The 461308-nt window shown below is 43.3% G+C and overlaps 29 protein-coding genes and 2 long non-coding RNA genes across 69 annotated transcripts; 17 read left to right on the forward strand and 14 right to left on the reverse strand.

Moving 5' to 3' along the window:
• The first annotated feature begins 4710 nt into the window (after positions 1–4710).
• On the forward strand, positions 4711–17586 carry LOC125980444 (serine/threonine-protein phosphatase 2A 56 kDa regulatory subunit gamma isoform). 2 transcript variants are annotated; one of them, XM_049739527.2, is made up of 17 exons: positions 4711–4799; positions 4884–4948; positions 5030–5092; positions 5982–6132; positions 11056–11255; positions 12372–12482; positions 12616–12708; positions 12844–12974; positions 13058–13117; positions 13207–13315; positions 13460–13513; positions 13589–13759; positions 13835–13962; positions 14180–14281; positions 14361–14433; positions 14938–15054; positions 15602–17586. In XM_049739527.2, the coding sequence occupies exons 2-17, from the start codon at positions 4922–4924 to the stop codon at positions 15734–15736; spliced, it is 1725 nt and encodes a 574-aa protein (XP_049595484.1). In that variant the 5' UTR covers positions 4711–4799; positions 4884–4921; the 3' UTR covers positions 15737–17586. The 2 variants fall into 2 exon arrangements, with proteins under 2 accessions (XP_049595484.1, XP_049595483.1); XM_049739526.2 differs by lacking the exons at positions 4711–4799; positions 4884–4948; positions 5030–5092; positions 5982–6132 and adding an exon at positions 8037–8221.
• Positions 17587–19335: 1749 nt separating this feature from the next.
• On the forward strand, positions 19336–38945 carry dio3a (iodothyronine deiodinase 3a). 5 transcript variants are annotated; one of them, XR_007485654.1, is made up of 5 exons: positions 19336–19454; positions 21120–21195; positions 37095–37226; positions 38328–38432; positions 38553–38945. XR_007485654.1 is itself a non-coding variant. In XM_049739533.1 (4 exons), the coding sequence occupies exon 4, from the start codon at positions 34825–34827 to the stop codon at positions 35611–35613; it is 789 nt and encodes a 262-aa protein (XP_049595490.1). In that variant the 5' UTR covers positions 19336–19454; positions 21120–21195; positions 30871–30924; positions 31475–34824; the 3' UTR covers positions 35614–35991. The 5 variants fall into 5 exon arrangements, 3 of the variants coding, with proteins under 3 accessions (XP_049595490.1, XP_049595488.1, XP_049595489.1); XR_007485655.1 differs by lacking the exon at positions 19336–19454 and adding an exon at positions 19465–19656; XM_049739533.1 differs by lacking the exons at positions 37095–37226; positions 38328–38432; positions 38553–38945 and adding exons at positions 30871–30924; positions 31475–35991.
• Positions 38946–43592: 4647 nt separating this feature from the next.
• Positions 43593–91615, reverse strand: LOC125980460 (WD repeat-containing protein 25). Of its 10 annotated transcripts, XR_011088085.1 has the most exons (16): positions 91152–91615; positions 90453–91073; positions 87988–88135; positions 85009–85139; positions 84669–84839; positions 84449–84589; positions 83641–83894; positions 77504–77718; positions 77263–77401; positions 70414–70503; positions 55257–55375; positions 51799–51978; positions 51239–51357; positions 48007–48131; positions 47769–47883; positions 47471–47511 (listed from the first exon to the last, which is right to left on the reverse strand). XR_011088085.1 is itself a non-coding variant. In XM_049739566.1 (12 exons), the coding sequence occupies exons 8-12, from the start codon at positions 47483–47485 to the stop codon at positions 44680–44682; spliced, it is 1176 nt and encodes a 391-aa protein (XP_049595523.1). In that variant the 5' UTR covers positions 47486–47511; positions 47769–48131; positions 51239–51357; positions 51799–51978; positions 55257–55375; positions 70414–70503; positions 77263–77401; positions 77504–77714; the 3' UTR covers positions 43593–44679. The 10 variants fall into 10 exon arrangements, 2 of the variants coding, with proteins under 2 accessions (XP_049595523.1, XP_049595520.1); XR_011088087.1 differs by having other exon boundaries at positions 77504–77714; positions 90453–91615; XR_011088088.1 differs by having other exon boundaries at positions 51239–51316; positions 90453–91615.
• On the forward strand, positions 59260–83239 carry LOC125980452 (brain-enriched guanylate kinase-associated protein). Of its 3 annotated transcripts, none has more exons than XM_049739547.2 (7): positions 59260–60897; positions 62413–62444; positions 69562–69723; positions 71202–71268; positions 76881–76988; positions 78924–79007; positions 80042–83239. In XM_049739547.2, exons 1-7 carry the CDS (start codon positions 59341–59343, stop codon positions 81554–81556), a joined length of 3525 nt encoding a protein of 1174 aa, XP_049595504.2. In that variant the 5' UTR covers positions 59260–59340; the 3' UTR covers positions 81557–83239. The 3 variants fall into 3 exon arrangements, with proteins under 3 accessions (XP_049595504.2, XP_049595505.1, XP_049595507.1); XM_049739548.2 differs by lacking the exons at positions 59260–60897; positions 62413–62444 and adding exons at positions 62460–62710; positions 68694–68923; XM_049739550.2 differs by lacking the exons at positions 59260–60897; positions 62413–62444 and adding an exon at positions 62460–62710.
• Positions 91616–91653: 38 nt separating the features above from the next.
• wars1 (tryptophanyl-tRNA synthetase 1) lies at positions 91654–94842 on the forward strand. Its single transcript, XM_049739562.1, has 11 exons — positions 91654–91777; positions 92046–92153; positions 92241–92460; positions 92606–92714; positions 92801–92920; positions 92983–93165; positions 93247–93347; positions 93470–93582; positions 93680–93853; positions 93963–94103; positions 94186–94842. The coding sequence occupies exons 2-11, from the start codon at positions 92046–92048 to the stop codon at positions 94342–94344; spliced, it is 1428 nt and encodes a 475-aa protein (XP_049595519.1). The 5' UTR covers positions 91654–91777; the 3' UTR covers positions 94345–94842.
• A 985-nt stretch (positions 94843–95827) lies between these two features.
• Positions 95828–100556, forward strand: slc25a29 (solute carrier family 25 member 29). Its single transcript, XM_049739568.2, has 4 exons — positions 95828–95976; positions 97163–97206; positions 98867–98950; positions 99391–100556. Exons 1-4 carry the CDS (start codon positions 95943–95945, stop codon positions 100159–100161), a joined length of 933 nt encoding a protein of 310 aa, XP_049595525.1. The 5' UTR covers positions 95828–95942; the 3' UTR covers positions 100162–100556.
• A 625-nt stretch (positions 100557–101181) lies between these two features.
• On the reverse strand, positions 101182–121779 carry fancm (FA complementation group M). Its single transcript, XM_049739578.2, has 24 exons — positions 121121–121779; positions 120653–120825; positions 120414–120491; positions 120183–120341; positions 110761–110892; positions 110475–110607; positions 110301–110390; positions 110103–110207; positions 109842–110023; positions 109517–109723; positions 109188–109428; positions 108952–109103; positions 108627–108788; positions 104283–105639; positions 104037–104128; positions 103765–103830; positions 103601–103684; positions 103322–103487; positions 103140–103246; positions 102671–103074; positions 102494–102584; positions 102073–102397; positions 101708–101996; positions 101182–101646 (listed from the first exon to the last, which is right to left on the reverse strand). Exons 1-24 carry the CDS (start codon positions 121773–121775, stop codon positions 101499–101501), a joined length of 5598 nt encoding a protein of 1865 aa, XP_049595535.1. The 5' UTR covers positions 121776–121779; the 3' UTR covers positions 101182–101498.
• LOC125980470 (uncharacterized) lies at positions 104913–108950 on the forward strand. The gene is made up of 4 exons (XR_007485661.2): positions 104913–105050; positions 105121–105371; positions 105821–105985; positions 107254–108950. It is a non-coding gene; the product is annotated as an uncharacterized lncRNA (long non-coding RNA).
• soul3 (heme-binding protein soul3) lies at positions 113590–119456 on the forward strand. The gene is made up of 5 exons (XM_049739570.2): positions 113590–114131; positions 116823–116917; positions 117515–117656; positions 117726–117909; positions 117983–119456. The coding sequence occupies exons 1-5, from the start codon at positions 113903–113905 to the stop codon at positions 118152–118154; spliced, it is 822 nt and encodes a 273-aa protein (XP_049595527.1). The 5' UTR covers positions 113590–113902; the 3' UTR covers positions 118155–119456.
• Positions 121780–122096: 317 nt separating the features above from the next.
• On the forward strand, positions 122097–123893 carry iqcc (IQ motif containing C). Its single transcript, XM_049739575.1, has 5 exons — positions 122097–122193; positions 122671–122814; positions 122886–123165; positions 123285–123406; positions 123743–123893. Exons 1-5 carry the CDS (start codon positions 122152–122154, stop codon positions 123776–123778), a joined length of 624 nt encoding a protein of 207 aa, XP_049595532.1. The 5' UTR covers positions 122097–122151; the 3' UTR covers positions 123779–123893.
• Positions 123894–124475: 582 nt separating this feature from the next.
• dcdc2b (doublecortin domain containing 2B) lies at positions 124476–128196 on the forward strand. 2 transcript variants are annotated; one of them, XM_049739564.1, is made up of 14 exons: positions 124476–124635; positions 125105–125405; positions 125501–125552; positions 125897–125967; positions 126030–126161; positions 126232–126366; positions 126503–126542; positions 126719–126784; positions 126850–126991; positions 127063–127175; positions 127261–127329; positions 127390–127470; positions 127550–127636; positions 127962–128196. In XM_049739564.1, exons 2-14 carry the CDS (start codon positions 125134–125136, stop codon positions 128022–128024), a joined length of 1323 nt encoding a protein of 440 aa, XP_049595521.1. In that variant the 5' UTR covers positions 124476–124635; positions 125105–125133; the 3' UTR covers positions 128025–128196. The 2 variants fall into 2 exon arrangements, with proteins under 2 accessions (XP_049595521.1, XP_049595522.1); XM_049739565.1 differs by having other exon boundaries at positions 124483–124635; positions 125108–125405.
• A 5-nt stretch (positions 128197–128201) lies between these two features.
• Positions 128202–130232, reverse strand: tmem234 (transmembrane protein 234). Its single transcript, XM_049739576.2, has 5 exons — positions 130070–130232; positions 129639–129790; positions 129492–129558; positions 129193–129285; positions 128202–129096 (listed from the first exon to the last, which is right to left on the reverse strand). Exons 1-5 carry the CDS (start codon positions 130083–130085, stop codon positions 129005–129007), a joined length of 420 nt encoding a protein of 139 aa, XP_049595533.1. The 5' UTR covers positions 130086–130232; the 3' UTR covers positions 128202–129004.
• Positions 130233–135178: 4946 nt separating this feature from the next.
• On the reverse strand, positions 135179–151497 carry rcan3 (regulator of calcineurin 3). Of its 2 annotated transcripts, XM_049739572.1 has the most exons (5): positions 151072–151497; positions 150203–150465; positions 136988–137161; positions 136553–136724; positions 135179–135898 (listed from the first exon to the last, which is right to left on the reverse strand). In XM_049739572.1, exons 2-5 carry the CDS (start codon positions 150407–150409, stop codon positions 135744–135746), a joined length of 708 nt encoding a protein of 235 aa, XP_049595529.1. In that variant the 5' UTR covers positions 150410–150465; positions 151072–151497; the 3' UTR covers positions 135179–135743. The 2 variants fall into 2 exon arrangements, with proteins under 2 accessions (XP_049595529.1, XP_049595530.1); XM_049739573.1 differs by lacking the exons at positions 150203–150465; positions 151072–151497 and adding an exon at positions 145486–145732.
• A 147-nt stretch (positions 151498–151644) lies between these two features.
• On the reverse strand, positions 151645–186213 carry nipal3 (NIPA like domain containing 3). 3 transcript variants are annotated; one of them, XM_049739537.2, is made up of 30 exons: positions 185945–186213; positions 185156–185313; positions 184221–184423; positions 184058–184142; positions 181447–181491; positions 181245–181364; positions 180564–180623; positions 180371–180436; positions 180165–180293; positions 179938–180050; positions 179093–179217; positions 178829–178992; positions 178695–178728; positions 178458–178633; positions 178298–178371; positions 178149–178220; positions 177853–177923; positions 177676–177737; positions 177516–177603; positions 177261–177442; positions 154515–154583; positions 154079–154250; positions 153886–153945; positions 153627–153772; positions 153445–153541; positions 153227–153362; positions 153059–153147; positions 152796–152859; positions 152593–152687; positions 151645–152509 (listed from the first exon to the last, which is right to left on the reverse strand). In XM_049739537.2, the coding sequence occupies exons 1-30, from the start codon at positions 185994–185996 to the stop codon at positions 152325–152327; spliced, it is 3192 nt and encodes a 1063-aa protein (XP_049595494.1). In that variant the 5' UTR covers positions 185997–186213; the 3' UTR covers positions 151645–152324. The 3 variants fall into 3 exon arrangements, with proteins under 3 accessions (XP_049595494.1, XP_049595493.1, XP_049595495.1); XM_049739536.2 differs by having other exon boundaries at positions 178817–178992; XM_049739538.2 differs by lacking the exons at positions 177261–177442; positions 177516–177603; positions 177676–177737; ... (15 more) ...; positions 185156–185313; positions 185945–186213 and adding an exon at positions 154754–154987.
• On the forward strand, positions 163767–170387 carry grhl3 (grainyhead-like transcription factor 3). Its single transcript, XM_049739557.1, has 15 exons — positions 163767–163926; positions 164795–164972; positions 165040–165098; positions 165419–165674; positions 165742–165969; positions 166351–166462; positions 166536–166630; positions 167121–167279; positions 167396–167471; positions 167577–167698; positions 168252–168277; positions 168482–168567; positions 168635–168720; positions 168802–168866; positions 169541–170387. The coding sequence occupies exons 1-15, from the start codon at positions 163910–163912 to the stop codon at positions 169656–169658; spliced, it is 1683 nt and encodes a 560-aa protein (XP_049595514.1). The 5' UTR covers positions 163767–163909; the 3' UTR covers positions 169659–170387.
• On the forward strand, positions 170485–174784 carry cldn23l (claudin 23-like). Its single transcript, XM_049739571.2, has 3 exons — positions 170485–170719; positions 172560–172609; positions 173039–174784. The coding sequence occupies exon 3, from the start codon at positions 173108–173110 to the stop codon at positions 173861–173863; it is 756 nt and encodes a 251-aa protein (XP_049595528.1). The 5' UTR covers positions 170485–170719; positions 172560–172609; positions 173039–173107; the 3' UTR covers positions 173864–174784.
• Positions 186214–186523: 310 nt separating the features above from the next.
• Positions 186524–190385, reverse strand: pole2 (polymerase (DNA directed), epsilon 2). The gene is made up of 19 exons (XM_049739558.2): positions 190217–190385; positions 189789–189889; positions 189653–189728; positions 189495–189572; positions 189322–189415; positions 189163–189237; positions 188881–188964; positions 188746–188802; positions 188621–188669; positions 188405–188477; positions 188114–188286; positions 187953–188042; positions 187824–187878; positions 187683–187742; positions 187459–187536; positions 187285–187393; positions 187044–187220; positions 186850–186917; positions 186524–186777 (listed from the first exon to the last, which is right to left on the reverse strand). Exons 1-19 carry the CDS (start codon positions 190288–190290, stop codon positions 186759–186761), a joined length of 1590 nt encoding a protein of 529 aa, XP_049595515.1. The 5' UTR covers positions 190291–190385; the 3' UTR covers positions 186524–186758.
• A 336-nt stretch (positions 190386–190721) lies between these two features.
• rps6ka1 (ribosomal protein S6 kinase a, polypeptide 1) lies at positions 190722–209102 on the reverse strand. Of its 5 annotated transcripts, XM_049739540.2 has the most exons (23): positions 208637–209102; positions 204647–204691; positions 197286–197339; positions 196340–196456; positions 196172–196253; positions 195968–196048; positions 195807–195886; positions 195627–195733; positions 195515–195552; positions 195302–195444; positions 195169–195239; positions 195016–195104; positions 194755–194819; positions 194307–194409; positions 194104–194234; positions 193848–193973; positions 193686–193775; positions 193451–193609; positions 193187–193348; positions 192846–192922; positions 192645–192762; positions 192439–192576; positions 190722–192296 (listed from the first exon to the last, which is right to left on the reverse strand). In XM_049739540.2, exons 1-23 carry the CDS (start codon positions 208697–208699, stop codon positions 192174–192176), a joined length of 2262 nt encoding a protein of 753 aa, XP_049595497.1. In that variant the 5' UTR covers positions 208700–209102; the 3' UTR covers positions 190722–192173. The 5 variants fall into 5 exon arrangements, with proteins under 5 accessions (XP_049595497.1, XP_049595500.1, XP_049595501.1 ...); XM_049739543.2 differs by lacking the exon at positions 197286–197339 and having other exon boundaries at positions 208637–209100; XM_049739544.2 differs by lacking the exons at positions 204647–204691; positions 208637–209102 and adding an exon at positions 198153–198320.
• A 1031-nt stretch (positions 209103–210133) lies between these two features.
• On the reverse strand, positions 210134–216821 carry LOC125980450 (ribosome quality control complex subunit NEMF). The gene is made up of 32 exons (XM_049739539.1): positions 216650–216821; positions 216466–216534; positions 216049–216151; positions 215806–215931; positions 215582–215730; positions 215430–215497; positions 215271–215360; positions 215130–215203; positions 214993–215063; positions 214844–214919; positions 214647–214787; positions 214376–214584; positions 214135–214314; positions 214009–214072; positions 213857–213945; positions 213674–213777; positions 213525–213587; positions 213351–213463; positions 213196–213253; positions 213075–213133; positions 212893–213013; positions 212634–212832; positions 212521–212563; positions 212405–212454; positions 212080–212218; positions 211906–211983; positions 211641–211829; positions 211452–211487; positions 211149–211255; positions 211034–211077; positions 210897–210976; positions 210134–210830 (listed from the first exon to the last, which is right to left on the reverse strand). Exons 1-32 carry the CDS (start codon positions 216706–216708, stop codon positions 210753–210755), a joined length of 3129 nt encoding a protein of 1042 aa, XP_049595496.1. The 5' UTR covers positions 216709–216821; the 3' UTR covers positions 210134–210752.
• A 211-nt stretch (positions 216822–217032) lies between these two features.
• Positions 217033–226821, reverse strand: wdr20a (WD repeat domain 20a). Of its 5 annotated transcripts, XR_007485658.2 has the most exons (4): positions 226532–226818; positions 225401–225583; positions 221871–221958; positions 220413–220555 (listed from the first exon to the last, which is right to left on the reverse strand). XR_007485658.2 is itself a non-coding variant. In XM_049739555.2 (3 exons), the coding sequence occupies exons 1-3, from the start codon at positions 226793–226795 to the stop codon at positions 217272–217274; spliced, it is 465 nt and encodes a 154-aa protein (XP_049595512.1). In that variant the 5' UTR covers positions 226796–226817; the 3' UTR covers positions 217033–217271. The 5 variants fall into 5 exon arrangements, 4 of the variants coding, with proteins under 4 accessions (XP_049595512.1, XP_049595511.1, XP_049595508.1 ...); XM_049739555.2 differs by lacking the exons at positions 220413–220555; positions 221871–221958 and adding an exon at positions 217033–217289 and having other exon boundaries at positions 226532–226817; XM_049739554.2 differs by lacking the exon at positions 221871–221958 and having other exon boundaries at positions 220070–220555.
• On the forward strand, positions 217146–221883 carry LOC125980456 (MAPK/MAK/MRK overlapping kinase). Of its 2 annotated transcripts, none has more exons than XM_049739560.2 (12): positions 217146–217302; positions 218043–218157; positions 218225–218314; positions 218390–218460; positions 218533–218611; positions 218698–218746; positions 218871–219049; positions 219234–219335; positions 219412–219600; positions 219657–219807; positions 219884–220075; positions 220505–221883. In XM_049739560.2, exons 1-12 carry the CDS (start codon positions 217146–217148, stop codon positions 220583–220585), a joined length of 1455 nt encoding a protein of 484 aa, XP_049595517.1. In that variant the 3' UTR covers positions 220586–221883. The 2 variants fall into 2 exon arrangements, with proteins under 2 accessions (XP_049595517.1, XP_049595516.1); XM_049739559.2 differs by lacking the exon at positions 217146–217302 and adding an exon at positions 217379–217621 and having other exon boundaries at positions 220505–221406.
• Positions 226822–227159: 338 nt separating the features above from the next.
• LOC125980466 (uncharacterized) lies at positions 227160–228660 on the forward strand. Its single transcript, XM_049739574.2, has 5 exons — positions 227160–227282; positions 227390–227445; positions 227532–227603; positions 227932–228024; positions 228092–228660. The coding sequence occupies exons 1-5, from the start codon at positions 227246–227248 to the stop codon at positions 228536–228538; spliced, it is 705 nt and encodes a 234-aa protein (XP_049595531.1). The 5' UTR covers positions 227160–227245; the 3' UTR covers positions 228539–228660.
• Positions 228661–228720: 60 nt separating this feature from the next.
• Positions 228721–251794, reverse strand: dync1h1 (dynein, cytoplasmic 1, heavy chain 1). Its single transcript, XM_049739535.2, has 77 exons — positions 251420–251794; positions 250695–250782; positions 250370–250543; positions 250044–250299; positions 249790–249976; positions 249428–249699; positions 249113–249340; positions 248388–249041; positions 247860–248282; positions 247612–247791; positions 247401–247550; positions 247174–247320; positions 246970–247110; positions 246713–246889; positions 246515–246625; positions 246322–246441; positions 245998–246237; positions 245771–245926; positions 245578–245691; positions 245377–245487; positions 245081–245290; positions 244866–245012; positions 244634–244800; positions 244387–244560; positions 243630–243984; positions 243358–243552; positions 242990–243272; positions 242807–242907; positions 242563–242722; positions 242246–242486; positions 241996–242179; positions 241703–241915; positions 241377–241615; positions 241098–241254; positions 240805–241029; positions 240514–240744; positions 240295–240435; positions 239992–240225; positions 239714–239920; positions 239517–239638; positions 239140–239305; positions 238894–239057; positions 238667–238796; positions 238473–238606; positions 238284–238398; positions 238045–238206; positions 237733–237947; positions 237464–237668; positions 237214–237387; positions 237016–237135; positions 236811–236931; positions 236486–236681; positions 235719–235836; positions 235439–235654; positions 235143–235355; positions 234938–235065; positions 234693–234846; positions 234447–234593; positions 234228–234378; positions 233897–234150; positions 233688–233822; positions 233529–233623; positions 233291–233465; positions 233140–233215; positions 232891–233051; positions 232705–232816; positions 232438–232622; positions 232230–232343; positions 231987–232157; positions 231681–231898; positions 231481–231584; positions 230204–230412; positions 229932–230085; positions 229720–229862; positions 229471–229639; positions 229211–229335; positions 228721–229125 (listed from the first exon to the last, which is right to left on the reverse strand). The coding sequence occupies exons 1-77, from the start codon at positions 251667–251669 to the stop codon at positions 228997–228999; spliced, it is 13923 nt and encodes a 4640-aa protein (XP_049595492.1). The 5' UTR covers positions 251670–251794; the 3' UTR covers positions 228721–228996.
• Positions 251795–252053: 259 nt separating this feature from the next.
• Positions 252054–254799, reverse strand: tmem30b (transmembrane protein 30B). The gene is made up of 8 exons (XM_049739567.2): positions 254671–254799; positions 254221–254419; positions 254020–254127; positions 253744–253851; positions 253514–253607; positions 253309–253446; positions 253044–253250; positions 252054–252798 (listed from the first exon to the last, which is right to left on the reverse strand). Exons 2-8 carry the CDS (start codon positions 254407–254409, stop codon positions 252620–252622), a joined length of 1023 nt encoding a protein of 340 aa, XP_049595524.2. The 5' UTR covers positions 254410–254419; positions 254671–254799; the 3' UTR covers positions 252054–252619.
• A 364-nt stretch (positions 254800–255163) lies between these two features.
• Positions 255164–261785, forward strand: kdm1a (lysine (K)-specific demethylase 1a). Of its 2 annotated transcripts, none has more exons than XM_049739580.2 (22): positions 255164–255245; positions 255810–255846; positions 256344–256643; positions 256758–256923; positions 257009–257142; positions 257236–257314; positions 257382–257474; positions 257561–257667; positions 257739–257820; positions 257916–258010; positions 258149–258166; positions 258439–258581; positions 258651–258741; positions 258815–258949; positions 259452–259525; positions 259607–259718; positions 259791–259923; positions 259994–260181; positions 260558–260672; positions 260801–260928; positions 261000–261146; positions 261232–261785. In XM_049739580.2, the coding sequence occupies exons 2-22, from the start codon at positions 255817–255819 to the stop codon at positions 261433–261435; spliced, it is 2574 nt and encodes an 857-aa protein (XP_049595537.1). In that variant the 5' UTR covers positions 255164–255245; positions 255810–255816; the 3' UTR covers positions 261436–261785. The 2 variants fall into 2 exon arrangements, with proteins under 2 accessions (XP_049595537.1, XP_049595536.1); XM_049739579.2 differs by having other exon boundaries at positions 256344–256642; positions 256754–256923.
• Positions 256043–258920, reverse strand: LOC137840915 (uncharacterized). The gene is made up of 2 exons (XR_011088090.1): positions 258795–258920; positions 256043–258256 (listed from the first exon to the last, which is right to left on the reverse strand). It is a non-coding gene; the product is annotated as an uncharacterized lncRNA (long non-coding RNA).
• Positions 261786–262213: 428 nt separating the features above from the next.
• On the reverse strand, positions 262214–287855 carry luzp1 (leucine zipper protein 1). The gene is made up of 8 exons (XM_049739581.1): positions 287706–287855; positions 276029–276086; positions 271029–271349; positions 268770–270963; positions 268039–268595; positions 267813–267974; positions 264579–264782; positions 262214–264492 (listed from the first exon to the last, which is right to left on the reverse strand). The coding sequence occupies exons 3-7, from the start codon at positions 271149–271151 to the stop codon at positions 264582–264584; spliced, it is 3237 nt and encodes a 1078-aa protein (XP_049595538.1). The 5' UTR covers positions 271152–271349; positions 276029–276086; positions 287706–287855; the 3' UTR covers positions 262214–264492; positions 264579–264581.
• pacrg (PARK2 co-regulated) lies at positions 287258–396831 on the forward strand. Of its 3 annotated transcripts, none has more exons than XM_068652995.1 (6): positions 287258–287454; positions 288648–288745; positions 337356–337490; positions 364723–364894; positions 368775–368924; positions 396182–396831. In XM_068652995.1, the coding sequence occupies exons 3-6, from the start codon at positions 337410–337412 to the stop codon at positions 396340–396342; spliced, it is 564 nt and encodes a 187-aa protein (XP_068509096.1). In that variant the 5' UTR covers positions 287258–287454; positions 288648–288745; positions 337356–337409; the 3' UTR covers positions 396343–396831. The 3 variants fall into 3 exon arrangements, with proteins under 3 accessions (XP_068509096.1, XP_068509095.1, XP_049595543.1); XM_068652994.1 differs by lacking the exon at positions 287258–287454 and adding an exon at positions 288022–288150; XM_049739586.2 differs by lacking the exons at positions 287258–287454; positions 288648–288745 and adding an exon at positions 327905–328105.
• Positions 291633–295042, forward strand: ptafr (platelet-activating factor receptor). Of its 2 annotated transcripts, none has more exons than XM_049739582.1 (3): positions 291633–291967; positions 292328–292373; positions 292645–295042. In XM_049739582.1, exons 2-3 carry the CDS (start codon positions 292359–292361, stop codon positions 293815–293817), a joined length of 1188 nt encoding a protein of 395 aa, XP_049595539.1. In that variant the 5' UTR covers positions 291633–291967; positions 292328–292358; the 3' UTR covers positions 293818–295042. The 2 variants fall into 2 exon arrangements, with proteins under 2 accessions (XP_049595539.1, XP_049595540.1); XM_049739583.2 differs by having other exon boundaries at positions 292649–295042.
• Positions 294415–296857, reverse strand: LOC125980475 (uncharacterized). Its single transcript, XM_049739589.2, has 6 exons — positions 296263–296857; positions 296142–296195; positions 295755–296033; positions 295354–295479; positions 295232–295259; positions 294415–294936 (listed from the first exon to the last, which is right to left on the reverse strand). The coding sequence occupies exons 1-6, from the start codon at positions 296306–296308 to the stop codon at positions 294810–294812; spliced, it is 660 nt and encodes a 219-aa protein (XP_049595546.1). The 5' UTR covers positions 296309–296857; the 3' UTR covers positions 294415–294809.
• A 5701-nt stretch (positions 396832–402532) lies between the features above and the next one.
• Positions 402533–449921, forward strand: qkia (QKI, KH domain containing, RNA binding a). Of its 6 annotated transcripts, none has more exons than XM_049741359.1 (8): positions 402534–403010; positions 418450–418592; positions 424306–424422; positions 428067–428210; positions 439050–439137; positions 440197–440637; positions 442283–442357; positions 444113–449921. In XM_049741359.1, the coding sequence occupies exons 1-8, from the start codon at positions 402866–402868 to the stop codon at positions 444127–444129; spliced, it is 1170 nt and encodes a 389-aa protein (XP_049597316.1). In that variant the 5' UTR covers positions 402534–402865; the 3' UTR covers positions 444130–449921. The 6 variants fall into 6 exon arrangements, with proteins under 6 accessions (XP_049597315.1, XP_049597316.1, XP_049597314.1 ...); XM_049741362.1 differs by having other exon boundaries at positions 402535–403010; positions 440197–440496; XM_049741358.1 differs by lacking the exon at positions 444113–449921 and having other exon boundaries at positions 402533–403010; positions 440221–440637; positions 442283–443423.
• The last annotated feature ends 11387 nt before the right edge of the window (positions 449922–461308 follow it).

A 461308-nucleotide genomic window follows, 5' to 3' on the forward strand; every position in this document is an offset into this window, starting at 1 on the left:
GAATCGCTGGGACCCAAGAAGCTCGATATCGTTTAAAAAATACATGGATGAATATTTTTCTATGATTCATATTTTGATGCTTTCATCACCAAGACAGGAAATCTTCCCGTGGAGGAGGAAGCATTTTATTCAACATGCATTATTCAACAATCATAAATTACTATACACAGATTCTTTACACTACACCCAAAAATATTTTATGTATGCATATAGATGGTCACATATGAGACAATTCATCGATTATCAAAAATTCTTGATTAATTTGATGATCGATTAGTTATTGATTAAGCTATTAAATATTAATATAATTTCCTCTTTTTACATATTCAATGGGACAGAGGCCGGTGTTAAAACATGCTGTATGTACAGGACATTTTTCCATCTGCCCTTTTTATGAAATATTCAGAGTAATACTTGTGTTATAATTAAAATTCAGTCACAACATGTCTTGGGTCATTAGTGTTGCGAGGCGAGCTGGCTGCTTCTGAATGCATGACTTGGGAGAACATCTTCCGTCATAAATACTGCATCGGTGTCTTCCACGGAGAGTTTCTACATGGCTCAAAATGTCTTTTTTTTTTTTTTTTTTACCTACTGTGCAGCAGTTTGAGGAAAGATTTTTGCTCGCCGGCCCCCTGAGGCTGACTTAACAATGTAACCCAAGTTACCTTGCCAGTCATCACTGTGGACACTTGCTGTAAAAGTATTATACAACCTTTTGGGGTGTATACAATTCATTCCAGGGCTGAGGTTTATTTATTTTTTTTTTTATTTTTTTTTCCAATTTGGACAAATGGAAAAAAAAAAAGTATTGCTCTTTAGAGTTAAACTCCTCGGAAAAACTTTATTAACCGCTAAGGCACTTTTCAAGTCACATTTCAGTTTCAACTATCACATTTAATCATTCTTAATATTAAATAGATGTTGGAATGTAAAATATTTATAGGAGTTGTTTCAAATGATTCAGTTGAACTCAAAATGGCTATATAACACCGAATTAATTTATTTGAACGGCCAGAAGCTAAGATTTTCCAATTTATTTTTATTCTCTTTGCAACCCTTTTTGAGGCTGCTGGAAAACTTATTGGCAAGTGTGACACCTCATGTCGTCATCTTTTCGTTGTCCCTGTTTCACAATGAAGTTGCCTTTCTATCTTAGCGGCCACACATTTATAGGTCAAGTTGGATGCTATCGGATAGGAGACGCTAACGTAGCCTTTTATCAATACAAAAAAAAGGCGGGCCTTTCTGTCTCCGTTGGCCTGGAGTGCCTGCCGTGATTATCCCAGGCACTTGGTTCCTTTTATGACTTGAGTAACTCACCGGTTGAAAGGGACTCAGCTGAAACGCAAGGGAAGAACAAGAAAGGGGGGAGAAAAAAAACAGATGATGAAAAGAGAGGATTAAACGAGGATGATGGAACGTGATTAAAATGGAGGAAGGACATTTGGAGATAAAAGAAGTTGGGAGACTGACAGCAACTTTCATCTGAAACTTTTCACTAAGTTTCAGTAAATTAATTAGAAGAACATAATACTCTTTTAATACTATTAATTTAATTTTTAATATTACTAAATATATTACAAAATTACATATTATTTTATTGACCAATTTGATGGGCTACTTTCACTTCAGTGTAAGAAACAAGATGATTTAAATTAACATTCTGTTTCTGATGTTTCTGAGCATAACATTTAGTTTTGGGTCTTGGAAAAAGTCCAAATGTTTACTTTGGAATTTAGTAATTAACTGTTATCCTTTCTGATGCCTGAAGGCAATTTAAAAATCAGCCAGAAGAGATTTTGTTGAAATGTCTTATGAATAAAAGCCCATTATCTTGTCAGAAGTCATTATGTTTGTTTCCTTACTGATTATTTCTGTAATATTGCAATGCAACGCAGATTTACAGATGTTATTTTCTCTGCTTTAGTTTTTGGGAAGAAAAATGGGTTGTTTACTATTTGGCAGCAGCACAGGGAGTGGGTAGAGAGCTCTCCTGGGGGAGGCAAAAGAAGATCACAACGTCTCTTGGCTGCTGAGCAGGTGAGCTTCAGTGGAAGTGGCATGGAATGCTAAGGTCATCGTACAGAGAGGCTGCTGGGAAGGTTAAAGAAAGTGGAAAGTTGAGTCCCACGGGGATGAAAGGCTTTCCGAAGCGGCTGGTATATAATGTTCTTTCATGTCCGTCAAACAAGTCATCGGCTGGGGCACAGCCGAGACATTCCATGCTATTCTTCATTCACACTTCTTCTACAGTCTGTGTTGCTCCAGCATGCTGGATATAAAATTAAAGCCAGAGTAAACCTTTTTTTTTTCTTTTTTTTTTAAACAGCCCTTCAGATCAGGGAGAAAAGTTTGTGATCATCTGATGTAATCATTTGAAAGTCCTGGTGAAGTCGATTTGTTCAGCTCTTGAGTTTTGGGGCTACTTTTGTGGCATATCATATAATTGTATTATATTATATATTTTATTTTCATCTTATTTATTTATTTAAGTGTTTGTCCTCAGGGGTCGCAGGTTAGTTGAAGCATGGTTGGACAAGCCCAAAATCTAATAATAACAATAATAATAAATATTATTATTATTAAATCTAACCATGCTACCCTCTTATTTTATAAAGATTACATTTCAAAGATTGCCATCAAGAAGCTGTTTACCAAGCAATTACTGGACTGTTGTCAATTCTGTTTTTTTTCATTGGCATTCCTGCACTCTAATCACAGCAAAAGCAATTTATTTGCGCTTTGTGATGGCGCCGATGCTCCGATTTCTATGCACTTGCACATGAATTAGTCATCACGTGTTAAAGATAGTCCCTCACGCAAGGCGAGATGAGTTTCGACTTGTTTGTGGGATGAAGCGTTTGTCAAAGATCATTGCATTCATTCAAATGCACTCTCATGGAGGGAAACATGAATTAAACATGAAACGATTTTTAACGTGCTAAGGGAGTTTGAGATTGTCTCACGAATGCTGTATAGCAATTGTACGAGCTGTCAAAGACATAAATCTGGTTGACCTCGCTCACAAATTCAATTCATACAGTACACAATATTGAAATACTCTCCTTGATAACATTCAATGGTATAATACATTTTTCGTAGTAAAGGTGTTTCACAAATGAATGCTAGAGACATCCAGGAGTTTGTTTGCGGACTGTGAATAAGATAGTTTCAATTATGTGTGAAGGTTGTGCATCTATGTCAAAGCTTGCACTTCCCCTTTTGTTCCAGGCAGCACTTTTCTTTCATCTGCCTTAACAAGCTGACCATTTATCACCTCTCGCTTTTCTTAGCCCCTTTTTTCACAATCCTGGAAAGAAAATAAGACCTTTTAATGCTGGTCTAGTCGTTAGCTTCATTGGCTGAGCTGTTTAGTCTTAAAAATAAATAAATAAAGGATTGTTTTGGTAACCCATACGCTACCGACTGTGCAAGAAATGAAAGCAGCACTCTGTGATATCAAAAGTTGGACTGCTGCAGTGGAGGGAGAATTCACCTGTGGTGCTGGAGGGGAAAAAAAGAACTTCAATATGTGCTTGCAAAATGTTGTTTAGCATAAATAAGCGCAGCTGACGTGAAGTAATATCGGCCTCGTTTATTGGAGGTGAGCAAATCTGACTTTGCATCACTGATACGCGCCATTACAACAACTGTATGCAACTCTACTTCATTGAATGTTCTTTTATTGGAAGACAGCACATACTGTTGCTCCACGCCCAGGCCTTCCTCCCTCCAGCCAGCCATGTTCATACGCTATGCACACATGCACAAACAACACACACACACATGCAGTTGCTGCTTCCACTGATGTTGGTGGGCCAGGAAATGAAAGGCAGCCTATCGCCGAGTAATAACGTTGCGGTGATGATGAACTGGTGGTGAAGCAAGATAAAGATGGATTCCCGAGAACAGCACAACACACATAAAAGAGAACTGTTGCGCTCTCTATAATATCCACATGGGTGTTATTGCACAAATTAATATGTAAAGTCCAAACAGACATCCCTTTTGGTTGCATTTATTTATTCATTCATTTATTAATTTATTCATTCATTAATCCATCCATTTATTTACTTATTTATTTACTGGAGGGAGACCGATTATGGTTTTTAAAACGTATTTGTTTTCTCTGTTACTCTGAAAATTAATCCATTTGCCTGAGAAAGGGAATAGCAGAAAGTCAGTTTTCTCATTTGTCAAGTGAGAAACATTACAACACTGCCCTCCTGTGGATGTGCACGTATAATGCATGTGCATATAAAGGGCCAAAACTGCCAAATTAAACAAATGAAAATAAAAACAATTGTGAAAAATATAATATAAAATTAAATTAAAATACATCTAGAAAGTGAAAATAAAAACAAACGTGAAAAATAAATTAAAATACATCTAAATTGATATTTAATTGTACACGTACATTTAGTTTATTTTCTATTTTTGTATTTATTCTTGCTCTAATTATACCTGTATATTTTTGTTATTTTTAGTCACATATATGCTTTTAAGTTTAATTGTTCGCCAATGCTGTTCTGTCGCTTTGCATATCGTTCAATTAATCCTGATTCAATACCGCCCTCTTGTGGCACTTAATAGATAAAGCAACCGGCCCCGAAAGTGTGTCAAGTCACCTCCAACGTGCACGATCAGCTGCTTAGCCCACTTCCGCATATTTGTTTTGGCTATTTTTTATTCTGCTATTTTTTCCAGCATGAAATGACTTTTTCTTCACTTCAACTGCTGTTCGTTGCCACTTTTGTCTGCAAGCAGCCTTCAGCCAGCTCGGGATCAGTCACATGGTGTGTGGATATTCTCGGGTCTCCGTCACACAGACACACACAGACGCCGATGCGTGCTGCTTTCTCAAGTGTTTGTGTCCATAGGAAGATTGCGTCCTGCTGACACTCCACAAGCCTCCATCATGCCTCAGAAGAGCAAAAAAGACAAGGTAAGGTATATTTTTTCTTATTATATATTTTTTTTTAGTTGTCAGCTTACTTGAGTCGGATTGCTTTTGTGTTTAAATTAGGACTCCACAAAGTCTGGAAAGGGAAAAAAATCTGCAAGTGAAAATGGGCCTGCAAGTGATGATGTAAGTGTGTTGTTTTTTCTTAGAATTAACATTAAAAACATTTAGCAATAAATTATCAAAAAAGCACATGATACAAAATAGCACCGCTGCAGTTATGACGGGTCAACAACAGTGTACAGTTTTTGCCAACAGTTATTTTTCAGGTTGTCTTAAATTTGATACAAGTTTTTTTTCCTGTAATCGTGGAAAAACATCCCACAGATTTATACGGCTTGTTTAAATGATCATTTTTGAACAATTGTTTTCATGGCACATTTCACAGCTATCTGTGTTCAGTGATATTTTGTTCTTGAGAAAGTTTCTCATGTGACATCTCAACATGGTCCTATGACTTTATACTTCCAGCAGGCAGAGTCGCAGCATAATTTCCAATTACAGTATGTCATATTTAAAAAAAAAAGATCATATCTTTATACATATATATAAATGTAAAATATATGTGTGCCAATATGACACATCTCATAAACTTCTTTGGTAGGGATAAAAAATAATGTAAATAAAATCATAAAGTAGATAAAAATTAATATAAATCAAATAATAAATCAAATAAAAAATTAAATAAATTAAATAAAAGCTCTTGTATGATAGAAAAAAATCATCTTAAGATCATCTTAAGATCTGATTGATCAAGCAAGTGTTTGACACGTGTGATATCTCTGTCAGCTCCTTGATTAGCCTGCCCCGCTCGAGGTCATTTTAAACTGCGTCCAGAGATGCAATACTGTACAGTACACCGCAACCGGCGATCCGATTGCCCCCCGTCAAGAACCACCCGATCTGACTGCAAGCGGAACTTGACCCTTAAGCACATCACCTCGCCTCCTCCCCGTCCTTCCTCTCAACATTGAATTACCTCGTGCCCTTTCTCCCTGATTGCTTGTTTCCGCAGGCTTCCAATAAAAAAGTGCCTCCCACCACTCAGCTGATGAGGATAAAGCAGCCGGGGTCACACACGGCTGTGAGGAGGGAGAAGAGGTTCAGCTCTTCGTGCTTCGCCCTCAGCACCAACAGAGAGCTGCACAAACTGGATGCACTCGCAGGTATGCCAGTCACTTTATTAGGGACACTTGTGCAATCTCATAAAATCCAATACAAGGTTTTCCTCAGGTCCTCAAGCATGCATGGGTTTTCTCCACATGGTACTTGATTCTCATTAGATATGCACTCTCTCCTTATCTCACGTTTCACATCATCCTCCTCCTCTGAGGGCTTTTATTGACCTCTTTTTTGAGGGATGGCATGTTTGGCTTACATCAACAAAGGCAATCATATTAACAATTTATAGCACAGGTAGATCCTCATAACCACCTTTTTTTAACCTTGAGGTCGCACTACATAATTGATAGGCTGCTACCCACTGGCTTTATTTGTGATGCAAATGATGTTAGCTGCATCTCATCTCCAGACTTAGCCGGAGAACAGAACGGATATTTCCATCACAATAGAATGCGAAGTGTGGCAGTTTGTCTGAGCTAAAAAGGGCTTCCACGTTTATGCAGAAGCACTTTGTGATCTAAATAATGATACTAGTCAGCAAGCACGCCAGTGTATTAATTCACGGTATCGATTACCTCCACTTGTGCTTATTGTTTTGGTACCAATCGGGAAAGACAATCGGGTTGAGGTTTGACGATTGACATCTATTTTTCATGGCTTCTTTGTTTACACAAGGCATTACACGTAGGATGTGGTCTAAGTGGTTTCCTGGAAACATTTGCTCTTCCTTTTTTTGTTTTTTTTTGTGTATATAGTCCAAAATAGAAGTCACTTGGCAAATAACGTTTAGTCCTAAAAGCACTTTGTGAAAAGGAGGCACACAAGCAACAATCTGACCTGTAAATCCTCCCTATGGAAAAAAATAACAACAACACATTCATAAGGAGGAAAAGCCTTGAATGTGGTCACAAATAACACTCGTGACCACACAAAGAGCCGCTTGGGCTCGGCAGTAAAGTCATGATAAAATCCTATTTACAATGTTGCAACTAATATCTTGTCTCTGAGATATTTTTAATGTCTGAATGGACAACATGTCAACAATTTTGCTTAATTTCACACTTGATTGATGGGTGGGCAAACCATTTTAAGCCCCCCCACGAGCCATACAAGTGCAATGATATTTTCTTTTTTTCCAAGGTTATCACGCAACATTCTAATGTATTGAATGGTTTCATGTAGCATTCTGTCATGGCCAAACAAGTCAGTAGGTTAACACTGCATGTTTCATGAGCATGAGTGACTCATGGCTCAGCTGCAGCTACTGTAGACTGCCACACTCAGTTTAAAGGCAGAAGTGCAATACCCCCCCCCCCCCCCCCCCCCGTCCATTGGCACGAACCGAAGGTGTTATAAAATGATATTGATATTGACGTGCAGTTACAGTTCAGTTGTATTTAACTTTTTAGTGCAATACATTTGCATTTAATGTTAAAGTGCTATTTATTTCTGCACATTTTTTAATGCAATTTTTAATGTATGTGCCATACAAGTGAAGTTTTTCTTAATTTCATATTTTCAAGTGCAGTTGCGTTCAAACGGAGCAGAAATGATAGAAGCAGATGTGACACAGGGAAAAAGATTGTGTATTTGCTTCTTTAAAATTCGCTTTGACTATTCAATCATTTGTAGCTCCAAAATTTCCAACCAGATGATATAGACGTCCATCCAATTGGGACAAAGTGTGGAATATACACAAATCGATTCTGCTCTCTGATGTGTGCAAGGGCCTGGCTGCCTGGCAGGCAGCGTCACCAGAGACAAGCAACTAAGAGGCGGAGCCAGGGCAAATAAAAAAAGAAAAAATCATCACATATCCCGCCCCTTTATTCTTTCTCAGCCAATCGTCTTCGCCCCTTACGGAAGCCCCCTTCGCTATTGCGCCGGAATCAACCAATGGGCGTCTTCCCTGTTTATGTGACGTCACAAAGTAGCCAGTTCCCTCCAGCGGCAGAGAGCTTCATTTTCTGATCTGCTTTGTGCTAAAATGGAGGCTGGCCTCTCGCCCTGAGTGGATCGCCTTCCTGGTTGAGGTTTACATGTTGACATGCAATAAATCTGCTGACAGAATGGTCGTGGATGCGCCTAATTCCAACGGGCCTTTTCAGCCGGTGGCCCTAATGCACTTCAGAGGTATGTACGGATAAATTATTCTTCCTGTATTGTCGCGGGGAATTAAGGGGGGGAAGGTGTGTATGTATGTATGTGTGTGCGCGTTCGTTGCTGTGCTCCGGTTTTCCTTCACCGCTTATACAGTTTAGCCCTACCGCGTAAAATAAGACCACATATCAGCTCCGGTATAATAATCGGTACTGCAGGCCCCTTAACCTTCTACCGTTTGCGATTTGTAGGCGACGCGGCAACGATAAACGCTTTTTTTTTTTTTTTTTTCTACACGCTAGCTAGCTAACTAGCTAGCTCCACTGTCTTTGCCCATCCCCCAGCAGCGACTAGTGACGCTAACGGAAGTGATGTTAGAAAACTAAGAAGGTCTCCACTTTAATCTTTGGTGTTTTGACAGAATTTCTACAATTTATAGTTTAGGAATTGTCAAGAGTAGTGAAGCGTCGTGTGTGTGTGATTTTATTTTTCCCTTCAGACGGATTTCAAGGACACTCGACTTTCTCACTCCCACGAAAGTGTCAAGGAAACAAGTGTGCAACACATTTGCAATGAATTTGCTGGGCAGAAGAAATAGATGTTAGAAAATCTGGGTTATTTTTATATTGAGGAAAGAGTTTTATGAATTCCACGCACTTATTCTAAGATGTAAAGCAGGGTGGATCACTGATTTGATTTGATTTGATTAATTGGAGGCTCAAGGACTTATGTTTGCATCATGTGTAGTTTAACGCATATCATTGCTGCATGCAGTTTATAATTCAGTCCTTTAAGGATGTTGCTTGCGTTTTTTGTGATTATTATTGTGCCCAAAAAAGCCTGATATCCCAGCAGCTTTTAGCTAAATATTAAATATACAGGCTAATCTCGAGTTATGAATGCACAAAACCTTTGGAGAAAAGCAGTGTCTAGTTATATTATGTTATGTGAATTGTCAGATGAGTGGATAAATCTTTTTGTGCTTCTTTCATGATGTAAGATCATTAGCTCTCTGCATTACTCTTTATGACAGATTTTTTTTTTTTAATGTTTTTAACTCTTGATTAGACCCCACAATGACTTAACATTGAAGTTGCACATACCTGCCTGCGTCATACCAAAAACAAGGAAGTGAATTTGGCAACATAGTGTTTTGTTTGCACTGAGGACAGCTCCAATGATTGGTGCAAGTTGGCAAAACATTGCTGTCGTGGAATAAAATTGCAAGTTTGTACTTTAATTTACAGGGATAGCCTGAATTTATGTGAATGGTCGCGAGAAACAGATTTAGCTCGTAGGGTAAAAACTTATATAATATATATTTCTATGATTTATGCTTGAGAAAAAATATTATTTTAAAAATAGTTTCTTTTTCAATCCTTACCTAACTCCCTGAAACTCTTCTGGCAATCCCGCTTTCATATGTGAACATCTCGTTCTTTGGGCGCAGCAACACCAGACTTGCCCTCTCACACTTTGTACAAAGGACTCGCTCGACTTTGAAAGGCCCCACTGTACTCTGCGACGAAGCGGCCTTAGCTGCAACTCAGGGCAATTATTGATTTATTGAGCTGCACAAGCCTCTGTCTCTATTGTTACGACCCTTGCACACAAGCAATGTTTTGCACAGGTTCTTTTCAAATTTGTATTGTAAAAAAAAGTAAGCTTGTTTTGTTGAAAGCAGCTCTCTTTTTGCCGTGTTCTGAATGTCTGCCTTTTGTTTCCATTCACACCCCCTCAGCCACTTGGCCATAAAAAGCTTAACCACCTGTGAATTTAAGAACCAACATGTCCTCAGATTTTTCTCTTTACTCCGATTCAAATTGTTTTGAATCAGGCTTCGCATTGCTCAACCGGCTAAAGGGGAAAAATAAGACCATAAGATAGCAAAGAAAAAAAAAACAAGTGTGAATAGTTTGCAGAGTTTCTTTGAAAATGGGCTCAAAAGTTCACAGCGCCTTCCAAGAAAAACGGCATCAGCAGTCCTGTTTAAGGTTAAGCGCAACCCGCTCTGGGTAATGCGTTGCGACAGGCTCGTAAATGACTTGATGAAGCCATCAAATTTACTCGGGCACATACATCCGGCATTTGAAAGACAAGCATTTAAAGCGTTATGCTGCTCTGTTCGACGCGGTAAAATATTGTGTTCTCACGGCCCTCTGCGGGCTACATTCAAAAGTCACATTGTGCTTCCTGTCAGTTTTGCCATCACAATGCAGAGTCTCCTGTTACATAACAAGCCGATAAGTATTTTTAAGGACAGCGCCGAAAGTTTATTACTCAGTCGGATACGACTTATGTAACAGGAGCAATGCGGAACGGAATCAGACTCGAGTGCCTGACTTGGCCTTTCAACGTCAACTTTTGACTTACAGTGGTTCCTTAAAAATCAAGATCAATACTGTGCCCGGCATTTGTGGACTTGCTTGTTTGTTTACACATGGAAATGAAGTGAAACAGGAAGTGCTCTAATAACCACGTACCAATAATAGTGACCGCTATTTATTATTCTTTTTTCCTTCTCTCGTGTAACTGTGCCGTGACCGTTCACCCACTTCCCAAATCTCTCGCCTTCACATCTTTCCACTTGATGTCTACCCGCCTTTGCTGTCGTTATCCGCCGACCCCCCCCTGGGTTTCAAATAGTGCCAACACTTGAATCTTGATGACTCATTCGCCGGTTTCCATCTCGCTCAGTATTCAGTCTTGAGAGTCGCGCCTACCTCGAGCTCGCCCTCTCGCTCGTTAAGGAACGACTTCCCTTTGTTGCGTAATCCCCAACCGCTTCATTTATCAGGTGTATGTCGAGATGCCCTGTCAGTCGGCCATGTTTGACCCCGTTCTCCCGCCCCGGACTCTTCCCGCAGATGTGGCCCCAGCCGAGCAGGAGAAGCTCTTCATCCAAAAGCTGCGGCAGTGCTGCGTCCTCTTCGACTTCCTGTCGGACCCGCTGAGTGACCTGAAATGGAAGGAGGTGAAGCGGGCGGCGCTCAGCGAGATGGTGGAGTACATCACCCACAATAGGAATGTCATCACGGAGCCCATCTACCCGGAGGTGGTTCACATGGTCAGTAGAGCTGATTCTGCAAGTGTCTGTTTGTGTCCAAAGATGACGATGTGGGTGAAACTGGCTGGCTCGGTTTTTCCTTTGAGTGACATTAGTGTAACTGAGGCAGTGTCCACAAGAGATGCTAAATGAGCCGTTGCGACCGTGAAAAAGGCACAGTCGCATGTCTGTTGCTCGTGGTCATTATTTCAGCTTTTCCATAGATAGTCTTCAGAAATGTCTTGACACAGAAACTGCCATTAACACGAGATGCTCCGCTGCTGAAGTCTGGGCCAGTCACGTGGATGACCTTTTCTTTCTTGTTTCTATTTTAACTCGGCGCGTCTTTGACGTGGAGCGCGGTGCGGCGCTGGCACAACAAGCTTTACTCTTACCTTGCAGCCCCCCGCCAAACAAGGCTCTCAGTGTCTTAATGGGCCACCTGCACTGTCCCATGATCGCCCCAGTCGGGTACAGCGGCCCACGGGGGAGTCAGTTGACACTGCGAAAGGCACACATGCATTATTGTCAGGCAAACCCTTGCAGCCCATAGTTACAGGAGCCTAAAAATAAAAATTGACTTTGGACTGATAGATAAGATATAGGTTGGGTACATTGGTACTTTCAACGGGCTAATTGTATCCTGTCTGCGCATCCGCCTGGCCTGATGTTGTTTAATGATATCTAATAGTCGCTGCTTTTTCTGCGGTTCCTCTTATAGAAGATGTTTGTGTCGGGTGGGCGTCTATACGTCACCAATCGGCGCGTTTTGGTGATTTTCAAGGTTGCATTTGTGCCGCCCTCGTATTAGCACAAATCCGACGAGTCGAATTTTTAATCCAGACACGGAAGAAGCTTGATCCCATTCACAAAACGTCTGAGTCATGAATTTTTTTGTGTCTTTTTAAGATGTTGTGATCCAGATCCCAAATGTGGCATGCTGTATAACAAATCAAAAACAGTTACTCTTGAATGTAATCTCATTACGCGGCCGCTTTTTGTGTGTCGACGTCTGGTTTTTCTGTTCAAGCCGCAGCCTGATTTATAACATTCCAGTCCAGGAATTGTTTCGTAACAGCTTGCTTGCTCGTCTAATCCCAAATGTGTACGCTCTCTTCCATTTCTGTCTGCCTCTAGTTTGCTGTGAACATGTTTCGAACACTGCCTCCTTCGTCCAATCCGACGGGAGCCGAATTTGATCCCGAGGAGGACGAGCCGACACTCGAGGCGGCGTGGCCACACCTCCAGGTTGTTATTCGTTTCATTGAGTCAACTCGAGTAACTTTGAATTTAAATTAGTTATAGAAGTGGTTAATGAGCAGCACGGGGCGTCATGAATTCATTTGTTCTTAATTCTGCTTTTTCTCTGCTTCCCTTGCAGCTGGTCTATGAATTTTTCCTTAGGTTTTTAGAATCGCCCGACTTTCAGCCCAACATAGCAAAGAAATACATTGACCAGAAATTTGTTATGCAGGTAAGAAAAGGAGAATCCGCTCCTCGCACGCACTTGTCAATGCAGACAAACAACTTGGCACCACGATGGGAAAATCAGTTTGAAGAAAAAAAAATGTATTGTGTAATGTCTGCCTTGTCTCTTTTCCAATTGAAGCTTCTAGAACTATTTGACAGCGAAGATCCCAGAGAGCGAGACTTCCTCAAAACGACTCTTCACAGGATCTACGGGAAGTTCCTCGGGCTGAGAGCTTACATCAGAAAGCAGATCAACAACATTTTCTATAGGTTGGTGCAGTTTGTTTTGTCATTCTCGTATGATGAGCTAAGCGGTCTTGCAATCGCTGAAAAATATTCCCTCGCTCTTTTAGGTTTATCTATGAGACGGAGCATCACAATGGTATTGCTGAACTACTGGAAATACTTGGAAGGTTTGCGTCATTGATTTCGCAATATTTCGAAATGCGACGGCTGTCGTCGAGATGTGCTCAGCAGATGTTCATGTTTGTTTGTTTGGCAGCATTATCAACGGATTTGCCTTACCTCTAAAAGAAGAGCACAAGATTTTCCTGTTGAAGGTTTTGTTACCTCTACACAAAGTGAAGTCACTCAGTGTCTACCATCCGCAGGTACAGTGTGTGTGTGTGTGTGTGTGTGTGTCTCTCTGCTGTCTGTTACGTAACAGTTGAATGCTGTGCTGGAAAAAAAAAAGAAAAGAAAATGAGAGCAAATGCACTACAGGTGTTAAAATATTTATCTCTTCTCTTTTGCAGTTGGCTTACTGTGTGGTGCAGTTTTTGGAAAAGGACAGCACTCTAACTGAGCCGGTATGTCTATATGAGTGTCTTGTGGTCGATTTTTAAAACCGCTGATTCGTAACTTCATTCTCCGACCCCTGATAGGTGGTCATGGCGCTCCTCAAGTATTGGCCAAAGACTCACAGTCCCAAGGAAGTGATGTTCCTCAACGAACTCGAGGAGATCCTGGACGTCATCGAGCCGTCTGAGTTCGTGAAAGTGCAGGAGCCTCTCTTCCGCCAGCTGGCCAAATGCGTGTCCAGTCCGCATTTCCAGGTATCGCCGCGCTCCTCCCGGGAAGTCCCTTTATTACTTGGGGCGCCCCGCTGAGATCCCGCGTACACTCTCTAGGTGGCCGAGCGAGCGCTGTACTACTGGAATAACGAGTACATCATGAGTCTGATCAGCGACAATGCGGCCAAGATTCTCCCGATCATGTTCCCCGCTTTGTACCGCAACTCCAAGACCCACTGGAACAAGTGAGAGGCTTTTTTTTCTTTTCGCTTTTGACACCCGAGTGATGCATTTGCGCTCGGACTGTGTTCCCCGCATAACACCCGTGTGAAACAATGCCCGGGCAAATGTCACATGGTGAACGCGAGTGTGACAAATTGACAATACTATAGTATTCGGAACTGAGCCTTGCTAGGAATAGCTGCCATTTTATGAAGTCAACCTGTGTGTGTGTGACCGCAGGACCATCCACGGCCTCATCTACAACGCTCTGAAGCTTTTCATGGAGATGAATCAGAAGCTCTTTGACGACTGCACACAGCAATTCCGAGCCGAGAAAAACAAGTAGGCGTCGCAGACTGGCGTCTTTGGCTTTTTCAACCTTAGAAAGCGATGAGATAATAAGAAGTGTTTGACCCGATAGAGAGAAGGCCAAGTCGAAGGAGCGCGAAGAAGCTTGGATCAAGATCGAGAACCTCGCCAAGTCCAATCCGCAGGTAAGATGCAAAAACGTGACTTGCTGCACATGGCCAAAATGTCCTTTTGGGTTCATTTCCTTTTAAAGGCCTTTTTGTACTGCACTTGGTCTTCAAAGTACGTTTTGTTACTTTTCATAATAAGTCTGAGTGACGATAAAGGGATGAGCACCTTTTTTGGCTATGATTATTGAAAGGTAAATGACGCCCAAAATTGACACTAAGCATTGTTGAGGTTTTTAAAAATCCCTCCTATGTCATGTTTTGAGAGTTTGTGATGTGCAAAGCGCTTTTAGAGCTTTCTTTTCCGTTTGAGGTAAGTCCGTGGTTGGTATGTTGTGCTTGTTTCCAAAACGAATACAACTCCAAATAAGGATCTTGTGGTTAAATCTCAAAATGAAGCTTGTCATTTGTGTAGAACCTCTTGATCCGTTCTTCTCTGCATGCCATTCAACATCTTTTTTTCCCACCCCCCCTCCCCCCTTTTGTTTTTTCCCCCCCCACCCTTTTTCTTTTTGGACTCAGTTCTCTGTGCTTGTTGATCCCTCTGACTTCAATAGTCCAGTAGCAATGGAGACGGATGTTCCTTTGATAGAAGATGTTCAGAGGTTAAAAAAGACAGTTGAAGAAGGCGCAACTCAGGTAAACCTGGCTTCTCTCTGTCTCGATTCCTTTCTTGACATTCATTTTTTGATACCACATTTGCTCTATTCAAAATATTTTCTTAACAGAGGGCAAACGTTTCATATGCAAAATTGCATCCAATCTGGCTATGTGCTAAAGTTCCCCATTGACAGCGCAGGGTGTTGAATATCTATTCAAGTCTTTTGCGGTATCATTTTTTACAATCTGTCTTATGCACCCCCTATCTTAAACACAGCATTTTGAGTAATATTGCCTTAGTATAATTTAAAAATAATAATTTTTATCTCAGGGGCAGCTGACAAATCAGGCGGATATTCCTGCATAATTCATATTACACAGACATATTACTCAATACTGTGTTTGGACTTGTGGCTCAGCATAAAACATTATTGCTTCATGCTCAGAGGCTAGCTAGTCCATCTTGAAATGAGCTTCATTTTGAATTCAATCGGTGCTGCAGTTTTCCAACTTTGAGTTAGTTCAGCATGAGGAAAAGAAGACTGACTCTTCTTTCTTTTTTTTTTTTTTCTTCTCTGTGCGGCAGCCACTGCACGGCCAGTGGAAGGAACGGCCCATGGTGCGGCGCAAATCTGAGTTGCCTCAGGACATCTACACCACAAAAGCCTTGGAGACCCACCGCAGAGCTGAAGATATGTTGACCGCCCGCGACGGACTCTAGATCCAACTGCCCCTCCACGGCCATGGACACCCTGTCACCCATCCATTGTTTGTTGTTGTCACTGTGTGTTTTTTTTGTTTGTTTTGTTTTTAAACCCATGTCCTTAGTTCTCTTTCATTCCGGCAGCCCCATTGGGTGCAGCACACTAGACCTGTGACCATTACAGAAGCTCCGTATTCAGATTTCTGCTTTCTCAGGTTCTTTTTTTTTTTTTTTTTTTTTTTTTTTTTTTGGAGAAGGACGTCCATTTGTGTCCATGTGTCTTTTAGCCCACGGAGTTGCTTCCGTGTCGTTCCCTCCCGCCACCTCCGTTGCCCCTCTCACGCTTAACTGTGGAACCTAGGGGGGAAAAAAAAAAAAAAGCAATGATGATACGGCGACAGGTTCCCATATATACTTTGTCGGGATGTGGAGCTGCAGGAAGAGTTGAATGGATTTTTATTCTCCAACGCACGGAAGGCAAGAAAGGTCAAAGGAAAGATGACGCTTTCCTGTTGTCAGTTTTTCTTTAGTCTTTTAATGGACAGCTTGTCAGTGCCAAGACTGTTGTGTGTTTTTCTTATTAATCTCCGATTCAAACTGGGGCACTTGCCTTTGGTTTTGGTCATTAGTGGGTTTTATTTTTGTTTCTTTCTTTTTAGTGTAGCACACTTAACGACCAAACTCAGGCCTGTCAGTCGCCTTGCAATGTCCAGGTAGGCAGCGAGGAAAGATGATGGTGTCCTGTGGACATCCGTCACTTTCCGTTGTTTTTTTTTTGTTTGTTTCTCTTTCTTTTCCATGTGCCATTTTGCCGCTGTTTATGTACGCTTGATTCGTTGTGTTCATAGGCAAAGTTTGAAAACCGGTCGACCGTCTTGCCCACTCAGTTCAAACAATGGTACTGCTGAATGTGACTTCAGATAGATCCCGATACGTTTGGACAAACAAGTCAAATATCTCCACAATTGAGTGATAAAAGCTTCTAATTTATTAAAATCAAGTTCTAATATAGATGCACTTAATACTAAAATCGAAATACCAAAAATCCCTCTCGTCAAGCTCTGTTTGCTTTACCACCGTTTGTCCATTAGAGAATCAGTACTGTTGTTTCAACTAACGCGTCAGGCGTGTTCTGATTTCGTCATATTTGATGTGCTAGTTGTCTCGTCCCTGGAGGTGAAATAGTTGGGCTGTCCCAGCCCAAAAAAGGGGGCCATGCTGAACAGTGAACTGACATTGTGACTTGGCTCGTTTAACTGTATTTAATACTGTATTTGCTTGAATGCAAAAAGTTGTAAATTCAAAAGTACCATGTTAAACATGTACCTTTTACTCCGGAGGAATGCCATTCAACCAAACTTGATTTTTTTTTTGTTTCTAAAAAAAAAATAACCCATGCTTGCTGGGAAAGATGATCTTTTATGGGTTTTATGAGTTACTTTTAGTGCATACAGAAGGTCCTTTGGACAAAGAGAGGTGAATAAAAATCTATTTGTTGGCTTGTCTTTTTGCAGATCTTTTCATTTTAACATTTTATTTCTAAAACATAACTTAAGTGTCCTTTTGTATGTGACTTGTACCATATGGATTCATTTAATATTGTATATATGATTTACCTTGTTTCATGTAGTGTGATATATCTAGATAAATTTTGTACAAATTGTCCTTCTGTACAGAATAAAACCTCCATAGCAAGTGAAAACGTCAATCTGGCACATATTTTATCCCGCCCTTGCTTCTCTATTGCCCCAGCAAGTCGATGGTTTTGAAAAGTACGCATATTTTTACCAAATCCATGTTCATGTGTTCCAATCACTGTCTAGTGGTGTACTACGACATAGAATGAATAAAGATTTTATTTGAATATATATATTTTCAACCATGCACCAATGTTGGCTTTACTTGACTGAAACATAAATATGACGTGATATTCTGTAATACCGAATAAATCGAACGGCAACAGTTCTCGTTGTAATGACGAGTTCCAAACACAAGAGGGAGCCACAGGTTATGGATTGAGCAAAAGTGTCAATTTGGTGGCATAACCTTTATTAATCGTAACTGTTTTCCTGACTGGTATCTATCTTGTTGCATGATAAAGGGATAATGATAAAATTATATATGTATTTATAGTTTTTTTTTCCATCTTTGATTGACAAACATCTTTTTGTGGGTTTCAGAATTCATTCATTCATGAGTCTTCTCAACACGGTAATCTAATTGATATTTGGTTGGTGAAAATAGATGAGTAATACACCTCTTTTTAGCCTTCCGAAGAGGCTGACACTTTATGCAGCACCTCCCCTGCAGTGGATTGAAATTGACGTCAAAGAACATAAGGACATCACGACTCACCTATTTACTGTCTTTGGTCACGTGACATTCCCACTGTGACTCTAATGACTGAGGATTGGCCTTTTAGAAAATAGATGACTGCACCGCTTGTATATTCAGCCATGCAATCTTTCACAATTGTGCAATTTTGAGGCCTTCAAAATGTCCAATTACAACAATTGAAGCCTTCAAATTTTAAGTCACGACTGTGAATACTGTGCTGTTGCCTGCTGAGATATTTAGAAAAGTTGGTTTTGCTAGAAATTCTAATCTTGAATATTTGCATGCTAATGTAAATAGACTCCATTTCATTCAAATTTTTTTTACTTTAGTGTTTTGGAAGCACTTGTGTAACAGTTGGCTGCACTAGCTTATCTCCCACTGCTGTGACAGTATTAAAATCTTCACAGGGGAACATCACAGCCGATTGCGGCTCGGATGACGTGGGCGTGATTTAAGAGAAAACAGACATTTGGTGTTTCCCAAAAGAAGTTTTTGTCCTGAGCTGACACGGATGTGACAGACGGAATTGACATGTTTTAGTCGTTTCACCTCAAAAAACTCGGCTTTGTCGGAGGGAACATATCCTCAGATCACCTTTAGTGATTTAAGTGATGGACACCTGTCATCAATGATAACATGAAGTTTTATACAGTGCTCGTATAATAAATTAATCGCAGTAAACGGTTCAGTTAACTCTGATTTATTTGATTGAGGTGTATGCAAATTCTGGCCTGGGGGCCACAAATGGGCTCATTGCTTGTTTATTAAGACTCACGGCATATTCTAAACAAAAACTTTAGGAAAGAGGAGTATGGTCACACTAAAATACCTTGTGACTATTTTCCTTTAAATGCAGTCCTTGGCAAAAACCCAAGGGCGACAGTCTGCCTGTCAGTGCCTCCTTTGGTAATGTTCTTGGCTTGAAACCAAAATGTAATGTCATGTAAATGTATTCCGACTCCCACCATTGTGGATTTATGCCCTTCTGGGGATGGAGGACAAAATAGGCCTTTGTGGCTTGACGTATTTAAGAACACCATCCAACTATGGTGTATTTCCTGGACTGGCCACATGCTTGTGTTTGTAATGTGGACACCCTGAGAAGAAAAAAAAAAGGCTACAGCTGATGTTCAAAACCAAAACCTTTTTAAAGGAATCGTCCTCTATCAATATATATGAATATATTAAATAACTGTCCTATATTTGTTTCTTTTCAATTATTCCCAGAGCTGTATTTGTACCATGCACTGGTGGCGTGTCTCTCACCTCAAATGCCCTCAGTCGAGGCAGACGGTTAATGCAGTCCCGCCGCCACTCGACAGGGGGTAGTGTCGCTCCGCATGGAACGGTGCAGAGGGCAACTGAGGTGAGGACGAAAGGAGCAGCCTTGGTAGCAATGGTAAGTATAATATCTTCCTGCAGCCGCAGCAGGATAATCTAATCAGCACTTTTCACGAGCTCTCGCCTCTTTTTGTACTATCCATATTTCAGCCAGCTAGCTCGCTAGATAGCTATTTCATGGCTAACTAGCTAGCTAGATGGCTAATTAGCTATCCACCTGTCATAGTTGTTTGCACGTTTCTGCACAATCTATCGTCGAGGTAAATAGTTAATATCTTTCTCTCAAAAATGTCTGACTCAATTAGCTTGTTACTTCATTAAACCTTGAGGCAGATTTGCTTCTGCTCTCAAGAGTTGTAAGGAGGAATCATTTTTCTATATATTTTTAAATATGTAGTAATCAATGCTGTCTGCATTCCACTGCAAACTTTTCATTTTTAAATAACATTCCTTGAAAGATTATTTTTTTAAACTTCTTCTATTGAGGTAGCTACAAAATATTACGTCCTGTATTTATACTATCACTGAAAAAAGCGTGAAATTGTTTTTACGCTGAATGACACTTAACAAATGTATCTAAATATTTACAGTTAATTGAGCTTTTATGCTGTTACAGTAAGCACGAATGGTACGGTGATTGCACCTTTGTCGACTTACAGATCTCGACATTCATTACAGATTTGCATTTAATACCTCCGCCTTGCATGTTACTCAAGAATTGAGTCTGTATTGTACAAAATGTCCTGCATGCTGCACTAATGACTATACGGCATGCTCACCTCCCACACGCAAGCTGTTTTTCTGACTGGTCCTGTTGGGTTTGTGTCCTTGGCTTGCCCTGCCATGGCTCCTATATGCTACTGCATATGTTCTATACTATGACATCACATCACTAACAGACGAGAGAGCAACGCGTTGTGCAATGGGGGCGCTTTTGCTAAAGGTTTGTCTTTTTGTCTTCAATCTTGAGCTAGAGCGGGTTAAGAACTTGCACTTTTTAATGTGATCTAATTTAATAACGGAGATCGTCCCTCAAAGATAGCAATGTTTATTTTTTAAGATAACACTCTCAGAGAGCCCGATTAAGGTGAACAATTTGGTTGTGATTGATCCTAGCTCCGATTTGGCAAATGTTGCAGAACTGTCATTTGGAAAGCTTCTGGAATGAGTTTGCACGGTAACACCGCTCTTCTTGTGAGTCAGGAATTCCCAAAGGTCATTTGAAATATTCTTCTGAAGTCTCCTAATTGTGAACGTTGTTTGCCCATATATTTGAATGGCGACCAGATCTCTCACTCAAACTCAGATGGGTTGGTATTCATTGTACATGTTTACTGCCTTGAACGATATTTATCCAAATTAATGAGAAGGAAAGATGCCCAGACTGACACTATCAAATATTAGGTGTGTTAAATTTAATGATACAAGGCAATAGCTCACATAAAAACAAATTAACATTGGCATTGCTCATCCATAAGCTTCACTCCCTCGTGAGTCATGGACTTTGATGATTTCGTCCTTACGTGCTAAGCGATGCCATTTTCTTGTGAGTGGAATGGCGGAGCGTGCTTTTTGTAGTATCGTGCATTGTCTTTCAAAAGCATTCGTATTTTTCACATAACCACATTCTTGACAATAATTGCTGGAGTACTGGCAACAGAACAGAGATGTTAAGAGATTTTCAAAGACGCTGATGACTGAAACGTGACTTTTTTTTTTTCAGCGTTCGGGACCACATGTGAAAGGCAAACTGGCCTCTTGGGTGGTGTTGCGGTTGGCTGGATTCATAAATGCATCCGGTGAGTGTGAAATAGTTGCCGTACCATCAATCACTGCCGGTTTGTATGTTGAAGTGGATGCCTCGTTGTTATTATGCTTGCTTAAGATTCCGCTTAACTTTTGGCGAGAACTATCTCTGTCCATCTTTAAATCTCAAACGCATTTTGTTGTATGTATTTTGTTTCTCACGGGGTGAACACCGGCTGAATGACAATGATGAAGCGGAATCCTTTTAAAACTTTCAAAAGAATACTTTTTGCTTGCTTCCCTCTTAACATTCTTATTTTTCTAAATTAGTGCTTATCAGAATAGACACATTCTCCTTTCTGGCTAGTTTTGTAATAAATTTCCAACTAGTGTTTTTAAAAAAAAAAATACATCATAAATTAATCTGTTAAAGCTCATTTTATACTTTACTTGCTCAATATGCTCTCATCCAAAACTGTCTTCGTTCTCCATTGCCTGCAAACACTACTTTGCATATTTCCATTACATCTAAATTTGATATTCAATTGAATTCAGGGTACGGAATAGGACATCCAAAATTTAAAGAATGGTGCTCAAAAGTCTTCATTATGTGCCACATCCAAGGCCATGTGTACACTCTGAAAGAAAGATGTGTTGTCGAGCTGCAGAATTCAAATTAAGATCACAGCAGAAAAGCTACGTCTCAGTGCAATGGAGCCATCAGCAGAACAGCGGGGGTATTGGACCGACATTCACTCTAATTATAAATCAGCATCTTGCTGCTCGGCCCGCTTTAGAGTGTGCTCTCTCCCCCTCTCCCTCTCTCTGTCTCTCGCCCACATCTACCCACAGCCAAATACTTCGGTTCATCCAAGGTAATTCTGCGCCGGGCATATAATCACCACCATGGGAGATCCAAGATTTGGAAAAGTTATCCAACAAAAGACACAATAGCTACCTTTTTAATTACAACCTTTAGAAAGCTCCGATTGCAATTTAATAGTCACATTTGAACCATTATAACTTTAATGCTAAAGATTAGAAGCTTGTATTTATTTAGAGAGCGTTAAAAAATAATGTGCAGCCATTGTTCTGATTGGTTAAAAAAAATATTCTTGTACAGACAGGACAGGAACGATCTAAAAACCCGTGTGTAACTTGCCAAGGAATTAAAGATAAATGTGAGTGTGAATGCTAGTTTGTCTATATCTGGCCTGTCATTGGCAGGCAGTTCAGCTACTGCCCGCAGACTCCTGGGATAGGCTCCAGCACACCCGCGACCCTCGTGAGGATAAAGCGATTCAGAGAAAATGGATCGATGTACTCTGCCAACTATACGTTCAGGATGTGTTCAAAGCCGCTTCTGTTACGATCCAATTCATTCCAGGGAGACGGACCACACGGCGAGTGCTTAAGTAGCTGCTTGTGCTCGCTGCCGGTGTACTTTCCACACATAGTCTTGTCAACATTGGCTTTCTTGATAAATCCAAAATGGCTTTGAGGTGGGGAGAACCACATCAAAAATAGTGAGTGATTTGGCCGAGATTTGCAATTTGACGAGTCAGCAGAATATAAAACAATAGCAAAAAAAAAAACGTTTGGTGGTCTCGTACCATTACAAAATGTGACCTACATGCTCAAGAAAATCGTACTTTTCTTCTTATATTACACAACTTGATAATCTGGAAGGGTTCAGAGCCTTACACAAGTCAGTTTGTAGACCCTGGGACCTCCGACCTGCTATTCTTCTACCGCCTGTCTGTCTATAGATCTAATCAGGGGTGCCTATATGTATTTACATATAGAGCTTTACCATTGATTAATTTTCTTGTCTGATCTCGCGCAATCGTGGTGGTATTAACGGGGCCCCTACGTCATGTTCTTAACTGATCCACCAGGATGCATTGACCTTTGAGGGTACTGAAAGCAGGTCATAATACCTCAGCAATGTCATGATGGAGACCAATTGTCTGATGAAATCTGACTTAGAAGTTTGTGGATTAATCGGCAACTCATTGACTCTCAAATGAATCGACTATTTAAAAAATGTTGGTAAGAATATCAAAACATGCCTAAATTGATTTTTAGTTGTCACACTAATCGGTAGACAGTACTGAGGGATTGTAATACACTTTATTACACAATAGAATTGGTTCTGATTATTTGATTAATCGATAGAACCCAAAGAGACGATCTTTTTAAATGATTCATCCGTTTTTCCCAGTCGGCGTTATTTTACCTTTGCTCATCAACTGAACCTGTCTAAGGTATAATTTAACATAACAAAAAAATTAGTTTGCGTCAAATCCTCCTGTCGGGTTATCCACGCCACACCCTGAGGTGAAATGAGTCCAGAGGAGTGTGGGGGCCCGCCATTGTGGTGGTTAGGCTTAGGAAGGATTTAAACACTACTACTTAACTGCTCTTAACCCCAATGACCCCCTCTGGAACTAACACAAATCCTGTTGGGCTAGAGAATTACATTAAGCTCTTGATTTGAAACCCAGTCTCACATGGACTGAAGTGGTTTTGATGATTTTTATTCATTTTTTTTTATTCTTACCAAATATTTTAACACCATTCTTAGAATACGACAGGGACAAACGAATATTTGACGAACTTCCGAGAGTGACAATGTTAATTTCGAAGCGAGGAACAAATAAAATGTATCTAATCACCTTGTGAAAATCCTCCATGAATGTCTTGTTGATTTTGTTTGGTCTGGAGAAGAAGAAGGCCATCATTCTTAATGCCAATCAGATTTCAAGTGTGTACGCTAAATCAGCTCCCATTTGTTGGCACAGCAGGAGACGACAGGAGAAGGCATGTAATTGCGAGAGAAAATAAATAGATAACCCGGAGCACACTGAACAAATCAGCCAGTGAGCAGCCTCGTGCATACAAAAGAAAAAAAAAACAAATCACAGCCACTTCAACCCAACTGAGTCATCATGCTGTCTAGCGTTCTTCCAGTAAAAGTTCCAAGTTTCTAGGGAATTCTTCCTTTCATATAGTTGACAGCTGCCGCAAATCACAAAAACGTGCCCCCCTATCCCTTTTGTTCCAGCAAAACCACTCTGTTGCCGGGCAGTTTTCACCTCACAGTCAAAGTGTTGAGTCATCAATTATTCTTTCCGCTTTAATTCATTGTGAGCCATTGAGGAGCACAGCAATAAAGGATGTGCACAAAAAAAAGCAAATGACAACAAATGCCTCCTTAAACTCTCCTATCAAGTAGGTCAGCTGTTGCAAATGAATTAGCTTACTTCTTTATTTGGTCTTCCTCTCATTTGATGTTTCATTTTGTGTGAGAGGCTACCGTGGTTTCTCGCTCACAAAACAACCCTTCAACTGATTATACCAAGGGCAAGCATTCGGGCTGATATTCAAACGAAAGAGCCGGGAGAAAGCTGGTTTAAGTTAACCCCCCCCCCCCAAACACACACACACAATTTCCGCAAGGGAGTTGATACAGTAGGTTATAGAAAGTTTAAGAAAACCCGAGGGAATAGTTAATGCAGTACAGATGGGTGGGTGGTGGGCGGGGACTCCAGGATGCCATTTTCTCAAATTGCATTAAATGTCAATAAAACTGACATTTATATATTTTTAACATGATTGGGGTAAATAAATGTTTCCAAATAGTAATACACACTGAGAAAGCAAGGATGCCTGCTCCTATGCATACGTCCCGCTTCTCTTTACATGCCTCCCATTATATTTGGGGCCACCTCTCCCCCTGGCACGTAGCCTTTCCGCTATTTAAGTGTCAAGGCAATTACCATGGAGGAACTGCCCTGTCTCTGATGAACTCTTTGTCTTAGCGATTTTCCTCGCCTCTGATGTGTTACTCCATATGGGAGCTCGGAAATCTTTCCCTCATGGTTCCTACATGACCATGGCGAACTGTGAGAACATCCCAACCGCGATGTGGCATTCAAGATTTCCTCCTTGTCTCTATCAGTCTCGGACCACTTTTGGCCCGGGGTCTAAATGTTGGAATAGTTTGCATTTTAATTAAAATATAATAGGACTTTAATTAATTAAATAAAGAAAAACATAGCTATGACCATCACAAAATCGTTTTGTCTGAGATTTCGATCCCAAAACGATAAATCGTTCAGCCTCATGTCCGGACCCAGAGTACGCCTCGGAATCTGGACGAATTGGTGGCTGGGGGGGAAGAGAAGTCTAGGGTTTCTTCTATAAGCTGCTGTTCCCATCGCTTAACGAAAGTATGTCCTGATCCAACCCCATTGTGATTGTCTAGGTCAACAAGTGCTGCAGTCTTGTGAATTGCTCCCAGTCGTAAATACTCCACACTGGATAATTCCAATGCAGTTCAGCACGAACACTGCCTGGATCAAATTAGTGAAAATAAAAAGCATTTCAAAATAAGAAACAATCCAAAGCATGTAAGCAATGTCATCATCAGGTCATGACTTCAGTCATTTTGCTGCAATTGCGGTGAGATCTCCCTCCACATAGACGAAAGATTCTGACTACAGGTAGGGAGTGTCAGGAAATCCATTGTCGATAAATGAGTCAAGTCAGCTCGTGACTAAATTCACACTTGTCAAGTTTGCTTAAAACCAACTTTGGTGTGATTGCTCTTTTAAGGATTGTTCATTTGGTCAAGCGAGTGCACCATACAAACAGAGCGAGACGGTTGGATGAGATGCTCCCAGTGAACTCTGGTGCAGTGCGGTTCGTCTCGCTTAAATGGACAGAACCAACTTATGTAGTGAACCCAATTCATGCATATGCGTAAATGGACTGTACTTATTGCTTCTTAACTACTGCAGCTCGGCTTGATGGTTTAGCCTCACTGAGAACTTCTTTCTGATGTCGTTGCGTTTTTTTTTTTTATGACTGAAATGCACCCTTCTTTTTTTCCTGTCTGCTGCCTTCCAAAATAAGTGTGGCTCATCCCGAGGCAGTGAGTGTGAGCGCGTGTCCTCATCTGAACTTCGGCTTGAGATGAAACGGCGAATACGCAGCTGCCTCCCCTCTGTATCGTTCTGCTCAGCATTAGACCCCCCCCCGCCCCTCCCTCCGTCCTCTCCCCTTGCTTGCTCACAGAATGTCAACAAGTTAGGACTGGTGACATCGATAAGTTGGACTCAAAATGTGTGAGCGGAATTCCATTTGGAATCCACAGCAGAGACACACAAATATACCAATTCAGATTTGCGCACCCACAAAAAAAAAGTCATTTACTCGCTAATGAAAGCCACCCTGATGCAATGTTTAAAAAAAAAAAAAAAAAAAGCAGGCTTTAGCTCGGAGAGCATAAGGAGCAAGGAACCCAAAATACTGCATTGCGTCACAGCGATAAATCCCAACGATGCTGCAACGACGTGGCTACATCACATCTTAACGCTACTGAATTCAATCCAAAACAAGGGTGCAGGTGATAATCGGTTACTTTAAGCCACGAGCAAATTCAAAAGAATCGCTTTATCGCACCATGTTGACACAGTACCGTCATTTGCTTATTATGGTCTCATATTCTCCCAAAAAAAAAAATGGACTCTGTAGCCAATTTTTCAGGAAGCAGCTCAAACATATATCCTTATCCATATATCCTAAGACAGCTGGAACAGTTTATTCTCAAAGAATGAGCCAAAATATATTTGCACTGGTGCGCTTTCATTGAGGGTTACAAAAATCATTTGTAGTGTTTGCCTCGCAAAAATTCACTTTCAACCACAAAAATAAACCGCAGCTTGATTTTCATTGGTGAATTTGCAATGTTTCCATCACTTTTTTTTTATGACTCTTGCCAACATTTGTACGTACGATTGCCGTGCAAGGTTACAATGTTCCGTCAGTACTGAGAAAAGTATGACTGAAAACCAAAGTTAGCACTTCCTGTATAATTTCATTTTCATTTTAGGCATAGGCCAGATTGACTTACAGCTCCTCGTTCACCCTCAACACACAAAAACCTAAAATGTTTGATAGTTTGCCATTTAGAACTTGTACTCCTCATGGTTCCTTGGAGCTAGTTTTTCCTCACTCTATCTTTTATGCAAAACCACACACGAGACAGTTTGCCCATTTTATAATAATAAAATCAAAATAAGTTGTCATCCCGAACACTCTCCCTTTAAATTTTCCTCGCTGCCAGCTCCAACACATGGTGCTGCTATGTAGGTAGGCGTTAACTCCATTAAAAAAAAAAAACTCTCACCTCCTCCACAATCACGGAAATAAAGACAAGCAAATTGAAAGTAGACTTGTGTGCCCTCGTTATGTAACCAGACCATCAGGATGATGTGAAAGTTTCTGGGTGCTGTGTAGGAGGCTGAGGAGGTCGACGCCACCTTTTAGCAGATTGAAATTCAAACTTGGAAGCATTATCTTAAAATTATTTGTCCATAGGTCATTGTTGGGCTCTTTGCTTCTTCTGCCAAGGGAGTTCACTATGGTTGATTTCCGAAATTTTTCATCTTGGGTTTTTTTTTTCCCCATCCACGCTAGGGATTAATTCTTTTTTTTTTTCCCTAGGATTGCTATACATTATCTGGTGTTTGTGGAAATTTCTATCCTAAAATATTTTTCTTCAAAACACCTGGCTGCAAAGACACAATGGTTGTTTTTGTATTATATTAACTTTGAAGGAAACAGTAAATCACTGTGTCGTATATGTTGATATAATATGCTGGGTTTTTTTTGGCTTTTAAAGGCCTGGATATAAACCATATCATGTCCGATGATTGATGCCGCCCAGTAGACGCAGCATGTAAGGAATTTATCATGTGCATAATTAACCAGGTCAGAAAGAGTCAGGAATGCAGCAGATGAACTTCACCAGCTGCCAAAACTATTCCCATGCTAACACAGAACAATGCTGTCCCAAAATCTGCAAAACATCAAGCCTAGCAGAGTGATGAAAAGATGTGTTGACATGGAATGTACCCTTCCTTCTGACATCAAATACTGTACTTTGTTTTAGGGCCAAATAATATTTAAAAACTAAAAAAAAATAGTAGTAGTGTATGGCGGTTCAACTATCAACCAAGATAGCATTTAGCAGCTAGCATAACACGGTTGTGTTGTTAGCTTCCCGCTAACAAAGCGCAAGAAGCACTCAATTTGCATCTAGTTTTAGCGCGGCACTATTTTGCCTTTCACACTCGCTACTAAACTAATTTTAAATCACTTTGCTCAGATTTGCTAAATAACATTGCACGTGCTGGAAAAAAAATTGTTGAATTGTTTCTAAGAACAAGATCCCATTGATAAAATAACCGCATGTTTTCAGCAGCATCTGCACCAACTTTCTCGGCCTTTCTCTTTGCTTGACTGAGTCAGACGTTTTAGGTCTGGCCTCACCCTCCCGTCCCGTCTCGCTTCCCAAACGCTGCCAGTTGACGTTCGGAGCGGTACTTCAGCAAATACGCCACAGAGACAACTCAAGGCAGTAAAACACATCCTATTAAACACCGTTGAGTGCACAATGACCTCATGAGGACAGCGGAGATTTTGATTCCCTCTCTTGGAGATTCAGGTTTTGATAAACAAGTAAACCTCGCATTGATTAACCTTTTACGTTTTTAGAGAGACAACACTTCCCAACAATGCTCACATTGATTCTTTACCTGAAGAAGTAAATTACTATCGTGTTTTGGAAATAAAAAGTATTATTTGAACAAAATAACAAGAAAACATGGCTATCGTTAAAAAGTTCATGCTAAACAAAACAAAGTTTTGAATTTTTGTCAGCAAGCAAAATTAAAAAGCAGTTTAAAGTCATGCTAGAAAGACTATGAAAAAAAAAAAACTATAGCATCACTCGATAGATCAATGACAAACCGTTTTTTTGGCAGAAGTACAACAGAGTGTGTGCATGTGTGTGTGCACTCGCGCTCACTCACCCTATCTTGCCACCATCTGTCCCGAGGACTGGCATCAATGAGCGTCCAGACGGGCACACACTAATAAGCTCAAACAGACCTCAGTGGGAGAAGCCACATGAGGACAGCCTCCGACAGGCGCACCATCGCCACCACTTGAGGAGTTCAAATAAGGCCAAAGACTTTTTCTGTAGCACTCGCCATTAACCCTTAGAGACCAGACAAAAGAAAAATTAGCCAAAGTTGAGGTGTTACGGCAATACGACAAAATTATCACGCTACTGCTGTATCGTAATACGAATGATATCGTTGGCAAAATGGTGGGATGGAATGTTAAATACTCTTACGCACTTATTACTGTCAAAGGAATGAATGCATTTTAATGGCGACACAAATTGTTGGCATTCTCTCAGGGTGCATGTAGGGTGGCGCCGTTGTGGGTGTGAACACAGCTGAGTTATTTTCATTGCTACTCCATATGATAATTTTGTTTGTTCATATTAATATGCAGTTCTCTGGCAAATGTTTGGACAACATTGCTGTACTCCAATCAGATATTTAGTATTTTAGAGGAACACTATTGCTAGTGCAACTATCAGTGTTTGTTTTTACATTAGCGAAAGAAACTCTAGTTTGAGCGTGGCGTGACTAGCAAGATGAAACAGATTATTATAACGTGCTAGTCCAGCCCTCGTTGGCAGACGAGTTGCGGCGATACAAACAACCCGCAGGCAAATAAGTAAGCAGTTCATTCAAGTTGAGCATAAACCTCGAGCGCTCTTTGATTAAGACAAGGTCGTGGAAGGTGAACTCCAAGATTCTTATTTGCTATTCTTTTTTGTTCAAGGTGTGAAACTTGAAAGGGATGGGGTGGCAGAATTGAAGCTAGTTAAAAATCTGTTTTGCTGGCTAGTCGTTAAGATATTTCATCAGTTGTGGTTTCTGGAACCCTGCCACGTCAATAAGTAAGCAGCCAGGGAGGAAAAAAAAAAAAAAAAAGAAGCTCTTTTCCCAGATCTGCATTGTCCTCACATGAACCCACAAGCCGCTGCTGCCAAGAACTCCAGCAAGGTTTACAGGAGGCAAAAGTAAGAAGGTTAGAGAATACGCCTCTCGGGGTTCACAGCCGCGACAACAAAAGAGTAATTCTTCAAAGCAAATTTGGTCACAGCATGTGGGAAACCTTTTTTCTGCTATTTTTTTCCGAAAGGGCAAAAAACGGTATAGATGATACAGAAAGGAGATGTTGAAGAGGAAGTAAAAGCAGACTCAAAGGGATAAAATAAATACAGTATTTTGAAATGTGCATCAAAAAAAACAAAAGTCTGAAGTGTTCCGGTCAGCTGCTGGAGTCATTACAGTTGTCTTTCCCAGTCTCAAGGACCTTTCTTCCTTCTGCCATCTTTTCCTTCTTCGTCTTTTTTTTTTTTTTACATGAACAGATTAATATTCCTTTTAGGAGTGTTGTGTCCAACCTAAGAGAAGTAACAAAGCATTCTATTTATTTATCCCAGTTCGGCACCTTCAAGGTTGTGGAGCAATTAGACGATTCATGAGCCGGACCTATTTTTAACAAACGAATCTTAATCAGCTACTAAATGAGAGGAAATGCTGCAACAGCGATACTCACCCCCCCCCCCCCCCTCCCTCCTTGGATTCCCGCCGTCCACTGTCTGAGTCACGGCGTGGACAATTCACATCTTTCCCGCATGTCCGCTTTCCAACCAGCAGTCAGATATGACATACATTTACCGTAACTAAAGATTAGCCAATCTACCATGTGCTGGCTCGACCCGGAATGCTTTTTTTTTTGTTAAATAAGCAGCGATTGGCCTTGAGCCAGTAATGACTAATGTGTGTGTCCAGATGTGAAGACGCAGACGCTGAACAGACGTTTCCTGCGTGACCCGAACGCATGGGGTCAGTGTACAGTATGTTCCCAGCTTGTTTTTTTGTTTGTTTTTTATTCAGGAACCCAGACATCTTAGACATGGCTAAATTAAATACGACATTAGCTTCAGGCAGAAAAAAACAAAGACTGGGTTGCATTTTAGGTTGGAGGAGAAAGTCAGGTGGCATGGTTAAGGATTTGTTCTACATTGTTTAATTGGTTTTAGTCCAAATAGTTAAAGCTCATGATCACTGGCGCGTCCAGTTATATCTTTAAATTGCACAATTTTTCCTGGAAAAAAAAATTCCCAAGACCTTTTGGCTCCGGAATTATCATTCTGCATGATGTCATCACATCACCTCATTTCAGCCAGAATTTAAAGATTAATTCTGCATGTGTGCTTTAGGGAGATTTTTTTTTTTTTGTTTCCACACTTTCTGTAAGGTCAAAGATGTTAAGAGGACTGCTTCTTGTTTTATTTTTTTACTCTTCAACCTGCCTTGATGGTTCAAACCTGTAGCTGCAAATTCTAGCGCGCAAAATCGTTATCGAGTGTTTGTAGGAATATTTGCCTGGCAGGATGATATCAGCTCACCTCAACTACCAAAAGTCGTTGGAGTCCCGAGGGCTCGGATGGCAGATTGCAGCCAATCACTGCTGCTTGTCTTTGGCAACGAGCACCCCGTACCAGATGGTGAGAGGTGACGATGGACTCATGTACCCTCATTGTTACAGGATGACGCCCCAGGATGCATGTTGTGACTGGAACATGTCCATGATCCAAATTGTAGGCATTATAGATAAAAAAAAAAAAAAAAAAAACAGACGAGATGACAGATAAGGATTTTCATTCATTCACCATCATGAATCAGACTTTGACAGCGCAACCCTTAATCTTCTATCTCGACAATCTTATTTGTGTTTAGTGAATCATCAGACAATTCTTCGTATTGTAAAAGTCAATTGCATGCTACTGTCATCATTTGTTGACACTTCCCCGAGGCATAGCCAGCGTCAACCTCTGCCGTGTGTGTAAGTGGGTGTGTGTGGGTGTGTGCAAAAACACTCTGGAGCTGCATTTGTTGACCTAGGAAAAGCAAACAAACATGAGTAATGGAACATTCATTTTCTTGTAGCGCGTCTGATCTTTTTCCATGTAGTCGTTATTTGTTAATGACATACAGTATTACCCATCTGGATGTGATGAGCGTTCAGTCACCCGTTGTTAAAATTCAAGTACGCTCTCCTCACTGGGATACTCCCCTCTGTTTTGCACGTCAAGATGGTTTTATAATCATGTATCCTCGCTTTGTTCCACCGCAACGGTGTTAAAACTTTGCCAAACAAATCTTGCGAGTGAGATTCATTACAGTGTTAACTCCAAGGTTGAACAAATCCAATTTTCCTTATAACGGTAATATACTAAGTGATCCGTTCCAGGATCTAACTTCTCATTTTAGAATTTTATTACCGAAGAGGCATTTTTTTTATGTCAACATTTTAGAAAAACATGCAAGTATTAAAACATATGTTCGTGTTTCTAGTCCTTTACATGTTCTAGCCAGCGCAGCTTGAAAAGGAGAGCACATCTTGCATGTGATTGGAAGGATCTGTCTTAAGCCCACTATGGTTTTATGGTTTTATATACTATATGTGGAGCCTATAAAGCTGATATGGGGTCATAGTTTTCACAGCATGTTGCTCGCTCGCTCAATGTGTGGGTTTGACTCGCTGACTGTCATCTTTTATTATTGTTTTTTTTTCCCAATTTCAGGCGGGTGGGCCTTGGACAGAGCAGATGGAAGATGTTGGCTAGCTAGGACTAAAGTTCACATAGCAAAGTATTTAAAGAATGGGTTGCTAATTGTACGTTAGCGAAAATACGTCATCCTGCAATTAAAAAAAACAAATCCAATTTGATGATAATGGTAAGCGTATAACACGTTATAATTTTGAAAGCGGCACAAACGGCCCTTGATCGGCGTTTTTGCGTGTGCAAGAGAGTTCAAATTTTATTTCAGTTGTAAAGTTTTATAGAATTTGTGAATTATTTTGATGATTCAATTGGTTTACGACAAGTCCTTTTGTGTTTAGGTCTAATTATTAGTTTCATCTGGCCTCTTATACCACACCAGCCAATCAGTGTCTCCTCCAGATGATTAATTCAGTTTATTAAATTCTCCACAGCGTAATTGAATTTAAAAAAAAATAATGATTTAAAAGAAGTGTGTTCCGTTTTTGTGCCTTTATGTGGCACCAAAAATATTTATAATAAGCACAGTTGTTTACTATGACATGTTTTCTTTTTTACTGTTTCTTTTGGTCATAGAAATATAAAATAACTTCTGATGCTGGCTTTAAGCTCTTAAAACATGCATAACACCATCAGACTTTTTGGGAGGAAATGTTTGTGCCTTTCGTGTGTGTGTGTGTGTGTGTGTGTGTCTGTGTGTGTCTGTGTCTGTGTGTCTCTGTACTATCGCTTTGAAATGCTAATGTTCCTTTAGTTGACATTCACAAGAAACACACACGCTGAGGATATGAAAGAAGTCAGAGTCCAAAATCGTGGGGTAGATGTGACGGGGGTAAGCCCAAAAAAAAAAAAAGATTATCAATAATCAATTGACAGGAGACCTGAGCAGCGGAAAGTTGAACTCTTCTGAAGTTGCACGATCCATAAACTAGTTGAAAGTTTTGCGCGTGACGTTACAGAGGAGCAACTTGTGAGTTTTGATTTTTCTTTGGGTTTTTTTGCGACACATATTTAAAAACAAAAAAAAAGCAAGTGCGACCTCAATAAGGACTGTTAAGAGAAGTCGGACGTGAGATGAATATAAACAGGAGGTTATGTGAAGTCAGAAGACATTCAAAGAAACAAAACTCAAGCGTCTCCAAAGTTCTGTCGACTGCTTTTATTGCTTTTGTGGCTTGCAGTGATTCCTCGATCTGGGACTGTCCTGACCTATCAGGTTTTTGAGGTCACAGATGTGACCCAACTTGTCATCACACTTTTCTATACGTGAAAACTCTAAAACACTGCTGTAGTTGAGGTTTTTCATTTGACGCTTGTATATTTTTGGCTTGGAAGTGTTTTTAAAATTTTTTTTTTATAGTATATATATATAGTAAATATTTACTATTTTTATCATCAAATGTAAATGTCAAATAGTGATAGTTACACTTTGGCATGTTTCATACTTCAACTAAAGAGCCCTTAAAGCATTCACAGTTGTTAATTTATTTTGACATTTTTATGACAATTGGGATTTATAAACTTGAATGTGAAGCGTGTTTGACATTTCACATTCCCTATTCCCTAAGTCAAGACCAATTATATATCAAGAGTACTTTACTTATTCTTACACTTATGTGATCATCCAGCAAATAATTTTTGCAATACATTATTCTGTCCACTGAATTGCCCCCCCCCCCCCCCCTCCCTCTATGATTTAAGTTGCTGCGTTTGTTCAATTGTCCTTTGATAAAGAGCCAAAAGCAGACTCACTTTTCTCTAAACGAGGCAAATGATAGTTTGTTTCATTGCACGTAGTATGGTTGCAACAGACTTGATCCAACTTCAGCCATCGCGTTGATTGCTGCACTCTGCAAGTAACGCGCCGTCGCAACAGATGAAATGTGGCCTTTGAGGTTGATGTCACACATGATGCATTTCATCCACTTTCACTTTGATGGCTTCTCATCATTTGCCTGTTGTCTGGCAGCAGCTCAAAGCAGCGGAGTTGACAGAAGGTAATCCCCGCCATGTGAGGCCTCGGCCCCGCTGTGCATGCAGGAGGCGGGGTGTGCGTCATTGAGACCTGTGGCTGCTATAAAAAGAGGGGAAGTTGCAAGTCACCCAACTTGAAGCAGCGCACAATTTTAGGGGGGTTGGTGGGAGGGGGGTGGGCGCACGCACGCACGCACGCACGATGAACACCATGAAGGCCATCAAGAACGTGCTGGTGTGCCTGGTGCTTCTGCCTCGCTTCTTGATGGCCGCGCTCATGTTCTGGCTCCTCGACTTTCTTTGCATCCGGAGGAGGTTTTTCCTCCGGATGAAGGAGCGGGAGGAGAGCGACGCGATGGACCCTCCTCTGTGCATCGCTGACTCCAACCGCTTCTTCACGCTGGACTCCCTCAAGGCGGTGTGGCACGGACACAAACTGGACCTCCTCAAGGCGGCGCACCTCGGGCGCGGCGCGCCCAACACGGAGGTGGTGCGGCTGGAGGACGAGCAGTGCGGGCGCATCCTGGACTTCGCCCGCGAAAGGAGACCGCTTATCCTCAACTTCGGGAGCTGCACTTGACCCCCCTTCATGGCGCGTCTCAAGGCGTTCCAAGGACTGGTGCTGGACCACGCCGACATCGCTGACTCGGTGCTGGTGTACATTGAGGAGGCGCACCCCTCGGACGGCTGGGTGAGCACCGACGCGCCCTATCAGATCCCCAAGCACCGCTGCCTGGAGGACCGGCTTCGCGCAGCGCAGCTCATGCGCTCCGAGGCGCCCGGCTGTCCGGTGGTGGTCGACGGCATGGAGAACCCCTGCAACACTGCCTACGGCGCCTACTTCGATAGACTTTACATCCTGCAGGAGGGCAAGATCGTTTACCAGGGGGGCAGGGGACCCGAGGGCTACCGGATCTCGGAGCTCAGAGACTGGCTGCAGCGGTACCGGGAGAGGTTGGTGCGCGGCAGTAGTCTGGTCATTCATGTGTAGGCGCATGTCGAGCTGCTAGAAAACGCTGCACATTTTGGGTAATACAACTCCTCTTCAATCCTACTATAGTATTTTGTTTGTGTATGGTAAGGTTGGTCTGCGTTCAAGTTGCGACATGGACAAGTGCGCGTCGCTGCATGCGCTCCTCAGTATTTTTTGTGAAGTTCGGTTCTGAAACGGCGTCCGTCCGAAGAACCGGTACTGATGTATGAGATCCCGAGGGGCTTCGGTTGCTGCACTCTTGTCCATATCGCTTTTTTTATTATTATTTTTTTCCCGTACATAAAGACTGTATGTTAGTGTGTACGTGCGTGTGTGTACGTGCTTTTATGCGTATACTTTTTCATACAATAAAATGTCTTCATCTACCTCCACAAACTGTTGCTCATTCTTTCTTGTAATAATTGTCTTCCTTTTCTTGCTGACAAGTTGTTCGTTCGAATCGTTATCTTGCCACTTTCCACTTATGAATGAATGTTTTCGATTTTCATGGGTAGTTTCGTACCAGAAAACCATAGGACGAATCCGTGCATGCATTCCTGTGGAAATGTTCTTTGTGTGGTTCACTTATTGAAGTTGTTTGTTGGGGTACAGACAATGTGGAAGAGTTCTTCTCCATAAGAAGTGTCGTGGTTGAGGGTATTGAAGCAGGCTTGTGTGTTTTTCAATGAGTTCTTTGGCAAATATGTCAGCAATCTGTGACAGAAGGATCAAAATAGTACTAAAATGTTTAGACAAATGCACATTTATGAATCAAAGTATTATTTTAATTATTATTTTTCATCATTATTATTTTAATTATAAATAAATAACCAAAGTATTCCAAGATAAATATTTGTATTTTCATTAAAGATGTGTTTTAAGGTACAAATACATGAAGATATATTTTTTCAAATAATCACATTCAAAATAAAATGTTTTTTAAATAAAGACAAAGTGACTGCTGTAACTGTTGCTGTTATCATCAATACATATTGTATTTTACATAAGTCTTCTGAAATAAATACTTGTATTTTCAAAATAAAGACTTGTTTTGAAAGAAATTGTTTGAAATAAACATTTTGACAAATACATATTTTTAACAAATTTTCTGAAATGCTTTTAAAGAAATATATTGCTTTTTAAAGTGAATATTTTTAAAATAAATTCATGAAAATAAATCAATATTTTGAAATATAAAATGTATTCATAATTTTAATAAATATTTCTATTTTGATTAGATTGTTTCTAAACAATACTTTACTTTCCACTTATGAAAATCAATACATTTTCAGAGGGAGGCTTTTTCACGCGAGCTCTGTTCCTTATGTTTTGACCCTCCCTAAATAAGTTAAATATGCAGCCCAGCATACCAGAAACAGCATGAGGCAGTGGAGTTCTGCTCCACTGCAAACCACAATTAGGAACACATGCACGACTATACCTCAAAAGTGAGCATTATTTTCTATATAAAGGCTTCACCTCTGTTTTGTACTGTGCAGGAGTACCTCATGAAGATTTTCCCGCCAGTTGGATATCTGCAGCGAGCAAGCCGCACTCTCCACCGCCACCTCCTCCTAAGCTGTTGTACCACTTACAACTGAATCAGGATAATCACACATGATCCTATTACTGTGAGTGATATACATAGGCACAAATGTTTTGGGGGCTTTGTGCTCTGACACACACACACACACACACACACAGCCCACCCCACCACTTCCACCACCTCCTTTGATGACCATCAAGTATGTAGATGAAATGTTAATTAGCCACCCCGCTGCACAACACAGCCTTGAGTCGGTTGAGGTTTGACATGTATGAGGCCCCTGAGGTTTATAAACATCTGCTTTGGCGTTGTAACCGCTTTCACATAAATGTTAGAGGAGGTTTCATGTGGACCACAGGTGTCAAACTCAAGGCCCAGGGGCCAGATACGGCCCGCCACATCATTTTATGTGGCCCGCGAAGACAAGTTGTGCATCAAATGTGTGTCATTACTAGAATTGCAAATTGTCTTCACTTTTAATATCTTTTTTTTTTTTTTGAATACTTGACCAGTTTATTTGTCAGTTTGTTTTGTAGCTTTTACTGTATATAATATGAGGTGCTCATACATTTATTTGGGTTGACAGATACAGACAGACAGACAGATAGACAGACAGATATTAATACATACATACATTCATTAATACATACATACATACATACATACATACATACATACATACATTTATACAGACAGACAGACAGACAGAAATAAATACATTCATTAATACATACATTCATTCATTAATACATTCATTAATACATTCATTAATACGTACATACGTACGTACGTACATACATACATACATACATTCATTAATACATTCATTAATACATACGTACATACATACATACATACATTCATTAATACATTCATTAATACATACGTACATACATACATACATACATACATACATACATACATACATACATACATACATACATTCATTAATACATACGTACATACATACATACATACATACATACATACATACATACATACATACATACATACATACATACATACATATATACATTCATTAATACATACGTACATACATTCATTCATTAATACATACGTACATACATACATACATACATACATACATACATACATACATACATACATACAAATATGCATCATTGTGTTGCTGACGGATTCTTGATGTTTTGCATTTTGTTCTCAGAGAGACGCTTTGGATCAGCCGGACCAGGTGGTCCAAAACATGCCTGAGATGGCCAACCTTGTGTACAATATGTACATGCACATGATGCAGACCAAGTACTGACAGGTAACATTCACTGCTTATTTTGAAGTGTCCCATTTTATTTTAGTTTTTGGAATGTGTTAGTGCAGCAATAAATAGCCACCTTCCGCCATCCAACAACTTTTTTTTCTTCCTTTTCAACAGCAGCAGCAACTCGCCAAGCCTCCGTCGCAAGCCGAGTCAGCAGAGAGCTCGCCTCCCGGCACCAAGGAGGAGCAAGAGATGGTGGCTGTGATCCGGGAGCAGAGCGCCATGGAGACTGAGAGCCAAGACGGAAGCGAGAAGGTGGTGAAGTCTAAGGGAGAAGCCAGCGAGCGGGAAGCAAAGCAGGAAGCAGCAGAGATGCCCGAGCATCTCGGACAGGACAGCGACAGCGATGAAGAGAATGAGGAGCACCTAAAGAGCAAAAACAGAACACTTAGTTGGGACTAATTGAGAGGACCGAGTGTATGGCTATTTACTACCTTGATTAAACATCATGTCATGCTTGTTATTGATTTTTTTGTTGTCATTTTTCAATAAAAATAAATACAAAAAGTTTTTCATTTTTTGATGGAGAAAGAGAGCGATAGAGATAGATAAATAAAAAAGACATATCATGAAAAGGGAAAAACCAATTCAATTGTTTTTATTATAAAGTCATTTTCCTTTTATTTCAATAATTTTGTATCATCATTATACCGATTGTGTTTGAATAAATGGTAAAAAAAAAACATTATGCCGACATTTGTTATTGCACATTCGGTATAATACCATCAACACAATACCCTCGTTAAGCGCACCTGCGTGAAAAGTTTTAGCCTCTTTCACGTTCAAAAGAAGCTAAAAGTTTTCACGCACCTGCAGTTAACGAGGGAATCACACGGACACTCCATTAGGTACACCGCCATTTTCAAGTGTACCTAATAACAGGCCACTTTATTAGGGAAATATCATAGTCAAAGGTCCCAAGTGTCAAGCTCTAGTCCTCGGGCCGCGTTCCAATATGTTTTCCAAGTTACCCTCGTTAAGTGCAGGTGCGTGAAAACTTTTAGCTTCTTTCACGTTCAAAAGGAGCTAAAAGTTTTCACGCACCTGCACTTAACGAGGGAATCACACGGTCACAACATTAGGTACACCGCCATTTTCAAGTGTACCTAATAACAGGCCACTTTATTAGGGACATATCATAGTCAAAGGTCCCAGGTGTCAAGCTCTAGTCCTCGGGGCCGCGTTCCAACATGTTTTCCAAGTTACCCTCGTTAAGCGCAGGTGCGTGAAAAGTTTTAGCTTCTTTCACCTTCAAAATGAGCTAAAAGTTTTCACGCACCTGCACTTAACGAGGGAATCACACGGACACTCCATTAGGTACACCGCCATTTTCAAGTGTACCTAATAACAGGCCACTTTATTAGGGAAATATCATGGTCAAAGGTCCCAGGTGTCAAGCTCTAGTCCTCGGGGCCGCGTTCCAACATGTTTTCCAAGTGACCCTCGTTAAGCGCAGGTGCGTGAAAACTTTTAGCTTCTTTCACGGTCAAAATGAGCTAAAAGTTTTCACGCACCTGCACTTAACGAGGGAATCACACGGACACTCCATTAGGTACACCGCCATTTTCAAGTGTACCTAATAACAGGCCACTTTATTAGGGAAATATCATAGTCAAAGGTCCCAAGTGTCAAGCTCTAGTCCTCGGGCCGCGTTCCAATATGTTTTCCAAGTTACCCTCGTTAAGCGCAGGTGCGTGAAAAGTTTTAGCTTCTTTCACGTTCAAAAGGAGCTAAAAGTTTTCACGCACCTGCACTTAACGAGGGAATCACACGGACACTCCATTAGGTACACCGCCATTTTCAGGTGTACCTACGTCACTTGTACACTAGATGGTGCCACACCCGCCCTCACCCCCATTTTATGATTGACTGTTGTATCTGTGACATTACTTGGACACTCCATTAGGTACACCGCTATTTTCAAGTGTACCTAATAACAGGCCACTTTATTAGGGAAATATCATGGTCAAAGGTCACAGGTGTCAAGCTCTAGTCCTCGGAGCCGCGTTCCAACATGTTTTCCAAGTGACCCTCGTTAAGCGCAGGTGCGTGAAAACTTTTAGCTTCTTTCACGGGCAAAAGAAGCTAAAAGTTTTCACGCACCTGCACTTAACGAGGGAATCACACGGACACTCCATTAGGTACACCGCCATTTTCAAGTGTACCTAATAACAGGCCACTTTATTAAGGAAATATCATAGTCAAAGGTCCCAGGTGTCAAGCTCTAGTCCTCGGGCCGCGTTCCAATATGTTTTTCAAGTCACCCTCGTTAAGCGCAGGTGCGTGAAAAGTTTTAGCTTCTTTCACGTTCAAAAGGAGCTAAAAGTTTTCACGCACCTGCACTTAACGAGGGAATCACACAGACACTCCATTAGGTACACCGCCATTTTCAGGTGTACCTACGTCACTTGTACACTAGATGGTGCCACACCCGCCCTCACCCCCATTTTATGATTGGCTGTTGTATCTGTGACATTACTTGGACACTCCATTAGGTACACCGCTATTTTCAAGTGTACCTAATAACAGGCCACTTTATTAGGGAAATATCATGGTCAAAGGTCACAGGTGTCAAGCTCTAGTCCTCGGAGCCGCGTTCCAACATGTTTTCCAAGTGACCCTCGTTAAGCGCAGGTGCGTGAAAAGTTTTAGCTTCTTTCACAGGCAAAAGAAGCTAAAAGTTTTCACGCACCTGCACTTAACGAGGGAATCACACGGACACTCCATTAGGTACACCGCCATTTTCAAGTGTACCTAATAACAGGCCACTTTATTAAGGAAATATCATAGTCAAAGGTCCCAGGTGTCAAGCTCTAGTCCTCGGGCCGCGTTCCAATATGTTTTTCAAGTCACCCTCGTTAAGCGCAGGTGCGTGAAAAGTTTTAGCTTCTTTCACGTTCAAAAGGAGCTAAAAGTTTTCACGCACCTGCACTTAACGAGGGAATCACACAGACACTCCATTAGGTACACCGCCATTTTCAGGTGTACCTACGTCACTTGTACACTAGATGGTGCCACACCCGCCCTCACCCCCATTTTATGATTGGCTGTTGTATCTGTGACATTACTTGGACACTCCATTAGGTACACCGCTATTTTCAAGTGTACCTAATAACAGGCCACTTTATTAGGGAAATATCATGGTCAAAGGTCACAGGTGTCAAGCTCTAGTCCTCGGAGCCGCGTTCCAACATGTTTTCCAAGTGACCCTCGTTAAGCGCAGGTGCGTGAAAAGTTTTAGCTTCTTTCACAGGCAAAAGAAGCTAAAAGTTTTCACGCACCTGCACTTAACGAGGGAATCACACGGACACTCCATTAGGTACACCGCCATTTTCAAGTGTACCTAATAACAGGCCACTTTATTAGGGAAATATCATGGTCAAAGGTCCCAGGTGTCAAGCTCTAGTCCTCGGGGCCGCGTTCCAACATGTTTTCCAAGTGACCCTCGTTAAGCGCAGGTGCGTGAAAAGTTTTAGCTTCTTTCACGTTCAAAAGGAGCTAAAAGTTTTCACGCACCTGCAGTTAACGAGGGAATCACACGGACACTCCATTAGGTACACCGCCATTTTCAAGTGTACCTAATAACAGGCCACTTTATTAGGGAAATATCATGGTCAAAGGTCAAACCTTTCCACCAAATGTTTTAAGTATTATTATTATATATATTATTAGATAGCTCACTCATACTAAAACATGGATGAAAACATTACGGCTTATGTTTGGGTGCTTACTACTTGCTTGTGTTTCATTCTGGTGTCGATGCTGTATGAGTGTGAGCTAAGTGTCCTGGCTTCACTACTCATCTGGAAATCATTTGAGGTGAGTGTGGGGTGCCAACCTAAAACAAAGAATACCGTAACTGGATATAATGTGCTCACCCCTCAAAGGAAAGCACTCTGGATTCTTTCCATGTGCACGTTGGGCCCACGCATGTGGCGCCTCATCCATCACGGCAAAGGATCAAGGGTTAACGTGTGCTGCTCTGCTTTTCTTTCATAACTTGGCAAGGAGCCATTTGAAGGAGAAGGGCCCCCTCTCCGGAGGTCATAAGAAGCCACATAAACATGTGTGGTGAGGGCCCCAGCACACAAAAAGCTCTCTGTCTACATGTTAAAGTTATGTTTGGGGCTCTGTATCAAGCGTTCATGAATGGCTGACCATCGTCAACAACTAGTTTAGCTTTCTCCTTGAACAATTCTGCCATGTTGTTTCCTGTGGTCGCTCTATAAATTTCCCACAGGTGATACTGTATGTATGGGCCCCTTTGCAATTCACCTGGGCGAGGATGAAGTGCTTTTACATGCGCTGCCCCTCTTTTAAACTTCTTGTTTTTTAAATTTTTCTTTCCAAACACTATTTATAATCATAGTTTTAATCTGTAAAAAAAAATAAACAAGCCATTAATTGGTTGTCTTTTTCAATACTACTGTTACTCTGTAAAAATAGTACCAACAACACTAGCATTGAGCACTGCTATGACTAAGAGCGACGCCTTGTGGCTGTAGTGCAGATTACACCATGACGTTTTTGACCTTCACTCACTGAAAGTTCAACGTAACATGCTCAGTTAAGTCCACAGTATCTTTAACGTGCCTTTCTCTCAATATACTCAACCTTGTCTTTATATGCATATAAAGTTTCCATGTTTTTTCTCAACCAATAAAGCAACATTTTAAGAGGCTTTAAGAATACTTTGAACAAAATTATTTCATTTTTTCCCCTCAGGGTGACTTGTAAAGGTTTTCCTAGTTTGTCCACTAGAGGGAGACAAAGACTAGAACTTGACTTTACTACGACGTGTAGAGGGGAGCGTATACTTATTCAATAACATGTCACCTGTCTTGTATTTGCTTTGACATCTTATCTCATTGCTGAATGTGATTCGTCAGTATAATCTTGTTTGAGACAAGCTTGAAAAGCTGATTGACAAAGTAACAAGGTAAGGCACCAAAGTGATAAGTGGAGTAAAAGCCTATAAGCCTGCGGTCAAGATTTGAATCGCCTTACTATACATGGTCATTCATTCAAAAACTTACTACACATACATGGTTATATTTGTTGTTCCAATTGAATCTGTTACATTTTTGCCAATTTTTTTTCCTGGCATGTCACCCCAGTTTCTTTTGATTTATTCTTATATGTTGATTATTGAAGCACTTTATATTGTACTTTATTTGATGCAGCTGAATTCAGTGTGACTTCAGCAAATAATGAGGGGAACGGTTCTGAAAAACAGGAAAACATATAAGTATGTCATTGTATACAACCGTGATGTCACCAGCTAATAAATCAGAATATTTTTCCATACTGCTTCTATGCTGCACAAGTGTGACTTTCACAAAATGACACACAGCATCAGCACATTTACAAGTCATAGATACAGTTACATATATGATTTTTGAAAGGTGGCAGCCTGGAGGACATTTTGCAGATTGAGCCAACCTTCATTCATAAGTAAAATTGCACAGAAACTTCAAATGCGGCCCAAAACAATCAATAACAATCAATAATACTAATAATGAACAAGGTTATAAAATGATAATTATACAATATGCACTTCATCTTTAAAAATCTCTTCAAGTGTTTACATTTTTATATGAGCACTTCAACAACATTCTCAGGAAATCACAATGTTCCATCATAAGTTTGCTATATTTAAACCAGGATGTTGGGCTTTTGGTCACCATTAAACATGGAGCGTTGACTGCACAAGTGGAACATTATTATTATCTTTTGGCAACAAGTTTTTGCATTCATCAACATGGACAATGCACACTGGTCCATATGGTATGGAAACATTTGCATATACTGAACTAATATCATAGTGAAATGGCACAGAACACGTTGCTATTTGGTATAATACATTTTTCATAATGTCACACGTCAGTGGTTCTCAAACTGGGGTCCTCAGATCACTAGGGCTCCATGAATTGTAACTTGGGGGTCCACAAAAATAATGTCAGCTGATGATGGATAAATATTATAATTAATTCAATTGAAGTTACTTCCTTTCATTTCTGTCCAGTAGACTGAAACATTCAAAATCTGAACGATTCCTGAGGCATACTGCGGTTATATTTATTGACGTTTTTGAGGGAGGTCCTTGGAAAAATGTCTCCCCTGTAAAGGGTCCCTGGACCCAAACAGTTTGAGAACCCCCGCAATCCAGTGTCATGTTTGTGCTCGACTGTACATTCAAAGTCCGCTTCTGCTTGACATTCACTGCAACACTTTTCTAAGGTCAGATGGAGGTATAGTTTCTCCCGAAGCTGTTCAGTCTGATCTTCTCCGGGAGGATGATGTTCACCGAGTGTTCCGTCTCCTCGTGGCTCGCTCCGGTCGCCTCCTTCAGCAGGTGCTCCCTCTGCTGCCTCACGAGCTTGCTGTACTTGGCGTTGGCCAGCCACGCCTCGCAGCGGCCGAACAGGACGATGGCCGAGGTGGCCAGGATGACCAGGCAGGTGAGCAGGGCCAGCATGCCGAAACAAACAAGCTGACCGTGGCTGGACAGCATGCCGGGGGAGTGGTGCACCGTCTCTTTAAGCGTGATCTTGAGAAGATCCCTTTCTGGGGGTTGGAGGAGCTTGTGGAAGGCGTGGGCGGGGAGCGAGTAGTGCTGCGGAGTCAGCGAAAACACCCTGTGGTCCATGGGCTTGGCGGCGGGCTGTTTGGGTTTGGCTTTCGGCCGGTGCTGTGTGGAACACAGCGGGCCTGAAAACCATTTGGGGCAAAGGCAGCGGAAGTTTCCGTCAGGTTGGCTAACGCACGTGGCTCCGCTGGCGCAGGGCGCTGTGGCGCATGGAGAGAAGCTGGTGTCGTTGCAAGTCAACCCCACGAAGCCTGGTGGGCAGGAGCACGTGAAGGTCGCCTCGTGGTTGGTGCAGTTGCCGCCGTTTAGACACGGGTTAGAGCGACAGACGTCAGGAGTGATCTCACAGAAGTTTCCGGAAAATCCAGGGGGGCACAAACAGGAGGAGTGGGCTTCCAAGGCGTCACCTGTTTCGGTACAAGTACCCCCATTCTGGCAAGGAGAGCTGAAAGATAGAACAGAGGAGATGATGCTCACAGGGTCATGAAGGTCATCACTGACAGTGGATTGGGTCACTCATTGGAAGGATGGATGGTACGAATCTATTGATTGATTGAGTCCAGCTAAAAATAACCCCAAGGGTGCAGAGGCCAGAGGTCCATGTCACCACTCTACCTGTGTCATTTGTCATCCCATCGTCTTCGCACTTGCTTGTGTCAAGACGAGAGACTGTTCATTTTGTCACATCTGTCGGCTCACTTGATGTGCCTTGACTTGTCGACAACACTGAACTTCGATTGGGGAAAAAAGAAGTCATTTCACATCTAGTCTTGTTTTTGTTGAAATGTTGACAGGAATGAATACCTTGCATCTTTTTGTCATTTCATATCGACTGATGAACCTCCCTGAATACAAAAAAAATGGCTCTTTTACGACTTTAAAATATTGAAGGATACGTGATATGCCATTGTAACACCATTTTTTTTTTTTTACCCTAACCCTTTCCTGAAAATATCCCAAGGATCACTAATTATATCGCTTCAAACTGAAACATTGATTTTTCTAAACTGTCAAAGCAGCTAGGGGGCGGGGGGGTTGCTCATTGTCATGCACGACTGCTCCCCCCTCTTAACAGTGTGGCGTCACCAAAACAATTTTCTGACGTGAGCCGCTCACAAAAATTAATTGGTTGTGTAATTTCACACTCGATGGGCACGCCGGGCCTGAAGAGACGCAGCAATTTGTAAACAAGCAATGAAAAAGTCAGCTTCCCATTATATGTCCTCTTTAAAGCGCCGCTTTTATGATGCTTAGTCGCTGAGGTCATTTTGTGTGTCTTTATCATGCTTTCAAGGGACAATAGCTTCAAATTTCGATTTTAAAAAAGTGAAATCGATTGTCCTACCCATCACTGTGACAGATATTCCTCCTCAGCTGACAGGTTGGTCCGGTGAAACCTTGAGGACAGACGCACAAGTATCCCCCCTCTCCGGTCTCGATGCAGGTGGCATTCCCAGAGCAAGGCCGTGACGAGCACAGGCGAGTATCTGCGGTGACACACACAAAAATCTCTTTTTAGCCGTGACAACTCTTTCTCTTCCCCCCTCTCTCTTCTATTCCTTCCCTCTCGCTTTCTTCCCACGTGCTTGGCAACGTTTCTCCCCGTGTCCTTTATTTCCACTCTGCCACTGCAGCATTCGTGGTTCTAACGCCTAAATTATACACTGTATAATGGGAAACGTGCTCGAGTACCTTGTTTAACAAGTGAAGAGGGTCACCTTTAGCAACCTTCTTTAGGCAACCTCCCCCCCCCCCCTCCATCTAAAAATACATGACACTATATTTCACGTCCGTCCCCCGGGGCTGAGTGTGACTCACCCGAAGCTGTGGGCATGTCTGCTGCTGTGTGTGTGTGTGTGTTACTTAATGGGGGGGGGGGCTCACCTTGGTCACATAAGCTGCCCACCCAGCCCTGTTGACACACACACTGCCACGCTTTCTCGCAAGAGCCGTGCAGGCAGCCCGGAAAACGGATGCAGCGCTCGCAGTGGTCTCCCTGCCAGCCTGGTTTGCACCTGTGAAAAAGAAAAAAAAAAAAGGAACAATCCTGAACTATTAATATACCGACCACTCTTGTCCTCATAATGTCAGCGTGCTGAGATGAGGCTTTGATGACGGCCAGAAAATCCATTATGTGGATAAACAAAAGGCAGTTGATGGATTATAAACAATACCCGAGCGCTCTAGTGATGTATTGAAAACACAGGATATGAGTTTTTCTTATCACAAGCATCAGTACCTGCACTTTCCAGTTTTCTCACAAAATCCATTCTCGGCGTTGCAGCTGCATCCCCAAGCTCAGGAGAGGGAAAAAGAGAGGTATTGTTTTATTCATGTTGTTGTTGAATTAAAAAAAAAAAAAAAGCTGCCAGAGTTGACAACGTGATGCATGTCTCACGGCATTACCTCCAGCGACGCCCGTCACGGCTACAAACAAGAGCACGGCCGTGAGATGCATTGTGATTGTCTTGCTGGAGTAAATTCCTGCAAACAAGCGCAAATTGCAAAACGCAAGCACTCTTGTTAAAAGTTGACAAATGATGACAGCCTACAAGTTGAAGACACGCTTTTTTTTTTTTTTTGCCCAGCATTTTTGGATCGGAGCGGCGCACCCGAATGCGTCTGCATGCACAAAGCACATGCGTGCGTTTTAGACAAAGGGAGAAGAAGGCACTTCTTTCTTAAAGCTTCATTTCAACCCAAAAAAAGCTTTCGGATGGTTAATACACAAATCATCTTACCTTATGTAGCAGCGGAATGCAGTCCTCGGATGATGCAACTCATATTTATCAGAGGCGTCGGGGCTGGGAGAGCCAAGAGCCAGGGCGCGCAGATGGAAGTGATAAGAGGGCTGCTCTAGATGGAGAGGTAGGGTGGGGGAGGAAGAGGTGGGGGCAGGAGATGGGGGGGGGTGGGACCCGGAGGTTTTGACGGGACTGCTGCATCGAGCAGCATCCCCGTGCCACAAGCTCCTCCTACCTCATAAAAGGGAGAATGTGCGTAAAGGCAGCATGATTACGACCACCTCTTCCTAATGGCAGAAGAACTCATGCAATCAAGGGCCACCACTGTGATGCCTCTGACCTCCAAGGTAGTGGTTTGAGCTGAAAATAAATAAAAACAGAATCAGGAAAAGTACACGACTTCAATACAAATTTATAAATGACGCCAACAAGGAAACATAATTTCAAATGTATGTCTAACCTCAATTCTGGCAGCCTAGCTGAACATTAAAATATATTCCATTTGATGGTCACTTGTTGCTAGGCAGACTTCATAGGGCACAGTTATATCTGCCCCATATGCCAATAAAATAAGATGAAGCAAGCACACGAGGATTTAATTCGAATAGATAGTTTGGGATTGAGAATAGTTATTTTTCATATCGATAGAAAGATACAAAACAAATCCGTCACCAAAAAGCAACAAGCTATCACTCGTTCCTCATTGTATCGTGAAACAAAATAGCTTGCGCACATAGCGCCCATCTGCTATCCATAATAATGTCCGTCTATTTTTAGTCTGCTCATTGCTGTCCACTGTCTCACCCTTAAGGCTGCCAAGGACGGCGCTATTTTCCTTTGAGAAAATAATGTTAATTATGATGACGAAGCTCATTCAGTCATGCTCGCCTGTTGGATTAAGACTCAACCCGAATTTTCTTTTCTGGAGTGAATCATGCGGCACTGAGCTTCCACCAGGTATGTGTGCCTCATTGTCTAGACTGAGACAGTGAAAGCAAGGGACTCTCATATGAATGCAAATAACACCAAATCAATATTTTCTTTTATCCCTATCAAATTGCTTGTGAAGGGAAAAAGAGGAAAATCCCCGGGCTCAATGTGTTTTTGCCCTTCTCCAGTCCGCAAAGGCTACCAGCAGCAGAAGAGATGGATAACCTGAGATTTGATGTGTTCTCTCAGTTCAATTTGTTTTGTGCGCTTATTGTCCATCCTCCTGGGACGGTGGGCCTGAGCATTACATTACAATCTTGTTGCCCACAGGGGGTGCCTGGCAGATTACAGGCTCCCTTTTCTCAGGCTCCTATATGCGCTTTATTAGCGTGAAGGAGAGTCGTCCTTCGATTTTTTTTTTTTTTTTTTTTACCAGCCGGCTCTAATCTGGCGTTCATCTCATTTAATCTATCAATTTTATGTTCGGGTCGTGTAAGTCAGGATGAGCAGATGGTCTGGTTGGAACAAAAGTTTAAGACTAAAACATTCAGGATGTTGCTTAGTCAGATGTAAATAAAAAAAATAAAATAAAAAATGAACAGGGAATAACATTTCAAAGAATGACAAAATCAGATTTAAATATAGAGGTCAAATATTGAATATTGGTGAATATTAAATGCATTAAAAAAAAAAAAAAAACAAGGACCCTAGAACTATACCCAGAGGAACACCGCACATACTGTTCTTATTTAGTTAGAGCCTGCTCCCATTTCGTTCTCAAGAAGCTAGACGTACGCCTCTGCTATCTAGGCTCTCGCATCTTTTTAAATCAAAAGAGTGCTTAGTGCGCTCGAGAACATTCTCGTCTAAAAGCCATCGAAAATCAAATCACCTCTGTTATCTAGCTACTATTTGTCAAATATTCCAAAAGTAATCGTGTTCCCAGTGTAGAAACAATATCTATTTGTTAAATCTCCCAGTCGCTGGAAAGTGCATGAGCTGGGGAGTAGATATTTCTACTTTTGACAGGTTGAAACAATTCTCACTTCCCAACATTCCTAAAGATTAGATGTGCACAGAGAAGATATCAAATAAATCAAATTACAAGCGGTTATTTCAAAACTGCACAGTAAAAACTGGGAGTGAGTCAGACTCACAGAATTCATTGAAATTCTCAGCACGGGGGCAGGAAAAGGGAGAAGCTCTATCAGCATGCAGAGATATGATTAAACAAATCCCAAGCCTGTCAACAAATACAGCCAGGCCAGCCACATTTCAGTCCAACGTGCTAAATAAACAGGATACACCATCTTGCACAAAAACAGCAGGGAATTGGGCCAATGATGAACATGTCGATCGCAATCATCATTTTTAAATTGCAAAGCAATTAGCATGCTAATAACTCTCGATTACCGCACTTAATTCTCAATGTCAGAGAGGTGTTCTTTCTAACATTGAGCATTAATTAAAGTTTGGAAGTCTTGAATCCAGTCTCATTAGATTGGTGTCTCTACTGAAGCGGTCGTCCGTGAGTGTAAATACATAAATTTGGTGGCGGGCTGCCTCTGGTGGGATTAGGTGGCTCGTTTAATTGCTAGCTAGGTGAAAAGGTGAGCGATAAAAGTGCGCCGTCATTTGCAGCGCGAGTCCCATTAGGACACTTGAGCAGCTGAAAACGAGGCCCGATACCATCGGTCGGCGCTGAGGCCACATGGCCGCCTGACAAACTGCTCCATCATTCATGAGCGTGCAGAACGGTGTCACTTTTGTTATTGGCAGTATTTGGAGCATCAGGGAAAAAAAAAATTGGCTGTCAGAGATGACAACAAATTGCGTACTCAGCAATCAAAGTTACACTGTAAAAACAAATTTTAAAATTCAGTTGGGTAGTAGTTCGAGTGAATTATCTGAACCAGCCAGTCAGTGGTCCACTTCAGCGCAATTTTCAATCACTTTTTCTCGAGGCCATTCCTTGGTAGCTTTGCCGCGACAGCACAATGTCCCACAATTTCTTTTGCCCTTGCTTTCAAGTCAGCTGTGCTATGGCAAGTTTGCAACCATCAAAAACCTTGTGTGAGTTGCTACACATGACAAAAAAAGAGAATTATTTAAGAAAAAAAGAACAAAAAAAGGCTTTTTTTTGTCCTGCAGCATTTTGTGAACGTGTCTTGCACTGCTCTTACATCATCGGTGAAGCAGAGAAATGTTGCAATTCATCAAAAAGACTTTTCTTCCATCCTTTGAAATGCCAAAGACAATTTTTTTTTTTTTTTTTTACAACAATGCATCACTGTGCTTTATAATTTCCAATTTTGAGTCCAAGATGGATGTTTCCAGCAGAACCAATTAAGCCTTTTTGCAAAGAACTGCCAAAAATCATCAGTACACATCACAACATTGATGGTCACATTAAATCCACAGGGCCAGATGTTACGAGGTCCAAAGTACCCAACAGGCTTCCCACAGAGGAACCCGAATGACTCCGAACGCCATTTGCCATCTGCGCTGATGCGAGCCGCTGCGTTGTGAAATGTTACCTAAATTTAATTAGCCGAGGTCGTGCTGTCCGTCCTCTCCATGGCAACGACGGCTTTGTGCTCGTCAGGATGAAGATGCTGGAAGCAGATGGATGAGACTGATGGGCACGCGGGGAACACTGTGATAGAAAAAAAAAGGGGAAATTGAGAGGAAACAGTCAAAGTAAAAAAATGATTCCAGTCCATGCAACATTCACTTTAGTGTTACCAAGGGAACACAGAGAAAATATAGCAGAGTCAGTATAGGCGGTATAAAATGTGACTTTTACGGTATCCAGCAGTGAGAATAACGCGCTCATAAAAGTATAAAGTCACCACATGATTGTTAGTTAAGGGCTGGTTGTCATTTTATGGCTCGCTGGGTTCAAGTTAAACTCTAACTATGTTGCCAGGTTTAAAAGTAATGACATGATTGATGAGATTCCCCAAGGTAGTGTTCCGGGGCCCGTTTTCTTTCTATAGTTTTGTGCTTATATGGCACAAAAAAAGATTTTTTTGTATACTCAAATGTTAGATTTCTTTTTCGTTTTGCGCTGCTGAAGTTCATTTTTGTAACTTACACCTGAAAAGCTTTTTGTGATGACACGGTTAGGGGGAATAAAGCGAGCGGAGTGTAGAATGTATCTGACATCTTTTGGAATTCACATTTCACTTGGTTGTATGAGCGTGTGGTTGGCATGGCAACATCGCCCAAAGGAAACAGCCTCCGGTAAAGCTTTGTTGCAGACACACCGAAGAACCTGAAACAGATTGCTGGTGAGCGGCTTGTGTGGTTGAAGTCACTGCCAAGGCAGTGGCGTAAACAATTGTTAACACTGCAAAATAAAGTTTGCATTATGTCAACATTCCCCCCCCCCCCGTACGTTGCCAGCAGATTTATTTGAGTTCCTTTCTTGCTTATCTGCAGTACGTGACACCTCGGGAGTGGAATTGTATTTTATCTTTGCAAAGCATCATCTCTTGAGTTGAACATAAATGAGCCTACAGGGACAACATGCCAATATCAGCAAGACAATAGAAACGCTGCACGATTAATGTCCACGTGTGCCCTAAATAAATAAATTTATGTATATATATATATATAGATAGATAGAGAGAGAGAGAGATAGAGAGATAGAGAGAGAGAGAGAGAGAGAGAGAGAGAGAGAGAGAGAGAGAGAGAGAGAGAGAGAGAGAGAGAGAGAGAGAGGCTACACGAGGGAAAAGCAGCAAATTTGCACTTTTCTTTGGTTTGGTGAATTTGCAAAGGGGCATTTTAATGTCGCACCTCAGCAGACAATCGGCATTGCTGAGGTGATTACCAAGCGCTTTTAACAGCTTTCCTGCGAGCTTTAAGTCTCAGCACGATTATGGTTTTTGTTTTTAGCCCTGACTTGAAGCAAATCAATAAGTAAATAGAGGGAGTGAGGAAAATGTGTGTAATATTGGCCGCAATTGTGTGGGAAGATGCTTGCAATCAGTCTTGTGCTGCCTCCTCACACAAATTGGCCGTAATTTGTCAACTAAAATGGCGCTCATCAATGCGGCTGGAGCCTTTTACTGCCTAAATGAGACGGCTTTTAACAAGGCTGAGCGTCCATTAATAAGACATTTTGTTGTTTTGTTTCCATGTCTGCAAATGACTATGAAAACTTCAATTAAAAAAAAGCGGCGAGAAGCGAGACCCCTGAATTTCTCCAGAGTGGGATTATCATCATCATACACGAGATGTTTGGTCAAGCTGTGACCTTGGGGAGCGTAATTATTGGAATTTCGTGTTTTATGGCGAGCGGTAAAAATTCGCCCATTAGTGGGAAAATCTCCAAGTCGTCAAAGGACCTCTGGAAAAGGACAAAACGTCAACAGTTTCTTTTGAGTGCATTCGATTGTCATCCATAATTGAGCGGCCACCTTTCATTATTGATTATCTGACATGATCAGCGACGGAGGAGTGAAATCTCCCTTTGCACGTATAATTGAATTGCATCCCGAGCCCGTGCCGAGGCGACGCCATCCGTCTGTGGACAGATACGCGCTGAAAGGGTTGCTTATGAATTATTCATGTCACATGTGCCCCAAAAAAAAGGAGAACCTCTCATGTCTGGCAGCTATGGATAAAAGAGTCCTTTGGAAAGATACTGGTTCTTATTTTTCTTGCAGTGAGTCTCTCTTTTCAGGGTTTGTCTTTTAGATGTGCTTTTTTTTTTTTTGTTTCTATAAAATGTGAAATTTTGGCAGTCTACAGTGGAAAGACTGACAATTTAATTGGATCAAATAAAAATAACATCGAGCAAATGTATCCGTTTCAACAGTCCAATTTAAATGATTTACACAACATTGACCAGCGTCAAGGTCACCACCGTGACCTCTGCAACAATTTTCATCCCTTTCTCTCCTGACACGCTGGCAGCAGATAATGAAAGTGTCGGTGCTCCCTCGACTGTAACCAACTTGATGAGCCCATTTTCCCGCCGTCGGATCCCATTTCCCATGATGCAACGGTGTGAACCGCACAAAAGGGGATGGAAGAATTGAGAATGAAGCTTTGGGCTTCATGTTGAGGAAATGTCACTATGGGCAACCAGGCACTCGTATGAAATGAATAAAACAGAAACCTGAACAATCAGGTTCTGCTTTCTGCTTTGCGAGCAGATTTTATTCGGGCTGTGATCAATGCGTAATTTGCCGAAAACAGAGAGCAAAGCGGAGGAAACAGGTTCCGTAATATAATATTCACGGTCTGACCTTGCTGCTCCCCGTCTGCTTTTGTCTGTCGCCCTCTCCGTTGATTGCTCATTTAATTTGACTGAAAAATGTGTTTTAAGCGCACACAGGGGCTGTCACGGGGCGGAAAAAAATGGACTTAATGAATTGGGCGAGGATGAAAAGGGATGCAAAGTGGCGCGAGAGGAAGGAGGGGGAGCGACCAAAGGACGAGGAAGAGGATGCAAAGTGGTTGTTGTGAATAAAGAAAAACATCTGCCGAATATGATGAAAGCCAAAACATGAGGGAGCAGTTGAATGCAGAATTTTTCCTCATTTATTTTCCTGTACATTTAATATTTTATTTATATTTATTTTTATATATTTTTTCCTCTTTTTTTTAAAATGACTGAAATGTTTGTTTATAGGTGTCGCCATTCTTCATCACAAATATTCTCGTCACACCTCTCGCTCAGTATGACGCCAAGTCACTCGCTTTTAAGCTCCATATTTCCCTTCCCGAATCTCTCTCAATTGAGTTAGCGTGCTATCGCCGCTCGGGTTATTATAGATAGTTCACCTCTGTGTCGCTGTCAGCAAGGAGCTGATATAGTGGAAATACATAATAGGACCGACCGCACAGGCGGAAAGCGCACGGAGGCTTTTTGTAAGCGAACAGCGCAAAGGTTAATAAAGACATCCATTCATTAAGGGCTGACTTGACATGAGAGGCAAACAACCGCAGCGTGCGAGTGGCGAGGATCTCCCCTGGCTTCTAATGAGATCGTCCGTCTCATAATTCCACATGACAGAACTGTCAGACAACTCCGGAGAGAGACGGAGTGAGACGCCAGTGAAAGATCAAGATCTTTCCTCTCATATTCTCTCGCCGGGCGGCAAGTAATGATAATTGCAAAGCTATGTGATTATCTAAATATAAGTTCCGCATTGTGATTTAAAAATAAATGAATGGATGGACCGACTTAAATTTGCCTTTAAATGTTTTTTTGTAATAATATGAAGCACATCGTGTGTATGAAACACGCTATTAAAAAATAACTCCCTTGCTTATAATGTTGGCATTTATCAGGAGCTAATGCTTTTAGCTAATGGCAAGGGGTCGTTACAGTGAAGCAAAATCCGTTGGAGCTTTGTTTTTTTTAATCCATGGAGCAGCGTCAATAAAATTGTTGCGGCAAGGTGATCTGTTTTCTTCTGGTGAGTGGCTTTTGGCTAGAGCAAAACAACACTCCGACTCCCTGGTGATTCACACGCATTGAAGATAAAGTGCAGTAGACTCACTTTAGATTGTTTGTCCAGACCTCCACCCACCTACCTCACCATGACTTTCACACTTAGTGTCTTGGAGTGACGCCATGTTCTTCCTTTTTGGCTAAGTGACAGCAGAAGACTTGATTGATCTGTCATCAAGGACGGAAACGACAAAGGACTCATCTGAAAACAAGAAGGAAAACAAAAAGGATTTTATTACTCATCTTTGATCTTATTTTAAATTTCTCATCAGGAATTATTCTCTTTTTTGTTGTCCGTCATGAAAGGAGATTGATTGTCATTTGGGTCTATTTAATTTTTTTTACTGTCATCAGTAAATTTTAAGTTACTGGTGGTGTGTAGCGCCGATGCTATTCAATCATCCATCATTTACGGAAGCACCTACAAGGAAATGTTAAATTAGGCTGATGTTTCTTCCCGTCTAGCTGTCAAAATGTGACATATTATTTTCATAAAAGCAAATTACACAAGCCTTTCCTTCTCTCTCCGCCTTGCACTTGTTTACCAGCAGCAGATTATAGGTTCACTTCATAGGATATCATTTGTTGTGGGTGAATAAAAACGATACGAGTGGTGTAAATAAAAATGCCTTTCAATGAACCGCGCAGATCATTTGAGTTAATTAAACACCCGTGAAATTTCTTGCCGCGAGCCGGGATATCCTTTTTGTTTTCTTTCTTTGAGTGGTGGCGATTGATTCTCGCGATTCTTTACGTCAAATTTTCATAATTACCGATTGATGTTTTAAAGAGCTGTCATTGCGTGTATTTTTTATTATTTTATAAAAAAGATGAGGAAAATTATTAATGAAATCGTAAGAATTACAAAACAGTAAAAAGAACTTGGTAATATGGCAATCATTTATTTTTGATTGACTTTTTTCTTATCATGTCTAAATATGTTTTAAACTACTCCTGAACTGCATATGATCACATGAGCAAGAATATATTTGAAAATCTCTCGTCATCTGCTGCTTAAGCAAAAAGATTATCTGCTGCATTTGACTATCTTCATTCCATAGATGTCTTCATAATCGCCGCAATTACACAATGTGAATTTCCCTTCAAATAAATTGGCTATTTCTCCATGGCCTGTAAATATAATTGGTCCCTCTGTGCTCACCCTTCAATATGCTGTCGCTATAGCAACAGAGGCCCGAACCTCCAATTTGACTTGAGCAAACACGCATCAATAAAACGAGAACCTACTGTCCACCCTCTTCGTCAAACTGCTGAGAACAAAACATCAATGCCTTCCGGCCGCTTTCTTTTATCATCCACAAAAACAAGGATGTGTTACATGTTGATGTAAGGAAAAAAAAAAAAAAAAAAAAAAAAGCTTGCTACAGCTCAGTTGATTTTACAAAGGAAAAATAACAATTTTGTGTTCCTGCCAGAACTTGGATGCAAGTGATAATAAGAAGGCTGATTTTTTTTTTTTACTGGGCAAATGAAATCCTTGTATTTTTGAAACTTGCCGGGCGGACGCAATTTGTGAGGACTATGAAAACATCCTTAATCTCGGAACTCCCATGAGCATTAAAGCCCGAACACGGCGGCGGTGCGGAAAGAAACAATCTGTCTGCTTTTGACTCTGCTGGCAGCGTCGTCTTCATTGCCATCGCTACTGACACTCTTCCTTCTCTCTTGTGTGATCTCCTAATTGATATTCATGAATCCTGCTCAGACTTCTAACTCAAGCATCGCCAGAAATGCAAAACAAAGGCGACTGACTTTTTTTTTTTGGGCTTGCTTCATTGTCCTCTGTTTGTATATTAGCATCACAACGCATCCTCATCAATATTCTTTAATCATTATCGGACTCTAAGCAATTAAGTGTCCTCTTTCTTCTTCTTTGTATTTTCCTGCAATCTTGTGGCAGCAGGCTACCTCTCAGAGGTCAACCTTGGTACTACAACAGATGTGGCTAAGGACACTTTTTTTTCCCCTAGTGGTGTCTCTAACCATTAAAAAAAATTAGATGTTAAAAATCATAATATGTAAACCTCTGACAGCGCAGACCTCAATGGAAGCTAATTAATATGAGAAACGAGGAGTCTCTTTTGAAGCAGCTTCTTTTTTTTTTAATTAACACTTGTGTGCAAGTGTGGAAATTATGCATATTTTTACCCTCGGCTGTGACATTTACACACACACATGCACACACACGCACGAATGTGCACTAGTATGTATGTAAATGAGGCAAACTGTGAGACAAAGAATATCGGGCTATTGTTATTGTCTTCCTTCAGGATCAAATGTGATTAATGGCATGAATCATTAGCGAGAAGTGTCCCTCTCGGAAATCCCTCAAGTCAAGCATGATGGTCGCCGGGTAATTACAAGGGGTGGTCTTTAGAGAGGCCCGCGTGTGACTTTGATTAACGTGAAGATGCACCTCCACGTAGCTGCAATCTTAGCAACCCTCCAATCAGATTCAAGGGCTAGACAAGTCGGAGGATTGAGATTGAAGGTCATTTCGTGACTGTGGTGCAACCTCGTTTGCCTGATCCACTGTTTAGATCTTGGATGGGAGAGGGCCCTCATTTGACAGATTTTATTTTTAGTTCTGCAGGGTAACCCTTCACCCTCCCGAAGAGACCAACCTCATTGACAGAGAGCAGCTTCAGTCGAGATGACCATGACCGGGAATGTCATGGGAGTCTAGGAGTTACCCAATCCGACTCACATTGGTCAGGTTGGCCCGGACTGCACTGGATTTGCTTTTTGTCTAGCACAAAACGACCACTGGGTGGCGCTGTTGCACATGCAAACAATGAAGACGAGTACGTCGTTGCTTTCATGACTTAGTGTGAATGTGGGACGCGCATGTATAATATTATGTTTCATGTTTTTTTTCTCTCTGTGATGAAAAAGCTGCTTCAAATTTGATGTTGAAAATTATTTTTATTATCCATCTATTTTTTGTACCGCTTTGCCCCCACGGGGGTATTATTATAATTATTAAAATAAAAAAATAAAATAATAATGCTTTGGGCTTGGGAAGAGACACAATAAGCTTGCGTACTATCTCTAACAGAAGTCAACAGATGGATCCGACTTACAGTCATTGTTTCTATGACAACATTCAACGTTGACATCATGGAGAGGGGAGCAGTGGGGAGTCATAAGCGAAGAAGATATGCAAGCGTTAATGTATGTAAATTGAATTGTCTTTCCCTTGGCAGTAAACGAGGGAAAGATACATTATAAAGTAGTTCTAGTGTCACAGAGTGACACTAGACTCGTGTCACGTGATGGATTGATTTGATTTTCCTGCTGCGGTTTGTATTTTAACGCTACTGCTACACACGACAAGTAATCAATAATGTCATATTGTGCTTGCTGCGTTTGCCCACAAAAAGCTTTGAAATGTACAGCAAACATAACAAGCCGTGTTCTGTGCATGGGAGATGCCAAAGTAGATTTCTCTGAAGAGTTTATCAGTGCTGCTGGCGGGGATGAAATGAAGCATCTGATCTTTCCGTTGCGTCTGCATCGGCTTTGGGGAATCGGAACGTGCTCGCAGGATGCGATGAGTCGGCAGAGATCTTATTAGCGAAATCGGTGTTATCCCAAAAGCTGGAGGATGCTTGTGTTTCAGCATCTGATTAAACTATTATTATATCTATTTCACACAGCTTTAAATGTTTTGACAAGTGGCGTGTGGAAGCAGGAACAAAACGTGGAGACGAACAGACGGCGCTAAAGATTTTTTTTTTTCAAAACTGTGATAACCGCTACCAAACTGCGCTTCAGCCATCGATTGATAAGCTTGGCCTGCTGCTCCCAAACCCAAAAGTCACATGGTAGCGCCGCTCAATATCACTGACCTGAATTTCCAGTGCCAGCCATATCGATACACATTTCGTATTGGATAACGCCCGCGGCGGTAGCCCGTGGGATGCTAGCCGTTGATCGTAAAGGAGAAAAACGATTGACAGCAAATGAAAGTAGGTTTGTGGACGTGAAATTACCAATCAGACTCAAACCGCTTTGTGTTCTCATTGGGTAATCCGCAGAACAAGTGAAAGTGTGTCACGCTGCAAGAGCCTGGCATTGGACAATTGGGACAGGCAGTTGAGAGAGAACCAAAAGCTGCCGGAACGCTGCGCGACCGAGCCTGACATGGTTCACTTGTGCGTGTCCATATCAGACGATGGTGTCAGACTTGAGTCGATAAAAAAATTGTCACCCAAGCCGGCAAGAAGAAGGGCAAAGAAGAAAAACATGGCTACTTTGGAAAGACGACCGAGATCCAGAATGGTGTCGAGTCGACAGGATCGTGGCTCTTGTTCTTCCACCGCGTCTTGCCCAGTTTTTTCGGGCCCGTACAGCGACCACGAAGAGGACCCTCCGCTGCGTCGTCAGTCATCTCCGCTAATTAGAGCTTCTTTCTCAAGTCTCCACAATGCTACCAAACCAAAAAACCACAAAAGACACATGTATGATTCTGTCACCTCCTTGCAAGGATCACTACCAAGCCTCCAAGGATCCCTTCCAAACTTCTCCGTATCAAGACTGAAGGGATCTCTGAGGAGGCGATCTCTCAGCAGCCTAGACAATTCCAGTCCGGGCCCAAGTGAGCGGAGTACCAGCCCGAGTCTACAAAGCGGTATCGGGAGCTCCAGTGACGATGATGGAAGTTGGGACACCAACAGTTGGAGCTCAGGAGCTACCTGCCTGCTTCGGTCATCTTCGAAGCATGGTAGCACAGAGCAATCGGATGGCAACACAGAGCAGGTGTCCACTAGTGCCATGGTGGAGCCTGAAATCATTTACCAAAATCTAATCTTTACACGTCCCGTTCCGAAAATGGAAGTTAATGTTGATTTGGAGAAGACCAACACAGTGCAGATGATAGACGCAGGGGCCCAAGGCGCCAACTCTGCTTCTCCAAACAAGGAGGCCTTGGCAGTCTCAACACCTCAAGAAGAAAAGAAGAAAGAGGACAGGCTCAAGTTCTCGCAGTTCCTCAACGAGGTGACAGGCAGGGTGGTGAAATCCAACAGCAGCTCTTCCAAACAATCCACCTTGCGACACCGCTACCCATCGCCTCCGACGGCACCGTCATCTCAAACCCCGGCGGTCTCATTTCATTCGCCTCCAACGAACCCGAGCGCGCCTACGAGCTCGTGGTTCAGCCCAACCAGCTCCAACCTCCAGACCATTAACGAAAACGACTCAAAGGACATCGCAAGCTCCATTCACCAGTGGAGCAAGACATTACCCAGCTGCAAGGTCTTAGAACCGGCGGACGTGTTGCGGAAAATAAAAACGGAAAATCCCTCGTACCGAGAGCCCAGCATAGAGCTTTGTACCAAGTTACAGTCGCAGGCCTCCACCGGGAGGCTTTATCTGGAGACGGACATTGACAGAGTGAGGCAACTTGATGAACTCATGGCTAATGGTCCCCTGATCAAAGAGAGAAATGAGACGCACCTGAAAAAGGCGCCGGAGAGAGGCAGCGAGAGAGACGACAGAAGTCTTTGGGAGAGAAATGGAGCCTTGGTAGATGAGAAAATAAAAGAAACGGAAGGGAAGGAAAAGGATAAGAAAGTCAGTTACGAGCCAAGGTGGTCCTCGGGTGGAAGGAGTAACCCGTGTCCCATCTTCAAGTGGCCGGAGGGTTTTCCCCGAATGTCCTACAGGTCAATTTCGCTGCCCAGAGCAGTTAACATCACGGTGAGTAACCTTTGTCCGGTTTGGGTATTGTCACAATCATAAAGAATAGCTACGCAAAAGAAACTTGCAATCTTAGCGGAGTGGTCAAATATTGCTTCAGGTCAAACCATTTTTTGGTTTGGACTGAATCTCCAGCCCGATCGATTGACATTCACATGGCGGGTTGTTTGTGAAAGGGGCCACGGTAAAGGTCTCATTTTAATTCCCATTTAAATGCATTAACATTTTTTCTTTTGCTAGCCTCAGAGCTTTTCCACCAACGCAGAGATGAACACAAGGACAAGTGGCATGCAGTATTGAAAATATTTTCAACCTTTCGCTGCAAATTCACCTCAGGCGTGTTGTATTCAGCGGCGAAGAAATAAGATTGATTTCACAGAAATGTCATGATTGTGTCACGGCTGCCATCTTGCCCTCTTTTTTTTGCAACATTGAATGGGTTTTGTATTTTACAAAGTGACCCAAGGCACAAGCAAATAAAAGCATTTGGAATATTTTTGCAAAAATTAATTATGCGTTCCCTTCATACTGATGGTCTCTCTCCATCCACCCGACACACACACAGACACACACACTGTGACGGAAAGAACGGATTAGCGAGCGTCGCCTCATTCAGGAGCTGTATGACTCATCCGGTTTTGTTTGTGACGTCCGTACGATACCTTGTGGCACCTCACTCGCGCTCGCCACCCCACCCAATATTGTCGACTCTAAATTTAAATACCGACGATAAGTATGAGATATGACGCACATAAAAATAAAGAGATCCTCCTGGCCTTCTTATGATGATGATCGTAAACGCTGAGAAGGTTTGATGGCGGATGCGCTAGTGCATTTATTTTGGAGCCTGGCAGCATGTGTCGGCTTTGACACATTGATGAGATACGGTTCTGCGCTAAAAGCTAAACAAACTATGCTATAAAGTTCAGTGGGTTCACATCCATTCATGCAAAAGCAAAGAACGTCGTGGAGTACATAAGAACTTCAAAATATCTCCCAATATTTAATAAAACCAAAAGTTGGGTCTGTCTATTTTTGACCCAATTTTGGTTATTTTTGACTTCAGAGATTTTTTTTAATTGTCTTGTCTTTGAGTCAACTGCTTTTCGAGTATGTCTTCACCATGAAGTAAATGAAGTATAAATATTTAGAAAATTCCAGGTGGGTCGGGAACCTATCCCCATGATGAACGGGGGTTTACCGCATTTCCACTATGTATTATTAAAAGCCGTTTGATGCGAGTCGTCCTCCCACCCTCGGTTTCTTCTCCCATTCTGCAGCGTGCAGCATTTTTTTTCCTTCCCTATGCTGCTCATCTGTCATTTAGCGTGCCGCCGCCGTCGTCGTCTTCACCGGTGACACTGTAAGGTACGGGATAACGGATGTGTTTGTTTGACGGGACATGAGAGCTCGTTAAACGCCACGCAAGAGGAACTCCCGCACATAAATCTGCCTGAAAAATAAATGCAATCACCCGCCCCTGCCCCTTCCCTCTTTTTCTTCTCTTCCCGCCAGGATTGTGATGGAGAGACACAACGTGACACGAGGTTAGACACTTTCACTCCGCCTCTCCTCCTGGTCGTGTCACCGAGCACCTCTAGCGCCTCTTCTTCTTCTCCTCGCCCCCACTTCTTCTACTCTCCATCATCAGCCCTCCCCTTCTTGACGTATACCTCCTCCCTCCACTTCCCATTCAGTCCTCACTTTCACTCCGTGTGCATGTCCAGTGAAGATTCAGTCACAATGAGAGGAAATGCATGCGATTCTGGAGGGATCCACAAGCGGCCAAAATGAGGCGGAAGGCGTTTAGACGGTAAGACGGGAGACGGCTAATATTTATTTTTTTCCTCACTGGTGCGTGCAATGGTTGTTACCATGTGTTGCTTGGCTGTCTATTCACTTGTATTGGTGACCGATTGAATTTTTTTCACGGGGGTGATCATTAAGTATTCCTCAGCGCGCTGCCTGCAAGTGTGTGTGATAGCATCATCATGACATGTTCAAGTTAATTGCTTTAACCTCCAGCTGTTGAGAGAGAAAGATCCGTTGTGGAGATGTGAGGGTTCGACAAAAGCAAGCAAACTTTAGAGTTGCATAATGTGCAGAAAACTTGTATTGCATATTAACTACAACAGAGGTCAACAATCATTACGTGACACGATACGATCAATGTTCTTAAAAAAAAAAATAAAAAAAATCAGCTGACTGGCCCCATCATCTTGTGCCTCTAATGTGATGGACCAGAAACCACCACGTCAGAGGAAAAACAACCAAAGGAATTTATTTCTTTGGCACGATCGACTGGCCCTCATTTACTAACGTGCAGATGCTGTTCAGATTCCGCAAAAAAATTCAGACCAAGTCTACGCCTAAATAATGAATCTTCCGAAAAAAATTATGACTACTAAAAATAATTTTAAAAATGATAACTTAATTTGAGAATTTGCTAATGACTTGACTCATGTGATGACTTAATTTTGGACGTTCCACTGTTCATGTCTTTTCAACAAGGTGTATGAACTGAACATAATATCACCGCATGGAGGCTCATTAACCGCAATGAGCCGTTCTGTTTTTTGGATGTAAGACCTTTGAGGAGATGCTGGACTAATCTGTTGGCTGAACACTCGATTGTATTGAAGGCTGGCCAAGCAAACGTCTGGCAGCATCGGCGGCAACAACAACAACAACACGCTGCGAGGCTCTCCTCCCTCCCCGCTTGCCTCAAATGATTCTTGTCATGGATAATAAAGCAAAGCTTATCACCGCCGCTCGTTTTGTGGCTCCCTTGTAGGCCCAAACTGGATCGATGCCAAATATATTGAGATCATCTCGTGTTGACAGAACACGCCAAAGTCCAGGTTGGGTTGTGCAGTAAAAGTGACACAAACCGCACGGGAGAAAAGTTAGGTTATGAAGTTTTCCAAGAGTTTTGACGACGTCCTCTGTACCGCAGAGATTTTGTAAAATTGGAAGCTCGGGGGGGGGGAGAGAGAAGGGCTTGTGCCTTTCACGCAGAACCCAGCCAAGTGAGACATCGCCATCTGTGTTCATATTCACACAGTAACGAGGCGTCCCGCCAAACACATAATGCGCCACAACATGTGGGGTGACTTCTAAATTGCTTTTTAACAAACCAGCGTGGAAAAAGTGAGTCACCCTACGGAACGAAGGACCTGCGGCATATAGCGGACTTTTTTTGCGGTTTGTTTACAATTGGCAGGTTGGGTTCCGCGCGGGAGCTCTGAGTTTGTTAGATCGAGTGTAAACATAATCATCTGCTCTCGAGTTAAAAAAAAAAAAAAAACAGTGTCAAGCAGGTCGCAAATGGACGCCGTTGGTGTTTGGAACATTTTGTACATGTTGCTGAAATTGCTGTCTGCGGTGTTTTTGCCCCTCTAAGAAGTTTTCAAAGACATGACCAGAATTTTGCACAGCTTGCTCTAACTGAAATGCGTTCCAAAAACAGCTAATGACTCACTAGTTGAATTTTATATCTGTTCACATCTAACCAAGGGATCGCTAACCATATTCCAGATCAAATGACCAGAAACCGTAGATAACGAAAAAAAGCCCGTGGCGCCGAGTATCTGTAAAGTTCCGTACTCGATGTGTTTCCACCCGTTTCACGGAGTTACCAAGCAACTAAACAAAGGGTCAGAAAAGCCGATTCAATTAAAATGGCGCCATCAAGAGACATCGCAGCGCAGTTGGCTCATCTGTCGCCTTGCTCTACGAGCAGATGCTGTGCGAGCCCGCGGCCGTTTACCTCCACTGTCCAATTACGTCCGAGACACGCTGAAGATTAGAAAAGGTTCACAGCGAAACCATTCGATTGTAGCGTAGTCAAAACGCCGCCTTTGCATTCTCATCTTCTGAAAGTGCTCCTTGTGGCGCCGCACCCTAATTTTACCCTTGGGGGGGCAACAACGATACGCCTGTCTGCCGAAACCCGCTCAAACGTGTCCGTCAAGACCCAGCGGGACGCACGCGGTTCACAATGGCGGATAGTCTGCCGCAGCCCGGAGGGCCATTGCGTTGTGTTCCAAACCGTCATGGACACAATTTGCCACCATTCCCCCTCGCGGCGGCGTCCTATGCTGTGACACACGGCCGACTTCCAGATTGTCAGTATGTGGTGTGATGATAACAAAGAAAGGAAGAAAGACACAGACGGCCTGAAGGAGAACACAGCGGGATGGCCGTCGTAACGACTGTAACACTTTCGATTGGACGGACTCGATAGAACAACATAAGTTGTGACTGTCGCTTCGACTCGGCGAACAAAAATCAATCGGCTAGCGGAACAACACGATTTTTATGTTTGGGTAAAAAGTTACAGATAGCCACTAAAAATTAGCATTATTTTTTGTTGTTGCGTAATTTGTTTGACGAACAAACTCAATGAAATCTTTATCGGTGAACCCTAAATGATTAAAAAAGAAAACGAACGTGAACGGGAGGTTTCCCCCACAGCGCCTCCCGATATGCTCGTATCAAATACTCCAAATTGAGCGAGCGTTCGCCGCCTTCCTCCTAAGCTCATTACGCGCCCTCTCGTTTTCCCATCCGCGCAAATCAAGAGTACGCCGCTCTTTTCCGACGTGCTGTTTAAGGGCTAGAGGATATATGCAGGAGTGGGGAGGGGGGGGGGGGGAGTTTTATGAGTCAGCAGGGGAGGCTCTTCATTATCGGTTAATTTAATCCCACGAGCTTCTTTTGTCGGTAAACTGCAGAGCGGTGACGCGGCCTAAAGTGAATTCAAAACATATTAGCTGCCGGGGCCCCGCTAAACACGGACGCAACTTCTAAGTTAAATCAAGTATAGCGTGTCGGGCGTCCCGAAGAGATTCTTTGATAATGAGCATCATGCATGTTTCAAAAGTAGCCTGTTGAAGGTTACGCTTCGTTTGACATGCAGATTGAAATGAAAGCCGTCGGCTTTGGGCTGTGAATTATATCCATCGTTTCTCAAGCGGCTAAATCTTGCGAGCCGAGCCTTATTGTGGCCGCGATTATTGCGGTGAAGTCAGCGGGGACTTTTGTGTTGCTGCAGTGTTGCATCAGAGCAAATATACAAGTTTGGACGGGGAAGGAGAGAAGGCAAAGGTCCATTTTGGTGTACAAACAACTCGTTTGCAAGATGACGGGGTGTTTGGGGATTGCAAAAGTAATCTCTTGAAATTGCAAGATCCAAATTAACGCAATTTAGCTTTGCTTATAGAAATTCGCTAAATCTCCTGGACTTTTAAAGGACCTCTGGAAAATTGCTGTAATGAACCAAAATGGCTGACTTCCTGAGACTTTTCAAGCAAGCCTTTTTGAGACTTTTTTTGTGGGTCCGCTCTTGATTATCGTGCCCACAAAAAAAAATGGCTGCTAAATCAAACTGGCGTCAGAGTCTGAATTTCCAAAGTTGATTTATTAGAGTTTTTTTGATATGCTGAGTCAAAAATTGTTTTGTGCCACAGTCAATGCAGTTCGAATTTGGTAGTAATCACACAAAATCTCTTGGACAGGTTTGCGTTTACTACTTTTTATAACTTTGGTTTTTCAATATTATTTTTATTCATTTTGAAGACTATTTAAGAAACCAGTCACTTGTAAGCACAAACTCGCATCTTAAAGCACCTCATGATACTTTTCCTACATTTTGTGCCGTTATATTTTTCGACTAAAATAAAGGCGCGAAAACATTTTGGGTTGCGGGAAGCGCCGAATGCTACAATTTCAAGATCTACGGCTCGCAGTGGACACGGCACCGCTGGCCCCGCGATCTATTGACATAATGGCCGATTTTGGACTTGGCAGCCCCATTAATGTTTAAATGGTTATTTGGTCACGGCAGAGGAGAGCATCTTGCACTTCTCCCACGGCTCATTAGAAGTAAATCAACCTGCGGCCGGTGCAAAGGCTCAGCGTTGTACATCAACGATAGAAGCCGGTGGCCTTTATTGGCTTCAAAATTGCATTCTGCTTTATTCTTTTTCAGTTAGTCCGCAGGCAGGCGATGATGGGAAGTAACTAAAGTAAAAACAAAAATCTCTCAAACACACGTGGGAAAATGTGTTATGGGCTAAGAACTTTTTGGGTCGTCAATTCAAAAAGTACGTTTGCCGCCAACACAACACAGTTTAATCGGAGACGTCATCATTAGCTAATTTACTCAACGCTCATTTGCATATAATTCACAGGAAATACATTTTTTCTTTACTCTTGAGTAGAGTCGTGTGTTTTCTTGCCACCTCTAGTGGCAGGTTCTCAATTACTGTTTACTCGGCGCGGAAGTTACGACAAGCTCAGAAGCAGATTACACAAGTACGGGGCACGGGAAAAACAAGCAGTGCCGATCGTCTCGCTTGGAAGTGTTTGCACGCATACTTGTCGTCTTAATGCGCTCAATAATTGAGGACAGAAGCACGAGACTGATTTACATACTGCGCCGAAGCATCCTATCAGGACTTTGGAGAGGATTTAAGACTTGTTTCTCGGCGTGTTTACCTCGCCGAACTGCACCTGAGGTAGCAAGCTGTCGTTTATCCCCCTGGGAGATGATACGCAACCGCAGGGAGTTGTGTGTGCGCGTGTGTTTAGTGTGCACGAGCGTGCCTCTTGTGCAATTCAGCAACTATTTGTGCCGTGGTGCCGCCGCTGCCTCGAAGATAAGAAAAACCATATAGCGAGCGCGCTAGCAGCGCTTCCAGAAACCGTCATTGTTTCCCCCCAGCCGGTGTCGGAGGAAGATTAAAAGTAATAATTCGCCGAGCCATTAAGGGAAAGCGACAGGCCGGAAAAATGTGCAACTTTGGTTTGGCGTCGAAGCGCAACGCTGACACTCTGCGGGAGGAGATAAAAGTAGTGCTGCAGGCTGACGCCGGTTTGCATTTATGCTTTTATGCTTACTTTGCGGCTCAAGAGACGATGTTGGAGACTTGCTGAGATGTCTAGCGGACCGTTTTTATTGGGAAGTTTTGGGAAAGCAGATAATTTTACACCGCATATAATTTGGGATTACCACACCTACGATTATTTAAAAAATTGCATCAAATGAATGAACCTGACTTTATCGAGTCCTTCCGCCATGTTAAAAGGGAATAACTGGATGGCAAAAAGGGGGCTGTGGTCTCTCCCACAACGGCGCCAACGCCCCTTTCTACCTGTGCCCTTCTAAAAATATTTTTGGGATAAAAAAAAAAAAAAATCTAAAAATAGGGCTGACTATCTTTACTTTAGTCACTTGAGTCCCTTGGCCAACAATATTTCCCAGTGACATTTTAGCTGAGGTATTTGGAACTGATTTCTCAGCTATGATCTATACGTCACACTCGGAACAGAAAGGACCATATCCAATCACATAGTTCATAATTCGCAGCGGTGTAGAGCGACACGTACAATGGCAAAGGTTTACCTGAAGGCCATTTCCTTTTTTTTTTTTTTTTTTAGATTGGGTGATCGAGCTTGCACAAGGCAGGATAACAAATGCACGCGCACGCATTCATCATCGCACTGATGTATTGAGGAATGACCTCTGCGCTCAGCCAGTCGATAGCTCAATATGTCTGCAGGCTGCGTGCCTCTTTACATGAAACTGTGCCTTGAAGAAAAGGAAAATAAATGTCTTTTCTCTCTTGTAATTCATTTGCGGGGTTTAGCTTAGGTCAGCTTCTGTTCAACATCTTGTCAACAAGTTTTGACATATAATGGAATATGAGTTAAGCATCAACTGAAAACTATTTGGAGCGTTGCTTCAAAAGCTGTTTTTGTTTGTCCCCCCCCCCCCTCTGCTCTCTCGCCAGGGTCTACCGCAGATAGCCAACTCCAGTCTGCCTCCCCGGGCAAAACTTAAAGAGATTTGCTTTATGGTTAGAGTTCAATCTCGGCGGCAGCATCAGCAACAACAGCGGCGGCGGCGGCAACTTATGTCACGCACGTGAGCCGAGGCAGTCGCAAAAGCTATGAAAAAGATATACATTGGCAAAACAGCCCTCAAAAGCCAGAGAAATGGTTGCAAACATCAAAAGAGAAGGTAAGGCGAGTCAAGCATGTTCCTCATTAAAGCGAAGGAGCATCCATTTCATTCACTGGGACTGATGGGAATGAATTCCTCATGATGGGGGGGGGGTCGGCGCCATTAAAAAGCCATTTAAAGCTAATGTGGCATCTTTTCATAGCCGTTTGTCAGCCTCGCCTCCCGTCGTGGATCAGCCGCCAAAGCGCGGAAACGTCAACCGCCGCTCCTGCTGACTTAATTAAAGCAAATTAAACACTCGCAGATGGTGGAGTGCGGTACTGCACTCGTGTCACGACCCGTGTGGTAGGTTGAAAATCGGAATTTTGGGGCAAATATTTTGTCACCCATTAATTCGGAGTGTGCATAAAGACGAGAAAGTCGGATTCCAGAAGAAATTCAACAGGAGAGTTGTTGCGCAGGAAATCGGCATTGCACCTCTGGGAGCTTGTTTCTCAGCACTGCTCGCTTCCTGTGAATGCCTCCCGATTAGTATTCCTCATCCATCCATCTCCTGCATGCTACCTCTCTCGCTGCTCTCGCCTCCAGACTGAATTACAGTGCATCCACAAGCAAACACACATGCTGACTCCACCTCCTCTTCTCAATGAACAACTACCTGACTTCTCCCCAGCTAACGCTTTGCCCCCCCTCAGCTCTTTCCACGACCACAAAGAGGACCTCCGAAAGCGCCTGTCATACACCACGCACAAGCTAGAGATGGTGGAAAGCGAGTTCGACTCCACCCGTCAGTACCTGGAGACGGAACTGCGGCGGGCCCAGGAGGAGCTGGAGAAGTTTACAGAGAAGCTACGCAGGTACGTGCAAGGATTGAAGGCCTACTGTAGTTTGCGGTTTTTCAAGAAGGCTTAGATCTTGGCTTTAGTTTTTTTGGCTAAACTAACCTTGATTTAATAATCGACACAAATAAAGAACGATGGAAAGTATTGGAGAAAAGAGTCCAAAGCAAATATAAAATCAATAAAATAATTAATGTTGGTATTTAAAATGACGGCGCCTTAAGAACAGGCGACTAACTTAATGCTAATGGGAAAATGTCATTGACATGCTAACAATTTTTTGCTACATTTCCCTATAAAGAACATTTAATGGATGTTTATCAGCATTATTTCAAGTTTTTTTTTTTTTTGCAGAAGATATTCTTGTGCATTAAGGTGCTTCATTTAAGAGGACTTGGTACATTTCATTTAATTGAAGTCTTAAGTAGAGGAAGTCATGATAAGAGCTCCCCCCCCGGCTGTATGTTAAATTTAGCTACACGATGGTATCGTCGGGGGAGTTGGAAATAATATTATACGATTTAATCTTCCGGCAACAAGGAGCACTAAGAGCCTAACAGTCGCAAGCCTCTTAATACTCGCCGCAAATGAGAACACAGTGTGGTAATGGCCACTCTCGCCGCACTTGTTTGATCTCCATCAATTCAACCATGACACCTCGTTCCCGCCTGCTCGCCCACCGCCGCTACTTTGTGTTCATTTACTCACCTCTTTCACTCTCTCAAAGCTCTCTCTGGTCGTTATTCCATCATCTTTGTCTACGGCTGATTCATGGATTCATAAACAACATCATGCTACCTAAAGAGAGAAAAAAAAAAAGATAAGGTCAAGACCACAAGGACAAAGTGGGGCCTTCTTCTTCTATTAAGACTGTGGATTACTAGAGATTAAGCATCGAGTAAATAATCGGCACATAATACTAATTGGCTGATTTCTGCCCTTGTTTCACATATTAAAACATAAAAAAGATAATGACATTCAAATATTCGCTTCCCCCCTAAAAAATGAGCAAAAAAATGGGCTGTTTCAGCCTCTGTGGTAAAATTAAATGTGACAGCAAACCAGAAGTTATTTCAGTCATTACAGATTTTAATTAATATCAGAATCGGCACGAGCCCCAGAAAAATCCGTAGCGGCCGTGCAATGGAGCAGTGACATAAAAAGAGTAAAACATAGGCCTATTTTTTTTTAGGAGAATAATAAAAGAAAACAGAGCTCTGCACAATCTTACTGATGTGTGATCATTAAATATTTACACATATTCCTCCTCGGTTCGTATTCGAGCAAACCATCAATTCACTTTTTCCATCTCAAATATGAGTCAATAATGCAACATATGCCACAAATCTCATCCATTCATGTGCCGCAATTGAAGTTCTGCCTTTGTAAAATCAAACGTAGGTGCAGATGGTTGAGTCGTGTACAGCAACTGTTAGCATCGCGTCATATGTTGTGCTTTGCATTCATAGACGGTGCAATTGTTTTGTTTGTTTTAGAATCCAGAGCAGCTATGCGGCTCTGCAGAGGATCAATCAGGATTTGGAGGACAAGATGCACAGGACGGTAAGACACTGAAGTTGTTTTCTCATACATACATATCACGTCTCATAAATCTGTGTGAAAACTATTACGGCTAACTGTTGCTACGCTCAGTCAGCCAATCACATTAGGAGTTTGAAGAAGCTTAAGGAGCTATCTGAAAATAATGAGACAGGGCCTCGACAAGCTAGGTTCGTCCGTCGAGTATCTCGATTCAAGTGGATCGGAATCTCATCATGAGTTTGATCCATGAGGGTCTCGCCACACAGCGTAATGGAAAAAGTGACTGTGGGAAATGATTAGCCGGTCGCAGGTACTATATTGACCCCTGACAAGCTAAGCGGGCAAACGGGGGTCATTGGATTTGTCCTCACTTTCATGTCTGAATTCGATAAAGTCCATCGTGTTAAGGGCTCGTTTGTTCAAAGAAGCAGCATGGATCAATTGGATTTTCCAGGTTGTCAGAGCAACACATCTTTGAAGAGTACTTCATTTGAGTCCGAAAAATGTGTTGGAGGGCCAAAAAATGAAATTACGTATTTCTGCCAATCTGAAAAATGTAATCGATAATGCACGTTGGTTTTTTTTTTCCTTTTTTTTTCAGCCTGGGTTATTACTGGAAGTTAGGAGAGTTCCACAGCTTTGGCGCCATCTTGTGGCATCTTACAGCAAAAACATGACTAGTGAATTTGTGAATGAATAAAACCACGAATGCGTGGGCGATTTCTTTACGACCGAGGCAGCAATATTAATTCTAAAATCAGAAGAGCATTGCAAATAGAACGTGTGCAGACTCCACGGCGGCATGAGCTATTCTCGAGCAATCCTTCTTGTCGAGGCAAGAATAATAACCTGCTCCCATCAGGGCCTATTCATCTACTCCGTTGCACACACACACGATCACATTCCAGTCAGGTGAATACTGTCATCTTTTCACAGCACCTGTCTGAAACAGCATTAATTTTTTCACCCCCCCCTTGGATGCGGGCTTTGCGGCATCACCATTTGGTTTGATGTCACGCCACGCAAAAGCATCACGAGAGGCTGGGAGTGTTTCTTTGCAAAAGATGTCCTCCACAAAAGGCAAGATGAAATCAGAGGTACAATTAAGAGAGGAGCGAGAGAGCGGACAAGGTCGACCGAGAAGTCCTCACGGCGCTTGAGATAACACTGCAATGATTCAGATTGAGATGAAGATGAATTATGAGAGTAAATTACCCGGAAAATGTTTGCTCGGCTGAAATATAATATAAACAATGCGGAGCCCGGACTTCCAGCTCAATATGTACATTAAGAGACTATGACTCGATGAATGCGCCAGCGACTGACATTTTAGGTGTTGAAAATATACATAAAATATATAAAATATGTGAGTGACTGGGTGTGAGCTGTGGCCAACAGTAGTTCCTATGAGAGAGTTTTCATTGTGTTTGTATCGAAAGTTGAGTGTGATGAGAAATGATCACGCCTAAATTAAACACCGCCAACGTTATGGCTGAGAAGTAACCATTGCATTATTTAAAAGCCTTTCTTCAAACACAAGAATGTGAATTATGTATATAATGCAATTATAAAACTGGCCCGACAATTTAGGCCACCCCCCCCTCTCCTCAAAAAAGCCCAGCACCACATGGGTTGTGAAAAGGAGCTGTCCATGGTGCTGCAAATAATTGTTTTCTCCCTGTAATCCTCCTAAGAGTCTTTGGCAGGGTCGTCTAACTAACAGGCGCTCACTCGGCCACTGGCAGGAAATCAAAGTCTCACTCTTCCTAATAAGATTATTGTTCACCTCATTGGGGAGTCGCCCAACATTGTCCCGCAATGGAGCGTATTTAAATAACGCTGCAAAACACAACACACAATCTGGCATGGAGATGCCAAAAAAACAAAATGGAGGGAGGGTTTGATTTGTTGCGCACGTTCCGTGCTGAAGACAAATGGAAACCTTTAGCTGTTGCCATGCACTTTATCATTGCGGAGTAGTGAAAGACTATTTTTAACCGAGTGAAAGCGAGCCGACGTTAATATTCGATGGATATTTTGGCGGCTGGCTGTGCAATTGGTTCAGTGGGGAGTTTTAATCCGAATGTTTTTAGAAAGTATTTGAATTCATTTGAATAGCATTTAGAGGGTACACACAGTTCAGGTAACTTTGGGATTTAAGGTATTATAAACTGCCAAAATGAGAAGAACTGGGTGATTCTTTTTGGTTTTTAATTTTTGAATGATAGTCAAGTTTCCTCGTAGGAAATAATGGAAATTGTTCTTGCATCAGCACTCCCCCACAATAAAATCTTTATTCACTGCTGAAGCCAATTTTCTTTTTCAACTAACTTTTTAATTGCCGAACAGGTGGCTAAAGCACTGTACATATTTTTTTTTATTAAAAAAGGAGACGAGTGGGTGGAGAGCTTGTTTGTTACTTTTCTCATTTTATAATTTGAGGCCAAAGGAAGTGGCTGAAGTAAATTGCTTGTGCCTGGCTGAGAGGTAGATTTTTTTTTGGGGAACACAATGACCCACGAGGAAGGCTTGGGGCTTAAAAGTGAGAGACCTTGGCAGGAGCTGACATCGGCATTTTATTTTTTTCTCAAGATCTTCATCAGCTTTATGGACAGCTGCTTGGCACACTTGCTTGATGCAGTTAATCCATCACGTCTTTCTCAAAACTGTGTCGCGCGCTGCACTTTCTCGGGCAATCGCATCACCCTGTAAAGCGCGGAGACACATTTCGTAATCAACGACATCAAAGCTTCCAAAGCGGAACGCTCGGAAATCGACAAACACAGTTCACAGCGGGGTTGGTTTAAATGAAGCTTCCATCTGCATTTATATTATCAAGAATCCTGGAAGCCATGAATGCTAAAAACACAAACAGTGAGAATCAGAAGTAAATAAAAAAATCGTTTCATAAATCACAGCAGTGTGATGCCGCCGCTTTCCCTGCGTAATTAGGAGTCGGAAAAAATGCCCACTGTTTGATGGCAATGACGGCAGATGTACAGACAACAGGCCTCGACAACTGTTGCGCAACACAAGAAACACGATGTCAATACCACTTTAAGAGAATTACATGTGTATTGACATAGCGTTGTCTTGGTTAGCTTAATGCTAACACAAGATGCGAATCTCTCACTACTCAAATTAAGTTCTTGTTCTCATTCCCAATTAGTGGTTCTCAAACATTAATTTCAAAGTACCCAAAAAAAAAAAATTCCACCCAAAGAAATATAGTAAATCATAATTTTTAGACCACTTAAAAAAAAAAACCCACAGCATAGTGGTTGAGAATCTCCGAATTCTAAAGACGGCAATACAAAAGTAAACTTTTTGTTTTTGTTTCCCAAGCTCACAATATGCACAGAGAGGTGGTATTTGATCTGAAAATCCTTTTTAATGAGGAAAAGAACATCACAGCGTTTTTTTCTTTTTTTGTGTGTGTATTTTGCACTCCTCCGTGAAGTCTCCGACAATTGCATCTCAAGAGATTTGGACTTCATTTGTGGTCCGGTGAAAAGCCGGAATGTAAGGTGGAAGAAGTGAAAGCACTGGAGGTGACAGACTTTTTAAATCCACTTCACTTTTTAACACTTCTTCCACGAGGCCAAAACAAGCTGCGTGTTGTGTTGTTTGTGTGTACGTGTGTGTGTGTGTGTGTGTGTGTGTGTGTGTGCAAGAGGCTTGTGGGGATGTGCGCTGGCAGGTTGGGTAGTTATCTTTGTGCCGAGAGGACATTTGCATATTTGGGCTGTCAGCAGTGAGTCTCTGAAGCCCCCGTGTGTTTGGGAAACAAAGCACCCCCCAGGCCAATCTCCCTCAAATATGAATAAAGTATTTGCATATCAAGTTTTTATTTTTTTGGGGGGGGGGGGATTTAGCTCCCGAATGATTGGTGACAATGTGATGCTGTGACAGGAGGCAAGCAGCTGTGACTCTTTTGCGGGCTTTGTGACAACTAATTAATACAAATACACATCTTTTCGACAAAGTGCAACAGGGGATGGTTTTGATTATTATTATTATTATTTTTTTTTTAAGTATGTTGCTCTTGTAGAGTGTATGCAGTATCTTTGAATGAATTACTGCGACAAGGCTAGGCAGTATTCATTACTGTATTATATTGTAAAAATAAAATATTCATTATAAAAAACACATTTTGCCACCATCTTGTGGCATCTAAAGGCAATTAACATTTTTTAGTAGGCATCACTTTTGCTATTTTCTGCTGAAAATGCCCCAATCTCACTTAATGGGTGAGAAAGTTATTAATTATTGACTACTTCATTGATCTATGATTTGTGAGCAAATTGAGAAGAGAACATTATATTAGGAAATTTACTTTGTGCGACATTTTCTGAGATTTCTCGAGGGTAAACTATCTCAACTAAGAGGGACGCTATATATGAAATATTATAACAGCAAATGAGAAATACTGATTAGTGATTTGTATCGTATAATTGCAAATTCAAAGTTATTGCTAAACTACAACGCATTATTACACAGCAGCCATTATGCCATCATCACACTGTTGTACATAATGAGCTAAGGCGTCTCCATTCGGGAGGACACACGACGACTGCAATAATACTCCATCAAATGAGAAGGCGGCACAACAACACATTTGAGCTGAAACATGGTCAACCAACACAAGTGAATTCTCCCGTAATGAGCTCGGGAGAGTGTCTGCTTGTTTGGAGCTGATGAACGACGCGGTGACGGGATTGCTTTTGAATATCAATGGCGCTCTCTTGCTTCAACTGACATTAATTGCCACGAATTAGATTGACTGTGCAGTCCTGTACTTGTGAGAGAGGGACGAGTAGTTGCGGGTAATCTCACTTGTTAATATTTCATTCAGTGGTTGCCGGTTTGCATCCTTTCAAATTTTTTTGTCTTTTCATTTCAAATACGTATTTATTTTTTCTATCAACATGATTGTTTAAAAATTATTTATAATGATTAATTTATGTGAACCAAAGATTTTATGACTTTTTTTTAACAACTTTTAACAACTTCAAGTCTTTAGCAGTGAAGGGGTTATCAATTATAATATAGATAATAATTCTAACGCATTGATTATTATATCGCAGGTTTTTAATTTTCATTTAAATGTTCTCTATTTGTTATGCTTATTGGGCGAAAGAACCTGTCTTATTTAAAAAAAAAAAAATCTATTGGGATTCCAAACCAAGGCTTTCCTAAACAAAAGTTGGAAAATAAATCGATAGAAAACTTTGGAGTCTACGAGGATCATGTGGTGAATATGAATAAGCGCCGCAACAAAAAAAAAAACGCTCGGCTACTCGGAACAAGCAAATAGCATCGTTAGGCTCCTCTGTCTTCATTCCATCAGGACAAAAATGGAAGCGTCTCATTTGTATCCTTTTCCGTCCTCTTTCTGCATCAGTGTAATAGATACATGAGTGTAATCTTCTTTTAATTAAGACCTGCTGCTGGCAGATGCTTCACATAGCACGCTCATAGGATGTCCTCATTTCTCTTCTGGGCCTTCTCTCATCTTGCATCTTCAATGCAAAGACATCCCGATTTGTCTTAATCATAATACTCCTTTTTAACACGTTATCTATTTATTTATAAAATATTTTCCCTAACACGGTGACATTTTCTTTCTTCAGTCTCAGCACCACGAAGAGGAGAAGAGAGCCCTCAGCCGTGAGATTATCGTCCTCAACAACCATCTCATGGAGGCCAAACTCACCATCAGTAAACTCAAGGAGGACAATGTGAGTCTCCTCGCCTGCCATTAATGTAACAATAAGTGCCTTTACTTTAAAACTGGCTTGAAAAGTAGAAGACAATAAACGCACATTTCTGGACTAGCTGACTCAGGTAAAGTTTAGATAATGGATATTGGAGAAAACTTGGCCAAAAAATAATAATAAAGGATACACTGAATATGTAAAAATCTGTCATTTTTGCAAACCAAGCTTTTAATCTAGCTTGAAGTTTATATTTGACTTAAGACACATAAATGAAACAGTAACTTGAGATACTCACACAAGTGCTTTAACTTCCATTCCTGGTCCACAATCCAGCTTTGTTAGCGCCAACATGGACGTTAGCTCGAAGCGGCGTCTCATCATAAAAGTCAAGTCTCATATTTCCAAAAGATCTTGGATATTTCTGTTCTAAGAAGCTAGAACAGATGGAGTAATTGTTTTAGGGGGAATATTCTCTTAGCAATGGGCATCCTGGAGATAAGCTCCAGGGGACACACGTGGCAATGTGTCTGACTTACTTTTGAAATGAAGATCTCAGCGAGGACTGGAGGCCAGGTTAGATATTCTCTTTTTGCTCTCTGGCAGTCGTGAGGCCTTTTGAGTGGCAGAAGAGGATTTGGACAATCCTTCTCCATTTCCTGCAGGGCTGATTGGAGTCAAGGTTCATTTTTTTGAACCCTCGGCGTTTGGTGCGAGACAGCCGTCGCTGCTAATGAGCTAGTCTTGCCGCTATCTGTCACACACCCAAAGGGGGGAAAACAGGATAGTACAATCAATCATCTTATCATTTTTTTTAAGGCCAGCTTTAATAATATAACATGGAATGGTGTGTTTTTTTCCCTTGATAATAAAAGATCAAATGTAATCATGTGATTGTCAAACGTATTGTACTGAGCAGCTACGAAAAGTCTGGCATCCCGAATTTGTCGCTACGCAACGGCAATGTTGCATTTCCATCGCATCCATTTGTGTTTTTTCTGGCCGTCAGTACATTACTGCTGGCAAAAAGCACAACAACAAATCTATGCTTACTTGTCTCATGAGATATTCCAAAGGCTTGTGGTGCCATTATGGATAACGGTGGCTCAAGATGGATTTTTTTTTTTTTTTCCCTTTCGAGAAAATTGTACAGCCTCGGGGATATTCAATAGTGTTAGCTAACTACGAAGCGACTGAAACTAAGTCACCGCCAACAAACTATTTGAAACGTCTCCACAATCCACAGGGGCGCCTTAACGTTCCCCCGGCGATAGGAAAAGATGGAATACTAAAATGATTGGAAAGAAAGTCGCAGCAAACTAGCGGGGGAGTCAAAAGCTGTCAAAGCGAACGCTTTGATCCCCTCGGCAAAATAAATAAATAAAAAATCTCAGCGCTGCGGCACGCTTGAGATACAGTATGGAGCGGCAAGAGCGTGACCTTTGCTAAGTGAATTGATTTTATAGTTTTTACAGAACATACTAACCACCCACACAAACAGAACGCGACCGCTACATGGTGTACCGAACTTCAGTCAGCGGGGACCAGCTCACCCTCGTAAAGCCGAACGAAGACGGATGGTCGGCCATTCCATTCGGTTATATTATATACTAAACAACGACAGCTGTCCAATTTATAGCCGGGGAACAGAAAATATGATTAAGATGCTCTCCAGTCAGTTCCAATGTTCTGCCATCAAATATGTATGTACAAATTATATTACATAGCCCAGGAAGCCTTTTATGAGGTCTACTACTTACTATCACATCGCATCACCGCACCTATAATTAGCCCTTCTTCCCACCCAGGTCTCCCCCTAATTAGAAAATAATTAAATGGCGATTAGAAAGCGGTAATTTAAAGTGTTGGAGGTTTGCCCCTGTGGCAATATGAACTCCAAATCCCTTCTCGTTGTGTCTGGTAGCGCATGAATGATGGAGCTTTGTGTCTGATTTTCAGGACCTGTACAGGAAAGACTGCAACCTGGCGGCCCAGCTGCTGCAGTGCTCGAAATCTCATTACAGAGCTCACAAGATGTCTGAGGTGAGCTCTTCGACTCCATTTAATCGTTGTGTTGGAACCGCCAAACGTCGCAATGAACATCATTTTAATGACAATCGTTATAAAGGTGTTTGTGAGCTATTATCTATCCATCTATTTTCAGATGAATAAAATATGTAAATGATTTCACAACACCATCAAAGGTGGAGTTACGGCTATGAAATCCAAACAGAGTGGCTTAATTAAGATTTGCCTCAGATAACAACTAACGCTGAGCTAGCGCTCTCCAAGTGTCCTCACCTACTTTTCATCTGTATTCCTCCTGGAAACTGGCAGTAGCTAAAAATAGGCCACACTCATAAGATGCAGGTTATTTTATGCCGAGGCGAGCTTCTATTTCCAAACAAAGAATCTATCTTTTTCTCTCTCTCTCTCTCTCTCTCTCTCTCTCTCTCTCTCTCTCTCTGTCTCTCTCTCTGTCTATTTCCATCTAAAGGCCCGGAGCGCTGGTTTAATCTGAATCTAAGATGTTCCCTGTGGAACTGATATGTGTTTGATGGTAGAGTGAGGAAAAAGGGACACTGAGTAAAAGTAGAAAAGACGGCTTTTTTTTTTTTCTTGAGAAGCTGCTAGAAGATGAAAGAATAAGAAGATGAGCTGGTATGACTGGAACATCTAAATTTAATAGCCACACAGGTAATTGACAGTGAGACATGGCAAAAAAATATCTGCAATTATTAATGGGAATCTGGAGCCTTGTTTGGAAGAAGGAGGTAGAATTGTGTTGGGAAACAGTGGAACAAATAAATAAATGGATGTTGTGTTCAGCAGTTTCCTGACAAGTTCATTTTGGAGAGGGCAAAATAGCGCGAGTCCCCCGAGAAGGCCTGGACTGTGTGAGAATGAATTAGTTTCTAAAACAGAACAAGAAAATGGAACTCCTAAAGGGTGACGCAATAGACAGAACCATTTGCGCTCACCTCTACAAATAATGACAAAATATTTCACTTTGTATTCTCCAAAGAGTCTTAGAATCATCTGCTTTAATCTCGTTTTTTTGTCTCTCCGTGTTTCAGCTGCCAGTGGACTTCCAGGAACGCGTTAGTTCTCACATAAAGAAACATAATCAGGGTAGCGAAGCCACCATGACAATGTGCCACTCCAACTACTCTGACGCTGTGCCCACGACCATCATAGCCAAGTTACTGGAAAAACCAGAACCAGGAAACAGTTGCCCTGTTACTCGCTCCCCGAGTCCACACCCGCAGGATGGAGACTCCCTGGCGGAACCGGGGAGTAACGATCACTTCAACCGCCGAGTTGCGTACAAGTCCTCCGACTTGTACTGCAGCGATACGGCCCTGTATTGCCCCGAACGTTGGCAGGAAACGGACCGCCGGCAGAGCATCGACCTCCACGGGACCACTATGCTCCAGCTCCATGCCCAAAACTCCACAGACAGCAACCCCGATGAGGAAGCCTACCACTCCGGTAGCTTCGCCCATCATGAGCCGCCGTCGTCCTTTCACCGCCATGAGGATTTCAGCGCCGGAAGCCTCCCTGCCTCCAGTTCCTACTCGAGTTTCAGTCTCGCTTCAGATGACAAAGGTGGCTTAGCGGGTGGGGGTGTACGCACTGGTAGTAGCACTTTATCCACTTCCCACCAAGGTCTGTACATGGACTGGCGGGATGGTGGTAGCGGGGAGTACGAACGCAAAGGCATGTCTTCCTACGATAAAGACGGCTCAGATTTCCCTAAGTCCAACAGTATCCAGCACATTGCGACTTCGAGGAGTCCGCAGAAGGGCACCTCGCCGGCATACACGAGGACCGGCTCTTGCTTCAGTGAACCGTACCATTCCAGCACCCCTCGCCTGGCCTCGTCTCACAGTATGGGTTCTACAACCGGGTTGGGTCAGGTACAAGGTACCACCCTGGAAAGCAAGGCCGATATCCACGTCCAAGAAGACGAGCTAAGCGGCCGCTGGAAGCAGTTGAGTGTGGAAGATATCAACACGTTTTCGTCTTCCTATCGGAACGTCACAGGACGAAGCTCGCCGTATAGTTTCTCAGAGTGCCACTACGCCATGGGCCCGTCGAGCAAGGCCAAGGGATCTCACTACAGCAGCTTCCAAGAGGGAGATGACGTCTTCCACAGCCACATGCTGGATCAGTGTTTCGCCTTGGGTTCCCCTTCCCCCAGTCGCAGCCCCAAACATCCACCGGCGGAGCTTCGTAAACAGAAAAAGAACTCCACCACGTATCGGGCCAAGGACGGCAATCCGGAAAGTTCGTTGCTCTCAGGAAGTTCAAAGGAGAAGGAGCGTGTCAAGAAGGACTTTATCAATCTGAGTGCGGCAAGCTCGGCCGAGTCCTTACACCAAAGTCCCTTGGAAGCCTCAAGTCTTCAGCATTACCCGAGCCCTAGGCCGAGTATTCGGCAACGCCCGAGCTCCAGTTCCGCACTGAGCGCTGTCGGCCCGGCGCTCCCTAAGAAAACCTCTTCGAGATACCAAAAATTTGGCAGCACTGGGCTGACGAGGAAGGACAGTCTGACCAAGGCTCAGCTCTACGGCACGCTGCTCAACTGAAGCACCGAGGAAGGAGCTTGTTTTATGCATGACGATGATGATTACTAGCCTTCTGTACTGTACTGTCTTCAAACGTTCTCCGCAGCATACTTGGTGTGACGAGGGTGTTCAGTGTTTCATGTATCCTAGCCAAGGCATGTTTCATTGAGTCTGCGACACCTTTTCTATCGTACGTCATAATTAAAGTGTAGCTTTTAGCTAGCGACAAATTGTGTAGCAATTCAGTGACGATTCATTTTGTTGATCTTTGGAGTCACTGGAATGGAACCACTTTCAGCAAGACAGACCATGGACGTACTGTGCTTTGTGCTAAAACTTTGATACTGAATACTGTTAGGAAAACCAGCAAGAAACTTAACTCTTCTTCGAAAAAAAGTATAAATAGTAAGTAAATGTAAAGCATGTGTAATGGGATACTATTATTCATAACCATTTTCCAATTTTATTGTATCAGTGAGCTTGTATAGCAAACCACAAAAAGTTAAGTCAGATGAATTAGAAGTGACTGGACTTAAATCAAAACAATGCAATGGTTCCGATGCAAGCTGCAAGAGTTTGAACAAAACTCAGCTGGATTTTGTACTATTATTTTTTTTAATTATAAAAGTGGATCCATAAATGTGATGTTGTATTGCACAATCATTATCCACGTAGCAGGACACTGGCTAAGTTGCCTTAATTCCGTTTAGTGGGGCACAACTTTGCAGAATCTAACGTGTATATACTGATAAATAAAGGAATGTCTTATCTTGTAACTAAGGCGGTGTCTTGGGAAAGGGAGTGAGCCTCTTGTATGAATAAGAACACGATTGGAATATATTCCACATCACTTTTGGTTTGTTTTATATCATTTGGGAGTTTTTGGGGGAGAATTCAATGGATTCATATTCAAGTGGATTTAATGATGAGATGTGAAACAAGTAAATTGTATAAAATGGGAAAAATAGGACTCAAGAATTGATGTGACCGAGTGTGCCAATCAAGACTGTCCAATTAAGGATGATACGTTTTGGCGTTGGCTTAATAATGAGATGACAAGATATTATTTTAATACGGTTTCTTTTTATGTTGAGTTTGGAAGTCGTTATTTTCATTTGAGTGAATTCCATTAAAATGACATACAGGATCATCACAGACACGGAAATGGGCTGCCACTATTTTGACAGCCCTTCATGTTCTTTTTTTTCCCCTTTTGCAAGCTACTAAAGCAAAATTGGAGAAGGAATGATTTGAGTGAAATCGAGGAGATGATCAATTTTGAATATTATGTTTCTACCTCTTATTTTTTTGCAAACATTGGCTTCAACTGTTGTCAACACAAATGGCACTTATTCACTATATTTTTTCAACATTCTTGCCAAATTTCCAATCTTATGTTTATTTGGTGTCTATTGAAAGTGAATTTTGGAAAATGAATATAACCACTGTACAAATTAAATTATTTTTGTTGAGGTGATGTACAGAAAGAGACTGATGGAAAATGCATCTTTACACAACAATATTTTCTATTCAGTGGTTATGATATTTATGGAATGTGTTGATCGGCCCAAGCAAGAAATTCAAGTGGGTCTGTGCAGTCCTACCTCCTTAATGGTCCCGCTAAAAACAGAATGTGAACATGTCTGTCTGATGCATGATTATCTATTTTTGCTGTATTTATTTAATAAAGATGAGTGTTGGGAATCCAGCTGCTTTATTCATTTTATATTAACAAATCATGGATATGCAGTGGAAAGAAAAGTCAAATAGCTAATTACCAACAATGTCGATTGATAATCCGATTCCATAATGTCAATTGTGTATTTTAAGGATGCTTCAATTCAAAAATAAGGATCACAAGCTTTTGCACGTCATTGATCTTTTGTTGACGGGTGAGATTTTCGGACAAAGCGCTGACAGATGTGAGCGATTCATTTTACTTTGGTCTCGCTCCGCTTGAGACGTTAAGGGAAATGTCACATCAGAGTTGCCGAGAACAAAGACGCATCAAGAGACCAAGAGAATTTTGCTTTTCAAGATAATGACTTGCCCATGTCGTGTGTGTGTGCCCCAGAAATCCAGTTTGGCTTATTGTCTTCACCTACCTAACATTAAAGTTCCATTTTTGACTTCATCCTCAGTGCCAGACCTTGATCTCGCCGGCCCAGTCGCAAGTGGCGGCGGTGGCTGGCAAGACGGGATGTTGGCACACGCACAAGCACGGCTGGCTGTGCGCTCGCAGGGAGCGAAGCGGCCGAGCGTTGTGAAAGTCGTAGAAGTGGGCTGAGCCGGTGGAGCTGCCGGACGCTAGAATTGTTCCGTCCTGAGAAAATTCACACTGCACCGCATATCCCTCGACCTAAGAGAGGCAAGACATACGTTATATTTTTCTTCCGTGTTGCGATGCATTTTATAATAGACATTGAACACGATTGTCTAGTGAGATTACATTGGAATTTAAATGCCGTGACATGCGAGTCCAACAAGCATCCTCCACTTACCGTAAAAGTATAATCATGTTGCAATAATAACTTTAGCTTAATTGCAACAGTCTCTTGAATGATAAACTACGGGGGGGAAAAAAAACAATGCAAATTAAAAGACACCATTATCATGCTGAGATCTCATCATCTTATCTAATGTATCCCCTGGTGCGATACAATTAAAATGTGTAATGTAAAAGAGGAATGTAATGCATTGCTTTTGCATGAGAGCTCATCCATCATCCCCGACGAATACACATGTAGAAATATCAAATAGCACTTATTGTGCTTGTGTTGGAAAGCAAAGCACTATAGGCCGATTTTATTTTAATTGCACGTCTGCACATCTAACAACATGACTTTTTTTTCACTATTGATCTGAGCGAACGCTCCTGCGAACCCTTCCCTGAGGGCCAGTGTCATTCCTGACCTTGTGTCCTTCGTAACGACGCCTCTTGTTCATCCTATAGGGCCGCTGGGAGGAGAACAAAGCCACGTAGTCGCCGTTAGTCTGGGCTACAAAGGAATCCTCCTGTGGATGGAGAGCCAGGCTGGGACACGTGTAGCGCTCCTAGACACCAGTAGGAAATCTAATTAATCCAGCGGAACCCCTAATTTTACGCAGCGGGCGAGGTGTTTTCTGCACTTACATGATAGATCTGGTTGGAGATCTTAGCGGTCGTGTGGAAGTCCCAAGCGATCAAGGTGCGGTCTGCGGAGTCTCTGCTGACGCAATCGGAGCTTGTGATGACATCCTGGCCGCCTCTCAGGAAGAGAATGGCCAAGGTCTGTTGGATTGCTGCTTTGTATACTTTAACCACCTGGAGGGGAATAAAAAAACGATGGTTTGCGATGTTTCATTTGACACACTTCCTACAGAACGTGTTCAGAGCCTCACACTGGCTTTGATTTGAGAAAGTCAAAGCACAGCAGGTGAAGCGGTGTCAGTAAAGATGATGGATGTGCAGAAAGGAGGTTAATATGTTTGACCTTGCAGCAGCGAGCGTCCCAGGCGTTGACCGTTGAACTGTAACCTCCGCACAGGAATACCTCGGAGTTGGCGGGATGCGAAACCACACACATCACCTTGAACTGGTTATCCGCTTTGATGATACGCTGGCCTGCTCACAAAAGAAACGGAAGCGGGGGAGAAGACAGAACAAGATCAATGCGGTTTGACTTTAATAATACATCTTTGCGTCTCTGATCAGCAGGGGGTTGTCTTGAATTATGCAGGACGTAGTCAAACTCCATGATTATTAGTATGTCAGATGGAAACTAAATCGGCTTCAAAAGCACTTTCAAGCCATTCAGAAGTCACAAAATTTGAGGAACCAAAAAAAAAAATATTCACCCAATATTTCTCTTAAACGACATGACTTCAAAAGCATTCAAAATGACAAAAATGTCAAATGTGTTCAAAGGGGAAGTCAAGTCAAATTCTAACTATAATATCTAAATGAATAGATCAAATGGCATGCCCAAAAACAGAACCAATCCAGCAGAGGGACTTAGACATAATTAGAGAGTGGGCGCGATTAATATTTTGGGCTCGCCCAAGTCCAAATTATGTCCACGTCAGGCCTCAACAGCGCCTCATTAAATTCAAACAAGACGGAAGCACACAGCCTCCGACGGTGAGCCTCTTACAAAGCAAAACTCAAGTCATTACACGCGTATTCTGGAATATTCCTATCAAGCCTTCACAGAAGCGTGACGCAGTTAATAAACTAACAGCGAGGACGGTCGGTCCATTCTTAATGGTGGACTGACGCTGCCAAATTCGATTGCGTCCATCCAGTTTTTTTCACAGGCGAATTTGACTCGCTCCCATCTTAATTGGTTTGGCCGCGGATGGAGATTTAAAAACCCGTATTTTGCTCATCAACAGCCTGGTCATACTGAAGAGTGAGATGTCATGTCATATTTTAATTACGAAAAGATCAATTATCTCAAAAGAGAGCACAGGGGACGACATACTGGGAGGGATGGGAAGGCTATTGGGCTTCATTAATCAAACGCGGGGCTGGTTTGACACATTACTGGGTTTTAACGAGGCAACAAACACGACAACCGTGGTGTCATTACATTTTAAAAGGACAAATACATTTGTATCCTTTCCCATTTTCAGTCTTTCCACCTGCAAATATCACCGTTGGGTGCTTTTGACCTCAATCAAAAAAGCGTATTTCTCGGTCTTGGCGAAAGCAGCTGGATATTGCCGAGCGCGGCGGGATGCAACAGCTTATTCATTTCTTCACATTGTATCTTTAAAGCAGGTAGCTATTGTAAAAAAACAAAAAACAAAATGATGCATGCAAAGTAGGTCAACATTCACAGATGCTTTGCTGGTGGCATTTGGAGTAAATCCATCGCCATGTGCTGCTGCTCAATGGATTGTCCCTCGTTATGTAGCACTCGAGGCTATGCTCATCCAGCCAGCGCAAATGTTGGCAGATGAGAAATAAATCACCTGCTACGAATGAGCGCAAGTGGATGATATTTGGAGACTTGGAAGTCGTGACGCTACCTTGATAACTTAGCAACCGATAAATTGAAAAAATGGAAAAAAAATCAACCTGCATGCAATTGAATTATGCTTTACTGATTAACATTTTTTGACGTTGGTACAGATTTGTTTATTGCTGAATTATTCCAACGAATTAGCGCTTTCAAACGCCTTTAGGTAGAGAAGGAGAAAATGAATCATGGAGTTCAAAATGGCCTCATTTCTTAGACTCTTTCTCCATCAAGGCGTCTTCCCATTTCTTTTTCTTGTGAGCATTAGGGCTCCTAAGCGGTCTTCCCTCCCTGCATTTCCTGTCAAGTGCTTCTGTGAAAGCCTGCCTACTCCCGACGGAGAGGGTTGGAAATTCTGCAAATGAAATTGGACATAGGATGGTTGAGGAAAATGTGCTTCTTCAAAAACTGCATTCACAAGGGGGTGGGGGGGTTCACACATCATGGGGTTGGGGGTAATGACTGAAATCTCACCAGTTACTAAAAAACAAGCACAGACTTCACCGAAAGTCGGATTGAACAGAGACCCTCGTCATTAAATGTAGAAAATTCACCTCTTGTATGGTGCATACGTGGTAGGAGATGTATTATTTTTAATTATGCTAACTAAATAGAAAAGCCGTATATTGTGTAGCATAAATGTGGGTATTTTATTTTTTTATGAATAGCGGGCCAATTACGTGTGCGGCTTGGGCCGCTGCGGCAGTCGGATTAGCGATAGCGTTAGAAAGACTCGAAGCCTGGGTTTTAGCCACATCCAATTACACCGCAATTGTGCAGAAACAGGACTGGAATCCCCAAGTCCCTTACTGATATGCGGCGAAATTGAATTGGCTTCATTTAGCGCGAGCGGCCACCGTTTCAAATAAATATAAACCCTCGGCTGCCGTAAAAGTGTTTTAATTTTTAAAGTGTGTGAAAATGAACAGAATATCAAATGAAATGATTACTCGGTGCACGGACGGGATGGACGAAAACCGAGAGGAGTCGCTCGCTCCGAATGAACATTTGTTTGTTTACGGCTGTGGCCCGCGAGGCACGGTAAGGTCATGGCGGTTACTCCAGCCGTGATGTATCAATTATTGATTCCTTTCCTGGAGCTGCCTGTGTGCTTAATGTGCAGGCCAAGCTATTATCCTACGGCCTTATTGGCGGTATTGACAGACACACTGAGAGGGGAAGGACAAACGGAAGCGCGTCATCGTAGCAAAGTGTTGATGCCGGCGAGGCAAACAACGAGGGGTGACGTCTGGACTCTTACTTACAGTAGAGCCTCCATAATGTGTTAGAAGAGGCAGACGTCCAATGGTGTTTTCAGGCGCTTTCAAAGCAAACCAAAATATTGATCTCTCGTAAATGTCACCTTGAAAATGCATTTGTACAATCACACACGACGACAACACATTTTTGACAGGGGTTAACCAAGTGTCAAGTTTGCGTACTGCTCACCCGTCTCCACGTCGGTAACCGCAGCGGAGTTGTCAAAGGAGCCGGTGAGGAGCTGGCGGCCGCAGGGACTCCAGTGTGCATCTCGCACGGCTCCTGAGTGGCAGGTGTAAACCTTCAGGCATCGTCCGCTATCGACCCCGTCCCACACCTGAAAGGCATCATAAATCCATAAAACGTGGGCTACATATCAGGAAAAAGGATGGATGCACTAAAGCGGTGGTTCTCAAACTTAGTAGAGAATATTAAAAAAATATTCAAAGTCAACCTTCTTATGGGTTGACAAAAATGGACACAGTTTTATCCCAGATTTTTATTTTTTTCTGCTTCCTAACTGGCATAAAATGTGAAAGCAGGCTGCAGATAAAGTAAGGAGGGCAACAAAAAAAATAAAGGTCCCAAAAGGAGACAGTGATGTATGACACAAGTGCTGATCTCTTGTGTTTCTTAATTGCGGCGGCGTGCTCGCGCTGAGGTTCTAACTCTTTGGCAAAAGGAGCCGCGTCGATAGTGTGCCAAGCGTGTCATCAGCTGCTTATTGGAGCTGATTTTCAGTCTGGCGGGCCACAGCTCAGCCTGACATCAAAAGTGGGTGGTCTTGTCAGGTGCCCGCTCAGATGAGGTAAGACTGGGAGAATTATTTTTTTTTTCCGGCTTTGGGAGTCACTTGAGGCATGTCTCTGTGTTTCATTATTAAACGTGCTCTTCAGACGGCATTAGAAAGACGGCCGACTGTAGCGCTGTGGGAGACTGAAGGGAAAGGGATGCAGGCACTCAGTGGAGCTTACCAGGGATGGCTTAGAAAGATAAGTTACACTATGCAACTGTTAGAAATATCAAGAAATTGGCCCGTGCACAATCCACAAGCTTTGATCGTGTTATCTTTGGATTTCATCGGGGACTCCACCACAGAAGTATAACCTTGACGTCAAAAAAGAAATACAACTGGAACAGTTGTACTACAAATTTGATGACATTAAAATGTTATTCCAAACGTTTTTTTTTTTTTTTTTTTACAACAACCTATTGTTTATGGAAGAAGGACTTATGTTCCAACTCAAAAGTTCAACTGCACCGTATGATGTTGGGCCTTGAGGGAACACTGCCATCTCAAGGCTGCTGTATCAACTCAACACAGCACCAGAAAGCATAAAATTACAATATTAAGAAAAGACCATGTTCTACAACCGTTACCCAGCATGAATAAAACACAAAATAATGAACCAATTAAAGCCCAACAATAATCGCACAAAATGTGAGACCTGAAAATTGGTCATTTGCTTTTTCTACATCCTCTTCATTTTCCAGACTCGTACAGCGAATACTTCAGGATGACATATTGGCTAATCTGCTTTCTAAATGGCTCGGGGTAATTAAAAAAAAATGAATTAGCATTCCTATTAGTTACATAAAACTTCTTGCCTTACATCTGTCGTAGCCATGGCGACCGTGACTAATTGCATATGGTCTGGGCAGTACTGTTAAAGAAAGTCAAGCTGCTGAGGACTTCACAGACTTGGAATAGAGAAGAACAAATGGATTCCCTCATTAACGCCAGACTTATAATTATGACAATAGCTCCTGGTCTTTATGTCACAGCAAATGAGGAAATGTAATTGCTAATTCCTACCTGCCACTACAAGGCTTAATTGGCCTCACTGTCAGTTGATTGTAGTTTTTATTGCTGAAAGTTAACTGCACTTGCTAAATGCACATCCAGATGCTCTAAATAACACATTATAAATAACCACATTGATTCTACGACACCAGGGCAATTGGATCAGTCGCAGATGGACATTGCCCCCTGGTGGCTGGGTGGAGTAAAGATTGCCTTCACATTTACAACCCTACCTTTAAATTAATTTATTTAATAAAATGGGATGAACGTGAGAAGGGAAATCATTCTATTGGCATCCATGAGATGCCTGGTTAAGTACCCTTAGCCTGAGATGCAATCTGACCTGCATACAAAACAGAAAGTCATCCAAGATTAGCGATGGGGAAGATGCTTCCATGCTACCGCTGGACTCATTTTAATATGCAAAAGGTCTGCTGCATATTTTAGCCAAAGAGCCATTGTTAAGCTCTCTTGAGAATTGACGATGGGGGTGCAAATGCAATGGTTTCGGACTTGACCTTTCCAGCTCCTTTTTCCGGAAAGGAAAAGAGAGAAGTGGAATGTGAGGTTGGAATTGGAAATATAGGAAGTCCCGTGGGTGTTGACATACATTGGGCTGACAGTGACCGATGTAATTCTACAGAAAGTGGTGTGTGCTGTGTTTCTATATCAAGAGGGCAATTGTGATTTTTCCCCCACTTTAATTTTTACTTGCTCTAACTCAAGTAATTAATTGAAGGACTAGTTTTCGTTCACTAGAGTCATATTATTCAGAAATAAAAGTACTTGAGTACATTACTTTCAACTCTATTATTGCCGGTATACACCTAAATTTATTGTCTTACTGTACCTTAAAGGTCTTGTCCATGGAGGCTGACAGCAGTAGATGACTTCTCTGAGGAACTGGACACCATTGCACCGTGTTGACCACACCCTGGTGGGCTTGAAGGCTTAGCAGAAGCTTCTTGGGTATCCCAGCAGCAGGAGCAGGAGCAGGTGTGTGAGCAAGATGCAGCATCACTTTCTGAGACACCGCTGAGAGAATTTGGACATCTTTGCTGTGAACTCCCCCTTTTTGGTTTTCCTCTTCGTTTGTGGAAGATGGGACAAGTCTTTGCCTCTTGGAAATATAGGGTCGGACACCAGGCGGGACAGCACATGGTCTTTTGGTTTTATCAGGAACACTTGGTGGGATGTATGGAAGTAGAGTGGTGTTGTTCTGAAGAGCAACAGGTGAACTAAAAGAACAGCTCTGCTTTTGTGAAGAATGGTCATTCTGGTGGCATTCCAACCGTGTGCTGTCAGAGTTCAACTTCAACGCCGATGAATGACAGTCTTTCACTTCTTGTGTTAGTCTAACTTCTTCTTTCTGGTCGAGAACTTCATCCTCAGACTCAGAATCCTCATATGCCACTAATGTGGTCATCTTAACACTACTGTCGGTTCAACAACGTTCCAAGAGCGACATCTCCTGGATGACAACAAACACAAGATGAATTATGAATAATAATACAGTTCCCCAAAATATATTAGGAAAGGGGTGTCTTACCTTTGTAATGAAAAAAAAATACATAAAAATAAATAAGGCTCACCATGTCCTAATATCCAGAAACTTCGAGAAACGTATTAGGACAAACTAGACGGCTAGCTAGCCAAAGCTAAGTACTGTAGTAACGTCGACGTCGCAAATTCGTTTGCTGTCATGCCGCGGTGCAGTTATTTACGCAATAGAATGAAACACTAAATGATTTAAATGTGTTCTAACCTCCTCCAAACATTAACACATACGTGTAGTGTTTAAAATCGCCGTTTTCAATACAATTTTTGAAAGTATCATTTGACTGTTTCCGCCGACAACTATGTACTTTTATTTTCTTGAAAGACCAATTTCCGGTGAAGGGGTCCTACAGTCTAAACATGTCCCCGTTATTACCACAACCACAATAAATGTTAGGTTTATGCTGGACATAAAATCAGATCTAAAACACTGTCCATGTTTTGTTATTAATGGTAAAAAAATATGTCTTCCAAAAAAACAATAAGCTCGTGAATTTACTAACGGAACTATTATTCGATTATATATTTCTCGGGAAGAATTTCATCCGAACATCAAGTTGCTCTTACGCTGATGCAAGTTGAATGAGTGAGCTACCAGCTGTGTAACGCAATTACACGGTATGTGCACGAATAAATTAACATAATTTCTTTAAAACGCTGAAATATGAACTATACGTGTATTTATGGACACGTTAATTATATTTATTACGCGCTATATGATGATATTGACCTTTATCAACATAGTGAGCCAAATTCAAGGCTGATAACTTGGGAGTTTCCCTTTTGCCGGTGCGACAGTAATGCTACCACATTAAAGAGTCATTGTTTATTTTCAACGCATTGTAACCTGCTCTTGAATTTATTTAACGCTCCGCATTTTGTGAAGATGACAGACTGTCAAGGAGATGCGGCCAGGAGTCCAATGGATCTCTATGACCAACTGACAGCACAGGGTGAAAAAGTCAGGAGCTTAAAATCGGCTAAAGCTGAGAAGGTGGGTGCCAATAAACCCAAATATAACAAAGATTTAAATAATGAGTATATATAGCTTTGGCATTTTAATCTTCAATGTTCTTTCCAGGCTGAAATTGATGCAGCGGTCCAGTTCCTACTCAAATTGAAAGTGGACTACAAACAGGTGACGGGTCAGGACTACAAAGCGGGATGTCCGCCATCGGAAAGTTCACTTAGCTCAGAAAATGGCCTGACGGCAGATGGCAATGCTGATGGTGATGATGAAGTTAACCCTTGGAGCGTCTCCACGAACAATGCGAAAGGCGTTGATTATGACAAACTCATTGGTGAGATCAAATTAGTGTCTTCTGTTGAAAGAAAAAATTATTAGATTGTACAAAAGGGCCACACTGAAAAGAAGCTAACGTCTAATAATACGGCTATGAAATATACGTTGAAAAAAGTATGATAATGTTGTCTTCTTTCTTTTAGTGCGCTTTGGTAGTAGTAAAATCGACCAAGAGCTGGTGGACAGAATAGAGAAAGTGACCGGACAGAAACCTCACCGCTTTCTTCGTCGAGGAATCTTCTTTTCACACAGGTCAGTCAGTTTTAAACACTTCAATTAATCCCTTGAGGCAAAGTTGGAGAATCTTTTGTGATTCCTTCGCTGTGTTGTACTTACAGAGACATGCATCAAGTTCTGGACACGTATGAGAAGCACAAGTCGTTTTTCCTGTACACCGGCAGAGGGCCTTCATCTCAGGCTATGCATGTTGGCCACCTCATCCCTTTTATCTTCACCAAGTGAGTTGAGCAGCATTTGAGTTGCACTTGGAAGATGAAATGAACACTGACTCTTGCTGCAGATGGCTGCAGGATGTGTTCAACATCCCTCTAGTGGTCCAAATGACGGACGATGAGAAGTACCTGTGGAAGGACCTGACGCTGGAGCAGTGCCACCAGTACGCCATGGAGAACGCCAAGGACATCATTGCGTGCGGTTTCGACGTCAACAAGACGTTCATCTTCTCCGACCTTGACTACATGGGGTTGGTAGAGAATGACAGACGGCCATCTTGTCCCGACGTGGCATGCGTTTCTTCACTGCTGTTTTTCTTCTTGTACCACAGCGCGTCACCGCAGTTCTACAGGAATGTGGTGAAGATCCAAAAACATGTGACGTTCAACCAAGTCAAAGGCATCTTTGGCTTTACAGACAGCGATTGCATCGGTAAGGCAGCCGGAACAAAGAAAGCTGTTAGTGAAGATAAATGTTATTGACCTGCCTCAGACAGATTACGTAATGACTTTCCCCAATCCATCATCATTTGTGTCTGTGTCTTCTCTCTCCAGGAAAAATCAGTTTCCCAGCCATCCAGGCGGCCCCTTCTTTCAGTAACTCTTTCCCACACATCTTCGGGGACAAAAAGGACATCCAGTGTCTCATCCCTTGCGCCATAGACCAGGTCAGCATTTACAGCAACACATTAGAATTATTCTCAAGGCACTACTGTACTTATTTGACAAAGACATTTTGTTAAGCAATGCCCCTCACCTTCACAGGATCCCTACTTCCGAATGACCCGCGACGTGGCACCGAGGATCGGCTACCCCAAGCCAGCCCTCTTGCACTCCACTTTCTTCCCTGCCCTGCAGGGGGCGCAGACCAAGATGAGCGCCAGCGATGCCAATTCGTCCATCTTTCTCACCGACACTGCCAAACAAATCAAGAACAAGGTACGAGTGAGCTCAGTGAGCGTCTAAAGATGAATTCTGAGTGTGCATTTTACTCAAAATAAATACGCTTGATTGCAGTTAAATAACTATTGATTGTGATTGCCAACAGATCAACAAGTATGCATTTTCGGGGGGGAAAGACACGATAGAGGAGCACCGAAAGTACGGCGGCAATGTCGACGTGGATGTCTCCTTCATGTACTTGACTTTCTTTTTGGAAGATGATGAAAAGCTGGAAAAGATCCGACAGGTGAGCGATAACACGACATGGATGGATGACCAGAACTTTTATACTTCATTTTCTCTGGATTTACCACGTATGTTGTGTTTAGGATTACACGAGCGGCGCTCTCTTAACCGGAGAACTGAAGAAGATTTTGATCGAAACCCTGCAGCCAATCATCGTCGAGCATCAGGAGCGACGCAAGCAAATCACGGACGAGACAGTCATGCGGTTCATGACACCCCGGCCTTTAAATTTTAACATCTAGCTCGCTTGATCGAAGAATAAAAAAAATGTATCTTGATGAAAACTCATGTCATTAAATAGGGGAAGGGAAACCAGTGGGTTTTTTTGGGGGGGGGGGGGCTGGAGAAGCCTGCACTGCATCTCTTTAATTTGAATCTGAAAAAAGTTCATAAAAAATATAATACACTATTCACATATTGCTAAGGATTTTGTGCTTTGAGGTTCACCCAAAACTAGGGGAATCTATAAGATATAGAAAGGTCAACGTCTTTTTTTCTGGGTCACGTAATCGCCTACGTAATAGGATTCAATTCTACAGTGTGTGTATGCCGAAGTTTGGTTTACTTTTATGGTTGCATAATGGCAAAGTGAAAAAAAAAAAAAACTGCCACATCTACAAGTGGCTGATGTGAAGCAACATAATTGTGGTGATAGAAATATTTATTAATATCCTACCACTGCAAAGAAGCTGTAAATTATTATAATAAAGATGGCAGAAACTTGGCAAGTTCTTATTTTACACAGTTGTGGTATTTTCAGAAATTAATCTGTTTTTTTAGTTTTACTCCCGACATGCCTCACTTGCTTTTTTTAAAAAAATTCTGACTTTGTTACAAGTTAAATTTTTACTGCTACATTTGTTTTTACTCATTTTCTCTTAAAATTCACTTTACTCTTGTAATCTTATTTACTTTAATAAATTAAATAGATGACTTAATTGTGATATAATTGCAAGTTTTCTTGTAATACTCCAACTACTCAGTTGACTGTTTCATACATGACACTTAAAAATTCCTGTCTTTATACTTTTAAATTTCTCTGCTTTGGCATAACAGACTGAGCGACTTGACTCAAAGTTCAAGCCAGGAAAGTTAGAGATCTATGCCAAAAACCTGATGACCTTTAAATATTTAGTCTAACGCCATCCCAGTAAACTATTTCCACATGAAAATACAAAGACTGAACCAGAGTAGTACACTAATTATACAGGTTGCATTACATATGTATTTATAAACATATATATTACAATGCACTGCATTATGGGCACACTTTAGCAATAAGTGTGTGTCCGTGTGTGTGCAGAAGGTGCTTGTGTTGCGTACCTATATCTGAACCCGTGCCTAATATTTCACCACGTACAGTGTTCTGATGACGTCCGCCGTGATAACGTTGTTGATTCTAGGCCGACGCCTGTGATTCGAAGCCGGGCAGCAGCCAATGCAAGCGAGGGGCGGCGGATGCGGGCCAGGGGAGTTGTCTTGCTCTCAGACCTACGATTGGGCCATCTTAAAAAGGGCAAACACGCGTCCGCGTTCCCAGTACCGGTGTCCGCCTTCCCCTCCCCTTGAGATACAGAAATAGAAAAGGTTTAGTCGGCAGCAAAATAAAACATTTCTTCCACGTTATTATCCCCGTAAGACTTTTTTTTTTCTAGCGTGGCTCCGGCATCATCACGACGCCGACGGGGACAGAGCTAGCTTAGCCGGAGGAGGGTGGGCTACTCGTCTGTCAATTGCTCGCGTTCACCCGGAAACGCGTTTCGTGGCGAAAGTAAAATCCGTGCATTAGATTTAACGTCGATTTTGCGTGACAAATCGAACAAGTTGGACATTCGAGGGAATGGCACTTGACTTCGCCGCGGGCTGCGTGGGAGGTAAGAAAGAAAGCGGTGCCGCTGTGCAGGCGGACGGTCGGCTAGCCAAAGCGTGGCTCTGCCGCTAGCCTGCCACGCGAGGCAGGTCAACAAGTTTATGCTAACCGTGCTACCTTTGTTTACTCCTATAATCAGAAACGTTCTCTTAATCGTAGATATAATATTAAACAATGATAAAAATATTAGATTGATTGTGTAGTAATTCCAATAACGTTACTTGGGTCAGTGACTCATCGGATTACATTCCAAGACTGTCACTCAACGGGAGCGGCTCCTCCGATTTATTACGCCTTTATTTTGGTGTATCATATTATTATTATTATTGAGTGAGTGAGCGAATACAGTACGGCCACTCTGACTGTAGTTAAGTAAAGAACAGACATCGGGGGGAAAACTACGAGTATTTTTCTAACGATCTTACTTTTGCTTTAAAATTTGAATGCCGATGAAATAAATCACTGCAAGTCGCTCTTTGGCAATCTCAGAATTGGGAGATTAAAACAAACACGCGCAAATTAGCAGTTTTTGCGCTCTGACCAAATCAATCATCTGTTAGCAATTTTGCAAACACAAAAAAAAAAAGTTGGAATGCCCTAAGGCAGGGGTGTAAAACTCATTTTTGTCACGGGCCGCGTCGTTGTCATAAGGTTTCCCTCAGGGGGCCATTATGATTGTCAACGTCTTCTATAAAACAAAGTGATGAATAACTAGTTTTAAAAGCAGAGACTAGTAAAAACTGTTCAAATATTTAAAAAGACGAATGGCAATAAAAATTGCAATAGCTTTTTTTTTATGTTAACACAATTTGTAATTTTAGTAACGACACAAAGTTGATGCAAAATTTGTGTTTGTGGGCCACATAAAATAATATGGCGGGCCATATCTGGACCCCGGGCCTTGAGTTTGGCACCTATGTCCTAAGGCGTTTCATTTAGTCAAAAGTAGTCCTTTGCTGCTATTTTCTGGAATCAAAAGTCAATTACAGGACAGCATATTTTTAGGGGGCATCAGTTAGTTACATTTAAGATATTTTCTCCACATCCTACTTAAATAATGATCAAGAAAAGTCAGATGAGGTGGCTCGGGCATTAGATCAGGATATATCCCGAGGGAATTGCTGTGTGATAAACACGGATAGATAAACCAAATGAACGATATTAAATAATTTTTTAAATAATGTTTCCAGGCGCTGCTGGTGTTTTGGTTGGACATCCGTTCGACACAGTGAAGGTGGGTGTGTCATCTGTAGCTTAAAGCCATGTTGTCCTTTAAGGCTGGTTTGTCATGTGTACAGTGTACACAGTCATGTGGATGTACTGTAGAGTAAACACCCAAAAGTATGTGAGCATGTACTGACAGCTTCAATGTTTAAAATAATTTCCAAAGCATACAGATCGTCTTGAGTAAATAGTTAAGATACACTTCTAGTCCTTGTGTATTTACTGCCACTGTGCTCATAGCAAGAAAGAAGCCAAAAGAGGGCTGGGGTGATTAATCCATTTGATAAGTTTATTACGATTAATTTGTCGGGACGATTTAGTGGTTGTTTGAAGCGAATCTCCGCTGTGCATTGCTCTGACTAAAGCCTTTTTTCTATTCTAGCAGTTTCCGCCTCTGTGTGGTTGTTTTGTTTTCTCTGTAGGTTATAAGATTTAAATATTTGTCAGTCTCTGTTAAGAGATTGAAGAAACTTGGTGAAATCAGGGCTTTTTTTTTTTTCTCCCCGACTTTGTAACTTGGACCTCCCTGTTTGTTTCATTCCAGTGAATTTTTTTTTCCTGATCAGAGTTCTGAGAACTCAAACTTTCTGCTTTTCTGGAATGTCTTGACAGACCCAAATTGCCAAACGACGGTGCCAAAGCAGTATTTTGTAGCCATGGCTTTGACTTAAGTACAAACATCTGAAACAAAGTTTAGCCTGCATATTTTACAGTTGTGTTTTTGTGACTCTACTTTGAGTGCAATGAGGAAACGAAAGTCAAGCCAGCGCAAGGGTCACATTGGGACAGAAACAAAGTTGCATTTATGTTTAATGTGACTAGATGACATGGCAGCATCTGCGTGCCTGGTGTTTGGCGCTCTTGTGTACTTTTGCTGTCAATATGTGTGCTTGGCGGAGTGCTGCTGGAGGGCAGGGGCTGTCTTTAACAGCAACAGTGTCACTGTGTTGTAGATGAGAGAGAGAAATAAACAACCTTTCGACGGAATTGGGACCTAGTAAGTAAAGTCCGGGTCTTTCTTTCTCTCCCTCTATGTCAGGGGTGTCCAAACTTTTTCCTTCGAGGGTCGCGCACTGAAAAAAAAAGAATGCCACGTTGGCTTTGGATTAAACTATTTTTTTTGCTTCTGAAACGGAATTATTTTTATTTGTGTTATTTAAATAAATGTTATTACTGTTTGGTTGTAAAAAAAAAATTGTCTTGCAGCATTGCACACATTAAGAAAATTCTAACTTCTGTTTCAACACAAACTGGTCAACAGTTGACAAAAACAAAACCTGCATCTTACGTTCACATTTCCGTGTTGCATGTAAAATCATTTAGTCGACGATTTACCGATCGGATAATTAAAAAAATATATATTTGATCGCTTGCAACCCAAATCATGCTATTTTTAGTATTTGCGAGGGCCACTAATACCTCCCGGGCCGTAGTTTGGACACTCCTGCTCTTTGTCCTGTCTTAAGCTGTACACAACTTCTTAAAATAAAAATAAAAACACACACACCCACACACACACTTACACGCGCGCACACACAAATCCTCATTTTGCACGTATGCATAACTATATTTAGTATTTTTTTTGCCTGCTTGTTTTCCCTTTAGAACGTTTACATTGTGGTGTTAGGACATCACGATTGTGACGCTAACACAAGTCTGTTGGTTCTCAGGTGCGGCTTCAGGTTCAAAATGCAGACAAGCCTCTCTACCGCGGCACATATCACTGCTTCCAGTCCATCGTGCGCCAGGAGTCGGTAAGCTTGACTCAAAAGAATGTCGCCGCAGCTTTTGACTCTGCCTCCTAGTCCACCCTCGCTGATAATTAAAGAGTCCGGTTACACTGGGACGAGCCACGTCAGCGAGCACGCTGGAGACATTCAGTGTGAAAGTGTGTTGAGATTCTTCCTATACCACTGGAACCTCATTTCTCAGAAGTCTAAATTAAGTCTTGCAAGTCACGCTAGGTTCAAAGCGCCACGTGGAGTCAGCTGAACTCGTATACATTTGACAACGTTAAGCCCTCAGAGGTGGTTTTTATACTCTGTGTTCTGCTTTTAAAAAATTGAAGTGGGACTAGATGTATTAAAAAGTTATTATTTTTGGGAGTTTTGGTTGCAATCAATGTTGGGTAGTTCAGATGTTCTTACCAGGTTTAGACGACCTTGAATGTCAACCGGCTGCCATTGTTCCGCAGACGTTGGGTCTGTACAAAGGCCTGGGCTCTCCCATGATGGGCCTGACCTTCATCAACGCCATCGTGTTCGGCGTGCAGGGCAACGCCATGCGCAAGTTGGGCCACGACACGCCGCTCAACCAGTTCCTGGCGGGCGCCTCGGCGGGCGCCATCCAATGCGTCATCTGCTGCCCCATGGAGCTGGCCAAAACTCGCATGCAGATGCAAGGCACTGGGGAGAAGAAATCCAAAAGGAAGGTGTACAAGAACTCTCTGGACTGCCTGCTGAGGATCTACAACAAGGAAGGCATTCGGGGCATCAACCGCGGTATGGTGACCACGCTCATCCGCGAGACCCCCGGCTTCGGCGTCTACTTCCTGGCGTACGACGTGCTGACACGCCGCCTGAGCTGCGAGCCGGAGGACCCCTACCTGATCCCCAAGCTGCTGTTCGCCGGCGGCATGTCCGGCATCGCCTCCTGGATCTCCACCTACCCCGTGGACGTCATCAAATCCCGACTGCAAGCGGACGGCGTGGGCGGCGTGCACCGCTACGACGGCATCATCGACTGCGTTCGGCAGAGCGTTCGCAAGGAAGGCTGGAGGGTGTTCACACGCGGTCTCACCTCCACGCTGCTCCGGGCCTTCCCGGTCAACGCCACCACCTTTGCCACCGTGACTCTCTTCCTGCTTTACATGCGGAAGGACGACGAGTGCGTCCTGACGGGCCCCGAGCCGCACGCGGCGCCCATGCCGCCGTTGCAGCCGCAGACCCAGGCTAGCAGCATCTGAGCTCAGCCGCGCTAAGCAGAAAAGTGATTGTAGCTGCATATCAGACAGGCATTATATTTAAGAATGATCCGTTAGTCAGATAAAACTGCACTTGTACATATATATACAATAGGCTGTTTTTGTATACTTCATTTTCTATGGTCATTAAAGGAGATCTAATACGGTTACAAAAGTTACAGCAGTAAACCGTAAATAGGTTGAAATGCTGCTTTGTCCGACCTTTGCTGGTAAATCTTCAACTAGCTGTCTACACTACACTTTGGTTCATTTTTCTTAATGGTTACCAGAGGTGGATCACTCAAGGTCGAGACTCCCACCTCCGACTTTCAATTATGGAAATCTGTCACACTTGCTGTACATACATGTAAATATTACATTTGTCTCTTGAGCTCTCAGCCGTGTCATTTTCGGTGTCTTTTTCGTTTTACTCCATTCCTCAACTTGAACCTCCCAAGACAACACAATCTACTCAGTTAAATTTTCAGAAATAAGTGACTCAGGTTCAGACTGAAACAGAAAACAGGAAGATGTTAGTAATGCAGTCGCATAAAAAAAAAAAAAAAGCTGACCGTCCGATAACAGTAAAGTCCATTTTCTGTTACCATTTTTTTTTCCGTGTACCAGATTATCACCGTCCCACCACAGTGAATTAGAAACCAAATGGCTGATTCAGAGAATGTGTATGTAATGCTGGTTTTGAATGTCTCCAAAAAAAAATACAAATCTGCTTGGACCCAAAACGATTACAAAACATTTATCAAAGCAGTGTGATGAATGTGTTAAATTAAGCACATATCTGTGAAAGTATTTTTGTACTCTTCTCTCACTAGATTATTTATGCCCGTTTTGAATCCAAATTCTGTTACAATGTCGTTTGTGCTGAAATGCTGTCATCTGTTTGATTATCAATAAAAGCCACATGGCCTTATTGAATGTTTTTTTTTTTGTTAGTTCATGATACACCCTCAAAGAAAACCAAAACGTTCACACAAAAAAATAAAAACACATTACATACGTATATATGGTACACTAGTTTTTATAAAACATATTTTTTTGAAATTCATGTACTGAAATTTACATTCGGATAGCTGTAAACATAATCATCCATATTTTTGTCCAGACAAAATATTCTTGTGTTAAATGTTGAGTTCCTTTCAGCGCAAGCAGCTCCCAACATTTTAAAAATAACTCGGTAAAATAAATAGAACGGCTGTTACTCTACATGGGTGGGTTGTGCAAACGTTTTGAGCTTTATCCGGTTGTCGCTCGAGGTGCAAAAACTTGATCGGTTTTAGATCAAAAAGCAGCAGCTGTAACGATATGACGCCTTTCGGCAATCAGATCCTGATGGTGTGCGTTACCGTCTCCCGGGACTTTCCCGCTTGGTCCACGAGGAAGGAGTCGCAGCTGTAGTGCAGGAAGCGATAGATCTCCTCGGCCCTCGCTCTACTCATGCCGCCTTCGTGCTCCAGGCTTTCCACTGAGCTGCACAACCAAACAGGAAAGTTGAGACACTAATTTGCTACCGGGCAGCTAATCAGTTTACCTATTGACGAGCTGGGCCACGGATCCGAAGCGGCGGCTCATGTTGAGAGCGTGGACATAATTGACGGAGGGCAGGCTTAAGTAGAAGTGGAGGTCCTGCCGCCCGCTCAGCTCCGAGGAGGGCAGAGCGACGGCATGCCCCTTGCGTTGTTCCAGTCGCGCCAGCTCGACCAGCAAGGCGGCGCTCTGTTGGGGGCCGTCGCTCCACAGCAACCGCACGCCGGTCCGTACCAAGGCCGACAGGGTACTGTCGAAGCAGCGCGTGCGCTGGAAGGAACGGGTCGTCTCACCTGGAACACAAACATTGTCGTAAGTTTTACCAAAAAATAAGTGGTGTGAAACCTAAACTACACTCATGAGGCTGACCTGGCTTGATTCGGTCCTTCTCCACAATCAAACAAATGCGCTCAAAGTGCTCCTGCACGCTACTCAATCTTTCGGCCAGTCGCTTGCGGTTTTGGAGGGACGCCAGATCCGATTGGGCGTGCCTCTCCACGGCCATGCGGGCGCTGACGACAAAGTAGTTCCCGTCCAGAGAGCACACGTGGACGGTGGCGCTGTGATGCTGCCGTAAGCTGGTCACGAGTTCCACACTGCCGCTGAGGCAGCGACTGTCCACCAGGATGCAGATCGAAGTCTCTGTGATGGACGGACCGGCCCTGACAGGATCTGGGGTGGCGGACGGAGGCTCCTGGATACGTATAGTGTAGTTTACGTTAATGTAGTTGCCTATTGATGCCACATGATGGCAGCAAAGGACCACTTTTTTTTTTTTTTTTTTTTTTACCTGAGGCTGTTTGGATACATCAAGTGACTTTGACGTTTCAAAGTCCAGCTGGTCCGAAAGGGCATGTTGGTTTTCTATCCTCTGGCGACCCCTGCAGGAGGAACCAAGCATTACGTGATTTGCTAATGTAGTGTTTTGTTGCCTCTGGTGATTTAACCACTGTTCTCCAGAAGTTACCTCTCTCGTTGCTGTTCTTCCCTCTGTCCCCCGCTGACCTTGGATATGGTTAAGGAAGTCAAAGAGGAGGACTTCTGTTGTGGCAAATGTTTGATAGGCTTGGGTGGTTCCGAACCATCTACCCCTTCCTCCTCCTCGCTTGAATCTACCAAGCGCAGAACACGGCCACGCTTGCTCCTCGGCTGCGCCCGACATCCGGCCACGCTCGTCGAAGCGCCGGTTTTGGCTCTGGCTTTCTGCAAGAAGACACGGCGCCGCGTGGCGTATTGCCTCCTCCCGTCCACGTACGAGTCCTCCGGCATCAGTTCCACGGCTTCCTCAGAGCTCTCCACTTCCTCCTCCACTTCCTCTTGGCTTCCCACCACAAAACTATCTTCTTTGTAGGTTTCGTCCTGCTCGGGCACCTGCAAACGAAATCCTATAGTCACTCGGATGTCATTATAATACACACTCGAGTATGCCGTAGTACCTGGGAGAAGATGTCTTGGTTATGAAGGTTTTTGTAGGACATTTTATACCTTCCACCGACGATTGGGCTTTGCACAGACTTCAAGTATATCCCGCGCATTTCAGAGTCTAATGGAAAAGAGACGAGTGTCAGAAGGGATGCAAAAGTATTAAGACAAGGCAAAGTATTTTGTCAGTAAATACCATTTAGTCCCTGAGACAAGTGCGTATTGTCAACCACAAAGCCATCGAGAGAGCGGTTCTGCTCTTTTCCGTCATCCTCGTCGGACGAAACCCCTGCGCCCTCCTCGTCCTCCGACAGCACTGCTTCTTCATCCAGGAACTCACGGCCCTTTTGACATTTGTTGCGCTTTGAGAGAAACACAAACAATTAATTATTAGCTATTAATTATAAAGATGGCATTTAAGAAGCACAAGGTGACATTTGAAGGTTGTTTCTTATTACACAAAAGTGAGTAAAACCTTGGTGTTGATTTGCTGGATTGGCCGTATCGCTTTTTTGCATGCGGGCACACGCTCGCTCTGGAAATCGTCGTCGTCTTCAGACTGGAGAGACGGGTGACAAAAAGGGTTCAGAAGGTTTGAATGAATTGACATGGTGCCGTGACTAACAAAGACTATCTCACTATGTTTAATGCCGTCACACGTTTCTTCCTCACAAGTGGCGAGTCGGCATCAGAGACGATGATGGACTAGAAGACAAAAAAAAAAATACACATTGAAGACACGTAAATTAAAAGCCCATCAATAGTACCTGCTCTGCCATAACATTCTAACCACGGAGTTATCCAATACACCGGTTGCCATGACAACTGGATGTTTCTGACTTCTGCTTCTTTGCACCTATTTCGAACAACATTTACTGATTGAATGAAGTTGTGTGCGGGGGTTTTCTCACCGCTGCCTCTGGCGACGACAAAGGCTTGACCTTGTTGCCATGTCTTCTCTTGTGGACAACAACGTCATCATCGCTGTCTAAAATGCACTCCGCTAAAAGAAAAAAAAACATTTGTACGTCGACAAAATAAAAGCTTTCAACCGCAACATCATGTAATAGGGACCATATACAGGGAATATAAAAAGTCTACACATCCCTGGCAATTATATCTGGAAGCTTCCAAGCCTTTAGGATAAATAAACAAACCTCGATGGGCGTCAGAATCGTCCTTTGGTTCGACTGCTGAAGTTGGGCCATCTTCTGGTCGTTTTCGTTTCAGAGTATTGCGAAAGAGGCGAACGGCGCGAGGCCCTGTAGAACCCGATGATACCGGGCCTTTGGACGTCAACGGCGACATGAGATGAGTGGTCTTCCTCTCTGAGATCATCTGAGGTGTGGAGAACTTGGTGCTGGATGAAGGTGCAGCAGGCCTGTGAAAGCTGTAAGGTGTTGACGAATGGATGTTTACACATGGCGAAGCCTCCTGCAAGGAAGCTGGAGGTCGTGGAAAGCTGGTGTTCAATGGCATGGCGTCTTCTTCCTCCTCTGAGTCCTCCAGGGAATAGCCAAGGTCAAAATTGACAGGAAAGTCCAAGCTGTCAGACAACTCCACACTTTTTGACACCACTGTATGTTTAATTCCTGTGTCACATGTCTCCAAGGGAGCCACTGAGCTGGTAACGATGTCCTCCACACTAGGCGAGGTCCGAGATGTGTCATGATTTTTGGAGGTGTGGATGTCTGGGATAGTCATCTGCAGGAAGGCTTCATCGTCACCAAACAGGTCCATGCTGTCATCTAGGTCTTCTTCCCACGCAGCCTGTTCATTTGTTTTTGAGTCCGCATTTGTTTCCTCCCCTGCACTCTGCTCGTGTGTTTTATCTTCATTTGCGCCACCATCCTCAAAGACCTCATCCCAGGTTGGACTACTGACAGACATCAGTTGCTTACGGAATTCCTCCTCATCTCCCGGAGGCACGTTTAGATCTGACCCAGCGTTATCAGAATGACTCGCCATGACTTCATCATCTTCATCGACATCCAGGGTAAAGCTGACGTGGAACGGCTGAGGAGGATCGGGATGAGGAGGGTGGATCGAGTCCACCGTGAGCGTGTCTAAATCCGCGGAAGGCGGCGGGGATCGGGACAGGAGCTCGGCAACGTTGTCCCGGATGGCGTTTAGGTTCTGGTCTCTCCCCGGGATGACAGAAGCGGAAGGCCAGGAATCCCATTTGGGGAGATAGAACATAGCCTGAAGTTCAGCATCTTCACCGTCCCGCACCTCCTCAGCCTTAGGTGAATCATTTTTCTTGTCATCTTCAACAATGAGGACCGGCTCCTCGTTGATTAATTGAGGTGCAAAGAACAGATCAATACGAGGCGTCCGTTTCTCGACTAACGTTTGAGCATTCTTCTCTTCTTTGTTCCTTTCTTGGCGTTCCAAAGCAGCCACTGATTTCTTCTTAGTTTTTGAGCAGATGTTTTTCTGAATCTTTTTCTGACGGCCGTCTGTGTCAGCTTTATTGCGATAAGATAATAACTCCTTCTCGTAAGCGCAGTCGCCCTGCGGAGAAGCAAACGTGAATACGATCAACCTCTGGACTTCTTGGCCACGCTGACGGTTCATCTACTTTATTAGTACATGCGCTATCTCCATAACGATCAAACTAGGAAGCAGATGAAGCTGCAAACAAGATGGGACTGAAATGACTTTTACATAAGGCCGCCGTTTCCGTGTTGTTTAGATTTCATAAGCCTGACGGGGTTATTGCCAAAAATCTGTCAGTCAAAGTCCTCCACCTGGAAGCAATCTGTTGGAAGTGGCACCCTCCCCAGAGGCGGCAGGGTGCCGATCAACTGACAAACAGCAGGAGGAAGCTGCCCGTCGTGAGGACAGAGCAAAATCAAAGGTGCCCTTGGAAATGCGGGGTTGCGACGGTCGAAAAGTTGATGTTATCAATTCGAAAACCAGTGAACGTCAACTGTGGCTTACTTCCTGTTTGGATTGATGTCCTCAATGAATTATAGCTAGGGGTTTCCCTAATTGAGATAGCAAAAGGGCGTAATTGTACAGAGGTATTTTTTACTTTTGTAATGCCCATCCTCTGGAACGTTGTACATGCCGAAACTAATAATACAAGATTAAATCCCCGCCCACTGAAACAGTTTGACAACTCTAAATTAGTGATGCTTGTGTAACGCTGTAACTACACAAACAGCACAACATGCCACATTGGATTTACCACACCTTTACCTCGATTGCATCGTTTTGATGAATTTCTACCACTTGCAGTCTAAATTAATAAATTTTTCAGTGCTGGTATGTTGTAAAATGGAGTGGCCGATCTATGAATATAAATAACAATTATCACGAACACAATGACCTAAATAAATTGATGGTCAGAATACTTTCTTTTTTTGCAAATATGTTTAACGAGAACGTAAACCGGCATCTTTTAATGGTAACACACTGTAAAATTGTTGGAAAGTTGCTAGAAATGGTAATAATGAGAGTAAATTCAAATTGGATGAAAATTCAATTCAAATGATTGAAAAATCGAACTTTTGTGGTTCAGGAGGAACAAAAACAAACGAAAAATGAAACAGGTCCTGAGGGGAAACCCGTCGAGGAAAGACTAAAAATATATCTTACGATAAAGACGTGTTTAAGCAAGGTGTGTCTTCTGATGATTGTCGTCAAACTTGTAAGCAGTCGGTCATAAAGTAGTCACTGTGCTGTTGGAAACACAGTAGTAAGAAAAACCGGAGGACGTGGAGACGACTTGTTAGACATGAGCATGTAGAAGGTGAAGGCACCAGGAGCATCTCCAAGAAGTTTGATGCTCCCATGACTACAATCACACGTTCCGAAATTTGCACAATTCATAAGCACTATCTGATTTCCAATGGCTAATTTCTAAGAGTTGTATACAATTTAAAATTATCATTAATTATTGTTGTTATCTGAACGTCACAAGAGTATCAATTGTGTGACTGTGCTAAAAGTAGTCACTTAATTGACTCAATTCATGTCAACAACAAAATAACTTTATAATGATCTTATCACAATACAATTAAGTACTAATTTTAAAATGTCATCCTTTCAAATTGCTAATTATAAAATCTCAATTCTCTCAAATTCCTGAGCTCTTTCCATCTCCTTCTCCTCCCTATCTAGGTCACCAAAGCCTGACCCAGATCCAGCTTCCTGGATTTATGTAACGCTTCGGAGGATTGCATAACCACAAGCGAGGAGGCCCGTCTGTCTGAACGACCTGCGTCTCCTCGTCACAAAGAAGAGCGTGACAGCGGGTTGAGGAAAACAGCGTGCGCTATTTGCTTCTTGGCCCGGGCCAGACAGAAAATGACTGGAAAAACAACTTCTGGAAGCTTTCAAAGAGCGAAGCAGCAAAGTGTGTCAGCGGGATTTAAAGCGGGGAAATCAGAAAAGTTGGAACATTTTGGACACGCAATAGTGTTTCTGGAGCAAAAGGTCAGAAGGCCTTGCAAACTCCAGCTGTGGAAGTAAGCCATGGCTAACGTTAATTTTTTTTTTTATTAATCACAGTTAAACACAAAGCAAAATAGAATAAATAATCAGGAAATGATCATTTCCTTTAAATGAAAACGACCTGCTTATTTTGATTCTACTCCCCAAATTCCACAAACTAAATTCACAACTATGTGCCTTTATAGTTTTGCTAATAAAATGCTGGCCTAAATTAAAGTGTGCCACTTTCCCAGACACTGCTAACCGTTTTGTTTGGACAGGTGGGCTACCTTGCTTCAATCCCTTGTTTAGACAAGACTCGCTATGGGAACAAAAAAAAGTGGGCTTTATCATAATCCCTGACCCAATTTCTGGAATTCGGACCGATCCGGCCGACTTATCGATGGCCCGATCTTCTGGACTGTTATGTTACTGCAATTGGAGATACTCGAGGTACTTAAACAAACATCGGGTGGCGAGTAACAAAGCAGCCGTGTGATTAAATCCGATGTGGAATTTCAGGACCGAGCTATTATCAAGGATTTAAGTATGCTGCGAGTGTCATGTAAGACGATAACAACCGATCTGATGACAAGTTTTTAGCGGTACCTCTGATGACCCAACATGCCTTTTAGCATACGAGTAAAAACCCTGCAACTAATTGTCCAAACAACATAAGTTTGTTTACTTGAATGAGGGGGGGAAAAAAATACAAATGACTCATTATTACCATTTGAATCAAGATGTGGAAAAACCACAGAACCCGTTTGTCAGGCCAAGAATTTGCCTTCCAGATCAGAAGAATGACTGGTTACTTAACCCAAATTAAACCCGTACGCTCTGATGGAACTCAGCTGATGCCTTTCAAAAAAGTTAGTGTTTATGAAAAAGAAAAAAAAATACTATCGCAACTCTGCTCTATTCCCAGCTTACTTACACAAGTTGATTTTGTGAGACAAATATCTGGTTCTCCATGCCTCAATGTCACATGATCGATTTATAAAACAGTCACGAGATCGAATGTGTTATTGTTTGAAGGACTATTTCACACAACAACCCACCTCGTTTTCTTCCCGCATGCTGTCGACGAGCTGCATCACGTTTGTGAAATGCTGGCAGCGCAGGGAGTGATCGACCACATGGGTTGGAAATGCTCGATGTTGCCAGTGCCTCCATTCCGAAAGGGAAAGCTCTCTCACAGTTGCGTCTCTGGCTGCGTCCTCCTTTGAAATATAAAATCGGTATTATTGTATGTCTACATGTGTTGCTCCACAGTTTGTGTTCAAATGCTTGTTTTTTTTTAAATATTTTTGCATCCAGATAAAAACATGTCAAGTTGGGTTACTCACAAGTAGAGTTTAAAAAAATAAATGAAAAGAAAAATACCGGAGGTGGTCCATAATTTGGTAGAGACATGAAGTTTGATGATTGCCTCAAGGTTGGTTGAGGTTCATTTTCAGCCAGCTTCATGGTAGACACCCACAGAGAATATTCTGTGTTGCTCAAGAAAGCTCCGGAAGCAGCTCCCTCCTGACAAACTGCCACAAGAAAAAAAAAAAAACACACTCAATTCGAAACTGCAAACTTTTCAGCAGAAGCTCAAATCACCAAAAATCACTCACGGAGGTTTTGTGGGTGGATGAGTGAGGCCCGATCTTGGGCGAAGGAACGGCGGACCGTTGTAGACCTCTTGTTGCTGTCCCGGTGGTCAAACTGGCCGGAGGTGATGTGCATCTTATGCAAAGCGGGGGTGATGCAGTCGGGCAGCATGCGGGGACTGTTGGGGTACATGTGGAAGGCACTTTTGTTGCCTACGATGGACTTCAACAGACTGCGTTTGTTGCTCTGGCTCTGGTTGTACGTCTTTGAGGAAGAGCAAATTTAAGGTCAGGTTAATGCGTTATGGAAAAATAACACAACACATTTTGACGTTCAGGACTAAAATACAAACCCTTTCTTCGCGTCCCTCTGCCAGGATAACCACAATGCGTCCTTGCCTCTTCCGTCCAGTGCGGCCCATGCGCTGCACGAGGCGGATGGGATTCTTTTGCGCGTCGAAGCACACGATGAGGTCAACCTCACCGATGTCCAGCCCTTCCTCCCCTACGCAGGTGGACACCAGCGTGTTGAAGCCTCCCTGACGGAACCTGTTCACTACCTATTCATACGAAACCCAAAAAATATATATTTTTATATTTTCATCTTGATGATGATGCCTTAAAACATCATGGTTTTTATTGGATGTGATTAGATGTGACGCCAATAAAGGTCTCCACCTCCAGCTGCTGCTCCTTCTGAGTAAAACCTTTGACTCCTTTCCCTGCCGACGCTTGCCCCATGAATGTCATGACTCTGATCAGCGGGCTGTGGCGGTTCAACATGGAAGCGATCTCCTGCACGCTATCACGGAACGACGAAAAAATCATCACCCGCGTGCTCACTTCCTGCGCACCCGAACCTGGGAGATAATTTCACGGCATTAAACAGCTGAAATAAATTTCCCACATGGGTGAACTGATATGCCACGAGCAAATTACCATTATTGTCGGACGCGTTTTGGACCAACAAGCGGAAGTGTTGCAGCACCACGTCCTCTAGTTTCTGCAGCTTGGGGTGACCGTAAATGAAAGGTTCATCGGAGCCTACGGGTGTGAAATATTAGAAGATGTAATTATTCAAATAAAAAGCCATGTGTTAAATCTGATATGTTTCAAAAAGAAAAGCCTATTATATACCAGGTGGCTTCCCAAACTTTGCTTCCATCTCGTGATAAAGGTCCATGAAAACGGGAGTCCTCTGCAGCTCGTTCCTGACTCGGGACAATTCTAAAACAGAGGAAAGAGATTTAAAACAATAAACGTCAATGTAACGATAACGCTTCTGGCAGAAGGATGGAGGTGGGGGGGTACCTCTGGACCCATCCATGATGCCCTGGACGTAAAAGAAGAGTGACCTGAGTCCCATCTGCATGAGTAGCTCATAGCCATGATACAAGCTAATGCAAAGGGCAAAGTCGCCCTCCAGCATTCCCTGCTGTGCTCTCTGCGGGCATAACATGTGGGTACATAAGACGACTGTGGCGGAAAAACAAACTGGCAGGACTTCAGTGAAAATTAATCATTGAAAATAAATTGAAGAAAAAAAAGAAAAAGTTTCATGATGATGCCGATGTCTCTTACTGATTGCTTCATTTACCTTGATATGAGTTGGGGGATTTTTTCGGAACTGGTCCCTGGCAAGGATGAGCTGGTACTTGCAGAGACTCTGAAGATCCTTGTGGGCCATCACTCGATTCAGGACCAGACGAGACATGAACTTCTCCAGCACCTGGTGGAGACACACACACAGAAAAGCAGCATGTAGGTCAGCATAATTGGCCATTTCCTGCCAGTGCTTCTTCACTGACAAGAAGAGACAAAGCAGGGAAGTGATTTCACACATGCTTGATCATACACACACACATGTGCTTCTGTTATTTACGAACGCAATCTTACACTGTCCAATTTTATTCCGTTTCCAACAATAGACAACTAATAGCATTTGGGCGACAGGAGATTTTTTTTCACTGCCCTCATTTTGGAATAAAATCAAGCGGATAATGAGCAATGTGTCACACGGAAAACTATCTATTCACAGCAATAGGACAGTCGTTAGAATTTCAATTTGGCTAATGGTGAGATGTTGCCCTAGAAACCAAGTAACTCAACACATACTGGGTAACACACTAAAATGGAGTGCAGCAGCTACAAGTGATGAGGAAATGAATTGTCTCATATGTTATACACACTTTAATCACAGTGCATGATAATGAATGAATAAATACTGCATGTCAAATTGACGCCGAGAAAATATACAATTTGTTTTTCACATTGAATGTGCTCCAGGGCGAATTATGTAAAAAAAAAAATATTTTTTCAAAATAAAATGTCCAACTGTAAAATCATTTTTGTCTTAGAAAATAAGTTGCTATTCCTCTAGGTTAAAGGTCATATAAATGGTGATTTAATGATTTCAATGATTTAAATCAGCTATTTGACCAGGGGTGTGTAGACTTTCTAGATGGTGAAAACTACCAGCTGTGCATTTCCCAGAAATGGCAGGATAGTGATCATGTTTTGATTTGGATGAGAAAACTGAGCCACTTGGCAAATCTCAGCATGCTTGTCAGAGGGCTCAATCAAGATGCTAGCTTTACACGACAAAGGCAAAAGGTTGAATTACAACCATTAATTTCCGTTGACCTTTCACGAAAACCAGCAGCGAATATATCGCATATCATCTAATCTGCTCGTACACACTAGGAGTAAAACATCTTACTGGGATTGAGCCTTGTTTACTGTGTGCTGGCATAATATCCATCCATCCATCCATTTTCTGAACCGCTTAGTCCCCACGGGGGTCGCGGGCGTGCTGGAGCCTATCCCAGCCGTCATCGGACAGTAGGCGGGGGACACCCTGAACCGGTTGCCAGCCAATCGCAGGGCACACAGAGACAAACAACCATTCGCACTCGCACTCACACCTAGGGACAATTTGGAGTGATCAATCGGCCTACCAAGCATGTTTTTGGGATGTGGGAGGAAACCGGAGTGCCCGGAGAAAACCCACGCGGGCTCGGGGAGAACATGCAAACTCCGCACAGGGAGGGCCGGAGGTGCTGGCATAATATTTCTTTACAAATGATTTTCAATATCCAATTTGACGCCTGGGGAAAAAATTTGAACTGTCGAAATGATTTATTAAGATTTACATTATTAATTTTCTTCCAACGTGATTTATTTATGGACTATATAAAACATAGGATAAAAGTCGATATGAGGTAAAAATATAGGAGGACTGGCGATGGGGGCAGTGAACAGGAAAGCATTGTAGTGTGTGTGTGTGTGTGTGTGTGTGTCTGTGTGTAGGAGCTGCAGCTGATTGGTTGAGGGGCATGGAGTTAAGTGACGTGAAGAATGTGCGAAAAAAGCTTCTCCGTGGGCTGCTATTAATAACAGAACCTGCTCATGGCTGAACTCCGCATGTCAACAATGAAGCGCGTGTGTGTGTGTGTGTGTGTGTGTGCGTGTGCGAGTTCCTAAGGTCAACTAAAAAGATAAATAAACTCTCCATCCCCACTCGTACAATGAAGCCCGTCACATTGATGACGTTCATCTTGGCACACCAATGATTATCTTGCCGCAGTTATCAATTTACATAGTTATTGTCAGGCTTCGTGTGTCAACAAACTCAGCAACAAAGATTATTACAGTAAATGCGCGCCCACGCATTTTTACTGTACATGGAAACTCCCCCGCAGACTGTAGAGGATTATATAATGTCCCCCACTACGTGCCTGTGGAAGTGTGCAACATGGTGGCTGGTTGTCGCAGCGCCGCAAATCAGACTGATCAAAATCCTGCCGAGTGCCTGCTCAAGTTCAACTTTGTTTATTATGCTCAAACAAAGACCTCGATTGTCCGCTCTCAGACACTACAAAATATTACAATTTGGCAGAACCTCTTAAGTACAATACGGCCATTTTGTGACACCAGCTGACTAAATTGTTTTAATTTCCAAATAAATTCCCCAAAAAAAGCCTCTATTAATTATACTGGAAATATTTCAGATAACATTCATTAGCTGTGAGCCAAGTGTACATGAAATTTTGACTACAAAACAAACGGTACCTTTAATTTTAATGTACACGCACTACTATTGGGACTCAAGATTGGTACTTCTTGATACCACGATCTTGAACACAACACACGCACACTTACATATTTGTTAATATACAGGTTAATAATAACAATAACAATAATAATGCATACTATGACTGGTTATTCTCACTTTAATGTCATTTCGTGGCTCTGTGACAATTAGCCTCTGGTCAATGTTTTTTTTTTTTTTACACTTAGTTCAATAAAATGACAGACGCGACGTTCAAATGGCCCGTGTTGTTCGGTACGCACTATTTATCGTCTCGGCAGAAGCGCGTAGATGAGGGCGTGGTAAGGCTAGGAGTCACGTGGTGTGCCTCGTCTCCTATAAACATCGCATTCACCGATTCTCCCCTGTAGAAGCAAAACAGAAGAGTGCGGTCACTATTTTAAGGAACATATATTATAAGTTAACGACGTATACAACGTAGTGACGACCTGATTATTTTTGTAATGACTAAATGTGCCCATGAACAGTTGCGTAGATTCCAACTGGTTGACGCACAAGCGGCCGTGATCCTAAACAGGACACGCGCTGCACAAAAGGGAGAAAAAAAATCGTCCGATTTTACATTTTAGCGCAACGTTATCCGACAACTCTTGAGATTTTTTTTTTTTTTGTCATCGCTACGAAAAAAATGGACCGAGGTGGCTGTCAAATGAATGGCGGTGGAGGTGGTGGCAACGGCCCGAGCGACGGCGGTGGTGGCGGCGGCATGATCACGCTGGAGGACCTGGAGTCTTTCTCCGAGGACCAGATGTCCGACTCCGGCAACGGAAGCCTGGAGGACGAGGACGACGACCCCGACCGACTGCTGCACTACTGGCAGGACGTAGCCAGGGGACACCAAGTGGAAGTTGCAAAGGGTAAAAATAAATAAAACAAACCTTAACTTACTTTATAGAGGCAATAAAGGAACGTTGTGACACGATCAGCTTAGCTATGGCTTCATGCCTTGCAGCCAGGTGAAAACAACAAGTGAAGTGACGCCCTGTAAAGTTCAATTACTTTGACTCAACTTCACACCAACCAATATGTTCCGACAGGACCGGAATGCATTGTGAATTGTGTTAAAATGCGACTTTTTGCACTTGAACGCATATTAACGTGTTATTACGGAGTGTAAGAAGCGGCTAACTAATAGTTTGCGATCATAAGACTCTAAAGTAGCCTGGAGTCATACTTGAAAGCAATACTTTGTTGTTTAACTTTTAAAACGAGTCTATAAACCTCTTGTAGTGTTAAAACATCATAGTAAAGTTTTTGGGGTCGTTTTATTCATTTTACTGTCCCATGAAATCTTTGCAGTAACCTTTTTATATGAAAGCAACTTGAGTCGTCTTGTTCAAAACAACAAAACACTCACATTTGATATTTTACTTTTGAGCTTCACAATATCCTCCTGGTTATTAATATTAATTAATGAATTAAGTAATATGAATTAATGTTAATTTAATAATAATAATGTCATTACTTAATATTAATTTTATAGTATTAATTTTGTTTTGAGTGACAGTGTCTGGCACTTTTATGTATTAACATAATTATATTAGTGCTTATAAAAAGTGCACAGCATCGTGCACTGTTACAGCCTAAGAATGTTTACACACAAACCAACAATCTAGCATTTGCAATTCAGCAAAGGTCTGACCTCTCAGATGTCTCAAAGCTTAACCTGATTATCCTGTGGTTAGGGCCATGTTTGACGTCAACCTGTTCATTGATTACAATCACGAATTCTTGTGCGTGTAATCGGCAAAGCTGAACTAGATTTGGATTTTCAGGTAAAACTGATCAACATGTCCTTAGTGCGCGTAATCAGCAAAGCTGAACTAGATTCGGATTTTCAGGTAAAACTGATGAACATGTCCTCTAAGCAGATATGACAAATTCCAAAACAAAGTCTGAAAAGTATCATCTGAATCTTAAATATTGTTACCACAAAAAAAAAAAGAAATTGTCAGACAGTCCTTGGCTGTTGATCAGTGAGAAACTCAACAACACACCAGTGCACATCCGCTGCCCTCCGAGCACAGCACTAATTGCGGATTTAGCACAAAATGGCTTGCTGGAGCTTTCTGCTTCAGGGAGAGCTTATCTACCTCGGGCGCATACTGGTCAGTACGTGGCTGCCCGCTAAGTCTTGCATGTAAATACAGCACAGAGGACAGGCAAAACGTTCTGCGCTTTGTCATGATCTCCCGCAAACATGCATGGGATATTTCAAATGCAAATCAGCAGGAACGTATCGAAACTCGGTGTGGTGAACCAGTAGACAACCATCTAAAGTTATCACTTGGTTTATTAAAACAAAGTGATGCAGGTTCATTTTTTACGACTGCGGAGGTGTGGTTGAAAGCAGAAGTACTTGTTTTGAAGGCAGCAAAATGAGATGTTTCTCCCTAAGCTAAAAACCTGATTAGCCACTTGTTGACATAACACTTGGATATCATTGAGAACTTAAGTGGACCAATCTGTCCCTAATAGTTACACTAAATTAATCTGCCAAAAAGGAAGTCGCAACTAAGACAGCCACTTGGATGCCCTTCGATCAAGTTTAGTCTGCCGTTGAAGTGAAAAAGTGTCGATTCAATTCTTCCCGTTTGATTCCGAGTCGAGTTGAGCACCCGCTTAGCTTTAAATTGGATGTGACGTGAGCGTCGCTTTAAGCCGAAGAAGCAAAGCATGTGTCGTGACCGTTGACTGTATCTCAAGTGTGTTGCTGCCATAGCAACAGATGATATGCCTTTGAGAATGCATGACTGAGTCAAACACACGTCGATTTCTTCCGAAAAACACGTTGCTATTGTCACTTCGATAGATTTGGTGGCGCTAATGCAGCAGATCCATGTGACCTAGTTATCCTCTCCACATATTGATTTGATTGAATTGGTCCTTGCTTTTTTTTGGTACGTCGTTTTTTTTTAATTTCAGGCAATGGAGTTCTATTCTCATCGTTAAATTCTTACAGGTCAGTCGGTAAACCGGACTAGTTTTTTTTAATCGTTGCTACGGCGTTTCATATGTGGCCACGGCATGGACCTGTGCGTCAATTCTGGTCCATAGCTGGCAATGGGCAGCTTTAATCAGTGCCTTTGCGTCACCTCTAATAAACATCACTCCACGTGATGCCTTGGCACACTACTCTGCCCATCTGGCAGCCTTCTCAGACCAGCCACAACACACACACAAACCATGTGAACTCCGCGTGTTTTTCTCATTTAAGCCTGGAGAAGTTGATGGGTCAAACCACTGTTGAAATAAAGGAATAAGAACAGCAGCCCCGAGCTCAGAAAAGGTTTCAACTTTCACCCACTACCAGTATCAGAAACTATATTTAAAAAAAAAAAAAAGATTTATTTTTAAAGATATTCAACACACACACAGCATCAATGCAAAGTGAATTGCAACTAGCGCTGTTGAAACATCCAGACGACAAGTCACAATTGTACTAAACAAATCCTAAAAGGCCGTGAGCTTAATTTATTTGCTCATGAATATGGAACAATTTGGAATTTTCTTTGTTGGCTGACTAATGTGTTGTTTTTCTATTGCAGAAATGGCCGAACCCATTCAACAGCTAACCACCAATAATAATGGGCGCAGTAACAGAGAACACATCCCTTTCACTCTCCTGTCACGGAAAGAGAAGGTATGCACCCGACTGGTTTCACCAACTTAACTAATACTTAACAAGCCTTGTAAGGTACTGAAGACAATATCTTTTGAACACATTCTTTTTTGCTATTATAATAATTGCTATTATCATAATTATAATAGTGTTATTACATTCATTTAGTGGAATGCATTCCTTCCGACTTTTATCTTCTTAAGAGGTCGTGTTCCCAGTGCAGTAAGCCACTTAAAGCCCCTCGGGGACCATATAAATAAAGTTGGCTAATTGGTTTAACTTGAGTTAATTTAGGACATAGAAACATGGCAGGAGAATTGCGTTTAAACAAAGGACAGTTACGGAGCTCTAGCCCAAGAGGGTGAATTAAAAATCAGACACGGTTGCTGTGCAAAGACAATCTCAAATCTACCTGTGCCAAATCTCACCTTTTGTCTTAATGAGTCGTTTTCAACAAGTATTGCCCGCTTCAGACAACACCGGACTTGGGCAAAGAAAATTAGGTCATTGTGATTGGCTTTCCTACACAGTGTCGTCAGCAGTTAGGAAAGCTGCAACGAATGAAAAAAAATCTCAAATTATTACCGAACGGACGTGATAATAGCTTTTCTGTTGTAGTGCGGGGAGCTGCTATATGAGAAGCGCCATTATGAAAAGGGCCACTGGGCCTGCATAACAATGAGCGAGGAGACGTACGAACAGAGCATCTGCTACGGCTTCATGAGGATAATGAGATACATCTGCCAGCAGAACTCCTCGGGTGAGTTTCAACACAACTTGATCCAAAAGCTATATGTCGCTGGCTGACGAGATTGTATTTTCCGTGTAGGCGACTACCTGGGTATGTCGCTGCCCATCGTGACCGTGGTGCGCACCGACCAGAACCAATCGGCCATCGCCCAGGGAGTGACCGTAGCATACTACCTGCCCACCCACCACCAGGCGCAGCCGCCTCAACCTCACGACAGCGACATCGTTATCGAGATCTGGCCCGCGGCTATTGTGTACACAAGGTGGGCCTCGGCAATCTGACTGTAGGAAACGATCGACATTTGCGTCAATGTTCTGTCACGTTACCTACCGCAGGCCCTTCTCCGGCCCCACAAACGAGTTAACCATCGTGGATCAGATCAACAGCATGGCCGAGATTCTCGAGTCGCCCAGCGTGTGCGTGAACGACTCCTTCATTGTGGCTGGCTACACTAACCCGGCGCACAGCCAGCGCCAGAACGAGATCTGGTTCCTGGAACGCCCTTGACGGGGGCAAGGCGGAACGAGGTTCCCGGCAGCATTCCACCCCAAACCGTTTTGAGCCTCGCAAGACTCCTCACAGCTCTCAGGTGCAACATCGTCCATTCTTAATCGCCGCCCCATCGGGCCGGTGCACTTCACATTCACTCATGCTATAGTCAAACCCTTGGAGGTGCTGTATCCAAGCCGCTAAATTATCCTCAGTCGTGGACGTATCGCCTAATCGTGCTCCGTTTTTGTCCGTAGCACTGCTTCTTTGTCGCATTTTAGCTCGCTGACTTGTGATGTCAAGTGTGTAAAGTGTTGACGCACTTGTTTCATTGTGCAAATCTCGGGACTACTGCAGGTTAAACGGTTTTACGAGATGATTGGATTCATTAACAGAGTACCTCACAACCAATCAGTGAACCGTTTCTGTTCCATTAAACTCGATAGTGCTTGCGTGGGGGAAGCAGCATACAGCTTGCCCGTAATGCCAATAATAAACTACCTGAATGAAAGTGAGAATGAAAGATATTGTCTGCGTGTGTACAAACCAAACTCTACTGCTCAACGACAATCAGAAGCACTTAAACACATCGCATTCCTCGTGTTTTCGCCACCCGGGAATCTTTTTTTTTTGCCCGCAAACATGCTACTTTGTGTTAGTGTGTACATCTCACTACTGTACCGCAACAACCACCACCGCTGCCGATGAGTAGAAAGGTTGCAACCAGATGTGGCGCTGACGTCTTAGACCACAAGGAAAGCAAAATGTTGTTTGTAATGTTCTATGAAAAACTATAAATAAATATCGCTACCACTTAAAAACAAGGGTAACCATGGGGAGAAGGGTTGCTTATGTTTTCCCTTGCAAATTGGTGCTGAAATATCTGCAAAGAGTATGTGTATATTTTCAATATATTTTCAGATTAAACTAACCAATCCACCAGCTGTGCTTAAAAGATTTTATGTTGAAGAGATTCTATGAAATAGAATAAAGAAACATTCATTTCCTCAAAAATTATTATTATTATTAACAAACATGTTTGCCCAAGTGTCTATTAACAAAAATCCAAAGATGTTCTTTTTCACATCGTGACTGTGAGTGGAGGTGATTCAAAGTCAGGATACACAATGCGAGTGTTACTCCCCCTTTGTGATCCTGGTCGTGTGTGTGTGAACATCCAACCTCCATGTTTGCTTATTTTAGTCAAAAGGCTAATTGTGTGCTGTACTGTGAACATAAAAGTGCAACAGCAGAGTGCTACTGTGGTTTTATTTTCATCAATAAACATGGGCTTGTCTCTTGTCTTTGAAAAATCAAAAACAGGTCTGGTTTTTATTATGCCGTATTATGTAATTTGTTTATGTAACATTTTTTTCCGACAGCACAGTACCAAGCGAGTTGACTCAATGTGGCTTTAACTTGATATTGGTGATTTAACTTTTTTGCAAAACAAGCTCCCATTCACCACATTGTACAATAGCAATGGCGGACAAAAGTAAATAAACACTTCCCATAATCATCGTCACAATACCCTTTACACAACTGCAACACAATCGTAAATGCACACCTCTGACAGTCTCAATCGCATTTTGCTCAAGCGGAATTTTTGTTCAAGTGAAATGTGCAGTCCAAGTCCTGTCCCTCAAGAAAAATCTCTCCCTTTCTTTTAGATCAAATGTTGCCAACAAAAGGTGGACACACCCCACTCAACCATAAAGCACACAACGGCTTCAGTCAAGGTGAACTCGAAACCGATACTTACTGATAATTGACTACAAGATTACTGGTAAACCTGATGACTAAAAGAGGCTATATGCTCCCATGACGTCACATCTAAGCTCTGCCTTTCATTTCAATACAATACATAGCATGTAAATCACACACAAACACTAAATGACATGTAAAAAAGGCCACTGGAAAGTCAATTACTGACCATACAGAAAGTGACCACTAGAGGGCAGCAAAACACCAAAATAGAAGTACTGTACACCGAATGACACTTTTGTCATCACACACACAAATATGACATGTGGCATGGAGCCCTACCTGCAAGTAGCGAGCCTGCTGAGCAGCCAGAACCTCCCCAAGCGGCACCACCATTTTTTCCACGCTACGCTGGTGCGAATGAGCCATGATGTCAGGGCTTTCTTCCAAGCGCAGCTCGATATGGGAGATGAGCAGATTGGAGATCACAGACTGCACCGACTGCAAGGAGAGAACACTTGGTTATTATGGGTGTCACAATTGGTTGTGAAAAGACAAGGATTGAAACCTTACCTCTTTGTTCCCCCCTGGAGTGGCGCTAAGTGCTAAGACGCGGAACTGCAGAGTTTGACCGCTGAGCTGTCTGATTACCTGAATGAACAAGAACATGGTGCCTGCTACAGTGAAACAGCATCCAAACATTCTCTTCATGTGCCCAGCAATTGTCTAGCAACCAATGAAAGTTCTATAAAAATGGCAGGAAGGTTGAACTATAACTGGCCCACAATTTGTGACGTCCAATGTCTGTGTACCTGACAGTAGGCATGGTTTCCCTGTGCCTTGTGGGCCTCGTCGATCACCACACACTTGACTTGCCGGGCCGGGCATGTGTCTCTGGACAGGTCATTCATCATCACTTGAGGCGTGAGGAAGAAGACACGCTTGGAGCGCCACATTTCCTGCCTCTGCTGGGCCGCTGTGGTGCCTGCGGAAACACAAGACGATAGTTATTACTTTGATTTTTTTTGTAACTTCCTGGGATGACCTGGGCTAAACTCAATAAGGGCTTATTTCCCCGTTGTGATGAAGTGTTTAATCATACTTCCTTGACACCAATTCCCATTTTGGGCTTTGGCATTTTGTGGCATCTCAGGGGGTGTCCCAGAAATAACCCAAAATGTGGATAGGTGTTTTTTTTTTTTACCAAAATGCTTGGAATATTCTACACATGAAAACAACTTTATCAACTGAAGCACAAATATGGCAGGTGAGTGCTGTACCAGTCAGCTCAGCCATGTGACCCTGAGGGATGCCCATCACTTTGTAGCAAGCCTCAATCTGCTGCGCCACCAGTGGCTTGGTGGGGGCCATGAAGATGATCTTCCCAGCTGGATACCAACGATAAAAGTTGTACATCACAACCGCCGCGATGAATGTCTTCCCCAAACCTGTGGGGAGGCATACTAATGTGTTTTGGAACAATGCGGCCTTTGATATGTTGAGTTGGTAATCCCTAATCGGGAAGTTAGTAGGATAAATCCAAACTGTTGCAGAGGAGCTGTCAAAACCAGGGAAGTCTGGATAAGTGACGTTCCCAAATAATGGAGTGGAAGGCAGGTGCATCTGATCTTGGAGTGAGCTGACATTATTTTTTTGTAGGTTGTCTTCGGCTTCAGTGACTGCAATAATCATGAGATCGTCGTCGTCTTCATCATCAAGAGAAGCTTTGGGAATTTCTGCTGTTTGACTTCTCTCTTTTTGAGCGTCTCTTGGTCCAAGCTCAGCCCAGAGTGGGTTTGGGGCAAGATTTCTTTGGCTCGCTTTGCGCGAACCAGCGACTTTCTTTTTTTCATTTGCAGGCCGAACGAGGTTAGTTGGAGTTACAGACGCACCCCACGTCTGAAATAAAGTCCTCTGGTTAGAAGAAGAGCTCATTTCCTCGAGTTATGTCCTAAATAAAACTTTTAGGAGGTTGGCGAGTGAGACAGCCATTGCTATCAGAAGATGCAAACAATTGGCTAGTTCCGGTTCACGTTTTCCAGAATATAAAGGTTGATACTCTCGAGCACATCCGGTTATATGTTTTATCAATTATTTTGGTTCATAAGGTTTATAATTACTATATGAAACAATAAATAAAACAATCATAAGGTTTATAATTACTATATGAAACAAACAATAAAACAATCCTAACACCGATTAGTCGTCAGCGAAATGTTACAATTTTAACATAACCTTTATTCTTTTAACATGACACCGGAAGTAAATTCAAAGCTCCCGCTTCCCACTGTCAGGTCATGTTACCATAGTGATGCACGGGCTTGACTGGGAGCGTACACTCGTTCGTTTGCAGGTAATAAATAACCTTGTTGCTAATTTCTCTGCTCGCGTACGATAAAGCAGCAAAGTTTTTTTTTAACACGGCGGCGATCATGGCACTACCTTTCCGTTACGTTTGGCAATCCCGCTGTGGCAAACCAAAATCGATGCTAGCTGTTGTTAGCATCGCCCTCGTGTGTAGTGCGAGTTGATTTGTTGGCTAGATGTACTAATTAATGCATATGTATGTGATAATTATTTAATTTGATGGGGCTATTAATAGGCAAGCACCTCGACCGTAATCAGCTCAGCTTCCGGCTACATGACGTGACGCCATTAATAGCCTGTGAGGAGGTCAAAAATCATTGGCCTTGACCTTTAACCTCCTTGCAGCTCCTCCTTACTGTTTAATGCTATTCCAAGTTAAAGTTTACTGTCATACTAAATATAAATCTAGGAGAATTACACCTTGTATTCAAAACTTGATCAGCTGTTCTATGTGTTCACGCAGGCTCGCGCACGCGGACATTTGGTGAGAGCTGAGCTGCGTCATGCACGGGTGGACTTTGAGGAGGTCGTGAAAGAGATAGATGGCACTTTAGCCCACTTAGGGTGGAGGGACGCCATCATCCCCACCCCCTACTTCACAGACACGGCAAGTCTACCTGTAATAAATTCTGATTTATCCACTGTCTTGCACCTTTCTCATGCCTCCTTTTTTTCCAGGATGACCCCCGACCCAGGAAAGTTCCAGAATCAGCTGTTGGAGCCTGCTCGCAGAATCCAGGAGCGGGAGACGTAGTACCGTTGTCTGAAGCTAGTAGTCATCGTCTGCAGACAACGGAAGTGCAGAAATACGACTCAGGGGTTAAACAACAAACTGAGGGGTGTTTACAAAGCAGCCATGTTCTTGAGGCAGGTCCGTACATGAACTCTGAAGAGGTCCTGGAGAGCACATTGGACTCCACCTCCATCTGGAGTAGCATGGACAGTCTTCCTCTTAAAGGTAACCCTGTGTCATTTGCAGAGATGGTTAAAGTATTCACACTTGAATAAATTGAGGGGGGGAATGAATAAACTGTAAAATATCTCCATATAATAGCATAAATAATTTGTCACCTCAAGGTTCGCCACGGGACCGCTTGGCCCAGGTGGTGCCTGCTACTCCGGAGACCCTGCGTTGCCATAGAGACGCCCTGACCATGGAGCTGCTGTGGCTGCAGCAGGCCATTGACAGCAGGAAAAAGGTGAGCCGCTGATGTAGTATTTCCCTTCATTTAATCAACGTTGGCCTTCCACCACGAGGCCGGCGCTGGAGATTTACTACGGTGACATTTATGGTGCCTCAGTAAGTCAGTTGCGTTATTTATTTAATGACCACCAGCGGCCTTTTTTTCACACCAAGGTCGGTTTGACCTCGCTGTTGTACAGTGGACAATCTTTTGCGGGGAAGACAGTAAATATTTATTCATTTCAAAATGAATTTTCCCACTAACATAAGTCATTAGTTTTTTGTTTGTAGAAAGATTTGAGAATCACTTTACATGCTGAATTATTTTTCTGTCTTTTGATCTCCCCTGCAGTACTTGACTCTGAAGGACAAACTGAGCATGCACTGAAGTGGACCTGCATATTAATACGCCGTCAATGAATTGCCTACGCAAATCTTAAACTGAAAGGCAAATTGTATATTTTGCATTGTTTTGTAAAGAGTGAATAAACATATTTTCTTACCATGGTGCTTCTTTTTATCTGTTGCTGTTGTCACATACTCCTGTTTGATTGTGATGTAACACAATCAGTGGAGGAAAATGGCTCACTTGTGGATCAATAACATGATCCAATTTCCTGTTGGGTGAACAGTGATTGAATTGCACAGTTAACAATTCAATCAAAATATAATATTTAAAAATTGACCATTGCTGTGCACATTTTTAATATATTCATATTATAGTTTAATGAAATCCAAATCTAAAAAAATAAACATGGGAAATTTGATCATAAATAAAGTATATTTAATGAGGCATTTTAGAATTTGCATAATTGTTTTCTTTTTCATAATTAACATCTATCAACATCTTTCTGATCCAATTAAATCAATAGTCCATCCATTTTACATTTTTTTTATTGTAATTGTTAATTTTCCTTTCTTTTACATTATTTTTCTATCTGAAATTAGTTGTGTATTTATTTTTAAGTAATCAATACAAACAATCATCATAATGGATCAGCCTCCCACATGCGGCAGGACCATCCCATTTACTCTGAACCCTTTTGTTGTGGTTGCTGCCAGTGGTTTGGCCCACGAAGCCACTCACTGCTGGCCGCGCTGTCATGGCAACCAGGAAATACACAAGGTTGTCGGCTGTTATGTGTGTGTGTGTACGTGCGCGTTAGTAGGAATAGAAGAACGTGGTAGATGTGCCACTACCACCAGAACCGTACAGAGGGGATTTATCTCTATCTTCAATTTGTGGTGTGTATCTATGTATGAATGTATAGATTTAATGTCATTTTTGTAGCCAATGTGTTCTGAATAGCTGACGCTAAACGGTAAGGCTTCGGAAATATGGGAAGGTGAGGAATAGTCTGGATATGGCCTGAAAGAGCTCTTGGACTGACTTGAATGGGTTCAGAAATGTCAAAGGTCGTTGTAAAATCTCTTAAATTCTGGAATTTCCTAGTAAAGACGTGGAATTTGAGGAATGTGGAACGTCGTGCTTGCTGAATACTTTGGAATGGAGGAATTTTTGGGGGGAGAAATGTGAACTGGTGAAAAATTGGTAGATTAATTTTTGGAATGTGAGACATTCTTATTTTGGGGAATTTATTTTCTAATTTGGGGGATTTGGGGAATACTTTCTAAGATGTGCTGGATGAGTTGGATATTTTAAGCACGTTTGAATGTTCTTCAGGATTTACATTAAGTGTTTGTGTGTGTGTAGCAGCATTGTAGTATTAAAAGGGCGCCAAGATGGCGGCCACGACGGCGCTACCCCCGGTGAAGAGCGTGGTGGTGTACAGGAACGGTGACCCCTTTTTTAGCGGCCGCCGCTTCGTGATCAACCAACGCCAGGTGTCCAACATGGAGGCTTTCCTCAATGAGGTGACCCATAATATCGGAGCCCCGTTGGCCGTCAGGACCCTGTACACTCCCAGGCAAGGTCACAAGGTCGCCGACCTCCAGGACCTACAGACGGGGGCCCAGTATGTTGCTGCTGGTTTTGAGAAGTTCAAAAAACTGGAGTAAGTAGCACCAGTTTGGGGGTGGAAGTAAAATTACATTACTATAGAGACACAATAACTATTCTATGTGCTTTTGTGTGTTTCTCATGATGCAGCTACGCACACACAGGTGTGAAAAAGCAGCCGGCGACACGTGAAGACACACAGGTAGGCCGGCTCATCTTTCTTATTAAAACGTGTTCCCTGCTCAGTCCATTACTTATTGATCCAAGTGAGTCCAACTACAGGAATGCACCAGTGGACCTCCTACCGAGTCATGATAAAAATAGATCCAATGTTTCATGGATGCTAATTCTGATTGTTGATTAATCCCACTTTGAAGAATTTGAAGTGCTGCTAATTTTTCTTCTTCTACAGCCTTAGTTCATTAGTTATTACGGATGACTGAAGGCAAAATAGAGAAAAAAGAAACACTTTGCAGCTCCACCACCAGGGGGCAGTCTAAGGGTGAACAGTGGAAACACGACTTATTAGCGAAATGTCTCCTGCAGGCAAAAATAATCCCGAGGCCTAATGTGTCAGCCAAATGGAGGAAGTTCATTCCAGTGCCCTGCATTATACAGTAAGTACGAAAACACGCATTTATTCAACGTATTTGCGTGACGCCTGTTTGTAATATTTCAGCGTTTTACGCAACGGGGACCTCCTATGTCCACCCTTCCGATTCATCATTCCTCGCAGCATGCAACAAGACCTGGAGCAAATTCTCAGCATGGTCACAGAGAAGGTCAGCTTACGGACAGGCGCTGTGCGAAGGTAAGGTAAAAATACAAAAATAAAAAACGCCGTGGGCAGAATAGCATTGTGACCGCGATGCGACTGTCAGGTTGTGTTCAGTCGAAGGGGTCACGATGACCTCGCCGGGGCAGCTGGAAACCGGACGCTGCTACGTTGCCGTGGGAACCGAGAAGTTCAAAAAGCTTCCATACATGGAGATGTTGGTCTCAAAAGCCACAGAGAGGTACTGTAATCTAATGTCGAAAGTTTATCAGTGGCTGAAATTTAATTGCCTATTAGGATTTACGAACGCAGGACATTTGATTAATTAAATTTGAGATATTATTCTTTACTTGATATTGCGTTGCCTCTATTTTTAGGTATTACCCAGGAAGGAGACGGACACTGAGGAGAAATGTGGTGAATATCAATTTTTTGTTTTCTCCGAAATATTGAGACAAAAGCGTCATGGCCGTGGCAGTTCACTTATTTTGAAATCTAACGCTTCCATTTTTGTCATTATGTTTCTTCACTGAAGTAGCTCTCCAGAAATTTAATGTCAATCCATCAGTCCATTTTGATTTGATTTTTTGTAGAACAGGAAAGAAGGAAGCGGTCCAGAAGACCAATATAGCGATTCCGCTCTTCTCAATTCTCCAGAGGTAAAACAATTTACCGTATTTCAATATAATCAATGCCGAATCGATTGTTGTCCTGTTCCTATCAGTCAGACGAGCGGAGGGTGAAGTCGACGAGTTATGAAGCTGCCCCCCCGCCGCAGGAGCAGCACCTGACGGACCTGAGAGCTGGCGACACCAGGATTCAAAAAGCCAGAGGAACTCCGAGACCTCCCCACAGTAACGGACCCGGTCTGGACCCACCATCAAACATCCTCGCGGTCTTTACTCAGCTGAATCTAACGCTCTGCGTTTTGTTTAAGTCTTTCGCGGCGTCTTTAAGCCGGGAGCACGGCGGAGGCGGCGGGAGGAGGTGAGAGGAGCAGAGGAGGTGCCGGAGGACGAGAATACAGCTACAGAAATTCCTGTTGATCAGGTTTGCTATATATGATTTGGTCACATTATATTAAATTGCAAGGTGATTTTTTTTTTTTACCGTAATTTTGTCTTTTGTCCTAAAGAGAGCGGCAGAAATCGTGGAGGATGAAGAGCTGAACATCACATATGACACTCTGAATGGCACAATGAAGGTACAAGGCATTATAAAAACACCCATTCTATTATTAAGTTCTGGTTTTGCTATTTGATAGTTACTGCCGTCAGAGCAAGATGAAGCGGAAACGACGGCGATAATACAAAGCACAGAAACGGAGTTTAACATTGAAAATCTGGTACACACACGTTATACTTTTTTTTTGGAGGGGCAAATTTCTTGTACGATGGGTTTAATGTGAGCGTCTCTATTTAAAGGAGCCTGAGCTCAACAAGATGACTTTGAACACTCCCAATTCTTATCGAGAAATTCAGGGAAATACTTTGGACCATCAGGAGGAAAAGGTGAGTTTAACATGTACAACTCGGCTCCCTCTAGTGGTGCCTGAAAGAATCACTGCTTGATTTCAGTTGTATTTAACTTAACTTTAATACATTTTCAAGGACGGTTTGTTTAAAACGTTTTTTTAATCAAGGTCCAATTGCTATTAAACGAGATAAATCTGAACTGAATCATTAGTTATACATTTTGGTTTTCATATATTTATATTTTGTAAGACTAAAACCATTGCCTCGTTTTTGATGAATGGTATTAATAATTTACTAATTTACTAATTTATTTGAATGTTTTAATGTCATGATGGTGGTACAAATCTACTTTTTTTAACAGGAGGGTCCAAAAAGAGCACAGAACTACCACCAGGGAGAAGGTCTAACTGAAGAACTATTATAAAGAATTGCTTTTTTTTTTTTTTTTTTGCTTTCATCAAACTGTATTAAAAAAAAAAAGAATAAAGTAATTAATTATTGTTTTCAGAAAGAAAAAAGTAGAACAAATGCTTCGGGAAGTGTTTGTTTTAGTTCATGCAATAAAATCATTTACAAAAGAATTAAAAGGTATTCAATTAAGTGTTTTTTGTGAGATTTATTTGGATGCAGCTACACTATATCATACACAGCAATACACACTTATTTTTAACCCCCCTTCAGAAAATAATTAACATTTTTCAGATCTCTTTTGTACGCTAAAGGTCAGATTAATCAATTAATTACTTTTCTATCACCAAAACCTGGCATATGAACAACAGAGAGCAAGTCCTTTTTTTTTTAATTAGGTTATCAAGTACGTGATTCGTGCTTTTTAATTATTTTCTTATTTTAATGCAAATGTCAAGCATCAGTAAATAACAAAATTACTCCCACACTCTCATTTGGACACGTCTTCTGCAGTCCTTTAAGCAGACGGCTTTCACATTGGCTTTTAAGAACGCCAAAGTGAACGTTTCTATAGGAGCGCCATAAATCTGGTCAAGTTGTGGGAATGAACCCTGCGTGAACCCAGCCGCACTGTCACACACTCAACGGAACACGTCTTCGCTTGTTTGCTTGGGCTTAGAAGTATGGTTCTGGTTGGGCACGCTGCTCGAATGCAAACTACCTTGATGAACGGACGGTCCGACAGTGACCTCATTTTGACCGACATCAACTAAGTCAAGAAAGGGCAGTTGCACTTTTTTTCTCAACATTAAGTAAATACCTTTCATGTCATCTCTCTGGAATTTCATCATGTGGACAAATAAAGGAATATCTTATTTTAACGTACCACAGATAAATTGAGGCGATGATCTTAGGATAGGCACAGATTCCGTTTTGATTTGCATTTCACTAGAAAGCAGTCGTCCCATCCCAGCTTTTATACATTCTGGAAGGTCATCAGGACTGAGCCTGTGTGCCGACATCATCCATGGAACCTATGATACACAAAGTGACCCCAACCATCGTGAGGAACATTCCGGCAACAGCCTCTGAAAAGACACAAATAGATAAAGATAAAGAAGTTTGAACAAGGCTGATGAAGTTTGGAAAAGCAAACCAATGCATCACGATTGGACTGTACTCACGTTTGCCTCCAAAATTTTCACCCAGCAACTTGCCGGTGAGCAGAGTCCACAGAAATGTGAGCGAGTTGGACACGGGGACAGCCAATGACAAATCTGAATAGCAAAAATGAAAATTAATATTAATTATAATAGCTAAAATATCCCCCAAAAAGATGAAGCTAAATAACAGCTAAATATGATTGAATGAATTAATTAAAACAAGTGAATTATATCAATTATTCCAACAAAATTATGACTTTAACCTAAAATTAAATACACTACTTTATATCAACAACAAAATAAACAGTATAATGTCTCACCTGCTGTAGAAAGGGTATAATAGTAAACCAAAGAACCACTCTGGTTTAGGACAAAAGGGATGAGATACTGAGAATGAGAAAAGATAGAGGGACATTTATGTTATTATAAAATTGAGAAAGAAAGAGAGAGAAATGGAAGTGTGTTACCTTGACATTAAGGAAGAGAAATTTGAGCTCAGCAAGAAACTGAGCAACTTTGCCGGATTTGGAAACATGTTCGATACCTTCAGTGCCTTTCTTCAGAAAAGGGTTGGTGCAGCCCCATAGCACGGAAACCAAAAGGAGGCTCAGCACTTCCACTAAAATACGAAATAATTTACTATATCATCCTTTATTCCTGTTACATTTTGTTACTAGACATTAATTGACGAGTTCCGGTGGAGGATGCTAACTTCCTTAGCATGAAGGCTAAGACGCTAGCTGCTAGATAATTAGCCTGTAATTAATTTAACAACGTTAAACAGAATATTATTGATTTAATTATCTCATAAACATTATAGTTGAAATAATACCTACGTATAACTCGGGTTATATTCGCGCGGAGACATTTCGAAAAGTTAAATGAGTTAGCCGCTTACCTACAGTCACCATCATGAACCTGACGTACCGATGGCGAGTTGCGTTCAAGACCCCTACCGTAAAGTTCGTTAAATTTAGTCACACTCGTACAAGTGTTGAAAGTTTATTAAAATTCAATTCAGTGCTATTATTTGTTTCAAAACAACTTATTATACTAAACAGGAGCAGATTTAAGTATTCTATTTCTCAATTTATTCGGTATGTTCAGATCCCAGATATTACGCTTCTTGAACGCTCCCCTGTCATTGTGCCTTTCAACATTAGGGGGCGTCATAACACAGATTTCTCTACCATCAATCATTTTTTTTTAAATTTTAGAGAAATATTTAGCTATACATATATCATGACTACTTCGAACAACACTGCACTTACAGAAAAGTAACACAAGGAGTAAATAATGATTTAAAAATATACTGTGCAAAAATATATCTAAAATATACTTTTGAATATTGTTTGAAAATCAGTATGAAGTATCAAATTTGTTCAAATTAACTTTAAAAAAATTTATGACAAAAAGATCACGAAAATTATATAAATTCAATTAATAATAACCTCAATTTACTCACATATTCACAACCCACGTAGCCAGTAGACTCTTTCCATCATCAGCTCAAACAGCAAGCTATATGCCAGAACATCCAGTTTCAATTTTATTCATTTCCAATATCATCTAAAGACAACAAACACTACAATTATGGAGAATAATGAAATGTTAAGTGCAAAATTGGTTGACATCAGTATGTTTTACAAAATAAAAAAATGCAGGCAAACAGATACAGGTGAGAAATAAAATGTGGAATGGTAGTGCAAACACAAACACTGACTACTTTAACAAAAATCCGCCTCACTTCACATCCTCTTGTAGTGTCTTTTGTTCACATTTAGTCTCAGATTAACCATAAAAAAAGGTCATGTTTCCACCGGATTCCATCTATAGAGGCAGGTGTGTCAGTCAATATTTTTAGTTGATGTTACGTATTCCCTGAAGTATCATGGATGCTAACCGCTGTAGCTGTGCTCATTTCTTCTACGCGGTCTGCAGAGTTCACTTCCGTTCTGGGCCACGATGATGAGCCAGAGTTCGAATAGGGGGTGTTGCCCGACACTTGGTCCATGGGAATGATTGGAACTGTAGGTTGAGATGTCTTCTTTGGAGGTTTGGAGCCCCCGTTGGACCCCAGGAGTCGGGATGGGTGAGTCCGCCTGATTTCACAATAAATAAAAAATAAGGATGACATGAAGACAAAACATACTGTATGTTTTCAATAAACAGTGGTGCCTCAATTTATGAGTGTCCAGTAGGGTTATTTGAAATAATAACCAAAATTTAAAAACCTTAAAACCTGAAACAAGCTAATAAAATTAGTTCGTTATTTTCTGGGGCCTCATAGGAAGCTAAAAGAGACAACAAAGTGTCTCCGTCTGTCTGTCTTCTCAAACCTATCATTAATCTGTGTTTGTAATAATTTCCGATAGCTGCTTTGCAACATTTCAAAGGAATGCAGCCTTACTTGTTGTACGTCTTCAAGATGAAGAGAAGAATGGTGAGTATGACAATAATACCGATGACAATGACAGCGACCATAGCACCAGAGCCTGAGAAGAAAAAAAAAAAAGTGATTTTAGCGGCACGACATGGATACGTTGAAATGCATCGTGGGAAAACTCTCACTTTGGATGAGGATTTGCTCTTTGGATTTGGTAATGATGGAAGGTGACGTGGTGTTGCTTTCAGGTGAGGCGGTTGAATTTTGCATTTTCAGCATGAACCTGCAGAGGCAAGAAAAAAAATCCCTTTAAAGCACAATTAGCAAATATGACATACTACCAATTATGCATCATTACACAATTAGTCATTCGCATGGAGGTGACACGTTTTATTTTTAGACACTTGCGAAAGACAAGAAACACTTTTTGATGAGTCACATTTTTTCCATGTTGTCGTACTCATAGCATGGCACGTACTGATAAAGTAAGCGATTCTAACAGTGGTGAATGATAAAACGAGAGTATAATGGTGGGAATATAAAACCTATATAAATCCTAATAATATAATAATATAAAATCCTTTTAAAGCAGCACATCCCAAACGTTACATTCCGGGGACTGCATACAGAAATTTCTATTTAATGTATAAAACAAATAAAAATATTTAAAGACAAATAGACTGTAAATGTATGTCTGTACAGTATAGATGGTTTAGCTCCTCGCAGAGGATAAATAATATATGACCAATCAGTATATGGAACTTACCACCGACGCTCCGCTGTGATATCAGCCCGAGGTTTCTCCAGGTGGAAGGATGAGGACCGCACGTCTCGCCACCTCACCCTCCCCTTCTCAAAATCGCTGGACACAGGAGAGCATAGTCCACTATAAAGGAGTGAAGTCCTATCCCAAGTCAGAGACTGCCCATCATCACCTCCTCAGTCTCCTGTCTCACGAAAGACAGCGGTGGGATAAAAGAGTTTGAAAACAAGCGGGATGCCGTTCTCACTCTGTGTTGGAGTGAGTGAGGAAGAGGAGGTTTCTTACTTACAGTCGTAATCTGAGGGAGGCACCTGGTTTTTCAGGTCCTCCTGCTCAACCTTAAGGCGTGCCTGCTGTAGTGCCTGATAAAAAAAAAAAACAATAGGAGCCACGCTTGTGGTGGAATCAGCGGTAAGTCTCACGCCTGGGTGTGCCTGATTGAAACATTAAACTCCATTATTTCCCATTCATGATACCTCAACCAAGGATGCACAAAAGACCGCTAGGTGTAGATACAGATTACTGTTACTTGATAATGCAATTGCAATTTTGATGAGAAATTAGGGACCAACCAATTTGGAATTATTTGAGGCAGATGTCAATTCCTATATTTTTGCTAACCGATTAATCGGTCAATAATTTTAAAAACGATATAATGAAGAAAATAACTTTAACAAAAATAAAGATATGAATTCAAGAAGAACATATGACTGTTTTAGAATATTTTGTCCCTTGTTCTATTGCGTGGTGTTAATTTGGATTTAAAACAACCATCATCGATTTTTGGCAGGTATTAAAGGTCAATACCATTGAGTGCCATTCAGGTTGACCTTAAGCCTTATCACAAATCCGGCTGTCCTTACACGAGTGGTTAAAAATTAACTACGATAAAGTGTAGTATGAAATAAAAGGTGTGTTGGACTTGTCTTAAGTCTTAAAATTTTATCTCTGGTAACCCCCCCCCCCCCCCTCCAACAAATCACTGGGCTCTCCAGTTACCATCCGGGGGTCTCTTAAGGCAGCTTTTTTTTTTTTCTGAGCAAGTTTGAAGTGAACACATTGTTCAACATTCCCAGGTGTTCCCATGTCACCGTGGCAGTCTTACATAAGAAGAGCATAGATTAAAAACCTGCATGGAGCTCAACTTTCACTCCACAAAAGAAGTGATTGTAGCACATCTTGATAAACACGGGAGCAGTTTTCCTTTGCAGTCGTAAACTAAATGCCACGAAGACAATCACATGATACTTCTTAAAAGATTGTGGTAGTCAACCTTTACACCTTTAGACAAACATCCGGGTCGATTTAGAGTCATAAAGCAGGTTAAACATACATCGGGGGTAATTATAAACGACACGAGACGTGGCTTTTAAGAAGAAGTATTTATGTATGTTCTCTAAGTGAAACAATACTACACAAATAGAAGCAGAAAGAACATGAAAACACACATACCGGTATTATAACAACTGTAAATTATTGCTCATTTTTGCTACTTTGTTCTCTGGATATTCCAACAAGACATATTAGTCACATCAGCCAAAATATTCAACCCCAAAAAAAATAAAATAAACAAACGTAGTGAGAAATTATTGTGTCTCTGAAATGATCATTGCACTTCTTCATTGTCAACATCGTCCGAGAGAAGCCGTGACAAAGCGCGAGCGTGCGCAAAGTGCCGGGACTGCGCCTCAGCAACATAAAAATTTGGCATATGTACAAAAATATACACGTACACACACATCTGTGAGCACAAAGAGTACAAAAAAGTCATCACGTCGCTGGCCCTTTGAGCTGCTTTCTGTTTTGCTGTCACACATCTTGACTAAGAATGCTTTTAGAGGATGAATGGAAAATAAGCCATGATGTTGTGACACAAGGAGATGGAAAAAAAAATGGTGCCACAAGGCCAGTTAAGGTGTCAGATGAACAAAAGCTCCTAACTGGTGCAAAGGAGACGCTCACAAAAATAGAGTTAAAGTGCTGTCATGCATCTTTTCGTTCACTAAAAAGCTCAATCTGACCATCTAAAATGTGATGATAGGGTGGGCAACCTACGGATTGCGGGCCCAAGGAGAGTATGAATATTGGCAAACGTGCAAACATTAGATGGTTAGCTTGTACGCTCACACTGATGCTGCTGTTAACATTTGAATCAGGGTACGAGCATGCCGAATTTGGGGAGGGGGGGGGGGGTATGTGTATGATTACTGCTCCTACAGTGCTGAGTGGAATTAATACAAATGGCAACCATGAGTCACACGCCACATTAGCCACAGTTCAGTTGCTAACCACATGGTTAGCAGTGCCATTTGTTCTTTCTACTGCTCCTCCAAAAATACAGTTAGCGGTAATATTATACAGTTCACTGATCTTTTTTATGCCTTATTAGCATTAGCCAACAAAAATAGCAAACACGGAGAAGACGTGATTCCGTGAAAGAAAACAATACAAGGCTAAGATGGATGCTAAAGCTAATGCTTAAGTTGTATGGGCAAATATGCATTCAGTGACAGTACGCATTTACTGTCTTTTGTTGAAGGAAATACGTGAGAATGCTTTGGTTGACATCTCATCAGGCAGCTTTCCCTCTTGGACTAGAAAAAACGTCTACAACCACCAAGCGCTATGTACAAGCCGGAAAAAAAAGCGGGAGGACGCATTTCTCCTTGCAAAAAGGACTCACGGCCTGAATGAACGTTAGAAAAGGGTGAAAAAGTCAAATGAAGGAGAAGAAAATGACGCCATTTTGAGTTGTGCATGCAAACACAAAGCGAAACGTCTGCGTCTTAAGCATGCAAAAAGTGCACAATAAAAACACACATCTATTAGTTAAATTAAACTAAAAAAACCGGGAGATATTCAGCCACCATAACTTTTTTTTGTTAGTCACATATGGCGCTCCGTGCAATGTGTGTGACATTAAATATTCACTTTATTAGTATTGTTTCACGCCGTAGAGTATATACATGCATCCTGATGCGAGTTGATATGAGTGGAAAAAAGGAGCAAAAAAAAAAAGTGCAAATAACCCCAAAACACACGTCATTGCTAAATGAAGTATGTGAGCGGGGGGGCTAACACGCTAACTGGACTAGCGATGCGCGTGACGAGCGTGTGTGTGTGTCTGTGTGTGTGTGTCCATGGCGGAATCAAAGGTGCGCTACCACAAGAATGTGGTGAGCATGTGTATGTGTGTGTTTGTCCTCTTGCAGTCCCTCTGAGCCGCCTCATCCGCTAGCCCGCAAAAACTGGAGCAATGTTTGTCTGTTTTTGAGCTGGAATGATGGCGGCAGCGCTCTCTGTGAGTGCAAAGATGAGGGCGAGCGAGAGAGAGAGAGAGTGAGAGACTGACAGAGAGAGAGTAAGAGAGAGGGCGTGTTGTGTTGCAGGTCAACAACGGCCTGTAGGAGCAGGTGGCGGGATCTAGTTGAAGACCTTCGGTGGGCCGTCGGGACGTCTGGTCTGCACAATTTCCTGCTTGGGCCTCACCGCTTCGTCATCTTCTGTCTCGCTCTCGCACACGTGCACCACCACGCTTGGGGTTGACTCCGTGCCGGCGTGCAGCTCATACTTCTCACCTGTTACAGAGAATTATTTATTTTATTTCATTTGATCATTTTATGAGAAGGCTGCAATAGCATGTCGCTAAAAATGCGACTAAAATAACATAGCTTTGCATTATAGTATGAACTCAGCACAGTCTACGAATAATAATGTTCAATATCATCACTTTGGACAATATGAAATAATATGAAAGTGTGTTTTCAATCTGATGTGACAAGCGCAGGTGACTCGGGATGAACGAAAACACTCTCCAGATTGCATCGCAGTTACCACGGCGATAAGATGAGACAGAGGAAATTGGCCCTGAGGAACAACAATGTGTCGTTTCCACACTGAGCCGACAGAGGGCGTCAATGCGCCGTGGGCTCAAACCTGACACCTGACTGGACTGTGAAGGGGAAGCCACTTCCTGACTTCCTGTGTTGCCATGGTAACAGAGTAACGCCATTGTCCAAAAAGTGTCTTTGGAGGGACCGTCTATGCGATGACATTTTAAAAAAATGTTTAGCTGATAAAGGAAATGAAAGAGTAATAACAGATAAGCACAAACTGGCATTTTCTCGTAAAGGTTGTTCTCCGAAATGTGACTCATGTCTCATATCGTGCTGACATTCGAAACGAGAAATGATTTCACGCTGAAAACGTCCGCCGCCTTAACGACTCCTCACCGGGTCCCAGCTTGGCGACTGCGCAGAGCAGGTCGTAGTTGATGACCGGCGTGGCGTCCTCGCTCTGACTCCAGCCCACGGGCGGCGAGGCGGGCGGCGAGATCAGGAACTGTTTGACGGGCTGCGGGGGCGCCAGGTAGGATTTGTCGATGTCCTCGTCGCCATTTTGGACCTGGCAATGATGACAACCGAGTGATGCCACTTTGGATTTCAGTCTTATGACAATTTTTATCCCACGGCTGCCATTTTATTAGCTATAACAACAAAACCTACATGAGGTAATTGTCTCTGCTCCAAAACGCTTAATCCTCTTATAATTACACGCCGAGCGGCGGCCATAACAACTCGTTTGATGACAGACGACGTGGCGCAGCTTGTTACCCCCCCCCCCCCTACAACGTTTTTCCCGAGCGACGTGTCTCAGCTGGAGCTCACCTGGGCAAAGTAGAGTTTGAGTTTGCGGCCGTTGAACTCGGATTCGTGCAGCTCGATGCGAGCCCGGGCTGCCGCTTCAGGGGTGCTGAAGTTGATTCGGACTCTCCGGAAACTTTTGAACAACTGGAAGGTGGCCTGCTCGTCGTAGATCCGAAACGCTGCCTCAAATCTCTCCTGCAAAAATAAAAAATGATTTAAGTATGGATTTTTCCACCACGTGTGTTGCGCTATTTACATAAGTTGTTTTTGCCGTGTGACCTGTATCGTCTTTCCGTGAGACTGAGCTAATATTGTTCAGTGATTCATCAGCGCCGCTGTCTGAGACTCAGCCGTGACTTTTGCCGCCTTGCCTTCATTTTCTTTCCTGCTAATCCATTTATGTGATTTCCAGTTTCCTGTCACTTTTGCAATCCCAATTCCGTTTCCTGATGTATTCTATGTATGTGTTCTTTTCAGCAGACACCCGCTTGGGCTGAGAACTCAATCAGGAAGCTCAGCGGGAGGGCGACAGAGAAGTCACCGCTGGGAGGCCGAATCGCCTGCAACGAATCAGCGACGTTTCTCTTGTTCTCCCAACCAACCTTTTCCCATCACAGCCACCCAAAAAAAATAAAATTATAAAGTGAAATTTGCCGCCGGTGGTTTGGTTCCCTGTAGAGAGGTCTCACAAAATGAGATAATTTGGTCTGCCTTTTAAGGCACATTCAGTTAACTGGCTTTCATTTCCTGTTTAAATGCACTCAGGTGGATGGAGATGACCCCGGAGGTCGTCTGTGTCGCTCCCGTTTGCTTTCTCCTCCAGCTGCTGTGTGGAATCTTGACTTTAATCTTAATTAAATGTGGGGAGTCAGTCAGTCCCTTCAGTGTCCATACAAACTGAAAATAGTTCTCCAGGAATTCATCACGACCCGACGAAACTCACAATGTCCGCCGGCGGATATCAAGATTTTTTTTTCAGATACAAGACATTCGGTAAGGGTTATAAAACACCAACTCATAATTGAATTAAATTGATATTACAGATTGATGGTCATATTGATTAATAAATCACGATCCACACGTTTTAAAATACAGATTTAAACTGAATAACCACTAAGAGACAGTTCATAATCACCATTCTAACACAAACACATTGAGAAGATAACACACGAAGGCAGCAGTGAAACGTCAGCGTATCAGTTGGCCACTTTGAAAAACAGCTCTGAGACGGCTCCGAAATGTCGCCTGCCGAAAGAAAAAAAATAAATAATCACACCACTATGTCTGACACCCGCAGTGCGTGTAATGATTCAGCAAGCTGTGAATAGCAAGCACATGGTCGTGAAAAAACATTGCTTGCTTTTCTCAAAAACAGAAAACTGGTGAGCTGTGATTGGTTGGCTACTGTGATGTCATTTTCAGTTGACAGCCAGTCGCAAAATAGACGAATACAAACTAGTGGATTTTAATTTAATTTAATTCATAGTCCACGAATAAAACATTCATCTGCGTTTGGACTATTTGGACTGCTCGGAACATATTACGAAAAAAATCAGGAGGTTGACTTCCTCTTTAAGAAATGCTGCTATGATATCTGACAATTGTTTCTTAGCACGATTTCGATACAAAATATTTACATCGCCACTTATAATTAGCTCAACAAAGGTGTGCCGGCTCAGCCCAAAGCCCACTTAAGCTCTTATCCGCGATGTTACATGAGTACCAGCCAGCTCGTATGACTCAAGTCATGTGATGCCACATGTGATTAGTAATAAACGATGCACCCTGTCAAGCTAAATGGATGTTTTGGCACGAAGGGTGAGGTGGGCGAAGCTCGACAATCATGACCCATCATAAAACGGGTCTTATTAACTCTGAGAAACACAAGCGGCTCGCAACAAGTGAGCGTGCCGATCACTAATTCATGTGATCACAATGCGCGAGGCATCCCGAGGGACGGCGGTGATGAAAAGGAGAGACGGGGGCGTCGTGTTGCATACTCTCCTGGCTTGATGTTACTGAAATCCAACCGTTTACTGCCACTGTGTATTGATCAAGTACTTTTTCAATAGTTGGACGAAAAAGAGGTTCGGTAAGATTCCGGTAAAGTTTGTTTTCTCTGCTTTTAGTTGAGAAACCAGTGTTTTTGGTGAACCCAACAAATATTGTTCATTTGTTATATTTTTACTTTCTTTGGGTGCCTGGGGTCTAGAAAAAATAAATTGCTCCACTAATGACATCATTAATTAGCAAAAATTTCTCTTCAAAGGAAAAAAAAAGGTATTTTGAGCCTTGTATTTGTACGCAAGTAAAACTCGACAGCTGAACAACATGATGTGGCACCTGCTGCTCTTAGCGGCGGGACATTTGGTGAATCTGCTGAGAACAGCATGTCCTACTTTTCACAAGTATCCCAACTGCCTGGCAAATATGATTCATAATAAAATAAATAAGGGCACTCTTTTAGAGGGGAAGTCAAAATAATCAACTGAGATAAAGTGATTGCGCTCGGGATTCAGAAATAATAAAATCACATTTAAACTAGCACACATTTTAATGTGCTTCAAATCAACACCAAATCAATTTCAGATCTTCTTGTAGGCTTTTCCTGATTTTTTTTCTGTCTTGTAGAAACCAGGATTTGGAACTTTTCACATTTCCTTCCACCTTGACAGGGTGTGAGGACAAGATGTCAAACAAACAAAGTGGCGAGATGGAAGCTGCCAGGATTGTCAATAGCGCTGAGCGCATGCCTTTCTGAGTCACCTTTACGTAACCAGCAAGGCTTTTACGGACGGGATGAATTCCCAAAGACCAACGTGACGACCGCTATGGGACGGCGAGAGACACCCGCTGTTGCAACTTGTCCAGGCAGCAATGTGTCACCTCAAATGGCATCAGTTTGGAACCATGATGGCATTTCAAAGTTTTCCCAGAGATTAGTCATTAATTCCCCAGCTCATGTCACTCAATCTAACTCAACCATGCCGCTGCAAAAACTAGCTTGAATGTGTAAAACTGCACTGAGTCTCGATTTGTTTCGATTAAGCTTGACGGTTCTCTACTTTCATTTTTCTTGCTAAAGGCATTCGTTTGTTTCGTTTTGGCAGAACAATTTATTCCGCAATTGATTTTTTTTTTTCTTTTTAACCGTGTATTCTTTGATGAAATACGTTATTACATGCACTGCACGTAATTTCATTTTACGCACAGCGGGATTAATGGCTAACCAGGCTGCCTCAAAGGCAGAAAACACAGGTTCAAATTTGGGACTATTAAAAATAAAAATAAAAATAAAATGAATAAATTTGAAAAAATAATAAAAATAAAAAAAATAAAAAAAAAATAAAAATAAATCAAAACAGCAGCACGTTGCCTCTGTGAATGCAGCTCATAAAAAGTCAAATGAGGTCACTAAAACATGACCCCGACGAGCCATCCGTCAACAGATCGGCCCCTCCGGGTAACGAGCCAGTTATGTCGCTGGCAGTAATGGAAAGGTTTTCATCACGCATGACTCACAACGTTGGCGCGCTTCTGACACTCAATCAACTGAGGGGTCCAAACAGGTTTATTGGGGCGCGGCGACAAGGTTTCATATCTGACGACATCATAATAAAACGTGAAAGCGGGATTAAGGCGAGGGTGAGACACGGTACATTTAATCTAGTAGCTGTCAACATGGGGGAATCTCATTTTGTTGCAGACAGTGACCTCACAGCCTGCAAGCTAATGGATCAATCAAGTGGTTAAAATAAGTGTAAGGTAAGATCACGCTTTGCGAGCGTTCTTATGTAAAACCGGCGTCCGGTTTCCAACGTGTGTCGGGTTCACTGACAAATATCGGTGTTCATCCTGTTGCGTCAACACAAACACGTTTCCGGAAACACAAACCACAGAGAAGATAGAATGTCCTCCATTACAAAATCTCCATATTGTGATTTAATATCCGATTTTTTTTAAGGTCCTGTCTTTATTACAATAAACAAATGCCAAAATGAGTGACAAACTATAAAGCAGCACTATGCTGAATATTCGACATTCTTCACCACGTAAACTCGCTTAAATCCTCGACTGTAATCCACATTTCCGTTGGAATTGCACCATTTGGTACGACGAGATTAACAAAGCCTAATTGGGACATATAGAGGATTTATCCATGTTCCCCCCCCCCCATGCTTTGGCAAATCAGTCATCTGCGACACGTGCGTGGATTTAGCGCCATCTAATCCAGAGCTTCAATGAGATCTGGGTGAAAACCAACAATGTAGGTCACAGACCCTCAGGGTGAGTCAAGAAAGGGTACTCCAAAAAAACATGGCAGTAAAATAATTACGAAAACGAATTTTTCGTATTTTTTTAATTACCTTTAAGAAGCAAATGGAAAGTGAGGTAATTTTGCCTCATTGCATTCCTTTTCGAATCAGTGTCGTTAGCCTCCATGCAACTACGAGCGTTAAAATGTTTTGTGCGCATTGTGATAGCTTCAAACGCACCAGCGGGGCCGATAAATGGCCCGAGTGTTTTATTGCGGCGAGGTCGATACCCCGAATGGCGAGCCGTATCGACGCTGATGCTCTCATAGGGACGGTCTGTCCAAGATGGGAAGAATGAAATCAGATTACAGCTGCACTAGGGGGACATTAATCGTATTACTGACAATCTGGTCGTTATGTTGTTATTTTTTTTTCTTTTTTGTGTTTTCCTGGTCAATGCCACTTATAGGCCGGAGAGCCTCACATTTATTTTTTTGACATCACTTAACACGCAAGGGTTGTACGGACTTCGGTTGCAGCGTGAAAGGAATTACTGGAAGCCCGGTTATCATATTAGAGTAATTACAAAAGAATTCGAAATAATTTTGTCACACTTGACAGAAAAACGACGACGGCAGTGGAACCTGACCTTTGTCTCGTCCTTTGTCTTACATCACGCTAACGGGCGCAAGCGCTAACCTTCCGCCGTCACCCGAGCCGCGACACGTCTCTAAAGTTTCAAGCCAACGTGAGCCGCTCGGCTCAACCCGCCCGGCCGCCGAGACCGCGGGCGCACCTGAGCCCCCCCCACACAGTTCTCCAGGCCTTGAATTGTTCAAGCCTACCAAAACGGGCTCTGGTTTCCGAAAAGCGCGGAACCCGATCCGGGCCGCTGTCTCCTCCATGCGACTGCGGTCACCTGCTGCTCCTGCATCATATTAACATTGTGACCTAATTCACGTTTTAATCAGTGACGACCGAGCGACCTGTCCTTTCACTCGATGATATCAAAGGATGGCGGCTATTTGCGAGCAGCATCGATACCTTCTGACATTGATGTTGACTTTGGATTAATATAGTCACCTTCCTGCTCGGGATTAAATACCCTTGATGGCTGAAAAACAAAATGTCTGCCGTTGACTGCTAACACATATTGTATATAATTGTCGTATCGCGAGAAATGTTAGCAGAAAATGAGTACGCATTTTGCTGTTTGTCAAAAAAACATATCTGTAATTGGCTTCCGTTCTTTCCTGTGGTTTTTATCGTCTTATGTTATCTTAATGCCTGCTTTTGTTGTTTTCGCAGTTTAATCAGTTGCAGCTCCTCGAATTTTATGGTGCGCTTACATGACGACGATAAAGGCTTTTCATTCACGCAAACAAGTCGACTGTTTAAGAACGGGAACATTTGCCGAATGGTCGCAACGAAATGATGCAGAGCTTGATGTTTTGTTTTTTTGACGTAGTCACAAATGAAAGGGCTGATGACAAAAGGTGGCCAGACAACAAAAGCCAGAACATGTCAGACATCCCGTCGAAGCATAAATAGCACGTTAGTCATCAAATTGTTCCTTGCTATGACAAAAACCGCGACGTATTTTTACGCGCCTACGTACAAAGACAGCTTAGTGGAAAGTGACGCAGAACGTTGGAAAGTTCTTCGAACAGTATATAAGCATGTACACGTTTGTACTTTTTCGGTGTAACCGCTCGCAACAGTAATTATTTTGATTTAAACGACTCAGCTGTTTGCCAACAGGTCATAAAATCGTCAACCTTGTTGCGTCGGATCTTGTTTAATGGAAAGGAACACATTTCAGTGACAGGGCGGCAGCAAGAAAGCACTTAACGAGAGAAACAACCATTTGGTGTGTGATTTAATGACTCAAACAAACAGGAAAGGAAGAATAATAGGGCAGGCAGTCCAATAAAGCTGAAGTGGGGAAACTTTTTTCTATCTATTTTACAAATTTAGACTCTACTGACCAAACATGATAATTTTTCTAGATTATGCCAAAAATGCCTTAATATCAAAATACCAAAGAGTTGGAAAAGCTTGTCCACATCAAGTCAGCCTAGCCTAGCATGCTACTTGGCTACTAATTGAGACTGCTCTGCGCTATGCTAGCTCGCACCACTACTAGCTTCAGTTCGCTAACTAGCACGGCTAAAGACGATGCAGAGCCGTTACTCAGCGAATAAATACTGCTTTGACAAATTGTTATTCCCTAATTGGAACGAGGCGTAATTAACAGGAGAGAACAGAATCGAGAATTAAGCTCTAATATGCGTGAACGTATATTCGCTTCATGCTGTGACCTTTCCTTTGTGTCCTGCTGCATTGTGCTGATGCCAGTAAGACTTTCCAGGTAATGACGGCTTGGACACAAACAAACGTAACAAAGTCCGCCGCAAAAAAACGAGCTCATTGACCCTCACGGTAATGATGCGGCCTTTGTTTTTGCTCAGCGTGGACTCAAAGCCTCCCAGCAGAATTGTACGTCCATTCTTCTATGATTGGGCCGACCTACTGGCATCTCCGTTGGGCTCATTATTCATGTAACCAGCTGAGGACCTAGCCAAGAGCTTGATGCTTTTCCTCCAACAAAGGGTACATTCACACAAGCGCACTTTTGTCCGTTGTGATTAAACTTGCGTTTGTTTGCCCTTCATTTGGTCAGGGTTGCAATTAAATTCGGAGTATGGTTCCAAATGAAATATGGCGCGGGGGAAAAAGCCACGATTCAACTGTTGTTGGAATCTAAAAGGCGTAAAGATAAATACTTTAAGAAAAAAAATTCCAAAGCTTGAATCCTTACACCAAGTCTTCATCTTGTTCCCATTTTTGTGACCAATGAGAAAAGACAATACGGTTAAGCTCACAAATTTAATTGGACCAGAAAATCTAAATTATACATTTAAATCTTCTAAGAATTTTTTTTTTCAAGGAGACTGCCACTGTTCAATCTTTGCCTAAAGCGTGTATAAATAACCCAGCATCAGACAAGCAATCGTTACTTCCTGTCTGGCTATTTCGTATCTTTTGAGATCAGGGACATCAGATAAGCGTACATCTTGTTAAGTGATAATATAAGGAAAAAAAAACCAAGATTACACCAACTGAATTTAATCTACCCTTACACTCTATCCTTCTCCCTGCAGCGGAAAAACAGGATTGACCGTGTTCTTTGTGGCGTTTTCGAAAGTCAGCGCTTCTCCATCTGCTCTTTTAATTGTGTGCGCATATTTCTTTTTTTTTTTCAGGGTCACAATGGGCAGAGGTCGAGCGATAAGAGTTCCCCGACAGGAAGCTTTAGAAGAGAACGACACTTCAGCTCCAGCCTGTCTGGAGAAGATCGACAAGCACCGGCCATTGAAAACACTTAAGTGATTCGACTCTGATAATGGGAGAATTTTCCACACAAAAAAACAGACGACGGAGTCCACAAAAACAAACTCAGCAAACAGGCACTGTTGTACTGCTCCGTGAGCTGCAAAAAAACATTTAAATAGCCAACTTGAGCAGTAACACAAAAAATAAAAAGGGTAAACACAACTCAACAAAGTTGCAGCACTTTCACAAAGCAACACAGCATCAGCATTCACAACCGTATTCGTACTTCTTCGGTGAACGTGACATGCATGTGTTGGGGGAAGTGTGCACAAGGAGCCGAGATTCGAACCCAGAACCTCAGAGATGCGAGGCGAACCCGCCACTGCTACCCATTCCGATTGTCTTTCGTGTCAAAATGCGAGTCATTTAAAATTGTTGATTTTTCCGCTTATACTCTGGACCGCACTGCATCACACCTAAAATGTTGCTTACCTTTCCACAAAAATTTAGAAACATCTCTCAACACAATGCTGTGAAAGAAATACCTCAAAATGATCCTTATTTGTTTTACATCTAGATTGCAGGTGTACCTAATATTGTGGCCGATGACTGTATTTTAAAGAAGTGCACCTGCAATGCTGATAGGTTTAAAGGAGGGGGGGGGGGGGGACAATGCGCCTTCATCTGCTCCATCACCTCATGCATGTGTCCCCAGCCTGGACTCAAGTCACCCTACAGCCAAGCTTCCAAGAGCGCGCAGGTTGCGCATTCTCTCGACTGGCGCATCATTAATCAGCGCCTCATTACCGCATTAAAAGACACTAAGTCCTCCAACGTGCGCGCCGCGCGTAACCCGCTTGCACCCATTGATAAAAAAAAAAAAAATTACATCACAACGTCCGCATTCTACGCGCAAAAAAAGCCTACCTGCATTTTCTGTGACGTAAACACCTCGACGTCTACCTCGCAGGCGATGATGGTGACCATCTCCAGTTCCATATTTATCGATGGCATTTCCCCTCGCGTGTGTGGGATTTGCGTGAGAAAAAGAAAAAAAGAAGTGTGCGCTCCGCGCGAGCTTGCAGTCAGTCAACTTTAAAGTCCACGAGGCTGACTGAGAGAGCGCGTGAACGTGGACTGGACGAGAGCTGCTGAGTGATGCTGCAGCACAGCCCCCCCCCCCACCCCCCTCTCCCTTCAGTACCACATTGACGTCATCAGCCTGCTCACGTTTACGCCACTAGTGAAGCGAACCGCGCAGAGGGACACTGCAGAAAGAAAAGTCCGGTTTATTCCGCTTTTTTTTCCACCTCTTTAATGGAAGTCGGGTCAGAAAGCTACTTGGGGCAAAAAAAGGACAGTTTCTACATGTGCGTCAATGTTAACCCTTGCATTCCAACACACCAAAAAGAACCAGAAGACACCACAAGATGAATGCCAGAATATAGAAATAAATTTAAAAAGCCATATACTTGATATAGTTTTATATTATGTCGTATTTATGCAAATTTTCTTTCCTTTAATCAACCAATCAGCTCTCTCCTTGCCTTGTTCAGGTGTACCTCCTTGTCTTGCTTGTATTAATACTGCATTGCAGGAAAGTGAGAAGTTTTACAAATGCCACTCAAGATGGGAGGTCAACCATAACCCGCAGGTCGAGGATGGACTAAATGTGGGTGGAGCTAAATTTTCAGTTCTATTCTAGGTGTCTAGGTCATTAGGTTCCTGGAATGTTTCATAAGTTCCCTCTTTTCATTCTTATTTTTTGCTGTATTGTAAGTGCCTTGGATTATAAACAGATATTAAGTACAGAAATGTAATAGTAAAGCAAAATTACATAAGTGTCAGCTGCTTGCTCGCACGGGCATGTTACGGCCGTGCAGGTGCTAAGCACGGTAAACAACATGAAATTAAAAAACTTGACGAGCAGCGATGTTAACTGGGGAATTATGCGACCCACGGCGCTGTCATTCACAAAGCAACCGGCGAGGCGCTTCTTTCCTAAATCACAAGCGAGACACTTTCCACCGCAGCTCAGCACGGGTCATTCCAAAAAATCCCACAGCCGCTCGGTTGCATAATATCTCGGTTCCGTCACTCTCATCATCCCTATCGCTTGTTTCGTAATAATTGCTGCGTCGAGTGAGGCAGCTAATTCCCCAATAAGCCATTAATTTAAAAGCTGCAGGTGCTGAGGCTATTTATGTCCATGCGGGGCACACTGTGGGAGGACGAATGTGACACCCAAATAAAAAAAACACTAATCCATACTATTTTAAACTTCACTCATTAAGGAACTCATTAAAAATAAACCCCCATCTATCCATTTTCAATAACGCCTGTCCTCATTAGAGTTGCACTTGTATCCCGAGTGATACTTGTGAACATAATGAGTGAAGTTGTTTTTCACTTTTAGTGGCTTCACTGCATTTTTTTTTTTTCTGTGCAAGTTGAATTAGTTCCCGGACCCCCCTCATAACAAAATGCAATTAATAGTTGAAGCCTCCCCTTCAACCGCTTATTTCTGTCCCTCGAGGCTTACTCTTCACTAATGTGAGAAAATGATTACAGTCCAAGGCAACAGTTTGTACCTTTCCCAAGGCCATAAAGGTACAGCGATGTTCCCAAGCCGAAATAGTCAAGAGCCAAAGGGTACGAGGCAGTTTGAGTCGTATTCCGCACATGAGGGCACACTGAGTTCAAATTTGTACAAGAGTTAGCCACCTAGCATGTAAAATAAGTGCATCGCTCGCTGATGGATTCCGGACACACTCGAGCTCATCCCCGAAATAGATGGCTGACATTGCAAATACAGTGGAGAATCACGCCGCATTAGCGCAGCGCAGGCGTCAATGTCATGTCATTCACAAGCCAGCCTTGCATGTACACACATGTACGTCAACACGGTTATGCCAAGCGGGGTGCCAAACCGGCTCCTGCGTGGTGCCAGCGCCGATGCGGCTGCTCTAATCTAGGCCAAGCTATTTATAAAGCAAGCAGTGCACGTTCAAGGCAGCTGCAGGGATGAAGGGGGGGGGGGGGGGTGATAACGGGCCAGAATGAAACACCCGCATGGGTGAGAAAGACAGAAGAGGTATATGAAAGGTGTGAGGGTGGAAAATAATACAGGTAGAGGTCCTGGAAGGTGCAAGAAAAAATAACACAACAAATATCCGAGTGTCATATGACATTTGAAAGCCTTTAGGGGGTAAAAAAAAAAAATGTAATTAATATTCTAAACGTTATTGTTTTCACATCGGGTGAGATGTGGCAATATCCACAGCAGCAACAGCAGCTGGTTTAACCCAGCACAACAGCTTAGGGGCAGTGAGGATGAGCCGACCATTGTGTGAATTGGACAGACAGAAGATAAGGAGGGGCTGTCTCGTCCACTGATTCCTTAAAAATAAAAAAAAAATTGGGTCAAATCTCCAAACAGGTCAGGCTAAGAAAGCCAGACATAATAACAAGAAAGCAGGAGGGGGAAAAAATGAGGTTAGAAATAGACCCGAGGCTGTCTGAGATGCTTCGGCGTCCACTTTTCTGAGAGATGGATGTCATTTTGGGAAAGGGAGGCAAACAAAGATGCAAGATTCGGAATGTACGCTCAAGTTTTCCAAACATACCCACTTGAGCCGCGGTTGAGCATGAATAAGCGCCGTTAAGTCATTCGACACAAACTGATCAACTTCACGGATCCTCTCGCGTACAAATAGTCCGGATGCCTTATGCAACTCCCAAGTTGTTTTATTCCAATGTTCTATTCTTGAACACGCCCACGGAGCGCATCTTTTTTTAGAGCCGATTGAGCGGCGGCGGCGGAACAATCCTGATTTAAATAGAACTGCGCACAGAGGCTTACGTGACATTTTTGAATAGTACGATTTCATAATCACCCGCTGTGTCGCCGGCGAGATGCCGGGTGGGTGGAGAGGTGAGCTGTCTCTTTTTCTGGAGGCGACCGTGCACAAGACGGATTATAATCGCTCCGGGAGAGCAGACATCATTTCCTTGGCACTCTTAAGCTTGGACGCAAGAGCGTTATGATATTTGCGGTGTAATATTGAGGCTACAACGGGAGCAAGGGCCAGCGGCGTTCACTCATGTCTGACCTTCAGTTGTAGAGCACCACGCTCCCTCATGTACATTCCAAACCATCAACACCTTCTATCCCCAAGGCCAGCAGTCTGACAGATGCAAACATGCCATATAAAAGAGCCTCTCAAAAGTGGAAATGTAAAATGACATAGGGGGGAAAAATTTTGCCAATATGGACGCTTTAAGTAATTGTGCTTGATTGCACCGGCGCAGACTGAAGAGCTCTCCAAGGAGCTCCAGCATTTCCCTGCAGTGATTGACCCTCATGTCCACTGAGCGACCAGTGCCAGGGACAAAGTGACAGTGTAATGGCCAAGCTGACCTTTCCCTCTACAGACTCTAATTTGTCCACCTCAAACACACATCCATCATACAATGGTGGAAAAGATCTCAGTTCAAACGAGCCTCTCCGTCTTTCATGCAGTTAGGTGAACAAAAAAAAAAATCCTCTTTTAGTTTACTCTGAAGAAAGCCAGCCAAGAGCATCTTATCTTATCTTATGGCTGCCTGCCATTCCTCTTTTGTAAGGAAGCACACAGTGTGTGATCACAAAAGCAGCCTGTCCTCCGGCAAAAGCACATGAGAAGAAAAAAAATGTAGGCACTCAAAGACAAACAAAAAATATAGATTGTTTTGGTGCTTGATGTCAGTCAGACGCACCTTTCTTATTTTAGTGATCACAGTGCAAAATGGATGGAAAAAAAAATACAAACTGACATTAATGGAAAAAGTTGCATTAAGTGGATTTAGTGTAAAAAAAAAAAAGTTTAATTCTTCATAACATGCACACACGTGGGAGGAAGCAATTAAAAAGTGAATTTTGCATAATGTCCCCTTTAAATGGTTTGTTTTGGAAAATTTCATGGCGCCTGGCATCAAATGCTCTCGAGGGGCCGTATGTGGGTTCCCCACTCTGGCTGTAAAACGACCACATGCTGTCTGTCCTTGTGTGTTTATGTGCTCGCAGAATCAATTGGCACACACACAACAACAACAACAACAACAAAACCAGCCTAATAAGAATAACCAGTTGGTGCTGTGATTTCTATTCCCTATCCAAATCCTCCCGTCCTCATTTTGAAAAGTTGAAACAAATGTCAAAATGTCTATTTATAGCGCGCCTCGCTTAATTGAACCGCACGGAGGAGAGAAATCTATTGACACGTTCCGACTGAAGGGTGCGAGGGTGGCATTTCCACTTAAAAAGAGGCGGTTGGAATCGTAATGAGGCAGAGGAAAGGGGAGGCAGAACAGCAGACTCGCAAAATGAGTGATTGGTTTAAAGGGATTTTTTTTTTTTTTTTTTTTGCCCATAAATATGTAAAGATGGGATCAAAGAAAGCATGCAGAGGAGAGTTGCTAAAGTGCAATCAGAGAGGACTTGTGCTGGACTGAGTAGTTACTTAAGTTGAGAGATGAGAAGCATGCCAATTGGGAGGACTTGACAACAGCATAATTGGTAAAAGGGTAGAATTTTTTTTTTTTAATTCAACATAAAGTGCGTGCAATGATCCAAATTTAGTAAGGGAGATAGCAAGTGACTCACCCTGTCCACGTCATCTTCGAACACCGTCTCGTGGACGCCACACGCAAACAGCGCAGTGGGCAGGTCGCTCAGGTCCATCATCTCCTCGCCGACAACGTCCTGGTCGTTCTCCCCAAAAACCATGTCCTCTTCTTCTTCCTCCTCATCCGGGTCGCTGCTGTAGGCCTCAGAGCCGTTGCTCCACGCCTTGGAGCTCTCTCGCAGCATGATGAGCCTTGTTGGTGGGTGGGCCACACAAGCGGGAAGGATTTCAAATAATTATCCTTTAATGAAGAAGAAGAGGACATTTTATTTCAGCTAGTAAAGCCATCCCACAATACCATTGTAGAATGAACAATTGTATTGATTCAGAACTAAACAAAAACAAAACACTTGATATTTCGATAACCATTTTCTTCTGGATCTTTATTGGATCATCGTTCATTTAAAATAAAATCTAAGATCCAAATCCAATCAGTGTCTTTTAAATCGACTTGGACCGCCACTGATTGGACTAAAATAAGCCATGTCTGCGCCAACAGCGACATCTAGTGGCATAATTGTGAAACAAATAACATCATCCACTTGTGAGGCATAACAAGCCTCAAACATATGGTTGAAATACGACTAGGAAGATAATATTTATTCAAATATTTTACCATGTAAATATGCATTTTACGTAGGAAGCAAGAGGCGTAGAGGTTATTTGCATCCAAGGACACCCAAGGACACAGAAAAGACACAATATTACGTAAAGACGTCATTCAAACGCCGACAAATGTTAATGTCAACTCGATTCACGACAGCTCTATTCACACAAACATGAAAATAATACAATATTATACTGCTTTGTGATTATATCTAGAAATGCCGGTTGATACACGACTCACCCGACTACCGTTTGTGAAGATAAATCATGTCAGGAGGACCCTAACGCAGGATTTGAGGGGACACACCCAAAGTGATGCTGCTTGTCTTCCTCCAAAAATATTTAATTTGCTGTCAAATGCGATGTTTGTTATGATGGGGATTAGTGCGGCGCAACCTAACATCATTAACGAGCGCTCAGCCATTGAAATGGCTGCGGAGATTGAAGGTAGCCAATCAAAGAGCAGACCTGGAAATAATGCCCCGCCCCTAAGAAGTTAACGAGCAGCAACCGGTGTCTGTTTTGGCTGGTGTGTAGTTTAAATACTTGGAAAGAAACACACAAATATAGTGCCAAATGTAAAAAAATGAGCATATTCAATTTATTATTATTATTATTATTATATTTTAACTTCACCTGTTGTGAAATGCGCTTTATACATTAAGTTTTTTTGAGTTATGTAGAAACTTAAGAATTAGGCCAATTAAATAATAAGCATAAATAATTTTTTTAAGGAAAAGGATAAATTTGCTTTCATTTTTTTTGTCATATAGAAAAAAAAAATCCCAAATTATCGTCATCAAGCAGACTTGGATGTGATTGTATTTGTTTTTATTCAGTGTAGAGCTACTCCCTTTTAAGGCACAATAAATACAATAAATTAAAACATTTGCATTGGACCCATTTACACAAAAAAAAAAAAAAGGTATTAATACAACCCCCAAAACAGGAGGTAAAACTGGAGTGAAGCCTGCGCTGGCGGAGACATCTCAAAAGGCAGATTATTTACAGTAAATCGTCAATTTAAAGCAATCGTTGGCTTTAAGGCTTTAGTAGTCTGCATTTCGACGTCTGCTCTAATATTGCCAACGCTACAGGTAGTAAGTTTCAAGCCATATGTCACATTTCTCATTTATAAATCCTGAGCCTTAAAAGTTGTTTTGCTGATCCTGAGCTTGTTTTTTTTCCTTTGTCAAGCTTCCTTGCAGTTAAATAGGCAGGCACAAATACAGTGAAAGCTCCGAAGTCAAGCCCCTCCCACCCCTTTTTTTGTTAATTGGCTAATAGTCCCAACTGTTTTTTTTGTTTTTAATTACAAAAAAGAATAATCAAAATCAATTTACATATTTTAACTTTTTTGTTGCATTTTTTTAACCTTATGGATCTGTGTTGGTCAATTAATTCAAAACACCCAAATAGGAAATTTTCTTCACTTCCAACGGAATGAGTTTGACTTTGGAGGTTTCACCAACCTAAAGATGTAAAAGCTTGTTGCTAATCTTGCTTCCTGGCAGGAGGTCCATTAGATGCCCGCATGGGTCTGAAGCTGGTGGTGGGTTGTTCCGTGTTGACGGGCTGATTAGGAGTCATTCCGTCACTGTTAACCAGAGCGCCGTAAGAGAAACTACCGGTGAAACCAGCCGGGACGTCTGGACCCGTGTTGTGGATGGTCGGTACCCCTGATTGTGGACAACACACCCGATTCAGAATCAGTCACAGCATCGTGTTTGGTTAACATTCCGTCCATGCAATTTTTACACACCGTTACTCATATTCATGGTGACGTAAGGCTCAAAGGTGTTATTCTTCTTCTTGGTTTTGGTGATGAGGAAGACACCCAGGAAGCATGCCGCAATTCTGTATAAGACACAAAGTCTTGAAATTACAAAGGTAGTAAAATATTGTACGTTAAAAATATTTAATGGAACACTGGTATATTCCTGCTGGGTTGTTTTCCAGACTCACCCCAATAAGAACATGCTGATGTGAAGAATGTCTTCATGATTAAATTCCAAGTAAAACACAGCACCTGAAAATAAAAAAATTGATTCAGCGTTTGACAATTCTGTTCTGAAAGCATTTCCAAGCAATTTGACTCAAGGGTGAGAACAAATTTGGCCTGGGGCTTAACAAACATGGTGCTTTCGCCAAACCTGCTTCTTTATCACGTCACCGCCGGCGATGAGTCAACAAAAATATTCACGCAAAACAAACATCACGTGAGTCACCTGCCAAGACGGCTAAGGCGGTGGACAGGATGTAGTTAACACTGGCGATTTGGGATGAGTCGTACAACTTGGAAGCGTCGGAAAGAAAACTGCAAAAAAAAAAAAATAGGGGAAAACATTTGCAATTATTCAGTCCTGATTAATTTCCACTAACTAGTTGCCTCTCACCTGGCTTGAAAGATAATTGTTGACACCATGCACACAAACATCACGGTGAAGATGGGATAGTCAAGCTGCATGGAGCCCTCGAGGGTCAATATCAACATGTGGGACACGGCCTTCACCGAGATGACCGTAATTGAACCTACGCACCACACACACAAACGGATTAAAATGAGGAACTATGCTGTTAAATGATAAGAACTGAACTTTTTTTTTTTTTTTACCTAGCAAAGCAACCAGCAGCAGGATGATAACCAGGGCATTTGCATTTTTCTGTTTATAGAAATATAACAGCAGGCAGAATGTGATGATCTGCAGGACCTGCCCAGAAATAAAAAATAAGACACGATAAATTTGATTTCTATTGTTGGAGAAGAACTCTCATGTAAAGCTATTATGAACTTACCAGATATAAGAGAACAGGCCACCCGACCAGGTGATGCACTACGACTTCGGCTGTCAGTTTTTCATGTGAGTTTGGTCCAAAAGCCACAAAGAGGTACGCCCCTCCAACAGATAAGATGGCGCCGAGAAAGGCCAGCCCGTAGCTCTCTGGAAACATGTCACATTGCATTATCTTGGGAAAATGAACGCAAAGTGCATTGCTGACATTCTTGACAGATAAATTGCAAATTGAAAACACAAACTTCCAATTTTCCACTTACTTGCAAAGTCCTTCGGCTTTGATTTTACGTGCATGAAAATAAAGCCCAAAATGAAGCTTGCTGAAACACAAAAAGCAATGGGCAACATATTATCATCTTTTTCATGCACCATGCAATTCTAAAAAAATAATTATGATATATAAAGAGATTCCATAATATTGTACTTTTAATCCTGTAGTTTTTTTTCACTCACTCAGAAAGGAGACAGCATTGAGGGGTGCTACGAGGCTGAGGGGCCCATAAGCGTATGACACGAAGTTGGCTGCCTCGCCTAAAATACCGAGAAAAAAGCCAAACCACCAAGTTTTGGTGTGGTAGAAAAACTGTGGGTCCTTGGCTCCTATGATGGTCACATGGCCATATTTCTGTCAGCAAAAACAACAAAAACAATTGATCGGCTGTGGTGCACTGAACAGTGCAATGCACATTTGGTAAAATATAGTGCTGATCATGCTGTAATATTTAGTTCCAGACAAAAGTTTGGAAACATCTCCAAATTCCAATGATCTCAATTAAAAGGTCAAGACATTCAAGTAATTATTCATTCCTGATGACGTCAGTCCAGGCCATCAAAATATTAAGATATACAAAATATTAGATATTTAATGTAGCAAAAAGACTCACTGTACCTGAATATTTAAGGAGATGCTGACAAGCACGTTTCCAAATATAGCAAGTAAAGTCCCAATGAGGTTATTCTGCAAAGACAAATGTGTAAATAATAATAGTTTCAGGATTTATAATAGTCCTTACATCGTTAAAAAAAATCACACAGAAAATGTTTACACTGCCAGTAGTATAAAAAATATATTTATTTAATATACATACACATAGTATATATATAGTAATGAAGAAAATAGAACAATACCATGTACGAGTCTTCGTCTGCTCTGCTAACATCCATCCTTTCAGCCTTCGTTGGCGATTCAGCATTTACGAATAAACACTCACACTTACGGTACAAAATTTCATGCTGTTGCTTGTTTCCTCTTTTAAAAACTACAATTTGTTACCGAACGTAGTTGTTATTTTATGCCGAATCGAAGGTGACTTCCGGATTTCAATGACCAGTTTGACAACCATTTCAGGGTGCGTCATATGACGCGAGGTCACGTGACCAAAGTTTATGGTAGTATTGCTTAAAGCCGGTAGATGACGCCATTGTGCTAAAAATGACAGAAACGATCACGGTTCGCAGCAATCTGAACGGCCCCGACATACGACGTTTCGAGAATACGAACAGCGTTTTATACTCACTAATGGATCGTTTTTCTCTCGATGTTTTTTAGTAATGATATGTTTGTGATTACATTAATCAACATTTGATGATTTAAAATTTCTTTTTTCTCATATTTAATCTAAATTGATTATCAAATGATGGTGATGGTGCTCAAGAGCTATTTTGCATAATACATAAGAGCTATTTTGCATCCGAATCACTTTTTTTTTTCTCTTAGGACAATTAAAATTTAAATAATAAAGGCTACTTTTTTTTTTTGCAAGGATTGTTTTTTGGGGGGTGGGCTGGAATGACTATTTTAATATATTTTCCGTAATGACTTTAACCATTAACATAAAAGTGCAGATGTACCTTAAAAATAACCTCAATGTAGTGTCCCACTTATCCGTCCAAAATTCAAATTGATTAATTTAGCATTTACGCAAACGTGAGTCTAACAATAGGTGGCAGGGTGTAAACTCCCTTTTGAATGGAACCTCTGTCCATGAAAGAAGATACTAATCACAATGAGTCATCAAATCCATTTGCCAAGAAATATGGCAAAGGACAGTCGAGTTTCCTTTGGAAAAATAGAAATTCATAGTCTATTTATAAAAGCTGTATTGCCATCGCATTCACAATGCAATTTATTTTATTTCCTCATTCAACTTAGCATAAAACTTACTTTTACAAACCAATGGGACGGGGTTAAACAATTATACTGAACTTATATTAGCACTAAAAATATCTCATTTGAAAATTATGCAATGATGCAGCTAAAAACTTTCAAACAGTTGTGTTTGCATCATGAAGGAATCCTAATTAGTTTTCTTTTGTCTTACTAATAACGCAAAGCATGCTGCAGCTGCAGTAAATGTCCGTGCCCTTTAAATGTTCCTTCGATGCGGCATCGTACCAGAAATTAAACATCAACCGCTTTTTCAGAGTGACAAAGGTGTGTTCCTCGTGTCCTTACCGCATTAGGTCATCTCTGCTTTTAGTGGATGGACCTGTTCCACACACGAGTTGTGGAGGATTTTTCCATTTCGGTTTTTGCACAGTCCACAGAGTGCCACACATGAATCATTTTATGAAAAAAAATGATGCAATTGTGTGATAAAATCAAATATGAGCAATTGTGAGTTTATTTTTTGCTTTGTTATTATTCTGATGCAATTTTCTTATTTATTTTTTTTATTTGCAGCACTACCACAAACCAAAATATAAATGTTTTTCTATTGACCTATACTCAGGCTTTTCCTGACATATTTCTTTTTGGCAGAAAATGTATCTATTTTTTTGTATTATTTTTTTCTTCCTGTCTGCTTTGCCGGAGGCCCTATATTATTTAAATATTTGGGCCCTCTAATCTAAGTAACAATGTGCATTTTTAGCCACGGCATCCTCTAATTTACATTTTTCACCATTAGCGTCTTTTTTTTCCCACCCAAAATGGTGCTATGCACGCTAAAAGTCAAGTGACCCCGGGGGTCAGAAGACCCTATTTCTTGGTGGCGTGTTCCACATCATGCGTGGGCCGCCATCCGCCATCTCCCGAGGAATGCGTGAACGTTAGTGGCAAGCGTGGCAGCCCTACTTAATAACCGCCGGGCCTGTTCTACAAAGCATCTATTTGTAATGACTGAAGAATGTGCATACGTTAGTTCGAGACACGGATTGAAGGGGATCAGTCGTACATGTGGGTGTGCGTGGTGTCGTGCAAAAAGGAAGTCCGGAAGCCCGGCCAAGTTGTTATAAAGTGGCAGTGGAAAAGCAGGATTTTCCGTAACGTGTGCAGACTCGTCAGGAGGACTTTTAACAATGGCTGCACATGTTAATGACAAGGTGCCATAAAATATGACGGATTGCATGGTTGAAAAAGATTCATCAACTCGTTCCATATGATAGTTCTTTTTTCAACTTTACACAAGTCAGTAAAAAACTGTTTGCATCTAATTCCACCTTTTGGTCCACTGGCTGATTGAATCCAATTAAAACTCATTTTTAAAGTCCTTCTTACTTACTGATTTATATAATTAAGCTAAAATGGTCATTATTTCAGATTCAGCAACTCCAAGTAGATACAATTTTCTACGCAACAAAAATAAGTTGATTAAAAACTTGAATAATTACATTAAATATGAATTCAGTTTCATATTGCATCATATTTTGAATCACATGACCATGGGAAAAGAAATACATTTTATGAAGTCTATTTTTAGCAATTTGAAAAAAGCATTTCATGTCTTGATCCAAATTAGAATTGTTCTGCCCTGAGGGAGTTATTTATTTTATCAATGTGTCAATCAGCCAATGAAAGGACGATGACTTGTCAGTGAACCGCATTCAACTTTTGGGAAAGTACACAAGCATTTCTGAGCAAAGCACCGAAACATCTGACGATAATCACTTGGCAACAAACGCGTGTTAATCGTACCTCCCATGGGCCCGCATTGCCGTCAATGTTGTGTGTGTGCTCTCATTTAGGGATTTTTATTGTATTTTTTTTGCTTCAGGGATTTTGACAAGAAGCACTTGCAAGTGACATTTGTGAATAACTCAAATACATTTCACATTGCGTGTAGTCTTTACGAGCGTTATACAACCAGGAAACATAATATGTACAACATACTAATCTGGTTGACGTTATGCATAGTTCGAACGTTAGCACTGTTGTTGAATGTGTGTGTTGGGGATTCAAAATTAAACACAACTATGCGGTACTTAAAAAGTAACAATTGTATTGTACTTAAGAGAATTGCAAACAAGCTTCATGCATCGTTCTGAATATATTTGATTGTAGTTTGTGTTTTAAATGTTTGTTTTGAATCTGATGAGCTAGCATACTTGTATACTTGGAGAATCAAGTCCAAACATTCATTAAATCTTTTAAAAGGTCATGAAAGATGATGAATAATATTAATAATATTCAAATTAATAATATTAACCCCAATTATTACAGCCAAGACACAAATAAGGCATGACTGATGGCAAATGATGCTATGTTAGCGGGGCTAGCCTTTCAATATGTCCGCCAGCTTTGCATTGTGGGAAATGTAGAAAGTCTATACTTTTTGGCAATATAGGAATATAATTTTATGGAGCAAATTTTAGTTGTAATTATAAGTCATTGCCTGACTTCTGTGTTTTTTTTGTGTGTGTCTCGGGTTCGTATTTTGATCCATTTATCTGTTCGTTTTTGTGCGAGACAAAATAGCAACACCAAGTGCTGAAATCTGAGCAAGAGAGTTTAGGAGAAGCGAGTGGAACAAAAGACTGTTTAATTTTCTCTCCCCCCCCTTCATATTTTCAGCACCCTGCAATCAGCGCATCTTGTTAGCTTTGGATTCAGGTTAGACTTGTTGCAGGAGACAACTCCCTCCTCTCCTCCACCTCTTCCTCCTCCCTCCTGATCTGCTCCTTCTCACATCACCTCCACTCATGCGTTCGCACTTCTGGCACCATTTGCATTTCTCTAAACGGGTGACACGCAGCATTTGTCTTCAAGGCGTGCGTGATGAGCCTTCGTCTCCCCCCCTTCCTCCTCCCTCCCTCCTTCCCTCCCTCCCTTCTACTGATGTGTGCATTCTCTTTCAAGACAATTGCAGGTGCACAGGTGCCGTCAGGGCTCAACATTTTTTTCTTTGAGTAGCAACTGTCTAATTTTGAAGAGCCATTTTTTTTTAAAAGGTTGACCTGAAGCGACAATAAAATTACGACAATATAACGTAGGAGTCAACTGAATAGGTTGCAGCTGCAGAATATTTTTGGATCTTACTGAAATTAAGTATCCCGATGAAGTCTATTTTTGGCAATTGTGAATACAAAAAAGGAAAGAAAAATGAACGACCAAATTTTTAATACAATGACCCAATTTTACATTGAGCATTGTAGCAAACTGTATTCTATTATTTTTTTTACAGAATTTTCAGAGGCAATGTCAAAAATAATTTCACATTTTTCATCCCAAAAATCTCTGCTCACCCTCAATGACGCACTCATTCAATCTAGCAGAATCACATAATAAAATAAAATAAAATTAAATAAAATAAAATAAAATAAAAAGCTCTCAGCTCTTCAATTCAAACATGCCCTGCTGCAACCCTTGAGCAGGGCACGCCACGATTCTTCAGCAGGATTATGGAGAAAAGGAGTGTGCGGTTCTTCTAATTCCCTGGCGAGTTGGGACTTGTAGACTGAAACTGGGCACGAGTCAGAGAAAGCAAAAGGGAGGGAGTGGAAGGCTCTTCTAGGTTATGCGCAAGTATCACACGTGGATGTTTCAAGTTTTTTTTTCCCTTTCTTCCACTGTGAGAATCATTTAAAATTGTTCAGAGAATAGAATTGTTCTGTTTGACCCTAAGAGACACTTAGATTTAAAAAAAAAATATTATTCTATAATTTTATTATATATATATATATATATATATATATATATATATATATATATATATATATATATATATATATATATATATATATATATATATATATATGTTTCAAAGTGGGAAAAAAGAAAGAACATCATGCGGTGAGACAAAATAAAATTGCCAGCGTGCACATGATGGGCACGCCTGCAAAAGTGTCGAGACATTGTGGTGGTCTGAACACGTTCCAGGATTTCTATTTGACGTGATGAAGCAACAATCCTGGAAAGCTCGCCTCCTCCACTATCCCACGGGAACATCCGCGGAGGAGCACGGATGGAGAGAGGATGGTGGATGAGGAAAAGGAGGAGGGAAGTGAAGGGGGGGGGGGTGCAATTGGAGAGGTGATTGAGGTTGAAGAAGAAAAAAGATGTTTATCGTGGAGATTCACTGCCTGCCTCATTGACGTGCGATAAATGTTTTCCCAGAAAGATATCCTTGAAGCTACCCTCATCATCCTTGGATCACACTTAAGTCTGACTTAAAATCACTCGCTTGATTAACAAGTACATTAAGGACCTCAAACGTGTCCAGAGTGACCTTTTGACCCTTGACAATCACCGTATTTTGCTTTTCCGAGTCTTTAAGCCCCAAATGAAATTGAAATAGCGACTTCCGGCGTGTCCCACTGTGTTGCCATAGCGCCTTGAGGAGAATATGAGCTGCAATGTATCCGCCGAAGACCCACACGGCCCGCATGCGGTTTTACTGCCCGGAAGAAATTGTATCCAAAACATTATCCTCGTTTTTTTTCTGCAGGTCACAGAGGACTCGAGGAAACGAGCACTTACTGTAGCATGTCAGGTTGCATGATAGCTACTATATTATATTTACATATATATGATACAATAACGGGCGGCTCGGTGGCGCACTGGGTAGCACGTCCGCCTCACAGTTAGGAGGGTGCGGGTTCGATTCCACCTCCGGCCCTCCCTGTGCGGAGTTTGCATGTTCTCCCCGAGCCCGCGTGGGTTTTCTCCGGGCACTCCGGTTTCCTCCCACATCCCAAAAACATGCTTGGTAGGCCGATTGATCACTCCAAAATTGTCCCTAGGTGTGAGTGCGAGTGCGAATGGTTGTTTGTCTCTGTGTGCCCTGCAATTGGCTGGCAACTGGTTCAGGGTGTCCCCCGCCTACTGCCCGATGACAGCTGGGATAGGCTCCAGCACGCCCGCGACCCCCGTGGGGACTAAGCGGTTCAGAAAATGGATGGATGGATGGATGATACAATAACATGTTTTTTTTTAAATGCTGTTTTAAATCACTGCTGTTTTAAGACTAAGAAAACACTGTCTTGGTATGAGCGTTTGTGTGCTTAGTGTGTTATTGTTTGTTTTTCCAAAATGAAGTCACAGTGCATAACTTTTGTATGAAATCATTCAGAATTGATATTTATTTATTTTTGTGTTTCAGCTGTTGCGTCATTATTAACTTGAATTGAAACCCCGCTGTGCAGAATTGTTTGTTAGCATTAAGCTAGCAGATTTTCTGAATGCAAAGTTATACGGTTTGATTCAATGCAAAGCCCAAAATTGAGTTTGTTTTATGTTTAGTTTTCCAAGAATCTTCAAGTACGAGTAGCAATAAATAACTTATTTTTGAAGAAGCGACATGATTAAAGTAATTATGCATTATATTTCCGAAAGCTCATTAGCTTTAGCAGCTAAGCGTTTCGTTTAACCACGCTAGTGGCCTGCAGGGCTAAGTGGAATGAAACCAGATTTGCAAATGAGCTCAACCACTGCTATCTCTCTGTTTGGGTGGAACAACAGTCAGCTTCCCTGACAAAGAGAAATGCGTCGGTATATTTACGACTTGGTCTCACAAACCGCACACATGCCTGCGTTTTACCGTTTGGCACGAGTGTCTTTTGCGCTAACAAAAGAAACTCTTTTTTTTTCCGCCTTGTGAATGGATAAATAGTATATCAGTGACGACATCACTGACTATGTTTGGCTGATGAAACAAAGATGTGAACAAAGAACTACATTATCGCTTGTTTTTATCGCTTTGTGTGTGTCCGCTGCACATATTGTTTTTGGTGTGACTGATGACCTCTGTGTTAGTGCGTGTTATTTATCACGCAATGTGATCCGAGCGGCGCTTTTTGATCCACTTATGATAGAGTTATAAAAAAAGTGCACTATTGAAATGAAAAATTTCAGGAAGGAAAGTTTTAAACCTGTACACTGTTTCCTTGTAGATGATTCAAAAGTGTTTCCTTAAATAATAATTAATGGATTGAGCTAAATTTAAATTATTGATGTGAAAATATAATTGGTGATTTTACTTTTCACTTGATTTAGATTTTTATGGATTTAGTTTCATACAACTTTGCATTCTAATTATTTTTTTATCATGCATACCCAATTTGCATATTGATGTTGCAAAGATTTGGGGTAATTTCTTCCCGGACATCGCACGCATATGCTTTGTCAACGGCTGCCCTCAGGCACAGCTCAGAGAAGCGTGTTAAGCAACGTTAGCATCATTTTCTCTGACGCAGCTTTCCCCTGCCTGGGGCGAGCCGTGACCTGAGCTGCGGTCGACGCCAATAAAGAATTCGGGCACTTAAACTTTGAAGTGGTCCTATATAGACCAAACAATGTCTTGGTTGGGAAACCCGTTTTTTATTTGTTTATTTAAAACCTTTGAGGACCATCCTAAATTTATATTTGGATATTTGGAGAAATCTCACTTGTCTATTTTGAGCAGACCCACAAAAAACTTACTTAAAACAAACAAACATTTTGGCTTGATCTAGCTATAATAGGTTCAAGTAGGTTAAGCGGCTCTGAAACAAGTGTCACATTGCAAAATAAAATTTGGCAGGCTTTTTTTTCCATGAGTAAACCCACAAAAAAAAAATAAGAGAAAATCTGTTTTGCTTTAAAATGGGGCCTTCCTCTATCTATAATGATCTGTCACTTTGGGGCAATGTAGAGTTTCTGGGAGTGGTTCCTGGTGCCGAGGGGTAGGGACATTGAGGGTTAGGGTAGAGGTGGCTGGGGGGTGATGGTGGTGGTGGGGGGGGGTGCCTTGGAGACTCACTGCTGTCTGACCAAACATGACTTTTTTTTTTTTTTTTTTTATGGACGGGAATATGTAAAAGAAAGTTTTACTTTCCTACCATGTGGTGCACCATTGCACAAGCAGCCTCTTTTAAGAAGCGAAAGGAAGAGTAGGAAAGGGGGGGGGTCAAGGAGAGGTGTTGAGAGAAGCCCTTCTCTGTGGCGATGGCGCGTAAGCACCATCATGACAACGTCTGTTTGTGTGCCGCCATGCTCGGCTGAATGCACACCCACACCCATGCGCACACACACAAACACACACACATATGCATACAGGATATATACTGAACCGATGCATGGCCGTGATTTCTCACTGCAGATGCGAGTTTCAACGAAAAATAAAACTCGTATCTACTCGTCCATCTTTAACAACTTTCACACACTCGGAAATGAAAGCAAAACAGATTATGAAACACTACATAGGTATTTGACCTTGAATTACTAAATGTGTATGATTTCCTATTGGAGAAAAATATTGACAGATAAAGAATTTGTAAAATATTAAAAAAAAAAAAGTCACATTTGTTGTATCCCACAAATATAGTTTTTCCAGACACCCTAAATTTAGAAGACTTAATTTTAAGTCTCCATTACAAAAGTGTCATGGAGAAAATGACAGGGAGGAACTTTTAAGTGTTAAACCGAATAAAGGGAAAGTCGTTGACGCCTTTTGCTGCTCGAACTTCACAATACATCGCTCATGCATCAGAAAGGATTTTAATCAAGTTGCTTTCAATAATTAGCATGAAAGAATGAAGGTGTGCCGGGCAGGGATAAGGAGGAGGCTTCCTTCTATTACAATTTGATTTTGAGCCAATGCCAGTGTGAGTGTCTAAAAAAAAATAGTGAGAAATCCTTTGCTCCAACAAAAACATTTTTTTGCATGCTTTAAAACATTTTGGAAAAATTTAAAATTGCCCTTAAAGCATCGATGACAGCCAACCAATAAAACGTCAGTATGAAACTGCAAAGGTGATTAACATTTGAAAGGCGCTTCCCAATCTCGCCCCGTTGCTGACATTCAGAGCACCTCAGATTGTCTTGCAAAGTGCTGCACATGCAAAGGCAGTTTCTCTATCTTTGGTCTGGAGGGGGTTAATAATCTTACACCTGTCCTATCCGACACCTGTTTCAAGAATTTCGACCAATGGGAGGAGAGCAGAGGAAGGCTGCCGCTGGTATAAATGAAATGTGGGCTGCGTCAGGAGGCAATCAAAACATTCAAGTCACTCGAGGCTCTTGTCATCCCAAAAAGTCAATCACAACGAACTTAAAGGAATCTATTCCAGCTCACCTGGACTGGAGACATGACCAAAGAGACTGAGTAAGTCCTGTTTCGATATTTTAAAATGATATGTTTTGGATCCCATGCTGCCACCCCTCCCCTATCTGCAACGAGACCCCCATGTGAAAGACGCTTGACTTAAAAGAGGGGTGTTGGTTTTTTTTTTAGCTGGGAAAACTGATATGGATATTATGGGATGGTTGGGTCTGCGCTTTTCGTACTAACCTAGAGGCCACGGTGCACAAAAGAAGAGCGGGAAATAGGAATCTCCTCTGAAGGTGTTGGATGGAGACACTGGGCAATGACTGCATGTTGAATTACATAAAGGGGAAACCCAAGAAGCCCCCCTCCCACTCTTTAGTGTCCGTGGAGGTTTTTGCAGTGGTTAAATGGTGGTTTGCAAGTCGGGAACAGGTGCAATTGAGATGCATGGAGATGCAGAACCTTCAAAGCTTCGCTCTTTAGCTGCCGTCAACACGCTTGATGAAGTGTTTATCCAAGGTAAACCTTCATTTGATTAGCGAACGGCAGGATATTTATCCGACGTCGCGCTCGGTCTCTCCAAACAAATCCAATCCTCTAAATCCTGAGTTTGGATTGCAGGTGAAAACCGCAAGCATCTCTTTTAAGAGTTCGACAAATAAAGAATGTTTGTGTAGGATTGAAGAATGCGCTTTGGTCTGCTTTCACTGGAAACCGCAAAGTACAACATGCGGGGATGTTTTGTCAATGAGGTGGAGAGGGAGGTGTCGGTGGGTGGTCTTGCGGCTTTTCAGACACTTGTCGGATGTTACTCAGCTCTGCGGTTTTGCAATCGAAACCTTACGCAGCTCAGGGGCGAGACTGTGCGTTGCCCCCGGGGGCTCAGCTACCGTGTGTCATTAAAAATATGGCTTCTTCCTCGCAGAACTCTGGGAGTGGTCTTTCAGAGCGAGAACTTCAACTATAACCGCTACAACACAAACTACACCATGGAGTCCTGGCCCTATATGGATAGTCCCATGCCCGAGGAGAACCTGGCCAAACCCAGACTCCACCCAGGAGACGACCTGGCGGCTATAACTATGCTTTACGAACAGTGCAAGGTAAAACACACAAAAAATTCATTCCAGAATCTTCATCTTCAACATTTTTGTCATTTTAACCCTCCAGAAGGACCAGAAAGTTCCTGCCTGCAGTCGAAACAGTAGCATCTTCAAACCGACAGAAAGGTAAAAAAAAAGAGGGTGAGAGGTAATCCTCAAGTCAAACACGGTCCGAACTCAAATCCATCATCAGCTTTGCCTTGCTTAAAGAGTTACGCAACACTTGAGTAGACAATGGCGCTCCCCTCCTTGTGTCCCCACTGAGCCCCTTACCCTCCAGTGTTCCCCTTCAACATGTTAAACACCCCACGGAGAAACTCAAACAAGAACTGGATTAAGATACAAATAGTACCCACCCCTGACTCACAACTCTTTGCAGAAACCGATGAAGTGCTACTAAGCTAACAGCTAGCATCTTGAACCAACTGCTGTCTCTCCCCTTGCAGGACTCCAAGCAATGATCTCATCTCACTGGAAACATCCGGCAACGTCATGAAGATCCTTTCAGAGAACGTCCCCACCAGCTACTCCCTTGAGGTCTTAGGATCCAAGCAGAACGCCTCGCTGCCCCCCAACGCCGACACCTACGCCACCCTGACCAGCGTGGCGGCCGACACCGACAAACAGGAGCTCAATATCATCTTCGACTCTTTGCTGCAGAAGTGGCCCGAGAGTAGCGCGTTCCCCGACCCCAACGCGGAGGTAGACCTCACGACCCCCTAAAGATTTCCTTTGCAGTCTCTAACATGATTTTATATCTCGTTCTTAGACTCTTACATACAACGACCCCTACTCCAGTCCCGTCTACTCGGGTTCCTACTCCGGCTCTCCACCTGAGACCTACAGAAGCGAGTTCCAATTTTCCCTGGGTGCCCCCGCGGCCTCCTCTTTCAAATCCAGCGAGTTACCCATGGTCTACCTGAATAAGGGGCAGTTCTACCCCATCACTCTTCAGGGAGTGGACAACAACACCTGCGTAACTACAACCAAAGTCAAGGTAAAAGGACAAATTGTTCCCAAATAAGTGTCCCTCCCAAGGAACCGGCTCTTGGGTGACTAATTACCGACTCACACTAGGCCAAGACAACTCGTGACATTTATGCCGCTACATTTACGTGAGGTAACGTGTGTGCAAAAATAACACTAACAAAGCTTAGGAGAAAAGGAAGGTGTGGTATTTTTTTTGGTTGTAAAACATACGGTGACAATCTTTTCTTTGTCAAGCACGTACGTGGAGATGAATATACAGAATCTCGCGGCGAGTCAAAGTAAATAAACCGTGACAAAGGCGTTGGGGTGACGAATGATTTCGCCATCCAGCAGACATTAGATTCTCCGCTCACGTGTTTTTCTTTCCTATTGTTTGCTCCTACGCTAGACGGTGGTGATGGCCGTGTTTGAGAATGACAAAACGGCAGAAATGCAGCTTCGCTTTTGGAACCACTGGCATGCGCGTCAGCCGACAGTCAAACAACGGGTCATTGACATTGGTAGGTTGACTACCAAAACAAATAAACAAATACTCATTAAGCCTCACCTCACTTTTTTCATATTGTTTTATAGCGGACTACAAAGAGGTGTTCACTGGCATTAGCAACATTGAGGAGGTTGCCTTCAACGCCCTCTCCTTCGTTTGGAATCCCCATGAAGAAGCCAAGGTAAAAAAACAAAAATAAAAAAAAAACACAAAGTGCGGAAAGGTGAAAGATTTAGAAGTGGGGGGGGGGGAAAGAAAGACAGGAGGAGTGGCTGAGGAGGGAGGGTAAGAATCCAAGAAATGCGTTTTGGCCCCGAGGCACTGTCATGGCCGCAAAGGGCCAATCCTCATTTCCCTGTGGCCCAAAGGTGCTCAAGGTGCGGCTGCGGGTGAAAAACCTGCTGCGTGTCGAGCGAATCAGGAAGACAAGACGATATTCCCGAGTTATACAAGCAAAAAAAAAAAAGAAAATGTGTGAGTAACTCTGATTGACTCCTACCCTGGGAGATAAAATAAAATAAAATAAAATAAAATAAAATAAAATAAACACGTGGATCAGATGACCAATCAAAATAATCCAGAGGCCTCAAACCTGCCATCAACCCCCCCCCCCAGCAAGATACAATGAAGCCAAAAATTAAAGCTAACGCAAAAATGTTTTTTCCCTGCAGGTGTTTATCGGCATTAACTCGCTAAGCACCGACTTTTCATCGCAAAAAGGCGTGAAGGGCCTCCCTCTCAACCTGCAGATCGACACGTACGACTTCAGCTCCGGGAACAATCAGCTCATACACAGAGCCGCCTGCCAAGTCAAGATTTTCTGCGATAAGGTATCTTGTCACATTCAAGATAAAGTGTATAGCTTCACTTCCGACTGCCCCAATTTATGAAATTGTAAAAATTTGCACCTTTAAGATCATTTTTCTGTTCTTTGTCGTATCTTCAGGGAGCTGAGAGGAAGATGCGTGATGAGGAGAGGAAGAGGACCAAGAGGAGGGGCAAAACGAGCAATGATGCCAATGGTGAGTGTTGCTAATCGTTAGCCTCCAGCTAACCCTATTAAGGACAAGCATGATAAAAACCTAGCCTCACAAATCAAATTGTGATTTTTTTTTTTTTTCTTTCAGCCAAGTCTTTAGTGAGCAGCTCAATGGGCTCCGACTGCACTTTCTTCCAAACTGTGGATGACCGCATCACCCAGCCGGTCCTCTTCATCCCAGAAGCACATCTGTCCAGTTTACAGCGCATGGTAGGCTTCCCGACTGGATTTCTTGAATGAATCAAAGTTACCTCCCCTTTGGAGTGAGTCATCTTCCCGACTCAGGCACGAGAGGGAAAAAAGTGTGGGAAAGTATGCGGTGGGAAAAGTCGGTGTGGGAAAAGGGAGGGGATAGTGAAAGTGAGGTGAGCTAATTGTAGTCGAAACCAGGCGCAAGTCGCTGCAGAGCCGATGTGGGCCTTCACACCTGGCACATCAGCACCTCGCAAGACCCGTGCACCACCCTCATCTTATTTCTCACACACGACGGCGCTGTTCGGACAAGTCGGCGTTCCCACACTGACTCGTTTGTTTATGCATTATCGTGACTTCTAAAACCTCGGAGGCATTAATAGCAGCATCTTCAGACAAATCAGCGAGCAGCGTCTGGTCTTTGTTTTCTCGTTGAGCGTGGAGGTTATGGGAAACGAAGTCTTGCGGTGATAACATTCCTTTGGGTGCGCATTACAAAAGAGGGGAGGGAGGATATGAAGCAATGTTTTTATCAGACGTCTAATCAGATCTTTGTGTCCTATTTTTGCAGGCCACGCCTATGGATGAGAGCGAAAGGTGAGCGTGGAAAAAAGTTACTATCTTTCAGATGCCCCCTCAAAACACAAATAAAAATATCTTGTCACTGCCAGCTCAGTTCAATTAGATATTTGACGTCAACGGTAGTGAAGGAGATAATCATATTTATTTTTCCTGATTTCAAGTAACTTGTTGCACCCCGATATGCGAATCCCTTGAGTAACATATTTTGTTTTTCTTCAGAACTTCTATGAAGAGGTTGTACTCGGACAGAGAGCAGAGCAGTTCTCCGCCTAGCAAGCAAGTCCGCAGAGATGAATCCCAAAGAGGTAAGCAAACTAAATTTGACGGTTATCAAGCCAACAAGTCTTTACGTTTGAATTTCTTTCCCAAAAGTTCTGCTGTACGTGAGGAGAGCCACCGAAGAGGTTTTCGACGCCCTCATGCTAAGCACGCCAACGGTGTCGGGCCTACGAGAAGCTGTGAGTACATTTGGATTATCGTGAATTTACCGAATGTCGTATTGGCTTTCGGAAGACACTGAACTCTTCTTCCGTCGTCAGATTTCAGAAAAGTACGGCATGCAAGAAGACACCATTGGGAAAATCTACAAGAAATGCAAACGAGGGTGAGCAGCCTTTTGTGTTTTTTTTTTTTTGCTCGACTCCACGATGAGTTCCTTTACGGAATCTCAAGCCGGCAGACCGGCTCGGTCGGTTGTTCGGTTTGGCCCGGCCTCAAGGAATGTGTTAATTGCGACTCCCCCCCCTTAAGGAAAAAACTATGACTATGGAAGGATATAAATATTACAAAAGTCCTGCAGATGAGTCACGCCGATTGTTATCTTTTCCATTATCCCGCGAATCGGGCCGTTTTTTCCACTGTTGTAATACGATTTAACAAACGCAACCGTCCCAACTAAAAAAAGAACTCGTTAAAGAATAAATAATTGCGTACGGTTTGAGAAAAGACAGACGGCCTCCCTTCTTGTTTTCCCTGCCACTTGTCACCGCGGGGCCCAGAAGCCAAGCTAACAGGTTAAGTTACATTCTCCAACAATTCCCCTCCCTCTTCGTCTCTAGCCTACAGGCGAAGCGCATGAGCACACCGCTAATTCTCTCATTATAGTCTTTAAAGGGGTTGCAGGTGAAGGTTGAGTCAGGGAAGGACCGACGATTTCCGAGACGAGGCTAAAGGGACAGTACGCGATTGCGTGTTATCGACGTGGGCCGATTGCGCGACCTACTTTCATAATGTGCAAACAAATGTTTGATTTGTGCAACAATTATTGTTTCCGTGCAGAATTTACGTCAATATGGACGACGTCATCATCGAACACTACACCAATCAGTCCGCTTTCCTCATCGAGATATCCGAAGTGGTCAGCGGTCGATTCCAGGTGACTCTCATCGAAGTATGATGACGCCATTGTGGCTACGTTCTTAAAGCACTACGCCATCAGAACAAAACAAAGCCAGCCGGCCATGGACTGACCGTAACAATTTCAGACGTAAATATCTCCATTTTGTAAATAATGCTACCCCCCCCCCTCCCCCCCAAAAGCAATTATGATGTCATACTTGTACATATGAGTTTGTAATGTAAATAAGTTTTATTATGTTTTATGAACTACAATTTTTTTTTTTTACAATTCAATGTATTTCAGATGAACTTAATTTGCAGGGCGCTCCGACAAATAGCATTAGCAGGATGCTAGCGGCGTTCCTTTTAAATATACCTGTCGCCAAGGCTTTGTAATTCTTTTTTATTTTAATCAGGTAAAAAACAAAAAGCCTGCTGATTATGTTTCCTAACTGCCGCCACCTCGTAGGTTTCCTGTTAGTTTCACCACAAATTAATTCAGAAACAAACGTCACACATTTCCCTCCGTCAAACCATACGCAGAGTTAGTATTGCTCATCGATTAGCCCCGAAACTGTGGACATTTCCCGTTTGTTTGATGGAGACACTACAAGTCATAGTATGAATGTAATGTGAATGTTTGTGTGTGAGTTTTTTTTTTTTTTGTGCTTCCTTGTAAGTTACGCATCATTTCAAAGCGAACATAATATTTCATCGTATAAGCAAAATTGTTGCATTGGTCATATCTTGCCAATTATTTTGTAAGAAAATAAACAACTGTATGAGATGTTTTGTTTGGCCTGTTTTCCTGCCGCCTCACCTTCCCCCCGACTCACTAATGGGGAGAGAGAGAGAAGACGGCTCTCTCGTCTCCCCCCCCCCCCCTATTTGGTTACACTGGCAGCGGCAGGCAGACTGCTCGATACGACACAGACACTGAGCAGAAGGTGAGATAGAGAAGCAGACGGGAGGGAGGCTAGCGGAAAAAAAGGAAGGACGCAAACACAAGCTCGGAGACAGGAAGGGGAGGCAGACGAATAAAGACGAGATGCTTCAACCATCTGCGCCGTGTTTGCTCGTCTGAGAGAAGCAAGTGATCTTCAGGCAGGATGCTGAATGGCAAGTGCTTCTCGTGTGTGTGTGTGGTCATATTCCCTGCACATGTGTAAGAAAGTGCGCATGTGTTTGGGTTGGCAACAGTGTGTTTATTTCCATTCATCACAAGGGTTTTTGGTTTTGCATTGTCCTGTAGACACCTCCATTTTTTTTTTCTTGAACAAGATGTGTTTGGTTTATTCTCGCCTGGTGCAGATGTTGTTTGTGAAGCCGTCTTTACATAGCTGTTGTCTGTCAATTGTACTTGTTTTACAGAATTTACATTGTGTTTTATTAGGTTACTTTTCATTTAATTTTAATTTGATTTGTGTATTTTTTTTTTATAGATTTTTGTCTTTTTATTATAATTACTATATTTATATTTACATGTATTTTTTATTAGTATTGCCCATTTGTTTATATTTTATTCTTAAATATTTGCTTTTTTTTTACATTCTATATTTTTGTCACACAGTATTTTTAAGATTCATCTTACTTATTTAAAAAAAAAAAAGATTTTCATTTTTTTTATATAACAATACATGTATTATATTTAATTAATTAATTAATTAATTAATGTATTTATTTAATACTCATTTTCATGTATCATTATATATTTAATTGTTTCAATGCATTATTACATGACCATTGTCATTTTGGTATATATTTAGTAATATTTAACTTAAATATTTAATTTTTATCATATTTCCTTCTTTTTCTATCTTTTTTTATCAACTTTCAGCGACTGACAAAAGCGTTGTCACACGCATGCAGGCGCCTGCCTGTCAAAACAACGACACATTCATTGATGCCGGGGGAAGTTGACACTTTAGTGCATACGTGTCGGTGACATTTAATTTCCTGCTGCCAACTTCCCGTCGTGTCATCGCGCAAACGAACGTTTGTAATTACTTACGCACATACACAAACAAACACGCAGTACATTTCACACTTGTCTCACCACACAGGCATGTGTTGATTGAAATCTTCCACTCTCGGGAATATTACACTCTTCCCTTCTAGTGTTTTATTTAATTACCAAATTTAGGAATAATAATATAAAGCATTTTACCCCTAGAATATCATCTGATTCAAGATTTTCTTTTATTCTGCGGATTTAATCTGACCTCATCGGAAGTCAATTACATTCCATCGAGTAAATCTAGCGTCAGTCTGGCGATGCTGTAATTAATCTTTCCAATAAATGTTTGTTGTATCATTAACTCTTTAATGTTTCTCGTAAAAATAGTTTCATTATCACCCGCCCAATTCTTCAGCATTCTTATCGTCTTCGTCCTGCCAGTAAAAGGCATCAATAAAAACCCAGCCGCCGCTCCGTGTACATTTTGTTGCTACTTCAATTGTGAAAAATGCAAAATATAAAAAAAACGAGTCCCATTTCTGTCCCTCTGTTTTTTTTTTCCGTTCTGCTCTCCACGTAGGCGGCACTGGCTTGACATTATTAATACTCAAGTGGACGAGAGCATCATCAAGGTTATATTACAGAGCATCAATTGTCGGGGAAAAAGACGTTACACTAATGAGTTCCTAACCCGTTCAATAAAAGATAGACATTATGGGGACCCCAAATCAAGTAAGGTCTCTAAAATGTCAAAGACACACGAACATAATATAACCCTGACTTGGCATTGATTGCGTAACCTGAAATACATCGAAAGCACTAAAACACGTAAACATCACGGACATATAATCAGGGAGTGCATAGAAAGAAGCTTAATAAGCTTTAGTGATTAGAAAAGGCTGCATGTTCGTTACGAGACGTTTCCTAGCAACAAGAACAGGCAGTGGGAAAACCTGCACCTGAGTCAGTCTCAATTTTTCATTCTACTCTCTCCTTTCTTAGAGTGCTATGACAAGTCGGCAGCCTGACAAGACGAGCGACATCGTCCAGAGGTAAGGAATTGATCTGTTGGTCTAGACCAAGTCCGGTCCTAGGAAGTCGCTGCCCTGACTGTTTTCCAGGTCTTCCTGCTGCAGCAGACCTGATTCAAATAATCAGCAAGCTTGATAACAAATCTGATCATTTCAATCAGGTGTGTGAAGAAGGAAAATTTCTAAAACAAGTAGGACAGCGGCTTTCTAGGACCGGACTTACCACTGACCACCAGTAAGGTTATGTAATCATTAAGAGTGGAGTACCCCAAGGCTCATGTGTAGGGCCTCTCCTTTTTCCCCATTTTTATTTGCCTAAAATCTCTTCTGTCACTCTATTAATGGTTCCTATAATAGTTTTTCTTATGACACATTGAAAGATGTATATAGGAAGTATCCTAGTACTAATTAAAGGTCCACTGATAAAACCTGGTTTCCTTTCCGGAGCAGATGGTTCTTTGGCATTCCGCCACTACGTCTCTCCCGATAAACGTCTGAATCTGCACCGTTCAAGGAATCATGGTGATGCAGACTCCGGCATCCATGGTGATGGGGATCGTCTTTGCCCCCTTGGGTCTAGTCCTCCTCTTCACTGCTGCTATCACACCTCAGTGGAGAGAGGGCCACACACGTCTGGACTTGGCCAGGCCTGGTTTTGTTTTTCTTAGGACAGTGGTGAAAAGCCACAGTCCTGGGGTCAGGCCGGGAATGATGGACAGTCTCCTGCTGATCCGCTCAGATGGGCTATGGGAGAGTTGTCTGCAGCTGGAGCACTCAGAGCTGAAGCAGTGCTGGCCGGTGGCGGGTTCTTACGAGCGAGACCGTCGGGTTCGCTTGGCGCAGGGCTTGGTCCTGACCTCCTTGTTCCTGTGCGGCACCGGTATCCTGCTGGCCTGCATCGGGGTGCGCTGTTGGACAGATCTCCCGCTACGAGGCGTGGCCGCCACAGGTGGGGTCCTAGTGGTGGTGGCCGGGTTGCTCAGTATCACCGCCCTGGTGGTCTACACCCACAACTTACGCAGGCTGGGGATGGAGGACACCAAGCAAGACCTGAACAACACTAGATTGCCTCAGCTCAGCTTACGTCCGGCCGGCTCGCTCTATTTTGGGTGGTTGGGTTCGTGCTTGCAGATATTGGGAGGGGGTGCCTTGGCGCTGAGCTTCAAGAGACCGAGATGCAGAACCTGCCCAGAGTTTGCAGCCTGCCCCGCTTGTCAACCATGCTCAGAGATTCGCAGCAAGCCAGAATCTGACATGTATGAAGTCAGCTGTTAGAATGGGACTGTGACTTTCAAAGTCATGTAATCCACTACAGGGGTTCTCAAACATTTTGGGTCCAGGTACCAGAATTTTTTCCAAGGAACACCCTCATTAGGGAAAAGGTCAAAGTCCACAAAGGTTTCTATTTGCTTATAGGTGCCTCACAATGAAGCACTTTTTTTTTTTTACTTTAGACATAGGCCCGGCCTGACTAAATGAAGCTCCTCCCCTCAGTTTGACATACGGGTTGGACCACCAGATGGCGCCAAAGCTACAGCATTAAGTGAGACATGGCTTTGGCCTGAGCACAAAAACAGCATATTAGCAAGATGTTTCACCCTAAAAAGCAAAAATTTAACTATGCCAAACTAAAAACACCTTTTCTTCGAAAAAGATTAATTTATTCATCCTGTGATGCCATATTACCTATGTGCCAATCATGAGATTTAATTGGCCCAAAGCTAAGATAAGAAGTAATTGGCTCATGAACTTTTTTCCCAAACTAAAACAGCTACATCTCGCCAGTAGGTCCTCGTCTCCAGTTTAAAAACTTCTGAAACAATGCGTCATACAAAGACACGTCTCAATCGCCTCGCTTAACTGTTGTACAAGTGTGACAATGATGCCATTCTTCAGATGCTCGCTGCAGATATGACTGCTGTATGACGATGTTCTTGTGCCGCCTTTGACAGCCTCGCTTTGTACTGTTAGAAGAAAAAAAAAATTCACGCTGCATCTGATCATAACAGGGTGTCTCGTGTGTGACGAAGTTCCGCCCTCTAAATTGCTCAACCGGAATGTGCAGTGAAGTGTTTTTGTTGTCGATCACTACGCTACACTAACACAGTGTTGAAGTCATCATGGTGAATATTGTTATGAAAAAAAGTTCTAGGTCATGAACATAAAAATAAATAAATAAAAACTGTACAACAATAACGGCGCGTGCCTTCTTGTTTTTGTGACCACATATTCACCGTCAACAAATCCGAGTACCGTAACGGACGCCCGCCTACAATGTGGCACCAAAGCACTATTTTTATATTCAATAGGGCTTTAAAAAAACTGCATATTTTTGAGCAAATAACTGCATATTTTTACTTTTGAAAGCCATAAAATACATCTGAATATGCATAACCACCTATAATATATTTAAAAAAAAAAAATTCTAGAAAAGTTGATAAAAAAGAAAGGAGAATGCAAATCTTCAAACATTCAGAATAAGTCAAGTTGACAAACGTGGGTGATCATGACACTCATTTTTTATTATTATGATGACTCAGTGAAAATGAGCCAGTCAGAGCTTTTTAACACGTCACTACTTCACAAGCAATAATGGGACAGAAACAAAAGTTCAGCTCGGTATAAACTCGTCACAATAAATTTGAATATTGTAGAAAATTTCATTTATTTCAATAAAGTAGTTCAATTCAAAAATTGTATAGCACAAGAGAGATTTGTTAAACATAGAGGGAAATACTTTCCACAAGGCCAATTAATAATTACTGTAATAAAAAATATTTTGACAACTTCCTATGCAATATTGTAATAAGTGTTTCACTCTGTTTAATGATTGTATAGTTTCACTTCTTAAAAATTATTTACACATCACATTTTTTTAAAAGGCATCTCCTATGGTACATATTTACCTAAAAAAATTAAATATATTTTTTTATACTAATTGGCAACTTGTTCAATATGTAAACTTGTACTATGGCAAGTCAAGGTCTAAAATTTAACCCAAAAAATAAGATAAAAATTCACAGGCACATGTACGTAAGTAGAGCCTGTAAAATTTGCAAAGATACAGGAATATTTTCTTGGAAATCCCCAAGAGTTATTCTTGCAGGAATAACAAGAACAAATGGAGACGGAGTGAAGTTTCCAGGCTCTTCCAATTTAGAAACATCAAGTTGTCTCATAATCACACCCCAAAAATGTAGAGTGGCGCCTTGTTTAAGTTTAATTTGTTACACGACAACGCTTGACAACAGTTGTATCTCAAATCATCTTCCCCCATTGAAATGAATGGAAATACCATTAATCGGTTGCAGAAGTCACACTTCATAAAAGCCTAAAAGTATGAACAACAATAAAGCAGAATATAAGGAACTCCCTACATTCGAAAACAGCTCTGCACTTCCAAGTCCTCACTTTGTGAAAATCATCTTATTATTTTCAAACTGACACCTGCGGGTTGACTTTGTCACCACCATTTTGTGTTATTTATACTGTGACACATTTGCATGTCGGCATTTCCAGGCAGCATAAACAGATCTCAAAGTCAATCTTTCTGGTCCAGTATTGAAGCTAACAAAGGTTTTCATGTGCATTGGCACACACAGAAGATGTGTTCAAATGAAGAAATAAGTGTCGGGCGCCTCTCCGCTCTCCCTCATCTCACTCAGCTGCTTGTTGATGGACTCCTGCAGAGAGCCTAGTGAGAGTTCCAACCCGGGACTGCTGCTCTCTTCCACCGGAGAGCCCAGAGGGAGCTCCAGGAGAACATCAGAAGCCTCGGCGTCCACCAGCTGCTCTCCGTCGCTGAGGTTCAGTCTGTATGCGCCTTTTGTCTCTGCAGTGCTTGTTTCCGTGGCAACCGTTGCCGAGGCAACCTCATCGGCAGGCGAGACTCGCGCCGCAACGTCGCCAGTGGCGGCGGCGTCCGCATTCCCGGTTTTGGAGGTCCTGAGAGAGGCCAGTCTCTCAATTTCATGAATGAGTTCTTCGTTCTGTTCCTTCCACTGGCGATATTTTGAGGCCGTCACGGCGGAACCGTCCAGAATTTTGTTGATCTGCTGTAATTCAGCTTCCTTGGCCTACCGAACGACAAAGGGATTTACATCCACAGAATTTACGACCTATCAGTCTTTCTGTCGATGAGAAGGGACAAGCGATCCAAAGCGTACCCCATCGTGTCAAATAAGGACAGTTCCAACTGGGTGGGCATGGAAGAATTGTTTTTTTTTTATAAGATTAGGGGGCCAATGTCGACATGACACGTCCATTAGGAAGGAGAAAAATGTTGGAAGTTGGACAATTTTAGACACCCGATATTTTCGAAGCGAGATTTATTTTGTATGATGTAGACAGAGTGTCACAATAAAGCGTGTGTTGTGATGGTGACAAAAATTGGCAAAAGTCATGTACTTTTTTTGTATACTATCTGTAAATATAAACTTTATAATATATAAATATATTAATAAACCATAAAAAATGCCCTTTTTCCAGTCTTGTTGTTGTTTTGCAGTTTGCAATGTCGTAAAAAAAATATTAGTTAAAGTCAATGTTATGCTTGGCATGTTGCTTCTTATAAAAGTTTTTTTTTTTTTTAAATGTGGTCATGTTTTGCACGCCATTGAGCTTCTATAATTTCCCAAACGCCATCAACGAAAACTTACTGTAGCAGACTCACCTTCAAGGTGCTCTGCAGCGCCCGAAGCGTGTGCGCTTTCTCGTTGATGACGGGGTTCTTATTGCGCCGGATGAACGACCTCCTGAAGTGGTCATGAGTGAGCGGCTGCTCTTGGCCCATGAGGGACACGCCTCCTTCCTTGATGTTGTTCAACATCTTGCCCATCTCATCTTCTGGGGCGGCTGCAAAACGACCATATGTGAAGTTTAGTTAACATTTAGTCAGGAGCTGGAGTGAATGCGTGGATGTTTGTACCTTTGCTGCCCCCTGTTGATTGACTTGGCAATGGCACCTTAATGTTGGTTTTGCGTTTGGGGCGCGGCAGGGTGCTGGCTTGTACTTTCTGCCGCACATCATCAACATCTCTTAGGATTAATTACTCATTAAGAAGTTTTTCTTTTGCAAGTGCTCTGACCTTATGTCTCCTGCGAGGTGAAGGGGATCCCTCGTTTTCGGATTCTGTCTCACTGTAGCACTCTGGTGAATATACATACACAGTCAGGTTTTTTTTTTTTTTTTACTAGAATTAAATAACATTGTTATTTTTCCATTACTGCATTAAAAATGTAAATGCTATTAAGTTGGTCCGTACCTTCTTCACTGTCTGGGCCCGGGCTGAGCTTCTTATGCTTTTGAATTGCTACGATGAGACAGTTTATCCACCTATAGGTGATTTAAAAATAATAAATATTTGATAAAACACATTTTAAATGTGTATAAAATTCCGACTGAAGCTGTCATGCTTTAAAAATCTATATTAAAAAAGTCGGAAATGTGCTAATGGTGGGTGTTATGTGTGATATGACCTGCAGGGGGCAGTGTGTACTCACGGAAAGACTTTTTGTAGTTTTTCTAATAATTGCCACATTAATTTCGGCCCCAACTTACTTGCTCATTTCGCTGACATTGTCGGCGGCGAAAAAGATGTTGTGAAATCGCTGGTGTCGCATTTTGAACACACTTGGGGGGGAAAAAAATGATTGAATTAATCACAATGTATATGAATCCTAAAACTAAAGTATCATATTTGTCCTTACTATTTCCGCTTATGCTCGCCAGCGCTCTCTATGGTGTAACTGGAGATGTTGACTAAGCCCTCTGCCTTCTCATCCTGATAAAAAAAAAAAAAAAAAGGAAAGCCATCATCCATTTTGTACACCAGCGCCTCCATCCTCGTTTCCCTGGATTGACACTCACCTGTTGGCTGGTGTACCAGTAGAGGGACGCCCCCTTGAGGACGCACCAGAAACGTTGCCACTTCTGGGCAATAAAGACACTGCTTTCCTTTCTCTTCTTCCAGAGCCAGCCGTCGCAGTCGGGCAAGACTATTTCTCGGCAGGACACGCGGCGTCGACTGAGGGCCGTCGTCATTCCTGAAACAAAATGATCAGTTAAGTAATACGAGATGATAGAAAATGGCTTCTCACGTTGTACCTTTGAGAGAAGTCTTTTTTGTCTCTTGGTGTCCCTGAGAACAGAGCAGAAATGTATTAATTAATTATTTTTTTTCTCAGAATTGGTTAGTCCCAACGTCTGGTGTGATGTCATTTCCTTACGGTGTGGCCCACCATTTCAGGACAAGAACTGACGCTGGCTCTCTCCTGATTGAGCGCCTGCAGTGATGAACTTCGATGGATTTCGAATGGGGAAACGCTTCGCGGTGACGGCGAGCGTTCTCTTATCCGGGTCCTGCCCGGGGAAAGTCTCGAACCGGCCAGACTTTCAAACTCTCCTGTGAAAGAAACACGTAGCGACATTACCTCAGGACCTTTTCGTGACCTACTTGGAGAACATCAGGAAGGATAATCGTTGGTAGGTTCTTAATGTTCTACCTGAGACCGAGAGAGCCCCTTGCGGGGTGAGCCTGCCTTCGAACTGGTTGGCGGCAGACAGTTCTGACTCTTCTTGCCCCATAGGCTGCTCCCCCGCCGTCACTTCAGGCCCTTGAATGGCTCTCCTGCAGGACCAAACACACACCAACTGACATCAAAAGACATCAATGGTACCGTAGAGCTAAACGTTTAAAATGGATGGATGACGTTATAGGTCAAGGATGGTTTATTTATCAGGGAGTCTGTTCTCCATCACGTCTCACCCTCGCTCCATTACTCTCTTTCCTCCTTTTCGGCCCCAATTTATTTTCCCAGGAACGCATGGCTAACTCCCTCAGCTATTTATCTTCCTGTGTGTGTGTGTGTGCAGGGTGGAGTTTATGGCATTTGCACTCTTCTTTCACCTACGGTGTCCAGGCTGCTGCTTGTCCTGGCAGATTAATGAGAATAAAACGCTGCTAGGAGAGTTGTCTTCGAATGAGGAAAGCGCAAGTCGGTACTGTCTGGAATGAAACTTGGCTTTGAACGTCATGTGGGTAACGCCTAGAAGCTAGATAGCTCGAATAGTTACAAGATTTGTAATCATTTTGTTAGCCTGCTAATTATTTGACTGAACAAATAGCTAAACAATTTTGGGAGGAGCTTCATTTAGTCAAGCCATAGCCTTGTTTAATAAAAAAAAAGTGTTTTGACGCCAACTTGTGGCCTTTATAGGTAATTACAAGCTTTTTTTTTTTTTTTTTAGTGGGCCTCAATGACTTGGAAAAAATGTGATGTTAGCTACAAAAAATACATATTGGATTGTAGTTCTATGACAATATAAAAAATATTAAAAAGTCTGTTACCTGAAAGACAGGGACCGGACCGATGCTGCTACCCTCTCAAAAATGGAGTGCCTCAGATTATCCTCTTCAAGCTCTTCGTCTGAACTCTCCCCTTTGTAGAAGTCGTCCTCCTCCTTTAGACAAGGAAATCATCACAAACATAAAATTGTAAGCTGTGTTTTCACGTTTGATATTTTTGCAGGGTCTCAGTCCCAAATTATTGTTGTGTGAAGGAGTCCTTGAATAACCTGCGCAGACAAAGAGCACTGGACCGGACCTCTGCGACAAAGTGAACCAGAAGTCCTTTTTATGACCAGATTGACGCCGCTGGGATTCTCCTCTAACTTCTTTACAAGGTTAGCCCTGCTCCAGCCCACCTAACGCAATAAAACATATAAGTGGTTCGGAGGATAAATGAAGGAAGGTTTTTCCAATGGGGGAAAAAAAAACTCACCACTATCTGGTTGTTGACTTTGATGACTTCATCTCCAGCTAAGATGTTTGTAACAGCACTTGAAGGCTAAAGAACGATACGTACATTTTTCCACCATTTTTTTCCAAGTATGTAGATCATTAGAAAAAAATTGTTTTGGCGATTTTGCTGTTTTGCTGATTGTTGTGATTTAAGTTGCAGTCATAGTTCTAACCTCTGCTGCAGTTCCGGTCACATAGTGGTTATTGGAGCCAATGGATGTTATCTCGATGCCCTGAGACGAACAAAGACAATTAGGGAGGAGATAAAAACACACACACATACACACAGGAGCATTTTTCTGTCATCGCTGCGTGAAATATCGACGTCTGTCTCCAGATTTATCGACGGCTCGCTGTGTAATTAGCCACGAGCTAGCTCTGGTTCATTATATTCAGCTATAGGAGCGAACTAATCTCACCCTGGAGACGCGATCAATAATACGGTTCACAGAGAAGATATACACTAACTGACAAAACTGTTTTTTTTTTTCATGAAAAGAGAGATCTTTATCACGGAAAAGCAAAGAATAAAAGAAATATAATTGACAACATGGCGATAATGTAAAATAATACAATACAGATTTTCTGCAATTTTTTTTACGGCTGCTTCTGAAAAGTGTGTGGTACAGATTGAAATGTTCCTTTGAATAATAAAAGCACGTGGGAGGAAATTGCTAAAAGGCAAAGAAGTAAAAAGGAGGTAAAATTGTTGCGTTGAGTTCATCATAAGGCACAAACAACCTTGGATAGAAAAGAAGAGCTTAAATTAAGATTCAAGACTGAGGAGAAAGTTTGGAGTGTCGATGGGATGTGAAAATTCAAATGGGCTGAAATTAAAATGATGAGAACATTACCAGCTGGTCTCCCGGTGATACGGGCACGAGGTCGACGCTCTCAAGCTGCGTGGTGTTGCTAAGCAAAGCCTCCGGACTGCTGCTCAGGATCTCGTCGCACACCAACACTAATTGACGGCACTTAAGTCACAAGAAATGGGAGCGTTAAAAAAAAATTAATAATAATAGTGGGAACAAGTAGGAGGAAATGAAAGTGACCTACCACGGAGATGATGTCCTTCTCTTTCTCGTAGACACTTGTACGTTTCTATGGGATGGATAAAATGTCACATGGTCAATATGTATGTCGTCTAATATTGACTGCTAGCGGAAATGGGACAAGCTCACCCCCCCCCAAAAAAAAAAAAAAAATCAGGCCATTTCCTGTTCACATCATCAATCCAGTAAAATGAAATTTAAAATAAAATAACACAGAGACAACTTTGACATTCGTTGCACTCAAACATAAGCGATAAAATAAAATATTTGCCTTTTCATATTCATACTCCTCACTCATAAAAAAAAGTTTTGCATTTATTTTCTTCATCAAGGTCTCCTCTGATGATATGGATAAAAAGAGACGGTATTGTGCTGTGTTGGCTTGTGTGTCTTAGTGTGTGTGTGTGTGTCTTTGTCCCAAAGCTGATCTCTCCGTGGTTGTCAAGGAAACAAAGACAAGCTATTATGTAGGAGTATGGAGGAAAATAAGGCAAAGCATTGGCACAAGATTAATTCACAGTCGAAAAATGCAAAACACTTGACGACGTACGTTGTTTTTTTTCCTTTTCGTGCAAACAGTGTCGAAAGCCTCCTGGGTTCAAGTTTACATTCACCAAATATTTTTTTATTTGCCAGCAGGTCAACTATAAAAAGACTGCTGCATCAAGCGGCTTCTCCTTTTTCCTAACCTCAGTAAAGGTTACACGATTCCAATTTTAAATCTTGAATTATTTTTATAAGTAGCTCGAGTATCTGGCAAAAAAACCCACACCATCAGATTTACCTACCTCAAACGTAAAGCCTCCAGTTCAAAGTTCACACAGCCCTTCACCCTTTTTTGTGCTTTTCCCTCCTGGCTGACTCAAGGCTGGCTGAGCGCAGCAACGACGTGCAACAAAACCAAAACCAGCTGACTTCCTATCGTGGTGGCCCTCGGGCTTGACCAAACAGGAAATAAAAGTCCTTTCTTTGGCGTCAACCGTGAGAAGCGACTTGTGAGAGCCATGACTGATATAATACTTTGCTACTGACGCGACCTGTTTGTAACGCTTATAGGATGCTGTCATGTGACACACACACACACACGTGTGTGTGTATGTAGAGGAACTCCATCAGCATCACTTTGCAATAGTAAAAAAAATATATCAAACTTGTCTCGCGGTTTCTCCTTTCTAAAAGCGTCTTTCTCCATGAAAATGAATGGAAATGCCATTAATTTGTTCCAGTCCCACAAACAAGAAGAGTTTTACAAATAAGTGGTTTAGTAGGAGACAGTAATATTGGTTGTTTTTTTAACAGCACACAAAAAAAATACACCTGTGGCTATTTTTTGTGTATTTTTTCTTCATGTGTTGTGCTGCTTGTGTTCATACATCCAGTGTACTCAAGTTAAGAAAACGACATGCTAATCGCATCCGCAAAAACCACCGGGTCGACAAACCTAAATCCGAAGCTCAAGAAACGAGAAGCACGTGACGTAATTACCTAAACAACATAACATACGAGAATCCAAAACAGGAAGTGAGCGAACAATAGGGCGCCATTATCAAGTTGACTGTTATCATCAAGTTGTGATCTCGCTGATCAATCACTTCCAACATGTGAGTGGAAAACATCCTCTGAGTCAGCTTTATTTTTCTCCTCCACATTACCAGACACTCATGTTCCTATTTTTGACATCATTTTTTCCAAATACTTCACCTCCCTATCAGCTGCATCATCATTTTCAAATGAATCAGTCACATGCTTAGTCGATAACAACATCCAGGTTTTGTAAACTGAGCCGAAGTAGACTATGATCTATTTCGAGAGGTATAGCGACAGATTAAGAGAGCTCGTAACATTACCTGCTGTGCCGGGTTGAAATCCAAAACAGGTCCTAAATTTAAACTCCTTTAAAATCACATCCTGGTTTTCCTTTTTTTGTTCGATCCCCAATGCCTTTCCGGCTTAAATGTCCGACACGTCTCTTCTTCTTGCTGCTGTGAAAACCTCCTCAGGGAGTCAAAAGTTAGTCAGGAGTCACTGTGTAATCTCCTCCTCCTCCTTTGACGACAGTATCAGTCAATAAGTCAGCCATCCAAGCTCATCCCGTCTACTTAGCGTTTGACATTCAGCCTTTAAAGACCTCGCTGGCGAATTTCTCCCCCCACACCTTGAAAAGAAAACCCCTGTGGTAGTCACATGTCCACTGTCTGGCCCTCCTCCTTCTTTCGTCTTGAAGGTACAAGCGGCTTCAAATATGCCAGGAATGTGGAGATAACGCAGGTTGCCAAAAAAGGGAGCTTGTGCTCCTGTTTGGGTTCAGCAAGTTGTAGTTCCTCTATATGGAGATGTTGAGGGAAAAAAAAGTCTTCCTCTTTAAAAGTCTAAAAAAAAAATCACGTTTTTCTATTGTGCATACAAGAGAAGCGGAAAGTAATTAAAAAAAAAAAAAAGTGGATCGTAATTTCCACTAACAACCCAGATTAAACCAAGCTCCTCCTCTACAAAGCTTGTCTCTTCGTCGAGATGCATCACTTTGACATATTTCCTCGAATCCAGACGAGAGCTTTGAAGCAACTTCCGGCACATCATTAAGAAATTAGATGGATGGGGAAAAAAAAAATACCAACCTTTTGCACGATCGCCCCGAGTTCTTTGCAATGGCTCACGATTTTTTTGCCCATCTTGCGTCCGCTCAGATGCGAGAGCTTATACCTGACCAAACACAATCAAGTTGCACGCCATCAAAATTTTTAAAACGTAAAGCACAACACGTTGAAACTCCTTACTGACCTATTGAGTAAGCAGAAAAGTCCTTTAGCCGAGGGGATGAGCTCCACCACCGCGTGCAATACACTGGTGGACAGCTTGGTGGCGCTCTGCCCGTCGTAGCTGTTGTGGCGCCAACGCCCCTGGATGCCCATCTGCAAGTTGTTGGCCAACATTCGCAGCTTCTCCGCCAGGCCGTGCAGGGTTTCCCCACCGTCGCCGTATGACTGACAGGGACGATTCGCATAAAAATCGTCAATATTCAAAGTTTGAGCGCCATTGATTAAATTCAAAAGAGCAGGTTGCATTCAGGCCGCTCTCGCCAGGGGTCAAGAGGTTCGTTCTACTCGGGCTTTGTGGTTACATATCAACCAGTGGCACTAATCCGGACTCCCAGAAGTGGCCATGAATTTTTCATGGTCTTATCCACGCCGCAATGACGTAACGGCGCTCTTGAACGCGTTCAACCTTCTCCATGTGACGCTAGCTTTTGTGTATGAGCGCCGGTCACAAGGCAAACAGGCGGGCGAATCGTCCTCTGTCATGGAAATGCAAACTGCGTAAACTGTGCAAGTGGCTCTTCTGAAGATTTACGTAAGCCTTCTCATTCATTGAAGGAGAATCCTGTCTGTGATTTGGCAACAGGTTTAAGCAGCTTGAGCCTGCTCAGTTAGCCTACAAACACACTATGACTGATTTAGTGTTATAAATAAACCTCCTTCACAAGTGCATGACTATTTCTTCTAGGAATGAAACAACACGAGATGAAACTGAAGTGCTTCTCGAAGGAGAACACGACGTTCTGTGAGTTCAGCATTAGACTGCAAACGATTGTTTCGCCGCTCCGGTACGAACATAAGTCATCGTCAATGCCCTCGAGACAAACATCCCTCGCCTCTCCGTCACCATGGTAACGTGTTGTACACAAAATACACGTGATTGTGTTTTTCCCGCCTCACCAAAGAGCACAGCTTCTCCACGGCCTCGAGGATCAACTCCTGGTGGCCGATCTTGGATACTCCGAGCCTCTCCAGGTCCACTGAGGTCAATTGGAGCAGATCCAGGCCAGATAGGTGCCACTCTGACAAGGCGTAGCGATGCAAGGGTGCGTCCAGACCTGGCAGTTGGAAGTAGGAGATGGGAAGAGTCAGGCTTTTCAAACTGAAAGCCCATATTAGCAGGAGAAAAAAAAAAAAAAAAAAAAAAAAAAACAAGCCGAGACATGCAGCTGGAGCATTGACGCGGATTTGTACTGGCAAACCACAACATAACTTTTGTGAAAAGTTATTACATAACTGTTTATTTGACTAGAAAATAATAAATATGCATGTAAGTACAAAGTCCATAAGTATTGGGACAGATGAAAACCGAAACAAGCTGTCATTAAGCCACTTTTACGTCATTTCAACAGCTAATAGTGTCGTTACCAAAACGGGTATTGTATATATAATAGTAAAAGGAATTTTTTAAACACAAGTATGTGTAGCTGTAGTTGTACTAATCTTTCTAAACTTTAAAGAAAAGTCTGATTTGGGGGGAAAAAGCATGTCACAACACTGTTGACATGACTGTTATGGCTCCTCCGGGCCACTTCCTCATTCCACCTCCACCTTTCATTTCCCAAAGGATTCGCGTGTGTGTTTGCAATCGCCTCGCGTCGATTTGTGACTCCAAAGTAGCTCAGAAGCGAATACAGGAACGAAAAAAAAAATCAGGTGGAAGTAGGTAGTGGTGAGAATCGGGCTCACCTTGGAGCCATTGGCACACAGTCTCCTCGCTCCAGGCCGTGATCGGCTCCATGCTCCGCGCGCTGCTCCACTCGCTCCCCGCCGCCTTGGTTGACGTTTACCTGGCCGTGGTTGTTGTTTGAAAGAAGACGGGAAAATGGCTCTCGAGTCAGACGACGACGACGTGTAGTACCCCTTTGTTCAGGTACAGGTGGGTGGGAGTAAGTGGCAAAGCCCCTGAGCTCCCTCTCGTTGCCAACCAATGGTGGTATGACCCTCCTCCCCCCCCGTACTCCCTCCTTCGTTCACCTGTGGGAAGTCTTGAATAAAGTTGCAATTAAGCAACACTTGAGTCATGCGTCTTTAATTTCTATTTTATTATATCTATTTCGTTTATATTTTTAAATTGTTGAAATATGATTAAAAAAATCGTTTCGCTTTTGAGAATCTCCCCATGTTACTCAATGACTGACTTAATTTAGTAATTAAAATAACTACAAAGGAAATAATTATTTCTAAATTAATAACTTAACTATTCTTCGCACAACGCAGTTTTACTTTTCAGTAATTATTAGATTTTATTTTCATAACTTCACCTCATTATCTTTGTTACATTGCAATTTTATTCACAAAGTGAAAGTCAAGTTAAACATTTTGTCCTCAATATGTTCTACACAGCACTAGTCCAAACACAATATTCTGATTAATATTGTGTTTGTGGAATATAATAAAATTAAGCATCAAAATCCACGACGACTACAAATAAAATGACAGTTTCTCACACACACAAATATTCAATAAAACTTTATGTACAGACTAAAAAATATCTCTCTGGTTATAGTCCTTGAAGTTTGCTGTGGAGACATAAAATAACAGTCATGTTATTCACCTAATTCATTTAAATAAATGTACAAAACAGTCCTTACCTGTCCTCAATGGTTTTGTTGGCTGGATAGTAAACTTTAAATGTAAAACCACTTCTTAGGAAAGAGCCCTGGTGAAGTGATGAATACAGTTTTTATTAATAACGACTCACAATTTCTTTTTATTTCAATTAGTAGCGCCAAAGCTTCAACCAATAGGAAATTAGTAATTGGGGTCAAGGAAGTATGTTACATACCGGATTGACGCAAAGGCAGTCGGAGTGTGTGACGTTGAAGGGGTCGTACTTGTCGGCAAAGACCACCATGTCGGGAACGGGGTACACGCGCAGGGCGTAGTCGTAGGCCCAAAACACGGGAGTGACGTAAAGAGGCAATGGCGCCAGGTGAGCCTGCGACAGAATGCTCCGGACAAACTGACAACAACAACAGTGTCAACAGTGGGACAACTTTTTTTTTTTCTTTTTGAAAGACACTCACATGATTAGGAATATCCAGGTTGCTGTTGGGCAAGCCCACACAATTCCTGCACATTTTGTTGACCAAGTCCTCACGGATGACAATGATCTCCTGACTGCAGTACTGGATCCTGAAAGAGAGCATGAATAATATTTAACCAAGCAAAACCACATAATTTGCCAGAGCTTGACTTACCTGCACGGGTTGGTGGTGAACGCGCAAAAAGGAACCCTTTGTCTGAACTCCTCAGTGATGTGATTCGCCAGCGGAGGTCTGAGGGAAGACATGAATCAGTTTTTGTCAACGTTTTGTTGTTTTTCAGATAAAAATTTTTTTTGATGACGTTCCATTCCTACTATGTAAAAATAACTTTGTATGTAAAAATGTGTAGCCTATTTATTCTTCAGTATAAATATTACCGTGGTAGGATGGTGCCCGGGCCTGGATCTTCAGGGCCAGGAACAAACACAAAACGACTACTGCAGGTTCAAGAAGATGGCAGTGAGGCACTATATAAATTTGTTATTGTAAACGACAATAACAAAAAAAAAAACTCTTACTTGTTGAGTATGTTAGGATGCGCACATATGCTGTCAGCTAACACCTTCAGCGACTCTAAAAAGAGAATAATAATAGCAATGTGAGATGTTGTCATTTCTCATTTGATTGTTAAGAGTTGGAGAGTTTACCCTTGAGTGATTTGACGTGACCTTTTCCATACGGAACAGAAGAGAAGTTTCCACAAAAGATGAAACACGTGGGAGGCATTGCCGCGTAACCTGGTGGAACAAATTGTCCACACGGTTCGAGTCAGTCGTTAATTGGAGTGGATCTGCGAGTAGACACGTACCTGAGAACATGAGGTTGAGCTTCTCCATCACTTCCGCGTTGTCCAGCCACACGTCGGAAACCAGGACAAACATGGCGTCGTCGTTTTCCTCCTCCAGTTGCTTGAGCTTGACCGACGCTTTCACCGACGTAGTGGACGGACCGCCGAAAAAGTTGATGTTGCCAAAGTACGCCCTGGTGGCAGAAGTTAGGATATGAACAATGCCTGGTAACTGACATCAATTAAAATGCATGGAAAAAAAACCAACATAGGGAATAGAAAATAGATTTTAAAAAATTGAATTCATTATACCGTGTGGCTGATGAAGGTTCTATGGGCGGAGTGCCAAAACCATTGACGTGGAAAACCGAGTCCTCGTACCAGCCTGAAAGACAAGGTCAAAAAAGTCCATTATCATCGACAAGCCTTCAGACCATCATTTGCTTAAAATTTTACTTTGGATTCCACCTTCACTGAATTAGGACCACTCAGCAAAAGCTTTTCAGTACAGCGTGTCACTCGACTTACCCTCAGCCAATACGAAACTGTATTCAGTGTAAAGGCCATTATGAAACTGGTGCAAGATGAATTAAGGCAAAACTCAATAGAAGTTTTTGTTCAATTGAAACACAAAAAAATAAAGGAAAGGATATTGCCTTGGACATATTGAGCTCTACAGTCCCAGTTGGATCCTCCAGGTAGAATTTCCCCTTTTAAAAGAGAATGTAAAAGAATAATGTAGACACAGAAATCCAAAAGATGAACGTATACATGGCCTGCCGCCTCACCTCTCTTAGTTGTGTGATCATTCCGAGAACGATCACGCCCCCCAGTGTGGCCGTGCTGCCGAGCAAAGCTTCAATGGTCTTCAGCTGGATTTAAAAAAAATAAAAAATAAAAAAATAATTAAAAAAAACATCTTGAGGATATAGGAGACCCACACTATGTTTTCAAAAGTTGAGCTGGATTAATAATTTAGAATTAATAACACATGGAAACTATTTGTGAAGAAAAAACTGAACTAAAATTGGACACATGAGGTTTTAGCTGGACAGCGACGACGAGGTTACCTGAAATTTATTTTGATTGTGCACTACAGCAGCTCCTATGACAGGCGGGGTGAACAGCTCGTGTCGACGTGTGCGCTGGAAACCAAATTCAAATATGAGCACCTCATCAGGACACTTCTCAAAACAGCGACAGTAGTAAAAAAAAAAAAAAAATCAGACCTGCAGTAAGATTGTGTAGCGCTCCCGAAAAAGTTCCGCCTTATCTCTGGCGATGCCGCACAGGCCCGGAGTTGGATGGTTGGTCATACTTAGGCTGCCAATGGAATCAGAGGTACAAGGAGTATATTAAAAAAATATTTACATACAAAGTATAAATACAGTACTTTACTTACGGAACAAACTTCTTCCGCTCCGGGTTGTAAATGTATCTGGGCACGTCAAAGGCGCCGATGATGTTGAAAACGTTACTCCTGGAAAAGAGTCAAAGTCACTTTCCAACTTAAAAAAAAAAAAAAAAAAAAGCATTCTAGAGGTTTTTTGAGCTTCTTACATGGTTTCATCGCAGGATTGAAAGCAATCCTGCACGGCATTTTCCACCACCGATAGCTCGATCATGCTTGAAGTTACTGTTGGATAAAACACAGATAGAGACAAACAATATACACGAAAAGGCCGCACAAACTCACATGGTTGCTTCTCCACAGCATCCAGCACTCTTTCGATGATGTCATCCAGCTCAGTGGGACTGACAGACAACAGGGACTCTACCAGGCACTTGGTGGCCTCACTTTGACAACAACAAAATTTTGTGTATATTAATATGTTTGCGCAATAAAAAGCAAGAAAAGGCAAAACTGCCAATGAACAACCAGTACAGTTCTTAAATAGTAAATAGTGTCAATTTGAGTGAGCATTATTCCTGTTTTGAAGTCAACTAGGTAATAAAGTAACAATAGAATGTAATTTTGAACAATTTATTGATATTTGGGTGTGGAAAAATACCAAATTCATAAAAATAACTCAATGAAGTTTGACAGCTAAACAAACGTCACGACACAACTACAAAAAAATCGACTTCATGGAATCAAAATAGAAATGACTTAGTTATACATACGGTCGGAGAATAAATCCCCGCATTTTGAAGTCAGCACAAACTCTGGATTTTATTCTCCGGGTGGCATCCATCATTGTTTACTTCGCTGGTCCGGGTCTGTCCACTCGTGCTTTGGCGCCAAATATTTTACTTCCTTATTCGTGTCGTCACTTCCGCGAAAGGCGCTTTAACAATAAAACAGAATGAGAATTAATTTTTCACAAATATACAAAACTAAAAATTAAAAACAACAAATAAAAGAAATTTCAAGCAAATATTGGAGTGAAATGTAAAATTTAATGATAAAGTATTTATTTTCAAAAAGGCTCGAGTTTTTACTCTTTTTTTAAAAAAGAAATTGTTACCCCCAATTGATTATGGGCAACTTCCAGTCATAAATTTCATTAATTTAAAAATAAAGGCCCTTGCCACCTCATCCTGAGGATCAGCAGCTCAACAATGTCATGTAAAGTAAGAAAATAATATGACCAGTACAAGCACAACTACACATTATTCCATGAGACAGTTTACTGTAGCAACAGAATCTTTAATATTTTGTAAGATATAAAAATCTTCATCTTTATCATATAATAAGACACACCACGTTTAGTCAAAGGAACAATGTTTTTTTCCCCTCAATCACAAAAAAGAAAAGAATGATAGAACTTGATGATCCCTTTCGAGGTAAGACAGCTGGTTGGACAATTTCACAGCCTCGCAGCTCTTCCCTTCTTTTATGCAAGACATTTCGACACCTTCCTCATCAAGTAGGCCTTTAGGCACCAAGCTGAAAGCAGGACCTACCCTGGGAAGCGAACACTTGGACGTCATTTGGAAATCATAAGTGGAAAAGTGTATGCGATCTCACAGGCAGTAACTTGACACATAATTGAATCCCCCCAAAAGTTAGTGATGGTCAGCTTTCAGGTGAAACGTGTCGATCAATTCATGTTAAATTTCCTATAACCCATTTTCAGGTTCATCCAGAAAATTTCACCTGAAAGTCAAACACCCCTAATTTTTTATGACCCCGTGTAAAATAAAACTGGCTTGATTGAACGGAGAGAACAGTCTGCCCGGCCTCCTTGTCAATACATTACGAGACCTTTTATTTATTTTTATTTTTTTAAACACGTACGTAAGCAATGTGCTCAAGTTTGCCTTGCACTATTTTCCTCGGACAAAAATTAACACCAAAAGCAGCCAAGCACAGGAAGCAGCATTGAAAATGTAATGGAGGGGGAAGGGGGGGGGGTGTACAAAAAGCCAATGTAAATGTTCGAACATGCCGAGTCTCTTTCACAGAAAGCCACCAGAAGATGTGTTGTCAAATAAAACATATAAAGAAACATCACACACTGCACGTCATGCAACTGACACTGTAAAAGAAACAAGATTGACGTGAACCAAAAAAAAAATTCCCAACAATCCCCATTTTTCTGGCTGAGCCAAAAGAGGCATTTAATGGCAGAAATATATATTTTCATATATTTTGTTTCTTTTTATTCACATTACTAACCCTCCCCAACGTTGACAAAAACAGCATTTTTGGACACTACTGCGGCCGCCGTGCTGCCGGCACAAACGGATTTAGCGGCTTTGCGCCGCTAATGTAAAGCTTATCTTTACGCACGCGCACACACATGCATACACACACAGACAGACAAAAACTGGCGGACAAATAAACGTGCAGCAAACTGACGACGTCCAGTGATGGCTGAGCGGACTTTGTGTGGCATGGTGGTCGTGCAGGAACACAAATGCGCGCACACGTAGATTACAAACAATCCCCCCCCCCTCCTCCTCCTCTCCTCGAACATCTTTGGCTGGCCCCACTACAAAAGTGAACACAACAAGATGGGTTCTTTCAGAAGGGGGGGGGTTCAGGGTCACAGTCAGGGTTCCTTGGCTGGTAACGCCCTCCCGAGCGAGCTGGTTGGTTGGGTGGCTTTTTTTTTTTTCTCTCAAGACAATGTGTCTACAGGGAGGTGGACGGAAGCTTCTTGACGCGCCGCTGGGCCAAGAAGGAGCTCTCGATGGGTTTGAGCTCGGGGGTGGGCTGCGAGTTCTTCAGGGCCGAGTACGTGGCCGCCATGGCGCCCTAGGACGAAAAGAACAGTGCTGGATTTAGCGAGAACCCTATTAGGGTTTGACATCCTACCTTCTAATTTTTAGATTTAAATAAATAAATAAATAGTCAATTCAAAACTGATTTGGATCAATTTTTCATGCGAGAATGATACCTTGACCAGTTTCGGGTCCTGGAGTGGGAGCTGGCTGTTGGGGAGTTTTTCTCTCTGGATGATCCAAGGGTGCCTGAGGACCTGCTTGGCGATCAGTCGCTGATGTGGGTCCACGTGGAGCATCTTGGACACCAGGTCCTACAGCAAGGAACACACTTTAAAGTCAGAGTTAAGCCCTCTGGAGCAAATCATGTTACACAAGTCACCTTAGCGGCGTCTGACACAGTGTCCCAGTTGCCTCCAGACAAACTAAAGTGACCGTTGCCTATCCTGTTCAGGATCTCGTTGGGAGTGTCCTCAGGTCCGTTAGCGAATGGAGTAAAACTAAAGAAAGGAATCAATAAAACAGGACGGCGTGAGGATGGAAACGGATTATACAACGTAATTTTAAGAGTGTAATTATTTACCCGGCTAGCATGGTGTACAGCAGTACTCCCAAACTCCAAATATCACAGCCCTCATCATACCCTTGACGCTTCAACACCTAGCGACGAGAAATTATTTCAGCAGAAGAAAATGGCATCAATATTGTTCTCCAATACAATAATCACAAAAATAAATTTGATAAACTCCCACACAAAAGCCCGCTTGCCTAATACAAACCGCTGTCGACATGCTAACGGTTAGCATTAATGGTTACGCTTTTCCAAGAAATAGCAATACTAACAGGCATATATTCTTTATCCTCTCCAAAAAACGACAAACATTTCCACCATTTTAAATATGACATTAGATGCGCCGGGCTCACCTCAGGAGCCACAAAGTTGGCGGTGTAGCACGGGGTCATGAGTAGCCCGTTGTTGGCGCGCAGTTGCTTGGCGAAGCCAAAGTCGCAGATCCGAATGGACTCCGGGTTCCCCGACTCGTCCACGTAGAGGATGTTGCTGGGCTTCAGGTCTCTGTGCACCACCTAAGACACCATCAGGAAATGTGTAATGAAAGATAGGTAATCATTAGATTTAAAAAAAAAAACAAAGATGGCCGCTGCTAACTAAATATGCTGCACCCTCACCCCCTGCGAGTGCAGGTACTCCACAGTCTTGGTGATGGTGTGCAGCACGGCGCTGGCCTCCCTCTCCGAGAAGGACTTTTGCTTGAGGATCCGATCGAGCAGTTCTCCTCCGCGCATCAGCTCCGTCACCAAGAACACCTGCTTGCCGGTATCGTAAACCTGGAACCGACACAAGGGAAGTCCTCCGGTATCAACTCAGGAGGTTTGACTTGATTATTTAAATTGTTTTCCTCACATCCTTCAGCGTTATGATATTGGGGTGCTGTCCGTATCGAAGCAGGATCTCGATCTCCTCGGAAGGGTCTGCGCTGGTCTTGTCAATCATCTGTCAATCACAAAAAACAAGATTCTAGACCTTGTCTGAGGTCATCCAGGTGTTTCGGCGACCTGCTTGTACCTTGACGGCGTATTCCGTGTTGGTGGCCTTGTGGATGCATCGCTTACACACGGAGAAGGAGCCCATGCCGATGTCCTCTTTCAAGACGTAGCCGTCGCTGAACAATAAGTTCTTCCCATGTAGCTGCTGCAAGTGGACAGGAAATACTTTTCGATACAGATACAAAATAAATTGTCATTTGAATAAAATGTCATTTTAACGATTAATCGACTAACCAACCGATTATTTTGATCCATGAATGTTACCTACTGCTTACCTGGACCACCGGGTGCGGCGGGGGCTTCACGGGTTCCATTGAACCTTCTTCTTCCAGCAGACTTGACGCGATGAAGCTGAAGCCTCGAAACAGCTGGTGAGCTCCGGCACTTGGCGGCACGCCGGGAGAGTCTGAGGATGAAAAGTTGAATGGTGTATTTATTTATGTGTTTACACTTCCAAGGTGTTCTTGACTTTTATTACCTTTTGGGGTGCGGGAAGTGAATTCGGAATCAAAGTAGAACGTGTCGTCGGGACGCGCCACCGCTGGTTTGAAAGGGGGTTTTTCCTCTCTGCGGAACAGTTTCTGGCACAGATGAAAACAGTTTGGGATGAAAAAAAAAAATACTAGCAATATTCCAATTCATTGGTAAAAATTTTTTTTTTAAAAAAATCGACCATAAAACAATAAATTAATAGTAATTAAATTATTTTTGGGATGACTCCCCCAAATAAATAAATAGATATAGATAGATAGATAGATAGATAGATAGATAGATAGATAGATAGATAGATAGATAGATAGATAGATAGATAGATAGATAGATAGATAGATAGATAGATAGATAGATAGATAGATAGATAGATAGATAGATAGATAGATAGATAGATAGATAGATAGATAGATAGATAGATAAAAAATAACACTCACATTCCAGTCAATGTTGGAAAACCATCCGTGACGTTTGAGCTCCTCTGCTCCATCTGGACCTGATCCTATGGTGAACCCATGGAAACAATTTCAATTTAATTACATCCTTTTTTTTTTTTTTTTACATGTTCAAATTTGGCAGGGTTATTAACATTCTTCTGTGTGGTAAGTTTGGGAGGCACTTTAATTTTTTAAAGCCTATAAAATGTGTTGACAGCCAACTGTGTTGCTCAACTGGGTGCAGTGAAGGAGATAACCGACCCAATCTGTTGCTGGGGTTCCTCTTGAACAGAGCTCTAAGCAGAGACTGGGCCTCTGCGCTGAGGAACTGAGGCATTCCCAAACGTGCCCTGCAAGAAATAATTCATCATCATCAGTGATCCGACCAAAGTAGAAGTAAACATCTGCACCTACTTGAGGATCATGTTCATTGTTTCTTTGCGGTCTTTCCCATGAAATGGCAGCGACCCGGTCAACATTTCAAACTAGAAGAGAGAACAACTTTTACATAATTACCTAAAAATATTTTTAAAAGTTCTTTCCTTACCATCAGTACTCCAAACGACCACCAGTCGGCGCTGTGGGTGTGTCCTACCCTGTTGACCACCTCGGGTGCCATGTACTCCACGGTGCCACAGAACGAGTAAGCCTTCTCATGCTGCTCAATGCCTTCTTTGCACAGACCAAAATCTACGAGACGGCAAAGGAGACTTTTGATGAAGCATTTCAGGAATTATTTATCTCCTTGCTATTTTCTCACCTGTGAGTTTGATGTGACCTTCTTCATCCAAGAGAATGCTAGACGACAAACGTAGGATAATATTATCATACTTGCATAATTAAATGTCCAATTTGAGAACTACTTCTTTTACTTTTCAGGCTTCAGGTCTCTGTACATGATGCCCAAGCTGTGGAGATGGTCCAGGCCCAGCGCCAACTCTGCGAGATAAAACTTGACGTCCTCCTCGGTGAACATCACCTGTGAGATGGAAATTCGGTTATGATGCATGAGAAGGCAACGTGTAGCATGAACATTCTGAGGGAATTCTCACCTCTTTAGACAGTCGGGTGAAGAGATCACCTCCTCGGAGGAAGTCCAAGATCAAGTAGAGTTTCCCTTCAGTCTGGAAAGCTGTGAAGAGAATATACCAATGTGTTTTTTTTTTTTTTGTTGTTGTTTTTTTTTGAAGGAGGTGCAATTAAGCCGACTAACCGTAGTGCAGCTTGACAATAAATGGGTGGTTGACATCAGCTAGGATGTTCCTCTCCATCTTGGTCCTCACACGATCTCTCACTGGTGGAGAGAAAAGAAAAAAAAATCCTTTTATGGTATGGCGGTCGTTTTTTTCGCCGGAGGACATTGTTTACACGGTTCTGACTTTGATTACATCGTTCAATCACAAGCTCACTCTCTTACCTTTGAGTGTGGCCTTCTTGAGGACCTTCATTGCATAGAGCTGGTTGTCATCAGGAGGGGTCACCTTGCGCACCAGGAACACCTCAAGTATGTGAAACATGAGCAATGTCAGAAGAAAGACTGCAGAGGATGAAAAGATACACGCGGCTTCCAACTTGCACGCTTTACCTTCCCGAAGGAACCCTGGCCCAACACTTTGAGTAATTCAAAGTGAGACGCGTCTGCTTTTTCCGAACCTTCTTTGACCACATGGGTGATGTTGATTTCCTTGATTTCGCCATCGTCCTATCCACAAAGAGAAAGAAACAAGGATTTGGCAAATGTCCAAAATGCTCCTGGTGACCTGTTAATTCTCAAAGTGAGGTACAGATTGACTTGTGGGTGAAAACAGACTCCCTCTAGTGGTGCGAAAATTAATTAGTTGTTTTTAAAGGTCTTTTTTTTATGTTTGATACCTTTTTTTTTTCCAGACATTACCATAAATATACCTAAATAATAATGTGTTAATAATTTCACGTACAAGTCGCTCCTGATTATAAGTCGCATCGCAAAAAACTGTCTTATAGTCTGGAAAATACGGTAGTTTAGTTTAACCTATTAAAAAAACAAATTAAAGCTCAAATTGAAAAAAAATATACCCATACATGATAAAACGCCATTTATATTACAAAATATAGACACGTCGCTAACAAACAAGCACTACCACAAAAACAACACATCGAACTGAACTTTAAATGACATGTCGTCACGGTTACCAGTGTCCAGCGTTTCAAAGCAGGCAAAGTATCTGCAGCCGCCGCCAAGCCTTTGGGTTTTTTGGACAGGTAGAACGGGAGAAAGCAACCGAGTTTAAATCTCGCTCCGGGTCCCATGTCCCAAGAGGTGCCACTCTAAGGGTCTTGCTGACTCTTTTGTTGTGCTCCTCTGACTGACTGAGTGAGTTCGAACATGAAACTTGCAACCAGGAAGGAAGTGGGTGCTTTCATTCTCACACTCTTGCACCCAAAACGGCACAACCAACCAAAACTCATGCGACTATATGTCATTTTAATTCAGGCCAGATGTAATTCATACAAATGTCTTATTTAGGGAGGAGTAGCAGGGAGTGACTTACCTGGCCACTCATTTGGGCAAAGTCCTTCTCTATCCACGTGATATGAGACTCGTTCTAAGTGGTGTTGGAATGGAAAGTTGACATGATTATTTTTATTTGGCTTAGTCACTATGCAAGCACACACACGTGGAGACAGACGGAGATTTCAGGGGTAACAGGACCAGTCTGGACAAGTCAGGACAGGACAGGACAGGAAGTGGCTTTCTTTGCCCTCTCTCTTTCTCTATCTCATTTCCTCTCTCTCTCTCTCTCTCTTCTTGACCTGACTTCACTTCCTTCCGGCTACAAAAGCCCAACCTGTACGCAGAAGCCGCTATTCAAAGAGCGGCCTTTCAAAGTCAAAGACACAATGGTGACCACGCCCTGCGGCTTATGACTGGACTCCGATGAAATATTTGATAGGCAATAATAAATCTCTGATATCTGAAGCTCTCCGTGAAAGCAAACTATATTTCATATTTGTGCAATTTCTGCAGGGTCAATTTTGAAAAAATCTCATTTTTTTGCTGAATTTTAGTGACACTTTTTCCCTGTTTGCCTCACTGGCTTAAAAAAGGAACATTCCACCCCAAAATCAAAAATGGATGCAACCACAATAAGTCCTTACATCATCCTCTATGAATCAGGAAGTCGAGAAATGGACATACGAGTTAACAACAATAAATCAATTTATTTGTTTATTGTGTTCATTTTTATCCTTGCCTGTCTGCTAAGCTATTTGACATGTTAAAGTTAATTAGCTAAAAAAAAAAAGGCTTTGAAATTAAATTGTATGTTAGAATGGCCACACAAGAAGACATACAAACATACAACAGATTCATTTGACACGCTCAACATGCTAAAAATCAACAAAAACCTGCCACTTGCCTCTCTCGTGCGTGTTTTGGTGCGGAATAATAACCTCCACATGTCCGAATATTTCCATGTCACTTGGAGCCAGCACGCACCGGCTTACGGCCGCACAAGATTTACTTTGAGTTAGCCAACATGTTCGATGTGTGTTACTCACTGGCTTTGCATGCACACACACACACACACTCACACAGCAAAATGGGAAGTGAGGTTTTTAACCACCAAAGTCGAGAACTGGTCACAAAGGGGAAGGTTACGCTGTAAAAGCGGTAAATTTGAATTTTTGTGTTGATCTTTCTTTGGAAAGCAGAGTCACATGCAAAATATTTAAAAAAAATAATAAAGTGAAATAGAAAAAAAGGGGGGCGGTGTGTTTCCATCTTTAGCTAGCCAAACTATAGGACACAAGAAGAGACCTGCTAACTTGTGAAAAAAAAAAGAAAGATAAAAAACACACAAGGGGCCAGACACTTAAGAGGAGCCGTCATGCAGAGCCAAGGTTGGCCAAGTAAGGGCATGTTCACTATATACAACTCGCCGTCTGTGTAGATGCTAATTCATCCCGGCAGAGAAAAAAAATTGTCACCTCGCAGCATAATCGTCCAATGAATAACATACAATTACAACATTTATCCACGGCTGTCTTGACACGGCTTCCTCTTTTCCTGCATGTTTTCATCTGGTGACAGTTGGAACAAAGAGCAGCCAAGAGGCCGTTAAAAGTACAGGATCCTTTTTTTTTTTTTTTTTTGTGTCTCATTCCACCATTTCTGATCCGGTCCAGATTCAGACCACATTGTACCAAATTCAAACCCGCAATGGGTGGAGTTGTTCAAGCGGTAAATCTATGACTTTGACCTAGTATTGTCGAGTTCTGAGAAAGATAATCTGCTGGATGTGTCTTGAGTCCAGACACTTACGCAGGCTGGCACCAGAACATATCAGGTGAGAGATTCTAACGTCTGTAATGCTGCTGGATTGTTTTCCTTTTTTTTGTGGAGAGGCGGGGCAGACGGTACAAGTGCACCAAATGCAATCCTCCAACCATTAAATCAAGGCGCTTTAATAAAAGCGTCGCCTGGAGCGGTTGAGAAGAAGCTTAAACTGCAAGGAGAAGTCAAGGATCCAAATAACACAGCTGCTTGCACTGCATTAAGAAATAAAACCTCTCGCTACTTCATCTAAGTCTCGTTTGCAGTTTCTTTGGGGAGTCTTCATAAAAAAAAAAAAAAAAAATGCAATGCTTTTTTTTAATCTACCGCTGACAAAGCAGAGAAGCTTCTTGGTCACATGATTCCTTAATCTCCAGGCTTGGTTGGATATTTCATACAGGAACACGAGGTCACCTTTTCACTCCTTTTGGTGTTGTTTACAACACGGGGTTCAAAGATTGAACAGGATGTTCCGTCTGCTCGCTTTGAGTGACAGCTGCAAACGGACGTATAGGCTAATAGATTTCAATGGAAAATGCACAGGAAATGTGCGCGGGATTAGCACGGATGCTACAGGAAATCCTGCGTGGTCAATCTGGAATATTAATAGCACAACAAGGATTGCGGTAAGATGAGAGGCACGTCAGACGGTTGACATGAGCTTGAGCAGAATGGAAGGATGATGATGGTGATGATGGTATTAGAATTTAAATTAAGCTAGCAGGTACGTTAATTATTTCGTTATTGATCCATGAATCGAATTTTAAAAAACTCTTACTTTCTATGCCGTTATGTAAAAAATTTCATTATTACATGACAAAATAGATTCATTATGATTCCGTTACAACAATGGTAACCGTTGTTGCCACGGTAACCGTGTCAACCGTTATTTTCCTCCTGGGTCCGACAATGGTGAAAAGTAATAGAAACAAGTAGCGGCGGAGAAAATTCATTGACTGGAATGGAAATGGACTAAAATATATTTGGAGGTGGTTTTGGCGGGGAAATCAGCTTTAGTAACCGTAAAAGACAAGAGCAACCGGTTGCCACGTTCTCCTCAGTCGACCCTGAAAGGGAGAAGTGTGAAACTATGGCAACTGTGTTCCTCATCTTTGTGAGAAGTGGTTGCGAGGACGGCGTCTTTACGCAGGAAACGGCCGTGGCAGCAAGCTTTCATGCCAATCGTTGATGGACGAGTGCTCTTACTGCCCGAGTGGACCCTTTAATAGCCTCGATCAAATACAACCGTGGCCTTTAAAGGTTTTGGGGGGGGGGGTTGAGAATAATCACCGGACCAAATCTGAAAAATGTGATGAAACAAAAACAAAAAGAGTTATGAATGAAACTCTGAATGGGCAAAAAGGTTTATGGCTACTCCGTGTGTGTAAAAAAAAAAACAAAAAACATTTTCTACTATTGCAGGGCTTGGCGACGCTGAAGACACGGTAACCATGACGACGCCGGCTCGCGGCAACCAAGGATGGATGGAGGAGGGGCTACTGAAGGCAACGGAAATATGCTTTGAATTATTTGAAAGGATGCCGAGGAAAAACATCTTTAATTGTTGACGTGCTGACAGACGACGACTCGCGTCCATGTTATGCTGCATTCGGGTGAATTTTATGGTTTGAAATAATTAAAAACATAACTATTTAATACTTTAAAAAATATTTTTTCATATTTTTGTTGAAAATTTCTGTGGAAAATGCTTATTGGGGGGTTTATGTGAACACAAACGGTGGAGTAACACATGTAAACAGACAATATAACAATCATGACAGAATAAAATAAAAAAAATACCAGTATTACTAATCATTTTTTTTTATTGTGAGTCTATTTTTGCATTACACTGCCCAAACTTGTCCCACAATACTTTCTACTCGTCCTACTGCAACATACTAGCAATGCTTTTGATTCCCTCCACCCGCCCCAAACAAAACCAGAATTTAGAGTCACCCGCAAGCTCGAGGGGGGGGGGGGGGGATGCTGGGTAATTAGGTTATAAACCATCGCCCCGCCTCTGCGTGTGTGCGTGTTTGGCCAGTAGCTCTGCAGAGCCACCTTCTACCACTAACAGCAGATTCTGTTGATGATAAGCGAACACAAGAGAGCGTCCGCTTCAGTCTAGAGCACACACAGACGCACACGAGAGTTATGCCCTTCAAACCAAACACACAGTACAATTGTGTAAACAAGTCCGAGATTGTGTAGAGGTCGGCTATACGTTTTCCATAGGCTTTGCTTCAATGCAACACAAACGGTGCAGCAACACATCTAGACTGACACCATAATATTTATAAATCGCCTACGCAAAGATCGACCGATATTGCTGACGCACTGAGAAGTTGTGGTTGTACCCAGATGCTGTTTTCCGGCAACGATTTTTATCACGCGTAAAAAAATAAAAAGCAGTTATCGGCGGCGGTCTGTTCGGGTGCTTATCGTTGTGCTGGTGACGACATTCGGCGAGAGAAGGGGAGAGAAAAAAAAAAAGGCTTTGGAAGACATTGCAACACAAAAGTGATGCTATAAGTCAGTGACTACCCCTGCTCCCCCCTCCCCTGACCTTCCCGTGGAATGCGGCGTGTTTGGTTCTGCAGGGTTGTTCGAACATGCCTCCCTCCCTGCAAGCCGAGTGCAACACGCACATGCGATCATCTCGCCGCAGGTTTGTTTGACAGCGAGCCCGGCGGGAAAAGGCCAAGCTGGACGTCGGCAACCCAAGCTGGCCGCCATCTGCGCTTTCCAGGAAGTGCTGTGGAATTTATGTAACCTCGACAAGACCCGCGGAGAATTCCTGGATTCAGTCAGAAACCACAGAGATGTGGTTCACGAGAAAAAAGTCAAATACGCCTACCAGCCAAAACATTATGCCCACCAGCAAAATTTAAAGCATGCTTGAAATAACAACTGCTAGAGGGGCTTCAATGCAAATCCTCCCTCTTAGGCAATAGAGAGGTCAGATTTGTTGAAGGGCCGTTTCCATGACGACCACATGCGTGAGCATACGCTTAGCGCTCTCATAGCTAGGTGGGGAAATTCGTAACCTTGCCGTTTCCTGGTTCGCCGGGCTCCGTGCCCGCCCTAGGCTCCGTCCGCTTGTCAAGTGCGGCGCCTACGCACTCGCTCGCTCCTCTGGTAAATATTTAATCGGGTCGAGGAACACTCGACACCGTGGCTGCTATGAGCTCGACATGGCCACGCGGGGGGAATGCGTTGGATTGAACAGGGGTCACCAACATGGTGCCTGCGGGTAATATTTAACGACCACATTAGCAGTCTGTAGGCTTGTTCTAAAAATAGCCCACCATACATTGTGATTTTCTAGGAATTTTTATTATTTATATTATTTATATATAATTATTATTATCATTATTTTACGTAGCTGTGCATAATCTCATAAAACGTTACGCAGATTTATTTATATTATTTCTTTTTTTTAATCTGGGTCAGCCGTGTTAAAACTGCATAAAATCCCTGTCTCAATTTTTTTATTAACAATCGGCCCCATCTTTTCGTTTGGTAACATGATTGTCCTCGGTCTCAATTGATGCTTTCCGAGCCGCTTGTTCCCATCTTCTAATTTGTTTCCGTAATTTGACTTTGATACGGTGGACGTGACGGTCAAAAGCACACAGCACACTTTTCCGTCTGATTCTGTCTATAATTTGGATAATTTAATAATAAAAGGTGGATAAACGGCGTATCTTTTATCACTGCTCTCATTACGGCAATTTTGCAGGGTCTCCGTGTGAAAGAGGCTCACATTTCTTTTCCCTTCCATTCCTCCCACACGGGCCGAAAAGGTGCCTAGCGTTTCCTCTCCCTTACCTTTTCCAATCCCTCATCATCTCCGTCCGCCGAACCATACCTTCCTTTTAATCGTGCCGTTCAGTTGCTTCTATTCTACCAGCGCCTAACTGCGTTGGAAAAATAAAAAGTCATTAGCCACGATCTCTGGTGCATTACCTCGTTCTAATTTCTGCCCTCTGGCTCGTAAAGTAGGAGCTCATGCCGCAGTGGGGTGAGAATTACGTAACGACAGGCCTGCGTTCGACATAAAATTAAGTTCGACCAAATTGCTCTTGTCGTTTATCGCTCGCATCCGTCACCGTCGAAGGCAGAGGCGGAAAAACTTCAAGTTAATTTAACAAGAGCGCCACAAGAGTTTAAACATTCATCACTCGAAAAAACATCAATGAGTAAACTTTGACTGAGGTTGAGACATTTTGTTCACTTGAAGGAGAAAACTGGGTAATAATAACTCCTCCCCTGGCACCACGGATGAGATAATTCCCTCCATCGATACGCCTTCTCGTTGACGCTGAATCTATACGAGCTGAGAAAGCCCATTAGACGCACTTGATCCGGAAAAAAAAGTCGGCAGTTGTCATTAGAGTGCTTCTAATTCCTGTTTTTAATAACTGCAACGGTAAAACTGCATACTCACGAACCCTTCGGAGAGCCATCATCTAATTGGTTACAATTTTACTGCCTTGATTTCATTTTATGCCCGCTTGCAGTGCTGCGATGTTTGAAGAGAGAAAAAAACAAAAACAAATCAAGAGCGAAAAGACAGTCAGCAATAAGCTGGCGAGTGGCAGCACCTCGCTCGAAATGAAATATCGCCTCAGTGGTTGCAGGAAACGCATCGAGGAAGATGAGTCGTGCTAACAAACAACAAGCGAAACAATTACGGGTGCAGTTCCGATAAAAACGCCGCGATGAATTCAATGTCCTTCCAGGAAAACAATCCCGTTACATTGGCGAAAGTCAATTTCCTCCTCGTCGTATCGAATGCGGGATTCTAATAAAGTAAAGCGGAATAAATAGTGTTGTCCAATCAATTAGCGCGTGAAAAGCACCATTCCGGTTGTAATTGAATCTTATTGATGGCGTACTGCAATGCAAGAGAGGTATCAGAAACTGTGATTTGGATTAGCGCAATTCCCCGTGTGGTGACCCCAATCATCGCACGTCATTATAACGTGAAAGGATGCTCGACGGGCTTCACCCCGCCTCCATTCAATTCACAAGGACTGAACACAAAAGAATAACACAAGAGGAAACGGGATCGTGTTCCAAAGGGCCAGATAATAATGGAGGCTGGGGAGAAGTTTAAAAAAAAAAAAAAAAAAAAAAGAGGGCTGACTCAGCCATTCTTTACGAGCAAGCTTGTGCACGTTTGTGATGTGATCGTACGGGACAACTGGGGACACACAGCCGAAGCTACGGTTGTTTGAAATATAACACGTAATAGAGAGTAATAAAATACATCTCATTACAACCTAATTACACCCAAATAAGTGGAAAAAAAATCTGGTCTTAAAATATGAGATACCTATTGTAGTACCATTAGTGACCTGTGAGAGGCAGCATTGTGCAACAGGGTAGACTGCTGGAAGATACGAAGAAGAAGATGCTAGGCTAATTTAGCTTGTCTAAATTATTGTTGGGGGGGAAACAAGTACTAACTGGCCATGTAAACACGGCAGTCCAAATGTCCCCAGTCGAATTAGTTCTGTTTAATTAATTGAGTGTGTGTGTGTGTGTGTGGGTGTGTGTGTGTGTTCCGACCTTGACAGCAGGTGTGACTCCATCTTCCGCAGTACTCTGGCCATTCTGTCAAAAAGAGAGTTTAGAAAATTATCAGTGTTGCAGAAGTAGATTTTTAATGCAAAAAATAAATAAAAAAATACAAAGGGCAAACGCCAAAGACGTGTTGTCCGGTCACATTTAGAATAAGCTGAAGTGATGTCGTGGCTATCCCGAGAGAGAGAGAGAGACATAACGGTACGTCACAGATTGCTGACTCGTGACGTTTTAGCGGCGACTTTGCCGCTTTACTGCCTCTTCACATTTGGGACGACGGGGCGCTTGTTTATTCTTTGTGGGGTTCATCTTGAGAGGGTGACTCATGCCCAACAGGAAATATGATGACTCAGCATTGCTCCAATTGTTAAGTCTCATTTGTAGGACAAATATTAATCTAATGAACCATTCGTGACATTGTATGTCTTTGAATCAAGTCAACTTATGAGGTGGGACATAGGTCATGACCCCTTGGATCCCGCAACGCTTTTACGGTTTTATGGGTAGGTGATGAAATGTGAAAACATGTCCAACTGCTTCCGCATATAAGAAGAAAAAAAGAAGAGCATATTTCGGAATTCTCCTCCCAAGAGTACTCCCCCCCTCCCCTCGATGAATGCCACAAATTCCACTTTTACTGGCAGCTTTCTGTAGAAGAGAAACAGAAGTCACTTCAACCCTGAGATTGAATTCAAGCCACTATGACTGTACAAGGGACGTCACTTAAGCCATTTCCTCCAGGCACAAACTACTTGAGATCATTTCCAGTCGAGCCTTGTGGTGTTTTAATAACATTCGACGTTGTAACACCAAACTTGTTTATTGGACTTTGAACAAGAAGAGTCATATCAACTCCGAGAGCCATAAAGTCAAAATGAGTAATCGGAGGTCGCCATGGGAACACCAAAGACCACGTTTCTTAATACAAACCGGTGTACACATCAACAGGCCTATTATGGATACATTTTTTTTTCAACATGCCAAGTCTGGTCATTTTTATTGAAACCTTGATGCCGAGCGCTCCGCTCATGCATGTCCAGTACACGCTCCCGATACCGTTCCTCCGACACTTTCAATCTCATTAGCCACGCTTGGCCGATCCAAGTGGCCCAGTTAATGGCGCCGGCGCTCCCCTGAGCTTCCTCAACGAGAGCGCAGGCACACGCACACCTAAGCGCACAAACAAGGCTCGACACGTTAATAAGCGAGGAGGCCTCGCGATTAAACCGCGTGGGAATCGTATTGAGCAAACGTTAGTCCAATAGGCGGCAAAGCGGAACTTTTCATTCCTGTCTGGTCATAAAAAGTCAACAAGCTCAGGGCTGCTCCGCTGTTTGAGTTGGTGAGATAAATCTGTTTTACTAACAACACTGTATCCTAGCAACAAGAAATACAAGGAGCATCTTTTTAGACGGTCTTTGTAATCCTAGCCGGCTAAATTTCTCGGTATCTCGGTGAGTATTGATTGACAACCACTTTGCTAAATCCACCAAATGGACATTATCTATATTTATTTACCACTTTTGGGCTTTTAGGGTTCTGACTCCCAGCAATAATCAGGAAAACTAGACCTCAAAACATTTAGCATTAGCATTTAGCAAAACAAAATATGACAATTTCTGCTGAGGATTTCCCGCCAGATTTATTTTAACGTCTGTCCCGGAAGTCGTAGATGTTATCGAACGTTCTCCTTCACCGCCACAGTCTTGCTCAGGTGTTCCGCAGGTCACGCCCAAATTAGCAGCACTTAATCCCGCGCGGGAGATAAAAGCCATGAAACGCTCGAGTGCTCGGCCTCGATAGCAAACACACACTTGACGAGAATCGAAATATTGCATAAGAACCCAAAATAGCATCAGTCACTTCTCTAGTCTGCTACACTTTTTAGAGCGGGTGTAACTAATAATGAAACTTTTAGCGTACAAGTGAAAGTTTCCGTATTTGGATGGTGGAGATCTGGTGTGGATGGATCAGCAGGATCATGACAAATGCCAGAAGCCATTGCAGGTGGCACTGAGTCATAATGGCGGCACAGCGGTAGGGATGATTGCTCCCTCTTTATCAGCGCTGATTCACTTCAGATCAGACGTCATGTCCCCACAGGAATAAAAATCTGATTCAGGTACCATAAGAAATTCCACTTTGATCCTTAACTGGGGAAAAACTACACAAATGGGAACTTCCAGATCCACAAATGGACCTGGACCAGACCTTAAAGTATCAAGTGGTGTCATCATAGCGAAGCAGGTCAACCTGCCCCATCTGTCTCCTGGTCCAACATGCTCAATTGGGATCGTTCTGCCGGTGCTAGCAAAGTGTGCAGCGGCCCGATATGGAGTTCACAATGATTAGCGGCGACTGGTGTGATTGAATTTATCACAGCTTGGGTGATAATGAATGCAAAGTGGACAGGTGTTGTGCAGTCCGATGATGCGGGGGGGAAAAAAACATTTATTTTACCCATTTGAAATAAAAGTGCACATTTTCCCTCTGTCAATCATGCAATAAAAAGGCAGGCAATTACGCTCGACACTCTTTGCAGGGTCAGCACTAGCATCTGTTCCGAGGTGTTGCTGACAAGTAGATCGAAAAAAAAAAAAAAACGATAACGACACATTATGGGATGGTGACTCATTACGCTGACTGCGCCAATGTATAATATGGACAGATTCATCAAATCTCAGTTATTAATTCACCCCCCGTTGTTGATATTTTTAGATACTTGGGATATTAATTCATAAATTCTTCCTTCTTTCATCTATTTTTCTTGCGCGCTAAGTTTCGGAAAAAACCCCGCGGTGGTCTATTTTAGTTTTTGATTCATACTCTAGTAAATGGATGTTCTCTGTGCTGAGTTTTATGGTAATACAAGTTAATGATTAACTGCTTTAGCAAGTTTGGATTCTGTAGAGGTGTCAAGATGTATTTTTTTTTGGCCTGGATAAAAAAAAAAATGGGGGCAAACAGTTTAAATGAGTCAGCATGAGAAGTTAAAAAGATGATGGAGATCAACTTGAGAGAGCAGGATGTTCTTCTCCTATCAGAGAGGGTAAATGATAAGGTATCAACTTCCGGACCAGATTGCCCCCCCACAAAAAGGCTTTCAATCGGCGAATCAATTTTCACGGTAAAGAAGATCGAGGACATTGTGTAATAGCGTGCACAAAAGAGAGGAGATCAGAGACAGACGGCATGAATATTACATGTCATCTGGCCCAGCGCACATTTCGGCAGATTCCTGCAGCTGTTCAATTGGATGGTGTCAATGACATTCTACAGGTTGCCAGAGAATCTGAATCACTTTGAAATCGGGAGGAAACAAAACAACAACCAGGTGCTTTTCCCCTGCAAAATGCAGTATGATTTCTAAGAATAATCTTTCGGAAGAATCTGACAATATCCGCAAATCTAATATCCATCAGATGTGCTTGGATAAATTCATTTCGAGAAGCTGCTGCAGAGTGGAGAAGTGTAAAAAGCACTTATTTGGATTTGGAAATCCTCTTGAGTTGAAGTGACAATGAATATTTCCAAATAAAGCTACATAACTGAGGTGAAGTGATGAATCACCTCTTTCGGAGTAAATCTGAGGCTTTAAAAAGAAATTATACTCGAGTATTCATTAAGAGGTGAAGCGCTGATTCGCAATTTAGAGGTGTAGAGTTCGATTCCGGAATCACCTTCCTGTATGGAGTTTGCTTGTTCTCCCCGTGGCAGCCAGAAGCTACGTACAATTAACCAGTGTCAAAGGATGGATGGACGGACGCATCATATAGTAAAAATAATATTTCACATTAAAGATGGTAATTTAAAACAACAGGAGTGAAAAGACTCAAACATGCATGTAGACATTTATGAACAAATCCCTCCCATCCGAATATGATAAGATAACCGGTTGCGAAATAGTTACGAGTCCTTCCAAGGAACTTATCCAAATGTAAAATTCCACAGTAACTTGACTAAAATTCCGTTTACCTCAGTCTCCAGCTGGACAAGTTCCATGGTGGGCCATGGCTCGGCAATCTGTGCGAGCGGCATGCTTGCAGATTTGCCCCCGTCAAGATGCACAACTTCTCAGAACGGCTTCGGGCTCGGTTCGGTGACTTGGTGCTGTCCACAGTCCTCGTGCACCACTCGGGGTGGCGGGGTTCGACAAACAGGTGCAATCGTTCTGATTTAATTCGGATTGCTCCAAAGTGGTAATCCAGTTGAGAGTAGAATAAATCCAGGTACTACTCAGAGGTGGAAAAACCTAGGTAGAAAAATAAAATTAATAAAAAACAAAAACAAAAAACAATCCTGGAGGAATGACACCAAGTCCGGATTGGTTTGACAATCGAAGCCTTGGGTCCTCCACACCGGGCTTCCTCTTCTCGCTCTTGTCTTGGTAGTAAATAGCTCAGCGCAGCCTCCGAGCCCAGATTGTCATTGGCACACTCCCAAAGACGAGATTCATCCTGCCCCCCTTCTTTTCTTTCTTTTTTTTTTTAAATCCTAGCTACTCTACCACCCACGTCCGATGTCGCCATCATCTGGCAGAAAAGTGAACTGCATCTACGTCATTGCGCTCAAGGCTAGCTATATGCAACTAAAATAAAATAATTCACAGGTAATATGCTGAGATCTTTTTTGTTTGATTAACTTATGATAAGGATCTACCCAAGATTAGAATAGGTTGTTAATAAATAAGAATTAAAAAAAAATGCTAGGCAAAACTTGTTGCCATGCAGAATATAAAATATTCATCATACTCGTTATTGTGCAGGTCTATAACGTTTTTGAAGGTGTATTTAATTTCTCTGCATAAAAGCATATATAGACAAAACATTTTTATTTAATTTTATCCGTGATTAGGCATGCAGTGTGTTATTTGAGTGTGTTTAGGCTTAATCTCTTTTCATTGACAACAGCTCTCGTCGTGAGGGCCCTCTATGATATAACACACCCCTTCTGCTCTCCACACTTCCTCGCTCCATTCAACAGCAGAGTGTTTGGCTCGCGCCAGGCTCCGGTTACTATTGGCAACTGGAGAGCATCAAACTGTGGATGAATCTGACTTTTTTTTTTTTTTTGGGAGGGGGGGGAGGTGGTTAAATTAGAATGAATGCGAGGCAAACAAAGAGAAATGTGCTCCATGTACCTCGACTGTAAAAGAGGCTAGGTTAGGTTCATCATGTTCCTTCAAAGTCCACCAAGGTATCGATTAATCTCCATGATTGATAAGCCTGTTGTTTAGTGCCGCATTGATTCTTCTCTCCTTGTATACCAGTAGTGAAGGATCTAACAAAAAGTGGCTCAAAAATGAAACATGGAAACCTCCATGATTCTCAAATGACATCAGAGGTAACAGTGATGACTCAGAGGGAAACCCCAGGCCTGACACCCCCCCCTACTTTAACATCATCTTGAATCCTGAGAGATGTGACTCATCCTTCCATTGCTGCTTAGCTCCATAAATCACAGACGTCAGTATGAAATTCACAGCATCAAATTTACTTCACAAAAAGCACTTCCAAGCTTTATGATGATGTACAGACGAAATTAATTAGCCACTCCAAAGTTGAGCGGGATGTAATTAGCCAATCTCTGCTGACTGGGGAGAAGCCACTATGATGATTAAAAGTCACGGCGGGAGCGCGGCGAGTTATTGTGGTGTAATAGTTTGTCAAGGGGATGGCTGCAGGAGAGTGATGTTCTGAGATTTTCCAGTAATAGAGAATCTGTTGAGTGCAGTAATGGGTGTGTTGTGCAACACGTTGGGACCTGAATTTGTATCGTACATATTTCAAGCTGAACATGTTCAGGTTGTACCTACCGATTGAAACGCAGTCTCATTTGTGTTTCGTAATAAAACCTTTATTAGCTGTACAATAATACCTCTCGGCAGTGTCGATCAAAACTGAGCTTTATTCTTTTTTTTTTTTATGGTTCTATTATGCTATACTGAGTGTTGGGGCCAAAATAAACCCTTTTGTTTTATATTCAAGTGTTTTTTTTTTCTTCATCCAGATCAAAGTATGATTTTGGTCATTAGATAAAGTCCATCTTGTAAAATGAAATTGCATTTTTTTTTATTGTGAAACGCTTCGTCTTACTTCCTCTTGGCAGCCAGCAGGTTCGGAGCAGACACTTTGACTTTGCCGGGCATGTTTCTAGACAGGTCGGCGTCCTGTAGACACGAAAATTAGTTCTGGCAATAAAACAGCATTTATGTTGGGGAAGTTGGAATTGGTACCTTGACGCTGCGTAGCAAGTCCTTTTCTCTCACAGAAGTCTCCTTTGCTTTCATGAAGCTCAAAAGGGCGGTGCGGGCGGCTGAAAGGAACAATCATGTACTCACACAATCTTATCTGTGCTCCATAAAATAGTTACCTTTGCCTTTCTTTTGAGCGCCTGGTGTCAGCTTAACTTTGTGCCTGTAAAAACAAACAAAACATTATCCTTCCTTTACTTATTAATGAGTCAACTGGAGGACGGCAGTACGTACTTGCAGTTGGTGAGTGCGCTGTAGGGGGCGCACACGGGCACCGCAAACATCAGCACATCCTCAGGGTGAGGTTGTCCTGTCAGGGAGGTGAGAAGGTTCTCTGCTTCCTGGAACACAAACATTGCCATAACAGCTAATGTACTGTAAAGTGGGGGTGCGCCCTCTTGTGGTGGTTAAGGGTTGTTGCAATGAAAATGTAAAATGGTCACGTCTCAAAACGTTTAGTTGTATTTCACTTTTGTTGGTACTTGGTGGGTGTGTGTGTGGGGGGGTGGTGGGGGGGGAGTTGAGTTTTGCAGTCACCTCAGCTCCAGGGTTGTCTGCATCAATGTCGTCCTCCTGAAAAAAAATAACAACGCAGTGTGTAAAACAGAAACAACAGTTTTTTTTGTGAATAATGGAGGATAGGTTCCAGAAAAAAAAGTGCAAATTTTCCAATGGGGCGTTGACCATATTGGGAAAAAAAAACTTGCAGGTTAGAGAGGCCGGTACCTTGTCATCTTGCTCCGCAGAAGCCGCCTCCTCGCCCTCAGCGGCCATCTGCTCTGGTTTCTTAGTGGAAGCCTGATGAGGTCTGGGAGGGGGCTTCTGAGGAGGGGGCTTCTTAGGGGGCTCCTCCTTGCCCTTCCCCTTCTTTCCTTTCTTTCCCTTGTCTTTCTCCTCCTTGCTCGCACCAGCTGACTGTGAAGCACAGGACAGCTGAGAAGACTCTTATGTTGTGGTGTGTTGAAGTGCACACGTGAGTGCGTGCGTGTACCCCAAGCAGCTGCATCATGAGCTCACGGTCCTCTTCATCCTGGTCCTTGTATTTCTCCTTGATCTTCTTCAGCTTGTTCTGTTATTTTAAATTAAACAAGGCATCTAATTTAATTTTCTGTCAGGCATTGTATTGGACAGCTAAACCTTCATCTTGTTCTGACCAAAATCTCACCTTCTGGCCTCTCTTTGGTGGCGGCTGGGCTGGTACGCTGCCACTTTTGGATCCCCGGTCCACATCCTGTTTGACGGGCGTGGCCTCAGTGTTCTTTTCCTCTTCGCACACTTCCGGTTTCTGCTTCTTCTTCTCATCTCTAGCAAGGCAACAGAAGTCTTTTACAGAAAGCCATAACATCAAGGATATTTAGTGACGATGTCCCCATCAAGTCATTTTGAGTTATTGAAGAATATCGAGTCCGATCCAAAACCTGAATAGTGGCCACACATAGTTAGAGCAAAAAATATTCTGGGGGAACACGACAGGCGTTCCTTTGCCTTACCGTCTCTGCTTAGCCGTCATGTGTTTCCTCCCTTGTGCGTCGACCTCGGCCTGGATGGATAAATAAATGTTAAATGCGAGATGTGAATCTGGAAGAAGATGTCCAAAGATGTCAACCTGTGAGATTTCTTCTTTCTTGAAGGTGATGTTCTGGGAACTCCTGGAGGGCGGATAAAAGACGACTTACTTCGATGCTCCTGAAAGCTAAGGGGACTTTTCAGTCGTGGTACCTGACGGGCTGCAGGTGAGTGAGGACGATGGTGGTGTCAGGGTAGCTCACTTCCTCGTTGTCTTCCTCATCGCTCTCCGAGTCGCTCGGCTCGGACGGCTTTGAGTCCTCCATGACCTCCGCAGCTTTTCCATGGGCATCCTCCACCTCGGGCTCCTCTTTCTTCTCCTCTGCTCCATCTTCGGCGCCGCTATCATCACCTACAGAGGCGCCCATCGTCAGGTTGTGATTGTCAGCGGTAGGGAAGATTCAGCGCTTACCCACGAGCTCCTCCCCTTCCTCCAACATCTCGGCTGTTCTGGAGGCCATTTCCGCCACGTCCTCTTCCAGCGTCTTCACCTTACGCTCGCCTTTGTGACGGAACACGCTTTGCTCGTCGACCTGAGAAGCAGATGTTGGCTTGCGGTCAGAATCAATTTTGTCCTCTCGGCAGAAGCTTTACCTTAAAGAGGAAGCCGAAGCCCATAATCAAGTAGGAAGGCGGCAGATAGTTTTTCTTTCCTGAGGAGAAGAAAATGTCAAAGAAGCATCTTTGATGAGCAAAACGAGCGTTCTGAAAGTACCCCTGATCATGAAGCTGCCGGTGGTCAGGTACTCTCCAGTAGGTGCAGTTTTGGAGACCTAAACATCAACAACGATTAAGTTTATTGTGTCAAGAGGACATTTGGAGATTTTCTACTGAAGCCATTTTATTTTTTAGCCCAGGATACAGACTCACCTGATGATGGTGGACCCACCAAGCGCTGGTGACTATCTTGGCGTCCCAGGCGGCACTGTAGCACACCGACATGGTGCCCGCCTCGGTCAGTGTGCGAGGGGGGATGGGACTACCTGAAAGGGGAAAAAGGAAGTTGCAGTCAATCATAAATGAGATAAATGTCGGTGGACTGACCTGAGGGGTTTTTGATGACACAACTGGTAGCGCCATGGAGGTCAGCGTGGACGTAGATGTCACCTGGCAACAAGCAACAGTCAACCCTCGCTTATCAGTTGCTTTAATTTAAAATTTTTCAGAACCCATTTTCTCGTTTTCGACTTTACCGGCTCGCAGGTAGCGCTTGACGATCATCTCGTTCTGCTGCTGGTCTCGCCCAGCGATGACGAGGTAGTTCTCTGACGTGATGAACCACAGGAACTTCTCAAACCTGTCAAATAAAAAGGCGACACGCCAATGAGAGGACGCTAAAGACTCGCCAAACAAGTGGCGTGAAGCGGCGGCCTCACCAGTAGATCTTCCGAGCCTTCTGAATGGTGGTCACCGTCTGGACTTCCTTCAAGGTTTTCTGGGTTTTTTTCTCAGCTGATTTCATGGCCTTCAATGACAAAAGATTTTCAATGGCGTCATCAAACAAAGCCGGTTAGAAACCTGCTCTTACCTTATCCGCTGCTTGAATGGTCTTCTGCTCCTTCTTTTCAGCATTTCGCTTGCAGTCATAGTACCTGAAAGGAGAAATGTGGGCTTCACCGACTGAGGTTAAGAGCTTAGAAATGTGGCTTCTTACTTTTTAGCGTTGGCGTAGGCCGACAGGCTGAGGTCCACGTCCACCAACATGGGCTTGTTCTTCTGCAGCTTCTTGTTCTGGCCTTTGTCTTTATTTTTGTTTTTCTTGCCCTTCTCCTGGACAGCCTCCTTTAATACTTCCTCCTCCTCCTCCAGTTCATCTTCTGTGATGTAAGGATTCCTAAAAGAAGGAAAAAGGATTTAGCAAGGAGCTAAGTTAAGCGTGGACGTATTGGTCTCACTTCAAAAGCATGGTGATGTGGTTGGTCTGCAGCTTGAGGTCCTTGATGGCGCACGCCACGGGGTCGCCGGCCGCCTGCGCCTCCTTGACCAGCATGCCGATCTCGGTCCAGTCAACCTGATTGGCCAGCGCGCTGCGGATCACCTGCAGCGCCCTCTCCACCACGGCTAGGTTCATCTCCACCAGCTCTCCTTTGACTCGGTCCACTTCCTGTCACATGACCCACAAAGGCTGACTACTCCCTTGACTACTCACTTGAACTGTTTCCTCACCTGAACTTGATGCAAGGCCTCCAGCCTCTGCTCGTGGTCCTTCTTGACGTTCTCCAGCTTCTTCAGGGCCTGCTTCTCCTGCTGCAGAGCTTTCATGTCGATCTTCTGGCTCTCCATTTTGGAGAAGAACTCATCCACCGCCTGACAAGGCAACATGGTGAGGAGACCAAGTCGAAACCAACAGAAGAGATCTTTACCTTGTTGAAGGACTCAAATTCCAAATAGGGGCTTTTTAAATGCTGGGCAAAAAGGAACGGGTGGAATTCATCATACCTATCAGTACAAACAATTTCATATTAATAATTCATGCCTGTATAGTAATGATGACATTTTCTGTCACCCTTACGTGAGAAGTTCTTCGCTGGCTTTCGCCGAAGTTAAACTTGCTTTCTTTTCGCTCTTTTGAATGATGAAGCCCTTTAAAAAACAAAAAAACATCAAACCTCATACCTCAAAATATCAAATCAAGTAAACTTGTCATACTTTGCCGCTAAAGTTCTCCGTTTTCTCCATGTACATCTCAGCCAGTTGAAGGGCTTCCAGAATTTTCGGTGCAGCTGAAACCAAAACACAAAATCACGATAAATCCTCTCACTGGAAACAAATATAAGTTTGCGACCATACCTTGAGAAGCATCGACCTGACTGTCGATTTTCACTGAGCCCGACATTCCGGCTTCTATGAAACAGTGTTCTAAGAGAGTGGCTCCATAGGCTGCGTAAGTTTAGAAACAAAACTTTAGCAATAAGCAAAAGTTAATTTGTTACATCCTTCATTACTTACTAAGATGAGGATTCAGCACTCTTTTCACTTGATCGCCATTTTGTGCTTTGCTGATGATTTCTGTAAGTCTACATTGAAGAATTTTTTTTTACAGTGATGGGAAGTTAGATTAATAAATAGGACTCAGTGATCTACGGGGGTGGATGAGTTACTTTTGTAACGTGATGAGGGGTTCCGGGGATCTGGCGTTCTCCACGGGGTAGCGTTCCCTCACGGCGATCTTGACGTCTTCGGCCTCGGCGTTACGAAAGCGCAGCAGGTTGAGGATGGTGTACTCGTGGTCTGCGAGGATGATGTTACCCTGTGGATTAGATGGAAACATTTCGATGGCTGTGAATCTCATTATGGTGATATTCACTCAGTAGTGTGTTCTCACCCGGTCGTAGAGTTCTATAATGAGGTGGTACGCGGCCTCATCGGAGCCAAACTGGAGGTCAACGATTCTGTCGATGCCAAGCTGCTTCACGTGCGCCAGACGCCGCGTCTTCAGGTGCTTGCGACACTGCAAATATGTGATTTTTGTATTTCTTTGATTTTTTTCATTGCATATGAATCTAATAGAATCATCAACAACAACAAAAATGCAATTTAAATAACATTGACTTAAAGAGGGGCTTACTTTCATGGCAAAGCCTGAAGGCATCATATTTTTGGGCCATTCGAAGTCTGTGGAGTGAATCCGAATGCCGGATTCAAGCAGCAGAATGGCTTTGCTGTCAGGCCTTTTAAAGACAACAAAGTGACATTTCATCAAAAGAGTAAAGAAGCTTGTCAACAAGCACAAAATTGAACAAGTGTCAGCCATGAATTACTCTGGTTACTTTATTTTAGGTGTACAGTAGAACCTTGTCAAGCTCATAACTCAAATGACTCAAGTCATATCAATTAGTGAAGAAATAAATGACATTGGTCATCATTGACATCATTGCTTTTCATTCTTTGATGACGTCACTTAATTCTAGAGAGGCAAAGTACAGTAGAAAACTTTCTAACAACACGACTCGAGTGATGAGTGCATTTAGAAGGCGCTGCTTACTTTTGTAGCCGAATGAGGTACGTCTTGTTGTCTATGTCGTAAACGTTGTTCACTCTCATGCCCGTGTAGCTGTCAATTAGGAAAAAAGGTATCAAAAGTGAACTGGACAGTGCGTAAGCGAATGTAAACAAATTAGCATTTTGGCTAGCAGAGCCCAGATAAGGCTTTAGTGAGCGCCACTTACTTGGCATTTATCTCGGCGATTGCAGCCCTGATGTCTGCCGTGGTGAACCTTGTTTTCATGTTGATTTAAAAAGTCATAGAAAAAAAATAACTGCGTAAATGTTAAGTCTGACTTGTGCCGCACTGTCGTAGCATGCCGTGGTAGGTGCGCATGCGCACGATTTGCCACGCTCCTCGAGCACAAACGCATGCGCAGATCAGGCCACTTTCAAAACACATGGATGGACATAAGTAATTAAAAAAAATTCATCCTTCCTTTCCTTATTTACATTGCTGCATTAGGTAGTAGTGAGTGAGTGAAATAGCGAACAACTTTAGTGAACCTGCGCAAATTAGCTTAAACGCAGAAATCAGTTATCTACGGAAGCCGACGTGGAGCAAAAATTGCTTTACTGTACATGAATGAGTGTGACGGCGATGACATGAGTTTGGCTCATTTGTTGACATTCTCAAATTATTAAGCTCATGCTAGGCCTCGCAGAAGTCCGTGTGCACTCATGATGCACTACTCCAACTGGCTCATTGGCGTTAAAAACAGGGCAAACCTTCGGAATGCGTCCAAAACGGCGGCGAACAGCGACTGGAGCAACCGGGGCAAGGAGTCCGGCGACAAGGCAGGAGAGCTAGCGGTCACCGCTCATCTTTGGAAAAGGGGTGAGAAATAACCATTTGCAGTCAAATGAATATAAGAGGCTTTTAATTGTAATATTTGAAAGCATCACACCTAAAAACCGTCGCGCTTCCTCAAGAATCTCCAGCCAGATGCCGGCTGGGTCAAGAGGGGAGGGCGAAGGCGTGCTCCGTTGCCAAGGCGACGGGTCAAAGCTTAGTCCGGGCAAGTGCGGCGAGGCTAACATTAACCGAAAACGCCTTTTTTTTTTTTTTTATGCAATCACGGTAAAGACTATATTTGTCACGCGTTACAGCCATTTTAATACCCTTTCCAAATATGAACGAGACAAAGAAATGCACCGTAAGTCGAATTTTTGGCTACGACTTATATTAGTCGAATCCTCTTGCTTCAATTCAAGTTTGCTATTGCTTCGAACAAATATGCTAATCAACCCGACAAATATATCTTGTTATTATTGCAATTTTTTTTAATTAATAATTTGCATGTTAAAAATATCCATTTGTTTACTATTGTATTATTATTGCATTATTTGATTATTGCATTCTGTAGTTCAAGTGGATAAATAGCTGGAAATGTAGCTAACCAGAACAAAGGAATGCGTTTTCCATCCCTGCCCCCAAATCCCAATTCCCGAATTCACTGTGCCTAATTGTCCATGAGGAGTTTATTGCCGTACTGTAGTCACTGTCTAATGAGCAGCCTTTCTCAGGCAGAGGAATCTTCCCTGCACAAACAATAAAACACTTGTATTTTGTTCCAGGCTACAAAATAATCAAGAAGATTGGCGAAGGTTCATTCTCTGTGGTGGTTAAAACTCAGAGTCTGAAGGATGGCAAAATGTACGCATGTAAGACGATGAAGCAAGCTATTAACAGGTGAGACATCAAATAAAAGTTAATTATGATCAATTTATGAATAAATCTTGTGTTCCGCTTTGCGTAGTGTGGAACAGGCCAACAACCTGCGAGAGGTTCAAGCGATGAGGAGGCTCAGCCCGCATCCAAATATTATCCATCTGCATGAACTTATTTTGTGAGTCCTTTTATATTATCACGTGTGATGTCGCCAAATCTTGTGAGACTTTATTTTCCTCTTTCACCATTTCAGCGACAAGGAAATCGGCACCGTGTCTTTAATCTGCGAGCTGATGGAGATGAACATATACGAGTTCATTAAAGGTGTGTGTTTGACTCAACCAAGGAAATAAAATTAGATTTTGTCCGAATTATGTTTTTTTTTTTTTCCTGCAGCAAGACAGATGCCGCCGTCTGAACACACGGTCAAACATTACATGTACCAACTGTGCAAGGCACTCGACCACATGCACAGGTAAAAACAAAATGGCCGGCAACAGTTTGTCAGTATCGACTCACTGTTCGATTCATTGAAACTGTGTTCGACTCTTTTCATCACAGCTGCGGGATCTTCCACAGAGACGTGAAGCCAGAAAATATTCTTATCAAAGTGAGAATATTTTGAAAAAAATTCAGAGAATTCGTCGCTAAAAAAAAAACATTCGCAGTTGCAATAGATACAATTAAAAATGAACATGATTATTATAATTTTACACACTATTTATATTTCTTAGCAAAACGTTCTAAAGCTGGGCGACTTCGGCTCGTGCAGGAGCATACACTCCAAACCGCCGCACACGGAATACATCTCCACGCGTTGGTACCGGGCTCCCGAGTGCCTCCTGACCGACGGCTACTACAGCCTGAAGATGGACATCTGGAGTGCTGGATGTGTCTTCTATGAGATCATGAGGTAACAGACTCCAGCTCCAACTTTAATTTCTACTAGATGTGGCCACTGGGGGCAGTATAAGAGTAATTTTGCAGAGAGGATAAAGAATATATGCCTGAGTATCGTTATATTGTCGGTCGTCATGTGTTGCTGCACTATGTTTCTAAAATCTGTCAGTGCTAATCGTTAGCTATTTGTGCTTTAGCTTGAATCCACTCTTCCCCGGCGCTAACGAGCTAGATCAGATCGCCAAGATCCACGACGTGCTAGGCACCCCCGAGCAATGCGTCCTGCGCAAATTCAAACAGTAGGTTGTCACACGTGTTGGTGCAAAACCGAAAAACAAATTGCTCTTGGTCACACTGTCGGTTTTGTGGCACCAGTCACACTGCATCCAGATCTCGAGCCATGAACTTCAACTTCCCCACTAAGAAGGGCAGCGGGCTCTCCCGTTTGCTTCCCGGTTGCGCCGCCCCTGCTGTGTCTCTGCTCTACCACATGTTGGCTTACGACGCCGACGAACGCATCACGGCCGCCATGGTCTTGAGGCATACCTACTTTCGGGAACTCCGGTAAGCATGCCAGTCACTACAAAATATTTTCCTTATATGACCCGACTTTTTTTCAGGTTGGCGGAGAAAAAATGCGAGCGTATTCCTGAAGTAAGTGGGCTACTTGAAGGCATGGGGAAAAAAGTCACCTCCGACCTCCTGTGGCGACCTTCTCGACTTTGCAAACAAATGAAGGGAAGACACGCCAGACCCACCTCCTTAATTACTGTGAGTACACATCGAGATGTTTTTTTTTTTTTTTTTGTGACGATTTAATGAGCTTTTACATCTAACCCTCTCCCAGCACAACACAAAGTACGTCGCTGAGCCCCTCAGCCGACGCAATGGCACCCATTACGAACTGCCTGAACTCAAGATGGCCACCGCGGGGCCACTGCGCTCCTTCCCGGGCTCTACGCTGCCCGCCGTTGTACACACGCACCGAGGCACCCTGCCCGCCATCGCCACGAAGAAGTGCCAGTCACGATTGGCTAAGGTAGTCATGACCTTTTTCCAGTGCTTAAAAGTCAAATCAAGAGGGAAATTGTACTTTTACTAGATTTATAGGATTTGTAATTTACAGTAAGTATAAAGCCCCACTATTAAAAGATATAAATTTTTAGCTAAGATCCGTCAATCATGGTTGCCAGGGAAGAACAAGATTCACTTTTAGGGGAGTTGGTTATAGAAACCACTAGATGGCGACAAAGCTCATTGTTTTAGGCTGTGGCTTGACAGTACTAAAAATACATTTATTTTTTTTCATTTCAGACTACTTTTTTGCTCTCAGTACTTAGATTTTTTTTAAAAAAAATGCATATTACAACTCAGGATGAGTACTTTTCCCACAATAACCTTTGACTGCATGACCTGAATGTCCTAATATGGTTTCAATGAGACAGATTATTTTTTTTGGTCCGTACAGGCCAACCACGAGCCCCAGCTAGCGGCGCTGAAGACAGGCTTCATACCGCCCCTGGAGAGGAAATTCGGAGGAGATTACTGACCCACACACCAACAGCAATTTTGTTTGCACACAGAATAATGAACATATGATTGTGATTTATTAATCCCTGCTTTACTCCCACACACATGCAGTTACCAATCTGTCTGGAAAGTAGCTTGCCAGCCTCTCAATAGGCTCATTAATTTGCACTTTACTGTTGTAAACGTGAGACCCAATTTAAAAAAAAATATATATTGTTCTTAAGTGTACTTTAAGACATGAGAGCTTGTGTGAATTAAATTGCATGTGTATTTATACAGAATGTTTTTTTTAATTAAAAGCTAAATGTTAATATAATGAAAACATTTTGAAAAAAATATATTAAATTCAAGAAAAAACATGACTATTGCAATCATGATACAAATAAATATGAAATAAAAGTTTGAAATAAGACTAAATCAGTGTTAAGCAGTTTACGGCGTACAGTCATACCTACCAAAAATTTGGAATATAATAAAAACTTTTGATTATGACTACATGTTAATCAGAAGGACAACAAGGAAATCAGAAAACAGTGTATTCAAGATTATTTTTAATATTATTATGTATACTTTAGGCTTTAGAAATATAACTATCCATGACAAAACTTCCCACGGGGGAAATGGTAAGTTTGGCCTCCCCAACCCTCCGTCAGCAAATTAATTACAATATACACAGTTATAATACAGAGCACATTTCAATCTGAACACAATATTAAAATAAATGTTCAATAGATACTTTTAATATTCTTTTCTCTACTGTATTAGCCATCTGTGAGCACAACACAAAAACTTGTAAAGCCATTTTGTCCCATCTAATAAACTTCTTTAAGTGCAAACTTTTCTCTCTTTAAAAAGACTAGAATTGCAGCATCCAGTTTTTAGCCTTGTTTGTGGGAGGAGTTGGGGTGAGGACGTTAAAACGGTCCCTTTCCCTCTTTTTTTTGTTCTAATATAGTACTAAAAAAAAAAAATCAGTGCAAGTCATTGGGTTGGACATTGGGGGAGACAGACGTAAGTGATGCAAGATTCCCAGTGTTAAAAAAAAAGGAAAAAAAGACAGCTCCACTCAATGCTAATAACCCTGAGCAGTCTAAGCTACACTTCTAGTTTTAAATTAAAAAAATAAAATAAAAAATTACAAAAGCATTCACTCTGGATGAACTTTGAGATGAATGTAAAATAAAAAGTATTATGGTAAGTTGAGCAACCTTTTTCCCCTTGATGCAGTCTTCCTCTTTAAGGCAGGGATGGACAACCTTTTTCCTTTGTTATTTAAAAAAAAAAAAAAGGAAAATATAACTAACCTGTCTGATTTTTCAGGCGAGTCATGCAAGCATCTTGGATTGTCACCTCAGCTCAAAAGCAGTGATTCCCAACCATTCTCCAATTGCACTAATAGGACCAAAAATAATTTGCACAATAATTCAAATGACATTTGCATGAGTAGTGTTTGCAATAATCTGAAATATTTACCTTTTTTAAAAATTCAGTATCCATACAATTTATGAATGGTGATTTTTTTAATCAAGAAAAAAATATATTCAAAGCTATCTGGCTCTTTCTTAAATAAGAAAGTAACTGTGGCTTGCTCATTTTTGCTGACCACACCCAAAACTAGTTACATCCCAACGTGTTCAGTCAAGAAATAATAATTGACACCTACCAGTCTGAAACGGGTTACACAAAGACTATCTTAAAGCTTTAGAACTCCAATAAACAGCCACAAATGGAGAAACCGTGGAACAGTAGTGAACCTTCCCACAAGTAGCCGGCCTACATAAATGACCCCCAAGAGCACAACAACGATTCTTCCAGGAGGTCCTAAAGGATCCCAGAATAATATCTCAAGAACCGCAGGCCAGAAAAAACAGGGCAAATACTTTTTCAATAAAAAAACAAACAAAATAAAATAAAAAAAATGAGGGAAAATTTGTATTACTCGCTGAGGAAATGAAGAGCAGCATGAGACAGTGTCTTGCGTGGGGTTTTGTGTTTAGCAGCAGATTTATTGTGTTGGGAGCTGTACTACTGGTCCCACTGGGAGAGCTGGATTGGGTTTGGGAGGACGATAAATCCTGGAGATTTCCATTTGGGAAAAGAGAAAAAAAAGATTTTACAAACTGCAGCAAAAAGGGGGAAAAAATATGCTCATTTAGGTATTGACATTAAAAGCAGCCGTTTAATGCCATCTTTAGAACAGTGAAAACTCCAAATAGAGTGAGCCCCTATATATTCACAGTTCTGCATTTCAACATTTGCTGATTGAAAGCTTTTCTAGAATTTATACTTTGTTGTTCAGAAAATAAAAAAACATGGGGGACCTATTGAGAGATTTTCCCAACCCTTACGTGTGCGCTCAACACCAAATTGGGCCAAGCCACGATGGACACAGTGATCAACTTTCGCCATTGAAATGAGGATTTCAGCAAGTACACATATACATTTTTTTTTTTCAAATCAAGGCCTCATAACACTTTTTGGGACCTCCTTGCCATGCTTGAATCATAACAGAAACAAATGACAATGGCATTCCACCATTTTGCACACTTTTAGATATAATGGTATTCCAGACAGTGTCAATGGTTTCATTTGGATAATTACGGCATTTAGCATATACTAAAAATATAACCGACATTTTTTTTAATATATATTTATCTTTCGACTCTTATGTCAAATATTTTTCCTTCGATTTGTGCATTGAAAATTTGGGAGTGACATTTAGTGAAAAATGAATCCCTCGCCCCTGCCCGAGGTTTGATGGAAGTACTTTTTTCTTTTTTTTTTTTTTTTAAAGGCGCCTTCTGCACTGAAACACGACTTAAGCTGTCAGCACACGTGGAAGTCCATACGAGATTGTTCGGAGCAAAGTAGCTGAGCGGTGATTCCCAACCACTAAGGTGCGGAAAATCACCCAACATCCCGGTGAAGACACACAATAATTATATCCTCCTCCACTAGATGGCGATAGTGTACAATCAAACTTGGTGTAAATTAAACTTAATGGACTTTTGGTGACATTTTAGCTTGGTGGTGTGCCTTGAGATTTTCCTGCCTTGCCTCAAAGGTTGGGAAACACCGCACGATAGGATGCGCTAACGCAAAAGGATCGTCTTTCTAGCGATTTGGCATAGGAGCAGCTGGGGGAAGGGATTTGGGGAGGGGGCGAAAAAGGCCATGTGATATGCGACTCATATCTTGGAATTGCTACGAGCTCGTCAGTTGCAGAGAAACGCACGCGTGGGTCGGCCCTGCGTTAAAAAGAACTCACCACTTTGCCCGGCCTGGCCCACGTGCAAATAAATCCTTCCTGACAAGCAGTCACTAAGCAGTCCTCTAAAAAAATAAGCACAGTCAGCCTCTCGTGCGCTATCTTTTTACAGATGAGCGGCTCGAGCAGCGGCACGTCCTCCATGCGCGGGCAGAGCGGCGTGCCCAGCGTCTTGGCGGCGTCCGTCTTGCTCTTGGTCAGTACGTTGAGCTTGTCGCTGCTCTTGCTGCTGATGTGGCCCATGCTGTGGTTGCGCTTGTGGTCCTTGTCGTGGTGGCGCTCTTTGCGCTCGTGCAGCGACAGCGTGGCGAACTTGCTGACGCCCGTGGCGATGGCGCCGTCCATCAGGCCGCCCGGCTTGTTCGCGTTATTGGACACGCCGGTTGCGGTGGTGCCGGCGCCGGAAGAGGTGGAATGGGGCAGGCTGTTGGAACGCGGGAGCGCGCTAGAGACGGAGTTCACAGCGGGAGTGACGGCTCCGCTGGTGCTTCCGTTAGTGGCGTTTGTACCGGAAGGGAGTATGGTGGAGCCGGGCGGCGAGATGGTGGCGTTCATCACGTTGGTGTGCGTCCGTGTCCGCGAAAGAGGCAAGTGCGGGAACAGGATGTCCTCAGTGAGGTCCCATAGGCACAGCTGAGTGTCCTGACCCACCGAGCCGAAGCGGTACGTAACGCTGACGGGTCGGCTCTCGGTGGAGTTACGCTTGGAGAGGCGCGACTGCGTGCTGTTGGCGCGGTCCCGCCCCGAGTTGGCCAAGTGCTCCTGGAAGTCCTCGTCGCTGCCGCTGAACTCCAGCGGGTCGCTCTCCTCCACGCTGGTGGTGTAGTGGTCGAAGGCCACCACGCTCACCCACGACTTGTGGCCGTGGCCGCGGGCGATCACCCGGCAGTCCAGGAAGGACCAGACGGTGACCAGGTCGTCCTCGCCGCCCGCCACGATGTACTTGCCGTCGGGGCTCCAGCATACGCACAGCAGGCCGCCGAAGTAGCTCTTCATGGTGCCGTGTAGCTCCACCGCGTCAAAGTTAAAGACGCGTAGGAAGCCGTCCTGACTCACGCACGCCAGGAACTTGCCGTCCGGGGAGAAGGCGAACTCATTGAGGGCGCCCTCGCCTACCGTCCATTTGAGCAGCGGGTTCCGCGTGGATTTGCTCTTGCAGGTGTGCACCGAGTAGCTGTCACCTTGCTTGAGGAGCTGGTAGTGCGGCGCCGTTGTGCCGCACGTGTGCTCCACGTTGTACAGGTACATGTTGCCGCTGGCGTGCGACACCAGGAAGAGGCTCTCGGAGCCCGGGACCCACTTCACGCAGGTCACCCTGGACTTGTCTATTAGTCTCTGATGGGAGGAGGAGCCATAAGGACAGGACAAGAACATCACAAATCGGTTTGTCTCGGTTTAATCGGCTGTAGCTGGTCGTAGTGGTCCCAAAATACGAGTAAATGGATACAGACACCGATACAATCCACATTTGTCGATTGCAGGCACACAATACCCCCATCGTATAATGCCGGCAATGTTTCTTGGACAAGAGAAATAAAAAGCACGACAAGCTCGAGGCCTCCTTACCTCCTCGTTGAAGAGCTTGCTCGTTTCCTTCTTGATGGGGTCGATGAGCTGCACTTGCCCGGCAGAGAAGCCCACCAGCAGCGACACGCTCTCGGCCGTGGCGGTGAGGTGGTTGAAGTCGTGACAAGTGGGCTGTGTTCCCTTGTAGATACGCTTGTCGATGGGCTTGCTCAGGTCGGCAGCCTGAGAAGAAACGTAAGCTCTGAACGGCAGCAACTATGTCTTCTAATCTTAGGAAACTCTACTATAGAAAATGGATGACTGAGTCAGCGCTGTTCTTTATCGAATGTCTTTCCTTGACATCCAGACCGCTCCATTGGCTTTAAACTCCGGCATGCGTGACAGCGTTTGATTGGAGGATGATGACACGCATGCCCCAAGGTTGCAATTTAGCCGTCAGCTGACATTCGGTTCACATTCGTCAACCTCCACCATCTAATATGCACTATTGAGAAGTTTAATGTTGTACTAACGCTGGAAAGTGACCAAATTCTGAACATTTTTTTTCAGATGCTTGCTGATGCATCCTTGTTTTTGCCACCCTTCCTTCCAATCATGACTTGGACTCTTACTGTCTCAAAATTGACCCTTGACCTTACATCGACCTGTTTCTGAGGGAACACAAACAGTTCTCGTGAGGGTTTTTTGGAGTCATCAAATTTAAGGGTGGCATTTAGATCATTTGGAATGTCAAAACTGATCCTATGTGTGTGCTAAGTGACACATTTTGACTCACGAAAGCAGCAAAGCTACAAGCTAAGCGGCTAACTCCGTTCACTCCAATGATAGCAACGTTAAGTGGACACCTGTCAGATTATCATGGGGCGTCGACAGGTGGTACAGAACCGTCCCCGGCAACCACAAACTATTCCCCGCGACTTTTAAAACTCACAAGGAGCTCCACTAAAACACGTCTAATACTACCAGAGGGAATTTCACAGATATGGCCTCGAAGTACCTTGTGAAGTCAGACGCACTGCTAACTAGTTAGCTCAAAGCTAACTAGCCAGCTGGCTTCATTTGAAAGTCACAGACTCGTCAAAGTTGAACTAAAAGGCCGGGCGGAAAGCGACAGCTTCGGGGAACACGATTGTAGCACGAACGGGGAGTGTGCGTGTCATGGCACGGTACCTTTCGGACGCCTTTGTAGATGTAGAAGTAAAGCTCACGGCCCACATTAAAACAGATCCTGTCGCCGTTGCCCGACTGGTCGTTGACGTTAACGAAGGAGACCTTGACCGGGTTGGAGCCTTGCGAGTTAAAAGGCACTCTATTGGGACGGCTGTATTCGGAGTGTGTGAGGAGTTTGTAGACGCCTTCCCGGGTGGTGAACTGAGTTTTGATTTCGTTCATCTCCTTCCCTCCTCCCTCCGTCGCCATCTTTGAAATTAACATTCATCCCTTTCCCCCAAGCCGGATCTTACGCAATGGCGAGGGTGGGAGAGGCAAGGCATGGAAATTGAATTGTCCGATATTTGTGTTATGTTTTTTGTCAACTAATAAAATATCATAATTAAATGATAAATAAATAAAGTGCTATGGGAATAATAGAGTAGTTATTTATTCGTGAATTTTGACAGTACTTTTACTTTTACCGGAAATCAAACCACTCAATCACTGTGAGCCTTATCTGATCATATTCATTATTAATTCTGTAACTTTTATTTCGAAGAAGTGGCAAGATAAAAACTAAACCTGCTTGAAGTGAAGAAAGAACAAACTCACCTGCCGCAAAACACAAAAGTTTCAGTGACGTCACTTTTTGCGACACCTTCAAAAAGTACGGCAATAATGACGTCATGATTTAAATGACACCCGCGCGCTCCTACCTAACTCAGCATCAGCATGGCTTACAGGCGAAGACGACCTCATTTAATTTCAGGTAATGACACTCTGAATATGGACCGGTTTTCAATTTAAAACCTCAACACAGGTAGTTTTATGTCACTTCAGCACCTTCAAAGTGTGAATTCCCTTCCCTTCATTTAGACTTCAGTGACAGAGGCCAAACAAACAACATGGAGCAGCTCGCTTTCAAATACAAGGTCAAGTCACTTATCCCTGATAAGCATTTTAATTTCTTTAAAATCACGTGTTGACTTGTTAACCTATTGAAATTGTGTGTTTTTAGGAGATGTGTAAAGTGGAATCCAGCACTGATTCTGACTCTGAAATTAGTCCGAAATCAGACACCAGCACTATGGTACCATTAGCAACAACAAAGACATATGAGAAAATGTGTGATTTAGAAGTTCAATAAGCATCGTGTTGCTTTTACTCGTCTTGTCCACAAGAGGGCAGTATAATGCAATTTCAGTTTCTCTTTTAATTTCAAAGTTAAACAAGTGGCAATAAATAGCTTGAAGAGAACTCTTTTTGGAAGAATTGTTCACAAATTGCTTAACTGTTGCTTGTTGTGAAGTGCCACCATTTGTAAAATTTGTTAAGGCCAAAAAATAGCAGTGCCATCTTAAAAAAAATAAAATAAAATCAATATACCACTGTAAAATTCCATAATGAATGTGTGACAGGAATGTGTGAGCAGCGCGGCAGAGAGTGGCATCACAAGACGGCCACTGCCTCGAGTACACGAGTCTGTGGGGCGCCAGGGATGTTACTCTTTGGTAAGATGACCCCAAACCACCAAAGCAGAAACTATCTGACCCTAACAACATATATTGCTGATTATAGTTTTTGGACCCGTATGACGGAAGCTCAGAGGATTCTGACGGGGTCAACATGGAACCCAGGCGAACCAAGCTGCAAGGAAAAGGAGGACGAGGTCGCTTCTCATGTCGGAGCAGGCATTTTCTTCTTCACCCTCCGTCTACAGGTTTTAGACAACCAGTAAAACCTGCAACAGAAACACCAAGCGAGTGTCATCTTCTGGACATGCACATGAAGTGTTTGGACAACTCCGATGTTTGGCTGTGTGAGATGACCGGCAGCCAAGCGGTAGAAACGGGCATGGACGTGCGCTACCATGACGCCCCGATGCCCGAGAGCTCCTTGGAGAGCACGGCTGACTCGTGTAATCTCCAAGTGATGGTCAAGAGGAAGCTGGATGTGCCTGAAGTTGACGAGCTGGAGCTGAGAAAGAGGCAGTGCATTGTCAAGATGGAGGAGGAAGAAGATTGAGGGGAATCTGCATCAGAAGAATGTCGCCAAGTGATTTTGCAATGCACTTTGTTTACTGCACTCTTGACTTGATGCACTTTTTTTGTTACTACTTTCTCAAAAATAAATTTTATTTTGTTGGATTTCGATGTGTAATGTCACAGTGCAATGTCGCACTGTGTAGCGGACATAACACAAATTGGTACTTTTAGTTCAGCAAGCTTTATTCAATGTAAAATACAACAACATACCTGTTCTTTCATATAAAACACCTTCTTTCTGCCAATGTCCTCTTTCCAAACATGAAATACCAACTTACCACTTCCTCAAAACCTTCCAATACACTTGCACAAAAAAGTATATATATATTTTCTAATACTACTACTGGTCCACAAATGTTCACGAATGAACTTGTGCAAACTAAATGTGTGGTTAAGGGCGCATACGAAGGATTATATGGGTCGGATTTTTGACTACGACTACTCTGTGCACAGAACTGCCACACCGCGTTCGTAGAAGCTATGCGGATCTTCCTTGGTGGCGATGTCAAAGTCGACCGTGAAGATGAGGTCCGACCTGGTGAAGTTGAGGTACACGGGGAGTGTGACCTAAGAAAAAGAACATGATGGTGAGCGTGTGGATTGGAAGGTGGAGTGACAACAACCTGTACCTGTAGATGGCGCTCTTCCTTACCGTGTGTCTCTTTTCACCATCACCTTGTTTGATCCAGCGGAGCTGAGTGAGAGGCAGCTCGGTGGAGATGGACGTGGACAAGGACAGCTTGTTGTTGCCGCACGTCGCCCCCTGCAGTTTGAGTCCTGAAGTGCACAATTGTGTGTCAGAACATTCAGATTTTTTTTCTTCCCTAAAATTCCAAACTAAATATTTAAAACAAACACGAACAAAATAAACCCCACAATAAACTTGTGTTTGTCAAAAGAGGCCTGTCAGACCTTTGATGCCGAAGCTGCACGCATCCAGAGTGGCACCCTGGGCGTTGGTGACGTTAACCTCCAGACAAAGCTCCTCCAGAGACCAGCTGTTGGCTTGGGCCACGTACTGGCGGGTGGCGGTGATGTACGCCTCGGGTACAAACAGGCTCCCCAGGCACACGTGGATATTCTGGGAAAGGAGGAGGAAATACATTTAGATGGGCAGTGATTCCTTCTTCTTCACACATTCCAAACACAATCATGTTTCACCTTCAGTTCCTTTGCTCCCCCGCTACCAGCGGCCTGTGAGATCTGCTGCAGCTGCTTGATGCGCTCGCTGAAGTCGGCCACCCACTGGATGACGGTCATGGAGATGGGCACGGTGTAGCGACACCAGCTGCGAGGGAGGATGCCTGAAAGGTGGAGAAGAATGAGCATCAAGAAGACCAGCTTTTTTTTTCTTTTTTAAATGTTCCTTATACCTTTCACGAGGTCGCTAATCAGAGTGCGCAGGTCGTTGGTCTGCTTCTTCTTGCCCTGGCACACTTGGACCACGTCCGACAGATCCTGACGGACCTCCTGTAGCATCTTGCCGCCCATCTTTACCTCGCGTTCAAAGAAGCGGAACAGCGGGTCCTAGTGGAATTTAAAAAAAGACAAGTTATAGAAAGAGTTTTACGTCCAGTTCGTTCCATAGTTTTACCTTTGTCGCTTCACGAGTGACAAACACCGAAATGAAGAGCAGACTCGTTACCTTGATGTTCTCCACCGTGCGTTTGAGGGGATTGACGGTTTGAGGCATGAGCTGCAGCCAGTTGCCGGCGGTGGTGTGCAACGTCCTCATCCAAGCCGGCTGGGCGTCGGCGGTGGACGCCGTGCGCTCCTTCTTCTCGGTCTCATAGGCGAGGTCATCCTCATCCTCCAACATCTGCATTTTCAGCATCTTACCCATCATGTCAGTGCCTGAGCAGCCCGGTGAGGAAAGAGCAAGGGGGGAGGGGGGGTATAGTGAGCGAGGAAGGTAGGGAGACAAAGTTGTGGTGGGAGGAGAAATTAATAAGTGCAACACAAAAGCTCATCTCCATAACGGCTTCGGAGTTAATCACAAAAAAAGGATAACATGACAAGGCTTCAGGCAATACATCATTCACATGTAACATTGAAATATCTATGATTTATGAAAATATGCTCAAATTGAGGCCATCTTAAATGTGCCTTGTGCCAATTGTTATGTCAAGATGACATAAATATTGGAATAATAAATTAAAAATATTACAGAATGGAAAGAAAAATGTTTTTTTTCCCCTTTCATGTCATTTGGATACATATAAAAAAAAAACATGCAGTTTTTCTGATTCATATAAAAAATTCAAAAAAAAAATTGGTATCTCGAAGAGACACCTGCAACATAAGATGCTTCGGGCATTATCAAACAACAGAAAAAGCGGTGATTGAGAAATGGCCGCACGCCTTATTAGTGAGGGTAGGGGAGTATTGATTGGCATATACAATCAACTCGCCTTATTATTAGGTACACCAACTCATGAATTTGCTTATTAACATAGCATGTCTTATTCAACAGCACTTAAGAGGTGTACCCAATAAAGTGGCGAGTTTATAACGAAGGTAGGTGAGGATGCCTGAGGTGGGGGTAGTCGGGGTAGGGGGGTTGACTCAGCAAAGCGACATGTTGGCTGTGAAATAACAGCTGCTGGAGGGTGAGGATACGCACTCCTTTTACCTTGTAAATGTGATTAGAAGGGGGGGGAGGGGGGGACACAAACTGCACAACAATAATATATAAGAGATGACTGATAAAATGATGACCGATGGAAGACGAGGAGAGAAATGGGCTAAGTGTAACATCTCTCCTGCTTGGAGCGATAAAATGCTGTCAGTGAACATTACAGCGCTGGAATAGAAAAAAAAAAAGTTAATAAACTTGTTGTGTTAAGAATGAGAGGTGAGTTGTGAGTTTTCCGGTTCAATTTGTAACTAATAAAGGATTAATGAGGACTGCTGGCGGCATACCCTGAGTGGTGAGCAAGACTTTTTCTGCATTGCTAGGCAACCCCAGCCAAGATGGCGTCTGCGTGTCGGGAAGCATCTCAACCCAGTGCATGAACTCTTCGCGCCTGGAGGAAAATAAATAAATCAATCGATCGATCGATCATACGAGGGCTGACATTAACCTCTTGAGTCAGTTCAGAAATGCGGGCACAGCGACTGACCGAATGCCGTCGGGCATCTTGATGTCTTTGTTGCCGTCCACTTTGAGCGCCAGCTTGAATTCGCTGTCGAAGCTTCTCTTGGTGAAAATGCGATCCAGGAAGGTGTTGAGCAGGCGCTGATCAAACTCGTTGTCGATACGACCGCCGTAGATGGACTGAGCCATGAGGGTCTTTAGGGCGGCCCAGGGGATCTTGTCTGGGGCGATGTTCTGACGACCCTGCAGTTGTTGCAATGTCATTTTAGAGCAGGGGTGGCAAACAAAATGGCGTCCGACCTCTTTTGAACGTATAAGCATTAGCACAAACCTTAGCGGTGTCGTCGAGCCAGGTGTCCACGGTATCGCAGGCCGAGCGCAGGTCGGACTCTCCAAATTCGTACTTCTTGGACCAGCCCAGCGGGGCGTAGCGGAGACGCTCTTGGATGACGGCGTGGAACCAAGCCAGCAGGAAGTAGAGACGGGCACGCTCGTTGGGAGCCTGTACAAACGCAGAGGAGACATTTTTATTAAACTAAATCAAGCAGGAAATGGGGAGTTGTGCGCTTGTTACCTTGCACATGCGAGCAACGGGGATGCTGCTGAAGGTACGCAACATGTTGGCCTTCACACCAGGAGGTGGCTCGAACACGAAGATGCGACCAGCACGAAGCAGATTGACCGGGACCTGAGGGGGGAAAAGATAACGACTTAGAAAAAGCCAAAACATTTAAAAAAAAAAAAAATCTGATGTTGTCTAATGGTATGAGGGAGAGTGATACCTTGGGATTGATCTCCATGGTCAAGAAGAGCCTGAAGCTGGCGTGAGGCTGCATGTTGTGGAGCTTCTTCTCCAGCTGCATCAGCCAACCAGGAGCCAGGTGGACATTCTCCAACATCACCCACCTGCCCGACTTGACGGCGGTGTTGATGTCTCTGTCGGCCTTGTTGAAGCCCTCGGCCGACCCTGTGGATGATCGAAGATATTAATCAGCAACAAGGAAATGGCCTGTCGGGATTTTTGTTTCAGAAAAGTGTGTTCTTCTCACCGATGGAGATGGAAGTGATCTGCTTGTTCTGCTCGGCAGCCAAATCTCGGACCAGACCGCTGGCGTCATAACCCGGGACAGAACACATGAGCACTGGTGTGCTGGGCTTCACCTGCACGCACGAGGAGATAAAAAAGTCAACCCCACTGACAAGAAGCGATTATTCTTCTTAGAAAACATCCATACCTCACTATCCACGATGTTAGCCAGATCGATGGGCTGCTCGATGATGCTCATGAAAGCCTCTCCCAGGACCTTTGCCACAAAGATGTGCGACATGGCCAGCAGACGGTCCGGACGGAAGGCCTGGATCAACAGCAGCTGGTGAACTGCTTGGCCGATGGTAGCTGAGGAGAAGAAGCAGAGGAGTGTGTTCAGAGCAGCTCATGAGGTATGATGGCTTAAGGGGGGGGGGGGGGGGGGGGGATTATTTACTTGACTGCTTCTCCTCAAACCACAAGTAAGGAACAGCAAGGTCCGGAGTGTTACTCTCCAGCCACATGAAGATTTGCTGAGGTGACAAAACACAAAAGTCACTTAAATACCTGAAGAGTAGCTTAAAAAAAAAACATTTTAGACTGCTCACCTCATCCGACTGAATTTTAGTCACCAAGTCCTTAAACGCAGGCAGGCGACTGAGGCGGATCATTGCCTCACACTGCTCCGTGGTCAGACCTTTGACCTTGGGCAGGGTAGTGCCAGTAAGCACGATCTCCTTACCACGGAGGAAGTGCTGGAACTCTGCGTCGTATGAGGGCTCGCTAGAAAAAAAATAAAAGGCTCAGTTAGGGGGTACCCCCTCTCTCGTGGAGCAAAATTTTTACCTGGTCATTCCCTTAAGGCTGATCTTAGCCAGCAGCATGGCAAACGTGATGTGGTCTTGGTGCAGCATTCCTCTGGCAACCCTGTTGAATGCCACCTAAAAAGAAACAGTCCATGTGATTTTTTTTTTTTTCCTTCTTGTCAATTTCTCCACGTCATACCTGGAAGAGGTCCTTGGTGATGACAGCGAGTCTTTGCGAGTGGTCACTGATATTCTTGAGGTTGCTGTTCTCATACAGTACAGTATGGTAGGTGTCCAGGAAAAAGTGAAGAGAATACTGGTACAGGAAGTGGATCTGGAGAAGACATTTAAAAAAAAAAAAAATGTAAGTGATTGATGCCTTCAACGGCTCGGAGTCTACGTTCAGACCTGGTTGAGTGACTCCATGGTGAAGTAAATGCTGCTGCAAGCAGATGACAGCGACAGGTACTGCTGCGACACGGCCTCCACCTCGGCCATGATAATATCCGTCTCCTCCACCTTCCTGGTCACCTCGGCGGCCTCCTTCTTCAGGTTCTCCAGCGTGGTGATGATGGTGTCGTCGTCAAGGATTCGCCCCTTTACTTCATTGAGGGCCTGGAGGAGGGATTTCTCCAGCTGTCTCAAACGCAGCTGGAATTCACCTGAGTTGTCGAGAGAGATTGGGATTAGCCTCCAAGCTGGTTTCAAAATGTCATGATGTCATGGTTGTGCCAGGCACCCTGCAGTTTGAGGAGGTCTGAGCGTTTCTCGTCCACGTCGGGCCTCTCTGCTTTCAGCACCTCGTTGAGACACTGGCTCTGAAGGCTGCTGCGAGTCACCGTGAAGTTGACGAATGTCACGCGGGAGCACAAGTCTGGCGGGAACTCCACCTGCGTTCAGATGAGAGAGTTAGAGAATGTGTGAGAGCTAAGTGATATGTTTAGCTTTGCCTCCTTACCGTCGGGTCTCGCGTGGAGAGGAAGATGACAAAGGAAGGTGACAGATCGATATCTTGGTCGCCCAAAGTGATGAGCACACGGCCTCCGGTTCGACGGACCTCTCTGTTCAGCACTGGGTTCAGGATAGGGTCGTAACTCTCCACGTCCTTGAAGAAAAAAAAAAATAGTATAAATACAATCCTACCAGTGACTACAGTTGTCTTCAATACGATGAAGTTGCTCAATAAAACATTCAAGTTCTCTACCTGAACCAGTAGAGGGTTTCCGAAACGGAGGGCGCTCTCCAGGTTCTTCCTGAAGGCGTCATCCAAGAAGCTGGTGCGGGTGATCTTGCGATCTTTGTACTCGTTCATAATGAACTCGGTGGCTTGGCCAGACGGGTCGATGATCAGCGGGTACCTTGAGGAAGCCATGATGAGTTTAGAACCTTTGTTTGTTATAAAGTAGCGGTGGGCAAATGTTTCAGAAGAAAAAAAAAAACGATACCAACCTGTTGAACCTCTTGAGCATGATGGCATTTTCGGTACAGAGATCGTCCGCCGGAAGAGAGTTGGCCTGCCAGCGGAGCCTCTCGTCTGCGTTGGAGAGATACTCCGTTCTGGCAATGTCGGTACGGAACTGAGACAGAAATCGAGATGATTCATCATCAAGCGACAACGTACACCAGGATCCATATTTGGGGATTTTCCTCATACCTGTATATTGGCTTGCTGCAGGTGATGAGACCAAGTTGTGAAGAGATTCTGTCTCATCTGTTGCTCAAAGTAGCCGGCGTACGTGATGAAGGCGGCGGAGAGCAAGCAATCTCCGGCGATGGTAGACATCTGGTTCTTGAAGGTCTCACTGGTCTTCTCCCAGCGCTCCCTCTCTGCCGACAGACTCTTCAGGAGGGCTGTGCTGCGGTTCACCTGTCGGGATTAAAAAAATTAATTAATCACGAAACCAATCAGACAGACAAGGAAGGGGGGGGGGGGTTTAGAAGAGTGGCAACCTTGGCCTCGACCGCCGCCAGGTCAGCCTTGATGGCCTGAGCTTCCGAGATGAGAACGGCGTACTCCTCCTTGTAGCGAGCGATGCTAGACTCCAAGTCCCTGATCATCTGCTCCACCTCTTCCGCCTTGGTCTTGTTGTCCGTGGCGTCGTCCTCCAGCTTCTGGAGCTCATTACGGAGAGGCTCCACACGCTTCAGCATGTCGGCGTAGTTGAGCTAAAGAAAAGACAGCATTTATCAGTAAAGTGTTTTTAATTTTAATTTTTTTATTTTTAGTTACCTGAGCAATTGCCCATTTCACCATCGGCCCACAAGCCAGCGAGGCCCTGTTGACTTGGTCGTAATTGTAGCTCGGGTTGGACATGTAGTTCTTCTTCATCTTTTCACGAATGGAATCACTAGATGAAAAGCGGTTGGTTTTAGATTCGAGTGCTCCAAAATGGAAGCCAGTGAAAGAAGTAAACCAACTTTCCTAGTAATTGAAATTTGGAGGTGTTGCAATCATGAATCACAGGGAAATTTTAACATGAATTAATGGAATATTTTTAAGGAGAGGAGGAGTGGGAGCACGGCAAGCATCAGCAAAATATTAAATTAATTAATTTCAATTTTCAAGCCATTGTAGAATGCCTTTTCTTTTTTTTTTTTTTTCTTTTTTTACAAAATGGTGTCACTTCATTGGTGTGCTGATTCACTGATTTGCTCATCCATCAGATAGCAAGCGAGCAGAGGCGGGGGACACCGGTCGGTACCTCATTTCCTCAGAGGAAAAGTTGACTATGCTGCTGATGAAATTGTCCCTGATAATAATTTGTCTGATTTTTTTCCAGTCACTGGTCTCCTCGCCAAGCAAAAGGCAGATAGACTCCAGGGTCAGTTTGACTGCCGCCGGGGGATTGGTCATAGCCCTCACTTCGACTAGATGTTGCCGTTTAATTGAGCTCACCGCTAGTTCGATGCAAAAGCACCATTGGGGAGGGGGGGTCAAGAAAAATAGAGAAAACAAAAAACACTCTTTAGTAAACAATTTCACAAAACAGCCGTCACCTGATCTCATCGGCAGAGAAGTTAACAATAGTGGGGATGAAGTTCTCCTTCATGATGATGGAGCGGATCTGCTTCCAGTCGGTGGTGCTCTCGCCCAGGAGCAAGCAGATGGACTCCAGTGCTAGCTTGACTGCCGCGGGCGGGTTAGCCATGGAACGCACCTCCACCAGGTGCTGCTTCTTAATGGACTTAACGGCTAGCAACATCACATGAACATGTTTTTTTATCACTAGTCTATGGATAGTGCTTGTGGATGTTACGGCAGTGAATTTTTTAAATTCAAGAAACTCCAAATTCAACCAATTCCAAAGTACACTGCACATACCATTCTGAGCTTCAATGACAGCTGGCTCCACCTGGTCCAAGTCTTGCTTGACACTAAGTTGCTTGTCCTTGATCACCTCCTGCTGCTTGTACACGGCTTCCTGGATCTCCTGGCTCATCACCTAGTATCAGAGCAGACGCAGGGGGTTTCAATACCAAGATTAAAATTGATATCATGAAGAAGAAGAAGAAAAGTTTAATCTTACCTTTTTCTTTTCGGCCTCCTGTTGGTCTTTAATCATTTTCTTCAGCTTATCATTAGCAGCGTCATTCTTTGCCTCCAGCTCCTGGCTCTTGATTCGAAGGTCACGACGAAGCTCCTCCACCTTCAAATGAGTAGATGGGATGTCAATCGTTTACAAGGGAAAGCTAGTACTAAAGGTCAAAGGTGACGGACTTCGTACCTGATCGACCGTTTCCTTGATTTTGCGGAGCCCGACGTTGAGGTGCATCTGCTGCTCCTCCAGCTCGCTGCGCTTCTCGTTGAACAAGTTGGCGTACTGGTTGATGAAGTCCAAGTAGTGGCGAGGAGTGATAGCCATGGTGTGACCACCTCGCTTCGCCAAACGGTTGTTAGCCTGTGACAAGTGTTGACTTCAATTATATACTGTAAAACTGAAGATATGGGAATTCCTAAATTCATAACACGTTTACCTGATGAAGCGTTTGGTGTACGAACACGCAGCCATTGACGATAGCCTCCCTGTGAGACGGCGGCTGGGGCAGTTTGTCGTAGACAATGGGCATGTAGTCTGGCACCTTGTAGTTGGGCTTCTCCAGGTCCATTTTGCTGGTGAACTCCTTGCCCACTTGGTAAAGAGCCTCAGTGGACCAGTCTCCGAACCAATTCAGCACACACCTTGAAGAAATTGTCGTTTACCAAAAAAGTCAGTCCCAAGTGTCCTTCATCATTTTCCACTCACCTGTTGAAGAGGGCTGGAGATGTGGCAGCTCTGTCCTTCAGGCCCTCCGATGAGGGGTTCATGGTGAAAACAACATGGAGGTTTCTGATAACCTGGCTGGTAAACCACTTGTACAGCTCTTCGTGGGTGTCCAGCATCAGGCCCTCCTTCTGAGCGCCTTCCTTACACTGCGTCATCAGGGTGGCGTACTCATCTCCCTCGAACAAGCCAGGAACCTGTGGATTTCATCACATTGGGGATTTTTAAAGGCAACTCTTGGCAAAAAAAAAAATAAAAAAAATGTCAGTGGTGTGAATTGATTAGCAAAATCACCTCTCCGTTGGCCAGCAGGGTGTTCATTCTCTCAAGGAAGCCCGAATCCAGCACGTTGGACTCATCCATGATAAAAGCGATCTTTTCATTCTTGCAACCGGAACGACGGAGCACAGTTCGGAGATCCTCGTCAAAGTCCTCGCCGGTATATTTCCTGTGTACCTGAAGACGCACAAAAATAGTTTCTATGAACACAATTACGCAAATATGGGAAAACTTGAAAATTGTCTAACGCAAACCTTGATTTGGTAAACGCTAAGTCCGTTCATCCAGGCGACAAAGCGAGACAGAGTGGTTTTCCCTGCTCCGCTCACACCAATCAACAGGAGATGTCCCTGTGGCTGGCGGAAGATTCTAGAAGAGGACATTTACATTTGAGATTTAACCTACGAAAAATAAATTGTGATTAATAGGAAGTGTTTGCTCACCGATCAATTCTCAGAACATGGTCCAACACCTCGTTGAACAGCACAAGCGGGACGTCCAGCTCCTCCTCGTAAAAGACCTTCAGACGGGCTTTCACGTAGTCCCTCAGCTCCTCTTGCTCCACTGGGATGTAGTCCTACATTTAAACAAAAGACAGAATTATATTTCGATATTTTATTCTTGTTTAAGTGTTTACCTTTGAGAGCCAGTTGCTGTAGAGGATGGGTCTGTTGAGCGCCTTCTCCTTGTCGATGTTGGGGAAGTGTTTGAGCGCAACCGTGTCGATATTTTCATCGGTCCACCTTCTCTCTTCATCGCCGACCAGCCTGGAAAGAAATGAGTCGAACAACAACCACGATTATAACATGAGAAAAGTCAGATGAGGAAATATGATTGATACATTTTCAGATAACATCAACTAACCTATCCTGGAAGAGGCGGAGAGCCTCATGAGCCCATATGCGGATAAGCCCCTCCACTGGGAGGGTCTCGAGTGGTCGCAGGGCCTCAAAGATACCCCTCACCCAGCGAGTCATCTCTCTGGGTGAGTAGATATAGTGAGGTTGTGTGTCCTGGGTGAAACGCTCCTGAAAGCAGACAAATTAGCCAAAGTGAATATTTACAGTAGCTTTGATTTAATCCAAAGTGTCCATTATTTTCAAAGCTTACCTGAGACATGATGTAGAACTCAACCATGGCGGCAGTAAGAGGTTCGGCGTAAGTACGTAGAGAGGGGATGAGGCGTAGCATGGCGCGGTTGAAAGTGCCGTAAATTTGAGTGAGAGAAGCTGGGCCAGGGTAATCGACGTACACCACAGGAACGTGACGGAGGAACCTGGAAATATGCCACGCGTGAAAAATAGTTACCGGCAAATTCAAGTGGCCCGCTGTTGTAAAGTTAAACAATTATATATTAAAAAATATTAATTAAAAAAATAATTTTAGAAAAATTAAATTAATAAAAAATAATTAAAAATTAAATTTAAAAAAGCACAAAATATTTAAAAAGAATCAAATATTGCTCAGGCTAGAATTAGAATTCCTACCTATGTGTGAGGGGTTTTCTGCCTGGATCAGTGGGAGGATTACAAGCACCCACAAACTGAATGCGCTCCAGTTTGACCCAAGTCTGGTCCGAGGTTCGGTAGAACCCTCCATGTTCCACCATCTGCACAAGAAAACATCACCAGGGCCGTTAACATGGTGCTGCTGTTTGTTAAAAAAAATAAAAGATAAATTGTACCTGTCGGAGGAAGGAGATGACTCTCTGCGTGCCGTACTTGTCCATGTCGGGAAGATTGATCTCATCACAGAACAACACCAACCACTTGCCGAGTTGGATGGGCGCAAGGACCACACCGTTGGGAGTACGACGGTACTCACAATAGTGGTCAAAGGTCTTGAGCAGTAGTTCTGGGGTGGTGGCACTGGAGAAGTTCAGACCGACAACCTGGCAAAATGAATAAAAGAAAGTTCCTTACTGTTCATTTTTTGTCTGACACACATTTCAATTCATCTCACCTCCATATCGGGCAAGGCCCTGAGGGCACTGAACAGAGTCATGGTTTTTCCAGAGCCAGGAGGTCCACACAGCACGAGTGGTTTGTGCTCAGCTAGCCAAGTGTACAGCAAAGCCTCATGGCGAACGGTGTCCAAGGTGGGAACCACCACATCTGGCGAGGCCACCTTGTGGGTTTCGACTTCAATCTGGGGCACCTTGCCTTGCCAAGACTGCCACTCGCCTGTGATAGAAACCTGAGCAGAAACGGAATATTCAGATTAAAAACTGGGCTGTGATTTAGACACCATTTTTGGAGTCTTTACCTCGTAGTCAATGATGGGAATGTTGGGAGCGGTGGGGAGGGGCACAGTGGTAATGCGCCGGATATATTCCCCAAGCTCAGCTCTCATCTTGAGGCGTCCATCGCCGGAGAACGACCACAGAATGGCGTAGATCAGATACCTCTGTGAATAAACAAGAAGGTTGTAAAAAATGTATTTAAATTGCTAAAACTTTCACGAATGTTCAAATTGATGGCTGACCTGCATGTATCTCTCAAGCTGATCGATGGGCATTGGAAAGTCGGGGTGGTTGTTGTTGTAGAGCGCCACGTTGCGGCACGCCTGGTGGAGCATGGAACATAGAGAACCCAAGCAACGCAAGCGGGTGAAGTCCATGATGTGCTCCATCTTTGAGGCGTGCTCCAAAGCCTTGATGACCAGGCCGGTGGAGGTGAAGTATGGCTGAAGGATTGTTGCGGCATCACGTTGGATCTGGAGATAAAGGAGGTGTCAGTGAAGAGGTCATCACATGGCGGGCGAGTCTCATTTTACCTGTAGCATGGGCGAAGCGGTCTCCTCTTCGTCCTCGGTGCCCTTCCTATTTCTCTGGGCCTCATCTTCTCCCTCGTCCAGAGGGATGCTGCGGAAGCGCGCCAGGAAGTTGTTGAAGATCATGTCCGTGCTGAGCACATCCTCGCTGAACCACACCATACCACAGCGCGACACTGTGGCCAGGGTGGCGTACTTCAAGTCCTGGACTTCAAACATAACGCGCACCTGGAGAGAACCGGAGACAGGTTAACACCAGATTTGACATGCATGAGAAGAAGAATAGCTGCTGTTACATTTGGCGGCAAGCTGAGACGTTCTCCGTTGGGCAGCGTGAGCAGCTTGTTGTCATCCAAGACGGAGTTGAGATTCTCAACCCACTCGGGGTCGACGTCTCCGTCAAAGATGATCCATTGGCGCTTCTGCAGTTCCCCTCTCACGTTGTCAATGATCCTGGATTAAAAAAAAAATACTCAGGCCTTTTCATCATGACATCACATGCACTTCAGGGAGGTCAAAGTTCAAATGACATTGTTTTGCCTATTTGCTACCTAACCAAATATTTCATAACTCACTTCCTGAGGATGTGCGTGAACAAGCCGTCAGTCCATTCGCGAGTGTTGGGGTCCAGGGTTCCATACAGGTGGTCCTTGCTGATGGCTTTGGGGTCGATGATGTGAGCCACTCCCTCGACACCCTCCAGCCTCTCCAGGGCTTTGAGGAGCACCCTCCACGCCATGGTCTTTCCACTCCCCGAAGGTCCCACCATCATGAGACCGTGGTTGATCTGTGTGATCTGGTACAGCTGCAGCACCTACGTACAGAAATATTTGAAGGACACATTGTCAGAAGACCACACAGGAACTTCTAAGAACACCAGATGGACGTTCTTTTCGCTTACCTTCTCCACCCACATGCTGCCCACGTCGTCACCGTCGCCGTAGGTGAGGTACATCTCCTTGCAGACCTTCTTCAGCTCCTCCCTCAGCGCAGTCATCTCACCACGCATGTACTGGACGCCAGGGAAGACGTCGGACAGCAGGCTGAACAGAAGAGGGATGTCCTCAGCCACCAGTTTGGGAACCATGGTCTCGCACACGCTCTGAATTAGAATCTACAGCAAGGAGAGCAGAATGACATCAGTGGGCAACAAAAATGATGATGAAATTTTTTATCTGGAAAAATGAATATTACCTCTTGTTCCGGAAGGTTCTCAGCAATGTCGTTCTCATCGACGACCTCCCCGCGTTCAAGCTTCTCTCTTTTGATCCTCTGGATACGTTCGCGCTTCACGTTGCCAGCGCTTATCAGCACGCTCTTGAGCGCTCGGAGTCCGAAATCGTAGTGGCTCTGGGATGACAGCTGCTCGTCACACAGCCTGAAATCAAAGAGGAGATCAGCAACCAAGTTCTCGGGAATTCAATTCGAAAAGATCTGGTCTTACTTGAAGAACGGGACGATCTTCTTGGCGAGGATCTCGGCTGTGCGGAAGCCTTGGGAGTAGAGCATGACCTGGGCGATGAGCTGGCGATCCGGCTTGGTCATGGCCAAGCTGCGGAAGAGCTTCTTCAAGTTGTCGGGCAGGTTGGATCGGCCTGCGTAGCCGGGATTCATGGTGATGAAGATGGCCATGTCCGGGCTCACCTTCACCTGCTTGTTCAGGAGCTCAGTGGTGACAGGCACACCTGAAGGGATAAGAAGAGAGACGCTTTATGGAGGTCCGCTTTCAAGCTGCCCCGTGTCACTAATATGTTGACATACTTCTGTCCCTGTTGGGGTTGCTGTGTTCCCTCAAGGCCACTTGGATGTACTGGACTTGCTGGGAGACGGCAGACAGCATTCTCTCCTCCAGACGATTGAACTCGTCAAAGCAGCCCCAAGCGCCGACCTGACACAGTCCTACGAAGATACGACCCATGGCCTAAGGAAGAGGACAGAAAAAAAAGGTATAGATACTTTGGATAACATCAGCATGACTAAAAATATATTTTTTAAAATGGCCGACCTGGAAGTCAAAAGTCTCATCGCAGTTGAAGACCAAGACAAAGCGACCAAGCTGGTGACCCAAAGCTTTCACAGACTCCGTCTTTCCTGTGCCAGCGGGACCTAGCAGAACATGGATTTATTAATTTAGATCATCTGAATCAGAATTTTAAATAAATACTTAAGCAGCAAAAAGCAAACATACCAAACGGTGAGCCCCCGAGGCGAGCCTCCAGAGCTTGAGTCATGGTCAGGTAGCAGCGGTCAGTCAGCGGTGTCTGGACGAGCTTATCCTGGACGCCCAAGTATTCGAAGCCGTAGTTGAACTTAGCGTTGGCCATCTGGATGGAGAGCTGCTGCAGCACGTCCGTCTGCTTGGGGTCGAAGTAGAAGCGCATTTGACTGAGCCACTCGAAGGACTTGGGGTTGTCGATCTTGTTCTTGATCAGAGTCCTGGTCACGTCACGTTGGTGGACCAGCTCGGTGATCTGATTGAGATGGACACAAAAAAAAATGTCAGACAAAAACTCCAAACCGTTACCTAGACTTATGAGATTTTTTTTTTCGCCTAACCAAGTGCTCCAGTTTCCTCCTACGAAGTGGAGGTTGCTCCATCAGCACAGTGTCAGCGAGCACGTTGAGTGTGGCCTCCACGTTTGACAGCACCCCTTGCATGGGGCTCATGTCCCCACCACCAGAGACCGTAGTCAAGGCAGACTCGATATTCTCCGACCAGGCGATTTGGGTGGACAGCACCACCAGCTGGGCCTGTGGAAAGCGAAAATAAAAAAAGTTAGATTCGAAATTGACGCAAATTAGTCTTCAAAAACGGCCCGATATTGAACCTGATAACGATCGATCCAGGTGATGTACTGGCTCAGGTCGACGGCGCTGCCCTTGTTGAAGCCCGTGACTTCCGTGACGGACTCCGCCAACAGCTTGGCCAGCGTCACCCTCATCTCCTTCTCCACTAAAGTGAGCCACTCGTTTATCTTGGGGTGCTCCGTGATGGAGACGGGCGTCTTGTAAACGATTTCCTCGCCCTCTCGGGATGATATCCCCAGCACCTCGGTGTTGTCTTCGTTGAGCAAGATGCTGGAGACGCCGGCGAACATCTTTTTGAAGTGCTTCTGCAGTTTGGCCACGTTCTTGCTGTTGCCGATGATCTCCAGGAGGTCCTCGTCTCCCACGAAATAGAATCTGGAATGAGCGATTCAGAGGAGACGTTAGGTGTTATGCTCGATTAACTCCTAGCAGCAACTGACTGAAAAGGGGAAACGAAAATACGTGCAGACAAGGAGCTCGTACTGTTGAGTGAGGTTTTCCAATTTATGATCCGTTTTCTTGTCACTGTGCCAATTTGAAGCCACCAAACAACGGGCAGAACTCATTTTTCAAACGTAGTTGTGTGTCTGCATGTGTCAGCGTCAAATTGTGTTGTTTTTAGCATGAGCATTTTGACTGCTTCTTCTTGAACGTTTGTACAAGTGACAAGAGTTTAGAAGTGTGCTTATGACACCTGCAGGATCTAAGTGGAACTGCAACAAAAAGCATTCAGTCTTTTAAAAAAAAAAAAAGAGGTCTCACAACTACTGAGTTTACCTTGGGAATGAAGATCTTTCCCTCTCCAAGTATTCTCCCAGGGCCTTCTGGATTTTACCAAGAAGGTCAGCCAGTCTTTCCAGGGACCTCTGCACCCCTTGTATGTTCAGCACGTCCATCACCAGAGGAGACTTGGTCACTTTCTTCATCAGGGCTAAGAACTCAGTGCTGATACTATAAAAAAATAATTTGGAGTCAGGTTTTATTGCAGTTGTTGGCAGCTAGAAGATGGTGGTTCTTTGTTAACCTCTGGAATCTTTGAGTTTCTACAGGCAGCAAGTGTTTGATGTCGGCACTGCCCGTGAAGATGCCCTCCAGGTAAACCCATCGACGCTGGACATCGATCCAGACGTCAAACAGAGCCATAATGCGATTTAGTTTGTCTTCCCAACTCAGAGCATCTTCTTCAAACACCTAAAAAAGAAAAGAACATTGTTATGAGTACAGTTTTGCAGGCAATGAATACTTCCAACATTTACCTTGTAGTACGGCGACAACTTCATGGCAGACACGCTGTTGATGTGTTCTTTGACTTTGTTGAAGAGGTCATCCCATCCTCTGATCAGTCGACACTTATTCTGGTAATTCACCAAGTCCAGCTCGTAGGAGTTCCACACCTCGCGGATCTGCAAAAAAACTTATCAGCAAGCCAAATACTCCAAAAGTAATCAACCACTGCCTGATGCGAGCTAACCTGTTTGAGGAACTCCTCCAGAGCCATCTCTCCTTGGGCCACCAGGAGCACGTCTTTCACGACCATCTCGTTCTTCTGGAGATCCACGTCCCAAATCTGACCCAGGGTCAGTTCTGACAGCACCCAGTTGACGTGCAGACGCTTCATCAGCTGCTTCCAGTGGCGGTCCTTCAGAGCCTCAGACTTCAACTCGATCACCAGCATGTTTATCTGTTCAAAGCAACATAACGAAGGTTACAATTTAATCAATCCAGTGTCCTATTCGTGTTTATTGATCATTTCAGAGTCGCCTTGACCTTCATATATCCCTTAAGCAGCCTCTGGACATACTCGTAGGAAGCGTACTGTCTTAGTCTTGCTTGGAAGTTCTTCAGTTGGTTCAGAAGAGCATCTAGATTTTGACGAAGCTATAAACACACAAAAAAAGGAGATGTAAATATAAAAAATATTTGAATATGTACTATAACAAGGATTTCTACTTCAGCGTTATTTGTTACCTTGCGAGGTTGGACAGACACCCAAGGCTGCTCTTTCATCTGGTCTATCTGCTCCCACACCTTGGAAAGCTCGGACCAGACCTCCTTCAGGTCATGCAACTCCTCCAGTGCTACCTACAAATTGGAAAGAATAATGTAGCTGGTTGCGGCTAACAAATTAAACGATGCTTACTGGTGGTTATTCGAGTCTTACCTGAACCCTCTCCTCACTGCCGCTGAGCAGGCCGGTGTCAGTGAGCTCCAGAGCTTCTTTGGCACGGGCGCACTTCTCTCTTTCCACCTTCAGACGGCCGAAGTTGCCTTCATAGATGGTGAGAGACTGAAGAGCCTCCTCGGGTCGCAAGTTCCCCTGATGGAGAATATTATTGAAGGTGTGCGGCTGAATCACAGCCGGCTGTAAACTATCAAATTTCATCTTACAGCGACTGGTTTAGTCTTCTCCCAGTCGTTGAGCAGATCGGTGGTGCGGTTTTCCACAGCCTTGTCCTCCTGGACGATCTTCAGCTGCAGGTTGGCCACCTGCTGCTGGATGGCCGTGTCCTTGCGCTTCATGATGTCGCTGAAGGCGCCCCATTCACCCTCGATGTTATCAATGTAGAGCCACGATGGAGGGAACTGGAATCGCTGCTTCTCCAGCAAGCGCTGCCCGTTACGGAACAACTGCGAAAGAGCATTTGAATTCAAACCGGGGTGACCTCATCATGCTGTTTGGATAAAAAAAAAAAAAATTAAATATCTACTCACGTCCACATTTTTCTCAAACTGCTTGATTTTACGCTTCAGAGTCTGGACGTATGTGATGAAGTTGACAGCGTCTGATGTGCTCGCCGTGTCCACGGAATGCTGCTCCAGGTCTTGACGGGACTAAAATGACAATGTCATTTTTGTCACATCTTGGTGATGCAAAAAAAGAAAAAAAGATCTCGTCATAGCTTACCTTGGAGATTTGGGCATGGAAGTCCTGCATGTTCTGACCAAGCATCTGGCCAAACTTGCTGAGGACTTCTTTATGCCATGAGTCATATTTCAAATTCACCTTCGACTGGACCTGTCAATCATTTAAAAAAAAACATTCAAGCACATCTTAGCAAGAAGACGTACCGGCTACATACTACATATTCAATGTCGTCCTTACTTTTCCATAGTCAATGACGGCCGGTCCAAACTCTTTTCGTGTCTCTGCGTTATCAAAAGTTCCTCGTGCTTTGCGGATCTGGACGAGAAGCGCCTGCCACTTGGTGAGGTCTTCACCCAGACGGTTGTAGATGTTCTCAGCTTGCATGTCCCACAAGCACTGGTACTGTAGCCACACCTGGAAGGAACCGAGCACATATACCAACGTGAATAAAAATTGTTGGACATCACACGTCAAGCAGGTTGAGTAATTCTTACCTTGACGTACTGCTCCACCTCACCGACTATGTCTTCCACTGCATTGTAGGCTTCCTCCAAGGCAACAGGCCCATCTGGCATCCTGGTCAGAGCATTGCGGTAGAATTTCTCTTCCTCTGATAACTCGTAGTGGACTCCAACCTGATGAAGAATTATTCAATTAATCTGGAATCTTGTCATAAACGGACTTTTAATGTTCCCTACCTGGTATCTTTGGCTCTGGATTCTGGGAAGTGAAAGGATGACCATCTTCCATGAGAACATCTCTTGGTAGAGCTTGTAGCGGCAGTCCTCAATGGGCGGATTCAAGTAGATGACCTGGTTGGTGATCCTCAGCTCATGGACCACATTCTAGAAAAAAAAAAAAAATCTTGAATCACGATGATGTTCACAGCAATTGTAGAATCCAGTTGATGATCTATGATGCTGACCTTGATCTTGGGCTCACCCCCTGGTTTATGGCTCACTTGAGGAGCCTCTGTGTCCATGTCTACGTCGGCTTTATCCTCCACTTGGCCGCGAAGCACCTGAGTCCAAGCCTTGAGTCCGGCCTGTAGACGTACTCCCAGGATGCGCTCAATCTAAACAAATAAATGAGTGTGAATGCGGTTGACTGGCGACTAGTCGAAAAGTGTGACCTACCTCGATGTCGAGCTTGTTGACCCAGATGGGTAAATTGGAGTAGGAGTGCAAGTTGAGGTCATCCACAGCTTTTTGAACCCGATTGAGAATCTCTGAGAAGGTTTTGTGGTCAAACATGCAAGTGTCCAAAGAGCGGACCTCCAGATCTATTTTCTCCTCAATCAGCAGAAGGTCATCCACCTGGAAACACCATAAAAAAATCTCAGCACCCAGTCAGGATTTTCAGAAATCTTTTTTTTCCCACTGACCTTCTCTTGAAAGTTGAAGACGGTCTCAGCCAACCTTTGAACATACGGATCCAGCTTGTAGGACTCCCACACCAGAGTGATGCCCTCTGTAATGAGCACCTGGACTTCTTTCTTCAGGCCGGCCACCAGAAGAGAGATGGAGGAGCGCTCTTCAACCTTCTCACAAGTGCGCTCGTAAGTGCGCACGCTTTCGATCAGAGAGATGGCGAACGGGTAGAGCTGGTTGGCTTGGTGGGCCTTGTTGACGATGGCCAGCGGCACACGGAAGCTCAGCCACTTGAGGTTGCGCACTTCTTTGGACAGGGTGATGATCTCAGGGAGGAAGTTGACTTTAAGTTTCAGCATGTTTCCGGTGCGACCTCGGGCGCGGGTGCTCTCAATGGTGAAGATGCGGCCAGATACTCCAAGATTACGTTGCTGCACCTGGGATGGGAAAAAAAAATATTTGGACGTGTAGAAGCTTCAAGACCACATCTTATGAACCTCAATTATATTTTTTTTGCACAGATTAAATAGCAACCTGTGTACCTTGCGTGCCCAGTCGTCGAAAATCTCCTGAGTGTTGAGCTTGGCCCTGAAGCTATCTCCATCCTGCTTCAGCTTGAGCCCCTCCACGTGATTTTCCCAGCCCTTACCGAGAACATCCTCCACTCTCTTCATGTACGCCGTCAGCTGCCGGTCGATCTGCTTGGCCCAGATGATGGATCCCGACACGGGAGGAAGGTCTCGCACGTGGCTCATCTTGCACGCCTGGCTCTGCGGGTACTGCACCTTGAACTTATCATGCAGCGACTCGATGTCGTCCTTCACGCGCTGAATGAGCTGCGTTTGGTACTCGCGGATGGCGCCGCGGATGTGCGGGCGCACAAAGAGAGCGTTAAAGCGGGAGAAGATGCGGAACATCTCGTTGGCGTTCTTGGCCGTGCCCAGCTGGTCGCGCAGGCGGGCTGTGATGCGGGTCTCCACACGGTCGATACGCTCGTCGTATCGCTTCATGGCCGCTTCCCAGGCTTCCATGCCCTCCTTGGACACATCCAAGCCGTCCACCTCTTTGACATTCTCGTAGGCTAGGTTGACCTCCTCGATGGCGTTGGCGTCGGCCGCGTCAAAGAGGACTCCGGCTACTTTCATGTCCTGAGGCTCCACTGGCTCTCCAGGGGCGTGCTGTGGCACGGCGGAGACCTGGAGATACACAGAAAGGCGATTCGAATGATTAATTGGAGAAGATAACAAGATGATGACAGTATGCATACCTGAGGCCTTAGCACACGAACAATGACAGCCCTAAGCTGCTCGTGCTGCCTTCTGAAGCGTCTCATGTGATCCAAGCGGGACTGGAGCTTCCTGTGGGCGGGGCTGAGGCGCCATACCATCTTCAGGTTCTCCTCTCGCTTCCTCTTCACAATGTCCCTCAGGAGCACCTGGAGTTTCTCATACTCATCCTCCCAGGTCTGGAAGACCTCAAAGCAGGCCACCATCACCTGTAGAAGAAAAATATACAGTGAAGCTTTTGTGATTTGTGGCAGTATGAATTCTTGAGGTGACCACTTCAAAAGCACGACACATACCTTTTCAAATTCCTCATAGGCGACGTGCATGAGCTTCCTGGTGCCCAACACTTTCAAAAGCTGCGAGCTCAAATCCCTGGAGATGGCCTCCACCAGACGCAGGGCTCTCTGAATGGGGTACTTGGTGTTCCTGATCTTCTTCAGATGGGTGAAGATGGCCATCAGAGCCTGGCGGATCTTGTCCAGCTCAGAAGCGGAGAGCAGGTCATTAAGGGGGAAGTCTTTCATCAGAGGGTTGTAGTCATTGACAGTTTCAACCGCCTGTTTCAGACCTGGGAAGAAATAAATTTGTCATAAATCAAAAATGATTTGTTTCTTGGGTACAAAAGTGCCAAAAAAGTTCAACCATGCTATCAACTCACCAGTGTCCGTATCAAAACTGACAGTAGCGTGGAAACGTTTCCCATGCTTGAGGATGTCCAGCGTGAGCAGAACCTCCGGGCTCTCTCTCTTCTCCTGGATCCTGTTTAGGGCCCGCTCCAGATTGAGCCAGAAACTGATCTCCTGGAGGGCCGTGCCTGATGCCGGGTCACGGTCCAGCTTGGTCACCTGGAAGCAGAGGAATTAGAATGAGAGTTCATCTTAGCATGTGTGTGAAGAAAAGGTTCTGTCTTACCTTCTGAATTTCCCTGATCCAACGGTTGACTCCAGACTGCAGCTGGTTCAAGAAAGTGGGATCCTCCACTTTATCTCCAAAGTCGGTGACTTTTGGTTTCTCGCCGCGCTCGTAGCACTGCTTGGCGATGTTTGTGATGATAGGATGGATGAGCAGACTGATCTCAGGGATCTCGATGTTCTGCTGCAAGTGCAGGAGGCCCATCTCCAACTCGGCGATCTTTTTCTCCACGGATGGTGCCATTTTGTCTCCATCCCTACGCAGAAATGAATTCATGAGTACATTCAAGGGAGCATCATCCAATGGAATTAGGTGGGATTATTTACCTGTCCGCCTTTCCGGACTCACGGATGTATGATTTGAAGAAGGGAGCGACGGCGTTACTGATGAAGGAGTGGAGAGTCTCATAGGGCGAATCCTCGCTCAGCGTCAAGACGCGGACTTGGGTCGATATGGGTTTGTCTGCATCGATGACGCCCGTCCTCTTGATAAGAGCCAAGCTGGAGGACAGAGGTATATTAAATCGGGCTGGAAAATTCCAGAAATTTTCAAAGTTGGAAAGTTTCCATGGGAAAACACTTTCACTCCTATTTAAAACAAATTTAATAAAAGACAAAATGAACAGAACTGACTTTTGAAATGTGGGTTTACCTGTTGGACTTCAGCCCATAGTGTATGTCAATGCTGATGTTATAAGTGATGCCCTCCTTCTCTTCCTCTCCTTCATCGCCGACATCCTCTGGACAAATATTATATTTTTAATGAGTTAGATCATTTGTAATAAGATACTATCAATAGCCTTTTTTTCTGAGGCACAGGACCAACTAGTCAGAAGGAAACGGAATATAATGTCTTCATTGATACATGCTGACTCACATGATAAAAAAAAAAAGGCAGCATGACTCGCAAAAGTGATTCTAATCTTCCCGTTTATATTTTGAACAAGTGTTTATGTTTTATAGTTACATTTGAAGAGATAATTTGCAGATAACTTTATGGTTGCAGATTTACGGCACTTAAAGTGGTGCAGTGTTGGTTTCCATTCAAAATCAATGTCTTTTTTTAAACCCGAGTGCTGCATTTGTTTCCATTTATAATGAGCGCGCTGGATTTAGATAGATATAAAAGTATATCTGCGCTATTAGAATTTAATACACAGATTTTTTTTTAACCCTCACATTAATAGATTCAGTGTCAAACATTTAACATGTTTAATTCAAATTTTAACTCTAATGGGGGGGAAATAGCTCGGATTTCGCGTGATCTGTGACTTTTAGAGAACAACAGAGCTGTGCCAGTTCATGTCAGCAAAATTGCCCACTGGCTGTAGCCGGGCGAGTTAGCTTAGCCGCCCAATAATGACGAAGAGATTTTACCCTTAAGCGCGCTTCTCTCCACCAAGATAGTATGGACCTGAGGGTCGCTCAGAAATTTCCTCATCTGCTCCACGGTGCTTTTCTCCTCCAGGGAGGTTTCCAAGGAGGCTGGGGCCTCGCCGCCATCTTCCAGGAGCAGCGGGACAAGCTTGCGAATGTGTTTCTGGAGCACCGAGGCGTCCGCAACCGTCTGAACAGCCGACACTTCCATGGAGCCGCTGTTGTCTTCGCCACCGCCTCCGTCTGACATCCTGCGAAGCGGTCCGGGACCACCGGTAACACCGAATAACGAACAAAAGAAACTCGACTGACTGCAGCGGATTCGTCTAGTCACAAACTGGGTGTTGGGTACCGCTGTCAAATCGCACCACCTCGGACGTCAGATTTATTCGAGCGATGGATTGTGGTACTTGTTGTTCACAAGGGGAGCTTCACATGCAACTTCGCCATTTAAAACTACATTACCCAGAGTTCCGTAGACGCTGATTATTTTCGTTGACGCGTATGACCGCTAGAGGGCAGAAGGGAGATGTCTCTTTTTTTAGCGTTAATATAATTTTTATCATTTTTTATACCTTAAACTCAAGTTTAGATCCACTTTTGATGGATTAAACACATATTTCGAGCATTAGACTGCTTTTGTATTGTTTTATTGCATAAATAATAACACAAAGCAAAACACAAAAGGAAAATCTGTTAAAAGCTGTACAGAACACCAATGAATAAAATTAAATTTCCTGAATTTACAATATCAGTGTCCTCTGTTGTATTCCATGTTTATGTGCTATTGTAATTGGGTGAATATGTGTGTATGGTGGTTAATTTCAAATAAGGACTCCTAGGGTGTAAAACGGAAGAACTAAAATACATTACAGGAAAAACACAAAACAAAAGAAACCTGAGACAAAAACTCTGTTGAATACAGAATTTACAAAACGTCAATGCACTGCATTAAAATGCAATTTCTCGCTATGTGCAAATCTGCTTTAATCACTTGCAGTAAATTCATGAGAGTAAATATGTAACCAGATGTATGTTGCTATGATTTTGGCTTTCATTAATGACCTTTCAGATTTGTAACATTTTTGTTTTGCTGTTAATAAAAACCTTTAACATAACTGTGTAGTATTTTCTAAACTTTTCCTCCTGCAGACCCCAAACTTGTCAATTATTTTTAAAATGGCTCACAGCAAGCTTTCCTCACTCCTCCTCGGGGAACTTAAATTTAGCATAAACAATGAGCATGACCACTGACATGACGATGCACAGCGTGCCGATGACCAGGTAGGCGATACCCAGGAACTCATTCTTGCCCCCCATCCATGACACGTTGCTGAAGACCACCCTCTTTCTGCCGCTGAAGCTCATCACAGGATAGTCTGGGAGGGGGAGGAAGGTTAAGGAGATACAACAGTGGGATACAAATTAAAAATAGAGCCTTGCCCAACCAGTCAAGCAGGTTGGGCTGACCCGCTTGATACTATGTCACATGACACTTTCAAGAGCACACTGTTTAGTTTGTTCTCTTCAACGTACAAAGACCTCATCACTCATGTTTTGTTTTTAGTATCAAACACATAATCCTTGAACAACAATTCCTTTTTTTCTGCACGGACAAGGATACTGTAAGAGATGTCGAGAGAATAGTTTCCTGCTGGCAGGCCGTTGGCGTAGTCGCCCTCGGTGATCCGCCGATACAGTTTGCGGAAATCCGGCAGTGCGGCCGTTCGCATCCACACCAGGAAATCTTGATTAATGAAGCCGTTATTGGCAGGATCCGAGGTGTCCAGCTCATAAGCCGGTCTGGGCCAAAACGGCGGCTTCACGGTGCCTGTAAAAAATACAATTCATGATGATCTGAAGACACAGCGGGGGACCACGGAACGAACCATTAAATGCGTCCCTCAGGGGTGTGACAGTGGGGTTTCTGAACTTGATATTGTAATCAGTCCACCAAGCGATCCCTTTGCCATCCAAGGGCACCTCCCGCCGCTGGCCGTTTATGTTCTGAAAGAGTCTGAATGTGTCTACAAGGAACCAAAGAAAAATGTGAATGAATAAGAAATCTTTGTACGCGGGATAAAACGCACGTACCGTTAAACATGCTGTTTGCTATCGAGCCACAAGGCACGATCGGTTGGTTGTTGCCGCCGCCAAATCGGTAGGGCTCGCATTGATCATAGGGTTCCTTCAGAAAAGAAGAAAAAAAAAAAAAAAAGACCCAAATGCTTACCAGAAAACATCATGTAATAAACTAAAGTTAAAAATATATTTTAGCTATGTTACGAATATCGTTGACCTATCTGTTATGGGTTTTAGCTAACCTTGAAATAGGACAAGTCTCCATAAAGTTGGCCATCATCTCTGGAGACGCCGTACCTTCTGTAGTTCTGGAAATAGTTGGACAAGCCATAATAAAAGAACACCGGCCCCTGTCAGAGACAACATAAAAAAATGAATAATAATTAAACGCATTTAAAGTACGAGCACTGTTCAATAGCATTTGGACAGTTTATATGCTAACATAAAATGATTTCACATAACTTTGAACAGTGGGTGTGTAGACTTTTTTATATCTACTGTATATTAGTCCACGGCACCTCAATCAAGCGGTCGTTGGAAAACTGCAGCGTGCAAGTACAGTTCCTCACGGCAGGGTCCGAACACCTAAAGCATGGAGAGTCCTGGTCCTCGCCCGTGTAGTCGAGCTGCAGGAAAAAGAGAAAACTATTATTTTCTAAACTCGTGATGCTTAAAAAAAAAAACACCTGGAGAGTCATTTCTTGCAAAAAGTCTCTTACCTCGAGGACTTGGATGCTTCGCGAGGTGATCAAGAGGGCAACACCGATGCCGATGAAGGCCAGACCGATGAGGACAAACCCGGGGATGATGATTCCGGCGGAGAGCATGGGCTGCCAGGCTGGGAGCCTCTGCTGCGTGAAGGCAGTGTTGTCAGGCCGGTTGACCAACTCATTTTCTTCCTTTACCATTCTTTCACCTCTGTGGAGCAAAGTGTTGATCAGATTCCTATCGATATCTTACACCAGGTGTGTTCAGATGTTGTCTCTATGTCTTGTTTCATTGACTTTTACATTGTTTTTGCTAACTGAGGAACTGCAACACAACGACTTCTACTTCCTGTAACACGAGGGGACTACAATTAAATCCCAGAGACAAGAATAATTTTAGGAGGAATAGACCATGCATAAATAACTATGAGCAATCTAATAGAAATTTCAGCGTTTACTTACACAATTAACGACTCAAACCACGACTTGTTTGGAAGGCCTGCGACGCACAGCGAGCGGCTCACCTTTACCTGTCTTCTTCCTGCTTTTTTTTTAGACCCGCCTGTTGTTTTTACCGTTATGACGTCAGACATAGAGGCGTCAACATTTACAGACCTGAGATCAGTCGGATATATGTAAAATAAAAAAATAGGCGAACTGTATTCTTTTTGTTTTTCAGGAAGAAAATAATCTGTATTTATTTTGAATATCTACAGCTATTAATTTTAAAGCTAGTAAAACGTGATTGATTTTAAAATTAATTTTTACTCCGTCCACCAGGAAGTTTTGTTTTTTGTTTTAATGACTGTTTTGTTTATGTTTCATGTTAATTGTATGTAAAACAGAATTAATAAGAATGTTTTTTTCAGCTTCCACGCATAGTAGCATTTCCGGTTTTGGTTTTGACTGATAGATATTTTAGCCAATCAGATGGATGCAAATGCTCTCGCAAACCGTTGGACAGGCCACTCACCATCGAGTTTTTTTTATAGCATCTCCGTGCGGTCTTTGTGTTGACATCTGCTGAGGATTGTGAGGTAATATTCATATTTATGAAAATTAACTCGTGCATTTTTTTCTCAATTAATGCTTATTTGTCACTGGTAGTGTTCCTTAAAATTTAACATCATATTATTTGCACAGAGTCTTTCTCTCCCTGCAAATCGCACCTGCCGTTACGTGAATGCTAGCTGGGGCTCATTGTTAGCAGCTAATGTAGCGTGCTAATCATTTGAAGAAAAAAAAAAAACGTTAAGGATTTTCTTTTATAATCTTTGAGTAACAAAGTGAACGTTTGAAATCCACTTGGTTTTACTAAAACATGATTTGGTCGTGGATGATTTATTAATATGCTATTGAAGATCAGTGTGACAAAAAAAATGTCCCTTTTGTAGCCCACGAACGTAGAGAACGCAGTGTTCGCTAGCAAGCCTAAGTGTTCACAATGGAGTGTTCCAATCGTTTGGCTTGAAAAAAATATGTCTGTAAACTTTACAGTAACATCTAATTCCTCTGATTCTGCAACTAAACCAAGTTATTGTTTTGTGAAAAGCCACCTTTATTCGTAACACAATTATTCTGGTTCTTTCTCATCTCTTTAGTGTTTGAATGGATATAACCAGGTGCACGGAGAAATGGGTAAACAAGAATATTATTGTACCATAGAGCATCCTTTTTTTCCTCATAAAAACCATAACATCCACGCACGATTAACGCCACTTAATTCATCCAGCCTTTTTTTGACGTGGGGGCACAGTTTGCTGGTTATTACCATGTTGTAAGACTTAACAGGATCTGAAGAGTATTTATAAGCATCCATTCATGATCCGGAATATACCGCGAGCACTGGTGTGTTTATTTATTTTTTTCCAGCTGATCACAGAGTGCCAAGTTGTCATCTTCATTTTTGTTTTACGGTACAGTGAACCCTCACCAAGGCGAGTAGTAAAAAAATTAGTAGTAGATGACCCAACCTAGGACTCTTAGTTTACTACTAAATATAGAACAGTGATTCTGTCAAGAAATAGTGTTAGGGTCAATAAAAAATCACAAATGGCCGAGGGTTCAGTGTACAACCACTATTATGCATTTTAACATTACAAATTGAACCTTTAATTTAGTTTGTCTTTCCCCAGGAGAGGCCTCCAACGTCCTCCATCATGTTGACAAGTAAGAAATCAGACGCCGGGTCGTCGTCGTCCTCCTCTTCATCTTCGGCGGGTGCCGCGGGAGGCGACAGGGCCCAAGGCTCTGATGCCCAATCGGCAGCTTCGATCTCAGCTGCGGGTCCTACAGACGTAAAGAAGAAGGAGAGATCGTCCCCGAGTAGTGAGTCTGGAGGAGCCCCTTTGCCTCAACAGGGGGCGGGAGGCCCCGGCGCGCTGGACCCGGACTCGGCTGAAGTCCGCCGGACGAGTCGACGCAAGCGACAAAAGGTAAACATTTTAGAATTTTAGCGGAGAGCGCTGTCGGCGGCAAGATCAAAATGGCCGTTGGGTGTTGTAGAAATGGGGGTTTTAATGATGCTTTTATTGTGCCTACCGTTGCAGGTGGAGTACCGCGAGATGGACGAGAGCCTGGCCAATCTGTCTGAGGACGAATATTACTCCGAGGAGGAGAGGAACGCCAAGGCGGAGAAAGAACGTAAACAGGTCATCCCGCCGCCGGCCCCTCCGCCAGAAGAGGAGAATGACAGTGAACCTGAGGAACCATCTGGTGAGCCTCTACTCCACCCAAGTTTTGCTGTCGTTATTTTTTTTTTTGAAAACGATAAGCATTAACGGACTATGTCCATAATCAGGTGTGGAAGGCGCTGCTTTTCAGAGTCGCCTACCCCATGACCGCATGACATCCCAGGAGGCCGCGTGCTTCCCTGACATCATCAGCGGGCCCCAGCAGACTCAGAAGGTCTTCCTCTACATCCGGAACCGAACAGTAAGTACACCCACACACCCACCTGAGTGACCTCATCTTCCAAATCCTCTACATCACTCCTTCGTTGATTGAACCCGCCCACCCCCCTGCTAGCTTCAATTGTGGCTGGACAACCCAAAGATCCAGCTGACTTTTGAGACCACCGTACAGCAGCTTGAAGCTCCCTACAACAGTAAGACACTTTGAATAATAGTCAGCAACATTTCCGTTGTGATTTAATCTTCTTGGTTGGCTCTCAGGTGACAACGTGCTGGTCCACAGGATACACAGCTACCTCGAAAGACACGGTCTCATCAACTTTGGCATTTATAAGAGGGTCAAGGCTTTACCCAGTGAGTTGACTTGTGGCGTCAAGAAAACAAGTCTTCTGCTATGTTGGAGATGTTAAAAAAAAAATGTATGACGTGCTTTGTTATAGCCAAGAAGACCGGAAAGGTGATTGTGATCGGTGGCGGCGTGTCCGGCCTGGCCGCAGCCCGCCAACTGCAGAGCTTTGGGATGGATGTCACTGTATTAGAATCCAGGGTATGCACGCTACACGATTATCAAGTCCGATTATTGCAATGTTTTGATTTTCTTTTGACTCTTCTTCGTAGGACCGTGTTGGAGGCAGGGTGGCAACATTTAGGAAGGGCAACTATGTGGCAGATCTAGGTGCCATGGTGGTGACAGGCCTTGGTATGTGCAGTATGACTCAACCATTTTTTCCTTATTTTTATCAACCTGCAGGGGGAGCTGTTGTCTATAAATATTTGGTCTGTGCACTTGTTCAGGAGGGAATCCCATGGCCGTGGTCAGCAAGCAGGTTAACATGGAGCTGGCTAAAATCAAACAGAAGTGTCCGCTGTATGAAGCTAATGGACAGGCTGTGAGTACGACCAGCGTGAGGAACAGCTTGAAACAAAGATCTAGATTTTGAAGTAGTAGTATTATTTTGTTGACTGAATATGTTCTCTCTCCTCCCCCCCTCCCCTCTCTTGTTTCGCCAACCGCTGAACAACTAAAGGGGGAACGGTGCACGAGTGTATGTATTGGTTTACTTACATCATCGTGTTCCTTCTTTCATGTAATGACTGCCATTGTGGAAGCGACTTCTCACTTTGCCAGGCTTCTCCTGTTAAGAACGGGATAAGCCTTTTATTAGCCCCCCACAGTTGGGGGAATTCCAGTTTGGCAGCGGATGAGTGCACACGAGAATAATATCCAAGATTTCCCCCCCAAAAATATATATAGGAGCTACGAAACTCCCTCCTGCTTATATGTAAATATTTTAAAGAGCATTTTTTTCTTTTTCAGGTGCCCAAAGAAAAAGACGAGATGGTGGAGCAAGAGTTCAACAGACTGTTGGAGGCCACCTCCTTCCTCAGCCACCAGCTGGACTTTAACTTTCTCAACAACAAGCCCGTCTCGCTGGGACAAGCCTTGGAGGTGGTTATACAGTAAGTACAGCGCAAATATTTCATATTGCAAAGTCCACGCCGCATATAATTGGAGTTTGCCTTGTGTAGGTTGCAGGAGAAGCACGTAAAAGATGAGCAGATAGAACACTGGAATAAGATTGTAAAGACACAAGAAGAGCTCAGAGATCTGCTCAATAAGGTGAACTTGAATTTTTTTTTTTTTTTAATTGGGAATTAAATTGCGACGCTTACCCTGGTTCTTCCTGGTCCAGATGGTGTCCACCAAGGAGCGAGTGAAGGAGCTCCATCAGCAGTTCAAAGAGGCCAGCGACGTCAAACCGCCCCGGGACATCACCGCTGAGTTCCTGGTGAAGAGCAAGCACAGAGACTTGACGTCACTCTGCAAAGTAAGTATAAAAAACCCTCCCGAGTCGTGAGCCCGTGGGAATTTGGATTCCGAAGCGACATTTGAACTTAGGACGTCTGGAGCGAGGCTTCAATTACAATGTTCCGGTCAAAGAAGGAGCACCCGCGTTAAAGAATAAGACTCTTTCCAAAGCGGGCGCTGCGGCTTTACGTTACATACCGTCTACCGCTACTTTGAGGCGTAATTAGATTTCCTAAAGATTATAATTGGGAGCAAGGGATAGTTTACCCATGGCCTGGCCCGGAATCTTTTAATATAGCATTATCTAGCTAAACCAGACAGGCTATGTTTAAGTGGTTTAATGCCTCGCCGAGATGTATTATTAACACGGGCGTTTGGATTTTCTTTTTTTGGGAGGGGGGGGGGGGGGGCAGATAAATCACCTTGATTTAGAAAGAAGTCTTTTATTTTAGTGTGTTCAGTAAGACGTGCGTAATATGCACCAACGTGCTAAAGAGGAACAAACTTTGCGACTTGTGCAGGAGTACGACGAGTTGCAGGAGATGCAGGGGAAGCTGGAGGAGAAGCTCCAAGAACTTGAGGCCAACCCACCCAGGTATCTTAAAGCCGTATTAGCGCAGTACTGACGAGCTGAGAGGAGTTGCAACATCTCATTTTTTGTCTTTCGTGTCCGCAGTGACGTCTACCTGTCCTCCAGAGACCGCCAAATACTAGACTGGCACTTTGCCAACTTGGAGTTTGCCAACGCCACACCCCTCTCTACCCTCTCGCTCAAACACTGGGATCAAGTAGGCACCGTTTTGCGTTTTCCATACGGCAAAATGTCCTACAGCTTTGCTCAAATGTGTTTGAATCCGCAGGATGACGACTTTGAGTTCACTGGCAGTCACCTGACCGTGAGGAACGGTTACTCGTGCGTGCCCGTGGCTCTAGCCGAAGGTTTGGACATTAAACTCAACACAGCGGTGCGGCAGGTTCGATACACGGCCTCAGGTGAGTCCCTCCCGTCCACCATTATAGAGGAAACGGAGTGATTTGACGCCCCCCCCCCTCCCTTCTTCAGGCTGCGAGGTTATCGCCGTCAACACCCGCTCTGCGGCGCAGACGTTCATCTACAAATGTGACGCGGTGCTGTGCACGCTGCCGCTCGGCGTGCTCAAGCAGCAGCCGCCCGCCGTGCAGTTTGTGCCGCCGCTGCCCGAGTGGAAGACCTCCGCCATCCAGAGGATGGGCTTTGGAAACCTCAACAAGGTCTTTCCTCAAAATTATTTAAAAAATGTTATTTGCGACACTCGGAACTTGATTAGCATCGATCGCTGCACCGATGACCTTGGTGTTAGATGGCCACAAATGTAATGCAGCTGCCATTCGGAAAAAATGTGTCACTTACTTGATATCATTATTATTGTTATTATTACATTATGTTTTTCATGACTCATTGGCATAGGCGTGTACGCGATGGCGTAAGGACACTCACCACTCAGCACTCTCGTGTCCTCTCCTGCTCTGCCGCAGTGTATTATTACGCAATGCGCTGCAATGCCCCCTGTCCTCAGCAGGGGGCACTCACTCAAAGCCAACTTTCTTCACCCTAATGGTTAGTTGATGTACCTTCCGTCTTTTTCAGGTGGTGCTGTGTTTCGACAGAGTGTTCTGGGACCCCAGCGTCAACCTGTTCGGCCACGTGGGCTCCACCACGGCCAGTCGGGGCGAGCTCTTTCTCTTCTGGAACCTCTACAAAGGTGACAAGTCTCCTCGCCGCTCGTAATTCAGTAAGATAGGAATCTGGAAAGCTGACAAAATAAATATTGAAGTCATTATCAGCACTACTTGGTTGCATAATACTTAAAGTTCCCACCATGTGACTCAGCACCTATCTTGCTGGCTCTGATGGCGGGCGAGGCGGCCGGCATTATGGAAAACATCAGTGATGACGTCATCGTGGGACGTTGCCTCGCCATCCTCAAGGGCATTTTCGGCAGCAGTGCCGTGCCTCAGGTAAACCACCTGCCACTCTCACGTCGACACAGAGGCTCCCACGTCCCTAACCTTGCCTGTTGCTGTGGCAGCCGAAGGAGACGGTGGTGACGCGTTGGCGTGCCGACCCCTGGGCGCGAGGTTCCTACTCCTACGTGGCGGCCGGTTCCTCGGGTAATGACTACGACCTGATGGCGCAGCCCATCACGCCAGGTCCTGCCATCCCAGGAGCCTCTCAGGTGAGCTTACGCCTACATACGAAACAGAGACTTGTTACTTGTACAGCATTCTATAAAAATTATATCTTATTCTTCCCCGTCCCAGCCCGTACCCCGACTCTTCTTCGCCGGCGAACACACCATCAGGAACTACCCAGCCACGGTACACGGCGCCCTCCTCAGCGGCCTCCGCGAGGCCGGACGCATCGCCGACCAGTTCCTTGGCGCCATGTACACACTCCCCAGACAGGCCACGCCCACCACCGCCAGCAACCCACCTCAGGCTCAGCCTGCCGCCGCCAGCGTTTGAAACGTTCCTCCAGTGACTTACAAAAACTTTTTTTTCCCCCGCCCTCCCTCCCCGTGAATGTGAGCCGTCGTCAACATTCCAAATGAAAAGCGGCCCGGATGATGAAACGAGACTTGGGGAGGGGGAACGTGCTTCAATCTCGAAGCACGGTCTCGACTTCGTTTGTTGATACATGTGAACTCGCCGCACTAAAAACAATATTCAAGTGTAGCTGGTTTGGTATTTTGTTATTGAGTTGTAACAGTTGTTAAAATGTGAACATAATGCTTTAATTCAGTTTTTTCTTTTTTTTTTTTTGACATAGTATATAGTAACTTCATATTTAAAATAAAAATATCTAAATTCTAAACATTTGTAATGTATTATATGTATGTATATATATATATATATATATATATATATATATATATATATAAATATACTATATTTATATTTATGTATATATATATATATATATAAAAATATACTATATATATATATATAAATATATATAAATATAAAATAAATAAAACTAAAAAAAAATCACAAATCACCTATACAGCAGTACATTCAGTTCAACTTTGATGGATGACTGACAATACACACAGCGTGTTACCTACTCTAATCATCAGGGGTGTATTCATAAAAACACAAAATGAGCAACCTGTAGAGGAATAAAAAGAACACCTGTGTGAGACAGAAGCGAACCGCTGACTTTTTGCATTCCACAACCCAAAAAAAAACCTGCCAACAAAAGCAAAAGGTATTAAAAAGCACAGATTTACTCCGAGTCAGCGTGTTACAAATGAGTTGCTTTTTATTTTTTATTAGAATACATATGGTCTGCTGTACAGTTGGCAGCTTACCTACATGCCACAGGAGAGTTAAAACATGCACAATGGATTAAGTCTAAAAGGTGAGGAGAAAAAAATATATATAAGCAGCCGCCTCCCTCCAACTTCGGCAGCTCATACAAACTAATAAAAGCCTTTTTATTGTGATTACATGTTTATGTTTGCGAACGACGTGAATTTACACAAATAATGAACACGTCACAGTTAACCCTTGCCCCCCCCCGCCTGGTTTGATTGATGGTACGGTCCTAAAGTTCTTATTTGTGTGCACGCTTCTTTCTTTGGCACAACAAACAGCAGAAGACATACAAACCCAAAAGCTAGCGGCAAAAACGAATGGGACTCCCCCTAACCCCAGGTTGTGAGAAATGTACTTAAACAACAAACACAGACAAAAAAAAAACTCTCCAGGAGTGTGTCATAACAACAACAAAAAATATATATATATTCTTGAAACCAAGATGGACAAATATATTCCATTAATAAGGCCCACTTTACAAAATTACATGATTTTTTACCTTAAATAAAATTTCTAAGTTTTCCAAAATAAGACATCTTTTTTTTTTTTCTTCCAGGAAATAAAATGGAGATCCAGCTGGACTAAAAATGGCGGAATGATTTTGGCACAGGTTAAGATAGAGGGGGCCCAAAAGTCATTCCTCTGATGCATCAATCTGGTGAAATGAAAGCAAACAGGTGCACACACAAAGCAGGTTTTGACCAGCAAAAAAAAAATAAAAATAAAATAAACAAATAAAAGGTATGGAGTGGGTTGGGGGGTATAATCCATTGCAGATCTTAAAGTTAAGTGCTGGTTAAGTGCAGATTACAGTCTACCCAGTAACACCAACAACAATGGGGAGGGTGGAAAAATAAGCACTAATCTGAAGTTGAATTCGAACTAAAATGTTTGTACATACGCCAGAGGTTGTTTTCTGGGAGAAGCAAACTAGAACCAAACCTAAAACCTGTCAACAATTGGCGTAGTAGCTTAGCACGCTAACAACACCGCTAAAGAAAGCATTTGAGTTTGCCATTCTCCGGGTTTAAGCGAGCAAGCTCCGCCTTTCAGGAATGTTCGGATGGGATGCAGAGATTGGAAACTCTCAAAAGGAAAACTGCACTTGGCTAAGGATTAAACATTTCATCGTTGCATTTCGATAGAGAGTCCGTGAGGTTTCTAGCGGATAATAATGTCGACAGCATGGCTGTTGTTGCTATTTCCAGTAATTGTTTCGCTATATCACAAGCATAATGTTGCATACATAATTCATACCCTGGCCAAAATGCTGAGTTAAAGCAAATTTTTATTTTGAGAACATTTTACGATTATAATGGGTATTGCTAACTGCTAGCATATTTTAGCGCGTCTGGATGTATTGCGAAAGCTTGTGACGACATCTAAACATGACTTTTTTTTCCACTTTATTGCAAATTTTACTTTAACTCAAACAAATTTGGCCAGGGTGTGACTAAAATTCACCCGATTGCGCCCCGGTCACCGATGATGTGCAAAGTAGTGTCTGCTATCAACCTAAGATGCAAATGTCTCTCAAACACCCGAATGAGGACAGTCGCCTGTTAAAAACGCAAATAAAGCACCATGGGAAATCCAGTTTATGAGTGATTAAAAAAATTCCCGCATTTGAATGAGGAAAAGAAATGAGCAAGTAAAAAAATTGAGAACGCAACAGGAAGCGAATTACCGGAGCGGGGGACATTTTTTAGGACGCCTCTTTTGAAATATGAGAATTTCTGGGGAGGATGAAACTTTGATCAGTTCCTGTGAAGTTTTTTGAAGTTGAACAGACAATATTCCCATATTAAGGATCCCCAGCCATTTATTTTTTTGCAGAACCGAGTAATTCGCTTCCTGTTTTTGGTCCGACAAGTCAGCATCCTTTGTCAAGTATCAGCATGACGCAGCAGCAGTTGTTGTGAGATGACGTGACGGGCCGGGACTGATAAGGTCCTCGCTGGAACCTCTCCTTTGTCATGACTATGAGGTGACTATAATACATCCAAACAAGCAGAAGAGGATACGTGCGGTGGCGAGGCCCTCCCTCCCTTCCTTCGCCATGGAACGGGCCGGATGCATATACTTGCGTCTCGATGTGCAAACAAGGTCACAGTTAAGTTTGTGTCTGTTTTTAAACATGGCTGTGATTGTTTTCTTGTCTTTGTTTGTTCTAGAAGCTGGAGATGGTGCAGGGAGATCCCTAATCTGTTGGAAAAAAGAAAAGTTAACATGTTAACCCAAACTTGGGTGCAACTAACCCAATCCGCTGAAATTGAAAGCTAAGCGCTAACCTGCTAATGATGTTCCGCCTGACGATGGGTCCACGCCCGGCTTCCCGCGCCGCTCTTTGGCGACGCTTGAGCCCGACCGGACCACTGCTCCCCTCTGGACGACACGCCCGTCGTTTTGGCCGTCCGTTCGTAGGAGCTCCCCAGGGGGACGGAGTTTGTGGCCGCCAGGTGTTGTCTCCATGAGAGAGGGTCGGCATTTGCACCCTGGTCAAAAAAATGAGTAGGTGAGAAACTGTAAATGTGGTCACAAACCAAAAAAAACTTCTCAACCCGAGTGACCTCGCAAAGTGAGATTTTTACAGTCATTTCCAACACTGTGATTATATTTCCTGCTTGAATGGCCTCGAGGTTCTTTTTAATAGCCATCGGAGCTAATTAGCTTCGATTAGAGCCCCGCTGGACTTTTGCTGTGTCTCGGAGGGCAACAGACAGGAAATAAGTCACCCGACAAGCTTGCAGAGTAGGCGTGGCCGCTTGCGGTCACTTCCTGCTGAGGGGAGGAAACGTGAGGGTGGCAATCATCTCCTTGTATGGTCAGCAAGCTGCAAGCCAAGGTGGATTAAAACTCTTGCCTACTAAGCAACAAGACGCTGTTGGGAATAAAACGTCAGGTTTTAGAAAAGTGAAGTGAAAATTGGTAGGAAGGTTTTGCTTCCTTGTGAATTATGGATCCAAAGTCAGTTATATAAACTTTTGGAGAGACCCCACACGTGAAAAATTGGCAGCTGTGTGTCTGGTCGGATTTGAAAACGGCTTCACATCTGCCATCGGGGGAATTCCGTCGAACAAACATTCTTTTTGTTCACTTGAGCTCGGCGAGACGCATACTTTCCTTACTTTACAATAAAACGTCACGTCTTCCAGAATAAATGTTCTTCCAGGTCAGACGTAAGTAGGTTGCCGAGTGTGTGAACACGTCCACGTGTGGCTTTGAGTCAATATTTGGCGAAGAGAAACATCAGGCCTGCTATAAATGCTGTTAATGTGTCCCGGCAGAAGAAAGCCACTGAGAAGTTCGGACGTCATCGCGCAAAACAGCTCCCGCTCACGTGCGTGAATGCTACCAAATGCAAAATTGAAACCGGAAAATTGGCAATAAAGAAAAACGCTGAAGTCAGTCTGGCTTGTTAGGCTGACAGGTTGTTCTAAATCAGGGTTTCCCAAACCGAGGGTGGGGGGCTAAAATGCGTTTCATTGGGTGGATGTAAATGTTTCGGGGGAAACTTGTCGACTGGAACATTGTAGCTCGAGATGAATGTACGGGCTTGTGTCTGCAGAACCAATTACGTCGCCACGTAAAAACCGTCTGCCCTTTGTCTCGCATGCAATTTAAAAAAATGCTTTTGTCAAGCCAAGACAAATTATGAAATCATCTCTTCCCATACACAACATTCTAGAATTCAGGTAACACGTTTCCGATAATTGGTGGTCACGCCTGATTAATCCGGATGAGGGGTTTATACCGAAGTGACCGTGAAGCTATTTTTTTTGCGGTCGGACAGAAAAGCCGTATTCCAGACGTACGGTAGACCTGGCCTCTGGTTTCAGACTCAACACGGGATGGTTTTGGTGTCTTTCTCATTAGCTGGAATAACATAGGTCTCATTCATGTAAGCATAATGAGGTTTCCTGATGCCTACATAACGGAATTCATGTATATATCTCATCATGAATACCATAGGTTTAGAAAAAAAAAAAAAATCGATGATTGTTGGGGTCAGGCTGTCTGCAAGGTCTCCCAGCAATGTGGTGTCCCCCCCTCCTTAACGACTATTGATTTGTTGGGGTACATCTGGACTCCAGCTTGCTGACATCTGCAATCTTCTTATTCCTACCATAGACTAAATGTAGAGTTTTCTAAAGCTCAGAACAATGGAATGGCACTGATTTGGACCAGCTTCTTCTGCTCCAATCAAGCCAGTTTTACGACGCATTGACGGGGTCGGAATAAAACAAGCCTCCGCTGTCAACCTTTGACACTGCAATCACATACTAATCCCCCACCGCCCACTGTCCTGACTGCAGCTGTATTTATCCAAACCTCTTGGGAATGAACAGACCACCGAAAAATACGCAGACAATCCAAGCCAAACATTATTAAAAAAAATAATAATTCAAAGAAGACTAGCAATGACCACTATATGAACCGTGTTTTTCTTGCAGTCTGGTCAATTTGCGTCGCTAACCGCCGTTACCCAAAATGAGGTTTGTTGCTCCAAAAATCAGGATGAACAAGGGGCTGCAAATCAAGAAAATGGCTTTAGGAAATTCTCTAAATGCTCAAAACACTCAATGAAGGAGGCAGGCAGTAGATCAGGTCGTTGCTGAATGACCACATCTGACAGGAGGGGGAGGGGGGGGGTGGTCTTTTTGAAATCCTCCGACCGGCTCCATGGTAACCAGCACCACTCAAGGATGACTGATGTTAGACGGGGGGTCAATAAGAGGAGACAAACTCAAAGTCTAATCAAAGAGTTGCGGTCAAGGCCATGGTGTGAAGATGAGGCGGACCCTGACCATGACGGAATTCCACAAATAGAAGAGTCTATTCCTTCCGAGGTTTGAATAGCCAATTAGTTGAAAGTGGGTTGGTGGGAAGAAGGAAGATTAGTTGAATCGTCTGGCTGAAGATGACAGACTGAGTTTCCAGTACCACAGTCCAGCGAGGACTCATTTATGCTGCTGGTAGTACGGCACAAACTGCCTGATCTGGATTTTTTTCAGATCTCAGCCTCAATCTACAACACCCATAAATGGATAATCCTCTTCAATGTCATCGTCGGACAAATTGGACTAACGACGATTAATGGTTCTCCTCCTACTGTACTATGTTTGCTTGGTTTTAAGGAAAGAAAATTCTTTCCCAGACCAGCCTACTTTATCATATGTGACAGAATGGCATGTTATCGTAGCCACGGAGGCCAGTCGATAAGCAGACGGACATTTGTAGTCTACACCCATGAAGAAAATCCTGCACGCAAGACCACATAAATACAAAAACTACAGGCATGTTTACGCCACGCATCTTGCAGGTGGCGCGGATAAATACAGGAAAACTATTTTCTACTCTTTGAGGTTTTTCAAGCCCTTTTTTCCACTTGTTAATAGCTTGTTCATTTCCACCCTGCGTAACCTTTCGGCCCACCCTTCTGTTTGTGCCGTTTGGGAAGACACATGGAAGTACCGGGAGAATTTGTGGAAACTCTTCGGAATATCTGGAGGGATGAGTTGTACCTGCGGTCGTTGCGAGTACGAACGGTTCCAGGACTGAGAGGTGACAGGCGCGTGAGGCAAAGTCTTTCCGAAGGCTCCTGTGTCCGCATGGACGGACTTGGCGGTTCCGCCGCGAAGGAGCGGCGATTCGTCGGCTTCTTTGTCGATAGTCCGCATGTACATCTGCAAGGACAAAAAAAAAGGAATCATCCAACTACCAGCTCCTTTGATCGGTTTTTAAACTTACATCCGAAGGGGATGGCTTGGCTCTCCTCAGAGCAGAAACAATCCCAGTGGTTTTAGATCCATAGCTCCTGGAGTCATCAGAGTCAACGGTTTTCGCCAGGTAAGCCCTGCATGTTGTTGTAGATTCTGCCTCATCCTCAGAAACCCCGTCCATGACCCCCCTTCTTCGTCTCTCCTTCTCATCCGACCCGAGGCCTTTGTTCTTCCAAGTGCTTCTCACGGTTACATTCTTCGTGTCTGGTAGGGACTCTTCTTGACTTTGGTTTTGCCAGCTGGTGAAAGTGGTGGTGCTATTGGAGCTTTCGAAGACAGAAGAATCGTTGAGGTCAGCAGTGGTCGTGTCCGGAGACGGGTGGCTAAAGCTGCTGTGTTGGTAGGCCGTGTGCCTCGTGGTTGTTTCCACTCTGGAGGAACTGTGAATCCTCGACTTGGATGAGGAATCATTGTGGTTATCCGCTCCGGGGTCCTGGTCCTGGCTTGACCGCAGGGTAAGCTCGCTCTTGGGGATGGAGATTTCGTAAGGGATTGAAATGCTGCCATGGTGCTCGCTACTTGGGCCTGTCCAATGAAAGAAGTTTGAATAGATGAGTCATCTGATTATGTATTCATCATATTTCTTATGTAACAATAAAGTATTTTTATTCTGTTGCCAAATCAAGCACAGATTTTGAAATGGGAATGTCGGAACGCGGTGATAACCAAAACTAGATGGGAAGGGTCAAGTGAACTTACCGATGAGAAAGTTACTGGTGGATGTGTGACGTTCCTTGGCGGACAAGGGCTCGCTGGACACACTGCTGCTGCGACTGCTGGTTCTGGAGGAGCTCGGGTCATTGGGATAGATGGTTATACTGCTGGTTATCTTACTGGTGTTGGTCAACACTGGTTTGGTGGATATCTTGGGTTTTCCGTTGGCGGGCAAGGGTTCAGAAATCATCATCTCTTTCCTGTCGATCTCAACGATGGCAGGTTTGATGACTGCTTTTGACCTCAACCCCTCCCGTGGACTGCAAACCCGCTGGACTTCCAGACCAGATGGGGTGTTCCTGCCTCCCTCAGCTAAATGTGCTCTCAGTTCTTCATCGAAGGAACTTCTGGAGGAAGAACCCTCTGAATGAGAGTCTTTGACGTGAGAATACGGAGAATATCTCGAGGTTGCAGTCCTACTGCTTGGAGTTGTAGTAGTCGTTTCATTCACCGTCTCTGGTTCAGAAGGTCTCGAACCGGTAGATTCTGTTTCTGAAGCAGAGGAATGACCTTCAGACCCCTGGTCATTTGGCAGCAGTTGATTGACGTTGGATCTGTAAGCTTTGTAGGATCCATTGGCCTTGGATAGGCTGGATGCAGAATGTTGAAGTGGGTCAGTTGATTCCTGGTCTGAAGGGAGCTCAGCGTCCTTGTCTGGTACGGAGGTGCTGCTCTCAGGCACAACATCCGAGTTGGTCGATTCACTGTCGCTGCCTCCATATGATTTTGAAATCTTTTCCATTCTGCTCTTTTTGCCGTCCCCATCGCCCTGTCTGTAAGGTGTCCTCAGGGGCTTCTGGTCATTAGCTGCTGGCGGGTAGCGGCTAAGAACGGACACTTTTTTAACGTCACTGGAAGGTGTATGCAAAGCGCTGTACATTGTTCCCTTGTATGATCTTTCCTCAGTTCCTCTCCCCGTTTCTCTTATTCCGTTATCGGAAAAAGGATTGGGGGTTTTGGGTGTCCGCCTACTTTTGTGTGCAGGACTGATGGCTCTGTTAGGAGACATGGGAGAGGTTTCCTCGGAGTTGCTGAGATCTTTAGTTCTGAGCTTGGTTTCTCTCTTGTGCTGAGGAGATAGCTCCCTGATTCGGTGCTTAGGCGAGCTGGGCTCGGTGACAGATGCGGCGCTTCGGTATTTAGGCTTCTCTTGCCTGAACGTTCCCTTGGCGAGCTCTTCGTTCTCGGCTTTGCCATTCTCCAGATGCTTGGCAGGGCTGTTGGGGCAGATGTTAGCACTTCCGTTGCCTTGCTTATCCACAGTTCGGTGGCCTCCGATTCCACCTTTATTGCACAGCTGCGTCCTGAGCTGTTCCACCTGCTCGCTCAGTTGGCGAGCCCGGTCTCGTTCCATCTGGAACTTTTTGTGAAGCTCGCCGTTTTTTGACTCGGAGCTCTTCAAGTCATTCTCTACAATCTCTAGTTGTTTGAGGCGGTTCTTCAGACGTTCAACTTCTTGCGTCAACTCCTTTACCTTATTGTCCTCCTCAGGTGACCCTGCAAGGTTCTTCTGATTTTCAGATTTATTCAGCAGGCCAATGTTGTAGTCGAGGCTCTTCTTACGTCCAGTCAAGTTACTGGTGTGGATGCCGGTGGAGGATAGCTCCTCTTCAATTCTTGATCTTATTAAGTCTGTACAACCAGGATCTACAGACATGCCAAGGCGCTCCAGTTTCTCTGTGAGCTTTAAAATGATCTTCTCATCTTCCTTTTGTTTCTCTCGTATCCTCTTGTGTTCATTCTCAAAGGTCTGGCAGACTCCTTTAAACTTGTCAAGTTCCGCTGCTAATGTCTGCTCTGCTTTGTCCAGTTTCATCTCAGACCCCTCCATTTCCTTTAAACGTGTTTTGAGGGTCTCCAACTCGGTCGAGAGTTTCTTGGTCAGGTTCTTCTCTTCATTGAGGCTGAGGCAGAGCTGGCTACAGTCGGACTTACTTTTCCCAAAAGCTTCTTCTAATTTCTCCAGCTCCGCCATCCTCCTCTGGAGATGTTCGATCTCGGCCTTCAGCGCCATGGTTAGATTTTCCTCCTCTTCCAGTTTCTCTCTCACAGTCCGGCAGAGGTCTTCAGCTTTGCGCACCTCCTCATCTTTACCTTGGATTTTCAAGAGGCGTTTCCTCAAGGACTCGACATCGGCAAGCAAGGACGAATTGCTACCTTCTGCCTGGATGATCTTGTCCTGTTGGTGAGAGTTGATTAAAATATTTCCATACATCAGTTCTGCAAACATCGCTCAATACTAACCTGGATGTCGAGCAACTCATCTTCAGACTTCTGCAGCTTGTTAGTGGCTTCCTCCAATTCATCGAGCCGTCGACTGAGACTTTGTAGCTTGTGCCGCAAATGGCGATGTGTCATGTCAGACATGGCTACAAAGTTTTTCTTGCGTTTCTAGTGCCTTGTGTTTTCTTCAGGTTATTTGAGCCTTGGCAGAGGTCCACATTTGGGTTGTGTTGATATCAATTCACCTTCAATGTTAGACAACTAGTGTGAAAGTGGCTTTGATCTCTTTGTGCTCTTTTTTTTTACAAGAAAAGTTCCATCAGCGTGATGTTTAGATGTCATCTATAGAAGGGAGAAAGAAAAAAAAAAATCACTTTAGTCACTGATAGTCGTTCGGTAATCGGAGTGATAGATTGAAGAGCGTGGCCCAAAAGTTATTACTCGAAATTATTTATTATTTATCCTTTTGTCTTTTATGTCAAGGACATAAAATGGCGGAAATGTCAACACAATCAACAGAAATGTTGTTTTCTTATTTTAAATGAGAGTACAGTGTGCTAGCCAAACGCGATGCTAACACGATTCTTTCCTTTATCATTGAACCACTATTTTCACTGTTCACCTTGTTTTGTCCTTTCACAAGGCGCTGTGGGGGTTCCACATGTCAGTATGGACACGCCTACACATTTTTCACGCACACACACACACATACTGTACAATACAATCTCCCCAACATTGATTTTTACTCGCCTGCGTGTTTCTGCTGACAGCGGCATTTCTCAATAACACTATCAAGATAAGAACATCACAGCTCCCCCCCACACACCTGCTTCAAAATAATACACAGGACACATTATTTAATAATATGTTCAATTATTTTGAACTTCCATCAGTTAATGGAAAAGCATCAATAGATACGGTTTCGTGGAAAAGGGATGATTTGACCTCCATACATGACGCCGATTAGTAGCAAACAAAAAGCCGACTGTCAGCAGAGCCTCCATCTATCAGTTTGTTTCATGAATGATTCAGGTGGTGGGCTTTCCTGCTCCCACTGCACCCCCCCTCCCCCCATCCTGTTTCATTTTGCTAAGCAGGCGCCGTTATCGACCATGAGAGGAGATCAGCCTGAGGGTGGGACCGAACATCTGCAGACATCATCACTTGTCGACAGCTCTTAATCCTCCCCTTCGTGTCTCCCCTCATTCATGTTCAAAGAGTGCGAAAACCGCTCGGAATAAAGAGCGTTTGATGTTGTTTTAAAAAAAAACAAAAAACTGTTTGTACCGTTAAAAGAAAATCTAGTACGGCCGTAAACATCTCATGAGCTGCGACAAGTTGTCATCAGGGTTTACTCCCAAATGACTTTACGGACTTTCCTTTGTTTTGTTTAATGTGGAAAAAAGTACTCGCCACACAATTTATTAAACATCTTGTTCAGCATTAAAAAAAAAAAAAAACACTTTGAAAAGTCAATCTGGCACCGATTACGTTCCTGAAAGCCCTGTGATGCAGAGAGCCTTTTATTCTAATTATTTCGCACTTTCATGAGGTCTGGGGGTTTAGGCGAGACAGGAAATAACGACGTGAGGAGGACTTGAGGTAAAGGGAAGCAAAAAAATACTCCTGTCAATAATATCGTCGTGTCTTGCATGGGCTTGTCGACTGAGATTTGCTTTTGTAAAGCTAACTGGCTAGCGTCATCTCCCTCTGACACGCACACCAGCACGGTGGCTTTTTATGGGCAGCGGCGCGTGCAAAACGACTGTGGCAAGGGCCTACCCTCTGCCAAACTAATCAACATACCTGAAGCATGATTATCACAGGGGCTGGGCCCTCATTAGCCGCATTCATGACGGGAGAAGGGAACGCTTGATGACTTTCACCAGGGGGGTGTCCAAAGTCTGACCATTTGTGCCCGGTCATCCATTTTTAATTTTTTGGCAGCACCTACTATGACTTACTTATTGTCAGATTGATATCAGTGGCTGGTATCGGCAACCTCCACGATTTTTCTAACAGCTAAAAACAACACTAGTATCGGATTGATAAGATCTGGTATCGGTACTTTCTTATCACTATTAAAGTGGAATTACACGGCCTTCTAGACAACCACATTAAAAAAACATTTTTATTATCTTGTTGACATTTACAAAACATCCATTTAATTTTAACTACAGCTTAAAATGACACACTGTAATAAAAGCAAACCCCAAGTCAGCTTCTTGCATTGTGAACTCAGGCGGGGGAAACTCAAAAGCAAGGGGAAAAAAAAAATCATTTCAACAGTGAGAGGTTAGAAAAGTCAACATCCGGAGGCTTGAAGCTCCGCAGTTGCTTTCCTCAGCTGTAAGTGGAATGTTGAACCATGATTCCAAATTTAGTATGTTTTGCTAGTCTTGCACCAAACTGGGCTATGACACATCAAAACACATAAAAGGTACCGCGGGGCGGATATTGATGTTCCCGAAAGGAGGGGGGTGGGGGGGATGATAATAAAACTTATTGGAAAGTTGAGTTTCTCTCTTTTTCTTTCTGTCTTTCTCTCACACGAAGGTTACAATCAGACACCATATCATTAAGGCTTTAGCCACTCTTCCTGCTTGCCTGCCGCCTTTCTCGTACATTCTGTTCTCCCCACCAGAAGCAGAAAGGAAAAAAAAAAAAAATCACTCTTGCACTTGACATTAGCGACTTCTAAGTTCCAAAAGATGGTGGTTAATAACAAGTCCAAGCAAAATAATATCCTCCATGTGCAGGACGTTGAGAATGTGTGTGCCGTGTCGAGATGATGGCGGAGCAATGGAAGCCACAAGATGGTGGCGAGCTGGTGCTTGGCCTGCATTTTTTCCAAGAAAGTGAAGAACGGCTGCGCATAATGTTTGGCTTGTCATTTCCTGCGCTGTCATGTCAGCCTCAACGAAAATCGGTAAAGAAATTAAAGGCTGCGGTGCATTCTAAGCAGAGGACAGGGAAAGTCACGGAGCTTGTTTCTTGAGGTGAACACATTTTTTTTTGTCAATGATACGAGACTACTGTAATTGGAACAACATGTTTTGGAAATATACGGCTCTAACATTTCCATAATGATCATACATGAAGGCTTAGATGTTTTGTCATTTTTTACAGCGTGGAAATATTTCACTGTCGCGCTAACCGGCTACTATTTCACATTTACAGCTGTCGAAGCATTCTCAGCTATCAGCGGACGTCAGCGGAACTTCTGTGCGAAGTGTGAAGTGGAAAAAAAACTAAATTGCGTCACAGTTTGATGCTGACAAGAGAACACGGCAACACGATGACACTTAACGTGTCGACGAGCCGTCCGTGGGATTTAAGTGAGTCAGACAGAGAAAACGTTGAGCCAGGGAGTCGTAAAGATGAAGTTAATACACGCTCGGTTCTAGTTGAACACTGATGCTCGTTTTTATTTTGATTTCCCAAACAGGCCTGCAGAGTGTCAATGACATCGACGAGGCAGATCAGCCAGGAAAGGAGAAAAAAAATAACCAGTTGCTACTGAGCGTACAAATGCATTAGCAAGCTTATCGAAGCGCTAAAAGAGATTTATGGCCAAACCGCTACCTCACATCCGTTTTTTTTTTTCTGAACGCACTCATCCCAGATGTGCTGGAAGATGGAGTGTGAAGGAACTGCCAGTAAATCAAGTGTCAAGTACGTCTGTGGTTCAAACGTCTCCTGACAGAAATCCTGTTTTGAAAATTGAGTCGGATGACGGCAGGTTAATGAACACCACTGGACGGGAAAACCATTAGCTTATTGAGACGATTACCCCAAATTTAATTCTTGAATCAAGACGTTAAGGCAAAATGACCAACAACTAACAGTTCTTCATTCAGTCTCAACTAACTTCCAGCCTAAGGCAGTCCTGGAGGACCACCAACTCTCCAAATATCCAAAACCGGTCAGCGTGTTTATTATTCCAATAGTATGCGTACAATGGAGCCTCAGACTTTCAATGTTTAGTCGGTTAAACAATTTAGATCTTCAACTAAACATCCAAAAACCCTGAACCAAAAAGTGTCTTATTTTGTATATGTGCGTGAAATTTTCTTAACACGCTATCCTTGCACCTTCTGCCTGTCTGCTTTGCTCAGTGGACTCCTTCACCCTTTGGCGTCAGCTTCACGAGAAAAAGCAAACGCGAGGAGGCCACGGAGCCAGAGAAGGGGGGGTGAGCGTGAAGCGAGCCCGCAGAATGTAGAGTAGGAAGCTGCCTGAGTGGATTACTGCGGCAGGAATGCAGCAAGCGGCTGCCGAGAGGCGACGGCAGAAGAGCGGGAGGAGGTAAAAGGGATGACGTATATCAGATGATAATATTGACTCATGTATTAGGAGAAAAATTGTCAATGGGAGTGAATTGTAACGATATTGGGGAAACAAAATGGCCGACAATCTCGTTTTAATTTGCTGTCAAATTTAACTGAGGTCGCCACGCTGCTGAGTGACTAATTCAGACGCCCATTTGAAATGTAATCACGGTAATTATCAAGGCCCACAAAAAAAAAAAGTGTTTATATGTTGACAGCTGAGACAAATGACATAGGTCATATATACATGTTCTGTTTGTAATTTTGTGGAAGGCTGATTATGCACCAAAGAGGGTGACTAGATTCGAGAATAGTTTGTGTAAAAGAGAAAAAGGGGCTCCATATTGTTTTTATTGACACCAAGAAACACATTAGCGGCGTGTAGCGTGGTTGAAAAATACAGCAGTGTGCCACTCCTGTGCAAAAGTCCGGGGAAGGAAGTTTGGCGCCGGCATTTGTGCCCGACAGGAAACACGCTCGGACAAAAAAGTGAAGAGGAAGAGGTGGATGAAGAAGACGACGGGGAGAAGGAGGTTAAACCCGATGGACTTTTAAGAGACACTAAAGTTTTTATGTAAAGCTATAAAAAAAAGCTAATTTATATTTATTTACAGGAAAAAAAAGAGACAAATTCAGTATCAAACTATTCTCTTAATGAACAGCAGATGAGTAGAAGGAGATAAAACTCACATTTCCGAAACATCCTTCATCCCTGACATGTTAAAGTCCTCTTCCCCAAGGCGCCATTCTGTGATTGGAAACAAACAAACGACGTGGTTAGCAAAAATACAATTTCAAAATGGCACCTTTTGCTCACGTCTGACCTTCATGAGTCAAACAAACATCCCGGGAGTGGATACGTGTTTTGTGGGCTTTGCCATCGACTCATGCATGAGCAGACAAGCCATGTTTGGCCACGGCAACACAAGGCCCCCATTCACTTCTTGGCACGCACACACCAACACACACTAACACACACGCTATTATCATAATCATCATCATCAACAACGACCCGAGAAGTTCTCGAGTGCTTCAACACACACACACGGAAGAACACAGACGACACAGAAGACAAGCATTCCACTACAGTAGCATTCCATATGTTTGGTTAAGCGCAGAGAATCCCAATTTAAGACAGCAGTCTGGGTTGAATTAAAAGGATGAGAGTGGAGGCAGACGGAAGAACTTCAAATTACAGCACGGTCAAATTTTTGAGCTCAATAAAAATGAAGCGTGACTGTACTGAAAAAAAAAGAGACATGTTTTGAATTTTGTACCAAATTTTGGTTTCTGTTTACATCCTTACCGGCAAATGTTAAATATTTGGTTAAATTTTAGACTGGAAAAAGTAATATTTAAAAAAATACAATGTAAAAATGCTAAATATGAAATATAAATCAAAAAGTGTCATTTTCAATCAGGAATAAACCAGTTCATTTTTTGACAGGGCCACCAAAACATGGCTCATGGCCCACCCAAAAAGTCTTAATGTGTGACGCTTCTTACTTACAAGTGTCATCACTAAAATTACTAGTTTGGTTAACGACAAGAGCCACAATATAACATCATTACATACCTTATTATTATATTTGGCATTCATTATTTACTTGACATATTTATGAACAAACATTATTGGCATTCTCGTGTTACTCTTTGCAAAGTACGGTTTTTCATACCCTAAACCGCCACGTCGGTGTTTCCGTCACCCAAATTTCCGGCCTGTATCCGACTTGTGTGGAAAAATGTCATTGGATTGTTGAGAAACTTTGCCGCAAAACGGGATTTTCCACACTGTGTGATAAAACGCTGTAGTACATTCATAAATTGTTCACTGAAAACATTGATTGCAGCCAAAAGTCTCTTAATAAACACTCGAGTAGAACGCTTTGATGCAACAAATGTATTCCATCTGTGGCATCTTTGTAATTCTGTTGAATATACTCGGAAAAAAAAAACGAAGCAGGGATAAGCCAAATTGATTTATTGATTGTTCAAGAATTCTGTGTGAAATTAATTGCGTCGTTGGAGCCCACTCATTTTGCCGTCGAAAAAAGTCTGAGATGATTTTAGCCTCGGAAAAGCTGAGCAGAATGAGTTAACTACTTTTGGATTTTTGCGAAACGACATTGCCAACGCATTTGAAGGCATCTGACCGAGCTTATGTTTCGGTGGTTGAATCTAATGTAATGTTTTGACAAAATCTCAAAACATTACATTTGCACTGGAACAATGATAGAGACTCCGAAGTATCGTAGAATTCTTGTTTTGTTAGCCAGCATGCTAAAAGTTAGCTTCTAAATGTGGTATATTCATACATAAAAGTTATTTGAACCTACCGTTGGACCAAAACCGAAAGCGCCAAGTGAATTTTGACAAGCAGCAAGTGACCTCATTGGAAAATGGATGTTTTCAACCAAAATATTTGGATTCAAATGAAGCGCAGAAGAGTATGTCGTGAACATCGGGACTCCCATCAAGGTAAAACAAGATAGGACAGATCGTGTTCAAGTTCCTTCGCCGGAGAAACTTTCAAGGCCTGAAACTTCAACCGGGCCTCCACTAGCCAGGCGTGTGTATGGGCACCCATTTCCTGAGTGATTAACAGGATATGTGTGTGTGTGTGTGTGTAGCTCGGAGAGGTCTGGGGTTGTTTTGTCTGCTCGGGGAGGAAAGGAATGCCCAAGTCAAACAAAGCGGACAGGATGCCTTGCAAGAGGCGAGGACGAGGGTGAGAAAGAGAAAGCGCAGAGGGGAGCAGGACGGCGAGAGACAGGAAGTGGAGGTCCAGAATGTCGCAGACAGAAGGAGCAAAAGAGAAGGTGGGAGTAGCAGCGAGAGTTGATTTCTCATGTGTTGAACAGCATTCCTCCTCCCGCTGTTATTTGCATTCCGACGCAACGGAGAGGTGGAGCGACAATTTGGTCGACAAGCTGTCAGACAGAAAACCATTCGGCGCTTCCAACTTGACTGGAAACCTGCAGAACCAGTAGTGATATCTAATGACTAACAGCCCTCGAGCTCTCCTTGTTCCACCGAAAAAACACAAGACGCTTCACAGCGCAGCTAACGTACACGGTTATTTTTCGATCGCAGTAATTCGAGTACGTTTTTACGCGAGAGATAGGGTACACCCAGGACTGGTCGCCGGTCAATCGCAGGGCATATAAACAACCATCTACTACCCAGAGGACAGTGTACAGGAAGGCCTGAGCCAAGTTTCCAACCATTGTGAAATTCACTGATGTGATACCGACATGTTTTGACATTGATGCTATCGCTAGCACCATCCCGCCTATACGCTAGGGAATGATTTCGCAAACCAGACCATCTTGAAAAGACAGATCATTCCAACCGAACTCAGTATTTTGCTACGTCCCTAATGTTAATGCAATTCCACCGCATAACAATCATCCTAAAACTATTATCACCATTTATGGTGGCACCCCGAACTGTTATTGTCTGACTGCATTCCTTTGCGTTGTGATCAACCTTTCATTTTGCCGGCCAGTTACGGAAGAATATAGTGCAACGATTGTTGTGATTCTCATATCAGTTTTATCTTAGTAAAGCTTGAAAATAGCTCTGGAGGCGATCTTTTTTAACGCTGGTCTACTCTTATAAAATAAACAGAAGCTACTAGCTACTTCTACGGCTGCTCTGCTATTTCTCTTCAGTCTCAAAGTTCAGCTGCCAAGCACTTCCTGGTGCTGTTGTTGTTGCTGCGCGAGTCGGACCCTGCCCAAGCGGGAGTGAGCCATTCTTTGACTGGTGGTGCAGAATTGATAGGCTGATATCGTTTCCTTTTAAGGTCAATTGTGTCTGAAATTCTTGGCATGGCGGCTGCGGCTAGCTAGCTAAAGCACTAATTTAGCAGCATTCTTTAGCTTGGTACACACCTGGAGGAAAAGCGGAACGGAGGTTTGGGTGGAATGAGAGGGGTGGATGTTTATATTAGAAGCACTTTTAATATATTTTTTTTACTAGTTGCACAAGATTAGTTGTGAAAGTATGCACCAGATGTAATATTGGGTTTGGCCAGTAGGGGCCTAACTGAATATTTGTGAACGATACGAATACAACTGTTTTTCTGTACACGATCAAGACGTCTTGCAAATGTTTGAAAAATAGAAAGTAGGGTTAGGGTTAGGGCTACAATAAACAGAAAAATATGATAACTGGTCAATTAAGTTTATAAACTTTAGCCCATGCAACAGAATGTTTAATGACCCCAAAATGAGTCATGCTAATTAAATGTCGCACATGTGGAACACATTCAGTCTAAGCAAATTTATGCCCTTTAATTAGGCCAACAGGACAAGCAGCCTTAACTATCCGATAACTTAAAACTATAAATCTTAAATTATTAGGGTGACTGACTACTTTGTTACCAGTTGAGGGACTCGGGGGGCAATAGAAACTAAGAACCAGAAGCTTTCGACTTACATTTGTGATCTTTACACCTACAGGAACACTCATGGACAATAAATCATACCTCCAAAAATCTGATGACCTCAGCAAACTTTTATAGTCATATAGTCAAACTGGATAAATGCAGTGAAATTGTACGGAGAAGTGAAGAGGTAGGGGGGGGGGGGGCAAAGTGGCTGGGCTTCACAAATAAACCCAGACGCTTGGAGAAAGGGAGGAAACGGGCTGAGGTTGGATCATAAAATATGCCTGGTATTCAACAATGTTCCACAGTGCACAAATGAGGCTCTCAGGGACCTGCGAACGTTACACGATTCCTGTCAGGCTCCTGGGACCAGTGCATTCCTTTCGCAACTCCAAAAGCGTTATCTCACGATAAAGCCACCTTAAACTGTCAAGTGATTCCAGGCTAAGGACAACAAAGAGTCAATCATTAACTTGTTTTTATACAAATAGATCCGCCTGGTTGCTTTTCGTTCAAGTAGAAACAGCCTGAGGTGATGGCAACAAATATCGGTAGGAGCTTCTGCTGTAGAACAAAACAACTTACTCAACATTACCTGACTAACAAACAATACCTGACTTTCATACAATCACAGAAGAGACTTACTCAACATTGGAATTGCGAATACAAAAGACAAACCCAGCGCATTCTTTAGCTGCCGTAGCTATTGGGCCTTGTTGGTTCTATCGTGAGAATGAGCTTCAAAAGCACTAATGGCATGTTACGAGAAACAGTTGGATGAAACCAAAATAACACAATCATTAAAAAATAACAAAGCCGAAATGAAGCGCTGGAAATAGCCGAGCGGTTCTGGTCTGCTAGCATCTGCACCGCAGTGATCGAGGCATACCGATAAAAGGGCCGATGGAGGAATGAAGAAAATTGATTTTTAAATCCATCTATAAGCGTCTCAAACTAAATAAGGGCGCTATTATGAAAAGGAAGAGAAGATTATTTATTCTGAGTTATTTTATTGTGTTGCCGTTTTGAACCGCTGTTAACTGCTTGAGGCTGTTGTCTCGTGAGCCATTGATGAGCTGTTTGCGCTGTGGTTTTGGGTCTGCCAGACAACCGTCCTCTAAGCGTCCAAGATAAACTGTTGCTGGAGAAAACAGTCCTCTGACACTTGCTGTCACGTCATTATGACTCGCACAAGACTGTCTGTCTTTTTGTCGTTCGGACGAGACAAATCAAACGGCGTAAAGTTAGCCCATTCAGAATTTAGATTGGAAATAATTAGAATTATTTTCATTTCTGTTTGAACTTGTTAACTGGATTGACCTGCTTGACAATTCCATGAAAACCGGAGAAATATTCAGGGTCCACCAAGAGGTGAAGACAAAAAAAAAATAACAAAAGACAAAGCAGTAGCCGAGCAAAAAACAGGGGATGTGATTAATAGCCACATTGCTATGGCGACCCAACATTCTTCTCCCTGAAAACATGTATATTTGCTGATCACAAGTAAAATAATCTGCAGAAGGAATTTTATTTTGATAACCGCCCCTGTAGATCCAAAACCTGGACCAGAGTGTTGCGTTTCCCCTTGTACGGTTCATCTAACTTATCTCAAAACTCATGAAGCCTGTGTGAAGGTCCAAGTTTTGGAAGTCACCCAAGCGTCAACACAGGGACAATGAAACTATCGGCAGTCGTCGAGCCAATCACAGGCTCCCTTCTACCAATCAATGCGATTGATATCTGTCTATGGCATTTTCGTTAGGGGTTAGCATTAAGCTAGCTAGCACATAGCTCAGCTTCCTTTTTTTTTTTTTTAATAAATAAACTTAACAAAACATTAAATGTCATATTTAGAGACGTGACAACAACCCCGAGGAGAAGTAAAAGTGCTCAGTCGCCACAAACATGCTGTTTGGAGTCATTTTTATGAGTTTCCATTCAAAGGAATTACATGTGGCACACTTGACTTCGATTTTTCCTTTGAAATCAAAAGATGAAGACATCAGACAAACCAATGTACTTTGATATAGCGCGTGAGGACAAAAGGCATCCACCCCCCCCAAAAAAAAAAACAGCATTATTTGATTATTTATTAACGGCTAACACTTGTGAAAATGTCATAGTGGTTTCCATCATACAATACAAAATATTCCAAAGCTTCAGATCCGTACAGTCAAGTGTGTCACTCATCAGAGTGTCCTTAAAACACAGATTCATGGACCTCTGGATGAACCCGACTTCTGCTGAGCCCTGCACCAGTTCTGACTTCCACAACAAACTCCTGCCAACCGCTGTCGCGTCAGTCAGTGGCCAATTGACTGCAAATAACAGACTAAAGCCTCATAAATCCTGGAAGAGCGAAGCAGTAACTGTAGTCATGGGAGGGGATGTTGAAGGAGAGATATTATAGTACTGGGTAGAAAAACAATCAAAATGGTAAACTTGGTATCCAAGACTTACAAAAGCAGCTGCTGGGTGAAGAACATGTTGCCATTTATGGATGTTGCTGAGGTTTAGTACATGTTGGGCCACTGTAGGTGGGATTTATTTAACCTAATTTTACTTGGACTTCCCACCAATCCGATATGTATTTTTTAACTCAGCTGTAGAGTCAATCTGACAATCTGATAAATGATGTCATTGATCATATCTTCTCCATGTGTGCCTACTAATCAGTCCCACTGCTTTCCTCACTGATTATTCAGTATCATGGCTCGAAAGATTCTAATGCGTTACGCCGCAAATTAGACCTGGTCCGAGCTGGTCTAAAGTCAAATCTACTTTACCAAATTGTCAGGTTTTTGTAAAGAGGCTTTTGATCGTTGGAGGACAGATGGTTGGTTATCTCAAAGTACACCGCACGCTATACTAGAATTTGAGATTTGAAGTCTTAGTGATTTAGTCTGAATCATCATCAGGATCACAATGCGAGCGTGACGTTCATTCCCTCTCTGGTCTGTCAGCTTGGTCACTCTTCAAGAAGAATGCACCTTGAACCAGACTGGAATGGCTCCTGAAATATGCCAAATATGCTCCTGAACACCCCGCCTAGCCCACCCCCACCTCACCTCTCCTTAGAAGATATAGCCCTGTTAGGTCCAAAGCCTACCCAGTCCCCCCCCAAACCCACAACATTCCTGCGCTGTACAGTTCACCGAAAGCACGCACATTTAACAACACACGGATCACACAGACAATGTTAAGAACATTAGTAAGGCAAGTTTCCACCCAGCTGACCCAGACGCGGCTTTTCAGGGAAGGTAGTTCGGATTTCTTTTCATTAATGTCCAAAAATACTCCTTGGCCAAGTAGGCGAGGAAAGCGGGGTAGTATGGTGGGGGCTCTATTTCTATAAGGTCAATTCAAGCACATGTATAAAAGTAAAAAAAAAAAATCATAAGAAATGTAGCGCCCACATCCCGTCTTTCTCACCTCCCTGCGTGTTGGCTCACTGTGCCTCCTACATGTTTTTGAAAACCATTTCCTTCTTTCCTAGGAACCATAAACAAGGTAGCCTGCCCGGTATCAGAACGAAAACTAGAGATCAAGGTACTTTCTTATTTGGGCTCAGCAAAACAACGAGTCACGTGTGTGAAGATAAAATGGCCCGAAGTAACCTCGCCACTGCGTTTCGAGGGAACAAAATTTGAACAGCAACTACTCATTAAGACTGTTTGAAAGATATTAGCGCAACAGAAGCTATACATGCTAATGATTAGCTAACACAGCTACAAATAATGAAGGACATTGTAGCGTAGCATCTTTGGACTTGACACTGACTGTTCCCTGATGGAAGCTAAACGAAGACCAGATGACGATGTTCTTAGGTTACACGTGCTAGTTCACGAACCTTCACATGGACCACGGAAGAGCGGCCTTGTGGAAGACAACGTGGGGCAACTGGTGTTCATAAATTACCTGAATTATGGCATTCGGAAGCAGTTTGGAAGCTTGGCTCGGATTGTCGTTACATCCTTGTGAATAATTCACACAAAATGGGGGTATCAAAGTATGGAAGACATGCGTTAAGTGCTAAAGGGCAATAAAATATCCGAAACCTTTGGTTCGTAAATTTGTTCTCGTGCTACCTCTCCGCTATCATCTCGATCAAAAGACCTCCAACAAGGTGTAACAATAAGATTTTATCTCTTCTCTTGACATAGCTGCCTTCTTCCTTTATGCCACACCTATTGAAAAATTCAAAGACAAAAGAGAATTCTTGAATCAAAAAGGAAAGCAGATGTCTTTCAAATAATTGCTAAGTTGACAAGCTAGCTTGCGTGTCACCCAGTGGAACTGAAGGATTTTCCCCTTAAGCAGCAATTGAGGTGGCGTGTCAGTAGTTTCGAGTTTCAAATGAAAGCTTCAAATGATTTTCCTTAAACTTGATGACTCAGAATAGTCGGCAGATCTGCGGCGGAGGTCTGAAGCGCATAGCAATAATTAGCCTGCAGTGAAGTTTGGTAAACCTTCCGTGAGTTCAATTAAAACAAAATCTATTCAAATTAAAGAAGATTTCAATTTCAGTAATTATCAATGCAGATCTTCACGATGGAGTTCTTGCTCGGGTTCCAGCAGGAAGGCCTCCTTTGGACCAAAACGGGCCCACCGGCTTTGCCCATAATGAGGAAGTTGTTGGCATGCTTTCGGGGGTCTTACGAAAGGGGCTTCATTCACCCTCACACACGCGAGAGAGTTGTCCGGCTTCAACATGGGATTCTTAAACGGCCATAGACTATTTTCTGGAATGAGGTTTGTGGGTGTGCCAGAGTGTGAAATCTCAGCTCCGAAACGTACTCATGAACTGTTTGCTGAGTGACTGACATATTAGCTCTTAAAACCTGATGACAGACGTACACGGCCGGGAGCAGAATCTTTCAAAAACCGCTTTGGCATAGACAGACACTCTCGCAATGGTACACAGAGTTCAAGTGCAATCACAAGAGTGTCACGGTCGATCGCTGATAAAGAACTCGATGAGGGTGTAGCAGATATAAAGTATGTAGGTCATATTTTAATTGTTGCTAGGAGTCAAAGGACAAATTCCTCAGTAGCAACGGCAGAAATGGGACACTGTTGAAACACATCGGTCAGTGACGGCACGTTTCCAAAACAGCCATCTTTACCACTTATTACAAAAAGTCAAAGCTGTACATCCAAATTATTTTTATCTCCCGGCAGATCTGCTAATGGACAATGACTCCAGCTGTCCTGCACATTGTCAACAGCCTCCGTCCCGGATACTGAGCCCATTAATGGCATTATCACAAAACACACACTTGGAAAAGGACACACAGTCGTGGGAGGCTGGAATACGAGTTTTCTCTGGCTGCTATTTCAAGAGGAAGCTTTTTTTGTAATGCGTAAAATCCCACTCAATGTACAATGCCGTTCTATTCCGGGGCGAGAAAGTTTAGCAGGCCTAAAAGCGGGTCCACCACTAAATATAATCGGCACCATCCGGTCCTAATTCTTCATGCGCTATCCATTGCATTTAATATCACGGTTACGCCGCACGTGCTTTGAGAATCAACTGACCTTTGCACATTTATTCCGGAATTACTCCGATACCGCTGCTTGTTTTATTAGTTACCATCACCTGTTTTACCGTAATAATTTCCGGCTAAAAAATAAAAATCTTTCCAAGCTGTTTTAACGCACTTGCGTAACTTGACGTCTGCTGTAATTCCACACTAATGTTACCATGTTTCACTAACAGCAGGGGGCTCTGTGAATAAAACTTGATGTGCCGACTGGCCGGAACGCTACCGCTGACAAGCCCGGTTGGATATATTCCCGGCGGTTTGATTCTCCTAACAGAAAGCCTCAATACTTTTTATTTAATCCCCAGGAACGGTCATTTAGCCACTGTGTAATCCCTCAGGTCGAAAGCCTAGGCTGATAATTACACTTATTGGACACCCCTAATGATTAGTTTTTGGTTTCACCCAAAGCGGGCCATACTTGCTAGTTTTGTGGGGCCGTTATGGGGCGAGTGGAAAACCAATCACGCAAGGGATAGTTTAGAGAAGAGGGAGAGGTATGATTAGAAAGAACTTCTCAACCAGGATGTGGTCCAAACTATTTGTCTTCTTGGTCAAACAAGACAAGTTCATTCAAGGAAACTAGCGCTAGTAAATCTCCAAGTACAAAGACTATTCAGAATTCAATCAAAATTTACAATGAGGACTGTTCGAATGCGAAGACACAGAGTTGGGGGAAGGGGCGAGTCAACCAGGAAATGTATTGATAGTATCAGAGCCAAAAGAGAGGCAGGACACAGTCAGCTTGAAAGGATATTCCGAGATGGGTGTGAAGATTTTCACTCACTGAGGTCATTGTGATTCATAAGAGTTGAATCGAGCCGAAAGTTAGCACACAAATTCCTAAGACTGGATCATTTTGCCTTATATGTTACATCTTAAACTTCAAAACCTCCATCCCAGGGAGCAAGTAACCAAAACCCTTTTTTCGCACACACGTGCAAATATATCAACACATTCGTGCAGATTTGCACGGCTTCAAAGCCGTGTCTCAGCAGGTGTGAACAACAGCCCGCCTTTCCAGAAAGTCTTTGGTAATGTTTTTCCTTCTTCTTGCTCACCTTCATGTTGCAAACAGGTCAAGGCAAGTTCCCACCACCTCAGTCGCTCCCTGTGCTGTTTTTTTATGAGCCCCACCTGGCAGATTATTCTTGCAGCCAGGACAACTACCTATTCTATCGTTGACACACTGCGCTATTGGTAGTACAGGACACACATTGCACTGTTTTGCCTTTAGCCACCTCGGGTCAGTGCATGCACTATAGCACAACACATGCAATGAACACAAACATGTGTGTGTGTTTGTGTTGAAGCATAAACATCCATTGCTTAAATTGTAATAACACAGCAACATCGATGCTAATCCTTACATTGTCTATGGAGTTTTGCACTGTTAGCATTAAGCTAGTAGAAGTTATGTGGTTGTTTTGAGTACAAAATGTCTTTGCTTTGTTTAGTGGGACTTTAACTTTAACAATAAACAACTTGATACACTCCATAAAGAGACTTTGTGTTATCTAGAGTTTGAAATCTGTGAAAGTGGACTTCTCAAATGTTTCAAATATATTATTTAAGTTCCTGGTAGATCTTGACCTAATCCACAAAGTGTACCTTGAGATAACATATGATTGGGTGCTATAAAAATAAAAGTGACGTTTTATGATAGCAGATACTGTCTTCAAGGCCGAATAAAAAAATTCAAAAGGTATTAATTTTTTTTTTTTGCTGCCCAACGAGATGCCTGCCCTGCTGTGTGACAGCTTCCTGCTGTGATTTATATAATTAAGCCAGTACTTTCAATTAACACACTTTTAGAAGAAAAAAAAACACATTTTGGAGAGTTAAACGTGTTTTAAAGTTATTTGGATTGGATTGAACGGAAGAGAAGCCCAAACAATCACTTGGTTGGTTCGGGTACAAAGTCTCTCTGTTGCTAGCTTACTGCCAGACCAATTTACTTTTTTTTTTTTTTTTTTTTTAAACAAGCAAAAATAACAAATAAAAAAAGAACAGATGACAAGCAAAAAATAAATGATTAGAATATATTTTTAAAAATAAATACAGATAAGATTAAGCGGTTTCATGGACGCAATTTGGCAGTGACTACAGGCAGCTGTGGCATGTTCATGTTCGCGGAGATTCTCAACTTCAGCCGAGAGACCTGTCGTCGTCGTGGCCCGGTGAGACCTTTTAAAATAGCAATAAATATGACAAAAACACCGCCAAATGTGGATTAAAACTGTCGAGTAGTGACATTTCTCGTCGCGTCGAAGATACATTGAAACACCTGAGCATTTTTTTGGGCTAAAATCGAGCGGAGGAGGGTTGGAGGGGGGGGGAAACTTGCCGCAGTTGAAACACTTGTGCCGCCCCGGCTCATGTTAGCTTATGTCCGGCCACACAAACATCAAAACGGGACATATAGCCGTACCTCAAAATGTGTTCCGTTGTAAGTCGGGAAGAGACAGCAATAAATCCACAAAAAGCTGCCACCGGCGGCTGGAGTTTTGCTCACGCGGCCCCGGTTGCCCTCACTGCGGCCGCGAAGGAGAAGACAAGTTCATCCCGCTTTCTGAGAGCCTTACGGAGCCTATTCCACCTTTCTTTCCCCTTAAATCAGCGGCCCTTTTCTCTCGGATATCCCCTTCCCGAGTCCGTTCGAGATCAAACCATCACATTCCACCGCGTCCCAACAATGACAAAGGTGGGTTTTCCTTTTTTTTTCTCTCCTCCTGTTGCCGGAGCAGGACCCACCCCTCGGGATGGCTCTGCCCGCTCTGACCGCAAAGAGAACGCCCTTCCCCGGCTGCGAGGTCCCGCCTCTCCCCCCCGCCTTCTTCTTCCTCCGCATACGCATACAAGAGCGAGTCAGGCCGGTGAGCACAGCCAATGTGGCATATTTCCTCTCGTACAGGCACAATGCTGCACAGGAGCAAGTTGTGGCACGATCAAAATGTCTATTCTGTGCACTATAAAGTCACAAGGGCATCTGCAACTGCATCAAAACAGCATTTGGTAATGCAGTTGTTGATGTCAAGATTAAGAACAATCTCTTTTTAAGCCTCTACTTAAATCTACTGTTATGAGGAATAACAGGGCTGCAGAAATGTAATGATAGACTGCATTGCACATATGTATTTGTAGTAGTGGTAAGCAGTCAGGGACAAGAAGGCCTCTGCAAGGCATGAATACTATGACGCACTGACCTACATTGAAAACATTTTTATATCTGTTCCATGGAATTGTATTTATCTTTTCCCGATGGTATTTCTCCTGGCTGCACTGTTTACACACTCGTATTATTTATAACCACCCCCCCCCAAAGGTTTAGGAGATTGTTGTGTTGAAATGAAAATAAAAAGTCTTTCTACAGGTGTTGAAGATACCAAAGAAGTCAACATAGAAGTGCAATCTTTGGGAGGCCGGTGTGAACCGAGCAATGACGCACAAGCTTGGAAAGCGTGACAATATGTGAGTCTGTTTTTACATTTTTGACATAGCAGACACCATATAAAAAGAACACCAAGTTCTGATTATGAAACAAATGTTCCCCATAGAAAAATAATGAGTCCAGAATCATGCATATGTCACTAAAATGTCAAATCTCAACTTGTCTGCCCGGCGTCTTTAGCAATTCCACTGCACAAGTTGAGATATACTTTGATATTTTCATATCTGTCATGTTTCATCCTTCCGGGGAACGTTCACAAGCATGTTTCTGTCATGTGGGGAACTGGCGTCCATATATCAAACGACATAAAGGCAAATACACGATGCAAAGCGCCAACACATGTTTTCCAGAACACTTAGTCCGCCTTCCACTCTTTACTGTCCGGCCCACCTGATTCAGGAAGAGCTCGCAATCCAGTCAACATCCTTCCTAATTGCAAACATCCCTTTACCAGCCACGAAAATCAACTCCAAAAAGAATTTGTCGAGAGCACGCACATGCCTCTGCTTCTCTTTATTTTCTTGTTTCACACAGGAGTCATTTTCTTTATCTTATCCGGATGCAATTGCAAACAATTGCAGCAGCAGACTAATCTGTATAATCCTGTGCACATCCCAGAAATCACACACGATCAATAGTACAAGGGTCCAGCGAGGAGGGGGGGGGGATCGTCACCTGACAAGAGTGTGACGACATCATATTTACAGCGAGGGGGGAAAAAAAATTGAAACCGATGAAGGTCTTTACGCTACGACACGGCTTATGTAGCTTTACTACTTTGTGTTCTTTTAACAGCGAGCATGCGGATTAATGTGCTTAATTCACTGTCCTCCCAGAGCGGGTTATGGGCGGTATTTAAACACATATAACCCAGATGAGTCCAAATGTGGGGCAGCATGTCGTGTGGGGAAACATGCACTTATCCTAAAACGACCAGCATTGTGTGCATCACTGGTTTGGCGTCTCTTCAGTCTGAATGCATTGTTGGTCTCATGCTACGGTCTTATTATGGAGGTAAAAATGGATGACATTTAAATAGAAATTCTTGGGTTTTGTCCATTTTTAAAATATGCTTCATGTGTTTTTACGGGTTAAAAAAATATGGCAGGCTACATTATAAGTGTGTACCAGTTACTGGGAAGAATGCCAAATCTAATCATTTTTATGGGGAAGAGAAAAGAATGGAGATGTGGCTGTCAAGTTCACTTACAAAATACACCAAATAAGGATATAACTTTATACATGTTCATTTCAAAGTTGAATTGTATTAGCTATGAAATACATACCATAAAGATAAATATGAGCACATCAATTCCATAATTACATCACTACTGTGTAGAAAATCTAATCTATGTATTACAGTATGAATTAATCTGCACCCCCCCCCCCACACACACACACACACAACCGCCCCCCCCCCCCCCCCCACCACCACACACACACACTCGCACACACAACCCCCCCCCCCCTCCCCCCCACCCCCCACCCCCCACCCCCCATTTCAGGGGGCAGCCATTTTGACACTTACTGTCAAATGAAAATTACATCACAGTGACATCCCCAAGATTTTCATTCTAAACGTCACTAAAAGTCTCAAAGGACAGAAATATCCAACGTCCTTCGATAGACTGAAACTCAAAAACAAAACATCATGTCAAGTCTCATCTTATTTTGAAGTACAGATGTCCCTGCCTGTAAAGTTCACCCTCCCATACTGGACTATTTCTCACTGTGGGGGGGACATTCCTCAAAACTCCGCCTCTGGCATGCAGTAAATCTCCCTGAGAGAGATCTTACACTGGAGCGCTGTGCCAGGTGACATGTTTGTGCAAAGCTTCATCATTGCACCCATTTTGTCTCCCGTGTCATAAAGGGCGGGGTGGCAAGGAGAAGGAAAAAAAAAAAAGTGTTAATGGGATTATAGAGGGTTGTGCACATTTGGCTCCCTCCCTTCCTGTCTCCTAGAGGAATGCCTGACTTCTGACTACACAGCTCTTTTAAAGCAAATGTAAGCTCGCCCATAAAAGAGCTGTTAAGGTCTTGGCAGCTCGCCTCTTGCCATCTCTGGACATGTGGGCTGATACACGGGAGGAAACTGTGCAGCATTCCAGACCATCACAGTTTATTGAATTTACATTTCTAAATTCCTAAAAAGAGAAATACAACTGCCCCCAACTAAAAAAACAAATCCCCCCCAAGTTCTCTTTCCTTGCATTTGCATTGCCCTTTGTCTTCATGCACGGCCACCATGTTGTTTTCCTAGTTTGATTGCCAAGCTAATTGCCCCAATAAAAGCTTTACATTGCGGTTCGCAGAGGAGAAAGGACTGCAGACTCATGCAGCTAAGGATGGACTCCTCCTTTAGTAGGCCTAGCCTGACCTCTTGTGGTTCTAAAACAACAATCACTTTCCCTTTCAACCGCCCATTCCACTTCCATAAAGATCCACTGGCATCAGTCATTTAATAAACACATAATTAAATAAATAAAATGCTGGAGATTAGGTGTTCATTTGGGACGCATTTGTTCAATATAAAAAAAAAGATTAACTATGTTTCCAATAAAACGGACACGAGTCAAAGGTAAGTGTTATACGACCTTTTAAAAGTGCCTGGAAAAGTGAGGGACATTGCAAACTTCCTGATTTTTTTTTAAGTGTATAAAAAAACTAGTCAAATGACACCAAACAGGGAAGTGTTGCAACACAAACTTTATTTCCCTAAAGTTTTCACAAACAACATAAAACACACACTCTTATCAACAAGCTTCTCTAATCATTTTCATTCTAGTCATGATCATTCGCATGACTCATTTTTTTTTTCTCAGTCCTATTTAGCATGTTCTTGATTTAAAGACAATATTTGAAATTTGTGTCAATTTTTCATGAGCAGCCAGACCTACCTTTACTACATGTACGAACTAGTTCATCTCAATGATTTAAATAGTCTTGGGTTCCGCAGAGCAATCACATTTCAAATAAGCGTAACGATTCCGGGAAATCTCTGGTATCGGGAAATGCGGACGTCAATAAAATTAAAAGCCATACTTGAGTGTGAAGTCAGAGTAAAACTCCCAGATGTCTCCAGCGTGGGCATGTCTTCTTCAATTTGGCTGTTGCACCATGTGGGATTTCCCAAGAAGACATTTTGCACCTCCCACTTTATAATATTCGACGCTCGCCTTGTCTTTGACTGAGAACTTCCAGACACGCCAATAACACACAGAGAAGACAGCCCAAGTAAGGTAAGTCAGCAGCTGTGGGCGGTTTTCTACATCTTTTTTTTTTTTGTGTGTGTGCTTTGAATTTAGATTACTTGTCAAGAAATTATGTACTTTTTGATTTGAGTAAATTAGATTCCATTTGATATTTAACAGCTAACGTCTGGCAGTTTTTATTAGCGTTAGAAAACGTCTACAAGAGAAAAACTTTTTAGCTAATGCATGCTTTTAGATCTTTAACTAGAAGCAGACATAATTGCGCAATCAGATTTCTTTCTCCCCCATATATCAAAGTAAGATATTTGTGCCTTGACTCACTGATTTTTATCAAGATAACTATAAACTCTTGGCTTCCGCTTCACACGTTCTCACTTTTGTTCACAGTTGAAGGACGAGCAGACACGACTGGGGTCACATGCAAGAAACCATGGTAAAACTTCCTTTTTAACGAATTGCTTCACTTCTCGTGTCTCATCTTAAGTTTGCTCTGACGTGCGCCGGTTACGCAATCAGAGACCCGTTGTGAAAATCACACCAAGTGGAGCTCAGTGATAAAATGCGATTAGGATTTGTTAGACCTCCCTTTCTGTTTGGGCTTTGAAAGGTGAGGATGAATTGGAATTCAAATTAATCTCGAGACTTTCTTCAAAATTTGCTCGATGTGTCGAATATCTGATTGATCGATGTCTTGTCTCCCGTAGATAGAAATGGAGATCCCCCCTACAGAAATCCCAGCGAGAGTCACCACTCTGCGCTTTACAGCTAGCAATGACTCCAACTTCCTGGACTCGCCTTTTCGTTATCAGCTTTTCCCCGCCGCCTATGGCATCATCTTCATCGTGGGCCTCTTTGCCAACATTTATGTGCTCTTTGTGCTGCGCTGCCTTCGGGACGCTAAAGCCATGGGGGAAATTCGCATCTATATGACCAACCTGACCATCGCCGATCTCCTTTTTGTTTGCGCCCTCCCCTTCTGGATCGGCTATTACAGCCGCCAAGGCACGTGGGTCTACAAAGATTTCCTTTGCCGACTGACCGGTTCCTTGTTCTTCATCAACACCTACTGCTCCATCCTCTTCCTCTGCGCCATCAGCGTCAATCGGTACTGGGCGGTCACCCGGCCTCTAGACGCGGCCTCGTCAGACCACAGGCGCCGCGGAATTGTCGTTTGCGTGGTTATCTGGTTGGCGACCGTCTCCATGGCTATTCCCTTTCTGGCCAATCCGGGCACCAACCAGGACGGGAACGTCACCCGCTGCTTCGAGGGCTACCACAACGGGGACGACTCATCCAAAAGGGCTGTGGCCGCCACGCATTTCGCAATCATCGGACTGTTTTCTGTCGTTTTCGCACTGGTGGTGGTGTGTAACCTTCTCATCGCCCAAGCTTTGTTTTCCCAAAACGCTCCTCAGTCCGAGCTCAAGTCCGGAACGATTTTATCCAGGAAGTCCACTATGACAATCTCATCCAGGAGGCCCACTGGGGTGAAACGCAGGGCTGTGCAGATGCTCATGGCGGTGGTCGGTGTATTCGTCCTGTGCTTCCTGCCTCATCACGTAGTCCAAGGCTTCTGGACCTTGGCGGTGCTGAAGATCCAAAAGGGATGGGGCCACGTGGACTGGGATAGCGAGACCGTGCAGATGCTCAACGACGCGCACCAGATCACATTGCTTCTCATGGGCCTCAACTGCATTCTGGATCCGGTGGTGTACTGTTTTGCCACTCGCAAATTTCGACGGTTCATCATGGCTCACATCAAGAGACTGGCCAAGGGTGAGGGCTGCTCCCACACCGTTACCTCACAGATATCTTTAGACAGTCGGCACCAGAGCCAGAGATTTCCCGATGAGGTCATCCAGCCAGATATCAACTGACTGGAACACACCCAAGTGACGGCTTGGGTTACGCCAGGAGGTCCTGTGTTGTCTATCCAAGCCGTACAGCTATTTTCTGGACTGCTTGTCCTGGGGTGGGCCCTTGTCCTGGGGTGGGCCCATCCCGGCTGACTTCGAGTGGGCCCATCCCGGCTGACTTCGAGTCATTGGAGGTCTGCAGCCTGGACTTGTCGTTAGTTAATCACAAGGCACATATAGACAGACAACCTTCCACGCTCACATCCACACCGTCGCAGATTGGAAACTGGAACAACTGTGCTTGGACCGAACTCAGACCGCTACATCATCGGCGACTCTTCTTCTGTGGCCATGTGAAAACAATTTTGAAATTTGTTAGGTTAAAAAAACAGTCTGATAAGTTAGACCGGGTAAACATTCCTGATTTTTGAAGGGATTCGGATGACACGACCACCCAGAAAGGCTGAAAGCTGATTGGACCACCATCCACATGAACTGCAGGCAGCCAAGAGAGACACTATCAATTAAAGAGATTAGATTTCTGGGAGTGAATTAATTCAATTTAAGATCAGAGTTTTGTTTGTAATAGTAGCAGAGAAAGCCCAGCTGCTCCTGACCAGAGCAAATGCTTTTTTTTTTTTTTTAAACGTAGACTGAATTGCGCCAATCTGACTTCCCGCATCACATATGCACAGAAAAGAAGAAGTTTTGCAAGCAGAAGTTTGTGAGATTCATCGGAAATCTCAATCTCTGTCTGACGATAATCCACCAAAAGCAACTGAAAAAAAGTTCTCAAATTAGTCATATAGCTTTTTATTTTTACATGGTGTCAGCATTTCCTACCAAAACAGTAAGTTCTCAGGCTTTTGGAAACCGCCGGCCTACGTTTTATTTCAAAATGCTTGCGGTGTGTTCTTCCGCTAACCACAACTTGTGGACAGTAGGTAGTCAACAAGTGATTGTATAAATTAGAGTTTCCATTCATCTAATCTATCGGCTTAATCAGATTCAATTCATGGCAGAACTGAGTAGGTGCTGTCCGCAGTCACACTCGTAGGATTCAGATCTGCGTAGGCCAGGTTGGTGCTTGAGTAATTCATGTACACGTGTCCGTCAGTCACCGTGTGAGGAAGACCTCCGCTGTAATGTAAATAAATACATAAATAAGTTTTAAATCATTTGTCTCGGTCCCATGTCACACAAACTTGGCATTTTCGCAGGGATGTGTATTTTAAGATTTTTTTTTTTATAATAAAACCATAGTGAAAATGTTTACATTAAAATGAAAATACAATTTCAACACCTACATTAAAGGGGAAGAAGCCTCATTTTTTTTTAAATCTGTTCTGTGTAGCCCAACTAGTCAAAACACAGTTTTGGGTTCTTCCGCTTTAACTGTATGTGAATAATAAAAAAATAAAATAAAACTTCTTACTTTGCTTCCTTTACGGTTCTTGGAAAACCTTGTAAAAAAAAAAAAGTTATGTATATTCCATATATTCCATATATTGCCTTTTTTTTCTTTTTGAAATTATCCTCTGTTATGCTAAGTTGTACCTTTAGCTCCCGTGCTAGCAGCGCTCCTCTTGTCTCTAAGTCCTTGCCATCCCAGCCAAAACATGACAACGACATTCATTATCAAGGCCAAAAGAGAGAGAGCCAAGGCAGCTATTCCGATATTTGCTGTAAAAATAAATTAATGGTTCAAAGAAAAAAAGGAAGTTCAAATGTACGTCATATACATTTTCACTGACAAGAAGTAAATGAGGTCATGGCTAGAAAAAGGTGTTACCGCAAATGCTGAAATGTGTTTCGCAACTGTAAAATCAAACACGAGTATTAGTTGCAGTCTTTCCACATTAAGGAGATGATGGAAAATTATAAAATCAAGTCTGAAATATGACCAGACTGTAATTCTTTAATAATAGAATTGTGCATTTCCTGATTGGGCCACCAACCTGTTGCATGAAGGGAGATGATAAAAACCGCGTGGCTGGAACTGACACTCTGGCTCAGATTGCTTTGAGCCAAGCAGCGATATAGTCCACTTTGCCGTGGCTCACTCAGGGTGAGCTGGCCCCCCTTGGCTACTTTCTTCCACGTCTTTTGCTCCTGTCTTTGCCAGTGCCAGTTGTGAAAGGCCGGTGAGCTCGGTGCGCAGCAGCGCAGGCTGACCTTCTGACCCTCCGCCACCGGGAAGGCCGGTGTGGCTGTCAACTGCAGAGCAGGGAGAGTGCCTTGTGATGAGAAAAAAAAAGACTAACTATATACTACTACATGCGGCTTTCTGAGACGACACGTTGAGAATAAATCGCCGATATCACTCGAGTTACGATGAGGTTTACCGTCCTCAATCGTGGCGCTTGTATTGGCCGCCGTCCGAGCAGGCTGGATGTTAACTGTCAAAACGATGGCAAATTTGCGTATAAAAACAACGTTATATGGTACGATGCCGTTAAATGTTACCTGTACAGAAGACGTAGCATAAGAAGAGGCCGCGTGAGACGGTCATGCTGTTGGAAGTGTTGATCGGATTTGAGTCGGATCTCAGGTGAGGATGGGGGAAGTGAGTTGAGCAAAAGGACGAGAGGGGAAGTTTTGAGTTCCCTCACACGTGTTCCGTGATCAAACAAAAAATGGCTTTATCAGCTTTTTGACCCATCATATGTTTATCTCGTTACGCCTATACGGCTGAGATTTTTCCACTTGCGCTCACTAAGAATCGGAATTTTTACCGGAAGGGACAGCTGAACATATTACATTGTGAAGTTAAGACAAATAGTCATGAAATTGTCATACGTGTGTACACATGCACAATCATTATTCATCATCATTATTTTATGACTCATTACAGTTTGGTTCATTAGTCTGCCTGCCCCAGATGTGCCACAGTCATGCCTGTTGACTCTCGCATTGCCGCTAAGGCGTTTGTGTATGTGAACAAATGTATTTTTTATGCCTCGCATGTGCTAAGTATCTGCAGGGAGCAGCGCCTGCATGTGAGATGTTGTCAGATAATAACTCAAATGTTTGACACGCGGAAAACATGACACGACATATATTTTTTTAATCAGATTTAATTTGAAAGAATCTACTAATCAGAGCAAAAAAACCCTAACCCTAACGATAACCCAAAAATATTCCTTTAGCAAAGACGCTTGTCAGTGAGCAAGTATACTTTAAGCCAGCAGAGGGCAGCCTTTACTTTTCTGTCAGCTTCCTTTGAGTTGTTCAGCTTGCTTGAGGGGAGGAGGTTCTCTGTTTTTGTTGTTGTTTGCTGCTGGACTGACCAGGTAGTATAAGAACGCTGACAACAAAGCTTCTCTCCTCTGGCGAATAGGAAAGTAGGCTAGTAATCGGTATTAAGGAAGTATGATGACGTAATGCAGTACTGTACATCTCGATTGTTGGAAGATTTTAGCATATGTTAGCCTGGGTTGTTAGCGGGAGTTACGGAGAGTTTCCGCTGTATGTTTTTGTATAGTTCTTTGCACTTACAGTGCTTTGTTTTGCAATCTTTATCTGTAAAGTATTTTTAACGCTAATGTTGCAAGATGAGTTTGAGAAAAACAACACAGGTTTTATCCTCGTTCAAGTCGGTAGTTTAAACAAACAACAATTAGACCTCCATGTCCCCGCGTTCACCCCTTGCGGTGCGGAAACGAGTAGCGGCTCGACACGAGAAATCGCAACAGCATGGAACAACAACAACAAGAGGCCGGACACCACTCGCTCGCGTCCAGATGGGCACTCTCTTTGCCAGGCAGGAAATGGCACGGCGCTCTGTCATATTTCATCGTGGCACAAAACTGACACGATCATGCGCATGGCATCCCCTCGAACAGTGAAACGCTTCCGTCAAAATGATGTGAACAGTAGGAACCTAATGACCAGTGTTGAGTGCGTCTGGATGCATTCGTGCGGCCTGTTTCGTCCCACTACTCCACCGTGCAACCCTCAGCCCCGTGTTGAACAGATGTCGCGGGCAAGATGATACCATCCCAACGCTGAGCGGGGGACAAATTACCACATGTGCGCACACACACACACACACACCCGACGCAAATATAACCTTCAGATTACAGATGGCCCCTATCAGAGATTGCCGGCTGGATTTTCAAAGAGGTAAATACTGGAGGGGTAATCCAACATGGAAGCCAGAGGGCCGCGGAATGGGCACCAGATGGTACTTATATATATCTATGTGCGTGCGCTCGTGTTGCAGAAATTGTTAAGCGTGATCTGGATTATGTTTCGTGCGGCAAAAATGAATTTGCAGTGCATCACCTTGACCGTGCACGGTTTGTTTTCGGACAGTAGGATCAACCTCCGCTTCGTAATGTTATGAGTCAACGCGGTGTTTGCCAACCAAGGCTCACGTTTTACTCGGCACACCACCAAAGTAAAAATCACATCAAGTATATTCGACGGCACGGTAGTCGGGAATAACCGAGTCGCACGCTCGGAGCGACCTTGGCGGGGCGAGCCGACCGCAAGCATACGCGCGTGACTTTCAACCTCGATTTCCCCCAGGGCGAGAAATATCAGACGGACAGGGAAGACGAGGAGGGCGGCGGGAGTCGAACTGCAAAACAAAGGCAAAGAGACAAGAGTGTTGACAAAGCGACCGAAGCCCGCCTTAATTCTCCGACTCCGAGAGGTCGCCGGGCCCGTCGGAGCCGGCGTGCCACGATGCAATCCGGTGTTACATTTCCTCCCGCACGTTCGGCTTCCTCTCCCTCCGCTCCTGTCGCTCAGGCTGTCTTTTGTCCTTGCCGTAATTTCATCTCCTCGTGCGTCATTAGCGAGCGAGCGCTTAATGAATTTTCTTATCTCTGTGAATTCAGCGGCTGTTGTGATAACGCTCATTGTTTTCACTTCTGTTATTCCCCCCGTCGGAGGCATACGAGTAAGAGAAAAGACGGAGACTAGTGGAATCGCTAATTTACACTATTCACCAAAAAGTTTGGAGATGTAAACTGCAGATTTTCGAAACTGAAGGCAACATGGCTGCCCTTTCGACATCTAAGTGTCAGGGAGACTTTCGCAAGTATTTAAAGTCAAAGTTAAAGTCCCAATGATCATCGTCACACACACATCTGGGTGTGGTGAAATTTGTCCTCTGCATTTAACCCATCCCCATGTGATTTTAATCCATCCCCTGGGGGAGAGGGGAGCAGTGAGCAGCAGCGGTGCCGCGCTCGGGAATCATTTGGTGATCTAACCCCCCAATTCCAACCCTTAATGCTGAGTGCCAAGCAGGGAGGCAATGGGTCCCATTTTTATAGTCTTTGGTATGACCCGGCCGGGGTTTGAACCCACAACCTTCCAGTCTCAGGGCGGACACTCTACTACTAGGCCACTGAGCTGGTTTAGTAAATTTGCGACCCGTGATGCCCTTCTAACACCAGTGTTAAGTCCCAGTAGTAACACACACACACACACACACACTCATACACACACAAACACACACACTGCTCACTGTGAGTGCTAAACGAATTCTTCTAACACCTTTCCCGATAACAGAATGCAAGTGGGGTGTGATGTGAGGAGAGCGGGTGAGGAAAAGTTGTAAAATAAAAAATGGGGACTTGGAATGGAGAGCAAGAGTGTAAATGTGGAATCAAAACAAAGCCCTCACACAAGCCATTGGAATTTGTAATGCTAAGTAGCGCCGTTGCTCTTTGTGTCGCGGCTCCCTTACATCTGGCGCCGCAATCAATCCGAATGAATCTTTTGGGCCCAAGGCTTCATCCACTTCATTACTTTTATGTAAACAAAGATAAGAGGAAAGTCTACCCGTGCTGCGTTTACTGGATGGATTAAATTAGATTGAGGTGAAGAAATCCGCAGCCAAGTGCTCGCTGCATAGCTTTAATATGCTCTTTTCTATTAGACGTATGCAAGTACAGGAAATTGGCCGATTTAATGTTGCCTCACTAATGAGAAAACACGGCAGGCCTCGAAAACGTCGCTCAAGACGTTTTGACGATAGAAGAACGGCAATCTAGTCAAGCTGAGAGGAGATCTCCCGGAAGACTTTCCAATAACGTTGTCGAGAAATGCACTGGGTGTGACGATTAATCGGCAATGAATCAATTACGTAATGGATAAAGATTTTTGATAGTCAATTAAAGCATAAATTAATGTCCAGTTTTTAAATAAAGGGATGGAAACTGAAAAAAACTGTTTTTTAGCCGATTAATCGACAAAATAATTGACAGATTGATATTTCAAACACTTGTCAGTTACAGTCCTGCCAAATATTTTATTTGTCTTGTTTAATAATATCCGATAGTATTTCAACAATACATATTGTTGACATCAAACTAGCTAGGCCAATAAAAACATTTCTTAAATGTGTATGTCGCCATTGTGCACTGTGTTGTCTAGTTCTGAGTTGTTAACTCGGATGTCCATTGTGGACAAGAGTTCGCACAAGCCTCATTACACTGGCCTACATGTCCAACACCCGGCCAGAAGCCATCCGGCATCTCCCTTCCCACCGTGATGTTGTTAAAGCAGCCGGCATGTCCTGGGCAGTCTTCTCCTCGCGCATATGGCCTTGTTTTTATTTTCCTCAGCCAGTCACAGTACAAACGAGGGCTAAATGACCGCAAGACAAAATGAAGGCGAGGCAGAAGACAGACGGCAAAGAGGCGAGCTGAGCAGAGGGGTGGAAAAGAAATGAGTGATGGAGGGACGTGGGGAGAAAGGGGTCGAGAGCGTGTGAAATGAGAGAAGAGAGTTTAATTTGTTTTTCCGGCAGTGTCGCGTCGTCACCGAAATGTGTTTACCAGCCCCTGCTTGGCCATTAGTGACACTCGGGTGCCCCCGTAGGAGAAACCAAATAGGTTCATAACTGCCTCATGTATTCTCCAAATGTTCCCATAGCTCGCCGTCTGTTGAACTGTGTCACTCCGTATGGCACCGTCCTGCCCTTCATCCCATCCTCTCCCGTCTGACTTTGTAGTTTTTGTCTTGCATGGGATCTGTCTTTTCCTTCTGCTCAGTCTTTGGACACTATCAGACACACTTGGGATCCAGAATTACTATACTGAGGCTTCAGGGTAGATATGCAGTGATCATCTTTCCGATTTGTCATTGCCGATTCGGAAACGATTGTTGGTGTTTGTTGATTTTGACACGTCCAAAATATTATTTCATTGGTGGCATTGTGGAGCAAAGCAACTATGTTGAACTTCGGCGAGGAGTTTCATTTATTCTGGGTTAGGGTTAGGGTTAGGGTTAGGGTTAAAAAGCAATTGCTAGATATTTTATAAAATATCACAAAGGATGGAAGCTTACGCAAATTTCTGTTGTCGTCGCTTGCTTAGTTTTTTTACCGTCCCTGACATCTGTCTTGCCTCCCCACGTTTGCTCTGTAGAACAACTCCACATTACTTCCTCATTGTCTTGAATTACTGCGGGAAAGACCCATCCATTAACCGACCCACGCTTTCACCACGGTAGTACCTCAGCAGCCACCGCCGCTTTTTGTCTTTCAACCCGACTGCGTTTATCTCCTTTGCTTGCAAAATGGCTCGTACAATCCGTCGGTAGCCTAAGGCGAGCGAGCTACTGGAGCCACTCTGTCAAGTCACTTAGACCTGCTCAAATAGGAGCTAGAGCTTGAACACACCGCTTTGTCTTACTGGGGCAGCTGCTAGGAATGGGACAACATTTCTTCTACGTCAAGTCGAGGTCATCGCAATGTGATTGTTCATCACTTTTAATGAGATGGAAGAATCACTTTTGTGCCAGGTACGAGCAGCTCCGCCGTTTATAAACAAAGCGGCGGCTACACCGAATCGTAAAATAAATAAATGGGAACAAATGCTTCCAAGTTGAGCGGCAGGCTCTTTCGTGAGTTTACATTGTTGACCCGAAGCTGTTGACTTAGGCAGGACCTGGAGGAAATCAAGAATAGACAAATCTAAGTGAGATATAGCGGAGCCAAAAGAGAAAACAATTGTGTGGCTGTCTATCAACATCAGGATGAGTTGGTATGGGATGCAGTGTGTGTAAGTGTGTGTGTGTGTGTGTCCTGGGAGGATTTCAGCAGGGCAAACTGCTGGAAGTAATCTTGCGGCCCTGGCCTGATAACAGCTTTTCACCTGCAGCCTCTCGGCCAATGTACAGACTCCCATCAATCCAGAATGTTTTGCTTTGCTACAGATGGAAGGCTGAGGATGATGGAGTGACATTTTTTTATTGAGAGTGATGAGTTATTAAAGGAAACGCTGTTAGTCTGCCGTGATGCTCTTCTGTGTTTCTCCAGAACTGGTCTTGTTGATTTTGATTGAAATTCACTTGATATTAATGACTCCGCCTACTGTTTGTAGAAATGCCTGCTTCAATAATCCCAATTGGGGGAGAGGGTGTATTTTTTTACAGCCATGACCAATTTGTTATTTTTGCCTGAAAAGTCTTTTCACATATTCATCGGCATGCATGTCATCATGTTTTGTGACGCTCCCGACTTAATGGGCCTTCAGCTCTCACACGACTGACAGATAATCAATGACCCACTCAGCTGGCCTGATATGGCGACCTCTTTGCAAAGGGGGTGGGGGTCGCCTCAGTCCTGCAGTGCCAGTGTAAACACTATGGATTCTCATTTGGACTTTTTGACAAAATTGTGGCACATCTCCTGTCGCCCGCCATCCATTGTGCTCTCTTGTGTTGTGTTGTGTAGTCCTACTCGGACAACTAATACCCAGATTAGTACAGTGGCAACAATGTCATGCTTTGCCACCATTCAAACTTTTTTTTTTATCTGTGCAACGTTTTTTTTTAATCACCGCACACGAATGTTGTAGAATAATAATCACAGATTGAGATGCACTGGGATAGATTAAAATAGAAGACGGATTATCAAGTGGTAGCAGCAAACAGATGGGTTTAATAAAGTAAAAAAGAAACCTCCCTTGCAAAATATTGGATGGTAAAGTCATCTCAGTTTCACACATGTCATCCCTTGCCCGAAATCCAATCAAATTTCAGGCCCGCCGGGACAGGCCGACTTTTAACCATGACGTTCTCAAATCAGGATGCTCGGTCAAACATTCCCAAGAGCGGGAATCTCCTTCCGTAGATTGTGAAAGGATTTGAACTGTGACGCAAGTGCGTATGAAAACTGCTGGATCAAATTTGACACTATGTGTGTATTTGTGTGAGTGTGATGCCCAGGCAGCAGTGTTTAATGCTGCTGTCCCACAGTCTTTTAATCCAGATTATCAGGAGTAGAAAGTCACTGACTCTGCCTCGGAGCTCACACCAGCCAACCGTTTAGTGCGCTATTTTGCTATCCCCTTTTGAGACCAAAAGAGTGAATCATAAATTCGCTCTAAACATTTTCCACTATGCTGTTTTCATTTAACCTGTTAGTGTGATCCAGCCCGCCCCCCTTCAAGCAAGATTTGCTCTGTCAAGGTGATCATCTTCCATTGTCCTGTAGGGGGCGCTGTGTATCCGGACAACCAGCATTTTCTCAGACCTCCCATCCACTGCACTCCGCTTGACCCATTTCAGCGCTGCAGTCACAATGTTTTTGTTGCATCCTTTGACTTTCTACTGTGAGGCAACAAAAAATGGCATCCATTTTTGATTAATGCTGAAGTCCATAGCTTTTAATGCTATTCCCCAACATCTGCTTTTTTACACCCAAAGTTTTCTTGTAGGTCATGAAGCTGTGCTACTACAACGACTAGGTTTTTTTTAGATACTCGCCGTAAATTGGCAGATTTTTTTTCAACCTATATCTTTGCTTTCTGGAACATAGCCGGATGAATGTTTGGTATCATTTCGTTTTTATGTTCTTGCCGGCCCCCCGACCGTCTCACAACTGGTCATTTTCTACTCAAATTGAGTCCATCAAATCTTCTCGGACTCCCCGCAGAGAGCAACAGATGAGGCTTTAGTGTTTTTTTTTCCCCCTCTGCTTCAAACCTCTCTTTAAGTCTAATCATACTTTTCAAGCCCAACAATGGAGGACAAGCCATCAGCTTCTTGTGTCTTTTTCCCAGCATACTCCCCGGTGAAAATTACCCGCCCCAACCTGAGATGTTTCCTCAATGGGGGCCTGTTGTTCCCCTGTTCTCCTGCACCATGCAAGCACTGCGGCGCGGAGATATTATTTACCGCCGGCATTTAATTGGAATCGGCTAGCGTGCGGGGCGACCAACGTAGGGAGGCCGTTTTAGAGCTCAGCGAGCATCAAACGTGGAGGATGAGACTCATCAAGGCACTGTGGCGAGCTGAGGTTGTTTGTGAGTCGTTTGTAACGTGATGTCATCGCGGGGAATTTCACACACTGCCGGAGCGTTTAATGCGGCTGGTGTTGGGATGTAACCGAGGACAAAAACTTTGTCATTGCACTTGAGTGGAGTTCAGGTATCTATCTTTCCAATAACTTTTCACTTTTAATATCTGAAAACCGGCATCAGCATTCTTACGTTGTCACATCAGGACATTACTAACTTTTTTTTGTTTTTTTTACATCAATTAAAGCGTTTCAACCATCTCCAGATTTAAGACAAACTTTGATCGAGTGGGTGTCTGTGATGTTGAATCAAAATCAACCTTTTCATACTGCCTGTTCTTTCCGTTGAGCAATTTATTCCACTAAAATGGCAGACTGATGAGTCATAAGCACTCAAAGCACTTACAAAAGTTATCATTTGTTAATGGACCAAAGGCATAATGTCGACTAAAATAGAATCTAATGGAACACAAAATGGTGACAGTGAAACAGACCTCCTAATAAAGCACTTTTGATATCAAATGTAAGCACTTAATTCCCCGCCACCAATTAACCATCCATTTCGCTATATCCATTTTTTTTTTTGGTGGAGAGCTGGTCTAGTTTAGCTGACTTCAGCTGAAACGTAAGCCCATCTAAGGCATTTTGCATTAAGCTAGCAGACATTAGCATGTTTTTGTTCAATACCGAATGCGCAATTCTCTTTTAAAATTGAACAGGAAATTGCAAAAGAGTTATTTTAATCAAGAAATAATTAGACCTCAACCTCCCTGGTGGTATGCGAAGAAGAGACAATTCAGTTGTGTTTAACTTTTCACAAAAATAGCGGGTAAGCATTGTCTACTGATAATACGATTTGTACAAATAAAGGCCTCGCCCCAAGAGACGCCTGCACCATCTGCAGTTGAGTAAACACCACTATTTGCGGAAATGATACGATTAAAGGCATCATCCTGTTTATGCCTTTGCCGGTGATAAATGTGTGATGTTTTCTCAACTTTTTTTAAGCCCCTCAAGTCTATTAAAAGCTGCAAATGAGCAATCCCCATATGTGCGCCGAAGCAAGCCAAGTATCAACTCGCCCGCTCGCAGGTTATTACATACTGTCATTGTTTAATTCCTGCTCATTAAATGCTCCAGACAATGAAAAAGTGCCTCCGTCTTGTGACAGCCTCTTTGTTAACCCTCTTATCTTCCATTCTTGTTGCCTCACTCTCTCTCTGGAGCTTTTGTGGTTATTGTCAGACACTCAAGGACCATTTGACGGCGTTTCCGAGCCGCCGTTAAATATTGCTGTTCATCTCTAGGTCGAAAACCTGCAAGAGAAGGAACATTTTGAATGATTGAGGGGAGGGGAGAACATGTGCAAGCCTTGGGGTGTCACACGTTGAATGGCGACTGGTGATATAAGATGTGATAACCCGCCATCCTTGCATGCAGAGTTTAATAATTGTAAACAAAGGCTTATTGTACGCAAGATGAGGAAAAATCAAAGTAAGATTCTTTCCATGATCACACTTGTCAGCGATGATTTATTTATTCATGTATTTATAATGAAACCTACTTGAGGTCTCTGCAGTCTTTGCAGCAACCAATTATCTAAAACAAAAGTGGGATTCATAATAATGTCTCACCTCCTCTCTCGGCTCATCAGTACGCCACTAATTTCTCTCCGCAGAGGATAAAGAATATATGACAGAGTGTTTTTATTGAACGTCTCCTGTACGGTGACTCGATTCAGTTCCATTCTAGTGAGCCGTGTGGCAGCAAGTATATTTCCCTTCCCTTTCTCCGGACCTGCTGTAAATCCAGTTGTTTCAAGGAGCCTCATTGGAATTAGAAGAGTGTGAGCTGCTCTGACAAAAAAAAAATCAAGCCAGCAAGAGAGAGCTCGGGGCCCCGCGTGCGCTCACGTAAACTAAAACGCACTGCAGAAGCATCGAAGCACGGAAAAGCTGAGATGAGAGGAAGCGAGCAGACAAAAAAGCGTTCCCCGCTGTAATTACTTTCATTTCATGGCCTCTCGCACGCACACGCGCACAGTCATTAGGGTTATTGCTCCTGCAGAGAGCACAGGTGCAGAGTCACAACTAAAGGAGCTTCATTATTTGGCCTCGACGCCTCTTTCAAGAAAGTAATAGAGACACACAATAAAATCTAGCATGAAAAGGAATAATTTATTCTTGTAAGATTTGAACTTTTTCCAGTCCTGCCTGATTCTTATGCGTGAGAAAAAATTGCCATTATCCCCCAAATTACTGATCTAAATTATTGATCTGTAATTTGTTATACCAATGTGCTCGTGTAAGATTTTTTAGTTTTAACCGTGTCTAAAAAGTTGCTCTGTTATCTTTTTTGCTTTGCATCTGTTATGCAGTCTTTGACTTCGGTGCCCCCACAAAAACAACTTTCTTCACGATATAAAGTGAGATAAACTGCAGGCCTGGAAATGGGAAGGGGAAAAAAACATTCACGTAAACATTTTGAGCGTGTCCTTGTGTCTGAAATGAACTGTGCTCGACTTGAGATGTTTTATTTTATGTATGCATGCAAATCTAGGTGAAATTAGATCCAGATTAAAGTGGAGAACCAAACATCCCTGAGGTTTTAAAATTAGGCTAAAACGAATCACTCAAGCAAAAGATGTCATTGATGCAAATGTGATACTTTTTGATAGGATGAGTGTATCATCATTTTGGGGCATTTTGGTGTTCAGCATGAGTCGCTGCTCCCTCGTCATTTAAAAATTCGAGTGGTTATTTGGTGCAATCAATTATCATCACTACACTAAGCCCATCTAGAGTGCGCTAGTTAGCGAGCTAGCTACACCCTAAAACCTAGCTGGTGGTTAGTACCTTTCCCGTCTTCTATTTCATGTGCTTTGTTCCCATTTGCCTTGTTGCCTTTGAGATTTTATTCATTGCCATTTGTTCTGAGCTCCTGTCCTGTCGCTGCTAGCTTCCAGCATGCACTTATTTGTTGTGGATTAGTTATCGCCTTCAGCCAGTCTCCCTTAGACAAGAAGGCGACACAGTGTTTCAAATGAGGAAGCGCCGCAGTGGAAGAAGTAGTATTCCAGGTGTGACAAATGGTTTTAAAAATGGCTCATTGGTCAGCTAAAGGGGGTCCATTAGCGAAATTAGCATACGGGTGCGGGGAGGTCAGGGCTGGCCTCGGTACCGCCATGTGTTTGATGGACAGAAATGGACAAAGATTGTGTAGACTTACAAACTGAAGGTTGGCCAAGATCATTTAAAGAATTTAGAGGAAGTTCATCATCCACTTTGTACCGCGCAATGCTATCAGGGGTTTAGCATTAGCTGCGTGACAATTTTTTTTCCCCTATAATTCATGACCTGCTCTCCTCCTTTTATGATCATATCTAAGGTAATCAATGAAACACATTGGCTGGATCGGTCACATCCATATACTTAATGGAAATAAGCACAGCCAAATAATTTATGTTAGACTTGCATGTTCACTTTGAGTCATCAGCTTGAGTGCTTTTATAATGCAAAGAAGGTTTACTGTCACTGACACACACACACACACACACTCACACACTCACGGTGTCAAGAATTCTAGTGATTAATGGGGCGGTAAATGAGATTGTTACTGATGTGTGCTAGCGAGGTGAGCCGAGGTGTGGGGTGCATCAACGCAAACAGCGTGGTGATTCTGCCATGCAAATTGGTATCTATTCAAATTTCTGCTACAGCTCTGATGCGGAATATAAATGATGTGGCGCTGTCAGTAAGGTGAAAGCCTTTAAACACCTTGAAATATGATTTGTTTCCCAAATACTGCAAAACCTGTGAAAACCACGTGCTATTTAAAAGTAGTTTTGTGAGACTCATGATATTTTGTGTGTTCCGAACGTTTCATGACTCTTGCAAATCTTGGATGAGAAAATATTTGGAGAATCCACGCCGTCCATTTTGAACAATGTTTGTGTTTGCTAGCGGTAGTAGCCTAATATGTTTATTCATATGTGTAAAAAAAAAAAAAAAAAAAAAAGGCCTCCTCTTGGATTGTATTTCCTTCTTTTTTGTTGTCAGTGTACCTCTCAATAATCCGTAGGATTGCACGCAACAAATGTCTTCAATCTGCTGTCTAATGCAGCGGATTACGGAGATTCCGCCGGGATCAAAACGGGCTCTGCCAATCTGCTCTGCCGTCGCGAGTGAAAAATGGAATTAATCATACAAACTCTTCTCTTTTTTTCATATCACTGCGTTCAACAAATTCAAAGGGAAAAATAGGCTTCGTAATTTGCGGTTCCCAAAACGTTCATTACTTCCGCAACGACACCAACCTCGTGTTCGGCCTTGCGTTCACAATGGAGTCCTGAAATATGGCGCATTTTACGCGGCGATTTGTCAAACTCCCGACAAAATAAATCACGGCCATTGGCGCGTAGCACATCTCATATCGTAAATGAATGGAACATACGTTATCTATATGACCTTTTGTTTTACATACGGAAACCATTTGCGAGATGTAAATATTCCCGTAAGAAATCATGTCAACCCAAAAAAATCTGTTCCTGAATCCGATAAATGTCACAGAAAAATACATTTTATAAGCAAGGTGAGTACGCAAGAACTAATACTCTGGATTCTGGATGGATTGATTCCATATATAATTGATCTCAATGGGAAATCGAGTTTTGAAAGTCCACCAAACTGTGTTTGACTACCGGCATGAAAAAGTTAGCGGTACCACTCAACGAGGCTAACATTTGTAGTTCAAAGTTCAATCCTTTCATCTGAACAAAAACACTCGAATGCAAAACACCAAATAGCATTTGACCCCAACAGCAATCTGCTTTTAGAAGGGGAAAAAAAAAAATCTGAAAAGCTTCTCTCAACAGAGCGTTCCTCTGACTTTCCTCCAAATAAATCCGCACGTCCTCCCTTCTGCCCTTCTCATGCATTTCACAATGCAATAAAAGACCATCTTCACGCGGGGGAAGCGGGGAAATTGTTGCTTGGGAGAGGCAATATATGGCTCGGGAGATAAGAGAGAGCGGAAGGGCTAGCTCAGGATATTGGCTGCTTAAGGTTCTGATTTACACTCGGAATACAGCGACGGGGCGGACCTAAGCTAACCGTCAGCACGTACGTACGTGCTGGCTAATTCAACATTTCCATAGATTGGCAGCTGGCTTGACGGGCAGGTGTAATGAAAACCAACCCGCCTCCCTCAGAGTAAGATTGTCAGAGGGCCCACGGGCCTCCGAAGGTTTCGTCTCCTCCCGTCCATCTTGTCCTCATCTCCATCCATCCACCGACGTGACATAGGCTAACCTGTCCTCCGTCACGACATTGTGTGGTTGACTGGTAGATGGATGATTAAGATGGTCGCCCAGCCATCAATTTTCCTAAGGCGCAACCTGTCAACATCTTGGCTGCCGGATAAAATAAATAAAATAAAACACACACACACCGGCGTATCAATTCTCATTACCGCCAGCCTCATTGTCCAGAAAGTGGATGTTTGTTTTTTTTTTCCCCCTCCTGGTTATCTCCATCAACTACGCGCACTCCAAGATAATGCTCATTTATTCCGAGCGGTGTTTACACAGGTTAAGTGATGTGCTGAGAGGAATGGCATTGGCTGGCCTTTATTCAAACACAATTGGATCTATCGCCCGGCTCGCCGCTTATAATGCTTGCGTTCGGATTTTTTGGTGACAACAAGCGCGACACGTCGGGTGTTTATCTCGGAAGAGTGATCCGGGTGAGGAAAAATAGCTTTGCGGGAAGATCCTGTTGACTTTTCGCTATGAGACTTAAATATCCATAAAGCTTAAGGCCTTATAAAACACACGCTCTATGGCGCTGCGTCATAAAGCTCAGCACTAAACAGGCTCCTGTTGACTATATTTTTTTCCCTAGATTTTATCTTAACCCGTAGTGAAGAAATTAATATTTCTGTATATTTTCACTTCTTCACAATACCCAAATGTCCCAATACTATTGAATATGCAGGGCATGTCAAATGGGTGCTATCATAAATTTAAAAAAAAAAACAATGAAAGAAAAAAACGAAAATTGTGCGTATGGCCACCAATTTAACGGCAGAGATAACGGTTTTAAAACACAATTACAAAGTTACGCTGAATGAGCCGCGCTTCCATTGTGTATCGCTAATCCCGCTATCAGGAATTTCCTTTAAAGCACATCAGCCCAAAGTGGACTAAATAGCAAAGACATCCTTTTAAAGCGACTCGGTGAAGAAGTGCAAGAAGGTCTACTTTGTGACTTTCAATTTCCTGCTGTAATTAATTTTCCAAAGAAGAGATTAATGGACCAAGAGTAGAAGCATCGGTGCATGTAAAATTTGGGAATAACTGGACGCGGATAGAAAGGGGTGTATGCGCCATTGTGGGAATGAATAAAACTTATTTCATTTCTGGCAAACGAAAGCAGCTCCATTCATTCCATTTATATTCAGCAACCAGTATTTGACATTTCGCAAAAAATACAGTAACGATGAAATAAAATCAACATTTTTTTTGTCGTACTTTCTCTTTCAATTTTGCCGTGTGTACCTTTGCCACAAGCACAATATTTAAACATCCAAATAACCGCTCCGATATGATAGAAAATGCATTCATTTGATCACGACGCAGATCCTCTGGCTGTTATGATTGCGTTTAATTTTTCACGAGGCGAGCGCATAATCTATTGATTTATCGATCGTCTCGCCAAGCGATACCATCACAAACGGGGCGGCCCGTGCCGGACGAATGGTTTCATAATTTTTAACATGCTCCTAAATTTGATTTAATCACTTATTGTTATGAGCGCTGTGACGTCCAGGCGCAGCTGCATCAACGCTTGCCTCGGTGTTGTTGACGATTATTTTTCAATGACCGATTTACGATTAATCCATTAATTTTAATTGTATGTGATGATGTAAAGCATGTAGCAAGTAAACAACTTATACTAGATATTGTAATTTCCTCTGCTTTGAGTTTTTGTGATTTTTTTTTTGGGGGGGGGTTCGGGTGCTGCCAGAGTCCCTTCCCCACAAATTTGAAACGTTGCCAGGAGGTAGGAGGAACGCTCGGAGGCACGCGATTTCTTCTCAGGCCATTAGCGTTCAGTCCATTTCTTTTTCGTCTCCTGCTGTTGGTGGCACGGTCAATAGTTAATTAAATCCCTGATCCGGGACAAAAGAGGGGGAGAGCGGCGCAGTTCATTCGCCAACGTACCGTTTTGACGTGAAATAAGGAGAAATCGCAGGTGTTACTAATGAGGCCCATTAAAGCGCCGCCATACTTGCCAACCATCCCGAACGTTCCCAGGAGACGTCCGTATTTCAACTGGCTTCTCCCGATGTCACTTTTTTTTTTTCCTGCTTGCCCTTCGCTCTTCTTCACTTTGCTAGTCTTATGCCCTGTTGTTTGCGAAAAAGTTTTTTTTTCTGGTGGTGTCTATTCCGCTGTGGTTTCAGCAAAGTCCTCCTTTAAATATGGTCTAATTCTTTGTGTAAATTGATGGAAACATTTTAGACACCTGGGAGCTTTTCTACAGATGGTTCTAGAAGCCAAGTATGCTACGTTACCGGCAGTGATTGAGTGTTAAACGGTGATAAAAACGGCATCATATGTCTCCTTTAAAAAATATCGGCTCCGTGATTCGATACGGTTTCCTGCAGGTGCGCTCCATCCCCTCGCTCCCCAACGATTGCAGCTCAAGTTCGTTTAGCTGCACAAGACGTATGGCCCTCGTGGGAAATAACAGCAATTAGAGGTCTCTGTCAGATACTTTGATATTGGCTGGTGATGATGTGAGCTCCCTCCCCGTATGTACCTGAGCTACAAATGAAGCCGTCGTTCGTTACGACTGACAGGAAAAAGCAGAGCTGACATTTGCAACCCGTTTTCAGAGTGCGTGAACTGCAAACGTCGCCCACTTGCTTTTTTTTTTTTTTTTTTAATAGATGCGTGTTTGAAATAGCTCCCGGCATTAATTAGCCATCCAGAGAATCTCGAAGGAGAACGTGTTGTTGTTTTTAACCCGCCAAGTTCAAGTTCAGGGTGCTGCGTCCGATCCATCCTTTTCATCTTCTCCAGAGGGAGCAGGCCCAACCCCACGGTGACACAAAACCTGTCTGTAATGCGATTGAGACACGTTAGCAACAAACAGATTGGAAAGGTGTTGAGGAAACGTCATCTGGATTCCCATCCCATCTTCCTTATTGTCCCTTTTAATGAGATTTCGATGTTCTTGCGTATATGACGGCTGCTGAACGCCTCCTGACAGATCCGTTCTGTTTCATCCGGCGCTCCACCGTCGCATGTAAATTTAATTATAAACATCTGCTTTGTGAAAGGGGATAATTAACTTATAGGGCTTGAACATCAGGTCAGCCCCCACGCCTGTCCAGCTTGCGCCTTGACCTTCAGGCGACGATCATGCTGCTCATCTCAGCTACACTTGCTTTCTCACCTTCAGCTAGTTTACTCTGGTGATGATCATTTGTGGTTTATAAAGCTAACAAAAAAAAAAACGTAGTCAGTTTTTGGGTGAAATTTGAATGTGTCAGAGTGAACCGCCCCTCTTGACAACTTTGCCTAATAACCAAAATCTTTAAGGCCTTGACGTTCCATCAATGCAATCTTGTCGACTAAAGGTCAAAGTCAGCAGGGTCAGAGTGACGTTGTTGTCAATGACGTCCAGACAGAAATACCCATTTCTCGAATCAATAAAGCCATCAATGTGTAGAACAAGATCGTTTTGCTAGCACAGGGACTTTGTCCAAAACCCGAGCATTTATGTTTTCATAGGGGGATGTACGTTATTGCTGTAGATTAGCGGCCTTAGAACAATTCCTCTTGAAATCGTGTTTTCGTGGAGATGATGACAGCTTTGTCAATGAGCAGTGGGCGAACAGCCCTCTTGTGTCAAAGCGTGCACATGCACTCCAGCGATCCACGGCGGAAAGGCAAAAACACATTTGTGAGTGACGGGCGCCTCTCAAGCCTATAAATGATTTGTCGACTTTGAGAGTGTGACATTAAAAAGAAATGTAACAGTGAGAGTGACAAATGATTCAAAAGGCCAAGTGTGGTTTTGGAATGTGCTGCAATCAGTCCTATTGTATGAAAGTGCACAAAATCATAACTTGTTATCCCTTACTTTACTATAAGTGCTCCCCAGCTGCGTATACGTGGGAGTCATCTGAAAGCCAACGTCAAACATGTTTTGATGCCGAACCGAAGTGCGCAGAGTAAATGACGGTGGATCCGGAAAAAAAGCCTTAAGAGACTCCACATGTTGCTTTTCAGTGAAACATAATAATGTTTTTGTGAAACCTGGGATCTAAAAAAAAAATTTACTTTCCACCTATGAATTAAAATGCAAATGCAGCCTCAATAATCACCTGTTATATTTATGCTCTTTATTCCATTATGCAGTTTTCCAAACAGAGCTTCCCTGCAGCAATTTCCAAGTTAGATTCCGTTTGCTTTCATTGAGTTAGGATGGAAAATAATAAATATACACCTGACGGATTCAGATTGAGAGAGACGCACGTCGAGAACGCTGATACTTTTCACAGCGGGAAGTGCAAAAGTGATATCAGCGATGCTATCACATCAGGGCAGATGGAGGGATATGGAATAAAGGAGGAGGGGAGGGCAGAAGGACTTTCTTCTCCCCAGAGAATAGAAAAGTCATCTCCGCTCACATCACTTCAGTGCTCCAACGCCTCTTTCTCCGGCGTTCCCGACATCTTGGCTGAGTTAATTGCAACGTTTGCCACCCGTATTGGTATTCGCGGCGAGCGCGGCCGGCAGATGGTGTTTAACATTAAATATTATTAACACCTCCCAGCGTTGCACCATCCCCGCTGAGGTTTCGGCGAGGTTGAGCAGATGTGCAGGTAGAATTAACACATTTACTAGCGTTGCGTTAAAGAGAGAAGAAGGATTTTGCAAGGCGCCTTTGTGTATTTGTTTTTCTTCTCCTTGGCATACTTTGACTTCAGTATAATAGTTATATAATCTATTTTCATTCTGAAGTGAGTAATTTGAACAACCGGGCCATTGCGATTTGATAATATTCAAGCTGGAACCTTTTTAGAGAAGTGTTCATTAACTGCAAAACAATGAAAAATCTCCGAATATTTGTTACCGATTTTATTTGAATCATATTTCAAGGCATTTTATTATGCAATGTTGTGAATTCTATCTCCCGTGTCTATAAAACTGCTGACTTTTTTTTTTTTTTCTTCATCCTTCTCGAAATAAAAGTGCACTTTAACGCTCGAGGGACTGCGAGACTCATCCGAGAACGGCAAAAAGTCAGAGTGTGGCATGCCTCCTGGTGAACAACTCTCCTTGGGCGGATCTGAAAGTGCCTTGAAATGCCTATGAAATATAGATCTAGTATATGTGACAGGAAGGCTCCATAAATGCATTTTAGTGAGCGGCGCAGGTGTCTGAGAGGACATGGGGCGATTAACATCGGGTGGGTCTCACTCGTACAGAATTCTACACGACAAGTAGTTCACCGTTTGCCGTCGTATGTCCCCTTTAAATTCACATTTTGCATTTAAACCCAGATGGGATTGCGAAGACAAAAAGAGAAAATTCAGTCAAAGCCAAAAAAAAAAACAAGCCAGTGTGTATGCTGTGTGAAAGAGCGGAAGGAGGTAACATTGAAGCCATCTTGTCACATCTGTTTTGTCACAAGTGAGGGGAAAAAAAGCGCCCTTTGTCCCTGTTGTTGTGACCCCTCAGCTGGCCACCGCTGTGTTACTATGGTCACCACACCAGTTACTATCTCCGGGACTCCCCCCCCCCCCCCCCCCCCCCAAATAGGCACCATTAGTTGTGCTCGGCAAAATACTCAGCTCACGAAAGATAAATACTGAATGAAAACTTTCCCTTCGTGTCAACTTTGCGTGCTGTCATGTGACAAAAGTCTCTGACAAACCAAAACGAATAAATCACACAAGGAATAATCGTTGAATGGAAATAAAAAAGCAGCTAGCACTATCCCGGTGTTAAAATTAACGCTAATTTGCAGCTTGATTGCGTTGCGAGCACAATAGGTTTTAGTCCGATTAAAAGGCGCCGCCCGCCGAGACCCTGTGGATATGAAAACGGCGGGAGAGCTTTAAAACAGCAGTGATTGCAGGTGAACCGTCGAGCCTGTGCCGCTGAACTTAACAGGTGCCAGAGTTACTACTCCGGTTACCATGGAGACGGAGATTTAAAGGGCAGATGTAGTCGGGGGGGGGGGGGGGGGGGATGCTTCTCGATGTTTCAGTGTCATCTCGTCGAAGGAACACAAGTTACGCGTGATCGGAAGCCGTGAGCGTCACTCGACTTATTATGTCTTTAAATTTTACATTTTAGTGAGGGCTGTTTTTGTTGTTGAAATATGAACTCAAATCCAGTGGAAGGTCAAACGTATTTCACCGGTTAGAAATAATGGAAAAGTTCAAACTCATCATCATAAAACCTTTAACTGGTCTGTGGTACTTTGACTTTAGGAGTTTAATTTATTCAGTGACCAAGTTAATAAAAAAGTCCTAAAAGTAAGAGACTTACAAGTACCTACTTGACCTTCTTGCAGATAGTAACTAGCCCTCGCTATATTAGCATTTTAATTAATTAGCTAACAACAATATCCAGCAACTTTATTTATTAGTGTGCTAGCAGATACTAACTAGCCCTCGCTATCATTAGCATTTTGATTACTTGGCTAACAACTTTATTTCACGGATAATACAAGCATTTGACAGTTGCGCTCGTTAATTTGTCATGTTTGATTTTGGAAAGCGAGACACAGTTTTTAGTATGCCAAATATAACACTCAAGTAATTAAGTAATGAAATCTTGGTTCTCTTTTCTAAAAAGAGATAATGAACGTCTGGTGTTTTTTTTTTTCTCCTAACGCTCACCTCTGGGGCTCTAACCCGAGTTAAAGCGATTACACAAATAAGCATCTGCGCTTCATTCCCCCAGCAATAGACGAAATTATAATTGAGAGAAGCAGACATATTGCAGAATTATACTTCTTAACTATGCTTCTTGCTCGGGGCCGTCCGTCTCCGCCGCCTGCCGCCGCTGCTGCGGTTGTTCTTTGTGATCGTGTCAAGCGTTTCTGTTGTTCTCCCACTAATTTACTCTTTGTCAGGAGATGCCACAGACATTAGCTGCGGTAATTAAAAATCTTCAAACTATATAATTTCATCTAGCAAGTTGTCTACTAACTTAATGCCGCTTTCATGAACTTAATTTGACCTTCTCGAAACTTGTGAATACAATTATCCCGCAATGTTTCAACTTCTCTTAACAAGGAGCTGATTGGCAAAATTCACAAGATTCGGTCTCAATGAATAAATCTTGTTCAATTAGAAATGATATTTAAACATTGCTCTTCAGGTTCATCTTGACATTTCAGCCGAAATTTTTTTTCCCTTCTTTAATACGACCTTAGCTCCCCCTTATGATCAGGCAAATGTGCTGTCCTTGCAAACCCGCTGACAAGGCATTGCAAATAATATAAGGAGCACTTATTTCCCTATAGTGTTGTTAGGAGAGTAAAGGGTAAAAGGAACTGAGTGACAAGACAGCAGGAAGCTTGTGGCGGTTGTCAACACAAGGGAAGCGCAAAGTTTTCCTCTCCAGAAGTGAGCGATGGCTGCCATTACGTCGCCCAGTGGGTGTAAGCGGGCGACATTAGACAGCATAGGGAGAGTGGAGCCTGCGAGCAAAATGGAGTGTGAAAGTATGAGAGCTATAAAGATTGGTAGGTGGGTGGGCTCATTTAAAAAAAAAAAAATCTTGTGTTATTTGAGGGGGTCTGACGGTGTTTTAAATGGAATCTTCTGTCCTGGACATGGACCGGCACAGCAGGATGTGACAGCCACTGAACAAATAGGTTGAGGCAGGTTGCCGACTGTTCCCTTTGTCAGAGAAAATATGTATATATATATATATATATATATATATATATATATATATATACTATGTATGAAATATAAAAATATTGGGAATAATACTTCAAATAAAAGCTTCTATGGGAATAGACAAAAGTATGCCTGCAATAAAAAAAGTAGTATAATATAATATAAAAAAAAAAAAAAAAATCACCATAAGCGGCAATCTTTTTAAAAGCTGCTTTTTATCTGCAGTGCAATTCTGTCAGAGGAGATTGCTGCTTGCTATTCCAAGACCGCCCCCCCCCCAAACTTCTCTCTATCCGCCAGCTGTGGCTCACCTGCACCCATCACGCCAATATGGCTTCATATCGCCGGCCGACAATAGGAAGGCCGTGTGGCAATCAAAACAAAGACCCGACTGTGTACATTTGATTGAGAGCCGCGGCGAGGTGAGGAGAGGGTGAGGCCGGGAGTCTAGACGTCTTGGGGATAAATTGAAAATCGGTGCGATATAGACAAAAGCAGCTCATTTCTTTCCAGGCGAATCTTCTCTTTCACTACAAAAAGCAGGAACCTTTGGAGTGTAGCGATTCACATAGCTGACTTTTCTGCACCTGATGCAATTGAAACCTTATGTTTTATATTATATTATTCCAAATCCGCAAAAAAATTATTAGACCTACTTTGCAATAAATGTCAGTAAGTGCAATTCCGACACCATCTAGTGGTGATGGCTGATATTACAACTTAAATCACAATCTGCAAAATGAATAAAAATGAAATCAGCCTTGATTTTCATCACGTCTATTTTCGAATCAACATATCTGTTGGAATAAATTACCGCCAGTGTTTCATCCCACATTTAAAATCACGTTGCTCGGGGAGAAGGCTAAAACAATCCATTCAAGCCTCAGCATAACCCACTGAACCAATTTCTCGTTTTGTTTGCGAAGCGCACCCACGATGGCTTCGAACAAATGAGCTTCCTATTATGCCTGCAAAAGCCATCAGAAAAAATCTCCTATAATTTCTCACGCTTTTAAGCACCTTCCCCTGTCATTTCTGCACAAGTAATGAGAATGGATGTCGCCGGATCCCATCGGTGAGAAACGAGGACAAAGCCAGAAATGATATCGGGTTGGCAAACAAGAGTACCCCGACGTGTGTGGGCGACGCGGTACAAACGGGTGAATCGACGTATTCCCCGAAGGAAGATGTAAAAAGGAGGTTCAAAGACGTGGGAGAGGAAACGGTGAGATGATTTGGCGGTGTCGTGTCACAGAGGTGTGCGTCACCGTCACGCCGACCAGTTTGATCGTTTCCCGCTCGCACCCCGGGGAGATCATTAACCGGTGATACGGAGTCTATCAATCCTAAAAGAATGCAACTCTTGCCATCTGTCTGCCTCTTCTTTTGTTTGTTTGCGTGCTCCTCGTGTATGTTCGGCATCACGCGTTTCTAGTTTGGAAACTCCCTCGAGGGTTTGAGAGAAAAAGGAAGGTCAAGGTCAACGTTGATGTTGATGAACATCTAATATCGGGTTCCAGGCGAGCATTTTTTGGTGTTTTGTTTGAATGGAGGTCTCGGCAGAGATGATTAAAAATGAAAAGGAAGAGAGGCGGGGCAACTATGACTCACCAATTTCCTCTTTACTAATCATGAAGTACTTTATACAGTGGCAGCAGTTGGCACCTTCACTTTGGGCTTTTCTTGTCAAACACAAAGAAAAGATCCAAATCAGTGATGCAGGCCAAATGGAGTCCCTGAAATGACTTTTTGAAACACTTTTTTTTTATCTCTTTGGGTTTTGAAAGATTTTATTTTGTGGGTCTACTCAAGATAGACATGCCTACTAAATTGAATGTGGCTAAGTGAAACTAGCTTTTCTTTTAATTCTACACACTGAATACTTTGTACGTTATATAACTGCAACATAAACAGCCCATAAAAATTCAAGTCACAGATGCTCATCATGTATAGCAATAAACATTTATTTATCATTGAATCATTTTTTTTAAATCATTGATGTGGACTAGAGAAGGGTTCTCGCCTCGGCAATCCACTTTATGCTGACATCCTTTTTTCCTTATACTGGGTAAGAGTGTGAAACATTAACACATTTTATAAATATGATAAATGAATTTTGTCCAATTGCTAACACGGAGCAGCCAAAAAGGCACTCGAAGGTCAAATAAAAGCAAATGAGCCCCGGAGATATGAAATGCCTCAGCACATGTTTAACACATATCAACACAGCCATAAATGCAATGTGAGGGGCAATAAACGAGCATGCTAATAGCTTTTTTTCCCCCTCCTTTCATTTTTCTCTCTGCCGCACACACACACACACGCATACACAAAATAATTCATTGTGACTATGAGATCTAGGCAAAAACTCATTTTTTGATCCATCAAGCACCTTCTTTTCCATTTTTTTCTCCACTTTGTTCCACCTAAGAGCTTTTTAAAAATTCATTAGCGCTTTTGCACACAGCACGTCTGGGAGACTCTTATTGATTTTTTATTAATAGCTTGTTTGTTGTAATAAATTATTTTGTGCTCGGGCAATGAATATGTAAAGCTGGCTGATTGGCCCCCGGCGCAACTTGCAGCAGAAGAAGAAATCATAGAAATTCTTCACTCATCTGAGGGGGAAAAAAAAGCAAAGTAAACAAAGCCTGAAGTGATTTTTTTAGTTATTTTGATTGTCCTATTATGTATACGGCCGCTGGCCCTCGCTCAATCGATAAAACACAGTAACCCCCCCCTCATACAGCAATGAATATAAATATGCTTAGGGAAACTGTCGTTACATCAATATGACCTCCTGGCAGCATGTGTGAATGTTAGCGTCCGGGAAATATCAATAATGATAACAACCTCACTTCTCATGTCGATGAATGACGGTGAGATTCAAGGTGTAGATTAAACAGACACATAAGTAGAGGGAAAAAAAAAAACAGCTACTAAACCAACATATTTTAGTCCCAGAAATGTATAGTGCGAATTATGTTTTCTTCTTAAATCATAAGAAAGTATTTTTTATTTACATATATGTATATATCAAACAAAGATAATTAACCATGTTGATTCATGCTAAGCTAGCTTAATGCTAACACTCAATGCGAAATGTCGGAAACAAAATTTATTATGCGGTAAATGTAACCACGAACTCCAGATATTCTAAAACAAATAGTGCAGCAACACATGTAGAAAGACAAGATGACAATACTTGGCTAAAAGAAAGAAAGAAAAATGGCAAAAAAATCATTTTGTTGCAGAATTCCTCAATCATGACTTGAATGAAAAGCTAAAGAACAACAAGGATAACCGTCTCCGGCATCCCGCCAGCTCTCACTCAAGCATGACTTGATGCCGCCGTCCCACTTGGCTCTATTTATCGCCTTTCTCAGACTTGTTTACTGTGGCTCGTCACTCCTGCGCCTGCAAAAAAGGGACACTGCGCCTGTCTCTGGTGCCCATATAAAACTTTTAGTGGGCTAACAAAGTGCAAGATGCTGGGAGGGATGAGTGAAGTCAAGGATGAAACGGTATTAAGTAGGAAGTATTTACTGCTGCTTGTAAAATGTGTTGTGTCCATCACAGGTTTCTGGCTTATCAGCAGAATTTTTCTACTAACTCCAACCTGAACCTAAACAGAGATTTTTCATCAACGTATGATTTAACATGGCTGACATTTCAGGCAGAACGTCTTGAGACTTTTTGGGGGGTCGGGTTTCTGGTTTTGGGGAGGAGAACAAAACCCTTGGAAATGTCTGTAGACACATTCGATCATCCGGCCCATTTATTTGTTAGCATTCGGGTTTACCGCGCCGCTAAAAGCTACGCCGTCAGCCTGCGTCCGCCTCACGACAGCTTAAGTATTCAAAAGTGAAAAACAGAATCAGTTAACGAAAGCTGCGGTGTTTTGGGGTTTGATATGCATTTTCAATGATGGGATAAGATGGAGTGGTGATCAAAAGCGGCTTAATGCATCTTAAATCACAGCGGGAGTGGCGATACTATTTTTAGAAAATCAACATATCGCAGAAGTAGAAATGGATGCCCTTGGAAATTTTCAACCTTTTGCGTTTCTTTCAGTACCGGCATCAAAATTATCGTGCACATGAAGCCCGATACTATATTGTTTCTCATCTGAAATGTGGTCCTTAACATTCCGGTGGCTTTAATTAGATCCTCACAGTAGCACACTGCAATTTACATGTTTATGCTTTTTCAAGTTAATTAGCTTGCTCGCTCAGCCAGACCCGACGCTGCCGCACTTGGCGCCCGTCCGTTCTTTTTTCTTCCGTTCACCGAAAAGAAGCTTATTTCGACGCACACAATGTCTTGACGATAAAATAAAAAAAAATCAAGCATTTCTTTTAATAGCAATTGCTGTTAGCGTGCCAGTGAGGGGGGTTATTGTTTCCGCTCAATCTAAACTCAATCGTAAAAGATTTTCACGTAACTAGACAATATAATAAATAAATAAAATATAATATATATGTGCATTTCTCCACTGTACAAGAGGTGTGAATAAAAATGGAAAAATTCAATTTGATTATTTTTTTTAATTGAATTTAATATTATCAATGCAAGTGTTTATGCGAAAATTTTGTGGTCAGTCAATCAATCCGTACAGCGGGGAAAAACAAAAATACGTCCAAGTATATTGCCCTCGTCCTCATCAAAGACGAAACAAAGAGGACTCTATTTCTTTGTCCCTGCTTGTTTTCACCGAGCTGAAATATTATCTTGTTTATTCTCTGGCGAAACACCACCTACGAATGACAGACGACACCCACATGGGAAAAGAAAGACACGTGTAAGACAGTCAGTCACGCAGACAGTCGAGTCACCTCTGCTGCCACTCATACTTCCATGTGAGTATGTTGGAAAGGGAAAGAAACAAGCCAGGCCTTGGAGGTGTACTCCCACTTTCACTTTTCATCTGGCATCAACACACGCATAGCTGGCTGGTCCACGCTGACCTCCATTACGATATAACTCTCCAAGGTAGATAAAGTCGTCTTGCTTTTCCTCATCCCTTTGCTTCTCATTAAAACCATCATGGCCTTTGAGGATGACATATTGGCCACAGTCTGTTATTGTTTTTTTTTTCTGGAGCAGGGTCCCTGGTCTAGGCCCACCCCCTTCAGGGTAAAACAGCTGATGGTTTTGCTCGCTGCTAATTGAGAGGAGTATGCAGATGAACGGGGGGAAAAAATGGTTTGAAGAGTCCTAAACACTCTGGCTAGACATTTTTTTTCTTCTGGTGAATATTCCGCCATAGATTTAGCAAACACCTTGATCCTCGTGTTTCTGATTGGTTATTATCTCTCAGGCACGATGGTTTCTTAAAATTGCTGCATTGTGATTGGTCAGTCTGCGTTTTGGAGGTGTTGCCTGTTTTTGTTTTTTAAGGCCAATCCACAGATGTGTGAATCCATTTTATCTGTGGCAATAACGTTACGTTTAAAAAAAAAAAAGCAGAGTCTCTTTGACTGGTCTTGTCCCTTTCAAATGCTAAAACGCTGAATTTGCAGAAAATAGCTTTCAAGTCTCCTGGGATACCTCTTCAACCAGCAGGCTGCATCGTTACGGGCGATGTTTTGTCGGAAAACATACCCGCGGAGCTGCTCATGGCTCTGTTTGAATTCACTCGGAATCTTCTAAAGCAAAACTGCGGGGTGTTTAGACGTCTCGACTTGCCAGTCGCAATGTAAACCGCCTTCGTCTAATTACGGCGAAAGTTTGTTTTTCGAGACGCCTTTGAATCATTCCGAAAGGGGGAAGATCGGTTGATTTGATCATGCCGTTCTCTCGTATGTTTGTTTACACTGATTTTTTTTTTTCTCCAGAAATGGTCCATTTTTGCCATTCATACATAGTCAGTGATTAGTTAGTGCTACAAAAGAAACTCAAAGCAGATGGATAGCATTTTGGGTGGTTGATGGATGGCTAACCTTCCCTTCCCTCTCCCTTCTTCCCGACCTGGAATGACACCATGTTCACCGAGGTGATCGTCAACTTTAGCACGGTCCGCTAACTTCACTTGTATCACTGTTCACACGTTCTGGGTCATGTGACATTGAACCATGAGTGACACCAGAGCGTTTCTCTAAAGAGTTGAGGTGTTACCACGGTGATAGGATGTTTGATTCAAAGTGAAAAAAAAATTGAACTGTTATCAATTGTGCAGGATCCACTAACGATCCTGATATAAATAGCATTGAACTGAAAGTAATACAGCTAATAACGAATAGAAATGAGCGGCAAAGCTTACTAACAAAACTTTGTGTTTTCAAATGAGTAATTTATCGTTATTGCCGTTTTGTTATATAATGGTTCTGGTAAAAATCTGTCACAAAAGTAAATAGCAAGTTGCTAAAAAGCATAATGGAGAAAGATTAGCATAGAAATTACCTTAGTCAGATGTTGCTAACACAAATAGCATTTAAAGCGCCCGGCTAAAGCCTAACAGCAGAATATTTCTTGTCAGCCTGTCAAACTCTGAATAATTTTACATCATTTCACTTTTTGTTATAGTCATTAAAACTTGAAATTTGTCACACAGATGCTGCTGATATAAATCGCATGTAGCTAAAAGCATAGTGGCTAATTTGACCTAATTTTAGAGCAGCTTCATGAGTGCCAATAAACTATGGGAGGATATAAAAATGCATTAGCAGGAACGAATATTATTGTGTAAACAATGAGCAACCTGAGTGCTGCGCCGCCATTATCGACGTTATCATCCATATGTTCATCGCTGGGACTGATTATGTGCTGCAATGCTCCAGTGGGCACGTTACGCACATTCGCTGAGTGTAGCAAATATGCCTACCCAATATCATCTGGCCTCAGAGCTGCTTCTATAATGCATGAAGATCAATATGCTGTGGCTTTGTGAGCCAGGCCCATATCGGGGATTCCTGCCAACTGCCCAGTCATTTAAAGCCATCCGTGCATTCGGATCGGTCCGTATTTGGCAAAGATTCGTTTTTAGACTGTTTATGTCATTTGCAGTTTGTATGACTGGCTTTTGATGGTGCATAATCAGCAAAAAGCTTTCCATTTAAATCCTTGATTAAAAACGTAAGCATAACTCCATTTGGAACCCCGAGTCTAAAACTTAAATTCAAAGACCATAAAACTACAGCTCAGGAGAACACATAGTACGGAAAATAACCCGATGGGTCCAAGAATATCAAACACTGTAAAAGATTAACAATTTAGTTTCTTCTGTGTATATACATGATCCGCAAAAATAGCTTTCGGAAATGCCACACTGGTAATAAAAATCGACAAGCGTGGGCAAAAAGGTATTAGTACAGATGGAGAACATCTGCACTGCATTAGGCTAAATGTAAATAACGTTTTCCCACAACTGATGCATGGCCACAGTAAGTAGTCCCCCAGCTAGAAGACTACACTAACAGTGTGTGTTTACTTAAGCGTTCCATGCACTGGCTTTTCGATTTAATATGCTCAGACTGAGAAACGCGTAATATTTAAAAGGATTGCCCTTATCATTTCCAATGTTCCAGAAGGATCCATTCTCTGCAGTAAATTCACGTGATTAATGACGATCCGGTGTGGCTCTCGCTAATGTCCCTGATTGCACCCCGGGCGCATCGACACGGGCGAGGAGAGGTCTCGGTAGCACTGCACCAAGCCGACGCGGTGACGCCTCTTCGGCTTGCTGGAGTGACACTGATCTTACCCAGAGGAGCACTCAAAGGACAGAGTGGAGGGAATGAGCAGGACGCTGCGGGAAAAGAAGCCGAGTCGCTGAGGATGTTTTGTGCCAATGCGAGCTAGAGACTTGTGAGGTCAGCCGAGCGTTGCTGCTTTTACAGGTGGGACGATGATGACACCTGGGAAGGGACCAAAGAAGTCAAAATGATAAAATCAGTATTTCCACCTAGCAGTGTTGTTCACATCATTTTGGTATGCGCTACATTTTTATGTATTTTTTTTAGCGTGATATAGCGAGTGTATATATTTTTAGCTAATTCTTCAGTGTACGTTCTCAGTTTGCGAGACAAAATTAGCTTTTTGTACCGGATCACTTAGGTTGAGGCAAGTTTGATGTTACTTATATAGCACCAGCTAGCTAGCTAGCAATGAGCTTCAGCAACTATTACTAGCTACATTGTGGACTCGCTCCAAAGACAGTAATCATTCCCTTTGTGGCGGCAAATTAGCTACACGTCCGACAAATAACATTTAAATGAAGGAATGGCGAACAAAAAACCCCATGCTAATTGCTAAGCTAACCTAACCCTAACACTGTGAGAGTGAGTGTTTCAACCCAACATTTCCCACAGAAAAAGTTCAACATAAACTATTTTCCAGAAGCTTCATCATTAAAATTCGTAAACCCCTGCCATGATGCAAAGACGATTGTAAGTGGCGCCGCAAACAACACTCGCCAAAGAAAATGCAAATATGCTTACTATGAAACCACTTTACAGGATATTGCCAGCAGGTTGGCAGGCATAGAGCATGTTCTTTTCATAAGGTCCATCAATAAATAAAAACCGAAAGCTTTTTCAAGCATCACAAAAGCATGCCTGGGAGAGAGAGAGACGAGCATATCTAACACACGGAGCGATGCAACTGAAGCGCTGAACCGTAACCGTGCCCGAGTTGCATCTTACAGCAAAAGCCATGTGATCTGGAGAGAGCTTCGAAAACATCAGAGGAATCTCAATATTCAAAAAGGTAGCAGTCGGAAGGAGCGTATCAAAAATTTCCAGGGAAGTGTGTTTGTTAAGAGCAGAAAGTTTATTATAGTGGACAAAAACTAGCAAACAAAAGTTGAAACAAAATGAAATAAAATAAAAACGACAAACATCTGGTTTGGAGGCGGGGACTCTACATTGTGGGAGGAGCTATGTTGACCATCTCGAGGACAGGACATATTAGGATGAGCAAAAACACAATTTAGGTGTCGTAGTAGTTGCTTAAGTGACTTTAATGACACACTAAAGAAAATCAAAACTGTTTTTTTTTTATTCTGAATCAACGTTGGGACATACTGTATGTCATATACATTTTTTGTGGCTCACTATTAAAGCCAACAAATCCCCAGGCCACGTTCCCTCGTCTCTAAAAGCTGCTTGCCTTGTTTCCTCGTGTTAATTGGGGGCACGAGCGACACTGCAGCAAAATCTCCTTTTTCCTGCCGAGATTCTTCTCCCGCTCCTTCCAGGTCCCCTGTGATGCAGATACACGCTGCTGCTCTAATGATATCATAATTGCCGTTTCCCTGCACGGTGAGCGATGGCAGGCGAGCTTGAACGCGCTTGCACCTAATAGACCGAGGAGTTAGCTCAGTAGAAGTTTTGGCATCAAGGCTAATTCAGCAAAATCCACTTGATGTTAATCCTGATCTGATCCAGATTGCACTGTTGACAGTGTAAATGTCAACGCTTTATCTAGCATGGACAAAATTATTTTTGTCGTCTATATGTCCTTTATATTCTGGACTGATTTGCATGACAGGATGTATTAGCAAAACATTTGGATGTGATCCAGATTGCGTTTTTAGTAGCAATGTAAACGGCAAATCCTGATCCTAGTTCAAGTTGTTATATTAATGTATGATCCCAAAAGGAATTAAGGTTACTTTTACAAGGTACAAATCGGTTTTGGCACAGTTTGCGAGTCCTTGAAGCTGTGTTTTTATTTATTTTTTTTAAACCCGAACCTGACATGAGTAAGCGCGGCGCTCGCACACAAATTCCGGCATGAGCACACATCTTTTGAGAGGCATGCAAAACTCGAGCGACTTTGAATTTCATTCGCCAGTGCCGCGAGGCCTCCTGTGCGCCTGCACTGACGGCAGGCAGATAGCGCGCTGGCGTTTGAACAATAATTTCCTCCGTCCGGCTGAAGTCAGGCTGCTGACGTTCCAGTTTGCTTCTCTGAAAACTCCCTTCTTCCTCTCAGTAATCCTCCGAGAGGGAAAGCAGAGAGAGAGACCGGATTGCTGACAGGGACATCACTTTTCTTCCTCGCATGCCTTGTTTACAGTCTCCCGCCCGTTGCTGCTATAGCCACCACTCTCCAAGGAGCCATAAAAAACAAATAGGGGCTTTTAGAGAAATTGCCTGTGTGCTGGCGATTAATAATACTTGCACCAGCTCACAAGAAGTTCTCCTGAGGCAAAAAATAATAAATATTGGAGAATTAAGAGTGCCATGTCCCTAAATTGGAATGATGCAGTGCTCTTGTTGTTTTCTAAGTAGACAATCCAAGTTTCGCTAAGCCGCACCCCCTGAAATACAGAGTGACCAATCACAGCGCAGACAATTTAATATGATTTTTTTTCTCCCATTAAACTTATATTCCATTACATTGCAATTTTAATTCGATTAAATTCGTTTATTTTGTTTTACCCAAAACAAAGAAATACAAATCTATAATACACATTTGATCCCACACTCAAACACTTTGCTGCTATTCCCAAAATCAAAAAGAATTAAAACGCATTGCATCATTTTATAATGCCGGGTCACCTTCAATTGAGTGTTAAACTCTCTTGCTGTCGAAAAAAAAAATGCTGACTTTTAATATGAGCCATTACATTCATTTAGCATGTGGAGTGATCCCACAAATCATTTGACCCGCCTTGTGTAAATGCTTGCATGCAAACACACTACAACTGCTTCACCACGTTGACCCCACCATGATTAAAACGATTAAGCAGAGATCTAATAAATCATCCTAATGATCACAAAAATATATATAATAAATTTACGGGCTCTCTATATTAATGTGTTATGGGGGGCAAAACGCCACTGTTGAATAATTAAGTGCAACCTATTATAGACGTATTAACACGGAGGACTTCTGCTGATGAAGTGCAGCACTTTTTTTTTTTTTTCTAACGCTGTTAGACAGTTGTTATGGTAACAAGGCCCGCTGAATACGCATGCGCACAAGTGCGCAGCAACCATCGGTGGCGTCTGCAAAAAGTTGCATAGCAACCTCATTGGCGACGTTGACTAATTCTTACGCGGAAAAAAACGATAAAAGAGACGATTTGTGGACATGTTGAGGGGTAAATCGACGCCACACGTTCAAGCGTTTACCGTTAAGGCCGCCATGAAGAACTCCGTGGTGAGTGACGTCGTCATTTGACGTGGCTCATGGCCACTTAGTAACTGTTATTAATCGCCTCCGACAGTACTAGTTTAGATTAACGTAAAAGTAGACGCGTGCAGTGACGTGTTGAAGAGGAAAAAAAATCATATTTGTGCATAAATTTTAATCTAATTTTCGGCCACGTTGCCAACAATTTATTCCTGACAATTAATCATCCAATCAGAAGCTTGCATTTAGCCACTTGTCGGAAAAGAAACAATTGAGAAATGAAATACAAAAAAATCATTAGATCATGCTTATTCCTGTAAATAACAGTAAAGCAAATCAAGTTAAATATAATTATTGTATGTGTGCATAATTATCCCTAAAACTTTATTTGAAAACATGCTTTGTGTGTGTTTAATAGCATTTTAAAAATAGCTCAAATAGTACCTTTTGAAGCCACGGGCCACATGCTGAAGAAAAATGCAAATGTCTGTGCTAAAACCTTGGCGAGGTTGCATTAACATGAAAGGGTACAGAGTTGTTGACGCACCATTGCAATATTTACATATTGGGGTCACATGGCGGAATCTCAGTACAAATGGGCCGCTGTTTATGCGGCATAACGCAGAGCTGCCAAATCTTACGAAAATCAGTGACTCCTAACACGTCAGGATTGTTTAGAATATTGGTGTTATTTGTTGTTGTGTTTTGCACTTCAGGGCCATCATATTTTACACCCCCCCCCCCCCCCCCCCCCTTGCAAATCCCTTTAATATTCTCCATCTCCCAGAAGGATCTACTGCATGTGCAACCAGAGCCAAGCTCTCACACTACAGGCTAAATCCCGGGAAACAAAATATACAGTTTCTCAGTGGCTTGCGACTCATGTCTGCTGCCCCCTGTGTTGTTTTCCTCCCGCGCAGTCGCTGACACATCACCGTCGAGAGGGCAGCTTTTTGGCGAGCTGTGATTTGTAGGTTACGACAGGGCCATTTCAAGCCTTGAAAGGCTACGGGGACTTGAAGCATAGGCTTATTATACTTTAAAGTATTTGCGGCCATAGAAATTGAATCACTAACACCGGCCACTGAAAGTCTTAGCCATTTTTTTCTCCCAGTGATTCATCCCCCCCCCCCCCATGTATTCGCTGGAAAAAAACAAAAGAAGAAACCGATGCAGTTTATATTCCAGGAGGGAGGTCGTCACCTTGCGATGCAGACACTGTGAGGAACAAAGCTGTTATTCACTGTGACTTCGTCTACTGAGGTGGTAGAAATAACAGCAAGGTTGGGGGTGTCAGTGCAAACACCTTACAGTGGATACAAAAAAAGTCTACGCACCTTTGTTCAAATGTATAAAAAAAAAATAGACCGAGGATAATTATTCCAGAATTTTTTTTTCAATATTAGCTCATTCACTCCTGTCGTCGTTTTATTCTATATTATCTGTACTGGGAAAAAAAAATCTGCCAAAGCAACCTTACAAAAATGTTTAATTGCCAGCGTGCACTTTCAGCGGTCTCGACGTGTTGGTGACCTTTGTAATAGTTGCGCGAAACATAATTCGGAAAAATACTGTGGAGAAATGTGCCATAGCGTGACCACTGGCGGAGCGCTTGGCTGATTGTGTCTTATTATGTTTGCTTTCTTCAGAGCTCCCTGGACAATTACCCTGGCCTTTGTGTTTGTTCCATTCTCCTTGAAGGCCTCGTAGTCTGCATTCTAATTAAATGTCTTTTAATGGAGAATGTTTATTGCCCCTCGCAGAGCCTTTATTTTCGGCTCTGGAGTTAATTAGCCCCGTGTCATGTGCTAACCGACGCAGAGGACGCGTTGACCTGTGCGCCATCAAGGCGCTTGTCAGTCTCGAATCGGAACACACGGGAGCCATCAGCGTGTTTGCGCTCACGTTAGTCTCTTTAAGGTATTTTGATAATGACATTGACCTTGAAATCAATTTGCTTAATATGGTGTCAACTAATGGGGTCCTATTGCGCTTAAGGGGTGTTGGAAGTCGAGTAATTATGCTGAGGCGTCCATTTTGTTTTTTAGTTGTTTTCCTTTTGTGCAGCTCCAACGACTCCTTATGTTCAGACTCATTTGGAGTTGATGATATCCGATTGAATTCCGAACGATATCACTCGTCGCATACATGGCCACTTACCTCGCGCAATGCGTTTCGTCTTCGTCAAGACAATTTGCTTTCTGCGCTGTATTTTGTTTTGACATTCAAATTTGTTCCACTCGATGTGGTAAACAATTTAGTCAATATTAATATGCTGGACTCACTTGACAGTGTTTGTATTATGATTAATTAAGTGGGTTTTCATCAGACCTTTTTTTTTCCCTCCACTTTGTTCCATACTATTAATATGCAACACATGCCAAAGATCTTCAGCGGCACGTCTCGCCACTTGGCATCCATCTTGATGTTACTTTAAGTAGATTTTCTCTAAATTTTTTTGGGTCCATCGTTCATTAAAAAACTCAATGCCCCCGATAGTGATACATAAGGTTCCGCCAAGTACAGTGACCTTGAGGACGATAAGTGCTACCGAAAAATGGATGGATGGATGGATTCATTACGAGAGACCATTTGAATCTCATCAACCTCCTTCGGTATTACTTGTCCTTGTCGGCAGGCTCCTTTTGAGTGTTCCACAAAAGCAACGGAATCTACTGCTTCGAAAAGATGAGTTGTGTTGGAAGCGACCCGCATCATGGTCTGGCATCTTTTTAGTTTCCATCTCTGCTCATTACTTTGGCTGTCTGCAAACATTGACGCAAATTCTCCTAACAAGTGTTTGATCAACACAGCCCGCCACGGCGGGGAGGAGACAGGCAACCTTCTCATGACTCACTCCCCCCCCCTCCCATATTTATATTCCATCTCCTGCTACTTCTTTCTGCCTCCTCAATTTGAAGATTTGCCTCGTTCTTCCTTTCCGGTGGAAGAGAACAAAGGCAGAGATGCAGGCTAACCTCTTGGACCCGTCTTGCATGTCTTTGTGGAAGCCCTCATCGTTGTCTTTTGATTCCAGCCAAGTACTTCAGCATTGTGGCAGTGCGTCTGCCAATCTTCTTCTGGTCTTGTCGACCATTACTGACGTCGCTTGGCCTGTCTGTCTGGCTGCCTTTGCGAAGTTGTGACACCGATGCTGACATGGATGCTACAAAAAAGTGTCAGACTTTATAGGAGAATATAAAATCACTTTTTTTTAGATGTTCTCATAAGTGAGAGATTTATCGAGGGTCAGTGTCATATCGACAATTCCGACAAGATGGAAGATTAGAACAAAAATCCATCTCGGGGAGAGTTGAGTGGAAATTTGGATGAGAAAATAAAGGTCAATTCGTGGATGGATATTGGAAAAGTGAATATGATTCCGAAAAGGGACAGTGACCCAGCATTAATGTTGATGTTCAAACTAAACTTGGGAAGTACTTCTGTCACAGAACCTTTTTTATCTGTGTATGTGTTTGTCCGATAGATTTAGATGTCACTCTCAAAGTCAACGCTAATTTCCTGTTAGCATTTGAAATGGATTAACTCTAGCATTAGCGTTAGCGATGTTATAAAAACAAACCCCTTTTGTATTTAAGTATACAATTTGTGTAATTTTTTGGGGGGTTGTGTGTTTAGCTTTATAGTAAACTCCAACTAATCATCTCAGGGTCGGCAGAATCACACGCTTGCTATGCTAGCTACTTGGAAACACACTGCATCGTTCTGCACATTAATCGTATATCCTTCAATTATGTTTTAAAGATTTAGAGAAGCCAAAAGCACGATTTAAATTTCCGATTCATCGTCCAGTCCTACTAAACAGCAAACACAAGAGAATGCGAAGGAAGGAAATCGAATTTCTATCGGAACACCAAACTGTCAATCGTGTGCGTCAAAAATAAAAACAAGCTTTGTGCGAAATCGATTTGCATTCATTCACACAGCGTTGATTTATTTGTGTCTTTAGAGGTGCAGGATGGAAGGAGAGTCCAACAAAGGCTGGTACAAGTTGTCTAGACACCTCTTTCACTGTCAGAACATTGGCACTCTGTAAAGCAGAGCAAAGAGGTGCACACAGCGGAGGCTCGATTGAATAGATGGATGGCCGCATGGATGAATTGGACGAGCGGGGGTTGATGACACCCAAGTAAGCTCGCGGTGACCTTGACATGACAAGCGACCCTTTCTATGGAATCGTCAGCTCCATAGCCGCCAATTCTTAGCACAAAATATAGCGCTGAATATTTTTTTGCTTATTTGTATTTGTCAGTTTTCGTTTCTCCTCTCTGTCATTAAAAGCGAAAAGCTGCATCAATAAGCACAGTTTGAGATCTTAGCCACTGGAGAGTTTTTTTTTTTTTTTTGAAAGCTAAAATTGTAGCTGTATTTTTTTTCCCTTTATCTCTTGGGATAATCCGAAGGGTGGGCCATCATTTAGAGTATTATCCCTGCAGGTGGTCCTCACAACAAAGGCTTGTTTCATGAGGTGGATTTCCTTGAACGCTTCCTCCCAACTGGGAGCTGTGCCACTCGGAAATATCTGATGTCGCATTCAAATGAGCAAAAGCAGATTTGTATGTTTGTTGCTTGCACTGCATTGGATTACTTTCGAGTTTTACCCCGAGTATTTCAAAACTAAATGTTATGTTTACTTTTTTTAATATTTAATAACAGATGGGACAAATTGGTAGTTGGTGCATTGTGGACAACCAGGAGCAACCATTTTTTTTTTCTGGATGAAAGAGCAGAAATGAAGCAATACATCCAATTTGCAGATCAACGCTAATTCACCTCTACGGCAATATTTTGAAGGAAAGCATATATCGTATTTTTGCAGAACAAGTCACAGTGCGTCTGCTTGCACGAGCAGACTGGATGTAACCTTCAGTGTACGGCGTGGCCAAGTTTGATTTAAGCAAAAGGTCACATTTCAGATGTGCTCCCCTTCCGCTCGCTCTCTCTCTGAAGAAACCTTCAGCATAATTTCCAGCAGACAAGCCTTCAAGCTACCAAGGCTGAGTTCTAGGAATAGAAAGTCATAATGTACACGTGATTGGACACCGGCAGTGGAGTTCATTTTGCAGTCGCCACAAACCACTGGACACAATTTTGGGACATTTTATTTGCAGTTATAAAATGAACAGAATATATTAAATCTCACCTAATGAATCATTTGGCCACTCTCTAGATATCGTATATATCAACACCGACATTGCAGGCAAATATTGTTTTGGCACACGGCAAGGACATTAATATTTGAACGGGCCATAACTTCAACGATGTTATGATGATGTATATTGACGGGATGCTGCTTATTTAGAGAATCAAATTTCAATAATTTTTTTTCCTCTCCTTTGCCGCCGGAGAAGAGTCAAGTGCAGCAGGTCGGAGATTTCGTTTTTCTTGCGTGTCTCATTCATTTCACGGCCCGGCCAAAAAGACAATGCACCATTTCTCCTTCTACCAGTCTTGAGATTGTGCGGCTTTGCTCCTTCCTTCCTACCTTCCTTCCTTCCGAGCTGATTCACCGCATGCCATCATCTCGACTGTGGTTTGGTGATATGAATCAGCCAATGGGTCTATGTAAGCCCACCATGCCCTGCTGCCGAGCTGATAAGTGGGCCACACAGAGGGGATGGAAAATACCGACTGAGGGCATTTTCAGCGCCTCTCACTCATTTGCGCTACACCATGTCTCGACTGTTCAAAGGCTTGCTGTTAAACTGTAGAGGAGATGGCAAACAAAGAGGGCGTTCTACAGGCCTTGAAGCGCTGGCCTTTTTCCTTTCAAGGCCTTCAATAGTAGGTAAGCTGTCAGCCGTTTCATCACGGTGCCTTTGTAGTGGCACCGGGAGCGTAACGGTGTCGCCGCTTTGCATTGTCGTCACTTTTCGTAGCCACCAGCGCCCCCCTTGTGCTTATGTGCGCGATATTGTTGATTCCAAAGCCTTTGACATAGTGACAACTGGAAAAGTGCTCCCTCTGTTGTGAGCGTGGCATAAAATGAGCCACCGAGAGCTCTCATTTGTTCTCGTCCGACCTTGCCCCTCACAAGGCGGCTAATTTCTGCACATAATAAAGCTCACTGGCGTTTCATGCTGTTAAATCATGAGAGATTAATGGGCTGGTGCAGATTTATTCTGCTGAAAGAGATCAGCTTGCTACCAGCCAGCCTTGTCTTTTGCCCTGCAGAGGTAATGAGTAAGCAAAATTGTGCTGTTGGATGATTGGGCATGATGGCGTTAACAGAGCTTCCTTCCTTTTACAGGACATTAGAAAATTTGTATGACAATTCTAACAACATCCCTAAAATAAAAATCCTGCTAAAATTGCATGAAATGGGAAATATTATTCGGCATCCATTCACAGGCATACAAAGCGAAAAGACAGAGTAGCCAATGCTATGCTAGCCTAAGATTGACATGCTAAACTGAACTGGAAATGATCTTTCATTACAGTGTATGCAACATCACTTTTTGTACAAAATGTACGAAATTCTCATGAGATCAGGCCCGCCGCCGCCGCCGCCAGTGCTCCGGCGCCCACTCCACTGCAAATAAAGCGAACTAATTTGTTGCCTGTGCAAGATGCGGCGCAAGCTGACCTTATCAGAAAAGCCCGGGCCTGTCTATTCCATCTTCCACGACTGGCCTACTCTGCTCCCTCCCAGAGGAAAGGCAGATTTCAATAACCTCTCAACCGAGAACGCCAGCGAAATGTAGCCAGCTTGAGCGGGTGTCTACCCCCTCCACATTTGCGGTGGCGGCGTCAAAAGAGCAAGAGGGATGGGAAGAGATGAAGAGATGAACGTCATTTGCAAGGCAGATCCTCACCGTACATCCATCAGAAGAAAGTTTTTGGGTGAGGCCTTTCGGGGTGATAGCGAGATGAGCGTACCAGTCCGAGGCCCCGGCACTGGTGATGGATGGCTCACATTGCCGCGGCAACCCCCGCCACGTTGAACTCACCCTCAAGAATTGATGAGCCACAACCTCTCGCCTCCCCGTCTAGGGCTCCCTTCGCTATCAACTCTTCAACGTCACCCTTAGCTCATCTCCATTTTTCATTTTCCTCGCTCCTTGGCGTCTTTGTTCTCTCTCTGACATGTCTTACAAATTCCGTCTCCGTATTCTATCGAGGTCCAATCGTTTTGCTTCCTCCTTCCCCTTTCCGTTGCCAACCTCGGTCTATGTGTCAACCCCGAGCGGGTGAGCCATGAAGGTGCCATACTAATGTGCTTTCGTGGGAGCATCCCACCCCCCTCCTCCCCCGGTGACACCTTTTATAAATGACAGCAGCGCCAGGTCCCCGTCGGTGTTCAATCACCTCTGCGGGATCTCGCCCACAGGGGGCTCAGCATGTGTGCGGCGTGCACGCTTATGCCTTTATTGCCTCTGCGGGGGCCTCGCAGCAGCCGCGACTTCTTTATGGCGGAGCTGGACAACGACGTTAGGTCGCAAACAGATCTGGAGCAAGAGTGCAGGCGAGGGAGAGAAATGACAGCCTGGAGCTCATCTGACCACCGCTGCCTTGTTATGACTCCCCGATGTGTGCACCAGGAACACACAGAGCGGTCTTTTGCTTTCCTTTATTGCCGTCCATCTCTGCTCTCGCAGGCTCGCTTATGGCTTCCATCGTGGCGGTCGGTCGTATGGTCCTTGCATCTCCTCTCCCTTCAAATGAGATGTTAGACGCTCCCGGCGGTACCTCGTTTTACGAGTCGTGTAAGTCGGAAAATCGTCGGAACGTGGTTTAGGTCGACGACAGTAGAGTGGGATAATCAGAAGGAAAGTAGTAAAATAACTGTGACGCTTGTAATTCCTCAGCCATGAACACAGGCTGTGGAATTGACTGCAGCGTCATCATTCCTGACCATAAAAGCCACTCAGCCAGTCAGTGCAGTTTGGGTTCATTCTCTCGCTCTCTCTTTCTCTTGCTCTCTCGCTCTGCTCTGAGCTATTTTTAGCTTCCCTATGCAGCATGCCTCGACTGCCATTGTAGTTACCTGGATTTGAGGGCTTTGTCACCGCTGCGTTGATCATGCAATCGTAATGATGAAGACGACAGATGGCAGGAATTTAGTGCTATAAGAAATAATTCAACAAGAAAATAAATTTGTGAATCTTAGATTTAGCTAGTAAATTGGAATCTTAACGGAACAAGCAAAAACTTGGTCTTGATGTTGACCAGGAACTGGCCCAAATAATTCTTGAAATCTCCCCTGCAGTGCGTTTGTAACTCAACATTTTATTCACTATTGCCCGGTAAAGTCTCGAAACGGTTGTGAATATTACTGAAATGCAATCCCCAGGCGCTTCAAAAACCTTTTTTAAACTCGCCTTTTGAACGTCTAGAACTGTTATAGCTGACTATTCTTTTCACAACGTGGCACTCCATTGACTGTAGCTTTCATCATCCCGGTGATTTCTCTTTGCTAACTTCTCTTTCTTTAAAATATAGAATGAATATGTGTTAGATTACGCAACACATAGCCAACACTAGAGAATTTCGTAGGCGTAATACATGTAAATCTGTACATCACCGTTAAACCGCTAATGATGCCTGTTTGTTTACACTTCTGGAAAAAATGCTACTTCTCGATGGGCGAATTAATGACTGCAACTATCCCGTCAGTATGACACAGATGGCGTGGGATGCGCAGGAGTGTTCCATGTTGGCGCCGATATTCAGTCATTAAGTCATAGGGACTTCATAACCTTCAGTTACAAGCAGCTAGCTAGTTGCTAGCTAGCGCAAGAAGCTAACCATGTGTTCCCCTTTAGGGCATTTATATACAGCATATTTTCTTCATATCACATTTTCAACCTTTTATGTACTGCCTTTCTGAGGGTTATTGATGTGACAAAATAACATCAACATTGTCATTAAGTAGCAAAAAGGCGTATCAGGAGAAATGCTAAAGGCATACATTGTGTGGCAGAGGTGATCGGACTCCCATTGTCTTTCGGTGACACGGTAAAAGCATATATCAAGCCGCGGCGGTAGAGAAAACATGATGCTAACAATGCCTCGGGCAGCGCCTCCGGCTACAGAGCGAACACACACACACACACACACACACACACACACACACACAAACATGCACTACTAGTGTTTCGTACGGCAGCATACGCACGCGCCCCCCTGAATTACTCAAAAGAAAGAGCCGTGGGAGTAACTCTATTCGTGTGCGAGTCAATTCTAATTTCATAAAACAAAGCTCCGTCTGCTCGCTGTACTTTTTTTTCATGTCTGCTTTTGTGTTTGCGGTCAGGTGGCAGGCCCACCGACGGCAGGGGCTTTTCACGAGCGACCCTCCAAACCGACCATGTTTCGGAAGTTCTATGAGCGCGGGGAGTTCCCCATGGCGCTGGAGCACGACACCAAAGGCAATCGCATCGCTTGGAAGGTAGGCACCATAATACCTGGTAAACATCTATTAAATTGGTGGTCCCCTACTATGTATTCTTGCACCGGTACCATTTTGTACTGGACCTCACAGAGTTGCCAGTATGGAAAAAATCTGTGCAACCATTAAGAAAAAATATCAGCCATGTCACTGATTAATTGACTTTGGCTTGACTTTTAATGTAATTAACATTAATTTTAATTACAAAAAAAAAACTCGGGTCAGTCAAGCACTAACTAATTCTTGTTGTTTTTTTAATCCGCATTTGGAAGAAGACTAATACCGAACAAAAGTTTTCTGATTTACTGTGCCTCAGCCAGCCATATTTGTTGTTTACTCTTGACTGGACATTTTGCTGCTAACTCATTAACTCCATGTAGTGTATTCTTGACTTCGAATGCATGGCTTGTCATGTTAATTAGGCTCAGCGGGCTAAAGTAAATCACAACATTGGCCCAAAACTCAGACTTTTTACATTAACACTGTTCAAAATAAAGCTTTTTCATTCTTCATTTTAGTAAGAAGCAACATAGGTTCAAGTATGAAAGCTATAGAGGCCTAATTAGAGACTGCAACAAAAACAAAAGCAAATATTCCACATACTTCCCCTCCTATTTCCTGTTCTGCCCGACTTATCATCTTGCATGACACTTGTTGCCTGACTCAACTCTTGCGCACTTTGTCACATCGACGGTGTGAGCTGTCGTCCTGTAGGAGGCAGTGTGGCTTCGCTCGCTCCAATCCCCCCCCCCCTGCTTGTGTGTCACAGCCCAACTCACATAACCCATCAATCATACACTCCGCGGGGACTAGCCCGCCAAACAAGAACGACAACAAAAACACAGTATGTGATTGTATATGCATTTGTGTGCTGTATATATATATATGTATAAAGTATGTGCATCAAAGTGCAAGCCTCCGCAGAGCCATTAGGCTGCTGAATGGCTCTCCGTGTGTGGGATGGATGCCGTCTCCTAATCACCATCTTGTCGCTCCTGCTACGCTGCCAGACAGCCAGTCATTCCATAACTTTGCCATCATAATGACGTTCAGTTATTGTATGCGGCATTGCTCGAATCAAACAAACGCTGCCCCCCCCCTTTCCCCCACCGCCTTCCCGGCGCATCAAAGAAGTACGGCGAGCAAACGGGTCTCCGCCGGCATGAATTATTGATGTAAAATGTTCAAATGATCCGTGCGTTTGTCAAAAGTAATGTATTTGTTTTGCGCTTTGTTTTGTGGCCAGCGCCAAAGCAAGGCTTGTGCTGTCATATCTCATTAGGTTCTTTATTGACCCCCCTCCCGCCGCCCCCTTCCTCAATACCTAAGGTTTTTATTTTCCGTGGCCTTCTAGGTTTGTATTGAAAGCCTGACAGGTAGAGCCGGTCCCCCGTTTGCAGTTTGGTGTGCTTAGCAAAGTGGTTACAATGTGTAGCCGCGATAGCAGTAAGTAGAAAGGGGCTTCCTTGTGTTTGCACTGAGCCACCCTGGAGGCGCCGGTTCAAGAGAGCGGCTGCAGATCAATCCCGGTTTGAGAGAGCAGTCACCCTGCAAATAAAGTCTTGAGGAAAGTAAGACAGGGGAAGGAGTTGGAAAAAAAAAAAGGTTTTTAGTTTTTTCTATTTATTTATAGTCCTTAGCTTAATTAGAATGTGATCATCTTGAATAATATTTTATTATTTGCATTTGAAATATTAATTAAGTTTTCCGCGGCGGGCGTTTAGCGTCGATCAACGAAGTGTTTTTCTGGCACAACGGCAAATTAAGTGAGGAAAAAAAGGAAGGCGTGAAGTCGTGAACTGTTGAGAAGACAAAGAAAAGGGGAAAATAGAACGAAATAGGGGCAGAGGAGAAAAGCAGACAGAGCGTGACTTTCACAGTGAAGAAGAACAACATGTCAGACGCAGCTCGGGTGACAGTAGGCACCCAGCCTAACCTAGCGTACACCCGGGGTGCAATAAATCATACTTATATCTGTCCAACTGTTCAAATATAACACAACTGCCAGCACTTAATCATAAATGAGATTCATCTATTTTCTTTTAAAATAAAAATAATAACTAAAAGAATAATTATTTGTTTACTTAATTTTTTTAAAATTATGGCTGGTGTATATATGTAGATAAATGAATATTTTATTTAACTCAATTTGTTTCTGGTTTATATTATTCATCTAGAGGTGAAACGATTAATCAACAACTAATTGATTCTCAAATTAATCGATTAAATCGTTCAGATATCATTTTCAATTCATGAATTTCTATTTATAAATTTTAAATCTCTGCGTTTTAGTAGTAACTGTTATCCAATTTCGAAATTGAACAATTGCTTTTAACATTTTTCATGTTATTGATCAAACCAGATTTTGAAAATATCACTTCTGTACCATTTTTACAGAACAACCTCGAAAGTTACATGCTCTTTTATATACTTTGTCAGTTCCTTGCCAACAAATCTTCGAAAAATCTCACGAGAATCTCCTCCCTGCAATGCTGCTTGCGGGCACCAGAATGCAGCGGCATACGTTACTCTACGTCATAAATATTTCCTCTCTCACTTCACGCTAGGCCACACCGGACTGTTATCATCCTCTCTGATCTTCCTCGCAGTGTTTTTAATCAGATGCTCGTTGCGATGATATTCCCACGACGCGTCCGCTCCTGATAAACTGCCGCGTCTCATAAAGAGAAAAATATATGAGTGCTAAATGACAGCGAATTATGCATCGCCGTGCGCTTTACTGTATTTTGTGTGGGTTTGGTGCGCGTCTGTAAGGATGCGGAGGGAATGCAAGTGGACTAAATGTCAAGGGCAAGTTGAAAACAGAAAGGTTGTGTCTGAAAGGCACTTTGGCTCTCGAGCGGTAAAAGCTTCGGCTGTAATGGCACGCTCAGGTAAAAGCTTTACACGTATCGAGAACATGTGCGGCAGATAGATAAGAGACTAGCGACAAAGTGTGTGTGTGTGTGTGTGTGTGTGTGTATGGTTGCATGCGTTTGGACCGTATGTTAAGGCAGAACACCGTAATCGACTTGGATATTGAGGTGCCAAATAGTGAGACAGGCAGAGGGAGGCGGAGGGGAAGGAAGAGGAAAGCGACAACACTACAGGGACTCAATCATGATTTGGGAGGGGGGGAAAAAAATAAAATGGGATTGGCTTCAGATCAGTTTGGGCCTTTTTAAATGTCAAAATAAATCTGAGATGTTTGGCATGAACTGACAGGTTAGATCTACCCTGGCAAGCCTCATACATATTTATTTATTTATTTATTTATTTATTTAATTCAATTTAAATCAATTAATTTATTTATTTTTATATTTATTGACCTTTGACCCAAGAAAAGCAAATCTCAATTATTCTGCTCATTATTTTGCATTACGGTGTATTCGCAAAAACTCTTAATTATTCTTTAATAAAGAATATAAAAACAATTATTTATAGATGGTATTGGTTCGGCGGTGATGGTCGGAGACAACCCAGCAGCCGCACGGCGCCAAAACAGCCTTGTTGATTTCATTCCATTGATCGCCTCATCTGCTTTATCTTCCCCTTGATCTCCGTCTCCCACTTTATAAATCTGGATTGTCCCCGCAGGCCGCCACCCGACCCTGACGGCCCCTCCCACCCTCCAGCGCTCGTATTTTATGTCTCGCCCCTCTTTGTGCTTTTACGAGGTCTGTCTGGGCCAACGCAAAACGGCATTTCATAAAAAAAAAATATATATATCAATGAAAACCTGATTGCCAGCACGCCACCACAGCCGCAGTTGGCAGAGATGCCTGTGTGTGTGTGTGTGTGTGTGTGTGTGTGTGTGTAGGGGGGGGGTTAATCAATTAATCTGATCAAGCGCTTTAGGAAATGGAGAGCATAAGCGCTCCTGGGGGATGGATATCCATCTCCTCGTGATGATTGAATTACACAGAGTGAGAGTTAGAGAGAAGGAGGGGCAGCGGCGGTGGCGGCATTGGTGGTGGGAGGGGCTCTGAGAAATGAGGTGGTTAGGGTGATAAAGGATGAGGGAGCACATACTTGATACCGGACTGAAAGATGGAAGCAAACGAAATCAAAGAAAGGGGACGCCAAAGAGAGATGAGGTCAATACCGAAAACGCGTCGGAGGAAAGCTCGCCCCCCCCCCCCTCCCCTCCCCGCCTCTATTTGCATTTTTATACGCCGTACCTTCCTGTTGATAACGTGTTCTCTTGACAGCTATATTGCACGTCTTAAATCAGTCCGCATCGGTGTCAATTCGCAGCTGCAGCGCTTCTGCGGACAAATATGTCATTTACGCGCCCATAAATCTCGCACGGCTGCATATTTTGACTGTAACATGTCTCTAAATTATAAATAAAAAAAGTATTCGCTCAATAATGTCACAGGGACAATAAATCCCGCTACGTCCTAGCCGAGCTCAATAGCATGAAACGCTGCTTCACCATGTTTGTTTTTAAATCTGGGATTCCTTAAGTGACCTCAGAGCCTGGCCCAAATTTTTTTTTTTTTCACTCGTGCCGGATGCATACATACCTCATCTCTAACTCCATGTGAGTGATTTCTCATCCCGAGCTCTTTGTCGGGGGAACTTTTGAATAGACAGGATAAAATGGGGTTAACCATGCGTTTTCACCAATTCCCCCTGGCTGAATGCTGGATGGATACTCTCGGGAACAAGAAAGGTGTAGTTCTGTGTCATCAGCAGAGGGGAGAAAAAAAAAGACAATAAGAGGAGAGAATTTGAACAAGCCCCCCTGGGTTTTCTTTCTTTGAAAGAGGGAGTGGAGATCAGAGGAGTGGGAAAGCGCCAGGGGGAACTATCTGGAAAGCGGCGGCCTCCGACAACACTGGCTCGCCATCAAGGCCCGCACGGGTCGCCCGCCTCCCGGGGGAAAGAGGGAATTGTCAAAACGGCTGGCGGGAAGAGCGATGAGCTTCGCCACACTCGCTGCTGATGATGTCACCGCAGGAATGGAGAGGCTGTTGCCATGGAGGGATCCAGCAGAGAGGACTTGTCTGGTGATCTCGAGCGGGCCCACCCGCCGCTATCGTTCATAGCGGGCGGGCGGACGCCACGTGATGCTAATGATGGTTGTTTAGCCTGTGGGCCTCGCTCGCTGTGGCACGAGACAATAGCAAAAACATTGATTTTTTTGTTTTTTAAGGGTGGGAAGAAAATAGAGGCTCACTGAAGAAGCTTTTATTTCTATAGATTGCTTGCAATGTGGATCAATATTTCCTTCACTTGTTTGGTCCTGGCTTGGATATGTGAACCAGTTCTCAGCCTACATTTTTTTTTTTTTCAGTAATCCCCTTTATTTGTGAACTTTCCGCCCCTATTTCGTTGTATTCCGCCCGTTGTGCAGATGGCGACACACTCGGGGAAAGTTGCAGATGGACGACAAAGTGATAGATGACCAACAGGAGACTGGAAAGGGGGAGGGGCCAGTTGAAAATGAGACAGAGACATAGGACAGACAGAGAGGGACATGCCTCGTCTGCCAAGGCAACAAATCAGCCGCGCCCCTCCCTGCCTCCCACAAAATAAGCCCGAGATCTATTGATTGGCACTCGTATTTGCTTGCAGGCTCCAGCTCAAAATGGAGCCTTTAATTAACTTAATGGACCGGCTGCAGCTGTGTGTGAGACAGCCAGGGAGGAATGGAAAGGAAGAGATGGAAGGGGAGAGCGGCGGCGGCGGCCAGCATCGCCAATAAGTGGGGTTAACTGCGGACCACTCCGACGATCAGTCAGAGCGGTCGCGACAGACAAAACGAGGGAGGGGAGGGAGGGAGGGAGAGGATGCTGATGTCCTCTGAGCTCCTTGTTATCGTTTCCTCATTCCATCATCATTGCACATTTTTGGGCTGCTTTCAAAGGAAACAATTTTTTATATTCAAGCCGCAATAATAAAAAGTATTTCAAAGATCCTCCTCGGACTTTGCTGCCAAAAGTCTCTCGAGGTCAAACCTTCTTGTACTCAGTCGCCTCCCTTTCCAGCCCCCTCCTTGAAATCTTCATTCTCATTCCTGGCCACTCATCCATTCTGTCAAAGGTTAATTGGATTGGAAATGATTCGATTCATTCTGGATGTTAATGCTGTTATCGTTGCTTTTGTTTGAAAAAGGGAAAAGAAACCCCGCCTCCCCGCCCCCACCGCACTTACGCATAATTCAAAATAAAGGAAAATCCAATTTAATCTTTTCTTTTTTCCTCAACTCCGGCTCAGGCTTGTCCCTGCAAGTCTTTTCCTTTAAATTATGGCCGAATTTCATTACCTTGAAAGCTTTTCCGCCTCCTCCCCGTGCCGCCCGCCCTGTCTCCAATACTTTGAATGGATCGGGACTAATGTCTTTCTCGTAACCTCAAGGTCAGAATATTCGGAGCCCAAGGAGCGCTCAAGGGTCCCTGTGATTAATGCACTGTACAAAGTAGCGGGGAATAATTGCGGGGAATAGGCGCTGATCAGATATGTGCATGTGTGCACAAGCACGTATATTCTAATCGGGTTGCAAAAGTGGCCGACCCTTGATTCCTTCGAACTGTGTCTTACGGCGAAAGCGGTCTTTTAATATCCGACGTGTTCCTTTTTCACGTACATTGACGTGACTTGGACACAGCCAAGCTATCACCTCTTTATCTCATTATAGGAGAATATGATTTTATTGAAAAAGATTATATATGTGTTTGATTTATGGATTGCTGGTTGTAGAATATAAAAAAATACATGATTATAACTTTTTTTTAAATCTTGCAGCAAAAATTGCAACATAAATAAAACTAATAAAAAATAAATAAATAAAATAAAACTAATAAAAAATAGAATTAAACTCAAATAAAGCATTTTGGAAAAAATAAAAACTAACATCCCAATACTAACGACATTAAAAAAATTTTTAAATGAAAGTAAAACTAAAAATGATAAGCCTGCACACTCACCTCAGTGACCTTCTTCCCGCCATCTTTCTTTTCCGAGTCATTTTCAGATGCCATCTCCACTTTTATTCATCATTTGCATTAATTTAACGAACATCTAATTGACCTGGCAGAGCCGTCTCCTCAACCCCTTCGCATAGTTGCAATGACATTTTGTTGCTTTAATTGGCTTACAGTTAAATCTCACGAGACGCATTGAATGTCTTCACGCTCCAGTCCCGTTCCCAGCAGCGGCGGCGGCGGCGGCTCCAGTCGGCAACATTTAAATAGAAAACTCGCAGCCATTCCCTTGATTGAAGTGCCTTTTAAAAAAAGCCAAGTGGCTGCATAGAAAACACTCGGTGTGTTTGTTTTAGCCGGGCGGTTGGAGAAGAGAAAAACAAGCCTCAGCGGGGCCTCTATCTATATTTATCAAAGCATGCACAACGCCATTCCGCGAATGGCCCATATGTACGTTTATACGTAGTTGGCATACATCTGTAAGCAATGAGCCGCCATAAATCCGGCGCACCGCGCACATCTGCTTCGACATTAAGTAGTACATTTGCATCGCTCAAATAAATATGTCTATTAAATTGGACAAAATAAAGCCAAATACGGGATGCAAAGGAGCAGAACCCGATCGGGGAGAAGAGTAAACGATCACACGGCACGAGGAGAGTAAACAAACCATTTTCTCACCTCTTAAAATGGGGCCACTAGAAATAAATGTCAAAGACTTAACGATAGGAGTTGAAATATGTATAGACTAATAACCATAATACTAAAATTAGTAAGTGGATTTCGGGTATTAGTCTAAAATATCGTCAGGTTGTTACGATTGAATATTTCTAGAATCGATTACTCTATTATTCCATTGATAAATCGAATAAAATGATGACATTTTATTTGGGTTAGTTTTTTAAAAGAAAAAACATAAGCATCAATTTTAACGCCATTACGTCTTGGTCTAAAATAAAAATAACCATCTATTGTACGATATGAAACACTAGTCAAGTCTCCACTAGCAGGCGGCGAGACGCCATAGGGACGTGCGATAAATACTGACATAACACCTCTCGCGTCATGAATACCCCAAGGGTGGCCCGACTGTGCAGTTCCTCAGCCTTTTCTTACCCTCTGAGGTCTCCGCCAGTAGCAGCAGACAGGAAGAAGATCCGGAGCCCAGACCAGTGGACCCGGCGGAGCAACAAATCATATTAATATTCCATATCAACTGTCACACGTTCACCCATGGGGCCATTGCGATAGCGTGTGAAGTGGAATATAGATCCGAGTGTGTGGCGATTAATAAACACACTTGTCAGCCTGTAAAAGCATCGAATCCCACCGCTCGGGGACGTCTACCGCTCACGACAAATCATGTGATTGTCTCGACGGGACACAGTGACAACACGGTGCATCACGAGTCATTAGCCGGTGCTAGCATACCCGGCATCCTAATTGATGCATTCCGAGACCAAAACGTAGGTCCTCTTGCCACGACACCCAAGAACGGATAATAACAAGCATAAAAATAGAGGTTATTTTCACAGCAGCTTGGTGTCATGCACATTTGATTTAATGCTGGTAAACATGGTTTAATGTGTGCTACGGCGCGCGGCTGCCATGCTTTGCTAATGGTAGCCGCCAGATTTATCTGCCATGTTGTCGTAATGGAGAAAGATATTCAAAGGATTTAAAGATACATTATTGTACACTCATGGCAACATATCAATATTTTTATAGTCATCAGTCATAAAGTTTGGTTAGATTTGATAGTTTGCAGAATATTTATCGCCCATATCAGCAGCAGACATTTTAAAACTGATTTTAAAATAGCCAGTGTCGCTAAAACATTTCTTGGTTTGGTTACCTGGCTTAGCTCCACGAGAAATAAAACAAAATAATGCCGCTGCAATTAAACCACAACCTCCGCCAACTTCATTTCAAAACTATTTCTCTCATAGGAAATAATGTAAAGTGAATTAAGGCTTGATCTGTCACCATCATAAAAGCTTTAATAACGCAGGCGCTGTTTTATGTAACATTGTTACAGTTCTAATTTACATAGAAGCGCAAAGGGAATTTAATTTCTCCATTTCTGTTTCCTTCTGAAATGAATTTTTACGACAGATTTAGCCTATTAGCTACCAAATTCGAGAAACATCCAAGTGAAAGATTTTAGTTGAATGAATTTGAGCAAACTTTTTAGGCGCCATGTTCTGTCAAGAAATAATTATACATTTTTGTGGTGTCTAAATCCTTTAATTACATTTTCAGGCCGGTTGTCTGTTGGTCTAATGACAGGACAAATCATTTTGTCTGTGTTTTATTTAGCCTTTAAACAATCTCTTTGTTTCTAATCTCAGCTGCTTTTTTGGAGCATTGTTAAGTTGACAAACGTGTCAATGACTAATCTCCGAGGGTGTTCGACCAGCACACCTCGCGTCAGCTTTTGGCGTTTCCCCTTATCTCAATGCTGTTTCCAGCGTGCCACTGATAAGGGAGAATGAATCGAGGGAGGTGTGTGTATGTGTGTCTGTAGACGGACATGAAAAAGGGCAGGAAAAAGTGAGATTGTGAAAAAAAAAACTGAAATTAAAATTGGACAGTGCAGAATTTGCATGGCCTGCTAACACTGGCCCCGCCCACTCGTCTCAATTGTGTACTCGGACTGCTGAGCAAAAGAAAAAGCAAGCAAGTCTTGACTTCAATCCGGGTCCCAACTGACCCGGCAGTATTACCTTGTTACACGACGCCCTCTCCCTGCAATCTGGACGTCCGTGTCAACTCGGAGCAGGTCGGCCTTTCGGAATAGCTGAGGTCACGGATTTACCTTTGGCTCCTATACTCAATCTAAGCACCCCGCTTACCCTTTGACATCCACACATCAGCATTTTTGCTAACACACTTGTACCAGAAATCCTTTTTGTTCTCTGGTATGATATTTACACATCCAACCTTCAGGTATAACATTTTCCCGAACCCCCAGATCCAAACCCCTCTTGGGTGGGCCACAGTTTGGAAGTCCTTGCCTCCAGTAGACAAGAAGAACAAACCCTAGATCAGTTCCTTATTGGCAATTAGCATGAAGAGCGTATCCCACTCTGTGAGCTACCATGTGGAAGAAAGACAAGACAGACAAGGTTGAGCAAAGAAGAAGACCATCCACACACACAGGGGCTTTATTAAGCAGTCTTCTTACATGCATTGGTGGGTAGCGATTCAGCCACTCTTAAGTCTTGGGAGAAGCTGTCTCAATTAAGCCGATGATGTCGAGCGACTCCGGCGTGGACGGGAATCCTGTAAGACCGTCTGTATGCGAGGGTGCCGAGGTTAAACAGAGCGTGCCGGCTTCCCAATAAGCCAGTGTTAGTTGGCGCTCTGACACACTCTGATCTACGGCACGGAGCATCACTTTCTCATGCCGGCCGTCAGGAAATGGCCTTAACCCCCCCGTCTTTGAACCTTGGCCTCCGCCAAAGCAACGCGATGAAGGCACATAGCGTGGAGAATGTACATGTCGAAATACGAAAGCCCCAGACCCTCTCCCGGAATTTTTTCAGGCGAGAGGACCGCGGGAAATATCTCATCTGATATCCTACAATTGGCTTTCTGCTTTCTGAGCAAAGAAATCGGCGAACGTATATTGCCGTGTCCCTTGGCACGACTCACAATTCCGAGAGCTATCAGCGCTGTATCATTACCATTACCCACGCGGTTCTCCTAATGTGACGTTTCATTTGCAATTCACGGCTACAGTAGCGCTCTCGCAGGAATGTTTGTCAGGGTAACAAGACGAGGCTTCACATTCAACATTCTCGTTTGAATATTTGGTTATTTTCTAGTTTTACTTACATCATTTTATCGGACTGCAACTTTTGGCATCCTTGTATTTCTGGGTCATTACAATTCCGACGTTCTCTCCCCCCCCCCGTCTGAAATCCGTGTCACCTTTTCAATTGGTTTGTGACAAAGGAAGTGAAGCCATTTATTAGTCTCCCCGGGTCACCGAGTGAAATATGACACGCCGGTCTCGTTCCGTTGAAAATGAAAAAGTACATTGCCGCATACCTTCATCTCACATCTCCTTTCTCCGTCGCCATTATTCGGAAGAAATAGCTATCATTTAGACAGTCTCTTATAATGGCTCGACGTGATAAAGTTTATTTATGGCGCCATTCATTTTCATCCATCAGTCCACCGGGAAATGGCCCCGTCACGTCGTTGATCTTACGACTCTGCGGATTATATAGATGGTACAAAGTTTCCGAGCAAAGGTTAGGAATGGATGTTATCGGGATTTAATTGAAACGCGGCCGGTAAACTTTGAGTTAAGGTGGGAAAATGTCACTCGCCGAGAATGTCACATCTCACAACTCCCCCTGTCGAGACTTGACGCTAGCTGACTGGCGGCCATTTTGTAATACCCGTAATGGCTGTGGTCATGAATTACACCTAAAGTGACTTAAGCTGGTAGTCGATTCCACATTCCCTCTTATATCGCTTTAATGCAACCCTTCTTGGCTAGAAAACTCTTGGCTATGTCTCACTAGAATATTAAGTTTCTATATGGCCGATTTTTTTTTTGCTTTTAATGTAACGTCATTTACCACTTACCCGCTTGAATTATGCAGCAATGTCCTAACCGTACCGGTCCCCCCCCCCTCGTCTGATGGCTTCCCACTTTAGCAAGATAACCAATTAGGACTGAAAGCTGATTGGAATGCTACGCCGTCTTACCCTTGACCCCATCACGGGCCTTCATGTGTTTCCATTCCTACGGAGACGGTAGCAGCGGCAGTCCCCCCCCTCTAGCGAGATGAGCGTATGCAGTAATTGGAGCGGCTGGAAGCGATTTGTTTCTGTCCTTTCGCTCAGTGGCAGTAGATTTGCTGGTGGGCAGCCCGTGGAGCGATGCCATCCTGTCATTTGTCAGACAGGGTGCAATTTCCCGGTCATCTGTTTCCATCCATTTTTCAAGGTGAGGAAAAAGATGGTGAGTGATGGACACTTTAATGTGGCTCCTCATACTCTTGAAGCTTCCTCTTCTTTTTTTTTTTTTTTTTTTTTGGGGTGATGATAAGCTAGCAATATCTCTCCCAAGGTTAGTCCGTCGCTTTGGCAACGGGTCAAATTAAGTTTGGTCGTGTCAGGTGTTAAAATACTTTCTGCTGCCAACCGGGGCCTGTCGTTGCCAAAGATATTTTGCGTCTGCGAAGACCTCAGCTATTTTGCAGTCCTATGAGATGACGTGTTTCGTAACAGCCAGTGAAGTTCATCCAGTTACGCGGTTCAGAGGAAAACTAAACCCGACCCAGCACGCCCCGTTTTAGTCACCAGTCAATCGCTAGTGAGAGACAAGCGGTGATGCAGTATCTAATCAAAGCTCCTATCAGCTTTCAGAAATGTTTTCTTGCTGTAGCATACTTCCTCCAAATTAGTTGATAAATCAGGAGCAGGTTGAGCAATCTAAAAGTGTCACCCCTGTGGAAAATACCACAGCCCAGTGCCCCTCACCTTCAAGTGCTATTTACCGCTGACGTATTTCTCAGACTTGAAAGGGCCCTGTCGATTTTTTTTTTTTTCTTTCCTGTTGTTGTTGTGAGCAGAGCAGCGAAGTAGATGGATGGAGAATACTGTGCCTCTGGGAAGGTGTGTCACGTTGAAATGAGAGCCGCCTTGCATGAAAGATTTTCCCCTTCAGATTCCGTTCATTTTTGCCTCATGCCTTCACCTTTTGTCACAGTGGCTCCCCCCCCCCCCCCCAAGGCAGCACTCGAGTCTTAACTATTTTTTCACATCTCCCTGCCAAAGGTGGGCACGGAAAGAAGTTGTTCAAGACAGTGAAGCGAATCGTTTCGACGTGGCGCAACAACGTAATCGGCCTTAATCATAATCAAAGATTCCCTGAAGTGCGCAGCTGCGCGTTCCAACTCGGCCAATCGCACTTCCGTTTTTTTCTCAATCCAATTATTCTCTTAATCCAAAAAGTGCACCTGGCACCTCCGCTGTCAGACGCAAGGACAGAGGGCGGCGGCGTTATTTTCCAACCGCAAATTGGCTTCCTTGATATTGATGGGTAGGTGTGTCCTGTTTAGATGAAATGGATTTCTTTCACGGCAGCCAAGCGTTTAATCTGAAAGAACTAAAATAACATGCAAAAGAAAATAAGGTCAGCTTAAAAACCCGGGGATTAAAACGATGTCCGATAACCTTCTCTGTCCCCCGTTACCGAATTCGGACCGAGACGTTCCAGACATTTATTTTGTGTATTCCACCCAAACTGCCAAGCGCATTAAAGCTAATTTGGCTCCTCGCTGTATCCCCCCCCTCCTTACTTTGAATCCTTCACCCGCCCACCAGGTTGAGGTAGGAGCCAGCCTCTGAATGGAAAGTCAGTCTCCACTGGCGAAGCTATAATGATGCACTGTTTCCGACCCCCCAGACGAGACTGATCAATAAGTCAGCGCAATGGAGTGGCACATCGATTACGCCAATGACAGGGCATTTACAGGTTTAATCTGTATAATGAGTCTAACCTTTTTCTTTCAACCACCTGCTTTCTGCCTCCCAAGGCTGGGGGGGGCGGGGGTTATGGGATCAATTGAAAGTGCTGTTGTAAAAACAGGAAGTGTTGAACATATACCAAACAGTGTCTCTGCGTGTCGTCTTCTCACACTGTTACTCATTTGTTTTCTCCGCGCTCGCCTCACTCTAGATAAAATTAATTACATTAGTATCGATAAATTAACAAAATGACTGTGAATGGAATTAAATGCAGTCTTTTACGGTTTTTTTTTCCCCCTTGTTATCGCACGTCATCGTCTTTTAATTAATTTATTTATTTTTGCCCCCTGTTGTGCCACATGACTCAACTGCCAATTATCGTAACTGACATGAATGGCAATTAACTGGGCTGCGGGTATTAGTGTGCTTCTTAAATAAGGGATGTTCACGTGATGGAACGTGTGCACGTTAAGACACCTTACATGGCTCAGGCGGAGGAACAGTTGTAGGAAAATGATTACATGATGACTTGATACCAACACGATGTATGTGAGGCACTGTTGGTAGCTAGCTAGCTAGCTAGCTAGCTATGCACTATAGAAAATGAATGGATAGATTATGAAATATTTTTTTCCATCTGTCTATCACTTCATCATTGATTAATCTATAGAAAATCAATTGTTGGTTCAGTAAGACGTGTTATAAACGTGGCCACCCCACTGAAAAATATCTAGCTGTGCCCCTGGATAAATTTCGATTGCAGCTATACATCAATTTCAAACTGATATCATCTTCAATTTCAAAATTTATTTCTACCCATTGTCATTGCATTAATGAATGCAAAAGAAAATCATTACGTCTCGTATGACTGCTCACCGTATGAAAATGCTTGTTACTGTTTCAACTTGTTATTAGCATTAACTGACCTTGCCATCTCCAGTCATCCTGTTGTATAATTAACAAAGCATTTAAACCACATTAGCTCAACACATCAACCTAAACAAATGTCACATCTGGAATGTGGAGTAAAAAAAAAAAAATTACATTAAGCGAATTTCTCCCTTGTGGAATGGCAACAAACGGTGTCCCCCGGGGGCACAAAGTGTTCTGCGAGTGTGTTGTCAAGCGAATATTACTGCGGCGTTATGATAGGTGTCTTTGCTGTCAAGCGCATCCCCAAGGGCAGCCGCCGCCGCAGCACTACGCCGCTTCCCTCTCCTCCAACCCACAAAAACGTGCAGAAACCACATTGTGCCCCTAAACATATTTGTAACGCTCATTTAACAAATGTCTTTACATCGTTTTTTTGTGCTATAAACATTGGCAAAAAAGTTGACAGTTTAGAGCCAGTGTTAAATGCTACTTTGCTTGCCCCCCCCCCCATCTCCCCCTCCTCCTCCTCGTCATCTCTCTGCCTCCCAAGGACACGGCGAGCCACTGTACAATGGGACACCATTTATCACCGCAAGAACAATTACTGCCAGACGTTTCTTTCTTCCTCCCATCTTACCTCTCTTTATCTTTTTCCTGCTGCCCATCCTCTCTTTCTGCCCCCCCCCTCCAGCACCCCCCGCCTTTTAAATGGCTCCCAGAGAGCTCCATTGCAGGTCACCCCGCCATTAGCCCTGGCACACACCGCACAGGCGCAAGGTGCAGCTCTGTATGATATCTCATCCAAATGAAGCCTCGACAGACTTTTCTGCCCCCTATTTCCAACAATACCGCCCCCCCTCCCCACTCTCGACACCTCGTCTGACGTAAAAGGAAAAGCATGGGAAATTGCTTCCCATGTTGTATCTTCAGCTTTAATGAAGCTTTTCAACATGGTGCGGGTAAAAGGTGGAAAAGAAGGGAGTCACTTGTTTCAGTTCTCGTTTTATCGCTTGTGCCGGCCGAGCGCCAGCAAAGTAAAGCAGGCAGGGACAAACGCCAATTTAAATGAGCAAAGTTGCTTTGACCCTTCGGTTTTGGCTCGGGAACACAAGTGGGTGTATAAAAATGAACCTGGCATACCTCACTATCAGGTCGAGCAAAATCATGATGGATGCATGGAAATGATACTGAATATACACACAAAAAATATCGTGTAGTATGGACTGGTTGACTTCCTTGTTTGTATTTGTAAACAAAATGGTTTCCATAGAAATTCAACTTGTCGTAAAATCTCAAATTTGGAACATTTTCAACTTTTATTTGGAATCGAATAAGTTAAATTGATGACAACTCAGGAAGGGATGACAAGAAAAGACAGAGAAGCCATGCTAATTGCTAAGCTAACCTAGCATCTTTAACGCCGCAATTAAGTGCTTGGGTGATCAATTACACTTTACAAATTTTGACTTTGAAGTCTGAGGTTTTTAAAATTACATTAGAGCAGTTTCTAAATCAATTTAACATTTACAACCTGAGCTAGCATCTCTTGAAGCCGCCGCTAAAATAATGCTAACAATGCGTTCCATTCGTAACCTTGATTCGTCATTCTTTTAATAAGTCATTTTAACCTTTCGCTAAGTTCACCAGCAACAAACACTTTCCATTTTCATTTCACAAAGTGAAACCACAAATAGACAGGGAGCACACAGCCGCACGCAGACACACATAACAAAAATCTATACCGTTTTTCAATATCGGTCCGAGTGCTCCCGCCATGATTCAACGCCACTAAATAGATACTCGGCCTAATCAAGTTTGCATATTCCTAATGCGCTCTCTCCGGAGTGGGCCGGCTTTCAAGTGTAAATTTAGCCTGCAAACTTAAATCATTCAGCACGATTTACTTAAAGCGTACCACGGACAACAATAAATCACAAGGATTGCTGCATCCATTAGCAAATTGGCTTTGCGGTATGGATGGAGGAATAAAAGAAGAAGTGCGCCACTGCTCTTTTATAATCAAGGCTAGCAGTTTCACGGCGGGAGACACTGCGTCCCTCCTAAAAGGCACACACACACACCCTCACAATGAAGTAGAGTGCTGCGAATATGCTCTCAGCTCTAAGTGATGTGTTCCTCAACCAGTTTTTACAGTGGCGGTGGCAAGGGGGGGTGTCAGCCCACCCCCCACCCAGCGTCACACATCAGACAGTAGACGTCCTTCACAGATTGCGCTACGACTCTGCTCTTCAACTCATCCTCATTCTGTCACACACACACACACACTTGAGACTTGTCTTTTGATTTTCTACAGCGAAGGTTCTTTGTATTTGCTTGAAGTGCCGACTGCAGTGCGTCCAGTCGGGCCTTTTTCAGATCCGATCAGTCGTCCTTTTTTTTTGGAGCACAAAGAAAAGAAAAGGGGGCCAATTAGTCGCCTTGAGCTTCCGTCGCATTCCGATACTCCCGGTCCGACTGCGGGTTTGTGTGAGAGACCGGGCAAATTCACCACTTCTATATTTGGTATCCGACATTAGCTGAAATTTGAATAATGAGCCCGGAGGATTCGCCTCAGAGACTCAAAGCCCCCCCCCCCCCCCCCCTCCGTTCGTGATGCAATAAGACCCTAAATGTGGACACTCGGTTGTCGTTATTTTTGCGAGCCTCGCTTTTCCTCCCCAAGAAGTTTTTCTAGTTCTTAAGCGACTTTTCTCTGTAGTGCAAGAAAGTCTTTCCTTCAATCCTACTTTCAAAGCTAGGGCCTTGTGTTTTAGGAAGCTAAATTTGAAAATCATACTCTGTACTTGGGGCACGCTTGCATTGCGAATTGATTGGCGGCATCTACGCGGCGTGCGATCAAAGTTAGCAGATCAAAAGGCTCGACGAAAAGCGGGTAGCCTGTCCTCGGGCTGCGGGAAAACGCAGCTTCGGCCCGGCAATCGCTTTGCCGCCATGAAGTTCGCTGGAAGGGTCGGTTAACGACGTTTGGGCGAGAGGCGCTCGGAGATCTACAGGAAGTATAGCTTAGCGTAAAAAAATTCCCACCAGGAGACCAGACAGCGTTCCTATCTCCATGTGCAGGTAGCTTCACCCACAGCGGCGACACATTAACGCGCCGCTCGCCGGCCAATTACCGAGCACTTGAAGCGACAGGCTTGTCAGCTTTGCCGTGGTTTTGACCTTTTTTTTAATTGTCCTCGTCCAGCCGCGGCAAACGCAAGGGTATCTGAGTGGATGAGTCAATCACGAGGAGTGCGAGACGCCGACATCAACAAAAGTGGAATAGCGAGGTCACTCCAAAAAGTCTTTGGAGTGGGACAATTCTCAAAAGCTTCGTGTAGCGTGGAGGCTAACCGTTTCTAACCGCCACATGCAAAGTCCTCACAAAGATTGTTCTGATATAAAACAGCTTTTATTGCTCCAGCGCAACCTTGTAACTCGCGGCAGCACATTTCTTCACTGCTCGGACAGACGAACTTCTTATGTTGAACGCGACCTCCGTTTTTAGCGCCCAAAGGCCCTTGTGAAACTGCTCCATTATACTACTAAAGGCAGATAAAAAATGTTGAGGTCATTGACAAGAAGCCACAAAACTTACAAGTTTAATTCTATTTAATTATGTTATTACATTATGTTTTGATGAAGTGGAGTATTATGGAGTTTTTCCATTGTTGCGTGAAGCCTTGAACAGATTAACACCATTTCCATTCATTTCAATGGGGAAAGATAATTTGAGGTTGATTTTCTTGTGATTGTCACTTAGACTTTTTACCAATGTAATTCTGTAGTAGAGCAGACAAATATTATTAGCAGTTATTATGTATTTGGTAGGTATTATTGTTAAAGTACTAGCTGGTATTGACTTAAACAAATTTCAAATTTTACTCACACAGAAGCCACAAACACTGCCAGAAAAGCAAAACAAAATTGTTGATTGACAGACGAGTCCAATAAATTGCTTTTTGCATCCGTGTGCGTAGAGTGAGAAAGTCACAAGTAATTTAAAATTGCACCTTTTGTTATTGTGTTTTTTTTTTTTTTGAAGTGGAGCGAAAGAGGAAAAAAAGGGATGATTTAATTAAAACTAGACTGAGGGCAGATGAGAAATAAAGAAATAAATTACAAACAAATACAGAGAATGGAAGATAATAACCGGCACTGAGGTGTATATGAATTCATGTTCTACCTTGTGGCGTTTTAGAGAGGGGAGGGGAGGGGAGGGGGCGTGGCGGGACCCAGCTGCTGGTCCAAGACATCCGTCGCCAGGCCAATCTAATCGTCTCTTCCAGTCTGCCAATAGACCCCCCTCCCCCCCCCTCCATGTTCCCCCTGGCCTCGCCATACTCTAGCAGGAGAGCTAATTATAACGAAACGGAATTAACAAAACATTCTCAAGTGAGCCTGCATTGCCTGTTTGACTCCTTTGCCCATGGCCTTTTTTTTCACCCTGTCACCACACACACATGGCGGGAACATGTGTTTACCTTCAGGGCCTTTATGGCAATGGTACCCCCGTGTCCTCATTCGCCTGTTTTGTCTTCCACGTATGCGTTTCATTTAATTGCCTTTTAGTTGCCGTGTAATTCTATTAGCTCTAGAAAAAGGTCAAGGTCAAAGGGGACTGATTTCTGGCGGACCAGAACACTTGACCCGATTGGTGGAAATGGAGATATAATTAAAAAAAGGGCACCTCAGGTCATGACCTGGGTCTTGACCTTTAAGAGGGACATTTCATCTTTGGGTTGGAGATCTCCTGTACTCCATTTTTTGACCTATTTAATGCCCTTACGTGGTTTGAAATCCGCCTGAGATTCACCTTCCCGCCGTTAACGCGCCGACCAAATTAGCTCGGAATTTTCTAGTGTTGTAGTGAGTAAATTTTTAAACCGCTGTAAAGTGGCCTACATGGCCCTCGCTGCATTGGCCGGTTAATAATGGATGAAGGCGATGGGATCAAACCCGCGTAATAAGAACCTGGCTGGAGATGCGGCGCACTTGGGGGGGCTGTATTTTGGGCCGCCGTGTTATATAAGATGATTGTTTTCCAGTTGTCATTGGCCTTAATCATCCAATGACAACAGACAAGTTTTCTTCAATAAAAAAAAAGTTTTATTGCCGATCGTTAAAAGACCCCACAAACAACTTTTATACGCGTTTAGCAGCACAAATATAATGTTTTTTAATAAGGGTTAGGTGTGGATTTCCATTTTTTTTCTGGTCAAATATATTTTAAAATTAATACTAGTGGAAGCATAGTCTTATACTTGAATAAAATGTTTTTATTAGTTGTTCATTATGGGACAGTTTTTAAGTTTTCCTTCTGCAGTGTGCAAGACAAGATTTAAACGTTTTGGAAAAGTGCTGAACTTGAGTTTTTTTTTTTAAAGCACCTTCGCTACCCTTTCTCTGTGCTGAGGATGGTTTCTGATAATGCTAAATCATGGTGATGAATTGCGGTGTTGCTCGCCCTCCGTCATCATTTTATAATTGGTCCTTTTTCCTAATAATTTAAATTTAAATCTACTAGCTAAAAAAATACAACATCTTAAATATCCTTTTTTTTTTTTATTTGTGCAAAATAATTGTACCAGAGTAAATAAATGGTAGAATCGGTTCTCAACAGATTCTAGTAGGACTGTTGACTTGACAGTCTTAATTTTTTCCCCCCAATAGTTTTTTTTAAACCCAAAAATGTGTAAACTCTTAAAATCTACTATTACTAGGGAATCTGTTCCTACCTTGTAGTAGTGGAAACTTGACATTCCTAAACCCTCAACAAATGGTGATTAATTGGGCACAATGATTGTTATTAAATCGACAGACCCCCGAATTATCATTAATAATTTCAATGCGGTTTTAATTAATGCAATGTAACTGTGGATTGTGTTCTCAGCAGAATGAAGTGGATGTCAAGAAAGCAATTTATTTGACCTAAGTATTACTATTAAAATCTACTCATTAGAATAAAAAAAATAATAATGATCTAATCAGAGTCTAACAATCTCTTCCCACCATAATTGTGTCGCATTTGGAATTTAATTAATTCGGGGAAACGTGACATTTTTCCCGTTACATACCAAAGCAAGCAATTACGCTCAGAAGACTTTGTACAAGACTTGAGCTGAATGACTTTTATTTTACAACCGGTCCCCCACTGACATCCATCGCTTTTCCGAGCGCTCGCTCTCTAATATCCGAGCAAGTATTCTGCCCTCTCCCTCACCTGCCTCACATCTTAAATTGGCTTGGATGAACATGGAAAGAGGCAAAGCTGCGTTTAAGCCACGCAATTCCTCAAGTGATGTTATTAAATTCCCACAAATGCCACAAACAACCTTGATGACACCATCATACTGTAAATGTGTATTTATAGAAAAGGAAGCGGCAGATTTAAAAAAAAAAAAAGAAATAGACAAGAAAATTACCCAATACTCTATACGCGTCGCAATTACCATGTGTAATAGCCTGTAAAATCCTAATATCCATCCAGCGGCTCGGAAAGACGAAATAAAATGGCCATGACCACTTAGCCCACTTTCCGCGGCCCCTTTCTGGCCATGACAGACGGCCCTGTCGAGAAAGCGGGAAGAAATAATACGAACCATAATTCATTCAAAGGCCGCCGTGTATCCTCCTTCCTTTCTCGTCGCCCGCCTCATCCCGATTACTCCTCCAGCCGAATTGGTGTTTATATCGGCTGGATCAGCACAGGGGAATCGATGTTGATACCTTGAAGGCTGATTGTAACTTTTGACTTAAAATAGAATTAATTAATCGATTTATCCAGTTATTGTGAATTAATTTTAATGGTATGGGAGAATTTCTTAGGCAGCAATTTTCTCTAATGGTTAGCATGGCTGCTTCATACCTTGTTGTGAATGTGTGAATGCTAATCACTAGCGCATCAATGGCGTTTTTTATTGTTTGTTAGCATTAAGCTAATCTTCGGTTATCCTTTAAGCAGTTTAGTCAACTTGAAATGGGAGTGGCATTAAACAACTTCTTTTTTAAAGTGCTGCTGATTTTGAACTTTGCACGGGCAAGCCAAAGTAAAAAAAAAATTGTCCGATTGACGGCTCGTATATACAAAAACTTCAAAGTCGGTTCACTCAACACTTTATTGGTTCTTCAGTGGTAACATTTATTTTCAAGGACAAAATGTTCTGGCTACGTCATGCACGAGGTCTTACACAAAACAAGAGCCACCTGGTGACCACAAACATTGCAATTGTTGACATAATTGGAACACAAAGTACAAAAGCAAGCTTGGGCCAGGAGCCAAACGCTGCTTCACCGAGTCAAAAGACATTTTGAGCTCATCACACTAAAAGCTAAAATTCCATTCCGGGGTAGTCGAGCAATCCGAGTTGCATGTTCGAATGAAACCAAGATCTGGCACATCTATGTCCAATCTTCCAAGCGGAGATTTCTCACCGCGTTGGCAATTTCCAAATTTGCAGCCTACTCCACTCTGAACTCTAAGCGCCAGCTCCAACGCAATCATCCTCCCAGTGTCGCGTCTGAAAGGAGCTCGGGAACGCCGAGGACCATCCTGGAGTGCCGTGATAAGCTCTGACTTACTTCCTACATGTGGGTCAGCCAGACTGGGAGACGCACGGCTTGTATTGCCTTTTGTAATTACATCTGTTCGGCTGCTCGCTTACCGGCTCGTTCCTGCCCCGGTTTTCCATTGCGGACGATTGTTCTGGCTCATAAACAAAAATACACGTTATAATCGGAGCTGGGAATCGATAGCATCGGTTCATCTTCCGGTCAACACGATGTTATCAAAGCATTGCAATTGACATTTAGCGTCAAACTGAGCAGAATACATCAAAAATATCAATCCTACGTTTCCGCTAACGTCTTATTGAACGTCTTTGCCGTTGAGGAATTTCTTGATTCGACAAACCAACGAGAATGTGTTCATTTGATGTTTAGCTGCTTTTTCTTGATCGTGACGGTTGATTAAATGCGATTTTGATGTCGATCCCGAGAACGTAGCACAGAGGTCTCCGTACGACACTTTGTCTTGCTGACAAGAGTGGCCGTTCCTCTATGGAGTTGCGTTCCATCAAATTAGCTCAAGCTGACACATGAAGAACCCGAGCCAGGTAGTGGAACGAGGCGAGGCGAGTTTTTTTTTTACTGCGACTTGGAAAGGAAGCATAAGCGAGGCCCACGGCCAAACACATTATTCCGGAATTGGAGGCCAGAGAACTGACAGCAGACGTTGCTGGGAGGATGTCAGGATGTAGATTTTGCTTCAGAGAGATGCAAATGGACGCAGAAGGACACGTGTGGATCGGGCGCCTTATGTGTTGCAAAGACTTTACTTTGCTCGGGATTAACGATCGCACAAGATGGTGCCTAGTCATGAATCTTTCAATTTAAGTGTGTCTGGAATGAGGCTTTAGTTCTTGTGACATGTCTAAAGCTACTTTTCATCTCCTGGAAAAAAAAAAAAAAAAGGCCTTCACGGACAGAAGTCAGATATGTGAAACAAAAGGCTTTTTTTTTGCTTTTAGATCTAGTTTGTCAAAGTCTTAAGGAAAAATGATGAATGCAGCTGTCATCCGTTTTTTTATTCTTGTCACTGGATGGATGATGCGGGGGTCCATTTCACATGTACTTTTTACGGCTCTGTCAGTATTCGAAAACCGACAGATGGGGAAATTAGCTCCAGCTTCTGTTTTATTCACAGCCAAGCCCATTTTGAGGATCCGTCGTTTCCATCCGTGAATTGTGACTAGCGAGCCCTCTTTGATCAGGGGTCCAGAACACAGGATGAGAATCATCCACTCACAGGAACAAGAACATCTCATTACGGGCTGGACACAGATGCCGTTGCCCCTCTCGAAAATAGCACCGCTTTCCCGAAAGCTCCTTTTCGGATTGATTGAATGCTTCCGATATGCGTGTATTAGCAAAATGACATTTCCAATGGGGTATCATTCGGTGGGGAGTGATCCATTTCTCCTGGACTTGCACCTCGACATCCTCCCCAACCTCGCCGATCTTGTAATTTCCGCCCAGCCTGAGAAAATCTGCCACGTTATCGTAAACAGAGCGTGCATTTGTCTTGGTCGCTATTGTTTGGGCCGCATGCACAAAATGGTCGGGGCTCATTCATCACGCGCGACGTTGGAAATGAGCACATTTGTTTGAGCGTTTTATGATGATTTTTCTGTACGCTTTGAGCCGCGCCAGTGAGATTTATCAATTGTGTGCGGCGGGTGACGTAACTGCTGTTTGCTGGAAAAGCAGCAGTGTGTTTCCATTTTTTTTTTCATATCATCCGTACACTTCCCACTGATAATCACGGAAGTTCAATTCATCTTTTTCCATTCATTCATCTATTTTTTTTCTTTTTTATCTTCATTTTCATATTTGTCATCTTCTTATTCAGTTTTTTATTTATTTATTTTTTATTTTCTTCTCCTTCTTCTTGGCTGTTTGTGTTCCAGCCTCTCCGATCCACTCGTGCCATTAATTACCACATCCCTGCAGGAAAACAAATCCGCGCGACAACTACCGCCGCTCGTCACAATCAACCAATGACAGATTTTCCTTTTCTATCGCTAACAGGGAAAAAATTTGTCCACCGGGACTTTTGTCTGCGGAAGTACTTTGGCATCTCCACATTTAATTCTTTCGCATGATGAATGTGAGGCGGGCTACGCTCGTCGCCTGCGAGGTTGCAAGTCGTCCGGCTCGCCGGTAACAAATGTAGAAAAAGCAGATAAGCCGACGGTGTCTCTGTTTGTTGTCATGCTCCCCCAAGACCCCCGGAGCTAGATAACAAAAGCCCTCGTATCAATCAGACTTGTCAATGGCAGGCCGCGGATTAGAGCGAGTGATTCGAGGGCTTGATTGGAAGGGAAAATGTTGATTACGCCTAACTCCGTGTGTTGCTTGTTGAGCTGTAATCAGTGGAACCTGAGATCAGGGGGCGGGGCTTCTTTAATCACACCGGTGGGCTCCTTGATGGCCACCGTTAGTGACTTGCTCGAGCGTAATGTGACTATCACTAAGGTACTTTACCTGGAGCAGGATTTTCGACAGTCGTTTTTCCTTCCTATCCATCCCTCCATCCATCCATCCACTTCCCTTCCTAGCATTACAAGTCATTGTTTTCAGGCTCCCCCCAAAGCACCTCTTGTTTACGCTCCTTTCAATCACTGTCACCATCAGGACCCCGCTCGAGACTCCGATCGGCCCGTGTCACCGGGGTTTTCGCAGATTATGTGCCGCACGATGAAAACTCTCACACACACACTTTGAAATGTGTCTTGTTTATGTAATGGGACAAACTACACGGAAGCTGTGAAACTACCTAGTCGGATATTTTGTCTAGGTATGAGTTTTGTATATCAAGTTATCGTGCACTGTTCTCGCCAAGACTTGAAATCAGGACTCCAACTGGCGTCAAGCAACGGGAGTCAAACATATACAGAAACATTGATAGCAGTATCAAGTTCTCACAGGTCCCCACTTGGGAAGAGAACTCTGAAAAGTGTCAGCGTTGCTCATTGGTGTTTTCTCAAGTACACAAGACTGACTGATGGGAATCCGCGTGGTGTCGAGGTTGTTATTTTTAGTGCTTCGCCTTTGTTAGCTTCTTTCAATGCGTCTCTCCTTTTAGGTGTCTTTTCGTGGCACACTTCAGTGTATGGCTGCATATGAGGGTTGGGATTTCATATGCTTTTTTGCCTCCTAGGCAATCGTGGAAAGTGAATGAAACAGTTCCCGGGTCAAACAGTCATGATCATAATTTTGGAAGTAACTTTTTAACATTTAGCATCGGTCGTAACAAGAGGAAAGAGAAGTAATAATAAATTAAATTAAATTAAATTAAATTAATAATAATTTTTACATTACAGTAATGAAAGAAAGCAGATTCAAGTGATATTGAGAGACGAGATTTACATCCGTGAGGAGCCAAGTTTAGCCTGGGTTGTTAGCGGAAGTTAGCATCCACTCAGTGACTTCTTGACAGCAACTTACTTTAGTAAACCAAACACACATGTACTTTTTCATGTTTTTCTAGCCTCCCTTGCTAACAGACGTGACTCACGCCCACTCTGGCAAAGCAGCCGGCAGCTTATCGCATGGCCGCACACACACATACATGCATGCAGAAGTATGCGACAAGGCGATGCATTTTCACCCGCCCACGCGCGCATTCGCACACGCCTCTGTACACCATCCCGTCCAGCCGTTGTGTATTTAAAGTGGCATCCCGGGTCTCGGAAAGCGTGGCGCCTCCTCGCCTTCTGACCACTGCCGACTTGCAGGTGTTTGTGTGTCCAGTGGCTAATTGCCGCTACCTACCTCCGCAGCGCTTCCATTGACGCCCGCTGGACTCCGATGGGAGATGCACACAGGCATGTGAAGACAAACAAACCTGGGGCGAACAATCGATGGCGAATACAAGACGAGGCCGTCAAGCGCTGCTGATTAAGAGCACGCGAAGGTGTCCGCGGGCCGACTCCAATGTGCGCATGCTCCCTGAGTGGATTGTTGAGTTTGATGAAGAGCGTTGGCGGATCCAGAGGTGTCTTCAGAAGGCGCTTGAGCAATTATTCCCATAGCGTGACAGCTTAGCAACATGCTAGCAGAGACTTAAAAGTGTGAGGCCGGCTAACGCGTCGTGAGTGTTCAGCTTGCCGCCATAGCGGAAAGGTTTTACCTAGCTCTAGCTCGTCTTCGAGTTCGAACTAAATTCTAGAGAAAATATACCTTAAATGTACAATGGTACCTGGATTTATAAGTTGGATTTGTTCCATCTTCAAAGATTTGCTACACCAAGTCAACATTACACATTGAAATGAATAGAAATACAATTAATCCGTTCCAGCACTCCCCAAAAGACACTTTTATGTATTTTTTTTTTTTTTTAATGTAGAGTCATTTAGCTTATTCCCAGTTTTAAAAAAGAAAACGGAGGGTTCCTCGCCGAGCAGCTTTTACTTCGTCATCTTGCTACTTCTACTGCGTGGACTCGTGTTTGCTTTTGTTCTCATCCTGACTCACAGTGACAGTCTTGACCAAGCTCAGAGAAAGGTCAAGGTTGGCCAGCAAATTGCCTCAAAGCAATAAGCCATTGTCGCCATCTTGCCATCTCTCCATCCTGCCTCCTTTCCGTCATCTCTGGTGTTTACCCTCACGGTGCACAGGGAGGGTTGGGCGATGTTGCTCACCCTGCTTTTGAAGTCCCGATGACTTGAAAGCGTCATGGCCCGGGTGACATTCGAGCAAGGAGCAGTGTGACCCTGCAGGCTATATGCGTGCGTTTTTTTTGTACGTGTGCATGTATGTGTGTGTGTTTAGTCATAGCTCATTCAGCTGTCCTCTGGGCCTTCAAGGGGGACCACTTGCTTTTGCAGTAGAGGGATAGCCTTTCATCACATCAAAAACACCATCCGCCCTTCCACCTCCAACCCTCGCGCCCAACAATTGTGCCGCAGGGATTCTTGGCCACAGCTGAAGCCGCGTTAAAAATACACACTCGGTAACCGGAGCCGCCGTACGGCCCAACTGTGACGCGTTTAACATTTAGGGTTATTTCCTCGTGCTGCGTTCAAGGACTTTGGTGCAGCTGTCGCCGCTTATCCTAGTGTTTGCATTCTTCACGCAACAAATAGATGAAATATTTCGGCAATAGTTTATTTTGCTGACTTCACGGCATTAATTAAGGCTTATTGTGTTGCGTTCCATGCGTCTTTCTGTCTGTCTTGCAAAATGGTGTAAACAGGTGTTAGCGTGTCAACTCACACAAGGCCGCATGTTTCTCGGAGCTGATCCCCAACAGCCGGCCCCAGCTGGAGTGTGCGCATATGTCGCGCGTGTGTTTGCATCTGTCCATTTTTTTTATATGCAACTAATATCGATTGTGTTGAATGTGAATGATCATTTGAAAATATGCCCGTCAGGTGGAAATTGAGAAACTGGACTACCACCACTTCCTACCGCTGCTTTTTGACGGGTTATGTGAGACGACCCACCCGTATGAGTTCTTCGCTCGCCAGGGCATCCATGACCTCCTGGAACACGGCGGACCTAAGATCCAGCCAGTCGTCCCACAGCTCATCATTCCTATCAAAAGTGAGTCCGGGGTAGGGCTACTGAAAAAAATGAAATTGCCTTCGTGTAGTAAATATAATTTCTTCATGACTGACTGACAGTCTTGTGATCTGCTTAAAAATTGACTGCATCTTTAATGCGGCGTTTCACGAATCAATTATTCACCGTTTTGATACGTTGCATTACCCTTTAATCAGCTTGCTCTGGTCTGAAGCAGATCCGAATTATAATCTTAGCGCTACTGTCGACCATGTGAGGTCGCACGTTTTTCTATTCTTACGTGAACTGTGAGGGTCACCCGGAACAAGCGGTTTCTAAAAGCATACTTGATAATCTGCTGCCAATTGCGCCACCTACTACTTTTAGCTGCGTTGTTGCCGCCCTCACGTGTTTTCCATTTCCACACGTACACGCTCGAGTTGTCCGATAGAGGGGAAGGTCACCTCCAAAATAGACAATATAACTTTGTGGGCAGGGTAGTTCAGAGTGTGTGGACAAAACGGTTGTAAGATCCAGGTTTTTATTTTATAGGGCAACATTGTGTCACTTTCAAAATGGCCGCCTGTGAAGCACGAGATGGCCAATTTGTGTTGATTTTTCAAAAAATGTTGCTTATTTGTATTATTTATAGACAATCAGGCATAAAAATCAGCACTGCCATTTTGAAACACTGAATCGTGACAGTCAGTGTGATGCCGCCATTTTCTAATGTGGCATCAAGTAGTTAATGTTCCGTCTTTTCACACGTTAGGGTTTCTGGACGCGCCTACTTTGCACACACATTAGTCTATGGATTGAAAACCTTCAGCAGATTTGCTCGTTTACATTTGATGGAGCCCGAGCAAAAGGTGACTACCGCTGCCTATACTTTGCGTTGATAATGGAATTTTAAATGACCCACTCCTTATTAACTTTCCTGGTTATTAAAGAACGGGAAAAAAAAAAAAACACGCCTTGTTTCGGCATCCGCGAGGCAGCAGTCTGTGTCCCTGTTTCAGATTAATTACAAGGGAGGAAAAGGAGGATAGCCAAAAAAAAAAAAAGAAGCTGTCTCCAGTCCAAAAAGGCAACATATATATTTTTTCCTCTCGCTGACGTTAATACACCTTCAATGTGGCTGCCAGCCTCTTATCTGCACAGCCACGAGTCGCGTCAGGCTCTGGTGAATTTTGATGATGAATGCAGGTCATCCGGTGAGAATACACAATGAAGCAGTCTCCGGCTGACGTTACAATATCATGATTTCTCCAAGACTCCACTTTCCCACCGCCGTATGCTTTCCTTTTGCCTTAAAGCTGCGATTATGCGATCATTTCTTGTTAAATCTTCAAACGGGGGATGGTAGATGACCACAACCAGTCGTATTCTTGTTCTTAACAAATCACGGAAGGAAAATAAACACCTCCCTCGAACAATAATAATCTCTAATAATTTATTTAATTACTTCATTTAATTTATATATTTTTTTATAAATAAATAAATAAATATATCAGGTAGATTGGTTGCTAACCAAAACATGTTTGTGTACTTTTAATAACTCGTTGAAAACGTTTTTTTCCATGTTAGCTTGCAAGATTACAAACAAGCTACAGGAAGAATTTTCCCCAAACTTTTTTGGAAGGTAAAAAATGGGAAGAAAAGATTTTATTTTGGTATGCATCCAAAATTTATTCTAAATCTTATAAAAAAAAAGTTATATGTGGATAATACATGAATCTTAAAGCAGGAGGCGGGGCTACAAAGTTGTCATTTGGCGCTGATCCAAATTTGGAGTGTTCTGGTTGGGGATTTATTCACGCAGGATGACACTGGATTTGTTTTTGCACAGTAACTGGTGAATGCTTTTTTATTTTCACTCTAAATATGAAACAGGGCCTGGCGTGAATGCTCAATTATGCAATTCAGATATGTCCACACGCAGGTTTTATAGCCGCAATAAGACATCAGTACCCTCCTACACCTCCTGCTTTCTACATTTTTTTTTTTTTTTTTTTTTTACCTCTCTTCTAGCAAGGCGAGAATGCTGATGAATAATTGAACGGTTCTGCGGTCCAAATGTCACAGCAGGGAAAATTGTTTGCGCTGGCTGGTAATTAGAATTTTATTGTTTGTTATGTAGGTTTCAAACTCCTGTCATCGCACATTCCACCTTATCACGGTGATGGCGGATATCTGCACGCGTGTTCGTCCGGTAAGGGAGGGGGCGAGGGTGAATGCCAAGGATGAGGTGATGGAATCAGTCACTCTGCATTGTCTACTTCTCGTTTCATCAGCAAATACTGGACTGAAAATAAAAGCCTCCCTCAAATAGACCACCATTGACGAGTAAGCCCATTCGATTTCCATTGCTAACCAAAACAGCAGCACCTATCGAGACACATGCATAGAGGAGTCAAAATACATTTCCCATCCATTTTTAAAGATCATAAGTTATATGAAGATGGTGTTTTTAACCACAGCTAGCTATTTGCTATCTCATGCCGTATTTCTCCATCAATTCAATTGCTAACCAAAACAGCAGCACCTACCTTGTTGCGTACATAGTCAATAAACAACTTCCCTGTACGGTATTTAATCTGATCTTATGTTATCAAGAGAGAGTTGAAGACTCTTTTAGGTTTGGTATTTTCTGGACCCCACTCACCTTGACCCATTTGACCTCTGACACATTCATGCGCTGCCTCACATCAAGCGGCTTTGACTCAGCATGTCGGAGATTTGCAACTCTATTACAACCACGCTTCCCCGCCCGCAAGTCTTAATTAATGACGTGCTCATCTTCCGTCGTCGAGGATTAGAGTCGGCATGCTGAGCCACGACTGCAAAGAGTAGGCAAACAGCGCCTGTAAACGAGACAAACACATCTATCAAGCTTTCCGGCCATTCTCTGTCCAGCTTAGCCTCACTCGGGGTTGAATTGACAACAACGAGAAGTCAACCGGTATCATGAAACAAATTGCCTCTTAAATACTCATCGAGTAATAACATTTCGCTGATATTGCTTTTGTGTGTTGGCGGCCATTTTGTCTGAGGAAGCACATGTGACTACATACTTAGACCAATATCTCACGCTACGTCTTCGAGCAACTACCATGTCCACAAACATGATTTATTAGCTTTAGTCCATAAATTATTTATGATTTTGACCTGACTGTTTATTTTGTTTCCTTTTTTTTTTGCTGTTGTAGCTGTAATGCATTTGCAGCAAGCTCTCATTACGCATGCATAAGGAGTCTCTTCACAGAGGTGTGCTCGAAATGACAATGCAATGTTTCCCCAACGAGAAATAATTTGCTCGGCTAACGTATGTCGTCCTAGAGGGCAGAATTTTAAATTTTGGTGTTTTATAATACCAGTTTGGTAGCAGTTGGACAAAATCGCTTCAAACCGTAAAGGCAAACATCTTCCTAGCTAAATTTATATTGCAAAATGGCTCAGGGGGCTCGAATTTTGCCGCTTGTGCCAGACCCCTTCGAGTTTTAATATCATAACACTCTCGCGCATATTTAGCAGCATAGCCATGAAAGTGTTGCTTCGATATGCCTCCCCCCTTGACATTTTTGTTGTTTCTTTCGTTTGTCTCCGGTGATCTCTCCCACCCTTCGACTCTCCCACCGCCTTTTGTTCTCCTGGGTAGGTGGAGATGGAGTTAAGTGCTGCTGAAGACCAAATAGCTTTGTGATTGGCTCTTATTAGCTTTGGCCTCAGTGATTGCAGACAAGCCATTCTTATAAACGGAAAGAAAATAGGAAGGAAAGGATTTTCGGTTGTTTAGCTAGCGAAATTGAGATCATCCATTGCAGAGAACTGCCCGTATTGCCTGCTAGCATGTTTGGCCACCATAGATGAGGTCATAATAGTTTTGAAGTTATATAAGTCGATACTATTTTCTGGCTTCCAGACGCTCTAAACACGAGGAACCGTCAAGTGATATGCACCACCTTGAAAGTTCTGCAGCATCTGGTGATGTCAGGCGACACGGTGGGAGAAAGTCTGGTACCTTACTATCGCCAGATCCTCCCCATCCTCAACATCTTCAAGAACAAGAACAGTGAGTACCGACTCTTCCTGTTTGTGTGTTTGAATATATTTACGACGTTTTTGAAAATGGTGTTTCAAACGAAAGAAAATATTGTGATAATCTGAGATTGCTCAATTCCGGTATTTCCTTTTGGTTGACTGAGAGTACGAGGCAGTGAAAATGTTTTTCTTTGTCCTCGGCGATAAGAATCCCAGTTTTGTCCAAGTGTGTGTCGAGGATTTGTCCTCTGTGAAAGCCTCCGCCTGGCTGGCGTGAAGACCCAGCCAGATTATCATCAGATCGGCGGGTCTCTTTTTGTGCCGGCGATGTCAGTATTTAGCGGCGTGTAAAGCTCACAGGTAGCGGCGACCCCAAACGTACCTCCACGCACACACGGTCGGATGTAAAAGCGTGACGTTGTCATCAATCATTTAAACGCGGGCGTTAACAGGAGAAGACACAAGGCTTTAGTCCCTTAATCGATATCCAATTTAAATCTCTTGTCTTCCTAATTCGCGTACATAATCTGTTACCATTTGTTGAAAGGGAAGGAAGGAGCCTTCAAAGATATCTGCGAAAGACAAAAAGGGGGGCGGTGGAGAGAAAAGCCCGCCTTATTAGCACAAGGCCTTATGCAAATCCTCTCGGTAAATTAGCTGTCAAATCAATCCCCTAAACCATTTTGAAGCACGAGCTGTTCCGCTAGCGCGCAGGCTCAGCGGTCGGCCAAGTGAAGCCCACCAGGAATAGTTTAGCCCGGCCCCGGTAGTTACAGCGACCGGCCTCTCCTCTGCTCGTCTGCGCATCAATTAAACCTGAGCCAACCTCTCACCTGGCAGGCGTCCCTGATATTGACCGCTCTCGGTTTGGGCCGGGGGAGCGGCCCGTGCGGCTGCCAGCGCACAGAACCGAATCTGCTCAACAAGGTCAGAGTGTTTGGTGGAGTGTGCGGTGTAGAAAAGTTAGCTCAGGAATGATGGATGGATGGATGGATGGATGGATGGATGGATGGATGGATGGATGGATGGATGGATGGATGGATGGATGGATGGATGGATGGATGGATGGATGGATGGATGGATGGATGGATGGATGGATGGATGGATGGATGGTCAGTTCCATGGCTCATCGTCAGGGGTGTCAAATTCAGAGACTAGTATAAACTGTAAATATTTTCAAAGGATGAATGCTACTAAAAAATCTAGCATTTTTTTCATAAGTGAAGACAATTTGTAATTTTAGTATTGACACTTAAAGTCGATTTGTCTTTGCGGGCCACGTAAAATGATTTGCCTGGCCGTATCTGGCCCCCGGGCCTTGAGTTTGATACCTATGGGTTATATCAACAGGTTTGTTAGAAGGTTGTTTTTTTGAAATACGACTCTCTCCTACTTTGAGTATTTTATTGACATGAAATCAAAGCTTCCTTTGAGGCCCAACGTCATTCATACCGTCGGCGGCTGTCGCGGAACGAGCGAGCGTGTCGCCTCTCGCCAACACAGGCCCAGCCATTGTTAGCGCTGAAGGACTAACTAATCCCTTTGCTTCTCCCACACTTTGACTCCGAGAACTTGCATGGCATCCCTCTAATCTCCACAAGAGCTCCTCTGTCCACTATGTGTCGACGTGTTTGTGCATCTGTCATGAATGCAGCTGTTGTCTTCCCCCACTCATGCAGCTGTTGACTTCGCGTACAATGCCCACCATCCACCGACTGGATTCTTTTCCACACGCACAAAAATAAAAAAGACGTACAATCGTAGTCTGTCCCCATTTACGTGGCCTGACCCTTTCCATTTTCCTCCTCCGTTGTTCTAGCTATGAATCAATATGCTGACAACCACTGCTGTGGGGGGTCAGGGCTACAGTCAGATATCACCGGCATCCCATCGCGGGACACATCCCCCCCAGGCCGCGTTCACACACTCCGACAGTGTCGTCCCCGCTCGGAGACAAGGTTGCGACCCGTTAAATCGGCCTGTATACGGGGCCTTATCGCTGCTATTTTTCCGCTGTCAGAGCTGGACCCTAAGCCACTGCCAAAAACAGACTCTCAAGTGTCCTTTCACTCAAGAGAACCAGACCCCCGATAAGAAAACAGACTCTCGGTTCCGGGAACAGCTCTATTGTTCTGTGAAGAAGTAAAAATAAAAAATAAAAACTCCAGCTGTTTAACTGCAGGCAGCCGACTGACACGCTCATGTATCATTTTGAAGAGCACAATAATAAGCAATCACATTTCACCCGCATCCTCCATGCAGCCTGTTGTCTCCCGAATCATCTCTCGCTGTCTTTTTGTTTGCTTTGCGCCTTTCCGCGCATTAACCGTGAGAACCGCGTGGAGGACGGCGTCGGAATTCCTTTGGTGTGATTTGCACGCTCTTCTTATTTGCTTGCTGTGATGAATCCCGGCCCTAATGAAATGCAACAACATTTCCTATGAAGTGGAGGGAGACGTGCTCGCTCATCTGGAAAATTCTTCCTCCGAGCTCAGAGGAGGAAGGTACTCATCTGCCGCACGTCAACCTAGGAAGGGAAAAGGGGTAAAGCAGAACTGCACAAAATGTCAGATAAGGTGAAACTCCAAGAAGTCCATCATTGTCTTTTGGAATGTCTCTCGGATCTCTTGAGGGTTTAAAATCTTAGGGAATGTCAACGCAGATGTCCCAATGTTATCGTTACCGATTCAAAATGGTGTCGTCACGGTGTATCCATCTTGGGTGTATCCGACCTCACCCCTCAAAGTCATCTGGGATAAATCTCAATCTTCCCACCGAGGCTGAAGAGGACAAGCAGTTGAAAAGCATTGAATGGATGGGCGGGTGAATGGACACACAAGTGATTCTTCTCACATTCTTCTTGCTGTGGTTCATTTTTCGTTACAATTTTATCCCCTTGACATTCGGGACGATACATTTGGAGTACACCACTATATTATTGCTGATGTGAGAACGCGGACTGAAATTGATGGTCAGTCTTTATTTAGAGAAGACGGAAAGCCTTTTTCTTATTCGAGACCATCTGTCATCTGAGAGCCATTTATGAAAAAAATAAATGTAACGGGAATCTTGGTTGGCTCAACAACTTTAGATCAGGCGCCCTGTACTTTTTATTAGACGCTTTCAATGCCGTTGGTGCTCCTTGGACGTTTTAGCTGCTACTGTGGCATTGTTGTGTTGTCCCAGTGGCAGTTTTCTCTGCTTATCTGGAAGGTGTAGGTCCTTAAACCCCAATTCATCACTGACATAGTCTCGCAGTAGCACACACACGGAGAAACACGGGGTGATCTGTTTCATTTAGCCTCTTTTATCTTCCTGCTGTAGGAATGTGGCCAGCTATGATAAGGTCTCAAGCACTTGCATTCCGCACGCACACAGCTTGTGATAGTAGCTCTCTGTGCATGTCCGACTTGGGAGGTTTTTCCGATGGTGACAGATGCGACGCCAGGGTCAGCCACTCCGTCTTCGCCCATGTCTTTATCTGAGCATCACAGGCCATACTTGGATGGCTTCATAAAGAAAACAGCGGAATGCCTCCAAACGGCGTCTGTGGTTCCATAAAAAAAAATCTGAATAATTATCTCTGGCCTCCTTAGACCCGCAGATTTCTTGGTTCTTCGAGTTCTAGTTCCCAAGGATTCTCGTTGGCAAACATTTGGTTTATTTAATGACCTTTTCCCGTTGGCGTCGTGAAAAATTAATTCGCTCGCATGTTCTCTTTTGTTTGCATAGAAGACGCCGGGGAAAGTGAACACACGTATATACATCCTTGCAAAACATACACATAAACCCGTGGCCCTCGATGTAATCCATCATCCTCCACAGACGCGCTGAGCCCCGCTGTCCCTGTGGATGACAAAACACACACCTCATCCTCAACCGCTGTCGCCTCTTCCACCTCGCACCCTCTCTAGTCGGAGATATCTATCTATCAGGCAATCACGGACCACCGACATCCCCCCACTTCACCGTTAAAAAAATAAATAAAAAATACAGCAAGAAGCCCAAAGCCAAAGGGCAGGGACAGCCAGAAAATCTAGCTAATACATCACTGGTGGCTTCTTAGCTGCCCCCTTGCGTTAGCATGCTTGACGGAACATAATGACTTTCTCCACCTCTTCTCAAGTTTTGAAGAATATCAATATATATATTTTTTTAACCTGTTCTGTCTTGCAACGTAGTCATGTCCGGGATAGTCGTCTGGTTGTCTACTTGTGTTTTATCGGGAAATTATTTTTATTTATTTGGGCTTCGCATGGTGTCATGTCAGAACATGTTTGGGGGCACTTGTCGATAAACTGAAACGAGAAAGTAAAACTGACCTACTTCAAACAAGCTAAAAAGAAAGAAGAATGAAAACGTTAGCACGCCACGACAGTCGTTTATGCTAGGCTACTTCATGTGCTAAGCTTGTACCCAAATTTGTACTGGGCCAAACAACAAATCACAAAATCCAACACCTGGTTGGGGAATCCGAAGATGAAAAATGAGAGCAAAATGGAAAAAGAAATGACAAATGAGAACAACAGTCACTTCGGAAATTGTGTTGGGGCTTAGCGAAAACACCGTAAAGTAACAACTCAAGACACTTGTTTGAAGATAAACAAGAAGAAAATAGTTGAAAAAGCAACAACCAGAGACGGTTGGGGACATGGACGAGAGATTTGGCAGTAACTTTAGTAGTTCCAAGCCCTGGAGAGACAGAAATAAGTTGTGTGCTCTTATCAACCCTTCCTCAACTATCTCCCTTCATTCCCGCTGCCCTGGGGCTCGGCGCACCTACCGACTCTGTTAATTTCCTTGGTCAGCGGGTCCGCCGCGTCCAATCGGGTACGAGCGGCATCCCTCGGGCCTTCGCGGCTTCAATTTAAAGGTCAGACGATAAGCGGGCAGATTCATGCATAATCTGAGCGCAGACAGTCCGACTCTGTTGACCCTCTTAAACATTTCACTCCGGGGGCTGACGTAGATGGAGGCGTCTCATTTTGTCAAAGAAAAACAACACCTTTTTGTTTTCTTTGTCAACTTGCATAATTATTTTAGCCCATTCGTTAAGAGCTGTGTTTTTTTTTTTCTTTTTTCAAATGTCGTTCTCATTAATTTGTATATTCACGCTCGTGGATGGCAACAGAGGAACGAAGCGGAGCCCCGAGGCTGGCAGCGAGCAGACTTGAAATGAAATAGAATGTGGTGTCTGGGTGCCGGAACTTTGAAAGCCCGACAAAGCACTACTTTGATTGCTTGCTGCGGCGTGTGGAGGCAGGCCAGCGGCGCAATTAAATCGCCCCTCACTCAACGGACAAACATCGGGACTGTTGGATTTATGCGTTTTTTTTTTTTACCTCCAGGCAATTCACTTTTGACTTTTTGTAATCTTAGGAAATAAAGTTGAAAAGTTAGGGAGGGACTGACTCATCATTCAACTTATATTTGTTTTGATTTGTGACGGAAAGCATGACAGTAATGTGAAACAATGATTGGCACTCATACCCGTTGTGTGATAGCATTAAGCTAACAACAGCGTTAGCTCGCAACACAATGCAAACAAACTAACACAGAATAATATTTTTTTTCGTTTTAATAATATAAAAAGAATACAACCACAATTATTATTTCATTTTTAAAGCCTTAATAGTTGTGACAACTGACATGAACCACTATAAAAAGTAAAAACTACCCCGAAGTGCCTTTGAAAGTGAGTACCCTTAACGCTCGCTATACTGAAGTCTCTGAATTTCATTTTCCGAAGTATGTCGTTTCCACTTTTGTCTCAGCGGGGCTCCTTCTGATCCCAGAAGTGGCCTATTACTAAAGTGAAGGTTTTAAGAGGGTGCTTCTCCTCTCTTCATTGGCTTTAATCTCCATTAGGCCAACACGCTTTGTCACTAATCCGTGGAGGCTACTCTGACGCTTTGAGCAGCCATCCATTTGCCTTTTGGAGACTTTGCCACCCATGGCAGCATGTGTGCATGTTTATTTATGAACGCATGCGCTTCTCGAGCACGTCGTCTTGTTTGACATCTCTTCCAGCGTTGTGTGCGAGACACAGTTTGTCCTTCCCGGCTTTCGACGAGCGCCCGCACCGTGCGCCAGGTTGTCTTGTCAGCTTCCATAAAGTGACGCACCTTCGCACATTGGCCAGCGTTCGAGCGACTCATCATCGTCCCATATGGGCACCCGAATAGACCATTTGATACTGATTGTCAGTGTCACAAAGTCCCATGCCTAATTTAGTCCATTTAAAAGGGACTGATTATGGACAATTTGCTTTTGAATGGCTTGTAGGCAAATAGTTGCGGTTCCCGGAGTGGAAATTAATTTTAATCGTTAGCATTTCTTCAGTCGTGTGTAATGGATGTCAAAACATCTCGGAATTCACTTTAGCAGGGACTTTTAATATCTGTTACCGCTATGTATGAACTAATTTGTATACAGCATCAAGTGTCAAACCTAAGCCCCAGGGGCCAGAAGGAAACTATGACTATGATTCGGCCCAACACAAAAATGAGTTTGACATCCCTGGTCTATAGTGACTGGGTGTGTTGTTCCTGTTGGGGAAATAAATAGAATTATATGACAGATTCTCACATTTTATGACCGAACTATGCAGAAATCCAGGTCACGCCGAATGCTTCCCATCATTTCTCCTGCAACTGTATCTCGCATCGACGTGACCTCACCCCCCTCATATGTCGCCATGTCATCAAAAGTCCGTCACAGTCTTCACTACATCCGATGAATGTAATCGAATCCCTTTCTCATACATACTCCCTCTGAAAATCCCCTTAATGCACATATCGTAAATCCTCACGAGTCTTGTACAATGCCCGTCTCGGATTCCTCAACTTTACACATTATATTGTTGCTATCTATCATGCAGTGTACACGTTAAAAGGAAAAGTACTTGTATCTAATTGAGTTTGCAATCTTCATTTTGAAGACCAACATGATCCTTGTTGCAACCCGTTTCGCTATTGTAGTCAAAAGGTCAACTGTTGCAATAGTAATTAGTGACCATGAATTGAGCATTTGGCACCAAGTCAAAGGCGGTCCCATTAAAACAGATGTTATGTTGGACCGCCCTGGACCATGTCAGGACCCGGACTTAGGGTTCACAATCATGTGCGATAAACAGATGGCCTGTTCAGGGTCCCTTAGGATGAGCTCTACATCTTCATCATATTGCCTTTGGAGCATTTATTTTCTATGTAGCTGTTGGAAACCGATAATTGTAGTTTATTTTATTGGGTGAGATTGTAGAAAGTGTTGGCGGGATAAAACTGGGACATCAGGAACTTGGAGGAATGTGAGCTCGGGAGCATTAGCAACACTGATGCAATCGATTTGGAGAAGTCAAGATGTTTGAGAGGATTGTTTGATGTGGCAAATGTGGGTTTTTCTGTTATTCTAGCTTGTTTTTTTTTGGGCTAATCTGAAAAAAATATATTCTGATTGTAGCATTTTTTTCCCTTGAGTTGTCATTAGCTAATTTAGCATTTTTTGTTAGTCAGTTCACAACGTTAGCAAACAAATGGAAGCACTGGCACCTTGGGGGAGGTAGTGCCCTCACTGTCCTCCCTCTAGCGCCACCACTGACTCAGTGTTTATCGTGAGGATTATTTCCCCTTTTTAACACCGTTGTAGCACCAAGTGTGGACTGTATTATGTACAGGTTCGCTTTCCGAAACATCGCATCATTACTCAGCCCATATAGCAGCACGATACATGTCTGGCTTTATGATACGTCGGTAGCTAATCAATAATACAGTAGCCATTCAATAAATAGCTACTGGGTTCTTTTAAGAGGACTTATTGCCCCAGTTTGTCGATCGCTGTTCTGGGACCCTCGCAGCATTTATCTTCCGCGTTACATTCTTCGAGGATCTATTGTCTGTTCAATAGTCCTTCGCATCTTGAGCGGATGGCTATTTATTGATGAGCTGCCGATCGGAGTGACAACAAAGCTGCGAAGCGGAAAGAAAACAAAAGCGTAATCGCAGGTCTCTTTTAAATTGTGTTCGAGGGGAAGCAAATCATCTGTAATAAATACTACATGGCGAACACAAAAGTAAAAAAAGACCGTTTCCACTTCTTTGGCTTTCTCGGTGTGTTCCTCTGCAGAGATCCATTTGTCTAAAAATGCTTCTTACATCATCTTTTCCCTTTTTGGTTCGTCTCCACTTTGACTCGTCTCTGCCTCCTCCTTCTCTTTTGTCCCGTCCTACATAAGCACAGCCTACCTTCTTCACCTACTTAGGCGGTAGCGCGAGAAGCTTTGTTCTCCTCTGCAGACCACCCATAAGGCCGGACCGGCTCTCTCATTGACCTCGACGGCATGAATAATTCACCCGGCGCATTGTGCCACCTCTTGTAACATCCCGACCTTCAGCCCTCCCATGGATGCCTGCATGGACACTTTACACTCTCCTCAAGGAGCTTCCACAACCGTCATTCGGTCCCTCTCGCTACCTATCAAATATTTAGCCAGCGAGAATGGGGAGTCCGTCGCACATGGCCCGGCCTGTCTTTCATACGCTACGCCGTGCTCCTCTTGCTAAATCTACCTTCAAGGCGAGGAGCGCTTGAAACATTTAGGTATCTGCCTCTTAACTCCCCATGTGGGCTGCTGAGACTGCTGCAACAAGAGCACTGCTAGCTTGTTTTGGAAAGAAAACAACGTTGAGAAACCTGACTTGACATTTTCTTTTAGAGTTTCTAATCGTAGCAAAACAGCCGAGAGACATTTTTTTTTACCACATCTTTCGGTATTTCATCCATTGGGTATTATAGAATTGTAAATATTCAGCACCAAATGCTGTTGCTAGCCGTGACGTCATCAAGCTAGCGGCTAAACATTGAACTAGCTAAACATGCTAGTGAAGCATCTCGGATTCATTTTAACTGGCACAACTTCAACAAAGGCATTTTGGACTCGAGCATCGATCGCTTCGTTTAAGCGCGTGTCACCTTTACTCCAAACCCTCCTCGCATTTTCAGCTTCCATCAAAAAAATAAATATATATTGCCGATTCGCATATCGATCGCACCCGACTCCCCCCCCTCCCTCTGAAAACGCTCCTCATCGCCAGGATGTGTCAGAGAGCTCACGGATGAATGAATCATGTTATTGCATCAGGTAGAAATGATAAGTATTGAGCGACACGCGTGTTACGCACACCACCAATATGTGTGCGTAAACAGAGATTTGCTTTCCAATATGGCGACACGATAACGTGCCCGCCGCGTGTGTTGATTCTTCGCCAAAGCGCCAGTCACCGCAGGGTGGGCTTTTATTAAAGAGTTGTAATGAGTGAGAGCCATCAGGAGCCAGCTTGCCTATTGATTACCTATAAAGAGCACTCAGTGGAGACGCGCTGTGATCCATAGATAATGCTTTGCACGCCCAAGCCGGGCTAAGCCTCGCCGCCGCCACCTCTCAGGTTTTGTCGAGCCTTACGGCATAGATCTTGTGTCACTTCATCTAATGGCTCTTTCCCAGCCCGGTGAGCCTTTGTGGATGGGAATGATGAAGAGTTTGCTGACTTTAACCGGCTCCGTCAACTCACATTAAATAGAAACAGCTTTCATTTTCTGGAATTTGTAAAAATTTGAAATATCCTTTAATTTTCGCTTGTTTTCCAGGTAAGACAAATAAATGCCTGGTCATGGAAATTTTGGAATGATGACGGGGTCTCGGCAAATTTTCGTCATTTCTTAATTCTTCTGTCATCCTCATAAAAAAAGATGAGCTTTCTTCTCACTTCATCGGCTTGATTACAGCAATTAAAGGTGTCCGTTAGCACCCTCTAATTACCGCCGCCACTCTCAAGTTCTTCAAATAGGCTTCACCAAGTCATAGTTGTGGACGTGAAATTGACCTAAATACATCAAGCTCACTTTGCACTGTTTTTTTTTTTCCTCACCTCCTTTGTAACACTTAAATCATCTCTCAGAACAGACGTCTCACATCATCATCTCGGTGTGCTCCGTCGAGCTAACATGCATAATTACCGTTGGTTACTGAGAAAATCACAATGTCTCTAGACTTCAGTTCAGTTCAGCTGTCCACTAAAAGGGTCTCAAATTGTGATTTTAAAAAATGCCCAGTACGTCTCAATTAGAGTTCACAATCCTCACAAGAGCACGTAACCTTCATTTTAAAACCTCTCCTAGAAGATACTTTTATTTATTCAAGTCAGGGTTTCTCAATCAAGGCTATTTCCATTAAAACTGTTCACACACCCATTAAAGCAAGTTAATATACCGTGTTAAAGGAGCGCGGCAACATTTTTCAACAACCTAAAATCTCGACATTTGCGATCCGGGAAGTACTAAAAAAGAACAAAGCTTTTGATCAAATCCCAGCGGGATTAGCAGCAAGCCGCTTGCGAAAGAATAGAAACAATTGCATTTTGTGTGAGAATGCTTCATTAAAAGCAGCCTTCCTGCTTAAACACCCAAACACCCATTAACAATCTCTTTGTAGAGATGAAGTCTGAGGCTGAACGACTTGAAAAAGTGCTGACATAAGATTTTCTCTTTTGTATAATAATTCGACTGTTGAGAGTTCTGTGTGGGATCGACTGTCAATTCATGATCCATCTATCTCGCTAGCTAGCTGTCTTTCCAGCTAGCTATCTAGCTTGATCGCTAGCTATCTGGCTAGCTCTGCAGCTCTCTATCTAGCTATAAATAATAATCCATTAGATTTATTTAGTGCTTTTCTGGACAATCAAAGACACTTTACAGTGGATCCATTATTCATGCACTCAAACGTTGACACTCTGGCGGAGGTAAACTACATAGCCACAGCTGTCCAGGAACAAGCTAACGGAAGTGTAGCTTCTTGTGTGCGCCTACGGCCCCTCCGAAACATGCAATCCCAGCCAGTGTGAGCGGAACTGGAGGCAAGGCATGTGAAGTGTCTTGCCCAAGGACACAACGACACAGAGAGGGAATCGAACTACCGCCTGAGCCATGGCCTCTACTCCATCTAGCTATCCCATCTGTCCATCTATTTGCATAAACAAAAGAGACAGGTTGGATATGATTTACTGGAGGGGCTTCCATAGTCGCTGGACGAAACCAACCTCCTCTTCGCCCTGACGGGGGAGCAGAAAACATTTTAGAGGATCAAAGTGTTGAGGACTCCGCAGGCCTTGGCATCCACCATCTTCCCCTCTGCCCGCTTCAGTCATGCATCCGCTGCACCTCCGGCGATTTTGACTTGACTCGAGTTGCCCAGACACACCACCTGCTCCGGAACGCCGCCGGGCTCCTAGATAAGGTGAGCGAAGCACACACACCCCCCTCGTGCCCCCTCAACTCTTGTCTCATGAGCGGTGGTATCAGCTCCGACCACAGTAGCAGCTCCCGTATCTCCTGACGCCCACCGAGCCTCCTTTAGGTGCTCTTTGACAAAAATAATTGAGGCGGGGAAGGTGCTAGGAGGTTAATGAAGCGCTCCCAACACACGATTGACCTTTCACCACGCACATCATCGCAGTAGCACAAGTTTTTTTTTTCTTTTTTTTGGGGTGGGGTGTGAGTGGGGCGTGCTAAATGAAAGCCTTTAAATAATTTATCTAACTATAGTTCCCGCCAGGCCCTTCATTAAAGATTGGCCGTGACATTTCCCTCCTCTCCCGCCTCGTCTCTCATGGTTGCCGCCTCAAATCCAGTCACTGTCGATTTTTTTTTCTTCTTCTCTTCTCCCCATCATGTCTGATGCTCTTTCTCTCACTCTCTCCCTCGCTCTGTGTCTGACATTAGCCGCATTAAAGATTGAAATCTTCTCGACAGGCAGGCGTCCAGACAGGAGCTGTGATTTTGTGAAATTGAGCTTATTCCTGGCTTTGAACGTGTCTCGGATCATCTGACAGTCAGATGGGCGTCAGGGAACATAAAAAGGGATTAATCGTCCATTTAGGTGCTAAAGCGAACATTGACAGTCAACCTTTTTGGTGGCGAGTCCAATAAAAAAAAAAATGTAAGCAATGACAAAGTTGTACCATCTTGGGTACATTTATAATTTCTTTTTTGTATTTAATGCTGCTGGGTGTTCCAAAATACCCCCCCCCTCCAAAAAAAAAAGATAAAAAGAAATACGCATGACATTCAGCATGTTGCCCGGCCGCATGCCGCAAAAGACGAAACAAACCAGGCCACATTCATTTAGAGTCACAAGGAATGCCGTTCTACATGGCGCCTAATAAAAATGAGACATGACAGCTGTTCAAGTTCCACAAATGATATTAACAAAGATAGAATCAGCTCATTCCGTACGTTGGCTGAGTGGTTCGCACATTTGCCACACAATTCGGAGATTCAAAAATGGAGGGATGAATAGTATCAGATCGAATCATGCCTGATAGGAGCGAGACGGAAATATACTTTTTTTAATCCCGCCTGTTCTGTGTTTATGTCAGTCTAAGGTTCTGTATTACCTTGAAACTGGGGATTTCAGTTCTTTTACAATGTGCTTAGTGAAGGATGAAACGAGTAGGGACAATTCGCGATAATAGCAACAACAAAAAAAAAGACTTAATTACCTTAGTGTCTATTGCAAAAGTGTCTGCTCTACGCAATCCTTCTTTTGCTGTAAAGAAGAGGCAGACGGGAGCACGCCGGAGTTGCTATGTAAATGTTTCTTACGTAAAGACACATGACCTAATTAACTCGCTACCATGAGCGTTGCGACACAAGAAATAAGCCGCTGACTCGCACGCGGGTTTTGACATTTTAAAAAGGTGACAACATGGTGTCATATGATGAAATTAGCCTCGGTGAAATGTGTGGGTATCCAAAATTGATTTATTCCCAAACTACGGCGAGCTCTTCAACTCTGGAGAAGTGTTTGAGGATATTTACTAGTGTTAGTTTATTTTTGTTGCTTTAGCAGTTCAGTATTTTAACACTCAGTACTTGTATTTGGATTGTTGGAAGCTAGCTTAATCTGCTATATCCAAATCATGCTAGTTTTTGCGCTAGCTCAGATTTGAGATGACTTTAGATGTCCAAGTTACGGTAAATTATTCGTCTGGGTTGAGTTGTTTCAGATTGAGATTTAGTACGATAAGCCTGATTTAGTTCAAGTTTACTTTCTTTTGCCATGCTACGTTTCGAATTTGTTTTAGTTTGCTTTGATGCCGTACGGTTAGACTTTGGGTTCAGTCTGAATCTCCGTTGCGAATTGTACTCTTGACAAAGCAAACGAAACTGAAGTGACTTATTTGCTGACTTGTTTCTTTTCTTATTTCCCTCCAGCCTCTTGCTCATTCATCCCCCTGACATCCTTACACATCACTTGTGTTCCCTCCTTTGTCACTCACATTAATAATTTCCTTTCCCCGCCTAACTGTCTGATAAAATGTAGGCTAATCCTATTTGTACGTGTTTGTTTTTGAAGGCGGCTCGCTAAAGTACGTCTGCGTGTCGCGCATTCGGGGCCCGTCTTTGTTATGTCTGCGAGCGAGCGTGGCTAATTTCTAGACCGCTAAGGGTCCTGGAGGACTAAGCTGCTTTTGACCTGATAAGCTCATTTAAAATTCCACACTAATTATGACAAGACGCCTTTTGGGCCTCGGCCAAATAAAAGGAACAGGTCCCAGACTCATGGGCCTACCAAAGATCAAAGTGGAGTTGGAGGTGGGGTTGAAAAACCAAACAAGGTGGACAATAATGGAGTGAACGTTTCAATTTATTTCCATGAGGAAATTTACCCGGCGTGCGAGTATAGTCATTTACGAGCTTGGCCCCGAAAGGAATTAATCTTAAAAGTTGAGGTACCGTTGTTCTTGTTGGAGGTAATTAGTCGTTTCTGACTTGTAAGGCTAAAGTGAGGGCAGCAGACTGAAGGTGTCGCAATCTCCGTGGCAACCAATTCTTCAACACACACACACTTTGATTTCTTTACATCTGAGATTAAATCAGAGGGCGGCCCGGGACATTTCTGTCCTGCTTTCTACCCCTTTATATTTATCACAGTGCACGACGGGTTTTTCTCCGTTTGTGCACCGTTTGCTTGCATTGTGCACAAAAAGCTCTCAGTGGTGACCCTGCGCCTGCACCTCCGTATTTCCTCCCATCCCCGGCGATGTGAGCGTGGCACTTTGCTCTGTGTCAACACGAAGCATCCCCTCTAATCCCAGTGAATACTCTCACTCTCTACTCCACTCTACTCCGCTTTAGTCCAAAGGTTGTCGTCGACAAATCTTTATGAGGCAAACAACCGCGTTTGCTTCCCGACCTTGAGCAAAACGTCAGAATCTTCCAGAACGTTGACATCATATGTGGATATTGACGCATATTGCACATGTGTACTCCTGCGTCTCTCGTATACAATTCAGGAATGATGTAGCCATGCCGTATACTATCACGTCCCTGAGAATTCTTAACAAGCTTTGTGTGTGTGTGAGATGTGTCCTTGGAAGCTTTCCGTACATTTGTGTGTGTGTCATGACACTTAATTGGATTCCGGTCAGCGTTTGTCATTTTTCACCCCACTCCCGGCCACCGCGTTTGCATCCTTGTCTTCTTCCTTCTCCGTCTCATCCCTCCCTGGTTGTTTGAAAAACAGCAGAGGAATCGATCGGCGGTCGCAGCCTCTCATCTGGCTTCTACTCGCACACACTATGGAGTGTTGGACTGTGCCCCCACTGAATGTGTGCGTGGGAGCCATCAGAATTGCACATGCAGTGGTGCCTTGTTCCCCAGCTACATTTATAACTCAAAACACACTGTCTCAAATCATCTTTCCCCATTGAAAACGAATGGGAACGCCGTTAATCCGTTCCAAATTATTTTATATAGCGTAAAATAGAAGATAAAATCTGATTGCACAAATAAAATCTACTTTTACTGTACACTATTACAGTATGCAATCTTAATTAAATAAAAATAAACAAATTTAAGCAACTTCATAATATAAATATAATATTTCAATATAATTTCCATTTGAGTTCTCACAGCCTGTCATTAAGAATATTCTATTATTGAGATATAGCAAAGCCATTAATTACCGCTTGCTTTTAGGGCCTTTTTTTGTGTTTTTAAACTAGTGATGTCTTAATCTGGTTCACGCACAAGCATCTTATCACGGCACCGCAGAAACTGTAAGGCATCATTTAAAGGGAAAAGCGTGAAAGCGACATGAAAAAAAAAAAAGGATTAAAATGAAGTCAAGATAAGGCGAATTCTTAACAAACCTTTTAATTTGAGAATAAAATAAGCATAACATCTCAAAGCTTGCATCTTCTCCAACAAAGAAATCTTTGATGTGTGAGATACTGACGGAATGACTTTTTTTTTTTTGGGTATTGCTTTTATTCTAAAGCAAGCGAGCGGTGATTAGTTTGATAGAAGCAACACGCTCACAGTCGACAAGCATAGCAGGGCTGTCATTTGGGGGAAAAGAGATTGTTCCGGAAAGACCCCCCTCCCTCCCTCTATTACAATGCGCAAGGTTTCAACCTCAATTAGATAGAGAGTATATATATTTATATCTAGAAGTCAAGCAGCTAATGAAAATGGAGGAGCGCGTCTTCACCGGCAAATGGCTTTTTTTTTTTTTTTTTTTGGGTGGGGTCTGGTCATCTATTCTCTTTAACGACCAGTACCTCTCTGATTGCCTCAGCTTTTGAAAAGCTGACGTCGCTCGGGGCAGTGATTCAGCGCAATATCGTCGGGCGGTACGCTGACTCTTAGTAACGTAAGAAAGCGCTTGTTCTGATTTGCTAGCTAGCAGCCAATCAGAGTCAGCAATAGTCAACAGATAACATTTTGGCTTACTGCAGTTCATGGCCTATTTATTCAAATGAGTCATATGACATTCAAAATCTGCTACGTCCGTTATTTGTTTGAATTTTTTATTTTGCAATGACTTGCGTGTATTTGCACAGGCCCGTAAAAATACCTTCAATACAAATCAGTCGTTTGTGGAGCAAAAAATTCGTCAAAGGGAACAGAAACAAAATGGAGGTGTGATGTCTGCACGTATAGGTGTATACATGCGTGTGTGTGTGAGTGTGTGTATTTGTTCTCGTGCAAGGCACCCAAGTGGAACCAAAGAGTTGCGCGGTACACACCTGACAAGGTGTTGACGTCTTCGATGTCATCCGGCAACAGCCAAGATTTTCAAACTGTCAGGCATGCAACAAAATGAAAGAAGCCCTGTTTTTTTTTTTTCTTGCCTCACTCATACCTTCTCATTTTAATTGCGTGCACTTCAGTCACTGTCGCTCAAGAATTCACTCCTGAAAAGGGAAATGTTCACGCTCTGGATGCTCAGCTCCTTTGTGGATACTACGTACGACTCGCTAGCCTGTCCAACATCGTTCAACAACCCACAAAATAAAAAAAGAGTGGAGAATAAAAAAAAAAAGAGCCACAGATTTTTTTTTTTTGGATAATGAAATCTACATTACATAGACCTAATCAGCTGATCAGCAGTCCATTACCCGACATAACAGGCGACCTGTTGATTTTGTATTGTCTCCAAACACAGACACGCATTTTAATCGTGGACATTACATTCCTAATAATGTGCAACCGCTGTTGTTTACACGACGGCCTCCCCGCAATCGAATCCAATCAGCGCGTCTGTTTTACCTGTGGTCGGGAGCGCCGCTAATCATTTGTCATAAACGTCGCCCTCGGCCTCACACAATCGTGTGTAAACAACTCCAACTTTTCACACCAATAAGTACCCACCATAATAGCCAACTATAAAATACAGACATTTAGTGAGTCATAAGAATTCTTTATTTAAAAAAAAAAAACAAGCAGTGTATTTAATACAAAAAAAATGCCTTTCTTGAGAAAATGCATGCGAATGCTGAATAAACGATAAAGCCAGCCAATCAGGGCTCCGCCTCTAGTCGTCATGGTAACGAAAGCCAGACTCCCCATTGGTAATATAGTCATTATGACTTTCTTAAATTCCACCAACAACCCAGGCTAAAGTTAGCCCCTCCCCTTTATGCAAATATCGTCGTGCTCGCCGTTCATTCCCACGGTAAAAGCAAATGTCGTCAGCGAGGCGCACGACTACGGTGTGAACTTTTCAAACGAAGCGTGCGCCGAGAATGATGGTCCGCTCTGTAAATGCCACGCGGATGCTCATGCCTTCACCCGCCACTCATTCGCTCATTCCCTCTTTATCCATCTTTCTGTCCGTCAAGATGATATTAACTATTTCCTCCTGCTTTCATTGACTTTCCCCGCAGTTAAAAAACAAAACGACTAGCCTACCTTTTCTCCACCTTGCTCCACTGTTAATTACATCTTGATTTGATTCGAATTCAATTCGCCTTTGCGGCATTGTTCTTTTATTTCATTGAACAACAAAATTTTTAATTTCCTGGCGAATTCTCTGGGGACTATTCTTTTATTTCATTTGCACGGAAATTAATTTGTCAACCTGAGTAACAGGATACTTGTAAATCTGTTTAGTCAGCGTTGTGCTGCAACTCATTCATTTTGCTTTCCAAGTGAGATTGAACAAGTAGAAACTTCTATTTATTAACATACAGAAATAAAAAAAATATGTATATATATATATTCAGTGAGGCTATGCAAATACTCTCCCACTTCCGAATTCTCATCCTGTTTGCAATATGAAATAAACAGAGTAAAATAAGCAAATATTGACCCCCCCAAAAAAAAAAAGTCCAAAGTAATTCCAAAAAGTATCTGGCAGAAGCAAGATGAAGCGCCGCTCAACGCGTGTCCCTGCCCTCGCGGGCATCTCTGTGCACTCTCCGGCAGGCGCTCTGCTTGTTGCCGTGTGTTTGGCTGAGATATGAACGCTCGCTGTGAGAGTGCCCGCCCCGCACGTTCCTCCTCTGTAGTCCGCCCACTCCTCTTGGACGTTGAACAAATTGATTTGGGCCGTTGATTATTCCGCTGGCTTGTTTCATGACTTATGATTGACTAGCTTTCTACTGCAGTGCTAACTTAGCTACGAGTTCTTCCGCTAATGAGCTTTTGCTTCTTAAACTGGACAAAGAGTTAAACAGATACATTTAATTTGATATTTGAATCCAATCTTTTGGGGGGGATCAACTGCATTACCTGTCTCCATTGGACGCCTGATACTAAGACGGCGATAGAGACACGAGTCATGTTGAGCGGGATTCATATTAGGGCTGCTAATTTCCTCGGCTGCAGTCTGGAGACGATGCTCTTTTCACCTTTCGTCTCTGGCGGCTGAGTTTGGCCTTCACAGCTTTTGATGTTTCTTATTCAAGCGGCAACATTTGTCCGTCCGTCGCTATACTTATTAGTAACCGGTTCTACTCGACAGTCAACTTCCTGTGGAAACATCTGGCGCATAACTTTTCATACATATGACACTTTCTTTCTGCGAGTGTCATTATAGCACTTCTCTTAAATCAAAACGATTTTCAACGGACGCTGAAAGCCACAAAGGCATAAAATCCACATGTAGAGCAGACGGGTAATGAACATTCAAGGCAGGATTGGACGGCGACCAATCAAGCACTTTTTTTTAAAATTATTAATTGATATGAATGATCTTCTGATCATATGACTAATCAGCTTCTCTTCTTAGACTCTTCTCATCTGGAGATAATCATACATTAAAAAGATGAGAAGCATCATCGATTTTACTTAATGCTGACAATGTGCTAATATGGTGAAAAATTAGAAAATCTATTTTTTTTTTATTTAAAATTTAAATTTAATGCCAGATTTAAGAATATTATGAATCCATTGTTTATTAATTTTGTAGTTTAATAATCTGTCTACATTGCATCAAAGTCAACATTAACCTTTGTTTCTAATTATAAATTTAAACTTTATTTTTTTTTACTGCACCTGAGGCAAAGAAGCAAAATCCAATAATAATAGAACAGAAAATTAAATTTCTTGCTCATGGCTGATCAGTAAAAATTGGAAGCAAGCCCAGACTCCAGTGATTCCGTTGCAATTCTGAAAAGCTAAATTATCCGACTGATGACAACATCAATTTCTTCTCCTTGTACTATTTTTTCAATCTCTTGGAAAAACCAACTCAGACAAAATTCCTTCTTTCTCCACTGCACTCATTCTTCACTTTATTCGAGTTTAAACTGCGCCGTTTAACAAAGTGAAGTATTTCATCTGAGGACTAAGTTGACGATCATTTGTGCGAGGTCACCAAAAGTGTCATCGCACTCCATTTGTCGCACGACGGAACAACAGCGGTGAGGGAAGGGCGATGGTTTAAATGAGCCAATTGAAGAATGCCAAAACCACCGTTCCGTCATTTTCGGGCTCGGATGATTCTGTAACTTTATCCGTCCGGAAAACAAATAAAATATAGAGCAAGAATGAAAAAGCAGGAGCTATGTCCCTTTCAAGTCTCGGCTTGATTGCACTGAAAGCCCAGGAAAGTGAGGGGGAGGAATAGCTTTGCAGGGTTCAATAATACATCTGATGTATTTCTTCTCGAGTGTAACGCACACACCTTACGTAATCCCGAAAAATCCCGACATCAACAGTGAAGGCCAGTGTCCAAATGAATCCAGAAACGGTTCAATTTGTAGCAACACACAATTTGCTAGCATCTTCTATTTTTTCGTTGGAACAAAATACCTTCAGGTTCGTTCAAGGTCGCAAATGTTGAGCTTTCGAGTTAAGTGTTGTTGTTTTTTTTTTTTTTTGGGACAAGAAACTTTTGAACGTGTTCGATTCACTCGCAACATTCGCTAACGTTGTCAGCTTTCCCTGGGGTACTCCGGTTTTCTCCATTTAAAATTTATACTCTGGTTTTCTTTTGGTATTCAGTTTTTTTTTACTTCTCTGAGTCCTTTATTTTCCTTTGGTTGTTTTTCTTTATATGTATACATATTCATTCTCAAGGTTCTTCAGTTCTGTTCACCTTTTTTGATATACTTCATATGTTTTTTTTTTCTTTATATCCTGTTTTTCTCATCTTACTCCAGTTCTCATCATGACCCCAAAGTTTTCCATGAACGCTCTCTCCTCTGTGTACAGATTTCCGTGAGTCCAGTTATCTCAGGGTACATATTTTGAATGACCAAACCAAATGATGTAATAGTCACTAAATTGTCTTTGTTAAACACTTCTGGCTAGAAAACAATCCCAAACTGTCTAAAATACAATTAGAACGTCAAAACTGTTATGGCCTCCAAAACTGTTGCTAATTTCTCCAATTTGTCAAGAAATGCGCCAAAGCCTGAACACCAGAAGAATGCTGATTTCCTGGTTAGGCTTCCTCTCAAAGCACAGATGTGCGCCCACCCTCGCCCTTTGGATCGGAAATGAAACCTCCCCCTCCCCTCCCTACCCTCACCCCCAAACAGTAAGAGTGTTTTTCCAAGGTGTCTTCTCAGAGGGGAGATGATTTAGTGTGTGATTTTTCGAGGAGATTCCTTGCAGCATCCTGCTAGAAGATTGGGAGTAGAGATGAGTAAAAATGACTCGAGTCATTTGATGGAGCGCTGGAGTGGGACACCGGGCCGGGTGATCAAAGCGTACACGAAAAAGTCTTCACTGAGCTCGGCGCCAAAGCACACATTTTTGGCCCACTTTTTTTTTCGGGGAGACCATTATGTGAAAAAGTCTTTCGTCCTCTCTGGCTTCACTTTATATTCATTCGACTCCCCGACCCCCAAATCCCTCCTTTGCTCCTCGGCACACTCCATTTTGTGTGCTTCCATCACTCCATTCAGTGTCTGACCACACACCATTACGCGGCGTCCTTTGGCCCTAATCAATCAAAGTCAACAGGTGCCGTAAATTGTGTCCTCCGGCGAGCCGAGACTTTGCCGCGTTCATCCTCCTCGTACCTGCTTTTTACCCTACCTCTCAATTTTCTCTCTCTCTGCCCCAGTTTGGCAGCCAAGCAAAACTGTCCATGCCTGTGAGACCATCCTTCATCTACTCCGACTTCTGTCACACGGCCAGATAATACCGCAAATGATAAGGAACTAAGAATCCCCAAAATACTGGAAGCATCTCTTTGGCGAATGGAATTTTTCAGATTTGCCTCCCCACTCTGGGCGGTGAATTTGTTGGCGTATGTTCTAAATTTGTCCATGCTCCGCTCACCAGGTGGTAATTTCAAAACCAGCCTGGATTGTTTGCGCTTTCTTGTCGCAGGAAGTGGCAGAAATAGGACACGGTTTGCGTCACGAAGCTGCTCATTGTTATTTGTGTCACTCGGTTTTAATTGTACTTTTGGAATTTGGTCTCTTGAGTAAATGTTCCAATGTAGGAGGTTATGATTTATATTTTTTCTGGCCAAAGCCGGATACATCTGGATATCTTATGAGATCCAATACGACAACTGTTTCAAAAATAAGCTACGCTAATAATGCTCACTTTCAATCCGCTGACAATCTCTCCTATCGGCTGCCCTTTCTGACATCACTGAGCTTTTTTCCTTTTTTTTTTTTTTAATTACGCATCCAGCCACTGACGCCAACTGCATCCTTTTCGTCATCAATCCCTGGCGCCCCCTTCACTTGCTTCCTCTCTCCTTGATGCCGGCCTCTGTTGTCATTTTCTTTCCTCCGGCCTATAATGAGTCAGTACGTGTGACGCCGGATGTCTGCTGACAGCACGTGTGTACGTGTGTACGTGTGTGTGTGTGTGTGTGTGTGTGTGTGTGTGTTTGTGTCTGACTAACAACAAATGCTACTGCTGCACCAGCACATTGCAACCCCCCCCACCATGCACAGTTACTCTCCTTTGCGTGACATTCCTAATAAGCACATAAGATCCAAATCAAAGTCGCTTGTTCATAAAAATGATAAATATACTGCAAATACATTTTTATATTAGGTTTAACTGCAGTTGAGTGTTTCACATTTATGTAAGCTGAGCTATATCGCTGCATAATTGGGATTTCACAGGTCTGAGAGCTGTTAAGTTATCAAATCTGTCAGCGTCAATCAAAAGCAATAAAAAAAATGAAATTTTATTTTCAACCAAAACCCATAAAACATTATCATACGTTTTTAATGTCATCTAAAATGACAAACAAATGAAAGTAAATCAATAAATGTTGTACCCAAATGCCCCAAAATTATTCTCCAACATCAACAATAAAATGTAACGATTTGATTACAAACTAAATTCTGTGCAAATCCAAACAACAACAACAAAAGAGACAACATGACGACAGCGTTCACTGTTGTCCTGCCATTTGAGCTCCACAACGCACATGCCGGCCTTCTTTATGTAAATGGCACACTTAAACACCCTTCTTTTAAAGGCTTCGGGTTCTCGTAAACCTTGACGGGCCCTCGGGCCGTGCCGCCGCCTGTAAAACACACGGACTATTTATGGACGCCTGTCCTTGCAGCCGTAAACACTCTTGTGTTCCTCGGCTAGTCGGACTGACACCGACCGACGTGGTCTTAAATAAGAATGACCTCTGAACAGCAGCCAGTCTGGACTCATATGATTCGTTTTGATATTATTATTATGATGCTTAGAAACATTGAAAAAATATTCCAAAATGGTTTCAGTTCCACATGAACGAGCGTCTGAAACGACACAATTGCCACTCCAGAAATCCTTCCCGGGACACTTGTAATTATTCCAATGACAAATGATGGCAAATAAATTCCATTCCAATTGATTTTCTTGTGCGCACACCTCATGTGAATGCAGACGGAGTCTCTCTGGGTGTCTTTGTCATTGTTGAGCACAAGTTGTCGTAACGCCGCGCTCTCTCTTGCGCCTTTCCTCGTCCGCCTGCTATGATTTAGTAGCCCTGCACATCCATAGGCATCCACTCTAGCCAATTGCATTACAAGGATAAATAAGCAGACCAATAAAAGTCTTTTTGAAGGGTGGGGGCAGCGGCTGGAGTAGTCATTGCCCATTTGGTGCAGAGTCCTGGATGGGGGAGTTTTTTTTTGGGGGTGGGGTGAAATGGTGATTGGTAGCTTTGATGTCATTTCATCCATCTTACGGCCACTTCATTAGGCTAATGGAAGGGATGGGCTGTGTGTAAGTGTGTGTGTGCACATGCACTGACGCTAGCCTCCAAGGCTAAAGTGGTTATGAAGACTCAAGTGATTTTATTAGCTGGGCACAAGGCCCATCTCTGCCAATGGTTGCAAAAGTGTGTGTGTGGTGTGTGTGTGTGAGGGAGAAAGATAGAATGTGCAGTAATGACATCGTTTTGGGAGTGAGGAACGAAAGCGGTGCACCTTACTTTGATGTTCGGATGACTTTGAAAAGAAATGGGAGGACGCTCAAATGTGGGCTTCACTTCCAAGAAAAGTCATTTAACCAAAATCGTCTAATCCTAATCATACCCTAACCCCAACTCAAATATAATTTTAGGGGAGCCTAAGTCGTTGAATAAGTCGCTGTTTTGATGATCCCACCATCTTGTTGAGTTTGAAAAGAATCGTGAGGACGTCCATCTTCGTCATCGCTCCAATTTGAGTCAAAAGCCTGCATCACTTTCAATCATCCGTCCAACAGGTTTGCGTCACTCCTCCCGCTCCTCTTTGTTTTCCTCGGTCATTTTTTCCAAGAAGAGCACAGCACAGCGTGATTGTCTGGCTAGACGCACGCCGCCGCCATCACAACGAGCGCCTTGGACTCCATTTTCGGACTTCTGTTAGGACCATCTGTTTTCTGCATTTCTTTACAGGTGTCATTTGAGGCCCACTTCCCACTCCGTTTGGAAAAACATTCATCCCATTCTCTGCATTTCTTCTTTTCTTCACCACGTGGCTCTCTTCGCAATCATGTGCAAAAAGGGGTCATGGTTAGCATGGGCCGATGTCGGAACATTAGCATGGTCCGATGTCGGAACATTAGTATCAGAGTGTCCGTAAATGTTTGTTTGTTTATTTTTTCTGCTTTATTTGACCTATAAAAGTTTGCACGATAACAATTTAGCACACCCATTGTTTGTTTAGCTCATGTTCGAATGGCAACACAGCGCAAGGCCTTTAGCGTCTGTCCCCCTCCCCCTACCCCCCTGGTGCGCCAATTGATTTTGTGCTTCGCTCGCAGCCCACTGCTAACCTTGAGGTAAACTGGCGTAATGAGATCGCATCTGACGGCATTGACTCACACCTGACAGCGCTAACAAAAGAATGCTACCTCCCGGGCTTGGGAGGGGACGCTGACACACAGTGGGAAAGATTTGATGTGTATTGTTTTTAGATTAATCAACTCCAAAATGGACTCTAAAATAGACAGAATTATGTATGTAGCTAGCTATGTAGCTAGCTATGTAGCAAGCTATTTAGCTAGCTATGGATGTAGCGATGTAGTTTCGAATCTACAATATGAGTTTGTAGATGCCGGAGGTCGTCTTTTTTTCCTCGTAGTTCGGGAATCCGCAACAGTTGGAAACGTGGAATTGGAATCCAATTCTCCTGTAGCCATGTTGACGAGCTGGCCTGTGGGAGGCCGATCGATGGGAGCGTAGCAGCCTGATCTTGTTTGTCCACACACTCAAAAGCTTTCGTTGTTTTTAGTTCCTACCGATAACAATGTCCCAAATAAAAAGACGGGCATGGTGGCTAATATAATACACCAAAATGAATATGACTCTCGTATTACATTAAAAACGTTGATTAAATATATCACACCTATACATGGATGCAACGGCGGATTATGTGTGTATGGAAGGTCAACCTGCTCCCCAACTGTGAGGCGCTTTTAATTAGACGCCTGCTGTTGAACACGTGCCCTCCATTGCTACCATCAACCCCCCATCACAACGAGAACAAGAACCAGAACATTAGATCACTTAAAAATGTGTAGATATTTTTAAGAAAATCGGGAAGGAAATTGGAAAATCCTCAATACCTTCAAGTAATTGTAGAGCTGCAATCTTTTGATTATTTTGTCAATTTATTGATGAATTGAAGTATTTTTTTACTTCCCATTTCATTAAAAATCAGGAGAAAAATAGTAATGGTAAAGTCAAAGTTGCATGATAGATGAAGCGTTGATTTTAAAAAAAAAATTATTAGCAGCACGACTTGAGTAATGCGCAGACATGCTGAGTTATCATTGTGTTTTTTGGCGATAAGAACACAAGTACTGTTCCTCGGCCAGCCCGCCTCACGCTCAGAGTATTCCTGGAACTCTCGACTAGTCCGTCCTCTCGCAATCTGCATTCCTCTATTCCGAGACCGTACCCCGAGCAAAAATGCACGAGGCTCTAGGCAGTCGGCATCAAAGACGCTATTGTGCGAGGAGGCCTCCACCCTAAGCTGCTTTCACCCGCAACTTCCACAGTCGAGGCTAAGTTGATTAGGAACAATGGGCCGCTTGGCTGACACCGCGTTGAATCGGCTCGGGAATTTGGAGCTGAACTCGCTAAATCCTGTGCGGTGTGTGTGTCACCTGAGCGCACATGACTAACAAACTCAGCAGGAGAGCAGGGATGGGCAACTTTGAGGATGGAGGCCACCACAACATTGCATCAGCGCTACTCGGGGCCCAAAAAAAATAATCAATAGGCTCATCAATATTTAGATAGGAACCCATGGAGAGAAAAGCACACACACAAACGGTGTTTTGCTTTCCGTCCATTCCCAAAGACATTTTCTTTGATGCGTCTTGTCGATGGAATGGAATAAACAACCAAATGTCACGCGAAAGCTTCCTCTGGCATCGACGCGCTAAAGACGCGGGAATCCCGGGGATTATCCCAAAAGAGGAAAACAAAACGAGTGCTTTCGCGCCGCAAATGTCACCGAGCTGGGGATTCTTCCTGCTCGTCGCCATCGACCGGTTTCTCGTCCTCAGAGGAGTCCTGTCAAGATAATTTCCTCGTGTCATATGGGGGAGATTTTATTAAGATTAGAACGGATCACCGCTGCCATTGACGGCTATAGATGTCAAAAATCTATATGTGATAGGGGCTATTTAGAGTTTGGGATGTCTTCTAAACAAAAACGACAAACCTTTTTCCCCCGTTTTCTACTGTGCTGTGGAAATGGCTCCCAAATGGACGTTGTGGGTTCAATTTGACGCTGTGGCGTCTGCCAGGAGTCAACGGCCGAGGAGTTTAATGAGGCCGCCTGCAGAGAGGAGCACACCTACACCCAGTTAGTGGCCGTTAGCCGTGTGGACGCTAACAACGTGCAAGCCGCCGCGTAAGATGTGAGGACAAAACGTTTTTTAGCCAGGCTGAGGACGTAAATATTCTGACTCATAATTCCATTTTTTTCTATTATTTTCTTTCCTTTAAATAATAACATTTATTATTACATTTTTTATATTTATCGATATTTTTGCTCATTTTGTTGTTTAATATTTATCATAAAATAAACAACATTTAAAACAAATCTAATCTACTTTTATTATTCAAATAAAAATAATTCACATCATTTAAATATCAGATGTAGCCCTTGAGCTCAAAATTGTGCCGACTCGTTGTCAACAGTGTTTGTGGGCTGGGCAGAAACACGATACTCTGCTTCCAGCCAATCACAACATGGCGAGGAAACGGCCCTCCCCTGGGACACGCACACACACACGGTAGTTAAACATACAACAGAGTTCTAGTGCGCTGAGGGAACTTGTTATCGAAAAACATTCCAGAGGTATCCAGCTTATCCAACTCTCAACTATTTTTTCAACACACACACACACTGGCCTTATCAACATAGTCAAATGCCATGCTCACAAACCACTGTGCCGGCCGGACCTCAGAAGAAAAGAACCACTGACGTCTCATTCATTGCAATCAAAAAGTATCTTTTCCATGCTAATCTCTCTTTTTTGATATCGATCCCAAGCGAGTCGAAAGATCAGGCCTGGATGAAAAACACCTGTTATATGGAAAAATGAGCAGCTCCTAATTACACTTTGCCGAGGAGGGAACATGAAACCGCACGGCTTTTGACTCTGGACGGCCACGTAAATCCTCACTGACGTGTTTGACTTTAACTATGCTTCACCCCACCCCACCCCACCCCACCTCCTTGGCAACAGAGCACTTTTTTTTTGCTCCCCGAGTAACTCATGGCCACGTATTACGAAGCAAGGGCCAGCGTTCAACTCCCCGACTCACACGCGGTGGTGTAGTTGTGTGTGTGCTTTTGAATTGAAGGCACCCTGCTAGTTAGCGCAATCCAAAATAGCATCAAAACAATCCAAGCAGGCCAAAGCAATAAAAGAGCAAAGAAGACGGTGGCATAGTTGTGAGAGGAGGAGTGAAAATACAGATTTTTGTCCAAAGTGTCTTTCACACCGAGAGATCAAAAAGCCAACACAAAAACGCAAAAATGTCAGGCCTACATTTTAGTGTGCGTCTCTCGTGTCTCGCAGTCAACTCCGGAGATGGCATCGACTACAGCCAGCAGAAGAGAGAGAACGTTGGTGACCTCATTCAGGAGACCCTGGAGGTGTTGGAGCGTTACGGCGGCGAGGACGCCTTCATCAACATCAAGTATATGGTGCCCACCTATGAGTCCTGCATGATTAATTGAAGGTGACCGAGAGGGTGGGGTGGGGTGGGGGTGGAGGAGGTCGTCGGGGCTGACGCTTTTCCACCAGCTTGACTCGGTTTGATGTAATCTAGGTTTCCACTTCAAAGTAGGACTCACTGCTTATAGGATCGCCTATTTAATACGTTTTATCCAAAATGAGATTGTGGGCAGAACAAAACCAAAAGTGGAGACAGCTGAGGTACAGCAACAGGGTAAGTTGCATTGTTGTCATTTTTAAAATGATCTTCAAAGGCGTAATTATTGATAGAAGAGGAGACTAAGGGTATTAAGAAAACAGAACACTGCAGCAAAGTAGAGACTATGGAGTATAATCCTGCATAATTCAAACCATTTCCAATTCGCATTTTAACCTTGATGGACATGAATGTATCATTTTTATGTTGTGTAGCTATGCAATAACTGAATGAAAGCCTTATCACTGTCAGAATATCAATTCAAAATGTTCATTAAAAAGTTTATTTACATTCAGCTGGCCAGCTCATGACATTGTGATTTAATTTCCTTCCTCGACTATAATCCCATCCGCTATTCTTTTGCTATATTATGCTATCCAACTGCACTCATTCTTTAACGCAGCCAGCTGGAGTCGGAATCTGTCGCAACATGCCGGGGAAAGACCGTTCGGAATGACGGCCCTCAACATTCCAGGACAATGTTGCGCTCATAAAAACAGCAGTTTGCTTGAGACTTCCCCTTTAACTCCACACGCTACGACCTTGCGTCTTAAGAATTACATTTGACATCACTTTTCTACTCGTACAATTTCAGTGGAAATTTCCGAAAAGATATTTAAGACAGGCACACACATACGTACATACTACCGGATAAAAACATTTGGTTTTGAAATCAGGCCTGGTGATAGTCACTAAAGGAGACAACGTGGACATGTCGAAGCAAGCGGGTTCACATGTTAAAGTCTTTTTTTTTTGCTTTTAGCTAATGTTCAATGTCACAAAAGCCATAATGTCCAGCTACTGCCTCCGGTGCGATTCACTTAAAGGGCCCGGGTAGTCTGATGGCTCCATTAAGTTACATCACAGCCGCTAATGGGCATTACATGCTAAACTGTGTCCATTTCGACCTCTCTCGGAAGCCGGTGCGGCTCATTAGGAAAAGGTGGCCGCCTGGAAAAGGGACAATGAGCATGCACACTCTTTGACATACATGCCTGCACACACACGTCAAACAGCGCCAAATAGCATCAGCAAGTTGTGGTTGCTCATGCAAGTAACCAGATTGAAACGAGCAACCAATGAGGTTTGTTTGGCCCGCCAGACGCATCGGTGCGTGATCGGTCCGAAACCGCAGACTGGAAAGAGCACTGACGCAAATGTATCCAATCATTCGCGACAGCAAGCTAAGTTAGCATACGAATCAGGACGCTTAAGCTAAAATTCTGTGACCTCTTTTTTTTTTCCCGTGGGGGGGGGTCAGGATGAGCGTTTCTGGGCTGCGGGTGGCCGAACATGCCTGAGGAAAGGTTTCGCATTCAGTGTGCAGACTTCCTCCACTTTTCAGACCTTAGCTTCATGCTCTACTTCCTAACGGCACATGATATCTGTTGCTGATAAGACTTTGTTATCTCAGCTGAAGGGGATTTTGGATTCGGGTGGAATAAGTGGACCTGTTTTGTATCAATGAAATCTTAAGTGATTCTGTTTGTCTGAAACCACTCACCAAATTATTTTTTTTGCTTTGGGTCACATTGAAGCTGTACTTTCACCGAAATAACATTTCAGTTAGGTGAGGTCCAACCAAAACCATCTGAATCTTGACCTTGATCCAAGTCCTTAATCAATTTGTCCTTGGGCCATGATGAAACTACACACCAAATGTCATCCAAATCTATCCACACCCGTACATACATTCTGTGGGGTTAAAATTAGCCGAACCATGATGACTATGAGTGCCAGAGACCACTTGCCAGATTTCTGGACCTCACATGACTCCTGTTTTCCAGAAGCTTCATGTCCAGCCACTTCCAAGAGTTGGGTCAACTCCCGAGTGCACGTATTTGTCCTTCCAAGGGTAAAATAGCTTTCCCTAATCCATAACCTGGTCTAATCCTCACTCTTCATTGTAACCGGACACCGGGGGTCGAGTCGAGATGACGCAGGGGCCCCTAGCTTAGCTCGCGGGGTGGCGTTATTATTAGCCCGGTGAGCCCGGCGCTCGCGACAGCTGCCGCCCGTCCCCCCTGACTCTCCTTGGCGCGAGTCATTCGGGAGTGAAAACGCGGCAAAGTTCCCAAAAGCTCAAGTTTGTCCTTCTCCGTCGTCACAGGCCGGCGGAGATGCCAAAGCTGTCCAAACACGCTGATAGCGTTGTGTTGACGCAGGAGAAAATGAGATTGAAGAAAGAGTAGAGAGGAGACAAAGACAGAGAGAGAATATAATCACATGAGAGAGGAGAGGGAGCGCCAATGTAATATTTGTCTGGTGTGTGTGCTCAGTGGAGAGAACAAACTCTACTGGAATGGCGTTGGCTACACCGCAGACCTCTGCCAAGGACAAACTTTTTGGTCGGAATTTTATGTTTGAATTTCCTTCGCAAAAAGTGAGTGAGCGAGAATGTTAAAAAAAATACATTGGCACAGTGATAGCAAATTGAATGGAAAAAAAAAATCTCCCTTTTCCGATAATGAGCCAGAAATAATAATTGACAAAAAAATCGAAAGGTTAATCGATTATTAAAATAATTGTAGGCAGAAGCCCCTTTTTTTTTTTTTCTTAAGAGAGTGGTGGTGAGCGACACACTAACACGGCAATGTTGTTGTGTATCTATCTAGAAGAAGGATTTAGGAGAGGAAGAAGCCGAGTCAGCAACTAAAGTCTTCCCTTTTATCGCTTCCTTCCCTTTTCTTTCTGCAGCTTTCGCATTGACTATGAGATTGTCACCGCCTGATCGCTATGGAAACTATTTAACGACTTAGTTTGTAGATATATCAATAAATCCACAAATATCAGTATTTGTGAATGCCCCTTCCATCTGTGTTTAGGTGTGCGTGTGTGTGTTTCGATTGCAAACCACGCCGCCAGGTCAATCTTCCCTCAGACCGGCGTGATCAATTCAGAAGCTCCCTCTTCCGAGTCTTATCACTCACAAACACGCGGTCGTGTGACCCTGTTGGGGGTGCAAAACGGGTGCACAAATAAAAGTTTGAGAGTTCACAGAGCCACCGTTCGATTCCACCACGAAAATTATTAGGAATTTACAACTCCATCCTCCCAATTTGATCGGTGTCGTGAAAAAGGCGCCGATACTAACTCCGATGCCAGCTCTGCCAGTCCCTTTCACAGTGTCAGTTTTGACTCGAAAGGGGCTTCTGATTCTATCCCCCAAGCTAGGGCATATCCAGGTCAACTCTATGTAATTTTCACACAGAGGGTAGGGGGTGCCATCTTTCACAGGCGTTGAAGCTTCTGATAGAACCTCCCAAGCCAGGAAATTTGCCATCATAATACTCCACCCGATTCCTTGGAAGCTGCCGAGGGAGCATTCCTACCTGGCCAGGATAAATCATTTCTCAGGCCCATAAATGAAACTGGCTTAACTTGAAAACATATTTGGCCTTCCTCAACCCTGTAATCCAGTCGGCGGCTAGGTGTCAAATGTAACATGATGGATAGAAGTCTCCCAGCCCACCCTCTCCTTCTCCTCGAGACATGTGGCACTTCTCAGTTCTGGAGAGCCAGTTCACGACCAAAATCCGAGGCTGTTAAAGAAAAACTCCCCTTAAATGTTCTGTCTCATTTTTGTTGTTAAAGCAGTTAGCGGGGAAAAAAATAACACAAAGCTGCTGTTGTTCCTAAACGTGCCTGTTGGGCTCTGAGCGCCACATCAGAAGCGTTGTCAGACTCGAGTCCCGCGGCACTGGCTGGTACCACAAAGCATGTTGCATCACAGCCAGGCACCTAGCGCCACTGGCACGCTTCCAGTAGAAAACCCAGGGCACTTTAGCGAGCTCATTGTCAGGGAGCTTACAGCCTCGACGCATGTTCCGTAATTATCTGGATATTAATTGGATTAATTATTGAATAGAAAGCGTGTTATTAAAAACGACGACGCCACTAAGGCAGGAGTGGGGATTCGTATCACTTTGTGACACACACATTTAAGTTGGTCTACATGAGATTGTGTGTTCACACACAGTGAAGGTTTATGTATGAGTATCAGCACGTGCCCACGTGTCAAGGTTCAAATGACCAAGCGCACCATTAGAGATAAGAACTAAAACCATTTTCAAAGCCCACAACAAATTTCAGCTTCCATTTGACGCAGTCTGTGACTTTTTCCTTTTAAAATTGGATATCTGCGAGAACCTTTTGGTTTGTTTCCCGACAAACTTTTAGAAGTACACATTGGGGTCTAGCTAGCTAGCTAGCTAGCTAGCTAGCTAGCTAGCCACCTGTTTAGTAGTCTCTTTCTCTATTTGTATATCTATCCACTGGTCTGATTTTCGTAGCCTGTTATAAAATGCGATAATTTCTGAGGCAGGCTTGTTCGTACAGGCTTAAATGAAGCTCAGCGGTAATTACAGATACAACATAGCTCGGCTATATGTAGACTAGTTAAAGGGCATCGTAGCAGGAAGGACATGTTCATTAAAGGAACTGTGTTAACACAGACTACACGTTTTTGGCCCCAATATAACATTTACAGGCCTAAAAAAAAGTCAGGTTACATAAAATGTGTCATATATGAAATTTATATAAAAAAACATCTGCTAATTTCCAGTGAGAAAGCAGAGGTAGCTTTTGTTTTGTTTTTATTTTTTTTTTGCAATTGTCCCATTGATCAGGCATGTTAATCTTCCGAGGATACGTAGAAAGGTCCTCTCAAGGACAGGACGATGAAAAGGTTCTATTGATTACGACGCCGTTGATCAATGGGCCCCAAGACGGATAACAAGATGTACAAGTCTTGGGTAACAATAGGCGTCGTGTTAGGACGTGGACCGCACATGCTGATGTCATATTTGTGCACGTAATTTGACCCGACCCGTTGCTAACCTGTAACGTTGTCGTCCAAATCAATGGAAACAGATTCATTTCTAAAAAGATTATTAAGCGAGTGCCAAATGGGTATGCCGCGCTGCCAAATCGTTCAGCGTTATCGCGCCGCATCGGCTACTCAAGAGGACAGAGCAGATGACCTCGTATAACCTCGCAATAGCGTGAATGTATTTTTACAATCGCGCTGAGGGACGATTTTTACAGCTGCACTCTTCTGATTCGGCCTCGCCAGGTCAATCACATTGACGGGGTGGGATTTCCAGCAATCCATCAATGCATACCCGAGGACGTTTTTGCTCAGACAAACTAAATTAGACGGTAATTAGGTGACACAGAAAGTCAGCAAGGACCCAAAATGTGTTGTGTTTTTTTTTTTAATCAAAATTATCGTGAAAAGTGGCCAAGCACACAGAGCCATTCAGTAGATTATGGATGACACTACCTGCTAGCTAAATCTTAATTTCACCAATGCTGCTTCCTAATGACAGTCATAGTCTTTCTTTGTAGACAAATTGGAAGTTAAGAATAGAATAGATAAGATAACGAACGGTAGGTTTACTGTAGTTTCCTTGGCATGTAGCCAACCTAAGCGATAAGATATCATAAAAACATTGGATAACAAAAGATAATATTTCAGGATTGAAGAGGTAAATTTCAATTTGTATGCAGATTGTATACACATTGCGGATTGACAATGAAAGCTAACTAGCTTACCGAACTACTTAACCATGTTTTGAAAACTGGCTTGAAATCAAATCTACTAACTACCTTCACTTTGGCTAAAACCGAAACCCTGGCTAGAAACCCTGACTTTTGCTTGAAACCCTGGCTAAAAGAGGATATTGTGAGCTTTTATGATTTTAAAACTACATTAAGTAAATGCAACTGTTATAAACATCTATAAAATGTAATAAAACAATTTTAAGAACAAACATTGCTAAGTTTTTGGTCCACCCTGGACATTCTTGTTGACACTTCTGGACGTGCATTCCTGCGCAGCACCCGCGATTGGCTTTCGCTCCTATCAATCATTCTTCACCACGCGACAGACCCGCCCCCAGGGCCCTTAGTTTTTGACACTCATTGGCTGTGCCATTAGCCCAATGAAAGTACACCGACCAATCGCCGACGAGGAAGGACGGACCCGTTCCGGCGGAACAGTCCCTCGCGCTTACAGTGGAGGAATCGAACGTCCCCGAGCGCATACCGTCTCCACGAGCGAAAGGAAATAACGTTGTGTTTTTTTTCTCGCCTCCTCCGTCGCTCAAACAACACGAACGCACCAGAGGCTGCAACAATTTGGGAAACTGGGGACATTCTAGAGTATTGTTCTCACGAGGAGAGGAGGAAAGCGAGGGATCGGGAGCCGCAAGTTTTTTTTTCTTTTTCCCTTTCTCTCTTTTCTTGGTTTCACCCTCCACCCGCCCCCCGAAAAGAAGGATTCTGTGTTCGGCGGTGCTTCGTGTTCCGCTCTCCCCGCCGCAAAGATGATGGTCGGAGAGGTCGAAGTGAAGGAGCGACCGAGGCCGAGTCCCGACTATTTGATGCAATTGTTGAACGAGAAGAAGCTCATGACCAGCTTGCCCAATCTCTGCGGCATCTTCACGCACCTCGAGCGGCTTCTCGATGAAGGTAAGCGGGGGCAGCGTGGTGGTGCTGCTACCCAGGGAGAGGGAGGGAGGCGCCGTCCGGCGTCCGTACCGTTTCGGCTGCTTAAGCGTACATAAATCACCCCCCTGTATGAAGCTTTTACCCTCTCGTTTCCGCGAAGATTATTTTAAAATATACTACAATTGCAACATGTTGTGAAGAAGTGTCGCAAGTGGCTGTTATCCGAGTCCTGTTGACTTTGTGACTAGACGAAAACTTTCTCTAACTGGTTCAAAACACTTATTTAACACGCGACCTTCCGCGTGTTGTGTTTTAACAACCTTAAACTGTGTTCAATGTGAACTTTGGGTCACTCAGGGGCGTCGTGGTATTCATTTGGCCGGGGCCCTTGTTCCTCCACATGTTCCAGTAGTTTTAGCTTTGGGGGGGGCTAGCTAGTCACCCCACTAAACTTTAACTTTGTTACATTTTTCCCCAAACGCGTTTTAAAGAACAAATGATGGGATATTCGACCACGCGGGGATGTAAAGTGCGATGTTTTTCCTCTTTTTTGGAGTTGTTTGGAACCTTGTGAGAGTTGTTGCCCAGCGGGCGAGCTCCAGCCGCGGAGGAATGTCGTGTGCGTCTTGCCCAAACAATGGCCAGTCGAGGCTTGGAAAACCTCCAGCACTTCTCTTTCGTCTGTCTCCCCTCATTTGTCCCCCAAAGACAAAATCAAATGTAACCAAGCATGGTTTTACTTCTGCTTTTATTTTCTTCGTTTAACTGCGGCCAGTCGGCGGAATAAAAACACCCTCACGCTGGGTTTTTTGTGTTAAAACGCCCCCCCTGCTATCTTGGCTAGTTGTTGTGATGTTTAGGTATAGATCTGTATTTTTGCACACAACAGTGGATTATCTGCCCCACTATGTCGGTAGTATCAACAACCTAAACCGGAGTGAGAAGCAAGGCGACGCGGGTTTTATGTAACCGAGCACGGGACACTAGAGAGCGCCACAGCCGCCCCACGAGTAAACGGGACCGTGACACTTGCAATTAAAAAAAAAAACGATTAGACGATTAAAAAAAAACACAAAAATGCCTGTGTTGTGGGTTTATTTTGCACGCCCGACTCCGCAAAATAACATGTTCGTAGTTTCGGCGTTGCCAGTATTGCGTAGTTGCTCGAGTATGCAGCAGCTAAACCGGTCTGCACAGATTTGTCGTTTCCCCGAAAGATGGCTGATAAACTGAAGTTAGATGAAAAAGTGGATTTTCTGCTGGAAAAATGCCAGGGTACATGTTGCACAACGCAACAAGGTTCATATTGTCTTTCTTCAGAGTATTAGGTTGCTGTCTTTGTATACAACAACACAGAAAACTTTTAATGTGCCTGAATCATTCAATTAAATGTGAATACTGTGACCCAAATCAAAGAAAAGTACCGTAAGCGATCTGGACTGCTCTCGGCAGGTTAGTACTCGGTGGGGTGCAGACCTCCCACGCCCTATTTTTTAACAAACATGACGGTGTCCAGATGTGCCTCAAAATTCCCCGGACTTTGCCTTGTACCGAGAATCTCACATCCTCCCGAATCAATCGAGTAGTTGAAAGAACAACTTCTTTCAACTACTCGATTGATTCCTTGCCGCCTTGACCTACTTTGAAAGTCTTTAATGTCTCCTGGTCCTGGCATGCATTTATGATCATACATGTTTAGGTTTCTTTGTATCATTTCCTGAAACAAAGTCAGAATTTTACCACCATACGTGGAAAACACGGTGGACGCAAAGTTTTCCTCAACCTTGTTCAAGAAATAAATGACGCCACATTTGCGACTCCCGAGTCCCCCCCCTCACCCCCCAAGTCGTGTCGAGGTTTACGAGGGGTTTCCACAGCACCGGGCCAAATATTACCCCAGCGCCAGAAGTCACGTGTGCGTGCTATGAGAGTCGCCCCGGTGCCGCAACGTCTGGATCCCGTTAGGGGCTATTTGCTTTTCTTGCCCCGCTCGTTGACGGACTTGCCGTCCCGGTGGGGACTTCTCTCCCCCTCCCACCCGTGGTGAAGCAGTTAAGCAGAATTTGTCGGATAGTTTTTCTGAAAGTGTCCGTCTGAAGTATTCCAGGCTGACAGCTGCGTGAATTCCCCTTGCTCGCCTGCCCAATTTTTTAGCGCATGCCTCCACAGCTGCTCCGGTGAAAAGGAGGGGGGAAAGCGGACCCCACCCTCTCCCCCGCCCTGCTCTGGCGGACACCCATTTTGTTGCTGACATGTATGTAGCGCCTCAAGGTCATTGTGGCAGATTGACAGCGTCATGCACCCCCCTTTGGCACCCCACCTCCCTTTTACATTTCCAGTTGTTCGTCTCCCTGAGGTGACACCTGCTATGGTGTTTCTCAAATTTATTTAGCTTTACAGGCCGCCAGGCAGCACACAGTTTTCAAATTGCTATCTTTTCACTTGGCAGGAGAAGACAAGCCCGTTTAACAGGCGGGAATGATGTGACGAGAAGTTAGCAGAACATAAAGCAGGAAGAATTTTGTTTTCGGGGTATCTTTCTATCTACCCGTATTGATTTTGAATTGTTTAATCAAGGCAAGCCTGTCTCCCGGGGGGGGGGGGGGGGCTTGTTTTTCGAGGTGTTTGTTTAATAGATTTTTACAGGCCACCGTCGCCACGCATGGTGCCTCTCGTCCGCCTTTGCATCTCCTCCATTGTGTCTGCCTGTTTTTTTTTCATCTCGACTTTCCCCGAGGGAGCTGTCGGCAGTCGGAGGACAACTTTAGATGGCGGCCGTTCCTTCGGGAATGCTTGTTTGGAGAGTTTGACAAACGGGGCAATGTCAAACGTCCTTCAGTTGTTTTATAAACTCGCCCCTTATTCCTTTTATTTTGATAGAAGAGTTCATTTTCTAGGAAGAGACCCTCGCTAACCTCCGACGCACAATCGATGCGGGATCTATTAGGATAGAGCGCCTCGCCGCTAAGTGCGCCGACAGAGGTTGACAGAACAAGTCAATCGAGGGCGTTTTGCCGGGTTGTCGTCGCAAGTCGAAACCTGTTTCATCCCCCCGTCAAGCCCCCACTCCCTCCCTCGCATCCTTTCCCCAAGCGCCGCTTTATAAGCCGGGATTTAATTAACGAGCGCCATTCTGCGTGCCGGTTTAGTGAGCCGGAGCTGCCATTGTCGAGGTGCAATAAGGAGGCTTTATGCTTAGTCTTGTTGTGTTACCAATATTTTGAAAAGTCAACCTAATTAGTTCATAAGTTGAATTCCAAAAGCTTGAAAATGTGGCAAAGGTTGTGGATTGCGTAACACGCAAGTAGGTTTTTTTATCATGGAACCTTTAAGATAACAAACCTTAGCTTTGAGTTCCGTTTTCAGTTCTTCTATTGCGGTTTTCATTTTCTATTTTTCGCAGAGCGTGCAGACTCGAACAACGCCAAAGTAGATGCAATGATATGAAAATGAAAAATACCAACAGGAGAGCAGTTGCCTTATCCTGGATTATAGACTCCCGTTCTACCTTTATACTCTATTTCCTTTGGAATTTCGGGTTCATTTCCTGCATTGCTAAACCAAGTTCAGTTGGGCCACAAGGCGGGACTCCACTATATGATCTGACCCCTGCCACATGGCCTGGTTGAGCTTTCGCACCATCCTCCCTGACCCTAAACTTCGCCCCTTATAGTACCCTGAGCGCCTGCATCGGCGATGGCACCTCCCAGCGGGCGTCGCGCGATAAAGTCATTCGACATCAGCTCCGGGCGCTTATCATGAGCTTCAATCCCACGAGTGCCTGGGCCTGCTTATCTGTCGCTGAGCGTCATTCGGACTGCCTGGCTTAGTATCTCGCCTCGCCGTCGTCTAAACACTGTTCTGCTACAAGCGTAGCGGCTACCGGGCTAACTCTGGAGATTTTACGTCAAAAGTTTGATAAGCCATCTGGCTAATATTACAAGAATGTAACTTGCGCTTCACCGCAAGACTTGGCTAATGTCATGTCAGCGTGTTTTTTTAAAAAAAAAAAAAGTTCTTCCGTTTTATTTGCGTCTCATTGCGAGAAAAACCTACAGGAAGTGACACAATATGTGGAGAAGGTGGTTTGTTTTCACTCTTTTGAGATGAAGTGAAGATAGCCAGCTGTGACACCTGTTCCCTAAACGCCCTCTCCCACCGCGGCGGAGTCATCCACGCAATTTCTATTTGACTAATTAAGATTGCATAATAATGCTGCCTGCCCTCCACAGCTTTTTTTGACTGCCATATATTCTCCAGTTATTTTTTTTGAAGTCACAAATACACTACAGGGTGTAAAGATTTGGGAAAACACAAATCACACTATTTGGCAGGGCTTTCTGTCTCCTCCCCTTTTATCCCCTGAAATGAGGCAAGAGGGGGAAAAAAAATGAACTGAATGCTCACTCTGTTTCGTTATTACCCGCCCACCCCGCTCTGCATTAATTTTCTCAGCGCCCTTTCAGTGGAGGACTAGCAAACAAGTTTTGGCAACCGGCGGAGGAATTTCTGCTTAGCCCTCCTGGTATATTTGTTTATTCTGCACAGCTGCACTCTTTTCGGTGGCAGGTTTCACTTTGGGCTTTTAATGTGCGCTGAAATATATGTGCGCTCTTTCACAGCAAGCGACTTTAAAGTCCACTAGCTGTTTCAATTTTTACATTTGGCAGATACATGTTCATCTCACTTCATCCTGGCTCGGAGCCATTTGTACTCGGACCTCCCCGCGGTTCGGAAGCCTCCGCCGTGTCGTCTCATTCGCATTCGGCGGGCCGATAAATCAAAGATGAATAATTTAGCTGTCCTTCGCCGCCCGTGTTGTTTCTGTGAGGCGCTGGCCGGAGCACGCAGGGCGACAGTCACCTTCTCCCAAGGAGGGGAGGGGGGGAGACGTGGAAAGTGCGTCAGTTTGATTCCTCTGTCGCCCGCCGTCATTCGAATATGAGGCGGCGTACTCGCTAACCTTGCTTGTCAGCAGGTTGTCTGAAATCTACGCGAGCGTGTCACATCTCGTGTTTCTCTGCTCTGGGCAATCCATTGCTTTACTTTTAATGCAATCGGTAGCGCTGTCAGTCCTGTTTTGCCATCAATCAAGATCACGGACTCAGTCAATATGCTGCATGTTTTTGCTTTAATCAAATCCCGGCCTGATTTCATCGACGGGATTTCGATTTGCGTAACAAACTTCATACGTGCGAATAAATGCACCTCGGATTTGAAGTAACCGGATTCCCAATGCTTCGGTCCACGTAATTCTTCTGCAAGACTTTCATGAACTCATTTACTGCCAGCCCAGTTCAAATGATCGTCTTTAGCCGACAATGGTAGTGAATGAGTTGTTGCTTGTTAAATAAGCAAGTGCAGCATTTCTTTCTAGACTGGTGGCAGTGTTAACAACCTGCACCACCACACACCGCTAACAGTCGTATCCAGAGGGAAGCGTGAGCAGATTTTCTCCCGTTGCACACACTTTGTTCACGCAGGTCATTAATCCACCGTCCCACCCGTACGGTGCCGAGTCAGCAATGTTTCAGTGGCGGCAACAGGGTCTTCTCTGCCTCAGCGGCGCCACAGCAGTGACGCACGGGCTTATTAGCCAATGCATGTACATGTCGGCTAGTCCATAACCCTTTTAAATCCAGAATATTGACAGTATTTGTTTTTTTTTTTAAAGAACATATCTTGCCTGGAAAAAAAAACAGAATATGCTCCTATTTGGGTTTGCGATAAAAAACTATTTTCATTCAGGGCATTCAAATGCAGAAGTAACTCTGTCCACTCACACTCATGTTATTCCAAATGTTTCCGAAATGAGAATTTTGGCCTTTACCCTGAATATTGACTGTATGTAAATTTCGTTAGTGTAGAAGTCGGAGGGCGGGAGAGATTGCAGTACCAGGAAAAAAAAAACTATGGGGAGGTTTTGTATAATGAGGCATTAATTGGCAAAACAAAGAGTCTGTTTAGCACAGTTTGTGACTTGAAAAAAGAATTTTTCTACTCTTTCTGAAAAGGGTTACTTAGCCTAAGCTACTTGCTCGATGAATTGCTCTTGGATAGTATTATAAAGAATGGTGGGGGGCAAAGAATTCCCCTCGTGATGTGAATGAGGTCATCTTGTTTGCTATGGGGAAGGTTATTGACCCCTTGCTCAGCTCGGCACGCTACCCCCTAGCCCGGCCTTCCTCCGCAGAGACACAATGGGCTTTTTTGTGTATTATTCAGCCAGACACACGAACCCGACATGAACCATCACCAGTTCATGTCTCCTAAAGCGGGTTACACACTCGGTCGAGGTTCCGCCGTAACTAGACAAAAAGTTGTCTCTGAGAAGATGCTAAACACCGCTGGCAGCTAGCTACAGCCGCGCACCGGCGCTAGCTGTCAAGGTGCCAGATGCTGTCGACACCTTGGGCTGCTAAAGTCTTCTCGGAGATGGACTCGTCTCTCAGTCCTGCCGTCACTTCTTATTTGACTTTCTCACCCATCACCTGCTACTCGTTTGTATTTACCCCGTCATGTTCTCGCACCCGCCAAGACCGGTGGGCAGCGTGCCGCTCCACACATGGCACGTTCCGTCCGTCTTGGTCATCACGTTTTCCAGAGCAGACAATTGCCTCGTCCCGAGTGACTCATTTTCCTGGCTTTGTTTTTGTCCTAACATTTGCACGCTGACCCGAGTCACTCGCATTGCCCACTTTTTTCCCCTCATCTGTCTCTTCATCATCCTTTTTTTTTTTGCCCTCTTCCTTCCATATGTTTTCTCTTTGCCGGCCCTCTTTCTCCACTTGTGTGCGAGCTTTTCCGCCCCCGAGGCGCCTTCGCCTCCTCCATGTGAGGACCAGTGGTGACGTTAAAGGCCCGCAACGTGGCCTGTCGCTTCGCATCAGCCCGCGCACTCGCCCGCCTGCGCTCGGGGACGCTAGCGATGCGCGCGGCTCTTGACACAATCACTCGCAGGCTTAAATGTTGCTCGAGAACAACACGCCGTCTGCAATCTTGTGTGCCGTCTCCTCGCTCGGATTCGCAAAGCTTGGTGAAACCTTGAGCGTGAAAGAGATTCATGGGTTTTTTTTCCCCTTCCCACTTTATAAACGATACCTTTGTAGTCCTGTGTGGCTAGCTTGTGCCCACGGGCGCCACTTTGTGACCCCATGACCTTGTTCCCCATGTATTGTACCTCCATACATTTCTATAGACATTTTTCCAGTCACTGTCCCAGTCTCGTGTCCCTCACTACTAATTGCCTGGGATAATGTTGCCACTGTCAACACACATGCTAACATTAGCTTAGCTCTGTTAGCTCTGCAGTGTTGTCATCTCAATATTCTCTTTGATAAAATTAATCTGTTGTTGTGTATGGGATCATTTTGTTGACATTTTAGTCAAAGGATTTCATTTGTTTTATGTTTCCAACCCAAACTCAGTCCAGCTAATAATTCGGTCAAAGTTGATTTGAAAACAGATGTAGCACCTCACATGTGTGGTAGTGTTGTTTGGTTCAGTAATAAAGAAACCCAGTGATGTTTGTAAATGCTCCGCTGAAAGTTTTGCACACAGAGAGCAATAGCTGTTATTTTGGAACTGACAGACAGGAGCTGCAGGCTTCAACAGGCCTTGTGGTGACGGATGGATGGGGGGAGAGCAAAACACGGCGCTAGCTAGCTCACACCTATCTTGTGATGTCACTTGTTTGTCTTCTGTCTAAGGCCACAAAGACATAAGCAATGAGGCATCTTGTCTATGGGTAGCGGTTGACACGCTACCCCGCTATTCAGGAGCTCTCGTGTTATTTTGTATCTGTCGCAAAAACACCAGACTGACAACAAATTGTACGTAAAAGGTGCAGACAGTCCCGGCCGGCTTTTGTCTTCCTTTTCCTGGCATCAAAGCGTCGGAATAGTAAACGAGTGACCTCATTCTCTCGTAATGAGAAGGGATGAAGGGAATGCGCTCGTTCCTCATTCCGTCATGTTTACTCACATTCTCGGCGTTGCGCTTTTTTGGCAGGCTACCGATGTTACAATTACAATTAAATGTTATCAACCGCTGACTGATTGACGACGCATATTTGTCGCGATGGAATTTGTGAAATCCAAACAAATACCTCTGATACTCTCACACCGATACCACCTCCCATATTAGGACATGGTTGTGGACAGGAAGCAAAGTTGTTATCTTGGCCACCTGCATCCACAGTTCCTTCCTTCTCACATTTGCTCCCCTTTACCCGCCAGACCTTTCCGGCTATTGTTGTCGGACCAAAGAGGCCCAACCGTGTTTAAGCGTCGTTACAACTGTTTGTGCTACAGGTCCGAAAACATTCTAGCGGTTTAACTCGAGTCTCCTGACCACGATTTGCTCTTCCAATCGCGTCGTAGCGCATCCTGAGTCTTCATCCTGTTATTCTTCCTCCTCCTTATCATGCATTGTCACATCCCATGTGGTGGTTTACAGAAGGCATCCTGTGCTTTATTTAACACGGCCATTGTTGTGCGTTTGGGGTGGTCGTTTTGCGAGCCAACGCCCGAGGCTGCATGCAGGCTTGTTGCTTTGTGTACACATCAAGAGCTTTGACTAGTTAGTAGTAGGTTCAAATAAAGGACTAGAGCTTCTTGACTTTTGTCTTCTCCGTTCAACTGGCAGGGGAAGTTAGTCAATCTTACTATTACAGTAGTATGATTTTTACACCCACGTCTGAGGTTAAATGACAAGTGCTGTGGTTAGAAAACTCGCACGACATACGATTCCCCCGTCGCTCACTCTCGCAGCATAAAAATGAGCTGTCCCCCCACCCCTTTCTTCAGAAGGAGGTCTGAGTTTGCATATCTCGCACGTTACCGTTTGAGGCGAGCTGCGTGTTTTGGTGACTGATAAAGGTGCAGCGAGGAGATATTTGCTGAGCTCAAACTGACTTTTTTCAAATGTGCAATGAAATTATACATTTTTTAAGAGCTTGTAAGGAAGCATTCGGAATTAAAGTCGCTCTTTTTTTATGGTCTAATGACGGTCTAGTATAGTAACGTCCGTTGCCTTTTTTGGCAGCTATTAAGATGTCACAGTCGAGCTTTCCCTGACAGTTTTACCTCCGCCTATAGCAGAACCCTGGCGAGTTCACAAAACCGGCGCTCATGGCTCATTGAGCCGCCAGAACTCAACCCCCATCGAGAGGTTACGCATCATCAAACGTGCTAATTTTAGTGTGGGGGTCTTAATGACAAGGCACTTGTTTTGCTGCTGAGAACTGTTTTTGTTTTCAGGGGGCCTTGGGAATATTCGATAAACAAAACAGGCACTTGTTTCCAATGAAAGCTCAACACATGCTTTTGAGTTTCCGCCGCTTTTAAATGTGCTTTTGTTGGGCGCCCTCCTCGCCGCATTTCACCATGTTGTATTTGTCTTTCATCATCTTTGCCTTTCCTCCAGCGCGCCTTCGTGTCTGACCGTGTTTAATCAGCACGAGCCCGACGGTAGAGCGCCGCAAAAAAGTCATTCTCCGGCTGCCTTTTTTCACCTTCTCTCGCCGACACCCACGGAAATGATTATATAAATTAAAAATGACTTTGCAGATTGCTCTTTTGAGCCAGGCCGTTACACCCACGCAGCTCTCTGCAGGCTCGTCATAGGCGAGCAAATTGTCCATGCCTCATGTCTTGATGTTTACAACTCAATCCGTTTCGTTGTGTTTCATGAGACTTTGATGGATGACGATTTCGGAGTCGCTTTTCCTGGTTCTTGTAGGAAATCCGAACTAATCCAAATGGAATTGATTAATCGATGGGCCGATCAGTATCGGATTTTTACATTTTTACATAGTTGCAACGAGGGCTGTCACGTTGGAATGTTTTTTGAATGGATTAGCGATTCATCGGATACAATTTTACTTTGTATTTGTGTATTGCTAAACATTTTTAGTATGTATTTAGTGAGAAAAAACAAATTAAGCAATATTACAGGAGTGGGACTAATGTCCTCCTCACATTTTGAAACCGAGTCAATTTCTTGTAACATGTTTTTCCCAAGTAAAAGCAGATGTTTGCAAATGCCTTGTTTTGATTAAACACAAAAGACAATCAGTCTGCTTTTATGAAGGACTACAGAAATCAGAGAACAATTATTGTTAAGAGGCTGAAGTCAGAACATTTGGACCATTCCAAGTTAAACAATAGCTCCAAGGGATTGTTCCGAAAATTGTCGATTTATGTAATGGATTAGTTGTCGATTTGTCAATTACGTTTGACAGCTCTAGTTGCAGCCCAAAAAAACTGTGCAATATTTTGAAAATGCTGCTTGATTTTTTTCGTTTGTGATGACATGATTAATGTTAGCAAATTGTTAATGGATTAAATTATATCCCAAGGACCACACAAGTGCTACCTTAGGGTACATTTTGCTTTGATTTTAAATTCTCTTTGTGCATAACAAATCCTTTGTACAGCTGTCTTCCATCACAAAGAGTCAAGCCGTTGTAATTCATTTCAACATGTACGTTTAAGTGTTTTTCCTTTTTTTAATAAAAAAACAAAAAACAACCTACCATTAGAGCAGGTCAAGCAGCAGGTCAGTAATCACAGGTTTGCACACATTCATGGCGGCGTGATTGTTCTGCTCCCTGGGTGGACATAAAACGCCATTGACCTCAAGGCTAATTTTCCAGCAATGTACCGTTTTTTTTTTTTAACCTCTCCCATAAAAGTTTTTACGCAACCCATAAAAGTATTTTTCACATCTATTCAGTTCAAACACACGGAATGGAGGTATGAAGTCGAGCAGAGAAGTTCTAGCCAAAGGCCTTCAATCTTGCAAAATCTCATTGAAAAAGAGCCTCTAATAGAAATCAGCCGGTTCTCCTTAAATCTGATTTCCTTCAGTTTCCGTGTCACCAGACTCGCAATGAGACCCGGGTTAGTGAGCAAGTAAGCAATGAGGTGTGACTCTATCTTTCCTGCCCGCGATATTTGCTTAACAGATATTTTCTCTTCGGCAATTTTTTTTTCGTTAGCTTTGGTCTCGAGGGATCCCTGCTTTCAAACGCAGCGGCTCATTAGCGAGGATATGTGGGTGTTGTAATGTCAAGCTAGGTGTTTGCTTTTATATATATTACATTTAGTTAATTTGGTACCAGGGTGCACATTCCTGTGCATTGCTTGAACTGTAGCTGAACCAAAGTGTTGTGTGTGTTTGTGTGTGTTTTTTTCGGCCTGCTTCAAACCTCATTATTGATGATCACAGAGCGTAACGTGCTGCTCTCTGGGGCTAGTTGGCTGCAATATGCATGCGCACACCCCGCTTTGTATACACTCAATGCAAATCTGCATTATAGACCTGGACAAACATTAAGCTAGCTCTGATTGTTATTGGCATTCTTCTTCCATTTATTACCAAGACAGGCCAGATGAGAGCACTTGCTCTTTGTCTTGTTTGCTGTGTACCCACCCACGTTATTACTTTCCTCACCTAGCTCCCCAGAGGAACGCATCGGGAAATCTTGTTACGCCCCGGTCTTTTATTTAGTGGCCGATGTACTTAAAGACCTGACGTTGGAGCTTTTGGCGAATCCCTGACACATAAATCTCGACCCGTATATGCCAGCAAACTGCATTTCTGTCTCCAGCCGTTTAGACCTTTCCATCTGGAGTGGGGATAGCGCTTCAATCCACATCTCGTCTGGATTCAGGAACTCTGTCGATGAGTCAGTTTAGTAAAACCATGTCAGTGGCAGACAGAATCTGTACTGGTCACATTACCAAATAATTGTTTGGTGCTGCTATTCCGAGAAATAGACTTTTCAAAACGCACGTGGGTGTTAAAGTTGGCCAAAGCAAACTTTTTTTTCCGAAACGCCAGCTCCAGGGACGTGAACTTTACAAGCTTATGTGGGATTTTTTTTTTTTGTACGCTGGCCTCAACTACGCTGATAGTACATCACACTCATTAAGGGCTTCGGAATAGTTTGTGTGCTAACATCAAAGGGTTGCGTCTGGTCTACTGTTAAATCAAAGATTAGCAAGTAAAAATAAGACACAGGCACGAGGGCGGGCGGACGCGAGGAATCCTTCTAAGGAGAAGCTGGATGGAGAGAGGAGGCAGCTGTGAAGAGATGATAAGCCCCAGAAATGCATCCGTTTTCATGGCTCAGTCACCTCCACCGATGCACCCCTTTTTGCTCTTTGCATTAAATAAAAATAAAAAAACTTACCGTCTTTCACACACCCGGCTCGTCAACTGTTCAAGTGGAGTGTTGTCTGGGATAAAGTCATCCGTGCCGCGATGCATTAAACATCCCGATCCCCTTCGTTGCCAGACTTTGCAACGTCTAAGTGAAAAGGCTTGTTCCTCACCCGTGTCTGTGATTGACTCGATTTTTTTTTTTTTAATAAACAGATGTGTCTCAAATATTCCCACCATTGGAAAATGAACAATGCAACGATTAGATCTCTTTGCAGCTGTAGGGTTTTATTTTTGTCCTAATGAATGCTGCGCTCTAAATTAAGAGTCACGTTCATTCGAGTGGAACTGATTTAATTTAATTTGTTTACCTTTGTCAGACTGCCCCCCCCCCCCATCACTTGCTCCATCTTTGATCTCTCCTCCGCCAACTTCCTCCCGACGCTGTTTACTTTCATTCGATCTGAGGGACTGGCGCGTTTAAAAAAAAAAAGATCCCTAACCCATTTTTCTTTTTTATCTTATCCTTTTCTTCTATGCGGCCTTGTTTATAATCACATTTCTGGCTGAATGAACACAAAATTCCAACTCATAATAGTCGACTGCCAAAAATCCCTCGACAGATGAGCTTTTGAGAATATTTCAAGAACCCGTTTCTTCTGCAGTTAACAATCGACTCCACCGACTGGCGTGTCCTTTTTGTCGCCGCAGATTGGAGGCGATAGGGCAGTGATTGCGAGAAACAAAGAGATAAGAATAAAATGAGCAGTTTTAGCAGACGTCGAGGGTGTCGGCAGGAATGAATTGTGAATACAGCTGCAGTCCGCTGGCTCAGCAGTTCTTTTCTTCTTCCTCGTTACCCTATAACCACTCTCAAGGGCGATTTTCATTCCCCCTCTCCCTCTCCTTTTGTCTGAGGGAAATGTGGACAATTAGAATGACTTTGTGTGCATTTTGCCTGCATCCTTTTGGCTAAACAGACAACTCGTGACAGCAAGGCAATATCTTTGAACGTGTTTGCAAAGTCAGCTTGCAGACGACACCGCAGCACAAATCAAATAACGGAAATTCAAAAAGGTCGGGACGCTATCTGTTCCGCTTTCTAATTATTTCTCATTGGGATCAATTATATTAGGAATGAATACATCCAAACCAGTTCATTATAAAACCCGCATTTATGTGTAATATAGAGCGTGTACCCTTTAAGGCATAGGTGTCAAACCCAAGGCCCGGGGGCCAGATATGGCCCGCCTTGTCATTGTATGCGGCCCGTGAAGACTTTGTGTCAATACTAAATAAAAAAAAAGTTATTGCTAGCATTTTTTATTTCCATTCATTTTTAAAATATTCTAACTGTTCTGGCCCTCCGAAGGAAACTGACTATGATGCGGCCCGCGACAAAAATTACTTTGACATCCCTGCTTTAAGGCGTCTGAGAATCGAGGTATCACCGGGCGATCCCATCTGCCGCCGTTTGAAGAATATTAGATGGCCTGCCCTTGTCTGTTAATATTCCTTTTATCTCTCTTTTGGGCCCCTCCCCTCCCTTATCCCTCTCCTACAATCAGGCTTTTCTGCCACGCCGGACAGCTAGACAAATGATTTTGTCACTCCGGCGAGGTGTGGGGTAATTTTGCGGTGAGTGCGGCGCTTCAGAAAGGACTCCCCGCATTGAAATTAGAGGTTGTCAAATGCTACACGTCTCCGCTGATAGCCTAGCGCGGCCCTTTATGTTAATGTGGCATTTCGGCAGGAGGAAATGGAAACAGCGGGCGGAGGGAGGGCAAGGAATGAAGGTGCGAGTGGTTGTTTTCACATTTATCTTTCCCATTATAAAATGTTGCTGTCGATGGTCAATATTGCAGATCACTTTCTTTTTATCATCCGATTTTTTGCAAACATTTTGGAACGGTTTCATTTCAGGAAAAGAAACGACGCGCTGCCTTTTGCAAACACGCGGCGCCGAATGAACATCTGTCCCGCCGTGTGCACAGCGGCGATCAATCATAAGAGCCAGCGAAAATGGCTTTGTCATTTGGCCACTCTGCAGTCAGCGCTTTTATGGGAAGGCTTGTCGTAAATCCCTTCAACAAGGACGTACATAATGTTGCAAACCTTGGACCGGCACCCAATTGTACACCTTAGAATTTTCGTCCTTACGACAAACGCCTACCTTCTTGGTTTGTGACGACAATGTTGGTAAAATCATCAGGTGCCATACGGTAAATGCAATTAGTCGATTAATCGGCGCAGAATTCAGCCTACTAGTCTCACAATTTTTTGGATGACGATAGGAATCTGCGATGACTTCATATGGGAGGGTCGGAGGCATAAAACTGATACGTCCCTAAGGTGTGGTCCCCTAAAACTGCAGGCCAGATGTTCACGTCAGCCCATCGATCACATGGTCTGAAATGGGAATTCCCCTCGTTAACGTAATTCCGCTAGTTGTTTGGGGGATTATTTAGCTATGTGACTGTATCCATAAATATTTGAAATGTGTCCCCTTGCGTTTGGAATGACTGTATATAGATCTGACCCACCTTCCAAATGAGCTCCAATCCAAGGTTAAGACTTGGAGGTCCTTTTCAAAATGTTAATATAGCCAAGTGTCAAGTTCCCTTGCAAGTGTTTTAATTTAGAGCTCTCTCTCAACTGCCCTGATGTCATTCCGCGTGATAATTCAAATCCGTGCATGATCCCTCCATACATCCCGCATGGTTCGGCTCCCAATGGTTTCAATCCGGGGTTGTCAACCGGTGGTTCGCGGCCCACTAGTGGTCCGTGGCGGTATTGCAGGTGGTCCATGAAATGGCAAAAACATTTTTAGAAATAATATAGCTAGGATTCCTAAAATAGACATACAGATGCAAAATTATAGTCCGCCCTGAGTTGCTTCTTGCTTATAATGATGGCCCCTTGAACAAAACTAGCTGAAGACCCCTAGCTTAAATGATGGCACAACAAGCAAGCACGTGTGACCAAAATGTGTGTCACTTAGTAATGGCTGCAGACATTGATCCCCCCCCCCCCCATGACCTCCCCACATACACTGACCCCCCGACCCCACCCCTGCCGATTACTATTTGACTGCATTGCCTTTTAGGCAGCATGCTTGTCTCCATTATTTACAGCAACTGTTCTGAATAAGGCCAACTTTGGTTATTATTCTGTCAAACTGTTCGTCTTTAGTTTCCTTCATCAAGTTTTATCTTAACACCGAAAAACCCAAAAGAATCAATACGAGTGATCCATTTGACTGACCATTCTATGTTTTTTTTTTCTCTTCTAGAGATCAACAGAGTGCGCAAACACATGTACAGCGATACAGTCAATGGCCTTGTGGACAGACACCCCCTGGAGCTACCTGAGCCTATGGGACCCATGGTCTACCTGCAGGAAAAACTGTTTGTGCCTGTCAAAGAGTACCCAGACGTAAGTACCGACATCTCATATTCTGTCTATTAAATGCTTCGGGTCCTTGTTTGACCGAGCAGCGCCGGTAAGTTAGCGTTATGTTTACAAGCTGCCAGGAAAGCTACTAAATTAATTAGTCCCCCCTCCCCTGGTGGCTGAGATGATTCAGTAATGACCTGACCTCAGCAGGCACGCATTCAAAAGGACAGATCACGCAGCAGGAACGGCAAAGCTATCAGCCGTGATGCTTTGTCACTGTTATTTTAGTTTGCACACGTGCGTTCGTCACATCCCCGAGAAGCGCCCGATAGCGGCGTTATAATTAGGTGCGGTGATTGGGACCGAGGGAAATCAGCGGTGGGTCTTGATGGAATCATGGGGCTCTATTCTTAGAGGATATACCTTGAGATTCCACATGTGCAGTATCTGAGCAATCACTTTTTTTGGTGTGAGTCAGGGTGAAAATTGAAAGGCCAGAGATGGTGGAGGAACTACAAAAAAATGCTTATCGCCATCTGGCCAGCACTTAAGGAAACAGTAATGATGATTGGGGCCTGAACCAGGGAACATTTTCCACCTCTCAAATTTCCAAATGCTTCACCAGATTTCCCTTCATCCTTAAAGGCCCGTTGGGGGAACAAACTGGAGAATGGTGACGCCATTTTCTCTCTCACTCACCTGACACAAAAGCTTTATCGTTGTTTTTTCCATCGCTTGCACGTGTCCTCGCTTCCATTGCCGCGTTGGAAGTACACTCATTTACAATGCCCAAATAAATACGCTCGTTACACAGCACACATTTATAGGGTACCTATAAACCATCCCTGAGGTACACCTTCCGCATTCCTCTCTATTATTTGTCTGGTAGACATCTTAAAAGTATGAGCAGGTTTTACAAGTGCATCGATTATTTTTGTATGATTTTATTATTATTTACTTATTTCCTTTTAGGGGGAAAACTAAATTTGGACGTTCTTAGTTTATTTACTGTACAACACTTGGCAAATTTGTCATTTAATTTTACATAATTCACTAGTCTGAGTCTGCCCGTTTGTGTCCAGTCATGCGTCTCTCTCTACTTAAAAGGCAAGCAGTTAGCCAGCGGTGCACAGAGCTGCTTTGAGCGTCACCGTGGCGACCGTATCTTGACTGACAGCTCAGTCACAGGCTATCTGATTGCGTCCACCTTCAATTAAATGCTATCTGGCGCCGCCGTGGCGCTTCTCTTCCCAGCGCACGCCGGCGTACACACGGGCAAGCCAAATGACAGATGGCAACGTCATTTAAGCTGACCTTCAGGCATCTGATAGGATGGGCGTCTTTAAATATGGCGCCCGTTTATCCCCTTTGTTGGACGTATTAGCCGTTCAGTGGACATCCAGTTGGATTGACGGAAAGTCGCCTTGGGTTCAAAACGTTTAGGGACAGACTCGATTGCTTTGACTCTTTCTCGGTTATATTTCCAGCGATTATCTTAATGGTAATGTATCAGTCTAGGGCAGTAAATTGCTGAGTACACTTAACTCAGTTAAAATTGATCTTTTGATGCGAATAAGTCGGAGGACTAAAATATCCACCCAAAATAAATGGAGGTGCATTTAAGTGAAGTGTGTGTATCTGGAAGATTATGGAAAGTCATCAAAACTTCACAACTACTGTGGGGGGAAAACATCAGAGGTTGGATTATGAAGACCGGACGTCCTGCACCTTATTGCGTCGCCGCTGCGAAATTAATCGGTCACATCCCAGCAAAGGGAAAGTCATTAAGCTCGTTCCCATGGGGAGGGGGGAGGGTGTCATCTCTTATCGTGCTGACAGCTCATATCCTTCTGACCCACCTTAAGTCATTACCCGGCTTCCAAATGCGCTGCCTAACATCTCACCTCTGCGCCTGCAGAATTCTTTGGTGGGGGAGTTGACGGTCATGTAAGAGAAGCCACAGGTGTCAAACTCCACCAAGGACATCTTGATTTGTTTTAACACTCAGAAATAGTTTGAAATTAGAATTGAAACGGAATTGTGAAACAAAGTGAATACGCACTGTTAAAAGAAAAAGTGAGCTCATATAGATATGGCTCACTTACTTACTTACTTTTCCCCACTCTTACTTTAATGTCAAAGTTTGGCAAGTGGTGAACTCTTCTCGCTTCTTTGCTCCAAAACCTGAGCTGATGTCAATCTTGAACGCTTTCCCATTTCCCCCCTCTACCTTTTTCCCCTATGCCTGCAACCCCACAATAAATCCTAACAGAATTATCAAAGGAGGCCACGGATTAGGTGTTAAATGCTGGATGTGCTAAAAAGAGAGCTTTGAAGTCTACGGGGGCTTTCAGGCAAAAAAAAAAAAAAATGTCACCGTTGGAATCAAAACAAAATTTACCTTCCTCCATCACTCGAGCCCTCAGACCTTTCATGTAGCTCACACCGCCGCAGTTTTGTCCACCCTTCATCTCCATTTTGCATTCCGTCCTGTCGGAAACGTGCCAGTAGCTGTGCATTGTGGCTTCGGAAAGATGAATGTGCGACCGGAGGCGGGCAGGCAGCCAGCCAGCAGGTGGCGTGTGAGCTTCTGTGTTGCAAGTGACCCCTGACGACTTTGGGTATTGTTTCTCAGTTGCTGCAAGCTATGAATAGAACAGGAAGGAAAATATAATCGGAGCCATATGTTCGTTCTTTCGATTCTTTCGATCAATTAAAAATGGCCGAAATATCATCACGTATCGCATAATTCAGATAATCGAAATCAAGGAAGCATTGTCTCCAATAAGTGTCAATTCTACCTCGCTCTGACACATTGATGAAGCGCTACTCATTTCCATAAACCCACGAGACGATCTAATATGTCATTGGTATTCCCTGCACAGCCCGTTAAGCCCCCCACACACACACACACCCAGAGAGCACTCACTCGTCCTGATCTCATTTCCTGTCTGCACACTGCCACAAACAAACGCAACAATTGTCCTGCTTCTCTGGACATAGTGGGCGCAACTGCTATTGTTTCATCACACACACATACACACACACACCCGTGACAATCAGCTCTGGGTGTCTGCAAGAGTTCAGGCCACATTGCGGTTTCACGTACAAACACACACAGGCACGAGCGTAGATATGCACACAACATAACCCGCCTGTGGTGTAGCGATAACTGGGGCTCCCAAAAAAAAACCTCCCTTTAATGTCATTGTAAGCCCTTGTCCTGAAGGGGGCTTTGTGTGTGTGTTTGTCTCACATACACACACACGGTTTGTAGGCGCACAGCAAGGAGCTTTTTCTGTTTGTATGTTTTGGAAAATGGTCGAAACTTTGAAGTCATGAAAAGGCACAAGTGAGAAGACTCGGTGAATTCAAGTATTGTCTGCCACGTGTAGAGTATGAAAGAGTTTGTGGCGAGAGCAAAATTGTTTTTGTCGTTTTAAATATGATAGTAAGGCAACAAGAGGAGTTGGAATGTGTAATAGAGGACGCTGGAACCGTCATATTCCTACTGGCGGCAGGGGAGTAGAATTCCTGGCAGGTTCGATGCCTTTCTGATGACTCAATTTTTGTTTTTTGCTTGAGACTTATCATAGATAGATGAAGCATCGAGTTTTATTCTGTGTTCTAAAATATGGTGACAGATACCACAAGTTGAGGGATAGTTTTTTTTTTCCCCCTCTGTCTGGTCGGTTTCATATTTCAAGTATGTGTTTCCATAAAAACACCGGCCCACACCCGACTGGTCAAACCAAAAGAATGCAGAATTGGAACGGTTTTTTTGTTCGTTCGTTCTCCCCCTCAGTTGCTAGCGACCAAACAAAGATATTAGCGTCTTTTACCTTTGCACTTGCGTGTCATCCACTCCTTAACCTTTTCACTCTTTATTTGTCCCGGCTCTTCTCCGTCATGAATATGTTAATGAGAACGACGGGCTCTCTGTCAAGTACAATTGTCATCAACATATCCGTGTCCTCGGAGAGCGGCGAGTGTCGCTGGGAAGGGAAAAGAGAAGCCGGCGTTATAAAATATTGAATTGCTCTTTCCGTGTTATTTTGGGCTTTGAATCCATCCAACCGTTTTCAGTTTATGGGCCTCTAAACATGTCGTATGTCCATGTGGTGCTCTGTGATTTAAATAAGTAGTTAATTTATTCATGCTTTGTACGTCAATTTAACGTCACTGTCGACATCCTACAAGGGAATTTTAGTCTTTAATGGATTCTTTCCGTTCTGCTGCTTGAAAGCTAAGTCGCTAAACAACCAATAAAAATGTTTTAACAAGTATATCAAATCGCCACCAGAAGCGTCCTTCGGAACACGGCCGCTTCGAACTTTTCAAAAGGCTCCTAAATTGTTGACAATAAAAGTTCGAACGATCTCAGTAAACCAATGCCGACATGTTTTAGAATCGGGTGTTTTTAGCAGTTAGCTTCTTTAGCAACACGTCGTTTCTCTCTTTACCCAAACCTCTTAGACAAGGCGTTTAGAGTGAAGTTAGGTTTTATTTCGTGTTAATCTACCAAGTCCGTGTTTTTATTTTTATATCTCCGGGGCCACCAGAACGGTCTACCAGAACACACGTCCAGTACAGAACAAACAAGACAAGCCGGGTGCCATTTTGTTTTTTAAACCAAGTGGTGCAGTCTTCACACAAGAAGCAAAAGGCCAGTAAGCAATTGTCTAACCATTAAAAAGTCATTTCTGCCCATTTCAACATAAAATATTAAGTCATTGAGGTAGTTTGAGGCAGTCTTGTTTTGTGCCAGCATGTCTTCCAAGGAGGGGGTGCTGCGGAGTGTCGACCGCATGGCCGCACGCATTCTTCAGCAGGCGGTTATGCTCATAAGTAGCCCATTGCACTCGTCTCCCAGACGATTAAAGTAAAGTATTCTATGTCCCGTGCAACCGCGGGGCGCGCCTCTCCAGCTAGACGTGTTCAAAATGGCAGCCGGGAGTTCCTGACCGTCCCCCGTCCGTGTTTGTTTACATGTCTCTTCAAATGTGTAATCCCCGTGTAATTAAACGTGACTCCTTTCACGGCCCTCTCGTACTTTGCGGAGCAGCAGAGTGAGTAAGCGCGTGTGACTTGCCTTTTATGAATTCAATGCGTCCGTGTCAAGGCTCATCGCCGTAGCTCCAGAGACGAACGGCGGCGTCCCTGTCGTGGCAAAGTCGCTCTCCTCCATTGTGCACTAAAGGCAACATTTGAACGTGCGCACGCCGCATCTCGTCGTTTTAATCTTATCTTCACGCATGGCCGCGTACGCTTCCTTTCTTTCTGTTTTAATTTTGGACCAGAACCCCGTTGGATTATTTCAACACATTTTCCCTTTATCCCATTGGAAGGCAGTTCCAAGTGGAGAGGATTACCTCCGTTTATCCCTTTTCCTTTTAGTACAAACTCACACAGCAATTCAAAAAAAACAAAAGGAGCGCTTGAGAAGACATTTTATTTTGCACACAACCTCATCTAACCTCCGAACTCGTTACAATCCCGACGTAATCAAAAGCCTCTTTTACACCTCGAACAATTTTCCAGCAAACGTGTTAATCCAATCATGGGGGCGGCCATTTTGCTTCTTAGCTATGGACTGTAAATGACATCAGATTTGTTAAGATCTCAGGTCACAAACATTCACGGCCCACCTGATTTCTCGATTTGGTCACTTTCGCAAGCCGAGTCAGTGTTATTCGTTGTCGCTTTTGGTAATTGACATATTTTAACACCTTTTTTCCTTTCTCTTTTGCAGTATAACTTTGTGGGTAGAATCCTTGGCCCGCGGGGACTCACGGCCAAACAGTTGGAAGCAGAAACGGGATGTAAAATCATGGTGCGAGGCAAGAGCTCCATGAGAGACAAAAAGAAGGTAAGCGCATTCCGGTGTATTTTACCCCGCATTATTTTTTCATGGCGCGCTCCCTCGGCGCATTGGAAAAATGACAGAAAAAAACATTTTGATCTCGCATGCTTTGCACGGGCGGTCGTTTGAGGTCAAGATTCCTTGCGGTAAGACGTTTTTAAAGTTCCTCGCACGATAGCATCCTGGTCGCCACGCGGAAACTCGACGCGGCGGCACCCGGATGCCTGATGGCTGGATGCTGACATGTGATCTGTTTGCAAAAGGCAGTGGAAAGTAAAGGAGGCGGCAGTAGTAAGGCGGAAAAGCGGGCAGACGGCCAAGGCCAGGGGCGGCCTCTATTTTGGGAGCCACCGAGCCGAAGTTGGAGGCATAAAGGGCTAATGCCACGTGTGTTTATGTGCCGACATCCCAAGGCTGGACATAATCCCTGTTTTTTTTATTTATTTTTTTACTTCTACCCCATTATTCTGCAATCGGGTTATGGGCTTCTAAAATTCATTTCATAGCCACATTTCATTTGTGACTCAAGTCGAAAAAAAGCAAGTTGACCTAAGCCATTCAGACTTGTTCTGAAAAACGATGTAGCGACACATTTTCCTCTTCTCCCAGAATTGAATGGCCTCAGCCTCCATTTATTAGAAAGAAGGCCGCACGTATTTGTGATGAAAAATCTTTCCTCCGGGATTAGTAAATACCCTTCTATGACGAGTCTATTCTTGACTTCTCCTCCATCTTTTCTTTCTTTAGTTTGGAGCTGTCAGTCGGGGATGCTTTATTGTATTCCATTTACATACGGAAATGTATTTGATCCCTTTTCATTGTGGGAATACAACTTATCTGCGCACACAAAGTCCACGGCGATTCGCTTCACAAACAATTCACGCTAGCAGACGAGCACATTTTAGGCTGAGTCATAATCTTAGAAGCTCCCGGCAAGCGTTTTTTTTTTCTTCTCGTTCTCGTGTTCTTTTATTTTTATGGCAACCTCCCATTCTTATTTTAATTTTGCTCTCTGCGCTCATTTCCCTCGGAGTGTGTTCATTAGAAGAGGAGACAATAAGGGCACTCGGCTCTCTCGTCACAATTAGATCCACAAGTAGTTTGAGAGGAGTGAACATGTTCTGGCGCGTCCACAATTCCCAGTGCGCATCGCATTCCTGGATCGCCCGTCTTATCTAATTACACAAATTTCTCCTTGCCCTTCGGTGTCGTCTTTTTTTTTTATATTTGGAGAAGCGGGAACTGTAAAAGGGTAAAACTGAGATCTGTCTTGACTGTTTTGACCCTTGTCTTCAGAATGTTTTAAAAATTCTGCCGGGTCAGTTTTTTTTAGGGGGAGGGGTTCAGAGTCTTTGGAGGTGTTACGTAATTACAGCTCAGTCCGGGGTGAAACCACGGCCCCTTTGGTAACCTTCTCCATCGCATCTTCAACCCTCCCGTATTGTTCGCCTCATACCCCGTGGCAGCCCAGGAAGCTACGGCAGCAACTTTAGCCAGCGTGTTTATTCAGGATCCATTAGCGGCAGCATTTTTATGCTCTCAATAATTCAGCTGGTTGCTCCTGGGCCGCGCCGGCTGACGGCGGCTGGCTGGCGGGCGGGTTCACTGAAGCCTGCATGGCCGTGTTGGAGTGCGAGAGAAAGGGAGGCTGAGTGAATCACGGGCCAGTGGAGAACAATGGCAAGAGATGGAAAAGCAGCTCGGCTAGAAAATCGAGAGGAAGGTGAAGGGCGAAATGCCGTTATGCGTACCGGTCCGTATGCTGCGATTTTTTTTTTCACGTGGATGAAAGTCGCTTAATGGGATTGGACTGTCTTCACTTTATTCCTCAAACAAACAAGTATTGAAATATTACCCCTTGGTTAAGTTAGTCTCTTGGCCCATTTGTCTTAAGCCAGCCTTTTAGCTCAACCCCCACACACCATCTGCCTTGCCTGCCAAGTACAAAGACAAATTAAATGCTCTTGTCTGAAGATGTATTTCGTTCACATTTCATAGGTGCTTTGGATTCCATCCTTTTTTTTGTGTGCAGAATGTTTACACAATTTTGAGGTGAAGGGTCAAATACGGCGTCGATGATAAACCAGCAAAGCATTCGGGGGGAGTCAAGTTAAATAGGAGGAGACAGAAGTTATTAAAGGATAAAAACCCGTCCCCGGATTGCACTTAACACTGATAAAAGCCTCTCGCAACCTTTTTCCTAGCCACGCATTTGTTCAGACAGAACGCGTCGCACGCCAATTCCGCAGAGGACACTTGTGTCGCTATCATCGCCACACTCTTGTAGTCTTCCTAGTTTGTTGTTGCTAGCCATGTCCTTAAGAACCTGCCCTGAGGGGGAGTCAGGTAGACTAATAAGTTCCGGTTAATCATTCCATCAGAAATAGAAGTACGGGAAAATAACTCTCGTGAAGTGTCCATATTTTCCTCATTTTGTGGTACCTGTGACTTTTTTTGCGAAGCGCAGTCTTGGTTAAAAATATTTTCCTTTCTGAATGTCGCTGCCTGGCTGGTTGTCCTTCCACGTACCCTTCAGCTCTCTACTGCAGCTGTTTATACTGTTGACCTTTAGCCTCTATTTAGAGCAGCCATTTGACTCAAAACAAAAATACCGTCAAACCGTTGCGTCCGTCGCAGGATCAATCCATTGTCGGACTAACCTTCACTTGAAATAGCGTCGCAAGACTCGAACATGGAGGTCGCCACCTGGTGCAAAGGGTCTCCGCAGTGATTCCAAACTTCCCCCTTGAACCGACCAATCTCGTATGTCACGTTTTGTCAGAAAGCACACTTAGACCTCACCTTTTTTGATAATTACACTCAAGATTTTTGGAGTGGCAGTAGTATTTGAAGTTGAACCGCCCTGCTCGTGTCCCATCTTGAATACGCCAAGTTTCCTTTCAGTCTGGGTCCCCTAATGGTCCACAAGCAAACAGCCATGGTGGAATAATGGCCTGCGTGCAAGTCCCACCCCCATGTGGAAAAAGGGAAAACGAGAGTGGAATATTGAACTTTTCTGTATGTGCGTGGTAAAGAGCAGCGCCATGGCAACAGCTCTCTGCGGAGTAGAAAGCGGGTGGGTGGCACTCGTCTCCGAGTGCTTCTCCTTGGCGTTCCGCGACTCCATTGATATCACGTCAGGTCCGCCGCGGGACGCCACCCTCGCCACGGTGCATTGTGGGGAACACAAAAGTGAAAAACGGCCGTGATCGACAAGGCCGCTTTGGATTGATCGGGGCGATAATTGCCCCAATTTCAGGTCGAGTGGGCGAGACGCGGCTATTCTAGACCGTGTATGAATTTTACAAAGCCGCCAAATAACACTTGTGTCTTGTTTCTAAATTGACTTTGCTCTGCATCAAACAATTATGACGCACAATTAATTATTTTCTCGTAGTTCCACCTGTCTATCAAATCTCACCCCCTTTTGGTGTTAATTGCTACGGGGCACACACCCCCACGCCCTCTGTTAAGTGTGTGTTCCACTAAAGAAGGATGTCGCTTCAAAGCAAGCCCTTAATGGCTGACTATAAGAGCCCTCCTGTCATCCCGCCTCTCTTCACAAGGACCACGTCGTCCTCTGATGCGTTTGGCGGCGGCGCCGCGCCCACGCTGTCACATTCGCTCACGCGTCTATCTTCTTTCTCCAGGAGGAGCAGAACAAAGGAAAGCCAAACTGGGAGCACCTCAACGAGGACCTTCATGTTCTGATCGCCGTGGAAGACACTCAGACCAGAGCCGAGATCAAAATGAAGAGAGCTTTGGAGGAGGTGAAGAAGCTCCTCGTACCAGCTGTAAGTACACTTCTGGTTGTTGTTTTTTTCTGTTAAGTTCAATAAAGATCAGCAACAAGGTGATGCAGGCCATCTTGGTCTGAAGAACACAAGTACATATGGCACACCGCTCACTGTTAGCATCCCGTCCGCAAGCCTACATAGATCACATGAACAGCTTGGCCGAGTACTGAGAAAGGGAAAAAAAAAAACGCTCGCGGCAGTCGCCCACTGTGACTGCCACATTCCATCTCCGCTTCCCCCGTTAGCCGCCGCCGCCATTCTGGCGAGCGGCGAGTGTTTTCCATGTCGACTGCCGTGACCAGGTGGACGGGGCAGCTGAAGGCCCAGATTTCGCATCAGGTGGTGCCACAGAGAGACTTGCTGGTCTCGGGAAGTTGGGGGCGTGCCAGGATGTGACCTATCCAGTTAAGAAATGTGGATTTTCTAGAAGCCTAAAAAAAAAAATACGAGGGCCTGCCACGACTATTGTTCTCTGCTGCCGTGGCGTTGGCTCTTGCTGTCCGTAATGTTGTTTTTTATCGCCTTCCCATCGCCCCGCCAGCCTGGAAATCACCTCATGTGCTTTTTCTTGTCAGGACTGCTTGTCTGCATCCCGGCCGCCAGTTATTTCTTTAGGCACTTGTTTTGTTTCCTCAGCGTGTATGCACACACAAGATGTTGACACAGTTGAACATTGTTGTGCGCGCACACTATCAAATGTGTACGTGTTTGTGAGTCCGCATGAAGCCATCCTCGATGATGACAGTTGACCACTCTGAGTCATTCTAGCTTTCACCAAATAATAAACCCATCAGATGGATCCATATTAAAGTAATATGATTTACTTTTAATTCACATGACGACACGCTGGGACTAAATGTCAATCGTTCTTTTATTAAACTAGAAAAAGTGTTTCTATGCCCCCTGTATGTTCGCTCGGTGTGTTTTATATCCGCTAGAACTCCCCCGGGGGGGTTAGCACATTTTTGTCGTGTCAGTTGACACGCATCACGAGTGGGTGGATGGGTGGTCCGCACTGCTGGCTGGCAGCAACGGCGCTTTTTCCGCCGAACTGAATTGAATCACGGCTTTTGGTGCATGGGTATTGTACTAATGAAGGGCATCTTCCTCACATCTGGCGCTGTAAAAATTCCCCTTTAGGAAAAATCACACAGGAAACAAAATGAGGTCGTGCTTTTATTCCCTTTCAGTGAACAAGCTTTAGGGAACAACAAAAATTACATTAGCCTCCTGTTTCCCCTTTGTAGAAAACTTGCTACTTCAGCCATAAATTAAGATAGAATCTCAAAGAAATGTCAATCCTTGTGTACCCTTTAAAGAGGTGTTAAGATTGCACCCAGGGAGGAAAGAAGGGACATTAGCCATTGGAGTTGTCATTTTTTAAACTCCCAATGTAAACTGATCAGCCAGGAGGGAAGTGTGTTTTAAAAAAAAAAAAAAGTCTGTTTGGCATCACTTCACAAGAAAAATAGTGTAATATTTGCGCTGACAGTACGCCTACGATCGGTTACGTAAGGTTATGTATCGTTGTTAGCACGTTCAATAAAGCCCACCATTTGCTAGTATCGTATTAACATTGTTAGCACGTTCAATAAAGCCCACCATTTGTTTATTTATTTCATTTATTTATCCATTTTATTTTTAATCGACAGGATGATCAGTAGAAAATCTGAATCCAAACACCTGTGATAGCTTCAGGTATAAAATAAAATTCTGTTGTTTGATGTTAGTGCTTCCTCACCCGTTCCCCCGGTCGTGGTCTTTAGCGTCCTCGGTCCCGTGAACTTTAGAACGTCCCTCCCCGCGTAAACCTGGAGTCAAGATAACGTCTGCGAGATGAGAGAGACAGAGGAGGGCAGTCGGGAGATGCCCGGGAGAGCTTGATAGGGCTTCTCTTTCAAGTGTGGATTTCCTCTGTTGATCCTGCCTGTGCTACACCCTCAACCTGCATCCACATACATGCGCACACACACGTAAACACACACACTAGACAAAATTGCCGAGCTCAACACTTGAGTCTTTCGTTGAGGCACACTGCACTTTGGGTAACCTCCTCTCACACGCTTGTATAAAACAACAGTCCAAGTCTAGAGTGAGGCACTACCTTACCCCTAAATTTGATGTAATGGTAGCTCGAGGCAAAATGGTGAGCCAGTGCACTCACAGTTGTGATTTTGCCGATTCCCCTCTGGCCTTCCTGTGTGGAGTTTTCATTTTCAGACTTTAATCATGTTCAGACTTCACAAGCTGAAAGAATATTAGAACTTGAATATCTGTTACTTTCCTCTTAATTGTGTTGCGAGTAGCTCACTAAAATCGTCATTGCATCTCTAAATGTATTATTTTTCAGGAAATTTAAAATAAAGGGGTATTTTTGATAATCTATGGAAATAATAATTGTGCCCCATTGGGCACTTGCATTATGTTCACGTCTAATGTCGACACGACAAATAAAGCATATCATTCGCTTTGTAAAGGAACAGAGAATAAATCCCCAAATGTAAATATAAACATGTTGCCCTGGAGACAATTTCACAGCGCGGCACATTTTGCTCCCTGACAGATTAAATTGTTACGCCGTGAAGATAAATAAGCCTCATTTAGAATTTCACATGTTTCAATTCACGGGATCGTCTCGGTTTATGGCATAAAAGTGCGTTTGCTTCAGTCGTACTTTTTACAGAATTCCTCGCATCGCAGACACGGTGTCGGGAAGTAAATAATGCGGGGTGAATGAAGTCCGCACTGAATATTCCTCGTCGCTAATCACGTGTTTTGTCTTTATTCGCTTTCAAATCTTCTTCTCCTCCTCCTCCTCTGTCAGCCGTGTATGACAAATGAGTAGGGAACACCATTTGGCCGTATCCATCCATGTGTAGCTCTCCAGTTAATGAGGTTTACTTTCTTAGGTCCAAGCCATCACTGTCATTTTCCTTTATTTACTCTCAATATACCTCATGTATGATATTTGTGCATCATCCATAAGAAGGAGGCGAAAAAACATTCAAGCTTTTGCTTATCCCCACCTCAATTTGAAGATGCTATTTCGTACACTACGGTGTAATTGATCTCCCGTCAACAGCTAGGCTTCCCCGATGATAAATGATGATGGGAAATCCTCGGAAAAGGTTTTCCCGCACCACAGGATGCAATTTAAAGAAAGTTAGGCTAGGCTATATATTTATATACACACATTTGCTGGTACGTTTCTTCAAATGGAATGAATCAAATCAAATAGCAAAGCATAGCTAACCTTATCAATCAAATCAAAGATGGCTGACGGGCTTGTGCATTCTGGTGTCTTAAAATGAACTTCGTACAGCTAACTTTTAACCAACAGTTAACACCCCCCCCCCCCAATCCATTTCTATAGTACTTATCTCCACTATGGTCATGGTGGAGGCGGAGCCTATTTGCACTGAGCCAGAAGTGCTAACCGCTAATCCACCATGCTGCCCGAATGTAAACAATTCATGTTCAAAATGATCCTCTGGTTTAGCCTTGCCAAGGAGGCTTACCTACACCGGCAACTTTTTGTGTTTCCCGTTTTTCATTACAGTAATATAGAACATATTCCGTTCCCTTTTAATATCCCTCTTTAATGAATACAAAGAACTTGAGTCATTGTGGGTTGGTCGTTTCTGCCTACTTGGCATCGTACTTCCCTCCAGACTACTATTACCTTCATCGGGCTAATAAAAGAGTTGCGCCAGATCATATTAACCTAAGGTGATTTGCACCTCCCTCGATAGAAACGAACCTGGCGCATTACATTACGTTGCAGCACGCTACACGTGTGTGTACGCACACGTGTTAATCACGCTTTTAATTCGCCTGCTCGACCTCTCCGCAAGATGCAGTGTTCCTCCTTCAGTGCTCACCAAGGCGTAGTCACCATGTGTGTAATCGTTTTCCCGGCACGACGTCGCTCATTTATCCAGCTTTCATATTTGAGGTCGTACGTATGTACGAGGCGAGCAATAGAGCGAAGTGTTAAACACCACAAGATTGGCCAGAAATGGAAGCTCCAAGTGGTTGTCGCTCACAACAAATGTTCCCTTAGGAAATGTGAGAATTTGTTCCAGGCTCAAGCTGTCACTGTTTTAAAGCCTTAAGTTAACCACCGTGTAATAAAACTGAGAAAGAGACCACGATCTCATCCCTGTGTCACAATAAGTTTTTATTCAGCTTCTCTTCTCACACTGCATATTTTTTTCTCCTAAACTTTTAATCTTCGAGCAGTCTGAGGACCTTCAACTGCAGCTTCCACAATATTAGTTTGCCAGTAATCCAATAACTACTAGTACTTAGCCAGCCTTTAATAAAGGTAACAAATACTAACTATAAACATGTTTGGATAAGTTGCATGTACGCCAATACCGTCGTTGCCAACCCACATCCAACAGGAGGGACTTGATCTGGTCTTGGCTGAAGGAATCTTCCTGCTATTTCCTCCCACCACACTCTCCATCTGCCCATCCCCGCTTGTATCGAATTTTAATAGCCTCCTGAGAGGCAGACAGGTGGCTCCCGCCCTTAAGAACCAGCACCCCTGCGGAGATAACCCCGTCCACGAAATTGGAGTACTTTTAGCCTCTCTGCTTTCTCGTATGTACATCTCGCTCTTTGTTTTCCCTTCAACTTTCATCGGGTAGCAAATTGATCTTTCCCATCATGTCTGCCTGGGAATTAGTCGTGCTGCTTTTTCCATTTCGTTCACTCAAATTTTCAAGCCTGCTACCATTCCCTCAAGTGAACACGTGGTCTATGTACACAAGTCCTTAGCACCAGTGCCTAAATTACCTTCGCCGGCAGCACTGTCCTGTCAATTTCTCTTCACACACTCAGTCTTAGCCCCCAACCACAAAGGTGCCTTCCATCATTGTTTTTTAAAAAAAAAATAAAACTAAAGTTCTTAATCCACCTGGTTGTCCTTCAGATGGCTCCTCAAGTGGCCCAATGCAATAGTCAGTTTGAGGAAGCTGGTAACAAGACTTGGGTGTTTTAATCTGGCTTGGTCCTCCTTTGGTCATGAGAGAAAACCCTGTGAGCTCTAGGCCAATCTCTGCTTCACTTTGAAAGTCCTCCTAATCCTTTTTACAGACAGTCACCAAAATGCTGAGTGTGCATAATAAAAGCCCGTGGCTCCATTGTTCATCGCTCCATCGTCTCAATTAAAACCACGCATCACGAAAGACACGGCAGCAGATGTCCTTCCGGGCTAGCTTGTTTTAGGAAGGCCGAGCTTCAACATCTGAAATGTGTAAACACACACATGCAAGGGTACTTTGATCTCTGCATCCCCAGTAACCATGTTTACCAGTGTTCACGCAAGGAAATGGGATTGCGGGGGAGCTTAGCACCAGATGACCGAAAGTCTGCTGATAGAATTCAGATCCTGCTAGCTCCTTAAGTTTCTAAACCCCATTCTTCTCCATGTTTGTTAACCTCAACAACGATGGCTTCAGAAAAATGTAAAATTGTCCCGTTATTTGATAAGTGTTTAATCAAAGGCACCACTTAAATTCGTAGTCAAGACTTAATTTCTGGAATTGACAGTAGAGGACCAGCAAGGTTCCCTATTAGAGTCCCGCTTCTCGCCAGAGGTACTTTTCATTTCTGTCCTTCGCTAAAGCTGCGGTGATCATCTCTGAGTCAGGATCTCGGAATCTGATGCAAATCCTCTGCCAGTATTTAAAGCTCCCCGCCAAATCATCCCTAGCCAAATCCCCTCAAGATATTCGCCGCTCGATTGGAGGGCATTAAAGGATCGCGAGTGACAGAACAATACACCGTCTGGCAGCCCGGTCGAATCGGGGATAAATGCGAATGGAGAGGAGGGAAAGAATCAGGGAGCTCACGAGGGTACAAATTTGGCAGAAGGGCTGGAAGGGGTCAACCGGGAACAAGAGACAAGGGACAGCTGCTTGCTTTTCGGCTTGTACAACACACTGTTTACAAGCGCATCATCCTTCGTGCACTTAGTCCGCTATATCATGTCAAAAACCGATGCAGTTCCACAAGCTGGAATAATCGTGCTGGTAAATCTCTCTATTTTTTTCAAGGTTATTTATGTGGACTTTAATCCTCTCTTAATGCTGTTATGTTACATGAAATGCCAGCCCGCTTTGAGAATAAACAACATCACTCGGAATTTCGTGCTTTATAGCGCTATGCGAAAAAAATCTTTGTTATGTAGCGGGAAATGAAGCGTTAGCACGAACGCTAACTCGGAAATTTCGACTGTACTTCACTAAGCCGTTTGATTGACTGTAATGGGGAGGAGCAGCTGCAAAGTGTTTGTAATAATCTGACTTGAGTCAAGTTTGCGTCTATGCTAATGAGCAAGGGTGTTGGCGGGTTTAGCATGACTAATGGAGCCCGTGGCTAACGGAGCTGTCTCAGACTGCGCCAGTGAGCTAAAGGTGCGAAAGGGAAATCGAGAAGCTTTGCATCGAGTCACGACCGAGATTTGCCAGAGATCGCGACATTTGGGAAACGAATAATTCTGCCGGCCTTCCAGCCATGATCTCCCGCTGAATCTTGTCATGTTTAGCATGATGGGAACACATGTTAGCTACATACGATAACGCATGTTGTTTGTTAATCTGTGTGTTGAAATGTCCTTGAACAAGACGGTAATCCCCCCAGCTGCTTGTAGCCATTCATCTGTGGGTGTGATTGGTTAAATGCGAGCTAATAGTCAAACGTTTAGTTTTACCGCAATGAAGAGTTTTGCGGGTTGGCTGAAATACGTAGGTTGTTGGTTAATTGTGTTTTGAAGACATGGAGGCAATTTGTAGTGCGAGGAACAGACGCTATCGGTTGACTCAAATCGGGAAAAGGAATTTGAGCTATGTACAGGACATAAAAAAGTTGGATATTTTCAATAGTATAAATAGTGTAATAAATTCGCCAAATTTAAATTCAGGCTCCATCGAGGCCATCATAAACCGAGGCCTTGATTACATAATACAGCCTTGTTGACATTCATTTTTTTGTACTTTGGTTTTCTGAAAAAAAAAAAAAACACTTCCAGTTTTTGTGTCTACCCCGAGACAGTTTGCTTCAGTCGCCTCAAATTGATTAGCTTCGTCGTTTTGTTTACTTTGGTGTTGAAATGTTTTGAAGCTCATTACAAGTGCTCATTTTCTTCCTTCCTCCCCCCCCTTTAGCGCGCCACTTTTCCTGTCGAGTGTGGAATTGTTGATTAGTCATCTTGGCACTATGCTGGCTGGGAGTAATCATTTTCCTCCAGATGTTAGTTTGGGAATCGACCAAATCGAAATGGCTAACAGGGCTGCGTGTATACGCGACGGGAGTAAAAACAGCTGCCGCCGCTACCGCTTCCACCCTTTCGGCGACACATGAAGTCATCCACTCCTCCCTCCCCGTAGGGTGGCCCCTCCCCGTCCATTCCCACATTCCACCTCACGATCTATCCCGGGAGGCATACTGTGTTTACCTCGGAGGTAATTGCGCCGGTTCGGAGAGGCTGACCTCTGTCCTTGCTCAGGTCCAAGATTATGTGCATGCGGTCAAGTGCGTGCGCATTTGCAGTGACTGGCAGCGAGGTCAGTGATGGAAAGCGAGACGTCGCCGGTGTGGGCCCACCGGGGAGGAGACAAATTGGTTTTCGCCGCGTTGTCTCGTACTCTCTCTGGGTATCATCCCTCTCCTCCTGCATTGTCTCCTCCATCATTTATACTTTCTCACGGTTTCTCCTGCCGACCCGTTATTTAATTTCTCCGAGCTGTGTCGGCAAATAGAGCGGCTGAGGAAATACCCCTTCCTTGCATCCTTGCTCTCGAGTGTTTTAGAGTGTCTTTTTTTTTTTTTTTTTTTAATAGACAGATAACCCATCTGTTGCATTTTGTGATTTCAAATTTTATTTTATTTGGAAAGGTATGTTGCGCTGTTACAGATAAGTCGGACATTTTTTCTCTGGGTTCGTTCAAGGTCGCTAATTATCACCAATATTTTTTGGGGAGGTGAATTGTATACTTTAATTTAATAAGTCATTATTAAAAAGTTTAGTGTTGCTTCTGGTGCCATCTCATGTGAGACACCATTGTCACGGCAACACAACAATAATTTGTTTTTACGCATTCACTCAAGCTCCCGGTGTCTCGAAGCATTCACAATTTAGCATGCACGTGGTGACCTCATTGCAAGGTTGTCAGGAAGGCAGTGGGACATGGCTAACCTACTTTATCTCATCACACTGCTGTCTACCTTCACTCCGCTCCTCTTCTTCCTCTCCCTCCCCGTGTCTTGCTATCCTCCCTGATAGCTTTTACCGCTCTGCTGATCGCACAAATAGGCCTCATTGATTGAATCTGATTCTCGTGGATAGAGCCGGTTTATTGAGTGGCATCCCCCCCACTCCCCCCCTCCCATCGCTGATGGACAGGAGAGAGACGGGTGAATGTTGTACATCCATACATGTGTGCAGGTTAGGAATCCGAATGGATGACTTCCTCTTCTAATCTGGCTAGTCTCGCTAGTTCCGGCTACTCTCTGGGGGGGATCCCTGCTCGCGGATCGTTACAGACGGAGCTCTCCTTTTGGCGTGAATGTTTTATAGCTGTTGAAGAGGAGCCTCTTAATTGTGGGAAGATTAAAGTGTTAAACTGTGCTCCCTGATGGCGTTCATCAAACATTGATCCAAGCGGCCTCTGCGGTCGGAAAGCGTTCGCAACACTACATGATTTTAAACGATCCGACTCCGCTCCCCGACCGCCCCGCTCGGTATTATCCCGGGCCCCACATCGCGTCTGCAGACATTGCCGAGCTGTCATCTTTTCTATCTCGAGCAAACTCCCAACACTTGCGCTGCTGGCAGGTGTACTCACTGAGCACTGGAATAACGTTAAAAAGACATCTGGGGAAAAAAAGTCGAATTGTTGCAGCGGTCAAAGTAGCTTCGCTAGGAAAAAATAGTCTTCAGTGTCAAGAGTCACCTAGGCAAAGCGGAGAAAAATTGTCCCTGTTTAACCCACCGCAAATCCATTATAACGCGAACGGTTCGAGTATTCCAATCCCGCCGTGCGTCGATTCAAGCCGCAACCTGCCGCTGAGCTCACCAAAACACGAGAGAGACATAAAAGCAGGCGCCTTAATTTGTGCTTTACTCTTGTACAAAGGTAATGAATTTTAATTAAACGCTGTCTACTTTGCAGTCTTTCAGGTGTTGTTTGGCCTTGTTAATTAATATGCGCATTTCAAGGGTTGCAAAAAGTAATTGCTAATGATTTTTGGTGGTGCTCGCCGCTCTTGGTTGAGGATTTTACTTTGTTAGCCGATGACCTGACGCTTGTTCAATTACTGCTCTGTGGTTGTTATTATTGTCAACAACGCATGTCGGACAGCAACTCTCGGTCGGCCCTCGAAGGGGAGGGGGGGGGGTTGCTGATAACGGCAAACCTAGTCAGCACTATGACCATGCCTAACATCAATTGGACATGCCTGCTTAGCGTGATTAACTCTCGATAAAGGGATCCCCAGTTTATGACCGTTGGATTCACCACAACCCAACATATATTATATTTATTTTTGCAATGCAGGGAAATATTTTATTATAATTAATTATTATATATTATTATTATTATTATCAATTGCCCGGGTGCCATTTTTCTTTTGCCATTCACATCGAAACCAACACCTTCAACTTTGTGACACGTTCGATCGTAATTCAATTCAAGTGATATACTCCGCGTCGCCGCTAATAGCATTAGCGCTCCTACCCCGTCGTCTTTGGCTTCATCTTCCAACCGAACGTCTTCAGTTGCAGCCCCCTCGGGGGAACGAGCGAGGCGTCGCCCCTATCGAGAACTTCCTTGTCTTTTTAATTGGAAGTGTTGCTCCACTAAACACAAAAGTGTGACTTCTCACAGCCTTATATTTAGCCAAGAGAGAATAACTTGTCACTTTTATTGCTCTTTAACCTTGCGTACATTCACTGTTGTCGCATTCGAGAGGAATCTCGGGGGAAGGCTTAGCTCTTCACCCTCCTCCTCCTCTTTTTATTCCTTATCAGCGCCTCAATAGAGCAGCAGACTGTTGCCAAAGTGTTTGCAAGTCCGAGAATGAAGTCCGCCCGCTTGTCTCGTGCTTCTCCTTTTAACATCAGCGGTTACCGTGACGACGCGTGACGTGTTTACATGCTCATGAGTACACTCTTTTTGTTCTTTTTGTCCGGCTGAGAAAAAAAAAAAGTTTCCACAATGATGTGTTTGTTCACAAAGTCGCAACGGATCGATACATCGAGCCGGGGTCAGCTAAGCGCCGACGCGGACTTCATTTTGACGGGCAATTTACCCTGACCCATGTTCGAATGAAGACGTACTACCTGGCAGAGAGTTGTGAGTCAACAGTGTTGTTGAGTGCTCGCCGGCTTGACGGAGGAAATTGGGAGGAGGGGTGTTCGGGGGAGGAAGGAGCGCTATCTTAATTAGTTTGCGCGAATGATTTGGGTCCCTTAATTTTAATGAAAATGGTTGGCGCTTTTGTGTTTATTTATCCCAAAATTAATTGACGTTCGCCAGGCTGGTTATCGCGCACACGGGAGGCAGGAAAATGGCGCTAATTATCCTTCTGATGTGCTTTATGAATATGCAATCGTACTACAACATTAAGCTCGTCTTCATCTGTTTCCCGAACTATTCTTGAGAATAGCTGACATCAACACAGCTTTATTTTTTTTTAAACACCGCCCACATGAACATTTTTGTGAAATGGTTGCCATGGTGAATCCTTTGCTTTACCTGTATGGTTCCTTCATTTAATTCCATATATATATTTTTTTATTAAATCAAATGTGCTTTTTTTCTACAGGCGGAGGGCGAAGACAATTTGAAGAAGGTCCAGCTGATGGAGTTGGCCATTCTCAACGGCACATACCGAGACAGCAACATTAAAGCGCGTAAGTGAACTACCAATAACACCACTAATGGACATTCGGCAGGACGCACATTTTTACCTGCGTGCGACACAAGACCGTTTACTCATTTGACGACTTATTAATTAGCAACCACGAAATCAGTGTTTAGTCAGATGGCTTCTGTGCACACCTCTCTCAAGCTGACCAAATAATTTGTTGACCCACTCCATCACAATTAGCTGGAGGACCTCCATTTTGTCCTTTCCCCCACTCCATCCGTCTTTTCTCCATCCATCTTTTCTCCTCCAGCCGTGATCGCTCGGTGTCTCACTTGCTCCTTAAGTTTGCAGCGCGCCCGCCGCTGGAGCTCACTTTGCTCAAGCTCTGCATGTGGCCATGTCGTTCACGCATCCGCTCACTCAAGATGCATCAGTCAATCAAATAACCATGCTAATAACCCAAAATGTGCTTTCAGCTTGTGTCACTTGTGAAGCTAATTACCGGTTGTTGTTTTTTTAGACTATAAGGCGCACTGGATTATAAGACGCACTGTCGATTTTTGAGAAAGTGCTCCTTATAGTCTGAAAAAATACGGTATATGCATTTTCTCCATGTTTGCTGCAGAAATAAATGCTAAAATTGTAAGCTGATTTATGTTGAGAAATTGCAAGTCGCTATTTATTATGAAAGTCCTTTTAAAAATAAATGTGTATGTAATTATCATGATCACAGTTTGGGGGTGTGTATGTATATGTGTGTGTGTGCGTATGTGTGCGTGATGTTCACGTCACTCCTCATGCGTTTTTCTGTAAATGTTTGAGCTGCTGGCCAGGTGATTCTGTATGCTTTGCATTTGGTGTGAGGGGTTATTTTATTTTGCTTTGTGGTCCACCACCATGATCATTGCATGGACTAATTTGACCTTTTGCCCCCCCCCTCCCTCTCTCTCTCTCCCTGCCAACTCTCTTCTTTTCCTCTTTTTATATTTTCACCCTTCACTATTCATCTGTGATAACCGTCGACGCCACTTGGCTTGTCCTCTTGTCTGTCCTCTCTTGTCTTCTTTCCTCTTCTGTCCTTCGCTCTCTTCGCTTATGGCAGCCACCTTTGCGTTCTCTCTTGCAGCGGCGGCCGCCGCCGCTCAGGGACCCCGGCTCATAGCGGCACCCGCGGGTCAGGTGTTGCCGCCCCAGGCTCTCCGGCCCCAGGCTCCGGCCGGGGCCCCCCTCATGAACCTCATCCGGCCCCCTCAGATGGCCGCCATGCTGTCCAATGGCACCCCGACGCTGGTGCCGCCCACGCCGGACGGCGGGCTCATCTACACCACACCTTACGATTACCCCTACGCCCTGGCGCCCACCTCCCTGCTGGAGTACCCCATCGAGCACAGCGGGGTTCTAGGTAAGCGGGCCTGGGGGAGCGTGAGCGCGGCGGGCACGACGGCCCACTTTAGCCTCCCCGGCCAGGAGGGTGGCTTGTTTTACCCCGCTGTCGGGGTGCTGGACACGTCCTCCGTGAGCCACGGTCAAGACTTTTTGAAAGGTAAATACGTCGTGTCCACCTGAGGAACCAAGGTGGTGAAGCTGTTGTAGCTCATGTGGACATTTTGATGAAAGGTCAAAACGGGAGAAGGGGGGGGGTGGGGTTGACTAGCCTCTTGACGAGAAGGTTACTTTACAGTTAAGTTTCGCTCCGCGCTTCCAGGTACGGCACGGTTTACGCAGGCGGACTTGGCAAAGTCTGAAATGAGGCAGCCCGACAGAAACAAGCTCGCGTACACACAGCCCGCTCTCTAACCCTTTCATGCACTGGCCTGGAGGCAGATTCAGTCTGGCAGGAGATCCCTTCGGATTTCTGCAGCTTCTGAAATGATTTTTCCGTGCTGCTGGTAGGCCTTGATGCCTGCAGATAGTCCCTCTGTCACTCCCACTGGGGATGTTCATTAAATTCCTCCAGTCATCCTTTATTTTCTTCTTCGCCTTGGCCTCCCTTTGTTGTTTCGGCTTCACCCCCCGTGAACCTGAGCTTTGTGCTAACACCTGAGCTTCCCCTCCGTTCGGTACCGGTAGTCCGGTCCGCTACGAAGCCCCTCCTTGTATGACACGCGTGACCAAAGAGACAAGTCACGCGTAGCCGTTTAATAATAGTGACGGCAAATGTCAACAACAACAAAAACAAATCAAAGACGCCTTTTTTTTTTTTTTTTTTTACCCCCTCGCTTTAATTTGACACACTTATGATGTGTGGAGCGCTAACCTTTGCATGTTGCGCCTGCCTCCGGGACTCATGTGCAGCATCTTTGACTCGCAGGGTTACAGCGACTTAGTGCATTTTATTTACTCGCTCTATCGATCGGTGCCTTCAACAACACGGGGGGGCCGTCGCGGAAGGCGCACGCACCGCCTTTCTCACACGTTGCCGCACGCCAGCCACTACTTTATCTCGCCGCTGTTGGACAGCAGGGAAATGGTGGGCCATTTGGCGCTTCAGACACGTGTAGGTGGCTGCAAAGATGTTTTGCCAAGACCTGCCACACTGAATTTCTTTACATGCATTTTTGCATGTGTTTTAATCCCTGCACATGCTAATTTATAATATAACAAAATCAAAATGGTGGGAATATAAAGTTTAGCCTGGTTTTTGGGCCAAAAATATTTAAACTTGAGTCCTTCACTCCTTTGGGTTGATTGGTTTGCGATAAAACGACAACGTTGGAATGAATACGAGGCATGCGGCACGAGGCAGGTGGCGTCTTGCGCTATTCAATTCCTGTCAGAGCTGGATTGGATTTCCCCACCTCTAAAAATAAGGAGACAAATTTCTCCAAATCCGCTCTCAGGACCCCTACGGGGCAAAAACAAAATCGCATTATATTCCCCAGACAGCCCGGCAGCCATTACCCCCCCCCTTGTTTTATTTTTTTTTTATGCCGCCCTATCCGAGAACTCTGAGCACTGTGGAATTTAACGACTTAACTTATGCATATTTGAAAGCGATCCCAAAATACGTGTATTATTTTTTGTTCTACTGTATTCTTTTCTATGGAAGCTATGTGACGTGCATATGTGCTGTTTATCCGGTTTGTCGTATTGTCTTGTACTATCCCAGCGTTATGCTAACGGTTCAAAGAATAATGTGAATGTTGAACGTGAATGGTTTCTAACCTTGTGGACCTGTTACAATCTAGGTGCAATGGCTACTAAAGTGAGACGGCATGACACGCGGGTCCATCCTTACCAAAGGATTGTGACCGCTGACAGAGGTCAGTTTAGTCTTTTAGCTACACTCTTGCTATCAATTGATGCATTTCAGTGATGATGATGATGATGATGATGCCTTAGATGGGAATCTCTATTGTGTTGTCTGTATTATTGTATGTGTTTGTGTTTCCGCCCCACGCCGAACCCCGTATATGTCCGCACACCAGCTAAATGGTGCATTGTGGCGTGCACATTTTGTTTACATTCAGTCCTTAGCTTATAAAGAACTTATTTGCAGAAGACATTTTTGAAAAGGGCTAAATTGGACATTTCCTCAAATAGTGACAAAAATAAAGACCTTCTAAATAGAGGGACCTAGCAAAAACTGTTTTGTTTGCGGTTTACATTGTGTCATTATTTATTTATGGACTTATGTTATATCATATTCGCCTAATGAGCGCCTTACCCTTTATACAGTAGATGCCTTCTTTTTCACCATCTCAGGACGACTACCGCCTACGTGCCCTGTGCAACACTTCACACACATTTTATTTTTCAAGTCTTGGTTGCTAACCAAAACAAAAGTGAGTTAGTCTTATACGAGGAAATGCTTTCCACCCTTTTTAAAAATGCCTTCCGATTGCAAATGAGCCTTTTACTAAAGGATTTGTACACTGTGTATATTCCAAAGCTCAGGCAAAAAGTGATCTTAGCAGCTTTTTGGTTCATGCAGCTGTGAAGCCAGTACAGGTTGTACTTTAGCAGGCAATGATATGAGACATTCCTCAAAGTGGGAGATTGGCACCTAAAATGCATCTCCTGGCCTCAAAAGGAGCAAAGGAAATAATTCCTCACTGCGCTCCCGAGAGCAACGTAGCCATTTTTTTGGGGGGGAGGAGGGGATTTATTTTTCTACGAAAGTCACATCGACGCCCTATAGCTTTAGGTCGCTTGCATTCCCTCTAGTGTACCGCGAGATATAGCGTTAATATTTCACCTGTACACGAGGTACTGTCATTTTATATTGGAGCATTTTTTATATCAAAATGTATTTATGGTTCTTGTGTATATTTATATTATATAAAAGTATACTGCTAAATAAAGAGGAAAAGATCAAATCGGAAAAAAGTTGATTGGCTTTTATTGCACTTTTAACACTAGTCTTATAACATTAGCTTATATTGCACTAATCACAGAAAAAAAACACTGGGGCCATGTTCACACATGCATACTTCGGAAGGAAGTGTGCTCAACCACCGCCCCACTCCCTTCCACCTCACCCAAAACAGTAAAACCGCACATTTTACAGTGGCCCTTTATTGCAGGCAGCAGTAAGTCTCTTTTCTCCGTTTAGCTAGTTAGCCAAGACAAGCTAGCCTCGCTCATAACAGCAACGCTTGATGCTAACGGTAGCTGGTGTCTGCTTGCTGTGTTACATGAAGCGCTTTTATTGCTGTGTATTAAAATTTTCCTCCGCATTTCCATCGGTCAAAGTGAACACCCGACCGGCCGACGCGTTGTCGTTTCATTCATCGTGACGTCGGAAATGAAACATGAGAATTTTGCCGCTTGCGTGTGGACATGGCCTCATACACTCGTTTATTTTCTGTTTGTCTGTCCATCTCTTTTGCTTCTATGTTTTGTGGGGCATTGGTCGCCGCTTGTTGGGTGGCACTGGGTGGGGGTGGGGTCCACACATCAGAGAAATTGCATTCATTTTTATTGATGATGTCATTCCAGTCTCTTCCTGCTGACACTAATACCCTTCTATCTTTGTTTTTTCTGTTTGTTTTTTTTTTGTTCCTAACCACCTATAGCCGCCACCGGCAACTAACATGAACCTTCTGACCTCTGAACCTTCACCCAATGACGAGCCGCCCCCCAGCCTGCCTGCTGATCAGTTAACTGGTAATTTGCCTTTTGCTAGCCTCTCTCTCCCAGTGGCTAAAGAGAGAGAAAGAAAGAGAAGGGAGGCGCCAACCCTAACACACCGACAAAAAAAAAAAAACTTCACACCAACATGAAGTTGTGTACTACTCATTTTTCTTCTGTTCATTGAGTTCCGTTCCCATTCTTTCTCTTTCTTTTTCTTCACCAGTCACACGCCGCGGGTGGGATGTTTGTGGTGTTAATCATTCATGTGCACTGATGTTAAATAGCAATAAGATGCCAACCAGAGAACCCACCCGCCTCCCTCATTGCCCCTCCCCACCCCAATATTTTGTCACAACCGTTATAGATGGCAATACGCCTCAAAACAAAAAAAATGGCCACCCACCCCAAAAAGAAAAAGAAACAGAAGGAAAGAGAATGTCAACACTCACCTTAACTTTGTTGAAATTGTCATTACGATTTGTAATTATGACACATTCTGGGTGTGCTGCCCTTTTACCCTCGCCCAGCCCAACAAAAAAAAAAGAAGCTTTTTCTGACTTGATTTGTTTGAAAACCGCATGGCTGTAACGATTGCAAACAATGCGCTTTTCTTTCGTTCATTTATTTTTTTCTTTGCCTTTTTTGGGGTTACAATTTATGTGTTTTTTTTTTCTTCTGTTCACACTTTATTATTTTGTTTTACTAAACTAAAGAAAGACGCAGGCTGCTAAAGCTAAGGCCGGGGATGGGCCTAACTTGGGACGAAGGGTTTTACGTATGTGTGTGTGCTTTTCTCTTTTTTAAATTTTTTATTTTCTACTACATTGAAAGTCGGGTGTTTATCATCCACACTACATCCACGTTACAGTGCCTGATGTATTTAGAACAAAACTAGATCTCATTGAGTTTGCTGAGCTGTGATCAAAAAGACAAAAAAAAAAAAAGTATTACGTGTGCGTATTTAGCCAAAGGTTTTCCCGATGATTTTATATTTGCCGTTATGCATCTTTTAAAACGTTTGGAAAGGTTTGAATTTGTGGTGCCTGCCTTTAAAGCCAGTCAGTTAGCATTTTGAATATTTTTATTTTATTTTTTTATTCCAAAGGAGCAAAATAATACTAGGAAAAACTCCTTGGATTATCATTTAGATGAAGGGTCCCTGCCACCTTTTGCCAATTTTCGTCGGCCATTTCGTGTCACACCAGCGTGCAAGCGCATCCACAATGTGTCACATCTCTCGTATCTTCTGAGCTCTTTTGTTGAACTCTCTCAAGAACAAAAAAAATAGGATGTGAAAGCCATGCCTGCCTGTTCAAATTGCTTTATACATACGTCTTATATATACAGTATATAAATATATATAAAATGTACATAACGCCATTGCATATATAAATACGTACACAGAAGCGAACAAAAAAAAAAACAATTGATAATTTTACAGTACAGGGTGCTGGACTAGAGGAAAAAAGGAATTCTATTTTTGCCAATTTTAGCTTTTGATACTTTGCAGATACAAAATCTGATTAAAAAGACAATAAAAAAAAAGGTTGGCGAGGAAGTGCCGTTGGCCTGGACTTGACTGGAAAGAGTTTTATTTAAAATAAAAAGGAAGGAATCAAATAAAAACAAAAAGTGCCTTATCGAGAGTGGTGTCGGTTTTTCCGAGAAGTAAAAAGAAGAAAAGCCAGCACCCACCCTAGATGGCGCAGAGCGGAGCGTGGCATCAGCGGCCCGCGTTAACTCTATGCAACCCGAATTAGCTGACTCAGCTAAATATGTGCCATGTTTTTTTTGTCTTCCTGACATTTTTTTTTTTCTTTTTACTCGACAGCCCTTTACTCTGCTGTGTGAGCAGGCTTTGAGCTCCTTGATTTTGTTTTGCGCGTGCGCCGTACTTCCTATGGGAGAAAAAAAACGGCGCCGCCGATAGTAGCACTGCAGTCGGATGCATCGTGAGCTGAGAAAAATACATCCATGATTTGTTCAAGTTTAGCAGCATTTGTTTAAACAATCGCGAATTGATGATAAATAATCACCGTTGCGACGTTTAAAAAAAAAAAAAAAATGAAATGATCGCTTAAATTGATTTTTACCAATTCTGTTCATGGCTTTCTCATCGAGCCGAAAAGGTCAATGAAATTGTTTTCTTTTCAGTGTTACTCTTATTCTTTGAAAAATTTGAAATGCAATATAAGTGGAGATGGCTGTAAAGCATTTGACAGTATTACGAGAAATCCCTCTGCGATGTTACGCGCTGCAATTGTGTGCATCATCAGGTGGTAAAAAAGTTGGGACAAAAACAAAACGTATTCTCTCTGGCCTGCCTACTATACATGTATAATAATGTAATTAACAGCCATTGTTACAGGTTTATAATGTATTTTTCTAATCTCATTTTATATGTGTATTAATCATGTTTCTGAGTGCTTTTTTATGACCCCGCCCAACTCTCCTCCCTTCCTCACCCCCCCTTTCACTTTTACACATCGGGAAGTGTTATATTTTGTTTTCATGCCCAGCTTGTTTAACTCATGAGCTACTTTTATTAGTTTCTCTTGTCATAAGTATTTTACATGCTTGCTATTTAGTTTTTACATGGTGTATGCTGTTATTTTTTTCTCCTTATTAACCTCTTGGCATTTATTTTAATAAAACATTCTTAGTAAGAATTTTACTAACGCGCTGATATTTTAGTCTTGTGTTTTTAACCAGTCTCATGAATGTATTGACTCGGTCTGGTTCACGGACTAACAGAATTAATTACAACTGGTGACTCGTGGACGCTACAAACACGTGCACACACACAAACGTGTTCTCATGAGGTTTTTTGGTAGGAAATTGTACAAAATGATGGCGTGTTACCTTACGATCTGGACGATTCTTTGACCCCGGTTGTTAGGGTATATTTTTTGCCCCCGTGATCAATTTAGAATGCAAGTGGAAAAATGTAACTTGACAGAAAACGGATAAATAAACGAGACGAAGAAATTTAAACTTGCATGGAACTCAAATGTAATTTAGTCCTAGATTGTTTTTCAGTATTTTGCTGTTGGCTTTGAAGAAAAAAAAATACTGCCAATGTCATCCCCATGATGGTAGTAAAATGCTGCCCCCCCTAAAAATTTTTTAACACAACATCAAAAAAATAGCCTTGATCTAAAATGTTATTAATTTGAAATTTATTACGTAAAAAAATGTTCCTCAAATGCAAGTGGAAAATGGAAATCCTACTAAGTTAGCATGAGAACAGGTTTCACTCACAAAGACACCAGCACCATCTAACTGGAAAGTGCACGAGTTGATACGCGTCCCTCACTCCTCACGCATTTCTCACCTCTGTGCTGAAAGGCGAAATCTGCTGACACTCTTCATACCTTTGCCCTCGCCAGCAACACCGCTGCTGTCTCCGCTCAAGACCACTCTTGTTTTTTGTTGTCCTTCTGTGTCTCACGCAACACTGCGAGGTAGCAGGCCGGTGACTAGCTCCGCCTCCCGGCAATAAAAGTCACAAACTCCGCGTAGCCCGAAATCGCAAACGGTCGAGATGAAAGTATTCAAAGGAAGTTTTGTTACGTCGGCATTGCAGCTGTCCGGTGAGCGCTTTGCATCATTTGCGTTCTTGATAGAACAGTTTATACCTTTATGCTTAATGCTTAGGGTCAGTCGTGTAGTCTCAGATTATTTCGATCCAGTTTCCTTTAGGAACTTCCAATTTGGTCGACATATCCAGGAGAAAAAAAAAAAGTCATAAGAACTCATGCCTATAAAGACATCAAAAGAGGCCTATTATGCTTTCAAGAAACTAGTTCAGGATCAATTTGGATGCACATGACTTTTCCCAGTAACCCATGAAGGCAGTTTCTACGGTGTATCAAAAAACGATTCGAATCGGAAAATCGGTTTTTATTTTGGAAGATGCAAGTGCGTCAAATTGAACCGAATCGTTCCACTTAAAAAATATTACAAGATACCTATTGAATCGTATTTTATTGGAGATATAAATGCTAGATAAGGTCAATCGTGCAACTCTCGAATTGAGCCGTATCGAATCCCAGTGAATCGAGACGAATCTTCGAAATTCAACCATCCTTGAGTCGAATTGCACTCCATATATCCGCATACGTATCTTAGACAAAAAACAATTGTCCTGCATATTTTACACACATAAATAGGGAATAAATTATTTCTGCCATTACGTCCAAAAACAACTCCTGAAGCTGTAATTGATGTTCCAACTGTTTGTAAACAAAAATTCAGCGTAGCTTAAAACCAAACCAGCATTATGGGAGAGTTTATGAAGTACTTTGGGATCAAACCAGCCAATTTTTTTTTTTTACTAAACTCCCAATAAGGATTCCAGCTAGCTTATATTTATTGTCCAGTGCAAGTGTTTTTATTTTCTTGTCTCAAACTGCCAGCGTGTCATTCTACTGCTGCGTCATCCCTGGCATTATAATTCTTCCTCCTCCGCCGCTCAACGTATTGTCACGACACACACGGGAAAAGATTAACTTCATTATTAATCCTTATTATCATTGCCAGGGACGCCTACGCATTTTGTTACCTCATTTTTCTTTTTGGGTTAAATCCTTGCAAAAAAAAAAACTTGATCGCTCAGTTTGTCCTCTATAAGCGCACAACAGGGATTAAATGCGTCGAACATCAGTGTTAGAATCTTCACAGAAAATTAAGTGAATTATTAAGAACTCCTGTCAAGACTGGATTAGTGGCAATAATCACAAATCTGATGTTTTTTTTAGGAGCTGCATTTCCTCAAATAGTGCCTTCATTTCAAATGGACAGCCAGTCCGTCCAATTTATTGCCTGTATTAGTTGCCAGACAATGGCAAGGCACTATTTTGATTATTTAGAGCCTTCAATCAACCTAACATAGGTGTTTTTGTAATAAAATCTGAATTCAAAACTCAAAATATTCGAGGGTATGTTATTGTTTTGCAGACCCATGACCTTGAATGTTGTTTTAGTCCAGACATAATTCAATACACGTTACATTCAAGTGTTAAATCGTCCCCCAAAGCACAAAATATTCCTGCCTTATCGTTAAACTATCGCAAAAGTGTCTTTTTTTTTTTCCTGACAAATTAAGTGCTTATTTTGTCTCTTTTTATCTCCTTTTTCTTTTTGTGGAGCATGACAAAATATTGACGCACAAGGAAGTGATTGTTTTTCAACTTTGTGCCTCTCTGATTGGACCAGCGTATGTCATCGTCAGCCAATGACATGCCGCCTCCACTGCCGCTGTCCGTCTCCTTGCGACAAAAACGCATCTCAGGGCATTGAGTGTCTTTTTGACCTACTAACGTTTCCCATCTGTCCATCTTGCCTTGTCTCTAGCTAACAAACATTCCTTCAGTGAGTTCAACGGCAGGTTGGTCGCACTCGACAAAAAAAAGAAAAAAAAAAACTACCAAATTGTCAAAAAAATAAGCCCCACTGGATTTTTTTTTCACCTGTGTTATGCCTTAAAAATAGGATTGAATATTATGGTATATATATTTACTGTAAGTTCCTTATCAGTATAATCGTGCACTAAAATCTGTTTTTTTTAAATTGTGTAGTAGATTTTGTTTTGTGTTGTTTTGGCAATACAGGGACTAGACTGAGAATTTTGAAGAGGTAAATAAACCATGTATTGAAACTTTTTTGTTGCTCAACCCCCGCCCAAAAAAAGTAAAAAGGGAAAAAAATGTGTGCAATAAAGAATAATGTGTGTTTCATCTGACTGCTCAACTGGACTTTGTGTGGTTTTTGTCTTTTTCCACAATGTGGTGGTGACAATTTGACTTTCGACGAAGGTCATTTGGTTTCCGGGACCCAGCAGGAAATGAAATGTTTAAGTTCAGTGCTGCTGAAGTAAGTTAGCAAGAGAAGGTCAACATTTTGCACCTTTGTTTACTAGCTGTCAAGATGCACACCTATTTTGAGGAAGACAAGAAATATTGCGACGATGCTCTTTCAAAAAATATATATATTGTACATGGATGAAAACAAAACTCAAAATTTGATGGGAAAAAAAAATAACCTAAAGATAAATATGCTAAAGCTGTCATCCATGACTCAGACTAAAGTATTGGGACACCAAGCCATTCTCCCAACGCGACAGCTGTTCTGGGAAGATTCAGGAGTTGGACATTTTTGGGAAATTTTCATCGATTCGTCAAGACGTCTGCAAGCGGAAGAACGTTTTACAAAACAGTAGACGCAGATGGTGAAGGCCTTTAACCTGGAACAATTTGGCGTAGGGTGTCCAGAGCCCTGACTTAGGGGAGCTGGTGGTGGGCTTTGATTGCACGCGTGGACTGAGACGACTATTGAGAAAGAGCAAAAAAAAAAATCGAGAGGAAGTGCCTTTGGCCTGCAAAAAGACTCATCAAAGGAGCATTTGTCGCCGAGCCCAGCTGTGTGAGTGTGTGTTTGCACGCATGTGTGTGTCTGAAAGGCTGGAGTGGAAGGGTTGCATCAGTAGTGACAGATGAACCAGCTTCCTGTGGAATGAACGCGGGGCATTCATCACAGTGCAGCTGTTTCTTTCTATCTTTGTGTGCCTCCGCCATTTGCATCCCGCCGTTATTTCCGGGAACTTTTTGTCTACGTAGCGACAATCGGTCAATCAAACCTTCATTCATGTAGCTCGTTTCATCAGTAGCAGTTCATAAATAGATGCATTTGTATTTATTCATATATATATAATATATATATATATATATTATGCCCACTGCAAGACATTAGGCATCTAATTGAAGCTGACAGCCGCGTATATTGGAGCTCACCACTTGCATCAGCAAAGAGAAAGGGGGGCATTGCGCAATAATTAAAAGCAGCACCACGTTGCCCTGATTTTTTTATTTTTTTTTGCAGATTCAACCCCGTTCGTTTTGTTCTTTTCAGCTCCAGTAACTCCACTTAGATAAAAGTCACAGCAGTGTGGTTATGGTATGTTCTTTTCATGGTGCCAAACATTCTTCTCTCTACTCCCGTAGGAGAAGAAAGAGTATTTGTGAGCAGAGATAATTGCTAGCGGCTCGCGCGTGTCCGCCATGGAGAAAGAGGCCACGGTGGAATTGACCATGTCGGCTCTTATCACTTCGACTCCCGCCAACTGTTGTCAGCTCCGGTGATTCCCAACCACCGTGCTTTGGGAGAAGCACTTAATCAAACCAAACATTATTGACTATTTTCTTAAAACAATGTCATCTATGCTAGCAGCATGCATATAAAGACAGGCTGAATGATGTTTTTTTACTAAACTGCAAACTTTTTATATTCCTCGTACTCACGTAAAATGACCTTTGAGGGCGGCTGGGTAACTTATCTGAAACCAGAGTGGGTTGGACACTCAAGTGGCCTTTACGATGCTTGTAGAGCACTTGTTCACTGACCTTCTGGTGGAATAATACAAGTTTCTTATTGTCCTGTGAGAATGTGTGTGCATATCTGACCTAAAGTTCGCATTTAAAGAGCTCAGGAATTTTTTTTTTTAAATGTATAACCTAAAAATTAAAAAAAATAATGAAAAATAGATTTATATGTACCTTTCAAAACAAATGAGAATGACCGAAATAAAAAGAAATAAGGAAATATCAAATAATACAATAATTCTAATATTAACTTACTCTTTCAAAATGTCCATGCCAACTAGAAAAATAATTGCATGAATATCATTAAAAAGTTTTGTGTATGTTTTTTTTCTAACCCCATTGGGGAAAAATACATGAAATTAAATATGACCTTTATTAGGATAAGCTGCATAAAAATGGACAAATGGCTTGATAAAATGTTCCCTCAGTAAATATAATACAAGTTTTTAATGACTTGTTAAGAATACAAAGAACAAAAGAAGCGATAGCACTCTCTCTCCTTTTCTCTTACACACACACACAGTTTTGTAAAAGCCTCAGGCGACTTTTGCGTTGTAGTATTACTTCAAAGCCATTAAAATAGAGCCGCGCTAATCTAAATCCAATCATTTGTGCACTTTTCCCTCCTGTCGCTGGCAACATGCTTCCATGTGCTTCCGTGAGCCTAGATTGATGGTGTGTTATTCGGATGAGGATTACGCTCATCGTGGTGGCTTAGCCGAGATGATATAAAGACTCTTAATAAAATTCTAATTAAAAAAAAAAAAACATCTCCAGGACGCACAGCATCTTTGATTGTAAAAATGCACGTATATCTTATCTCTTTGCTGCCTACTCGCATCCTCCATTCTTGTCTCCTTAATGGATCGTTATCCGCCTTAAAGCGCCCCGCCAAAAACATGTCGAGTCAGTGCACTGTCTGCGAGGCCTGCGGGTTAACAACGTGAATGCAAAGCTTCTTGCCTTCCAAGGCCGCTCGCTCTATTGTTAGATACTTTCTATCAGGAGAGATTTTGCCGGATGTATTATCCCCCAAAGTATTCGGCATAAGCATTTGAAAAAGGTAGACCATGATTAAGTTTGTAAGCTGGAGAAAAAAGCTTCATAATATGCTTGCATACAGTCATGCACTGATTGGATAAATGTAGAAAATGTCCGTGCGCTTAATGCTAGCATATAATGGGAAATGCCATAGGCAGACTGGATAACAGTTAGCATTAAATTGCTAACATTCAAAATCCCAAAAATAAATCATTTAAAAATACAATGTATGACTATAAAAACATTAAAAGGTAAATGCATGACTACATTAAAAAACACAAAAATATATTTAATTAAAATATTTGAATTTTTATTATTAGTCTTCTTGCATTTTTAATTACATTTCTTTAATTTATATTTTTCCTTCAAGTATTTTTTGGTGCAATACATTTATTTATTCATTTATTTATTTTGAACAGGCAGAGTATTGTTGTCAGCACAAGTTTCCTAGAAATTATGCAAAAACATGAATAAGGGACACCCACAGCAGTTGAAGAAAAAAATGCATTAATGAGGGACTCGGTAAAAGTGTGCATGTGTGTGCGTGTGTTTGTGCCTGTCCACACTCGAGCTGCTACCTGCTTTCCCCGAACAATTAAGATGAGCCTCCTTACAGTATCTGCACTCCAATTAATTTCCCTACTTGAAGGGGCGAGACTCATGCGCGGGCGCTGACGGAAGATTAGAGTAAACTCAATTAAAAATTGATGGCTAAAAATAAACACGCTGGTTTGGCCAGGTGCCATGCCGCACACTCCGTCACTGCTGCTTATCAACTGGGCAAATGTTGAATTTGGGCAGAGGGGTAGGTGACAACAAGGACAACATTTCCCAGGTACGAAGTCAACATCTACATCGTCCATCTGTTCGTCCGTCCATCCATCCACTCTTTTCTGATGTCATTCAACCTTGTGAACAAATTATTAATCTTTTGACATTCTCAAAATTATTTATTTTCCTCAAATTATTTTCCAAGTTTTTCTTAATTCCAATAACGTTGAATTTTTTAAAATTACTTTAAAAATTGTTAATTTATGAATTTTTTAAATGTATTTGTTTATTTTTTATTTGTTTTTTATTTATGTTTTGGCCATTGGATTGTCTTTCGACTGAAATACTGACGCTCGTGTAAATGCTTATCATAAAACGTTTCCAATTGTAAAGCTATCCAGGCTTTTATCCCCACATTCCATATAAATGCACAATCATAATCGTAAATATTTTACGGAAACCATTGGCAAAGCATCCAAATCTTCCATAATTGTTTTTTCTGTACATTCTACATCTGTTCCAGTCTCTCAATCCAGTCACATTTTTGGCTTCAAAATTCAAAAGTAAAAGTTTTATGTGGCCATATTGCTCCCATTCCTCTCGACTACGGTCTCCTTTTATTTCCCGAAGGAAATGCGCTCAGTGTTTTTTTTGGGGGGGGGGGGGGGGGTAGGTTTTTACCGTAGGCAAAAGGCAGAAAGCGAAAAAAGCCTCCATTCACGTCTCCATAATAGTCTATTCATGAAGGTTCTATTTTATGTGCTTTTATTATTTAAAACGTTCTGCCAGCACTTACAACTCTATCCTGTCTCTTTGTACTGCGCCATCATGTGAGGATGCGCTCCATCCACTCTAACCTAAATCATCCTATTTGTGTAATAGTGATATTCTTGGCCCTGTTCAAAATTAATCTAGAACATATTGGAACAAAAGGACTGAGGCAGTCACAAAGTATTTGTATTTTGCTAACGACCGTTTGCATTCTTAACCGACAAACACCGCCGCGGACTCGTTTAGTGGTTCATCTCCTATTGTCTCGGTCCAAATGAAGCACTTTGACTTTGCGTCGAGTTGACAAGACGCGCCCGCCTCGGCGGAAAGACAAACGAGCCACGTGAAAGGATTAACAGCTACCTGTCACCTGGGCGGCGTGAGCGCAATCACGATGAAGGAGCTAAATAGCAGCAATCAGTGGAGATGCATCACCGCCGCCGCTTCCTCCTCTTCCTCCCGCTCGTCTTCAGTGTTCCAAGCGAGGCCGCACGCTGCAATTATGCAGGCGTCAGCCCTCTGCGACAGCCACCTCGTAATTTCTCCCCAATTTGGCTGGCGAGGCTTTGAAAGGGCCCGTAATTTGGATCCCTTCAGCTTTATGCTAATGTCGTAGCGCTGACGCGTGCACCTTTGTGCTAGCTTGGAACCGGCTTGTGCTGAGAAGACCACGTTGACATCAAGGAATTGATGATGTATTTGGGTTCACCAAATATCACACCAGATTTTTTTTCACATTTTGAAGACAATGCAATAAATTCAGTGTAAGGGTTTGCTAACGGCTAACCCGTCAGTCGTCCTTTCAAGGACACGTCGACCTCCCATCCGAGCTTCACGTTTCGCCACCCGCCTTCTTCTTTTAACTGTTAATTCCTGCCTTCCGATGGCCGGGACAGCTTAATTAATCACTGCCCGCTTCTAATGAATTGACCAGGCGGGTGTTATTGATCCCCGGGGTAGTTTAATACTGAGCTCACGGATCAAACGCACTAGGGAAGGAATATCAAATATTCTACCGAAAAAGTGAGAGGATAGCATCAAAGACGGCTCGGTATTTTAAAAAAATCCTCTCAAGTGTTCAGGTTGGCGTAAATGTTGAGGGCAAGTTTCCCTGGCTCATTAGGGGCACATCATGGGAATGGTGCCGCAGGTAAGGATGTTGGGGGGATTCACATTTTTATTTTGTGATTGCCTCACATTCTAACCATGTCAACAAACAAGTGTGTGTGTTTTTTTTTAAGTGTGTGTATACTTGTATTTAAGTGGCATGGTCGCTCTACTTACTGTAGCCGATCTGTGCAACACAAAGCGTTTTGCACAATGGTGTTGCCCAATGAAGTCTATCTGCCATGAACCAAATCCCTCTCGGAAATCCCCCCCCCCCCCAACACACACACACACACACGATCAAATGCTTTTTAACTTCTCTGAATGCCAGAGCGTGACAACTTCCCCCTCACACCCCCACATCCACTTTCCATCCCTCTCCCATGTGGACACAAGGGAAGGACGGGGGGGGGGGGGGATTATATGTGCAAAGGCGGCGTGCCATCTCCCCCACCCGCCACCGTCACCCTCGTCCGTCTGCATGGCCGACTGCATTAAACATAAGCGGCTTTACTTGATAGGGCTCCATCCAGCTTTAATTACCGCAAAGTCTGCGGACGGCGCTCTGCACAACAAGTGAGGAAAAAGACTCGCCTGTGGGAGTAATGCCGAAATTGCAGTATTGGTAAGCGAACATATTTTTTTTACAGGCCATATTTTCCAAATGTTACCTCTGAATACTTCCATTACGCTGCAACTTGTTTCTCTCGCCCTTCTTACATGCATGATCTGTAAATGCAGAAATTCACACACACATATATAGAAAAAAAATATTAAATGGCTACACAGGTTATGTTTCTAAAACTGTCCTCCTGCTCACATTAGCACTCATGGCTTTATGGTTCTCCAGAGGCCTCGACTTGCCTCTGCATGTCCCGAAAAAACCTGAATGAATTGAGTTAAGAACGACTTGACCACATTGTAATTGCTGAAAGGATGTCACAGTGCCGTGCCATAAATTAATTAGCCTAAAGCGCTTAGAGAAAGTCGCTGTAATGGCTTCCACTGGAGGAAAAGCCAGAGGATGGCAGTGAGCTTATAGTCTTGAGGGTTAAAACTTGACGAACAAAAAGTCGACACTTATTGTAGCAAGTGTCATCAGGAGAAATGAGTTCTTCTGGGAATCTCCATCTTTAAAATGGACCCATCAAGGGGACACCAGAGAATCCTGGAAAATCTCTTTTGTAACACCAGTCCTGGAACTTTTCTGACATACTTAGAAATGTACTAATCCACAGAAACAAAAATCTGCTGCTTCCAAAGTATTGGGACTAAAGTTCCGATGTTCTCACAGGCAAGACATTCCCCAAGTACCTTACAAGTGAATATGGAATCAAGACATGGAACTAAAAAGCAGCAAATCGGCCTTTTCACTAGTCATCAATAACTTGGACAAGACGGGAAATAACTCCCGCAACCCGACTTCCTCTCCACCTGTTTCTGGGTAAACCTGAACATGTGTCTCAGCTAGGAATTACTCAATTTCTAACTAAATGTCATGTACTTTCACTCCTCTTGTCTAAATGTGATTTGTATTTGTGCTGTCTCCTTGTTACAAGGCTGGTTATTGATAGCTACGAGCTCGTAGCGCAGGCACATGGTTGCAATTAAACTGCAGCGCTCCCAGTGAAAGGAAGCGGAGCTCCGCGTACGTTTCAAAAGCAATAACGATGACATCAAAGCAATCTAAGCGCACTTAGGCAATGCCGTGACATCATGGAATCTCATCGGCGCAAAAAGTCAATATTTCTGAACCAAAAGTTGTTTTGGCTAAGAAAGGTAATAATGCAGCCGCCCTGAAAAAACCACAAGAGTTTTATTTCATGCGTTTGTGTACTTTTTGCCTTGCAGGACGTATTTAAAAAGAAACACCATGCTTTCGTCAAAGAGAAAATACAATTAAAACAGCAGGGGCCCCAAAATTGAACCCTGTGGAACGCCATATGACATTTTATGTTAGAAGTTGTTATTGTAGTTGGTATTTGTCGAAAGATCTTTTCTTGTGAGATACACTGCGGTGTTTGTTGGAACCTTGCAACCTGAAATTTTTCTTTTCTTCCTTTTTTTGAAGACTCGTCTATCGATTTCCCCCCTCATTATTGAGCCCTTCGCAGCAGGCCTGCAATCTTGCTTGAAGGATGCACAAACACACGCTAGCTTGTCTTGAGTATTCAGTGCAGTGAATTTTCTTTCGACCTCTTCTCAACTACGCCCTCGCCCTTGAGGTTTTGCTTCACCGCACTCGCCACGTTTCGGTCGGGTATTTCTTTAGTTTCACCTCATACTACCCCTCTCGCCATCTTTGTCGCCGGGAATCGATGCGGGGAAGAGACGGTCGGTCAGTTCTTTCCGCCGATATTTCTCTGTCTTTTGCAAAGCACCAATATTGTTTTTCTTCCTTTGTTTTTTGACTTTCTTTCTATACGCCTCGCCCTTGTCACCTTCACAGAATAGCGAAATCCAATATGAACGGTGGCTGTGATTATTGCAAGAATGGACTCAAAAAGAGAAGGTGAGTCAGGGCAAAACACACAAACACAACTACACACACAAGCCAGGTGGAAGGAATGGAGAAAAAAAATCTATATTCATGCCCTCTAATGTTCCATAGATAAGCACAGTGGCTCCTTTTCAGAGTAGTCTCTGCACTGTCGCTAACCTGTCAATAAAACATAAAAAAACTGCCTGAAATAAGCAAGCGGGAGACCTCCCGAGGGGAGACGCTTTCACCTTACTGTCCGCATCAGTCACTGATTATTTGAGTCCGATGACGTTTAAGGTAGTTTAGTTCCCCAATGACTCGGAGGCAAGAAAGGAAATGGCGGGAGATAGACAATAAAATGCAATCATTTGTTACAGGGCGGAGAAACGGTCTCGCTGCTCGTTTTTACTCCCTGCCCGTTTTTTGTTTTTTTTTTTCCCCTGAATGAGGATATTTTCGTGGGGATTCATCCACAGACGAACTGAGTGTAGCATTGAAGTCAAATGAGGCCATGACATCACATTCCGGAGACTTTGTACAAAGCTGCCTGGAAGTTAGAGCGCTTCAAAAGTTCTGCAATTTGGAGTAGGACGAAAAAAATCTTCCAGAATAATATGCTTCCAAATTGTCGTCGTTTCTGACCTCAAAAGACTTGATTTCAGCCAAGCATCAAAGGATTTCAATTTTTTACTCAGCCAAAATATCTCCACTGAGATGTGAAGGACAGTTTAGAGACGGAAATCTATGAATAATCCCCCGCACTTCAATGATAAAATCAACATTTACATTGCTAATATTGTGGAATATAGCACATAAAAGACAAAATCTGACTCATAAATAAATAAATGAAAAAACCCTCAGTACAACCTGAAGAAATGTAAATATAGGTCAGCGCTTCTGATCAAGTTTAGCAGGACTTCCTGACCTTGACCACCACCCACTGAGTTACAACACGCACAAAATGAATACAAATCCTCAATCCCGCTGGCCTCCCACATCTTTGTCTCCCGGGGAGTCCAGCAGATCAATGCGGACTTACAGTAAGTAATGGCGATAAGCGTAGATTCATTACAATTGCCGTGGCAAGGCCGCCATCTTAATCAAGCTCCTCGGGCGACTGCTTTGCAAATGGCAGGTCGCGCTGTATCTTTAAATAACAATGTTGTGACAGGGCAGCTGTGGTGTGGGTCAGCGCGCCAATGGAGAACAGATGGGCCTGCGGCGGCGCTGCTGGGAACGCCCCTGGTAGACCCCCACCCAGGAACCCCCCTGGTAGCACCCCCACCCACCCAAAAAAAAAAAGCTGATAGCGATACCAAAGTCTGACATATATAATGATTTAAAATATCCACTTCCATTACGTAAGACACTTCTCGATAAGATCCTTTTGGCAAACACAATTGCTATTTGAAAAGATTAAAATTTTGTGCTCACATGACCGCGGCCACATCTGTTTGGCATTTACCTTCGAGTCCAGTGAGACATTTTCCTCACGGGGGGGGGACATTGACTAACAGATGTGTCGACGGGGTGGGCGGGGCTTGAACCCAGATTGACATTTTTTAGCCACTTTTTTTTTTGAGGCTTTACTTAAATTATTTTTGATGTATTTATGATGGTGAGTTTAACGCAAATTTTGCTAATTACGTATTTTCCTGAAAATAGAAACTTATCAGGGACTTAATCAGATACGGAAAAAATGAAAGTGAGAATATCCTGTTCAGCAAACATCCTGACCCAGACGGAGAACGCAAGTCATGAGATTAGACATTTTTCAGTTGTTGCGGGATACGTGTTGCAATCGATGAAAATGTCACCGGGGACAAACTATTTTCCTCAGTGGAGTTGTAGATAAATATTGTCCAATCCGCCGCTGTCAATCCGCCTCGCCGTCCAAATGGAGACCCGACCACACCGCCAGCCTGACTGCACACACTCACACACACAAACGTGCCTCCGATTTCATCAGGATTGAAACACGCACGCATGCAGGGTCGACGTGACCCTTTGTGACGATGGTGATGTTTTTTTTTGTCAGATATGGATTTGTCAAGTCTTGATGAATGATGTGTTCTCAAACGATAACCCCTATCAATCCTCACACGGCTGCTTTTTGGACCTGACAATTCCTGGCAAAACATCAAATTCATCACACACACACAGAAATAGTGTAGAGGTTGACACAAATGGATAAAAAAAGAGATCTGCCTCACGTTTGCAGCTGGCATTAAACGTCATTGTCAGCTGCCGGCTGCGACGTGACCAAAAGAGCATGCGGCGAATTAAGCAAATGGTTGGCTTGGCTTTGAAAACGAACAAACAACTTGACATTTTAAACGCCGTGCAAATTGAGATGCGCTTTGTGTGCCACAGCAGCGTCTCGGAAAATTTGATTAGCATATTTTAAGGAGACATATTATATATTTTTTACCCCCATATTTTAAAATCTGTGACACGGTTTTGTTCTTGCTGAAATAAGATTTTTTTTGTGGGGCCGACCCTGTCTCATGCAGGACAGTGACAGTATGTGTTTTTATTGGTCAGGTGGCCACTGCTGGCACATCTGAGCATGTTTGAATATAGAGGACCATTGTTTTTCGAGGGTCCACGTCCCTTTTGTGAGCATCTGAGAGGCCATACAGATCCCCGCAGGCGCCCATTTCCAGTGTGTGTGTATGCTGGCATCCCGCGACGCCTCGCTTCCTGTTTCACACCAGCCAAAGCGAACGGAAGCCAAGAGGAAGAATAGAAGGAGGTCAGAGGGGTGCGCAGACGGAGGAAGTGGTTGCGGGTTAATGAATGCACGGAGGAAGAAAATCATCAGGGGGCTACGACAGGAAGACGATTTGCCAGGGCGACACAAACAAACGCTCCCAAATCACAGAAGGCCATTGATGGGATTATGTTCCTAGGAAAGATCAGTTTTGAGATTTTTTTTTCGGATTTCAACATGGGCACTCAGTAAAAATCCAGCCATGCTAATGCAGTATGTAGTGTGTGTTACAATATTACTGTAGATTTCATAAAAAGCCAAGTGTGGAGAGTCTCTGTCAATTATAAAACGGTGTGTCAATGAAATTGGAAGTGAAAATTAGAGGCAGTTGGAGGCTACAGCAAATTCTCTGTTTTGTTTTCGTTACACTCTCGGCGTCAGCACCAACCCCCCCCCTTTTTATTTAGGCAGTTAGCAGCATCATTAGCGAGCATCTTGGACAACGCGTGACCTTTCCACCCCCTTTGCGGTTGCGCTCGTTCCGAGCTGGCTATCAAGTTTGGTCACGTCCCTGGCGGTCTCGCTTTAAGTTCATTAGCGGAAGGTGATGCGACAGCACATTAAATGCCAGGAAGGCACGACGGAAACGCAAGTCATCCGTTTCGTCGGATCAGCAGATTGTTTGTATCATCATCACGGTCCATTATAATCTTGTTTATTGTTATTCAGTTTTTCTCAACACGTGCTACTTAAATATTTTAGCAATCACCCTCTGATTTTCATTTTTTCTTATTGTTACCATAGACACATGGCTCTTCTGTTGACATATTTGCATATGCCTGGAGCTACGATTTCTTTGGGGCATCATTTGTCC

Source organism: Syngnathus scovelli, chromosome 14 (assembly GCF_024217435.2).
Source record: "Syngnathus scovelli strain Florida chromosome 14, RoL_Ssco_1.2, whole genome shotgun sequence".
NCBI lineage: Eukaryota > Metazoa > Chordata > Actinopteri > Syngnathiformes > Syngnathidae > Syngnathus > Syngnathus scovelli.

Excerpts from the sequence above, each read along its gene's own strand:
- LOC125980444 (XM_049739527.2), top strand. The coding sequence starts at position 4,922 with ATGCCTCAGAAGAGCAAAAAAGACAAG. Across the intron at positions 13,118-13,206 it reads CTACTGGAAATACTTGGAAG|CATTATCAACGGATTTGCCT; the intron begins GTTTGCGTCATT and ends TTTGTTTGGCAG. Across the intron at positions 13,760-13,834 it reads TGTCCAGTCCGCATTTCCAG|GTGGCCGAGCGAGCGCTGTA; the intron begins GTATCGCCGCGC and ends TACACTCTCTAG.
- LOC125980452 (XM_049739547.2), top strand. The coding sequence starts at position 59,341 with ATGGTTCACTTGTGCGTGTCCATATCAGACGATGGTGTCAGACTTGAG. Across the intron at positions 62,445-69,561 it reads GAGACACAACGTGACACGAG|CTCTTTCCACGACCACAAAG; the intron begins GTTAGACACTTT and ends GCCCCCCCTCAG. Across the intron at positions 76,989-78,923 it reads GTAAACTCAAGGAGGACAAT|GACCTGTACAGGAAAGACTG; the intron begins GTGAGTCTCCTC and ends TCTGATTTTCAG.
- LOC125980460 (XM_049739563.2), bottom strand. The coding sequence starts at position 91,028 with ATGACCACATTAGTGGCATATGAGGATTCTGAGTCTGAGGATGAAGTT. Across the intron at positions 84,590-84,668 it reads TCTCCAACCAGATCTATCAT|GAGCGCTACACGTGTCCCAG; the intron begins GTAAGTGCAGAA and ends ACTGGTGTCTAG. Across the intron at positions 83,895-84,448 it reads GTCGTTACGAAGGACACAAG|GTCGAGGGATATGCGGTGCA; the intron begins GTCAGGAATGAC and ends TGCCTCTCTTAG.
- wars1 (XM_049739562.1), top strand. The coding sequence starts at position 92,046 with ATGACAGACTGTCAAGGAGATGCGGCCAGGAGTCCAATGGATCTCTAT. Across the intron at positions 93,348-93,469 it reads TACAGACAGCGATTGCATCG|GAAAAATCAGTTTCCCAGCC; the intron begins GTAAGGCAGCCG and ends TTCTCTCTCCAG. Across the intron at positions 94,104-94,185 it reads AGCTGGAAAAGATCCGACAG|GATTACACGAGCGGCGCTCT; the intron begins GTGAGCGATAAC and ends TGTTGTGTTTAG.
- slc25a29 (XM_049739568.2), top strand. The coding sequence starts at position 95,943 with ATGGCACTTGACTTCGCCGCGGGCTGCGTGGGAG. Across the intron at positions 95,977-97,162 it reads CGCCGCGGGCTGCGTGGGAG|GCGCTGCTGGTGTTTTGGTT; the intron begins GTAAGAAAGAAA and ends TAATGTTTCCAG. Across the intron at positions 98,951-99,390 it reads CCATCGTGCGCCAGGAGTCG|ACGTTGGGTCTGTACAAAGG; the intron begins GTAAGCTTGACT and ends ATTGTTCCGCAG.
- soul3 (XM_049739570.2), top strand. The coding sequence starts at position 113,903 with ATGGACCGAGGTGGCTGTCAAATGAATGGCGGTGGAGGTGGTGGCAAC. Across the intron at positions 114,132-116,822 it reads CCAAGTGGAAGTTGCAAAGG|AAATGGCCGAACCCATTCAA; the intron begins GTAAAAATAAAT and ends TTTCTATTGCAG. Across the intron at positions 117,657-117,725 it reads CTGCCAGCAGAACTCCTCGG|GCGACTACCTGGGTATGTCG; the intron begins GTGAGTTTCAAC and ends TTTTCCGTGTAG.
- fancm (XM_049739578.2), bottom strand. The coding sequence starts at position 121,775 with ATGAGCTCTTCTTCTAACCAGAGGACTTTATTTCAGACGTGGGGTGCG. Across the intron at positions 110,391-110,474 it reads CATCATGGATGGGTCCAGAG|AATTGTCCCGAGTCAGGAAC; the intron begins GTACCCCCCCAC and ends CCTCTGTTTTAG. Across the intron at positions 110,208-110,300 it reads AAAGTTTGGGAAGCCACCTG|GCTCCGATGAACCTTTCATT; the intron begins GTATATAATAGG and ends TCACACCCGTAG.
- iqcc (XM_049739575.1), top strand. The coding sequence starts at position 122,152 with ATGCACGGGCTTGACTGGGAGCGTACACTCGTTCGTTTGCAG. Across the intron at positions 122,194-122,670 it reads GTACACTCGTTCGTTTGCAG|GCTCGCGCACGCGGACATTT; the intron begins GTAATAAATAAC and ends GTGTTCACGCAG. Across the intron at positions 123,166-123,284 it reads GGACAGTCTTCCTCTTAAAG|GTTCGCCACGGGACCGCTTG; the intron begins GTAACCCTGTGT and ends TGTCACCTCAAG.
- dcdc2b (XM_049739564.1), top strand. The coding sequence starts at position 125,134 with ATGGCGGCCACGACGGCGCTACCCCCGGTGAAGAGCGTGGTGGTGTAC. Across the intron at positions 127,330-127,389 it reads CTCTGAATGGCACAATGAAG|TTACTGCCGTCAGAGCAAGA; the intron begins GTACAAGGCATT and ends GCTATTTGATAG. Across the intron at positions 127,637-127,961 it reads TGGACCATCAGGAGGAAAAG|GAGGGTCCAAAAAGAGCACA; the intron begins GTGAGTTTAACA and ends TTTTTTTAACAG.
- tmem234 (XM_049739576.2), bottom strand. Across the intron at positions 129,559-129,638 it reads TTCTCTTCCTTAATGTCAAG|TATCTCATCCCTTTTGTCCT; the intron begins GTAACACACTTC and ends TCTCATTCTCAG. Across the intron at positions 129,097-129,192 it reads TGAAAATTTTGGAGGCAAAC|AGGCTGTTGCCGGAATGTTC; the intron begins GTGAGTACAGTC and ends GTGTCTTTTCAG.
- rcan3 (XM_049739572.1), bottom strand. The coding sequence starts at position 150,409 with ATGCTGCGAGAGAGCTCCAAGGCGTGGAGCAACGGCTCTGAGGCCTAC. Across the intron at positions 136,725-136,987 it reads TCAAACTCTACTTTGCCCAG|GTCCAAAATGGCGACGAGGA; the intron begins GTGAGCTCCAGC and ends CATCATTGCCAG. Across the intron at positions 135,899-136,552 it reads AGTCGCCAAGCTGGGACCCG|GTGAGAAGTATGAGCTGCAC; the intron begins GTGAGGAGTCGT and ends TCTCTGTAACAG.
- grhl3 (XM_049739557.1), top strand. Across the intron at positions 167,280-167,395 it reads TCAAGATTTTCTGCGATAAG|GGAGCTGAGAGGAAGATGCG; the intron begins GTATCTTGTCAC and ends TCGTATCTTCAG. Across the intron at positions 168,721-168,801 it reads TGTCGGGCCTACGAGAAGCT|ATTTCAGAAAAGTACGGCAT; the intron begins GTGAGTACATTT and ends TTCCGTCGTCAG.
- cldn23l (XM_049739571.2), top strand. The coding sequence starts at position 173,108 with ATGGTGATGCAGACTCCGGCATCCATGGTGATGGGGATCGTCTTTGCC.
- nipal3 (XM_049739536.2), bottom strand. The coding sequence starts at position 185,996 with ATGGAGCCGATCACGGCCTGGAGCGAGGAGACTGTGTGCCAATGGCTC. Across the intron at positions 184,143-184,220 it reads CTTTTCTGCTTACTCAATAG|GTATAAGCTCTCGCATCTGA; the intron begins GTCAGTAAGGAG and ends GTGTTTGGTCAG. Across the intron at positions 152,688-152,795 it reads ATCAGCATGTTCTTATTGGG|AATTGCGGCATGCTTCCTGG; the intron begins GTGAGTCTGGAA and ends TGTCTTATACAG.
- pole2 (XM_049739558.2), bottom strand. The coding sequence starts at position 190,290 with ATGATGGATGCCACCCGGAGAATAAAATCCAGAGTTTGTGCTGACTTC. Across the intron at positions 188,670-188,745 it reads AGCTCAATATGTCCAAGGCA|CAGTTTCATAATGGCCTTTA; the intron begins ATATCCTTTCCT and ends TTCATCTTGCAC. Across the intron at positions 186,918-187,043 it reads ACTGCCTTTGCGTCAATCCG|GGCTCTTTCCTAAGAAGTGG; the intron begins GTATGTAACATA and ends TCACTTCACCAG.
- rps6ka1 (XM_049739540.2), bottom strand. The coding sequence starts at position 208,699 with ATGCCGCTCGCACAGATTGCCGAGCCATGGCCCACCATGGAACTTGTC. Across the intron at positions 204,692-208,636 it reads TTGTCCAGCTGGAGACTGAG|AATGGCCAGAGTACTGCGGA; the intron begins GTAAACGGAATT and ends TCTTTTTGACAG. Across the intron at positions 195,553-195,626 it reads AGAGACCTGAAGCCTGAAAA|CATTCTCTTGGATGAAGAAG; the intron begins GTAAAAGAAGTA and ends TTTGTCGTCTAG.
- LOC125980450 (XM_049739539.1), bottom strand. The coding sequence starts at position 216,708 with ATGAAAACAAGGTTCACCACGGCAGACATCAGGGCTGCAATCGCCGAG. Across the intron at positions 214,315-214,375 it reads CACATCACCATGCTTTTGAA|GAATCCTTACATCACAGAAG; the intron begins GTGAGACCAATA and ends TCCTTCTTTTAG. Across the intron at positions 213,254-213,350 it reads GGTGGGTCCACCATCATCAG|GTCTCCAAAACTGCACCTAC; the intron begins GTGAGTCTGTAT and ends GTTGATGTTTAG.
- LOC125980456 (XM_049739559.2), top strand. The coding sequence starts at position 217,411 with ATGCCGGCTGGGTCAAGAGGGGAGGGCGAAGGCGTGCTCCGTTGCCAA. Across the intron at positions 217,622-218,042 it reads ACGAGACAAAGAAATGCACC|GCTACAAAATAATCAAGAAG; the intron begins GTAAGTCGAATT and ends ATTTTGTTCCAG. Across the intron at positions 219,050-219,233 it reads GTCTTCTATGAGATCATGAG|CTTGAATCCACTCTTCCCCG; the intron begins GTAACAGACTCC and ends TTTGTGCTTTAG.
- wdr20a (XM_049739551.2), bottom strand. The coding sequence starts at position 226,795 with ATGTTAATTTCAAAGATGGCGACGGAGGGAGGAGGGAAGGAGATGAAC. Across the intron at positions 225,584-226,531 it reads TCTACAAAGGCGTCCGAAAG|GCTGCCGACCTGAGCAAGCC; the intron begins GTACCGTGCCAT and ends GTTTCTTCTCAG. Across the intron at positions 225,170-225,400 it reads GCAAGCTCTTCAACGAGGAG|AGACTAATAGACAAGTCCAG; the intron begins GTAAGGAGGCCT and ends TCCTCCCATCAG.
- LOC125980466 (XM_049739574.2), top strand. The coding sequence starts at position 227,246 with ATGGCTTACAGGCGAAGACGACCTCATTTAATTTCAG. Across the intron at positions 227,446-227,531 it reads AGCTCGCTTTCAAATACAAG|GAGATGTGTAAAGTGGAATC; the intron begins GTCAAGTCACTT and ends GTGTGTTTTTAG. Across the intron at positions 228,025-228,091 it reads GCCAGGGATGTTACTCTTTG|TTTTTGGACCCGTATGACGG; the intron begins GTAAGATGACCC and ends TGCTGATTATAG.
- dync1h1 (XM_049739535.2), bottom strand. The coding sequence starts at position 251,669 with ATGTCAGACGGAGGCGGTGGCGAAGACAACAGCGGCTCCATGGAAGTG. Across the intron at positions 247,551-247,611 it reads TCAACAAGCTCGACATCGAG|ATTGAGCGCATCCTGGGAGT; the intron begins GTAGGTCACACT and ends TTATTTGTTTAG. Across the intron at positions 241,916-241,995 it reads AGAACCTTCCGGAACAAGAG|ATTCTAATTCAGAGCGTGTG; the intron begins GTAATATTCATT and ends TCCTTGCTGTAG.
- tmem30b (XM_049739567.2), bottom strand. The coding sequence starts at position 254,409 with ATGGTAAAGGAAGAAAATGAGTTGGTCAACCGGCCTGACAACACTGCC. Across the intron at positions 254,128-254,220 it reads GAAGCATCCAAGTCCTCGAG|CTCGACTACACGGGCGAGGA; the intron begins GTAAGAGACTTT and ends TTTTTCCTGCAG. Across the intron at positions 252,799-253,043 it reads TTCTCTCGACATCTCTTACA|ACTATCCTGTGATGAGCTTC; the intron begins GTATCCTTGTCC and ends TCCCCCTCCCAG.
- kdm1a (XM_049739579.2), top strand. The coding sequence starts at position 255,817 with ATGGATATAACCAGGTGCACGGAGAAATGG. Across the intron at positions 257,315-257,381 it reads GCTTGAAGCTCCCTACAACA|GTGACAACGTGCTGGTCCAC; the intron begins GTAAGACACTTT and ends GTTGGCTCTCAG. Across the intron at positions 257,475-257,560 it reads GAGGGTCAAGGCTTTACCCA|CCAAGAAGACCGGAAAGGTG; the intron begins GTGAGTTGACTT and ends GCTTTGTTATAG.
- luzp1 (XM_049739581.1), bottom strand. The coding sequence starts at position 271,151 with ATGTCTGACATGACACATCGCCATTTGCGGCACAAGCTACAAAGTCTC. Across the intron at positions 270,964-271,028 it reads ATGAGTTGCTCGACATCCAG|GACAAGATCATCCAGGCAGA; the intron begins GTTAGTATTGAG and ends TCTCACCAACAG. Across the intron at positions 268,596-268,769 it reads CACCAGTAACTTTCTCATCG|GCCCAAGTAGCGAGCACCAT; the intron begins GTAAGTTCACTT and ends TTCATTGGACAG.
- LOC125980475 (XM_049739589.2), bottom strand. The coding sequence starts at position 296,308 with ATGACCGTCTCACGCGGCCTCTTCTTATGCTACGTCTTCTGTACAG. Across the intron at positions 295,260-295,353 it reads TGCTAGCACGGGAGCTAAAG|GTTTTCCAAGAACCGTAAAG; the intron begins GTACAACTTAGC and ends TTTTTTTACAAG. Across the intron at positions 294,937-295,231 it reads AGAACCGTAAAGGAAGCAAA|CGGAGGTCTTCCTCACACGG; the intron begins GTAAGAAGTTTT and ends TTTACATTACAG.
- pacrg (XM_049739586.2), top strand. The coding sequence starts at position 328,037 with ATGTTGAGGGGTAAATCGACGCCACACGTTCAAGCGTTTACCGTTAAG. Across the intron at positions 364,895-368,774 it reads GCTCATCATTCCTATCAAAA|ACGCTCTAAACACGAGGAAC; the intron begins GTGAGTCCGGGG and ends TCTGGCTTCCAG. Across the intron at positions 368,925-396,181 it reads CATCTTCAAGAACAAGAACA|TCAACTCCGGAGATGGCATC; the intron begins GTGAGTACCGAC and ends CGTGTCTCGCAG.
- qkia (XM_049741357.1), top strand. The coding sequence starts at position 402,866 with ATGATGGTCGGAGAGGTCGAAGTGAAGGAGCGACCGAGGCCGAGTCCC. Across the intron at positions 418,593-424,305 it reads CTGTCAAAGAGTACCCAGAC|TATAACTTTGTGGGTAGAAT; the intron begins GTAAGTACCGAC and ends TCTCTTTTGCAG. Across the intron at positions 428,211-439,049 it reads AGAAGCTCCTCGTACCAGCT|GCGGAGGGCGAAGACAATTT; the intron begins GTAAGTACACTT and ends TTTTTTCTACAG.